Source organism: Bubalus bubalis, chromosome X (genome assembly GCF_019923935.1).
Source record: "Bubalus bubalis isolate 160015118507 breed Murrah chromosome X, NDDB_SH_1, whole genome shotgun sequence".
NCBI lineage: Eukaryota > Metazoa > Chordata > Mammalia > Artiodactyla > Bovidae > Bubalus > Bubalus bubalis.
Window position 1 is genome coordinate 123,669,333 of NC_059181.1, and position 576,716 is coordinate 124,246,048.

The following is a 576,716-nucleotide window of genomic DNA, read 5'->3' on the forward strand; positions in this document are numbered from 1 at the left end:
TATACCTGAAGAGAAGGAAATGGCAACCCACTCCAGTATTCTTGCCTGGGAAATCCCAGGGACAGAGGAGCCTGGTGGGCACAGTCCATGGGGTCTCATAAAGCCAGACACAATTTAGCGATTTAATGCATTCATTTTTAGGAACAGTGTAGGCCACAGAAAACACATCAGTGGCTCCTAGTGTGTGGCCTCTCGTTTACTATCTTTCTTTCCCACTTGGCCCTCTGCTCCACAGGGGCACATGCCCACGAGTCTGCTCTGCTCACCCAGTGTCTGGATTTAACAAATGGAAAAATAAAAATAGAAGATGAACTCACCCTCCCAGTAGAGCACCAGGTTCAGAAAGAATACACAGGCAAGGAGATGGCATTCTGTCATTCCCCACCTCTTTTTCAATTGCCTGCTAGAAATACTGCATTTCTCTTTAAGCCCTACTCCCAGCTGACCTCTGCAAGCCTCCTTATCCTGTGTCCTGAAGTCATCACAATGGCCACATGGGTTCTGGCTGGGGCGGGGCCCTCTTGTGACATCAGCAAGGGCTCAGCCTTGGCTAGTCCTCAGTCTCCAAGTGCCTGGGCAGACCAGAGCACCAGGGGCCTTTTGCTCTCGGCTCACCATGTGGTCCCTCAAATGGTTCCTGTGCTTATCCATGGGTGTTACCCATGTCTCCACCTTAATTTTTACTTCTCTGAGAGAGAAAGCTGAAGAATTCCAGGGGAAGGTTCTGTGCAGAGGGCACTTTTTAATTTGGCAGAATCTACCAGAGCATGCCCAAGACTGGCTTGAGATCACATTGCTCTGGATTTTCCTCATTGTGCTGATGTACCTGACAATGAAGTTGCCAGGAGAAAGTGGCTAGAGTAATGTGCAGAATCCTCCTGCCCATCAGGGCACTTCATATGGCTCTCCCAGAAGGAAAAAGGAAAAGGCAACTCGCAACAAAGACTACATGTTCCAAACCTTAATCCTGCTCTTGATGGACCTTGTAAAATTTGTGTCCAGTATGCAGAATCTGAAACTCACCATGGCAAATGGGAGTTACCTCAATCCTTCCAATATCGATGTTCCTGTAGATGCACACAACAACATCACAGTATATGAGCTCTGGGGCAACGAAGAATCCAATTGAGTGGATTTGTGCATCAAAGTAGGTGAAGAATTGTTAAGCGTTGACATACCTTATACAAAATAATAAAACTTCTGAAGCAAGAGAAAAAAAGCCTCTGATATTTTTTATTTGCTCTACAGTTTTACCTTTTCCAGAATGTCATATAATTGGCAGCATGCAGTGTATAACCTTTTACAGATGAGCTTATTTTACTTAATAACATTCATTTTGGTTTCATCCATCTCTGTGATTTGATAGCTCATTTATTTTCATTCTTGAGTAATATTCTGTTATGTTGATGTACCGTAGTTTGTTTATCCAGTCGTATATTAAAGGTCACTCTAAGTAAGTGAAGTCATTCAGTCGTGTCTGACTCTTTGCGACCCCATGAACTATAGCCTACCACGCTCCTCCATCTATAGGATTTTCCAGGCAAGAGTACTGGAGTGGGTTGCCATTTCCTTCTCCAGAGGATCTTCCCGACCCAGGGATCAAACCAAGGACTCCCACATTGTAGGCAGACACTTTACCATCTGAGCAATTAGGGAAGGCCAAAGTACACTTTGGTTGCTTCCAATTTGTGTGTGTGTGTGTGTGAGAGAGAGAGAGAGAGAGAGAGAGAGAGAATATAAATTAAGCTGTTATAAAATTCATGTGCATGTTTTTACGTGGGCATTAGCTATCAAATCAATTGGTGAACTCTCTAGGAGCATAACTGTTAGATCATGTGGTATGACAATGTTTAGCTCTGTAAGAAATTGTTTCCAAAGTGACTCTACCATTTTGCATTCCCACTAACAACGAATGAGAGTTCCTGTTGTTCCTCATCTTTGCCAGTAATTGATTTTGTCAGATTTTTCTATTTGACCATTTTAGTAAGTATGTAGTGGTATCTCACTGTTTAATTTCACCAGTCTACTCTAAAAAGTTATCTTATTTCCGTATTTCCATTGCAGCATGTCTATTTCTTCAGGTGTTTTATCTTTAATCTGAGGTTTAAATAGATCGCCAGAATTCTGCTGTTGTTTATACCATCACTGATTACTTTGCTTAATTAGTCTTCTAATTATTTTTTCATAAAGGACTGATAAGTTGAAATCATGTATATTGGAAAATATTTATTTTTAATTGAACAACACTGACAACACTTTCTTTTCCTGAGTATTGCTTTGTGCACTAATGTTTAGTGCCTCCACACAAAAGTTTAAGTTCAGGATGAACTTCTCCCCTCCCCCTTTTGTTGGTTTGTTTTTATTCTCTTATATACTTACTAGATGTTAACCAAATCTGTGTTAGTACCAGTTGCCATTGCAACTGTACATTTACCCTGAAGTTTTACTACAGCCATATATGTATTTTATCAGAATCTTGATTTTATTATGTGTCTTCTTAATGTAGTTTTGAAAAACTATGTGCTCATTATTCAAGTTTTTAATAGTCTGTGCCTCTTCTCCATTGAGATTCAAATGAATCCATTTATATAATTGAAGAAAATATATTGAGTGAAGCACTTTCACAGCATCATATTTTAGGATTTGAAATAGCTCAACTGGAATACATCACCTCCACTAGCTTTGTTCATCGTGATGCTTTCTAAGGCCCACTTGACTTCGAATTCCAGGATGTCTGGCTCTAGGTGAGTGATCACACCATTGTGATTATCTGGTTTTCATGAAGATGTTTTTTGTATAGTTCTCCTGTGTATTCTTGCCATCTCTTCTTCATATCTTCTGCGTCTGTTAGGTCAATGCCATTTCTGTCCTTTATTGAGCCCATCTTTGCATGAAATGTTCCCTTGGTATCTCAAATTTTCTTGAAGAGATCTCTAGTCTTTCCCATTTTATTCTTTTCCTCTATTTCTTTGCATTGATCACTGAGGAAGAAATGAGTATATCTTTCCTTTTCTCCTTTGCCTTTCACGTCTATTCTTTTCACAGCTATTTGTAAATCCTCCTCAGACAACCATTTCGCCTTTTTGCATTTCCTTTTCTTGGGGACGGTCTTGATCCTTGCCTCCTGTACAATGTCACAAACGTCCACCCATAGTTATTCAGGCACTCTATCATTCTAATCCCTTGAATCCATTTCTTACTTCCACTGTATAATCACAATGCATTCAATTAAGGTCATACCTGAATGGTCTAGTGGTTTTCCCTACTTTCTTCAATTTAAGTCTGAATTTGGCTATAAGGAGTTCATGATCTGAGCCACAGTCAGCTCCCAGTCTTGTTTTTGCTGACTGTATAGAGCTTCTCCATTTTTGGCTGCAAAGAATATAATCAATCTGATTTCGGTATTGACCATGTGGTGATGTCCATGTGTAGTGTCTTCTCTTGTGTTGTTGGAAGAGGGTGTTTGCTATAACCAGTGCGTTCTCCTGGCAAAACTCTGTTAGCCTTTGCCCTGCTTCATTCTGTACTCCAAGGCCAAATTTTCCTGTTACTCCAGGAATTTCTTGACTTCCCACTTTTACATTCCAGTCCCCATAATGAAAAACACATCTTTTTTGGGTGCTGGTTCTAGAAGGTCTTGTAGGTCTTCATAAAACCGTTCAACTTCAGCTTCTTCAGCATTACTGGTTGGGCCATAGACTTGAATTACTTTGATATTGAATGGTTTGCATTGGAAACGAACAGAGATCATTCTGTCATTGTTGAGACTGCATCCAAATACTGCATTGCAGACTCTTTTGTTGACTATGATGGCTACTGTGATTCTTCTAAGGGATTTTTTGTCCACAGTAGTAGATATAATGATCATCTGAGTTTAATTCACCCATTACAGTCCATTTTGGTTCGTTGATTCCTAAAATATTGATGTTCACTCTTGCCATCTTCTCCTGTTTGACCACTTTCAATTTGCCTTGCTTCATAGACCTAACATTCCAGGTTCCTTTGCAATATACCTGTCAGAGAAGCTCAGAGGGCTCAAACAAACCTTGTGTGCACAAGCAGCCAGAGTTCCCACAGAGACTGGGGCAGAGCTGTGTTTGAGTGTCTCCTGTAGAGGTACGGGTCAGCAGTGGACTGCCACAGGGGCAGGGGCTCTGGGTGCAACAGACTTAGATATGGCTAAGTTCAGCAGACTTGGGTATGGCATAAACTCTCTTGGAGAAGGTCACCTATAGCCCCAACATAAAGCTGCCAGAACTTACACAGGACTGGGGAAATAGACTCTTGGAGGGCACAAACAGAACTTTGTGCACGCCAGGACCCAGAAGAAAGAAGCAGTGACCCCACAAGAGACTGACCCAGACTTGTCCTTGAGTGTCCAGGAGTCTCTGGTGGAGGCGTGGATTGGTGGTGGCCTGCTTCAGGGTTGGGGGCACTGAGTGAAGCAGTGCATGCATGGGACCCTTGGAAGGAGGTCACCATTATCTTTACTACTTCCATCATAGTTTCGCCCCAGGTAATAACAGGGAGGGAACACAGCCCTAACCATTAACAGAAAATTGGATTATAGATTTACTGAGCATGGCCCTGCCCATCAGAACAAGACCCAGTTTCCCCCTTGGTCAGTCTCTCCCATCAGGAAGCTTCCATAAGCCTCTTACCCTTCTCCATCAGAGGGCAGACAGACTGAAAACTACAATCACAGAAAACTCACCAATCTGATCACGTGGAGCACAGCCTTGTCTAACTCAGTGAAACAATGAGCCGTGTCTTGTAGGGCCACCCAAGATGGATGGGTCATGGTGGAGAGTTCTGACCAAACGTGGTCCACTGGAGAAGGGAATGACAAACAACTTCAGTATTCTTGCTTTGAGAACCCCATGGACAGAATGAACAGTATCTCATACTAAAACATTAAATTGTTCAAAGAATGATGGGGATATGTCAAAAGGACAGAGGCCAGCTTAAGGAGGTTCCCACTGGCCAAGGTTGGAACAATTCGAACTTCAAAATAAACAATGATAGAAACAGGTCATGATTCATTTAGTAAAATAAGAGACTATTAATTAAATAGATATAAATAAATTAATAAATCTAAAGTTTCAATTCAGTTCAGATGCTCAGTCGTGTCTGACTCTTTGTGACCCCATGAACCGCAGCGCACTAGGCCTCCCTGTCCATCACCAACTCCCAGAGTCCACCCAAACCCATGTCCATTGAGTCAGTGATGCCATACAATCATTTCATCCTCTGTCGTCCCCTTCTCCTCCTGCCCTCAATCTTTCCTAGCATCAGGGTCTTTGCAAATGAGTCAGCTCTTTGCATGAGGTGGCCAAAGTATTCGAGTTTCAGCTTCAACATCAGTCCTTCCAATGAACACCCAGGACTGATCTCCTTTAGGATGGACTGGCTAGATCTCCATGCAGTCCAAGGGACTCTCAAGAGTCTTCTCCAACACCACAGTTCAAAAGCATCAATTCCTCAGCACTGAGCTTTCTCTATAGTCCAACTCTCACATCCATACATGACCACTGGAAAAACCATAGCCTTGACTAGACGGACCTTTGTTGACAAAGTAACATCTCTGCTTTTGAATATGCTGTCTAGGTTGGTCTTCCAAGAAGTAAGCGTCTTTTAAATTCATGGCTGCAATCACCATCTGCAGTGATTTTGGAGCCCAGAAAAATAAAGTCAGCCACTGTTTCCACTGTTTCCCAATCTATTGAAAAATAAAATATTTCTGTACTTTAAAATACAAAAAAAAAAAAAAAAGGTTTTAATTACAGGATAGGGGAGAGTAACTTGACAGTGGAGAAGCTTGACAGCAACCACTTTAATCAAGTGATACCAATGAATATTATCAATATTTGGGCACCTTAAAGTCATGAACCAACTGATAGAATGAGATGATAAGAACACAGCATCATTTCTGTCATTTTCCTGTCAAAGATGCAAAACTGAAGTTCATCATGAGCAAATACTGGATGGACCAAAATTCAGGAGCACTCTACAAAATAATTGGCCTCTAGTTTTTGCATCTGAGTAATACTGCCTCATAAAATGACCTGCGAAATGTTCCTTTCCAATTCTATAAATACATTTACAATCCATGTGTGGTGAATTGGCATGACTTTTGGTTTAAATATTCAGTAGAATTCACCAGAGCAGCTATTTAGGTCTAGATAGGGTGTGGGGGGTGAGGGAGGGAGTTTTGTGAGGTAGGTTGGGCAAGAAGTTTAAAAATGATTAATTCTATCTCTTTGCTCCAGATTTTCATTTTCTTCTTGAGTCATTTTCAGCCATTTGTGTATTTCTAGAAAACTGTCCATTTCATCTATATTTTCTATTTAGTGCCATGGTATTCCTTTACAACTATATTTATTTCTCTAAAGTTGGTAGTAATTTTTCCTTTTTTATTCCTAATTTTAGTAATTTGATTCTTCTTACTCCCTTGAACAATATGGCTAAAGTTGTGTTATTTTTTCCCCTTTTTAAATAACAAAATTTTCATTTGTTGAGTACCTCTGTGGTTCTTCTATTCTCTCTTTATTTTGCTCTAATATTTATTGTTTACTATGGCTGCCTATTTAAGTTTGGCTCGCTACATCCCCTAACTTAGGTGTGGTTTGTTTTTGCTTTCATTCTTCTCAAAGTAAAGTTGATCCTTGAACAACAGGAGTATTAACTGTGCAGGTCCACTTATACAAATATTATTTTTCAGTGGTAAATACTACAGCACTACACCATCTGCAGCTGGTTGAATCTGCAGAGGTGAAATCGCGGGTGTGGAAGAACCACATAGATGGAGGACCGACTATAAGTTATACATGAATTTTCGACTGCAGAAAAGGTTGGTGCCCTAAGTCCCGCATTGTTCAAAGGTCAAGTATATTTTATACTTGTGATTCTTTCTTTGACCCATTGATTATTTAGGAGTATGCTGCTTAACATCCACATATTAATCTGTCTCTCAAAATGCTTTGTTTTCTAATTTCATTATATTCAGAGGATGTACTTGATGTGGTTTGAGCCCTTCAAAATTTATTTAGATTTGTCTTATGTCCTAACATATAGGGGATCCTGGAGAATGTTCCTTGCACTCTTAAGAAGAATGCATATCCTGTATCGGATAAATTGCTCTATACATGTCTGTTAGGTTCAGATGGTTTATATTATCATTCAAGTTCTCTGCTTCATAGTTAATCTTCTGCCTAGACTTTCTATCCCTTATTGAAAGTGGATCAGTAAAGTCTAGCAATTATTTTTGAATTGTCTATTTCTCTCTGAATTTCTATCAGTTCTTTTTTTTCCTCCATGCATTTTTCAGTTGTCTTGTTAGGTGTCTTTCTAATAGACTCCCCTGTTTATAATTATAAATATCCTTCTTTATCCCTAGTAACAGTTTTTAATAAAAATCATTTTTGGTTGACATTAGTACAGTAAAGCCAATTACCTCTTTGGTTGATGTTGGCCTGATATATAGTTTTCAGTCATTTCACTTAAAATCTATATTTTTGACTCTAAATTATCTCTCCCATAGATAGCCTATAGCTGGATCTTTGATTTTTATCGAGTCTAAAAATGTTTGCTTTTTGATTAGATTGTTCAATTCATCTATTGTATCATTATTTATATGATAAAATTTATGACTGCCATTTTATTTTTGCTTTTTCAAAACTTATAATTTTTGTCCTTTTTATCTTTATTGCCCTTCATTTATAAATGAATGTTCTCAGTGTAGTATTTTGTTTGCTCTAATGCTATATTTTAAATTTTATTTTCTTAGTAACTAGAATAGGACTTTCCATATCTATATTAACTTATTAGCATTCTTCATCTTTATACTCACTCTAATGGCAGTGAGAATAATCATCAACATCCTGGGTAACAGTGAACTAAACTGGACAGGAATGGGTGAATTTAATTCAGATGACCATTATATTGACTACGGTGGCAAGAATCCCATAGAAGAAATGAAATAGCCCTTATAATCAACAAAAGATTCCCAATAAGAACTACTTGGGTGCAGCCTCCAAAATGATGGAGAGATCTTGGGCCGTTTCCAAGGCAAGCTATTCAACAACACAGTAATTCAAGTCCATGCCCCTACCACAGATGCTGGAGAACCCGAAGCTGATCAGTCCTATGAAGACATAGAAAACCTCCTAGAATTAACATAAAAAAATAGATGTTCTATTCATCAGTGGGGATTGGTATACCAAAGTAGGAAGTCAAAAGATACCTGGAGTAACAGGCAGGTTCGGCATTGGAGAAGAAAATGAAGCAGGGCAAAAGCTAACTAAATTCTGCCAAGACAATGCACTCGTCATAGCACATACCCCTTCTGAACAGCACAAGAGACAACTTTACACATGGACATTACCAACTGGTCAACACCAAAGTCAAATTGGTATCCAAATTGTAGCCAAAGATGGAGAATCTGTATGCAGTCAGGAAAAACAAGACCTGGAACTGACTGTGGATATGGTCATCAGCCTCTCATAGCAAAATTCAGGCTTAAACTAACGAAAGCTGGGAAAACCACTAGGACTGCCAGGTAGCTGTGAAATCCAATCCCCTATGAATATGCAGTGGAGGCAACAAACAGTTTCAAGGGATTAGATCTAGTTAACAGTGTGCCTGAAGAACTATGGATGGAGGTTCATAACACTGTACAGGAGGCAGCAAAAAAAGCTGTCCCAAAGAAAAAGAAAAGCAAGAAGGTAAAGGGGTTATCTCAGGAGGCTTTCAAAGACCTGAAGAAAGAAGAGAAGCAAAAGCCAAGGGAGAGAGGGAAAGGTACATCCAACTAAACGCAGAGTTCCAAAGATCAAAGAGACACAAAAAGGCCTTTCTTGATGTACAGTGTATAAAACAAGAAGAAAATAACAGAAAGAGAAAGAATAGAGATCTCTTCATGAAAATAAAGAATACAGATCTCTTCATGAAAATCGAAAATGTCAAGGAAACATTTCAGGAAAAGATGGGCGCAGTAATGGACAGCAATGACAGAGACCTAGTAAACGCTGACGAGATCAAGAAGAGATGGAAAGAATACATGGAAGAACTGTACAAAAAAGATCCTAATGAACTGGATTTTTTGATGGTGTGTTCAGTCACCCAGAGACAGACATTCTGGAGTGTGAGGTCAAGAGGGCCTTAGGAAGCACTGCTGTTAATAAAGCTAGAGGATGAGAGACGGTCCTAAGATGGCAGAGGAATAGGACAGGGAGACCACTTTCTCCCCAACAAATTCATTCAAAGAACATTTGAACGCTGAGCAAATTCCACAAAACAACTTCTGAACGCTGGCAGAGGATACCAGGCACCCAGGAAGGCACCCATTGTCTTCAAAAGGAGATAGGAAAAAATATAAAAGATAAAAAGAGAGACAAGAGTTAGGGATGGACACCCGTCCTAGGAGGGAGTCGTAAAAGAAGAGAAGTTTCCAAACACCAGGAAACTCTCTCACCATCGGGTCTGTGGGGAGTTTTGGAATCTCAGAGGGCAACATAACTGGGAGGCAAACTAACTAACTAAATAAATAAAACCCACAGAATACGTGCCTAACAGTAACTTCCAGCGGAGAAGTAGCCCAGACGCTCGTGTCCGCCACCAGCAAGCAGGGGCTCAACAGGGAGGCACGGGCTGTATTGCTTAGGGTAAGGACCGGGCCTTAATGCACACAAGACAATCTAAGGGAGCTAACATGAGATAGCAACCCAAACTGTGGGATAGCCAGAGAGAGGAAAAAAAAAGAGAGAGCCAGAACTTTCCCATGAAAAGCCCTAACCTAAGGCACTGCCGGCCCGCTTACAGAACAAAGGACTGAGCGATTACCAGAGGAGAGCTAGCAGGCTGTGGACTGGCCCATCCCCCGCCAGAAGCAGGGGGCAGGCGGGTGCCAGCCAGAGCCAGAAAGGGGCAAACTCGGCCCCAGAGATGGCATCCCCTACCAAACTGCGAATAGGCTTCCAGTTTCTAACCAAGACTTCCTGGGATTCTGGAAGGTTGATATCAGCCTGGAGGGTTGCAGCCAGAGATCAGCTTCCCAGAAGAGACACATGGCACACTGGAGACAGGCAGGCCTGCTGCGACCCAGGAAACTGAGCGGCTGGGACCGGGGAGGTGATAAGATGCACTCACCACCTGGAGAGAGTGAGCTCGCCAAGCACCTAGTTGCCTGAGCTGCTCAGACCTGGGAAGGGCACAAAACGCAGGCCCAACTGAGTCTGCGCCTTTGTGGAGAACCTGAACCGGAGCAGCTTAGACCTGGGAAGTGCACGCAACCCAGGTCCGTTCCCTGCAGAGCAACCTGGAACCTGAGCAGTGTAGACTGGGAAAGCACACACGCCGTGAGCAGGGGCAAACCCAGTGTGGCCAAGACACTGCAAGCACTCCCCACACACGCCAGTGATATTTGTTTGCAGTGTTCCTCCCTCCTCACAGCACGACTGAGCAAATGAGCCTAAACAAGAGATAACCTTTGCCCCCTTGTGTCAGGGTGGAAATTAGACACTGAAGAGAGGTACAAACAGAAACCAAATAAACAGAGGGAACCGCTTTGGAAGTGACAGGTGCAACAGATTAAAATCCCTCTAGTTAACATTGACTACATTGGAAGGGGCCTATAGATCTTGAGAAGTATAAGCTGGAACAAGGAACTATCTGAAACTGAACTGACCCCAAACTGCCCGCAACAGCTCCAGGGAAATTCCTAGATATATTTTTACTATTATCATTTTTTAATTAATTTTTTTCTTTTTTCTTTAAGTCCTCTATTATTCCTTTATTACCTTGCAAAAAAAAGACCCTATTTTTAAAGAAAACTTCATATATGTTTCTTATAATTTTTGTGATTTTGTTTGTTTTTTAATGTTGTATTTTTGAGAGTCTAACCTCTACTCTAGATTTTTAATCTTTGCTTTTTGGTGTTTGTTATCAATTTTGTACATTTGCTGCTGCTGCTGCTGCTGCTGCTGCTAAGTCGCTTCAGTCCTGTCCAACTTTGTGTGACCCCATAGACAGCAGCCCACCAGGCTCCCCCATCCCTGGGATTCTCCAGGCAAGAACACTGGAGTGGGTTGTCATGTCCTTCTCCAATTTGTACACTTAAAAATCCAATATTCCATACCCATATTTACATAAAATGTGATTACTGGCTTGATTATTCTCTCCCCCTTTTGATTCTCCTTTTTCTCCCCCATGTCAACTCTATCTTCTCCCTCCCCCTTATCTTCTCTACCCAACTCTGTGAATCTCTGTGTGTGTTCCAGGCTGTGGAGAACACTTAGGAAACAGAGTACTGCCTAAATCTATCTCTCTCCTTTTAATTCCCACTTTTCTCCTCCTGGTCACCTCTATCTCCTTCCTCCCTCTATATAAAGAGTCAATATATAATGATTAATGCAATAAATGAGATCAAAACCACTCTGGATGGAACTGATGGTAGAAATAATGGAGGCAGAAGATAGGATAAGTGAGGTAGAAGATACAATGGTGGAAATAAGTGAAGCAGAGAGGAAAAAAGAACTAAAAGAAATGAGAACAACTTCAGGTACCTCTGGGACAATGTGAAACAGACAACACAGAAATACAAAGGATCATAAGAGACTACTGTCAGAAACTATATGTCAATAAAATGGACAACTTGGAAGAAATGGACAAAATCTTATAAAGTATAACTTTCCAAAACTGAACCAGGAAGAAATAGAAAATTTTAACAGACCCATCACAAACATGGAAATCGAAACTGTAATCAGAAATCTTCCAGCAAACAAAAGCCCAGGACCATACCGCTTCACAGCTGAATTCTAGCAAAAATTTAGAGAAGAGCTAACACCTATATTACTCAAACTCTTCCAGAAAATTGCAGACGAAGGTAAATTTCCAAACGCATTCTCTGAGGCCACCATCACCTGAGTACCAAAACCAGACAAAGATGCCACAAAAAAAGAAAACTACAGGCCAATATCACTGATGAACATAGATGTAAAAATCCTTAACAAAATTCTAGCAAATAGAATCCAACAACATATTGAAAAGATCACACATCATGACCAAGTGGGCTTTATCCCAGGGATGCAAGGATTCTTGCTGCTGCTGCTGCTGTTAAGTCGCTTCAGTCATGTTTGACTCTGTGCGACCCCAAAGATGGCAGCCCACCAGGCTCCCCCATCCCTGGGATTCTCCAAGCAAGAACACTGGAGTAGGTTGCCATTTCCTTCTCCAATGCATGAAAGTGAAAAGTGAAAGTGAAGTCACTCAGTTGTATCCAACTCCTAGCAACCGCAGCCTACCAGGCTCCCCTGTCCATGGGATTTGCCAGGCAAGAGTACTGGAGTGGGTTGCCATTGCCTTCTCCCAAGGATTCTTAAATATCTGCAAATCAATCAATGTAATACAACAGATTAACAAATTGCAATATAAAAACCATATGATTATCTCAATAGATGCAGAGAAAGCCTTTGACAAAATTCAATATTCATTTATGATAAAAACCCTCCAGAAAGCAGGAATAGAAGGAACATACCTCAACATAATAAAAGCTATATATGACAAAACCACAGCAAACATTATCCTCAATGGTGAAAAGTTGAAAGCATTTCCCCTAAAGTAAGGAACAAGGCAAGGGTGCCCACTCTCACTACTACTATTCAACATAGTTTTGGAAGTTTTGGCCACAGCAATCAGAGCAGAAAAAGAAATAAAAGGAATCCAGATTGTAAAAGAAGAAGTAAAACTCTCACTGTTTGCAGATGACATGATCCTATACATAGAAAACCCTAAAGACTCCACCAGAAAATTACTAGAGCTAATCAATGAATATAGTAAAGTTGCAGGATATAAAATCAACACATAGAAATCCCTTGCATTCCTATACACTAGCAATGAGAAAACAGAAAGAGAAATTAAGGAAACAATTCCATTCACCATTGCAACGAAAAGAATAAAATACTTAGGAATATATCTACCTAAAGAAACAAAAGACCTATATATAGAAAACTATAAGACACTGATGAAAGAAATCAAAGAGGACACAAATAGATGGAGAAATACACCATGTTCGTGGATTGGAAGAATCAATATAGCGAAAATGAGTATACTACCCAAAGCAATCTATAGATTCAATGCAATCCCTATCAAGCTACCAATGGTATTTTTCAGAGAACTAGAACAAATAATTTCACAATTTGTATGGAAATACAAAAACCTCTCAATCTTGAGAAAGAAGAGTGGAATTGGAGGAATCAACCTGCCTGACTTCAGGTTATACTACAAAGCTACAGTCATCAAGACAGTATGGTACTGGGACAAACACAGAAATAAAGATCAATGGAACAAAATAGAAAGCCCAGAGATAAATCCATGCACCTATGGACACCTTATCTTTGACAAAGCAGGCAAGAATATACAATGGAGAAAAGACAATCTCTTTAACAAGTGGTGCTGGGAAAACTGGTCAACCACTGTAAAAGAATGAAATTAGAACACTTTCTAACACCATACATAAAAATAAACTCAAAATGGATTAAAGATCTAAACGTAAGACCAGAAACTATAAAATTCCTAGAGGAAAACATAGACAAAACACTCTCCGACATAAATCGCAGCAGGATGCTCTATGACTCACCTCCAAGAGTAATGGAAATGAAAGCAAAGATAAACAAATGGGACCTAATTAAACTTAAAAGCTTTTGCACAACGAAGGAAACTATAAGCAAGGTGAAAAGACAGCCTTTAGAATGGGAGAAAATAATAGCAAATGACGCAACTGACAAAGACTTAATTTCAAAAATATACAAGGAGCTCCTTCAGCTCAATTCCAGAAAAATAAATGAGCCAATCAAAAAATGGGCCAAAGAACTAAACAGACAGTTCTGCAAAGAAGACATACAGATGGCTAACAAACACATGAAAAGATGCTCAACATCACTCATTCTCAGAGAAATGCAAATCAAAACCACAATAAGGTACCATCTCATGTCAGTCAGAATGGGTGTTATCCAAAAATCTACAAGCAATAAATACTGGAGACGGTGTGGAGAAAAGGGAACCGTCTTACATTGTTGGTGGGAATGCAAACTAGTACAGCCACTATGGAGAACAGTGTGGAGATTCCTTCACAAACTGGAAATAGGACTGCCATATGACCCAGCAATCCCACTGCTGGGATACACACCAAGGAAACCAGAATTGAAAGAGACACATGAACCCCAGTGTTCATCACAGCACTGTTAACAATAGCCAGGGCATGGCAGCAACCTAGATGTCCATTGGCAGACAAATGGATAAGAAAGCTGTGGTACATATACACAATGGAATACTCAGCCATTAAAGAGAATACAATTGAATCAGTTCTAATTAGGTGTTTGAAACTGGAGCTTATGATACAGAGTGAAGTAAGCCAGAAAGAAAACACCAACACAGTATACTAATGCATATATATGGAATTTAACAAGATGGTAACAATGACCCTATATGCAAGACAGCAAAAGAGACACAGATGTATAGAACAGTCTTTTGGACTCTGTGGGAGAAGGCGAGAGTGGGATGATCTGAGAGAATAGCATTGAAACATGTGTATTATCATATGTGAAACAGATCACCAGTCCACGATTGATGTATGAGACAGGGTGCTCAGGGCTGGTGCACTGGGATGACCCAGAAGGATGGGATGGGGAGGGAGGTGGGAGGGGGGTTCAGGATGAGGAACACATGTAAACCCATGGCTAATTCATGTCAATGTATGGCAAACCCACTACAATATTGTAAAGTAATTAGCCTCCAATTAAAATAAATTAAAAAAAAGAAAGACATTAGCAACTGCATGTAAAAGAATGAAAATAGAACACTTTCTAACACCATACACAAAATATTAACTCTAAATGCATTAAAGATCTAAATGTAAGACCAGAAACTATAAAAATCTTAGAGGAAAACATAGGCAGAATACCCTCTGACATAAATCACAGAAAGATCCTCTATGACTCACCTCCCAGAGTAATGGAAATAAAAACAAAAATAAAAATATGGGACCTAAAAAATTAAAAGTTTTTGCACAACAAAGGAAACTATAAGCAAGGTGAAAAGGCAGCTTTCAGAATCAGGGAAAATAATAGCAAATGAAACAACTGACAAATAATTAATTTCCAAAATATATAAGCAGCTCATGCAGCTCAATACCAGAAAAATGAACCCAATCAAAAAGTGGGCCAAAGAACTAAACAGACATTTCTCCAAAGAAGACATACAGATGGCTAATAAACACATGAAAGGATGCTCAACATCACTCATTATTAGAAATGCAAATCAAAACCACAAAGAGGTAAAATCTCATGCCAGTCAGAATGGCCACCATCAAAAAGTATACAAACAATAAATGCTGGAGAGGGTTGGAGAAAAGGGAACCCTCTTACACTGTTGGTGGGAATGCAAACTGGTACAGCCACGATGGAGAACAGGGTGGAGATTCCTTAAGAAACTTGAAATAGAACTGCCACATGACCTAGCAATCCCACTGCTGGGCATACACACTGAGGAAACCAGAATTGAAAGAGACACATGTACCCCAATGTTCATTGGAGCACTGTTTACAATAGCTAGGACATGGAAGCAACCTAGATGTCCACTGGCAGATGCATGAATAAGGAAGTTGTGGTACATATACACATTGAAATATTATTCAGCTATAAAAAAAAAAGAACACATTTGAGTCAGTTCTAATGAGCTGGCTAAAACTGGAGCCTATTATACAGACAGAATTAATTCAGAAAGAAAAACACCAATACAGTATATTAATACATATATATGGAATTTAGAAAGATGGTAACAACAATCCTATATGCAAGGCAAAAAAAGAGACACAGATGTAAAGAACAGATTTTTGGACTATGTGGAAAAGGTGAGGGTGGGATGATTTGAGAGAATAGCATTGAAACATGTATATTACCGTATGTAAAATAGATGACCAGTGTAAGTTTGATGTGTGAAGCAGGGCACTCAAAGCCAGTGCTCTGGGACAAGCCAGAGGGACAGGATGGGGAGGGAGGTGGGAGGAGGTTCAGTATGGGGGGACACATGTGTACCAATGGCTGATTCATGTCTATGTATGGCAAAAACCACCACAATATTGTAAAGTAATAATCCTCCCATTAAAATAAATTAATTAATTTTTTAAATGTAGAAACTTTTCATTAATTTACTCATAAATTAGGTGAAGATATAGAAACCTGGAGAAGTAAAAGGATTTGTTCAAAATCTGAGGTCAGAGGTTGATGAGGTCATAAGGGGTTTATGATGCTGACCACCCTCTCTCTTCTCCCCTCATCTCTACCTGCTCCAACTGCTGATTCAAAGAACATAAATGTCATAGAAAGCTAGGATACAGCACACAAAGTCAATGTCTGCTGAACTCTTATTCATTCACCCACATCAACAGGAGAGTGTGCCAATGATATGGTCCATAAGAGGTGATTGGCCAGTACAACTACTAGAAAACAGTCCCTTGTGACTCCCGCATCAAACTAGTATAAATTTCTAAATCACCTGTGTGTGTTACTACTAAAATCACAAACAGGACATCATAAATAATAACCTATTACTCTTTCAATATTACTGTGCATGCCTTAAGCTATAAACCGGAAGAATAAGATAGAACAGGCATTTGACAGCTCTAGTTTTCTTCCTGTAAAGAAATGACAAATGAGTTTCTGCTGGATCCTTCCCAATAGAGATTTCAACAAATAAACAAAGCTTCTTAACTAGGAGGCCCTATAGCAAAGAACGTTTCACATGGGCGGTTACACATAGTCTTCAGGGATTCCAGCATAGAAAGAAAAAAGGTCCTTCCTTCAGAAACTGAGAGGAGAAACATGATCACCTCAAATTCTTTCCTAGCTCTGGGGTTTGTGAAAATATCAGGATATTTTGATAATTTTAAAAGGTCTCAGGTTTCTGAAATAACCCTGCTTTTGCACAGTCTTAGCATTAAGAACCCACCTCCATGGAATCAGTATAAAATCAATTAAAATCTTCAGAAACTCATCTTTGTAAAACGCAAAGGAGTAAAACACTAAGTAAGCCTGGGAATTCTATTCGATACCTATCAGATGTGTCAAATCAGCTCCAGTAAAATACAGGCATTTTCTGGACTTTGAGTTTAAAGTGAGTTCAGTGCTGTTGGAACATACAAATAGGTTGATATTTGAATCCCATGAGCAGAACTCCTCTGACCATTACAATGAACAACTATAGCGACTGAACACACCTGAACACACTACTAACAAGACAATAACTCAAGGAAATTCGGTGAGAGACCTGCCTTGAGAGAGGAGCCTACTGTACAGAAGGGGGAAACAAAGCACAACTGAGGCCTGTATTACATACCTATCAGAAGTGTGAAGTCAGTGTCTGTTCTTCATCTGTGTTTACACTCTGGGCCCACACCAAGGCAATGGATGACCTATTGATCATGCCCTTTGATTCTCTTAACTGCACCTGAAAAGAAAGAAAATATGGTTGAATACCTTTGCCACAGATGCAAATTAATTTCCCTCAGTAGGAATTCAGCAAGAAAAACATAAAAAACAAAACAAAAACACACCAGTCTTCTAGTTCCAAAAAAAAAAAAAAAAAAAAAAAAAATCCAGCCAGCCACTACTTACCCTGAGAAGAAATAAGCCTAAATGGACAGATGGTCTGGACTTTATACTGCAAAGACATTGTGTTGTAACCCACTGTGACCATTTAGTAACTTCATAGAGTAGTTTGCTGGGATTGAGGTTTATGGTGAAACATAGTGATGAGCCTTCTGCTTACTTAAATACTGGCCCTGAGGTTCCTGAAATAAATAACCTATTAGCTTTGCATCCACAGATACACAAACATTCTCACACTTATAACTTATTGATTCCCATGAGGGATGAGTGTTCTGGAGACACTCAAGGGACAAATGACAGTTTAGGGTTTGCTCTTTCAGTCACGTAGCTAGAAACAAGTTACAAAACACGATGGAGCCACTTAAGTAAGATGCTCTGTAGGGACCAATCTCTATACCTATTCCAAAAGAATCCATATTACAGGAGCATGCTATTTGTACACATGGCAAGAACCTGGATTTATTCAAAGTAGCAATGGTCTTCAACCAAACCCTAATATGTGAATCATCAAGGTAATTCAGGCCCTAACCCTGTCCAATAACAAACTAACAGAATACATCACAGATCCTCTTGCTTCAAAACTGGAGGGTAAATGACTATTTGTATTCGTAACTATCTAAATGATCTAACAGCATAACTTCATAAGTGGCACACAGGATATGATCCTTACAGGATGATGCCCCAGATTTCCACAGGGACATCCCCACACCACCTGGTCACTTCCTCAGGCCTTTATGTCTCCTTCTCAGGAAGGCCCTGGCCAGACAACCTACCTGCAAGTGCAGGTCCCTCCCCTTCCCTCTCCCCCTGCCCAATTCCCCTGCTTAGCTTTTCTGTGGTGACATCAGGCATCATTATCTATCAGGGTATACCTGAATCTCATTGGGCTTACTTTTCAGTCTCCCCCACTAGAACATGAACCCCATGTGAGCAGAGATTTATGTCTCTTTCATGTCTGTATTTGTAGCATGAGGAAGAGTAGCTGGCCCATAGTAGGTGCTCAGCAAATGATGAAGGTTACCTTTGGCCACCAGCCCCAGTTCATGCCATTTTCAGAGCTGACCCTGTTAAATGTACAGTATGTATCCTCCAGAACTTCTTCTCCATATTTACATTCTCACACAGGGATCATTAGAAATAGATACCCTATACTATAATTAAGCAGTTGAATAATTCTACACTATTTAAAAATCACCTGTTTCCAGTCCTAACTGGAGATACAACCAACTACATCTTTGTAATGCAACCAGAATCAACTCTTTCAGGTTGGTATTTTCACCTATATTACTTAATAGCATACTTAGAATGCTATGACTTATCAGTTTTGATTGCATAGTTGCTTTTGGACAGTTTTAGCTCTTTATCATGAATCATTTCAAACAAAGCCTATACAACAATATAACAAGAATTCTATGTCAGTTAAGCAGTTTTAACAATCAACATGTCTTCAAGGTTTTTTTTTTTTTTTTAACATATTCCAAAGCATATTCCTGGCATTTTACTATACCATGTGTATACCTAAAGAAGTTATTTCCTCCACATACTCTACTGTAACATAAACTATAACAAATAGGACTTTAAAATATATAACCAAAATACTATTACTACATCTAAGAAAAATTACAATTATTCCCTAGTGCCACATGAAGCCATCCATGTCCAATATCCCTATTTGATCTAAATATCTCTCTTAAATTAGAATTGTTCTTATTAGGATCTGAACAGGTAAGTTACATAGCACTAATTGAAATAGGACTTAGTCCTCTTTTCACCTATAACAGCCCCTGCTCTTCTTTTTTTTTTTTTTTTTTTTTTTTTTTTGCTATTCTTTTGATGAAAAGATTGGATTATTTGTCCCATAGAATTACTCACATTCTGTATTTATCTATATGTATCCTGTCCTGAGGAGAAGGCAATGGCACCCCACTCCAGTACTCTTGCCTGGAAAATCCCATGGATGGGGGAGCCTGGTAGGCTGCAGTCCATGGGGTCGCTAAGAGTCGGATACGACTGAGAGACTTCACTTTCACTTTTCACTTTCCTGCATTGGAGAAGGAAATGGTAACCCACTCCAGTGTTCTTGCCTGGAGAATCCCAGGGACGGGGGAGCTTGGTGGGCTGCCGTCTATGGGGTCGCACAGAGTGGGACACAACTGAAGTGACTTAGCAGTATCCTGTCCTGAACAGGTCCATTAGAAACAGAACATTCCCTAGTGAAATCTATGAACTTGGCTAGGTGCAGGCTCAGTTATTTTAGCAAGAACATTTTAGATGTGATGCTTCGTACCCCTATTGTATCATATCTGAACACCCACATTGTAACCCACACTTTAATGTAAAGGCTGATCAGTGAGTTGTAGTATTCTAACGTTAATTCACTCACATTATAAAATTTTCCATCTACCTTTTACTGAAATTTTATTAAATTGTATGTGCTGGCTTACTATTTAAATTTTTGATATGTTCTTCACATACCATATAATTCACAATATTAAGATGTACTGGTTACTGATTTTCAGTATATTCAGAAAATTGTGGATCCATGACCTCAATAAATTTTAGGACATTTTCAGCACCCCCACAGAAAGTCTATACTTATTATCAATGACTGCCTATTCTCCTGATGGGACTGATAACACACCTGAATGGCACAAAGAGAAGTTCAAATTGAAAACATCTGAGCTACAAGAAAGGCAGAAATAAATCATTTCTGAACTTGCCTTATCTAACTAAAGCTGAACTTTGTAAGAGACAGCTGTTACAACCTCACCTGCATTGCCAGGAGGTGGGGGTGGGGGTGGAATGTATGTCTCTGATCAGGGAGGCCTGAACTTGGACATTGGTTTAGTGGTTTAGTTGCTAAGTCCTTCCAACTCTTTGTGACTCCATGGACTGTAGCCTGCCAGGCTCTTCTGTCCATTGCATTCTGTAGGCAAGAACACTGGAGTGGGTTGCCATTTCCTTCTCCAGGGGATCTTCCTGACCCAGGGATCAGACTCAGGTCTTGCATTGCAGGTGGAGTCTTTACCAACTGAGCTACCAGGGAACATTTCAAAAGACTGCATAAATAAGCCTCATCAGATGCTTTCATCCTCTGAAGTTCTAATCCACCAAGCCCCTTGAAAAGTTGGTATATAAACCCCTATCTCTAGCCCTTTAGGGAGCCTCTTCATCTGAAAGTTCCTACATAGTTAGTAAACCTTTCTCCTGTTAATTTACTGTTAATTAATTTTAAGGCCCCTAGGAGAAGGCAATGGCACCTCACTCCAGTACTTTTACCTGGAAAATCCCATGGATGGAGGAGCCTGGTAGGCTGCAGTCCATGGGGTCGCTAAGAGTCGGACACGACTGAGAGACTTCACTTTCACTTTTCACTTTCATGCATTGGAGAAGGAAATGACAACCCACTCCAGTGTTCTTGCCTGGAGAATCCCAGGGACGGGGGAGCCTGGTGGGCTGCCGTCTGTGGGGTCGCACAGAGTCGGACACAACTGAAGCGACTTAGTAGCAGCAGCAGCAGCCAGATGAACCTAAAATGGTAGAGAAAATGATTTCTTCCCAACATTCCCTTCTCACCAGCCTCTGACAACCATGAGTTGATGTTTTATCTCTGTAGATTTCCTGTTCTGGATAGTTTAAGTGAATGAGATCTTACAATGTGTATTCTTTGGTATCTAGCTTTTCTCATGTATCACGTTTCCAAGATTAATCTGTATTTCAGCATGTATCACTGCTTTGTTTCATATTATGGTTAAATAAAAATCCATGGTAGGGGTATAGCATAGTTTGCATAAAAACTCAAAAGTCAATGGACATCTGGGTTGTTTCCTCCCTTTTGGCTTTGAATAATGCTTCCATAAACATTCATGAACAACTTTTTTTGAATATTTGATTTCAATTCTCTGGGATATATGTCTAGGAGTGGAAGTACTGCTCATGTGGTCACTCTAGGTTGAAATTTTGGTGGAAGTTCCAAACTACTTTCTAGAGTGTCCCCATCATTTAACATTCTCACCAGAAGTGTATGAGGAGTTCAGTTTCTGAATATCCTTATTACACTTCTTATTTTCATTTTTTAAATTAGAGCTGCCCTGGTAGATGTAAAGTGGTATCTCTTTGGATTTTCATGTTGATTTCTCCAATGACTACTGATGTTGAACATCTTCTCTTGCGTTCAGTGGCCATTGGCATTGAGAGAGCAGTGGATCTGCACCATGAGAGCCCCACCATGAACCAGGTGGCAAAACCATGTAGCCTCTTTGGACCTCGATTTCCAGGCACAATGAGTAGTTATTAAGTCTGTGTTCATGCAGGGAGGAGACACAGAAAAAAAACACTTTGACTTGGATCTCTGTGTTGAGAAATCAGATCAGATCAGTTGCTCAGTCATGTCCGACTCTTTTCGACCCCATGAATCGCAGCACGCCAGGCCTCCCTGTCCATCACCAACTCCCAGAGTTCACTCAGACTCACGTCCATCGAGTCAGTGATGCCATCCAGCCATCTCATCCTCTGTCGTCCCCTTCTCCTCCTGCCCCCAGTCCCTCCCAGCATCAGAGTCTTTTCCAATGAGTCAACTCTTCGCATGAGGTGGCCAAAGTACTGGAGTTTCAGCTTTAGCATCATTCCTTCCAAAAAAAATCCCAGGGCTGATCTCCTTCAGAATGGACTGGTTGGATCTCCTTGCAGTCCAAGGGACTCTCAAGAGTCTTCTCCAACACCACAGTTCAAAAGCATCAATTCTTTGGCGCTCAGCCTTCTTCACAGTCCAACTCTCACATCCATACATGACCACAGGAAAAACCATAGCCTTGACTAGGCGAACCTTTGTTGGCAAAGTAATGTCTCTGCTTTTGAATATGCTATCTAGGTTGGTCATAACTTTCCTTCCAAGGAATAAGCGTCTTTTAATTTCATGGCTGCAGTCACCATCTGTAGTGATTTTGGAGCCCAGAAAAATAAAGTCTGGAGAAATAGCCACTACTAACTAGAGTGAAGGAAAAGAAACTCACGGAGGAATCTAGAGGGTAGCTGAGATCCAGAGCCCAGGGGCTGGTCAGGTACTTCCACCTGGAGAGGACATGGACACTCCCTTCCCTTTCCACCCTCAACAAGGTGGGAAAATCGTAGCAGGGCATGAACCCTCCCTTCACTCCTTAGGAGTTGAAGGCTGCAGTGTTTTGTGTAATTTCCTGTGTTGACCTAAAATGCATGGAGGCATTTAACCACCAAAATGCTGCAGGTTACTCATGCTCCTAGAGACAATCTTTATTTGTATCAATCTCCCACTTTCTAAGCTCCACTAACACCTCTGTAAGGAACAGAGGTGGACACAGAGGTATCCGGTGGACACAAGGCCAGATTTAACATCTGCCATCTCTGAGTGGAGGCATTATCTGTTATCTTCCTTTTCTTGTCTGTGCTACACGTGTCTCCTCTGCCTACTAAGTTATTTCAGTTGTATCTGACTCTTTGCGACATCATGGACCTTAGTCCGCTAGGCTCCTCTGTCCATGGGATTCTTCAGGCAAGTATACTGGAGTGGGTTGCCATTTCCTTCTCCAGGGGATCTTGCATACCCAGGGATGGAACCCCGATCTTCTGATTTGCAAGTGGATTCTTTACTGGTGAGCCATGGGGAAGCCCATGTCTCCTTTATTTGAATGTTATTTCACTAGAGGAGAATGTTCTTTTCTTCCACAGGAAAAAAATTAGACAAGGCACCCGTCAGGCAGGAGAAACATGTTTGTCACTGTGACTCTTTAGGACCCAGGACGTCCCCCCAACCAAGGCGGTGTGGACACCACCTGAGAAAACGCCAGGAAAACCTGCTTAAGAGGCAGCAGCTCCCTAACAGGCCCATGACAAAGAGTGGGAGGTGACAGAGGCCAAGGAGTTTCTGCTCTTGGGACACTGCCTCTCACCTAAGGTCAGAGTAATTTAAGTAATAATAACCTCAACTATATGAAGGATACAATAAAAGACAAAGAGGGACACAATAAAGGACAGCAATGGTACGGATCTAACTAAAGCAGAAAGGTGGGAAGAATACACAGTAGAATGATTCAAGGTTCCCCTGTCTGGAGGGGGTCTTATCCTTTGGTTGTTATTTTCATAGGCACTAAACACAGAGTTCAGAGTCCATTGGAAAGGTGGCTGAGCATGATCAGCATGAACAGGCCTAAGATGGAGTCCAGGCCCTATGAATTCCTTCTTCAGAACAGTAAAACTTCCGTTTTACCGTTCATTCACTTCTGTTGTTGGAGGCAGGGACCCTACAAGGGGGACAAGGTGGCTCTCGCAAGGTGTCCTATCACTTCCCCAATCTCACCTCTTGCACTGGCGGTTCCTGCTAGAGGCTGTCTCAGCCCTCCCCTGGGCGGGGCCAACAGCGAGGAACCCAGATTCCCATGCCCTCTCTCTTAAGCGCCCTACCTCCAGAGCAGACGCCCACAACGGGGGGGCGGGGGTCGTATTCGCGGGACAACGCAGGCGACGCTTTACGGCAGGGGTGAGGCGGGGGTGGGTCGCAGTCCAGCCTCGCTGGCTCCGGCGCGAAACTGAGGGGACCGAGTCTTTCCCGCTGAAGCGTGGCGTAAGCCACGTTGGTCCCCTCAGCCTCCTTCGTGTCCTTTCCCTGGGGCAACGCGGGGTGACACGGGGCCGGGACCGGCACCCTTTCTGGCCGGAGGGACCCTCCCCATCCTCTAACGTCTGAGCAGCCTGTACCCTGCGTGCAAGGTAGGCCAGTGTTGGCTGCAGCCCGGCCGGCCTGGGGGAAGCGGAGACGGGCAGGGAGGCGCCGCGTGGGCCGGGCCGTGGTTTGGCGTTTAGCCTGGGCTGGGTGAGCGTGGGCACCGGGATTGTATTGCCGTCTGTGTTCTGTGCCCTCGCGACAGTAGGGAGAGGGTCCAAGTAGAGCCCCTCGGGCCTCCCGGTCGATGGGCCTGGAAGCGGTTCCCAATGGGCTGTGGGCGGGGCGGGCCGGAGGAGTGTGGGAGGCTCGCCAGCTGCTTCTCCCTTCCTTCCCATTTACGTGGCCGCCCTGGAGTCCTCTTCATCGAGTGAGATTGACGTGCTGCCCACGGGGACTGGGCATCTCAGAATGCATCCCTAGAGAAGTAACATTTCCTTTCATGAGTTATTGACCTAAAAAAAAAGAAAAAAACATGTAGCTCCATTCTCACGTATCACTGAACCACGTGGAAGAATGTGCTGTGCTTAGTCGCTCAGTCGTGTCCGACTATTTGCGACCCCATGGACTGTGCCCGCTAGGCTCCTCTGTCCATGGGATTCTACAGGCAAGAATACTGCAGTGGGTTGTCATGCCCTCCTCCAGGGGAACTTCCCAAGCCAGAGATCGAACCTGGGTCTCCCGCATTGCAGGCAGATTCTTTACCGACTGAGCCACTAGGGAAGAGAGGGCAATCGAAATAAAAGGGTCAGGGATTTTCATGTAAAGGATTGTACATTGTTTACAGTGGGATTATAAGCATTTCATGGGTAAAGGGGTTTTGGGGCCACTTGAGACAGTTCTGGAGGTGAGGGATTGTCAGGTAATACAGGCCCATCCGAAAGGTCAGGTCTTGGTTGGGAATTCATACTTTGTATGAAATTATACCATAGTGTAGTTTTTGTTTGTATTTCCTTTATATTAACATGTTATATAATATATATTCATATATGTGGCTGGGGAATATTTTTATATATTTAAGAGACTTTTGTGGCTCTTTTTTGTGATCTATTAAGTCTTTTTCTCTTGGTTGTTACTGTCTCTAAACGGATATCTAGAAGCTAGTTCTCTATATGTTAGAAAGACTACTGAAGTGAATTAAATTTTTTTCCCGTTTGTCAGTGCTTTTCTAAGTTAGAGTATGCTTTTGTTATTGTTAGTATGGTAAACTTTATGTGTTCACATTTATCTTTTTTTTTTAACGGATTTTTGAGTCATACGTACAATAGGCTTTTCTTGCTCCACAGCTATAAAGGAATGTTGCCCATTATTTCTGCAAATAGTTGTATGGTTCTGTGTATTGTCCGTTTAATTCTTGGATCCCTGTACAGCTTATCCTGGTTTATTGTAAGAGGTGTGGCACTATGAGCCTATTCTAAATGGGTATCACTTTGTTCCACAGCTGACTGTGCTCATTGATTTGGGAGGCTGCCTCATTGTATACTCAATTCTGGTATGTTTTCAGGTCTGTTCTTGAACTTTGTGTTCTACTATATATTTTCACGTATGGTATGAGTAGTTCTCGCATAACATGGCTATTCATTGTCATAACTCTCTTGGATATCCCTGCCTACTTATTTTGCCTGTGAACAATGGAAAATAACTAAGTGTTGAAAAGCCTTTAGATTTTCTTTGAGATTCGAATGGATTGCTTGATTTACTGATGAATCGATATGTTCTTGAGCCTAAGTGTCTTTATTTGAGAATATAGTACATCTTTATTCTTGCTTGAGTCTACTTTTCTGTCTTACAGGAATTTTAAAGTTTTCCTCCTGTAAATTTTCGTATTGTGTTTTTACATTATTATTATTATATAAGCTTATACTCTTTTGTCATTGGTCACTTAGAACCCTGTGAACGTTACTAGCTGGATATTTATTTATGAAATTGGCTTATAAAAATCATCCATAAGGCACTTAATTGTTAGCAATTTTATTAACTTTCTCAGTTTTACTGAATGGTATAGTATCGTGTTCTAATCAATGATTTGAAAGAAGTCTGGAGCCACATAAACTTCCTACCCAAGGCTGTAAACAAGGTGTGCCTTTTTGACCAAAGTTAACACCTGGGCATATAAAAATACACCCTATAGACCACCTGCTTGAGGTCCCAGATGTCTTTCCAAACAGGAGGACCTTGAAATCAGTTAGAAACAAGGAATTAGGCACTCAGTTGATTATTATGGACAAGAAGTATTGATAATAGACTTTGATCCAGTGATTCCAGAAGAGGATGAATATCTCAATAAATGTATAATGAAAGCATAGAGACAGCCTACTCAATGCATCACAAGATGGGCTAAGAAACTCTGGAGACTAAGACCCAGACATTAAAAAGGTCCAAACAAAATAACCTTGATATATTTGCATTACCCTTCCTTTGCATTGCCGAGAAAAAGGGGTAAAAATCTTCTCTATTGAAACAAATTACCAAATACTGGTGATTTTCTTCTTAAAAGACTTCCATTAATATTATCTGTTCTTTTATGATACATAGACTCTACGTTAGTGATTAGGGGTGGATTGAGGGGGAAAACATAAAATATTTTCAAACAGGAAATGCTAGAACCTTGCATTACCTAAGGATGGGGCTTTTGACACTCATTTAGAGGAATTTGTATTTAATTTCTGGCACTGTGTTAAACAGTGGTAAACAGAGTGACCCTGCAGCAACTCTGGTTCCTTTGCTGTCTCTGACATGAACCTACCTTGTCTGGATGGACCATGTGTACAACCGTCAGGCTGGCATTTCTGTGACTCTAGAGACAGTACCTCAGCTGCAGTAGTAAACGGGGTAGGACCATGCATGGTGCGTCTCCTGAGGTCTCTTGCACTGCCCCAGTGCTAAAGGCACAGGTACGGAAAGGGGATAGGTTCAGATCTACTGCTTCCTTCCTGGATGAGGATCCTTTGCTTTTCTTGTCAGCAAGGCAGGCCGAGGACCCAAAAGGGATAAGGCTCCACTCATTGACATATGGAAAGGCTCCCCAAATGTGGCCAAGACAGTGAGCTGCCATGTTGGAGTCAATTTGGACAAGGGTTGGACAGGTTTTTTCCCCCTTGCATAGGGCAAAGGGACACGTCTTAGGGATTGGGGGGTGGGGTGGAGAAGGGCAGGATGGCATTTTTGTGCACTGCTGCCATTGTGAGGAACTCATCCTCACATCCCATGCACACTGTACTATCTTTTAGAAACTATGCAGAATGAAGTCAGAGTCCCAGGCAGGACAAGGGACCAGCTCTGCCTCCACACCCCCAGGGTCCAAGCTTGGCCCGGCCTGGTGAAGTTTAGGCCAAGAGCAGCCGAAATTGGGAAAATTCCAGGCTCCAGGAAAATAACCAACTGTGCTACCACATAACACATAGCCAGAGGTGAAGTCATTGGACCCTGGTGGCTACCGTGTCTGGGCGGGACTAGTGGAAACTGCTGTTTTGCAATGCCCAGTGCTGCTCTGGACTGACCCGTGTGTGCCACCATCCACACCTGAATCCCCCTGAGCCCCTGTAGGAGAAGAGCCAGGTCCTTGGTGGCCATCCATCCATTGTCCGACCAGAGAAAGTTGACATCAACTGTTGACACCCGTCCAGTGCCTCTGGGCTGCCATCCTTTGTGTCCCTCTGTGACCCATGAGAATGGGGCTCTCCAGCCACTGGCCAGGTGTGACTCGATCTGTCTGCCCACACTCAGGATGTTTCCCGATGTCTTAGGCAGATGTAGGTGCTAAAGACACTGCTGCAGGTCCACTGCTGGGTGCCTGCATGGGGAGTCTTCGCTCTTTTGTGATGAGGGCAGACTGAAAGGACCCCATGGAGACCAGGCCCGCAGACTGGAGCGACAGACATTGAGGCACGCCCTTCTGTAGTGGCCACGCTGTTGAGCCATCTCTCTTTGGCCAGGTTAGACAGGGCTTGACATTTCTTTTTTTTCTCAGCAAATGGCAGAGGGAAACATCTTAGGGTGAGGGAAGGGGAAGGGCAGGTGGCCATTTCTGGTGCACTGCTGGCATCAACAGGACAGCGGGTCCACCAAATCTGTGAACCCTGAACTGTCCCTTCCTGTGTAGGAGTTTTAAGGGATTGAAGGGACAAGGGACAGTGGCCTCCAGGAAGTGCAAAGCTCTGCAAGGGAGGTGTGAGAAGCAGGCCCCAGGGCTGGGTGGGGCCGTGGAAGCTCCAGGGACACCACCAGGACAAGGGGCACGGCCAGGGTGACTGCCCTGTGGGGTACAGGAAGTGGAGTCTCCATGGACCCTGGTGGCCACCATGTCTGGGCGGGAGCAGAGGAAGCTGCTCTGAAGGAACCCAGTGCAGTGCTGCAGACATTGGCCCACATGCCCCTTCCCCAGGGAGCCAGAGCAGGATGGGCCTGGGTGGGCCCAGAGTCCCAGAAGCCTCTCTCTGGGCCGCTATGTGGCCCAGGCAGAGACCACCCTGGACAACTGGAATTCCGCCGCCATCAGGGGCGGAGGCAGGCCTAGTGACCTTCTGTCCAGTGCAGATGACATGTGGATCCTGGCTACCCAGTGCCAAAGGAACCCGAGGCCCAAGGATAGCCCCCAGTCAGCCTCCAAAGGGAACAGTACTCGCCGGACACAGGAGGCACCGCAGAAGGCGCCCTTGTTCTAAGCCGAAGAATCTCATTGGCAGGTGCAATGTCATCTTCCAGGGTGTCCAGCATTCTGGCTCTGGCCATTCTTGTCCCCAGGTCTCCCAGAGCCACGTCCCAGAGAGCAGAAAAGAGCCCAGCCAAGTGGATCCCCAGGCCACGTCTTTGCAGGCTTCAGCTTTCTCCTCAAAAGGCCCTGAGCCTCAGTTCAGCGATGAGAGGAGGGCAGGCCCTACCTTCCATTCAGCTCCGGCTCTCCAGGTCTCAACCCTATGCTTGCACCCGCAGCCCAGGCAGGACATCAAGAAGAAGAGGTCTGAAGAAGCTGCCTGAAACTCACCCCTATTGGACTGAGAGAAACGCCTCCTGCTTCCCTCTCTTTCAAGACCACCACTCTTCCAGCTTGTCTGCCAAGGCCAGGAGTCTGGTCCATCCTGCCAGGCACAGGGCTCTGCCTTCTAGTCCCCGGCTGACCCAAAATGCCACTTCTGGAGCAAGCTCTGGGGCGGCTCATGCCTGCCCTTTACTTGGCTCTAACCTGCCTGAGGGGTGGGAGGTGGGGTGGTTTTGTGGTCAGGGACAGGGCTGAGGGGGGATGGCTTCCAACTGGAAGGAAATTTCCATGCGGGAACACTACCTCTTCCAAACATACCCCCTCGCTTTCACCCCTCCTCGAAGGGTGCTGAATCCCACCCCATGCCCCTTCTTTCACACTACTGAATTGCCCGAAATGTTGTCAGGAGAGGTTATGTGGGCAGAGCCTCCCTTAGGACTGGTCCCTGACCAACCTATAGGGTCTGATGGGTCAGCTGGCACAGGTGGTCTCCTTGTGCCCCTGTGCCCAGGACCAATGTCTGCACATGCAGAACACGGACCCCTCGTGAAAAATTACAGCAGTCCTCCCCAAGAAAGGACCTGGGTCCTCCACGGTGGGGCAGTGGGGGCGAGGCATAGGGGTTCACCTGGCAGCACAGTTCCATTTCTGAAATAGAACGGCAAGGAAAACAGACCTGGATCCCCTCGCTGGCTGCAGACGGTTTCACCCAACTCAGCTTCAGCATACCGCTCTGGGGCCAGTTTCATCCCACCATGAGTGGGTCTGGATACCCTGTGTCATAAGGCAGAGGAAGGATTTCACGGGATCCTGTGGGGCATGGGACCCAGACTCTTTGGCACAAGCAAATGTACACAAAAACTCAACTCCAACCCGGACATAAAGTGCACGTGCATTTGTCTCAGTCTGGGACCAAGCCTTCATCAGGCAAAATTCCACATCTTGTCTGCTGGATGTTTGTCCCTGACAGGGTGGCCACCTCTTCCCCTTTTGGCCTTGTCCATGGTGGCCAGGCACAGTGCCTCTGCCTGGGCAACAGTTCCTGGGTCGCCAGTGGCCCTGAGACCTCAGGGACCCCACTGGTGTACCTCCCTCCTGCAGGATGGCCGAGGATCCCCTGGCCACAGGCCCTGGGCTGGAGCGTCTGCTCCTTGTTCCTGAATATGGCAGCTGCTGAGGTCAAGCCCCCAAGGGTCTGGCAGCCGTGGGCTCCTCCGTGGGAGAGCCAGGCCCCAGAACACCACTGCCTGTTGCTTCCACACCTGCTCTGGAGGGGTGCCCGGCAGCCAGGTTCACCCAGAATCCTCTGAGCACTCCAGACACCCCCTTGCTCCCCTCAGAGGCCTTCCCCAGCAGGATCCACAGCCAGGGCCTGGAGGCCAGGCTCAAAAATCTTCCACTTGATGGTGTTGCAGAAACAAGTACTCAAAAAATCAAGCACCACACTTGCAGAGTTGGAGAACTCAGGTTTATTATGCCGGTGGACCCAGAGGAGTTAACATTCCAAGCTCTGAGCCCCGAACAAAGGGGTTACAGAGTTCTTATACACGAACAGGCATGATTAAGCGGGTTTGTGGGTTTGCAGGGGCTGGGTGATTGCAAACAGCAGGACAAGGGTGAGTGAGATAAGCTTCAGTTCCTAGTACTGTGAGTTCCCACTTTCTGAGACCTACATGATCCAGACTTTGCAAGGAGCAAGCTGAGTTACAGAGGCAGGAGTAGGAGGTTTTGTAAAATTTTAACCTTTCCTCTTAAATGGCACTGTTGCTGCAGAAATGCCATCCACCCTCTGGAGCATGGCCTCTCCCTCCGTACTTTGCAGGTGAAAAAAAGGCCCATGGAGGCCCAAGAGTCTTCCAAGTGGTCCACAGGAATTTTGTGAAAAGAGGTGTCTCCTTTGGGGGCTGCTCCTTGAGAGTAAGAACATATCTAAAGGTGAAAGAGGAAAGGAACAGGCCACACTGACTCCATCTTGAGAAGGAAACTCCCTCTTGCATTCTTGGTGAACTCTGGACTATATGCCTGGTAGCCATGGATACAACATAGGTGCAGCCGAACAGGCCTCCCGAACTGATAAACACCAGATTCCATACCAAGATTTCCTGTCGCCAGAAAGAATGTAATAAGCCCCTATGTATTCAGTCACCTTTGTAATCTTTATGGCACCCATTGGTGTAGGCTACAATATATAACCAGCTGACCCTTCTGATTATGAAACATGACTGTAACTTGATTGTATCTCCCTTTAACATTCTGCAGAGTAGGACTGAGCAATTTGGGGATGTGGGCTTGTGCATGTACACTTAGGGTATATAAGGTTTTCACAAAAATTGGTCGGGGTCCCTGGCTAAAGAGGAAACTCTGCCTCAGACCTGCCATTGTGATAAACTGCACTCTGCTATCCACATTGTCCTTCTGAATGACTTTGCTTCCCGGAGCATTTGGCTACAACAAAAGGATGTGCAAAGGAAGCCATCCATCTCTGGGTCCATGTCCACAGCACTCTAGGAGATTCTGAGTCCACATGGCCTGATCCCCATTTCTTGGAGAGTAGGATGTGATGGATTCTGTCACTTTGTTATTATTGGTCAGGATTAGGGCCAGAATTCCCTTGATGATTTACATAATTAGTGGTTCGTTAAAGACCTATGCTTTTTGGAATGAATCCAGGTTCTAGCCATGCATACAAAGGGTGTGCTCCTGTAATATGGATCCTTTTGGAATATGTGTAGAGATTGGTCCCTACAGAGACTCTTAAGTGGCTCTGTCGTGTTTTCTAACTTGTTTCTAGCTATGTGACTGAGAGTGCTGAACAAACCCCAAACTGTCATTTATCCCTTTTACCAGGACATTCATCCCTCATGGGAATCAATAAATTAAAAGTGGGAGAATGTGTATCTGTGGATGCAGGGCTAACAGGTTATTTCAGGAACTTCAGGGCCACTATTTCAGGTAAGCAAAACGGCTCATTGTGTTAAACCACAATCCTCAAACCCAGCAAAGTACTCTAGGAAATGATTAAATGGTCACAGTGGGTTACATCACAGTGGCTTTACAGTATAAAGTTCAGGCCATCTGTACATTTACTTTTCCTAAGGGTAGGTAGTGTGGCTGGATCTTTTTTTTTTTTTTAATGAAACAAGAAGATTGGTATGTTGTTATGTTTTGGTTCTTATGTTTTTCATGTTCTTCATGTTTCATGAAGGATATTGATCTGCATCAGTGGGCAAAAGTATTCAACAGTATTTTCTTTCCTTTTCAGGAACCAGTTTGGTAATAAAATCAAAGCATGTGATCAACAGCTCGTACATTATATTGGTGTGGACCCAGAGAGCAAGCACAGATGAAGAGCAGACACTGACCTCACAGTTCTGACAGGTATGTCATACAGTCCTCAGTTGTGCTTTGATTGTTTCCTCTTTCTGTAGAGTAGGCTCCTCTCTCAAGGCAAGTGTCTCACTCAATTTCCTCAGGTTAGTGTCTGGTTAGTTGCGTTTTCAGATATACTTAGTCACTATAGTTGTTCATATTAATGATCAGAGGAGTTCTGCATGTGGGGTTCAGATATCAAACTATTCGTAAGTTCCAACAGCCCTGAACTCAGTTAAAACTCAAAGCCAAGAAAAGGCCAGTATTTTACTGGTGCAGATTTCAGACGTCTGATAGGTATGGGGTAAAAAAAAAAAAAAAAAAAAAAAACAACCTCCCAGGTGTTTTGTGTTTTACTCCTTTGCCTTTTACAAAGATGATTTTCTGAAGTGTTTTAGTGGAGTTTATACTGGTGCCATGGAGGTGTGTTGTTAATGCTAACACTGAGCAAAGGCAAGGTTACTTCAGTAACCTGAGACCTTTTAAAGCTATCAAAGTAGACCTCTTGCATGAAGGGCAAGGATTCCCTAGCCAGAGGCCGTGGGGCAGGAGCTTCAACTCCTTGTTCCTGAACATGGCCACTATCGAGGCCATGCCCCCAAAGGCCTGGCAGCCAGGGGCTCCTTGGTGGGCAAGCGAGGCCCCAGAACACCACTACCTGTTGCTTCCACACCTACTCTGATGGAGTGCCAGGCAGCCAGATTTGCCCACAATCCTCTGAGTAACCCAAACCCTCCATTCGTCTCCTCACAGGTCTTCCTCAGTAGGATCCACAGGAAGGGACTGATGCCATGCTCCAAAAGCTCCTGCTTGATGGCACTCTTGCGCCAGAAATGCCAATCACCCTCTGGAGCTGGGCCTCTCTCTCCACCCTTTGTGTATCAAAAAAGGCCCATGGTGGCCAAAGAACCTTCCAAACCCTCCAAACTATGTTAGCTCCAATGGAGTGTTGGGAGAAGAGGTGTGTCCTCCTTTGAGGTCTTCTTGGCAGTAATAACATACTGAAAAGGACATTCAGAGGAGCCCTCCATCTCTGGTTACATGTCCACAGCACTCTAGGATTTTCTGAGTCATGTGGCCAGGCCCCTCTTTCCTGGGAACCAGGATGTGATGTATTGTCAACTTTGTTATTATTGGTCAGGGTTATGGCCAGAAGTACCTTGATGATTCACCTACTAGGGATTGGTTGAAGACCCTTGTCACTTCAAACAAATCCAGGTTCCAGCCATGCACACAAAGCGTTGCTCCTGTAATAATGGATCCTTTTGGAATATGAGTAAAGATTGGTCCCTACAGAGCATTCTTACTTAAGTGACTCCATCTAGTTTTGGAACTTGTTTCTAGATAGGTGACTGAATGAGAGTGCTGAATAAACCCCAAACCATCACATGTCCCTTGTGCGAGGGCACTCATCCCTCATCAGTTCAGTTCAGTTGCTCAGTTGTGTCCAACTCTTTGTGACCCCATGGACTGCAGCATGCCAGACTTCGCTGTCCATCATCAACTCCTGGAGCTTGCCTAAACTCATGTCCATCGCATTGGTGATGCCATCCAACCATCTCATTCTCTGTCATCCCCTTCTCCTCCTGCCTTCAAGCTTTCCCAGCATCAGGGTCTTTTCCAGTGAGTCTGTTCTTTGCATCAGGTGGCCAAAGTATTGGAGTTTCAGGTTCAGCATCAGTCCTTCCAATGAATATTCAGGACTGACTTCCTTTAGGATGGACTGGTTGGATCTCCTTGCAGTCCAAGGGACTCTCAAGAGTCTTCTCCAATACCACAGTTCAAAAGCATCAATTATTTGGCACTTAGCTTTCTTTATAGTGCAACTCCCACATCCATACATGACTACTGGAAAAACCATAGCTTTGACTAGATGGACCTTTGTTGGCAAAGTAATGTCTCTGCTTTTTAATATGCTGTCTAGGTTGGTCATAGCTTTTCTTCCCAGGAACAAGCATCTTTTAATTTAATTGCTGCAGTCACCATCTGCAGTGATTTTGGAGCCCCAAAAAATAGTCTGTCACTGTTTCCATTGTTTCCCCCATCTATTTGCCATGACGTGATGTGACTGGATGCCATGACCTTAGTTTTCTGAATGTTGAGTTTTAAGCCAACTTTTTCACTTTCCTCTTTCACTTTCCTCAAGAAGCTCTTTAGTTCTTCTTCTTCGCTTTCTGCCATAAGGGTGGTATCATCTGCATATCTGAGGTTACTGATATTTGTCCTGGCAATCTTGACTCCAGCTTGTACTTCATCCAGCCTGGCATTTCACATGATGTACTCTGCATATAAGTTAAATAAGCAGGGTGACAATATACAGCCTTGATGTACTCCTTTCCTGATTTGGAACCAGTCTGTATTCTATGTATAGTTCTAACTGTTGCTTCTTGATCTGCGTACAGATTTCTCAGGAGGCAGGTCAGGTGGTCTGGTATTCCCATCTCTTTAAGAATTTTCCACAGTTTGTTGTGATCCACACAGTCAAAGGCTTTGGCGTAGTCAATAAAGCAAAAGTAGAAGCTCTTCTGGAACTCTCTTGCTTTTTCGATTATCCAGCGGATGTTGGCAATTTGATCTCTGGTTCCTCTGTCTTTTCTAAATCCAGCTTGAACATTTGGAAGTTCTCAGTTCTCAGTAAACTGGGAGAAAGTTTCTGTATCTGTGGATGCAGGGCTAACATTATTTATTTTAGTAACCTCAAGGCCAGTAGTTTAGGTAAGCAGAAAGGCTCATCAGTGTTTGAGCACAAGCCTCAGTCCCAGCAAAGTACTCTATGAAGTGACTAAATGGTCACAGTGGGTTACATCACAATAGCTTTGCAGTACAAAGTCAAGACTATCTGTGCATTTAGGCTTATTTCTCCTAAGTAGTGTTAAGAGGAAAAGTTAAAATTTTACACAACCTCCTGCTCCTTCTGCCTCTGTAACTCAGCTTGCTCCTTGAAAAGTGTGGATCACTTAGGTCACGTAGTCTCAGAAAGTGGGGACTTATAATACTAGGGACTGGAGCTTCAGCTCCTTGTTCTTGAACATGGTGACTGCCAAGGCCATGCCCCCAGTGGTTTGACAGTCATAGATTCCTTGGTGTGCAATCCTGGGCCCAGGCAGGATGACCTATCCCTTCCACACCTGCTCTGGAGGCATGTCCCACAGGGAGGTTTGCCCAGAATCCTCTGAGTGTTCTGATACCTCCTTTCCACCCCTCACAGGCCTTTCCCAGCAGGACCACAGGCAGGGGTGGGAGGCCATGTTCAAAACACATCCGCTTGATGGCACTGTTGCTCCAGAAATGCTACCATTATCTCTAGCATTCTCTCTCCCTCCACCCTTTGTGGGTCAAAAAAGGCACTTGGAGGCCCAAGAGCCTACCAAGCCCTACTAGAGGGTTGGCTCTACTGGAGTCTTGCAAGAAGAGGTTATTCTTTGAAGTAACTAAATGGTCACAGTGGGTTACATCACAATAGCTTTGCAGTATAAAGTCCAGCCCATCTGTACCTTTAGGCTAATTTCTCCTACAGATAGGTAGTGACTGGCTGGATTTTTCTTTTAATGGAACTAAAAGACTGGTGCGTTATTTTATTTCTTGCTTTTCTTGCTGAATTCCTTTGGAGGGAAGTTAATTTGCACCTGTGGCAAATGTATTCAACAGTATTTTCTTTCTTTTTAGGTTCAGTCAGAAAAGCAAAGGGCATGATTAGCCTTGGTGTGGTCCCAAAGTACAAACAGAAATGAAGAGCAGACACTGACTTCACACTTCTGATGGTTATGTAATACAGCCCTCAGTTATGTTTTGATTCTGTTGTCCCTTCTGTACAGTAGGCTCCTCTCTCAAGGCAGGTCTCTCACCGAATTTCCTCTGGTCAGTGTCTGGATAGTAGTGTGTTCTGGTACTTCTGCTCAGTCCTGTCCAACTCTTTGTGACCCGATGGACTGCAGCCCACCAGGATTCCCTATCCTTCTCTATCTCTCAGAGCTTGCTCAAACAACTCCTGTCCGTTGTGTTTGTGATGCTATTCAACCATCTCATCCTCTGTTGTCCCCTTCTCCTCCTGCCTTCAATCTTTCAGGTATACTTAGTTACTATAGTTGTTCATTGTAGTGATGAGAAGAGTTCTGCCTGTGTGATTCACATATCAACCTATTTGTAAGTTCCAACACCCCTGAACTCAGTTTAAAACTCAAGCCCAGAAAGGCCATTAATTTACTGGATCTAACTTCACACATCTGATAGATATGCAGCAGAACTCCCATGTGTACTTTGTGTTTTACTCCTTTCCCTTTTACAAAGATGAGTTTCCTAAGTGTTTTAAAAGAATTTATAATGGTGCCATGGAACTGCGTTATTAATGCTATTAGTGAGCAAAGGCTTTGACTGTGTGGGTCACAATAAACTGTGGAAAATTCTGAAAGAGATGGGAATACCAGACCACCTGACCTGCCTCTTGAGAAACCTATACGCAGGTCAGGAAGCAACAGTTAGAACTGGACATGGAGCAACAGACTGGTTCCAAATAGGAAAAGGAGTACGTCAAGGCTGTATATTGTCACCCTGCTTATTTAACTTCTATGCAGAGTACATCATGAGAAACGCTGGGCTGGAAGAAGCACAGGCTGGAAACAAAATTGCCAGGAGAAATATATGCAGATGACACCACCCTTATGGTAGAAAGTGAAGAACTAAAGAGCCTCTTGATAAAAGTGAAAGAAGAGAGTGAAAAAGTTGGCTTAAAGCTCAACATTCAGAAAACTAAGATCATGGCATCCGATCCCATCACTTCATGGCAAATAGATGGGGAAACAGTGGCTGACTTTATTTTTCTGGGCTCCAAAATCACTGCAGATGGTGATTGCAGCCATGAAATTAAAAGACGTGTACTCCTTGGAAGGAAAGTTATGACCAACCTAGACAGCATAAAAAAAAATAATAATTAAAAAAAAAAAAAAAAGCAGAGACATTACCTTGTCAAGAAAGGTCCATCTAGTTAAGGCTATAGTTTTTCCAGTGCTCATGTATGGATGTGAGAGTTGGACTATAAAGAAAGCTGAGCGCTGAAGAATTGATGCTTTTGAACTGTGGTGTTGGAGAAGACTCTTGAGAGTCGCTTAGACTGCAAGGAGATCCAACCAGTCCATCCAAAAGCAGATCAGTCCTGGATGTTCATTGGAAGGACTGATGTTGAAGCTGAAACTCTAATACCTGGCGTGCTGCGGTTCATGGGGTTGCAAAGAGCCGGACATGACTGAGAGACTGAACTGAACTGAGTGAGCAAAGGCAGGGTTACTTCAGTAACCTGAAACCTTTTAAGTCTATCAAAATAGCATGGTATTTTCACAAACCCTAGAGCTAGGAAGGATTTTGAGGTGATCTTGTTTATCCCCTGGGTTGCTAAAGGAAAAATCTTCTGTCTTTCTATGCTGGAATCTCTGAAGAACGATATGAAACTTCGCATGTGAAATGTACTTTGTTATATAGCCCCTTCTAGTTAAGAAACTTTGTTTATACCTTATTGAAATTTCTGTTGAGAAGGTTCCAGCAGAAACTCATTTGTCGTTTCTTTGTAGGAAGAAAACTATTTCTGTCAAATGCCTGTTCTGTATTATTATTCTGGTTATAACACAGGGTAGACTCAGTAATATGAAAGAGGAATAGGTTATTATTTGTAATTGTAATATTAGGTTGGTGCAAAAATATTTGCACTTTTGCATTGTTGAACTTTGCCCTTTATATTGGCACACATTGTTTAATAAATGTGGTTATGTTATACATCATTTTAATGTACATTTCTTGCTTTTTTGTGCTAATGACTTATGTTTATTTTATATTTATGTCCATTTTATATTTATTTATTTCAGTCTAGGAAAATGTTAGACAAAAGGAGAATTCAAACAATTTTCTTATTTAGGTTCAAAATGGACTTCTCATGTTCAAATATGCTCTGAGAATGAATATTTAGCCAAGAATACTTTTTACTTCACAGACTCTAAAGACAAATATAGTTAGCAGTGTATATCATTTGTAGAAATAAACGATGCATATATACATAGCTTTCTAAAATGTCTGACTTGAGGTGACATTTGCAAGAAAGGGCAAAGAAGATGGAAATATTATCTATATGTAGCTAGACTTAAGCTGTGTTCAGTATAAGTATTCTGGCTTGTTTGAACCTATTTAGAGGAGTGATTAGGTAAAACTGGGACAGGATTCACCAGATCAATGTCCCTTTTAAAAGAGGAAAAAAATCCTGGGTTCTACACCCAGAACCCTATAAATTTGACTGGCCAAAGACAATTATGAAGAGAAAAACAAATAGAAGTTTATTAACATATGTACTGCTCAAGTAAATATGGGAGTCTTCATCAGTAACCCCTAATCCCACTTCTGGATATATATCTGAAAGAAAAGAAACTATTATCTTGAACAGATACCTGTACTCCCATGTTCATTGCAGCATTATTTACAATAGCCAAAACACAGAACCAACATAGGTGTCTACTGTGGGGAGAATGGATAAAGAAAATGTGATATAGGGACTTCCCCAATAGTCCAGTGTTTAGGACTCTGCACTTTCACTGCCAAGGGCCTAGGTTCAATCTTTGGTCAGAAAACTAAGATCCCACAAGTTGTGTGGTGCCCCCCTCCAACAAAATAGCAAAGACAATGTGATACACACACACACACACATACACAATGAATTACTTTTCAGTCACAGAAAAGAAGGAATTCTACTACTTGCAGCAACATGGATAAATCTTGAAGGTGTTATGCTATGTGAAATAAGTCAAAGACAAATAATATACTTCTTTATATGTGGGATCTGCTAGGGACAGGGAAAGTACGTGAAAATGGTCATAAAGTGCAAATTTCTTCTTATAAGAGATGGATTAATAAGTGCTGTAGATTTAATGTAAAGCACAGTGAAATTTTTGTACACTTGAAAGTCGCTAACAGCAAATCTTAGCTAACTATGTGAGGTAATATTAACTAATCTTATTGTGGTAATCACATTGCAGGATATATGTATAGAGATCATCATAGTTGTACACCCACACAGTGTTAGAAGTCAAAGTTAAATAAGAGTTCCTCTTCCTTTTAAAGGAGAGACACGTTTTACAAATGAAAATTTCCCTTATAAATGGAAATTTCCTTTGTAGAAGGAAAGCTTGTGCTGTTTTTGGAGCTTTTCATGTGTTGGGGCCTTCACCTGAAAATATTACAAAGAGGCAGGTTTTGGGGTGGCATACTCTTAACCCCTATTCAGATGGGTGTCTTTTACCTAGCACCCATATTTTAACTTCTCACCTTCACTCTCGTAACTTTCTATACAAGTGTTTCAGTTAATCATCATAAAGCATATATCATTCAACACTCAGATTTTGGGGAGCATCTCATTTTGGATGCTCAATTAAGGTTGTACAAAGATTCCAGTTTGTATTTTGTACAGTGCAACCTCTTTTCAAGGTTATACAGTTAAGAAATGAACTATCAGAGTTTTTTAAAAAATTTAATACATTTTTAGTAGTTTTAGGTTTACAGAAAAATGAGTGGAAAGTACAGAGAATATGACCGTTTGCCTACTCCTCACTCCAGCTTCCCTTCTTAACAGCTTCTGACAGTGTTACACATTTGTTACAACTCTAGTTTGTAATGAACTCTAGTTTACATTGGGGTTCAATATTAGTGTCACACTTCTATGGGTTTTGACAAATACATAATGATATATGTCCACCATTGTAGTACATTAGATAGACTCTTATTGTATTAAAAAAAAAAATCCTGTGTTCTACCTATTCATCTCTCCATCCCTCTGTGGAATCCTTGATAACCACTCATCTTTTAACTGTCCCTAGTTTTTGCTTTTTCTTGAATATCATACAGTTGGAACCTTATCAGTAAATGTTCCCCCCCCCACCAGGTTGGCTTCTTACACTTAGCAACGTGCATTTAGGATTCTTCCAAGTACGTTTGCAGCTTGATAGCTCCTTTTATTCCACACTATATTTGTTCATCTATTCACCGACTCAAGGACATCTTGGTTGCTTACAAGGTTTGGAAATTATGAAAAAAACTATAAACATTTGTGTACATGTTTCTGTGTGATTGCCAAACTTCCAAAGTGTGGGAAATAAAGCCCACTGGCCCAAACCAAAAGAATGGACTTGGAGACACAAGGTGCAGTGGGAAGCAAGGCTTTAGTGAAGGTCTTGCGAGATGAGGTGTCTGGTGGGCAGGCACACCCAGGGGCAGTTACAACAAGCAATTTGTTTTCTAGCACACAAGTCCCTTCCCCAGTTTCTCACTGGCTGAGTACTATGGGGTAGATAAATATTCTTTCCAGAGGTTGCCTAAGTATATTTCCTTCATTATGGGCTGGCCCTTTCTTAACAACTTGTTTTCACTTTTGCTCACATTTATTACTGTTCTTATGTTTTGAATTCACCAACAGAAGGAGCCAGCACGAAACCCTGAGCATCCCACTTTCCCTTTGTTTGAGTGCTAGTAAATTTTCTTTTTTCCTCAAAGATAGCTACCCTTCAAAATAGACCACAATAAGTTTTCATTTATTACATAGAGTGGTTAGAATATTTTGTATTCCTACTGGCAATGAATGAGTTTGTCTTGATTAACAACTTCATTAACATTTGGGGTTGATGTCATTTTTTCCATGAAGTCAGGGGCATATTTCACCTTGCTACGACTACCACCAAGAGTCCTCCACCCACACCGCCACAGGGGTACTTTCATAAAAATAACCAACACCTCTTTGAAATTAAGACTGTCAGAAACCTCGGGAGGTAAAAATGGGCACTTATTGAATATATAGTATATATAAAAATTTCCTAAAACTATGCAGACATTTATAGTGATGATAATTATAACATCTCTACACCTATTCCAAAAGGATTCATATAACACAAGCGCACACTTTGTATGCGTGGTTACAACCTGGATTTATTCCAAGTGGCAAAGGCCTTCAACCAAAGCCTAATTATTACAGCATCAAGGGAATTCTGGCTTCAAACTTGACCAGTAATAAACTGACAGAACATATCACATAGTGATCACTAGAAAACGTAGGGTCCAGGCCATGTGGACTCAGAATCTCCTAGATTGCTATGAACATGGACTACAGGTGGACAGGATGCTTTAGATATCCACAAAGGTATGACCTTACTGCCAAGGAGAAGCCCCCTAAGGAGGAGACACCTCTTTCTTCAACAATCCATTAGAGTGATGCCCCGTTACAGCACTTAAAAGGCGCTTGGGCACAACCAGAGCCTTTTTTCACCAACATAGGGCGGAGGGAGTGGCCCAGCAGGAGAGGGCAATAGCGTTTCTGGGAAAACAGTTCCATGAAGGGGAAGCTTTTTCAGCATGGCATGCAGGCCCTTCCTGTGAATCCTGCCAGAGGAAGGCCTGTAACAGGAGGAAGTGAGGGTTTCCAGCACTCCGAAGATCCAGGGCGAACCTGGCAGCCTGCCACCTCACCAGAGCAGGTGTGGGAGCAACAGGTAGTGGTGTTCCGGAGCCTGGCTTCCCAACCAAGGAGCCCCTGGCTGTCAGGCCCTTGGGGGCGTGGCATCAGCAGTGGCCATGTTCAGAAACAAGGCACTGAAGCTCCTGCCCCTGGCCACCTGGCCCATCCTGCAGGAAGGCTACTTTTGATAGGTTCAGAAGGACTCAGGTTGCTGAACTAACCCTGCCTTTGCTCAGTCTTAGCATTAAGGATGCACCTCCACGGAACCAGTATAAACTGGATTAAAACACTTTGGAAAATCATCTTTCTGAAAGGCAAAGGAATAAAACACAAAGTACACCGGGGAGTTCTCTTCCACACCCATCAGACGTGTGAAATCGGCTCCAGGAAAATAATGGCCCTTGCCGGGCTCCAGTTTTAGTTGAATCAAGCAGGGAAAACTTTTCTGATCATAATGATGATACAGCTGTAGCGACTAAGTCTACCTGAACACGCTACTCATCAGACAGTAACCCAAGAAATTCGGTGAGGGACCTGCCTTGAGAGAGGTGCCTACTGTACAGAAGCAGGTAACAGAACCAAAGCACCACTCAGGGCTGTATTATGTACCTACGAGAAGTGTGGAATCAGTGTCTGTTCTTCGTCTATGCCTCAACACTGGCTCCACACCAAGGCAACGTAGGAGCCGTTGATCACACTCTTATTATTTTAGCAAGGCGTGACCTGGAAAGGAAAGAAATACCGTTGAATTCCTCTGGCACAGATGCAGATCAACATCTTTCAGTAAGAATTCAGTTTGAAAAATATAAGAAACAAAACAAAACAGACGCCAGGCACCTCCTAGTTCCATTAACAGAAAACAAACAAAAAAACACGCTCAAACTGCACTACATACCCTTAGGAGAAGTCAGCCTAAAGGTCCAGATGGTCTGGACTTTATACTGCAAACCCACTGTGATGTAACTCACTGTGACCATTTAGTCGCCCGTACAGTCACTTGCTGGGACTGAGGTTGTGGTTTAACATGCTGATGACCTTTCCTGCTTACCTAAACTACTGGCCCTGAGGTGTGTGAAATGAATAACCTGTTAGCCCTGCCTCCACAGATACACAAATGATCTCCCGCTTACCACCTACTGATTCCCATGCGGGATGAGCGTCCTGGCACAAGGTACACACGACATTCGTCTAGGGTTTGTTCAGCACTCTCAGTCACCTAGCTAGAAACAAGTTACCAAAGTGGACGGAGCCACTTAAGTAAGAATGCTCTGTGGGGACCAATCTCTACACCTGTTCCAGAAGGATCCATTATTACAGGAGCACACACTATGATGCTTGGCTAGAACCTGGATTTATTCCAAGTGGCAAGGGTTTTCAACCAAACCCTAATACGTGAATCATCAAGGTAATTCTGGTCCTAACCCTGATCAGTAACAACAAAGTGAGAGACTCCATCACATCCCGGTCCCCTAAGGAAGCAGTGGCCAGGCCACATGGCTCAGAGTCTCAGAGACTGCTGTGGACCTGGACCCAGAGCTGGACGGCTCCTCTGGATGTCCTTTTCCTTAAGGGCTTACTGCCCAGGGGAGTCCCCCAAAGAGGAAACACCTCTTCCCCCAACATTCCAGTGGAGCCAACCCAGCTGGGAGGGTTTGGAAGGTTTTTTTGGCTACCGTAGGGCTTTTTCAACATGCAAAGGGTGGAGGGAGAGGCCCAGCTCCAGAGAGTGGTTGGCATTTCTGGAGCAACAGTGCCATCAAGCGGAAACCTTTTGAGCATGGCGTGCAGGCCCTTCCTGTGGATCCTGCCAGGGGAAGGCCTGTGACGGGAGGAAGTGAGGGTTTCCAGCACTCCGAAGATCCAGGGCGAACCTGGTGGCCTGCCACCTCACCAGAGCAGGTGTGGGAGCAACAGGTAGTGGTGTTCCGGGGCCTGGCTTCCCCACCAAGGAGCCCCTGGCTGTCAGGCTCTCGGGGACGTGGTGTCGGCAGTGGCCATGTTCAGGAACAAGGTGCTGAATCTCCTGCCCCAGAGCCTCTTGACTGGGGATCCTTGCCCTTATGCAGGAAGGCTGGTTTGATAGGTTTAAGAGGTCTCAGGTTACTGAAATAACGCTTCCTTTGCTCAGTCTTAGCATTAAGAACACACATGCATGGCACCAGTATACACTCGATTAAAACAGTTCAGAAAGTAATATTTGCAGAAGACAAAGGAGTAAAACACAAAGTACACCTGGAGTTCTATTCCATACCTATCAGAGGTGTGAAATTGGCTCCAGTAAAATACTGGTCTTTTCTGGGGTTTGAGTTTAAACTGAATTCAAGGTTCTTGGATCAAGGTTGTTGATATTTGCATCCCCCAGGCAGAACTCTTCTGATCATTATGATGAACAACTGTAGCAATTAAGTATACCTGAACGTGCTAGTACCAGACACTGACCCAAGGAATTTCTGTGAGAGTCGTTCCTTGAGAGAGAAGCCTATTGTACAGAAGTGGGTAAAAGAATCAAAGTACAACTGAGGGCTGTATTACCTACCTATCAAAAATGTAAAGTCAGTGTCTGGTCTTCGTCTGTCCTTGCACTCTAAGTCCACAGCAAAGCAATATATGAGCTGTTGATCATGCCCTTTGATTATCTTACCACGACCTGCAAAGGAAAGAAAATACTGTTGAATACCTTTGCCTCAATGCAAATTACTTTCCTTCAGTAAGAATTCAGCATGAAAAATATGAGAAATAAGACAAAAAACACTTCAGTCTTTTTCTAGTTCCATTAAAAACAAAAAAATCCAGCCAGTCACTACCTATTCTTAAAAGAAATAAGCCTAAACATACAGATGGTCTGCACTTTGTAGTGCAAACCATCTGTGATGTAACCCACTGTTACCATTGAGTTACACCATACAGTAATTTGCTGGGACTGAAGCTTGTGGTTTAACACAATGATGAGCCTTTCTGCTTACCTAAACTATTGGCCTTGAGGTTCCTGAAATAAATAACCTGTTAGCCCTATATCCACAGATATACAAAATGTTCTCCCACATTCAACTTTTTGATTACCATGAGGGATGAATGTCCTGGCACAAGGGAGAAATGACAGTTTGGGGTTTGTTCAGCACTCTCAGTCACCTAGCTAGAAAGAAGTTAGAAAACTTGATGGAGCCACCTAAGTAAGAATGTTGTGTAGGGAATAATCTCTATACCTATTCCATAAGGATCCATATTACAGGAACACAGCCTTTGTATGTCTGGCCAGAACCTGGATTTATTCAAAGTAGCATAGGTCTTCAACCAGCTGCTACATATGTAAATCATCAAGATTAATTCTGGCCCTAACCCTGACCAGTAATAACAAAGTGACAGAATACATCACATTCCAGTCACCAGGAAATGGGGATCCGACCATGTGAACTCAGAATCTCTTAGAGTTCTATGGACATGGACCCAGAGATGGATGGCTTCCTTTGCTTTTCCTTATCTGTGCATTCTTACTGCAGAGCAGAAGAGGAGACATCTCTTCCCACAACACTCCAGTGGATGGCTTGGAAGACTCTTGGCCCCCATGGGCCTTTTTTTACCTGCAAAGGGTAGAGGGAGAGGCCAGGCTCCAGAGTGTGGATAGCGTTTCTGAGGCAAGAGTGTCATCAAGTGGAAACTTTTTAAGCCTGGCCTCCTAGTCCTTTGGTCAATATTACAGGAAATGAGTCCTGAATATTCATTGGAAGGACTGATGCTGAAGCTGAAACTCTAGTACTTTGGCCACTTGATTCGAAGAACTGACTCATTGGAAAAGACCCTGATGCTGACAAATATGAAGGCAGGAGGAGAAGGGGACAACAGAGGATGTGATGGTTGGATGGCATTACCAGCTCGATGGACATGAGTTTGGGCAGACTCCAGGAGTTGGTGATGGACAGGGAGGCCTGGTGTGCTACAGTTCATGGGGTCTCAAAGAGCAACTGAAGTGAACTGAACTCCTGGTCCTGCCTCTGGATCCTGCTGGGGCAGGCCTGTGATGGGAAGAAGGGAGGGTTTGGAGCACACAGAGGATTCTGGGAGAACCTGGCCATGGTGCACCCCTCTAGAGCAGGTGTGGAAGGGACAGGCAGTGGTGTTGAGTACGGGCTAGCAGGCTCACCAAGGATACCAAGGAGCTGAAACTACTGCCCCAGGGCCTCTGACCAGGGGATCCTCACCTGTCCTGCAAGAGCAAGGTCCCCCAGTGTAGACCCTGGGGTCTCAGGGCTACTGGGGATCCAGGATCTATTGCCCCAGTGGAGGTGCAGTGCCTCGCCACCATGCACAACGTCGTAAGGAGAAGAGGTGGCCACCCTGTTAGGGGTGAACATCCAGCAGACAGGATGTGGAATTTTGCCTGATGAAGGCTTGGTCCCAGACCCAGACAAATGCACGTGCACTTTATATCCGGCTTGGAGTTGAGTTTTTGTTTTCTTTAGCTACTGGCAAAAAGAGTCTGGGTCCCATGCCCCGTAGGATCCCGTGAGGCCCTTCCTGTACCGTATGACACAGGGTATCCAGACCCACTCGCGGTGGGAAGAAACTGGCCCCTGAGTTGGGCGTCACCATCCACAACCAGCGAGGGGATCCAGGTCCATGTTCCGCCTATATTACCGGACATTACCTCACCTCTAGAATTGTCTCAAGTGGCCCCAAAACCTTTTTACCCATGAAATGCTTATAATCCCACTGTAAACAATGCACAGTCCTTTACATGAAAATCCCTGTCCCTTTTATTTCGATTGCCCTCCTTCCCTAGTGGCTCAGTCGGTAAAGAATCTGCCTGCAATGCGGGAGACCCGGTTCGATCCCTGGGTTGGGAAGATCCCCTGGAGGAAGGCATGGCAACCCACTATTCTTGCCTGTAGAATCCCATGGACAGAGGAGCCTAGCGGGCACAGTCCATGGAGTCGCAAAGAGTCGGACACGACTGAGCGACTAAGCACAGCACATTCTTCCACGTGGTTCAGTGATACGTGAGAATGGAGCTACGGTGTTTTTTTTTTTTTTTTTTTTTTTTTTTTTTTTTTTTTTAGGTTCAAACACTCATGAAAGGAAATGTTACTAATCTAGGGATGCATTCCGAGATGCCCAGTCCCCGTGGGCAGCACGTCAATCTCACTCGATGAAGGGGACTCCAGGGCGGCTACATAAATGGGAAGGAAGGGAGAAGCAGCTGGCGAGCCTCCCACACTCCTCCGGCCCGCCCCGCCCTCTGCTCACTGGGAACCGCTTCCAGGCCCACTGGCCGGGAGGCCCTAGGGGCTCTACTTGGACCCTCTCCCTACTGTCGCGAGGGCACAGAACACAGACGGCAATACAATCCCGGTGCCCACGCTCACCCAGCCCAGGCTAAACGCCAAACCACGGCCCGGCCCACGCGGCACCCCCTTGCCCGTCTCCGCTTCCCCCAGGCCGGCCGGGCTGCAGCCAACACTGGCCCACCTTGCACGTAGGGTACAGGCTGTTCAGACGTTAGAGGATGGGGAGGGTCCCTCCGGCCAGAAAGGGTGCCGGTCCCGGCCCCGCGTCACCCCGCGTTGCCCCAGGGAAAGGACACGAAGGAGGCTGAGTGGACCAAGGTGGCTAAGGCCACGCTCCAGCGGGAAAAAACCGGTTCTCTCTGAGCTTCGCGCGATAGCTGGCGAGGTTCGACTGCGACCCTGCTCACCATTGCCGTAAAGCGTCGCCCGCGTTACCCTGCCAATACGACCCCATTCCCCCGCCGCCGCCCCGGCCCACCGTCGTGGGCGTCTCCTCGGAGACGCAAGGGAGGTAGAGTGCTGAGGTGGGAGGGGCTGATCCTCGCCCCGCGTCGTGGGCGTCTCCTTGGAGACGCACTGGAGGTGGGGGCGCCGACGAAGGAGAGGTTGGGAATCCGGTTCCTCGCTGTTGGCCCCGCCCAGGGGAGGGCTGAGACAGCCTCAGTTGGTCCCAGGAGTGCGATTGCGAGAGGTGAGATTGGGAAGGTGACAGGAAACCTCACGAGAGCCCACTTGCCTCCCTTGTAGGGTTCATGCCGCCAGCGACGAAAGTGAAGGAATGGAAAAAAGGAAATTTTACCATTCGACAGTCGCAAAACTAGAGGAAAAAAGTTTAAGTAAGTACAATATCAAACGATGTTACAAGTTTGTATACTTCATATGCTTGAGGTTATTATTACTTGAATTATCCCTCCTCAAGTGAGAGGCAGAGCCCCAAGAGGAGACGCTCCTTGTGCCCGGTCACCTCCTGCTCTTTGTCAAGGGCCTGTTAGGGAGCCTCTACCTCTTAAGCACCTTTTCCTGGGGTTATCTCAGGTGGTGTCCACACCGGCTAGATGCGGGGGATGTTATGTGTCTGAGAGTCGCAGCGACAAACAGGTTATTCCTGCCTGATGGGTGCCTTGACTAATTTTTCCTGTGGAGGAAAGTTACATTCTCCTCTAGCGAAATAACTTTCAAATAAAGGAGAACATGGGCTTCCCCGGTGGCTCAGCGGTATAGAATTCGCCTGCAGTGCAGGAGACGGGGGTTCGATCCCTGAGTTGGGAAGATCTGGAAAAGGAAATGGCAACCCACTCCAGCCTCCAGCCTCCTTGTCTGAAGAATCCCATGGACAGAGGAGCCTGGCGGGCTACAGTCCATGGTGTTGCACAGGGTCCCACACGACTGAAGCGACTTAAGCAAGGCAGAGGAAACACAAGTAGCACAGATAAAAAAAGGAAGGTAACAGATAATGCCTCCACTCAGAGATGACAGATATTAAATCGGGGCTTGTGTCCACCTGAGTCGGACACAACTGAGCGACTGAACTGAACTGAACTGTGTCCACCTTGTACCTTGTTCCTTAGAGAGGGCTTAGTGGAGCTTAGAAAGCGGGAGATTAATACAAATAAAGATTGTCTTTAGAAACAATGGTATCTTGGAGCTTGAGTAACCTGCAGCATTTTGGTGGCTAAAAGGATCAAGACTGTGAAGATGGTCTTATTAGCTGGTTATTTCCATCGACAAATGTAATTCAAGCTTGATTATTCTTTAAGGAAAAACATCTTCACAAATACAGAAGTTTTTCAAGGGAGAACTGAACTTATCCCTACCCAGATCTATTCCCCAGTGTAACCACCCTTCAAAGAAACAATTGAAGTAAACCCATGAGCTCTGCACCGACTGCCGGGCAGCACAACTGACCTGCTGCCTACCCCTAATGCCTCATGATTTCCTGCCCCCATTCTGCTCCCCACACAGGACCTGCACAGGCTCAGGGCCCCCAAGACCACTTGCTGTCTGGCTAGTACCAATCTTAACTCAGGATCTGACTCTTGGCCCCTTTATGCCCCCATTCCCTGTTTTTGGCACAGGTGGTGGGAATTTCCAGGGCAGAAAGGAGGACAATGAGGACCCTGAGGTGCTTAGTTCTGTCCAGGCAGCTGCCTCCTTGCATTTCAGGTCAACAAAGGAAATTTCACAAAATCTAGCCACTTTCAACTCCTAAGGAGTGAAGGGAGGGGTTCATTCCCTGCTTCAATTTACCTACCTTGTTGAGGGTAGAAAGGGAAGGGAGTGTCCACGTCCTCTCCAGGTGGAATTACCTGACCAGCCTCTGGGCTCTGGATCTTAGCTGCCCCTCTGGATTCCTCCATGAGTTTCTTTTCCTTCACTCTAGGTAGAAGTGGCTGTTTCTCCACACGGAGATCCAAGTCAAATTCTTTTTTTCTGTGTCCCTTCCCTGCATGAACACAGATTAAATAACTACTCACTGTGCCTGGAAATTGAGGTCCAAAGAGGCTACGTGGCTTTGCCACCTGGTTCACACATGGGGGGTGGGGGCTCTCATGGTGCAGATCCACTGCTCTCTCCATGCAAATGGCCACTGAGCACAAGAGATGTTCAACATCAATAATCATTGGAGAAATCAACATGAAAATCCCAAGAGATACAACTTCACATCTACCAGGGCAGCTTTAATTATTTTTTTCAGGCTTCTTTCATGTTATTATTTTTTTTCTTTTTTTAGAAAATTAATTTATTTATTTTAATTAGAGGCTAGTAACTTTACAATACTGTAGTGGTTTTTATGAAACATCGACATGGATCAGGCATGGGCACACATGTGTTCCCCATCTAGAACCCTCCTCCCACCTCCCTCCCCATCTCATCCCCCAGGGTCACCCCAGTGCACCAGCCCTGAGCACCCTGTCTTATGCCTCGAACTTGGAACAGTGATCCCCTTCACATATGATAATATAGACATTTCAACACTACCCTCTCAAATCATCTCATCCTCGCCTTCTCCCACAAAGTTCAAAAGACTGTTCTGTACATCTGTGTCCCTTTTGCTGTCTCGCATATAGGGTCATCTTTACCATCTTTCTAAATTCCATATATATGCATTAGTATACTGTATTGGTGTTTTTCTTTCTGACTTACTTCACTCTGTATAATAGGCTCCAGTTTCATCCACCTCATTAGAACTGATTCAAATGCATTCTTTTTAATGGTTGAGTAATATTCCATTGTGTATATGTATCACAATTTCCTTATCCATTCATCTGCTGATGCACATCTAGGTTGCTTCCATGTCCTGGCTATTGTAAACAGTGCTGTGATGAACATTCGGACACATGTGTCTCTTTCAATTTTGGTTTCCTTGGTGTGGATGCCCAGCAGTGGCATTTCTGGGTCGTATGGCAGTTCTATTTCCAGTTTTTTAAGGAATCTCCACCCTGTTCTCCATAGTGGCTGTACTAGTTTGCATTCCCACCAACAGTGTAAGAGGGTTCCTTTTCCCTGCACCCTCTCCAGTGTTTATTGTTTGTAGACTTTTTGATAGCAGCCATTCTGACTGGCTTGAGATGGTACCTCATTGTGGTTTTGATTTGCACTTCTCTGATAGCGAGTGATGTTGAGCATCTTTTCATGTGTTTGTTAGCCATCTGTATGTCTTCTTTGGAGAAATGTCTGTTTAGTTCTTTGGACCATTTTTTGATTGGGTCATTTATTTTTCTGGAATTGAGCTGCAGGAGCTGCTTGTATATTTTTTGAGATTAATTCTTTGTCAGTTGCTTCATTTGCTATTATTTTCTCCCATTCTAAAGGCTGTCTTTTCACTTTGCTTATAGTTTCCTTCATTGTGCAAAAGCTTTCAAGTTTAATTAGGTCCCATTTGTTTATTTTTGCTTTTATTTCCATTACTCTGGGAGGTGGATCATAGAGGATCCTGCTGTGATTTATGTCAGAGGGTGGTTTGCTTGTGTTTTCCTCCAAGAGTTTTATGGTTTCTGGTCTTACGTTGAGATCTTTAATCCATTTTGAGTTTATTTTTGTATATGGTGTTAGAAACTGTTCTAGTTTCATTCTTTTACAAGTGGTTGAAAGGTCAGTTTTCATTCCAATCCCAAAGAAAGGCAGTGCCAAAGAATGCTGAAACTACTGCACAATTGCACTCATCTCACACACTAGTAAAGTAATGCTCAAAATTCTCCAAGCCAGGCTTCAGCAATACGTGAACCGTGAACTTCCAAATGTTCAAGCTGGTTTTAGAAAAGGCAGAGGAACCAGAGACCAAATTGCCAACATCTGCTGGATCATGGAAAAAGCAAGAGAGTTCCAGAAAAACATCTATTTCTGCTTTATTGACTATGCTAACGCCTTTGACTGTGTGGATCACAATAAACTGTGGAAAATTCTGAAAGAGATGGGAATCCCAGACCACCTGACCTGCCTCTTGAGAAATTTGTATGCAGGTCAGGAAGCAACAGTTAGAACTGGACATGGAACAACAGACTGGTTCCAAATAGGAAAAGTAGTACGTCAAGGCTGTATATTGTCACCCTGCTTATTTACTTATATGCAGAGTACATCATGAGAAATGCTGGGATGGAAGAAGCACAAGCTGGAATCAGGATTTCCGGGAGAAATGTCAATAACCTCAGATATGCAGATGACACCAATCTTATGGCAGAAAGTGAAGAGGAACTAAAAAGCCTCTTGATGAAGGTGAAAGAGGAGAGTGAAAAAGTTGGCTTGAAACTCAACATTCAGAAAACAAAGATCATGGCATCTGGTCCCATCACTTCATGGGAAATAGATGGGAAAACCATGGAAACAGTGTCGGAGTTTATTTTTTTGGGGCTCCAAAATCACTGCAGATGGTGATTGCAGCCATGAAATTAAAGACACTTACTCCTTGGAAGAAAAGTTATGACCAACCTAGATAGCATATTGAAAAGCAGAGACATTACTTTGCCAACAAAGGTCCGTCTAGTCAAGGCTATGGTTTTTCCAGTGGTCATGTATGGATGTGAGAGTTGGACTGTGACAAAAGCTGAGCACCGACGAATTGATGCTTTTGAACTGTGGTGTTGGAGAGGACTCTTGAGAGTCCCTTGCACTGCAAGGAGATCCAACCAGTCCATTCTGAAGGAGACCAGCGCTGGGATTTCTTTGGAAGGAATGATGCTAAAGCTGAAACTCCAGTGGTTTGGCCACCTCATGCGAAGAGTTAACTCATTGGAAAAGACTCTGATGCTGGGAGGGATTAGGGGCAGGTGGAGAAGGGGACGACAGAGGATGAGATGGCTGGATGGCATCACTGACTCGATGGATGCGAGTCTGAGTGAACTCTGGGAGTTGGTGATGGACAGGGAGGCCTGGCATGCTGCGATTCATGGGGTTGCAAAGAGTTGGACACAACTGAGCAACTGAACTGAACTGAACTGACTGGTTTTCCCAGCACTACTTGTTAAAGAGATTGTCTTTTCTCCATTGTATACTCTTGCCTCCTTTGTCAAAGATAGTGTCCATCGGTGCATGTATTTATCTCTGGGCTTTCTATTTTGTTCCATTGATCTATATTTCTGTGTTTGTCCCAGTACCATACTGTCTTGATGACTGTAGCTTTGTAGTATATTCTGAAGTCAGGCAGGTTGATTCCTCCAGTTCCATTCTTCTTTTTCAAGATTGTTTGGCTATTCGAGGTTTTTTGTATTTCCATACAAATTGTGAAATTATTTGTTCTAGTTCTCTGAAAAATACCATTGGTAACTTGATAGGGATTGCACTGAATCTATAGATTGCTTTGGGTAGGATACTCATTTTCACTATATTGATTTTTCCAATCCATGAACATGGTATATTTCCCCATCTTTGTGTCATGTTTGATTTCTTTCATCAGTGTTTTATAGTTTTGTATATATAGGTCTTTTGTTTCTTTAGGTAGATTTATTGCTAAATATTTTATTCTTTTCATTGCAATGGTGAATGTAATTGTTTCCTTAATCTCTCTTTCTGTTTTCTCATTGTTAGTGTATAGGAATGCAAGTGATTTCTGTGTGTTAATTTTATATCCAGGGCAGCTCTAATTTTAAAGATGAAAATTAGTGAAATAAGGATATGCAGAAATTGAAACCCTCATATGCCGCCATATGAGAATGTAAAATGGTGGGTACACTATAGAAAGTAGTTTGGTTCTTCCACAAAAATTTCAACCTAGAGTGACCACATCAACAGCAATTTCACTCCTAGATATATATCCTGAGAATTTAAAACAAACGTTCAAACAGAAACTTGTACGTGAATGTTTATGGTTGCATTATTCACAAAGCCAAAATGGAAACAACCCACATGTCCACTGACTGTTGAATTTTTATGCAAAATGTGCTATATACCCCTACCGTGGATTTTTATTTAGCTATAATTTGAAATGAAGTAGTGATACATAGTGAAATATGAATGATAGATGAAAAAAGCTAGACAGCAAAGAACACATTTTGTAAGATCTCATTCACTTAAAATATCCAGAACAGACACATCTACAGAAATTAAAAAATCAACTTGTGGTTTTCAGGGGCTTGTGAGAGGGACTGTTGGGAAGAAAACATTTTCTCTACCATCTTAGACTCAACTGGCTTGGGGCCTGAAAATTAATTAACAGTAAATTAATAGGAGAAACATTTATTAACTATGTAGGAACTTTCAAGTGAAGAGGCTCCCTAATGGGCTAGAGATAGGGGTTTATATACCAACTTTTCAAGGGGTTTGGTGGATTAGAACTTCAAAGGATGGAAGCATCTGATGAGGCTTATTTATGCAATCTTGAAATGTTCCCTGGTGGCTCAGCCAGTAAAGACTCCACCTTCAATGCAAGAAACCTGAGTCTGATCCCTGTGTCAGGAAGATCCCTTGGAGAAGGAGATGGCAACACACTCCAGATTCTTGCCTGGAGAATCCCATGGATAGAGGAGCCTGGCAGGCTACAATCCATGGGGTCACAAAGAGTCAGACAGGACTTAGCAATTAAACCACTAAACCAATATCCAAGTTCAGGCCTCCCTGATTAGAGACAAACATCCCCACCCCCTACTCCCACCTCCTGGTAATGTGGGTGGGGTTGTAGCAGCTGTCTCTTACAAAGTTCAGCTTTAGTCAGATAAGGCAAGTTCAGAAATGACTTATTTCTGCCTCTCTCAAGGGCTTCCTGATAGCTCAGTTGGTAAAGAATCTGAATGTAATGCAGGAGACCCCGGTTCGATTTCTGGGTTGGGAAGATCTTCTGGAGAAGGGATAGTCTACTCATTCCAGTATTCTTGGGCTTCCCTTGTGGCTCAGCTGGTAAAGAATCTGCCTGCAATGTGGGAGACCTGGTTAAATCCCTGGGTTGGAGAAGGGAAAGGCTACCCATTCCATTCTGGCTTAGAGGATTCCATGGACTATATAGTCCATGGGGTCAGAAAGAGTCAGATACAACTGAGCAACTTTCACTTCACTTCACTGCCTCTCTTGTAGCTCAGATGTTTTCACTTTGAACTTAATCTTTGTACCATTTGGTGGGTTATCAGTCCCATCAGGAGAATAGGCCGTCATTGATAATAAGTATAGACTTTCTTTGGAGAAGGAAATGGCAACCCACTCCAGTATTCTTGCCTGGAAAATCCCATGGACGGAGGAGCCTGGTAGGCTACAGTCCATGAGGTTGCAAAGAGTCGGACACGACTGAGTGACTTCACTTTCACTTTCACCCTGGCCAAGATCTTCCCTGTGGCTCAGATGGTAAAGAATCTGCCTGCAATGCAGGAGACCTGGGTTCTATCTCTGGGTCGGGAATATCCTCTGGAGAAGCGACTGGCAATCCACTCCAGTATTCTTGCCTGGAGAATCCCACGGATAGAGGAGCCTGATGGGCTACAGTTCCTAGGGTCGCAAAGAGTCGGACACGACTAAGCGACTAACCCACCCACCCATAGACTTTCTTTGGGGGATGTTGAAAATGTCCTAAAATTTATTGTGGTCATGGATCCACAATTTTCTGAAAATACTAAAAATCAGTAACCAGTACATTTTAATATTGTGAATTATACTGTATGTGAAAGTGAAAGTGAAGTCGCTCAGTCGTGTCTGACTCCTAGCGACCCCGTAGACTGTAGCCTACCAGGCTCTTCTGTCTATGGGATTTTCCAGGCAAGAATACTGGGATGGGTTGCCATTTCCTTCTCCAGGGGATCTTACCGACCCAGGGATTGAACCCAGGCCTCCCACATTGTAGGCAGACGCTTTACCATCTGAGCCACCAGGGAAGTCCGTATGGTATGTGAAGAGCATATCAAAAATTTAAATAGTAAATCAATGTGTACATTTAATAAAATTTCAGTAAAAGATCGATGGGAAATTTTATAATGTGGGTGAATTAAGGTTAGAATACTACAACCCAGTGATCAATTTTACATCACAGTGTGGGATACAACGTGGGTGTTCAGATATGATACAATAGGGGTACGAATCATCACATCTAAAATGTTCTTGCTAAAATAACTGACCCTGAATTTAACCAAGTTCATAGATCTTACTACAGGATGTTCTGTTTCTAATGGAACCTGTTCAGGACAGGATGCATATAAATACAGAATGTGAGTAATTCTACAGGACAAATAATTCAGTCTTTTCATCAAAAGGATAGCAAAAAAAGAGGAGCAGGGGCTGTATTGGTGAAAAGAAGACTAAGTCCTATTTCAGTTAGTGCTATGTAAGTTACCTGTTCAGATCCTAAGAACAAATCAAATTTAAGAGAGATATTTAGGTCAAATATCTATATTGGACATGGATAGTTGCATTAGGGAATAATTGTAATTTTTCTTAGATGTAGTAATAGTATTTTGGTTATATATTTTAAAGTCCTATTTGTTGTAATTTATGTTACAGTAGAGTATGTGGAGGAAGGGCTTCCCTCGTAGTTGGTAAAGAATATGCCTGTAATGCAGGAGACCCTGGTTTGATTCCTGGGTTGGGAACATAACCTGGAAAAGGAAATGGCAACCCACTCCAGTATTCTTGTCTAGAGAATCCCATGGAGAGAGGAGACTGGCAGGCTACAGTCTGTGGAGTCATAAGAGTCGGACACAACTTAGTGACTAAGCCACCACCACCACATGTGGAGGAAATAACTTCTTTAGGTTTAGACATGGTATAATAAAATACCTGGAATATGCTTTGGAATATGCTGGGGGAAAAAAAAAAAACTTGACAAAATGTTGATTGTTAAAACTGCTTGACTGACATATAGAATTCATATATTCTTTGTTTGAAATGATTCATGATAAAGAGCTAAAACTATCCAAAAGCAACTATGCAAACAAAACTGATAAGTCATTGTGTTTTGAGTATGCTATTGAGTAATATGGGTGAAAATACCAACCTGAAAGAGTTGATTCTGGTTTCATTACCAAGATGTAGTTGGCTGTATCTCCAGTTAGGACTGGAAACACATGATTTTTAAATAGTGTAGAATTATTCAACTGCTTAATTATAGTGTAGAGTATCTATTTCTAATGATCCCTGTGTGAGAATGTAAATATGGAGAAGAAGTTCTGGAGGATACATACTGTACATTTAACAGGATCAGCTCTGAGAATGCCATGAACTTTAAGGGCTGGTGGCCAAAGGTAACCTTCATCATATGCTGAGCACCTACTATGGGCCAGCTACTCTTCCTCATGCTGGAAATACAGGCACAAAAGAGACATAAATCCCTCTTTGCATGGGGCTCACATTCTAGTGGGGGATACTGAAAAGTAAGCTCAATGAGATACAGGTGTGTTCTGATAGATAATGACATCTGCTGTCACCACAGAAAAGCAGAGAAGGGGAATTGGGCATGAGGAGGGGAGGGACCTGCACTTGCAGGTAGGTTGTCTGGCCAGGGCCTTCCTGAGAAGGGGACATAAAGGCCTGAGGAAGTGACCAGGTGGTGTGGGGATGTCCCTGTGGAAATCCGGGGCATCATCCTGTGAGGATCATATCCTGTGTGCCGCTTATGAAGTTATGCTGTTAGATCATTTAGATAGTTATGAATACAAATAGTCATTTACCCTCCAGTTTTGAAGCAAGAGGAGCTGTTATTTATTCTGTCAGTTTGTTATTGGACAGGGTTAGGGCCTGAATTTCCTTGATGATTCACATAATTAGGGTATGGTTGAAGACCTTTGCCACTTTAAATGAATCCAGGTTCTAGCCATGCATACAAAGTGTATACTCCTGTAATATGGATCCTTTTGAAACAGGTATAGAGATTGGTCTCTACAGAGCATCTTACTTAAGTGACTTCTTCCAGTTTTGTAACTTGTTTCTAGCTAAGTGACTGAGAGTGCTGCACAAACCCCAGTCATTTGTCCCTTGTGCGAGGACACTCATCCCTCATGGGAATCAATAAGTTATAAGCAGGAAAATGTTTGTGTATCTGTGGATGCAGGACTAACAGGTTATTCATTTCAGGAACCTCAGGGCCAATAGTTTAGGTAAGCAGAAAGGTTCATCAGTATGACCACAAACCTCAATCCCAGAAAATTAGTCTATGGAGTGACTAAATGGTCACAGTGGGTTATATCACAATGGGTTTGTAGTGTTAAGTCCAGACCATCTGTACATTTAGGCTTATTTCTCCTAAGGGTAAGTAGTTTCCTGTTGGATTTTTTTTTAATGGAACTAGAATACTGGTGTGTTTTTGTTTTGTTTCTTATGTTTTTCTTGCTGAATTCCTACTCAGGGAAATTAATTTGTATCTGTTGCAAAGGTATTCAACAGTATTTTCTTTCTTTTCAGGTGCAGTTAAGAAAATCAAAGGGCTTGATCAACAGCTCATACATTGCCTTGGTTTGGACCCAGAGTGCAAGCACAGACGAAGAGCGGACACTGACTTCACACTTCTGATAGGTATGTAATACAGGCCTCAGTTGTGCTTTGATCCTGTTTCCCCCTTCTGTACAGTAGGCTCCTCTCAAGGTAAGTCTCTAACCAAATTTCCTCTGTTAGTGTCTGGTTAGTAGTGTGTTCATGTATGTGCTAAGTTACTTTAGTCGTGTCTGACTCTTTGTGACCCCCATGGACTGTAGCCCACCAGGCTCCCCTGTCCATGGGATTCTCCAGGCAAGAATACTGGAGTGGGTTGCCTTTTCCTTCTCCAGGGGTATTCATGTATACTTAGTCGCTATAATTGTTCATTGTAATGATCAGAAGAGTTCTTTCTACCTGTGTAGTTCAAATATCAGCCTATTTGTAAGTTCCAACACCCTTGAACTCAGTTTAAACTCAAAGCCCAGAAAAGGCCATTATTTTACTGTAGCCAATTTCACACATCTGATAGGTATGGAAGCGAACTCCCAGGTGTACCTTTTGTTTTATTCCTATGCTTTTTCCAAAGATGACTTTCTGAAGTCTTTTAATCCAATTTATACTGGTTCCATGGTGGTGCATTCTTAATGCTTAGACTGAACAAAGGCAGGGTTATTTCAGTAACCTGAGACCTTTTAAAGCTATCAAAATAACCTGATAGTTTCACAAATACTAGAGCTAGTAAGAAATGTGAGGTTAAACTGTTTGTTCCCTGGGTTGCTGAAGAAAGAACCTGTCATTCTATGTTGGAATCGCTGAAGGATGATGTGAAATTTCCCATGTAAAATGTACTTTTCTGTAGTGCCTCCTAGTTAAGAAGCATTGTTTATACATTATTGAAATCTGTTAGGATGGATACCACAAAAATTCATTTGTTGTTTCCTTATAGGAAGAAACAGGGCTTCCCTGGTGGCTCAGACAGAAAAACGTCTGCCTGCAGTGCGGGAGACCCGGGTTCGATCCCTGGGTTGGGAAGATCCCCTGGAGAAGGAAATGGCAACCCACTCCAGTACTCTTGCCTGGAAAATTCCATGGATGGAGGAGCCTGGTAGGCTACAGTCAATGGGGTCGCAAAGAGTCAAACACGACTGAGCAACTTCACTTTTCCTTTTCCTATAGGAAGAAACTAGAATTGTCAAATGCCTGTTCTGTATTATTCTTCTGGTTTATAGCTTAGGGCATGCTCAGTATTATTGAAAGAGGAATAGGTTATTATTTGTGATGTACTGTTTGTGATTCTAATAGTAATACACACACAGGTGATTTAGAAAGTTATACTAGTTTAATGGGGGAGTCATAAGGGACTGTTTTCCAGTAGTTGTACTGGCCTGTCACCTCTTATGGACCATATCATTGGCACACTCTCCTGTTGATGTGGGTGAGGGTGAGCATTCAGAAGACTTTGACTTCATATGCTGTATCCTAGCTTTATATGACATCTGTGTTCTGTGAATCAGCAGTTGGGGCAGGGAGAGATGATGGGAGGAGAGAGAAGGTGGTCAGCTTCATGAACCCCTTATGACCTTATCAACCTGTGACCTCAGTTTTGAACAAATCCTTTTACTTCTCCAGGTTTCGATATCTTCACCTAATTTATGAGTAAGTAAATGAAAAATTCCTATGTTTTGTTGTCAAATTCCTTTTTGAGAAGCTGATGAATAGTATGGAAATTAATTTTTAAAAATGTGTATCCGTACATATGTATACAATTAGCAGCTACTTTAGGAAGTTTAAGGACCTATGGCCCTCTCTTAAGAGCACCTGGACTTAGGGAGGTCACTGTCTTTTCCAGTTTCACACATCTGTCATTTTAGTGGCTTCCATGATTCAAGTCATATCCGACCCATGCCTGGAACTCTCCAATAATTTCTCACTGAAATGAGAATGAGAACATTTATCAAGCATGGCCAGCAATGAACAAGATTTGGCTACTCTTTGCCCTGATTACTCAACCTCTTTCCTTCTTGGTTACTTTGCCCTGGACACACAGATTTGTTCCTTTTGGGCTTTATTAGTAGGAGTATAATTGACAGAAGATAAAGTGTCCTGTTTGAATTGTACAATTTGATAACTATTGACATGTTTCACCTGAGATGTGACTGCCACCCTAAGAATAATAAACACATCTAAACACCCCAAAAACTTTTTGCTTCCCTTGGTATAAATGTAAAGAGAACTAAATTTTCCTACAGAGAGGTTCTCTAGTTCTTTGTTTCATGCTGAACTAGGGATACTTTATTATTATGAAAATTACATATGTTGGGAAAAAACTTGATCCTGGTTTATTTGAATATGTCTACGAAATTTCTTTCTTATGTTTTTGATACTTTACGCCCCAGATCAAATATTACTCAAGTAAAATCTTTTGTAGGATTCTCATATTAATGAGTGTTATGATATATTCTCCTATCAATGCTTTCATTTTAGATATTTTGAATGTTAATCCTAGTAAATTTGGAGTCCCTGGCATATTTCTACCCATAACAAATCTTAAAAGAAATTTTATAGAATTTTGTATTCATAAAAGTTGAAAAATACTTAATCATTTAAAAATGGTAAAAATGTGCTTAAAATATATTTATGTATGCTTGCTTATGGTCCTCAACAAGCCTAAAGTTGAGCTCAACAAGTTGGCTAAGGAAAGAGTATGTGGTGGCTTATGATTTGTGTGTGGAATAGGCCAATTTCTCTTTAATGGCAATAGACATAACATGATCATCTACAAAACAGTCAATTTTATGTTATGTATTGTAGGAAAACAAAAAAGTTTTTTTTTTTCAACCTTCTTAAGGTCCCTGGCTAGGTCTGAAAATGAAACTGATAAAGATAGATGGACAGGAGAAAAGCATGCAGATTTATTTGGCAGAAGGTTTATGTGAGATGGGAGTCTTCATAAGAAAATGAAGACCTGAGGATATGGTTAGATTTGCGTAGTTTATGCTAGGTGTGAGAAAGAATGGAAAATCATGGAGGAATATGATAGGTTAAGGAAAATGAGGTAACTCTAGTAAATGGGGGTTGTTTCATCAAGAACAAGGGTTCTTTGTTTGGATTCTTCTTGGTGTCCCTTCTAATTGGGATAAAGATGCTCCTTTCCTTCAGGTATGGGTTTCCCTGGTGGCTCAGATGGTAAAGAATCCACCTGCAATTCAGGAGACCCAGGTTCGATCCATGGTTTGGGAAGATCCTCTGGAGAAGGGATTGTCTACCCACTCCAGTATTCTTGCCTGGAGAATTCCTCCCGGACAGAGGAGTCTACAGTCCATGGGGTCACAGAGAGTCAGACACAACTGAGTGACTAACGCTTCCTCTAAATATAAGAAGGGTACCTGTCACAAAAAAGTTTTATTACCTGTTTAAGGGGAGAAAAGCATGTCAGAGAGGTGGTCAAAGAGGCCATTTTGTTTCTACCTTTTCTCAAACCTCTTCAACTTAAAATATTCAATATTGTCGGTGTATTGTATTTTAGGATATCATGTCCTAAACTCCCATCAATATACTTTACCACAGTAAAACAAATGATACCCTGCATAGAATAATTATAGGATGGTGGCAGCCACCTAAGGGGTAGGATTTAATGCTATAATTTCTAATCACTTTTGTTTAATTTTAATGAATTCTTGTGTGGACAAGTCAAAATTTGAAGGAAATAAACATTTTAAAAAATGATAAGAATTATTAAATGTTAGATTAAAATAGTCTAAATTTTATCACACCTCTTCTCCTTTCTCTTTTGCAAGACCTTTTAAATATTGTTTCAGTTATGCAGTACTTTATACTTCTGGAAGCAAAACATAACCTCTGAAATTTCTTTTCCCTGTAACTTAAACTTACTGTAATCTATATACCTTCCTCTTCACCTTCAATACTTATAAAAGACAAACACTAGCCATATTGAAGTAATAATGAAATGAAATAAAAGTAGGTTGTCGAAAGGATATGATTAGAAGCAATCAACCTCAATACATCCCTATTGCATTCCTTCAGCTTTCACTTGCTTACAGTGGGTAGATCCTTCGAGATCTGCAAGATGGCTGTCTAGTTCTATGTTCTGTGGTCTTCTTGATAGCAATGAAAGCCAAGTCCCCCCACACCCTCTTCTTAGAGTGAGCTCATTCAGCTTCTTCGGATTTTCTACTGCACATTTCAAAATGATATTCCTAATTCATAAGGCTTGATGAAATTTGAGGTTGTCTTTTCTTTTAAATGTTAATGTCTTACACAAATGCTTTTGAGCATTTGCCAGCTTTGTAAATACCTAGATTGTCTTTTACTTGTTTCATGAAAGCATAGCTACAGTTATACTAGATCCTACTGAAAGTGTCATGCCTTTTCTTTCTACATACTATGAATCTTTAATATAGTATTTCTTTCCTGTTGGTGGACGGGAAAGGGATTGAAGCAGAAGCCAAAAACTCTAGCTTTCATCTGTCTGACTAAAGTGCTTTCATCTTGCTATTTCTTCAAATTTTACTTTTCATGGAGATTAAATTATCACTTTTCCTCTATCACTTAAGACATTACAGAGCCCCACAAAAGTTACTTAAGGGTTTCTAAAGAAATGTCTTTGATTTTTCTGTCATGAGAATAAATTCTAACAACTTGAGCATCATATGTTTGCATGAAGCTGTCAGTTTTATTGGTGATAAAAAATGCAAGCTTTCAGATTAATAGACCTTTATGTATCTATTGTTCTTATTTTAAGTAACACATTAATTTGACCAAAGACTGGAGCAAATTGTGACTATGTCTGTCAAAGCTTTCTGTAAGGATATATTTTGGGGAAAGGAGCACTTAAAAATAATAACAAAATTATTACAGTGTTTGATGCTTTATTCTTTTCACCAATATTTAGAGTGAAACCATCTATGTTCTCCCAGAGACTATTTGTATCCTTTTATTTTTCTGAATCATTTAAAGAAGCAGTAAAAAGCAAAAGAAGTAGCAATAGTAATAGTTACAGAGTGATAAGCAGTAAGATCTGATCTTAGCAATGTTACTAATTGACTTGGCTTTAAGTAAGTCACACTCCTTAGATCTTAGCTTCTTCATCATTAAATGTGGAGGACAAGATTAGTGGACTTCTAAGAAGACCTCTTCCCACTTACATATTTTAGGCTTGTGTGATTCTATGTGTGGTTAGTTTTAAATTGCAAGCAGAATGATTGTGTGCTTCTCTGCAAAGGTAGCAATGAAACGTTTACATTAGAAAATTGTGGACAGTGTGCTTGTGTAGGCACTATGCTCAAGAGGCCCAGGGGAGAAGCTAATTTCAGGAGGGGAGCTGGGAATGTGGATTCAGAGAAATCATGACATTAATAGTAGTAAAGTTGAACAGGGTGGCGCTTGTAGTAAAGAACCTGCCTGCCAGTGCAGGTAAACCTAAGAGACGCAGGTTTGATCCCTGGGTTGGAAAGATTCCCTGGAGGAGAGCACAGCAACCCACTCTGGTATTCTTGCCTGGGGAATCCCATGGGCAGAGGTGCCTGACTATGGTCCATAGGTTCACAGAGAGCTGGACTCAACTGAAGTGAAGTTGAACAAGCTGACATCTTCCCAGTGGACTAGGAAATCAGATCATTGATCATGAAAGCTCTGGGGAAGGTTTGAAATTTAATGAAACTAGAAAAGATTTGGATCATCCACTGTGGCACATTTTCCAAGAATTCAAGTATGAATGGATAAAACAATTATTAAGTATTTAGTATTTCAGGTTTGACCCTGTATTGCTCACCAACTCTCTCTTGAGACTTGAATCTGAATGCCTTTTATAATTTCTAAAGTTCAAATATACTCTAAGAATGAATATTTACTAACAGTTAAGGTAATTTTTGTTCTACATAAACTAAAGACAATTCTAGACAAGGTCCATCATTTTTAGAAACACAAGTAGAATTGTTATGATATGCATCCAGCCTTCTAAAGTGACTTGAGGTGACATAGCAACAAAAATGAAATAAGATGAATACGGTCCTTCTTTAGCTGAACTTAAGAAGTGGCCATGCTAAGTATGCAGGCTTGTTTAGACTTCTTTAGAGGCTTGAATGAGATAGGAGCTTTGGGAGGACATTGCAAAAGAATGTTGACCATTTAGCTGATCTCTCTGGCTTAGCACTGTACCTCTCACATTCCATCTCATAACATTTTACACAAGTGTTTTAGTATGCCATCTCAAGGAGAATGCTGTTATGGCAAATATCATTCTACTGTCTGATTTTGTGGTGTATATCTTTTAGAATGCTACAAAATTAAGAACAAAGTAGAAAGATTATAATTTGTATCAATGCGTATCAATTTGAATGTTCTGGAAGTGTGATCTCTTTTTAAGGTGAAATATATTTAAGTAGTTGAACTGATGGCTTATCTTTAGCCTTCATTTTCTAACTTATTAAACTTAAATATGTGGTATACAACATTAAAAAAACAGTATAAATTATTGAGATCTAATTTTCAACAGCAAACAATAAAAATGTCCATGATACTTGAAGAAAAATATGGCCCATCCACTTACAAAAAGATTTATAATTTTTCTTTTCCAGGGGTTAAAAATGGTTTTGTCTGTCTTGAGTTAGGGTATGTTTCTTCATTACTACCACTACCACCACCAGCATTAGCCCCATCTTCACATAGGGGTTTTAAATTGTCATGAAAATAATCTTGAGTGAGGGGCTAGGAATTAAAGAAGAAAAGAATGTTCTATTTAGTTCATATGTAATATTGTTTAATACTTTCAGAAAATTATGTTATGAAGTGTGTGTTTATGGTGATGATTATTCCAGACAAATGAAGAACCTAACCTAAGCTGAAAACAAGATGCCAGGGCTTCCCTCATGATTCAGTGGTAGAGAATCCACCTGCCAATGCAGGAGACATGCATTCGATCCCTGATCTGGGAAGATCCCACATGCCACAGAGCAGCTAAGCCCATGCACCATAACTATTGAGCCTGTTCTCTAGGGCCTGGGAGCTGTAACTACCGAGTCCACGTGCTACAACTACTGAAGCCCATGTGCCCTAGAGCCTGTGCTCTGTAGCATAAGATGCCACAACAATGAGAAACCTGTGCACTGCAATTAGAGAGTAGCCCCGCCTTGCTGCAACTAGAAAAAAGCCCACACTGCAGTGAAGATCCAGCAGAGCCAATAAATAAATAAAATTATATTTATGAAACTACCAAGATGCCAAAAAAAGAAGAATAGATTAAAAAAAAAAACTTGGAACAGAATTCCAGCAAATTGAATCTAACTGAAAGACGCTTGCTCCTTGGAAGAAAAGTTATGACAAACCTAGACAGCATATTAAAAAGCAGAGACATTACTTTGCCAACAAAGGTCCATTTAGTCAAAGCTATGGTTTTTCCAGTAGTCATGTATGGATGTGAGAGTTGTACTATAAAGAAAGCTGAGCACCGAAGAATTGATGCTTTTGAACTGTGGTGTTGGAGAAGACTCTTGAGAGTCCCTTGGACTGCAAGGAGATCCAACCAGTCAATCCTAAAGGAAATCAGTCCTGAGTATTCATTGGAAGGACTGATGCTGAAGCTGAAAGTTCAATACTTTGTCCACCTGTTGCGAAGAACTGACTCATTGGAAAAGACCCTGATGCTGGTAAAGATTGAAGGCAGGAGGAGAAGGGGACGGCAGAGGATGAGATGGTTGGATGGCATCACCGACTCAATGGACATGAGTTTGAGGAAGCTCTGGGAGTTGGTGATGAACAGGAAAGCCTGGCATGCTGCAGTCCATAGGTCACAAAGAGTCGGACACAACTGAGCAACTGAACTGAACTGAACCGAATGAAACTATATGTATATTGTGTCATATCAAGATGTGGTACAAAATTATCTGTTAAATGGAAGGAATATGTGACCAGTAACAGACTTTCTGGTATATTAACATTTTAGTTTAAATAACTTTACAAATCTGATTTCCCCAAGACAGAGTATTTCCATGTGTGGAAAGACTTAAGCATTAGTTTTCTTTTTTTTTTAAGTTGCCTAAATATTTTGTGACAGGACATATTATACAAGCAAAACTGTTTTTTATAGAAAATTTTCATTTTAATTTGAAAACTTAGGCCCACTTTTGTGTTATTCTTAGTTCTTCAGAGAAACAGAATCAATAGGATGTATGTATATCTATATATATATGAATTGGCTCACATGATTATCATGGCAGGCAAGTCCTAAGATCTGCAGGGTGAGATGGCAAGCTGGAGACTCAGGAAAGCCTTTGCCATAGTTCTAGTCTGAATTCAAAGGGATGAGAACAATGAAGCCAATGGTTTATAGTTGGAAGACCAACACTCTTGAGACCCAGGAAGAGCCAGTGTTTCAGTTCAAGTTCTAATGCCTGAAAAAAGATGATGTCCCAGTTCAAAGGCAGTTAGAGAGGAAGAATTTTCTTATTGGAGGATCAGTATTTTTGTTGTAATCAGACCTTCAACTGATTGGATTAGGCCCACCCACATTAGGGAGCACAATCAGTTTCACTCAGTCTACCAATTCAAATGTTAATCTCATTCATCCAATAACACCCTCACAGAAACACCCAGAATAATGTTTGACCAAATATCTGGGTGCCCTGTTGCTCAGTCATGTAGACACATAAAATTAACCATTAGAACCACATTTCCTTTCATGAAGAAAATTTTCAATTATTTTTAAAGATCCAAAAGGCTTTTTGTAGTCTTCTGTAATCTTGACTACCATCATTTCAAGACCTATCAATGTTATATTCCCACTTGCATTCTCTTTGAGTAAAACTTTCATATATACCTAAAGTCTTTACAGCTTATGTTTGAAAAGAATAGTCAGAATGTGAAGACAGTATCTTAAAATAGTGGATCCTCAATAGGCATTTGTTGCTTGAACTGGTCTGTTTCTACCATTCTACTGAAAGGTTATGTGAAAACTCAACAATGAACTCCAAATGACCCTATCTGGTGGCTCTTTCTTAGCCTAACTCTGCTTTACTATATCTGGAATATTTGTTAATTTTTTGGTAAAGTTTTGCTTCTCTGGTAGCTCAATCAGTAGAGTCTGACTGCAATGTGGAAGACCCAGGTTCAATCCCTGGGTTGGGAAGACACCCCCTGGAGAAGGAAATAGCAACCCACTTCCGTATTCTTGCTTGGAGAATTCCGTGGACAGAGGAGCCTGGTGGGCTACATTCCATGGGGTCACAGAGAGTCAGACATGACTAATAAACACTTCAACACCCAGAAGTCCTAGTCACAGCTATTAGACAAGGAAAAGAAGTAAAAGGAATCCAAATTGGAAAGAACAAGAGGCGTGTTGCATGACACTTTACATATCATGTACTACATAGAATATGTCAATAAATTAAGTAATGTTGCAGGATAAAAAATCAATATACAGAAATTTGTTGCATTTCTATGTACTAACAATGAACTATCAGGAAGTGAAATTAAAACAATCCTATTTAAAATCATGTGAAGAAGAATTAAATACCTTTGAATAAATCTAATGAAGGAAGTAAAAGATCTGTACTTGGAAGCCTATAAGACACTGATGAAAGAAATTGAAGATGGAAAAATATACCTTGTTCATGATTGGAAGAATCAATATTGTTAAAATTACTGTACTACCCAAGGCAATCAACAGATTCAATGCAGTCTCTATTAAAATACCAATTTTTCACAGAACTCAAATAATTCTAAAATTTATATGGAAACATAAAAGACCCCAAATAGCCAAAACAATCTTGAGAAAGAGCAAAGCTGGAGGTATCACACTTCCTATTTCAAACTATACTACAAGCTATAGTAATCAAAACTATATGGTACTGGCACAAAAGCAAATATAAACTAATGGAACAGAAGAGAGATCTAAAAAATTAACCCACACTTATATGGAAATTAATCTGTGACAAAGGCAAGAATATACAATGAAGAAAAGATGGCCTCTTCAGTAAATGGTGTTGGGAAAATTGGATAGCTACATACAAAATAATCAAGTTGGATTATTCTCTCATACCATGCACAAATATATATTCAAAATGGATTAAAGGCTTGAATATAAGACCAGAAACCATAAAACTTCTAGAAGAAACACAGGCAGTAAACTCTTTGACATAGGTTTTGATAACATTTTTTTGCATATGTCTCCTCAGACAAATTGGAGAAGGAAATGCCAACCCACTCCAGTATTCTTGCCTGGAGAATCCCAGGGACAGAGGAGCCTGGTGAGCTGCTGTCTATGGGATTGTACAGAGTCGGACATGACTGATGCGACTTAGCAGCAGCAGCCTCAGACAAGGAAAACAAAAGCAATAATATACATTTGTCAAAATCGGGAGAATGTACAATAAGAGAGTGAACAATAATGTAAACTATGAATTTTAATGCTTCAATATTGCTTCACCAGTTATAACGAATGAACCACACTGTTACAAAACATTAATAATGGGGTACCTGAATGTATGTGTGTAGATGGGGTGTATTGAGGTAGATGAGAATTCTGTAATTCCCACTCAAGTTTTAGGTAAAACTAAAACTGCTCTAAAAACATAAATTGTGTTAGTTAAAAAAAGCCAACAATCCTAAAAATGATTCATAAAGAAAAAAATAGATCAACAATAAAGGAATTAAAGTTAGATTGCTATCCAACTTTTCAATAGTATTCTGGATGCAAGAAGGCAATGGAGCTATCATTGTTTAATATTCAGGAACAGAACTTCGAGCCTAGAATTTTTACGTACCTAAACTGTTATTCAAATGTGAAGGAATGTTAAAAATATTCTTTGGGATACTAGGCCTTACAGGGTCTGCTACATAAGAATCCATATTGGAAACTTAATCAAAAAAAGTCTTTAAATGAGAATAGAAAAAAAATTCAAATGATAGATCTAGAAATATAGCACGCTAATATGATCAAATTTCTTTGCTAGGTTTATTTATGTCTTAAAAATAAAATAAGCATAATTCAAGTACTAGAGAAGGAAAAATGTATATTCATCATAGCCTATAACTAAAATTATAGACAATGGTAACATAATGGAGATGAGATGTGACAAAATTAATTTGACAGCATCCTGAATTTCTCATTTTATTTGGGATAAGTTATAGTTAATGGGCTTCCCAGGTGGCTTAAGTGGTAAAGAATCTGCCTGCCAATGCAGGAGACACAGGCAGGAGACTTGGGTTTGATCCCTGGGTCGGGAAGATCCCCTGGACTAGGAAATGGTAACCCACTCCAGTATTGTTGCCTGGAAAATCTCATGGACAGAGGAGCCTGGCAGGCTACAGTCCATGAAGTCTCAAAGAGTCAGACATGACTGAACAAACATACACACACACACATACAGGTGTTAATACCGTTAAAGAAGAAAAATAGACATGTGCATGATTCTTAAGTTAATGGCAAATACCACAGAACATTTCAAAAATCTTAACTTTTAAAACAACATGGAGAGGAAAAGACTGTCCAATAGAAAGCATTTATTGGAAACAAAAAGAAACTCTGTAGTATAATCTGATTCCAGGCATTTCATAAAAACTAAATTCATTTAGTCCAATAGCTAGAAAGTCAGATTTCCTCTTCTTTCAGACACCATTTTACCAAACACTGAATTGTCAAGTTCCCAAGGTTTTAATATTTTTTAAGGCTGGCTATATTATACAGCAGTAAGCAATTAGTGCATATGTAGGTGGTATCCACAGCATCCATAATTTGTCTATGTTCTAATTTTGCTCCAGTCTTGTAGTCTAGTCATAAACAAAAGAGATACATATATATATGCTGTGTGTATGTGTTTAGTTTGCTAAGGATATGTATGAACATTTTTACACTTAAGTTGTTGAAAAGGAAAAAAATAAAGGAACTCGAAATAGTCTGGTGGCTTTTCTCCTTTAGGTCACTAGAGGGAGATCATGCTTCACTTTTACTCAATTGAAAAAAATGGAACTTTTCAAAGTGGACCTGGTTTTTCCATCCTTCCTAATATTTTCTTTCCAGGAAATCTTGATCTTTCTACTTGGTCCAGAGGCTCTGAAAGTCTAGATACACTTGAGAGGATTAATCTGTGCCTGAGGACCTAATGGAAACTAACAAAGTTTACATTCCTTCATATGTTCATTAGTCACCAGAGCTAATGACTAGAGTCCTGCTCAACTTGTAGTAGCAATGATAGTGCTTTCTGGCTTCCTGAGCTACAGAGGCCCCTTTCTCCTCATATAACACACACACACACACACACACAGTTATTGCTGTAGGAGCTTGGATTTAGTGAGGCAGCCAATGGTGAAAGAAAGTTGCTTTTTTCCAATTCAGTTCAGTTCAGTTCAGTTCAGTCGCTCAGTCGTGTCTGACCCTTTGCGACCCCATGAATTGCAGCACGCCAGGCCTCCCTGTCCATCACCAACTCCCAGAGTTCACCCAAATTCATGTCCATCGAGTTGGTGATGCCATCCAGCCATTTCATCCTCTGTCATCCCCTTCTCTTCCTGCCCCCAATCCCTCCCAGCATCAGAGTCTTTTCCAATGAGTCAATTCTTCGCATGAGGTGGCCAAAGTATCGGAGTTTCAGCTTTAACATCAGCCTTTCCAAAGAACACCCAGGGCTGATCTCCTTCAGAATGGACTGGTTGGATCTCCTTGCCATCCAAGGGACTCTCAAGAGTCTTCTCCAACACCACAGTTCAAAAGCATCAATTCTTAGGTGCTCAGCTTTATTCACAGTCCGACTTTCACATCCATACAGTTGCTGCTGCTGCTGCTGCTAAGTCGCTTCAGTCGTGTCCGACTCTGTGCGACCCCATAGACGGCAGCCCAACGGGCTCCCCAGTTCCTGGGATTCTCCAGGCAAGAATACTGGAGTGGGTTGCCATTTCCTTCTCCAATGCATGAAAGTGAAAAGTGAAAGTGAAGTCACTTCAGTCGTGCCTGACTCTTAGCGACCCCATGGACTGCAGCCTACCAGGCTCCTCCATCCATGGGATTTTCCAGGCAAGAGTACTGAGTGGGGTGCCATTCCATACAGTTACTACCACCCAAATGCTTCAGTTTGAAATATTTTAGTTCAATATCTGTCGAAGTTTAGTAATCTAAAACGCAGTGGGAAAGCAAAGACTGAGTCTTTTTTAAATAGTTTATAATTATGAAATGATTTTTCTTTATTAGAGGATATTATTTGATTGTCTAGGTGTTGCCATGTCTAGAAAATAAAGAACATAGGAAGGTCCAAAAGAAACATTCATGACCTTCAAATTAAGAGTATAAATTACAATTCAGTTAAGGAAACAGAATTTCACATACAAAATTGGTCTGAGACTCAGGAAGTACAAGGGAGCCTTGGCCCTTTACCCATAAGACACCTTGGGACACAGAAAATTTATGCTTAGGTGAGGCTGGAACCTGAAATATATGGAATGGGGCAGATGCTGGAGGAAAGGCCCAACTTCAGGTGATAAAAATAAGCCCAGCTGGGAAGGCAGAGTTTCAGAAGCCTTCCTTGTTTGTTTTTTAAAAAGATTTCTTTCTTTCTTTTTTTGATGTGGACTATTTTAAAAGCTTTATTGAATTTTTTACAATATTGCTGTTTTATGTTATTTTTGTTTTTTGGCTGGGAGGCATGCGGGATCTTAGCTTCCTGCAGAGATCGAACCCGCACTCCCTGCATTGAATGGTAAAGTCTTAACCACCGGACCCACAGGGAAGTCTTGCCTTGTTTCTACCATCAGAGGGAGGGTACCAAAGGATGGGCTTGTATGGAAGTGGATGTGATGTTAGCTGGTAGGGGAATGAGCAGTTTTGTTTTTTTTTTTAAGACAATACTTGATTCCCTTCTCTGTATCTCAAGACTTAAAAATAGTCTTGTCAATATAGCACGTTAAAAATATTGTTGAATAACAATCACTTCACTTTTGGAGAATGCTTTTTTCTTGTTCTTTCCTTATTCAGAACAGGCAGTGACAAATAGGTATAGTCGAGGCCACGCCTGGGTATACATTAGAATCTCATCTGGTGCTTTAAAAATATAACCATTTTGGAAAATTCTTTGATAGTATATATAAAATTGAACATATACATACAATGCAATTTCACTCTTAAATATAAAACAATGTTTCCAAACCTATTTTTCGTTATACCCCAAGAATCGTTTTAAATCCTTTGTCCTTATCATACCCACCCCAACATGATACTCCAGACATAGTCTATATTGGTTTATTATGTATTGGGCCCTTATAGAGGGCCACCAACCACTTTTAACATCTTAAGGTTTCTTTTGCCTCCCCAAGATCAGTTTTTATCCTCTTGAGGGCGCTATTGCTTTGCTGGATGGTTTCAAGCCTAGCAATACGGGCCTATGTTCATTAAAAGGCACGTATGAGAATGTTCTTAGTAGCTTTATTCTTATTTGCCCCAAACTCTACATCAACCAGTGAGTGGTATAAAGTATTGTGAGGAAATTCCTTGGTGGTCCAGTGGTTAGGGCTCTGTGCTTTCCCTGGTTGGGGAACAATGAGTAACCCACCAAAAAGAAATAAAGTCTTGTGGTACATACATACATCTAAACTACTACATAGCAAAAAAAAAAAAAAAAAGGAAATGGACCACTGATTCATACAGCTGTACATTTGTTTTATGCATTTTCTCTATGTATGTTAAGAAAAATATATTGATGCCCATGTCCTGTCTCTTCTTAGATAGACAATTGAATCAGAGTCTCTAGGAGTGAGGTCTGGGCAGTGGCAGGTTTAAAAAGCTCCTCAGGTGATTTTAATGTGCACATTAAATGTAAGAGACACTGAGGTGGTGGTTGAAGCATGGATTTTAGAGTCAGAGAGTCATGGGTTCAAATCCTGCCGTTTAGTAATTGTTGTGTCTCAAACAGTTTTCTCATGTGTACAAAAGGCATAAACATGCTATCTATTCTACAGGGCTGTTGTATGGATATGTCAAAGAAGTCCCAGAATATAGAAAGTGCTCCATAAATGCTAGTTTCCAACCTCTTTACACTTTTCCTCTACTCTTGAATACTAGGAAGGGCTTAAAACTATTGCAATTACTGTGGCCCCCAGGAATCTTGCCCTGAGTTAGAATATACACACATGGCTTGAATTATTAAATGTGAGTGTTGTGCTACAGCCCCTTCAGCCCCTTCTCAAACAGATATTGTATATGGAGTATTTTCTTCATCAGTGATTTACTTGTGGGCTGGTGTTATTTCTCCCTGCTCTTATTCCTACTTATTGTCTATCTCATTCCCATTCTGTTTTCTAACCTCTGCCACATGATGAAAGCAGGTGATGACTAGTATCAAGCACTAAAACTTGTCAGGTATAGGTCAGATGTCCTCATCCATAGAAACTTTTTTTCTATTGCTCCTTTAAATTAGACCAAGCAACCTCTTTTGTCTAGACTCTCAGTACACAGTTTTTCAGAATATTTTTCAGAACATTTGGGATAATTTTAGTTTAAATTTTTTAAAAAAATAATCACCCCCATAATCTGATAGGTTGGGAGATAGTATTATTTCTGCTTCTGAGAATGGGATTTCTGACTTTTCCCAGAGCTAGAAATAATATAATCTCAGACATGAAATTTTCCTAAAGATCACACAGCCTAACTTCCCTATGTGATATGTGAAATCCCATTACAATTTTCTTGCTAAGTAGTTATTGAGTTTCTGCTGGAACACCTTCAGTAATAGGCTGTTTACTGCCTCCCAAGGGTGGCCCGCATCTTTTTTTTTTTTTTTTTTTGTCTTACTCTGACTGTTGGAAGTGATTTGGGAGTCTCTGGGGACCTTCTATTTCTAGGATTCTATGATTATTATTATTTTATTATTCTCTGAGGCAGTGCTTCTTAAAGCATGGCCTGGGGACCCCCTGCATCTGGATCATTTGGGAGTGCTTGTGATAGATGCAGATTTGTAAGCCTCCTCCAAAATTTGTGAGCCTACTAGTCATTCGTGCCATCTCCATATTTATATAGGGTTCAGATGGAGATATCGCTTTTCCCTTGGATTGGCCTTGATGTTTAACTGGTCAATCTAATCGGGATGTGCTTGAGAAGGGGGAGTGCAGAAAGGAACAGAGTTTGATTTGCCCCAAACTCAGAGCCTCTAAGACTACCATGCCCTTTTTGTTTTTTCCTGGGAGTATTATATCCTGCCCTACAATTGGTGGCTATGTCCAGGGCCTTGCCCCACTTTTCTTTGCTCTGGCTGTACTCTTCTCAGGGTGGTTCTAGCCATCCTTTCTGGGATAGTATGAGGCCAGCATATGCTCTCAAGGCCTCTCTTGAATTTTTTGTTTTAATAATTGACTAGAGAGAAATGCCTCATTTGACTCATGATTTATGCAGTTATTCAAGCACTAGTGTTTAGCAGCCCCAAAATCAACCCAGGGTTAAATTATATACCTTTAGCTCTGGGTCCATTTATATGTATGGGAATCCTGGGTCCATTTATACATATACTCCTGCAGATGTTTGTGCTATAACTGAGTCTTGGGAACCAACATTTACTGTTGTTGCTTAGTCTCTAAGTCATGTCCAACTCTTTGCGACCCCATGGACTGTAGCCCCCCAGGCTCCTCTGTCCAAGGGATTCACCATGCAAGAATACTGGAGTGGGTTGCCATTTCCTTCTCCAGGAGATCTTCGTGGACCAGTAATTGAACCCATGTCTTCTGCATTGCAGGCGGATTCTTTGCTGACTGAGCCACGAGGGAAGCCCAACCAACATTTATAAAGAGTTACTAAATTACTCATTGATAGTTTTACAATAGTTTAAGTTTCTTTACCCAACAAAGCATCTTATTGTCAAAATAAAATTATAGGGGTGGGGGGTGGTTTATTTTCACAGTAATATTTTTTTTTTAATAAAACATTTTAAACCTTACAGTTCAGTATCTTGAAAAGTACAGTGAAAGTGAAAGTTGCTCAGTCATGTCAGACTCTTTTTGACCCCATGGAATTCTCCAGGCCAGAATACTGGAGTGGGTATTACCCTTTCCCTTCTCCAGGGGGTCTTCCAAACTCAGGGATCAAACCCAGGTCTCCCACATTGCAGGCAGATTCTTTACCAGCTGAGCCACAAGGGAAGCCCAGGAATACTGGAGTGGGTAGCCTATCCCTTCTCCAGCGTTTCCCAACCCAGGAATTGAACCAGGGTCTCCTGCATTGCAGGCAGATTCTTTACCAACTGAACTATCAGGGAAGCCTGAAAAGAACAGTAGTACAGTAAAACACCTGGCATATGGGGGCTGCCACTGAGTGAACAGGCACAAAGAATGAAGAGGGAGAGTAGGTGGGAGATGGTGGAGCTGAAAGATCATCAGCAATTGGAGTTGCAGAGCAAGCTGAAGTTTCACTCATGTCTGACATCAATGGCACAGGTTCTGGTTCATTGCTGGATTCGATTCCATCTACCCACTTGAAAAAATCATTCAGTGATGTCTAGATAGTACTGTACCAGCTACATCACTGCTGCTCTTATTCTTACTTCTTTCTGGACATCCTGGGCTTGAAATAAGGATACTGTACTACTGTACTCTATACAGTAGTATACAGTAAAGTACACAAAAGCACAACCACATGTAGAGGATGCAAGCATGTGACAATGTATGCCAGACACGTGAACTAACTTACATGATTGGACATGCAAATGCATGTTCGCATCTTTGAAAGTTCAAAACTTGACAGTTCATATGTAGGGGACTTACTGTATTATTAGACTTCCCTATCCTACCCTAGCCCTGAGAATCATCTAAGTAGTTGAATCCCACTACTCTTACCTCTTTCACCCTCAGAAAATGCTTAATCGCTCAGTCTAACATCTCAATTACACAATGTTTCCATAGTGATTCTTGAAAGAAATATATAATTTATAAAATATTTGTCACACTTAACTGAAGTTGGTCATCTGCATTCAGGAAATAGTTTGTCAGGTCTCAACCCTAATGCCGGACATGCCAGATGAAGGCAATAATAAATAATCTGTCAACAGCAGCAGGTAGAATGGAAGCCATGGCTATAGGGATGCCTTCCTACTCATCTTTTTCTAAGATGTATTTTAGTTTGTTTATTTATTTATTTTCCACACCATGTAGCCTGTGGGATGTTAGTTCCCCAACCAGGGTTCGAACCCAGGCCCTTGGTAATGAGAGTGACGAACCCTAACCACTCACCAGCCAGGGAAGTCTCCTCCTATTCATCTTAAATTGCTAGTTAGAAAGGCAGCAGGGTGCTGATCAAGTCCTGAGCCAGACCCAGTGGTTGACATGAAATAATAGCTCAGGACAGTTCCTCTCCTATGTCTTCTTTCCACTGACACAGTCCAGCCAGTTCTAGTAACTGGAGCTTTGAAAAAGCACATATCTCTGCTTAGGTAAATTTGGGGATCAGATGACTTGGAATGCCACTTTCATTACTTCTGCCTGAAGAAAGAGACATGTGATTTTTATTAGATGGGAAAACATTAAATGGGGGATTTTCAGAACTCTCTGTTCAGATTTAAATTTCTCACATCAATCAAATTGCTAAAAAGGAAATGAATTCTGACAATTTAGTTAGCTTTAAGATTTGAACTCTCTAGTTTGATCAAACGACAGAAAATCCAATTAGTAAGTTTGGTGATTTGGTCATGGCCTAAATTTAACATGGAAAGCATTAAGCTTTAATGGGCTGCATATTTCAGCTTGAATTATCTATCTATATCTAACTATATTCAGGAACATTTGAGAGAATATTTACAGATATTTGTAAAAAAATGTTTCCCTATGGCTTCAATATAATTAATTGGCTTTGTGAAGAGACTGGTGATATTTGAGAATTTTGAAGATTCATGGGGATTTATAATATCTGAATAGGGACTAAATCAAAAGTTTTGGAACAGAGATTTGAAAATGCCAAAAAGAGAGATTTCATGGTTACTAGAGTGGTTAATTTGATTTATTTAAATAGAGCATTTAAAATATTAATATGAAGATATGTCAACAGGGAATTTTTGCTCAGATGCAACTTTTGAAATCTTACGGATATTAACTTAGAGTAAAAGAATATCACAGTTTGGGCTAATGAAAGATTGTAATGAGGAGTCAGGTAGATGAACGTACTGGCTTTCAAAAGTACTGGCAAAAATGTTCATGTGGCTTATGGAAAATAATAGATATGACAATTTTGGCAGCAGGATGCCTAATTTTTTTTTAACATAAATAGTTGTAGAAAGGCAAGCCACACCCAAGATAATGCAGAAATGATAAGCTAGAACATTTTGAAGGGTTGAGTCACTCAAGTGGATTTTTGTCAATGTGTGACAGGTGGCTTGTGCCTACTGTGGGCCAATGAGATTCACCTGTGTTGCAAGAGGAATAGTCCAGAACCTTTTTATTATTTCTGGCTACATAACAATGGTAAATGTCCCTCCCTAGACAGATACCACATTCTCACTCTGGGCAGGGCTTATAGCATAACTGGACAGTGCACACCAGCCTTAGAACAGGCAGGAAAGGAGCAGAGTCTACCTCCTTACCCATTCCTTGAAAAGAAAAGGAGAGGTCCGAATTAGGCTATTCATTGGCAAGAAGGTGTTGATTTTGGAGATAAGATATGGGGGGGAGTGTGTAGTAAAGGGAGAAGAAGCACAACTATTTAAATTTGTTCCAGGCACAAAAGGAGGCTTTGAGTGAGTTTAGAAGTGATTTTGATTAGCAGAGCTTGTGATTTAACAATCATTTTGCTCTTCTGGGAAACTGTTCTCATATTGCTTGGGGATCCTGATTGGCTCATTCTATTAAAGTGGCAAATATAAATAGCAGCAAGAATGAATAAGATGAGGCAAGGCAGGCAGAGTGGTGGCAGAAGCCTCCTGGAAGCATGGTGACTGGGGCACAGTTTGCCTTCACTTTCTTTGTAAGATGGTAGAGGATTGGCGCAAAGAGTCGGACACGACTGAACGACTTCACTTTCACTTTTCACTTTCCTGCATTGGAGAAGGAAACGGCAACCCACTCCAGTGTTCTTGCCTGGAGAATCCTAGGGATGGGGGAGCCTGGTGGCTGCCGTCTATGGGGTCACACAGAGTTGCACACGACTGAAGTGACTTAGCAGCAGCAGCAGAGGATTGGCAAATGAAAGAGAAATTCTTGGTGACATAATGTAGCCTGCATGCATGCATGCTGTCATGCCCGACTCTGTGCAACCCTATGGGCCACAGCCTGCCAGGCTCCTCTATCCATGGGATTCTCCAGGCAAGAATACTTGAGTGGGTTGCTGTGCTCTCCTCTAGGGGATCTTCCCAACCCAGGGATCAAACCTGAGTCTTTCAAAAAGTCTCCTGCATTGGCAGGCAGGTTCTTTACTGCTAGTGCCACCTGGGAACCCCATATTGTAGCCTACTTACCCTAAATGGACCCATCAGCATCTAGTCAGGTTGCACTTCAGTTATACAAAGTACAGTCTAACTTCACTCATGATAAAGTAACACAAAGGTGACCATAGGTATAAATTCTTATAAATCCCCCATTACCTCTCACATGTACATAACTGAAACAAAGTCCCTGATTAAAATATAAATTTGATGTTAGTGTAATAAAAAATCATAGATACATACATTTCTAGTCTCTTCTATTCACTGATTACCTTTCCATTCATGTTTTTTTTTTCATTTTTATTTATAAAAAATTAAGCATCTGAAAAGTGAAAGTATTAGTCACTCAGTCATTTCTGACTCTTTGTGACCCCATGGACTGTAGCCCCCTAGGCTCCTCTGTCCATGGAATTCTCCAGGCAAGAATACTGGAGTGGGTTGCCATTTCCTTTTCCAGGATATCTTCCTGACCCAGGGATTGAACCTGGGTCTCCTACATTGCAGGCAGACTCTTTACCCACTGAGCCACTAGGGAAGACCCTTTTAATTAAGCATCTACTATGTACTAAATACATAGTACTAAATGTGTAGATCACAATAAACTGTGGAAAATTCTGAAAGAGATGGGAATACCAGACCACCTGACCTGCCTCTTGAGAAACCTATATGCAGGTCAGGAAGCAACAGTTAGAACTGGACATGGAACAACAGACTGGTTCCAAATAGGAAAAGGAGTACATCAAGGCTGTATATTGTCACCCTGCTTATTTAACTTATATGTAGAGTACATCATGAGAAATGCTGGGCTGGAAGAAGCACAAGCTGGAATCAAGATTGCCTGGAGAAATATCAATAACCTCAGATATGCAGATGACACCACCCTTATGGCAGAAAGTAAAGAGGAACTAAAAAGCCTCTTGATGAAAGTAAAGTGGAGAGTGAAAAAGTTGGCTTAAAGCTCAACATTCAGAAAACTAAGATCATAGCATCTGGTCCCATCACTTCATGGGAAATAGATGGGGAAACAGTGTCAGACTTAATATTTTTGGGCTCCAAAATCACTGCAGATGGTGACTGTAGCCATGAAATTAAAAGACGCTTACTCCTTGGAAGGAAAATTATGACCAAACTAGATAGCATATTAAAAAGCAGAGATATTTACTTTGCCAACAAAGGTCCATCTAGTCAAGGTTATGGTTTTTCCAGTGGTCATGTATGGATGTGAGAGTTGGACTGTGAAGAAAGCTGAGCACCGAAGAATTGATGCTTTTGAACTGTGGTGTTGGAGAAGACTCTTGAGAGTCCCATGGACTGCAAGGAGATCCAACCAGTCCATCCTAAAGGAGATCAGTCCTGGGTGTTCATTGGAAGGACTGATGTTGAAGCTGAAACTCCAATATTTTGGCCACCTCATGCGAAGTGTTAACTCATTGGAAAAGACCCTGATGCTGGGAGGGATTGGAGGCAGGTGGAGAAGGGGAGGACAGAGGATGAGATGGCTGGATGGCATCACCAACTCAATGGATGTGAGTTTGGGTAAACTCTTTGGTGATGGACAGGGAGGCCTGGTGTGCTGTGATTCATGGGGTCGCAAAGAGTTGGACATGATTGAGCGACTGAACTGAACTGAACTGATGTACTAAATAATGTACTAAGCAGTACAGATGCAGAAATATCAATAAAAAATTCTCTGCCTTTGGGCCTTTACTGTTTGATAGAAGAATCATACAAGTAAATCAGTATTCATAAGTCAGTGTACTAAGATGCTGTAATAAACATATACACAGAGTAATGAGGGTACAGAAAAGGAGGAGGAAAAATAATTTTCCCTGTACCCTTCTAGATTTTTCACTGAGACCTCCCTGAAATAAAAATTATCAGGAGAAAAACAACAAAGTTTAATAGCATTTGTACCTCTTATATACATGGGAGATATCCAGGACAACTAACTCCCTGAAATGGCCCAAGTCATCACAGTAAATATCATCTCCAGCTAAAAACAAAAAATGCTGGGGAGTAGGGGAGCCAGTCTCAGCAGACTCTTGGGAAAAACACAGTAAACAAGAGTAAGGTTGTCATGAATATTTAGGTCATGTCCTTCTCCATTGATAAGAATTTCCAGAGATTTAGTCATCCCACTCTTCTTTAAGGACAGACGAGGAGACACCCCTACAAATGTCGATTTCCCTTATAAATGTAAATGTCTCTTACAAAAGGTTAACTTCTACTCAGTTTTCAGAGCTTCTCCAATGTCTATGGTTTCTTAAAAAGTGTTAGCCTCTTAGTCGAATCCGACTCTTTGCAGCCCCATGGACTGTAGCCCACTAGGTTTCTCTGTCCATGGAATTCTCCAGGCAAGATACTGGAGTGGGGTGCCATTTCCTCCTCCAAGGGAATATTCCTGACCCAGGGATCAAACCCAGGTCTCCTGCATTGCAGGCAAATTGTTTACCACCTGAGCCACCAAGGAAGCCCATTTCTTAAGCATAATCAGCCTAAAACAATCCTTAGGATAGAGACATATTTTAGGGTGGCAATTTCTCCTCCCCTTCAAGGGTCAGGGAATTCTTCTTGGAGGAGTTTATATTTGAGTTATGTTTTGAAGGAAAAGTTTAGAGTTAGCCAGCAGACAAGGGGAAAAAAAAAAAAAGATTAGGAATGTGGGCTAATTCTAAGCAGAGAGAACAGCATGATTGAAAGTACAGATATGAAACAGTGCAATACATTCAGGAAAGTGCAAGCAGTTCCATATGGCTAATGCATAGAGGGCACGTGGAGAAAAGTCAAGAAGTAGAGCTAGCTGTGTTGGTAAGGACTGGTTCAGGAAGGGCCTGCACTCTAAATTACTGCTTTAGCTTTATTCTGAAACCTACGCGAAGTCATTGATGAGAAGTGATATGATCAGATTTGTAATTCAGGAATTTCAAGTAGGAGTTCTATGGGAGAATGAATTCCCCAGGGCCAAACTACAATCAGGTTTCACAAGGTTATCTTGTTTCTCTTATTGCCAAGATGGTGTCTTCACTGTTTCTCTTTTGTACTGCTTACATTTAAGATCTGGAATACTAGGACTTGGGTGAGGAAGAGAAGGATGGACCTTCACAATGACTCATACATCTTTGGCTTGAGAGACTGAGTGGGTATTGATGTCATTAATGGAGAGAGAAATCAGAACTGGAGAAAGAGTTCAATTTGAAACATGTGGAATTCTCAGTGTCTTTAGATTATCCAAATAGAGATATCTAAGACACTTAGATATGTGGGTTTTGAGCTTGAGAGAGAGGTATTGGTTGAATGCCACTCCTTATAGGTAAATTTTATATAACTGTATGGGAAAACAAGGGAAAGTGTATGAGAAGAACATAGAACTGACATTGGAATCCTGGGTAATGACAATATTTAATTAATGAACAAAAGCTGTGCTTTCAAAAGTGTTAAATGACAGCCATCTAGTATATTTGTAGGTGGTAGAGGAGCAAACTATGGAACTTCTCTCATCTGATGGACTTGATTTTCTCAGCAGGTAGAAAACACAAGTTGCCTCACAAAGCAATGCAAGCAAAAATAGACTATAGTTTGAGGAGAGTAGCAACTCTTTGAAGTAGATATTTAGGGGAGTAGGAGAAGGTAATATTTAGGGACTTAAGCCTCATTGAGACTGAAGATCAGGAATTTGTAGGGTGATTTTATCCAGCAGTGTTCATTACCCTAGAGAAGCTAAGTGATTGGATTGATCCAGGGATGAGGTTTGGTGAACCAGGTATGAGAGAAGGACAAAGCAACAAAAGAAATGAAAATATTTTTAAGAGAAGCAGTGACATGATGGGCCATAGGAACAAAAGTAGATCCAGAAAGGGGCTGATAGATGTGGAGAATATGAAAAATTCCCTGTTTCATATTTTCCAAATCCATCTGGGTGACCAATAATGGCACATTTCTTGGAAATAAAGACAGAAACATCTGTACTGACATGAAGTTATGGTAAAACAAACGAAACACAAAAACAAAAATCTTGAATCTTGAAACTGAGCATTTTTGAAGGTTTGTTGTTGTTCAGTTGCTCAGTCATGTCCAACCCTTTGCGACCTCAGGTACTGCAGCACAAGTGGCTTCCCTGTCCTTCATCATTTCCTGAATGTGCTCAAACTCATGTCCATTGAGTTGGTGGTGCCATCCAACTGTCATGCAAGAGTATCTTCCTCGGTTCTTTGTCTCATCACAACAAAGATTTGGAGCGACGGACATTAAAGCCCTTGGCACGTCACAGCTCTCAGGTCTTGGACAAACTGTGTTATAGCTCTTAGGCAAATCAGTGTTAGAGCTCTATTTTATTTAGAAGATAGCAGGAGAGAGAGAGAGAGTGAGACAGAGAGCGAGCACGCACGCACGAGGGAGAGAGAGAGAGTTCGTGAGAAAGCACTTTGGCTCCTCCTTTTATATGTTTTTTTCCTCCACCTGGGCCTGCCCTATGCAAATTGGGCTTAGCCAGGAGTGCTGTTTGTTCTGCCTGAAGCCTTTACTCTGGTCCTCGGACCTTCCTTTGACCTTCCTTGTCTTTTAGCCACCGCCATTTTGGACTCCTTTTCCCTATTCTACCTACCTAATATTCCCCCCTCAAGAGATGGGAGGCCCAATTCTTTGGGAATGGGGGCGTCGAGGTCTTTCTGGCTACTTCCTGCTGAACTGGGATGGCAAGGGGTATAGGGCCTCCCCCTCTTGCTAGTCTCAATCCTCAGAGTCCTTATAGCGGTGCCCAAGGGTGTGTGATATTTTCCGTGGTTGGCTATAGTTTTATATCTTTGTTGAACTGGCACTAGGATGTTGTAGCTGGTTGACCTGGGCAGAGACAAAACAGGTTAGACAATTGACAGTACATGGAATAATCATAAAAAGGACTAGTAGGAACATTGGTCAATTTTAAATTCACATGGACAGGATGGCTCAAGTCCCTCCTTGTACAGGGATCAGAGGATCTATCTCCTGTCTATTTTGGAGTACAGTCTCTGTCAAGCTGTGTTAGCTCTTTAGAGTTATCCTGAGAAATCTTATCCCCAGAAACCAGATATTGGGGGTGTTCATTAGATTGACACTCATTGGTAGTTCTGAATAGGTATCTGAGAGCTCCCAGGAGCTCACAGGTGTATCGAGTGTCCTCTTCTGTTTTATTCCATGGCTTGACTTGTGAGTAGTGAATCCAGGAGTCACATCCTGGTACCTTGACTGCTGTGGGAGTAGAAAATATTACAGGGTAGGGGCCCTTCCATGTGGGCTGGAGTTGAGCCTTTGGGGACCCATCTTTCCAGACTTTAATTAGGACTTGAGTCCCTGGAGCATATAGTGGTGACTCTTTAGAATCTTTTGGGTCCTGGATCATACCCCACAAGTGTATATCCTGTTTGAATTGCCCAATGGCCATGGTATAAGACTGGAGAGTCTGAACCTCTGGATCTAGGAAGAGGTCAATGACATAAACAAAAGGTCTCCCATATAGCATCTCATAAGGACTAAGGCCAACCTGTTCCTTAGGGGCAATGCGGGTGTGGAGGAGAGATATTGGTAAAGCCTCCTTCCATCCCAGGGAGGTCTCTTGGGTTATCTTTTTTATCACTGATTTTAAGAATTGATAGGCTCTTTCTACTTTTCCTGAAGATTGAGGCCTCCAGGCAAAATGGAGATAATAAGTAATGCCCAATGCTTTCGAGACCCCTTGGGTGACCTTAGAAGTAAATGATGTCCCATTGTCACTTTGTAATGACCTGGGCAGACCAAATCTTGGAATGATTTAATGGAGCAGTTTTTTACCACCTCCTCAGCCTTCTCTGTCCGGGTGGGAAAGACTTCAATCCATCCTGTGAATGTATCTATCATAACTAATAGATATTTATACCCTTGAGAAACTGGCATCTGGGTGAAGTCCATCTGCCAGTCCTCTCCTGGGTAGGCCCCATGTCGTTGGACAGGCTGGGCCAGCTGGGGTCTTCGAGCTCCTTGGGGGTTGTTTAATTGGAAAGTGGGACAAGAGGAGACCACCTGTCTTATAGTTGTTTGGAAGCCTGTTCCTCTGAAGGACCTTTCTAGTAATCTTTGTAGGGCCTTTTCTCCTAAATGAGCAGTGGCATGTAAGGAGTTAACCAAATTCCATTGGAGGTTCCCAGGCAGAAAAAGGAGTCACTTTTTTTGGAACCACCCCATATAATCTTCTTGAAAGTCCTCGCTCTTAGCTTTAAGAGTTTCACCTTTAGTATATGAAGGGGTTTCTGGCAAATTAGTCTGTGGAACTAAGGTGGCAATCCCTATTAGGTCATGGTTCTATAATGCTGCTCTCCTAGCTGCCTGATCAGCTGCTTGGTTCCCTTGTGCCACTTCTATATTCACTTTTTGGTGTCCTTTACAGTGGGAGACTGAAACCTCAGTGGGCAGATGGGCTGCCTCCAAGAGTCGAAGAATCTGATCACCATGTTTGTTTGGGGACCCTCGGGTGGTCAAGTAGCCCCTTTCTTTCCAAATAGCCACATGTGCATGTAGTACCAGAAAGGCATACTTGGAGTCAGTGTAAATGGCTATTCTTTTTCCTTCTCCCAGCTCTAAAGCTCGAGTCAGTGCTATGAGCTCAGCTAATTGGGCTGAAGTACCTGGTGGCAGAGGCTTAGCCTCTATAGTCTCAAAAGTAGAGACTATTGCATACCTGGCTCTTCTTTTTCCATCCAAGACAAAGCTGCTTCCATCAGTGTACCAGATTTCCTCAGGATTGGTCAGAGGATCTTCTGACAACCTCTCTCAGGGTTTTGTCCAGGGGTCCAAGGTTTCTAGACAAGAGTGAAAGGGGAGAGAGCCCTCGGGGGTAGGTAGGACACAAGGGTATATTGTGAGGCCTATCTTTTCCATCAGCATTACTTGATATCTGAGGATTCTTTGATCAGACATCCATAAATGGCCTCTCCCATTTAGGAGTTGTTTTACTTGGTGGCTGGTTTAAATAGTTAGTTTGTCCCCAAAGGAGAATTTTAAAGCATCTTCAATCATGATTGCAATAGCTGCAAGATTTCAAAGGCAGGGGGGCCAGCCTCGGATAGTTGGATCAAGCTTCTTGGGTAAGTAAGCTACAGGCTGGGGCTCAGATCCCAACCTTTGAGTTAGCACTCCCAAGCCTATTCCCTCTCTTTCATGGACATAAAGTTGGAATGTTTTTTTTGTTTGTTTGTTTTGTGGGGGGTGTCTGGCAACCTCAATCTGGTGCCTGAGTTAAGGCCTGTTTTAGTGTAGCCTCTGCCTTCTTTTAAGGAGTTCCCCACATCCATGGGATTGAATCATCTCGTCCCTTTAAGCTTTCATATAAGGGCTGGGCAATTAGACCATAGTTGGGTATCCAGATTTTACAATAACCAGTTAGTCCCAGGAAAGCTCACAATTGTTTTCGAGTTGTGGGGGAGGACAACTGGGGGATTCCTTGTACCGATCAGAGGACAGCCTCCTGGACCCGTGTGTAATCTGAACTCCCAGGTAAGTGACCTTTGTCTCGACCATCTGTGCCTTAGCACAGGAGACTTTATATCCCCTTTCTGCCAAGAAGTTTAGAACCCGAATTGCATGTTGTTGGGCACTTTTCTCATCTGGAGAGCAGATTAGTAGGTCATCTACGTATTGTAATATTTTCCCATTAGGTCCCAGGTCCAGATCTAGAAGATCCCAGCTAATGGCCTGTCCAAACAGGTGGGGGCTATCTCTGAACCCCTGAGGTAATACTGTCCAAGTCATCTGTTGGTGTTTTTCTCCTGGGGCTTCCCACTCAAAGGCAAAAAGGTATTGGGATTCTTTAGCCAGTGGTATGTAAAAAATATATATCTTTGAGATCCAAGACTGTAAACCACTTGGCACTGGGTGGGATTTCTCCCAAGATTACATAAGGATTGGGTACTGTGGGATGGAAGGGGACTACAGCTTCATTTATGATCCGGAGATCTTGAACCATTCGCCTAGTTCTGTCTTTTTTCTTTACTGAGAGGATTGGGGTGTTACATGGTGAACTGGTGGGGACCAATAGCCCACACGCAAGGAATTTATTTATTAAAGGCTTTAGTCTGTCCCTAACCTCTCTTTTGAGAGCATATTGTTTCCAGTCAAGAAACCAAGTGGGATCTCAGGGGACAGTGATGACTGGTTCAGCTTGGTGGGCTCGTCCAGGAATCCCCTGGTCCCACACCTGGGGGTTAATTTTGTCTTCCCATAGTTTTTGGTCCCTCTCTATTGAAGGTGTAATGGGTTCTTCAGTAGTAACCAGGAGCTGTAGAGTTTTAGGGGCTGAAAAACTTCCCATCACAAGAGTGGTCCCCAGTTTAGTGAGTATATCTCTTCCCAATAAGGGCGTAGGATACTCACGGATCACCAGAAACTGGTGGGAAAATATTTGTCCATCCCAGCAACAAAGAAGTGCTCGGGTGAATCTTTTAGTAGTTGCTTTTCCGGTAGCATCCAAAATGGTACAGGTTTGGGAGGAGAAGGCTCCAGAGCAGAAGATCAAAACAGAGTAGGTAGCTCCTGTGTCAAGCAAGAAATTCTCGGACCTACCTGCCACATCCAGTCACACCCTTGGCTCCAGCCCTGTGATGGTTATCTGTGACAGGCGGGCTGGCTGGAGCGGGTTGTTTCAGTCTTCTTGAACCATCGTGAGGGTAGGCTTGGCGCTTGACCTTGAGGCTCTTGGGTCTTGATTGCAGAGTGCCATCCAATGTCCCAGTTGATGGCATTTGAGGCAAGCCGTTCTAGGAGACTATTCATGGTTTGGACACTCTTTGGCCCAATGCCCCACCAGTCTACAGATCAGGCATTTGTCTCGTGCCTTGTCTTTCAAGGACTCGGGGTTTTCCATAAAGCTTCTCTGGAGGGCGGCCAGCATCTGGGCATGCCTTGTCTCTTTCTTTCTCTCCCTCTCCTGGGCCTTGGCCTCTTTCTCCTGTTCTCTGTTATAAGAGGTATTGGTGGCTGTCTGGACCATCTCATCTAAAGAGGCAGCAGGGTCCTGCTGTTGTAGCTGCTGTAACTTAATTCTGATATCTGATGCACATTGGGACAGGAATTTGTCCTTTAAAATCACCCATCCCTCATAAGAGTCTAAGTCCAGGTTGGTAAACTTTTGGAGTGCCTCTTTTAGCCTCTCCAGAAAGGCGATGGGGTTCTCATTGGGCTCCTGAGTTATTGCTGAGACCCGGGCATAGCTAATAACTTTTTTGGGGGGGCTGCTTTCAGTCCTGCCTTCACACAGATTAGAAAATAATGTCTTTCCCAGATGTGCTCAGGGTCATTATAATTCCAATTAGGATTGGAGGAGGGGACTGCAGTTTCCCCTACTGGGTATCTATCACTGGACATGTGGAGCCCTGTTGCATACCTCCGGGCTTCCTTTAAGACCCTGGTATGTTCAGGATCAGATAAAGTTTGACTAAATATGACCATGATGTCTTTCCACATCAAGTCAAAGGCCAAGGTAATATGTTGGAATGTATCTATATATTTGCCTGGGACATCTGTATAGCTTCCCAGGTCTTGTTTGATCTGCCTTAGTTCTAAGAAGGAGAAGGGCTTATGGACCCAGGTTGGTCCGAATTCTCCTCCAGTTTCAACTAAGGGACATACTCGAGTTGGCTTTTTTGGACGGGGTGCTCCCGGATATGGGGGCACATTTAGGTATGAGGAAGGAGCACCAGGCAACTCGGGAGCTGTGGGAGATGAGCCTTCACAAGGGGTTCCTTTTCTTGGTTGTCTGTGCCTAACACCATTTGCCTAGTGGGCTTACTTTTAGGGCGTACTACAATCCCATACTTAAGACAGAGTTCCTTCATATCTCTTAGTTGGAAGAAAATTTGGACATAGAGGATCTCTGTCCATTTCCCTTGTCTTCTGCAGAATAATTCTAATTGCAGGATGGTATTGTAATTTAAAGTTCCATCCTCAGGCCAGTGTTCCTCGTCCCCCAGTGGATACTGTGACCACTCAGTGGCACAAAAGAATTTCAAACGACTTCTCCTTAGAGCTAGAGGGTCAAACAGCTTCCAGTTATCAAGGATGTATCTCAAGGGCGTCTGCCGGGAAGTGGATTGGTTATTTCCCATCTGAAAGACAGTCATGACAGGGAGAAAAGAAAAAGACCTCTTTTGATTTTTATGGGTGGACTTCCTTAGGGGTGAGTCTTTCTGAAGCTTATCCTACCCAGAACTGTTGCAACCTGAGAGCCAGGCGTCCCCAGGTCAGGGTGCAGATCCCCAGGCAGGCTGAGACATGACAGACTCCTAGAGATCGAATCCCTGGGCAGGTCGAGGCGTGACGGCCTCCTGAGAATTGGGTCCCTGGGCAGGTCGAGGCGTGACGACCTCCTGGGACCCCTGGGCCTAGAGGATCCCCGAGCAGGTTGAGGCGTGACAACCTTTCGAAGATGGATCCCTGGGCAGGTCAAGGTGTGATGACCTCCTGGGACCTCCTGGACTGGAGTTTGGGTGTCCCCAAGATCGCCAGTGTGACCAGTGCTGGGTAGCGATGGACATTAAAGCCCTTGGCACATCACAGCTCTCAGGTCTTGGACAAACTGTGTTATAGCTCTTAGGCAAATCAGTGTTACAGCTCTATTTTATTTAGAAGATAGCCGGAGAGAGAGAGAAAGTGAGAGAGAGAGGGGGAGAGAGAGAGAGAGAGAGAGAAACAGCGCACGCACGAGTGAGCGAGCGAGAGAGAGAGAGTTCGTGAGAAAGTGCTTTGGCTCCTCCTTTTATATGTTTTTTTCCTCCACCTGGGCCTGCCCTATGCAAATTGGGCTTAGCCAGGAGTGCTGTTTGTTCTGCCTGAAATCTTCACTCTGGTCCTAGGACCTTCCTTTGACCTTCCTTGTCTTTTGGCCACCGCCATTTTGGACTCCTTTTCCCTATTCTACCTACCTAACACAACTATCTCGTCCTCTGTCGTTCCCATCTCCTCCTGCCTTCAATCTTTCCCAGCATCAGAGTCTTTTCTAATGAGTGGCTCTTCACATCAGGTGGCCAAAGTATTGGAGCTTCAGCTTCAGCATCAGTCCTTCCAATGAATATTCAGGATTGATTTCCTTTAGGATTGACTGGTTTGATCTCCTTGCAGTCTAAGGGACTCACAAGAGTCTTCTCCAAAGGTAGTGTAGCTAAAATTTGGCCTCTGTATTCTGGTACTGAACTGAACCTTGGAGACAGAGATTTGGTTGAAGTTGAAAAGAATAGCTTTATTGCATTGCCAGGCAGAGGGAGCCACAGTAGGCTAATGCCCTCAAAACTGTGTCTTCTGACCTGGAGGAGGTAGTAAGAAGTTTTCTAGTAAGGGTTCAAAGAGGGTGTGATGAGCTTGTGGACGTTCTTTTGATTGGTTGGTGGTGAGATAAGTGGGAGTCAACCTCATCAACTTTCTGGTTCCAACCAGTCAGGGTTCTATGTGCTTGTGGGCAGCATACAGTTAACATCTCCCAACTGCAGAATAGCTAAAAAATATTGTTATGTATGTCCCTTGAGGGGGAACCAGGACCTGCCCCAGGACTGCACTATTGTTTCTTGACTGCTCCTTCCTTGTCTCTGCATCCCCTCCCTTCCCTGATTAGCAACTGTTTGAACCTGCCCTTTGGAACTCAGGGAAGGTCATGGAGGCTAAAAGAAGCCTGTTACCTATAGTCAAGAAATACGGGACACAGATTATTGTGCCTGGAGCCCCCAGGGTCCTGCTCGGTTTCAGTAGGGCATTTCTGTTGCTAAAGAGTTGATTGCCAAAGTGAAGGTTGGATTTACTGAAGCTGAGCAAGTCCAGCAACTGTGAGACCTAGGAGTTAAAGTCATCCTCGTTAATGACAGGATTGAAGTGGAAAAGTAAATGATGAAACTCAAAGTCCTCCATTAAAGTGGAGAAGCTTGATTAAATTATAGTAGCACAGAGGAATAGAGCAAGGAGTCAAAAACACATATCCTTCAGAGGCCAGATGGTAAATGTCAATGAGTTAAAGAAGGCAAATTTAAGAGAGGACATTCCATCTAAAGGAAGCAGCCACTACTCAGAAACAGGTGACAGTTGCCATTTGGGAAGATAGGTCTAAAATTGCTAGAAATTTCCATTTTTAAAGGAAAATTCCAATCCTTTACAAATATGAAATCTCCCATTTTAAAATATCAGCAACTAATTAAAAAAAAAAAATACTGTGAGGGCCAAAGCGCATTTTCAGTGGGAATGCAGCCCATAAGCTGCCAGAATGCACCTCTAGGATAGAAATCAGTATACCCAGATGGCCTGAGGCTCAAAGTAAGACCAACTTGTTAACAACGATGACTATCTCCTTCCTCTTCCCTGGGCTATGGCAGACATCACTAATTTGATCAGGTATAAAGGGCTTCATGAAGCAACTACCAATTGGTTGGATTTGGCATGCTAGATGAAACCTAATTTGCTGTAACGTTTCTATCATTTTCAAGAAAGTTTCTGAGTCTTTGAACTTGCTTTGGTTTTTGTAAAAAGAACAGGCATGCTGTAATGTTTCAATCCAGTTTCACCCTCACAGAATTTTCAGGTGGACTTTCTTGTTGAATGTGTTCTTTGTATGTTTTCAGAAACCTCTTCACACCAGTAACTGTATGTTTAAAAAATTTCCAGTAATGTGCTCAGAGGTCCTGAGTGGGAACTGGTATAATGTTAAAAGTTGAGCAAATGAAACCTTTCATCTGTTCCCAGGTATATCTGGCTTCTGGTAGCTTTGCCATTAATAGTTGAGAGCCTGTTGCTGTCTGGAACACTAAAGGGTTGTTAAACAGCTCTCTGCCCTTAGAAAGAGTGGGAGATGACTGGGAGGCTTCTAGACAGAGGCATGAATCGAAAATGCCAGACATGTTTAGCTATATGGTTTATTAACTCATTTACTGAAGTGTGTGCTTGTATCTGTTAAATCTTTTTAAATTTAGGCATTCTTGCTATGGAATGATTTTCTTTTGGGTATTTAAATACCTAAATACCTCATTCATATTTAAATACCCCCGTTAGCACATTTTTTATTTCCTTTATAAGCAAAACATGCTCTTTCTTTGCAGGCACTGTTTTCAGCTCACTCTTCACTTAGCCAGCTGTTTCCATTGCCTCTGCTGCAAGCCCCCAGGCCAGATTCCCGTGGCCGCAGGGGAAGGAGAACAGCTGAAGCTGGAACAGTGAACTTTCTTAGCTGCCAAAGTCCACTTGATTCTGACGCAATGCGGCTGCATTCTCCATTTGAAATTTGTTCCAGTTCTGCTTTTGGTTTTCAGCATCTACCCTTATCCCATCACCCTCTAGTTTCCCCCCATCCCACCACCTCGCCCTTGGGCTCCCCTCTTTCCTTAGGATCCTGAAGTAGATTACTTGCTTGACCCCATAGGGCTTCCAATTTGCCTGTTTTGCCTTGACTAACTGCTTGTCCAGATCATGCTCACACTTGTTCCTAAGAGGCTGCTTGATCTGCTCGTGACCTGCCCTCCACCCATCCCTGTTTCTGGCTCTGGATCCTGTTCTCTGTCTCTGGCTGCCTGCCTGACACATACTGCCTTGCTGCCTGGTGTGTCATGGATTTGCTGATTTTCTGTGGCACCTGAAGCCGTATAAGCAGAAACATCCATGATTTCTCTGTTTAACTGTGCTTCTCTCCAGTGTTTCTTGTTAGATATTATGATTAGTTTGCTGCTTGTCTTCCTTGGGGTTGAATTAATTTTCATTTGGCCTGAATTTTAAGATAATGTCAGCACCATGCCAAATATTATAGAAATTATGAAATGTCAAAATAATTTGCCATTTCCATTTTTATTATACAGTTGAGAAAATAGAATAGTAATAATAATGATAATAATATAGCTAACATGATTGAGTTCTTGCTGTGCCCTAGACACTGTGTTATAGGCTTTATTTGCATTATCTAATCTTTTCAATTGCCATTTAATGTGAGTTATAATGTTACCCATATTTAACAGTTGAGGAAACTGAAGCACAGAAAAGTCTGCTAGTTTGCTCAAAGTTGCAAGGCTTAATTAGTACTGTTGCAGGAAGGGGGACCCCTTCCAGGGCCCAAAACTGGGTTCTTGTCTAACACTCGGAAATGAATTGTCCGAGGAGACATATGTGCTGACAAAGCAAGGGCTTTTATTAGGAAAGGGAGCCTGGGCAGAGAGCAGGAGGGTAAGGGAACCCAGGAGAATTGCTCTGTCATATGGCTTGCAGTCTCGGTTTTATGGTGATGGGATGAGTTTCCAGGTTGTCTTTAGCCGATCATTCTGACTCAGAGTCCTTCCTGGTGGTGCACACCTTGTTCAGCCAAGATGGATGCCAGAGAGGATGATTCTGGGAGGTGGTCAGACATGTGGTGTCTCCTTTTGACCTTTCCTGAACTCTTCCGGTTGGTGGAGGCTTATTAGTTTCATGTTCCTTACCAGAACCTCCTGTCATAAAACAACTCATGCAAATGGTTACCATGGTGCCTGGCCAGGGTGGGTGGTTTCAGTCAGTGTGCTTCCCCTAACAGTACCAGATCTGGAATTTGAATTAGTATCTGTTTTTTAAGGATCCCAAAGTCTGAGCCTCTGAACATCATTAAATACCATTTCTTTCATAGGGATAATTTTGTTTTATTTATTTATTTTTTACTGGAGGATAATTGCTTTACAATGTTGTGCTGGTTTCTGCTGTACAACAATATGAATCAACTATAAGTATATATATCCCCTCCTTCCCACCCCACCCCTCCCCCATCTTACCCCTCTAGGTTATCACACAGCACTGAACTGAGTACCCTGTGCTATACAGCTGTTTCCCACTGTCAAGCAAGTGTAGGTTCCTTTGCTCTTTGTCTCATCACAACAAAGATTTGGAGTGACGGACATTAAAGCCCCCTCGGCGTGTCACAGCTATCAGGTCTTGGATAGACCTTGTTATAGCTCTCAGGTCTCAAAAGGACCATGTTATAGCTCTTAGACAAATCAGTGTTACAGCTCAGTGTTACAGCTCTATTTTATTTAGAAGATAGCAGGAAAATCTATTTTTGAGGTGTGAGGGCACGTTGATCCAAAGACGTGAGGAGAAGAGTGCCCCAGCGAGGAGAAGAGTGCCCCAGCGCTCAGGAGAGAGAGAGAGAGAGCTAGCTTTGGCTCCTCTATTTATATGTTTATCTCTCCCTGGGCCTGTCTTATGTAAATTGGGCCAGCCTGGAGTGTTGTTTGTTTTACCTGAGGTCCTCACTCCAGTCCTCGGACCTTCTTTTGTTCTATTTTCCTGGGCTTTTCCCATCTAAGGGTGTGGGATATTTTCCGTGGTGGGCTGTAGTTTTATATCTTTGTTGAACTGGCACTGTATGTTGTAGCTGGTTGACCTGGGCCGAGACAAAACAGGTTAGACAATTGACAGTACATGAAATAATCATAAGCATCATCAATATAGCATAACAAGGACTAGTAGGGGCATTAGTCAATTTTAAATTCACATGGCCAGAATGGCTCAAGTCCCTCCTTGTTCAGGGATCAGAAGATCTATCTCCTGTCTGTTTTGGAGTACAGTCTCTGTCAAGCTGTGTTGGCTCTTTAGAGTTATCCTGAGAAATTTTATCTCCAGAAACCAGACTTTGGGGGTGTTCATTAGAACGGCACTCATTGGTAGTCCTGAATAGGTATCTGAGATCTCCCAGGGGCTCACAGGTGTACTGAGGGTCTTCTTCTGTTTTCTTTTATGGTTTGACTCGTGAGTAGTGAATCCAGGAGTCATGTCTTGGTACATTGACTGCTGTGGGGGTAGAAAGTATTACAGGGTAGGGGCCCTTCCATGTGGGCTGGAGTTGAGCCTTTGGGGACCCATCTTTTCAGACTTTAATTAGGACTTGAGTTCCTGGAGCATACAGTGGTGACTCTTTAGAATCCTTTGGGTCCTGGTTCATACCCCACAAGTGTATATCCTGTTGGAATTGCCCAATGGCCATGGTATAAGACTGGAAAGTCTGAACCTCTGGATCTAGGAAGAGGTCAATGACATAAACAAAAGGTCTCCCATATAGCATCTCATAAGGACTAAGGCCAACCTGTTCCTTAGGGGCAATGCAGGTGTGGAGGAGAGATATTGGTAAAGCCTCCTTCCATCCCAGGGAGGTCTCTTGGGTTATCTTTTTTATCACTGATTTTGAGAATTGATTGGCTCTTTCTACTTTTCCTGAAGATTGAGGCCTCCAGGCACAATGGAGATAAGTAATGCCCAATGCTTTCGAGACCCCTTGGGTGACCTTAGAAGTAAATGATGTTCCATTGTCACTTTGTAATGACCTGGGCAGACCAAATCTTGGAATGATTTAATGGAGCATTTTTTTTTACCACCTCCTCAGCCTTCAAAGTCCAGGTGGGAAAGCCTTCAATCTATCTTATGAATGTATCTATCATAACTAATAGATATTTATACCCTTGAGAAACTGGCATCTGGGTGAAGTCCATCTGCCAGTCCTCTCCTGGGTAGGCCCCAAGTCATTGGATGGGCTGGGCCAACTGCGGTCATCGAGCTCCTTGGGGGTTGTTTAATTGGAAAGTGGGACAAGAGGAGACCACCTGTCTTATAGTTGTTTGGAAGCCTGTTCCTCTGAAGGACCTTTCTAGTAATCTTTGTAGGGCCTTTTCTCCTAAATGAGCAGTGGCATGTAAGGAGTTAACCAATTCTATTGGAGATTCCCAGGCAGAAAAAGGAGTCCCTCCTTTTGGAACCACCCCATATGATCTTCTTGAAAGCCCTCGCTCTTAGCTTTAAGAGTCTTACCTTTAGTATATGAAGGAGTTTTTGGCAATTTAGTCTGTGGAACTAAGGTGGCAATCCCTATTAGGTCATGGTTCTATAATGCTGCTCTCCTAGCTGCCTGATCAGCTGCTTGGTTCCCTTGTGCCACTTCCGGGTTTCCTTTTTGGTGTCCTTTACAGAGGGAGACTGAAACCTCATTGGGCAGATGGACTGTCTCCAAGAGTTGAAGAATCTGATCACCATATTTGTTTGGGGACCCTCGGGTGGTCAAGTAGCCCCTTTCTTTCCAAATAGCCACATGTGCATGTAGTACCAGAAAGGCATACTTGGAGTCAGTGTAAATGGCTATTCTTTTTCCTTCTCCCAGCTCTAAAGCTCGAGTCAGGGCTATGAGCTCAGCTAATTGGGCTGAAGTACCTGGTGGCAGAGGCTAAGCCTCTATGGTCTCAAAATTGGAGACTTCTGCATACCCAGCTCTTCTTTTTCCATCCAAGACAAAGTTGCTTCCATCAGTGTACCAGATTTCCTCAGGATTGGTCAGAGGATCTTCTGACAATCCCTCTCGGGGTTTTGTCCAGGGGTCCAAGGTTTCTATACAAGAGTGAAAGGGAGAGAGCCCTCGGGGGTAGGGAGGAGGGTGGCTGGGTTAAGAACCTCACAAGGGGATATAGTGAGGCCTGTCTTTTCCATCAGCATTACTTGATATCTGAGGATTCTTTGATCAGACATCCATAAATGGCCTCTCCCATTTAGGAGTTGTTTTACTTGGTGGCTGGTTTAAATAGTTAGTTTGTCCCCAAAGGAGAGTTTTAAAGCATCTTCTATCATGACTGCAATAGCTGCAAGATTTCAAAGGCAGGGGGGGCCAACCTCAGGTAGTTGGATCAAGCTTCTTGGATAAGTAAGCTACAGGCTGGGGCTCAGATCCCAACCTTTGAGTTAGCACTCCCAAGCCTATTCCCTCTCTTTCATGGACATAAAGTTGAAATGTTTTTTTTTGTTTGTTTGTTTGTTTTGTTTTGTTTTGTTTTTTGTGGGGGGTGTCTGGCAACCTCAATCTGGTACCTGAGTTAAGGCCTGTTTTAGTGTAGCCTCTGCCTTCTTTTAAGGAGTTAACCACATCCGTGGGATTGAATCATCTCGTCCCTTTAAGCTTTCATATAAGGGCTGGGCAATTAGACCATAGTTGGGTATCCAGATTTTACAATAACCAGTTAGTCCCAGCAAAGCTCACAATTGTTTTCGAGTCGTGGGGGAGGGCAACTGGGGGATTCCTTGTACCCGATCAGAGGACAGCCTCCTGGACCCGTGTGTAATCTGAACTCCCAGGTAAGTGACCTTTGTCTCGACCATCTGTGCCTTAGCACAGGAGACTTTATATCCCCTTTCTGCCAAGAAGTTTAGAACCCGAATTGCATGTTGTTGGGCACTTTTCTCATCTGGAGAGCAGATTAGTAGGTCATCTACGTATTGTAATATTTTCCCATTAGGTCCCAGGTCCAGATCTAGAAGATCCCAGCTAATGGCCTGTCCAAACAGGTGGGGGCTATCTCTGAACCCCTGAGGTAATACTGTCCAAGTCATCTGTTGGTGTTTTTCTCCTGGGGCTTCCCACTCAAAGGCAAAAAGGTATTGGGATTCTTTAGCCAGTGGTATGTAAAAAAAAAAAAAAATGTATCTTTGAGATCCAAGACTGTAAACCACTTGGCACTGGGTGGGATTTCTCCCAAGATTACATAGGGATTGGGTACTGTGGGATGGAGGGGGACTACAGCTTCATTTATGATCTGGAGATCTTGGACCATTCGGCAGGTTTTATCTTTTTTCTTTACTGAGAGGATTGGGGTGTTACATGGCGAACTGGTGGGGACCAATAGCTCACAAACAAGGAATTTATTTATTAAAAGCTTTAGTCTGTCCTGAGCCTCTCTTTTGAGAGGATATCGTTTCCAGTTAGGAAACCGAGTGGGATCTTGGAGGACAATGATGACCAGTTCAGCTTGATGGGCTCGTCCGAGAATCCCCTGGTCCCACACCTAGGGGTTAATTTTGTCTTCCCATAGTTTTTGGTCCCTCTCTATTGAAGGTGTAATGGGTTCTTCAGTAGTAACCAGGAGCTGTAGAGTTTTAGGGGCTGAAAAACTTCCCATCACAAGAGTGGTCCCCAGTTTAGTGAGTATATCTCTTCCCAATAAGGGTGTAGGACACTCAGGGACCACCAGAAACTGGTGGGAAAATATTTGTCCATACCAGCAACAAAGAAGTGCTCGGGTGAATCTTTTAGTAGTTGCTTTTCCGGTAGCATCCAAAATGGTACAGGTTTGGGAGGAGAAGGCTCCAGAGCAGAAGATCAAAACAGAGTAGGTAGCCCCTGTGTCAAGCAAGAAATTCTCGGACCTACCTGCCACATCCAGTCACACCCTTGGCTCCAGCCCTGTGATGGTTATCTGTGACAGGCGGGCTGGCTGGAGCGGGTTGTTTCAGTCTTCTTGAACCATCGTGAGGGTAGGCTTGGCACTTGACCTTGAGGCTCTTGGGTCTTGACGGCAGAATGCCGCCCAATGTCCCAGTTGATGGCATTTGTGGCAAGCCGTTCTAAGAGACTATTCATGGTTTGGACACTCTTTGGCCCGATGCCCCGCCTGTCTACAGATCAGGCATTTGTCTCGTGCCTTGTCTTTCAAGGACTTGGAGTTTGCCATAGGGCTTTTTTGGAGGGCGGCCAGCATCTGGGCATGTGTTGTCTCTTTTTCTCTCCCTCTCCTGGGCCTTGGCCTCTTTCTCCTGTTCTCCGTTATAAGAGGTATTGGTGGCTGTCTGGACCATCTCATCTAAAGAGGCAGTAGGGTCCTGCTGTTGTAGCTGTTGTAACTTAATTCTGATATCTGATGCACATTGGGACAGGAATTTGTCCTTTAAAATCACATGTCCCTCGTAAGAGTCTAAGTCCAGATTGGTAAACTTTTTTAGTGCCTCTTTTAGCCTTTCCGGAAAGGCGATGGGGTTTTTATTGGGCTCCTGAGTTATTGATGAGACTGGGCAGAGTCCCACAAGTAATAGGCTTCCTTATGTTTCAATGGGTGGACTTACTTAGGGCTGAGTCTTTCTGAAGCTTATCCTACCCAGAACTGTTGCAACCTGAGAGCCAGGCATCCTCAGGTCAGGGTGCAGATCCCCAGGCAGGCTGAGGCGTAACAGCCTCCTAGAGATCGAATCCCTGGGCAGGTCGAGGTGTGACGGCCTCCCGAGAATTGGGTCCCTGGGCAGGTCGAGGCGTGACGACCTCCTGGGACCCCCGGACTGGAGTTTGGATGTCCCCAAGATCTCCAGCGTGACCAGTGCTGGGTAGAATTAAGGGGTTTTTAACTCATTGCTAGTTTGCCCACAGTGGACAGGAATACATATGTAAGCTCATCTTACCTAGTACTGTTGCAACCTGAGAACCAAGCGTCCCTGGGTCAGGGTGCAGATCCCCAGGCAGGCTGATGCGTGACAGCCTCCTAGAGATTGAATCCCCGGCAGGTCGAGACATGACGACCTCCTGGGACCCCTGGGACTGGTGGATCCCCGAGCAGGTTGAGGCGTGACCACCTTTCGAGGACCAGATCCCTAGGCAGGTCAAGGCGTGATGACCTCCTCGGACCCCTGGACTGGAGTTGGGCTTCCCCAAGATCTCCAGTGTGACCAGTACTCGGTAGGATTAGGGGGTTGGATATTATAGAGTATTTCCCTCCCAAGGCCAGCTATTTTCTGGTTGTCTCTCCAGAAGATTGTAGAGGCAACCTTGTGGGTCTGGAAGGGGGCTCAGGAAAAGAGCATGAAACAGGAGGCAAGGAGGCAGAGCACAACCTTTGAAAGAATGACATAGCACAAGGGTATAATGTAAACTGATTAAAATCAATTGAGTCCAAGATGAGAAGTCAAATTCAAGTAAACCTTAATCCCCAATCTATATGTCAACAGACACACCCAGAGGTGGCAGGACAGCTCCAAGACACTGTCAAAAGATGAAGGAGTGGGTGGTTCCCCAATGGCTGGGATGATCCTCTCACTCATTAGCATATGAATTCACCCCCTTTCGCAAAACCTAGCCAGGCCTCATTCCATGTCCAGTACCCTGTATAGTGGGTGCTTCTCTACCTCTTATCTATCGCTTTGACTCTCAATGAATTTTTGCAATGAGACCTTAGAGCCTGAGCTTTATTACATCCTGAAGCTGGGCATCCTGGGTTTTGGTCAGGCTCAAGTCCCAACCTGGAAAGAGAGCTGAAGGACAGGAGGAAAAAGCAGTGGGAAAAACGTGCCAAGGAATCCCCTTCATAGCCCGCCGGAAAATTTGCTAAATATCTGACTGGTGGTCAGTTTCATTGGTCTGATCCTTGGCACAGAGAAGAGAAAAGACAGAAGAACCCCCACCGGCTTGTGTAACAGCTACTGGGGCTCAGCAGATAGCACCTTTGGGACATGCTGAGGAGTAGCCTCTCCAGAGTCCCTCAATTGTGCCCCCTGCCTCCCGCCTGTTCGCAGGAGGTTCGAGGAAACAAGAAACAAGAGATTGTAAAGGAATTAAGATTTCGTTAGGCATGTCCCTCCAGCCATAGGAGCAAGGACCTCTTACCTTAACCGGAGGTCTTCTGGAATCTGAGACTGGGCCGAGTGAGCTGACTGCTGAGTTCGTTTTTTGCTGTCTGGTTTCCAGCACGATGGGCTTTCCCCTGCGCTGGGTTTTCTTCACGTTCTGCTTCTACCGCGGGAGCTTCGCTGAGTTCGGCTCCTGCTGTGCCTGGCCTCTTCCGCGTGGAGGTTGTTTCAGGCAGGTTAAACCTGAGTCACGGCACCATAGATGTCACGCAAGTGTATGTTCCTCGGCTCTTTGTCTCATCACAACAAAGATTTGGAGTAACGGACATTAAAGCCCCCTCAGTGTGTCACAGCTATAGGATCTTCGATAGACCATATTATAGCTCTCAGGTCTCAAAAGGACCATGTTATAGCTCTTAGACAAATCAGTGTTACAGCTCTATTTTATTTAGAAGATAGCAGGAAAATCTATTTTCGAGGTGTGAGGGCACGTCGATCCAAAGACATGAGGAGAAGACCGCCCCAGCATGCGGGAGAGAGACAGAGAGAGAGAGAGAGAGAGAGAGAGCGAGAGCTAGCTTTGGCTCCTCTATTTATGTGTTTATCTCTCTCTGGGCCTGTCCTATGTAAATTGGGCCAGCCAGGAGTGTTGTTTGTTTTACCTGAGGTCCTCACTCCGGTCCTCGGACCTTCTTTTGTTCTATTTTCGCAGGCTTTTCCCTTCCTTGTCTTTTAGCCACTGCCATTTTGGACTCCTTTTCCCTATTTTACCTACTTAACACCACTATCTATTTTATACATGGCAGTGATCTTGGTGAGGCAGCAGTACATGGTGGCATGAAGCAAGATCTTAATTCCCTGCCAAGGAGTTGAACCTGGGAAACCTGGATGAAAACCAGGAGTCCTAGCCACCAAACCAGGAAGGGCTAGAAGCTAGAAGCTAATTTTCCCTGGATCTTTGCCCCCAGTGAAAAATGCATTTATCATGGAGGCAGAAACTGTAAATGCAGGTACAAAGTTTATTATTAGACATAGCACAACAACACGTGAGAGAGCACATAGAGAAACAATTTGTTTAGTTGAGATAGAAGCAAGGCAAATATCCACACCCAGAAATAAAGGGTGTGGGCATCCCCCCAATGAAGAGGAGCCCAGTAATGAGATGGTTAAGTCGTTTATATAGGTCAGTTCTTCCAGTCCTTTGTCTTTCTTCAGGCCAATTATCTGATTTCTTTTTCCACACCCGACAAACCCCAGGATCCTCCCCTTGGGTGCACACACACCCCTTGAAGTGAGGGCTTCTGAGGGGAGCAAGACTCATTATGACCTGGTGTTATCCCCTGACTTTTGACCCACAAGGAGCCCTTCTGCACATGTATAGTGTCTCCCTTGTCCCCAAAGAGGGAGGCGTGTAAATCTCTTAATTCTTTACTCAAACAAGATTTTGCTCCTCTTTGTCCTTGCCATGACTATTACCTTAAGGTGTTTACAAGAGAAAAACACTGGTTGTTTATGCTGTTTCTGTTGTTACTTCCATTTTGGGGAGCATACACGCTGATTGTAAATGCCTCAACTGGAGTTCACCTATCAAGAGAAGGGAAATGCAAACAGGAGGCTAGTTGTAAATGTCTAACCTGGAGCTCATCTATCTTCTACATCATTGGTGTATATAAGTCAGTGTTACTCTCTCAGTTCATCCCCCCTCTCCTTTCCCTGCTGTGTCCACAAGTCTGTCCTCTATGTCTGTGCCTCTATTCCTGCCCTGAAAATTGGTTTATCAGTACCATTTTTATAGATTCCATATATATGCATTACCATATTTGTTTTTTCTTTTTCTGACTTATTAGGTTGATGCAAACGTAATTACAGCTTTGAACCATGAATTTTAAATTGTTATAACTAGACTCAAACACATCTTTATTAATCAAAATAGGAACCATTACAATCAACACATTTTTGCCAACAAGAAATAAGTTTGCTTATTCTTACAGCATAGAAATCTGTGCTTTGGGGTTTGGCAAACTCTTGGAAAGCATTGTCTGCCTCCTGCTGGTTTTAGAAGCATTTTCCCTCCAAAAAGTTGTTGAGATGCTTAAAGAGGTGGTTATCAGTTGGTGAGAGGATAGATGAATATGGCAAATGAGTTAAAACTTTGTAGCCCAATTCTTTCAACTTTTGAAGCATTGGTTGTGTGACATGTGGTTGGACTTTAGTCATGGAGAAGAATTGGGCCCTTTCTGTTGACCAGTGCTGATTGTAGGCATTGCAGTTTTTGGTGCGTCTCATTGATTTGCTGAGCACAGTTCTCAGATGTAATGGTTTCACTAGGATTCAGAAAGCTGTAGTGTGTCAGACTGGGAGCAGACCACCAAACAGTGACCATGACCTTTTTTTGGTGCAAGTTTGGCTTTGGGAAGTGTTTTGGAGCTTCTTCTCAGTCCATCCACTGAGCTGGTCATTGCCAGTTTTCGTATAAAATCCATTTTTTGTCTCATATCACAATCCAGTTGAGAAATGGCGTGTTGTTGTGTAGAATAAGAGAAGATGACACTTCAAAATGATGTTTGTTTGTTTGTTTGTTTATTTCAGTCAGCTCATGAGGCACCCACTTATCAAACGTTTTTGTTTTCAATTTGCTTCAAATGCCAAATGACCACAGAATGGTCAACATTGAGTTCCTCAGCAAATTCTCCTGTAGTTGTAAGAGGATCAATTTTGATGATCGCTCTCAATTGTTGTTGTCAACTTCCCGTGGCTAGGCACTGTGCCCCTCCTCACCTTCAAGACTTTTGTCTCCTTTGCAAAACTTCTTGAACCACCAATGCAATATACGTTTGTTAGCAGTTCCTGGGCCAAATGCGGTGTTGATCTTGCAAGTTGCCTCCACTGCTTTACAACCCATTTTGAACTCAAATAAGAAAATCTCTCAATTTTTTTCTTATCTAACATCATTTCCTGTGGCCACTACTGAGTTTTTCAAATTTGCTGACATATTGAGTGCTGCAGTCAATGGGGTCGCAAAGAGTTGGACACGTCTTAGTGACTGAACAACAGCAATTAACATCATTTCCATAGTCTAAAATAAATATAAAATAAATGGTAAGTAATAAGTCATTAGCAAAAAACATAAAATGCAAAATGCACATTACAGTGATATATAACATATCCACATTTATTTAGAATGTATTCCAATATCAGTGGCTTCCTTGGTGGCTCAGCAGTAAAGTATCTACTTACAATGCAGGAGACCCAGGTTTAATCCCTGAGTTGGGAAAATCCCCTGGAGAAGGGAATGGCAACCCATTCTAGTATTCTTGCCTGGAGAATTCCATGGGCAGAGGAGCCTGGTAGGTTATAATCCATGGGGTTGCAAAGAGTTGGACATGAAAGAGCGACTAACACCTTGCTTCATTCCAATATCAAATAGCAAATTTTAACACTGCAAAAACCAGTTACTTTTGCACCAGACTAATACTTCACTCTGTATAATAGGCTCTAGATTCATGCAACTTACTGCTGCTGCTGCTGCTGCTAAGTCGCTTCAGTCGTGTCCGACTCTGTGTGACCCCATGGACGGCAGCCCAACAGGCTCCCCCATCCCTGGGATTCTCCAGGCAAGAACCCTGGAGTGGGTTGCCATTTCCTTCTCCATGCAACTTACTAGAACTGACTAAATCTGTTCCTTTTTATAGCCAAGTAATATTCCGTTGTATATATTTACCACATATTCTTTATCCATTTATCTGTTGATGGACATCTAGGTTGCTTCCATGTCCTGTCTATTGTAAATAGTGCTTCAGTGAACACTCAGGATGCGTGTGTCTTTTCTTTTTTTACATGTGTCTTTTTGAATTATGGTTTTCTCAAGGTATAGTTTTGTTTTAAATCTTTTCTTTGCTTCTGTTAATACTTTTCTCCCAAATTTGAGACTGTACCTCTTTCACCTTATCATGTGGTCATATTTCAATACACTGTCTCTTCCTACTAAAATAATATATTCTTGAAAATATATTATAGACTAGAGGAGGTTGTACTAAAAGTTAAGAAATTAAGATCTGGAGCCAAAATGCCTGTGATCATGTGCCAGTTCTGCCACTTAATAATCCAAGGGACTTTGAGAAAATTACTTGTCTCTTTATGTCTCATTTTCCTTATCTATATAACTAGTAATAGCATTTCATATATTTTGTGGTCATGAGGATTAAATGAAATCATAAAGTACTTACAGTAGTGCCTGCATATAGTAAGTGCTCAAAAATAACAAGATATAGTTTATAGATAACAAAATTTTCATGTTATAGTTATAGCTTGATTATTTTTCCTTTGTTTCCATTCATTTACCTATCCATCCATACATGTATTCATCCATCCTTATATCACTGATTCATTTTACAAACTGATGTTTGGTACTCTGAGCAAGGTTTTCCTACCTTCAGAGAGTCAAACTATGTAAAAATCTTCAGGAGTTCACTTCTTTTGGTGGAACTCCTGCTTGTGCAAGAACACTTTTATTAATTTCTGGAAGAAGATTGAGGCTTTGCACAAATTAAATGGCAATATAGGACATTTAGATTATCAACGAGTACATGGAACACCATTTTCCACTTGCCACCTTTCTAGATACTGGCAAAGTTATAGACACTTCAGAGATCTAATTTTATGAAGACCACTAAGAATGCTATACCAGAGGTAAGAAATCACCTGAAGTGCTATCATTCTCAAATAGTAGCCTCATTATAATCTAGATGATATTGAAAGAAGATGATCTTACCATGGCATGGTAATGGTTCTTATGAACAGTTGGTATCTATATATTAGTGAAGGGCCTTGGAAAATCAGGCCTGTGGAATAGACCTATTGGCAAATATGTTGGTTCTGGCACCAGACTGATTTTGTGGTCATACATCCAATTCAGAGAAATTCTTTAACCTTCATATATGATAATATATCACCAAGATCCCAGGAGCCCTGGCCTAAAGATGGCAAGAATGTTTGTGTCTGCTGGAAGATATTGTTTGTAGTGGTTACATATTTCTAATATGAATGGAGAGTGAGTTTTTTAGGAAATAATTGTGAGTCTTTGGCCAAAAGAAACAGAGAACTAAGAAGAAATACAGGCAATTTGCAGTGGATAGCTTCAGCTTCTTTAAAGTATCACCAAGTTGAACTCTATTAACGTATTCTCATGGGACTAGTTTCTGTTGACTTTCTTAGTAAATGTCTAATACTCCTAGTTTAGATGTGTTGGATTAGTACTTATTTCACAAAGTTGCCAGGTATCCCTATGGCTACTATCATCTCAATCTGAAGAAACTCTATTAGGATATGTAACACAATTACTTGTTGCAAAACATTGCACTTGTAGAAGAGTACCACTGGTGAAGAGTCACCCCATACTTATTGTTGTACCTACTGTTCCCTCTGCCTATGGTGTACTTCCTCTACTCTCTTCTTAGTCAACTTCTATTCATCTTTCAAATCTCAGTTCAGTTTTCCCTCAAATAAATCATCCCTGACATTTATTGAAAGCTTACTTATGATCTGGGAAGTAAGCTAATCAGATATATAATATCTCATTATTTTATGTACACTAAAGAGACATTTGCTGAGAGAAATTAAGTAACTTGCCAAAAGTCACATAGCAAATAAGTGGTAGAGTTTGGTCTCTATCATAGATTCATTCCATGCTACAGCCCACATTTTCCTTTCTTTCTTTTTTTAAAACACGATGCCATATTGTACTGAAGCCAATTATGCTTATGATTTTACTACAGCATGTGGTTGGAATTCTTTAGGTCAGGAGCCCAGTGATAGGAATGAGCAAAAGGTACTGTGAACTAGGTGATCAAAGAATTTTGGCTACAAATCTTGCCTTCTTCCAGATAAGAATGAGTCTAAAAGGTTGATTTAGGCTAGGATGCAGTGATTTTAGAGTTTCTAAGCTGGGTGGCAGTGAGGAAGGACTTGCCCATGAGCAATTACAAAAGAAAGCATCTTATGCCTCCTGGAGAAATTAAAATAAAAAACCAGACAGATCAACCAATGTGTGTGTCAATACATAAAAGTGAGAAAGAAAAGGTGGATGCAGATGTTCATTCTTTTCTTCTTTCAGCAAGTATTTACTGCATTGTTCTAATTGTTGAGGATACAGAGGTTTATGATACAGATGTATTACTTCCCTTATGGAACATACATTTTAGTGAGACAGTAGGATAGAAACTGAGGAAATAATTAAAAATTTGAAGTTTAAAAACTGTAGAGGAAATCCCTGAGCTATAACAACATGATTACAGTAGCTTTCTGTAGCTTTGACCATTGCTTGAGAAGGAAGACTGGTAAGGGTTTATGGCTTTGGCAGTAATAATTATACTTACCATTTATTAAGGTCTACTATATAAAAGGCATTGTTCTAGATACCACATATATATTATCTACCTGTGAGATCTAGCTGTGAGATAGTGTTATACCCATTTCATAGATAAATTGACTGTAGCTTAGACTGATTGAACAGTGGCCTGAGATCAAATTACTTCAAATGGCAGCCCTGGGATTCACACATGGATTTTTGATTAAAAAATCAGATTTTCTCAGAGATTATGTGCTAAATTTTCCAAACATGGAGAGAAAGAAATCCCAATGCAAATGAAAAGATGTTGAACATTGTTAGTCATCAAGGAAATGAAAATTAAAACTGTAATGAGATAATACTTCACACTCATTAGAATGATAAAAGTTAAAAATTTGATCATACCAAGTGTTGTCTGGGATATAGAGCAGTTGGGGCACTCCTCTTCTGGTGGAAATGTACAATGGAACAAACTTTGTAAAATAGTTTAGCAGTTTTTTTTTTTTTTTTAATAAAATCAAACATATAGGTACCATATGACTGAGCAATTCTATTCCTAGTTATTTACCCAAAAGAAGTGAAGATATATATCCACATAAAGATTTGTGTGCAAATGTTGATAGCAGCTTTTTTTTTTTCATAATAGCCTTAAACCGGAAACAACCCAAATTTTTATCAACAGGTAAACGGATAAACAAAGCATTGCACAACTGTAATTGGAATACCCTGAAGCAATGAAGAAATGAACTATCAGTCATGCAGCAATATGGATGTTTTAAAAACATCATAATAAACAAAAGGAGCCAACCTCAAAAAAAGCACACACTGTGATTTCACTTACATGAAGGTCTAGAATTATAAAAATGAATTATGTTTATAGAAATGAAATTAATGTCTGCTTATGTGGGTGGGATTGACTGCAAGAGACATGATCATTAAAGAGTTTTCTTGGGTAATGGAAATGTTTTATATCCTGATTGAGGTGGTGATTACACAGATGTATACACTTGTCAAAACTCATCAAACTCTATATTTAAAATATGTATTTTATTGTCTGTAAATAATATCTCAACAGGGTTGTTTAAAAATTCTAATCTACGTACATATGGACACCTTATCTTTGACAAAGGAGGCAGGAATATACAATGGATTAAAGACAATCTCTTTAACAAATGGTGCTGGGAAATCTGGTCAACCACTTGTAAAAGAATGAAACTAGAACACTTTCTAACACCATACACAAGCATAAACTCAAAATGGATTAAAGATCTAAACACAAGACCACAAACTATAAAACTCCTAGAGGAGAACATAGGCAAAACACTCTCTGACATACATCACAGCAGGATCCTCTATGACCCACCTCCCAGAATATTGGAAATAAAAGCAAAAATAAACAAATGGGACCTAATTAACCTTAAAAGCTTCTGCACATCAAAGGAAACTATTAGCAAGGTGAAAAGACAGCCTTCAGAATGGGAGAAGATAATAGCAAATGAAGCAACTGACAAACAACTAATCTCGAGAATATACAAGCAACTCCTACAGCTCAACTCCAGAAAAATAAATGACCCAATTAAAAAATGGGCCAAAGAACTAAATAGACATTTCTCCAAAGAAGACATACAGATGGCTAACAAACACATGAAAAGATGTTCAACATCACTCATTATCAGAGAAATGCAAATCAAAACCACTATGAGGTACCATTTCACGCCAGTCAGAATGGCTGCGATCCAAAAGTCTACAAGTAATAAATGCTGGAGAGGGTGTGGAGAAAAGGGAACCCTCTTACACTGTTGGTGGGAATGCAAACTAGTACAGCCACTATGGAGAACAGTGTGGAGATTCCTTAAAAAACTGGAAATAGAACTGCCTTATGATCCAGCAATCCCACTGCTGGGCATACACACTGAGGAAACCAGAAGGGAAAGAGACACATGTACCCCAATGTTCATCGCAGCACTGTTTATAGTAGCCAGGACATGGAAGCAACCTAGATGTCCATCAGCAGATGAATGGATAAGAAAGCTGTGGTACATATACACAATGGAGTATTACTCAGCCATTAAAAAGAATACATTTGAATCAGTTCTAATGAGGTGGATGAAACTGGAGCCTATTATGCAGAGTGAAGTAAGCCAGAAAGAAAAACACCAATACAGTATACTAATGCATATATATATGGAATCTAGAAAGATGGTAACAATAACCCTGTATACGAGACAGCAAAAGAGACACTGATGTATAGAACAGTCTTATGGACTCTGTGGGAGAGGGAGAGGGTGGGAAGATTTGGGAGAATGGAATTGAAACATGTAAAATATCATGTATGAAATGAGTCGCCAGTCCAGGTTCGATGCACGATACTGGATGCTTGGGGCTGGTGCACTGGGACGACCCAGAGGGATGGAATGGGGAGGGAGGAGGGAGGAGGGTTCAGGATGGGGAACACATGTATACCTGTGGCGGATTCATTTTGATATTTGGCAAAACTAATACAATTATGTAAAGTTTAAAAATAAAATAAAATTGAAGAACAACAACAAAAAAATTATAATGCAGAATGATACATGCAATTAGAGCACATGGGGATACAATGCAGAGCTACCTAACTCAAGGTTGGAGAAAAGATCAGATCAGATCGGATCAGTCGCTCAGTCGTGTCCAACTCTTTGCAACCCCATGAATCGCAGCACGCCAGTCCTCCCTGTCCATCACCAACTCCTGGAGTTCACTCAGACTTAAGTCCATCGAGTCAGTGATGCCATCCAGCCATCTCATCCTCTGTCGTCCCCTTCTCCTCTTGCCCCCAATCCCTCCCAGCATCAGAGTCTTTTCCAATGAGTCAACTCTTCGCATGAGGTGGCCAAAGTACTGGAGTTTTAGCTTTAGCATCATTCCTTCCAAAGAAATCCCAGGGCTGATCTCCTTCAGAATGGACTGGTTGGATCTCCTTGCAGTCCAAGGGACTCTCAGGAGTCTTCTCTAACACCACAGTTCAAAAGCATCAATTCTTCAGCGCTCAGCCTTCTTCACAGTCCAACTCTCACATCCATACATGACCACAGGAAAAGCCATAGCCTTGACTAGACGAACCTTTGTTGGCAAAGTAATGTCTCTGCTTTTGAATATGCTATCTAGGTTGGTCATAACTTTCCTTCCAAGAAGTAAGCGTCTTTTAATTTCATGGCTGCAGTCACCATTTGCAGTGATTTTGGAGCCCAGAAAAATAAAGCCTGACACTGTTTCCACTGTTTCCCCATCTATTTCCCATGAAATGATGGGACCAGATGCCATGATCTTTGTTTTCTGAATGTTGAGCTTTAAGCCAACTTTTTCACTCTCCACTTTCACTTTCATCAAGAGGCTTTTGAGTTCCTCTTCACTTTCTGCCATAAGGGTGGTGTCATCTGCATATCTGAGGTTATTGAAAAGAAGGGAGGGAGAAAAAGATACAGAGATAAACAGAGAGAGAGGCAGAGACAGAGAGTGTTTTCATGAAAAATGATTTCCAGATTGACTTAATAAACAATATGAATTAATTATTTAAAGCTCTGGGGAAAAGGCATTTTTGATTGAGAAAATAGTTTGTTCAAATTTCAAAACATGAGTGATATTGTTACTGAACTCAGGTTCAGCAGCATGTCGCTCAAAAGCAAATAGTCAGGAAACAAGTGTTGGTAGAAAGGAAATTTGCTCTAATCAGAAAGCCAGCAATCTGAGTAGAAAGTGGGCTCTTGTCCCAAAACCAGCTCTGAAGATTCTGCTCAATCATTACAGTTTTTATTTATTTATTTTTGTCTCTGCTGGGTCTTCATTACTGCACGAGGGCTTTCTCTAGTTGTGGTGAGATGGGGGTACTCTTTGTTGTGGTGCATGAGCTTCTCACTGTGGTGGTGCAAGGACTCTAGAGCTTGAGGACTCAGCAGTTGTGGCACACAGGCTTAGTTGCCACATGGCATGTGGAATCTTCCTGGGCCAGTGATTGAACCAGTGTCTCCTGCATTGGCAAGTTGATTCTTAACCACTGGACTACCAGGGAAGCCCCACGGCAGTTTTTAAAGGTAAAAAAGGGGGAATTAATTTCATTGAATCATTGAGGCAGAATGTTAGATTCTGTGTCATTTTCTATTTTGTGCAGGCTGGTTGATTCCTCATAATCTTTCTTCATATGTTATCTCATCTGCATGGTAAAATTAAAAGCAGAAGTTGAAAGGACATGATAAAAGGAATAAAGTAACCTCTAATGGGACTTTCAGTAATTGTAATCTAGAATTTAAGAACGGGGATGAAAGTTATAATTATTACAAGCACATTGATTTAAAGTAACATCTGCATTCATACAAAGAAACATCTGCTTTATCCCTAAAATATGTTTATAATTCCATTGGATAGAAATATGGAGCACTCTGACAGAGAAGTATCCAGTTGGCTTGAGAGAAAATAAATGACCGTGGGAGGAATATACTCAGGATGACCCTCTGTTCTTTAGAAATGAGACCTAGGTCTATGCAAAGGAAGACCTTCTGACTTGCCAAGGTAAAATTTCAGGCAAAGGCTTGCTTATAAGGTGGGACAATTCAACCTTATCAGTACCTGATTTTTATTTGACCTTCATTGAAAAACTGAGACTAAGCACACTTAAAAATACAAATAATATCAAACCTCTAAATAAGTCTGACAACTGCCTGTACACTTTTGGATAAGCCTTTGGTTCAAAAGATAGGAAAACCATAAAAGCAGTACAAAACACATCTCTCTGATTTTAGTATCTTCTGAATTCACCATTTAAGTAGATTTATGGAGTTCTAAACTTTTATATGACTAAACTGTTTTGATGTTTTTATTTTAGTGGCTTAATTTTAGCCTAAATCCTACTTAACTTCTGTAGTTTTTGACAGAGTTGACCACTCTTCTCTTGAAATTCTTCTTTGTCCTTTGTGACACTGTCTTCTCTTATATATCTTCCTATGTTTTAGGATCTCATCCTTAATTTCTTTTTCAGATGTTCCAAGCTTCTACAATTCCACTAGGTTTTAACTGAGGCCTCTTACACACTAAGGTTGTGTTTAAAGTCAGTATGATCCTGCCTGCCACTTAACAGTGAGGAAAATCCAGAATTTTGCAACTTCCCATTTGAATGCTTTTCAGAGTTGACAATATAGCCTCATTAGGTTTTTGACAGCCTTTTTCCTTTTAAAACTTACAACTTGAATGAGTCAGCCCCATCATGAATTTCATTCTTACTAGTCATCATTGTTCTAAATGCAAATATCTAGGTCTTTTTCATTATGCTGTGCTTCTTACCTTCACTCTACTTTCCATAGCTGACCTCACTCCAATATTTTTTAATTTGCCCTCTGAAATCCTTATTCCATGATAAATGAGTCCCTTACATGGTAAACCTCTTCAGAGAATGCTGCCCCCAACTCTTGCCCTTAAATCCTCTGAATAAATTTCCAACAATAGTTGTCTGTAAGTAATAGCACATGGGGCTGGGGGAACCCAAATGGAAGAAAATCTAATTTGATAACTCCAGAGTTCTTATTATGTGTCAGCCAGGTCTGGAATATTGATTTATTCCTACATTCCCAATGCAGTGTGGTTTTAGCTTGAAAACATACCGCATTTATATATAGTTTGCCAACCAACTTTTAAGGGGGCATCTCAGGTGGCACTAGTGGTAAAGAATCCACCTGCCAATGTAGGCGATGCAAGAGACACAGGTCTGATTTTTGGATTGTGAAGAACCCCTGGAGTAGGAAATGGCAGGCTACATTCCATGGGGTCGCAGAGTCAGACATGACTGAACACACACTTAACTTTATTGAATGTGGACTTTTTTTACAATAATGATTTTGTTCTCTACATATTGTTCATAGCCTAATTTTTCACTTAATAATATGAGAGGAATATTTTTCAATGACATTAAATATTTTCCACAACTGACATAGGGAGCTCAAATCTGGTGCTCTGTGACAACCTAGAGGGGTAGAATGGGGTGGGAGGTGGGAGGGAGGCTCAAGAGGGAGGGGACATATGTATACTTATGGCTGTTTCATGTTGATATATAGCAGAAACCAACACAATATTGTAAAGCAATTATCCTCCAATTAAAAATAAATAAAATTTAAAATTTTCTTGACATTTAACAAGAAGACCATAATTAATTTAATCGATATTATATTGTTAGAACTTAATTTTCTAAATTTCTCTGTGATAAAATATACTGTGACAATCAACTTTGGACCTAAATCATTGTGGTCTTCTCTGATTAGATAAACAGGTCTTAAATTCTGATTGGAGCACATTCCTAGATGTTGAATTGTTGTTATATCAGTTGGCTCAAAAACTATGAACATTTTCAAGACTTTTGGTTCTTCTTTGTGAACCTGATTTTTAGAACTGACATGTTTGTTTTCATTGGAAAGTTAATACATGTTCATTGTGTACAATTTATAAAACATAAACAGAATAAAATAAGATTAATATCTAATTCTAAAGATAATAAGTATTAACAAGTATGTGTTGTCTCTCTTCCTCTGTTAAATAAAATTGGGATAATAAACCTACTATTTAATAACCTAATTTTCACTGAATACATCATAAATATTTTTACATGTCATTAAAAAGTCTTCAGAAACATTGTTTTCTAATGACTACATATTGCTACATCATATAAGCGTACTATATTTAATCTATAATTTTAGATATTTGGTGGTTTCTAAATTTTATGGTTATAAATAATACTATCATAAATATCTGGGTACATATATCTTTGTGCTGTGCTATAAGTAGTCGTTCAGTTGTGTCTGACTCTTTGCGACTTCATGGACTGTAGCCCTCCAGGCTCCTCTGTCCATGGGGATATTCCAGGCAATAATACTGTAGTGGGTTGTCATGCCTTCCTCCAGGGATCTTCCCAACCCAGGGATGAAGCCTATGTTCCCGCATTGCAGGCAGATTCTTTACCGTCTGAACCACCAGGGAAGCCCACATATATCTTTGTACAAGTTTATAATTCTGTCCTTAGAGTAATTCCAGAAATGTAATTGATGGGTCAAGTTCTATGATTATTATAACTGATATAATTAGAAGAGAAAAATTGTATTAATTTCCATTACCCCAGCAAGGCATTAAAGTGTCTGTGTATCCCTCACCTTTGCAAGTTTAGATATTATACATTTAAAACATGTTAATTTTCTAAGCGGAAATACTGTTATTACTTTGAATTTATTTGACTTCAGTCTTTTACCTTTGACTATAACATGAGCTGGGCTTCCCAGATGGCGCTAGTGCTAAAGAACTCACCTGCCAATGCAGGAGATCTAGAGGTGCAGGTTCCATCCCTGGGTTGGGAAAATCCCCTGGAGGAGGGCAGGGCAACCCACTCCAGTATTATTGCCTAGAGAATCCCATGGACAGAGGAGCCTGGTGGGCTACAGTTCACAGGGTTGAAAAGAGTTGGACATGACTGATGATACCTAGCATGCACATGTAATATAAACTGTGGTTTTTCACAGATACCCTTTATAAGGTTTAGGAAATTCCCTTCTATTTCTAATTCTGTGAGTGTTTTTATCATAAAAGGTGTTGGATTTTTGTTAAAATTTAAAAAATTTAATGGTCAATATATAACTTTTTAATATTAAAATTAATTTTTAATCATACATGTAGTACAAAATTCAAACATTAAAGGTAAGGTTAAAGTCCCTTTGGCATCATCCTAAAATCTGAGCCCATTCTCCCTCCCTAGAGATGACTACATTTATGAATTTGATGATGATCCTTCCAAATATTTATAGATATCACCATAGAAAATCTGCAGTATTATATGTTAATATGTGAACACATGAATGGTATCTATATCTCTATATTTATACCAATAACCTCTATTTCTCTCAGTCTTATATATATTTCTATGTTAGGTATCCTTATTTTTCTTAAGCTCTATATGTTATATATGCATATTCTAACTCATAAATCTATAATTATGATTCAGGAAGCATAAGAAAGAAAATAAATGAATAAAGCACTCATGATGTTAGAACAAAAATGTATGGAATGTAGAAATGTATGTAGATGAAAAGGATGTTAAAAATAAAAAACATAAGTGTTGTAGGATTGATTTTAAAAATCCAAAATCATTTTCATGGAATCACACACACATACTCATACAAAGTTTAAGCAGATCAAGTAAAAAAATAAACAAACTAGTAAGATTAGGAATTATTCAGTTCAGTTCAGTCGCTCAGTTGTCTCCGACTCTTTGCAAGACCCATGGACTGCAGCACACCAGGCTTCCCTGTCCATTACCAACCCCCAGAGCTTGCTCTAACTAGTCCAGTCTATTGAGTCGGTGATGCCATCCAACCATCTCATCCTCTGTCATCCCCTTCTCCTCCTGCTTTCAGTCTTTCCCAGCATCAGGGTCTTTTCCAGTGAGTCCGCTCTTCTCATCAGGTGGCCAAAGTATTGAAGCTTGAGCTTCAGCATCAGTCCTTCCAATGAATATTCAGGACAGATTTCCTTTAGGATGGACTGGTTGGATCTCCTTGCAGTCTAAGGTACTCTCAAGAGTCTTCTCCAACACCACTGTTCAAAAGCATCAATTCTTTGGTGCTCAGCTTTCTTTATGGTCCAACTCTCACATCCATACATGACTACTGGAAAAACCATAGCTTTGACTATATAGACCTTTGTCAGTAAAGTATTGTCTCTGCTTTTTAATATGCTGTCTAGGTTGGTCATAGCTTTTAAGGAGCAAGCATCTTTTAATTTCATGACTGCAGTCACCATCTACAGTGATTTTGGAGCCCAAGAAAATAAAGTCTGTTATTGTTTCCATTGTTTCCCCATCTATTTGCCATGAAGTGATGGGACCAGATGTCATGATCTTAGTTTTTTGAATGTTGAGTTTTAAGCCAGCTTTTTCACTCTCCTTTTTCACCTTCATCAAGAGGCTCTTTATTTCCTCTTTGCTTTCTGCCATAAGGGTGGTGTCATCTGCGTATCTGAGGTTATTGATATTCTCCTGCAATCTTGATTCCAGCTTGTACTTCATCCAGCCTGGCATTTTTTTCCCAGCATTTAAAAAAAAATTGAAAATTTTGATGTAATTGAAAATTTTGTTAGAAGATAGAAATGATCAATGTTTGCTCAATAATACTGAAAAACATGAACACAAGAAGAATACACTGAAGATACTGGAAAGCTGTCAAGTAATGATGTACATAAAACAGCATTCCCCAACCCCCCGGCCGTGACTGTTAGTAACCATGCTGGATGCATAGCAGGAGGTGAGCAGCAGGCAAGTGAGCTGAACCTTCCATCTTCCATCCCCTTACCCAGCTGTGGAAAAACTGTCTTCCACGAAACCTGTCCTTGGTGCCAAAAAGATTGGGGACCACTGACATAAAAGACTAAAACAGGTTTTGTTTTCCTGCACCCCTCCCAAACTTCCATGGAAAAAATAATTCTTGTTCTAAACAGGCAATTACAGGGTTACATATGAGATTTAAAGCTTCTTAATTTATACTTACAAAGTTAGCATAACTCTGTTAGTGATATCTGAGAAAGATAGTAGAACAAAACAACATACCGATATTATTTATGAATATATATGGAAAAATCCCAAGTGATTTATCAGGTGGTTTCCAGGGTTATTTTGAGGATATAACACACTATGTCTTAGCAGATTACATTTACAAAGGGCATTGGTGTTTCAGAGTTTGTAACACTATTAATAAAATCCATTATAATTTTACAAAATGTATTAAAATATAGTCAATTAAAATTTTACATCTATTCCTGAATTTAAACAAGCAAATAACTAAACTCTTAGCTAAGAATACAATTATACTTTCATAATATGATAAAACTTTCTCTAGTCATATCTAAATTTTTATCTGATGGTGAAAAATTAAACACATTTCTATTAAAATCTATCAATACCATCATTTCTTTTTTTCTCATTATTCTGGAAATTCTACTTAGTGTGACAAAAGGAGAAAAAAAATATACATATTATTAAGAAGAACACAAAATCATCACTATTTACAATTGTAAAATTGCTCCCTAGTAAACCTAAGAGTCGTCTAGTCAAGGCTATGGTTTATCCAGTGGTCATGTGTGGATGTGAGAGTTGGACTGTGAAGAAAGCTGAGTGCGGAAGAATTGATGCTTTTGAACTGTGGTGTTGGAGAAGACTCCTGAGAGTCCCTTGGACTGCAAGGAGATCCAACCAGTCCATTCTGAAGGAGATCGACCCTGGGATTTCTTTGGAGGGAATGATGCTGAAGCTGAAACTCCAGTTCTTTGGCCACTTCATGCAAAGAGTTGATTCATTGGAAAAGACTCTGATGCTGGGAGGGATTGGGGGCAGGAGGAGAAGGGGACGACAGAGGATGAGATGGCTAGATGGCATCACTGGCTCGATGGACGTGAGTCTGAGTGAACTCCGGGAGTTGGTGATGGACAGGGAGGCCTGGCGTGCTGCGATTCATGGGGTCGCAAAGAGTCGGACATGACTGAGCGACTGAACTGAACTGAACTGAAACCCAAGAGTCATCAGAAAAAATAAGAGAATTTAGTAGAGTTTCCAATTGCAAAATATAGGGAAAAATTTAAGTTTTATCATATGCCTACAATAATAAATTTGTACACATAATGGGAAATAAGCCTATTCACAAAAGCAAAATTATAGCAAGAAATGCTCAGGGACCTTTATGAATAAAGCTATTAGACTTCACAAATGTTATGTTAAAAGAAACATGACTAAGCAGAGGTTCTATATTTCTGAATGAGAAGATAGTATTGCTCTGATGCCAGAGATATAGATGTATATACTTAATATAATTCCAATTAGAATTTCCAAAACTACTGGTATTAGAATAAGCATCCATATAAATGATGCAGAACAGAAAACTCTCCACATTCCCCAAACATAGTTTAGTATATGATAAAGGTTTCATTTGGCTTGTTTGTGTATTCCTGGTTCATCTTTATAAATGTATGGTTGTTGATTAGATATAGATGGAGATGTAGATAAAGATGTAGATGTAGATACAATTTTATCCTAATTCATGTGTATCTCTTATAAATCTTCCCATTGGATTTATGGTTTTGTTCCAATCTGAGATATATATATATATATATATATATATATATATATATATATATATAATTTTATTTATTTATTTGGCTGTGCTGGGTCTTCATTGCTGTGTGGATTTTTCTCTAGTTGTGGCAAGCAATAGCTACTGTCTAGTTGTGGTTCATGAGCTTCTAATTGCAGTGGCTTCTTTTGTTGTGGACCACAGGCTCTAGAGTGTTTGGGCTTTAAGAGTTGCAGTGTGTAGGCTCAGTAGTTGTAACTCCTGGACCCTAGAGAACAGGCTCAGTATTTGTGGCACATGGGCTTATTTGCTCCATGGACCCTATGGACTTGGCATGTGGGTTCTTCCCAGACCAGGGATTGAATTGGTGTCCCCTGCTTTGGCAGAAGGATTCTTTACCACTGAGCCACCAGGGAAGCCCAATCTGAGTTTCTTCAACTTCAATCAGATCAGATCAGATCAGTCGCTCAGTCTTGTCTGACTCTTTGTGACCCCATGAATCGCAGCATGCCAGGCCTCCCTGTCCATCACCAACTCCCGGAGTTCACCCAGACTCATGTCCATTGAGCCAGTGATGCCATCTAGCCATCTCATCCTCTGTCGTCCCCTTCTCCTCTTGCCCCCAATCCCTCCCAGCATCAGAGTCCTTTCCAATGAGTAAACTCTTTGCATGAGGTGGCCAAAGTACTGGAGTTTCAGCTTTAGCATCATTCCTTCCAAAGAAATCCCAGGGTTGATCTCCTTCGGAATGGACTGGTTGGATTTCCTTGCAGCCCAAGGGACTCTCAAGAGTCTTCTCCAATACCACAGTTCAAAAGCATCAATTCTTCGGCGCTCAGCCTTCTTCACAGTCCAACTCTCACATCCATACATGACCACAGGAAAAACCATAGCCTTGACTAACCTTTGTTGTCAAAGTAATGTCTCTGCTTTTGAATATGCTATCTAGGTTGGTCATAACTTTCCTTCCAAGGAGTAAGCGTCTTTTAATTTCATGGCTGCAGTCACCATTTGCAGTGATTTTGGAGCACAGAAAAATAAAGTCTGACACTGTTTCCACTGTTTCCCCGTCTATTTCCCATGAAGTGGTGGGACCAGATGCCATGATCTTCGTTTTCTGAATGTTGAGCTTTAAGCCAACTTTTTCACTCTCCACTTTCACTTTCATCAAGAGGCTTTTGAGTTCCTCTTCACTTTCTGCCATAAGGGTGGTGTCATCTGCATATCTGAGGTTATTGATATTTCTCCCGGCAATCTTGATTCCAGCTTGTGTTTCTTCCAGTCCAGTGTTTCTCATGATGTACTCTGCATAGAAGTTAAATAAACAGGATGACAATATACCGCCTTGACGTACTCCTTTTCCTATTTGGAACCAGTCTGTTGTTCCATGTCCAGTTCTAACTGTTGCTTCCTTACCTGCATACAAATTTCTCAAGAGGCAGATCAGGTGGTCTGGTATTCCAATCTCTTTCAGAATTTTCCACAGTTTACTGTGATCCACACAGTCAAAGGCTTTGGCATAGTCAATAAAGCAGAAATAGATGCCTTTCTGGAACTCTCTTGCTTTTTTCATGATCCAGCGGATGTTGGCAATTTGATCTCTGGTTCCTCTGCCTTTTCTAAAACCAGCTTGAACATCAGGAAGTTCACGGTTCACATATTGCTGAAGCCTGGCTTGGAGAATTTTGAGCATTACTTTACTAGTGTGTGAGATGAGTGCAATTGTGTGGTAGTTTGAGCATTCTTTGGCATTGCCTTTCTTTGGGATTGGAATGAAAACTGAATAAAGGAGTTTAAATAATTGCTTTTATTTTAATATTTTTTTTTTTAGTTTTGCTTCTTAAATTTTGCTTTATTTAATGCTTCTCTTTATTTAAAAAAATCTTAGTTTATTATGTGCTTAATCTTTTTCTTTGTTTCTTTTATGTTATTATGTATAATAGTGCTTATTCTTGTTTAAAACACTAACACCATATTTGTGTCTGTAATTCTTAAGTGTCAACATTAAATTTCTTTTTAATTTGGCTGCATTGTGTCTTAGTTGAGGCATGTGGAATCTTTCTTTGTGGCACATAGACCTAGTTGTGGCACACAGGCTCCTGATTGCAGGGGCTCAGTAGTTACGGCATGCAGGTTTAGTTGCTCCTCAGCATGTGGGATCTTAATTCCCTGACCAAGGATTGAACTCTTGTCCTCTGAATTGCAAGGTGGATTCCTAACCACTAGGAAAGTCCCAAATACGATTATTAGAATAAAAAGTTTTTTAAAAAAATTAAAAAAGTTTTTTTTCACTTTTCTCTATGTAAGATGAGGATATTAGCATGTTTTAATTTATTCCACGACAGTGTGGAATTCTACCACTTTGCTTTTGCTGTTTATTTTTTGAAGTTTTGCATGTTGCATGCTAAGTCACTTCAGCTGTGTCCAAATCTTTGTGACCCTATGGACTGTAGCCCACCAGGCTCCTCAGTCCATGGGATTCTCTGGGAAAGAATACTGGAGCGTTGCCATTCCTTTCTCTAGGGCATCTTCCTGACCCAGGGATAGAAGACAAGTCTCTTGAGTCTCCTGCATTGGCAGGCGGGTTCTTTACCACTAGTGCTATCTGGGAAGTGCAGGTATTCTTGACTGAAATTTCCATGGACAGAGGAGCTTGGCATGCTATAGTCCATGGGGCTGCAAAGAGTCAGACATGACTGAGAAAAGACTGTGAGAATACATTCTTATAATTCAAAAGTCACAAAAGAGTATATAGTGAAATATTCTCATTACCACTATATCAGCTACCTAGTTCCCTTTTCTGCAGGCAAGCAACCAAAGTTTTCACTTTGTCAAGGTTTTACTATACAATAATAATTTTCTTTTTTGCCTTTTCTGCTGGGAGATTTTTCTCTATTCCTTTCAGAGCAAACGCATTATGTTGGTTATTTTCATATTATCAATCATCTCAAGCAAAATGTGGACCTAGTTGCTGATTCTGTTCTTATTTTTAAAACTTGCTTTTGATGAGTCTGTTAAGATTTTCTATTTCTTCCTTGTTCATTTTTTGAAAGTTATACTTTTCTAAGAATTTGTCCATTTCTTCCAAGTTGTCCATTTTATTGGCATCTAGTTGCTGATAGTCTCTTATGATCCTTTGTATTTCTGTGCTGTCTATTGTGATTTCTCCATTTTCATTTCTAATTTTGTTGATTTGATTCTTCTCCTTTTTTTTCTTGATGAGTCTGGCTAATGGTTTGTCTATTTTATATATCTTCTCAAAGAACCAGCTTTTAGCTTTGTTGATTTTTGCTATGGTCTCCTTTGTTTCTTTTTCATTTATTTCTGCCTTAATTTTTATGATTTCTTTCATTCTACTAACCCTGGGCTTCTTCATTCTTTTTCTAGTTGCTTCAGGTGTAGAGTTAGGTTATTTATTTGATTTTTCTCCTGTTTCTTGGAGAAAGGTTGTATTGCTATGAGCCTTCCCCTTAGCACTGCTTTTACTGAATCCCATAGGTTTTGGGTTGTTGTGTTTTCATTTTCATTCATTTCCATGAATATATTGATTTCTTTTTTGATTTCTTCTGTGATTTGTTGGTTATTCAGAAGCATGCTGTTTAGCCTCCACATGTTTATATTTTTAATAGTTTTTTTTTCTGTAATTGACATCTAATCTTACCACACTGTGATCAGAAAAGATGCTTGAGATGATTTCAATTTTTTTTTTTTTAATTTACTAAGGCTAGATATATGGCCCAGGATGTGATCTATCCTGAAGAAGGTTTTGTGAGCACTTGAGAAAAAGATGAAATTCATTGTTTTGGGTGAAATGTCTTATAGATATCAATTAGGTCTAACTGGTCCATTGTATCATTTAAAGTTTGTGTTTCCTTGCTAATTTTCTGTTTAGTTGATCTATCCATAGGTGTAAGTGGGGTATTAAAGTCTCCCACTATTATTGTGTTATTGTTAATTTCCCCTTTCATACTTGTTAGCATTTGTCTTACATATTGCAGTGCTCCTATGTTGGGTGCATATATATTTATAATTGTTATATCTTCTTCTTGGATTGTTCCTTTGATCATTATGTAGTGTCCTTCTTTGTCTCTTTTCAGGGCCTTTATTTCAAAGTCTGTTTTATCTGATACGAGTATTGCTACTCTTGCTTTCTTTTGGTCTCCATTTGCGTGAAATATCTTTTTCCAGCCCTTCACTTTCAGTCTGTATGTGTCCTTTGTTTTGAGGCAGGTCTCTTGTAGACAGCATATATAGGGGTCTTGTTTTTGTATCCATTCAGCCAGTCTTTGTCTTTTGGTTGGAGCATTCAACCCATTTATATTTAAGGTAATTATTGATAAGTATGATCCCATTCCATTTACTTTATTCTTTTGGGTTCGAGTTTATAAACCTTTTCCATGCTTCCTGTCTAGAGAAAATCCTTTAGCATTTGTTGAAGAGCTGGTTTGGTGGTGCAGAATTCTCTCAGCTTTTGCTTGTCTGTAAAGCTTTTGATTTCTCCTTCATATATGGATGAGATCCTTGCTGGGTACAGTAATCTGGGCTGTAGGTTTTTCTCTTTCATCACTTTAAGTATATCCTGCCATTCCCTTCTTGCCTGAAGAGTTTCTATTGAAAGATCAGCTGTTATCCTTATAGGAATCCCCTTGTGTGTTATTTGTTGTTTTTCCCTTGCTGCTTTTAATATTTGTTCTTTGTGTTTGATCTTTGTTAATTTGATTAATATGTGTCTTTGGGTGTTTCGCCTTGGCTTTATCCTGTTTGGGACTCTCTGGGTTTCTTGGACTTGGGTGGCTATTTCCTTCCCCATTTTAGGGGAATTTTCAACTATTATCTCCTCAAGTATTTTCTCATGGCCTTTCTTTTTGTCTTCTTCTTCTGGGACTCCTATGAATTGAATGTTGGGGCATTTAACATTGTCCCAGAGGTCTCTGAGGTTGTCCTCATTTCTTTTAATTCTTTTTTCTTTTTTCCTCTCTGCTTCATTTATTTCCACCATTCTATCTTCCACCTTATTTATCCTATCTTCTGCCTCAGTTATTCTATTGTTGGTTCCCTCCAGAGTGCTTTTGATCTCAGTCATTGCATTATTCATTATTCATTGACTCTTTTTTATTTCTTCTAGGTCCTTGTTAAACTTTTCTTGCATCTTCTCAATCCTTGTCTCCAGACTATTTATCTGTAATTCCATTTTTTTTTCCACATTTTGGATCATGTTTACTATCATTATTCTGAATTCTTTTTTAGGTAGACTCCCTATCTCTTCCTCTTTTGTTTGGTTTGGTGGGCATTTATCATGTTCCTTATTCCTGCTGAATATTTCTCTGCCTTTTCATCTTGTTTAGATTGCTGTGTTTGGGGTGGCCTTTCTGTATACTGGAAGTTTGTGGTTCCTCTTTATTGTGGAGGTTCCTCCCTGTGGGTTGTGTTGGATGAGTGACTTTTTAAGATTTCCTGGTTATGGAAGCTTGTGTCGGTGTTCTGATGGGTGGAGGTAGATCTTTTCTCTCTAGAGTGCAATGAAGTGTACAGTGGTGAGTTTTGAGGTGTCTGTGGGTTTGGTGTGACTTTTGGCCGCCTGCATTTTAATGTTCAGCGTTTTGTTCCTGAGAATTATCTTGGTATGTCTTGCTCTGAAACTTGTTGGCTCTTGGGTGGAGCTTGGTTTCAGTGTAGGTACGGAGGCTTTTGGATGAGCTCTTGTCAGTTAATGTTCCCTGAAGTCAGGAGTTTTCTGGTGTTCTCAAGTTTTGGATTTAAGTCTCCTGCCTCTGGCTTTCAGTCTTATTCTTAAAGTAGCCTCAAGACTTTGCCATCAATACAGCACTGATGATAATACATCTAAGTTAATGGTGAAAAGATTCTCCTTAGTGAGGAACACCCAGAGAGTTTCACAGAGTTACATGGAGAAGAGAAGAGGGAGGAGGGAGATAGAGGTGACCAGGAGGAAAAGAGGGGGAATCAAAAGGGGAGACAGCAGTCTAGCCAGTAATCAATTTCCTATGTGCTCTCCACAGTCTGGAATACTCAGAGAGGTTCACGGAGTTATATAGAGAAGAGAAGAGGGAGGATGGAGATAGAGGTGACCAGGAGGAGAGGAAGTGAAGTGAAGTGAAGTGAAGTGAAAGTTGCTCAGGGATAGGAGGGGGAGTCAAAAGGAGAGAGACCAATCTAGCCAGTAATCAGTTCCCTAAGTGTTCTCCACAGCCCAGAAAACCCAAAAAAATTCACAGAGTTAAGTAGAGAAGTGAAGGGGGAGGCAGGAGATAGAGGTGATCTGGGGGAGAAAAAGGAGAGTCAAAATGGGAGAGAGCAATCAAGCCAGTAGTCACACTCCTAAGTAAAAATGGGTAATGAAGATTGGATTCTTAAAGGTACAAAATTGATAAGAAATACCAAAAAAGCAAAGATTAAAAATCTAGAGTAGAGGTTAGATGCTCAAAAATACAATATTAAAAAAACAACAAAATCGCAAAAATTATAAAATATATATATATTTATATACATGAAATTTGCTTTAAAAATAGGGTCTTTTTTTGCAAGGTAATAGTAGGTTATAAAAATGAAAATTAAAGGAGTGATAAAGAACTTAAAAATAACAAAAATATTAAAATGGTAATAATAAAATATATCTAGGAATTTCTCTGGAGCTGTTGTGGGCATTGTGGGGTCAGTTCAGTTTTAGATAGTTCCTTGTTCCAGCTTATATTTCTTCTCAAGGTCTATAGGCCCATTCTAATGTAGTCAATGCTAACTACAGTTTTGTTTTGTTTTTTTTTTAATTTTATTTTATTTTTAAACTTTACATAATTGTATTAGTTTTGCCAAATATCAGGGTGGGGAACACATGTATACCTGTGGCGGATTCATTTTGATATTTGGCAAAACTAACTACAGTTTTAATCTGTTGTAGCTGTCACTACCAAAGCAGTTCCCTCGTCTTTGTTTATTTTGGCTTCCTCTGTTTACAAGTCTCTTCAGTGTCTAATTTCCACCCTGCCACAAGGGGGCAAAGGTAGTCATTTATTTAGGCTCACTTGTTCAATTGTGCTGTGGGGAGGGAGGAACACTGCAAACAAATATCACTGGCGTGTGTGGGGAGTGATCGCAATGTCTGGGCCACACTGGGTTTGCCCCCGCTCACGCATGTGTGCTTTCCCAGTCTACACTGCTCAGGCTCCCGGTTGCTCTGCAGGGGAATTGTATAAAGCAGGCCCTGGGTTGCATGCACTTCCCAGGTCTAAGCCACTCGGGTTCAGGTTCTCAGGTACTCCACAAAGGCCCAGATTCGGTTGGGCCTGCGTTTTGTGCCCTTCCCAGGTCTGAGTAGCTCAGGTGAGCAGGTGCTTGATAAGCACACTCTCCCCAGGTGGGTGGTGCATATTATCACCTCCCTGGTCCCAGCCACTCAGTTTCTTGGGTGCAACACAAGAGTGTCATCTCAGGTGTGCTGTGTGTCTTCTCTGGGGAGCTGATTTCTGACTGTGACCCTCGTGGCAGATGTCAACCGTCTAGGATCCCAGGAAGACTTGATTAGCAACTGGGAGCCTGCTCACAGTTTGTTGGATGATGCCATCTCTAGGGCCAAGATTGCCCTTTGCCTTCCAGCTCTGGCTGCCACCCGCCTGCCTCTCTGCCTCTGGCGGGGGAAGGGGCCGGTCCACAGTCAGCTAGCTCTCCTCTGGTGTTTGCTCAATCCTTTGTTCTGTGAACGGGCCAGGTTGTGCCGTAGAGCTTTTCATGGGAAAGTTCTCTCTCTCTCTCTCTTTTTTTCTTCTCTCTCTGGCTATCCCAGTTTGGATTGCTATCTCACATTAGCTCCCTCAGATTGTCCTCAGGGCATTCAGGCCTGTTCCTTATCCTAAGCATGCAGCCCATGCCTCCCTGTTCAGCCCCCACTCACTACTGGCAGACACGAGCATCTGGGCTAGCTACTTCTCCGCTGGGAGTTGTGGTTAGGTGCATAAAATGTGGGTTTTTTTTTTTTCCTCCTGGTTATGTTGCCCTCTGAGATTCCAAAACTCCCCACAGACCTGCCAATGAGAGGGTTTCCTGGTGTTTGGAAACTTCTCCTCCTTCACGACTCCCTCCCCAGGACGGGTCTCTGTCCCTAACTCTTTTATATTTTGTCCTACCTCCTTTTGAAGAGAATGGGCTGCCTTTCTGGGTGCCTGGTGTCCTCCACCAGCATTCAGAAGTTGTTTCGTGGAATTTGTTCAGCATTCAAATGATTTTTCAATGAATTTGTGGGGGAGAAAGTGATCTCCCCATCCTATTCCTTCACCATCTTCTCTTTTTAAAAATTTATTTAAAATATCATACACAGTAAAGTTTGCTCCATTTTGTCTAAAGATCTGAGTATTGAAAAGAGTTATGTTCTTACCACCACAACCAAGCTAAGGAACAGTTCCATAACCCATATACTTTTTCCTAACACTAATCATTCTGTCCTTATAGCATTTCCTTTCCAGGAAATGGCAACCCACTCTGGTATTCTTGCCTGGAAAGTCACATGGATGAAGGAGCCTGGCGGGCAACAAACACACCATGGGGTCGCAAAGAGTCAGACACAACTGAGTGACTAACACAAGATGTCATATAAATGAAGCCGTACTATATATAACCACATGAATCCAGTTTCTTTCACTTACTGCAGTGAGTTTAGCTTTCATTCCTGTTGCTGTATCAATATTTTGCTACTATTTACTACTGAGTAATTCCAATATATGGATATACCACAGTTTCATAGTCCATTTGTCACTCAAAGGACATTTGGATTTTTTTCAGTTTTGGTGAATATGAATAAGACTGTTATAAATACTCATGTAAGGGTTTTTTTTTGTGAACATAAGTTTTCATGTCTCTTGGGTAAATATCTTGGAGTGTAATAGGTGGCTCATGAAACTACCAAACTATCTGGTGATTATAGTCATCCATCTGATATCCATGGGGAATTGATTCCAGGATGCATGTAGATACCAAAATCTAGAGCTACTCTAGTCCCTTATATAAAATTATGTAGTACACTTGGACCTTTTAATCAGTGGGTTTTATCTTGGCAATATGGAGTGCTGACTGTATACTATTTTACATTCCCACCAGCAATGTATGAGAGTTCTCTTTGATCTGTATCCTCACCAGCACTTACTTGTTATTGTGTTTTTACCATTTAATTACAACCATTCCAGTGGATGTAGAATGGTATCTTATTGTGATTTGATTTAAAGATTCACTGGAAGTCACATGTGAATGCATTCTGGCCTGAAGATTTGTTTGTTTTAATGTTTAAAATTATGAAATTCAATTTTCTTAATAGAAATAGGAATATTCAATGTATTTATTTCTAAAGAAGTTTTGGTAGTATGTCACTTTCATAAAATTTGTCAATTTCATTTATGTGTTCAACTTATGATTTTCATCTTGCTTATAATATTATCTTATTATCCTTTTAATGTTTATCAGACTCAGAGTGATAGTTCCTCTATCAGTTCTTGTCATCAATTTGTATCTTGTCTCATTTTTTCGTAGTTGGTAAAGACAGACATTTATCAATTTTATTGATCTTTTCAAAGAGCCAGCTTTCAGTTTCCTTGACTTTCTGTCTTCATTTTTTCCTTTGTTAACTTCTTCAATTTCTGTGCTTCGACATCTGCTTGCTTTGGGTTGAATCTGGGGTTCTTTTTCTAGATTAATGATTTGAGACACTTTATCTTTTCAAGAACTATAGACAGAAGTTCATAACACTTTATAGGAGGTAGTGACCAAAACCATCCCAAAGAAAAAGAAATGCAAGAAGGGAGTGTGTTTGTCTGAGGAGGCTTTGCAAATAACTGAGAAAAGAAGAGAAGAAAAAGTCAAGGGAGAAAGGGAAAGATATACCCATCTGAATGCAGAGTTCCAGAAAATAGCAAGGAGAAATAAGAAAGTCTTCTTAAAGTGAACAATGCAAAGAAATAATGGAAAATGATAGAGTAGTAAAGAACAGAAATCTCTTCAAGAAAATTGGAGATATCAAGGGAACATTTCATGCAAGGATGGGCATGATAAAGGAAGAAATGATGAGGACCTAACAGAAACAAAAGAGATTAAAAAGAGGTAGCAAGAATACAAACAGAACTATACCATAAAGTCTTAATGACCTGGATAACCATGATGGTGTGGTCACTCACCTAGAGCCAGATATCCTAGAGTGTGAAATCAAGTGGGCCTTAGGAAGCAGTACTACAAACAAAGCTACAGGAGGTGATGGAATTCCAGCTGAGCTGTTTAAAATCCTGAAAGATGATGTTATTAAAATACTGCACTCAATATGCCACCAATGTGGAAAATTCAGCAGTGGCCACAGGACTGGAAAAGGTCAGTTTTCATTCTGATCCCAAAGAAGGTCAATGACAAAGAATGACAAAGTTCAAACTACCATACAATTGCACTCATTTCACAAGCTAGCAAGGTTATGCTCAAAATCCTTCAAGCTGGGTTTCAGCAGTACGTGAACCGAAAACTTCCATCAGTACAAGCTGGGTTTAGAAAAGGCAGAGGAACTAAGTCAGTAAATCAAATTGTCAACATTTGTTGGACTATAGAGAAAGAAAGGCAATTCCAGAAAAACATCTAGTTTTTCTTCATTGAGTATGCTAAAGCCTTTGACTGTGTGGATCACAACAACCTGTGGAAAATCCTTAAAAAGATGGGAATACCATCCACCTTACTTGTCCCCTGAGAAACCTGTATGTGGCTCAAGAAGCAACAGTTAAAACCAGACATGGAAAAACGGACTGATTCAAAATTGGGAAGGGAGTACGACAAGGCTGTATATTGTCACCCTGCTTATTTAACTTATATACGGAGTACATTATGTGACATGCCAGGCTGGATGAATCACAACCTGGAATCAAGATTTCTGGGAGAAATATCAACAACCTCAGATATGCAGATGATACCACTGTAATGACAGAAAGCAAAGAGGAGCTAAAGAGCCTCTTGATGAGGGTGAAATAGGAGAGTGAAAAAGTTGGCTTAAAACTCAACATTCAAAAAACTAAAATCATGGCATCCAGTCCCATCACTTCATGGCAAATACAAGGGGAAAAAGTGGAAACCATGATAGATTTTATTTTCTTGGCCTCCAAAATCCCTGTGGACGGTGACTACAGCCATGAAATGAAAAGATGCTTGCTCCTTGGAAGAAAAGGTATGACAAACCTAGACAGTGTATTAAAAAGCAGAGATATCACTTTGTCAACAAAGCTCCGTATAATTAAAGCTATAGTTTTTCCAGTAGTAGTGTATGGATGTGAGAGTTCATAAAGAAGGCTGAGCAGCAAAGAGTTTATTCTTTCAAACTGTGGTGCTGGAGAAGACTTTTGAGAGTCCCTTGGGCAGCAAGGACATCAAACCAGTCCATCCTAAAGGAAATCAACGCTGAATATTCATTGGAAGGACTGATGCTGAAGCTCTGATACTTTGGCCACCTGATGTGAAGAACTGACTCATTGGAAAAGACCCTGATGCTGGGAAACATTGAGGGAAAGAGGAGAAGGGAATGACAGAGGTTGAGATGGTTGGATGGCATCACCGATTCAGTGGACATGAGTTTGAGCAAACTCTGGGAGACAGTGAAGGACAGGGAAGCCTGGCATGCTTCAGTTCATGGGGTTGCAAAGAGTCAGACATGACTTATTGACTGAAAAACAATAGGGAAATTAAGCTTAAGGGTCCTTTCAAAAATAGTGGAAATTTCTGGCCTAGAGCTTCTTGTCAAGCGTATCTGGGGATAGGGAGGAAGGGAGTGAGTTGTGGCTCAAGTGCCACAGACTGTCACTGTTCTTGTGAACATTTAGTAGTTTCTTGAATAAATTTTTCATTTGATGTGTATCCTTAGGACAATTTCCAGAGAGTTTATATGGTTATTTTAAAAAATACTTTTCACCAATTATTTTTTTTTTTCTTTGCATGTTGGAATTCTGGAAGTAGAAGTGTCCCCTTATTATACTTTTGATGTTTGATAGCTGTACCCATTTCTCCCAGTCTTTTCCTGACAGTGGTAATTTGTTGTTTCTCTTTTTTCTCCCTCCTCAAGTCTTAGTAAAATATATTAATTTATTAATCCTTTAAAGATTGAACTTTACACTTTGTTGATTTCCTTTATTGCATTTACTTTTTCTATTTTATTCAACCCTGTTCTTATCTTTATTATTTATTTCCTTCTTTTTCTTTTGTGGTTGATTTGCTGTTTTGTTCTTGTATCTTGAGATGGTAACTTAGATAACTGAAGTTTAGCTTTTCTTTTTTTCTAAGATACACATCTGAAGCTAAATATTTCTTTCTAAACACTGCTTTAGTTTGGTATCTCAAACTTTTGGCCATATTTTTATTAGCTGCTGTCTCAAAATATTTTGTTTTCCATTCTAATTTCTTCTTTTGACCCACAAGATATTAGGAATTGTATTCCTTACTTTCCAAACATTTTGTAGTATTCTAGTTGAACTTTTTATTGTCTTTAGTTTAATTCCACTACGTTCAAAGAACATATTCTGAACGATTTCAAACATTTTTCATTTGCTGGTTCAATTTGGGAAAAAGTCCATATGTACTTTAAAACAATGCATAGTCTATTGTAGTTTGTATGTAGTACAAGTTAAATTGATTTATTTTTCACATAAAATTTATATATAAAGTGTGTTATTGTGCTTTTTAGGTTTTCTGTGTCTTTACAGATCTTTTCCCTGCTTGTACCATGAACTATTTTGAGAGATATAGTATTCAAAATATTCAACAATGATGATGGTCAATTTTTCTTCTTGATTTTATCAAAGTTTGCTTTTTGTATTTCAGAAATTGGTTATTGGGTGTGTAAAGAATTAGGAAAACCTACACAATGTGATGGAACAGTTCCCAAAGATTGCCCTGACACCAGACACCAGCTTAATTTCAGGACCCCTGAAGGCTACAAATTCAGGGTTCCCATGATCATTCTCAGGTTCAATAACTCACTAGATTAACTCACAGAGATTGGGAAAATGCTATCCTTACGATTACAGAAAAGACTATACTTATGGTTACAGTTAGCAAACAGATACAAATTAGAACCAGCCAAAGATATGCATATAGTGAAGTCTGGGAGTGTTCCATATGTGAAGCTTCCATCTTCCTCAGAGGTGTATTAACCTCCTGGCACCACTGTATGACAATATTAAAATAATACTGCCAACTAGGGAAGCTCACTTGAGCTTTTGCTGTCTGGGGTTTGTAATGGGGCTTGATAACATACTTCCTGAATGGCTGATCTTTATTCTCCAGGACCCCATCTTTAGTCTCCAGTTCCTCCACAGGTCAGAACCAATACGGTCTGACTTATAACCCCGATCAGAAATCACACTGTTAGACTGTCTGGTGGCCAAAGCCCACAGGCAAACAAAGGCCTTCCTACCAGGAAGAATATTCCAGGGACCTAGAGATAACCTCAAAGTAGCTAAGGGCAATGATCAGAACTCTATTTGGATAAAGTTAATTCTTCACTGCCTAGGTGCTAACAGATTTGCAATTTTGATATTTTACTTTTTGATTGATCATTTCTGTATAATGAAAATTTTCAATCTGCTTGTCTGATATTAATAGTGAAGTGAAGTGAAGTCGCTCAGTTGTGTCCAACTCTTTGAGACCCCATGGACTGTAGCCTATCAGGCTCCTCTGACCATGGGATTCTCCAGGCAAGAATACTGTAGTGGATTGTCATGCCCTCCTCCAGGGTCATTCTTAATACTGTAGCTCTATTAATGTAGCCTCTTTGGAAGGAATGATGCTAAAGCTGAAACCCCAGTACTTTGGCCACCTCATGCGAAGAGTTGACTCATTGGAAAAGACTCTGATGCTGGGAGGGATTGGGTGAAGGAGGAGAAGGAGACGACAGAGGATGAGATGGCTGGATGGTATCACCGACTCGATGGACATGAGTTTGAGTGAACTCTGGGAGTTCATGATGGACAGGGAGGCCTGGCATGCTACAATTCATGGGGTTGCAAAGGGTCAGACACGACCGAGCGACTGAACTGAACTGAATATTGATTTGGGTTTTTATTTTTCAGTAGCCATGTCACAGTGTTCTCTCATATTAATTTTGTAGACAACTAACATCTTTAGAATTTCATCACATGACCATCTCCCCATTGTGTGTAACTACCTTCTACTACTGCTATCACTACTATTACTAACTAAGTACTGTGCTCTGTATGCATTAACTCCTTTTATCTTTATATCAGTTACCTTGTGAAGAAGAGAAAGGTATTATCTTTATTTTGCAAAGGAAAAAAATGTGAGATCTAATAACTTGCTCAAATTCATACAGCTAATAAATAGTCTCAGATTTAGGATAACCAGTTCATCTCAGTTTGCTGAGACTTTCTCAAGTTTAGTACCAAAACTACTGTATCCCAGGAAACCTCTATTCTTGGGCACACTGGGATGGTTGGTCATCCTACTCAGACTAGAACCCTGTATATCTATACCATGAACTTAGGTTTTTAATTATTGCAATCTATTGCTTCCCTGAGATGACAGATATATTCAAATGTTTGATGTCATGTGGTGTGATTTGATGTCTTGCCAAGTCATTTGCTATTTTCCTGTGTGGTTGCATAAGAAAAACTAAGACCAGTGGATAAAAGTGACAAGGATGCTGTGTTCAATACGAGACGGGGCTTTCTAAACCAGTTGTGAGCAAATATAGAGTGAATTGATGCAGTGTTAAAATTGTCTCTATTCTTTTTAAAACAGATGCTCAACATAATTGTTATTTCACTACATTGCTCGAATATTGTTTTTAGTTCTGATTTTGTTGTACAACACTTTAGGTAAGCCTTGTAAGTTCACGTGATTCATAATAATCCTTGTATACCTTCACACAAGTCATTGATATAAATAGTATGTCTGATTAGTTATCTATAACCCTGACTCAAAAATTTTCAAGCATCTTTCAATGAAGAAAACATCAAATAAGTAAATATGGAATCTTTAAACACCAAAGATAAGGTAGTTTTTCAAGGGACTAACATAGAACAGGCCATAATTATTCATCTATTCACTTAATTAAATGCCACAAGATAGACTATTTAGAAGTTCAGTTCAGTTGCTCAGTCGTGTCTGACTCTTTGCGACCCCATGAATTGCAGCACACCAGGCCTCCCTGTCCATTACCAACTGCCAGAGTCCACCCAAAACCATGTTCATTGAGTCGGTGATGCCATCCAACCATCTCATCATCTGTCGTCCTCTTCTCCTCCTGCCCTCAATCTTTCCCAGCATCAGGGTCTTTTTAAGTGAGTCAGCTCTTTTCATCAGCTGGCCAAAGTATTGGACTTGCAGCTTCAAAATCAGTTCTACAAATGAACACCCAGTTCTGATCTCCTTTAGGACTGAGTGGTTGGATCTCCATGCATTCCAAGGGACTCTCAAGAGTCTTCTCCAACACCACCATTCAAAGCATCAATTCTTTGGCGCTCAGCTTTTTGTATAGTCCAACTCTCACATCAATACATGACTACTGGAAAAACCATAGCTTTGACTATATGAACCTTTGTTGACAAAGTAATGTCTCTGCTCTTCAATATGCTGTCAGGTTGGTCATAACTTTTCCAAGGAGCAAGCATCTTTTAATTTCATGGCTGCAGTCACCATCTGCAGTGATTTTGGAGCCCCCCTCCCCCCAAAAAAAATAAAGTCTGACACTGTTTCCACTGTTTCCCCATCTATTTGCCATGAAGTGATGGGAAGAGTTGCCATGATCTTACTTTTCTGAATGTTGAGCTTTAAGCCAACATTTTTACTCTCCTCTTTTCACTTTCGTCAAGAGGCTCTTTAGTTCTTCTTTGCTTTCTGCCATTAGGGTGGTATCATCTATGTATCTGAGGTTATTGATATTTCTCACAGTAGGAGGTGTTTTAAAAATAGGAACTCTATAGGACTCAGTTTGAGACTATATTAAAGAATTAGGGCCTGACATTACTCAATGACAATAGATATGTATTAGAAACCAGATAATTTGATTGTACTATAATACTGACAAAGAGGAATTAATATTCTCATAAGACGGTATTTTTCTACTTTACATTTATCTACATTTCATCCAAACAAATTAAAAATATTTAAGGGATCCTAGGGCAACCTTTTAATTTCATGGCTGCAATCACCATCTGCAGTGATTTTGGAGCCCAAAAATACAAAGTCTGACACTGTTTCCACAACTATTTCCCATGAAGTGATGGGACCGGATGCCATGATCTTCGTTTTCTGAATGTTGAGCTTTAAGCCAACTTTTTCACTCTCCTCTTTCACTTTCGTCAAGAGGCTTTTGAGTTCCTCTTCACTTTCTGCCATAAGGGTGGTGTCATCTGCATATATGAGGTTATTGATATTTTTTCCCAGCAATCTTGATTCCAGCTTGTGCTTCTTCCATCCCAGGGTTTCTCATGATGTACTCTGCATATAAGTTAAATAAGCAGGGTGACAATATACAGCCTTGACGTACTCCTTTTCCTATTTGGAACCAGTCTGTTGTTCCATGTCCAGTTCTAACTGTTGCTTCCTGACCTGCATACAGATTTCTCAAGAGGCAGGTCAGGTGGTCTGGGATTCCCATCTCTTTCAGAATTGTCCACAGTTTATTGTGATCCACACAGTCAAAGGCTTTGGCATAGTCAATAAAGCAGAAATAGATGTTTTTCTGGAACTCGCTTGCTTTTTCCATGATCCAGCGGATGTTGGCAATTTGATCTCTGGTTCCTCTGCCTTTTCTAAAACCAGCTTGAACATCTGGAAGTTCACGGTTTACGTATTGCTGAAGCCTGGCTTGGAGAATTTTGAGCATTACTTTACTAGCGTGTGAGGTGAGTGCAATTGTGCGGTAGTTTGAGCATTCTTTGGCATTGCCTTCCTTTGGGATTGGAATGAAAACTGACCTTTTCCAGTCCTGTGGCCACTGCTGAGTTTTCCAAATTTGCTGGCATATTAAGTACAGCACTTGCACAGCATCATCTTTCAGGATTTGAAATAGCTCAACTGGAATTCCCTCACCTCCACTAGCTTTGTCCGTAATGATGCTTTCTAAGGCCCACTTGACTTCACCTTCCAGGATGTCTGGCTCTAGGTGAGTGATCACACCATCATGATTATCTTGGTCATGAAGATCTTTTTTATACAGTTCTTCTGTGTATTCTTGCCACCTCATCTTAATATCTTCTGCTTCTGTTAGGTCCATACCATTTCTTTCCTTTATCGAGCCCATCTTTGCATGAAAGATGGTGATTGCAGCCATGAAATTAAAAGACGCTTACTCCTTGGAAGAAAAGTTGCAACCAACTTAGATAGCATATTTAAAAGCAGAGACATTACTTTGCCAACAAAGGTCCGTCTAGTCAAGGCTATGGTTTTTCCAGTGGTCATGTATGGATGTGAGAGTTGGACTGTGAAGAAAGCTGAGTGCCAAAGAATTGATGCTTTTGAACTGTGGTGTTGGAGAAGACTCTTGAGAGTTCCTTGGACTGCAAGGAGATCCAACCAGTCCATTCTGAAGGAGATCAGCCCTGGGATTTCTTTGGAAGGAATGGTGCTGAAGCTGAAACTCCAGTACTTTGACCACCTCATGTGAAGAGTTGACTCATTGGAAAAGACTCTGATGCTGGGAGGTATTTGGGGGCAGGAGGAGAAAGGGATGACAGAGGATGAGATGGCTGGATGACATCACTGACTCGATGGGTGTGAGTCTGAGTGAACTCCGGGATTTGGTGATGGACAGGGAGGCCTGGCATGCTGCAATTCATGGGGTTGCAATGAGTCGGACACAACTGAGCAACTGAACTGAACTGAAGGCAACATTTATAATTGGTACTTTGGAGGTTGACAGAAATTTGGTTAATCTGTAGTTTTTATTTGGGTGACAATAATATAATAATAGCACAATAGTCAAACTGCCTGGATTCAAATCCTAGTTCTGTCACTTATGAGGTGATGGCCTTGGGATATTAACTTCATATCTCTCTGACACAGTTTTCTCACTTGTAATTTAGAGATCGTGATGGTAGTGATGATAGTACCCGACATCACAGTGCTATTCTGAGGATTAAATAAGTTGATGTAGCTGAAGCAGTATTTCTCAACCTTAGGTGAATATTGCAATCAATATCAGTATAATGAGTTTTGGACTCTGCTAATGCTTGGGCTAAACCACCCTCAAACATTCTAATTTAATTGCTTTCCCTCAAGGCCTCATTATCTGGAATTTTGTAGCTCTTCATATGATTCAAATTTGCAGCCTAGGTTAAAAACCCCAGATTTAAAGTAATTATAAGAGTATCTGGCAACTATTAAGCATTTGGTGAAAAGAAAGTGAAAGTGAAGTCTCTCAGTTGTGTCCGACTCTTTACAACCTCATGTACTGTAGCCTACCATGGTCCTCCATCCATGGGATTTTCCAGGCAAGAGTACTGGAGTGGGTTGCCATTTCCTCCTCCAGAGGATCTTTCCAACCCAGCGATTGAACTCGGGTCTCCCACATTGTAGGCAGACGCTTTACTGTTTGGTAGCATTTGGTAGGTGTTGGTTATTATCATAGTCTTCATAAGCTAGTGTAATAGTTCTCTCAGCTTTTTTACAAAGAATATTGGAAAGTTATCTGTGAATGAAAACTACCTTTATATATTCTTGTTAACATAACTTCCCCTTTTCAATACCATTATAGATTTAAGATTTTGTTTTGTTTTGTTTGCACAATCTATTCCCACTGTAGTTACTTTCCTTTACCCTGGCAAGGAAAGGCAAGCTGTAATTCAATACTGCTGACCTGATGCATACAGATAAGTGCCCAGTTTGTTCCAGATTTGTTCCATAAACTGTTTTTTAAAAAGCATTAAATTCAGAAGATTTTTTCCTTGTCCGTTTCTGATTTATATAGCTGACTCTAGACGATGGATTAATGGGAAAATCAGCCTCCCAGTCCATACAGAGTCCGTGTGCAAGGTCTTGATAACCTCCCACCCACCCCAGCATTGAAGTCATCTGATTATTATCTTATAATTTACAAAGACTTAATACAGATTAAAGGGTTTTCAAACTGTAGTCAGATCTTCAGAAACAGCATGGTCCTTAAGAGAAGATAAAAAAACCCAGTTATATTATATTTATCTTATTAAGGAGATAAATCATGACAGAGAAGGAAAGACTCTTGCTGTATGAGTCCATGATAATCATCCTAGTGTCCTCCAGACATTAATGTCTGGTCCTCTACTAATAAATTTTAATCTTATGTGTAGAAAGTAACATGCCTAAAAGTCTTAAAATATAAGGATTCGTTTTATAAAGTATAGGTCTCTTTCAAACATCTCTTACTAAATCTCACAGGAAGAGCTCACACATTCGAATTTTTATGTTCTAAGGCTGAATACCAGACCACCTTACTTGCCTCTTGAGAAACCTATGTGCAGGTCAGGAAGCAACAGTTAGAACTGGACATGGAACAACAGACTGGTTCCAAATAGGAAAAGAAATACGTCAAGACTGTATACTGTCATCTTGCTTATTTAACTTATATGCAGAGTACATATATGCATATTTAACTTATATGCAGAGAAATGCTGGGCTGGAAGAAGCACAAGCTGAAATCAAGATTGCTGGGAAAAAATATCAATAACCTCAGATATGCAGATGACACCACCCTTATGGTAGAAAGTGAAGAGGAACTAAAAAGCCTCTTGACGAAAGTGAAAGAGGAGAGTGAAAAAGTTGGCTTAAAGCTTAACTTTCAGAAAACGAAGATCACGGCATCTGGTCCCATCACTTCATGGGAAATAGATGGGGAAACAGTAGAAACAGTGGCTGACTTTATTTTTGGGGTTCCAAAATCACTGCGGATGGTGACTGCAGCCATGAAATTAAAAGACGCTTACTCCTTGGAAGGAAAGTTATGACCAAGCTAGATAGCATAGTAAAATGCAGAGACATTACTTTGCCAACAAAGGTCCATCTAGTCAAGGCTATGGTTATTCCAGTGGTCATGTATGGCTGTGAGAGTTGGACTGTGAAGAAAGCTGGGCGCTGAAGAATTGATGCTTTTGAACTGTGGTGTTGGAGAAGACCCTTGAGCATCCCTTGGACTGCAAGGAGATCCAACCAATTCATTCTAAAGGAGATCAGCCCTGGGTGTTCATTGGAAGGACTGATGCTAAAGCTGAAACTCCAATCTTTGGCCACCCCATTTGAAGAGTTGACTCATTGGAAAAGACTCTGATGCTGGGAGGGATTGGGGGCAGGAGGAGAAGGGGACGACAGAGGATGAGATGGTTGGATGGCATCACCGACTCGATGGACATGAGTTTGAGTAAACTCTGAGAGTTGGTGATGGACAGGGAGTCCTGGCTTGCTGTGATTCATGGGGTCGCAAAGAGTCAGACATGACTGAGCGACTGAACTGAGCTGAACTGAACTTAGCCGTATTCCAGGGGAAAAATCTTAGCCAATAGAAGATACTTTAAAAAGCCCCTACCTTTTCTAGGAGATAAAAGTTATGATTTTTTTTTTGGAGTCTTAATTGAAACTCTTGCTGCAGGTTGAAAGAGATAACCTGAAACTGGCAAATCTATTTTGTTCAGATGGAGATACACTATGCTCAAGCAATTCTTTGTGTTAAAATGTCTGAATGTTTTAAAATCTAATCTACTTGAAAGGCGGAGAGGATAGCTAGAGATTCAATCAGATGAAGAGAGTTACCATAAATCAATGATTCTCAATCACAGAGGTCTGTCACATATGCCTGGGGCCCTTCCCTAGTCATACTGAGGCAGAATCTCTGGGGGTGGCAAGAATAAATATATTTGTGAAAATTCTAAGTATGATTTCTATAAACTACAGCTGGTAAGAGTTGAATTAGATAGTGTAAAGAATAAATTCTCAGTAGGAGATAACATATTTACTCTAATTGCAGTAATTGAAGAGCTCTACAGTGGAAGCAGTGTCAGACTTTATTTTGGGGGGCTCCAAAATCACCGCAGATGATGATTGCAGCCATGAAATTAAAAGATGCTTACTCCTTGGAAGGAAAGTTATGACCAACCTAGATAGCAGATTGAAAAGCAGAGACATTACTTTGCCAACAAAGGTCTGTATAGTCAAGGCTATGGTTTTTCCAGTCATCATGTATGGATGTGAGAGTTGGACTGTGAAGAATGCTGAGCACCGAAGAATTGATGCTTTTGAACTGTGGTGTTGGAGAAGACCCTTGAGAGTCCCTTGGACTGTAAGGAGATCCAACCAGTCCATCCTAAAGGAGATCAGTCCTGGGTATTCATTGGAAAGACTGATGTTGAAGCTGAAACTCCAATACATTGGCCACCTCATGCGAAGAGTTGACTCATTGGAAAAGACCCTGATGCTGGGAGGGATTGGGGGCAGGAGGAGAAGGGGATGACAGAGGATGAGATGGCTGGATGGCATCACCGACTCAATGGACATTAGTTCGATTGAACTCTGGGAGTTGGTGATGGACAGGGAGGCCTGGTCTGCTGTGATTCATGGGGTCGCAAAGAGTCGGACACGACTGAGTGAATGAACTGAACTGAACTGATAGTACAGTGCTAGTGACCTTCCTCAAGGGTGAAATCCATCTATTAATCAATAATCTTCAGGATATTATTTTAACTGTGAGCTCACCTCATCATATCTTTTAACTCATATTTTCCCATTTCATTCAGGAATATATAAAATAATTTGCCAAATGCCTTGGAAATCACAGATACATTATGTTTATTAACACTAGTTTAGTAACCGTATTTTAAACGGAAGTAGTATCTGATATTCACTTTCAAAAGGTTCAGAAAAAAGAAATATATATATATATATATAAAGAGAACACACACACACAGGTAGCAAATGTGGCAATATGTTAATACTTGGAGACTCTAAGTGAAGTATAAATGGGTTCATTGACTTATTCTTTCAAATTTTTTATAACTTTTCATTTTTTCAAAATAAAATAATTGGAGAAACCAGAATTGAAAGAGACACGAGTACCCCAATGTTCATTGCAGCACTGTTTATAATAGCCAGGACATGGAAGCAACCTAGATATCCATCAGCAGATGAATGGATAAGAAAGCTGTGGTACATATACACAATGGAGTATTACTCAGCCATTAAAAAGTATACATTTGAATCAGTTCTAATGAGGTGGATGACACTGGAGCCTATTATACAGAGTGAAGTAAGCCAGAAAGAAAAACACCAGTACAGTATACTAATGCATATATATGGAATTTAGAAAGATGGTAATGACATCCCTGTATGTGAGACAGCAAAGGAGACAAAGATGTATAGAACAGTCTTTTGGACTCTGTGGGGGGGGGAGGGATGATTTGGGAGAATGGTATTAAAACATGTCTAATATCATATAAGAAACGAATCGCCAGTCCAGGTTCGATGCAGGATACAGAAGGCTTGGGGCTGGTGCACTGGGATGACCCGGTGGGATGGTATGGTGAGGGAGGTGGGAGGGGGGGTTCAGGATGGGAACACGTGTACACGCATGGCGGTTTCATGTTGATATATGGCAAAACCAATACAATATTGTAAAGTAAAAAAAATAAATAAATAAAAAAGGAAGTAAAATGTAATAGAATTAATTATTGGTAAATCCATGCTGGTTCCTCATGAATACAGCTTTCTTTTCATGTGCTTGAAAATCAATCTGTTTTAACTATTCTGAGAGCCAACATTTTTTGCCTATATCCAAATTCATATTTCCTGTCCTTTAATTATTGGGTGCTAATCTTTACCAGGCAATATGATAGGTACAGAGTGATAGACAAAAGACACAATTCCCACAATTCCTATCCTACTACCTTGTGACCTATCATTCATGATTTCTCCAAAGACTATACTATGTATACTTCTCCAAGTAAACTCTGCACTCTTCCACTGTAATAGTAGTATTCCAATGACATGACTGGGGCATTTTCATACACTTAGGGTATCCTTCCATTTCATTTCTACCTGTTGAAATCTTATCCATTTTCAAAGTCCATATTAGATAAGAAATTTACTATAATTCTTCTTAAGATCTCATAGGAGGAAGTGATTTCTCTCTCCTAACTCAAAACTAGCAATTTTTACATATTTACACCACAAATTGCTTTGTAGTTTACTTTTTAAAATGTCTCAAGTTATTATGACCCCTAGAGGAAAGGGATCTGTTTTATTAATCTCTTGTATTGCCAAACAGATTCTAACACTACCTAATATATGCATACAGGCATACCTTAGAGATACTGTAAGTTTAGTTCCACACCACCGCAATAAAGTGACTTTTGCAATAAAGTGAACCACACAATTTTTTTTGTCTTCCAGTGCACATAAAAGTTATGTCTATACTATACTGTAGTCTATTAACTATGCAATATGCAATAGCACAATGTCTAAAAAATGTACATACCTTTATTAAAAATACTTTCAGATAAGACAGAATGTAGATTACAGACAAAATATTGGAAAAGCAGCTATAACTACAATAAACAGTACAGGGATAAGCATGAACATTTAAAATATAACATCAAAATACAAAATGTGGGGGAGGGGAATAAAAATTGTAGCTCTTTTAGAAATGTGTTTGAACTTTCATGACTATCAGTTTAAATCAAGTAGATATAATTATGGGTTAGCATATTAATATATGAAACCCATGGTAATCATAAATCAAAAACTGACAATAGATACACAAAAACTAAAAAGAAAGGAACACAAGCATACTGCTAAAGAAAATCATCAAACCACGAGGGAAGAAAAAAAAAGAAATGAATAGAAAAGAACTGCAAAACAACCAGAAAACAAGTAGTAAGTAAAATGGCATAAGTACCAACATATCAATAATTACTTTAAATGCCAATGGAATAAATGCTCCTAAGGTAACAGCAAGGATTGTGTGCTCAGTTGCTCAGTCATGTCCAACACTTTGCAACCCCTTGGACTGTAGCTGTCCAGGCTCCTCTGCCCATAGGATATCCCAGGCAAGAATACTTGAGCCAGTTGCCATTTGCTTCTCTAGAGGATCTTCCTGACCCAGGAATCAAACCCACGTCTCCTGCACTGGCAGCCAAATTCTTCACTGCTGAGCCACCAGGGAGGCCCCAATAATGGGGATATAACAAATATAAAGTACTTAAAATAATACATGGCACATAATAAAACTTTTATTATTAGAAATAATGACAAATATTGAGTTGAGATTTTCAGGACTGGAGATCGTGCAAAAGTGAGTAAGTAGTGATGCATCAAAGAAATATAGTCAAAACTGCCAATACTACTCTGTTTTAATCCTAGCCTTTGATAACCTGAAGGAACATGTAATATGTAGATCATACATACTTCACATGACTCCTATGAAAATTACAGGAAATATTTCATGCAGAGCACTTTAGCTCATACCTGCCTTACTATAAACTCTGAATAAAAAATAGTTATTATTATTATTGTTATTAATAAAAAGGTATTAATGAAAGAGAGCTCCATTTTTGAGGCTTTGGGGATTCTAATGCTAAAACCTTAAAGCAGTAATTTATTTTAGGCATGATATTAACCTAGAATTGTTCTATAATTAACACCACTAAGTTATATAATTCCAGAATTGCTTATTTCTTCTTGAAATTGTTTTTAGTAGATAGCCTTCTGATTCACAAGTAAAATCTCTATAATTATATTACTCCCTTTTTAGAACCTTTCAGAATCCCCCAAATTCATATTCAATAATGCAAATTGACAAATCATCTTACACATGTTGAAAAATACACTTAGTTAGTAGATTAACAAGAAATGGCAACCCACTCCAGTACTCTTGCCTGGAAAATCCCATGAATGGAAGAGCCTGGTAGGCTACAGTCCATGGGGTCGCAAAGAGTCAGACACGACTGAGTGACTTCATTTTCACTTTTCACTTTCATGCATTGGAGAAGGAAATGGAAGCCCACTCCAGCATTCTTGCCTGGAGAATCCCAGGGACAGAAGAGCCTGGTGGGCTGTCGTCTATGGGGTTGCACAGAGTGGGACACGACTGAAGTGACTTAGCAGCAGCAGCAGTAGATTAACATAGTTGTATTTTGATCTGATTACCCAAAAGAAAAGAGAAGAAAGGTACCTCCTCTCTCTCTCTTTTTTAATTGAGAATCTTCTATGGTAAAAAAAAATCTTCCATTCAGTTCAGTTCAGTCACTCAGTAATGTCCGACTCTTTGCAACCCCATGGACCGCAGCATGTCAGCTGTCCATCAGCAACTCCCGGAGCTTGCTCAAACGCATGTCCATCAAGTCAGTGATGCCATCCAACCATCTCTCATCCTCTGTTAACTCCTTCTCTGCCCACCTTCAATCTTGCCCAGTATCAGGGTCTTTTCAAATGATTCCGTTCTTCACATCAGATGGCCAAAGTATTGGAGGTTGAGCTTCAGCATCAGTCCTTCCAATGAATAGTCAGGACTAATTTCCTTTAGGATTGACAGGTTTGATCTCCTTGCAGTTCAAGGGACCCTCAAGAGCCTTCTGCAACACCACCGTTCAAAAGCATAAATTCTTCGGTGCTCAGCTTTCTTTATGGTCCAACTCTCACATCCATACATGACTACTGGAAAATAAAAAACATAGCTTTGAATAAACAGACCTTGTTGACAAAGTAATGTCTCTGCTTTTTAATATGCTGTCTAGGTTTGTCATCTCTTTCAGAATTTTCCACAGTTTATTGTGATCCACACAGTCAAAGGATTTGGCATAGTTAATAAAGCAGAAATAGATGTTTTTTTTTCTGGAACTCTCTGGCTTTTTTGATGATCCAGTGGGTGTTAGCAATTTGATCTCTTGTTCCTGAAAGAGATGGAAATACCAGACCACCTGACCTGCCTCTTGAGAAACCTGTATGCAGGTCAGGAAGCAACAGTCCGAACTGGATATGGAACAAAAAACTAGTTCCAAATAGGAAAAGGAGTACGTCAGGCTGTATATTGTCACCCTGCTTATTTAACTTATATGCAGAGTACATCATGAGAAATGCTGGGCTGGAAGAAGCACAAACTGGAATCAAGATTGCGGGGAGAAATATCAATAACCTCAGATATGTAGATGACATCACACTTATGGCAGAGAGTGAAGAAGAACTAAAGAGCCTCTTGATGAAAGTGAAAGAGGAGAGTGAAGAAGTTGGCTTAAAGATCAATATTCAGAAAGCTAAGATCATGGCATCCAGTCCCATCACTTCATGGCAAATAGATGAGGAAACAGTGGAAACAGTGGCTGACTTTATTTTTGGGGGCTCCAAAATCACTGCAGATGGTGATTGCAGCCATGAAATTAAAAGACACTTACTTCTTGGAAGGAAAGTTATGACCAAGCTAGAGAGCATATTAAAAAGCAGAGACATTACTTTGTCCACAAAGGTCCAGGTAGGCAAGGCTATGGTTTTTCCAGTGGTCATGTATGGATGTGAGAGTTGGACTATAAAAAAAGCTGAGCGCCAAAGAATTGATGCTTTTGAACGGTGGTGTTGGAGAAGACTCTTGTGAGTCCTTTGGACTGCAAGGAGATCCAACCAGTCCATCCTAAAAGAGATCAGCACTGGGTGTTCATTTGTAGAACTGATTTTGAAGCTGCAAGTCCAATACTTTAGCCACCTGATGAGAAGAGCTGACTCATTTAAAAAGACCCTGATGCTGGGAAAGATTGAGGGCAAGAGGAGAATGGGACGACAGAGGATGAGATGGTTGGATGGAATCACTGACTCAATGGACATGATTTTGGGTGGACTCCGGTAGTTGGTGATGGACAGGGAGGCCTGGTGTGCTATGGTTCATGGGGTCACAAAGAGTCAGACACGACTGAGTGACTGACCTGAACTGAACTGAGGTTTGTTATAACTTTTCTCCCAAAGAGCAAGCATCTTTTAATTTAATGGCTGCAGTCACCATCTGCAGTGATTTTGAATCTGTTACAAAATGTTCCATGATAAAGATGTTCCATTATCTTTACTAATAATAGCTTTGAAAATAATAAATTATTTGCATTATTACTCTGGAAGTGATTTTTCATTAAAAAAAATAAATCTTTTAAAAGAACTATAAAACTAAGAAATGTTCAATGCAGAAACTTGGCAAATCCAGAAGTAGAAAAAAATTGCCTGTAATCCCACTCTTCTCAGATACTTTTTTTTGTTTTTGTTTTTATTTTTTTAAATATAAATTTATTTACTTTAATTGGAGGCTAATTACTTTACAATGTTATATTGGTTTTTACCATACATCAACATGAATCCACCACGGGTATACACGTGTTCCCCACCCTGAACCCACCTCCCTCCCCATACCATCCCTCTGGGTCATCCCAGTGCACCAGCCCCGAGCATCCGGTATCATGCTTCAAATCTGGACTGGCGATTCATATCACATATGATATTATGTATGTTTCAATGCCATTCTCCAAAATCATTCCACCCTCGCCCTCTCCCACAGAGTCCAAAAGACTGTTCTATACATCTGTGTCTCTTTTGCTGTCTCGCATAGAGGGTTATCATTACCATCTTTCTAAATTCCATACATATGCGTTAATATAATGTATTGGTGTTTTTCTTTCTGGTTTACTTCACTGTGTATAATAGGCTCCAGTTTCATCCACCTCACTAGAACTGATTCAAATGTATTCTTTTTAATGGCTGAGTAATACACCATTGTGTATATGTACCACAGCTTTCTTATCCATTCATCTGCTGATGGACATCTAGGTTGCTTCCATGTCCTGGCTATTGTAAACAGTGCTGCAATGAACATTGGGGTACACGTGTCTCTTTCCCTTCTGGTTTCCTCGGTGTTTATGCCCAGCAGTGGGATTGCTGGGTCATATGGCAGTTCTATTTCCAGTTTTTTAAGGAATCTCCACCCTGTTCTCCATAGTGGCTGTACTAGTTTGCATTCCCACCAACAGTGTAAGAGGGTTCCCTTTTCTCCACACCCTGTGTAGCATTTATTACTTGTAGACTTTTGGATAGCAGCCATTCTGACCAGGGTGAAATGGTACCTCATTTTGGTTTTGATTTGCACTTCTCTGATAATGAGTGATGTTTAGCATCTTTTCATGTGTTTATTAGCCATCTGTATGTCTTCTTTGGAGAAGTGTCTGTTTAGTTCTTTGGCCCATTTTTTGATTGGGTCGTTTATTTTTCTGGAATGGAGCTGCAGGAGTTGCTTGTATATTTTTGAGATTAATTCTTTGTCAGTTGCTTCATTTGCTATTATTTTCTCCCATTCTGAAGGCTGTCTTTTCACCTTGCTTATAGTTTCCTTTGTTGTGCAGAAGCTTTTAAGTTTAATTAGGTCCCATTTGTTTATTTTTGCTTTTATTTCCAATATTCTGGGAGGTGGGTCACAGAGGATCCTGCTGTGATGTATATCGGAGAGTGTTTTGCCTATGTTCTCCTCTAGGAGTTTTATAGTTTCTGGTCTTACGTTTAGATCTTTAATCCATTTTGAGTTTATTTTTGTGTATGGTGTTAGAAAGTGTTCTAGTTTCATTCTTTTACAAGTGGTTGACCAGTTTTCCCAGCACCACTTGTTAAAGAGGTTGTCTTTTCTCCATTGGTGCATGGATTCATCTCTGGGCTTTCTATTTTGTTCCATTGATCTATATTTCTGTCTTTGTTCCAGTACCAAACTGTCTTGATGTCTGTGGCTTTGTAGTAGAGCCTGAAGTCAGGCAGGTTGATTCCTCCAGTTCCATTCTTCTTTCTCAAGATCACTTTGGCTATTCGAGGTTTTTTGTATTTCCATACAAATTGTGAAATTATTTGTTCTAGCTCTGTGAAAAATACCGTTGGTAATTTGATAGGGATTGCATTGAATCTATGGATTGCTTTGGGTAGTATATTCATTTTCACTATATTGATTCTTGCTATCCATTAACCCAGTATATTTCTCCATCTATTAGTGTCCTCTTTGATTTCTTTCACCAGTGTTTTATAGTTTTCTATATATAGGTCTTTAGTTTCTTTTGGTAGATATATTCCTAAGTATTTTATTATTTTCATTGCAATGGTGAATGGAATTTTTTCCTTAATTTCTCTTTCAATTTTCTCATCATTAGTGTATAGGAATGCAAGGGATTTCTGTGGTTTGATTTTGTATCCTGCAACTTTACTATATTCATTGATTAGCTCTAGTAATTTTCTGGTGGAGTCTTTAGGGTTTTCTATGTAGAGCGCCATGTCATCTGCAAACAGTGAGAGTTTTACTTCTTTTCCAATTTGGATTCCTTTTATTTCTTTTTCTTCTCTGATTGTTGTGGCCAAAACTTCCAAAGCTATGTTGAATAGTAGTGGTGAAAGTGTGCACCCTTGTCTTGTTCCTGACTTTAGGGAAAATGTTTTCAATTTTTCATCATTGAGGATAATGTTTGCAGTGGATTTGTCATATATAGGTTTTATTATGTTGAGGTATGTTCCTTCTATTCCTGCTTTTGGAGAGTTTTTATCATGAATGGATGTTGAATTTTGTCAAAGGCTTTCTCTGCATCTATTGAGATAATCATATGGCTTTTATTTTTCAATTTGTTAATGTGGTGTATTACAGTGATTGATTTGAGGATATTGAAGAATCCTTGCATCCCTGGGATAAAGCCCACTTGGTCATGATGTATGATCTTTTTAATGTGTTGTTGGATTCTGATTGCTAGAATTTTGTTAAGGATTTTTGCATCTATGCTTATCAGTGATATTGGCCTGTGGTTTAGTTTTTCTTTTTTTTTTTTTTTGTGGCATCTTTGTCAGGTTTTGGTATTAGGGTGATGGTAGCTTCATAGAATGCATTTGGAAGTTGACTTTCCTCTGCAATTTTCTGGAAGAGTTTGAATAGGATAGGTGTTAGCTCTTCTCTAAATTTTTGGTAGAATTCAGCTGTGAAGCCATCTGGATCTGGGCTTTTGTTTGCTGGAAGATTTCTGATTACAGTTTCAATTTCCATGCTTGAGATTGGTCTGTTAAGATTTTCTATTTCTTCCTGGTTCAGTTTTGGAAAGCTGTACTTTTCTAAGAATTTGTCCATTTCTTCCAAGTTGTCCATTTTATTTGCATATAATTGCTGATAGTAGTCTCTTATGATCCTTTGTATTTCTGTGTTGTCTGTTGTGATCTCTCCATTTTCATTTCTAATTTTATTGATTTGATTTTTCTCCCTTTGTTTCTTGATGAGTCTGGCTAATGGTTTGTCAATTTTATTTATCCTCCCAAAGAACAAGCTTTTGGCTTTGTTGATTTTTGTTATGGTCTCTTTTGCATTTATTTCTGCCCTAATTTTTAAGATTTATTTCCTTCTGCTAATCCTAGGGTTCTTCATTTGTTCCTTTTCTAGTTGCTTTAGGTGTAGAGTTAGGTTATTTATTTGCCTTTTTTTCTTGTTTCTTGAGGTATGCCTGTATTGCTACGAACCTCCCTTTAGCACTGCTTTTACAGTGTCCCACAGGTTTGGGGTTGTTGTGTATTCATTTTCATTCATTTCTATGCATATACTGATTTCTTTTTTGATTTCTTCTGTGGTTTGTTGGTTATTCAGCAACGTGTTGTTCAGCCTTTATATGTTGGCATTTTTAATAGTTTTTCCCCTGTAATTGAGATCTAATCTTACTGCATTATGGTCAGAAAAGATGCTTGTAAAGATTTAAATTTTCTTGAATTTACTAAGGCTAGATTTATGGCCCAGGATGTGATCTATCCTGGAGAAGATTTTGTGTATGCTTCACAAAAAGGTTAATTCATTGTTTTGGGGTAAAATTATATCAATTAGGTCTAACTGGTCTATGGTATCATTTAAAATTTGTATGTCCTTGTTAATTTTCTGTTTAGTTGATCTATCCATAGGTGTGAGTGGGATATTAAAGTCTCCCACTATTATTGTGTTATTGTTAATTTCCCCTTTCATAATTGTTAGCATTTGTCTTACATTTTGCGGTGCCCCTATGTTGGGTTCATATGTATTTATAATTGTTATATGTTCTTCTTGGATTGATCCTTTGATCATTATGTAGTGTCCTTCTTTGTCTCTTTTCACAGCCTTTGTTTTAAAGTCTATTTTATCTGATATGAGTATTGCAACTCCTGCTTATTTTTGGTTTCTATTTGCATGGAATATCTTTTTCCAGCCCTTCACTTTCAATCTGTATGTGTCCCTTGTTTTGAGGTGGGTCTCTTGTAGACAACATATGTAGGGGTCTTGTTTTTGTATCCATTCAGCCAGTCTTTGTCTTTTAGTTGGGGCATTCAACCCATTTATGTTTAAGGTAATTATTGATAAGTATGATCCAGTAGCCATTTACTTTATTGTTTTGGGTTCGAGTTTATACACCCTTTTTTGTGTTTCCTGTCTAGAGAAGATCCTTTAGCATTTGTTGGAGATCTGGTTTGGTGGTGCTGAATTCTCTCAGCTTTTCTTGTCTGTAAAGCTTTTGATTTCTCCTTCATACTTGAATGAGATCCTTGCTGGGTACAGTAATCTGGGATGTAGGTTATTTTCTTTCATCACCTGAAGTATGTCCTGTCATTCCCTTCTGGCCTGAAGAGTTTCTATTGAAAGATCAGCTGTTATCCTTATGGGAATCCCCTTGTGTGTTATTTGTTGTTTTTCCCTTGCTGCTTTTAATATTTGTTCTTTGTGTTTGATCTTTGTTAATTTGATTAATATGTGTCTTGGGGTGTTTCGCCTTGGGTTTATCCTGTTTGGGACTCTCTGAGTTTCTTGGACTTAAGTGATTATTTCCTTCCCCATTTTAGGGAAGTTTTCAACTATTATCTCCTCAAGTATTTTCTCATGGTCTTTCTTTTTGTCTTCTTTTTCTGAGACTCCTATGATTCAAATGTTGGGGTGTTTAACATTGTCCCAGAGGTCTCTGAGGTTGTCCTCATTTCTTTTAATCCATTTCTTTTTTCCTCTCTGATTCATTTATTTCTACCATTCTATCTTCTACCTCACTAATCCTATCTTCTTCTTCCATTATTCTACTATTTGCTCCCTCCAGAGTGTTTTTGATCTCATTTATTACATTATTCATTATATATTGACTCTTTTTTATTTCTTCTAGGTCCTTGTTAAACCTTTTTTGCATCTTCTCAATCCTTGTTTCCAGGCTATTTATCTGTGATTCCATTTTGTTTTCAAGATTTTTGACCATTTTCACTATCATTATTTGGAATTCTTTCTCAGGTAGATTCCCTATCTCTTCCTCTTTTGTTTGGTTTGGTGGGAATTTATCCTGTTCCTTTACCTGCTGGGTATTCCTCTGTGTTTTCATCTTGTTTATATTGTTGTGTTTGGGGTGGCCTTTCTGTATCCTGGCAGTTTGTGGATTTCTCTTTATTGTGGAGTTTCCTCACTGTGGGTGGGCTTGTATGGGTGACTTGTCAAGGTTTCCTTGTTAGAGAAGCTTGTGTCGGTGTTTTGGTGGGTAGATCTGGATTTCTTCTCTCTGAAGTGCAATAAGGTGTGCAGTAATGAGTTATGAGATGTCAAAGGGTTTGGAATGACTTTGGACAGCCTATATTTTGAAGCTCAGGGCTGTGTTCCTGTGTGGCTGGAGAATTTGCATGGTATTCTTGCTCTGGAACTTGTTGGCCCTTGGGAGGTGCTTGGTTTCAGTGTAGGTATGGAGTCATTTGATGAGCTCCTGTCGATTAATGTTCCCTGGAGTCAGGAGTTCTCTGGTGTTCTCAGGATTTGGACTTAAGCTTCCCGCTTCTGGTTTTCAGTGTTATTTTTACAGTAGCCTCAAGACTTCTCCATCTATACAGCACCATTGATAAAACATCTAGGTTAAAGATGAAAAGTTTCTCCACAGTGAGGGACACCCAGAGAGGTTCACAGAGTTACATGGAGAAGAGAAGAGGGAGGAGAGAGATAGAGGTGACCAGGAGGAAAAGAGGGGGAATCAAACGGGAGAAAACAGTCTAGCCAGTAATCAATTCTGTATGTGTTCTCCACAGTCTGGACCAACCAGAGATGTTCATGGAGTTATATAGAGAAGAGAAGAGGGAGGAGGGAGACAGAGGTATCCAGGAGGATAAAGGGGGGAATCAAAAGGAGAGAGACAGATCCAGCCAGTAATCAGTTCTCTAAGTGTTCTCCACTGTCTGGAACACACAAAGAGATTCACAGAGTTGGGTAGAGATGAGAAGGGGGGTGGGGAGGAGATAGAGGTGACCTGGTGGAGAAAAAGAGAGTCTTAAGGACGAGAGAGCAGTCAAGCCAGTAATCTCACTCCCAAGTAAAAATGGGTACTGAAGACTGGGTTCTTAAAGGTACAAAATTGATAACAAATACCAAAAAGCAAAGATTAAAAATCTAGGGTAAAGGTTGGATTTTCAAAAATACAATATTAAAGAAAAGAAAAAAAAAGTCACAAAAATTATATATATATATATATATATATATATATATATATATTTGCTTTAAAAATAGTGTCTTTCTTTTTTTTGTAAAATAATAGTAGGTTATAAAAATGAAAATTAAAGGAGTAATAAAAGACTTAAAATTTTTTAAAAAATTAAAAATAATAAAGAATGATAGTAAAAATAGTAAAAATATATCTAGAACTTTCTCTAGTGTTGTTGTGGGCAATGTGGGGTCAGTTCTTTTTCGGATAGTTCCTTGATCCAGCTTATATTTATCAAGAACTATAGGCCCCTTCCTATGTTCAATTCAGTTCAGTTCAGTCACTCAGTCATGTCCGACTCTTTGCAACCCCATGAATTGCAGCACGCCAGGCCTCCCTGTCCATCACCAACTCCCAGAGTCCACTCAAACTCATGTTCATCGAGTCCATGATGCCATCCAGCCATCTCATCCTCTGTTTTCCCCTTTTCCTCCTGCCCCCAATCTCCCAGCATCAGAGTCTTTTCCAATGAGTCAACTCTTCACATGAGGTGGCCAAAGTACAGCAGTTTCAGCTTTAGCATCATTCCTTCGAAAGAACACCCAGGACTGATCTCCATTACAATGGACTTGTTGGATCTCCTTGCAGTCCAAGGGACTCACAAGAGTCTTTTTCAACACCACAATTCAAAAGCATCAATTCTTCGGTGCTCAGCTTTCTTCACAGTCCAACTCTCACATCCATACATGACTACTGGAGAAACCATAGCCTTGACTAGACGGACCTTTGTTGGCAAAGTAATGTCTCTGCTTTTGAATATGCTATCTAGGTTGGTCATAACTTTCCTTCCAAGGAGTAAGCATCTTTTAATTTCATGGCTGCAGTCACCATCTGCAGTGATTTTGGAGCCCCCAAAAATAAAGTCTGACGCTGTTTCTACTCTTTCCCCATCTATTTCCCATGAAGTGATGGAACCAGATGCCATGATCTTCGTTTTCTGAATGTTGAGCTTTAAGCCAACTTTTTCACTCTCCTAGTCAGTAATTGGAGAAGGCAATGGCAACCCACTCCAGTACTCTTGCCTGGAAAATCCCATGGACTTAGGATCCTGGTAGGCTGCAGTCCATGTAGTCACTAAGAGTCGAACACGACTGAGCAACTTCACTTTCACTTTTCACTTTTATACACTGGAGAAGGAAGTGGCAACCCACTCCAGTGTTCTTGCCTGGAGAAGCCCAGGGACGGCAGAGCCTGGAGGGCTGCTGTCTATGGGGTGGCATAGAGTTGGACACGACTGAAGGGACTTATCAGCAGTAGCAGTTGATACTAACTACAGGGTTTTAATCTATTGCACCTGTCACTTCCAAGGAGGTTCCCTCTGTTTTAGCTTATTCTGTTTGCTGGTCTCTTCAGTGCCAAATTCAAACTTAAATTGAAGAAAGTAGGGAAAGCCACTAGACCATTCAGGTATGACCTAAATCAAATCCCTTATGATTATACAGTGGAAGTGAGAAATAGACTTAAGGGCCTAGATCTGATAGAGTGCCTGATGAACTATGGAATGAGGTTCGTGACATTGTACAGGAGACAGGGATCAAGACCATCCCTGTGGAAAAGAAATGTGAAAAAGCAAAATGGCTGGCTGGGGAGGCCTTACAAGTAGCTGTGAAAAGAAGAGAAGCGAAAAGCAAATGAGAAAAGGAAAGATATAAACATCTGAATGCAGAGTTCCAAAGAATAGCAAGAAGAGATAAGAAAGCCTTCCTCAGCGATCAATGCAAAGAAATAGAGGAAAACAACAGAATGGGAAAGACTAGAGATCTCTTCAAGAAAATCAGAGATACCAAAGGAACATTTCATGCAAAGATGGACTCAATAAAGGACAGAAAGGGTATGGACCTAACAGAAGCAGAAGATATTAAAAGAGGTGGCAAGAATACACAGAAGAACTGTATAAAAAAGGGCTTCACGTCTCAGATAATCATGATGGTGTGATCACTGACCTAGAGCCAGATAATCACGATGGTGTGATCACTGACCTAGAGCCAGGCATCCTGGAATGTGAAGTCAAGTGGGCCTTAGAAAGCATCACTACAAACAAAGCTAGTGGAGGTGATAGAATTTCAGTTGAGCTATTCCAAATCCTGAAAGATGATGCTGTGAAAGTGCTGCAGTTAATATGCCAGGAAATTTGGAAAACTCAGCAGTGGCCACAGGACTGGAAAAGATCAATTTTCATTCCAATCCCAAACAAAGGCAATGACAAAGAATGCTCAAACTACCACACAATTGCACTCATCTCACAAGCTAGTAAAGTAATGCTCAAAATTCTCCAAGCCAGGCTTCAGCAATACGTAAACCGTGAACTTCCAGATGTTCAAGCTGGTTTTAGAAAAGGCAGAGGAACCAGAGATCAAATTGCCAACATCCGCTGGATCATGGAAAAAGCAAGAGAGTTCCAGAAAAACATCTATTTCTGCTTTATTAACTATGCCAAAGCCTTTGACTGTGTGGATCACAATAAACTGTGGAAAATTCTGAAAGAGATGGGAATCCCAGACCACCTGACCTGCCTCTTGAGAAATGTGTATGCAGGTCAGGAAGCAACAGTTAGAACTGGACATGGAACAGCAGACTGGTTCCAAATAGGAAAAGGAGTACGTCAAGGCTGTATATTGTCACCCTGCTTATTTAACTTATATGCAGAGTACATCATGAGAAACCCTGGGATGGAAGAAGCACAAGCTGGAATCAAGATTGCCGGGAGAAATATCAATAACCTCATATATGCAGATGACACCACCCTTATGGCAGAAAGTGAAGAGGAACTCAAAAGCCTCTTGACGAAAGTGAAAGAGGAGAGTGAAAAAGTTGGCTTAAAGCTCAACATTCAGAAAACAAAGATCATGGCATCCGGTCCCATCACTTCATGGGAAATAGATGGGAAACAGTGGAAACAGTGTCAGACTTTATTTTTCTGGGCTCCAAAATCATTGCAAATGGTGACTACAGCCATGAAATTAAAAGACGCTTACTCCTTGGAAGGAAAGTTATGACCAACCTAGATAGCATATTCAAAAGCAGAGACATTACTTTGCCAGCAAAGTTTCATCTAGTGAAGGCTATGGTTTTTCCTGTGGTCATGTATGGATGTGAGAGTTGGACTGTGAAGAAGGCTGAGCACCAAATAATTGATGCTTTTGAACTGTGGTGTTGGAGAAGACTCTTGAGAGTCCCTTGGACTGCAAGGAGATCCAACCAGTCCATTCTGAAGGAGATCAGCCCTGGGATTTCTTTGGAAGGAATGATTCTAAAGCTGAAACTCCAGTACTTTGGCCACCTCATGCGAAGAGTTGACTCATTGGAAAAGACTCTGATGCTGGGAGGGATTGGGGGCAAGAGGAGAAGGGGACGACAGAGGATGAGATGGCTGGATGGCATCACTGACTCGTTGGACGTGAGTCTGAGTGAACTCCGGGAGTTGGTGATGGACAGGGAGGCCTGGCGTGCTGCGATTCATGGGGTCACAAAGAGTCTGACACGACTGAGCGACTGATCTGATCTGATCTGATCAGTGTCTAATTTCTGCCCTGATACAAGGGGGCAGTTGTGGATACTTTTTTAGGCTCACTTGTTCAGTCGTGCTGTGGAGAGTGAGTGACACTGCAAACAAATAACACTGGCATGTTCTCCCAGTGTCTTGGCAACACTGGGTTTGCCCCCACTCATGACATATGTGCTTTCCCTGTCTACACTGCTTAGGCTCTAGGTTGCTCTGCCAGGAACTCTCTGAGGCTGGCCCTGGGTTGTATGCACTTCCCAGGTCTAGTATGCTCAATTTCAGGTACTCGGGTAGTCCTCAGACGTACAGACTCAGTTGGGCCTGCGTTTTATGCCCTTCCCAGATCTGAGCAGCTCAGGTGATCAGGTGTTTGGAGAGTGCAGTCGCTGCAACTCATCACCTCCCCCATCCCTGCCGCTCAGTTTTCTGGGTGTACAACTTGCGCACCTTCTTAGGTGGATGTTGACAGTCCAGCATCTCAAGAAATCTTAATTAGCAAGGAAGCCTGCTTGCAGTTTGGTAGATAATGCCTCTCTGGGGCTGTGATTGCCCCCTTCTGGCTCTGGCTGCCTGTCACTGGAGGTGGATGGTCTGCAGCCAGCTCTCTCTGCTCAGTGCTTTGTTCTGTGAGCGGGCCTGATGGTGTCTTAGGTTAGGGCTTTTTCACGTAGCTTTAGTCAGTCCTTTGTTCTGTGAGTGGGCCTGGCGGTGCTTAGGTTAGGGCTTTTCAAGTGGTAGCTGTCCCACTGTCTGGTTTGCTAGCCCAAGTTAGTTCCCTCAGATTGCCCTCGGGGCATTCAGGCCAGGTCCTTACTCTAAACAATGCAGCCTGCGCCTCCCTGCCCAGCCCCAGCTTGCTAGTGGCAGGTGCAGGCGTCTGCACTGCTTCTCTGTTGGGGGAGTTACCATTGAGCATGTAATCTGTGGGTTTTAATTATTTATTTTTCCTCCCAGTTATGTTGGCCTCTGTGGTTCCAAGGTTCACCACAGACTCAGCAGTGAGAGTGTTTCCTGGTGTTTGGAAACTTCTTTCTTTTTTAAGACTCCCTTCCCAGGATGAAGCTCCATCCCTACCCCTTTTGTCTCTCTTTTTGTCTTTTATATTTTTTCCTACCTCCTTTCAAAGACAATGGGCTGCTTTTCTGGGTGCCTGATGTCCTCTGCCGGCATTCAGAAGTTGTTTTGCGGAATTTACTCAGCGTTCAAATGTTCTTTTGATGAATTTGTAGGGGAGAAAGTGGTCTCCCTGTCCTATTCCTCCGCCATCTTAGGACTGCCTCTCAGATACTTTAATATTTTAATGTGTGTTCTTCTAAACTTTCTATTTTTGGTGTCCATTTTCTTTAACAAAATGGTTTATTTTGTGCATACTATTTTGTAGTCAGATATTTTTCTCCAAGTATATTTTGAACATTTTCCCTTGCTGATATATGTTCTTCTATAACATGTTTATTTTATTTATTTATCTTTTTAAAATTTTATTTCTCACACCCCTACCCCTCACCTGTGGCAACACAATTTGTTCTCTGTGACTATGAACTTGTTTGTTTGTTTTTAGATTCCACATATAAAAGAAAGCATGTATATTTGTGTTTCTCTGTCTGACATTTCACTTAGCATAATGCCCTCAAGGTCCATCCACATTGTCACAAATGGTTAAGGTTTCTTTTTTATGGCTGAATATTATTCCTTTGTCTGTATATACCACATTTTCTTTATACATTCATCTATGGATGAATATTTACATTATTTTCATATCTTGGCTACTATGAATAATACTGCAGTGAACATGGCACATATTTTTTTGAGTTAAATGTTTTTGTTTTCTTCAGGTAAATTATCAGAACTGCTGGACCATATAGTAGTTCTATTTTTAATTTTCTGAGACATATCCATACTACTTTTCATAGTGACTATACCAATTTACATTTTCACCAAAAGGCTTTAAGTGTTCCTTTTTTTTTTCACATCCTTGGCAACACTTCTTATTTGTTATCTTTTTTATATTAGCCGTTCTGACAAGTGTGGGTGTTATCTCATTATGATTTTGATTTGCATTTCCCTGATAATGAATGATGTTGAGCATCTTTTCATTTACCTGTTGGCCATCTGTATCCCTTGTGTGGAAAGACGGCTCTTCAAAACTTCTGCCCATTTCTAAATCAGATTGTTACTTTTTGGTATTGAATGTATGAGTTCTTTATATATTTTTTATATTAACTGATTGTTGATCATATGATTTGCAGATATTTTTTCCTATTCAGTAGGTTCCCTTTTAATTTTGTTGATTGTTTCCCTCTCTGTGCAGAGGCTTTTTAGTATGATGTAGTATTTTTGCTTTTGTTACTTTTGCTTTTGGTATCAGATTCAAAAACAATTGTCACCAAGATTAGGAGTTACTACCTAAATTTTTCTTCTGAGTATTTTATCATTTCAGGTCTTATGGGTCTTACTAATCCATTTTGGGTTAATTTTTGTGTATGTTATAAAATAGTGGTCTAAATTAATTCTTTTGCATGTGGCTGTCCAGTTTTCCCAACATTTATTGAAAAGTCTATCCTTTCCCCATTATATATTCTTGTCTCCTTCATTATGAATTAATTGACATATATGCATATATGCACAATGGTATTTCTGGGCTCTATAGTCTGTTCCATTGATCTATGTGTCTGTTTCATGCCAACACTGTACTTTTTAAATTACTATAGCTTTATAATATAGCTTGAAATCAAGAAAGATGTTGCCTACAGCTTTATTCTCCTTTCTCAAGATTGCTTTGGCTATTTAAGGTCTTTTGTTCTTCCATATAAATTTTATAATTTGTGTTCTATTTCTTTGAAATATATCATTGGAGTTTTGATAGGGATTGTAGTGAATCTGTAGATTGCCTTGGGTAATATGCACATTTTAACAATATCAATTCTTCTGATCCATGAGCACAGAATATATTTCCATTCATTTGTATCTTCAGTTTATTTCATTAATATTTTGTAGTTTTCAACATACAGGTCTTTTACCTTTTGGTTAAATTTATTCCTAGGTGTTTATTCTTCTTGATGCAATTGTAAATGGGATTGTTTTCTTAGTTTCTTTGTCTGATAATGTGTTATTAGCGTAAAAAGGCACACCAGCTTTTTGCATAATGGATTTTATTTAGGTCATAGCTGAATGGCCTAGTTTCTTCAATTTAAGTCTGAATTTTGCAATAAGGAGCTCATGATCTTGAGTGTCCCTTGGATATTCAGCAAGGAAATCAAACCAGTCAATCATAGAGAAAATCAACCCTGAATATTCACTGGAAGGACTGGTGCTCAAGCTGAAGCTCTAGTACTTAGGCTACCTGATGTAAAGAGCTGACTCAGTGGAAAAGACCCTGATGCTGGGAAAGATTAAGGGCGAGAGGAGAAAGGGACAACAGAGGATGAGATGGTTGGATGGCATCACCTATTCAATAGACGAGTTTGAACAAACTCTGGGAGATAGTGAAGGACAGGGAAGCCTGGCGTGCTGCCGTTCATGGGATTGCAAAGAGTCGGACATGACTGAGCGACTGAACAAACCTTTTGCATATTGATTTTGTATCCTGTAATGTTGGTGAATTTGTTTCTTAGTTATAACATTTTTTTTAAATGGGATCTAAGATATTCCTCAGAGAAGGCAATGGCACCCCACTCCAGTAATCTTGCCTGGAAAATCCCATCCATGGATGGAGGAGTCTGGAAAGCTGAAGTCCATGGGGTCGCTGAGGGTTGGACACGACTGAGCAACGTCACTTTCACTTTTCACTTTCACTTTCACTTTTCACTTTCATGCATTGGAGAAGGAAACAGCAACCCACTCCAGTGTTCTTGCCTGAAGAATCCCAGGGACGGGGGAGCCTGGTGGGCTGCCGTCTATGGGGTCGCACAGAGTTGGACACGACTGAAGCGACTTAGCAGCAGCAGCAGCAAGGTTTTCATATTGTCATTGCAAATAGTGATAGTTTTTTACCTCTTCCTTTTTTAGCATGCATGCCATTTATATCTTTTTCATGCCTAATTGTTCTGGCTAAAACTTCCTTCCTTCCTTTCCTTTTTTTTTTTTTTTTTTTTTTTTTGCTTTTTGTCTTTTTAAAATTGAGGTGTAGCTGGTTTACAATATTATATTAATATTAGTTTTATGAATACAACATACTAATTCAAAATTTATATAAACCTAGACAGCATATTCAAAAGCAGAGACATTACTTTGCTGGCAAAGGTCCCTATAGTCAAAGTTATGATTTTTCCAGTAATCATGTATGCTTGTGAGAGTTGGACCATAAAGAAGGCTGAGTGCTGAAGAATTGATACTTTTGAATTGTGGTGTTGGAGAAGACTCTTGCGAGTCTTTTGGACTTCAAGGAGATCAAACCAGTCAATTCTAAAGGAAATCAATCCTGAATATTCATTGGCGGGACTGATGCTGAGGCTGAAGTTCCAATACTTTGGTCACCTGATGAAAAGAGCCAACTCATGGGAAAAGACCCTGATGCTGGGAAAGATTGAAGGCAGGAGGAGAAGGGGACAACAGAGGATGAGATGGTTGGATGGCATCACTGACTCAGTGGACATGAGTTTGAGAGGGAGATCACGGTGAAGGACAGGGAAGCCTGGCATGCTGCAGTCCATGTGGTTGCAAAGAGTTGGAAACGATTGAGTGACTGAACAAAACAACAATATAGTATTTAAAGTTATCATTAAGTATTGGCTATGCTCTCTGTTCTCTACAATATATACTTGAAACATTTATTTTGTGCATAGTAGTTTGTATCTCTTAATCCCGTACCCCTATGTTGCCCCTCTCCCCACTGGTAACCACTAGTTTGTTCTCTGTGTGTCTATTTTTATTTTGTTATATTCATTCATTTGTTTTATTTTTTAGACTCAACATATAAATGATAACGTACAGTATTTGTCTTTCTCTGTATGAGTTTTTACAGCATAACACTCTCTAGGTCCATCCATGTTGTTGCAAATGGCAAAATTTCATTAGTTCTTTTGGCTGAGTAATATTCCTGTGTGTGTATCTATACCACCACATCTTTATCCATTCATCTGTTGATGGTTACTTCATCTGCTTCTATATCTCAGCTATTGTAAATAATGTTGCAATGAACATTGAGGTGTATGTATATTTTCCAAGTAGTGTTTTTGTTTTCTTTTGCTACATACCCAGGAATGGAATTGCTAGACCATATGGTAATTCTATTTTTAATTTTTTGAGGAAACTCCATACTGTTTTCCATAGTAACTGTACCAATTTACATTCCCACCAACAGTGGACAATTGTTACCTTTTCTCCAAATCCTTGTCAACATTTATTTGTAGATTTTTTGATGATAGCCCTTCTGACAGGTCATAGCTCATCGTGGTTTTGATTTGCATTTCCCTGATGATGAGTTATGTTGAATATCTTTTCATGTGCCTGTTGGACATCTGTGTTTCTTTTCTGGAAAAATATTTATCCAGGTATTCTGCCCATTTTTTAAGTTGGGTTGCTTTTTGATATTGAGTTGTATGAACTGTTTATATATTTTGGATATTAACCCCTTTCTTGGTCATCTGATTTGCAAATATTTTCTCCCATTCAGTAGGTTGTGTTGTTGTTGTTTTATCTTGCTGTGCAAAAGTTTTTAAGTTTAATTTATCCCCAATATAATTAGAATAATCCTCCCATTCATTAGCTCATGAAATTGCCTAGCCCATAAAAGCTAACCACACCACATTTCAAGGTCACTCTTGCCCTCTGTGACAGCCCATACTTCTATGTGGAGTGTGTTTCTCTCTAAATAAATCCACTTCTTACCTATTTGTCTCTCACTGAATTCTTTCTGTGATAAGATATCAAGAACCTGAGCTTCATTAGATCCTGAAACCAAGTGTGTTATCTCAGTTTGAAAGACCATGAGTTTTGGCCAGGTTTGAGTCCTGGGCACATGGGTTAGAGTCCCAAACTGGATTTTGACCAGATTTGAGTCCCAGCCATGTGGGTTCAAGTCCTAACCTGAGGTGAACGATTTGAATGCTACTAACAGTGATTTTGTCTGTGGCTAATTATCTATACAGTTAAAATTTTCAACAATGAGGAAGTATTGATTCTTAGTAAGAAATACATATAAATTATTATTAATTTTAAAAAGAACTCTCTTTCTAAAAGAAAGAATTTCAAAAAGAAAGAATTCTTATTCTGAGGATATTAATCCTTTGTGCAAGTGAGCATCAAGGTCTAGAAGGCTAGTCCATTCAGCTGTAGGCCACTGTTTTTTGTTTTTTGTTTGTTTTTTTTTTTTTTTTCAGGAAAAGTAATTTTTTGTGTTTGATAGCATATGAATTTCTGTTATTTTATGTGAATCATCATTGTTGATATAATTCATATAGGAATTAACAAAATAATTAAGTGCTTTATTTTTCTTATTATCTCAATCCTTTCTTGTTTCAGTTACCTCCTGTGGTTAATTCAGCTTGCCCAGTTTAGATTTTTCTTTTATTGATAGATGAAGCCACCAAACAGTTTTCCATTCTCAGATCCCTGTGGGGAAAAAAAATCAAAATAGAATGTGCTTTCCTTTAGATTATCCTCTCATTTTGATACAGACATCAAAAGATCAGAAAAAAAGGAATTTTTCCAAAACATTTACTTAGATCTAATTTAGGGTTATGAAATGTAGAAATACAGTAAATCCCCTACCTATGTATGAATTCTAAGAACATGTTTGTAAGTCCAATTTGTTCATAAATCCAAAAAAGTTAGCCTAGATATGCACCTAACACAATTGGCTATACAGTACTGTACTGCAATAGGTTTATAATATTTTTCATAAAAATAATACATAAAAAACACATACAAATAAAGAAAACATTTTCATCTTACAGTGCAGTACCTTGAAGAGTATAGTAGTACCAGCTACATCACTGCTGCTTTTACACTTGCTTCTGGACATCCTGGGTTCAAAATAAAGATACTGTACTACTGTACTCTATACAGTAGTGTATAGTAAAGTACACAAAAGTACAATCACTGTAGACAAGCATGCACATGACCATGTATGCCAGACATGTGAACTAAATTATGTGATTGGATGTGTGAACACACATTCGCATTTTTTAAAGTTCGCAACTTCAAGGTTCATATGTAGGGGACTTACTGTAATTAATACTTGACTTTTCATAATAAAAATATATATTCATTTTGCAAATTGCAAGAGATGAATTTCTCTGGTAATCCTATATAATCTTATTTCACAAAACTAGCATTCATGTCAACATTTTTGTCCCTCAAAATAAATGTTTGAGGGTCTTGCTTTCTGTGTGGAGGTAGAGGGGGCAGCAGGGAGTAGTAGTTACTTCATGTAGTTCTGTAGAGCATGAAGCATGAGAAAAGGGTAGTGGAGAACCAGGCAGAAAGCCTTATCCATTAGCTTTCTCTCTTTTTCTTCATAGGTGCTAATATACCACCTGCCCAGTACTCTTTTATTGCTGTGGTCACAGATATGTAAGCAGTGTGGTTTGGAGAAAGTTGAAAGTCTGAGCAGGACTGTCTCTGAAATATCAGCTTGTAGCCTAAGATTCACTGAAACTACTAAATACATCTGTTAGGATTACCCAGATCATTGATCAGAGACAAACTTAAAGATTAATATGAACTCATCTGTACCTCATTGTCCTTATTTGTAAAATGAGAATAATTGAATCATTTTGGGAATAAAATGAGATAATACAAGTAAAATACTTATAAAAGTATATATCATACAGTGCTCACCTAATAGTAATAACTATTATTGTTATTACTATGTGGTTCTTGGGCATTATTTGGGTGAGATGAATAAAGGTGGAACCATGGAAAAGAAAGCGAATTAGGTAATACTTGGAAATGGGACAACCAAAATGAGAAGAATAGTTTTTTTTTTTTTTTTGCTATCTGAGAAACTTAACATGAAATTTATATTATCAAAGAGAAAAGAAGACATTTATACCTTTGTATATTCCTGCAATCAGAGTTCACATATTCATGCACCATCTTCTCAAATGACATTTCTTCTTAGTCCCAGGAAAGACCACTGTAGTCCAAGAGAATTACTTAGGGATCAATACTGGGTTCCTCTGGTTGCTCAGTCGGTAAAGAATTTGCCTGCAATGCTGGAGACCAGGGTTCAATCCCTGAGTTGGGAAGATCCCCTCAAAAAGGAAATGACAACCCACTCCAGTATCCTTGCCTGGAGAATTCCATGAACAGAGGAGCTTGGCAGGCTACAGACCATGGAGTCACAAAGAGTCAGACAGGACTGAGTGACTAACACTTTCACTAACAAGGAAGTGGAGGCCAGTCTTAAAATCCCAAGGATTAGGTAAATAATTCTTTTAATTAAGGGAACACCCAGGGGAGGGAGGTTTGTAGTATAATTAGTATCATAATTGTTATTGTGGTGAGAGGAACTGATAGGAACTGAATATTGGAAGCTGTGTAGGTGTTCATCAGTTGAGTGAGACACCCTGAGGGTCAGGGATGATTGGAGGGGTGTTCAGGAAACAGAGTGGTGTGGGAAAAAGCAGACAGGCATGAGAGATCAGTAGGCTTGAAAAAAAAAAAAGCAGTTTGAGTCCTTTTGTGATGCTTGAACATACAGTATAAGAAGAGATGGCTCTTTAACAAGTGGCGCTGGGAAAACTGGTCAACCGCTTTTAAAAGAATGAAACTAGAACACTTTCTAACACCATACACAAAAATAAACTCAAAATGGATTAAAGATCTAAACGTAAGACCAGAAACTATAAAACTCCTAGAGGAGAACATAGGCAAAACACTCTTCGACATACATCAATCACAGCAGGATCCTCTATGACCTACCTCCCAGAATATTGGAAATAAAAGCAAAAATAAACAACTGGGACCTAATTAAACTTAAAAGCTTCTGCACAACAAAGGAAGCTATAAGCAAGGTGAAAAGACAGCCTTCAGAATGGGAGAAAATAATAGCAAATGAAGCAACTGACAAACAACTAATCTCAAAAATATACAAGCAACTCCTACAGCTCAATTCCAGAAAAATAAATGACCCAATCAAAAAATGGGCCAAAGAACTAAATAGACATTTCTCCAAAGAAGTCATACAGATGGCTAACAAATACATGAAAAGATGCTCAACATCACTCATTATCAGAAGTGCAAATCAAAACCACTATGAGGTACCATTTCACGCCAGTCAGAATGGCTGCGATCCAAAATTCTATAAGCAATAAATTCTGGAGAGGGTGTGGAGAAAAGGAAACCCTCTTACACTGTTGGTGGGAATGAAAACTAGTACAGCCACTATGGAGAACAGTGTGGAGATTCCTTAAAAAACTGGAAATAGAACTGCCTTATGACCCAGCAAACCCACTGCTGGGCATACACACTGAGGAAACCAGAATTAAAAGAGACACGTGTACCCCAATGTTCATCACAGCACTGTTTATAATAGCCAGGAAGCAACCTAGATGTCCATCGGCAGATGAATGGATAAGAAAGCTGTGGTACATATACACAATGGAGTATTACTCAGCCATTAAAAAGAATACATTTGAATCAGTTTTAATGAGGTGGATGAAACTGGAGCCTATTATACAAAGTGAAGTAAGCCAGAAAGAAAAACACCAATACAGTATACTAACACATATATATGGAATTTAGAAAGATGGTAACAATAACCCTGTATACGAGACAGCAAAAGATACACTGATGTATAGAACAGTCTTTTGGACTCTGTGGGAGAGGGAGAGGGTGGAATGATTTGGGAGAATGGCACTGAAACATATATAATATCATATATGAAATGAGTCACCAGTCCAGGTTCAATGTACGATGCTGGATGCTTGGGGCTGGTGCTCTGGGACGACCCAGAGGGATGGTATGGGGAGGGAGGATGGAGGAGGGTTCAGGATGGGGAACATGTGTATACCTGTGGTGGATTCATGCTGATATATGGCAAAACCAATACAATATTGTAAAGTTAAATAATAAAATAAAATTTAAAAAAAAAGTGATGGCAGAGGGGAAAAAAAAAAGTCAGACAGGCAAGGAAGAATCAGATTTCTTGTGGTCTTGTAGACCATAGCAAGAAATCTGGGCTTTCCTTTGATAATTAATAAGTGATTATGGCTGAAGATGCAAGAGCGGGAGACTAGAAGAGTATAGCAAGAAGCCAGATAAGGAATGATCGAAGGTAAAACTAAGAAGTATCAGCGGGGATTGTAAGGAAGATGAGGATACAAGAGAAGGTAAGAATCTATAACTTGAGGTAGTTACAATAAAAAAGTAAAGTGCACATGATCTTCCAATTAAAGCTTTTATTTATGTTTTACAAAGTTATTTAAAATATGAAGTCATAGTTGGTTATGCATTTAACTATTTGTTTTTATTGATAATAATAGATGACATGAAATAAGGACTTTCCCAGAAAGTAGATCAAGAGTATTGTTGGATCTATATCCCTGAAATCTGGTGGAGACGCCAAGCTTCTGAAACTTTACTTCTATCTTAGAGGTCAGTACTGGTCTAGGAAGGTCCTAGATAACCTGGTAAAATATGGGTCTGGTGCAGAATGAAATCTCTAACTTCTAAAATTAGGATTCATGCTCTAAATTAGGTAGCTCAGTTTCAGGTATTTCTCAAAGTTAGGAGTTCTAATAGTGTTGAGAGATCTATGCACCAGTCACTGGTATAGAAGAGTTCCACAGAATCCTATAAGTTCTGGAACAAACAGTATCCACAGGTGTAATTTAAGTATACCCCATGGTCTATATTTTCTAAGCCATGTTGCATTGCCTTGACAGGTAGGTTTGTTGTGTGACACCAAACTTGTCATTTGCTGGATCTCTTTGTCCTCCTTAAGTATCAAAATTCCATTCTGAGATAACCTTTTCCTATACTAGTTAAGGGTTTATTACAAATTAAAGAGTTAAAGCAGCCACCCAAATATTTTGGGAAGCAACCCACAACCAAAGGATCAATAATAAAACTCAGGTCAACTTCCTATATATCAATCAAAGCACCATATCCAAAATGTCAAGGATGTAAAAAATGACCTTTACATTTTATACACTAAGTAGTTCTTATTGTTTTTGAAAAAGTATCAGAGAACATAGAAACCTTCAAACAGTTAAAATGAATAGAAATTTAAAAAGTTTATTCAGACTTTAGTGAACACTCAGATATTTGTTTATTGGAGATCTATGTTATTACACATTTCACTTTTTATGATTATAAATACAAGTTAAATGTAGGAGTACATGTAATCTATACTATATTCCTAGCTCTACTCAATATGTAGCTATATCTTAAATATAAATTTATGCTAAAGTGAAATATAAAAAGTTTATTATTCATAATATAAAGCAGAAGTGCTCATTCCTTTTAGCATACTATCTTGTAAATAATGCAATGAATTAAAAGACTGGCCTTGGTTCAAGATAAAAGCTTGATGAAAATAGATATAAAAATCAACAAAGACTCCAGAACTTCTCAAAGAGAAATCTGAAACCCCAAATCATCATTCACAATTTCTTATTAATTATAATTTGAGATAAATTCCCAGTTACTTCTAGATTATAGATATATCTCCCCAGTGACATCTCATACAGATAGACAAGGAAGGGAAAAAAAGGAGGCAATTTTTGAAAATCACTGGAGGATAAAACTTAAGAGGTACATTTGGTTTCCTGTCCTAGAAGTCTGAGAAAAGATTACATTAAGGGGAAAAAATTGTTATTTTACTAAAGCCATTAAAAGATAATTCAGGGAGATCTTTTAAGCCAAGTAGCCATATTGATAAACTGTATTCCACTCTCACGTTTAAGACACAAAGGTCTCCATTTCTCTAAAGGAACTGCTTTTTCCACATGACCCATTCTCTCTCTTGCCTTGGAGCCAAGTAATTGGAACCCTAAACACACGGCGGAGCTTCTGCTGGAACCTATTTCCAACAAAACAATACAGAAAGGGATTAATGCAGCTGTTGGTGAATCCCAGGAGAATGGCAAAAGGAAGTGCCAGGTCAATGACTGCTATAACTTCACAGCTATTAATGACACCCATCCAGGCTAGAGCATCCAGGAAGGTCAGAACATGGAAGGGAAGCCAACAAATGATGAATGCCAGAACAACAGCAGCTGCCATCTTCAGAACTTGGTCACGAGTTATTCTATTTTTCCCATAGCTATTGGTCTTCAGTAGATGTTTTCTGATTCCGAAATAACATGTTGCTATGAATATTAAAGGGATAATAAAACCAAGGATATTTTTCATTAAGGCAATCCCAGCTGACCATTGGGCATACTTCTCAGGTGGGAAAGCCATTATGCAAGCATTCACCCCTAAATATTCAATGGTTCTGACATCCCGGAAATAAAACGTTGGCAATGAGGACAGACAAGCCATACACCAAACAAGGGGAACTATATAAGATGCTTGCCAGGGATTTCTTCTTTGAGACAGAAAGGGGTAAATGACAGATTGGTACCTATCAACACTCATGCAGGTGATAAAAAAAATGCTTGCAAACATGTTCAGGGTCAGGAAAGAACCAAAAAGTTTGCACATTACAGGCCCAAAGAGCCAGTCATATCTATGAGAATAATAGGTTGCCCAGAGAGGAAGAGTAGCTAAAAGAAGTAAGTCAGCCACAGCTAGGTTGAAGATGTAAATGCTGGAAACCTTCTTAGGACCCTTTTGACAACAAAACAGTGTAACCACAATAGTATTGACAAGAAATCCAACTGCAAAAATAATGTAATAGAGAACAGGAATTGCATCTAAATGCTTATCTGATGGCTTATGTGAGCAATTAAAGGTAGACTCATTGCCGGAAATGTTCACAAGTTCAACGTGAAGACTGCTGGTAATGTTTTTGCTGATGGTGGCAAGGGAGAAGTTGGTCTTCATGTTGATTGAAATGTCAGCAGCTCCTAATTTTTACACCTTCTGAGGGAAAAAAAAGAACTTGTAGAACACATACAGAATTTAGGATATTATCAAGTTGCTAGCATTATAAAAGTTTGTTGAAAGCAAAAAATGTAGGTGATTATAGAAAATATTGGGAAACAGAAGCATGCCTTATGAAATAAGAATGGACTTTACTTCTTGAAGAAGAGAAGAGAATTCTCTCAGTAATACTAAGAAATTAAGACATTCTGGTATCAAGACTGAAAATTCTAAGCAAAACTACTTTTTGCCCTTCTTTTCTATTGTCAAAAAGGTTAAAGAAAATTAATATTTCAAAAGGTTAGCCAGAATAAGAAATATGTGAAACAAATAAGAATAAACAAGAAAAATTACCATTTCAAAAACACATGAGCACATATCTCACTCTGTATACTTTCTAGAAACCACACCACTGCCTACTATTGCATAGAGAAATGCCTTATTCAAGTAACTAATTATATACAAATCATTCCAGCTATGGAGAAATAAGTAAAATAAACTATGGAAAAAATAAGTAAGTGTACAAAAGACTTAAAGAGAATATGCAAAAGGAACATATTGGGATAGTGGGTTATGGCTGGTTGTTACTAATTAAAAATAATTCCTATAGTTCTACTTTTCCATTGTTTTCACAATAATAATATAATTAAGAGGTATTTATGGAATATGTGCATATTTTTAAAACCCCCATCGCATTTTAATAGAGACTGTTACTTTTACATATGGATATTTAAGTTTAATCCATATAAAAGAAAAGCTACCTTTTTTAATTAGGAACTGAAAACTAAAAAATAGCAAAATTGGATTTACGGTCAAGTAGAAAAAATTGTGTTGTTCAATGAAATAAGAATTGAACATCAATGATTAGTCATATATAATTGTATCACTTTTTCCTTTGCTTTTTTTCTTTTTTTTTAGTTTAACAGCTAAGTAGTAACAGTGCTACTTGGCTATTGAATATTATAACCAGTATTCAGATTTTTGTGATACTGTTATTTTCAATAGCAACATTATTTTAAAACAAAAAAAAAAGTTAGCTGAAGATAAACACAGTAAGGGAAAGACTATTCCTTTGGATAGTTTCAAAACACATATAAATAAACTACTCAGTGAAAATGTAATCAGCAAAGAATCTCTTAATAAACAACAAACTTATCACTTTTGTTTAGAGCTTTACTCTTTCATAATCTTGACTTAACAAATTAACATGAAAGAATCTAAAATAAACTCACTTGAAGACTTACTCGTTGTTCGAGTTTAAAACTTAGTTATCATAAATCAGCTTGCTTCGTTCTTAAGTGCACCCCTGTAAAAGAAACAGTAATTTAATAATTTAGGAATTTTGCAAAATACAGTGTTAAAATACAGGAAAAAGGGAAGTACATCCATAAAAAAATTTTCATTTAATATATGTTTTACTTTCCAAATAGAGTATGTATAAATTGTGCAGACCTACCTTAAAAATTCAGGCTGAAGAATGCTTTTAATTTTGTGCTTATTCGTTCCTTTAGAGTCAGGGACGTAATAGCACCAGATCTCTGGTTTCCTTCTTATATATTCCGTCTGTCCACTGGGAGCCTTCAACCTACATAATTCTAGGTCTGACTTATGAACACTTGCCAGCTTTCCAGTGGGTTTTTTTTTTTTTTGGCTGCAAAACATTAATCTGAAATTCTTACTGTCTCCAATCATAACAGCTCATTCAAATAAATCTCAAACAAAAAAGATGAAGTTTCCACAAATGTGTTAGAGAATTTTGAAGTCAGTGGCTTACTTTAAAAGAAGAATATAATTATTTGCAGAATTTTCTCTTTCTTTTACCCCGATACCGGCATTCTAAAGTGAGTTAAGGAGTGGAGATTAGGGAATTTATTCTAGTAGTAGAGTTAAATTCCACCAGCATCTTTTACAACTTTCATTACTTTATGAAAAATTTTACCCCTGTTTAATAAAAGAACAGCAGCAACTTTACTTAAGTCTAACATTTCTAAAATTTCTCCCTTGTGTTAAGCAGTTTTTGTTGGCTTTTGCTGGAGAGAGAGTGACAGGAAGGAAATAATTCTCATGTCTTCTAAAAGAAATATTAATAAGCATTGTCTCCTTTCATGGGTCTCTATCATATTTGTGGTTTAAATACAAAGTATACAACATCAGAAGGATTAGGCAGCTATTGTAGCCCAGATTAGTGTTGTTTTTCTTTTTGTGGGGTTGACGGTGGTTAGCCTTACACAATAAGTATAGAAGAAGCAAGAGTGACAAAAGAAAGATAAATACATGTGATGGTAGTGATTATACCAGTTGACAATAAATCCCATTTGCCAAACACTGTGCTAAGTGCTTTATACTCAATACTTTCATAGATAGACAATATAGCATACCAGTGTATGTACATGGCCTCTGGGTTCCAATTACCTGGTTCACAAGCTCAGCTATACCACTTAGTAATTTCATGACTATGGCCAAGTTACTTTCCTTCTTTGTGTCTCAGTTTTCTCATCTGAGAAATGGGGATGATGTTAATTACCTACATCATGGAGTTATAAGAATTAAATGAGTTGTTATGTTTAGAGTGCTTAAAAATTGTGCCTAGCGCACACTAGGTAATATTATAAGCTATTACTATTACCTCCATTTAAAAAAAAATCAGTACAGTAAGGCTCACAGAATTTAAATAACTTTTCTGAAGTCACATAGGTATTAAATAGGGACATTTGATTTGAAACCAAGGCACTCTAATGTCAGTACTCACAGTCTTAACCACCACAGTACAGGAGGCAGTATTAGCTGGCCCTTTAATCTCACCCTGGTCCTGGCAAAAAGAAAACATGCAACATTTACAAAAAAGTCCTTGCTGGCTACTCATAAGCTGTTACAAAAGCACTGAAGAAGGGGGGAAGAGTTTGAAGGATTGTTGCATGGGAGAAAATATTTTTCATTTTCTTCCCAAAATGGAGGCCACAGGTAGGCAAAATGTATGACTAGTTAACTGCAGTGAGTACAGAAAACCAGAGAATCCAGGACACTTACATGAGTATAAAGGATTCCAGTTATTTCTACTGATCGTATTTTTTTTTTTTCTGGGAGCAGTAAGAGTGCACTTAGCCAGGCTGCAGGTTGCAGGTGAAGTAAGAGGGCAGGCAGACTCTGAGGAGGTTGCTGGGGACTTAAGTAAAAGTCCCACAGAAGTAACAGCAAAGGGAGGGTGGGTTACAGAAGACAAATTACAAATGACATGAAACAAAACAGATGGCTTTTGACATTTGTCTGTTTTTCCATTCATTTTGAAGTTGATACTAGAGTACACAGACAGATGGGATCAGCAAGAAGAGGTCACCATTGCCTGAAAAATATAGTATGATTCAAAAGTTTGCACAATACTATTTCTTTCAGTAGACTGTTTGAACATGGAGCAAATGCTCCTCATATACAGACACAGCATTTTACAAAATCTCGAAATATTTTCTTCCTATGTTCTGGACAGATTCAGGTTGAGGCTCTGTCCAAATGATGGAAAACTGATGTTGGAAAACAAATGAGGGGGCACATATGGTTATCGGCAGGAGAGTTTAAATGGGAACTGGTTTCACTCTTTGTTTAAGCCTGGTTTCTCCCTCCATTTCAAATGTTTGTTTTTACCATGTACAGGGAAATTTTCCAGGCCAGGGCCTCCTGAGTGGTCACGATGGGTCAGATTCCCACCCTGCTCTATTTCTAGGCCCCTCTCATGCCCCTTTTAAAGAAATAGCCAGGAGGTGAGCTATAAACTTTTGAGAACAAACTGCAGACTCGCCTCCGGGAGACCTAGCCTTGAACACCCCCGAGGAGTAGGAGACCTTGTCTAGAGCTTTTGTCCTTCATTACAGTAAGTTCTGACATAAATAAAGTTTAAAGAGGCACACATTTCCCAGAAGATTTAAAGGACATTTACTCTGTTTCTTTATAATTTTAGGAGTAAAAATTTTCGCAGGTCAAAGCAAAACTATGTAACTACAGAGAGATAAGGGAGAAAAAAAGCAAAAAGAAAAGAAAAAGCAACGGAATAATAATATTGATACCACTTGAAGTGAAAAACATAGCATATTATTGATTCGGTAAAGAACTCCAAGTTAAACCAACAATGTAAATACACTTGAGAGTCAAATAAATGTCAGTCAGGAGGAACAGTACAACACAAAAAAATTCACTCTCCTGGCGGCAGAGAGTAATTTTTTCTGCTGGAAGATTGACTTTAAAGCCCCGGGTCATTTGAATAAATTATGTAGCTCTTCAGGACAAGTGCAGCTTGGCTAGCAGAATTAAACAATGGCAAATCACATTGAATTAACTTTTTTCTAGTGAATACTTTTCATTTATTGTGAGATTACTTAACACTAAAATTTAATGGGCCAGGTTTTAAAAAAAAAAGGAGGAAGTTCTCCAGAGGAATTTCTCCTCTGCTAAAAATCTCGGAAAAAAAACTTGTCTGTCTCTCTTATCCTCACTCACACACACAGATGAGGTTTTGAAGGAAAAAAGAAACTATAAAGTACAGATCTGGATATATGTGCCCTAGTTATAAAGGTGAGGATTAGAGGTGCAGACCATAAAATGATTAAATATATACTGGCCTTCTTTTTTAGTTTGTTTTTCGTTTATTTTAATTTTCCTCCACCCCAGCTACCTCTCTGAGTCCCTATCCAGAACAGTAGTGTTCTGGGAGGCATACTGACTGAAACCGCCCACCCTGGCCAGGCACCATAGTAACCATTTGCATGAGTTACTTTATGACAGGAGGTCCTAGTAAGGAACATGGAACTAATAAGCCACCACTAATCGGAAGAGTTCAGAAAAAGTGAAAGGAAGATCCCACATGTCTGACCACCTCCCAGAATCCTTATCGCTGGCATCCATTTTTGCTGAGCAATGAGTGCACCACCAGAAAGGACTCTGAGTCACAATGATTGGCCAAAGACAACCCAGAAACTAACCCTATCACCATAAATCCCGAGACTGTGGGCCATGTGGCAGAGCAGTCCTTCTGCTTTCCCTTACCCTACCGCTCTCTGCCTGGGTGCCCTTTCCCAATAAAATCTCTTGCTTTGTCAGCACATGTGTCTCCTTGGATAGTTCACTCTCGGGCCTTGAAAAGGGTCCCCCTTCCTTCAACAGTAGCACTTCCACTTTTCCCAACTTCAACACACACATATACAAAGCACACCTCATTACCCACATATATACTTAACACTAATCTTTTTTCAATTCAGTTACCATAGTGAAGCTTTACTTTAATTACCACTGGACTTTTCCAAATCTGAGAGTCCCTGAAAGGGGAGAGTTAAGAAGATTGCCTTGTCGTTACGTCTTTGCAGATTATTTTTGTGCCTCTCTTTAGCTTTCAATATAATGAGAACAAGAATGTCAGGATGAATGCAAGTGAGAAACAAACAATAAGGATCAGAAATAGCCATCATATTGACCATTTTGTATAAACCAGCCTAAAAAATTCAGTAAAATGGCCAATATGAGTGATTGTATCATATTAACTGACTGCCTAGGCATCACAGAGAGTAAGAGGACTATTAAATCAGCTAACAAGGTGGAATCCATGCAGTGAAATGAATAGATGTCTGACTCAGTACATTCCTGAGGTCAGTTGCTTCCAGTTGAACCTGATCACAAAAACATAAGGAGAGGGAAGAGTTCCAATTTCCCTTTGCCTCAAAGGCATCTGCAGGCCTGAGCATCATGTTCAGAGCAGGATCTCACAAAAGACACCCTAATTCTACCAAATAGCATCTCAATGTATGTAACCCAACTGTTGGAAAGATAAACAATTACAAATGAACATATAGTTTTGTTCACATTCAAAATATCAACTAACTGATATGACATTTTCTCCTACTTATCTGAGTAAATTGATTATGTAGGGTATCACAATATGCATTCCAAAATATGCCACTTTGGCATAAGGATTATTTTGAGCTAAAGCCTGAAAAGAAGCAGATACAAGAAAAGCTCTCTGTCTTCCCCCATCTGCCTAAAAGCGGGACATAGATTTGTAAATATGTCTCTGTTTCTTTTACCAGGAAGAGTAGAATTCTTAATAGGAGAAAACTTTAGACTCTATCAGCCCAGAGGTGGATACCAAGAAGAATATACATAACAAGTCTTACTAAATAATTTTTATTTTCCATTAGTTTCCCCCATATAGAGTTGACCCTTGAACAAGGCAGGGAATAGGGCATCAATTCGTGGGCAGTTGGAAATCCGTGTGTAACTTTACATTGGGTCCTCCATACCTGTAGTTCCACGTCGGCAGATTCAACCAACAGGGGGTCATATACAGTAATATAATTTATTGAAAAAAATCTGCATGTAACTGGACCCTTGCATTTCAAACTTGTGTTGTTCAAGAATCAACTGTATTTATTTTCCCACAGTTTGCCACTCAAAATCTAAACCCCCTTTCCTTTGTCTTGTCACTGCTCTGCAATTTTATTGTTCTTTGTTAAGATGATATATAAGCCCTCTGATGACTCCTTTGAGTTGAGTTACTCATGACTGAGTTCTCCTACTCAAATGCAGAATGTGTATGTTCATAAACTCTGCTTTTTTTTTTCTACTTAATCTTTTATCAGTGAAATTTTCTGTCATAGCCACTGAACCTAAGTGGGTAATTTTTTTTCCCCTACAATTAATTTGACTAAATTATCCAAAATGACCAGTTAGTTAAATTGAACAAACCAACCAGTTTTCTTATAAAGTTTTAAATACCACTGTTAGGTAAAAAAGATGTTCTGGGGAAATGTTGCCTGGTTGGATCTCTCATAGGGGAGTAGATCAACAAATCATTAAGTTTAAAGTTTAGTCCTCAGGCTTGAGGTCCAGAAACTGAATTTTCTCAGGATACCCAGGCTCTCAGCAATAAACTTGTGCCAAAAAAATTCTTAGAAAACTAATGTACCACCTTGACTGCTAACGTATTCATTTATAATAGGGATACACTACTTTGCAATGACCATAAGGCTTGTGTTCCTTATCCAAAGCACTCTCTCTATCTCCTTCACAATATCAGTAATGAAAGGAAATCAGGCTTGGTGACTATACAAATCAGACCAGGAAAACTGGTAACTGGGAGGATATTTTACTTCTGCTCTGGGAAATTCTATAGCAGGCATTATCATTCTAGAAGCAGACTGATGATTCCCCCAAACCATTCTCTCCCCTACTTTTTCCTCTCTGAACCCTAATTTCTTGTAGCCACCAAATTCTATTGATACATTATTTTAAATATTACTATTAATGATGAAGCTATAGTCAAGTCCCTGCTCTAGGCAGCCTAGAAAACATTAAAACTCTTGATTGATTAATTAGACAAACTGTCAAAGTTGGAGGATGGTGAGGGTTGCAGCAGGAGGGGAAGCAATGCCCTGATGTTTGTCTACAACAAAGATAGGGGGAAAAGGTAGAATGATATCTCTCCAAAACTGGCCATCAGTTCACAGAAAATAATAAAAACAAATGGATATTTGGCTTTGTTTGAGGGACTCTTTACCCCAACCTCTCCTCTAGGCCCCTAAAAGGACAGAAAAACAATAAAATAATGTACATCTTTGGATATATTTTGCTTTTTAGGCATAAAATGATTTAAGACTGAAAGATAGAGGAAGATGACAGGAAGTATGGGGGTGGGGTTCTGGGATCTTAATTCCAAAGAAGTGAAAAACAGACTTATTATTGGAAATTCTGAGACTGCTTGAGCTTTTAGACATTTATCTTACAGATATCTGTGGGGTTTTTTATTCGTTTGTTTGTTTCTTTCTTTCTTTTTTTGGCTTGAGGGATCTTAGTTCCCTGACCAGGAATGAAACCCATGTCCCCTGCTGTGGAAGTGCAGAGTTCTAACTACTGGATCACCAGGGAATTCCCAGTCCTACAGGTGGTGCTAGTGGTAAAGAACTCGCCTGCCAATGCAGGAGACATAAGAGACACAGGTTCCATCCTTGGGTCTGGAAGATATCCTGGAGAAGGGCATGGCAACCCACTCCAGTATTCTTGCCTGGAGAATCCCATGGACAGAGGAACCTGGTGGGCTACAGTCCGTAGGGTTGCAAAGAGTCAGACAGGACTGATGTGACTTAGCACACACACACAGATATTTAGATTCATGATGTTCAACACAGATTTTTAAAATCTATAACTGAAAGTAGAATTATTATTATAAATAATTTTCAATGTGTCCCCAAAGAAAACAGTTCATTTTCAGATATTTAGAAGTTGATAGATTTCTGTACAGTTATGTTAGGGCACATTATTACAGTATTAACACCCATGTTTTATTATTGGTCCTGTTTTATATAGGTCAAAATTGAATTATTCAGCTTTATTTTTTAAAAACTGAGATATAATTCACACACCATAAAATTTATCCTTTTAAAACATACAATTCAGTGGTTTTTAGCATATTCACAAAGTTGTGCAACTATTACCACTATATAATTTCAGTAGACTTTCATTACCTCTGAAAGAAACATGATGTCCATTAGCAGTAGCTCCCCATTCCTCCCTCCCTGCCTCGATTCTCCTTTTATTTTAAGCTTAAAAAAGTGAGCTGTAGCCTAGAGATTCCAAAAGACATTGTCTAGAGGAAGAGATAACAAGTCAATATGTAAATGAATGAACTTCAAGAACAAATTACATTACTATTTTCATTGTAGTTTAGTTATTTTCAATCACATTAATCCCCACAGATTGCAGTAAACACTGATTCAGTGAACATTTAGTACTGTTCGTTTAAGTTTACTTCCCGTTAACTGTATACATTTTTGTTGAGTTATTTGTTCTGAACTCCCAGTCAGAAGGTTTGGCATTAATGCAAAAAAACAAACATCATTTACATAGCTCCAGGGTTGATTCCATCTGAAGGTTCCCGACCTTTTTATGAAGAGAGGTCAGTTTTCACTTCCCCAGACATGAAGTCCCTTGGGGTTGTTAGGGAGGTGCTGACATTAAACTACGTGAATAGAGTACAGGAAATGGTGCCAGGCACGGTTCTGGGTACTAGACACGATTTTCCCATGTACTTCTCAATGATCTGAGAGACCTTTATCATCCTCATTTTATAAATGAGGATAATTTAAGAGACTGAAATACAAAGAGGTTAAATAACTTGCCCAAGTTCAAACAGCTAGTAAATTATAGAACTGATGCTCAAACCCCAGCCATTATTTCTCCTATACCATTCTGTTAAATATGAGGCACTAGATGAATTCATTTCCCCAACTCAAGGAGAACTTTTAAGCCTTCTTGGAGTCTCTGGGTCAAAGTCAGTTAGAAAAATGTTTTCAAAGCAGAATAGCTCAACAAAAGCAAATAATTGGTAAATATGATAACACTCAGGGCAAATCTCACAAGTAAAATGTTGTAAAAGGAAGATTTTTTTTCCAGAATCTTAAAGTAAATGCCTGTAGCTAAGATGAAGTCAGTAAGGTGAAAAGATCTTGAACTGCTTTGTTTATATAATTTAATTGACTATACAAATCTCTTCAGAGTATCGGAGAAGCTTTTAAAAGAAATCTAAAACTGTAAAATATATAAAATAAAAGAACAGTGCAGATACAACTTGTCCTATACTTTCCAAATGAATTTGTTTTTTAATCAGGTTGAAAATTTCTAAAAGTTTCTATTAATATTTTTCCCCTTGAAATTTTGCCAAATACTCTGAGAAGTTACAGACCCAACAGGCACTCCTATGTACGACTTGGTATCCTAAGATACTAATAGAGTGAAAGAGAAATGTGAGCTCCATTAAATATTGGGATAGGTAGTTGTAAAGAGTTGGACATGACTTAGTGACTAAACACCAAAAACAACCTAATAATGCCTTTCCTCTGCACAAGACAGTGATTCTAGGCAGAAAGGACAGATGAGAAGGCAGGTGAGGAACATCCAAGTTCATTGCTTCAGCTATTGAAAAGTAGATCTTTGAGAATATTTCAGTGATTTGGACCAGTAGATTAATTATCGTAGTTCTGTGCTTGTTTGGAGGTTCAAGCACAGAAGCTAGAGTTCTTCTCTCTTTGGAAGGGAGAATGAAGGGATGAAACGATGATCTCCTCCACCAGCCAATTGGGCCAAATAGGGTCAGTACTGGAAAAGTTGGATTCAATATTTTATAATGTTAACCCTCTGCGTGCTCATGTAGGATACTGTTACATTATCCACACCAATTTTATAGTCTGGGCTTCATTAAAATACTCATTCTTTCTTTCTTTTTTTAAAATTTTATTTATTTATTTACTTTACAGTATTGAATTTAAAATACTCATTCTTTCAACAAACATTTCCTCAAGGCCTAGCATGTACAAGTGCTTAGGCCAAGTATTGGAACCTCAGAGATAAATAAAACTTGCCTCCTGGTTTCAGGAACTTCCCATCTAATTTATTACAAAGAATAAATGTTTTTTAACAATTTTTGTTCTTTCTGACTTTGTGAATATGAATAAGACTTAGAAGGATTTCTTAGGATAAGGAAATGAGCAAGGAGGAAAAAAAATGAGGTTCACCTGTCCTCTGGAGTGTTTTCTACTAGGAGAGGGAAGTGAAAGCAGAATCTTTCAGAATGCACAGTAGACTGGTGGGTATTGGGAGACTGATGCTGGTTCTATATTGCCACTTATCCCTGGAAGAGTCCAATCCTTTCCTCTCCCTCTCTGTCATCCACTTCCTTTTCATTGCCCTTCCTCTTCCTCTCTTTCAGCAATTTATCTTTGCATTGTGTCCTTTTTACTATTTTTGTAACTTGTGTTAGACTGAAATGACAAATGTATTTTTCCACGTTACATATTCAAAGTGATAGGCACACCATGGCCATCACTGATCTCAAGGACCAGACAGTTCAAATGGTTAGATAAACAGCATATGGATCATGTGGACAGATCAAGGTAATAAAGTGACTGACTATCACAGAGGCTGATCTAGAAGGAACAGTACTGTGTGCTTTACATTTATTTATAGGACATTCCAAATGAACATACAACTGCTGATGACTCTATGTTCACAGATTAAAAATAAATTGAATAAAGAGGGTCTTGAAACATGTTATATCAAATACACTTTTAAAAGGTTTTGAATGCATCAATCTATTTTCACCCACATTTTGTCATATAGTACAATAGTGAAAACACAAGCCCTGGAGTAAGATGAACCTAGATATGATCCTTGTTTTACCATTTACTAACTGTGTTGAGGAGAAGGCAATGGCACCCCACTCTGGTACTTTTCCCTAGAAAATCCCATGGATGGAGGAGCCTGGTAGGCTGCAATCCATGGGGTCGCTAGAGTCAGACATGACTGAGCAACTTCCCTTTCACTTTTCACTTTCATGCATTGGAGAAGGAAATGGCAACCCACTCCAGTGTTCTTGCCTGGAGAATCCCAGGGACGGGAAGCCTGGTGGGCTGCCGTCTATGGGGTTGCAAAGAGTCGGACACACTAAAGCGACACAGCAGCAGCAGCTGTGTTGATGAGACCATTCAACCATCTCATCTTCTGTCAGCCCCTTCTCCTCCTACCCTCAATCTTTCCCAGCATCAGGGTCTTTTTCAGTGAGTGGGCTCTTTGTATCAGTTGGCCAAAATATTGGAGCTTCAGCTTCAGCATCAGTACTTCCAATGAATATTCAGGGCTGATTTCCTTTAGGATGGACTGTTTGGATCTCCTTGCTGTCCAAGGGATTCTGAAGAATATTATCCAACACCACAGCTCAAAAGCATCAATTTTTCAGTGCTCAGCTTTCCTTATGGTCCAAAGCTCATATCCATACATGACTATTGGAAAAACCATAGCTTTGACTAGAGGGACCTTTGTCGGAAAAGTGATGTCTCTGCTTTTTAATACACTGTCTAGGTTCATCATAGCTTTTCTTCCAAGGAGCAAGCATCTTTTAATTTTAAGGTTGCAGTCACCACCTGCAGTGATTTTCGAGCCCGCAAAAATAAAATCTACCACCATTTCTACTTTTTCTTCATGTATTTTGCATGAAATAATGGGACAGGATGCCATAATCTCAGTTTTATGAATGTTGAATTTTAAGCCAGCTTTTTTATTCTTGTCTTTCTCTGCCATCAGGAGGCTCCTTAGTTCCGCTTAATTTTCTGCCATTAGAGTGGCATCATCTTCATATCTAAGGTTGTTGAAATTTCTCCCTGCAATCTTGATTACAGCTTTGGATTCATGCAGCCCAGCATTTCACATGATGTACTCTGCATAGAAATTAAATAAGCAGGGTGACAATATACAGCCTTAATGAACTCCTTTCTCAATTTTGAATCAGTATGTTGTTCCATGTCTGTCTGCTTCTAACTTTTGATTCTTGACCAGGTTTCTCAGGAGTTAGATAAGGTGGTCTGGTATTCCCATCTCTTTAAGAAATTTCCACAGTTTGTTGTGAACCACTAGCTGCGTTACCTTGGATAACTTACTTTGCATCCCTGAGTTCCAGTTTCCTTGTCTGGGATATTGTAAGGATTAAATGAAGTAATATATATATAGCATTTAGTATGGTACCTAGAATATAGTGTGTGTGTGTGTGTGTGTGTATATATATATATATGAATATAGTATATTCAATTAATATCTACTATTTTGATTAAACTACTGTTATTACTCCTCAAAAGCAAGTCAAATAGTTGTGCACTATATTGTTCTGTGTTGTCATTTTATACCAAAACAAGATAAATGTAGTTTTGCATAAGGCAGATGGCAGCATAAATAAAATGTTTTCTGGAGATTAAGCGACTTATATTCTTGTTTCTACAAATATAACATAGACAGAATAACAGTACTTCCTCATAGGTAGTTGTGAGGATCCTAAGAAACAACATATGTGCAGAGTACACAGAGCAGGTACCTACGTGGTAACATTCATGTGCATTTTTGCTGTTGTTGCTGCTATGATGATGTTTAAAGTTAATAACTATTATTATTAACCATATTCATTACTATTATTATTAATGATTGTCTAAAACTGCCTAAACTGTTTATGGTCATGTGCTTTGACCTCTAAACAAAGTAATAAACTAAAGTGTAGCCTAGTAATGACTAATGAAGAATTTAGAATGAAAGGCACAGCTTATGTAGACAATATATAAATAAATGTCAGATCATATCACTCTGTTCAAAACTTCCCAATGACTTCTCCTCTCTCAACATGGCTTACAAGGCCTCACATGATATAATCTGCACCCCCCCACCCCCAACTCTCATATGCATCATCATCATCATTACTTCTAAGACCTCAGGACCTACATCTTTCTGCCAGTTTATTCCACCCAGTCACACTGACTTCCTTGGTATTTTAATACCTAGTCCCCAAGTGCATTTTGCACTCAAGATTGCCACAAGTGCTATCCCTACTATGAGACATTCTCTTTCTCCAGAGAGCCAGGTGACCTACTCCCTCACTTCTCTTACATCTCTGCTCAAATGTCATCTTACTACAGAAACTTTCCCATTCATCCTTCCATACCCTGCTTTTTTAAAAAGTTATTTATTTATTTATTTGGCTATACTGGATCTTAGTTGCTGCATGCAGTATCTTCATTGTAGCATGCAGTATCTTTTTCATTGTTGTTGTTGTGGTAGGTGGGTCTAGTTCCCTGACCAAGTATCGAATCTGGGCCCCCTTGCATTGAGTGTGTGGAGTCTTTGCCACTGGAACACCAAGGAAGTCCCATACCCTGCTTTGTCTTACATTATAGTCCCTATCACCATCTGACATAGCATTCACATACACACACACACACATGCATAAGTAAGTAAGTGTTAGTTGCTCAATCGAGTCCGACTCTTTGCAAACCCATGGACTGTAGCCCACCAAGCTTCTCTGTCCATGGAATTCTCCAAGCAAGAATGCTGGACTGGGTTGCCATTCCCTTCTCCAGGGAATCTTCCCGACCCAGTTATTGAACCTGGGTCTTCTGCACTGCGGGCAGATTCTTTACCATCTTGAGCCACCAGGGAATCTGACATAGAATTCACACACACACACCTACATGCATACACACATATGTAATCATATTTGTTTACTTACTTTTTTCTTATACAAGAAAATAATCTCTATTAATAAAAACTTTGCCTATTTGGTTCACTGATGTAAACTTAGGTCCTAGAGCCAAATTTGACTCCAAATAGAAGCTCAATAAATGTTGAATGAACAACTGTCACTTAAACAAAATTGCTTTTTAATAAGAAGTACTTTTCATTAGTATGAAGCAAACGACCAGATGGAAAATTGTCATATCAGTTATACATAGATTTCTGACATCTCTTCATTCTAAAACGTATCCCATATATGGATTTTGTTTTATAACTGGAGTAGATCTAAAGATTTCTTTCCTATTGGTTTTCACTGTTGTTGTTCCTAGGTTCAGAATAATACCACCTTTTATGGCAAATGTTTGTCATCATTGGCTTTGATATTTTAACATTTCAAAGTCTATTTAAAGTTATATAATTAAAATGCAATCTGAAGCTCTCTTTTGCTAAATAAATTAATCAGGTATAGGGCACAGAGCTTTATTTGTGCTATTCAAATTTTAGAAAATGCCATACCAAATACAATATTAAAACTGGATTTTAATTTTGCAAATACTGATAAATAAAATAAAACATTATATTATGACCTGTTTGTGAAAATTCTTAATTTTTTATACTAAGGAAAATTGCTTAATATTTATGGCCCATGGCAGAATTCAACCAAATAATTTCTAAGCTACAATATCTATTTTATCTGATGTTGAATATAAAAGCCAATGACATCCACCAACTCATTTATTCTTTCAAAAAGCATTTATTGGGCATTTTTTAAATTAATATGTTTAGACAACATGCTAAGTTCTAGAGTGTGATACAAAAATGACCAAGAACGTTTCAGCCCATAGAAGCAAGTCTAAATTGACTGAAGGATTTTAATAAAAATATCAGCAATCAACATGCATGGAAGGTGTAGAAGGAACATTAATTTTCTTTTGGCAAAACTTTCAGAGAGTAATTTCTATCAGGCAGAGAAAAGGTAAGAAAGGAAATTAAAAAGGATATATGTCAAAGCATTGTAACACACCTTCCTAGCCATACTAGGCAGTTTAGATTTAATCTACTGATAAATGAGTAAGTTTTAAACAGAAAATTAGCATGATTGGGTCCTTTTTAAAAAGAAATGGCAAGACAATAATCTGCAGGATAAATGAGTGTGAAAGAAATGAGAGCTATGCAACCTGTTAGGATATTTGCTGTAAAAGTCCACATACACTCTATGTTCTTCACCAACTTCAAATGTGACTTGCAATTTATCATAAAAGAAAAGTTTGAAAAAAAAAAACAAACCCTACAGTCATGGCATATGCAGAATTTGTTTGGTTTGAACAAAAGATTGGTTAGGTTAATAACCCACGTGCTGTCCCTTCCTAAAAATGTCTGACAGTTTTTCTTGTTATGCTGCCCAGCAGGCTCCCTCATCCCTGGGATTCTCCAGGCAAGAACAAAAGAGTGGGTTGCCATTTCCTTCTCCAATGCATGAAAGTGAGAAGTGAAAGTGAAGTCGCTCAGTTGTGTCCAACTCTTAGCAACCCCATGGACTGCAGCCCACCAGGCTCCTCCATCCATGGGATTTTCCAGGCAAAAGTACTGGAGTGGGGTATCATTGCCTTCTGCATATTATGCTGCAGTCTATAGAAAAGCAGTGTTAACCTCTGGAAATAAATTGATTTTAGTGTGCATCTGAATTTTTTTTTTTTTAAACACAACCAACCACTTAATTCTGATATACATTATCTATTAATGACTCTATTAAGCTAATTACTGTAACAGGCCTTTCAAATCTCATAATTTTTCTGAATTACCACAAGTTTAGCATATTTCTAACCAAATATCCACTTATAACTAACTTTTATTTTCTCCTGTATTTTCAACCTGTGTGAAGGTGCCTCTATAAAGTTTGAGAGAAACAGTTTATTTTTCCTGTCTAGACTGATCTAGTTCTAACATCTGAAGTTTTGAGACTTTGCGTTTATGAGGCTCCTTTGAAAGAGTATTGCTCTGGGCTGTTATTCAGTAAAAGAAGTAACAATCATGGTTACTTCTATTCACACAAACACATGCAAAATTTTTGATTATGCTAATTATTGAGATATTAATAATACTGCTAATAATAACTGTGTTTAATAATAGCTGCCATTTCTTTGGTACTTACTGTTTTAGGAACTGTACCAAGGAAGCACAGTACAAGCACCATATTTCTCATATAACCCTCATAACAACACTTTGGGGAAACTGGGACAATTTGGCCAATGTCACTCAACTGATAAGTGACAAACACAAGATTGGCATTCAAGTCTGCTTGCCTCAAGAAATGACATTCTTGGCCCTCATGCTCCACTATCTTTGCTCAGTTTAACTGTAGCCAGTTTGCTTTATGCACATATTCCTATCTAATGAGTCACTGCTATGTTTCTTCCAGTCAACTGTACTAAGACATCAAAAGGTTTTGTGATCTTGACTTCTAAAGGCCCAGGGATTAAGAATTTCCCTTGAGACAATCTTGGCCTATTATGAATTATTCTCCATAAATATATGCAAATTTTAATTTCCTGTAAGTGTGCTAAATTGCTTCAGATATGTGTTCTTTCTCTAGCGATACCTTATGTCAAAAGTAAAAGCCTGCTCCCTTCCCCCCTTTAAATTGCTGCTGATATGGAGAATTCTCTAAGAGAACCATAGTCTACACTGATAGCATCTCATAATTCGGACCATTAAGGAAAGAGGTGGTAGATTTTGGATGCCAGTTTTAGCCATAGGGATTTTGAGCATCGACTTTTCTTCATCATAATAGTAACAGTAAAAATACAGTAATTTTTAATTAATGTTTTCCAACTTCTGTCACATCTGTTATCTTATTCAAAATTCACAAAAGGAAAGTGGGAAAGATAGAAATTATCTCAATTTTTACATGGAAATTAACACTCAAGAGTATTTCAGTTCAGTTCAGTCTCTAAGTCGTGTCCGACTCTTTGCGATCCCATGAAACGCAGCACGCCAGGCCTCCCTATAAATCACCAACTGCCAGAGTCCACCCAAACCCATGTTCATTGAGTCGGTGATGCCATCCAACCATCTCATACTCTGTCATCCCCTTCTCCTCCTGCCCTCAATCTTTCCCAGCATCAGGGTCTTTTCAAATGAGTCAGTTCTTTGCATCAGGTGGCCAAAGTATTGGAGCTTCAGCTTCAAAATCAGTATTTCCAATGAACACCCAGGACTGATCTCCTTTAGGATGGATTGGTTGGATCTCCTTGCAGTCCAAGGGACTCTCAAGAGTCACCTCCAACACCACAGTTCAAAAGCATCAATTCTTTGGTGCTCAGCTTTCTTTATAGTCCAACTCTCACATCCATACATGACTACTGGAAAAACCATAGCCTTGACTAGATGGACCTTTGATGGCAAAGTAATGTCTCTGCTTTTTAATATGCTGTCTAGGCTGGTCAACTATGTCTAGTTATGACCAACTTTCCTTCCAAGGAGTAAGCATCTTTTAATTTCATGGCTGCAATCACCATCTGCAGTGATTTTGGAGCCCCCAAAAATAAAGTCAGCCACTGTTTCCACTGTTTCCCCATCTATTTGCCATGAAGTGATGAGACCAGATGCCATGATCTTTGTTTTTCTGAATGTTGAGCTTTAAGCCAACTTTTTCACTCTCCTCTTTTACTTTCATCAAGAGGCTTTTTAGTTCCTGTTCACTTTCTGCCATAAGGGTGGTGTCATCTGCATATCTGAGGTTATTGATATTTCTCCCAGCAATCTTGATTCTAGCTTGTGCTTCCTCCAGCCCAGCATTTCTCATGATGTACTCTGCATAGAAGTTAAATAAGCAGGGTGACAATATACAGCCTTGATGTACTCCTTTTCCTATTTGGAACCAGTCTGTTGTTCCATGTCCAGTTCTAACTGTTGCTTCCAGACCTGCATACAGGTTTCTCAAGAGGCAGGTCTGGTGGTCTGGTATTCCCATCTCCTTCAAAATTTTCCACAGTTTATTGTGATCCACACCATCAAAGGCTTTTAACTGTGATTTTGTCAGGGTATTATGGCTAATATGGAGAAGGAAATGGCAACCCATCCCAGTATTCTTGCCTGGAGAATCCCATGGACAGAGGAGCCTGGCAGGCTACAATCCATGGGGTTGCAAGAGTCAGACACTACTTAGTGACTAAACCTTATGGCTAATAAGTCTCCATTTCCTATTCTAGTGTTCATCCAGCTTCTTTAATATTTCTGCACAATGTTATTTTTGACAAAGAATATGATAGACAACTCACACAAAGGGAAATAATAATAATAGCTGTTATTCATTAAACCAGTACACAAGTTAGGTTTTTTTATATGTCACATATATGACCATCAAAAAAGCATTACACAGCAGGTATTATACACATTTTTTAATATGACATACCTACACTAGAAGTGGCAGAGTTAAAATTTAAAGCCAGATTTGTTTGGCCCCAAAGCCCATGGTCTTTCCTCTAAGTGAAAAGAATAAATGAACACACAAAAAAGTGTTCATACCCTCTAATAATCAAATAAATGCCAATTAAAGCAAGCTTAGATTTTCTTTTTTTTTTTTTTTCCAGCTTAATTGTAAAAGAAAACCCACTCTAAACTCATGAGATTGTATTACTCAATGGCAGGATTAATAACTGCCACACTTTTGGAAAAGCAATATGACCATACTTTTGTTATTTTTTAGTTGCTATGTCGTGTCTGACTCTTTTGTCACTCCATGAACTGTAGCCTGCCAGGCACCTTTATCCATGGGATATTCCAAGTAAGTGTGTTATTATTTCCTTTTCCAGGGGATATTCCCAACACAGAGGTCAAACCTGTAGCTCCTGCATTGAAGGTAGATTCTTTACTGCTGAGCCACCAGGGAAGCCCATGACTATACTTAGCAACACTTAATTATTTCACTCTTATCAATGTATCTCAGAGAAACAATTTGTCAGAAATAAGAAAATGTACATGAAGAATGCCATTGTAGCATAATATATAATAACACAATTGAAAACTACTAACAGTTTCAAAATATATGATATTTCTATTACAATATTGATATATTAAAATGCTATTACCAAAAAGCTATGAGGAAATAAGAAAATAAGTATTTTATTAAAGAAGCACAACTCAAAATTGGGTAGCCAACAGAGAAAATAATAGTAAATTAAGTTGGATCCCTAACTCCCAAATTTAACCAAAATAAATTCCAGATGAACCAAAAGTTTAAACAGAAAAAACAAAAGTATAAAAACAGTAAGTAAAGGCCTTTCCAAGCATAATGCAAAATCCAGAAACATCAAATGAAAAATTAATAAATTTAGCCACCTAAATATTATAAAAATTCTACATGGCAAGAAAATACCATTAAAAAGTTAAAAGACAATTACGTACTAGGAAAATGGAATTGTACAATACACATGACAAAGGGCTATTTTCCTTAATATGTAAAGAGCTCCTAGAAATCAATAATAAAAAGATAAATAGACCAGTAGAAATTTGGGGGAAAGACAGGAACAGAGAGTTCACAGAAAAGGAAAAAAGGCAATTAAATTTTAAAAATGGTTAAATTCACTCATTATTAGAGAATCACAAAACAGAACTACACTGAGATACCATTTCTTGCCTATACTGTTTGAGATTTTTTAGAATGTTTGATAATATACTATATTGATGAGAATATACAGAATTGGGCATTTACATACATTGTTGGTAAGAGTCCAAACTGATACAATTTCTATAAAGGAAGATTTAGCAATGATGTCTACATTCTTTGTACCAACAACATATCCTATGGATCTATTTGCATATTGGTATAAAGGATATTCACTATAGCATTGTTTATAACAAAAAAATGAAGAGAACCTAAGTATTCATTTATAGGGGTGTGTTAAATGATAAGATATTCTTATAATTCTTATAATGCTGTGCCCCTGTTGAAAAAGCCAAGTGCTGTATTATAATATGAAACAATTTCCAAGATCAATTATTAACTAAAAAAATACATGGTACAGATATTTCTGGTTTCTGGTCTAGCATGTAAAGAGCTTGGAAGTTGTTACTTCCTCATAACAACAAGTAAAAAGCTGTATAAAGTGAAAAATAGACAACTTTCGTTAGATATGTCAAAGAAGTGAGGGAAAGCCACTCCCCCCCAAATTGGAGAGGCAAACAGGCAGATAAAGAGAATCATAACTTACTGGAGCAAAAATCCATCAGCAGAAACCCATATGAGAACTAGTACCAGAGGCAGGAAAACCTGAACTGTAATTGATGAATTGCTGGAGGCTTAGTGTGAAAACATCTGAGAGTTAAAAACTCCAGTGAGGGGCAAGTCATTGGCAAGTTCCCCAAACTTTCGTAAGTTTTGCCTCTAGGAGTTCAACTATGTTCTCAGAGCAAATATCAGAGAAAAATTCCCTTGTGCTTCTTTCAGGAGAAGAAAAGATGTAATCATTATAAAACATACCAGAGCATTTTATTCTTCTTACAAGGCCAGTTATCAAGAAAATTTATTTTATGTGAACCTAACCTCCTGGAGTTTTATCAGAAGTGAAGTGAAGTGAAGTCGCTCAGTCATGCCCGACTCTTTGTGACCCCATGGCCAGTAGCCTGCACCATGCTCCTCCGTCCATGGGATTTTCTAGGCAAGAGTACTGGAGTGGGTTGCCATTTGCTTCTCCAGGGAATCTTCCCTACCCAGGGATTGAACCTAGGTCTCCCACATTGTAGACAATTGCTTTACCATCTGAGCTACCAGGGAAGTCCTAAAATACCCACGCCAGTCATCTCTAGCTGTTCGGACCCTCCTAAGGTGAGGATAAAACTGAGAAACACCTATAAAGTTTATAGCCCATGAGCACTGATTCACTAAAAAACTGAAACTTAATCAAAGGACTATAGAATTCTTCTGCCCACCCCCCTTACCACCACATCACTAAAAGTCTACTTATCAGAGTTCCTTTTGCACAGTATGTTATGTCCATATTTCAACAACAAAAAAAAATTATAAGGCATACGAAAAAGGAAAAACAAAACAAAACATAACACACCATAGTTTGAAGAGACAGCAAGCATCAGTGCTATACTCAGATATTCAGGAATGTTAGAATTATCGGACTGGGAATTTTAACCAACTATGATTAATATGATAAGGGCTCTAGTACAAAGTAGACAACATGCAAGAATAGATGGGTAATGTAAGCAGAAAGATGGAAATTCTAAGAAAAAAACTGAAAAACAATGCTAAAAATAAAAAACCCTATAACAAAATGAAGAATGCCTTTGATGGACTCATTAATAGAGTAGACATAGGAGAGAAAAGAATTTCTGAGCTCAAGGATATGTCAGTAGAAATTTCCAAAGCTGAAAAGCAAAGAGAAAAAAGATTGAAAAAACATCAGAACATAACATCCAATAATAGTGTGACAACTACAACAGGTAAAAATTATGCAAAATAGAAATAGCAGAAGGGTCAGAAAGATAGAAGAAATATTTGAAGGAATAGGACTGAGAATATCCTGCCAAATTAATGTCCAACACCAAACCACAGAACCAAGAAGCTCAGAGAACGCTGAGTAGGATATTTGAAAAAAAAAAAAAAAGATAGAACAAATACAAACAAAAAAAAACCAACCACATCTAAGCATATCAAATTCAAAGATTAAAAAAACAATCTTGAAACAAGTCAGAAGGAAAAACCCTTTACCTATAGAGAAACAAGAATAAGAATTACATCCATTTTCTCCTCATATATACAAACAATGGAGAGAGTAGATAAAAATATTTAAACTGTTGAGAAGGGAAAAAACCCACCAACTTACAATTTTGTACCTTGTGAAATTATTCTTCAAAAGTGAAGGAGAAATGACTTTTTCAGATAAACCAAATTTGAGGGGAATTTACTACCAGAAAACTTGTTTTGCATTAAATGTTAAAAGAAGTTCTTCAGAGAGAAGGAAAATGATGTAAGCCAAAATCTCAAATCTAACAAAATGAAGAAAGAAAGAGTATTGGAGAAGAAATTAAGGAAGGTAAAATAAAAACTTTTATTTTTATTTTTAATTTATTTTGCAGATAGCAGCTTATTCAAAATAAAAATAACAACAATGTAGGCAATTATGTATTTTATATATATATATGTTATATATGTATATGTGTATGTAGTTATATATCAGTGAAATGATTGACAGCGATGATACAAGGCATGCTACTGCTGCTGCTGCTGCTGCTAAGTCGCTTCAGTCGTGTCCGACTCTGTGCGACCCTATAGATGGCAGCCCACCAGGCTCCCCCATGCCTGAGATTTTCCAGGCAAGAGTGGGTTGCCATTTCCTTCTCCAATGCATGAAAGTGAAAAGTGAAAGTGAAGTCGCTCAGTGGTGTCCGACTCTTAGCGACCCCATGGACTGCAGCCTACCAGGCTCCTCCATCCATGGGATTTTCCAGGCAAGAGTCCTGGAGTGGGGTGCCATTGCCTTCTCCCGATACAAGGCATAGGAGGAAGGAATTATGATTATTTTGTTATCACAAGGTACTTATACTACCAGTGAAGTGGTATAATGTTATTTGAGGTAGACTTGAATTAAATGTAAGTGAATATTACAAACCCTAGGGCAACCACTAAAATAAATAAAGAAAGAAATATAACTGATATGTCAAAAAAGGAAGGAAACAATTATATTTACAAAGTGTGCCATTAAAACTACAAAGACAGAAAAAGTTTGAAAGATAAAAAAAAATAGGAAAAAGGCAACTAATAGAAAACAATGAAAATATGGCAGATATTAATCCAACCATATGAATAACTCACATACTATATAATTCGTGTATGTAAAAGGTACAATTCAGTATTTTGAAGTGTGCTATATTATTATTTTTAAAAATTTTGTTTAAAATATATATAACATTTGCCATATTAAAAATGAATGGTGTAGAAAATACATGTCTTTGCTAAAATTTGTATAAAAACTAGATATTTATCAGAAACGCTTTTAAAAGCATATAATATCTCTGAAAGAAATTCAACAATAGTTCCCTCTAAGAAGTGGCATATGGGGACAGAGGGAGAAGAATGGAAAGGAATATAATTTGTCGTGTATTTTTCTCTGCTATTTCTATGGTTTACTATGTTCCTATGCTGCTCCTGTGCTGTGCTCAGTCATATCTGACTCTTTGCAACCCCATGGACAATAGACCACCAGGCTCCTCTGTCCTTGGAACTTTCCAGGCAAGAATACCAGAGTGGGTTGCCATTTCCTCCTCCAGGGGATCTTCCCGACCCTGGGATCGAACCCACATCTCTTGCATCTCCTGCATTGGCAGGCATGTTCTTTACCACTGTGCCACCTGGGAAGCCCACTATGTTTCTATAGTGCCTATTAAAAAATTAATTTTTCAAGCCTATTAGATACATGGTATTTTTCACTATTCTCCCTTTTCACACTGATACCAAAAACACTAACCACTCAGGGTACTCTTTCCCACTGAGAACCCTGATGAAACTTCAGAATCCTTCTCAACACAGTGTTCCAGGCTTTTACTACCGCTGAACCAGAGCAATCCCCAATGAAAAATATAATTACAATATGTAAAAAGATGTACACATTGAAAATATAGTACATTAGAGATATCTCTATATACAAAATTTTCCAGGCAACTAGACTATTATATCAAGCAGTATACCTTTTAAATGGTACTTTCTCAGAAAATATAATTAAAACAAAGATGAATAAATATGCTAAATATGAACCATGATTAAACATCTGATTGTATGTTTACACTTCTCTGCCAGATTAAGGACAAGAAAAACAGCATTTCAGGACTTACATACTTATGCGTATGTGGAATATTCCAAACTATGTACCGCTTCAACATATCCTTATTGTTAGGCAGGTTACCTAACAATGCTGCAACATTTTTTAAAGCAGTTGGACTGCCAAGTACTCACAGTCTTGGATCCAGATGTAGAAGGTATTTAGAAGCATGTATTTTCTTCTAGGCAAACTCCCCATCAATCCATGTGAAAGAATTCTGACCTCCTCACCTCTGGAGTTTATGCTGGTAACCATGACTGGTATGAATTGTTGGTGGCTCTGGAATAAGAGTGATCCTGAAAAGGTCAGTTTTCATTCCAATCCCAAAGAAAGGCAATGCCAAAGAATGCTCAAACTACCGCACAATTGCACTCACCTCACACGCTAGTAAAGTAATGCTCAAAATTCTCCAAGCCAGCTTCAGCAATATGTGAACCGTGAATTTCCAGATGTTCAAGCTGGTTTTAGAAAAGGCAGAGGAACCAGAGATCAAAATGCCAACATCCGCAGGATCATGGAAAAAGCGAGAGTTCCAGAAAAACATCTATTTCTGCTTTATTGACTATGCCAAAGCCTTTGACTGTGTGGATCACAATAAACTGTGGAAAATTCTAAGAGATGGGAATACCAGACCACCTGATCTGCCTCTTGAGAAATTTGTATGCAGGTCAAGAAGCAACAGTTAGAACTGGACATGGAACAACAGACTGGTTCCAAATAGGAAAAGGATTATGTCAAGGCTGTATATTGTCACCCTGTTTATTTAACTTATATGCAGAGTACATCATGAGAAACACTGGACTGGAAGAAACACAAGCTGGAATCAAGATTGCTGGGAGAAATATCAATAACCTCAGATATGCAGATGACACCACCCTTATGGCAGAATGCGAGGAGGAACTAAAAAGCCTCTTGATGAAAGTGAAAGTGGAGAGTGAAAAAGTTGGCTTAAAGCTCAACATTCAGAAAACTAAGATCATGGCATCCGGTCCCATCACTTCATGGGAACTAGATGGGGAAACAGTGGAAACAGTGTCAGACTTTATTTTTTGGGGCTCCAAAATCACTGCAGATGGTGACTGCAGCCATGAAATTAAAAGACGCTTACTCCTTGGAAGAAAAGTTATGACCAACCTAGATAGCATATTCAAAAGCAGAGACATTACTTTGCCAACAAAGGTTCGTCTAGTCAAGGCTATGGTTTTCCTGTGGTCATGTATGGATGTGAGAGTTGGACTGTGAAGAAGGCTGAGCACCAAATAATTGATGCTTTTGAACTGTGGTGTTGGAGAAGACTCTTGAGAGTCCCTTGGACTGCAAGGAGATCCAACCAGTCCATTCTGAAGGAGATCAGCCCTGGGATTTCTTTGGAAGGAATGATTCTAAAGCTGAAACTCCAGTACTTTGGCCACCTCATGCGAAGGGTTGACTCATTGGAAAAGACTCTAATGCTGGGAGGGATTGGGGGCAAGAGGAGAACGGGACGACAGAGGATGAGATGGCTGGATGGCATCACTGACTCGATGGACGTGAGTCTGAGTGAACTCCAGGAGTTGGTGATGGAGAGGGAGGCCTGGCATGCTGCTATTCATGGGGTTGCAAAGAGTCGGAAACGACTGAGCGACTGATCTCATCTGATATGATCTGATCTGATCTGTCTTTCATTTGCCACTAGCCAAAAGCTAGTAGAGAGCCTTTCTTGGCAGAAAGTCTTTTTCAATCTAAGTCAAATGCTCAAGTACATGGTATTTCTTTATCAGAGTCAATAGTGCTTATACTTTAGCAGTCTCTAACACCTAAGCACACATCTAAGTACATGTGCCTGCCCTTGGGGGCACATGCACACACACATACAGACATACACACAGCCTCTCTGTCTCTGTCTCTCTCTCTCCTTTGTTCTAACCCCATTCTCCCTCATGGAGAAGCAGAGAAGGAACACTTTCTGATTTCCTGGGTTTAGAGTTGAAATTTCCTTGACATGACTTTAGTTTATCTTGCTAGTGTTATACCCAGAAGGAAAAACCCCATACCATAATTCAACAATAGGTGTGGTCTTCCTGTAGGTGTGGTTTCAGTTTCCTCATCTGTAAAATGAAATAATTTCATTAGATTAGGCAATATCTTTGGATCCTGTCTAGTTTGAACATTCCTAAACAATAAGAATCATTTAAATATAAATAGCTTTACATGAAGAATAGGTGCAATATAAACCTCGCCTCACACCAGTAAAAATTAATCTAACTTGATGCTGGGATGCAAGGACTAAACTGGGTCACCTTTCATCTCTTAAGATTTCTTTCAGCTCCAAGATTCTATTGGTTTTCTGGGTGTCAGTTTTATAAAATAACATATTTGATTTTTTTTTTAGAACACTGAAAAAAAAAAAAAAGCTCAATTTACTTGAGGTAAACACTTCAGCCCTTGCTCTGTTCAACAAAATGAGACTAGAAATCTAGTGTTTACATTAACGGTTGTAAACACTTACTCCATCTGCTGACAGGAATGTAGCTGTACATTCCGAATAAAAGCAAACAGATTTACCATGAGATAATCCCCAAATTTCTATCCTTGTCCCATTCAGATCAGAATTTACCTGGATATCTTTTGCTTCTTTCAAAGTCAAATCAATACCAGTTGTCCCAAGGCCACCTACAGCCAGAAAATAATATAAAATAGAACAGAAAGCAAATAGTTTGTCTGATGGAATTGAAATTTAAAAATCCTATTTATTAAAGGGGGCAATAATTTGCCTTTAAAGAAAGATGAGGTTCAGATTCCAGACCTACCATTTATTAGCTGTATCATCTTGGATAAGGTATGAGCACAGTCGTGTCCAACTCTTTGCGACCCCGTGGACTATAGCCCACTAGGCTCCTCTGTCCATGGAATTTTCCGGGTCAGAATATTGAAGTGGGTTGCACTTCCTACTCCAGGGGATCTTCCAAACCCAGGAATCGAACCCAAATCTCTTGAGTCTCCTGCATTGGTGGGCAGATTCTTTACCACTAGCACTACCTGGGAAGCCCAAGCCCCTGGATAAGGTATGTAACCCATCTATGTTGTAATTTCCCCATTAATTGAATGGGAATAATAATATCTCATTCTTAAGGCTAATGTTTCTGCAACAGTGAAGGCACTCAAAAAAGAGTAGCTGTTGCAACAATCTCTGTCTCCTTCTGGACTTTAGATCATATATCTTGTCCTACCTTAGCAAGTCTCCTGATATAATCCAGTGCTTTCTCTCTTTCTCACTCTCTTGAACTCTTAATCTCTCTTTTTGGTATTTGAGTTTTGTGACCTATCCAGCTAGGGAATATTTTGTAGATCACTTCTACTAGGCTAAATCATGAGCCCTATCCCCTTCTGACAAGTTCATGCATGGCCCAAACTGATGCTAACAGAGAAGTCTACAAATGTCCATTGGAACACTTCTTCCATCTGAGATGGGTGTATGCTATTTTATTTTTAATCAATATTAAGGTTGCTGGCCCTTAAACAGTGTAAAAATTTGTCAGTCACAATACAAACATTTACCAAAGAAACCTAAGTATAGTCAGGGCATGACTTAGTCTATCAGCTGCACCAGCTGAAACCAGATCTGATGCCTAGAACAAAACTTACAAATTGTGGGAAAACAACTGCCTTCCCTCCAGCATTAACTGTAGTTGTACTATAGCTTTCAATGCATAGATTTGGAACATATTTTGTTAAATTTATCTTATATATATCATGATTTTTGATGCAAATTTGAATAGTTTTTGAAATTTCATTTTTTCAGTGTTTGTTTCTATTTATAGAAATATAATTGATTTTTGTGTGTTGATCCTGTATTGAACTTCCTTGCTAAATTTGCTTGTGATTTCCAATAGAGTTTTTAAAAAGTATTCTATGAAAGTTTCTATGTTTTTAATCCTGTTTTCTGAAATAGTAAGAGTATACTTTTTTTCTTCTCATTGTTTTATGTCAATGTATGGCAAAAATCACAATATTGTAAAGTAATGAGCTTCCAATTAAAATAAATAAATTAATTTAAAATTAAAATAAAAGCAGTCCCACAAAAAAGAGTATACTTTTTAATTGTACATCTTTTATTTGTTTTTCTTGCCTTATTCTACCAGTGAGGACATCAAGTACAATATTGAATAGGGGTGGTGAGAGAATACATACTTACACTGTTCCCAGTCTTAAGGGGAAAACAGTCAGTCTTTCAAGATTAGGCAAGATGTTAGCTAAAGAGTTTGGAGTTTGTTTTTCTGTTTAATTTTGTTTATTTATGCATTTTATCATGGTGAGGAAGATCCCTTCTATTCCTAAATAACAGAGTATTTATATGAATTTGTGCTAAACTTTGTAAAATGATTTTTATGCACCTTTTCTGAACTTAAACATTTTTTACTCTTTGATTATTTTTGTATAATGGGTTTTTATTCTGGTAAAATACACATAACATGAAATTTACTATTTTAAACATTTTAACTGTACAGTTTAGTGATATTGAGTACATTTACATTGATGTTCAACCATCACCACCATCCATATCCAGAACTTTCATCTTCACAAATTGAAATTTTGTATCCATTGAATATTAACTGTCCACTTCTCTTTCCACCTAGTCCCTAGCAACCACTATTCTACTTCTTATCTCTATGAATTTGACTACTCTAGGTATATAATATATAGAACCATACTATATCTGTCCTTTTGTGTCTGGCTTATTTCACATAGCAAAATGTCTATGCATGTTGTAATACTAGTCAAAATTTCCTTCCCTTTTTAGAGGAAATTCCTACCCCATTGTATGTATATACCATGTTTTGTTTATCCATTCATCCATTGATGAAGGTTTCCATTGGACTGGAAAGGATTGCATTGTTTCCACTTTCTGGCTATTGTGAATAATGTTACTATGAACGCACTTGTGCAAACATCTTCAAATCCCCAATTTCAATTCTTTGGGATATATACCCAGAAATGAAATTGCTTAATTATATGGTAATTCTATTTTTGATTTTTTAAGGAACCACAATACTGTTTTATACATTTTAGCATTTCTGTCAACAATGCACAAGCATTATAATTTCACTCCATTCTTACCAACACTTGGCATTTTCTATCTTTATGATAATAACCATCCTAATGGGTATAAGTGATATCTCGTGGTTTTGATTAGCATTTTCCTGATGATTAGTGATGTTGAAGATCTTTTCATGGACTTACTGTCTATCTGTACATCTTTGGAGAAATGACCACTCAACTCCTTCACCTATGTTTAAATTGGGTTGTTTGACTTTTTATTGCTTAGTTGTAGAACTTCTTTATATATTATGAATATTAATCCCTTCCAGACATGTTTTGTAAATAATTTCTTCCAATCCAGATAAGTGGGTTATCTTTACATTTAGTTGATGATGTTCTTTGATATGCAAAAACTTTTGGTTTGATTAAGTCCAATTTATTTCTTTTTTTCTTGTTATCTGTGCTTTTGGTGTCATATCCAAGAAATCATTATCAAATCCAAGGTCATAAAGCATTTCCCTATGTTTTTATCCAAGAGTTCTATAGTTTTAGCTGTTACATTTAGATCTTTCATCCATTGTGAGTTGATTTTTATATATAGTATTTGTTACTGAGAGTGGGGGTCTGACTACTTGCCACTCAAAAGTCAATATAGAGGTAAGGCTAGTGGAAAGGAAAGTTTGCTTTATTTTGGATGCTGGAAACCAGTGGGGATGGGGAAAGGCAGACTCTTGTACAAAGGCTGACTCCACCTCACTGATAATCATTGGGAAGGCCTTTGATAGAAGGAGGGAGGGGACTACAGGCAAAAACATCATAGTCAGCTCTGACAATCATTTTGAATTTGGTCCTGGAGTGGTCTGACCAGTGTCATCTTGATTGTTTTAAGTATGGTTAATCTTCAGTTTCTGCTTTATTGACTATGCCAAAGCCTTTGACTGTGTGGATCACAATAAACTGTGGAAAATTCTAAGAGATGGGAATACCAGACCACCTGACCTGCCTCTTGAGAAATCTGTATGCAGGTCAGGAAGCAACAGTTAGAACTGGACATGGAACAACAGACTGGTTCCAAATAGGAAAAGGAGTACATCAAGGCTGTATATTGTCACCCTGCTTATTTAATTTATATGCAGAGTACATCATGAGAAACTCTGGACTGGAAGAAACACAAACTGGAATCAAGATTGCCAGGAGAAATATCAATAACCTCTGATATGCAGATGACACCACCCTTATGGCAGAAAGTGAAGAGGAACTCAAAAGCCTCTTGATGAAAGTGAAAGTGGAGAGTGAAAAAGTTGGCTTAAAGCTCAACATTCAGAAAACAAAGATCATGGCATCCGGCCCCATCACTTCTTGGGAAATAGATGGGGAAACAGTGTCAGACTTTATTTTTTTGGGCTCCAAAATCACTGCAGCCATGAAATTAAAAGACGCTTACTCCTTGGAAGGAAAGTTATGACCAACCTAGATAGCATATTCAAAAGCAGAGACATTACTTTGCCAACAAAGGTTCATCTAGTCAAGGCTATGGTTTTTCCTGTGGTCATGTATGGATGTGAGAGTTGGACTGTGAAGAAGGCTGAGCACTGAAGAATTGATGCTTTTGAAATGTGATATTGGAGAAGACTCTTGAGAGTCCCTTGGACTGCAAGGAGATCCAACCAGTCCATTCTGAAGGAGATCAGCCCTGGGATTTCTTTGTAAGGAATGATGCTGAAGCTGAAACTCCAGTACTTTGGCCACCTCATGCGAAGAGTTGACTCATTGGAAAAGACCCTGATGCTGGGGGGGATTGGGGGCAGGAAGAGAAGGGGACGGCAGAGGATGAGATGGCTGGATGGCATCACTGACTCGATGGACGTGAGTCTGAGTGAGCTCCGGGAGTTGGTGATGGACAGGGAGGCCTGGCGTGCTGTGATTCATGGGGTCGCGAAGAGTCGGACACGACTGAGAGACTGAACTGAACTGAGCTGAATCTTCAGTTCCAAGGTTGGTTTGTTCCCATTTCTTTGAGGCTAGTTTTCTGAATTGTGGCAGCTTGTGTCATGGCTACAGTTTGGTCAGCATGTAGTTATCCTTCTTCCACCTGGTGGTGATTTCAGTATCTATAAGAGAGCTCACAGGATATGGCTCAGAATATTATCTGTAGCCCTCGAAGAGGAACTAAAGTCCTTGACTATGTTTAATGACTAAACTATTATTATTTAGTCTCTTGACTATGTTTAATGACTAAACTATTATTATTTAGTCTTGTTGGACTACTTCCCTTTTTTCTGCATCTTGTCACTTCTCTGATTATTCTTCAGCTAAAAGTTTTCACAGACAAAAGGCAGGTAGAGGACATGGTAGAGGGGCAGAAGGACCATAGGGCCCTACTCTATTTCAGTATAAGGTAAGGGTCCAAATTAATTCTTTTTCATATGGATAACCAGTTTTCCCATCTCTCAATAATCAGAGAAGTAAGAAGATGCAGAAACAAAGGAAAATAGTCCAACAAGACTAAATAATAATAGTTTAGTCATTAAGCATAGGCAAGGACCTTTAGTTCCTCTTCATGGTCTATAGATAATATTCTGAGCCATATCCTGTGAGCTATCTTATAGATATTGAAATCCCCACCAGGTGGAGGAAGTTAATTTGTTGAAAAGCTTGTCCTTTCCCCATTGAATGCTGTTGGAATCTTTGTCAAAATCATTTGACCATATATGTGAGGCATTATTTTTGGGCTTTTCTATTCTACTGGTCTGTATGTCTATCTTTATAGCATATCACAGTTTTTATTACTGTGTTTTGTTGTTGTTCAGTCGCTCAGTTGTGCCCAACTCCTTGCAACCCCATAGACTGCAGCACGCCAGGCTTCCCTGTCCTTCACCATCTCCCAGATCTTGCTCAAACTCATGTCCATTGAGTTGGTGATGCCATCCAACCATCTTGTCCTCTGTCATCCCCTTCTCATCCTGCCTTCAGTCTTTCCAGTATCAGGGTCTTTTCTAATGAGTCGGCTCTTTGCCTCAGGTGGCCAAAGTATTGGAGTTTCAGCTTCAACATCAGTCCTTCGATGAATATTCAAGATTGATTTCCTTTCGGATGGACTGGTTTGATCTCCTTGCACTAAGGGACTCTCAAGCATCTTCTTCAACACCACAGTTCAAAAGCATCAAGTCTTTGGCACCCAGGCTTCTTTATAGTCCAACTCTCACATCCATACATGACTACTAGACAAACCATTGCTTTGTACCGGGGTCCAGCCCCGGTTGGATCCAGGGATTCCCTTGGGAGGACGGCGTTGGTGAAAAGGATAGCAAAGCAGAGAGATTAGAGGCTCATTATAACTGGTTTACATGGAAAGTCAATAAAACCCGTGACATCAGGTTTGCTCTGACCACGGAGGCTGCAGGTGCCCTCTCGAATCGCTGAAGGTGCCCCACCTTAAGCACCTTCTTGAGTGGGTCTTAGAAGCCCAGGCAAGTAAGTGGTCTCAGAGGACCCCCACACTTCAATTTTATGTCCTGAAGGAAGAACAGAAAAGAAAAGGAGAGAAAAGGAAGCAAGAAAGAATGACACAGGGAGACCAAGCCTGATGAGCAAGGCCTGTAGCTTTATTTTCAAAGGGAGCTTAAATACCTTAAGTTGTGCATAGAGGATAATAGGGGGTATAAAATCATGCAAAGTCAGCAGTCTTTGATCCTTATCGAGACCAGGCTTTCTTTTCTGCAAACTTATTGTATACAAATGGTTTAGGTGATTTACATCATCTTCTGGCCAGAAGGCCTGTTAACATTTTATGACTCTGATAAAGGTTTGTCAACCATAAGACTTATTTTCTCTAAGAATAATTATTTTAAAGTTTGGTGCCATCCTCCAAAGGTGTTAGATAAAGTTGCATTCCTATAGGGCAAAGGTGCAGTGGGCTTACAACAAAGGAAAGAATTTATTACCTTAAGGGTCTAAAGTTGTTAACACCAAGGCCACTATTATTTTTTATATATACCAACTATATTAATTAATACACTTCCAAGGATACAATACAGGGGATGTGGAAACTTGGCAGCAAGCATTGGCTCAACAATGAAATCTTTACTAGTTCTGTTCTAACAATTTCTAACTCTCCAAGAGGTTCTATACTATTTGAATATCTTAAGCTTCCTGTGCCTCTCAGGGTTAGGAGACTGTAAACAATCATATGCGTAGCTGTAGGAGTCCGGGTAAACCTGTCAGGCAAGTTAGAGAGCCATCTGAGGGGTTTGGATTGAAACACTCCTATTGTGCCCAGGAGGCTAATTAACTAGAGCTCTAAGTTGATTTCCTTCAGAGAAAGGTGATCGGGGATAGCCCCCCGTTAATGTCAGAAGGGTTGGTGAAAGTTGTAAAATAGCAAAACTGACAGATTCTGGTTTGGGGGTAGATGCTCAGGCAGGTCCAGGAGGGGCCCCTCGAGTCCTGACTCGCCTTTGCATATCAGGCCTCTCCGCATGACCTTTGTCATGGGTGAGAACTCCCGTGCTGGCTCCCGGCAACTTTGACTAGATGGAACTTTGTCAGCAAAGTAATGTCTCTGTTGCTTTTATTAAAAGAAAAAAAAAAGTCTTTTTAATATGCTCTCTAGGTTTATCATTTCCTTTCTTCCAAGAAGCAAGCATATTTTAATTTCGTGGCTGCAGTGACCATCTGCAATAATTTTGGAGCCCAAGAAAATAAAGTCTGTCACTGTTTCCATTATTTCCCCATCTATTTGCCATGTAGTGATGGGACCAGATGCCATGATCTTAGTTTTTTGAATGTTGAGTTTTAAACCAGCTTTTCACTCTCTTCTTTCACCTTCATCAAGATGCTCTTTAGTTCCTTTTTGCTTTCTGCCATAAGGGCGGTGTCATCTGCATATCTGAGGTTATTGATACTTCTCCCAGAAGTCTTGATTCCAGCTTGTGCTTCATCCAGCCTGGCATTTGACATGATGTACTCTGCATATAAATCAAATAAGCAGGGTGACAATATACAGCCTTGTGCTTAGTTGTTCAGTCGTGTCTGACTCTTTACAACCCCATGGACTGTAGCCCGCCAGGCTCCTTTGTCCATGGGCTTCTCCAGGTAAGAATATTGGAGTGGGTAGCCATTCCCTTCTCCAGGGCATCTTCCTGACCCAGAGATTGAACCCATGTCTCCTGCTTTGCAGGCAGATTCTTTGCCATCTGAGCTACCAGGGAAGCCCTAAGTAGGAACATAAGAGATGTGTAAACTAAATTGATACCCATTATATTATTTTCAAAATTGTTATTGTAGTAAATGTAGTAATAATGAAAATAATGATAATCTTCAGTAGGTACAAATGGTAAAATGTTTGATGTAGCTAGAGAAAGAATGGAGGAGTGAGGCTATAAATTGTTTTACAATCTCACTAACTTATAATTTCCTGAATACAGAAAAGAATGTAACAATGTGTGGGGATCAAACTTCAAGTGGCCTCATAGTCCAAGCTATTTTGCATTTTAGCCCATAGGTAAGCATTTTCCAAAATGTGTTTCAGCTAACATTAACTTGAGAGAGTTTTAATAAATTTCTGTGAAAAAATTCTGTGGGCAAATACATGTGGAAAATGCTGGATTGAATGGCAGGAGCAGGAAGTTTCAGAGCCTTGAATATAAAAATATGTTATGTGAATCTCTTAGAAGAAAATATAACCTGTAGAATTTCTAGTTATTTGACCTCAAAGATGGATCATGCAGTATTGCCTTTCATCAGAACAACAGACTTTGTGTGAATCAACTGTACTTCAATAAAAATAGTAAAAATTAAAATTAAAAAAGAATCTACAAGAAAAACAGACCTTTTATGTAATGAAATAGCATAAATTAAGAAGATAACTGGCTCTTATGGTGAGGCTCACCTGTAGCAGAGAGAGTTTGACTTCTAGGAGATCTGTGAGAGGGCTGTTGTAACAGTCTCGACTGATGATGGCCTGAACTAAGGTAGTGACACAAGTATAAAGCAACTGATGATCCTTCAAATGTGGTAGAAGTAGATGATGAGTTTTTAAATTGTTATTTATTTTAATTGGAGGATAATTGCTTTACAATATTGTGACAGTTTTGCCATACATCGATGTGAATCAGCCACGGGTGCACATGTGTTCCCCCATCATGAGCCCCGCTCCCACATCCCTCCACACCGCATCCCTCTGGGTTGTCCAAGAGGATTGGCTTTGAGTGCCCTGCTTCATACAGATGATAACTGAAAAGAAAGTGTTAAAAGACACCCATATTTTTAGTCTGGGCCAACAGATAAATGGTGATACCATTAACAAGGATAGGAAACAAAGAAGGAGAAATGGCTGACTGGGAAAAGATAATTAGATAATGAATGACTCACAAAACTATATGTACAACATCAAGCTGTATTCCAAATTTTAGATTCATATTTTTAACTGTTTTTAACAGTTTAAAATATTTTTTAAACATATTTTAAAATATGTTTAACATATTTTAACTCCTTCTGAGACTCTAAAAGCACTGTGCCATAATACTTTAATCTTAATCTTAAAACGTCATAACCCAACTTCATCCAAAAAGGGGATATTCATTCAACAGTCCTACATATTAATGGTGTTCTCCTTATTCTACTTTATGTCTCTGTAGGATATTCTTTCCTAAAATAAGAGGTTACAGATTCTGTTTGTCTTCGGAAATACTAGGTCCTACATGCCTTTCATAGTGACTGCCCACTATGGTTATAGGGAGTCTGTTAACATTGTCATCACAGAACTTCCTCTAAGGAATTTCTCAGTATATGAAAATTCTAGAATATATGTTGAAATCTAGTTGGAGCCATTTGTGGGCCCCTGCTCACCATCTTAGAAGACATGGCTCACTAATCAAAGTTTATCTTTCTGAGCTTGAGACTGCTTGGAAATCAGCAAGTTATATCCCCCTGTTAAGATTAAAAGAGCTCTGTGTCCATGCAGTAACTTCCAAATAAACAGATTTCCCCAAATCCCAGAACTAATATCTGCACTCCATGTGCTCTGGAATATCCTCTGATAAAGTGGATCTTCTTTTAAAAATTTCAAATGCTCTTATAAGTTCCATGGGTAGACTGAAAAATGGTTTTGAAATTGCTGAAATTACTTATAAAAATTTAAATATGTGTAGATAATATATAATTTTCTTGGGAGAAAGTCAATAGTTTTTATCAAATTTTCATCAGTGGCTATGATTTTTATAAGGCTGATATTTATGAAAATCAAGTAGCTAAAGAGCTTTATTCTGTCTTGAAATATTATATTTTGGATCAGTTTGCTTTTAAGATAAAGCTTGATGAATCTTAGGTAAGAGGTTACAGATTTTGGTTGTTCTTATGTGTGAGATGCAGGAGATACACTACGAAGATCTCAAATTTTACTTTCAGTTTCCATCTCACTAATATTTTTAAATTGGAGTAGTTGATTTACAATATTGTGTTAGTTTCAAATGTATAGCAAAGTGACTTGGCTATACATTTGACTATGTATGTATATTCTTTTTCAGATTTTTTTTCCATTGTAGGGTTTTACAAGACATTGAATATCCAGCAAATCTTTGTTGTTTATTTATTTTATATATGGTAGTGTATATCTGTTAATCCCATACTCCCAATTTATCCATTCTCTCTTTTCCCTTTGGTAACCATAAGTTTTCTATGACTGTATGACTGTTGTTTCTGTTTTGTAAATAAGTTCATTTGTATTATTTTTTAGCTTCACTATTTTCTTAAATAGAAATCAGAACTAACTTCCAAGATATACTTCAGGGCACTACTCTTCTTTTGTTTTTATATCCTTTCAATCTAAAATTGGCATTGGACAAGCTCCATATCACAATGTCCTCTGACTGCTCTCCTGAAACTGAGTTTTTTTTCCACCTTATTATTAGTGCAATGCTCTACCAAGTTCTCAATCATTTGTTGAATGATTGGCAGTCTATAAAGTTCATACTCTTCTCCTTTCTTGTACTTTTGATTCTCCTCATTTTTCTATCCTAAAATCTTTTCAAATATGACATGCCTCCATAATTAAAAATAGCTTGTTATAGCTTATAATAGTTTATTATATTAACTCTACTTATATTATCCTGAAATAGAATCTTCTTGGAAAGCTTGGATACCTAAATGTCTTCATAGAAAGTACCAATGCAGAACGGTAAATGGTTGGATATTTGGGGAGGCAGAATTGTAGTGTTGGTAAGAGTAATGGTATCAGAGTGGAGGATTTGGGCAAGTTACTAAATCTCCCTGAAACTTAGTTACCTCATCCACTGGAAAAATAATACTAATCTTGTAAGAATACAGTGACATAGTGTATGTAAAGCACTTATCACCATATCTTGCCCACCTTAGACACAAAAAGGGGGTACCTATGACAACTTATGGAGAAGGCAATGGCACCCCACTCCAGTACTCTTGCCTGGAAAATCCCATGGATGGAGGAGCCTGGTAGGCTGCAGTCCATTGGGTCGCTGAGGGTCAGACACGACTGAGCGAATTCACTTCCACTTTTCACTTTCATGCGTTGGAGAAGGAAATGGCAACCCACTCCAGTGTTCTTGCCTGAAGAATCCCTGCTGTCTATGGGGTCACACAGAGTTGGACACGACTGAAGTGACTTAGCAGCAGCATGACAACTTATAGCTATAGCAGTCTATTTTAACTTAGTAACAACTTAAGTTGGTCTCATTTAAAGCTCAACATTTTTACCTCCACCCGCATGCTTTATGGATTTGATGTCACATTTTATATCTTTTCATCTTGTATATCATCAACTAATAACAATAATTATATCTATTGTAACAATAGTTTCTTACTTCTCTTTTCTTTTAACCTTCATACTAGCTTTATAACTGATTAATCCATTATTTTACTATATATCTACCTTTTCAGTGAGGTTTATTCTTTCATATGTTTTCTTGTTATTAATCTTTGTTTTCAGCATAAAGAAGTCCCTTTATCATGTTCTGTAGGACTAGTTTAGTGGTGATGAAATCCTTTAGAAATACTTGTTCAGAAATACTGTCTGGAAAATACTTTGTCCTTCATTCTGAATGATAACTTTGCTAAATAGGGTATTCTTATAAATAGGGAAACATTGGACTTTATAAATTATAAATTCCCTTATAAAAAACGGAAGTTTTTACCTTTCAGCACTCTGAATATATGGTGATACTTTCTTCAGGCCTGAAAGTTTCTGCTGAAAAATCCACTGATACTCTTGTGGGGGTTCCTTTGTACATAACGAATTGTTTTTCTCATGTTGCTTTTAATATTATCTCTTTAACTTTTGACATTTTAATTATAATGTGTCTTAGAGTGGGTCTCTTTGGGTTCATCTTTTTGGAATTCTTTAGGATTCCTGGGATTTGGATATCTGTTTCCTTCCCCAGTTAGGCAAGTTTTCAGCCATTATGTCTTCAAATAAGATTTTTTTCCTTCTTCTTTCCCTTCTTCTTCTGGGATCCCTATAATGTGAATGTTAATCGGTTTGATGCTGTCCTATAAGCCCCTTAACCTATCTTTACTTTTTAAATTCTTTTTTCTTTTTTTTGCTCTGATATGGTGAGTTCCACTGCCTTGTCTTTAAGTCAACTAATTCTTTCTTCTACTTCATCTAATCTGCTGGTCAACTCCTCTAGTGTATTTTTAAGTTAATGTATTCTTCATGCCCAATATGCTACTGGAGATCAGTGGAGAAATCACTCCAGAAAGAATGAAGAGATGGAGTCACAGCAAAAACAACACTCAGTTGTGGGTGTGACTGGTGATGAAAGTAAAGTCCAATGCTGTAAAGAGTAATATTGCATAGCAACATGGAACATTAGGTCCATGAATCAAGGCAAATTGGAAGTGGAAACAGGAGATGGCAAGAAGTTGATATTTTAGGAATCAGCAAGCTAAAATGGACTGGAATGGGTGAATTTAACTCAGATGACCATTGTGTCTACTACTATGGGCAAGAATCCCTCAGAGGAAATGGAGTAGCCATCATAGTCAAAAAAAGAGTTCGAAATGCCGTTTTTGGATGCAGTCTCAAAAACAACAGGATGATCTCTGTTCATTTCCAAGGCAAATTATTCAATATTACAGTAATCCGAGTCTATGTCCCGACCAGTAATACTGAAGCTGAAGTTGAACAGTTCTATGAAGACCTACAAGACCTTCTAGAACTAATACCCAAAAAAGTTGTCCTTTTCATTATAGAGGACTGGAATGCAAAAGTAGGAAGTCAAGAAACACCTGGAGCAACAGGCAAATTTGGCCTTGGAGTACGGAATGAAGCAGGGCAAAGGCTAATAGAGTTCTGCCAAGAGAACGCACTGGTCATAGCAAACACCCTCTTTCAACAACACAAGAGAAGACTCTACACATGGACATTACCAGATGATCAATACTGAAATCAGATTGATTATGTTCTTTGCAGCCCAAGGTAGAGAAGCTCTATACAGTCAGCAAAAACAAGAATGGATTGCCAAATTCAGACTGAAATTGAAGAAAGTAGGGAAAACCACTAGACCATTCAGGTATGGCCTGAATCAAATCCCTTACAATTATACAGTGGAAATGACAAATAGATTCAAGGGATTAGATCTGATAGACAGAGTGCCTGAAGAACTATGGATTCTTGACAATGTTCATGACATTGTACAGGAGGCAGTGATGAAGACCATCCTGAAAAAAAGAAATGCAAAAAGGCTAAGTGGCTGTCTGATGCTTTACAAATAGCTGTGAAAAGAAGAGAAGAAAAGGCAAAGGAGAAAAGGAAAGATATATCCATTTGAATGTAGAATTCCAAAGAATAGCAAGGAGAGATAAGAAAGCCTTCCTCAGTGATAAATGCAAAGAAATAGAGGAAAGCAATAGAATGGGAAAGACTAGAGATCTCTTCAAGAAAATTAGAGATACCAAGGGAACATTTCCTGTAAAGATGGGCACAATAAAGGACAGAAATGGTATGGACCTAACGGAAGCAGAAGATATTAAGAGGACGTGGCAAGAATACACAGAAAAAATGAAAGTGAAGTCTCTCAGTTGTGTCCAACTCTTTGGGACCCCATGGACTGTAGCCTACACAGGTTCCTCCATCCATGGGATTTTCCATGCAAAAATACTGGAGTTGCCATTTCCTTCTCCAGGAGATCTACCCAACTGAGGGATTGAACCTGGGTCTCCCACATTGTAGGCAGACGCTTTACCATCTGAGTCACCAGAGAAGTCATACAGAGAAGAACTATACAAAAAAGATCTTTATTACCCTGATAATCACGGTGGTGTGATCATTCAGCTAGAACCAGACATCCTGGAATGTAAATTCAAGTGGGCCTTAGGAAGCATCACTATGAACAAAGTTAGTGGAGGTTATGGAATTCCAGCTGAGCTATTTCAAATCCTAAAAGATGATGTTGTGAAAGTGCTGCACTCAATATGCCAGCAAATTTGGAAAACTCAGCAGTGGCCACAGGACTGGAAAAGACAAGTTTTCATTCTAATCCCAAAGAACCACAATGCCAAAAAAATGCTCAAACTACCGCACAATTGCACTCATCTCACACACTAGCAAAGTAATGTTCAAAATTCTCCAAGCTAGGCTTCAACAGTATGTGAACTGTGAACTTCCAGATGTTCAAGCTTGATTTAGAGAAGGCAGATGAACCAGAGATCAAATTGCCAACATCCATTGGATCATTGAAAAAGCAAGAGAGTTCCAGGAAAACATCTACTTCTGCCTTATTGACTATGCCAAAGCCTTTGACTATGTGGATCACAGCAAACTGTGGAAAATTCTTAAAGAGATGGGAATACCAGACTAGTTTACCTATCTCCTGAGAAACCTGTATGCAGGTCAAGAAGCAACAGTTAAAACTGGACATGGAATAATGGACTGTTTCCAAATCAGCAAAGGAGTATGTCAAGGCTGTACATTGTCACCCTGCTTACTTAGCTTATATGCAGAATACATCATGGAAAATGCCAAGATGGATGAAGCACAAGATGGAATCAAGATTGCAGGGAGAAATACCAATAACCTCAGATATGCAGATGGCACCACCCTTATGGCAGAAAGCAAAGAAAAACTAGAGCCTCTTGATGCAAGTGAAAGAGGAGAGTGGAAAAGTTGACTTAAAACTCAACATTCAGAAAAAGACCTGAGTAAACCATACTCATTTCATGGAAATTCATGGCCAAATAATTGTGCTCATGAAATATTACAATTACATCCTCTAAAGCAATATATTTTTATTTTGATGTCAATGGTATATTCTACTAGATTATAAATTTATTTCTAGTAACATGAAAGATATTCTGCTTGTAGCTCAAAGCCTAATGATGGAGATAACAATAAAATGATTACTCTATTTACCTGTCAAAAAAAAAAAAGGAAGAAAAGAAAAAGATCATGGCATCTGGTCCCATCACTTCATGGCAAATAGATGGGGAAACAATGGAAACAGTGACAGACTATTTTTTTGGGTTTCAAAATCACTGCAGATGGTGTCTGCAGCCATGAAATTAAAAGACACTTGCTCCTTAGAAGAAAAGCTGTTACCAGCGTAGACAATATATTAAAAAGCAGAGACATTACTTTGCAAACAAAGGTCCATCTAGTCAAAACTACGGTTTTTCCAGTAGTCATGTATGGATATAAGAGTTGAACTATAAAGAAAGCTGAGCACTGAAGAATTGATGCTTTTGAACTGTGTTGGAGAAGACTCTTGAGAGTCCCCTGAACAGCAAGGAGATCCCATCAGTCCATCCTAAAGGAAATCAGTTCTGATTATTCACTGGAAGGACTGATGCTGAAGCTGAAACTCCAATAATTTGGCCACCTGATGTGAAGAACTGACTTATTGTAAAAAACCCTGATGCTGGGAAAGTTTGAAGGTGGGAGGAGAAGGAGATGACAGAGGATGAGATGGTTGGATGGCATCACCAACTCGATGGACATGAGTTTGAATTAGCTCCGGGAGTTGATGATGGGCAGGGAAGCCTGGCATGTGGCAGTCCATGGGGTTGCAAAGAGTTGGACACGACTGAGCGACTGAACTGAATGGACTGATTCTTCATCTCTGTGAGTTCTATTTGTTACTTTCTATACTTTTCATCTCTTTGTTGAAGTTTTCACTTGTTCATCCATTATTCTTCTCAGTTTAGTAAGCATCTTTATGACCATTGCTATGAACCCTTTATCAGGTAAATATACTTATCTCCATTTTTTAAGGGTTCCCCCCCCCCCTGAGGTTTTGTCTTGTTATTTCATTCGAAACATTTCTGTCTCTTCATTTTCCTTGACTCACTTTGTTAGCTTCTATATAGTAGATGAAACAACCATTTCTCTCAGTCTTGAGGGAGTGGCCTCGTGTAGGACGTGAACCTTGTTGGTCAGCCCTGTGCCAACTCTTTGTTGTGTCTCCTTTGTGCTTGTCCAAGCAGCCTATTATATTTTTAACAGTTCCTAGTAGTTGAAGATGGACCAAGACTTGTCAATATCTCTAAGGGAAGAATCTCAGTACTTAGATTTAGGCTGTTTTGAAGCCAGACCCTCAGGCACCAGCATTTAATATTATGCAAAGCTCTTCAGTCCTGTGGGACCACAAGCATAAACCCTGCTGGCCAGGTAATCAGGCGGTATCAGTTGAGTGACAGTCACAAAAACTGGGGCTCCAGACAAGTGTATAAGCTCCTTTCTGTGAGATTCTGGTGAGTTGGAACAAGACAGAGGATGAACACCAAGATGGTGTCCAATAGTCTACATTTCTTGAGAGCAGCTCCATAGTCCACTAGATGTGTGCCAAACCTGAAGCCTGTCCTTCAGGCTGATGCTCCTGGACAAGCAATGAGACCCCTTTCATAGACTGAAAAGTGTGCCTCAGTCTGCTGTCTAGTCAGTGCCCTGGCACTGGTAGCTTGCCAAGAATTGTCTCTTAGACTACCACAGTCTGTGGGACCCAGGAATCCAAGTCCAATGGCCACTGAAGCCAAGTGATCAAGGGGCTTCTTCTGGGTGGCAGCTGCAAAAACTGAGGTACCAGATGTAAAAATCAGGGCACTATCCACATGTAAAGTTCCCCTCCAGGAGACACTAGTGCTCTAGAGCGTGACAAAGAAATTGTGAAGATAGTGCCTGCCTTCCAAGGTTTCTGGAAAGGAGTACAGTTATCTTCTAGATGCCTGTTTAATTGGTGAAGCCTGCCCTTTGGGCTGCAGCCATGATGATTAGCTTATAGGCTCATCACAGAAAGACTGAGCTCCTGGGTCTGTTGCCCCTTGCTGATCCCTGAGTGTGGTAGCTGCTTAAGAATTCTCTGTCTGGCAAAACCAATACAACATTGTAAAGTTAAATAAAATAAAATTTAAAAAAGAAAAAAAAAAATCTCTGTCTGTTAGTTGCAGTTTGGTGAGACCAACCAAAGCCAGGGGATGTAGAGGTGAAAATCTGGAAGCAGTTGTAAAAATCAGGGCACCAGACAGAGATACAAGCTTCTTTCTGGTGACAGTGATTATTAAAACCCCACAGGACTAGGAATGCAAGCTCCCCTGTCCTCCAGAGCCAGGCAGTCAAGAAGCATCCCCTGGGGATCAGCCACAAAGATTGGGACACCAGATACATATAAAATAAAAATTTTTAAAAAGGAAGGTGCAATTGAGCATATATTGTCTGCTTCATTTGTGTAAGAAGGAAGGAAAATTAAGAAACTAAGCATTTCTATGTTGTGATACGGTGGTTGATAATGAGAAATATTTACATTTGGTCTTTATTTGTAGTCATTGACACAGAGTTCCTAAAACTCCAATAAATTCCTAAGTAATAAGAGCACTTATGTTCTAACGAGGTAACTCTAAGAGGGCTCCTGGATGGCTTTGGGATGGTCACTGGCCACAAGGAAGACAAAGTCATGATTAGAAGTTTGGAATTTTCAGCCCTGCCTCCACTTCTCTCTGTGGAGGAGAGGGGCTAAAAATGAAGTTAATAATTGAACATTAAAAAAATACATGTTGACAATACATTTATGGTTAATTGACTCATGAAATCATGCATATGGTGGAGGAATGGGTTCAGAGGAGTCAGGAACACAACTTACATATTTGAGCTTGGGAACTCCAAAGAAATAATGGCTGGATTCCTATTTCTGACTTTTATCAGTGTACTTTCTTGGCACTCTCAAAATGATACTTAGGTTTGGTTCACCAGAGATTGTTTAATAGGTCTTCTCTTTTTAAAATGACACCAATTTCTGTAATTTTTTAAAAATAAATGTATCAGTTCAGTTCAGTTCAGTTGCTCAGTTGTGTCTGACTCTTTGCGACCCCATGAATTGCAGCACACCAGGCCTCCCTGCCCATCCCCAACTCCCAGAGTTCACTCAGACTCACGTCCATCGAGCCAGTGATGCCATCCAGCCATCTCATCCTCTGTCATCCCGTTCTCCTCTTGCCCCCAATCCCTCCCAGCATTAGAGTCTTTTCCAATGAGTCAGCCCTTCGCATGAGGTTGCCAAAGAACTGGAGTTTCAGCTTTAGCAACATTCCTTCCAAAGAAATCCCAGGGCTGATCTCCTTCAGAATGGACTGGTTGGATCTCCTTGCAGTCCAAGGGACTCTCAAGAGTCTTCTCCAACACCACAGTTCAAAAGCATCAATTCTTCGGGGCTCAGCCTTCTTCACAGTCCAACTCTCACATCCATACATGACCACTGGGAAAACCATAGCCTTGACTAGACGGACCTTTGTTAGCAAAGTAATGTCTCTGCTTTTCAATATGCTATCTAGGTTGGTCATAACTTTCCTTCCAAGGAGTAAGCATCTTTTAATTTCATGGCTGCAGTCACCATCTGCAGTGATTTTGGAGCCCCAAAAAATAAAGTCTGACACTGTTTCCACTGTTTCCCCATGTATTTCCCATGAAGTGATGGGACCAGATGCCATGATCTTAGTTTTCTGAATGTTGAGTTTCAAGCCAACTTTTTCACTCTCTTTCACTTTCATCAAGAGGCTCTTTAGTTCTTCTTCACTTTCTGCCATAAGGGTGATGTCATCTGCATATCTTAGGTTATTGATATTTCTCCTGGCAATCTTGATTCCAGCTTTTGCTTCATCCAGCCCAGCATTTCTCATGATGTACTCTGCATATAAGTTAAATAAGCAGGGTGACAACATACAGCCTTGGCATACTCCTTTTCCTATTTGGAACCAGTCTGTTGTTCCATGTCCAGACCTAACTGTTCCTTCCTGACCTGCATACAGATTTCTCAAGAGGCAGGTCAGATGGTTTGTTATTCCCATCTCTTTCAGAATTTTCCACAGTTTATTGTGATCCCCACAGTCAAAGGCTTTGGCATAGTCAATAAAGCAGAAATAGATGTTTTTCTGGAACTCTCTTGCTTTTTTGATGATCCAGCAGATGTTGGCAATTTGATCTCTGGTTCCTCCGCCTTTTTTAAAACCAGCTTGAATATCTGGAAGTTCAGAGTTCACGTATTGCTGAAGCCTGGCTTGGAGAATTTGAGCATTACTTTGCTACCATGTGTTCAGTTGAGTTCAGTTCCGTTGCTCAGTCATGTTCAACTCTTTGTGACCCCATGAACCGCAGCACTCCAGGCCTCCCTGTCCATCACCAACTCCCAGAGTTTACCCAAACTCATGTCCATTGAGTCTATGATGCCATCCAACCATGCCATCCTCTGTTGTCCCCTTCTCCTCCCGCCCTCAATCTTTCCCAGCATCAGGGTCTTTTCAAATCAGACAGTTCTTCGCATCAGGTGGCCAAAGTATTGGAGTTTCAGCTTCAGCATTAGTCCTTCCAATGAACACCCAGGACTGATCTCCTTTATGATGGACTGGTTGGATCTCCTTGCAGTCCAAGGGACTCCAAGAGTCTCCCCCAACACCACAGTTCAAAAGCATCCATTCTTCTGCACTCAGCTTTTGTGTGGTAGTTTGAGCATTCTTTGTCATTGCCTTTCTTTGTGATTGGAATGAAAACTGATTTTTCCAGTCCCATGGCCACTGCTGAGTTTTCCAAATTTGCTGGCATATTGAGTACAGCACTTTCACAGCAACATCTTTCAGGATTTGAAATAGCTCAACTGGAATTCCACCACCTCCACTACATTTGTTCATAGTGATGCTTCTTAAGGCCCACTTGACTTCACATTCCCAGATGTCTCACTCTAGGTCAGTGAGCATACCACCGTGATTATCTGGGTAGTGAAGATCTTTTTTTGTACAGTTTTTCTATGTATTCTTGCCACCTCTTCTTAATATCTTCTGCTTCTGTTAGGTCCATGCCATTTTTGTCCTTTATTGAGCCCATCTTTGCATGAAAGTTTCCCTTGATATCTCTAATTTGTTGAAGAGATCTCTAGTCTTTCCCAATCTATTATTTTCCTATATTTCTTTGCACTAATCACTGAAGAAGGCTTTCTTATCTCTCCTTGCTATCCTTTGGAACTCTGCATTCAAATGGGTATATCTTTCCTTCTCTCCTTTTCTTTTTGCTTCTCTTCTTTTTACAGCTATTTGTAAGCCCTCCTCATTCAGCCATTTTTCTTTTTTGCATTTTGTTTTCTTGGGAATGGTCTTGCTCCCTGTCTCCTGTACAATATGACGAACCTCCATCCATAATTCATCACGCACTCTGTCTATCAGATCTAGTCCCTTAAATCTATTTCTCACTTCCAGTGTATAATCATAAGGGATTTGATTTAGGTCCTACCTGAATGGTCTAGTGGTTTTCCCTACTTTATTCATTTTAAGTCTGAATTTGGCAATAAGGAGTTCATGATCTGAGCCACAGTCAGCTCCCAGTCTTGTTTTTGCTGACTGTATAGAGCTTCTCCATCTTTTGCTGCAAAGAATAAAATCAATCTGATTTCAGTGTTGGCCATCTGGTGATGTCCATGTGTAGAGTCTTCTCTTGTGTTGTTGGAAGAGGGTGTTTGCTATGACCAGTGTGTTCTCTTGGCAAAACTCTATTAGCCTTTGCCCTGCTTCATTCTGTATTCCAAGGCCAAATTTGCCTGTTGCTCCAGGTGTTTCTGGGAGAAGGCAATGGCACCCCACTCCAGTACTCTTGCCTGGAAAACCCCATGGGCAGAAGAGCCTGGTAGGCTGTAGTCCATAAGGTCATGAAGAGTCGGACATGACTGAGCGACTTCACTTACACTTTTATGTATTGGAGAAGGAACTGGTAACCCACTCCAGTACTCTTGCCTGGAGAATCCCAGGGACGGGGGAGCCTGGTGGGCTGCCATCTATGGGGTCGCACAGAGTCAGACACGACTGAAACGACTTAGCAGCAGCAGCAGTAGCCAGGTGTTTCTTGATTTCCTACTTTTGCATTCCAGTCCCCTATAATGAAAAGGACAATTTTGAGGGGTGTTAGTTCTAAAAGGGAGAAGGCAATGGCACCCCACTCCAGTACTCTTGCCTGGAAAATCCCATGGACGGAGGAGCCTGGTGGGCTGCAGTCCATGGGATCGCTAGGAGTCGGACACAACTGAGCGCCTTCACTTTCACTTTTCACTTTCACGCACTGGAGAAGGAAACGGCAACCCACTCCAGTGTTCTTGCCTGGAGAATCCCAGGGGCAGAGGAGCCTGGTGGGCTGTCGTCTATGGGGTCACGCAGAGTCGGACACGACTGCAGCGACTTAGCAGTAGCAGAAGTTCTAAAAGGTCTTGTAGGTCTTCATAGAATTGTTCAACTTCACCTTCTTCAGAGTTACTGGTTGGGGCATAGACTTGGATTACCATGGTATTGAATGATTTGCCTTGGAAATGAACAGAGATCATTCTGTCATTTTTGAGATTGTATCCAGGTATGGCATTTTGGACCATTTTGTTGACTATGATGGCTACTCTATTTCTTCTAAGGGATTCCTGCCCACAGTAGTAGATATAATGATCATCTGAGTCAAATTCACCCATTCCAGTCCATTTTAGTTTGCTGATTCCTAGAATGTCAACGTTCACTCTTTCCATCTCCTGTTTGACCACTTCCAATTTGCCTTTATTCCTGGACCTAACATTCAGGTTCCTATGCAATATTGCTCTTTACAGCATTGGACCTTGCTTCTATCACCAGTCACATCCACAAATGGGTATTGTTTTTGCTTTTGCTCCATCCCTTCATTCTTTCTGGAGTTATTTCTCCACTGATCTCCAGTAGCATATTGGGCACCTACCAACCCAGGGTGTTCCCTTTTCAGTATCCTATCATTTTGCCTTTTCATACTGTTCATGGGATTCTCAAGGCAAGCATACTGAAGTGGTTTACCATTCCCTTCTCCAGTGGACCACATTTTGTCAGATCTCTACCATGACCAGCCCATCTTGGGTGGCCCTACATGGCATGGCTTGGTTTCATTGAGTTAGACAAAGCTGTGGTCCATGTGGTCAGATTGGCTAGCTTCCTGTGATTGTGGTTTCCATCTGTCTGCCCTCTGATGCCCTCTCTCAGCACCTACTCTCTTACTGGGGTTTCTCTTATCTTGGACGTGGGGTATCAATAATTGAATCAATCAAATTGAATCAATGATGGGTCTTATTTTTCTCCCACTGGATTTAAAAACTTAAAAGATTGTGAACATACAAATGGGTGTGATTAAGTGTGTGGGGGAAAGGAACTTTTGTATAATTTTTTTTGTGGGGAGCAGGGATGATGCTGAATAAATTAATAATTGATTTGACACTGGCTCAGACCAATGATGGACATTAGGCAATGCACTCCACAAGTATACAACAATGGAATATCAGCCCTCTGTTTGTGGCAGAGTAAATTAGTAAAACTTTTGAAGAGCTATTTGGGCTACATTGACACAAAATTTCGCATAGGGATGAATCTATCCTGTAGAAATGTGATACATACACAGAGGAATGTTCCTTGCATAATTTTTAGATAACAAAACATTGTGTGGGAAATTTGTGTCAATAGAGAATGGTTCAGTGGATAATGATTCATGTTCACTATGGAGTAACATGCAGCTCTTAGAAAAATAAGGTAGATCAAAGTTTAGTGGAGCGATGTTCAAGTTATAATTTATGGATAAAATATTAAATTGTAAAACAATTTGTTTAGTGTGATGGCAAAAATAAGAGGAAAACTGTATACTTACACATAGCTATGTAAAGTAAGGAAGAAGGCAACCTGTAATTGTGCCTAAATATTTATTATTTCATTTATTTGTTAAAGTATTCAACAAATGTTGATGGAGTAGCTTTTTAAATACCAGGCACTTTTCTAGTCACTTGGGAAACACTAATGAAACAAAACAGAAAAAAATCCTTGCAATAGAGCTTATTTTCTAGTGGGGAAAAAGTAAGTTTGGGAAATTGTTGATTCATTTCTACTTTTTTGCTATATTTCTCCCTTTATGCCTTTTATTTTAAATTAAGCTTATTTTCATGGATTACTATTGAATTAAAACATTTATGTAGGAGATAATTATCATATTAACCTTTTGAGGTGAGAAGATAATAGATAAAAATACTGTTTATGAATTATAAAGTTCTAAAATTAGAGACTACTGTACCTTTGGGGAGAAAAAAAGACATTGATGATCATCAGTCCAATAATGTGGTAGTAATAGCTTAAAAATCTCTGTGAGGCTTTTATTTTGGCCAGAAATAAAATAATTTTGAATAATAATAAATTCTGTTTAAGTTATAACAAGCTACATGTAGACAAATGGGAAATAAAAAGAGTCCCAGGATTATGCAAATGTATACCTTGAGAGTTTATAAGAAATTATTTTTCATTCCAGAGCAATTTTAATTTACTGTTAAATTCTAAGAGCAAAACTTTTCAAGTTGAAAAATGTGTTATCACATATACAAGATAAATTTTTTAAATATATAATATAGTTAGTATAGTTTTAAGACAATTAGAAAAAGGTTAATCTTCCAGTACATCAAAATAGGCCCTTCCAAAAGGGAAGATGAATATAGCAAAAAGTTTTTTAAAAGATCAAGATCATTAATAAAGGAATGAAAAATAAGGAAATAAAATAATCACTTTGTGTTATCATATGACAAAAATTATAATAATGATGCCATACAATGTTGATAAAGTTTTAGGGTATCAGTTATTTAATATGCTGCTGGTAGAATTATAAATTGCTACAAATTTTATGGAATGCCATTGAATAATATAAATAAAAATTTTAAAATTATAATACATTATAAACCAGCAATTTCAGTTCTATAAGTTTGTCTGAAGGAAATGATTTATCTAATGTACAAATGTTGCATGCAAGCTTTTCATCACAGTGTTATTTTTAAAGGTAAATTTGAAAGCAAATTGAATAACCAAAGATAAGCAAAATTAATCACTATGTTTAAAAAATGCAGATATAGATATTAATTGACACAAATAGCCACTATATATTACTAAGTGGAAAAGAAGACATGTGTAAAAAGAAGGTAACATGCACATCATAATATTTCATTATTGGGGGGAAATTATTATGCATTCACACAGGGCAAATAATTGAACATATTTGCCAAAGATAACAAAGGTGTAGCACCTTTCTGCCCCTTCTTGTTTCACATTCATGGCAAACAAAACTAATCAAGCTGTTCATACAAGCCTAGGTGGCTTCCCAGGTGGCTCAGAGGTAAAGAATCAGCCTGCAAATGCAGGGGATGCATGAGACATAGGTTTGATCCCTGGACGGGAAGATCCCTGGAGAAGGAAATGGCAACCCATTCCAGTATTCTTGCCTGGAAAATCCCACTGACAGAGGAGTCTGGCAGGCTACAGTCCATGGGGTTGCAAGGAGTCGGACATGACTGAATGACTGAGCATGCATGCACACAAGCCTAGGTACAGTCTCAAAAACTTTGCTGATACCATTTTCAATGTAGTTATTATAAATTAGCTAAAACTGGCACTTGAGATGAAATACTTTTGACATCTCTTATATACATCAAATATTAAAAATAGAAGGTAATGCTTTGGATGATTTAAAATTTTTCCACTTTATTTTCTAATGATATTTCATGAATATTTATGACATGTATTTTTAAAAAATAAAATTTAGGTTAAGATTGTTCTTTCAAAAAGTAAAACAAGTAGAGTGATGTCAGTGGGAATGGCAAAGAAACTCTGAAAATCCTCTCCACCATGATAAAATGAGAACACTGACAACAAATTGTCAGAATCAACTTTTTCAGGACTCTGGATATAAATCACATGTTTGGGTCATTCTGTACTGTGTTTATTCAAGAAAAATAGCTGAATCTTGGTAAGAACAGTAAACCTTGTGGCATACTAACATGCCCTGTTCTTAAATTCCTCTCCCAATCTCCATTGTTAGCCTCTAAACCCCAAAGCCCACAATCATGGTGAAAACCAACAGCTCAGCAGCCACTGGAGCAGTCAGAATGGGGTTCTAACTTTCAAGCCCCCACTTTCGGCAACTTGCTATTATTTGACTTGTCTGTCAGTTCCATAGATAACCTCAGTTTTAAGACTTATCTTCATTTGACCTGACCCAGAGCTAACCCAGTGTGAGAAGCCTTTTCCTCAGGGATAATTCCTGAAACCAATTACACGGAAGTAATTAACTTTGCAGCTTCCTGAGGTTGTGGATAACAGTTGAGCCAAACAATAGACTAACCATGAAGTTTAAAAAGAAAAGCTGGGGAATGAGGTCTATGCTGCTGCTGCTGCTGCTAAGTGGCTTCACAATTGTATCCGACTCTGTGCGACCCCATAGATGGCAGCCCACAAGGCTCCCCCATCGCTGGGATTCTCCAGGCAAGAACACTGGAGTATAAGGGCTTTGAAAAGCTTTGACACAGTCCTGGAAATTTAGAAGCCTGTGTGCATGCCCAAGGCCCTGTGAAACTGTGCACATGCTCAGGAAAGGTCTGAGAAGGCACTAAGCTTTCAACTCTGGCTGATCTTGAGGTTCTGCATAAGCAGGAAATGAAAAATACAGCAGCCTGAGTCTTGATGTTTTCCCTTAACATGCACACAGAGCCCCTGGCAAAGACTGGGAGATTTATTGGTTCAAATGCTTAATGAAATCTTTGTCTAATCATTAGCTGACCCCTAAGCTAACCAAGCAGAGAGCTCAGTGGCTGCATATGAAAAATAATAGACTTTTCAGAACTAGTTCAGAAATATCAGTAAATAAGTAGCAGACCACCATCAACAAATCTTGCCCTGTAGGTCCATAGAAAAATCACAGTTAAATTCAATTTTTGATATGATATAATGTTCTTCAATCATAATGGAGTGAAATTAGAAATCAATGAAAAAATTCTGGGAAATTCACAAATATGTGAAAATTAAATAGCACACTTTAAAGTAACCAGTGGATCATAGTAGAAATCATAAGTGACATTAGAAATTATTTTGAGGTGAGTGAAAAATTAAATATGTATACTGAAACTTAAGAGGTTTAACTAAAGTTTTAACTAGATGGAAATTTGCTTCAAATTATTAACCTTAGCTTTCGCCTTTATAAACTAGAAAAAGAAGAACAAACTAAATCCAAAATAAGCAAAAGGAAGAGTATGAATGGAAATAAAGGAAATAGAGAATTTAAAAATGAGAGAAATCAAGGAAACCAAAATTTGAATGAAAAATCAACAATATTGACAGAACTTTAGATAGACAGACCAAGAAAAATAAAAATACTCAAATGACTTAAACCAGGAATGAAACAGGAAATTCCTATCAACCTTTCAGAAATAAAAAAGATTATAAGGGAATACTAAACAGTTGTATGCCAACAAATTAGATAACTGATGAAATGGACATTTTCTTAAATACAAAATATTGCAAATGACTCTAGAAAAAATAGAAAATGTATATGTATATATCAAGTACAGTAATTGAGCTGGTAATCAAAGCTTCCCACAAAGAAAAACTCAGGATCAGAGGGATTCACTGGTGATTCCTACCAAATATTTAAGGAACAATTAACATTATTAATTGTGAAGCAATCCTTCACAAACTTTTCTAAAAGTAGAAGAATAGGAAATATGTGCCAGTTCATTCTATAAGACCAGATTACCTAGACAGGGAAATCACATGAAAAGAAAATTGTAAACCAATATTCCTTATGAATATAGACACAAAAATCCTCAGTAATATGTTAGTAAACAGAATCCAGAAACATATAAGGATTATATGTATTGTGTATACTATATAATCATATGTTATATATTTATATATAATCATTTATTTATATAGCTATATATTATATGATTATATATATTATATGAAGCTTGTATACTTGACCAGTGAGGATTTATCTAAACCATGGTTGTTTGATTGAATTGTTGGTTTAATATGCCAAATCAGTAGAGTATATCATATAAATAGAATAAAAAAATAAAAACCCCACAAGCATCCCATTACATAGAAAAAGCCACCTGACAAAAATATTCTATCTTTTCATGATAAAAACTAGGAATATAAGGGAACTCTCTGAACCTGATAAAAAGCATTTACAAAATTCCCACAGCTAACATCATACTTGACCAAAGACTGAGAGTGCCCCCTGACAATGCCACAATATCAGGAAGAAGACAAGGATGTCCACTCACACCACCTCTATTTTAATGGTGAATTAGCAAGGAAAATTGGGCAAGAAAAAGAAATAAAAGGCACTCAGATCATAAAGAAATGAGTAAAACTATTTCTACTTACAGGAATATTATCTTATAAAATCTTGAGAAATACACTAAGTCCCTAAAGAAAAAAAAAAAAAAAAAAACTTCCTAAGTAATATACTCAAGAGAATTGAAAATATAGTTACACAAAACCTTGTATATGAATGTTGATAGAAGCATTATTCATAATCACCAAAATGTGGAAACAACTCAGTTCAGTTCAGTTCAGTTGCGCAGTCGTGTCCAACTCTTTGTGACACCATGAATTGCAGCACGCCAGGCCTCCCTGTCCATCACCAACTCCCAGAGTTCAACCAAACCCATGTCAATCGAGTCAGTGATGCCATCCAGCCAGTGATACCATCCAGCCACTCATCCTCTGTTGTCTCCTTTTCCTCCTGCCCCCAATCCCTCCCAGCATCAGAGTTTTTTCCAATGAGTCAACTCTTCGCATGAGGTGGCCAAAGTACTGGAGTTTCAGCTTCATCATCATTCCTTCCAAAGAACACCCAGGACTAATCTCCTTTAGAATAGACTGGTTGGATCTCCTTGCAGTCCAAGGGACTCTCAGGAGTCTTCTCCAACACCACAGTTCAAAAGCATCAATTCTTCGGCACTCAGCTTTCTTCACAGTCCAACTCTCACATCCATACATGACCACAGGAAAAAACATAGCCTTGACTAGACTGACCTTTGTTGGCAAAGTGATGTCTCTGCTTTTTAATATGCTGTTCTAGGTTGGTCATAATTTTCCTTCCAAGGAGTAAGCGTCTTTTAATTTCATGACTGCAGTCACCATCTGCTGTGATTTTGGAGCCAAAAATATAAAGTCTGCCACTGTTTCCACTGTTTCCCCATCTATTTCCCATGAAGTGATGGGACCGGGTGCCATGATCTTAGTTTTCTGAATGTTGAGCTCTAAGCCAACCTTTTAACTCTCCTCTTTCACTTTCATCAAGAGGCTTTTGAGTTCCTCTTCACTTTCTGCCATAAGGGTGGTGTCATCTGCATATCTGAGGTTATTGATATTTCTCCCAGCAGTCTTGATTCCAGCTTGTCCTTCTTCCAGCCCAGCGTTTCTCATGATGTTCTGTGCATATAAGTTAAATAAGCAGGGTGACAACATACAGCCTTGACATACTCCTTTTCCTATTTGGAACCAGTCTGTTGTTCCATGTCCAGTTCTAACTGTTGCTTCCTGACTTGCATATAGGTTTCTCAAGAGGCAGGTCAGGTGGTCTGGGATTCCCATCTCTTTCAGAATTTTCCACAGTTAATTGTGATCCACACAGTCAAAGGCTTTGTCATAGTCAATGGAACTCTCTTGCTTTTTTGATGATCCAGTGGATGTTGGCAATTTGATCTCTGGTTCCTCTGCCTTTTCTAGAACCAGCTTGAACACCTGGAAGTTCACGGTTCATGTATTGCTGAAGCCTAGCTTGGAGAATTTTGAGCATTACTTTACTAGCGTGTGAGATGAGTGCAATTGTGCAGTAGTTTGAGCATTCTTTGGCATTGCCTTTCTTTGGGATTGGAGTGAAAACTGACCTTTTCCAGTCCTGTGGCCACTGCTGAGTTTTCCAAATTTGCTGGCATATTGAGTGCAGTGCTTTCACAGCATCATCTTTCAGGATTTGAAATGGCTCAACTGGAATTCCATCACCTCCATTAGGTCTGTTTGTAGTGATGCTTTCTACAGCCAAGTATCCATCAAAGAATGAATGGATGAAGAAAATTTTGTAAAACCATATGGTAGAGTATTACTCAGCAATAAAAATGTATGCAGCACTAATATTAATACATTCTACAACATTGATGAACCTTGTAAGTATGCTAAGTGAAAGAAGTTGGAAACAAAAGGCCTCATATTGTATAATTCCACTTATATAAAATGTCCATAATAGGAAAATCCATAGAGATAGCAAGTAGATTAATGAATTCCAGGGTTGGGATGAGGGGCTAATTGGTAAAGACTGCTGGTGTGTATGAAAATTCTTATGAGAGTAATGAAAACGTTCAGGAATTAGGTAGTGTTACTGTTGCATGGCTACGTAAATATACTAAAAACAACCAGATTTTCCTATTAAAGTAAATTTTATAGTTTGTATAGTATATAACAATAAAAAGTTATTGTCTGAGAAAAATGTGTACTATATTCCCATCATTTGTTAATAGATCGGTGCCTTTATGATAAATGTATGTTAATAGTAAAAGAACTGGACATGAAACAACAGACTGCTTCCAAATAGGAAAAGGAGTACATCAAGGCTGTATATTGTCACCCTGCTTATTTAACTTATATGCAGAGTACATTATGAGAAATGCTGGGCTGGATGAAGCACAAGCTGGAATCAAGATTGCTGGAAGAAATATCAATAACCTCAGATATGCAGATGACACCACCCTAATGACAGAAAGTGAAGAAGAACTAAAGAGCCTCTTGATGAAAGTGAAAGAGGAGAGTTAAAAAGTTGGCTTAGAGCTCAACATTCAGAAAACTAAGATCATGGCATCTGGTCCCATCACTTCATGGGAAATAGATGGGTAAACAGTGTCAGACTTTATTTTTTGGGCTCCAAAATCACTGCAGATGGTGACTGCAGTCATGAAATTAAAAGACGCTTACTCCTTGGAAGGAAAGTTGTGACCAAGCTAGATAGCATATTAAAAAGCAGAGACATTACTTTGACAACAAACGGTCGTCTAGTCAAGGCTATGGTTTTTCCAGTGGTCATGTATGGATGTGAGAGTTGGACTGTGAAGAAAGCTGAGCACTGAAGAATTGATGCTTTTGAACTGAGGTGTTGATGAAGACTCTTGAGAGTCCCAGGGACTGCAAGGACATCCGACCAGTCCATCCTAAAGGAGATCAGTCTTGGGTGTTCATTGGAAAGACTGATGTTGAAGCTGAAACTCCAATATTTTGGCCACCTAATGCGAAGAGCTGACTCACTTGAAAAGACCCTGATGCTGGGAAAGATTGAGGGCAGGAGGAGAAGGGGACAACAGAGGATGGCATGATTGGATGGCATCACTGACTTAATGGACATGGGTTTGGGTGGACTCCGGGAGCTGGTAATGGACAGGGCGGCCTCGTGTGCTGCGGTTTATGGGGTCGCAAAGAGTTGGACACAACTGAGCGACTGAAATGAACTGACTGAAGGTCAGATTGTTTTGCTGCAATGATTCAGAAGGTAAAATACTAAAGTCATTAACATCAGAAACAATGTAAGAATGCCTTCTATCCCTGCTACTGCTGTTATTATTATTATCATTTATTTTTATTATTGTTATTATTTTATCATCACATTATGGAAGCTCTAGTAAGAACAATACACCTAAAACAGAAATGACAAGTAAAGCTATTGAAAATAAGCAGACAGCATTTTAATTATTCATAGATTATATCATTGTTCTCTGAAAAATATCCCATGAAGTTTAACTTAAAAATTATTAGAATAAGAATGAATAAGAATAAGGTGGACATATATACATATAGGGGGCTTCCCAGGTGGCATTAGTGGTAAAGAGTCTGACTGCTAATACAGGAGATGTGGGTTCAATCCATGGGTGAGGAAGATCCCCTGGAGTAGGAAATGTCAACCCATTCCAGTATTCTTGAGAATTCCATGGATGTTGGAGCCTGGCAGGCTGTAGTCCATGGGGTTGCAAAGAGTCAGACACAACTGAGTGAGCACAAACACACATATAAAATTAATAGCTTGCACTTAAATTCCAAAACCTCATTAGAAAATATTACCAAGAAAGTTTGTTTTCCAGGATTAGAAAAACAAAAAACAAAAAACTTAAAAAACCTAAAATTAAGTTTACCCCACAAGGATTGAGATTTTTGTGGGGGAAAAAAAAAAAAGACAGCTATAAAAGAAGACAAATGCCCAAGCAGGCTATAATTCTGGACAGCAACAGTGAATAGTTTTAGATTGCTAAATTATTTTCAAAATAATTTATGAGCCCAATGCAATTTTTATTCCAACCTCCTGAAGAATTTATATTGGAATGGTATGAAAAGATTCTAAGGATCATCTGGAGGAATAAACAGAGAGATGAGCCAAGGAAATTCTTAAAAGGAAGAGAGAGACCTTGTCACATCACATTTTTTAATTTCACCCCATTCTCCCTCCTGCCTCACTTCAAACCCCAGTGGCTGAGAAGATGTGGAACAGGTATAAGAATCAGTATTTGCATCAATGGAAAGAAATAGTCTAGCAGCAAAACAACCCCCACCATTACCACTACCATTACCAACAACAACAAAACCCTTGATTTTATAAAGAATTTAGAATATGACCAATATGACCTTATGATTTAATAGGGGCAATGGAAGTATTATTCAGTAAGTGTTGCTGGTACAGTTGTTTAAATATTTGAAAAATCAGTTTATAATTAAATATATAATTTAAATATATAATTAAATACTTGAATATGAAGGAAAAAATTTTAAACCAAGGAAAAAGGTGAATATTTATTTAACTACACCTGAGAAGGAACTTTCTGAGTATAAACTAATAGAATAAATCACAAAGAAAAAAATTGATTAATAAGACTACCGAAAACTTAGAAGGTTGTGTGTATAAAAAGTACCCCATAGACGGTTTCTGCCATGGGGTTAGAGTGGAAGATTAATAGGACCTGACTTATATTTGGAAAAAAAATCACCGTGATTGCTTTGTGAAGAATGGATTCTAGAAAGGCAAGAATTGGAAGCAAGTAGACTAATTAGCAGAGTATTGCAGTAATTTAGGAAAGAGATGATTCTGGCTTGGACTAGGGGAATAATGGGGATGGTTAAAGGAGGCCAGATTTGGGGTACATTTTCAAGATAAATTATTATTTCTAGAGCCCTGACTGCAGAAAGTTAAAGAAATAGGATAGTTAGAAGGATATTCAGGGTCAGTAGAGAGTTTTAAAGGTGTGGTAATGATTAAACATACTTATAACCTGGAGGAAAAGAGCCAAGAAGGGGGAAGATTTGAAAATTAGGAAAGTAAATACTTTTGATAGAGGAAAATATAGGAGGAAATGATAATTGGATGGGACATAGAGCACATCTAAATGAATTAGCTTTCACGAGAAGGAAGCATATGCCACTTGATGAAATGGTGAGAAGAAAAGGATGGATATAGGATACAGCTATCTTTGTTGATGGCAGACTGAGAAAGTGAAGAAATCCATGCCTAAATACCTCTATTTTCTTTGTGGTGGGGCAAAGGTGTATTAGGGCCAAAGCCAGTTTCATTGCAGAGTGACCTGTGCAGTCACATGGGGCCTCTACTTAGAAGGGGGTTCGGCGCTTGGAGTTTTGTACTCTGTGATTGCTGTCTTGAAATTCTAGATCATTTTACTTTTGAATTTATTTTGTAAGCAAATTCCAATTGGAAAGTGGAGCATTGCTCTGATTTTGGAGCACTGGAACAGAAGTAACTCAGACCAGGCATGGTTTGCCTCCAGTTGCTTCCCCAGGTCTGATCCTTTCCTGTCCACTCCCCTGCCCAGTTTCTGCTGCCACCCTCCATCACTGACAAAGGCATGGGTATGGCATGTTGAAGGGTGGGGGTCAGGTGTGCACATCCCATTCCTTAAGCAGTGGGGCAGGGCACTGGGCAACTATGATTGTCTACACTCATACTGCTGTGAGTGTCCTGGGAGTATCTCTGTACCTAAGGGAGTGCTGCATTCTATAGTAATTAAAAGAACATCTCTAATGAGAACCTACTGTGTAGCACAGGAAACTCTACTAAATGCTCTGTGGTGACCTGTATAGGAAGGAAATCTAAAAAAGAGGAGATAAATATATACCTACAACTGATTCATTTTATTGTACAGCAGAAACTAACACAACATTGTTAGATGACTATATTCCAATAAAAATTAAAAATAAAAAGAACATCTTGAGAAGTTGAGACAGACACTGCAGAACAAAGAAAAATGCTTTTATCTCCTTTTTGAATAAATGGTCCTGCATTTTCATCTTGCACTGGGTCCTGCAAATTATGGAGCCAGCGCTGATTACAGGCCCTCTGGAGGACAGTTAGGGTTTGGAATAATGCCTCAGTGGAATGGGAGATGGTGTATGTAATAGGATCTCAAAGCAATGTTCATGCATTTGGGTTGGCTCTAATTTAAACTATAATGTGTCATCTCTAGAAGCATTCAGCATCAATGTATTCATTCCTAGTGATTTCAAAACGAGTACGATGGAAATACAATACTGAAATCAAGGAAGCAGCCTTTATGTGATTAATAAAGCTTTTTAACGGAAGAGTCACTAAGCAAAGATTCCTTGAAAGTGTTGACCCTGACACCAAAAGTGAGAGTCCTCAAACTTCTGCAGTATTCACCTAGTCAACATTTTACATTTAGCTTTTCAAGGCTATGTGGTTTAGATTACTTTACCATCTCTGTGTGACTCTCTCCAATTGTAGGGTAATGGAGAATATAGAATCTGTTCTGACATTTGTAATATTTGTTTGGGCACTTCAGTGATTTTTTGCATTAGGCATAGTTGAAAATAAAAAACAGCAGTTCATAGCAAATTTCAGTCCCTTTTGCAAAGACCTAGGAAAGAAGCCCAACCATTGTGAGATCAGAAAGATTTGCTCTGGTACAGAAAGTCAATAACTCATTTGAAACATACATTTTTCTTTTAATCTTAAACTAGAAAGCTCCACTAAGGTCATAAAAGTTTACTTGCTTGACTGAAGCAGCAGCATTTTGAGAGGAGGTAAGTATAAACATTAATTTGAGACTTGCAAGCTAACATTAGATTTTGCTTTTTGTTTGAGGCCATGTATTGGTTTCACTTTGCCTCGGGTCCCTTTAGATTGAGGAAGATAGGGTATAAAAATGCAATTTCTCAGTGATGTTTCTCTGAACTACTTTATTATGCAGTTAGCTGTTTGGCCAGCAATGTGTTCAGTGACCTGCCTGATTCCCTGTGCACACAGACCTCCATTCTTGCTTTTCTATAAAGGCATTAGTTTCCATGAGTCGAGACAAAAAACATTATCAAATGGGAAGTGTTTAGTGCCTCTGAGAAGCTATTTTTTGGTCTCACTTGAGTTGTTAGGGAATAGACCTGCATCTCAAAAAATTGACCCTTACCAAGGAGAACAGTAGTTCAAGCTACAAATAGATTGAGTACTCACTGCTTGAAGCTGCTCTCTCCATAAATATTCAATTCATAAATGAAGGCAATACAGTAAGTTGTGCTACATTTTGGGTCTTTGGTCTCAGCCCCCTACCAATTGTAGATACATGCATATCTCCTGCTTTGGGACAAGTACATCAAGCTGTTATATAAGACATGAGGAATTTAATATTAAGGCAAACTTGATTGTAGTTCTTTTCGAACTTTTTATCCTAGTGCAAGTAACTGGGTCTCTACCTGGTCCCTAAGACTTTTCTGATAAGCTACCAAATCTTGAGGGATGGAGACCCTGCCTTGTTCTTGTCCATTCTGACCCCAAGCTATATCCCTGTGACTGAAGCCCTGTTACCAGCTACCAGACTTTCCTTGGTGCTACCTGCCAGCTTAAATCTTTGAATATCACACTCCTTAATACCTTGTGGTTGTACTCTTACATTTGAGAAGTTGTTTTATCCATTAATATCACTGTGTCAGCAGCTCATCCATGCCACATGACTATGATTTTATTTACTTGGAGGGCACGTTTCTTCTGTGTGGCAGGGTCTATTCCCATTACTTGACATTTTATCAGTTTCCCACAGTCTGCAGCATCCCAGTGTACCCTATATTTGTTAATCATTTGGTTCTTAGTTCTGTCACAGAAAAAGACAGAAGAATACATAGGAGTGTCATCAAAAGACTGTGGATTCTGGGAATTCCCTGGTGGTCCAGTGGTTAGGACTTGACGCTTTCTCTACTGTGGCTCGGGTGCAATCCCTGGTCAGGATCTTGCAAGCCATGCAGTGCAATCAAAAGGAAGGAAAAAAAAGAAAAAAAGGACTGTAGATTCAGATGCTTTGAACTTGTAGGACATTAGAAGACCATATTTTTTTTCAGTGAAATGTTTTTAAGGGAAATAAAGGTGAAATCAGTATTTTGAGAAAGGCAGAGAGAATGAATTTTGGGAGTTTAGAGGTAGCAGAGTGAAGTAATTAGAAATATTTTGGCTGGTTGGAAATCAGCATAAAACATTGAGAAATATCTTAAGGACAAAAGGGAGAATTTTTTATAAAGAGGTATCTCAAGGAACTTATGGGTATAAATGCAACTCATCTTGAGGAAGGGACTCTTGTCATCTCTGACATTTATTTTTACTTATATATATGCTTCATTCTCTGAAGATAAGTCTTGTCAGCTTTTAAAATGATGGAACAGAAAATATGATATTTTCAAAAGCAAACATACAGTGGATCAGGTAACTCTCTGCTTTAAAACCCTCCAATGGATTTCCATTGCACTTAGAATAAAATCAAAAGTCCTTAACATGCTCTACAAAGTCCAGTGTTATCTGATCCCTACCTCCTTCTCTAATCTCATTTCCTACGACTTATTTATTCCTTTGACTTTGTAGATAATCTGGATTATTTTGGAGTCTATATATTTTCTGATTCCCTTCAGTTCAGTTCAGTTGCTCAGTCGTGTCCGACTCTTTGCAACCCCATGAATTGCAGCATGCCAGGCCTCCCTGTCCATCACCAACTCCCGGAGTTCACTCAAACTCACGTCTATCGAGTCGGTGATGCCATCCAGCCATCTCATCCTCTGTCATCCCCTTTTCCTCCTGCCCCCAATCCCTCCCAGCATCAGAGTCTTTTCCAATGAGTCAACTCTTCGCAAGAGGTGGCCAAAGTACTGGAGTTTCAGCTTTAGCATCATTCCTTCCAAAGAAATCCCAGGGCTGATCTCCTTTAGAATGGACTGGTTGGATCTCCTTGCCATCCAAGGGACTCTCAAGAGTCTTCTCCAAAACCACAGTTCAAAAGCATCAATTCTTTGGCACTCAGCTTTCTTCACAGTCCAAATCTCACATCCATACATGACCACTGGAAAAACCATAACCTTGGCTAGACAGACCTTTGTTGGCAAAGTAATGTCTCTGCCTTTAAATATGCTATCTAGGTTAGTCAAAACTTTCCTTCTTTTAATTTCCTTATTATACCGCCCTGTCCTACTTTTTCTAGTACAAGTTACTTCCTGAAGTTATGCTGTTCATGAATTTATCTATTTATCATCCAATACCATCTCAGTTGTGAGCTGAGCCAGGACATTGCCTGTCCTTTTCACTCTTATAGCTCCAGTGCTTAGAATTATGTGTGACCACATATTAGGGACTCAATAAACAATTGCTATACCAATTAAAAGGCCAAGATGATTGAACATTGAGAGTCAGACATCAGCAGAATGACCTGACTTAAGAGAGATGAAAAGGCATAAACAATGTTATTTAAAATATGCAATGTCTAACTGAAGAAGGCAATGACACCCCACCCCAGTACTCTTGCCTGGAAAATCCCATGGATGGAGGAGCCTGGTAGGCTGCAGTCCATGGGGTCGTGAAGAGTTGGACATGACTGAGCGACTTCCCTTTCACTTTTCACTTTCATGCATTGGAGAAGGAAATGGCAACCCACTCCAGTGTTCTTGCCTGGAGAATCCCAGGGACGGGGGAGCCTGGTGGACTGCTGTCTATGGGGTGGCACAGAGTCGGACACAACTGAAGTGACTCAGCAGCAGCAGCAGCAGCAATGTCTAACAATAAGCAGTCAATAACAAGTCATAATAACTGATTTTTTTTGAATACTCACTCTCTGGAACCACTCAAAGAACTTTAATCTGTGTAAACTCATTTAATCCTCTCAATAGCCCTATGAGGTAGATGTCATTATGATCCCCATTTCACATTTATGGAATAGAAAGCATGAAAATGTTAAGCCCAAGGTCAAACAGCTAGTAAAGAGAAAGCTGGGATTCAGGATATAGATCTAAATAATCTGAGTCCACAAAGAGTACATTTAATTATGAATACATATTTCCTTCCTTGGTTGCACAGCAACTCAACAAAACAAACTGGATTCTGAAGCATATTTTTCTTCATACATTCTCTAGCCAGAGGTATATCTAAGATCTAAATATGTAAGCACTAACTTAAAAGTTGGAATAAATAATTAGACCCAAGGGCAAATCAAAGTTTGTGAGAGGTGGAAATCAGGCTGTTCTGAACACATATTTAAAAAGCTCAAAAATTGAGTTGAACAACTTTAGGAACAGTGAAAATAAAATCACTGGAAGTAAAATGTGAAGGTAGATTTCATTTACTGTCACTAATTGGTGGTCTTTCAGCATGAAGTACACAATGCTATTTAAAAAACCCTGTGTGTGAGAGGGGGTGTGGATAATGGTCTCATATTCCACTACTTCTTCATAGTTTGTCTCAACAAAAGGGCAATATTAAATTCTTGTGCATTTATAAGCATTTATCCAACCAGTGGAAAGTCTTTTTTTAATAGAGAACAAAATTGGTGTCATAAAAGATACTGAAGTATAGATGTTGAGGTTATTCTGGCATACAACAGACGTCAGATCAGAAAAAATAGAAAATGTTTATCTTAAGGACAGATGAAAGGGATACAGAACCATCCAATCCTAAGGGCAGGTGAAAGAGATACAGAACCACCCATTAAGAGGACATTAAATTGGAAATCTTGACTCTTACTGTGAAATGTTGAAATTTTTTTTTTAACAGTGTGTGTTGTTTGCCACAAGATGGCAGTTAAGCAATTGTCATTTGAATATGGCAAAGGTAGGTAGGCAGTGTTGTGCAGAAATCCTTTTTATCTCTAATCAAGTACAAATTGAATTTCAAATTTTGCTCTGTCAGTATACACATTTGTAAAAACCATGGTACATAGGAACCTGCCATCAAATATTAATATATAGAGAGCCAAGATTTGGAGGGTTATAGATTTTTAAAGTTATTGGTAGAATGCTATTGATTATTAGCCAAAAAGTCCTGGATAAGGCTTATTAAAGTCAACTCAAACATAGAAAGCACAAACTATACCAAAAGCTATGCTGCAGTCTTGGAGAAGAATGGAAATGTATAGTTTAGATGAGGGAACCAAGCTTCATTACAGCAAATTAATCATCCCAGCAAATCAACTCATCTTGGTTGTTGAATCAACTGTTCAGTAAACCACAGTAATCATTAAGAGAGCCATACCATGAGAGGAAAGCCATTTTAAAAAAGTCTATCAGGCACAAAACACTGCTCTTTAAGCTCAGCCTTCTCTATGAAATCCTTTCTCATTTCCTCTGAATTCCTATCACATCTGCTGCCCAAACCATTCCCTTTAGGCAGTGTCTGGAGCTATGGTATATCTATGTCTTCTGAAATTTTATCTTTTAGATTATAAAGTCCTTATGGGTAACAAGTCGATTTTACTTTTCTATGCTAAACATGTGGCTTACCTGGCAGAGTGCTCAGTTACAGAATGGTCATAGTAGCATAGACAGTACAGTAGAAAATTTAGAAGTGTGGACCCTGGAGCCATTCTGCCAGGATTTGTATCCCATCTCTGTGTAAGCTTAAGTTATTTAATGTCTATGAGCCTTAATTTTTCTCAAATGTAAAATGATTAGCCTTTAATATAACTAAAACATTTTAAATGGTGCCAAATGTGAAATAAGTTCTTTATTAGTCTTTGCTATCAATGATTTATGTCTTGGAGAGGCCTCATATGAGAGGCCCAGGTTGCTTCTTGAGTTAGCTGCCTACTGGTAGAGTGATTAATCTTGGTACTGGGAAACCAACTGCTTTCAACTGATAAGCCCTCTGGTCATAATGATGCGGAGTGAAAGAGTTTAGTCGTAAGTACCTGGAAGTCCCATAACCTGTTCTATAAGCAGTAGTTTCTCCTGTAATACTTCCAGGAAGGAAGTTTTCTCCATATTGGAATTTACAGAGTTCTGTTAATATGGAGAGTCCTGCTCTCCAATGGTGAGGTATGCTGTTTCATAATGTGGTTAGCTTTGCTGAGGTGCTGGTCCAGTATTGTCTCTTGGACTGTGTCTTGTTCCAGTCATATGATGGGATGGGTTGGGGGGGGGGAATTGGTAGTAATGGAAGGTATTCAGTATTTGTTGACTCTTTTAAGCCTTGTGGTAGGAACTTTCACATACAGTATCATATGTAATTGTCACAATTACTAGTCACATTTTATAGCCAAGGAATCTGAGATTCAGAGAGGTGTGTAACTTTCTCAAGATCATATGGCTAATGTCTTACCATACAATACCATACAATTGTAGATATTGTATGATAGGGAAACCAGGATTTTAATCAATGCTTCTAGCTAAAGAACAGGTAATTCTTCTTAAATTCCTTATATATTACCATGGGAAAGTTGAGGTCTCTTATCCTGTTCTAATAAGTGATGCCAGCTCTTCTATTACTTAAAAGCAATATACCAGTTTAGGCAATGACTGAGGCTAATCTTATCAGTTTGCAATGCAACGAATTCATACCTATGCCCCATGATAGGTGTGTGTGTGTGTGTGTGTGTATTTATATATATATATATATATATATATATATATATATGTATATATGCTGCTACTGCTGCTGCTAAGTCGCTTCAGTCGTGTCCAACTCTGTGCGACCCCATAGACGGCCTCCCACCAGGCTCCCCCATCCCTGGGATTCTCCAGGCAAGAACACTGGAGTGAGTTGCCGTTTCCTTCTCCAATGCGTGAAAGTGAAAGTGAAGTCGCTCAGTCGTGTCTGACTCCTAGCGACCCCATGGACTGCAGCCTACCAGGCTCCTCCGTCCATGGGATTTTCCAGGCAACAGTACTGGAGTAGGGTGCCATTGCCTTCTCCTATATATATATATATATATATATATATATATATATAGAGAGAGAGAGAGAGAGAGAGAGAGAGAGAGAGAGAGAGAATATACTGCATCTTCTTTATCCATTCATCTAGTGATGGACATTAAATTACTTCCATTTCATGGCTATTGTAAATAATGTTTCAATGAACACAGAAATGCATGTATTTTTCAAATTAGTGTTTTTGTATTCTTTTGAAAAATATCCAGAAGTAGAATTCCTGTATCATATGGTAGTTCTATTTTTAATTTTTTGAGAAACCTCTAATATGTTGGCTATAGTGGCTGTACCAATTTTCACCAACCTCCTATAGTAGCTGAACCAATTTTCATTCCCACCAGCAGTGCATAGGGGTTTGCTTTTCCCCACATCTTTGCCAACACTTGTTTTTTGTTGTTTTTTTTTTTTTGATAATAGCTATTCTGACCAGTGTGAGGCAATAACTCCCTGTGGTTTTGATTTGCAGTTCCCTGATGATTAGTGATGATGATCATCATTTCATGTATCTGTTGGCTGTCAGTATGTCTTCTTTGGAGAAATGTCTACTCAGGTCCTCTGCTCTTTTTTTACTTGGATTGTTTTTTGGATATTGAGTTTTGAAATTTCTTTGTATAATTTGGATATTAGCCCCTTATCAGATATATCATTAGCAAACATTTTCTCCCACTCAGTAAGGAGTTTTGTTGATAGTTTCCTTCACTGTGAAAAAGCTTTTTAATTTGTTGTAGATTTGTTTAACTTAGCTTTTGTTGCCCTTGCCTGAGGTGACACAAAAATTTTTCATAAGACTAATGTCAAAGATCCAAATAGGAAAAGGAGTATGTCAAGGCTGTATACTGTCACCCTGCTTATTTAACTTATATGCAGAGTACATCATGAGAAACACTGGGCTGGAAGAAGCACAAGCTGGAATCAAGATTGCCGGGAGAAATATTAATAACCTCAGATATGCAGATGACACCACCCTTATGGCAGAAAGTGAAGAGGAACTCAAAAGCCTCTTGATGAAAGTGAAAGAGGAGAGTGAAAAGGTTGGCTTAAAGCTCAACATTCAGAAAACGAAGATCATGGCATCTGGTCCCATCACTTCATGGGAAATAGATGGGGAAACAGTGGAAACAGTGTCAGTCTTTATTTTTTTGGGCTCCAAAATCACTGCAGATGGTGATTGCAGCCATGAAATTAAAAGACGCTTACTCCTTGGAAGCAAAGTTATGACCAACCAAGATAGCATATTGAAAAGCAGAGACATTACCTTGCCAACAAAGGTCCGTCTAGTCAAGGCTATGGTTTTTCCAGTGGTCATGTATGGATGTGAGAGTTGGACTTTGAAGAAAGCTGAGGGCCGAAGAATTGATGCTTTTGAACGGTGGTGTTGGAGAAGACTCTTGAAGAGTCCCTTGGATGGCAAGGAGATCCAACCAGTCCATTCTGAAGGAGATCAGCCCTGGGATTTCTTTGGAAGGAATGATGCTAAAGCTGAAACTCCAGTACTTCGGCCACCTCTTGCGAAGAGTTGACTCATTGGAAAAGACTCTGATGCTTGGAGGGATTGGAGGCAGGAGGAAAAGGGGACGACAGAGGATGAGATGGCAGGATGGCATCACCGACTCGATGGAAGTGAGTTTGAGTGAACTCCGGGAGTTGGTGATGGACAGGGAGGCCTGGCGTGCTGCGATTCATGGGGTCGCAAAGAGTCAGACACAACTGAGCAACTGAACTGAACTGAATGTCAAAGATCATATTGCCTATTTTTTCTCCTAAGAGTTTTATGGTTTCAGATCTTACACTTAATTCTTTAATCTATTTTGAGTTTATTTTTATATGGTGAAAGAAAATAGTGCAGTCTGATTCTTTGCATGTAGTTGTCCAGTTTTTCCACCACCATTTATTAAAGAGGCTATCTTTTCCCCATTCTATATTCTTGCCTCATTTGTCAAAAATTAATTGACTGTGTAAACATGGGCTTATTTAAAGATTAATTGACTACATATGCTTGGGTTTATTTGGACTTTCTATTTTCCTCCATTAATCTATGCATTTGTTTCTATGATAGTACCAGATGTGTTTTGATTATTATGGTTTTGTAGTATAATTTTATCTCCAGCTTTGTTCTTCTTTCTCAAGATTGCTTTGGCTATTTAGTATCTTTTATGCTTCCATACAAATTTTAGGATTTTTTTTTTAGTTATGTGAAAAATTTCATTGGCATTTTGATAGGAATTGATTTGAATTATAGATTGCTTTGGGTAAGATGGGTATTTAAACATTAATTATTCCAATTCATGAACATGGTATATCTTTCCATTTATTTATGTTGTCTTCAATTCTTTCATTGATGTCTTATAGTTTTCAGAGTAATGGCAACCCACTCCTGTATTCTTGCCTGGAGAATCCCAGGGACAGAGGAGCCTGGTGGGCTGCCGTCTATGGGGTTGCACAGAGTTGGATATGACTGAAACAACTCAGCAGCAGCAGCAGCAGTTTTCAGAGTGCAGATCTTTCACCTCATTGGTTAAATTTATTCTTAGGTATTGTATTCTTTATGATGCAATTGTAAATGGGATTGTTTTCTTAATTCCTCTTCTGATTGTTATTAGTGTATAGAAACACTATATATTTCTATATATTGTTTGTATCCTGAAACTTTACTGAATTTATTTATTAATTTTAATAGTTTTTTGGTGGAGTTCATAGGGTTTCTATATATAGTATCATGTCATCTGTAAATAGTGTCAATTTTACTTCTTTGTTTCTAATTTGAATTCCTTTTATTTCTTTTTCTTCTCTTATTGCTGTGTCTAGGACTTATAATATTATTTTGAAAAAAAGTGATGAGAGTGGGCATCCTTCTCTTGTTTCTGATCTTAAAGGAAATGCTTTCAGCTTTCCACCATTGAGTGTGATGTTAGGTGTAGGTGTATTGTGAAAGTGTTAGTTATTCAATCTTGTCTGACTCTTTGTGACCCCATGGACTGTAGCTTGCCAGGCTCTTCTGTCCATGGAATTCTCCAGGCAAGAATACTGGAGTGGGTAGCCATTCCCTTCTCCAGGGTGTGTAATATATGGCCTTTATTATGTCGAGATGCATACCCACTTTGTTAACAGTTTTTATTGCTAATAGATGTTGGATTTTATTAAATGCTTTTCTGCATCTATTGAGATGATCATATAATTTTTACCCTTCGTTTTGTTAATGTGGTGAATCACATTGACTGATTTGTGGATATTGAACCATCCCCACATCCTTGGGAAAAATTCTACTTGATCAAGATGTTTGATCCTTTTAATGTGTTCTTGAATTTGGTTTGCCAGTATTTTGTTGAGGATTTTTAGCATCTATGTTCAGGAATCTTCGCCTGTAATTTTTTCTTTTTTGTTTATCTTTGTCTGGTTTTAGTATCATGGTAATGCTGACCTCACAAAATGAGTTTGGAAGCCTTCCTTTCTCTTCAGTTTTTTGGGATAGTTTGAGAAGGATAAGTATTAAGTCTTCTTTCAGTTCAGTTCAGTTGCTCAGTTGTGTCTGACTCTTTGTGACCCCATGGACTGCAGCACGCCAGGTTTCCCTGTCCATCACCAACTCCCAGAGCTTGCTCAAACTCATGTCCATTGAGTCAGTGTTGCCATACAACTGTCTCATCCTCTGTTGTGCCTTCTCCTCCTGCCTTCAATCTTTCCCAGCATCAGGGTCTTTCTTATCCATTGAGTCACTTCTTCATATCAGGTGGCCAAAGTATTGGAGCTTCAGCTTCAGCATCAATCCTTCCAGTGAGTATTAAGGACTGATTTCCTTTAGGATTGAGTGGTTTGATCTCCTTGCAGTCCAAGGGACTCTCAAGAGTCTTCTCCAACACCACAGTTCAAAAGCATCAATTCTTTGGTGCTCAGCTTTCTTTATGGTCCAACTCTCACATCCACACATGACTACTGGAAAAACCATAGCTTTGACTAGATGGACCTTTGTCAACAAAGTAATGTCTCTCCTTTTTATTTTTTTTTATGATTTTATTTTTTTAAATTTTATTTTATTTTTAAACTTTACAATATTGTATTGGTTTTGCCAAATATCGAAATGAATCCACCACAAGTATACATGTGTTCCCCATCCTGAACCCTCCTCCCTCCTCCCTCCCATACCATCTCTCTGGGTCGTCCCAGTGCACCAGCCCTGGTTGGTCATAGCTTTTCTTCCAAGGAGCAAGCGTCTTTTAATTTCATTTTAAAGTCTTCTTTAAATGTTTGGTAAAATTCACCTGTGAAGCATTCTGGTCCTGTACTTTTGTTTGTTGACAGTTTTTTGATTACTGGTTAAATTTTATATTAATAATTGGTCTTGGAATTATTGTAATATGTTTCTTCCTCTGGTCTTTTTTCTCTCACTTCCTCCCAGTATAGTTTCACTGTCACTTATATGGAGGAAGAGGCTATCCCCAGTGCTTACCGTTCTAGGGGATGTCAAATTAGTTTAATTTGTTGCATGCTATGAGATATTGGTGTCTGTTATCTAAGGAACTGGTGGCTAAAAAATAGGTAATCTCCATTAACCCCTATGAGTTATACTTGAAATAATGAAACAATCAGTATGTAACAAATAAATTGGTCAAAAACAGATAAATTATTCTCCCACAGTTTGAGGGACATGTATCATGTTGAGCTGCTTTGCTACCATTTTCACCTCTGAAGAGCTGTCTCATAGAAGTGCATTTATCCAAGCCCCTCCCTCAGATGCTCAAATGAGGTAGCACATATGTAACAGTTTAACCTCATTTATCAACTAGTATTGGTGTCTGTTTTTATTGAAAGTCTCCTGTTAATATCAGCAATCTACATTCATAACCATCTCTTCTTCCAATGCCTGCCCTTAGTTTCTCAAGATGGATACAGACTAATTGAAATGTGAAGGAAATTTTCCAACAGTTTTTTTTTATTGTTTTTTTGTCCATGAATCTCCAGCTGTGGTAAACAATTTGTGTTAATAAAAATATTTGCATTGTTACATACACCTAAACGCTTCTAAAAAATCATTTCTTTCTGAAACATGATGGCTAGTGTTAGAATTATTTCCAAAATGGAAAAGGAAAGCAGTTTTAGAAATAGAAGGGTTTTTTTAAAAAGAGATTTTTAATAAGGATCTTTCAACCTTCAGAGTTATAACTACTCCCAAGAGAAACTTAAACTAATAATTATGAAATCAACATATACTTCCATTGATGGAAAATATCTTAAACAGACATTATCTTAAATAGACATCCTGCTGAGGACCTAGAAATAAGCTCATCTGTGGAGCTGCATGGGTTTTTTAGAAAACAAAATAAGCTAATTTTGTGCAGCATTTATGGTCTTGTTACTTTTAAGAAAACTCAAAACTCCATTTTAAACTTACTATTGTAATAACTTGGAGAAGGCAATGGCACCCCACTCCAGTACTCTTGCCTGGAAAATCCCATGGACGGAGGAGCCTGGTAGGCTGCAGTCCATGGGGTCGCTAAGAGTGGGACACGACTGAGCGATTTCACTTTCACTTTTCACTTTCATGCATTGGAGAAGGAAATGGCAACCCACTCCAGTGTTCTTGCCTGGAGAATCCCAGGGACAAGGGAGCCTGGTGGGCTTCCATCTATGGGGTCACACAGAGTCGGACACGACTGAAGTGACTTAGCATAGCATAGCATTGTAATAACTGCTCTTCAGGGTAGAGTAATAAAAGTCACCTATACAACTTGGAGTCTACAGTCATAATGTGCTGTAGTTCCATCTGATATAGAAGGATGTTCCCCAACCTACCAAAAGGCAGAAAATTTCCAGAAAAAGCATTCATTTAAAAGAAAAAGATTTTATTTCTGATTCATTTATAATTGCTTTCCACTTGTCAGTACTCTCTGTTCCACCTTAGGGGATGGTTACCAGGGTGTAAGCAAGACAACTTTCATACTGCAAATCTTAAGACAGTTTCTTTTAAGTTGGTGCAAACATAATTGCAGTTTTGGACAGTGAATTTTAAATCATTATAACTAGGCTCAAACACCTCTTTATTAATCAAAATAGGAGCCATTACAATCAATACATTTTTGCCAATAAGAAATGTTTGTTTATTCCTGTAGTGTAAAAGTCCATGTTTCAGGATTTCACAAACACTTGGAAAGCATTTTCTGCCTCCTGTTGGTTGTGAAAGAGCTTTCCCACACACATTTTTTTTTTCCTGCAAAGTTGTCAAGATGCTTAAAGAGGTGGTAGTTGGTTGGATGTCTCACATGCTGAAATCAAGACTTCCAGGACAGTAAGACCAGAAACTATAAAACTCTTATATTAAAGCATAGGCAGAACACTCTCTGACATAAATCACAACAAGATCCTCTATTATCCACCTCCCAGAGTAATGGAGATAACAACAAAAAATAAACAAATGGGACCTAATAAAACTTAAAAACTTTTGCACAACGAAGGAAACTATAAACAACATGAAAAGGCAGCCTTCAGAATGAAAGAAAATAATAGCAAATGAAGCAACTGACAAAGAATTAATCTCCAAAATATACAAGCAACTCATGCAGCTCAATACCAGAAACAAAAATGACCTAATCAAAAAATGGGACTGAGAATTAAACAGACATTTCTCCAAAGAAGACATACAGATTGCTAGCAAAGACATGAAAAGATGCTCAACATCACTTATCAGAAAATGTGAATCAAAGCCACAATGAGGTACCATCTCACGCTGGTCAGAATGGCTACCAACAAAAAGTCTACAAAGAATAAATGCTGGAGAGTGTGTGGAGAAAAGGGATCCCCCATACACTGTTGGTGGGAATGCAAACTAGTACAGCCACTATGGAGAACAGGGTGGAGACTCCTTAAAAAAAAAAACTGGAAATAGAATGGCCATCCCACTGCCTGGAATACACATCAAGGAAACCAGAATTGAAAGAGACACATGTACCCCAATGTTCATTGCAGCACTGTTTACAACAGCTAAGACATGGAAGCAACCTAGATGTCCATCGGCAGATGAATGGATAAGGAAATTGTGGTATATATACACAATGGAATATTACCAAGCTATAAAAATGAACACATTTCAGTCAGTTCTAATGAGCTGGATGAAACTGGAGCCAGAGTGAAGTAAGCCAGAAAGAGAGACACCAATACAGTGTGTTAATGCATATATATGGAATTTAGACAGATCGTAATGATGACCCTATATGCAAGACAGCCAAAGAGACACAGATGTAAAGAACAGACTTTTGGACTATGTGGGAGAAGGGGAGGGTGGGATGATTTGAGAGAATAGCATTGAAACATGTATATTACCATATGTGAAATAGATGACCAGTACAAATTTGATGCATGAAGCAGGGCATCCACAGCTGGTGCTCTGGGACAACCCAGAGGGATAGGGTGGGGAGGGAGGTGGGATGGAGGGACACATGTACACCTATGGCTGACTCATGTCTATGTATGGCAAAAACCACAATATTGTAAAACAATTAGCCACCAATTAAAATAAAATGATTAATTTTAAAAAAGATTGCTGGGAGAAATATCAACAACCTCAGATATGCAGATGATATCTTTAATGACGGAAAGTGAAGAGGAACTAAAGAGCCGCTTGATGAAGGTGAAAGAAGAGAGTGAAAAAGCTGGCTTAAATCTCAACATTCAAAAAACAAAGGTCATGGCAACCGGTCCCATCACTTCATGGCAAATAGATGGGGGAAAAGTGGAAACTGAGATTTTCTTTCTTGGGCTCCAAAATAGCCACAGACGGTGACTGCAGCCATGAAATGAAAAGATGCTTGCTTCTTGGAAGAACAGCTATGACAAACCTAGATAGCGTATTCAGAAGCAGAGATATCACTTTGCCGACAAAGCTCCATATAGTCAAAGCTGTGGTTCTTGCAGTAGTCATGCACAGATGTGAGAATTGGACCATAAAGAAGGCTGAGCACCAAAGAATTAATGCTTTTCAACTGTGGTGTTGGAGAAGACTCTTGAGAGTCCCTTGGACAGCAAGGAGATCAAACCAGTCCATCCTAAAGGAAATCAACCCTAAATATTCTTGGAAGGACTGATGCTGAAGCTGAAGCTCCAGTGCTTTGGCCACCTGATGCGAACTACTGACTCACTGGAAAAGATTCTGGGAAAGATTGAGGGCAAGAGAAGAGGGTGACAGAAGATGAGATGGTTGGATGGCATCACTGAGTCAATGCACACGAGTTTGAGTAAACTCCAGGAGATATGAAGGACAGGGAAGCCTGGTGTGCTGCAGTCCATGGGATCACAGAGTTGGGACATGACTTAGCAACAGAACAAGTCAGTTGTCAAGAGGTCAGGTGAATATGACGGATGAGGTAAAACTTTGTAGCCCAATTCATTCAAGTTTTGTATTGTTGGTTGTGTGGTTAGGCATTATCACAGAGAAGAATTGGTTCCTTTCTGTTGACCGATGCCGGCTGTAGGCATTGCAGTTTGTGGTACATCTCATCGACTTGGTGAGCATACTTCTCAGATGTAATGGTTTCACCGAGATTCAAAAAGCTGTAATACATCAGACCAGCAGTGGACCACCAAATAATGACCATGACCTTTTTTTGGTGCAAGTTTGACTTTGGGAAGTGCTTTGGAGCTTCTTCGTGGTCCAGCAATGAGCTGGTTATTGCTGGTTGTCATATAAAATCCACTTTTCATCGCAGATCACAATCTGATTGAGAAATGGTACATTGTTGTTGTGTAAAATAAGAGAAGATGACACTTCAAAGTGTTGATTTTTTTTCATTTTCACTAAGCTCATGAGGCACCTACTTGTCGAGCTTTTTCACCTTTCCAGTTTGCTTCAAGTGCTGAATGACCATAGAATGGTTGATGTTAAGTTCTTTGGCAACTTCTCATGTAGTTTGCAGAGGATCAGGTTTGATGATCCTCTCAATTGGTCATTGCCAATTTCTAATGGCCAGCCACTGTTCTCCTCATTTTCAAGTCTCTTGTCTCCTTTGCAAAACTTCTTGAACCACCAGTACACTGTACACTTGTTAGTTGTTCTTGGGCCAAATGCGTTGTTGGTGTTGTGCATTGTCTCTACCACTTTCCAACCCATTTTGAACTCAAATAAGAAAATAGCTCAAATTGCTTTTTGTCTAACATCATTTCCCTAGTGTAAAGTAAATATAAGATAAATAGCAAGTAATGTCAATAGCAACAAAACATAAAATGAGAAATGCACATTAAAGTAATGTATAACATAACCACATTTATTTATAAGCATATTCCAGCATCAAAAGGCAAAGGTCAACAAGGCAAAACTGCAATTACTTTTGTACAGATCTAAATATTACTCAACCTATTCAGCTGTAGAAGAGGGATGAAATAAATACCGATTGGCTACCTACTTTGTATACATCACTATGCTAGACACTGAAGACAATACAAAGATGAATTATTTGAATATTGGCCTCAAGCAGCCCATATACTATTGGGAACATGAAACATGTTACCAAGTAAAAATATGTGATGCAGACAGGATGCCCACAGACTGGTCACCAAGTTCAAAGACCATATCCTAATACAGTGTATTTGTGAAATGTATTACAAGTCAGCTCCTACCAATAATTTTTAGTTGCTGGAGGTTCTAAACAATTTACTAAAAACATAATTATTTTAACACTATTACCTCTGCCACTTGCAGTTATTCACATTTTGTTTTGCAAGAAAAAGAGGAATGTGGCAGCCGTGTGAGTCTTTGGCCCAGTGACTCCTCAGCAAGTTTGGAAGTAGGCTTTCTTGCCCCTTTGTCCAGTTCTTGCATAGATGTCAGGGGTATACAAGACATTAAGAAAAGAGAAATGGGGTGCAGAGCATGGAAGCAGGGGTCCAAATGGAATCTTATATCATTCTGAAAATATTTCTTTCTCTAGGAATTATGTTTCCATCTTTTAATTGTCCTGTCTTGGGTCTCCTTTGTATCCATGCTTTCCAGGCAAATGACCTAAACAGCTCTAATTAATTTCCAGTCACCTTTAGACTGCTCTCAGTCAGGACACAAACAGTGCAAAAAGTAAAAAACAGCACATAAATAGAAGGTGTCAGAACCAAGCTGAGCACTGTATGCCTCTGCAGACCTTGTGGTTTGCATATCCAGTAACTACTTCCACCCCAAGCATAGTCCTGTGTGTTTCTGTGTATGTGTAGAGGGTGTGGGGAGGAGGGACAATCTACATCACAATGATCCACTTCCTTCCTATCTAGTTACAGAAATAGTTGAAAGTATGACCTCGTGGATTCCAGAAGGAACAAATGTACTATACATTTGCAGGGGCAGTGTTTTCACTGAGGACTGTAAATAATCCTTCTAAAAGTACTATTTGGGTAACGTGAGATAATCTCTCTGTTTTTGAGAAACTGAGGCTTGAAGGAGTTAAAGCCTTGGCCAAAGCCATACATCTTGTAGAATATAGCTGCTTATTTTTCTTTCCTGTCCAAGTCAGTCGTAGAACAAATGGTCATTCTTCTGTAACTTTTGTTTTTTCTCTTCCTCCTAGTCCTCTCTGTTTTTTCCCAACTTGACAGACCACACCTATACCTCACTTTGTTGATACTGGCAGACAACCAGGCCTGGGGTAATGTCTAACAACAAAGGTCCTTTGTATTCACAAGTCTTTTTGCTTATGGTATCAGTGAGGCACCTTGTCCTAGATGTAGTAGAGTATCTTCAAAACAAAGACATTTTCCACCTTTATCTTTCCATATCCTATTATATCAAGGAATAGCCATAGAGACCACGCACTTTCTCAAGGCTACCATTCACTGCTAACTTCCTGACCACTGATATTGGGATTTTCCTCACCTCAATCTTGTCTTATAAAAGCACAATTGTGGCAGGTGCTCACAGCTGGCCCACACTTGAATACACATAGCATCTTTCCCTAAACCTTGAGTAGCAGGCTCACTGGGACTCCCTGAATGGTACTCCATTAACCATTACTTTTCCCTGATCAGCTCACAGAGGTGGTCAAGAAAGCTTTGCTTTGTTTGTCGGGGGGAATTACTTGTTTTTTCTTATCATGTTTTGAGCATCAATGTATGTCTGATATGCCGAAGCCACCTGTGTCCCCTTCAGTTTGTTTCTTGTGGAAATATGATTATTTCATATTTTACACAGATTCAAAGTCTTTATCCAAATACCATCTCTGACATCTATCTTATTATTCCATCCATTTTATTGTAGCACATTACATATGTATACCTTGTAGAATTTCAATTAATGTTTGGATCTGGATTCTTCGAGATGGTTATAGCGATTTTGAAGTGCACAGGGGAGAGTGTCTACTACTGGAAAATCTCAGGGTAAGAGTGAGGAGAAACTAAGGGGATAATGAATCAGTAGAAAGCCTACTGGATGGAGTGCCTCTGTTGGACTTCCACCTATGCTATTGAGTCTAAAAATTCTGTCCTTCTTAGGAAATTGATATCTACCCATTTGCTCCTAATTGTTAATGGACTACATAATAAGCATGGTCTAAGTATTTCCCTTTCTCTATTTGTACTAAGTCCTTTCTGTCTTAAATATCTGTAGAAATCTTGGTGGGTGTGGCTATAAGATAAAGTTGTCTCTTAAGTCCCTCACTAAGACTCAGGTGATTAGGTTTTAATCTTAGGATTCTGGGACTGCTTCTCTTCACATTGGAATAAAGCAATCCATATGCAGCTTTAGAAAATGGCATGAACAGGTGACTATGTGCTCAGATGATATTTAGCCAGAATACTGATTCTGCTAGGAATTAGAATCCTGTTGATTATGGAAAAGAAGGATCAAGATGGACTCATCCAGAAACTCTGAATAGCCTGACAACAGGATGGCTCAATAAAAGCATATTGGGTTTTGGAGCCAACTTTTTGAAAGTCGGGCACTAAAACTGAATGAAAGTTCAGGGCCCAGATTGTGTGAACTGAGTCAGTCATTTACTGCCTTGCATTTTGCTGACTGCAGGGAAAAGTTGATGGTGGCAGCATGCTACCTTTCTCTTCTAATTGGCACACAAAAGCAATAAGAATAATTAAATATCACTGAGCCAGCTTTGAACTTGTTGTTGTTTAGTTGCTAAGTCATGTTGACTCCATGCACTGTAGCCCACCAGGCTCCTCTGTCCATGGGATTTACCAGGCAAGAATACTGGAGTGGGTTGTCATTTCCTCCTCCATGGGATCTTCCCAACCCAGGGATCAAACCCACATCTCCTGCTAGGTAGGTAGGTTCTTTACCGTTGAGCCTCCAGGGAATCCTAACTTGGAACTTAACTGAACAGGAATTGCCCAAATGAATGAAGAAAGAAGACAAGATTTCACCCAATTCATTCTCTGTTATGTTACTGTAAGTCCTAAAGGGCAGTATTGGTGTAGTGGGTATGGAAATGGATTGTTCAGGTTGACATGTGGTACTTGTAGATACCTCATGGATGAGAATCCTCCAAATTAGGATCAGTCAGCTTTCATTAAAGACAACTGGAGAATCTTTTTTCAGCAGACTGAAAAAGAAAACTGCTACTGCTGAAGAGTTGTTAAATAAATACACTTGCCTTGCTGAAGAATGAAGCAATCTGGATGGACTGCCAGGCTTCTGACTAATTTGTCACATGATAGACCTGACAGAGGAGAAATCCTCGCTTAATGGGAAGGCAGATGTTGGGATGTGTCCATATTGACAGCTCAACTAACTAAATTATTTGTTTTGCAAGTAACAAGTTCAGTTGGTACTATCTTAATAGTCCAAATGTTTGCTTTAAAAATTGCATTGCACCTCACTGAATCATGTTTTAAAAATGTAACAACTATTTCATTTATTGTAATTAAAACAGACCTCTTTTTTTCCCAGGGGAGCTATTAAAATAGATTCTTTCAGAACATATCTGTTTAACTTTCAGTAGGAAAATATTCCTGTTGAGGCAGACACAGAATTTTGCCCATTTTAAATATGAATAAAAGTGGAATTGCAATTGAATTAATGGCAAAGGGAAGTTTAACTGTTTGGTTTAAATGCTTCTTTTATATTTTAATTTCTACAATGAGAGTGTGCTATATTTGAAATTTATTTAAATGTATGCATGTGGATAAGTTATAGATGCAGTGAAAGTGGTGCTGAGTCAATGAGGTTAGCAGCATAGGATTTTAAATATGACAGATCTTGGTTCATATTTCACCTGTACTATTTATTAATTATATGGCCTTGAGCAGTAACCTAACGTCATTTGTTAAATGAAGGTAATAATACCTACCTTGGAGGATTACTGAGAAACTGTGATAGTGTATGTAAAATGCTCTACATAGAGCCCAGCACAGAAAGGTATCCAATAAATGGTTAGCTATGCTTTGGATTATTTTTACTTATATGGTACTATATACTTTTTCAAGTTCTTTCAAACTTTATTTTATTCAAATATCTTAACAATCTTGAAAAAAAAAAGTCAAAACCAATGGGAGAGTTTTCAAGGCTATTGGCACTTTTTCCTGCTGGAATGGTCCTTGATGTAGACATGCACCTGCTTTCAGGATGCCTGCCATTTCTATTTCCAGTTATGTCTAGTGAGGTCTTACCTTTACATTCAGACTTATCAAGTTGCAATATGTCATTTTGAAAATGGTGACCTCTAAACTCACATGTCATTATCCAGAATACCAGGTTATATCCTTGAAGTATTTTTCATGTTTCTGAAGAAAATAAAAATCATTTAGAATCAAGAGGTTTTAGACATCTACAAAGAGAAAGCCCAAACTTAGTCTCAACAGTAAATACTTAGGTTCATTGTGAGGAGGCAGGTATAAGGGTCCTTTTAAGTGGCATCCACAAAAAGCCATATTAACCCAGATCTAATAAGGCATACAAAAAAAAAAAAAAAAGCTCTGTTAATATTAAATAAAACAAACTCTAGAAAAGGCAGCAGCTATCATTCTAGTCTTGCCTTTTGTGGACTTAGATTTTATGCATTTATTCTTGTTTGTTTTTTACCCTTAAGAAAACTTCCTTCTAGCTACCCTTAGAAATTTCACTGTGCAAAAGGACTTGAATCAGACTGATAGTTCTCTAAGCACTACCTAGAGGACTTTCTAAAATACAGATTGCTGAGCACCAGCCCCCAAATTTCTAATTCATTTGGGAACTACTACTAACACGTTTCCCAATGCTGCAGATTTTGTGCGTTCAGGAACTATACATGGAGAACACCTGAAATCAAATAAGGAAGGGTCACAGAGATTTTGTGTTTTTAGCTAATTAGAGGACAGAATCTAATGTTTATTCACCTACAGCATGGAGACTGAGTTTCTACCTACTGCATAATGACTTGGCAAATGGAAGTTTAAGCTATCAGTTCAATGTTATAGTTTAATATATGCTCTAATATCTGCTCTTTGTCAGGCACTATGTTAGGTGTTAGAATATAACATAAACAAATTAGACAAGTCTAATGGACCTCATAGAGTTTTCATTCTAGTAAGGAGTGACAGACAACAAAAAAATATTGAAATGTATTGGACAATGATAGATTTTATGAAGAAAAGTAAAATCAAGTAAAGGGATAGAAAGTGACAGAGGTGGGGTACTAATTTTAAAAGGTGGTCTGCTGCTGCTGCTAAGTCACGTCAGTCATGTCCAATTCTGTGCGACCCCATAGACTGCAGCCCAACAGGCTCCTCTGTCCCTGGGATTCTCCAGGCAAGAATACTGGAGTGGGTTGCCATTTCCTTCTCCAATGCATGAAAGTGAAAAGTGAAAGTGAAGTCGCTCAGTTGTGTCCGACTCTTAGCGACCCCATGGACTGCAGCCTAACAGGCTCCTCCATCCATGGGATTCTCCAGGCAAGAGTACTGGAGTGGGGTGCTATTGCCAAGGTGGTCTAGGGAAACTCTTTGAAGAAGGGACATTTTCAAAGACTATAAAGACGAATGAAGTAAAAGAGTAAATCATGAAAATGCCTTGCGGTAAAGCTTTCAAGGTAGAGAAACGGACAGGCCCTGAGGTGTATTTTGAGTGTTTCTGTCACCGTGGCTAGTAAAGGCTGAACAGTGAATGAATGATGAAATGAATGACAGGAAATAAGGTCAGTGGGTTAACAGGAGCCTGATCACATAGAGCCTTGCAGGCTATCATAAGGACTGGATTTTACTGGGAACAAGATGAGACTTGAGCAATACAAAAAAAATTAGACAATATTTGAAAGATGGCTTGAATCTGTCATTTTAATTTAGATGATTTGATATTGTGTACAGATAGTCACTTATGGCATTAAATTATGAAATTTTCAACATCACAAGTTTCCCATTGTTATTCTTTCCCCCAGGACAACTCTAGAAAATCATAAATTTAACTTTTCATTTATCCAAAAAATTGTTGAAGGCAAATGAAACAGATAGCATTTTTCCCTAGAATGGTTGCTGTCATGTTTCTGGAATTTCTTTAATTTGCTTACTGTCTTTTCTGACACTTGTTTATTTTTTCCCACTGTATAGCATACACTAAAGAGCTTACTGTCCTTAACTGGAATTTTTTCTCCTAGGCAATACCAACAGCTATCTTGTCTTTTCTCCAAGGGATCTGAAAACTTGTACCATAAGAAAATGCACATTAGCTTTTTTTCAAATACAGGAAATAAAGAATTCTAATAAGCTTGGAGATATCCTAAAAGGACAAACTCCTCTGTGTGTGAATCAAATAATTAAAATGTGAATATTCCACTTTAAAGTTTTACTCTTCTGATGCCCATTGGTTATGTAACACTTTTGGGGTTTAAAGATAAATTGATGGAGTCACAAAAAGACAAATATTGTATTTTTTCACTTATATGAAGTAGCTACAGTAGTCAAATTCATAGAAACAGAACATAGAATGATAGTTGCTAATGGCTAGGGGAGAGGGGAATGGGGAGCTGTTTTTAATGTGCAAAGAATTTTGATTTTGCATGATGAAAACTTCTAGACATTGGTTGCATGACAACATGAATATACTTAACACTATTGAAATGTGCAGTTAAAATGGTAAATTTTAAGTTATATATTTTACCACATTTAAAAATAATAAACTAGTTGAATTTAATAACACCAAAGGTGAAAATGAACTAGTAATATTATCCTTGACAGAATGATAAATCAAAATCAAAATATAAATCAGATCATATCCCCCATATAGACTTCCATTTAGATCAATTCAGTAGACCATTACTATCTGTTATGTATCTGGCAGAAGGCGAGTTGCTATAGATACAGACAGGAGTAAAATGATTACTTTTTTCCACTAATAACTTGGAGCTTAGTGGAGAGAGACAGCATTCATGAAAAACAGCAAAAATAGAATGTTATTAATGTTATACTAGACATCTGACCAGAGAACTTTGAAAACTAGGTAAGATAAGGAAGGTATAAAGATAGTTGACTCCTAAATTTGGTTTTAAGTGTGAGTTTTCATGTTGGACTAAGGAATGAAGATATTGTGGAAATACTGAGAGAAGTAAAATTAGAAGTGGAGCCTGAAGATGTGACTTGAATTTCTGCAATCTTGTGATAAAACTTTAATGGATGAGGAATTGCTTCTTACAGATGAGCAAAGAAAGTGGTTTCTGGAGATGGAATCAACTCCTGGTGAAGATGCTGTAAAGACTGTTGAAATGACAGCAAAAGATTTAGAATCATACATAACCTTAGTTTATAAAGCAGCAGCAGGGTTTGAGAGGACTGACTCCAATTTTTAAACAAGTTATGCGGTGGGTAAAATGCTAGTAAACAGCATTACATACTACAGAGAAACTGTTCATGAAAGGAAGAGTCAAGTGATGCAGCAAACTTCATTTTTGTCTTACTTTAAGAAATTGTCACAGCCACCCCAACCTTCAGCAACCACCACACTGAGCAGTCAGTAGCCACCAACAGTGAGGCAAGCCATCCCACCAGCAAAAATATTGTGACTTGCTGAAGGCTCAGATGATGGTTCACAGTTTTAAGCAATAAAATATTTTAAAATTAAAGTGTTTACATTATTTGTTTAGACATAATGATACTGCACACTTAATCAGATCAGATCATATCAGTCGCTCAGTCGTGTCTGACTCTTTGCGACCCCATGAATCGCAGCACGCCAGGCCTCCCTGTCCATCACCAACTCCCGGATTTCACTGAGACTCATGTCCATCGAGTCAGTGATGCCATCCAGCCATCTCATCCTCTGTCGTCCCCTTCTCCTCTTGCCCTCAATCCCTCCCAGCATCAGAGTCTTTGCCAATGAGTCAGCTCTTTGCATGAGGTGGCCAAAGTACTGGAGTTTCAGCTTAAGCATCATTTCATCCAAAGAAACCCCAGGGCTGATCTCCTCTAGAATGGACTGGTTGGATCTCCTTACAGTCCAAGGGACTCTCAAGAGTCTTCTCCAACACCACAGTTCAAAAGCATCAATACTTCGGCGCTCAGCCTTCTTCACAGTCCAACTCTCACATCCATACATGACCACTGGAAAAATGATAGCCTTGACTAGATGAACCTTTGTTGGCAAAGTAATATCTCTGCTTTTGAATATGCTATCTTGGTTGGTCATAACTTTCCTTCCAAGGAGTAAGCGTCTTTTAATTTCATGGCTGAAGTCACCATCTGCAGTGATTTTGGAGCCCCCAAAAATAAAGTCTGACACTGTTTCCACTGTTTCCCCATCTATTTCCCATGAAGTGATGGGACCGGATGCCATGATCTTAGTTTTCTGAATGTTGAGCTTTAAGCCAACTTTTTGACTCTCCTCTTTCACTTTCATCAAGAGGCTTTTTAGTTCCTCTTCACTTTCTGCCATGAGGGTGGTGTCATCTGCATATCTGAGGTTATTGATATTTCTCCCGGCAATCTTGATTCCAGCTTGTGTTTCTTCCAGTCCAGTGTTTCTCATGATGTACTCTGCATATAAGTTAAATAAACAGGGTGACAATATACAGCCTTGACATACTCCTTTTCCTATTTAGAACCAGTCTGTTGTTCCATGTCCAGTTCTAACTGTAGCTTCCTGACCTGCATACAAATTTCTCAAAAGGCAGATCAGGTGGTCTGGTATTCCCATCTCTTTCAGAATTTGCCATAGTTTGTTGTGATCCACACAGTCAAAGGCTTTGGCATAGTCAATAAAGCAGAAATAGATGTTTTTTTCTGGAACTCTCTTGTTTTTTCCATGATCCAGCAGATGTTGGCAATTTGATCTCTGGTTCCTCTGCCTTTTCTAAAACCAGCTTGAACATCAGGAGGTTCACGGTTCACATATTGCTGAAGCCTGGCTTGTAGAATTTTGAGCATTACTTTACTAGCGTGTGAGATGAGTGCAATTGTGTGGTAGTTTGAGCATTCTTTAGCTTTGCCTTTCTTTCGGATTGGAATGAAAACTGACCTTTTCCAGTCCTGTGGCCACTGCTGAGTTTTCCAAATTTGCTGGCATATTGAGTGCAGCACTTTCACAGCATCATCTTTCAGGATTTGGAATAGCTCAATTCGAATTCCATCACCTCCACTAGCTTTGTTCATAGTGATGCATTTTGACTTCACATTCCAGGATGTCTGGCTCTAGGTCAGTGATCACACCATCATGATTATCTGGGTCGTGAAGATCTTTTTGGTACAGTTCTTCTGTGTGTTCTTGCCATCTCTTCTTAATATCTTCTGCTTCTGTTAGATCCATACCATTTCTGTACTTTTTCGAGCTCATCTTTGCATGAAATGTTCCTTTGGTATCTCTGATTTTCTTGAAGAGATCTCTAGTCTTTCCCATTCCGTTGTTTTCCTCTATTTCTTTGCATTGATCGCTGAAGAAGGCTTTCTTATCTCTTCTTGCTATTCTTTGGAACTCTGCATCCAGACGTTTATATCTTTCCTTTTCTCCTTTGCTTTTTGCTTCTCTTCTTTTCACAGCTATTTGTAAGGTCTCCCCAGACAGCCATTTTGCTTTTTTACATTTCTTTTCCACAGGGATGGTCTTGATCCCTGTCTCCTGTACAATGTCATGAATCTCCGTCCATAGTTCATCAGGGACTCTATCAGATCTAGGCCCTTAAATCTATTTCTCACTTCCACTGTATAATCATAAGGGATTTGATTTAGGTCATTCCTGAATGGTCTAGTGGTTCTCCCTACTTTCTTCAATTTAAGTCTGAAGTTGGCAATAAGGAGTTCATGGTCTGAGCCACAGTCAGCTCCTGGTCTTGTTTTTGCTGACTGTATAGAGCTTCTCCATCTTTGGCTGCAAAGAATATAATCAATCTGATTTCGGTGTTGACCATCTCGTGATGTCCATGTGTAGAGTCTTCTTTTGTGTTGTTGAAAGAGGGTGTTTGCTATGACCAGTGCATTTTCTTGGCAAAACTCTATTAGCCTTTGCCCTGCTTCATTCCGTATTCCAAGGCCAAATTTGCCTGTTACTCCAGGTGTTTCTTGACTTCCTACTTTTGCATTACAGTCCCCTATAATGAAAAGGACATCTTTTTTGGGTGTTAGTTCTAACAGGTCTTGTAGGTCTTCATAGAAGCGTTCAACTTCAGCTTTTTCAGCGTTACTGGTTGGGGCATAGATTTGGATTACTTTGATATTGAATGGTTTGCCTTGGAAACGAATAGAGATCATTCTGTCGTTTTTGAGATTGCATCCAAGTACTGCATTTTGGACTCTTTTGTTGACCATGATGGCTACACACTTAATAGATGACAGTATAATTTGTGCCTTGCTTTACTGAATTTCTGCTTTATTGCAGTGATCTGTGGTCTGGAACCAAACCCTCAATATCTCCATGGTGTGCTTGTACTCAGGTTGGTGACTTAGTCACTAAGTCGTGTCAAACTCAAGTTAGGTAGGTTTCAATGGTGGAGGCAATAGAGCATTGTAGTTCTGAGGTGAGATAGATCAGGTTTAAGTTCTGGCTGTGTAATACTCTATTCATGTAACTTATTCAGGTAAGTTACCTAACCTCCATATATTTCAGTTCTTTCAGATATAAATTGGAGGTGATCATAGTGTTGAACTCATAGTGTTATTGAAGGCTAATGTGAGATAATTAATATAAAGAACTTACCCTAGTGCATGGTGAACAATAAGTGTTCCAAAAGAGGTTTACGTTTGCTCATATTGACAATGCATATGTAGGTTTTGTCTCAATCACAATGATTTATTCCTGGACTTTTCACTGATGCTTGTTTTTGTGTTTGCCATAAACAGTCCCATTTCTCTATATAATGCAAAACAATCTATTTTATCCTTACTTTATGATTTCACTCATTAAATGAATAAGCAAAAAAATAAAAATAAAACAGGAAGATGATTTTTTTGGTATTAACTCAAGTCTGAACTTGAGTCAACCCATGAACTTCCAAGATGACTCTTAGAATTTTTAGCAGTCAATAAGTGTGTCATTTCAGATGCTAGAGCTATGCCTAGTTTCCTTTTAGGATCAGGCAGTTGTTTCACTCAGTTTCTGGTTGAGGGTTGAAACGTCTTTTCAATGGTGAGGTAGTCAAGAGGTGAGGGAATTCCCCTTGCAAAGGTCACCATTGTCTATTCATCCATGTCTAGTGGGGGCTAGTGGATATTTGTCCAACTGTATTTATGACTAAAAAGTAATGAGACATACATCCAAATGATGCTATCTCATTTGGAAAATTTATACCTAGTTCAGTAGTTGTGGCATCATCCAAATTATTTTTAGAACTTGTCTTTTTTTTTTTTTTTTTTTTAAGAACTTGTCCTTTTGTATTGTCTTCAGGGACATTTGCTCCTTCTCCCTTTTTCTCTTGCAGTTGCATGCACATATGCCCACACCCAGATGTTATTTCATGTTCTTGAATAATATTAAACTCCAAATGGTAATACATGGCTAGATTACTTTATTAATACTCTTCATCAAATTTCTTGCTATTTGACATAGTCATGCATCTTTAAAGGTCCCTCTCAGCTCCAAGGAGGAAACCAAGATATATAAACAAGTTACACATGAAAGATTAGTTTCTGCCAAAGGAATTTCTAAGTCTACTACTTATAATGAGAACTTAATTCCACCCTTATCTGTCCGCTGAGCTCACAGTCCTTATATCATCTTGATTAGACTTGGGACGGAGGTTGTAATGTCGTCATCATCATCATCTCAGCTTTGAAGATTAAAACATTTTTTTCTAGGGATCAAATCCCCCCTCCAAGTATATGAATATTTTCGCATGAGGAAATCCAAAAGAATATGCTGTAGGAACTGTTCACCAACTGATACCACTAAGTGAGGCAAGCTACAGTGTGAGAGAAAATATTTATAATCTATCAACCTGGCAAAAGATTTTTATTTGGAATGTATAAATAACTTCTACAAATCAGAAAGAAAAAGGACTAACCAAAAGAAGTATGTGGGCAAAAGAGCTGAACAGACACTTGATAAAAGAAAGTATCAAAATAAACAATAAACATATTAGAAGATGCTCAAACCAGTCAATCCTAAAGGAAATCAATCCTGAATATTCATTGGAAGGACTGATGCTGAAGCTGAAGCTCCAATATTTTGGCCCCCTGATGTGAAGTGCTGACTCATTAGAAAAGACCCAGATGCTGGGAAAGAGTGAAGGCAGGAGGAGAAGGGAACGACAGAGGATGAGATGGTTGGGTGGGCATCACCAACTCAATGGACATGAGTTTGAACAAGTTCCAGAAGGTGGTGAACAGGGAAGCCTGGTATGCTTCAGTCCAGGGGGTCGCAAAGAGTCGGACATGACTGAGTGCCTGAACAACAACAACATCATTGGTCACTGGGTGCATGCTAAGTCACTTTGGTCATGTCCAACTCTTTGTAACCCTATGGACTGTAACCCACCAAGCTCCTCTGCCCAAGGGATTCTCCAGGCAAGAATCACTGGAGTGGGTTGCCATGCCCTCCTCCAGGGGATCTTCCCAACCCAGGGATTGAACTGCAAAATAGGACCACAACAAAATATTGGTATACAGTATTATGGTTAAAATTAAATTGGATGAATAATACCACCTCGGTGAGAATGTGGAACAATTGAAATTCTTACACATTGCTAGTGGAAGTATAAACTACTATAATCACTTTTGAAAAATATTTTGTAGTATTTAAAATGTTTAAAAATTATGGTAAAATATACATAACATAAAATTTGCCATATTAATCGTGTTTAAATGTACAGTTCAGTGGCATTAAGTACTTTCACATTGCTGTACATACAGTTCAGTGGCATTAAGTACATTCACATTGCTAGTCTATGTTGATACTGCTTAGAAAAATGTTTTTTGTGTGTATGGGGGAAGTGTTCTGACTGGTAGTTAGCATAAAGGAGACTTCTGAGTTTCTTGAAATGCTCTACATCTTGATTTCAGTGGTACTTCCATGGATGTACACATATGTACATTAAATTAATCTGTATACTTAAGATTTGTACACTCTGCTGTAATTATTCATCAGTTTAAAAGAGGAATCTGAGCATACTTTGTTGAACAGCAGCATCGCTGAAATAAATCCACAAAGTGCTACTTTAAAGAGGCAATATGATCATATTAGTTCTGCCATGTTTATTAGAGACAAGAATATTACTTTATAGTCACTCCTATTGGGTCCTATCCATAGTCTGCAATCCAAGAAATAAAAACAAGTATATTTCTGTTGAAAATATCAGAACATGATGATTTAGGAATTTAATCTTGGGCTTTGGCCTTTGTAAAATACCAAGTAGGTGTTGTTAACTAGTTTAATGTCCAGTACTACAGAACTCAGGAAACATTTTTAAACACTCTCATCCCATTGATTATCTTTATTTTACCAGTAATTAAAAAAAGTAAACCACTGCCTTTCACTCCCTTTAAGGTTGAGAGGTGACCATCTGAATTCTATTTAATGCTGCATTTGTGTTTGGTTATGGTTCAAAATATGTTCCTTTAATCATGAAATGGAGGATTGTTTTTAGATGCCAGATATCATATGCTATTCTAGACTCTTTCCAAATTGTGAACATTAATTTTTCTTGTATACCAGTCTTTCCTCAGCTGTTTCATTGATTTGGCTTTTTCCCCAGAATTCACTAAGTAAAGAGTTAGCATTAGTCATTGTTTGTGAAGAACATTCAAGCCTCAAATCACAATTTCCTACTAATAAATGTGGAGAAAAGTAGTAGATATAATGTTACAACACATGTTAAAAGAGCAAATGTTAACATGCTACTTCAGATCTATATGGCATTCAGTTACTGTTTTTTTTTTTAATTAATATCTAGAAAAAACAATTTTCTTACATGATGTACTCTCCAGGGAAAGGGAGAAAAGGCATGCAATAAATACCAACTTTCTTCTACTCCAGGTTATGAATATTTTGAGAAGCAAAACAAAGACTAATATGGATATGCAATATCACCTTTACTGGGAAGTTCCAATTTGAGGATTAGTCTTTAGGCTCAGTATCCAGTGGGCCTGCTCACTGATTCCCAGAATTAGGCAAATATACTCACCCAGTCTTAGACAGAACTGGATAGGGGTTGGCCTCCCCCCTGCAAGTATAACCACATAACCTGTGATCTGGTTGTATGCTGACAAAGTAGCACAAGTAATATGCTATGTGTTTTTAATTTCTGTCTTGTCTATACTGTTTTTAATTGTAAAAATCGGAAGTCCTCATGTTATGATTTTTTAGAATGTAAAGTCATATGCATTCGATGCCACCATAGGAAATATGAGTATACTTCCCCAAAGATAATTTGGGGATACAATAAGTTGCTCCCAAAATATAATTAATTTCTATATGAAAGCAAAATAAAGTTTTAAATTACACCCCCATTTTTCAAAAGAAGTAAAGAACAGTAATATTTGAAGAGTATATTCTATGAGTTAGATATTATGTTCCAGAGACTTTTCATGGATTATTTACAAAACTCTCTTGAGGAAGGTGGCATGATTCCCATTTGGATTAAAGAGAGAAAGTGACTTACTTGAAGGTGACTACTAAGTGATGAAGTAGAATTTAAACCCAAGTGTGTCTGACTTCAGAGCCTATGCTCTTTTTTTGTTGTTTGTTTTTGGTCAGGTTAAAAACATGGAATGTAAGATGGGGAATTTTTTTCCATAGCTTAGATGAAATTAGAAATTCCTGGCTTTATCAGCTACAGTTTATTGGCAATAATCAGGTATAATGTTATATACTATTTTCTGGCAATTTTGGTGAAAATACTGCCCCCTAGACACCATTAACCTAGTCTTCCAAGCAGCAGACCAGATCCTATCAGACTAAAGGACTTTGTGACGTCCGCCAAATTTGACTCAAAGACTAAGGAAATTGTTGGCAATGACAAAGCACTGTCAAGATTTTGCCAAAGACAATAGGTACTAAATATCATGTTACACTTAGGCCTTCCAGCCAAATGTTATTAATTCCCAACTTCTAGCCCAGTGCTTCCCAAAATATCCTAAAATATTTCTCAGAAGCATGGTAATGCCTTTTCTGGATTCCAGGGTTTTGGATAGACCTTTCAAGATTCCTAGGGCTTCCCTCGTGGCTTAGATGGTAAAGAATCTGCCTGCAATACAGTTCAATCCCTGGATGGGGAAGATCCCCTGGCGAAGGGAATGGCTACCCCTCCAGCATTCTTGCCTAGAGAATCCCATGGACAGAGGAGCCTGGCAGGCTACAGTCACTGGGGTCACAAAGAGTCAGACATGACTGAGTGACTAACACTTTTCATATACTTTGAAAATTCCTAGCAGCTTCTTCTCTGTTGCTTTCACTAATTGCCTCAAAGAATGCTAGAATTTGTGCCCTTATAGGTGATTATAACTCATTTGAACTGAGAAAAAATACATAGAAGTATAGATGCTCTTGTGTTTTGAGGTCTAGTGGTATCTTTATTTTAGAGAAAAGAGAAGAGAAAAGAAATAGCCAAATCTGTCATGACACAGCATAATCTTAAACCCTTGTAACTATGCCAGCCAGCCAGCTGTTTTAAGTACACTGTATTCAATTACCTGAATATCCACCAGAAATCTAATCTGCCACTGAATAGGCAAAAGCAAAGGCAAAAAATCCATTTGTTTGATCAAATTTTAAAATTTCTATCAAATGTGTTTCAAAATTGCATTTGATTTAAAAAAACAACTAGAGAGAAAATCTAGTTTTGAAATGATTCTGAGTCTAATGGCTTAATGATTAAGGGAAATTATCACATATATTAGGATTCTCAGTTGAAAGCAGCTGAGCCTGACTCTTGATTTAAACAGAAGAAGAATGTACAGAATGGATGGGAAGACTGAAGAACTAAGCTAATGAACTGTAAACCAAAGATAGTACTAGACTATTAGTATGAGAAAAGTGCAATGAAAGTCAAGAGGAAGGAGTGATTGATTCTGGGTAGGATGAGTGTCCCACTTTATGGAAGGAGTGTTATTTGAACCAAATGGTCTCTCTGCCTTACAAACATTTAAATATATGACTTATCTTCTCTCCTAGATCAAAGTCCCCTTATAGAAACTGCCCCTTGTAGGAAACAAAATAGAGGTTTTCTATTTTGTCAGCACCTAGTACAATTAATTGTATGCATTTAAAATGATTCATATATTTATTAAATACCTGCTCTATGCTGGGCACTGTGTACTACTTACTAGAGATAATGAAATTACCCAAAGAAGGCTTGACTTCATTCCTCCATGGAGCTTACAGTCTAATGGATAAAACAGACATTCAAACGATCTCATCAATGAATGCACAAACTGTCAAAAGTGCTATGAAGGAGAAGACAACAGTGCCTTGAGAGCATGCAACAGGTGGACCTAGCCTTGTCTCTGGGAAGTAGAAGACTGCAGAAATGACAGACAATTGAGATGAACTCAGAATTATAAGTAGGGATCTGGCCTAGTCATAGGAGGAAAAGAGCATCTCAAGCAGAGGGAATAGTATATGCAAAGGCCCTTATACATGGTTGGTGTTATACAATTATTTTGGACTCAGCTTCACTTTCTTATGACCACTTCAGGTGAAGTGGTATCTCTACTCTTATCAAAAATGTTACTCACTGCATTATTACTTACACCCTTTGTCTCCTTTGAATTTTAATCTATCAGTTGTCTTTTGTTTTTCCTATATCCTCAACTACTCTCACCATTTGATATTCCCCTTCAAGATATAATGCTCAAATCTCTGTGACCTAAAAAAATAAAATAATAAAGAAACAAACATGTCCCTGGATCCTACATTCCCTTCCATTCAGTTCAGTTCAGTCGCTCAGTCGTGTCTGACTCTTTGCAACCCCGTGGACCGCAGGACTCCAGGCCTCCCTGTCCATTACCAACTCCCGGAGTTTACCCAAACTCACATCCATTGATTTGGTGATGCCATCCAACCATCTCATTCTCTGTCATCCCCTTCTCCTCCTGCCCTCAATCTTTCCCAGCATCAGGGTCTTTTCAAATGAGTCAGCTCTCTGCATCAGGTGGCCAAAGTATTGGAGTTTCAGCTTCAACATCAGTCCTTCCAATGAACTTAGGACTGATTTCCTTTAGGATGGACTGGTTGGATCTCCTTGCAGTCCAAGGGACTCTCAGGAGTCTTCTCCAACACCACAGTACAAAAACATCAATTCTTCGGTGCTCAGCTTTCTTTATAGTCCAACTCTCCCATCCATACATGATTATTGGAAAAACCATAGCCTTGACTAGACGGACCTTTGTTGGCAAAGTAATGTCTGTGCTTTTTAATATGCTGTCTAGGTTGGTCATAACTTTCCTTCCAAGGAGTAAGCATCTTTTAATTTCATGGCTGCAGTCACCATCTGCAGTGATTTTGGAGCCCCCAGAAATAAAAAGTCTGACACTGTTTCCACTGTTTCCCCATCTATTTGCCATGAAGTGATGGGACCAGATGCCATGATCTTAGTTTTCTGAAAGTTGAGCTTTAAGCCAACTTTTTCACTCTCCTCTTTCACTTTTGTCAAGAGGCTATTTAGTTCTTCTTCAGTTTCTGCCATAAGGATGGTGTCATCTGCATATCTGAGGTTATTGATATTTATCCCCTCCATTACTTCCTATCTTAAGCTATTTTTTGAATTTGTTTTTTAATTGGAAGAAAATTGCTTTACAATGTTGTGTTGGGTTTTGTTGTACAATAATGAATCAGCCATGATTTTATATATATCCCCTCCCTCCTGAACCCCCTCTTCTCCCCACATCCCACTCCTCTTGGTCATCACAGAGCACCACACTGGACTCCCTGTGCTATACAGTAGCTTCCCACTAGCTATCTGTTTTGCACATTATAGTGTATATATGTTAACACTACTTTCTCAATTTGTTCCATCATCTCCTTCCCCCTCTGTGTCCACAAGTCTGTTCTCTATGTCTGCATCTCCATTCCTTCCCTGGAAATAATTCATCAGTACTATTTTTCTAGATTCCATATATATGTATTAATATACAATATTTGTTTTTCTCTTTCTGACATTTCACTCTGAATAACAGGCTCTAGATTCATCCACCTCACTACAATGGACTCAAAGTCATTCCTTTTATGGTTGAGTAATATTGCATTGTGTATATGTACCACATCTTCTTCATCCATTCATCTGTCAATGAACATCTAGGTTGTTTCCATGTCCTGGCCATTGTAAATAGTGTTGTAATGAACATTTGGTACATGTGTCTTTTTGAATTGTGGCTTTCTCAGGATATATGCCCAATAGTGGGATTTCTGGGTCATATGGTAGTTGTGTTTTGTTTTTTTTTTTTCCTAGTTTTAAAAGGAATTTCCATACTGTTCTTGATAGAGACTCTATCAGTGTACATTCTCACCAACAGTGCAGGAGGATTCCCTTTTCCCCCCTTCCTCTCCAGCATTTATTGTTTGTAGATTTTTGATGATGGCCATTCTGATTGGTGTGAGGTGATACCTCACTGTAGTTTTGATTTGGATTTCTCTAGTAATGAGTGATGTTGAGCATCTTTTCATGTGTTTGTTGGACATCTGTATGTCTACTTTGGAGAAATTTCTGTTTAGGTCTTCTGCCCATATTTTGATTGGATTGTTTGCTTCTCTGATATTGAGCTGTATAAGCTGCTTATATATTATGGAGATTAATCTTTTGTCTGTTGCTTCATTTAAAATTATTTTTTCCCATTCTGACGGTTCTCTTTTCATCTTGTTTATAGTTTTCTTTGCTGTGCAAAAACTTTTAAGTTTAATTAGGTCTCTCTTTTTTTGTTTGTTTTCTTTAGCTATTTTTATAAGCAAAGTTTCTAGAATAACAGTATTCTCCACCTGTAATCTCTACTTCCTCGATTCCTGTTTACTTCCTAACCCTACTATATATGGATCTTGCCAAGGTCACTAAAGATCCCCTTGTCACAAAATTCAGTGGATATTTTTCTAGTCTCATTTGGACTCTTGATAGCCTTGAACAGTCTTGACCACTCCCCTTCTTTTTGGGTGTCATGATACTGCTTTTTATTTATGTCCTACTTTTTTCTTAGTCTACTTTACAGTCTCTTTTATTTCAGCCTATCTCTTAAATATTGGAATTTCATCTTTGGCCCAGGCTCTCCTTTTCCTATACACTATAGCTAGCTAAGCTCTCCCACTCTACTTTTTGGCCCCTAGGAAAATCTTTTCTCCTCTGTCAAGCCTTGGTTAAAACTTAGACTTTGTGACTCTTTCTCTGACTCCTTCACTCATTGTTAGAGCTGACTTTTCTAAACTTCACTGCATTCTCTGCATATATACCTGCCCAAAAAGCAAGTCTTATTCTATTATGTTTATTGATTTCTTAGCCTGTATTTCCAGCTAGATTGGCAGTTCCTTGAAAAGGCAGATAATCTTTTTATACCTAACTTTCAGCACAGTGCCTGGCAGAGAGTATAATCATTGAGCACTTATGGATGAGTGGATGGATGCATTTTGGTAGGGTCTCTCATTTTTACAGGTGGCACAGTGGAAAAGAACCTGCCTGCCAATGCAGGAGACACAAGAGACGTGGGTTCAATTCCCGGATTGGAAAGATCTCCTGGAGTAGGAAATGGCAACCTACTCCAGTATTCTTGCCTGGAAAATTCCAAGGACAGAGAAGTCTGACAGCCTACAATCTATGGAGTTACAGAGTTGGACACAACTGAGCACGAGCACGCACATTACATTATGCTCTCATCTTTACAGCCATGTGGAAAATGTCAGAGGAAATCTCTATCTGAAGTTTGCACAGGAAGTAAGTGGCAGAATCAAGTGTGTGCTCAGTTTCTATGAAGTACACAATAAGATACATATTTGTATATTTTTTACACTCTGCAAACTATTCTCATATCAGTTTTCTCATGCAATTTTTGTAACAATCTTATAGATTGAGTCGGGTATATAGTTTTGCTGCTATATATATATATATATATATATAGAAATTGAGGTTCAGAAAAGTTGTGATTAATGTTTACACAAGTTCTAAGTGGCAGAGTTAACTCTTGAACTAAGCTCTTTTGAGGGCAAGTCCAGTGTGTACACAGCAAGAGAACTGTGTAGCTCTGGGAGGAGACAAACTAAGAAAAGATAAGGAAATAGAGGCACTCAGTAGATGCTAATTCATTCTCTCTCTCTGCTTCCTGACTTCCCTACAAGTCTGTCTCTGTTTTGTACTAGGAGCAATGAGGGAAGAGAGTCATCACAGAATCCATTCTGGGAAAATGTCACAGGATGTTTTTTTTCCATCTCTTCTTTCCTATGTTTGTGCTTTCCCTCTTAAAGCTACAATAAAAAATCCAGAAAGAACTTATCCTGCTTTAAGTGAAGGTGTTATTGAAGGAAATAAACTCTATTGTTATTCTGATATGTTATCCACCACCCCCCCCCCCAATGTGTGTCCTCTCCTGTCACCACCCCTGCAGGGTAGAACCTCCCTTTCTTTGCCAATTCAGATCTCCTTCACCCTTGAAACTCATGTACATCTTGTCTCCTCCAAGAAGCCTTCTTTAGGTTGGTCAGCCCACACTGAGCTTAACCTTCCCTAGGCTACTAAGACATTTCCAGTTTATGGCATAGAGCTTTTCACTCCCTTGTTGTGGGGGTACTTTTTGTACATTAGATATGTTTTCCCAATTAGAGTGTGAGCTTCTTGAGGGCGAGGAATCTATCTAATGGTTCTATACCCTCCACCCACACCCTCATACACCCCTTAACTTCTGTCAGTAGTGATGTAGGGCTGGGTATACCTAAGAGGTATTCAGGAAATATTGGTGTATTGATTCACTTTGCATCCATAACTCTTGATATCAATAGGAATGGAAGGAGCTTCCCAAGGGAAGAATGTGACCTTTAGAAAGTCACATTTCTAGAAAAGAAAGTCTATACCTTTAGCTCTGCTATGTAAGCCATATTGGTGAGGTGCTGAACACAATGGCTTACACTGTGTCAAAGGTAAGTGAGAACCAATGCTATATTAATTCTGTCTTGTTTTTCTTTTGAGTTTTGTAACCTGAAGTATGTGTACTTTGGGGAAGAATTACACTATTAATCATGTTTGATAAACCGAAGAGGTTGAGGCCCCAGTAATGAACTTGTTCTGTTTAGTCAGGGGAGGTTAGACAAAACAGATGTGATTTGCATTCACAAGTATGGCTTTGAGACTTTCCTGGTGTGCTTCCTTGAGACTACTTCCCTACTACCTTTCACCTTTTGGCATTTCTGATAAGATAAGAAACTTTGCACCTAGGCAATGTTTTATGCTTTTCCACACGTACACCGCTAGTACCTTAGTCCAGATCATCATCATCTCACATCTACATTATTGCAACATCCTCCTAATTGGTTTCCCTGGATCAGTCCTCTGCTATTTTCAATCTATTCTGTATACTACAGGCAGAACACTCTATCTAAAAACACAGATTTGATAATGCCCCACCCATATTAAAACTCTTGTGTGTCTGTAGGATACTGCAGAGCCCTTTTGGCATGCTTTAGAAAAAGAACTCTTCATGATCTGTCTCCCTCCTAGCTTTTCCAGTTTCAGCTCTTAGTGTTACCTACTCCCATCTTCTACCCTCTTAAACTCTAACCTCCAACCTTCCTCAAATCCTTACAGATCCACAAGTGCAGATCCACTACTTTTTGTTGTTGTTGTTGTTGTTGTTGTTTTTGGTCACAGTGCTTTTGCACATGCTCCTTCTGCCTGGATTGTCTTTCTACCTTCTTTTGAGCTCTAACTGGTGAATTTTTCTCCATCTTATCAGATGACTCCAATCTCACCTTCTCAGTGATTCCTTCCCTAACTTACCATCCATTATTATTTGTTCTCTCTTTTGCGCATACCTGTATTATAATACTTTTCTTATTACATGTATAAATATCTGTCTATAATCTATCTCTACAACCTGTGAGTTTCTTGAATGTCAGGACTATGGTTGATCCCCCTCCTCTCCTGACATACCTAGTGCCATCAGCCCTACACACATAGTAGATATTCAGAAATGTTATTTAAATGAATAATAATTATATTTCCTAACTTACACAACTCTTTCTGAACTACGCTGACCTCGGAGTTGCAGCAAAATAACAAGTTGTTCAACTATCCTCAGGCTTCTGGGCTGAATGTTAGGTGTGGCCCTTTCTTGAGAAGAGATTAATATAAATATGCTGTCAAGTTTCTTCTTAATTTAAGTTTCTGTACATAAACAGCAATTGGAATAACACCCTCAGCAATGTGGAATCAAATAAAGCTCATTTTCTCTGCTTTATACCTTCAATTTTTTCCCTCAATATATTATTTCCTGTAGGCCTGCTCCTATACTAATCACTTGTAACAGGAGATGCCTGGGTGATTGTTGGCTGTGCCTCTATTTAATCTCAACCATGACCATTTTACTTCTTCATATATATAATCACACACACATATATGCACATATTTTCTTATTTAATACTCACAAATATCCTATAAATCAGTTACTGTTATTATCCTTATTCTATATATGAAGAAACTACAGCTGAGAGAGTTTAAGTAACTTGTTCAAGGCTGTATAACTTGGAAGTGCTGGAGACTGGACTTAAATGTGAATCCTATTGGAGAGCCTGTATTTTAATCATTAAACCACACTCCCTCATCTATTTTAAAAGAATGGGTTGAACTAGATCACTCTTGAGAATCCTGTCTGAAGTTTATTGCCTCCTTCCCTCCTTTCAAGGGCTTCAATGATATCAAGCAGGAGGGTGGTGGTCTGCAGATCTGGGATCTGAAAGAAAGAGATGTCAGGTTCCACAGGTCCTCTCGTGCATTTCTTTTTCTAGTTTATTTCTCATTGAGATACACTATAAGGACTCTTAGAATGACATGTTCCATAAAGATCTTTAGGACTTGTGGTTGTTGCTACTCATTTATTTTTCTCTTAAGCAACTTGATCTTTTTAAGCTAAATTCTGTCCACAACTAAGTGATGAGATAGTTAAATATACAACTCTTGGAATGCATTTCAAAAATGTAAACATCTTTAAAAAGTGGAATATTTAACTAAAGAAATGAAAACCTTACACTGAGCAAAAGAGAACCATGTCCTATGATTGAATAAATTAAATGATTTTTTAAACAATGCTTAATGTGTTTCTAGTCACATCATATATTACAATTCACTTTGGTAAAGTAAAAACTCATCAGTCTAGCTACCCTTATTTTAATTCTGGACATTCTCTCTTTGATCGAAACCAGAACCTCCTGTACCCGACTTTCCCTCCCTAAACTCCAGGCTCACTAAAAATGCAGCACTGTGATTCTAAGAAAACAGCCCCTTCAGTCGATGTAAGCAGATAACAGTCATGGTAAACTATGGCAATTGATAGTATTTGGGTGCTAGGAGACCTACATATCAGCATCCTGTCTATTTCTAGACAGGTGGAATGATATCAGACAGAAGAGTTGGACCCAGCTGCTCTAGTGGGGAAGGAAAAAAAAAAAGTGGTCTCATTTGGAACAATTGGACCATATTAATTCAAGGGACTTGAAACTTAAGATTAAAGTTCTTTATTTGAACGTGGGAATAACTGAGGACCCAGGGAAAAGTATGAAAGTATAGTTTTTATAATAGTTGTTTCATACAGAAGGATTAGGCTACCATATTTCCTTTGGTCACAACTCCTCTAGGTTGGTTAACTCTTACCGACTTCAGATTCCACCCTAAAAAGTATCATAACAAGATAGAAACTGACGAGATGTAGGAGCAAACTAGAATCCTGAATGTCATTCTAGTCATTCATTTAGCGATTCATTTATGAATGTCATCTAGTCATTCATTTAGGGATCAGCTTGTCTTGTCATTCATTTAAGGATCAGCTTGAAGGGCAGGGTAGAATGGTACAGCTGAAGATCATCATCGAAGTTGAGTATTGTGGCAAAAACAAAGCAACTTTTTTCACTGTGTCACCCCTCAAAACACCTGGAACAAATTGTCATTGCAAGTGTCTTGTAGAATAAAACAAAGAACACTGGATTTAAAGTCAGAGACCTAAATATTGTCTTTGTGGTCCCATTATTGGCCTTAATCTTCACTTTAATTGGCCTTTCCCTCTTTATTACCTTCTTAAATGAGTACCCTTCATATAACCTATAGCAGAAACAATGAACTATATATATCATTGTATAAGGCAATTCTTAGTGATGAACAAAATGAATGTTTTAAAATTGGGGCATGTAAAAGTCAGTAAAAATGTTAGTTCTATGTGGAAGAATTCTCTTGGACTAAACTGATTATATGAGATTTAAAGATCAAATGGTATTCTCATTTACTAGTATATTCTGACATGTTTTTTCCTTGCTGATGTAAGAAATGAAAAAAAAAAAAAAACAGGGCTATGTTAGCATATGGAGGCAATTTGTTCAAATGTACAACTGGGCTGAAGCCATCAGTCACCCCGTTATAAATTCTGAACCCCCTGCATTTTCTTATTTCAAAGTATGTTCTCCTCCAGTTAAAAGCAGAAATCAAATCAGAATTTCTCTGAAAGATATCAGACTAAGGATTCTGAATAGAAAAAACATCACTGGCAACAGTTTGGACATCAGATTATACCAAATCTGTCAGAATTTAAACTCATGAACTCTCATATTTAATTTCAACATAAATCATTTAGTTTTCAAGTTCCCTTAAGCTAGGAAAATTAAGACTTCCTGTTCTTCAGGGAGAAAAAGGGCCTAAAAACTTAAGGGGTTAGAAATGTCTTGAAACTCTTCATAATTGAGCATAAATGAGTCCAAACCATATGGATTGCATTTCCTTTTTTTACTTTGAACATTGAGGGGAAAAACATGTTTGGCAAAATGCTTCTTTTATTTTTTCAAACCTAAATATGTTACTTTCACCCTTGAGCCTTCTTCCCAAGCTGTACCATATGCCTGGAATGTTCCCAGGGCTATTCAATCTTTAAGTCTGTAGCTCCTGACAGGCCTACCTTATTCAAGAAGCCATTCTTGGGTGACTGAAAGAGACATTCCAAATGCCTCCTGAACCTTACTGGACAACATACAACTTTCAAGATTCCCCTTCCTTCAATGCTCTGCTTAATGTACACTGTTAGTTGTATTTCCTAAAGGCTTATTTTGCTTATATGAAATAGCTCATGTCATTTATTCTACATCTAACAACCATTTATTTAGCATTTAATGGGTCCAAAGGTTTATGGATAAATGCCTAGGTTAGCCCAATCTTACATTGTACTTAATGATGCAGCCCTGTATGGAAGACTAGACATGGCCTGGGGTAATAATCCTCAAGTAAGACACAACTTCAACAAGGATATTGGAAACATTCTATCAGAGGAGGAAGTCCCTCAATAATGGAATTTGTAAGGCTCCAATAAGTCTTCTCTAAAAGTATCAGATTCATTTATTTCAATTAATAAGGCCATTTAAAAAGACATATAGCTCCTAAAATACAGTAGTAAGATTTTAAATCCTGCAATTTGCTTTCTTCAGACTAGCTCACTGGGTTTTACATAGTAAGGGGGATAAGTTTTACCCAGTAAGGGAATGAGAAAAATTTGGAGGAATGTGCACCATAGATTTTTATTTTAAGATATAGCAGAGCAACCTGTTACTTGGGTGAGCTGAGGTTAGAAGGAGGAGGAGAGAGAGAGAGAGAGCAAAAGTGTGAGTGTGAGTGAGAGCAAGAACAACAGTGAGAGAGAAGGAGAGAAAGAGGAGAAAGGTAGAAAGCAGAAAGAACCTGGATGGAAAAAGATGGAAGTATACTCACTTGCATTAGAATTTGACCCATGTTTAGGACTTGAAGAGAAAATCCACAGAAAGAGAACTCAAGTTAGAAAGGAAAGTGCTTATAATATGTATATTGTTTATTTCTTTGTATTTGCCTTATTTCTTTACCTAATGAACCTGCAGCATTTTGGAGATTAGGGACTTTCTTACACTTATCATTTGTCACCCATGCCACTCTCATTCCACCCTCACCTCCCCTCTGAGCTAAGGCTTGGTTACCTCACTGAGCTCAATTCAATTCAATTTTTGGTTGATTAATTTTTGGAGCTATTAGAAGTTTTACCCAATGTGGAAGATTCCCTCTGCACTGGGTTAGATATTGGAGAAAACCTACAACCTGAGGAAAGAATGAAATGATTCTGGCTGTTTCATTTGGAAGAGCAAACCCTAGATGTGGAAGTAACCAAAGGAAAAACCCGTGGAATACAGGTTGTTCAGTCGCTAAGACTCACAGACATAGTAAACAAATTTATGGTTATCAAAGGGGACTTAGCAACAGCAGCAGTTACTATATATAAACAACAAAGACTTATTGTATAACACAAGAAACTATATTCAGTATTTTGTAATAATCTATAATGAAAAATAATCTGAAAAGTATGTTTGTTGTTTTTCAGTCGCTGGATTGTGTCTGACTCTTTGCAACCTCATGGACTGCACCATGCCAGGCTTCCCTGTCCTTCACTATCTCCTGGTGTTTGCTCAAACTCATGTCCATTGAGTCAGTGATGCCATCCAACCATCTCATCCTCTGTCGTCCCCATTGTCCTCCTGCCCTCAATCTTTCCTAGCAACTGGGTCTTTTCCAATGAGTCAGCTCTTCCCATCAGGTGACCAAAATACTGGAGCTTCAGCTTTAGCATAAGTCCTTCCAGTGAATAGTGTTGATTTCCTTTAAGATTTTTTATCCTTTAAGGTAAAAAAAGATTTTATCTCTTTGCTGTCCAAGGGACTCTCAAGAGTCTTCTCCAGCACCACTGTTTTGAAAGCATCAATTCTTTGGTCCTCAGCCTTCTTTATGGTCCAACTCTCACATCTGTACATGACTCATGAAAGAACAACAGCTTTGACTAGATGGACCTTTGTTGGCAAAGTGACGTCTCTTCTTTTGAATATGCTGTCTAGGTTTGTCATAGCTTTTCTTCCAAGGAACAAGCATCTTTTAATTTCATGGCTGCAGTCACTGTCTGCAGTGACTTTTGAGCCCAAGAAAATTAAGTGTGTTACTGTTTCCATTGTTTCACCATTTATTTGCCATCTGGATGCCATGATCTTAGTTTTTTGAATGTTGAATTCTAAGTCAGGTTTTTCACTCTCCTCTTTCACCTTCATCCAGAGGCTCTTTGGTTCCTCTTAGCTTTCTGCAATAAGGGGGATGTCATCTGCATATCTGAGGTTATTGGTATTTCTCCCTGCAATCTTGATTCCAGCTTGTGGTTCATCCAGCCTGGCATTTTGCATGATGTACTCTGCATATAAGTTAAATGAGCAGGGTGACAATATACAGCCTTGACATACTCCTTTCCCAATTTGGAAACAGTGCATTGTTACATGTCCCTTTTAACTGTTGCTTCTTGACCTGTATACAGGTTTCTCAAGAGGCAGGTAAAGTGGTCTGGTATTGCCATCTCTTTCAGAATTTTCCACAGTTTTTTGTGTTCCACATAGTCAAAGGCTTTAGAGTAGTCCATGAAGCAGAAGTAGATGTTTCTCTGGAGTTTTCTTCTTTTTCTATGATCCATCGGATGTCGGTAATTTGATCTCTGGTTCCTCTGCCTTTTCTAAACCCAGCTTGTACATCTGGAAGTCCTCGGTTCACATACTGTTGAAGCCTAGCTTGAAGGATTTTGAGCATAACCTTGCTATCAAGTAAAATTAGTGCAATTGTGTGGTAGTTGGAATATTCTTTGGCATTGCCTTTCTTTGGGATTGGAATTAAAACTGACCTTTTCCATCAGCCACTGCTGAGTTTTATAGGCAACAAACCCTACCAGTGTTATCAGTCACCAAAAAACACAGATATTTTCAACACACTTTAAAACCATTGCCCATATCTTCCATTTTTTTAAGACTTTAATAATCATTTTTCAATATAATTTGTTTCCCCGTATAATCTTATGCATTCTATTTTATGCACTAAAAACATTCCTTTGAGAAGAGTTCATAGGCCTTTCCAGATTTGTAAAAGGGTCCAAGGCACGAAATAATGTAATGAAACTCTGTCACATTTATGAAGTCTTCTGTTGATCCAAAATTTTTCTTCCCCTAACATCTTTCCATTGTTCCCACATTTCCCCTCTAAAGCCATATGCTTCCATGTGGCAGTCTATAAACTATTTAAAGACAGTAAGTTATCATGTGTCCATAAACTTTTCTTCTCAAACTAATCATCTCACAATTCTTCACCTGTCTCTCAAAAGATATGCCACTGGGTCCCCTCATCATTCTGACCAGCTTCCACAGCATCCTTCATAGGACCCATATTCTTCAAGTCTTCCTCTTGAAGCATGGTGGTTGTACCTGAACAAACATCTATTGGGTCGGCTAAAAAGTTTGTTCAGGTTTTTCTTTCCATAACATCTTATGGAAAAACCCAACCAACCTTTTGGACATACCAATAGAAAGGGAAGATTTAAAGACAGGAATTGGAGTCTGTCTCAAAAGTCTCAGTACTTCTTATTCTCCAAAATATAGTAACCTGATCTTAGGGACTGAGATATAACCAAATATGGTCATTTACTCTCCTGCTTATGAACACCCTGGAACCCAGAAGAGGTAGGTCAACTCAAGACAGCACACTAAACTGGTTAAACAGGGCTACACAGGTCTATGTTTCTTTCTTTCTTTCTTTTTTTTTTTTTTTTTTTTTTTGCTTATTAGATGGATGACTTTGGGAAAATTATTAGATCTTTGAAACAATTTTCTCATCTGTAAAATGAGTGAAATAATAGTACTTATCCCATAAATTTGTGTTGATTAAATGAGGTAACACAGATAAAGGGTTTGGCACCTTGTCCAGCACATGCTTACTATTGTTGATCCAAATAAGATAAACATTACCATCCTCCTTATCTCATCTGGGCCTTGGGCACTTCCTTCTAATCTGAATTTCATTATGGTTTCACTTCCTCTTTCTGAATCCACAATTTGAATGTGTTCCTCACCAAGAATCACTGTTCTCATTGCAAGGCTTGGAAAAGACCCACCTCCTCCTCTGAGACTCACTCTCTCTTGAATGACTATAGGATTAAAAAAAAAAAAAAAAAACACTACGACTGAAAATGATTTCTAAGATTTAGGTGGAAATGTGCTCCCAATTGGTTATCAGCCCTAAGACATTAGGACTATATCCCAGATAATTAACTTCCTCTTATTTTATCAGCCTAAAAATCACACTTTGAAATCTACTTCTTAAAACATTTCTCAGTCTACCTCTCACTTTCTCCAATAGTGTCTTAGGAAAGCTATCAGAAGCACAATAGAGGAAAGCTTCCTTCATATTTAATCAGATGTTTTCTTGCTACAGGGTCCCAGGGTTTGCATGGAAATCTTGTATTTAACTTCATACTGTTCATGGGGTTCTTAAGGCAAGATACTGAAGTGGTTTGTAATTCCCTTCTCCAGTGGACCACTTTTGCCAGGAGAAATATCAACAACCTCAGATATGCAGATGATTAGGAAGTATCACTACAAACAAAGCTAGCGGAGGTGATGGAATTCCAGTTCAGCTATTTCAAATCCTGAAAGATAATGCTGTGAAAGTGCTGCACTCAATATGCCAGCAAATTTGGAAAACTCAGCAGTGGCCACAGGACTGGAAAAGGTCAGTTTTCATTTCAATCCCAAAGAAAGGCAATGCCAAAGAATGCTCAAACTACCCGCACAATTGCACTCATCTCATATGCTAGTAAAGTAATGCTCAAAATTCTCCAAGCCAGGCTTCAGCAATACGTGAACCATGAACTTCCAGATGTTCAAGCAGGTTTTAGAAAAGGCAGAGGAACCAGAGATCAAATTGCCAACATCCACTGGATCATGGAAAAAGCCAGAGAGTTTCAGAAAAACATCTATTTCTGCTTTATTGACTATGCCAAATCCTTGGACTGTGTGGATCACAATAAACTGTGGAAAATTCTTAAAGAGATAGGAATACCAGACCACCTGACCTGCCTTTTGAGAAACCTATATGCAGGTCAGGAAGCAACAGTTAGAACTGGACATGGAACAACAGACTGGTTCCAAATAGGAAAAGGAGTTCGTCAAGGTTGTATGTTGTCACCCTGCTTATTTAGCTTATATGCAGAGTACATCATGAGAAACGCTGGGCTGGAAGAAGCACAAGCTGGAATCAAGATTGCCAGGAGAAATATCAATAACCTCAGATATGCAGATGACACCACCCTTATGGCAGAAAGTGAAGAGGAACTAAAAAGCCTCTTGATGAAAGTGAAAGAGGAGAGTGAAAAAGTTGGCTTAAAGCTCAACATTCAGAAAACGAAGATCATGGCATCTGGTCCCATCACTTCGTGGGAAATAGGTGGGGAAACAGTGGAAACAGTGTCAGACTTTTTTTTTGGGGGGGGGGGCTCCAAAATCACTGCAGATGGTGATTGCAGCCATGAAATTAAAAGATGCTTACTCCTTGGAAGGAAAGTTGTGACCAACCTAGATAGCATATTGAAAAGCAGAGATATTACCTTGCCAACAAAGGTTCGTCTAGTCAAGGCTATGATTTTTCCAGTGGTCATGTATGGATGTGAGAGTTGGACTGTGAAGAAAGCTGAGCACCAAAGAATTGATGCTTTTGAACGGTGGTGTTGGAGAAGACTCTTGAGAGTCCCTTGAACTGCAAGGAGTTCCAACCAGTCCATTCTAAAGGAAATCAGTGCTGGGTGTTCATTGGAAGGACTGATGCTGAAGCTGAAACTCCAGTACTTTGGCCACCTCATGTGAAGAGTTGACTCATTGGAAAAGATCCTGATCCTGGGAGGGATTGGGGGCAGGGGAAGAAGGGGACAACAGAGGATGAGATGGCTGGATGGCATCATCAACTCGGTGGACATGAGTTTGAGTGAACTCCGGGAGTTGGTGATGGACAGGGAGGCCTGGCGTTCTGTGATTCATGGGGTCGCAAAGAGTCAGACACGACTGAGAGACTGAACTAAACTGAACTGATCTCTTCTGAAAAGCCCTTGGGCTCTGTTAAAGTAGAAGTGAAGTCGCTCAGTAGTGTCCGACTCTTTACAACCCCGTGGACTGTAGGTCTACCAGGCTTCTCCATCCATGGGATTTTCCAGGCAAGGGTACTGGAGTGGGTTGCTATTTCCTTCTCCAGGGGATCTTCCCGACACAGTAATCGAACCTGGGCTTCCTGCATTGCAGGCAGATGCTTTACCCTCTGAGCCACCAGGGAAGCCCAAGGGGCTCTGTTAAACACAGGATCAAATATAAGCTCCTTAGATTTGCATTCAAGGCCATGTAAAATCTTACCTCTCAGCTGCTGCTCAACTGAGCACTCATTGTCTCTAAACTACCCACAACATTCCTGACACCACGCCTTTGTTCACACTGCTCCCTAGTCTGGAATTCCCTACACGCCCTCCTCTCTGCCATTTCCCTAAACTATATCCTTCTTTGAGTTCAAATCAGGTTCCACTTCCTCCAAGAAGTATTATCTGATCAGTCACCCTTGGTGATTGTTCCTACACTCTGATTCATTTTAAGACTTCTCTGCGTTTGACACTATGTAAGTGATATTGCTTGGCCTTTTTTTTGCTGTGTCCATTCTGTCTCCTCACCAGGAGAGTAGGCAACCAGGGCTCCTAGACTACTCACCTCAGGGGCCCAGTAAAGTATTCTGTACACAGATGTTAAATTAAATTAGTTCTTGTCTATGAAATTCATTTTTAATATTTGTCCCATTTCCCTAAAGAAACCATAGGCTTTTTGTGGACAAGAAATTTTGAAACATTTCATCTGCCACAATCTCTGTGGAACCTAGCATGATCCACAATTTACAAGAGACTTGAACTTTGTGTAGGATTTGAACAAGAATGATGTTAGATAAGGGCAATTTAAAAGGGATGAAAAATACCATCTGATGTAGAGAGAGTTGTATCTGTTGCTGGGTAGGAAGATAGATGTTAAGAATAAGCTGTTGAAGGCTATGCTGAAGAGGGAAGGAGCTGGTCAAAACATGATTAGGTAAGCAAAAAGTAAGACGTCAATGAAGAGATAATATGAGTCACAGGAAAGATCAACAGGGATTAACTGGAAACTTGCTCTGAGATAAAAAGCAGGGATAGAACCCTTTTCCTGACCATCACCAAAGCTCAAACAGAATTATGCAGTCCAAGTACAGAGAAAATCCCCTTTTGGGCCAAGACCCTAGTCTTCAAAGAAATATTTGAGATTTCCACATTCCCATTTGAAAAAAAAACATGGTCAGATGAGGTGCCCTAAGCCACTTGATATCTTAATGTCAGTTTTGTACTACATGTTCAGAAATCCAATTTAATAATAATATTTAGTAGTAAGTACCATTTATTGAAGGCTTATTTATAAGGCACTGTAATAAATGATTTAGATAAGAGAGTCTGGAATTTCAGGAAGAGTGGATAGGATAATAGGATAAAAGGCTTCTAAGAAGTCAACAAAGGTAAGAACTCATAAATAACCATAGCTCACAAGGCCAAGTGCTTACCCTGTTACAGTGTTTCATGCATTTCATGCTACTTCATTTAATCATTGTAAGAACTCTCTAAGCTAAGTATTATTATCCCCATATTAGAGGTGACAAAACTGAGATTCAGAGACATCAATTGACTTATTTTAGATCATACAGCTGGTGTGAATGGCAGAGTGGCAGAGTCAGAGTTCTCAACACAAGTCAGCTTGTCTCCAGCTAACGTCTTTCCCATGGCTTACACTGCCCCTATTGCTATGTTGTCAAATATCAACCATAGTCATAAAAAACTCATTCAGTGAAACTGCCAATTATATGTAGAAATAGGGGCCAGGGAGTTTGAGTGTAATAGAAAGTCAAAAGATCCCCAAATCTCATTTGAAATCAGACATTTCAGTCTCTTTCCTCATCATATTTTAATACCCCTTCCAAAATCCCTAGAGACACTGTAAAGAACTAGCTAATAAGTGGCCAATAGGACTTTGATGTCTTGCTTTTCATCTCATGCCGGTGTTGATAAGGAATTTATCAGAGAACTCAGCAGAGATCTGGGAGCCAAGAGAAAGTATCCTTTGCAAGATAGGATAAATCAGCTGGAATAATCAGAGGGTGACTGGTTTTTTATTTGTTTAGGCTGGAGGAGGTTTGTAATTTACATTGGGTCAAAGCAGCAGCCAGTGGTTAAGCAGGGAAAGATTTCTGCTGTATTTTTGTTTCTGAACAAAAAATATTTATGTTCAAACAGCAGCCCTCTCTCCTCACTAGGTCAGAGATATCAGTGGGATTCTCCTCAAGCCCTGAGTTAGTAAAAGTCATCATGATTTATCTCAAGGAGAGATACATGGGTTCTTGCATTTCAGGTGCCTATTTAAAGGGTTTATACAAATTCAACTGGTTTCGGGGGCAGTTACTGAACACACATTTCGTCAAATGGCTCCAGACTCCATATTCAAGGCATTCTGTAGCAAGGTCTGTGCATCAGTGCAAGCCCCTTCTTCCTGATCTTCTGTGTCTCATAGACACACCCTCAGAGAATCTTCTTAGTGAATCATGTGCTGGCATAACCTTTTCCAGGTCCATGATCTTGTCTGGGATGCATAAATTCCCTCTTCATGATTTTACTACCCCGTCCTGCTCTTTTCTTTTCTTTTTTTCCCCTCCTTCTGTTTCCTTAGTATCTTTTGCTCCTTTTCTGACTGACACACATACACCAAATCCATCACGTGCCTCAAGGGCATACTGCTTCATTTTTGGCATCAAGGTAAAAACTGACATTTGCTTACAAATAAAGCTATCACCTTGCAGCCTGAAAACGTGTTCATGCTGCTCCAGGGAAGGCGGAGTACACATTTCTCAAACCTAGAATTATTTTTTTAAAAATCAACTTTATTGAGGTAGAATTTACATCAAATAAAATGCACCCATTTAAAATGTGCAGTTTATATGCCAGCCATAATGGCTGCTATTAAAAAGTCTACAAATAATAAATGCTGGAGAGGGTGTGGAGAAAAGGGAACCCTCTTAACACTGTTGGTGGTAATGCAAACTAGTACAGCCACTATGGAGAACAGGGTGGCGATTCCTTAAAAAACTGGAAATAGAACTGCCATATGACCCAACAATCCCACTGCTGAGCATACACACCAAGGAACCCAGAATTGAAAGAGACATGTGTACCTCAATGTTCATTGCAGCACTGTTTATAATAGCCAGGACATGAAAGCAACCTAGATGTCCATCAGCAGACAAATGGATAAGAAAGCTGTGGTACATATACTCAATGGAGTATTACTCGGCCAGTAAAAAGAATACATTTGAATCAGTTCTAATGAGGTGGATGAAACTCGAGCCTATTATACAGAGTGAAGTAAGTCAGAAATAAAAACACCAATACAGTATACTAACACATATATATGGAATTTAGAAAAATGGTAATGATAACCCTATATGCGAGACAGCAAAAGAGACACAGATGTAAAGAACAGTCTTTTGTGGGAGAAGATGAGAGTGGGATGATTTCAGAGGGTAGTGTTGAAACGTGTATATTATCTTATGTGAAACGAATCGCCAGTCCAGGTTCCATGCATGAGACAGGGTGCTCGGGGCTGGTGCACTGGGATGACCCTGAGGGATGGGATGGGGAGGGAGTTGGGAGGGAGGGTCAGGATGGGAAACACATGTATACCCATGGCTGATTCATGTCAATGTATGGCAAAAACCACTACAACATTGTAAAGTAGTTAGCATCCAATTAAAATAAATACATTAATTTTAAAAAATAAAATAAAATGTGCAGCTTAATAACTTTTGACAAATATATACACCTTAGTGGGATTTCTTTGGAGGGAATGATGCTGAAGCTGAATCTCCAGTACTTTGGCCACCTCATGCGAAGAGTTGACTCATTGGAAAAGACCCTGATGCTGGGAGGGATTGGGGGCAGGAGGAGAAGGGGACAACAGAGGATGAGATGGCTGGATGGCATCGCTAACTCGATGGACGTGAGTCTGAGTCAACTCCGGGAGTTGGTGATTGACAGGGAGGCCTGGCGTGCTGCGATTCATGGGGTCGCAAAGAGTCGGACACAACTGAGTGACTGAACTGAACTGAACATCACTTCTCTTGAAATACAAAATGGAACATTGGGAAATCTCAACGCTTTCACAGTTGGGGGGCCTGGGTTCTATTCCTGGTTGGGAAACTAAGATCCCACAAGCCAGGCAGCATGATTGAAGGAAAAAAAAAAAAAAAAAAAGAAACATAATCCTGGAAAGTTCCTTCCTACCCTTTTGAAGTCAAAATTCCCATTGTAACCCCTACCTTCCAGCAGTATTAGAATATAGTTTGTCCATTTTAAGAACTTTGTGTGCATATATACTTAGTCGCTCAGTCATGTCCAACTCTATGCGAGAATATTGGAGCGGGTTGAAATTTCCTACTTCAGGGGATCTTCCTGACCCAGAGATTGAATTCCTCTCTCCTGCATCTCCTGCATTGGCAGGCAGATTCTTTACCACTGCACCACCTGGGAAGCCCTCTTTAGAGCTTTATATGCATGAAATCATACAGTATTAATTTCTTTAATCTGGTATTTGGAAATGCATCCATGCTATTGCACACATCAGTAATTTGTCCATTTTTTATTTCTATTCATTTTAATATGTCGTTCTTTGTTTTTATTGCTTTCTAATTTATGTTTCTTTGTAGAATATGCTACAGTTTATCTGTGATCAACATTTGGGTTGTTTCCAAATTTTTAGCTATTACAAATAAAACTGCTATGGACAAATGAAAATCTTTTGCGATGCTACACAAAATATCTAAATATAGAGTTACCAGGGTTATTGGACAGATGTACATTTAAACTGATAAGAAATGGCAAAATTTTTTTCAAAGACATTCATAAGGTAGACATTCCTGTCTACAATGTATGAGAGTTCCAATTTCTTCACATTCTCATCAACACCTAATATTATCACTCTCTTAAATTTTAGCTATTCTAATGAGCATTCATTTGATCTCATTTTAGCTTTAATTTACATTTCTTTGAAGACTAAAGATGTTGAGCATCTTTTCATGAGCTCCTTGGTCTTCCGTATATCTTTTGGTGTTCAAAATCTTTAGCATCCCTTTCTTTTATTAGTTTGCTTGTCTTCTTAATATTGAGTTTGAAGAGTCCTTTATATATTCTGGATGCCAGTACTTAGATATATATTGAGTTGGCCAAAAAACTCTTTCGAGTATGAAAAACCCAAACTAACTTTTTGGCCACCCATATATATGTATCATATTTTATGTTCAAGTATATGATACATTTCAAGTTAATTTGTGTGTATGGTGTGAAGTAAAGTTTCATTTTCTTCCCCCATTTGGATATCTGATTGATCCAGTTCTATTTGCTGAAAAAACTATTATTTACACATCGAATAACTTTGAAACCTTTGTTAAGACTCAATTGAGCATTCATGAATGGGTCTATTTTTGGACTCTATTCTATTCCACTGATTTTATGTGAAGAATATGTTTTCACCAATACCACACTGCCTTGATTAACTGTATCTTTATAGTTATGTCTTGATATGGAGTAGGAATAAGCCTTCTGAATTTGCTTTTCCTTTGTAGGATTGTTTTGGCTATTTTAGGTTCTTTGTATTTTCATATAAATGGTAACATAATGTGCCCATTTATATAAAGAGTTTTGTTAAACTTTTGACTGAAATTGCACTGAATCTATAAATCAATTTGGGGGAGAATTTACATCTTTACAAAATTAAGTCTTCTCTCATGAGTATGGTATCTCTCTACATTTAGTTTCTTTTCTTTTTTTTCTTCAACTTTCTTTCAGAAATGATTTATAGTTTTCAGCATACAAGTCTAGTACATATTTTGGAAATTTTGTCCTTAAGTGTTTTTATACACATTAAATGGAATTGCTTATGAAATTTATTTTTAATTGCTTATTGTTATTATATAGGAACACAATTAGTTTTACTATCAATTGACCTCATATCACATTGCTATTCCCCTGTTGCAATCTATTATTATTCTCCAGCTGTTTTTAAGGATTTTTATCTTTGATTTTTAGCTATTTGACTAAGATGTGCCTGAACATGGTTTTCATTATAGTTGCTGAGCTCCTGGATATGCAGGTTGTTTTTTTACACCAAATTTAATAAAGTTTGAACATTGTTTCTTCAAAAGTCTTTCTGCCTCATTCTTTTCTTGCCTCTGGGGATCCAATTACATGTATCGAGAACTTTGTATTATCTCATAGGTTACTAAGGCACTTAATTGCTTTTCAATATTTTTCTCTCTGTTTTTCAGATTGGGTAATTACTATGAATTTGTCTTCAAACTCACAGATCCCTTCTTCTGCTAACTCCAGTTTGCTTTCAAGGTCTTCTAATGACTGGTTTCATTTCATATACTTTAGATTCTAGAATTTTAATGTGGTTCTTCTATATTGTTTTCATTTCTCTGATGAGACTGATTCTGTTTTCTTATTTAAACTGTTCTTTTATTCAAACCATATTTTCCTTTATATCTTTGAATATATTTTAACAGCAGCTTTAAAACTCCTATATGTTAATTCCAAAATCTGAACCATCTTAGCGTTGTTTTATATTGATTTTTCTTCTTGATTTGGGAGCAAATTTTCTTCTTTGCCTGTTGAAAAACATTTTGAATGTGTTGCTAGACATTTAAGATTATATACTGTTCGGGATTGATTATATATTCTGTTTTCCTTTATTGGAAGTTCTCATTGCTTTTGTGGGGGCTTGGTTATAGACTTTGTTAGGGTGAATGTAGAGTAGCCTCTACCCTATAACATGATACTTTTACTAATGTATGGCCTTTCTGTTATCTTAGTTGAATGCTTGTAGTGGAATTCCAATGTTTTTCAGTACTGTGCAACCTCTAGAATTCCACTGTTAACCCCATAACAGCCTTTCGCTGCTAGGTCTTGCGCAATTGTGCCCTGCATCCCAACTCTTAGCCAATAAATTATGAGAACCCCAATAGAGTCACTTGTGAACCCTACTGCATAGTTCCCTCCCCTCTGGTATCCTTCCCTGAACTCCAATATCTGCTCACTCAGCCCAGCAGGGCTTTTGTGATCTGCTTGGTGTTTATTTCCCTGTGTCTTGTTCTAAAAATTGTCCCAAAGCAGAGAAATGACATGAATTTGGGGCTCACCTTATATGTTTTTCTTTTCTTTGTGATCAAAATCCTGTACTGCCTATTGTTCAATGCCTTAAAACACTTGCTTTATATTATGTTCAATCTTAATAGTTTTTTAAATAGGAGGAGGGCAGGTTTGGTACTAGTCACTCCTTCATAAATAGAAGCAGATAACTCTCTGCTTTCTTATGCTTTAGCAAATTTTATTTCCAAGTATTATTATTATTATTATAATTGTTGATACTTCATAAAAATTCAGTTCAGTTGCTCAGTCATGTCCGACTCTTTGCGACCTCATGAATTGCAGCACGCCAGGCCTCCCTGTCCATCACCAACTCCCAGAGTTCACCCAAACTCATGTCCATCGAGTCAGTGATGCCATCCAGCCATTTCATCCTCTGTCGTCCCCTTCTCCTCCTGCCCCCAATCCCTCCCAGCATCAGGGTCTTTTCCAATACGTCAACTCTTCGCATGGGGTGGCCAGAGTACTGGAGTTTTAGCTTTAGCATCATTCCTTCCAAAGAACACCCAGGGCTGATCTCCTTTAGAATGGACTGGTTGGATCTCCTTGTAGTCCAAGGGACTCTCAAGAGTCTTCTCCAACACCACAGTTCAAAAGCATCAATTCTTCGGCACTCAGCTTTCTTCACAGTCCAACTCTCACATCCATACATGAACACAGGAAAAACCATAGCCTTATGAGATGCTAAATGAATAAGCCAAAGTCCAAAGGTAGGCCGTCTAATTCTAAATCCCCTGTGCTTTCCACTATACTGTTTCCTCTCCATCTAAATAGCTTTCTAGATTTAGGGATTTGATAGGTGCTAAAGATGTACTATTACAAGCGAGTCTCTTCCCCCTTCACAGTCTAACACAGAAATCTGAAGATGTCACTTTCTTAATGTCCTTTTTTAAAGTTTTAGACACCCAGGGGTGTAGTTACAATGGTTTAGTGCAAACAGTCATTTTATAATGGACTTGAAAGGACCTTAACAATTATTCCAAAACAACTCTTTCATTTTGAGGCAGGTGGGGCAGAAAATAAAGCAAATTATCTGCTTAAGGTCAAATATCTAATAAATAGAAGAACCAAGACTTGAATTGTGTTCTTCTGTCTGATGTTCTTGCCCCCAGACTCAGTAGCCCCTATTACTCTTAGGGAAAGACTCTTGAAGAATAGAGCCTAGAACAGTTGACTTGGAAAAGGTATAACATTTCACAGTTATAGATGCTTTATTTCTTTTAAAGGGAAATAATGATATCAGTAGAGTGACTTAGCCTCCTTGTCTGGTCATTCTCTGAGAAGTTTCTGTTTTCAGTTCAGAGAAGAATAGCTATGCCTGAGCAGGAAAGTTTGTCATATATATGAGAATGTGAGAGATTGAGCCATACCTTCTTCCAGGAAGTAATTACTTCTCAATGCAGTGCTAAACAACATAGCAGCAGGATCAGGTGTTGAAATTTAAATGCACTCAAGGGATTTTTAAGTGGGACAAAGCCACCCTGTTTCTTACATTCCAGTTGTGATTATTTCAAAGTCTTTCTGAGAATTGTGGGACCTGTCATGAAAAAGATGAAGTTGACTGGAGATTCTTTCCATTTAGCCTTCAATCATTCAGGTATTGGAGTCAGAGAGGTAAATGCAAAACAGTTCCTCTTCATCTTAATTTTAGTTATTTCTTTAAAAGTATGTGTCTTAAACCCTGCTGTAACTTCTCAATCTCCTAGAATTTTCTCACTTTTTTTCTAGTCAGGCAAAGGAAAGCTAATTTTTCATTTAAGGTTTGACATTGAGAACCTGCCAGAATTACTTCAGCACTTGTCACTGTTGGGTGTGGTTGACTGTCACACAAATCCCCTGCCTCAAATATCAAACGAAAAGGTGGGGTTGTGAATCTCCTTCCCTTTTTTGAGTTTCTGTCACTAATGAAGGAGACATAAAACATGGGATTTTTATCAATTGGACAAGCTCTAGCTATTACATCTCACTTTCTAAGATCTGATTCATACACATAATCTAATGAGAGGTTGCTTAATATGCCTTGGCTGGTGAAGCAAATCCAGTAACTTCAGTACTGAAGTGTAGTCTCTGAACCTTTCAGTCAAAAATGAGTCTGAAGAAGCTCACTTATATCGTTGTCCTCCTCAAATGTCAAAAAAGTAAGATTAATAAATAAATGTGAAGTTGTCAAAGTCCTATAGATTGAGTTTTCAACAATAATAATAGCTTACATTTATTGTGTATCATACATAGTTCTAGGCACTTTACACTTGTTTATTATTTTAATCCTTACCTCAACCCTATGAGGTAGGTGCTATTCTTCCATTTTACAGATGAAGAAATTCAGCCAGAGTATTTAAGTAACTTGAACAAGGTCACAGGACTGGTTCAGTGGCTAAGCCCAGATTTCTACCTAGACAGCCTGCTTCCAGAATTGGAAGGAGTAACAAGCGTTATCATTGGATTTCTGTCCATATCCAAACTATGGCTTACATTCTAAGCCACCATGCTTATAAGGGTTTAAAAACACACAAATAATTTTAAAAGTTCTTAAGAAACTGTGAAATTCTTTATTTTAAGCGAAGATGGTTCCCTGTATTTAGTTTAATTCCTTCACTAGAAAACAGATTGGAACGATTAGGTGGCTGGTTGCCTGGGTTCTGGCCCCCAAATCTGCTAGTAGCTAGTCTTGTACCTAATCATCCTAGAAGTCAGTTTCCTGACTTGCAAATTCAACAGATACTGAGCACATACTGTGTGTCAGGCACTGTACATGGGGCTGAAGAAATGGTGATTAACAAGTAGATACGTAATTATGACAACTGAGAATGTCAAATTATACAATATCTAAAGTCCCTTCCAGAAATGAGTGTAATCGAAGCCAGTGGTATTCTAGATGCACTCCCAATAGGAAGGGACTGAATAAACAGTCACTTGACTCACTAGAAAAAATACTAAAAACTAGACTCAGAACTCCTCAACTAAACTGCTTTGTGACCACAAATCTCCCTACATCATCTCCCAGTTGCTAATGCAAATTATGTCCAGGGCCAGACTGCTGGAATACAGCCTCCCTACTCAGTGTGGGTCCTGGAACAGAAAAGCTGTAATGATTTTTATGCTTTCTTCCTTTCTCTTTACTTTCTGGCTTTGCAAACAGTTCCCTTTACTCACAAGGATATGTAGCTTTAAGAAATATAGACACTTAGACCTGAAAAGAAATATTTAGTAAAAGTTGAAATAAGTGGCAAACAGAAATCATGTTGTTGAAAACTTACATCAATTGATTTTGAACAGAGGATCCAGAAGTAAGACTCAACTGACCCTACCTTCATTCCAGCCAAACCATCCAATAGAAACTGGGCATGTATAGTCTAGTCCCTTTTTTCTTTTTCTTGGGAGTGAGCCTGCCCACAGGGATCCCATAGTTTCTTCTGCTCCTCTAAGCCATAAATTTTAGGGTTAGCCCCTCTCATGAGCACATTGTATCTGTGTCCTGTAGTTAGATCTGTATGACTGAACATACAGTCATGTTTGGAAGCAGCATGAGATGAAGCAAGAGTTACATCATGGATAGTAATATCCTCCCATATGTTATGTGCTCTAAAGGAAGAGCCAGATTGACTGAAAGCCCTCAGTTTTACTTAGTTTTGTCACAAGTCTTCATAAAAAAAGAGTCAGAATGTCATTTTGCTATTTCACACTATTCACTCATTCATGTATTCATGCCTTATCTATTACTCATAGAATCATACCTCATCTATTCATATCCCCTCATTTTAAAGATAGGGAAACTGAGATCTATTAATATTACTAATACTAATTATCATGTTATCCATATATTAATATTATTAATTAATAAAAAAGCCAAGTGATATGGTCAAATCACACTGATTATTAGGAACAGAGTGGATATTGCTGTTTCTCCAAAATAGAGGTGTCTGGAAGTAGAAGTGAAAGTGTCAGTCATTCAGTCATGTCCGACTCTTTGTGACTTCATGGAATGTAGCCCTCCAGGCTCCTCTGTCCTTGGAATTCTCCAGGCAAGAATACTGGAATGGGTTGCCGTTTCCTTCTCCAGGGGATCTTCCCAACCCAGGGATTGAACACAGCTCTCCCACATTTCAGGCAGACTCTTTACTGACTGAGCCGCCAGGGAAGCCCTTGAATCAGAGGTGTCTGATTCTGGTAGAAATATCAAATCCAGGTTTAGGTTTAATTTAACTAACTTCTATGAATCAGACTTTACCTTTTTTTTTTTTAGCATGGTGAGACTTCATCTACTATAAGAGTTCCACATTATTTCATTACAGTTTTGTGGGGAGAAATAGCAGATGATTGATAGCTTCTAAAATTGGATGTGGTTACTGAAAGAAAGAGGGCAACTATTTCAGATGAAAAAGACACTATAAATATTCTGCACAGAATGAGATCTATGGTTCCACACCTCCTAGCCTCTGATCCACAAAGTGGCAAATTGTTCCAGCTGCTAGCCTGTGCCATGAATACACCCACTGCAACCATCAGAAGACACTTTCAAGGCATGGTTTCTCTCCTCAGCACTGAGTCATGAGCGATATCATTTGTTGGCCAGTCAGAGCAATACAACAAAACAGTTCTGCTACAGGTAAAGAAAGGGCCCTTGTGATGTCAGCTTTAGGAAGGCAGATGAAACATGCCAGTGAGTGTAATCACTCTTAGCCATCCTTGAAGAAAGATACTTTAGGTAAAGCAAATGACCCAATTCTCATCTAATTGCAGCCAACATCCTTCTTGGGTTCACTGAGTGAGAAGTTCCATTTCTCATCCTTGTTTCACCTTTTAATTTACCTTCATCTGCAAGTTTGACTGGCGTTCTAGTCTCCTTTCAGCCACACTAGACAGAGTAAATTAGAATGGCTGAGAACGCTCAGGCTCCTGAGCAGCAACATTCTCTAGATCCACAGGATTCTTTTCCAGCTGCTCTGCTAACTACACCCAGATACTCTATATGCTACATTTGCCCCATCCTCTGTTCCATTTTTCTTTACTTATCATCCACCCCTCCCTTTCCTTGGGTTCCAGTGATCCATTTTCATCCTTTGTTGAGCTGTACCAGCTAAACCTAAGCACCCAATTTTCTTCCTGCCTCCCAACTTTCACACATTAACAAATGCAAAAATACTCCTTTAAATCATTCCCCAAAGGCTGATATTTTTCTCCAGAAGATCTAGCAAGTACATAGATATGAAGGAGTTTCTTTCTCCTGCTTTAGGGAGACTAATACTGGGAAGGTGTGGGGCGCAGCTAGATAGTAATACAGACTGAACTGTGCTAGTTTTTGATTGCCCAGGTTTCTCTGGGAGCTGTTTGATAAGCTGGCATCCTCCTGAACTTTGTTTTAAGATTTGAATTAACCTTATTCACAGACCTTTAAGACAAGAGAGAGTACTATAAAATAACAACTGAAGGCAATTTCCTTCAATGTCTGTGATTGGTTCCATTCAATTTACCTACTCTGGAGTCCGATAGCACTAACTGAAGAGCACTAGTGTGCATAGGACATGATCACAGCTTCTTCCTCTTCTTATCTCAATAGGCTAAACAGCAGGTTATCAGCTTTGCTTTCGCAGTTAATGGAAGCAGATTTTGATTGGGAGCAATCAGGAAGCAGACAACTGAGAGACCATCTGTGCACTTAGCACAACAGCCCTAAAATTCACATGGTGGATGCAAATCTGAACATCACCAGAGTTGTATTAAAAATTTAAAGAAAGTTAGCCAAGTTTCTGAATATTCTATATATTTTTTTGTAATATTCAGAATGGAGCCATATTTTACTTTGAACTGCATGACTCCTCAATAAAGCCCAAAGAGTTTGTCTTGGTCAATAGTGATAGCAAATGTGATTCTGGCATCAGGAAACTGGGAGAATCACTCAAATAGGTGTTTGTGTCATGGAGACAGGGCTTCCCTGGTGGCTCAGTGTTAAAGAATCCACCTGCCAATGCAGGAGATGCAAGACTCGTGAGTTCAATCCCTGGGTCAGGAAGATCCCCTGGAAAAGGGAATGGAAACCCACTCCAGAATTCTTCTCTAGGAAATCCCATGGAAGAGGACCCTGGCGGGCTAGTCTCTGAGGTTGCAAAGAGTCGGACATGACTTAGTGACTAAACAACAACAACATCATGGAGACAGAACATGCAAAGACATGTTTGTGACAGGAAACAGGATGATCACTAGCCTTATTCATTTATTTAAGAACTAGCATTTATTTTTCTCTGTGCCTTGGGGGAAATTTGCAAAATTTTGAAAGTATAAAAAATGAAAGCTATGCATGTTCTAAAACTTTATAAATAACCATAATTAACAATTTGGCATATTTCCTTTTCTATATATCTTATATTTAAATGAGATTATACAGGGAATATAATTTAATACACAGTTTTAAAAAATTCTAGCATAGTAAGTAGTAACTTCCCCATGTTGTATATTCTTTTTAATTAGATTTTAATGCCTGCACAATGGGCCTTTTGTCTTATGTATTTAGCTTTTCCCGAACATTTTGCTTGTATAAAAATATAATGAGCATTATTGTGCATAAAAATTTCCCTTTATTTTGGACTTTTTCCTCTTACGATTGATTCCTAGAAATACCATGATCATTGAGGAAAGATTTTTGACTCCACGACAGGATTATTTGGTGCATGGATTTTTACCCTGATCTTATGATAGATAGGGTTTGGGCAAACTTCTCCATTCAGATGTTGGGCATTGCCCAGTCAGATCCTTAGTAAGCTTTTTTATTTTTCTCAAACTTGTCCTGAAATACCAGCTTTTGGATCCTAGTGACAAAATCATTAATTTAGTAATAAACTATGTAAGTAGTAGATGTAATCAGTGGCAGCTTTTATTGTATGTATTACAGATCAAGAATTGTGCTAAAGTTCTTATGTGGATTATCTAACTTAATATTATTCAAGCCTTTCTGTTCATTAGGAACATTTGGACTTGCAGCTAAAAATAACAAAATTTCAGGTTCAGGAAGGTATTTATTTATTTATTTTTTAAATTTTATTTTATTTTTAAACTTTACATAATTGTATTAGTTTTGCCAAATATCAAAATGAATCTGCCACAGGTATACATGTGTTCAGGAAGGTATTTAATGTTTGTGGGCTTAGTTACCTTTATAAAATGGACAAAAACACTGGCCTTTTCAACTTAAAGGGCTAGTTGAGTAGTCCTAAATTATTTACTAAATTATTGTGGTAAATTATTTACTAAAACTTTATAAAGGTTATAAAACTATATGTAAAATAAGTTCTTAGTATTGGTTTATTGGTAACTGGAAAAATACTTGTCCACACCTTCCACAGCTTTGGCAGTTTAAATAAACCAGTGTTATTAAAGCTGAGCCGGAGGAGGTTACAATTTCATATTCCTTTATTTTTGAAACAGATTACTAAATTCTGTAGAAAAGAGAAAAAATGTAATTATTAATTCTACCAGTATTGTTACAGATAAGTAAAAACAGGTTAATAAATATACGAAGAATCATGGGACATCACCCTATTGTGTTGGAAATTCTATACAGGAGTTATATGAGAGCATTTCAAGTTTAATTTGACATTTGAGACATCACTTTTCTTTATTTATTGTTCAAATTTATGTAAGGAGGAAAGTAAACATAGCATTTGTTACACTTGTGGGGAAAAAGGTTGAACATACCTTATTACATGGAATACCAACAATGATGCTATTAATAATTTTGTTTAAATAGGTTCAGTGGTGGTTAACTATTGAAATTTATTGGAAAACTGAAATATAATAAAAGCAAAGTGAAGGTCAGGTAGACATTTAGGAAGAAGAGACTGAAGGTAATCAGTTTCACTGGCCTATCTACATCAATATCTTTTTTTGTGTGTTTTTCAATAATCTTTTTTTTTTAATTTTTTGCATTTATTATTATTATTTAATTTTATTTATTTTAATTGGAGGCTAATTACTTTACAATATTGTAGTGGTTTTGCCATACATTGACATGAATCAGCCATGGGTATACATGTGTTCCCCATCCTGAGCCTCCATTCCACCTCCCTCCCCATCCCATCCCTCTGGGTCATCCCAGTGCACTAGCCCTGAGCACCCTGTCTCATGCATCGAACCTGGACTGGCAATCTGTTTTACATATGATAATATACACATTTCAATGCTATTCTCTCAGATCATCCCACACACCATTTCCCACAGAGTCCAAAAGACTGTTCTATACATCTGTGTCTCTTTTGCTGTCTCGCATACAGGGTTATCATTACCATCTTTCTAAATTCCATATACATGTGTTAGTATACTGTATTGGTGTTTTTATTTCTGGCTTACTTCACTCTGTATAATAGGCTCCAGTTTCATCCACCTCACTAGAACTGATTCAAATGTATTCTTTTTAATGGCTGAGTAATACTCCATTGTGTATATGTACCACAGCTTTCTTATCCATTCGTCTGCTGATGGATATCTAAGTTGCTTCCATGTCCTAGCTATTATAAATAATGCTGTGATGAACATTGTGGGTACACGTGTCTCTTTCAATTCTGGTTTCCTCGATGTGTATGCCCAGCAGTGGGATTGCTGTGTCATATGGCAGTTCTATTTCCAGGTTTTTTAAGGAATCTCCATACTGTTCTCCATAGTGACTGTATTAGTTTGCATTCCCACCAACAGTGTAAGAGGGTTCCCTTTTCTCCACACTCTCTCCAGCATTTATTGCTTGTAGACTTTTAGATAGCAGCCATTCTGACTGGTATGAAATTGTACGTCATGTGGTTTTGATTTGCATTTCTCTGATAATGAGTGATGTTGAGCATCTTTTCATGTGTTTTGTTAGCCATCTGTATGTCTTCTTTGGATAAATGTCTGTTCAGTTCTTTGCCCCATTTTTTGATTAAGTCATTTATTTTTCTGGAATTGAGCTGCAGGAGTTGCTTGTATATTTTTGAGATTAATTCTTTGTCTGTTGCTTCATTTGCTATTATTTTCTCCCATTCTGAAGGTTGTCTTTTCACTTTGCTTATAGTTTCCTTCTTTGTGCAAAAGCTTTTAAGTTTAATTAGGTCCCATTTGTTTCTTTTTGCTTTTATTTCCATTACTCTGAAGGTGGGTCATAGAGGATCCTGCTGTGATTTATGTCGGAGAGTGTTTTGCCTATGTTTTACTCTAGGAGTTTTATAGTTTCTGGTCTTATGTTTAGATCTTTAATCCATTTTGAGTTTATTTTTGTGTATGGTGTTAGAAAGTGTCCTAGTTTCATTCTTTTACAAGTGGTTGACCAGTTTTCCCAGCACCACTTGTTATTTAAAGAGATTGTCTTTTCTCCATTGTATATTCTTGCCTCCTTTGTCAAAGACAAGGTGTCCGTAGGTGTGTGGATTTATCTCTGGGCTTTCTATTTTGTTCCATTGATCTATATTTCTGTCTTTGTGCCAGTACCATACTGTCTTGATGACTGTGGCTTTGTAGTAGAGCCTGAAGTCAGGCAGGTTGATTCCTCCAGTTCCATTCTTCTTTCTCAAGATTGCTTTGACTATTTGAGGTTTTTTGGATTTCCATACAAATTGTGAAATTATTTGTTCTAGCCCTGTGAAAAATACCATTGGTAGCTTGATAGGGATTGCATTGAATCTATAGATTGCTTTGTCATTTTCACTATATTGATTCTTCCAATCCATGAACATAGTATATTTCTCCATCTATTTGTGTCCCCTTTGATTTCCTTCATCAGTGTTTTATAGTTTTCTATTTATAGGTCTTTTGTTTCTTTAGGTAAATATATTCCTAAGTATTTTATTCTTTTCATTGCAATGGTGAATGGAATTGTTTCCTTAATTTTTCTTTCTGTTTTCTCATTGTTAATTACATCAATATCTTTTAAACCTAGGTGATAATTTTACTTAAGAGCCAGTCGAGTTCATCTTTCATTGTGATAATCTCCTGTTTCTATTAGCCACACCCTTATTTATTCCTGTAATACTATTTTTGTTTTTCTCTCTCTATATATATAGATATATGTCATTAACTCTTTGTGACTCTAAAGCATATTTCTGGATAATCTTGACTTTGTTTGGATATCAGTCTAGGTATTATTTCTGCTCAAGCATACCCTAACTCAAGGATCATGAAAGAAGTTCCTCTTCTCCCTAGATTAGCTATCTTTCATTAACATAACACAAGACCCCTGTTGAGGTCATTTCTGACTTGTAAAAACCTCTCTTTCCAATCTTCAGATTGGGATTTTTGAATGTCATAAAGTACCAAGCCTAGTTAGAAGATAAAGAACAGGAAAAGTTTGGTAGGGATTTTGATTTTAAGAAGACAAATGAAAGCATATAAGGTACGTATCTTGCTGTTGTCTGAGATGCCTTTCAAATTTTGTAACAATGTGTTGCATGGGGTTCTCAGAAATTAAGACCAAGTCACAAAACAACACAAGTGCTAGTAACATATTTCTATAGTCAAACCAGCCAATACATTATGAAAAAGTTTGAATAGTTTGCTACAAAACAAGCATTTTGAATATTCAACAATGTTAGAGTCCTGAGTCTTGCACCTTAAAAGACAGAAGATTATATCTTTAGGTGGGTGCTGGGGTCAATCAATCCCAAGTATAAATCACTCAGATCTGAGAGAGAACCAAGAAGAAATGCACCAGTTTGGTTATCAATCAGTCATAAAGAAAGATCAACCAATCTAAAGGGCATTATAAGTGTTCGCATTGCCCAAAAGTCAGAATTTGCAAACAAGCTAAAGTGATCATTCTTTTTTTTTTTTTTGCTATTATAGTTTTATTAGTCTTTCTCTTTTGTTGGATTATCAAGGTGATTTAGTCTTGTGTACAAAAGTGATGCTCAGACTGTAAAGAATCTGCCTGCAATGCAGGAGACCCAGGTTCAATCACTGTCAGGAAGATTCCCTGGGGAAGGGAATGGTAACCCACTCCAGTATTCTTGCCTGGAAAATCCCATGGACAGAGGAGCCTGGTGGGCTACAGTTCATGAGGTGGTAAAGAGTTTGAAACAACAGAGTGACTAACACTCAGTTTTCTTTCTTAACAAAAAAGATAAAGTACTTTGCAGACACTGGATATTGTTTTGATTTTCTTTAAATATGCATATAAAATACTCCCAAAGTCTATGGGTTTTCTTAAAATTCATGCTACTTTTCAGTGAAAAATTTAAACTATCCATGTATATTTATACAAAATATCTTTTCCTTGTGTTTTTGCTTAGTTTGTCCTCTTTGCTTGGATTCTCATTATCTTCCCTTGCCTTTTTGGTAAACTTCTGCTTACTCCTCGAGAATCAAATATGCGTCAGGAAGTCTTCCAAACCTTAACAAAGAGATAATTACTTCCTTTTCTGTATTGCCATAGCATTTGATTCATACCTCTATTAAAGCACTTATATATTTATTTCATCATGGCCTCCTCCACTAACATGCGTGGCTCTGGAGGAAAGGAACTATATTCTAGTTTTCTCTATTTAGAAAAGAGTAGCTATGCATTATATGTTTGTTGAATCAATGGGTTACTATCTTAGACTAATTGATTCTTGTTAACACCTACGTTTACTGAGTTTCATGGGACCATTGCAGACAGTGGGGCCTGGTGCCAGGAGACAGAAATAGAGTAGTTCCCTAAGTAGAGTCTAGTTATTTTGGACAGAAACAGATGCTCGAATGGTAATTTTCAAACCTGGCTGCAGATTAGAGCCAGTTGGGGAGCCATTAAAATTATTAATGCCTGGCCCCATCTCAGACCCACTTAAATTGGAGTACCTGGACTAGGGCCCAGGCATTGATGGATATTTAAATCTAATATACAGCCACAGTTGAGTACCATTGAACATGAGATTGAGGAACCTGGGGTTATCAGATAGTGTTCATACTGAAATGGAAACAGGAGAGGAGATGATGAGTCAAAGAACTTGAACTCAGGAATGAAATCAGTGTTGATCTAAATCCATGAAACAGGGAGGAGCCCAAATCAGCACTCAAAATAAAAGGCTGGTTAATGCCAAGTTCAGTAATAATAGACAGATAAGAGTCAGGAGTTAGACATGCAGAGATCAGAGATGCTCAGAGAACAAAGTTTCTAATTGTAACAATTAATTTTCAGAGACTCTATATTCTTTTCAAGCTGTGATTTGGATCCATTTAGCTTGACAAATTCCCAGAGTCTCACCTCTGCAGTCGAGGAGCCCCCAAACAAATTGGATTTATTATAAAATCAGAAGTTTTATCTGTGTATACCGTCCTTCTTCATCATAGTATTCCACTCACCCATACTGGAAAGTTTTGAGAAGAGATTTGGGAAAACAGTTTCCAACAAAATCTCTCCATTGCCCCTACTTACTATTATTATTTTTGGTTCAGTAATCGTGTCAGGCCAAAGTTAAGTGAAAGAACCCTTTGATACAAAAATCCAATGACTCTAATCTAGTATATTAAAAATATAAGTAGATTGACATGTTCAGTTAATACTAGAGATCTGAAAAACAAGTCAAAATACTTTTTTATCTGTGCCAAACATTTTGTTACATATATCATTTCCTTTGGAAGGTTTTATTATCTAATTTCATATGTATTTCTGTGAGATACTATTTAGTTATGGCTAAGCAGACCAATAAAGGGCAGAAATGGTATGGACCTAACAGAAGCAGAAGATATTAAGAAAAGGTGGCAAGAATACACAGAAGAATTGTACAAAAAAGAGCTTCATGACCCAGATAATCACGATGGTGTGATCACTCACCTAGAGCCAGACATCCTGGAATGTGAAGTCAAGTGGGCCTTAGAAAGCATCACTACGAACAAAGCTAGTGGAGGTGATGGAATTCGAGTTGAGCTATGTCAAATCCTGAAAGATGATGTTATGAAAGTGCTGCACTCAATTTGCCAGCAAATTTGGAAACCTCAGCAGTGGCCACAGTACTGGAAAAGGTCAGTTTTCATTCCAATCTCAAAGAACGGCAATGCCAAAGAATGCTCAAACTACCACACAATTGCACTCATCTCACACACTAGTAAACTAATGCTCAAAATTCTCCAAGCCAGGCTTCAGCAATATGTGAATGGTGAACTTCCAGATGTTCAAGCTGGTTTTAGAAAAGGCAGAAGAACCAGAGATCAAATTGCCAACATCTGCTGGATCATCAAAAAAGCAAGAGAGTTCCAGAAAAACATCTATTTGTGCTTTATTGACTATGCCAAAGCCTTTGACTGTGTGGATCACAACAAACTGTGGAAAATTCTGAAAGAGATGGGAATACCAGACCACCTGACCTGCCTCTTGAGAAACCTGTATGCAGGTCAGGAAGCAACAGTTAGAACTGGACATGGAACAGCAGAATGTTTCCAAATAGGAAAAGGAGTACATCAAGGCTGTTTATTGTGACCCTGCTTATTTAACTTCTATGCAGAGTATCATGAGAAATGCTGGGCTGGAAGAAGCACAAGCTGGAATCAAGATTGCCGGGAGAAATATCAGTAACCTCAGATATGCAGATGACACCACCCTTATGGCAGAAAGTGAAGAGGAACTAAAAAGCCTCTTGATGAAAGTGAAAGAGGAGAGTGAAAAAGTTGACTTAAAGCTCAACATTCAGAAAACGAAGATCATGGCATCTGGTCCCATCACTTCATGGGAAATAGATGGGGAAACAGCTACTGAACTGAAGTGAATAGTTCTTGGCCTTGAAAGATAGACTTTAAGGTGGAAGCAGTATGCTGGGGATAGAAGAGAAACAAGATAGAAGGAATATGTGACTTGAGGGTTATGGAGCTAATACACCAGACCTGAGATGCTTATGTTTGTAATTTTTAATTTTAATTGAAATATAATTGATTTACATTATTTTGTTAGTTTCAGGTGTACAACAAAGTGATTCAGTAATACATAACAAATATGTCTATTTTTACAAATTCTTTTCCTTTATAAGTTCTGTTCAGTCGCTCAGTCGTGTTCGACTATTTGCGACCCAATGAATCACAGCACGCCAGGCCTCCCTGTCCATCACCAACTCCCGGAGTTTACCCAAACTCATGTCCATCGAGTCGGTGATGCCTTCCAGCCATCTCATCCTCTGTCATCCCCTACCCCTCCTGCCCCCAATCCCTCCCAGCATCAGGGTCTTTTCCAATGAGTCAACTCTTCGTATGAGGTGGCCAAAGATTGGAGTTTCAGCTTCAGCATCAGTCCTTCCAATGAACGCCCAGGGCTGATCTCCTTCAGAATGGACTGGTTGGATCTTATTGCAGTCCAAGGGACTCTCAAGAGTCTTCTCCAACACCACAGTTCAAAAGCGTCAATTCTTCAATGTTCAGCTTTCTTCACAGTCCAACTCTAACATCCATACATGACCACTGGAAAAACCATAGCCTTGACTAGACGAACCTTTGTTGGCAAAGTAATTTGTCTGCTTCTTAATATGCTATCTAGCTTGGTCATAACTTTCCCTCCAAGGAGTAAGCGTCTTAATTTCATGGCTGCAATCACCATCTGCAGTGATTTTGGAGCCCAGAAAAATAAAGTCTGACACTGTTTCCACCGTTTCCCCATCTATTTCCCATGAAGTGATGGGACCAGATGCCATGATCTTCGTTTTCTGAATGTTGAGCTTTAAGCCAACTTTTTCACTCTCCTCTTTCACTTTCATCAAGAGGCTTTTTAGTTCCTCTTCACTTTCTGCCGTTTCCCTTTATGGGTTATTACAAAATATTGAGTATAGTTCCCTATGCTATACAATAGGCCTTGTTGGTTATCTATTTTATATATATTAGTGTGTATATCAGAGAAGGCAATGGCAACCCACTCCAGTCCTCTTGCCTGGAAAATCCCATGGACGGAGGAGCCTGGTAAGCTGCAGTCCATGTGGTCGCTAAGAGTTGGGCACAACTGAGCCACTTCATTATCACTTTTCACTTTCATGCATTGGAGAAGGAAATGGCAATCCACTCCAGTGTTCTTGCCTGGAGAATTCCAGAGACAGATGACCTAGTGGGCTGTCGTCTAAGGGGTCACACAGAGTTGGACAGGACTGAAGTGACTTAGCAGCAGCAGTGTGTATATATGGGCTTCCCATGTCACTAGTGGTAAAGAACCCGCCTACCAATGCAGGAGACATAAAAGATGTGGGTTTGATCCCTGGGTTGGGAAGATCCCCTGGAGGAGGGCATGGCAACCCACTCCAGTATTTTTGCCTCAAAAATCCCCATGGACAGAGGAGCCTGGTAGGCTACAGTCCATAGGGTTGCAAAGAGTTGGACAGACTGTAGTGACTGTGCACACCACAAGTGTGTATATATATCCAGAGAAAACCATAATTTGAAAAGATACATGCACTCCAGTGTTCATTGCAACACTCTTCACAATAGCCAAAACATGGAAGCAACATAAACTTCCATCAACAGAGGAGTGGCTTAAGAAGATGTGGCATGTGTGTATGTGTGTGTGTGTGTATGTATATATATAATGGAATATTACTGAGCCATAAAAAGAATGAAATAATGCTATTTGCAGCAACATGGATGGACCTAGAGATTATCATACTAAGGGAATTAAGCCAGACAGACAAATATCATATGGTATAAACTTATATGTGGAATCTAAAAAAAAAAATGATACAAATGTTCTGTCTTGTTTAAACCATTTTTTTTTATCATTTGCAACTGAACCTAATCCTAATTAGTATAACAGATAGTTGATAGAAGGGTGGGATTGAAATTAAAGTGATAGGTTTTACTTGACAAGGAGGGAGGGTAAGTCCCTTACCTGAGATAGAACAGAAAGAATAGAGAATATTTAGAAATCTAGAATATTTCTGACATTGAAATATCATCTCATCTTACATGATTTCAATTATCTCAGTTAAAAAAGGAAGTCATTATCTGAAGGTGGGACTCAGATTCAATATTAGAGAATGAAAGAAACTCTAGATCAGTACTACTCAAATTATGGGTCCCTGAAGGGGACAACTGAGGATGAGATGGCTGAATGGCATCACTGACTCGATGGACATGAGTCTAAGTGAACTCTGGGAGTTGGTGATGGACAGGGAGGCCTGGTGTGCTGCAATTCATGGGGTCACAAAGAGTCGGACACGACTGAGCAACTGAACTGAACTGAACTGAACCAGCATCATCACCATCACTTGGGAACTTGTTAAAAATGCAGAATCTTAGGCTCCACCCTATACCTCCTGAATCAAAATCCTTGGAGATAGGGTCCAGAAATATGTATTTTTAATGAGATCCCCAGGTGATTTTTTTATCACATTAACATTTGAGGAGCACTGGGCTATGAAAATCTCTATGGAGGAGCTGATAGAGAATTCATTAGCAATGTACAAATGTGCATCTTTTGAAATGTGAATAATAATCCTCGGAGTTCTACTGTGAATATGGCAAAGAGGATAATGTTACTGATTATGATGACTTATCCAGGATGCAGATGGGTGAAAATTACTACCAGTTACAGTATTTTTCTATGACCAATTTAACTTTGCATCACACTTTCAGTCTCCTTCAAAATAAGACAGAGCAACGCAACAAGTTGGTTTAGCACTGTTTCCCAAATTACTATAACTCTTTGACCTATCTAGGCTGTCTAACCTGAGGTTGTAAACCATTTGAAGACACTGAAATTGGATTATTTACATTAAGTTTCAAGATAATTGTGTCTGGCCACTCAAATGTACATAAACAAGATTTAAAGGAAAACTATAAATACTATAATTCCAGCCTGTTTCCTATTCTCATTTTTTTGTTGTTTTTGTTTTTGGTTGGTTGTGGGAAAACACTGTAGAGTGAATCTTGTTTATAGCTGAGGTTAAAGTTTAGTGGCTCATAGTCCCAATCTTGGGCCTAGTTTGATCTTTTTCTTTCTCTATAATTGAATATTTTGTGTTGGACTATGGTCAACATTGTAAAGACTTTTAAAAACATCATTAGGACTGTAAAATATGTGTACATTTATGCACATTTACACTGATATCCCCTTCTGTAGTCTTTAAAAACCAGATGACTTGCATAAAGTTTCTACCACACTAACTTAAATAAGCTCTCCAAATCCCTTTCATTTCCAATGACCACAAAATGTATAAAATTAAATTATACCAAGATGGCTTCATGTGAAAAGAAAAAGAACAATGCAAAGATAAATTCATATCTCCAAGCTCTTAAAAGGTCAGTTTGTCTTTGGCGTGGGATTTGGGCAAAAAGTCAGCTATTTGATCTGAATCAGTCCGCTCACCTCATTTTTGCCATAAACAGTATATGGGGACATGTCAAATCTGAATTAATAGGGCAGAAGGAACAGAGAGGTAAGGAAGAAAAATTATTTTGTTTATATGAAACTATTCTGGTCACAAGACAAGAAAAAAGGAAAGGAAGTCTGACCTATGGCTATTATCTATTTATTTGTGATCATAATCAGCTTCTTGTTCAAAGTTCTATGGATATAAGACTTAGGCTGTTGTATAATTATTGTGATGCTCATTAAGATATCATTTACTTTTATTAGTATTTTAAATAAATCCTTTGCTAATTTAAGCAAAGGGCTGTGTTAGCCAAATGTACTTAAACTGAAATCTATACATCATGGGAAATGTATAATGACTTAAATAAAAACTCCAAATGTGGTACTAATGGCTTCCCCAGACTCACTCAGGATGTATTATTCCTCAGCAGGGACTCATTTGTGACATGATCATTGATCATTGGACCGTGCAAAAAAATCCTTTAAAAAGAGGTTGAATAAGGTTAGCAGTGTATCAGTCTCCTACAAATCTTTGTTCCAACGATGCTTTCTTTCTGGTACCTTGTCTAATGATGCTGGTGAAACATTTCATGTGTTGCATTGTAATCAGAAATATTTTTAATCAAACAATGAAGCTCTCATAGAAAAATTACGATAAAATCATCTTTAACTAGTAACTCTAAATATTGCCTGGAACTCATGTATTCAGAGAATTGATAACAACAGTGACAACATTTAATAATACTAAATGTTAAAATAAAATAAAATTAAAAAAATAATACTAAATGTTACTTTGTTCTAGATAGGGCAACTAGCTTTACATAGTACTTCTGTGAGGTAGGTACTATTATCATTCCTACTTTAGAGATGAGGAAATTTAGGCTCAAGGAGCCCAAGGCCAGGGAGCTGCTCAGTTGGAGGGAAAGGATTCCAATCTACCTTTTCTTTCCTCTAGAGCCCTTGAATTAACCATTCCTTCACTAAACTGCTTAATTGTGACTATCAGGAGTGGCAGTAGTTACAATTGAATTGTAACTTCAGTTTTGCTATTTAAAAATCTATATTCTTGTGTACAACATGGGATCAAACAAATACATTGTTAATTCAATTTGATAATTTTATTTGGCAAATTGACAGACCAGATACTTGGATATGTTTACCAAATGGCCAGTCAATTCAGTTACAGTGGCCAATCTGGAAATTCATAGGAAAAAGCAGTCTGAAGACCTCATAGAAGCCTTAATGTAATTCTTCAATGGCTTTTGAGTGGGCTATACACTGCCCTGATTAATCTTTATGAGTCAAAATTGCTGTCTATTTCTTGCATGAACTACTTAGGCCACTATTTGGGGGTGGAGGGTAGTCAATTCTACTTCAGGTAGCTGTGTGGTAGGTTCTGATCTAGAACACCTTTTTGAGGACTACAATCTTAATTTCATCTCTGAGAGGCAGGTACAATATAAGACATACTAATTTGGATGTTTTACTTTCAAATATTTATCTGGAAAGAAAGATTGACCCTATAATTGTTTAGTGACCAGTATGTCAGCTTTCCAATCACCTGTAGTTCTCCTACCAAAAGACTCATCCTCACCATGTATTTAACTGCCAATGAATCTCTCCATTCTCTCCTACTAGAATGCAAACTCCATAAAAGCAGGAGCAGTGTCACTCTTGTTTCCAGTGGTATTATCTGTAGCTGTCATGGTGCCTTGAACGGAATAATCACTGAATGGTTTTTGAATTAATGAATGAACAAGAGAGCAAAAACACATTTGCTTGCTTTTGAGCAAAGATTGTTTTCACCTGAAGTTGCCATCCAAAGTGAAGACCACACGGTAGCATGAGCAAGACTATGCAGTGATTCTCAACCTTGGATGCACCCTAGAACCATCTGAGAAGCTTTTGGAAATATTTTGAAAAAATGCCTGGGCCCACACTTAAACTGAGACTGAGTATCTGGCGGTGATTCTGACTTAGTGAAGTTTGACAGCCTATGTTGTTGAGCATGAAGATCACCTGGGGATCTTGTTAAAATGCAGATTCTGATTCAGTAGGTTTGGGGTGGTGCCTGAGATTCTGTATTTTTTAAAAGCACTGCAGTGATGCCCATGCTATTGACACAAACTATAGGTTAGATAGCAAATATCTGTAAGATAATAAGCAAAAGATTTAGACTTCCTTATAGGCTTTGGGGGCAAGTGATATTTAGGGTCAGAGAGATGAGCTGGATAAATGTCACTTGGTAAGTATTAAGCACTGTACTAAGAGATTTCATGCATTATCTCATGTCTAAGAAGAGCAGGTGTGAGATGCTACTTATAGTGAGGCAGACTGCTGTGTGGATGAAAAGCACAACATTAGCCTATGTTCATGGAGGGATCTTCTGAATTCCTTAAATATCACATTTTCTATTTCTTTTGTTTCTCTATTCAACTCAGCATGGTGCTCTGGTATTCAGTAAAGGCATGAGTTCTGTAACTATGCTAAGTATTTGAGTGAAGATAGGTACTAGTTGCAGAGAAGGCAATGGCAACCCATTCCAGTACTCTTGCCTGAAAAATCCCATGGACGGAGGAGCCTGGTGGGCTGCAGTCCAAGGGGTCGCTAAGAGTCGGACACGACTGAAGTGACTTAGCAGCAGCAGCAGCAGGAACTAGTTGAATATTTGGATATTTACAAATATTGAGATTTGACGTACATAGACACAGCCAGAGGCCCAAGGTCTGTTTATATGTTTTAGGGCCTCAGTAAGCATTTGCTGTGCGATTATAGTTTACTTATTTAAACTCTGACATCTATTCTTAAAAGATTCTCTACATAGAAAAGAAAATGGATGATAAGCAGACAACATGCATTTTCTCTGAATTGGATGCATTATTACTTTCTTGGAATAATTAACTGAGGGCAATTTAATTCAAATTTCTTGGGAAATTTATATAGCTTCTTTTCTGTGTGTGCATGCTAGGTCACTTTAGTTGTGTCTGACTGTTTGTGATCCTATGGACTGTAGCCTGCCAGGCTCCTAGTCCATGGGATTCTCCAGGCAAAAATACTGGAGTGGGTTGCCTTTCCTACTTCAGGGGACCTTTCCAACCCAGGGATTGAACCTGAATCTCTTGTGTCTCCTACATTGGCAAGTGTGTTCTTTACCACTAGCACTACCCAGGAAGCCCTCAGCTTCCTTTCTAGGAACTTTAAAAGTGAACAGTCCAATCCAATTCAGTTTAATCCTTCAATGTCATATCCGCCATAAAATTTTGCCCTCACTTATTGTTGACATCACTATGAACAAAGTTAGTGGAGGTGATGGAATTCCAGTTGAGCTATTTCAAACCCTAAAAGATGATTCTGTGAAAGTGCTGCACTCAATATGCCAGCAAATTTGGAAAACCCAGCAGTGGCCACAGGACTGGAAAAGGTCAATTTTCATTCCAATCCCAAAGAAAGGCAATGCCAAAGAACGCTCAAACTACCGCACAGTTACACTCATCTCACACACTAGTAAAGTAATGCTCAAAATTCTCCAAGCCAGGCTTCAGCAATATGTGAGCTGTGAACTTGCAGATGTTCAAGCTGGTTTGAGAAAAGGCAGAAGAACCAGAGATCAAATTGCCAATGTCTGCTGGATCATCAAAAAAGCAAGAGAGTTCCAAAAAATGATCCATTTCTGCTTCATTGACTATGCCAAAGCCTTTGCCTGTGTAGATCACAATAAACTGTGGAAAATTCTGAAAGAGATGGGAATATTAGACCCCCTGACCTGCCTCTTGAGAAACCTATATGCAGGTCAGGAAGCAACAGTTAGAACTGAACATGGAACAACAGACTGATTCCAAATAGGAACAGGAGTATGTTAAGGCTGTATTTAACTTATATGCAGAGTACATCATGAGAAATGCTGGGCTGGATGAAGCACAAGCTGGCATCAAGATTGCTGGAAAAAATATCAGTAACCTCAGATATGCAGATGACATCACGCTTATGGCAGAAAGTGAAGAGGAACTAAAGGGCCTCTTGATGAAAGTGAAAGAGGATAGTGAAAAAGTTGGCTTAAACTCAACATTCAGAAAACTAAGATCATGGCATCTGGTCCCATCACTTCATGGTAAATAGATGGGGAAACAGTAGCTGACTTTATTTTCCTGGGCTCCAAAATCACTGCAGATGGTGGCTGGAGCCATGAAATTAAAAGACACTTGCTCCTTGGAAGGAAAGTATGACCAACCTAGACAGCATATTAAAAAACAGAGATATTACTTTGCCAACAAAGGTCCATCTAGTCAAGGCTATGGTTTTCCAAGTGGTCATGTATGGATGTGTGTCGGACTATAAAGAAAGCTGAGTGCCAAAGAATTGATGCTTTTGAACTGTGGTATTGGAGAAGACTCTTCAGAGTCCCTTGGACTGCAAGAAGTTCCAACTAGTCCATCCTAAAGGAGATCAGTCCTGGGTGTTCTTTGGAGGGACTGATGTTAAAGCTGAAACTCCAATACTTTGGCCACCTGATGCAGAGAGCTGATTCATTTGAAAGGACCCTGATGCTGGGAAAGATTGAGGGCAGGAGGAGAAGAGATTGACAGAGGATGAGATAGTTGGATGGCATCACTGACTTGATGGACATGAGTTTGGGTGTTCTCCAGGTGTTGGTGATGGACAGGGAGGCCTGGCATGCTGCAGTTCATGGGGTCATAAAGAGTTGGACACCACTGAGCGTCTGAACTGAACTAAACTGAATTGTTGTCTAGCCTTGTGTTTGGAAGACTTAAGGAGTGGAAAGAGGCATGATGTAGTTTGAGGGGAGGGCAGGGCTAGAGGTGACTTGGTATCCCTTTCTTTTCTAAGGTCTAAACTCTTGTAGCATTGGGTTTGAGAAGAGAAATAGGAGAGATGAATGGTTTCTCCTTATACTAGTCATCTGTTGTTGACAAAGAGGCTTCTCTGGGTTCACTCTGGTTTTATCTGGTTCCATCTCCTACTGGTGGCCACTGATCTACATAGATAGTTGGTATCGTTTTCTTGGGAAGGGGCAATGTTCAGCTTCACTTTAGCTTCCTTTACTGAGGAGTGGCCTCTTAAAAATGTCTTGCTTATGGTCCACATCCTTAATTTCTTCTCTGGCTTTCTGTCTCCTGTATTCTCTGTTTTCCTCATGATGAACCATGGGCACAGCTGAAGTCCTCTTCCATGTCCTCAAGCATTAAGGTCTAATCTCTTCCTTGGAAGACTGTATCATAGTGTTTTCTTATCCCTCTGCACAAGCTACTTATGAAACCCTGTCACCTTCGGATAAGCAGCCAACCCCTGTATGCTCATATATACTTCAATTAATAGGGAAATACATCAAGCTCTGCCAAGAATTCCTTCACCAAGGTCTACCGTATTCTTATAGAAGCACAGAGATGGGCCTGTAGTTTATAGCTTAGCAAGTATCCAGCTAGGAAATGAGATAACAGCTTCACTTTCTTGCAGGGAGCCCTTATTTTCTTGGCTCTTCTCTCCACTTGACTTTGGGAGGGAGTAACTCTTGCCCTTTCCCACATAGTGAAGAAAGGGAAAAGACTTTTCATTGTAAACTGGCAGTCTTGACAACTCTAATTCACTCTTGTCTCCCACTCTCCTGGTCTTTTATGGATTGACCAAGGAGTAGAGGCTTGGGGCAGTGGTTAATGGTTTTATGGTCAGCTTTTCCACTTTTTGTAAGTCTTTATGAGAGTTTCTGGCCCCAGCTGTTGTTGGGTCTCCTAAGAATGTGCAAGTGTTTAGAGTCTGTTTTCCATCTTTGAAGCTTCATTGCCTATGCCAGGGTGATATGAAAAGTCCCACTAGATATCTCATTGTATATAAAGAAATCTATGTTAAAATTTAGTGAGATTGTACCAAACCATTCCCTATTTCAAACATACAGATATGGACTTACACAAGTTACACGTATCAACTTACTGCTGTGGCCAACCTTTGGACTGGCTAGATTCTCAATAGACCAGGCATCTTACCTGTAGCCTTCCTACATGCCTCTAGTCCAAACTGATTTCTGTAGTCTATGAAGCTGTCTCGCATTTACAGTCTAAACCAGAGGTTCTCACCATGTATCACACATGGATGGATTCACTTGTAAGACAAAGTTCTATGGATTCAGTTAGGACTGCTGCTGCTGCTACTAGGAATACTTTTTAATGAACTAGCATTAACTTCCTCCTCTTCCACTCAAGAAAGCCTATTGGATTGCAAAGCATGAGAGATATTAAAGCCATAATTTGAAATTGCTCTTATTTATTAAAAATATTTTTGTATTTTGATAGTTTTTATTAGTAATAAGTTATGTGTGATACATTTGACTACTGATCATGACACCCAATTCAGAAACTGCTCATTTGAACCAAAAAGCTTAGTGATATATTCTCTAATTTTTTTCTCAACAAAATTGCAGGTCTCCTAGAGGTAGGAATTGTGTCTAATATATACTTAATGCTTAATACATTGTATTTTATGTAGCTAGCTAGCTAGCTACATAAATAGATAGTATTCCCAAATATATATACTCAATAATTTAGTTGAGATGGAACATAGATTATTAAGCCAGGAGTGACTACAGAGAAAGGCATTAGTTTTTTTATAATCTCTAAACATTACTTTTATTAAGGAAAGATGGGGATTTGACATTCATTTGGCCTTTGTCACAATGTCTGTTCTTAGTCATCAATCATGTCCATCTCTTTGCAATCCTTTGGACTGTAGCCCACAGGGATCCTTTGTCCATAGGATTTCCAAGGCAAGAATACCGAAATGGGTTGCCATTTCCCTTCCAGGGGATTTTTCCCTACCCAAGAATTGAACCCGTGTCTCTTGCGTCTCCTGCATTGCAGGCAGATTCTTTACCCACTGAGCCATTAGGGAGGCTCTGCATTACTATTTTAGAGTCAAGAAATGCTAGGCAGCTAGATATTTATTAGTATGTTTTTTCCATAATTATTGAGTAACTACTATGTGCTAATCACCATTGAGCAGGTTCCATGAGTAAGATATAGCCCCTATCACTGATGACCTTATGATCTACTGGAAGGAGGAGCATATTATTAAACAGTCAATTACATTATGCTGCGTGCTAAATTAGGGAAAGTACAGAGTGGTATAGGAGCATGACGGGTACTAAACTCTGGCTTGATTCAGGTGGTCATGGAAAACTTCCTAAAGGAGATGACTCTTAAGCTGGGATCTAAATGATGAATAAATAGGAGTGGCCAGAAGGGGTCTGAGCAAAGGTAATAGCATAGGCAGAGACCCAGAATCATTCTAGAGCATTTCATTTCAAGGAACCAAAGTTCAATAGAGCAGGTATATGGATTACTGAGTCAGAGTGACTCAAGAGGTTCAATCACAAAGGGCCTTCTGTGTCAGCCTAAAAACTTTGAGAGCAATGCACACAATTGAAGGGCTTTAATTAGGGATGTGGCATGATCATATTTACATTTTAAAAGCATCACTCTGGCTCCTAGGGGTGAATGGGTAGAAAGAGGGCAGGATTAGAGGGAGGAAAACTTGTTAAGAAGCCAGTAATTCAGATGATAATAATGAAGACTTATGACTTTTCATTAGCATTTTGACTTTTCAAAAGCATTTCAAGCTTTTATCTCTTTTGAGGTGGCCAGAATCTTTGTTTCCTCAAAACCAGCTGTCTTCATAGATTTCTCATATAGCCTATCCTTCTTCAGCTGGCACTCCAAGCCTGTGCTTCTTAAAATAATTGGAGGTTCATTATTCACTTTAGGTTTTCTATAAATCTTTCCAACCCTGGAATATTCTCTTCCACAAATGGTTTGGCATACATTCCTTCTTTCCTTGCAGTCTTTATTAGATTAAATATCCTAAAATGTTTTGTAGGTTGGGTTCTTCCACAAGCAAACTCAGAGTTTCAGAAGTTTATTAAGCCATGTTATCAAGACCAACAACTGTGCAAGGGAGGGGAGGAGAAGGGAAGAAAACCAGAGTGGGCAGATAGAGAAAACTTGGTCTGTGAAACAGGTGCAGCAAAGGCCTCAGCCAACCCCAAGATGGGCTCTGAAACTGGGACAGACCTTTGGAGTTGTCGCAAATTATGGGGAGCTTTTGGGCTTCCCAGGTGGCACTTGTGGTAAAGAATTCGTCTGCCAATGCAGGAGGAATAATAGATGTGAGTTCAATCCCTGGGTCGGGAAGATCCCCTGGAGGAGGGCATGGAAACCCACTCCAGTATTCTTGCCTGGAAAATGCCATGGGCAGAGGAGCCTTGCAGGCTATGGTACATAGGGTCACAAAAAGTCAGACCCAACTGAAGAGACTTGGCATACATGATGAGATTTATGCTTCTGTCTTGACCCATTTTTTACTCCATTTGGTCCCTGGGAAGGGATTATGAACTTAGAAGAGGCAGTCTCTTCAGCTAAAAGTAATTTCTGGAGATGACTGGCAGCTGAGGGCAGTCAGCCAGAGGCATTCCCAGCAGCTAGGGAATAAGTTCTTCAGTCGTTAAGAAGTCCTTGAGTGGATGACTTGAAGGCATCACAACATCCTCTATGAAGGTCTTTCTTGAAATAATGATTCTATGAGACGTTAATTGATGCTCCAAGAAAACAAAAATTACTTCTGTTGTCAAATAAGCTTGGCAAATGCTAGGCTAAGCACATTTCTTTACTGGAAGAATTCTTAGAAATTTAAATATGCTGTTATTCATGGTGTATCTCCAATGGGAAATAGAATGTGTAGAAGACAGCAACCATAGGTGACCAGAGAACACATTTTTTAAGGGCTTCTCTGGTGGCTCACACAGTAAAAAATTTACCTGCCAATGTTGACATGGGTTCAATCCCTGGGAAGATCCCCTGGAGGAGGGCAACCCACTTCAGTATTCTTGCTTGGAGAATCCCATGGACAGAGGAGCCTGGCGGGCTATATTCCATGGGGTCACAAACAGTTAGACACCACTGAGCGACTAACACACTTTTAAGCATAGTGCCACTGAATATCAGTTTGAGAAATGCTGCTCCAGAGGCAAAGACAGAATAAATGTGATGATCATGGGAACCTGGAGCTCTATTATCTCAGATTTTGTCTCAAGGGTCCAACATAACAAATAACCCATCTTTCTTTAACTATTAGCAAGATCTATTGCCCTTCTTTAGATTGCTACAGACTATTAATTTTGATCCACAACTAAACAAACAGGACTTATTTCTTAATGAAAGTCTAGCTTAGTTGGAAGAGAACATGTTTGCTATCAGTTCAGTTCAGTTCAGTGGCTCAGTCATATCCGACTCTTTGTGACCCCATGGACTGCTGCACACCAGGCTTCCCTGTCCATCACCAACTTCCAGAGCTTGCTCAAACTCATGTCCATCAAGTTGGTGATGACATTCAACCATCTCATCCTCTGTCGTCCCCTTCTCCTGCGTTCAATCTTTCCCAGCATCAGGGTCTTTTCTAATGACTCAGTACTTTGCATCAGGTGGCCAAAGTATTGGAGTTTCAGCTTCAGCATCAGTCCTTCCAATGAATATTCAGGACTGATTTTCTTTAGGATTGATTGGTTTGATCTCCTTGCAGTCCAAGGGACTCTCAAGAGTCTTCTCCAACAGCACAGTTCAAAAGCATTAATTCTTCAGCACTCAGCTTTTTTTTTTTTTAATTTAATTTTATTTTTTAACTTTACAATATTGTATTGGTTTTGCCATAGAAAAACCATAGCTTTGACTGGGTGGACCTTTGTTGGCAAAGTAATGTCTCAGCTTTTTAATATGCTATCTAGGTTGGTCAGAGCTTTTCTTTCAAGGAGTAAATGTCTTTTAATTTCATGGCTGCAGTCAACATCTGCAGTGATTTTGGAGCCCCAAAAAATAAAGTCTGTCACTGTTTTCATTGTTTCCCCATCTATTTGCCATGAAGATGGGACTGGATGCCATGATCTTAGTTTTCTGAATGTTGAGTTTTAAGCCAACTTTTTCACTCTCTTCTTTCACTTTCATCAGGAGGCTCTTTAGCTCTTCTTCACTTTCTGCTGTAAGGGTGGTATCATCTGTGTGTCTGAGGTTATTGATATTTCTCCCGGCAATCTTGATTCCAGCTTGTGCTTCATCCAGCCCATTATCTCACAGGATGTACAATGCAGATAAGTTAAATAAGCAGGGTGACAATATATAGCCTTTCCCAATTTGGAACCAGTCTGTTGTTCCATGTCCAGTTCTGTTGCTTCCTGACCTGCATACAGATTTCTCAGGAGGCAGATCAGGTAGTCTGTTATTCCCATCTCGTGAAGTATTTTCCACAGTTTGTTGTAATCCACAAAGTCAAAGGCTTTGGCATAGTCAAATAAATAAATAAAGCAGAAGTAGATGTTTTTCTGGAATTCTCTTGCTTTTTCAATGATCTAATGGATGTTGGCAATTTGATCTCTGGTTCCTCTGACTTTTCTAAATCCAGCTTGAACATCTGGAACTTCACGGTTCATGTACTGCTGAAGCCTGGCTTGGAGAATTTTGATCATTACTTTGCTAGCGTGTGAGATGAGTGCTTTTGTGCGGTAGTTTGAACATTCTTTGGCATTGCCTTTCTTTGGAATTTTCTTTGGGATGTTTGCTATATGATTGACCATATTTCCTTTCATTCTTATGGGCTTATGTAGTTAATGTATTTTGTTTTTGGAAAGGTACACGTTGCAATAAATGCAGTGTTGCTTTCAAGAAAATCCTGTCATGTGATAGTATTGTTGTATGATACAAGGAGAACTTGGAAATAATTCAAAGTCAACTAGAAGTTTTCTCACCCTTATTCCATGTCAACTTTTACATCTCTGTGATTACTGACTTGTTAAATCTATTTCCTCACTGCCCTCTTTTTGAAACAGTTCACACTACACAATGTCTGCTTGCCTGACTTTTATATAAATTAATTCAGATTAAATTAGAATCAGACAAAAGGTAGTTTCAGGAATAAAAAAGTAACTTTTCACTGAATTGTGCTATCTTTACTTGAAAAAGCTGATGGACAGGAAGACATAATACTGTAAGAATACACTTTGAAAGGTTAGAGAGAAATATTCACCTTCAGAAATGGCAAAGAAGGCCCTGAATGCCCACTGTGGTCTGAAACTACTTTTGTTATAAGCAACATGACATTAAATTCTCTCAAACTCAGCAGGAAATTACTTGTGACTTTGAACATGAATTTTCAGTATCACACAGATGTGTGTGCATTGTGTGTATGTGTGTGTGTGTGTGTAGACGGATAGAGAAAGAGAAACTTGCTTAGCGGTAATCTAGATTATACTATAGGAATTTATCAATGGCATACGTTTGGCTGGAAGAAACATTATGTTATATTTAAAAATTAATGGCCATGCTTTACAGTCCTGATATGCTGATTTGTTTGTCAGAGGTTATTTGAACATTTCTGTTAAACTGAGCTTGTTAATCTTTGGTGGTAAAATTTTATTTTGTAATTATTTTTTTAATCAATATGGTATAAGTGCCTCTTCCTGACCAAGTTTTCATTTAAAAAGTAGTTCTTCAAAGTGGATTTTTTCAAGCTGTATTTGATTGTTGTAGGAATTGTCTGGAGGGGAAAAAAAAAGCTTAATTGGACTCACTTAAATAGAAATACAAATGAAGTTACATGTTCATAAGTATACTGGCTTTTGAAGACAAGCTAAAACTACCTTTTAGGGAAGTTCAAATAGGATTTATTCAATAAATGAATCATTAAAGTCCTAATAGGATGTGCTTCTCAGAAATTTGGCAACCAAATCTTTTCCAGTTTCAGATGACTTTTAATTGATGATGTGCTGTCTGTATGGTCCAGATCACCCCCTCTTTTGCTTAGCAGTCACTGAGGATTGGAAGTGTGTTGTGAGAAATAGCAATAGTGAAGAGGCTAGGATATCAGAAATCTGGGGACAGTGGCATCAGTAAAACACAAGTTACCCGAGAGAACGGAAGTGTGGCTTTATCCTTCCTTGACCCCTGCGTCCCAGTTTCCAAAGAAATAAACTGCTATTGATACCAAAATATCATAGCTCTCTGATTTTTTCCACCCCATTTTCATGCAGGCAATAAGAAAGGAATTGGTTCAGCTAGCTTTCCTGCATTGCAGATGTACTGATTTTTTCTTCAGTTTTTAAAAAAAATTTTATTGGAGTGTAGTTGATTTACATTGTTGTGTTAGTTTCAGGTGTACAGCGTAGTGATTCAGTTATATATTAATATATTATATATTATTAATTATTATATATAATTAATTATATATAATTATATATGTTATATATATTTATATATATATTTATATATAAATATTATATATATAATATATAATATATATTTTTATATTATATATAATTATATATAATATATATAAATATATTATATATTTATATTATATTTTATTTATAATATTTAAAATATTTAAATATTTAAAATATATAATATTTAAAATATATTTATATTATATATATAATTATATATATAAATATATATTATATATATATTTATAATTATATATATAAATATATTATATATAATAATATAATATATATAATATATATATAATTAATTAATATATATAATGCATAATTCATTCTTTTTTAGATTCTTTTCTCATATGAGTTATCACAGAATATTGAATAGACTTCCTTGTTGGTTATCTATCTTATACATAGTAGTATGTGTATGTTTATTCCAAGCTCCTGATTTATCCCCCCACCTTCCCCACACTGTGTTTCCTCTTTGGTAACCACAAGTTTGTTTTCAATACAGATATACTATTCTTACTGATTATTTGTTTGCTTTAGTTTTAGTAGTGTATTCCTTTTATACAATGTATAAATGAAACCTCATCAGTAGGAAATCAAAATACTCATTGGGCCAAAGAAGATGCTCACAAAATTTGTAAGTAAGAAAGACCATTCCTAACACTAGGGCAGCAGCTCTTAGCACAAATGAATGTGAACCCAGACTTTGAAATAACCAGCTTACAAAACACACATGTAAAGAACAGGATTCTGTGTCTTGACTTTCTACACCAAGGATGGAGTCTTGATGTCATTTATTCATCAAGATACATTGCAAAGAATCCTAGAACTTTTAGGAGTTGTTCAGGTTGAGCTGTGACGAGCAGGACAGTTTAGGAGAACAGGCACGAGGGCTAATTGTCAGGGAAGCCCAGCCTACCTGTGGTTGGTTTCCTGCCCTAAATTCTGTCTCTTTCTTCCCAGTGCATTGCTACTTGCACTTTAATTTGTCATACTATCTAAATTAGGGATGTAGGACATATGTTTTGAAAAGGAACATACTTCTGCAGGAATGATTTACACTTCATGTGAATCTGTTAAATAATATACATTGTTCCTGATTAACTGCCTAAGACTAGCTGCTCTGTTTTATTAGGGTAGAGGGAAGTAGCTGGTTTTGGTTCCGTGCTGGAGAGAGAACATGGGGGTGACACAGTAAGGCAGGGTGTCTAAAAGGATAAATATTAGGAAATGCTTTAAGAGGATCGGGCTTCCCTCGTGGCTCAGAGGGTAAAGCGTCTGCCTCCCATGCGGGAGACCTGGGTTTGATCCCTGGCTTGGGAATATCTCCTGGAGAAGAAAAGGGTAACCCACTCCAGTATTCTTGCCTGGAGAATCCCATGGACAGAGGAAGGCTGGTAGGCTATAGTCCACGGGGTCACAAAGAGTCGGACATGACTAAGTGACTTCACTTTAACTTTTCACTTTAAGAGGATTGGAAGAGATCATTTGTTCTTTCAGCTTATCACCATTTTCCTGTCAAATGTCACATAATTCCCTACTTCCTACAACCTGAAACATGATTAACTATATTGTGAGTTAAGTAAGCATCTGTCATCTGGCTGACTAAATTAATAATCATTTGTAGTATTATTATTTCACAGTGATAAATAACTATCACAGTTCCTGAGATGCTGGAAGCCAGCATTTTTCCCCAGCGTATTTTCTCCCTATGAGTGCTTATATGTAGTCCAAAGCTGTTTGATGAAAATGACATAAAAACAAAGTTTGAAGGAAGCTAAATGATTCTCTCTTTTTTTTTAATGCTAAGTTCAGTTTTTATTTTTATTGTTGTTTTTAATTTAAATTTATTTATTTTAATTAGAGGCTAATTACTTTACAATATTGTATTGGTTTTGCCATACATCAACATGAATCCGCCACGGGTGTACACGTGTTCCCAATCCTGAACCCCCCTCCCACCTCCCTCCCCATAACATCCCTCTGGGTCATTCCAGTGCACCAGCCCCAAGCATCCTGTATCCTGCATCAAACCTGGACTGGCTATTCATTTCTTATATGATATTATACATGTTTCAATGCCATTCTCCCAAATCATCCCCCCTTCCCTCTAATCCAATTCTTCCTGATACCACTTAAATATGTAAACTCTATTTCCATATTTCTCTGCTGAAAAGAAGTTTGTCCTTATAAATATTTTTTTTTTTTTTTTGTGATTCAACAAATAGAGAATTCAAATAGCCACTTGCTGTTTTTATCAAGTTTTCCTAACTGGTTTTGGGTATAAATGCAATTTTCTTCATTTTCACATTCAGTCGAATGATGAAAGTAAACTTCAATTTAGATGCAATTAAACTATGAATGTTCTATTATGTGCCCACTACTGGCTTAAGTGCTACAAGGGACATAAACAGATTATATAAGAAAGTCCTAGTCCACCTTTGAGATAGTTAATTTTATATGTCAACTTGACTAGGCTAAGGGATGCCCAGATAGCTGGAAAATCATTATTTCTGGGTGTGTCTCTGAGGGTGTTTCCAGAGGAGATTAGTATTTGGATTCCTAGACTGAAGTAAAGAAGATTGCCCTCTCCAAAGTTGGTAGGCATCATTTCAATCAGTTGAGGGCCAGAATAGTTATGGAGGAAAAGGGAATTTGCTCTTTGCCTGAGCTGCTGCTGCTAAGTTCATCTATAATCCTGCCCTGTGACATTAGAGCTCCAGGTCTCTGGCCTTTGGACTCCAGTTGAACTACACTTCTGGCTTTCCTGGGTCTTCAGCTTGAAGAGGGCATATAATATATGTAGGTTCTCTCAGAAGAATCCTTACTGATATAACCACTTAGTCACAACCCCTACTATCCAAGTTAAATCAGGGTAGCTCCTTAGGCATGATTCTTTATGGCCGTTCTTTGACCATCCCACAAAATTTATAATTTACAGTGCATTTTTGGTGGCTTGTGATAGCCCATTGCTATGGAGTGGAAGAATTCATAGACACCAGCTGTGGTGCTGGAGACTAGCAGACAAAAAGGATCAGGTTCTTTTGTTAAAAATAGAGCTGTATTTTCCCCCAAAGCACTAGTCAGTTTTTCCAAAATAATTTTACATTCCACCATTTACACACTGATTTTAAATATCATATCCTATGATAAATTCTCAAGTCATTAGCATTTATTTTTGAACTCTCTTTTGGGTTTCACTACTGTATCCGTATCTTCATTCGTGGTGTAAAAACATTTTAACTACTTGAGCTTTATAATACTTTTGAAAGTATCCGGTAAGGCTAGCCATCACCCTTGTGGGTATCAGCTTGGATATTCTCCTAGATATCTTCATGTGCTTATTTTTTTGTTTGATGCTGAGAATCAGCTTAGCTGGTTCCAAATATATCCTTCAGAATTTTTATTGAGATTATGTTAAAAGTATAGATTACACGACTGAGTGACTGAACTGACTGACTGACTGACTGATAGATTATTTTAAGGATTTACTTTTCCTATCCCTGAACAAGATGTGAGATATGTGTTTAAATTTATTTATGCATTTATTTATTAAACTGTTTTTATGCTTTCAGTAAAATGTTAAATATTTCTCCTTGTACATTTATTATCATTTTTTCTAGATTATCTTTTAATTTTGAATTGCGTCCATAGCTATGTTTATATTACCTTTTTCCATTTCTTCATATATTTGTTACTTCTCTATATTACACTTGACTAAATAACCCAAAGGTTTATATATTTTCTTGGAATAGAACTACCTCTTGTACTGCTTATTACTTCTTCTGTTCTCTAAATCATAAGTTTCAGATTTAATCTTTACTAATTCTTCATTTCTGTTTTTCTTGGACCTGTTTTTTCCTTTGCAAGTTTTTTAGCTAGATTTGAAGTAATGTATGTTTTCATCCTTTATATTTATTAAGAAGAGTATTTATAGCAATGAATTATTTGAGTACAGCTATTGGAATATTCCATACTTTTGATATATTGTTGTTTTCTAAGTCACTGGATTTCTAAATCACTGATAATTAGTTTTCTAAATCATTGGCATAATTATAGTATCTTTTATTATTCTTCTTTGAACAATAAGTTATTTAGAAGTGCATTTCTTATTTTCATAATTCAATTTTCTTTAATTTTTGTTTATTTCTACTTTTATTGCATTGAGGTTAATGAATGTGATCTGTATATTTTGTGCTTTGGGGAAACTATTGTAGCCTAATCCATCAGAAGGTAGTTGCTCTGTTATTGTATAAGGCACAATGTTCAGTATCTAATAAATCACCTTATTATTGTTCCTATTTATATTATTTATCCTTGTTTATTTCTTGTGCATTTGACAGATGTGATTTAAAAATCCAACTCTACCATTTACTAATTGTGGCCTTGAGCAAGTTACATAATCTTTTCATGCTTCATCATTCAATTGAGCCCAACTCATAGACTGTTAATGCAGGTTATATGGTTTAGTGTGCATACAGTGTTTCGCCTTCTGCTTAGAACACAGTAAGTACTTTCATCTAATAATTATTTATTCATAGTTTTGACACCATCTTATTTTGAATTTTAATCCATTGTGATCTTTATTTTATAATAGGTAAATTTAAATCTTTCATTGTTTTAATACTTTGTCTTCTTCCTTCCTTCTTACCATTCCTTCCTTCCTGAAGCTCCTTTTCTCTTTCTTTTGTTTTCTATATTTTATCATATATAGCATGTGTTGACATTTCATCTTCAGTTATTTCAAATATGCACAGTGTGTTTACCTTTAAGCACTACTCAGATCTTAAGCTTAAGTTTGGGAGTAGAACTAGAGAAAAAGCATGTTGACCAGATGAACGTGAATCAGAGAGGCTTCAGACACAATTCATCAGTGTTTTAAAACTTGTACTAAGTAAGATTCTCTCAAGGTAGTAAAACTGAGATGTTCCCTGTAAGACAACTATTGGGATTTTTTGTTGTTAAGGACAGAATATAGTACTTTAAGTGGGACCATGAATTCTTTGATACAGCCTGGAATAGACTCTTCTCAGTTGGTCAGTCCATTTCACAAAAGTAGCATTTGAAGTCCCTCCTGAAAGAGGCAATATATTTTGAAGAGGCAATTTTTTTCCTTCAAATTCCTGGGTTTTGGAATACCTTTCCTAAAGTTTTGTAGGTTTCCTTTTTTTGGAAGATTTGATGTGAACAGATAATCCTATTTTTTAAAGCCATCCTAATAATAATTTCTGATGTTTATATAGCACTTCATAATTTGTCTCATTTGATGCTTATGTTAATAGCATGAAATAGGAGGAGGAGCTGTGATTGTTCATATTTACTGGTAAAGAAACTGGGACTCAGAGAACTTCAACAGGTTTTTGTAACTAATGAAGGGAAGAATTAGTACTACAATCATTCAGTGCTTTTTTACACAATAGCATGTTACTTTTGGAGGACTGTGATCAGTCAAGCAAGAGCCTCAAGAGATACTTGACATGACTGAAAATGGTTGGAAATGCTCCATCCTAGCTGGGGATCATAAGAGTTTGCCTAATTCTTGACTCTATGCTTTTGCTTGAAACACTCCCTTATCTTCTCTTCAAATCCAGATTGTTATTTCTTTCTGTGTTGGGCTTAAAATTCTCTTCTGCTAAGAAAACTCAAACGTTGGGAGGCTTGAGCTACTCAGATCACTAAATTATTGTTCTCGCTGTTTCACACATTCCTTTTATGTCCATATTTCCATTGTGAACCACTCCATAGCAGGCATTATGTTACGCCTGTTATGTTATGTTATGCCACATCAAGGCCCAGGCATGCTGGAATCTCCTAGCTTTTATAGCATGGCCTGGGGAAAGCCTGACAGACACAGTTTAGGTCATGATCTGCCCATTCATTAGAATGTGATCTTAGATTCATAGTCATTTGATCCCATATTGCCTGTATCTCATCTGTAATAGAAATAGCCAATATTTGTTGAATATTAAAGGGCCATATGCTTTACACATATTGTCTTTAATCCTTATAATTAGTTTTCATGGTAGGTATTAGTTTTCCTCTTTTTTACAAATGAAGAAACTGGGATTCAAAAAGTTAAGTGGTTTATCCAAGATCACACTGCAAATGGTAGAGCCTATATTTGAATCTGGCTCTTTCTGAATTGAAATCCCACACTTTTCCCAAAATATCCAATAGTGTTATAATAACAAAGACTTCTCAGTGTTATATTTAGGAATAGAAAATATTAGGCTTACAAATGGCCCAGCACAGTGCATTGTTTATTTCTTCTTTCCTCCCTTTCCTTACCAGTGTGCCTTCTATGCCAACTCACAGTTTTAGGAGCCTCTGTTTAAGGTACAGTGTGGTGAACAAAAGCTGTTGCTGCTAAGTTCTCTCTCTCTCTTTTTTTTTAACTTCAATAGAGTTTTCAGCAATAGCATATCATCTGACGATTACGGATAGGAAGTTAGTTCCCTACCGAATCAAGAATTTTTTTGGCATGAATTGCCATAGTTCATTGATTTTGAAATGTATATTTTTCACATCTGAGAAGCTCTAACATCAAGATGGACCTTACAATTAATGGTATCTTATAATTACTATTGACAGTTTCCTTTCTTTCTTAGTGCAATGTAGAATGATAGCATATCTTAGAATCAATGTTTTCTTAGATGCAGTAAAATAGAATAGGTACACATTATATGTATGTGGCATGTTTTGTGGAATCTAACCTCCTTTTAGAAGCTATCACACAATTATACAGAGAAAATTATGTGTGAAATAATTTTATTGATGAGGAAAGTGAGCCCTCAAAAGGGGAATGTGATTTTTCTAAGTTTATAGAACTTCTAGGGGCAGAGCCAAAGCTAGAATATAACTTTTCTAATTTCTGTTACTTTCCCTCCTTGTTTGACCTATGGAAAAGTTTCATCTTAATTCTGTTGTACTCTTTCTCTTTCTGAACACTGGGGAAATATGCTAATTCATATTGATTATATAGGTACAAGTCCTATATTTACTCTGAATGACAAATGCAGGGTGGCTTTCAGTACTCTGAGTGGGCGTGTTCTCTATCTGGTTCTCAGGGAGGTGTCTCCACCTCTTCCTCAGAGCATTAGTGAATTTAACCTTTTCTTGTCCCTATTTATTGACTTTTTTCATTTTCTTTTTTCTAGCTCATGTCTGAATTAATTAATTTTTCACCTATTGTATTATTTCTGCCAATAAAATAGTGCCTTTCTAGTCCATCTCAAAAGGACATTGAAAAAGTTTCTTCATAAAGTACAAATGGTATACATAATTAGCATAAAAACAGGTAGGGAGTCATCACTGACACTTTCATTTTTTATGTTTCTACTCTTCAAGCTCCTTAGCACCTATTCAAAATTCTGTGACCCTAGAAGGTGTTAAGTAAACTCTTGCTGACAAACAACTGGATTAGTGGTGGGTGGATAGCTACATTTCTTCTTCCCTAGTAAGTCAATAGCAGAAAGCAGTACCTAGCATAGTGCCTGGCATATCCTAGGCACTCAGTAAATGATAGTTCTTATCTCTCATTTTCTAAACCACTGTATCCATATCATAGTTTATAGCTGTAGAGTCAGGCCCAGATATTGGCTCTTACTTTAGTGGGGCCTATATAAGGAGTTATGTATACATCAGATTTATGACTTACCAACTTATATAATATTAAAATGGGAAGAAAATATGAGTAATCAGCTGAACCAATGTCATCACTGTACAAGTGAGGGTCCATGTTGTGAGTGCTTATATCTTGATATAATTTGCCCATTTGTCTTGTTGACAGTGACTCAGCAATTAGAAGACCCCTCTCTGCCACCACTCCCAAATCATCTGAAATTACAAATGTTTCTAAACTTTCTAACTTCTAAGACATGGCTTATCTGTTTTCCAAACATTGACTGAATATCTGGGCCAGTGTGATATAGAAGAATGAAAATAGGTTCTGCCCTTAAGAACTGTATAACTTTGATCAAGGCAGGTAACCTTTCTGAATATCATTCCCTTCTCTGAAAAATTGGGATAATAATACCTCTCTCTTGTGGTTCTTATGATCTCACATTATAAAACAAATCATAGTGCTAGCAATAAATGCTGATTTTCTCCCCATTCCTCCCCACCACCCCATGCCAGGCTTTTCTGGTCTCTAGCTAACTGTTTAGCTCTTTTTCTATCTCTGTATGTTAATCAAAAACCTTGACTGCTATTGGTTTGGAGACTTGTTTATGGATTTATGCTTTTTTGCTTTCCACCAGGTCATCTCAGAAGGCCAGTTTTACTTTGGGTAAAAACTCTTGAAGTATTATTAATAAGTGAGATGTGCCAATATTAGTGTTGCAGTGATGGAAGGGGGTTGAGAGGTCAGATGCAAGTAGGAAAAATAGATTTCTCATAAGAAGCATTACTATAATCAAGATACAATCACACTCAAAGACACTTATTTGCCTATGAAGTAGCAGCTCTCAGACTATGGTCTGAGGAGGCCTAGGAGGGAAGGTCCCTGAGTTCTCTTCTAGGGATCTGCACTCTTTCCCATTCTACCTAAATATCTGTGTAAGATTGTATTTTCTTCATATACTTCAGCCAAACAATTGATTGAATTCAAAATCAGATATGAGAATCCTGCTGTCTTCTATAAAGTAAAAAATGTGAAATAGTGCCATTCTGCCATTTTTTAAAGTTCTGAAAATATAATCACATTTCAAGAAAATACATACTAATTGTGCAAACTGTTTATTATTGTTGTTTAAGTGAACAAAAATAAATATATTACTTTATTTTTACGATTTTACTCTCTAATATGTAAATATTGATAGGTATAACCCACATAAACTAAAACGCTTTTTGGAATACTCAATTTTTAAGAGTATAAGGAGTTTCTGAGACCAAAATATTGAGAACTGCTGGTCTGGAAATTAGATTACAAAGTTACAGTTATGATGTGAATTCCTCTCTACTAGGGATCAGCAAGCTACTGCCCACAGGTCAACCTGCAGATGCTCTTCTGTTCTTATAAATAAAGTTTTATTAGAACACATCTACACCCATTTGTTATGAATTATCTATGGCTGTTTCAGTGCTACAGTGGCAGAGTTAAGTTGTTGAGACAGATACTATATGACCCACAAAGCTTAAAATATTTACTTTCTGGCTCTTTATAGAAAAGGTTCAATGATTCTGCTCTATAGTATAGAATGTCTGTGTACAAATTTCTAAAAGTGAAAAGTACTTCTCTTATTTCATTGATTCCAGTAGTCTCCTTACCTATACAGATCCAATCAATGTTGATGATCAATGAGGAGACAAATGATGTTTCTGTATTCCACAAAATCACCCAATAAATATTTACTGATAATCTACTGTGTTCCAGATACTGTGCTAAGTAATGGGGATATAATGCTGAACAAAACAGCCATTGGTATTATTTTCATGGAGATTATATTGTGTTTACACAGGCTGATTTATGCTTTGTTTATTAAGGCTAGATCATGCCTAATTAGGGGCTTCCCTTGTGGCTCAGGTGGTAAAGAATCTGCCCACAGTGCAGGAAACCTGGGTTCAATCCCTGGGTTGGGAAGATTCCCTGGAAAAGAGAAAGGCTACCCACTCCAATATTCTGGCCTGAAGAATTCCATAGACTGTATAGTCCATGGGGTCGCAAAGAGTCAGACACAGTTGAGTGACTTTCACTTCACTTCACTTCACATGCCTAATTAGAATAAACCATGGCTTAATGAACCTTTGTCTCAAATAGAGACATCGACAGTTGTCAGAAGTATACAGATATTCTGATTGATTGTGGTCCTTCAAACAGAGTCTCAGTTCAGTTCAGTTCAGTCGCTCAGTTGTGTCCGACTCTATGCGACCCCATGAATCGCAGCACGCCAGGACTCCCTGTCCATCACCAACTCCCAGAGTTCACCCAAACTCATGTACATTGAGTCAGTGATGCCATCCAGCCATCTCATCTTCTGTCATCCCCTTCTCCTCCTGCCCCCAATCCCTCCCAGCATCAGGGTCTTTTCCAATGAGTCAACTCTTCGCATGAGGTGGCCAAAGTACTGGAGTTTCAGCTTCAGCATCAGTCCTTCCAATGAACATCCAGGACTGATCTCCTTTAGAATGGAATGGTTGGATCTCCCTGCAGTCCAAGGGACTCTCAAGAGTCTTCTCCAACACCACAGTTCAAAAGCATCAATTCTTCAGTGCTCAGCTTTCTTCACAGTCCAACTCTCGCATCCATACATGACCATTGGAAAAACCATAGCCTTGACTAAACGGACCTTTGTTGGCAAAGTAATGTCTCTGCTTTTGAATATGCTATCTAGGTTGGTCATAACTTTGCTTCCAAGGAGTAACCGTCTTTAAATTTCATGGCTGCAGTCGCCATCTGCAGTGATTCTGGAGCCCCAGAAAACAAAGTCTGATGCTGTTTCCACTGTTTCCCCATCTATTTCCCATGAAGCGATGGGACCAGATGCCACGATCTTCGTTTTCTGAATGTTGAGTTTTAAGCCAACTTTTTCACTCCTCTCTTTCACTTTCTTCAAGAGGCTTTTTAGTTCCTTTTCACTTTCTGCCATAAGGGTGGTGTCATCTGCATATCTGAGGTTATTGATATTTCTCCCAGCAACCTTGATTCCAGCTTGTGCTTCTTCCATCCCAGGGTTTCTCATGATGTACTCTGCATATAAGTTAAATAAGCAGGGTGACAATATACAGCCTTGACGTACTCCTTTTCCTATTTGGAACCAGTCTGTTGTTCCATGTCCAGTTCTAACTATTGCTTCCTCACCTGTATACAGGTTTCTCAAGAGGCAGGCCAGGTGGTCTGGTATTCCCACCTCTTTCAGAATTTTCCACAGTTTATTGTGATCCACACAGTCAAAGGCTTTGGCATAGTCAATAAAGCAGAAATAGATGTTTTTTCTGGAACTCTTTTCCTTTTTTAATGATCCAGTGGATGTTGTCAATTTGATCTCTGGTTCCTCTGCCTTTTCTAAAACCAGCTTGAACATCTGGAAGTTCACGGTTCACATACTGCTGAATCCTGGCTTGGAGAATTTTGAGCATGACTTTACTAGCGTGTGAGATGAGTGCAATTGTGCGGTAGTCTGAGCATTTTTTGGCATTGCCTTTCTTTGGGATTGGAATGAAAACTGACGTTTTCCAGTCCCGTGGCCACTGCTGAGTTTTCCAAATTTGCTGGCATATTGAGTGCAGCACTTTCACAGCATCATCTTTCAGGATTTGAAATAGCTCAACTGGAATTCCATCACCTCCACTAGCTTTGTTCGTAGTGATGCTTCCTAAGGTCCACTTGACTTCACATTCCAGGATGTCTGGCTCTACGTCAGTGATCACACCATCATGATTATCTGGGTAATGAAACTCTTTTTTGTACAGTTCTTCTGTGTATTCTTGCCTCCTTTTCTTAATATCTTCTGCTTCTGTTAGGTCCATACCATTTCTGTCCTTTATCGAGCCCATCTTTGCATGAAATGTTCCCTTGGTAGCTCTAATTTTCTTGAAGAGATCTCTAGTCTTTCCCATTCTGTTGTTTTCCTCTATTTCTTTGCATTGATCGCTGAGGAAGGCTTTCTTATCTCTCCTTGCTATTCTTTGGAACTCTGCATTCAGATGCTTATATCTTTCCTTTTCTCTTTTGGTTTTTGCTTCTCTTCTTTTCAAAGATATTTGTAAGGCCTCCTCAGACAACCATTTTGCTTTTTTTGCATTTTGTTTTCTTGGGGATGGTCTTGATCCCTGTCTCCTGTACAATGTCATGAACCTTCGTCCATAGTTCATCAGGCACTCTGTCTATCTGATCTAGTCCCTTAAATCTATTTCTCACTTCCACTGTATAATCATAAGGGATTTGATTTAGGTCATACCTGAATGGTCTAGTCTAATGGCTACCAAATTTGAATTTGGAGAATATATGACATTTGGATCCATCAGAGATGAGTGAGACATGTGCTAGGGGAATATAGCAGTATCTGTTTATTCAGTTCAGTTCAGTTGCTCAGTCATGTCCAACTGTTTGAAACCCCATGGATTGTAGCACACCAGGCCTCCCTGTCCATCACCAATTCCCATAGCTTGCTCAAACTCATGTCCCTCGAGTCAGTGATGCCATCCAGCCATCTCACCCTCTGTTGTCCCCTTCTCCTCCTGCCTTCAATCTTTCCCAGCATCAGGGTGTTTTCCAATGAGTCAGTTCTTCACATCAAGTGGCCAAAGTATTGGAGCTTCAGCATCAGTCCTTCCAATGAATATTCAGGACTGATTTCCTTTAGGATGGACTGGTTGGATCTCCTTGCAGTCCAAGGGACTCTCAAGAGTCTTCTCCTACACCACAGTTCAAAAGCATCAATTCTTTAGTGCTCAGCTTACTTTTTAGTCCAACTCTCACATTCATACATGACTAATGGAAAAACTATAGCTTTGAATAGATGGACCTTTGTCAGCAAAGTAATGTCTCAGCTTTTTAATATGCTGTCTAGGTTGGTCATAGCTTTTCTTCCAAGAAGCAAGTGTCTTTTAATTTCATGGCTGCAGCCACCATCTGTAGTGATTTTGGAGCACCCCAAAATAAAGTCTGTCACTGTTTCCATTGTTTCCCCATCTATTTGCCATGAAGTGATGGGACTGAATGCCATGATCTTAGTTTTCTGAATGTTGAGCTTTAAGCCAACTTTTTCACTCTCTTCTTTCACTTTCATCAAGAGGCTCTTTAGTTCTTCTTTGCTTTCTGCAGTACGGGTGGTGTCATCTGCACATCTGAGGTTATTGACATTTCTGCCGGCAATCTGTTTATTAGTACAGCAATCTTTTTTTTTACTACACTGCATGGCATGCAGGATCTTAGTTCCCTGACCGGGGATCATACCTGTGCTCCCTGTAGGGTAAAAGAGAAGGTGAGGTTCAGAAAAAAAATGAGACCAGCACTTTACAGGAACAGATCACCTTTAATGAGGCAAGCAGGGGCAGCAGTCAGATTAGTGAGTGCTACACTAACCCAAGAAAAGAGTAAGTATATATAGCATATATGTGGAAATCGACTGTCTTCAGGGGGCCTGTTCTTCTCCAAGGTTGTTCGGGTTAGTTATCTCTTAAATGGCTGGGGCAAGAAATTCTGGATATCAGCCAGAGGCTGGGACCAGCTGGGAGCTAGGCATAATCAACCTTAAAGTCCATTTGTTTCTTCAAGTCCATTTTTTTTCTTCAGGTGAGAAAGTTCTTTGTTTGGCATAGAACCGTGAGGAGGACCTGGAGGGAAGTTTTAACTCCAGGCTATCTTGAGCTGTGTAACTTTCCTTCATTCCAGATCCTAAGGAATATATATAAAAAGAGAAAGAGAGGTGAGAATTGTTAATATTCAGGGCTTTTTCTTACTGATAAATGATGGTCAGGGGTTTGTGGTCTGGAAGGAAGAAAGTCTAAGGCCCATAGTGTTTATTTTCTATTCTAGCCATCAGGGTCTCAAGCAAAAGAGCAGTCTTGACTTGGTCTCAGGAAATGGCTTGGATTCGGTCTTGGATGAATCCCTGTGGTCAAGTAGAGGATGGATGTGGGAAGGGCTGAATCCACAGATAGACATATCCAGCAGTCTTTAACCAATTGTCTGTTAGAAGCATTGAGAAGGTTATGGGTTAAATTAAGGGTCCGGAATAGATAGTTGAGGTTAGGATTTTGAAGGAGTTCGTGAGTCAGAGGAGGAAGGGAGGATGCTGCTGCCGCTGCTGCTAAGTCGCTTCAGTCGTGTCCAACTCTGTGCAACCCCATATATGGCAGCCCACCAGACTCCCCCGTCCCTGGGATTCTCCAGGCAAGAACACTGGAGTGGGTTGCCATTTCTTTCTCCAATGCATGAAAATGAAAAGTGAAAGTGAAGTTGCTCAGTCGTGTCCAACTCCCAGTGACCCCGTGGACTGCAGCCCACCAGGCTCCTCCGTCCATGGGATTTTCCAGGCAAGAGTACTGGAGTGGGTTGCCATTGCCTTCTCCGAGAAGGGAGGATAAGATGTTAAACATTTGGGGAAGTGAGTATAAGATAGACTACTATGGAAAAGAATTGGATTTCGAAGGGGTAAAAGTTATAAAAGGTTCCCTGTAGCCACAGGGTGGAAATGTAATCTTTAACGTGTTCGAACGTGGATCTTTGAGGACTCAAGACCCAGATTTCTGCCAGAAGTTGCTCCAGGAATAATTGCAGCTGTGAAACCGACAGGCTCATCTGTCACCAGTTGGGGCCAGTGGAAGCTGTGAGAACTTTAGAGTTGTAGGGCTTGTGTGAGAAACTTGATAAGTATTAGTCTGGCAAGCATTTTCATCATTGGGCTGCATAACCTTTTTTAACTGAGTGATGTGTACTCAAGGGGTGATTTCTTTGAATTTTGCAGCGGTAGGGGTCAGCAGACTTACCATGTAGGGACCTTGCCATTTTGGGGTTAGATCTGAGTGGAACTGAGTTGTCATATAAACTTTGTCTCCTATTTTAAGGGATGGGTATGAAAGACTGGTGTGTGGTTGAGGAAGTAAGTCATCCATATGCTGCCAAATGGCATCTTGTATCTGGACAAGTAAAGGAATAGGAAGGTGAGATGGCCGTTTGGGATCGTCCTGGGGAGGGGGGGAGACCCAAAGGTATTATTGACCTCCCATACATGGCCTCAAATGGACTGATACTTAAGGGGTTTGTTGGTAAGGCCAGGACCTTTAAGAGGGCTAAAGGGAAAAGTTTACTCCAGTCTTGATGAAGTTCAATCATTAATTTGGTCAGAGTTTCTTTTAGGACTCAGTTGGCTCTCTCAACCTTATCAGAAGACCAGGGATGATAAGGAATGTGAAACCTCCAAGGAACTTGAAGGGCTCGTGCAATATTTTGGGTGATTTGGGATGTGAACTCGGGCCCATTGTCAGACTGAAGCGAGGAAGGCATTCCAAACCTGGAGAGAATTTCAGTAAGAATAAGGCGAGCCACAGTAGGGGCTCATTTGTTAGTAGTCGAGAAAGTGTCAATCCATCCAGAAAATGTGTCTACAAAGGCTAGGAGAAATTTAACCCTTTTTATGGGTGGCATGTGGGTGAAATCTACCTGCTAGTCTTGTGCAGGAAGATGTCTGTAAATTTGGTGGGTGGGGAAAGGAGGGGGGTGAATGTTAGGATTTGTCTGATGACAATTGGTACAAGTTTGGGTAAGATTATTTATTTATTTATTTATTTTTTAATTTTATTTTATTTTTAAACTTTACATAATTGTATTAGTTTTGCAAAACATCAAAATGAATCCGCCACAGGTATACATGTGTTCCCCATCCTGAACCCTCCTCCCTCCTCCCTCCCCATACCATCCCTCTGGGTCGTCCCAGTGCACCAGCCCCAAGCATCCAGTATCATGCATCGAACCTGGACTGGCAACTCGTTTCATACATGATATTTTACATGTTTCAATGCCATTCTCCCAAATCTTCCCACCCTCTCCCTCTCCCACAGAATCCATAAGACTGTTCTATACATCAGTGTCTCTTTTGCTGTCTCGTACACAGGGTTATTGTTACCATCTTTCTAAATTCCATATATATGCTATATATAAGTTAGTATATATATATATATACTATATATAAGTTAGTATACTGTATTGGTGTTTTTCTTTCTGGCTTACTTCACTCTGTTTAATAGGCTCCAGTTTCATCCACCTCATTAGAACTTATTCAAATGTATTCTTTTTAATGGCTGAGTAATACTCCATTGTGTATATGTACCACAGCTTTCTTATCCATTCATCTGCTGATGGACATCTAGGTTGCTTCCATGTCCTGGCTATTATAAACAGTGCTGTGATGAACATTGGGGTACATGTGTCTCTTTCCCTTCTGGTTTCCTCAGTGTGTATGCCCAGCAGTGGGATTGCTGGGTCATAAGGCAGTTCTATTTCCAGTTTTTTAAGGAATCTCCACACTGTTCTCCATAGTGGCTGTACTAGTTTGCATTCCCACCAACAGTGTAAGAGGGTTCCCTTTTCTCCACACCCTCTCCAGCATTTATTACTTGTAGACTTTTGGATCGCAGCCATTCTGACTGGTGTGAAATGGTACCTCATAGTGGTTTTGATTTGCATTTCTCTGATAATGAGTGATGTTGAGCATCTTTTCATGTGTTTGTTAGCCATCTGTATGTCTTCTTTGGAGAAATGTCTATTTAGTTCTTTGGCCCATTTTTTGATTGGGTCATTTATTTTTCTGGAGTTGAGCTGTAGGAGTTGCTTGTATATTCTCGAGATTAGTTGTTTGTCAGTTGCTTCATTTGCTATTATCTTCTCCCATTCTGAAGGCTGTCTTTTCACCTTGCTAATAGTTTCCTTTGATGTGCAGAAGTTTTAAGGTTAATTAGGTCCCATTTGTTTATTTTTGCTTTTATTTCCAATATTCTGGGGGATGGGTCATAGAGGATCCTGCTGTGATGTATGTCAGAGAGTGTTTTGCCTATGTTCTCCTCTAGGAGTTTTATAGTTTCTGGTCTTATGTTTAGATCTTTAATCCATTTTGAGTTTATTTTTGTGTATGGTGTTAGAAAGTGTTCTAGTTTCATTCTTTTACAAGTGGTTGACCAGATTTCCCAGCACCACTTGTTAAAGAGATTGTCTTTAATCCATTGTATATTCTTGCCTCCTTTGTAAGATTATTTAAATAAGTTACATCATCCTTAGTCAGTTCAATAAAGTTCTGAAGGAAAGCCTTAAGTACTTTTGTAGAGGGGTGGAAAAGGGAATGTAAATATGAAAGTAATGTGCAGATGTTAGGCTTGTCAATTTGGGCTATAGTAAAGACAGGACTAATAGAGGTGGCCTGCCGCTTTGCCTCATGATCTGCTATATAAAAGGAGATAGGACTACGTCACTGATGTCCCCAGCAATGTATTACAGCAGCTTGTTTTTGGCAGCTGAGCCGCATGGAGAAGTTCAGAAATAAAAGAAGCATTGAGAATAGGTATGCCCTTCTGAGTCAGAAATCCCCCCCTCCCTCCAGATTATAATGTTAGAATGTAATATATTATAGACATATTTGGAGTCAGTGTAAATGTTTATCTTTTGGTCTTTGACTAGGGTCAAAGCTTGTGTAAGAGTTATCAGTTCAGTCTGTTTTGAGGATGTGTGAACTGAGAGTGCGGGTGACTTGATGAGGCGAGGGGGGATAACTTTGTTGAGCTGTCCCTGAACTATAGTGTACCCAGCCCCAAATGGGGCTTGTTTCTGGGCACTGCCATCTATGAACCAGGATGGGACTTTGGGGTCAGTAAGGGGCTGATCTGGTTATATGTTCAAAGGGATTAAGTGTCATATCTAAGGTCTGAACACAGTCATGAGATAGGTGTTCTTCTTCTAGATCTGGTGTAGGGAGTAAGCTAGCAGGTTTAGGAGGTTTACAAGGCATAAAAGAAAGGCATGGGTCTAGGAGGTGTGCATGGAAGTTCTGTAGTTGAGCAGGGGGCAGAGAAAAGAAAGCCCGATGAGAGAGTAAATCTTTGAAGGAATAAAGTGAGCATACATTTAGAGGAGCATTTCAGGTTAGTTTTTGGGCTTCAGGTATTAACAGGGTAGTTGCAGCTAAGGCCTGGAGACAGGTGGCCATCTGAGCGTGACGAGATCGAGTTGCTTAGATAAGTAAGCTAGAGGCCCCCATATGTCCCCCCTTTTATTTGGAACAGAATCCCTAAAGCATGTCCTTGTCGAGAATGTACAAAAAGGAAAAAAGGCTTGGTGTAATCAGGTAAGTAAAGAGAAGGGGCCTGTAGTAAATGTTTGATATGAGTCTCTCTTGGGCTGTGGAGAGAGGTAGAGGCCAATAAAGGTTTATCTAAGTTTCCATGAGTAGCTTGGTAGAGAGGTTTTGCATGGAGGGCAAAATTTGGGACCCATATTCAGAAGAAGTTAATAGATCTAATAGAGAAAGAAGTTCCCTCTTGGTTTGGGGCCTGGGAGTCTGTGTCAAGGCTTGAAGTCTCTGAGCTGTAATTATTTTGGATTTGGGAATGAGAAGCAATCCCATGTAATTGACAGTGGTGGAAGCAATTTGTGCTTTGAAGAGCGAGACTCTGTAACCCCAGTTGCCTAGGGCATTTAATACTATCGCAGTGTGGACTAGGCAGTTGTGGTGAGAGGAACTACATAACAATAAATCGTCTACATATTGGAGTAAGATAGTAGAGCCTAGGTCTAAAGTTTGTAGGTCCCTTTGAAGGGCTTTACCGAAAAAATGACAGCTATCTCTAAAGCCTTGTGGTAAAATGGTCCAAGTTAATTGTTGAGATTGATATGTGTCTGGATCCGTCCAGGTGAAGGCAAATAGGGGCTGTGAAGAGTGGTGTAGAGGTATAGTAAAGAAAGCATCTTTGAGGTCCAATACCGTGAAGTAGAGTCTGTCAGGGGGAATATGAGAGAGAAGGGTGTAGGGATTAGTGACCACGGGGTATACGAGTATTATGGCCTCATTGATCTTGCAAAGATCTTGAACTAGACTTCATGAGTGGGGTCCCTTTTGACTGCCAGTATAAGAGTATTATGTGGAGAACAGATAGGCCGGAAGAGGCTGACTTTGAGCAGTGGTCAGGGTATATTGAGTTTGGGTTATGACCTGAGTGGGATTTTTAAGAAAGACCTGTACTGGGGAATGGTGTCGGGCTACTGACAGGACTTCTGTGTCCCAGACCTGAGGATCTATTGGGGGAAGGTCAGGGGGCAGGTTTTGGGAGTGAGGGCTGGTCAAGGGTTTGGGTGCCATTTGGATGCAAAGAATTGATATGGGATCTAAGAATGGGAGGTTTATAGAAGTTTGTAGCTTAGCCAGAAGATCATGTCCCATCAATGCGATTGGGCATTGAGGAACTACTATAAAAGAATGTGTTAGTGTTGCCTTACCAAAGGAACAAAGGAGAGGAGAAGTTATTTTGGGATAAAAAGGGATGCCTGAGACCCCTTCAATGGCCACTTCTGAAGGTTGGAGAGGGCCCTTAAAAGAGGTTAAAAGTGAAAAGGCTGCTCCAATGTCTATTAGGAATGAGACTTTGTGTCTGGCCACCATGCCAATTACCCGAAGTTCTGAGTCCGTCTGTATGGGGCAGACTTGGGATCTGGAGCTTGGGTTCCATCACTGGAATAACTCAGACACAATTGGATCATCTCTCACCTCATCCAAAGAACCATGGTCTGGGGTGCCAGGGCCCCCCTAAGTCTGGTCCCTGGCCCATTGTTGTTGGGCCTGGGGTGGACCCTGAGATTTGGTGGGTAGTGTCTGAGGACAATCCATTTTCCAGTGGCCCCATTGTTTGCAAGTGGGGCAGGGTTTGGTGGGTGGCTGGGGGTTTGGGCAGGACTTATTAGCCCAGTGTCCCATTTGGTTACATCTGAAGCAGGGGCCTGGAGGGTTAGGTCCCATAAGGGTGGGCCAGGGTTGATGGACTAAAGGAGTTGAATTTCTTCCTTGGATAGCTGCAACGAATAAAGCATATTTGTCCTTTGTTTCCTTTTCTTTTTCTGCTTCTTCCTCCCTATTGTTGAAAACTTTAAAGGTTATTTCTAGGAGATCTTGCTGAGGGGTTTCGGGGCCCTTCTCTAACTGGCATAGTTTTTGGCGAATATCAGAGGATGACTGGCTTATGAACTGGACGTGTAGGTACAGAAGTCCAGCAGGGGTGGAAATATCTATATTAGTGTATTTTTGGACTGCCTCAGTAAGCTGTGAAAGAAAAAGGACAGGGTTTTCATCTTTTTCTTGAGTCACTTCCCTAATGTTATCATAGTTAACATGAATGTAAGAGCTTTTTAGCATTCCTTCTAATAAACAGGTAATCATATGATGCAGGTACTGGATGCTGGCATTGCCTGCTTGATATGTCCACCGTGGCTCAGTTAAAGGGATTGCATAATCAGCCACTGGATTAGTCCTATTTTGGTTATGGAGTTGATCAGCATGAGTCCGGGCTGCCTGCTATATCCACTCCTTTCCATCAGGGGTTAAAGTGGCATTTAGGATGTAATAAAGATAATTTCAGGTTAAATGATATGCTTGTGTAAGGCAGAGGAATTCTTTTCTATATCTAGTAGGATTTTCTGAAAAAGATCCCAATTTTTCTTCAATTTGGATCATATCAGAAATTGAGAAAGGCACATGAATCCATGTAGGGCCCTCTGGTCCCACTAACTCTTGAGAGGGAATATGTGTTTGCTTTGGGTCCTGGCTGATGGAGGTGGAATGGAAATCTCTTTCGGGGTTTTGGAGTCATCGCTTCCTGTTTTGGAGGAAGAAGGGCTAGAGAATGGGGTCTCATCTCCGGAAGCTTTCTCTCCAGGGTGGTAGGGAGGAGGCACATCTGCTGGGTCAAAATTGGGGGCTGAGGGTTTAGGGGGCCTTTTAGGGGCTTTAGATTTGGATTCTTTTGTAATGGAGGGGGAGAGAGAGCAGAGGAGGATTTAATAGGTAGAACAGTCCTTGCAGAGAGAAGGACAACTTCTAAGGTCCTAGAAGACTTGAATATAGGGGACCTCCAACCATTTGCCATTCTGTTTGAGGAAGTTTGTGAGATCTGATAAAATATTGAAATCAAAAGTCCCGAACTCAGGCCAGCGGTTTTGGTTATCCAGTTTGTATTCAGGCCAAATTTGAGTGCAAAGCAACTCGAATTTATGAACCTTGAGATCGGTCAAGAGTAGAGGTTTGAGGTTTCATTTTATGGAGGCCAAGGGAGAGTCCTTGGGACAGATTGGCTTGACCCCATAGCAAATGGCAAGCGACTGTCTGGTCGAGAGCAAAGATTGTCACCTAATCTTTTGACCGGGCAAAGATAGAAACTCTGAAGAAGGGAGGGATGTCCCCCAAGTACCTCCCCAGAGGCCTTTTGGCTGGAGGGTTCCCTGGGAACCTGGAAAGGATGATAGTCTATGGCACCCTAGAGTACTGTCTGAGCTTACCTGGGCTACTGGGTCAGGCACGAATTCATGGTGGATGGAGGGAGGTCGAATGGCAAAAGGCCTCTGTCCTGGAGTTGGTGGGTCTCACAGAAAAGAAAGTGTAGAGAAAAGAGGAAGAGAGAGAGACCAATATTCCTCAGGTTACATGGGAAACCAATAAAGCCCTTACATAGGACTTGTAACACTCATGAAGGCACAGAGCGTCCTCTCGAAGAGGTCTTCAAAGCCCAAGCAGGAAAGTGAGCTCGGCAGGCTTCCATGATCCGAAGAGCTGGCCATGGAGAATGAGAAGGAACCTCAACCTCCTGGGTTTCGACACCAAAAATTGTAGGGTAAGGGAGTTAGAGAAGGTGAGGTTCAGAAAAAGAACAATACCAGCACTTTACAGGAACAGATCACCTTTAATGAGGCAAGAAGGGGCAGCAGTCAGATTAGTGAGTGCTACACTAACTCAAGAAAAGAGTAAGTATATATAGGCATATTGGAGAAGGCACTGGCACCCCACTCCAGTACTCTTGCCTGGAAAATCCCAGGGATGGGGGAACTTGGTTGGCTGCTGTCTATGGGGTCGCACAGAGTCGGACACGACTGAAGCGACTTAGAAGCAGCAGCAGCATATAGGCATATATGTGGAAATCTACTGTCTTAAGGGGGCCTGTTCATCTCCAAGGTTGTTCGGGTTAGTTATCTCTTAAACGGCTGGGGCAAGAAATTCTGGAGATCGGCCAGAGGCTGGGACAAGCTGGGAGCTGAGTGTAATCAACCTTAATGTCCATTTTTTCTTCGGGTGAGAGAGTTCTTTGTTTTGCATAGAATGGTGAGGAGGGCCTGGAGGGGAGTTTTAACTCCAGGCTGTTTTGAGCCGTGTAACTTTCCTTCACATCCTGCAGTGGAAGTGCAGAGTCTTAACCACTGAACCACCAGGGAAGTCCTATAGTTCAACAAAATTTTATTAATAAGCTTCTACATACTCGATGCTGTGCTGGTATGTGAGTCCCATCCTCTTATGCTCACCAAGTCATTAGGGCAAATCATGCCATGTTTTACAAAGGGAGAAGGGATTATTATTATTATACTGAGATTTTATTGTTTCTGAATTTTAGTTCTTCATTGAGTTGTGTAGATGGCCATGGAAAAAAAGGATTGGTAATTCTCTTTTTCAATGCCCAGAGTAGGATGACAATGACTTTATTTCATATCTCTTCCTTGAATTTCAAAGATGGACTTCAGTTACAGGCAAAAAGAAAAATCATATACCCAGAGTGGTTTAGAGTGAGAAGAAATTTAACTTATTCAAATCTGAAGATGCTGAGAGTTTATGTAGTTTGCCTAAGATAATATACCTAGTTTGTGGGGCTTGGGGACTAGAATCCCAGACATGAGCTCTTTCCATTGAACCACAAAGCCTTATTTGCTTTCCTTTCCTAAGTGTTTACTATGAAAGAGACACAAATATTACATGTAATATGCTGCCTTATCAGGGCAAAAACATGAAATTAAAATCTATCCATGATGAGATCATGTCTCTGAGTGGTTCAGAATAATTATTTGCTACAGTCATTCGTATGGGAAGTAAATTCCCAAAGCAGTGACAAGGAGAGGCAAAATAAGCATTGTTTCATGGGTTAGGATAATTGAGGGAAGGCAGGTGAGGCAGGAGTCAAATTACTGAAAAAGACAGGAGCACATGACTAGTAAACTAACTAGCAGTAACACTGTCTTTCTGTGTTTGTAACTAGAGAACCAATTCTAACTGGGACTCCAGGAAGTATTTTAACATCTCTAAGCTTTCTGTTTCCTTTATGTAAAAATGAAGCTAAATAAATATACTTATCCCATAGGACTGATAAATCCAAAACACTTATTCAGTTCCTAGCATAGAGTAAGCATTCAATTAAAGGTGAGTATTATCACTAGCGTGGATTAATTTTGTTGTGATCATTTTTAATGATCCAAACTTAATTGGGTTTACACATAAAAATATCTGAGCAGTCAGGTAATTCTGGTATTAATACTGTCTGCATTGTCTTTTTCAAATGACAAAGAACTTTGCATCTCCTTGAAGGTACAATGAAATTGGATTCAACAATGTGGTCTTGTTGACAAATAAATGTAAAATCATAAATTGGCCTTTTGGCTTTTATGTGAAAAAAGTAACTATAAATGAATTTATAAGTAAGTAGCATGTCATCTCTCTGCTTCTTATTGGAAAAACATATCGTCACAATCTTTTTCTTTTTGCCTTGTACTGTGAGCATTTTCATTTGTGCTACTGGTCACAGAAATAAAATCTGATTATGAGTTAGAGAGGAGAATGTTTGAGCAGGCTTTTAGAGACTAGAATTTCTTGCTTATCTCACAGCTTCAAAATTTGCATATAAGAATTGCTCTGCTAAGGAATCATTCACTCACCCCAACAAAATCAAATGAAGAGCCTTCTAAAAACACATTTATGATGACCCCTGACAGACAATTGGATGACTAGGGGGAAAAAAATCTAACTTTCTTTGGTTTCAGGCCCATTTATGTTCTAACAAACCTTTATTGAGTATATACGAAATGTAAGCACTGCACTAGGCAGTGGGGAATAAGACCCAGCCTGTGTCCTTAAAGCAATCTATTAATTTATTCATTAAAAAATATCATAGCTGTGTTGATCACCTCCCATGTGCTACATGCAGGATATATCGTAGTGAACAACATGGATCTGGTTCAGTGCCCAAAGAGGTTATAGTCTAATGGGAAAGACAGATTTAGTCAAATAAGTGTATAAACAGTGAGGAAAGAGTGCTTTGGTGTCCTGAGAGCCCATAGGAGGGGAACCCAACCTAATTTGGGAAGGCCTCCCTGAGGAGGAGACTTTTGACTTAAGATCTGAAGGACAGGTAAGTGTTAACTAGATAAAAGAAAGAAAAGTAATCATCCCATAAAACAGGCACGACATGTAAAAAGACTGTGTAGCAGAATGAATTATGAGAGATCTGAGGAGCTAAAGGGTCGACATGGCTGGAATGCAGAGAACGCACCATGAAATTAGGTGAGAGAGCTAGACACAAGTGGGATCAAATAGGCACTTGTAGGCCATGGAAGAGAATTTGAAGTTAGTTTTTCGAGTGAAGAGGTAAGTCATTTTTAAGAATTGCAAACAGCAAAGCTACATAATCTGATTTTTTAAATTATCTTTTTGGATCACAAACAGAGGGTGATTTGTTTGTGGGTAAATGTGCCAAGAGAGATACCAGGTAGGAGCCTATTCAGTCAGTTCAGGTGTGGAATGACAGTGACTTCAGCTAGGGTGGTAGCAATGGTGATGGAAAACAGGAGATGGCTTTGCTTCAAATAATATTTGCTTCACATGATAAAAATCACCCTATCCTGCTGTCTAATCAGGATTTGTCCTTTCAAAATACTGCTAAAGAGTTTTCTGATCAAGGAATCCCAGTTAAGCCCACCTGACTTAATAGTTGCCCCAACCCTAGGATATATCTCTGCTCCTTTGAAGCTACTATGTATGTAATATCTCAGTGATACTTTCTGCTTTTTCAGTACTCTGATATATTAAAAAAAAAAGATTCATTTATTTATTTGTTTTTGGTTGTGATGAGTCAACATTGCTGCACACGGCTCTCTCTAGTTGAGGCAAGCAGGGGCTACTCTTCATTGTGATGTGTGGGCTTCTCTCGTTGCCAAAGGATGCAAAAGACAATTTGTGGATATTAGAATCACCTGTGTTTTAGTTAGTGGCGTTTTAGTTAGTTAGTTGGTGGGGCTCTAGAGTGAGGGCTTAGTAGTTGTGGTACACATGCTTAGTTGCTCCACGGCATGTGGGATCTTCCTGGACCATGGATCGAACTTATGTTTCCTGAATTGCAAGGCAGATTCTTAACAACTGGACCACCAGGGAAGCCCCTGATATACTTTTAATATTAAACTATCTTCTGACTAATTCATTTACTCAATAAAATAAACATGTGTTTTGAATTTTCACAAATTATTTAAAAATGTGTGTGCTGCATGCTTAGTCACTTCAGTCATGTCTGACTCTTTGGGACCCTATGGACTGTAGCCTTCCAGGCTCTTCTGTCCATGGGATTCTCCAGGTAAGAATATTGAAGTGCGTTGCCAGGCCCTCCTCCAGGGGGTCTTCCCAACCCAGGGACTGAACCCATGTCTCTTATGTCTCATGCATTGGCAGGTGGGTTTTTTACCACTGGTGCCATCTGGGAAGTCCTTAAAAATGTAACCATGCATATTATTGTATGATAAGTCTAGTAGCAATAAAGTTGTCATTATAGATGCTCTGATTCCACTAACTGTAATTTAATAGAAAAATGATAAAAAATCCAAAATGCAAAATTGGGTCTAATACAGATTTTGTAACTGGTATAGAGAAAAGGAATTTAATCCAGTTCTCACCACTTTCCATGTTTTTTTCCTTAGGGTTAAAAAAAACAGAGATGTTAACTGACTTGTCAAAGATCACAGAGCTACATAGTTACCAGTGTTTAGTCTAATATGGCATGCTTTATTTTAACAATATACTGGCTCTTTATGTGCTATTGAAACATGGGAAAATGAATCAGGAGTGAATTGAGCCAGTAGTATTTAGATTTATTTTTATTACTTGGAACATCAATAATGAAAAGGCAAGAGCAGAGTAGAACTTTGCATCCTTAAAATTCTGCAAAAACTGAGAGTGAACATGATAACTTCCTTAAACCATATTTTATAACCTGTAAACATCATAATTTTCAATACATTATTTTGATTGTATACATTAACATGTTCTAAAAATGTAATTTACATCGAAACCTAGAATATTGAGATATTTTTATTACAAAAACCCCTCTGGTTAGTAGGCGAGAAACTAAAAGAGAAAAAAAACAAAGATGAGACATAAAATGGAGCTAGGAATGAGACTAAAAAAAAATTATGCATACCTCAAAGCCCTAACATGCTGGCTATGAGGGGACCATGGCTCTGACTATGTTTTCCAAGCGTTTTCTCAAAGAAGGAGCATCTAAATTTGATAAGCAGCATCATGGCTCTCGACTTTGGTTATGCATTAGAATCACCTGGAGAGACCTAAAATGTTGATTCTTAGGACCAAATTAGACATAGTGCATCAGAATCTTTGGGGATTGGGTCCAAGTATTTATATTTTTGAAAATCTACCCAGGTAGTTCTAATGTGTAGTCAGGATTTAAAGCCATTGGAATATTTGTCCACAAAGCCCCACCATCACCTACTTGCAATAAAACAAAAATAAACAAGCAAAAGCTAATGAGTGTTCCCTGAAGAAACACTACTATTCCTGATAGTTAAGACCAGGGAGAAGTATCTCTCTAATTTCCTGTTAAAAAGATATTGAATAATGAAACAAAAACAAAAAAAAACAAAAACACAAATGCCTTTACAAAAACACATATAAACCTTCACAAATATGTTTTTTTTCTTCACTTAGCTTTAATATATATTGGGTGGTAGCTATTTCAAATTACCAATTAAATAGATCTTTAAATGACAATCTAGTATTTGCATTCTGTTGTGAAATTAGGCAGCCAAAAGGACATGTACCCAAGAAGAAGGTCATCATTAGGACCTGGCCTTAATTGTTGTGTTTTTTCCCTTGGGTGGTGATGGATTTGCTCTGGGCCACCCACATTCAGATCCTGCTATGGCTAGTGATACATATTTGTAAGACAGCTCACCCTGGGCTATGCTCGGATTCTGTGAATTAAAAACTAACCATACATAATAGCTAAAAGCATGGGCTTTGAAGTCAGATAAACCAGGGTTCAAATCCTGAGATCATTTCCTGCCTGCTGATTTGGGGCAAGTTATTTAACTTCTCTGATCCTTAGTTTCTTTATCTCTAAAATGCTAGCAGTACTAGTACCTATCACATAGGCTGTTGCAAGGACCACATGGGGTAATGTACATCATTTTCCTGTCATATAATATGTGCTCAATTAATAGCAGCAACTGAAGAAGACCATTTATTGGCTAGGTAAAAGTCAAACCTTATGTTAACTCACTCTAACTAGTTGAGCTAACCACATGCCTAAGTGTGGCATTCTGGCCAAAGTCCTTCAATGATCTTAAGAGCATAAACTTCTCTGAAGGCATCTGTGCATGCATTCTAAGTAGCTCAGTTGTGTTTGACTTTTTGCAACCCTGTGGGCTGTAGCCATCCAGACTCCTTTGTCCACGAGGGTTCTCCAGGCAAGAACACTGGAGTGGGTTGCCGTGCCCTCCTCCAGGGGATCTTCCTGAACCAGGGATCAAACCTGCATCTCTTATGTCTCCTGCATTAGCAGGAAGGTTCTTTACCACTAGTGCCACCTGAAGCACCATCTACCACAATGTTATATCATTAAGTCAACGTATCTCATCAAGTAGGGCATTTTGATAGGTTTCCCCCACCCCTCACCCCCACAATAATGGCCTTTTTTTTTCCCTCAGTTCACTCGTGACCCTCTCCTATTTTGTTCCATTCTTTTTCTGGCTACTGATCTTTGGCATTTTTCCAAGTTCTTAGTCCTTTGTACTCACCAGTCTTGCATACTTCTGATTCAGTCTCAGAACTTTTAAAGAACTCTGGTTCATATTCACTTTCTGGTTGTTTCTACTCCTGAATATCTTAAGTAAGATACCCTCATTTGACTCCACCTTCTGTAACTTCAGACCTAGTACTTTTCCTCTAAACAAATGCTCTAGTGGGCTCCTTTGTAGATGGTCCACACCATCTTCTTTGAAGGGAGGATTAAAACTGAAGTAAGGTGAGTAGCTGAAATGTGTGCAAATATCAATCTTTAACATATTACAAGATGGAACTTTGCCCCACCTCATTGTTTCACTGAGTATGTGTTCTAATGATGCTTTATATAGACAGTTCAGATGTCAATTTGTTTGGACTGAATTTCAAATAAATCAGTGCTGCTGAGTCATCTGCTGAACTAAAAATAAGTTTATAAGACTCTTGCACTTGCCTAAGGAGTGAAATATACTTTTTTTCCTGATTACTGAAAGAGATTGCATTTTAATAGCCAGAGTTATCTCAGTAAGTCTGTTTAATTTGAACCTATGATAAAATATTTCATCAAATATAAAGGAGTAAGGTACAGCTATTTCTTCTCACTTAAGTTTCTTTCCCAGTATGTTGGTCACACTGCCATTTTGAAATGGTTTAAGCTACTGTTTATTAAATTTCTACCACTTTTTAGCTACTGTTTTGGGCACTTTGCATATTTCATTTGCCATCTCTACAACAGCTTTATCAGATAGATATTATTATTGCCTCACATACATAGTTAATACAAAAGAAACAGTGTGTTTCAGAGAGGTCATGCACACTTCCCAAGGTCACATATATAGGAAGTGGCTCAAGTCTCCATGAGTACACATCACTATGTTCATAATGACTGCTCCACACTGCCTCTGAATGCTTAAGGATCTCTCATACCAAGCCTTGTATGTACAAAGCGGTCCATGCTTCTATGTCAAGTAAGCGCACATGTATTTCAGATTGTGATGAGTTTTTGACAAGATCCAATTCAAACAACGCTTTTGCCTCATTTTAGAGTTACCATTGCCATGGAAATTAAAATAGGCTTTCTCAACACAAAGGGCCTGGCCTTAGATTTTCTATACTATTTCTCCAATTAGCTTCAGAGAGGCCAAATTGTAATATAGCAGGCAAGAATGAGTGGCTCTTTGAAACTTACTTAGCAAATGTGAAAATGCCTAGCTACTGCCTGAATGTACCTTCATTTATTTGCATCTGTGTCCAGATGCAGTCTTGGTTTAAGGGTCACTTTAGGCATATATCAAAACTATAACTCAGTCCGTAAACCCTAGGATACAGCAAATCTCAATGATTGCTACATACATGCAGTACTTCAACAGGGACAAGGGAGCTATGAAAGTGTTAGGCTGGTGTGTCCTGAATATAACACATCTCCAGAATTCTTGGTCAGTCTTGTGTGCATATTTTGCAGAAGCATATCTGCTATTAGCTATATTGCTTTGTATGCCAAATCAGATTGAGAAAAGAGCTATTCACTACTATTATACATTCAAACTTTATTATAGAAAATTACTGATGGACAGAGAAAAGACATTGAAATCTTGCCTAGAACAAGTTTTTATTTTCAATCTGTGAAAGTTAAAGAGATGTTTCTAAGTTTAATCCCCAAATTCAAGATATATCTTAAACAGATTTTTCAAAATACATATAAAACTCAGTGTAACCATCCAGCTGACCCCCTTTACCTGTTTTGCCTTTCTGCTTTTGTGGTGGCACACTGTAGTGTATATATTGATAGAAGTTGAAATATAACACTGTAGTATACATGGAAAAAACCCAAATATTTGTGTATTTCCAATATGAGGGAATAAAAAATGTGCTGCCTTTCTCCTCAGTTGTAAAAATAATTTTTTTCCAACCAATTAAAAAAAAAGAAAAACTCAATATAAAATGTTATGAGCCATAAGAGGGCAAAAAAAAAAAAAATCATCTAATGTTCCTAGCAAAGACAGGTTTTATTACAATGTAAAAATTGAGTTTCACTAGGGATTTTATCTCTGGAAAGGAACTTGCAGACCAAATAAAATTAGGTAGTGCCAAAACTACCTATGATTCCAAAGCAATATATACTGAAATAGGTTTAATTAAAAAAAAAAAAAAAGACAAACATTCTCAGTGTCTTACTCTCAGGTAATTTTTTCTCTCTGTTTTCAGAAGTATTCTATATAACACTCATCTAGCCAACTTGATTGGCTATTTTAAATTTCAAGGTAGCATACTGGTCCTGGAAACAATTGTGAGACTATGACTTACTCTAATCACTTATTACTGTGTGTGTGCACACTAAGTCACTTCAGTAGCATTCAACTCTCTGCCACCCCATGGACTGTAGCCCACCAGGCTCCTCTCTCCATGGGATTCTCCAGGCAAGAATACTGGAGTGGGTTGCCATGCCCTCCTTCAGGGGATCTTCCTGACTCAGGATCAAACTTGCATCTCTTATGTCTCTTACATCTCCTGTATTGGCAGGCGAGTTATTTACCATTCCTGCCACCTGGGAAACCAATCACTTATTACTAAATATAGTTAAATCTCTGAAGTTTGGGAATAATTTTTCTTTTCTTTGTTTTTGGAGTTTATTTTCAGCAAAGATCACTATTAATAGGTTAAAAAATTTTACCTCCATTTCACAGAGTACACAGGGTACAGAAAATCCTGGATTATGGATTTCTATTGTTTGGGCTTGAGAACCCCTACTATTTTCATCTTCTATTGTTTCATCTTTACTCTGCCTCTCACAGAAAGAGTGGGCTTCAGACTCTATCTCCCTGGAGCTCCCTATAGATCTGGTTTCTGATTCAGCCGAGGTTTGTGTTACTGTTTGGGGTATGTTAGAGATTCTTGATCAAAAAGGAAAAAAGAGGCCAGAGGCTATCAAGGTGTGGAGTGAGATGTGGTTTGTGGACTTATTTATTTGTTTTTTTGTTTTTTTAAGGTGTAATGGGCATATAACATTATATGAGTTTCAGGTGTGCAACATAATGATTCATTGTTTGTATACATATTGTGAAATGATCACCACAGAAAGGCTAGTTAACATCGATCACAATACATAATTACATTTTTTTCCATTTTTTTCCCCTTGTGCGAGCACTGTTAGTATCTTCTCTCTTGGATGAGTTCTAAGTCACTTCAGTCGTGTCTGACTCTCTGCAACCCTATGGACTGTAACCCTCCAGGCTCCTCTGTCCAGGCAAGAATACTGGAGTGGTTTGCCATGCCCTCCTCCAGGGCATCTTCCTGACCCAAAGATCAAACCCACATTAGTTATGTCTCCTGTATTGGCAGGCAGGTTCTTTACCACTAACCCCACCTGGGAAGCCCATAAAGCCTATTTAAATATGCCAGTTTTATATACCTTTATCACAACTCCATCAACTTTTATATCTTTAGTTTTCATTAGGATCTCATCAACAAGTTTTGGTCTTAGAAGAGGGGTTTTAAAACGCTTTTTTTTTTTCCCTTTTTGTTCTCTATTTTACCTACTTTTTATAAAAAGTTCTGGGATCCCCAGAGTAGGGTTTAAGCCAAGGAGGTCAGGCCCCTTGGCCTAACTGTCCGAGATAACTGTTGTTCAGATATCTCAGTGTAAATTTTTCTAGCCCCTTAGGTGTAAAACTGAGTTCAATTCAGTTGCTCAGTGGTGTCTGACTCTTTTTGACCCCGTGGACTGCAGCACGCCAGGCCTCCCTATCCATCACCAACTCCCGGAGTTTACTCAAACTCATGTCCATTGAGTCAGTGATGCCATCCAACCCTCTCATCATCTGTCATCCCTTTCTCCTCCTGCGTTCAATCTTTCCCAGCATCAGGGTCTTTTCATATGAGTCAATTCTTTGCATCAGGTGGCCAAAGTATTGGAGTTTCAGCTTCAGCATCAGTCCTTCCAATGAATATTCAGGACTGATTTCCTTTAGGATGGACTGGTTGGATCTCCTTGCAGTCCAAGGGACTTTCAAGAGTCTTGTCCAACACCACAGTTCAAAAGCATCAATTCTTCAGTGCTCAGCTTTATTTATAGTCCAGCTCTCACATCCATACATGACTACTGGAAAAACCATAGCTTTGATTGAATGGACCTTTGTTGGCAAAGTAATGTCTCTGCTTTTCAATATGCTGTCTAGGTTGGTCATAGCTTTTCTTCCAAGGAGCAAGCCTCTTTTAATTTCATGGCTGCAGTCACCATCTGCAGTGATTTTGGAGCCCCAAAAAAATAAAGTCTGTCACTGTTTCCCCATCTATTTGCCATGAAGTGATGTGACCAGATGCCATGATCTTAGTTTTCTGAATGTTGAGTTTTAAGCCACCTTTTTCACTCTCCTCTTTCACTTTCATTAAGAGTCTCTTTAGTTCTTCTTTGCTTTCTGCCATAAGGGTGGTGTCATCTGCATATCTGAGATTATTAATATTTCTCCCGGCAATCTTGATTCCAGCTTGTGCTTCATCCAGCCCAGCATTTCTCATGATGTACTCTGCATATAAGTTAAATAAGCAAGGTGACAATATACAGTCTTGACGTACTCCTTTCCCTATTTGAAACCAGTCTGTTGTTCCATGTCCAGTTCTAACTGTTGCTTTCTGACCTGCATACAGATTTCTCAGGAGGTGGATCAGGTGGTCTGGTATTCCCATATTGTGAAGAATTTTCCACAATTTGTTGTGATCCACACAGTCAAAGGCTTTGGCATAGTCAATAAAGCAGAAATAGATGTTTTTCTGGAACTCTCTTGGTTTTTTGATGATCCAATGGATGTTGGCAACTTGATCTCTGGTTCGTCTGCCTTTTCTAAACCCAGCTTGAACATCTGGAAGGTCACAGTTCACGTACTGTTGAAGCCTCACTTGGAGAATTTTGAGCATTACTTTGCTAGCATGTGAGATGAGTAGAATTGTGTGGTAGTTTGAGTATTCTTTGGCATTGCCTTTCTTTGGGATTGGAATGAAAACTGACCTTTTCCAGTCCTGTGGCCACTACTGAGTTTTCCAAATTTGCTGGCATATTGAGTGCTGCACTCAATAAGTATATAACTGAAAGCTGAGGTAAATTAGAGCTAACTTGTCTGACTCTTAATGTTGGGGACCAGTAAGGGGTCCCATTTGGCCCATTAAATCTGCTCTCTAAACCACTTTCAAATATGTAATACAGTATTACTAATTATAGTCACCATGCTGTACATTATATAGCCATGACATTTATTTTATAACTGAAAAGTTTGTACCTTTTGATCCCCTTCACCCTTTTTACCCACTTCCTACTCCCTGCCCTCTGGCAGTCACCAATCCATTCTCTGTATCTATGAGCTTGGTTTTGTTTGTTTGGTTGGTTGATTTTTTAGAATTCACATGTATGTGAGACCATACAGGGAATGGTTTTCTTAGGAACTAATTTATGGCAGTTTCAACACTGGTCTTTCAATAATATCCCTTTCCTCACATATTTTGTTATTGTTATTTTGTGATTAAAAAAAACACAACAAAATTTACCATCTTGACCATTTTTAAGTGTGCACTTGTGTTAACTATATGATTTGTTGGGCAACACATCCCTAGAACTTTTTTACTGTGCAAAAGTGAAACTATATCTGTTAAATAGCAACTCCCCATTCCCTTCTTTCTTTACTCCCTGACAACCATCATTATATTTTTTGTTTCTAAGAGGTTGACTGCTTTAGATACCTTTTATCAGTGGAATCATGCAGTATTTGTCTTTTTGTGATGGGCTTGTTTCACTTAACATAATGTATTCAAGCTTCATCTATATTGTGGCATATGATAAGATTTCTTTCTTTTTTAAGGCTGAATAATGTTTCATAGTATATACCCCATTTTCTCTATCCATTCATCAGTGGACATTTGGGTTGCTTCCACTTTTTGACTATTGTAGCTAATACTGCAATGAATGTGGGAGTGCAAATATATCTTCAAGATCTTATTTTCAATTCTTTTTGACATATACCCAGAAATAAAATTACTGGATCATATGGTACTTCTATTTTTAATTTTTTGAGGAACTTCCATACTGTTTCCATAGCAGAATGATGCCATGAGATTGTGTGGGAAAATATGGTGGCTTTCTGTCTTATGCTGTTGGGAAGGAAAACTTTCCTCTTCTTCCCTTCTAGGTACTATGGCTGGTCTAATAATTACATTGACATAAGACAGATTAATGGGCTTCCCTGGTAGCTCAGGCAGTGAAGGATCTTCCTGCAATGCAGGAGACACAGGTTTGATCCCTGGGTTAGAAAGATCCACTGGAGAAGGAAATGGCAACCAACTCCAGTATTCTTGCCTAGAGAATCCCATGGATAGGGGAGCCTTGCAGGCTATACAGTCAGACACAACTGAGCAACTAACACTTTCACTTTTCAAGACAGATTAACAAGAGAAAAACAAATTTAATTTAGTTTTATATGTGTGCAATCCCCAAAGATATGAGGCTTAAAGAAAGTGACAAAAGTAGACAACTTTTATACCTTTTAGACAAAGAAAACAAATTTGTGGAGAATTGATAAGGTGAAGTTTGGGATTGGAATAATAAATTAACAAGGAAGTAAAAAAATTTGTTTATAGAGCCTTCTCATGCAGTTCCCTATCTCTGGCAATAAGGATATCTTCTACCCTCCTGTTATAGGGAAGGTACCTTCATATGCTTTCAGGGAGACCAAGGAGGGTCAGAGTATCCTTCTTGTACTTCTGCCAAAGTGACATATTCTGTTCCCCTGCAATGCCACTTTCAGAATCCAGCTATCTGTTACAGATCTGTCACTCATGAGTCTCTGTTTGTTTTCTGTTTCTTTGTATATCATCTTTCAATAAGAGGTCCCATATGCATACTTCCTGCTGTGTAACAATGTACTTCCTCCTATTGTTCATAAAACTGCCTTATGTTATAAGGATTACTCCCTAGATCTAGTGCTAATGATGTCTAATGGCATCAGGCTCACAGTTTTCATCTCTGTTTACATTGACTTCATACTACCAGCAGTCAAATCCATTTATGTTCCCACAGATACCACTGATGCCTTAGGTCACAAGAAATGATGAGGGGAAATTCTTTTCTGTGCCCCTAAGTGATGCTACCCAAATTAGCCTCCAAATCTCCAGCCAAAATTTCAAACTTGTCCACATTGGAACCTCCTCCTATTCTCTGAGCTCATTTTCTGTTACTCCCTTACATGTGTACCTTTCTTTCCAGCCAAACAGGATTATTTGCTCTTCCTTAATCATGTCCTATTTATTTCTGAACTGTAAGCCTTTGCCATTGCCTCTTTTTGGAGCACCTACCATCTATTAAATTTGATTATTGCAAAACTACTAATCTTCAAAGCTTTGTTCAAAGCTCATGTGAGGATGCTGACCTGAATCCCTTGCAAACATCCTCTTTTACTCCCTACCAGAAAGCCTCTGCTGCAGCCCAAATGGTCTATTCATCTTCCCATAGCCATCCAATGCATAAGTCTACCACTGTGACTTTGTTCATGATGTTTTCTGTGTTGGAATCTTGTAGGGGAGCCAAAGAGAGTTTACCAAGTTATAAATCAAAGAAAAGAGAGGTATTTGGGTACTCTGAAGAAATTCATAGTTGGGAGAATTAGGAAAGCATTTCACATAACCTTGAACTATGGATAAAATTTTAATAGGCAGGTATTGGTAGATTCCTTTGTGAGAGGGGAACTACCCTGAGCCTAGCAGTGTCTTACATAGTAGGTACTTAATATATATTTTTGAATGAATGAATACATAAAGAATGAATGGGTCGGTGTCTGCCTATTTATCAGTGTGGTTGAGTTAATCACATAGATTTTCTCTCTATTAGGAGAGATTTGGAGCAACATAAGGGAATGGCAAACCACTTCAGTATTCTTGCCTTGAGAACCCCATGAACAGTATAAAAAGGCAAAATGATAGGATGCTGAAAGAGGAACTCCCCAGGTCAGTAGGTGCCCAATATGCTACTGGAGATCAGTGGAGAAATAACTCCAGAAAGAATGAAGGGATGGAGCCAAGGATAAAACAATACCCAGTTGTGGATGTGACTGGTGTTAGACACAGGTCTGATGCTGTAAAGAGAAATACTGCATAGGAACCTGGAATGTTAGGTCCATAAATCAAGGCAAATTGGAAGTGGTCAAACAGGAGATGGCAAGAGTGAACGTCAACATTCTAGGAATCAGCGAACTAAAATGGACTGGAATGGATGAATTTAACTCAGATGACCATTATATCTACCACTGTGGGCAGGAATCCCTTAGAAGAAATTGAGTAGCCATCATGGTCAACAGAAGAGTCCGAAATGCAGTACTTGGATGCAATCTCAAAAATGACAGAATGATCTCTGTTCGTTTCCAAGGCAAACCATTCAATATCACAGTAATCCAAGTCTATGCCCCAATCAGCAATGCTGAAGAAGCTGAAGTTGAATGGTTCTATGAAGACCTACAAGAACTTTTAGAACTAACACTCAAAAAAGATGTCCTTTTCATTATAGGGGACTGGAATGCAAAAGTAGGAAGTCAAGAAATACCTGGAGTAACAGGCAAATTTGGCCTTGGAATACGGAATGAATCAGGGCAAAGGCTAATAGAATTTTGCCAAGAGAACACACTGGTTATAGCAAACACCCTCTTCCAACAACACAAAAGAAGACTCTACCTATGGACATCACCAAATGGTCAACACCAAAATCAGATTGATTATATTCTTTGCAGACAAAGATGGAGAAGCTCTATACAGTCAGCAAAAGCAAGACTGGGAGCTGACTGTGGCACAGATCATGAGCTCCTTATTGCCAAATTCAGTCTTAAACTGAAGAAAGTAGGGAAAACCACTAGACCATTCAGGTATGACCTAAATCAAATCCCTTATGATTATACACTGGAAGCGAGAAATAGATTTAAGGGACTAGATCTGATAGCTAGAGTCCCTGATGAACTATGGACGGAGGTTCATGACATTGTACAGGAGACAGGGATCAAGACCATCCCCATGGAAAAGAAATGCAAAAAAGCAAAATGGCTGTCTGGGGAGGCCTTACAAATATCTTTGAAAATAAGAGAAGCAAAAAGCAAAGGAGAAAAGGAAAGATATAAGCATCTGAATGCAGAGTTCCAAAGAATAGCAAGGAAATAAGAAGGCCTTCCTCAACAATCAATGCAAAGAAATAGAGGAAAACAACAGAATGGGAAAGACTAGAGATCTCTTCAAGAAAATTAGAGATACCAAGGGAACATTTCATGCAAAGATGGGCTCGATAAAGGACAGAAATGGTATTGACCTAACAGAAGCAGAAGATATTAAAAGAGGTGACAAGAATACACAGAAGAACTGTACAAAGAAGAGCTTCATGACTCAGATAATCACGATGGTGGGATCATTCACCTAGAGCCAGACATCCTGGAATGTGAAGTCAAGTGGGCCTTAGGAAGCATCACTATGAACAAAGCTAGTGGAGGTGATGGAATTCCAGTTGAGCTATTTCAAATCCTGAAAGATGATGCTGTGCAAGTGCTACACTCAGTTTGCCAGCAAATTAGGAAAACTCAGCAGTGGCCACAGTACTGGAAACGGTCAGTTTTCATTCCAATCCCAAAGAAGGACAATGCCAAAGATTGCTCAAACTAAAACACAATTGTACTCATTTCACACGCTAGTAAAGTAATGCTCAAAATTCTTGAAGCCAGGCTTCAGCAATATGTGAACTATGAACTTCCAGATGTTCACGCTGGTTTTTGAAAAGGCAGAGAAACCAGAGATCAAATTTCCAACATCCCCTGGATCATCGAAAAACAAGAGAGTTCCAGAAAACCATCTATTTCTGCTTTATTGACTATGCCAAAGCCTTTGACTGTGTGGATCACAATAAATGGTGGAAAATTCTGAAAGAGATTGGAATACCAGACCACCTTGAGAAACCTGTATACAGGTCAGGAAGCAACAGTTAGAACTGGACATGGGACAACAGACTGGTTCTAAATAGGAAAAGGAGTACATCAAGGCTGTATATTGTCACCCTGCTTATTTAACTTCTATGCAGAATACATCATGAGAAACTTTGGGCTGGAAGAAGCACAAGCTGGAATCAAGATTGCTGGGATCAATAATCTCAGATATGCAGATGACAATCAAATAATCTCAGATATGCAGATGACACCACTCTTATGGCAGAAAATGAAGAGAAACTAAAAAGCCTCTTGATGAAAGTGAAAGAGAAGATAGAAAAGTTGGCTTAAAGCTCAACATTCAGAAAACGAAGATCATGGCATCTGGTCCCATCACTTCATGGCAAGTAGATGGAGAAACAGTGGAAACAGTGTCAGACTTTATTTTTTTGGGCTCCAAAATCACTGCAGATGGTGATTACAGCCATGAAATTAAAAGACGCTTACTCCTTGGAAGAAAAGTTTTGACCAACCTAGATTGAATATTGAAAAGCAGAGACGTTACTTTGCCAACAAAGGTCCGTCTAGTCAAGGCTATGGTTTTTCCAGTGGTCATGTATGGATGCGAGATTTGGACTGTGAAGAAAGCTGAGCGCCAAAGAATTGACGCTTTTGAACTGTGGTGTTGGAGAAGACTCTTGAGAGTCCCTTGGACTGCAAGGAGATCCAACCAGTCCATTCTGAAGGAGATCAGCCCTGGGTATTCTTTGGAAGGAATGATGCTAAAGCTGAAACTCCAATCTTTGGCCACCTCATACAAAAAGTTGACTCATTGGAAAAGACTCTGATGCTGGGAGGGATTGGGGGCAGGAGGAAAAGGGGACGACAGAGGATGAGATAGCTGGATGGCATCACCAACTTGATGGACGTGAGTTTGAGTGAACTCTGGGAGGTGGTGATGGACAGGGAGGGCTGGTGTGCTGCTATTCATGGGGTTGCAAAGAGTTTGACACAACTGAACAACTGAACTGAACTGAAGAGTGGTAAATGCTTGAAGGGAAATGAGGCCCTAAAAGTAGAGCTATGTCAGGGGAAGCCAAACGCTATTCAACCCTGAGTAGGCTTATAGTCTTTGACCTGCCCTTACCTCCTCAGGTAGGCCTCACTAAAAGTACTCCACCTATTTGCTGTGAGCTCTGGGTATTTTCGACTTGCCCATTTTCAAACTGCTTCCCTCAGGCCTCATAAGAGAACTTTAAAGTTTTATTATGATGACTGTATCCAGATTTCTTGCAATAATTTCCTTTGCTCAAAACTTGGAGTTCCATTCTAGTGATAATATGAACTTGTATTTGATGTTTTCAAAGTCATTTAATATAAATCATATCTAGTGCTACTTATGTGCCTACTTTATCATAGAAATAATCAATGATCCAAAGTTGGTATGGGAGGTAAATACTGTATTCTGGGGATGTCATATACAACTTTATTAACAACAAATAAAGTGACTTCCCTGGTGGTCCAGTGGTTAAAGACTTTGCCTTCCAAGGCAGGGGGTGTGGGTTCAATCCCTGGTTGGGACTGAAGATCCCACATGCCTCTCAGCCAAAAAACTAAAACATAAAACAGAAGCAATGCTGTAACAAATTCAATAAGGACTTTAAACAACAGCAAAAATGGGCATGAAATAATGCTATGGGGCATGAAAAGAAGAATGAAATGTGGGTCTCCACTCCTTAGAATTTACTGATTCATTGTCATGAAAATGGAAAAGAAAATTCAATTGTCAAGTGATATCAGTATAGGAATTTCTAGGGCTCATTCCCCTTCAGCCCAGAAACATCCATTTGAACAGCTGTGAACAAGACTACCTTCTCAAGAGTGAAGGATTCTGGGTAAGGGATTACCATCTCTGGGTAGTAATTTCTGAAGCACAGAAATAGGAAAAGATACATTGAGGAAGGAAACATAGATTCTCACTACTCCTGTCTCTCCTGGCCCAATCCTGAGTGGCCCAGGGCAGAGAGAGACACCATCCCCCTGGAGAAGGAGTGAAATGAGTGCCCGACTTCACTCCAAGAGCTGACCAGCGCCAGCACCAGGTTGTGCAGTGGTAAAGAATCCACTTGCTAATGCAGGAGATGCAGGTTCAACCCCTGGGTTGGGAAGATCTCCTGGAGGAGGAAATGACAACCCACTCCAGTATTCCTGAGAATGCATTGGAGCTTATAAAATAAAACTCGAGATCTAGTTATCTTACCTCAAAAATGTAGACCAGCATATTAGGCATCTTCTTGTCTCTGGATGTCTACAGGGGTTTCCCTGTTACAGCATGGGGTTGATTTGCTTCTGTTCTGTTCTGACCCATGTGACCAGCCAAGGTGATGAAAAACATCTTAATAAACTTGGCAAATCTTGTGTTGGTGACTGGGAGATAAGAAAGTCTTACTCCAAATATCCTATAAGCATTATAAAACTACAGATATCTTTTAAACTGTAGCCTCTGATACCAACTGTGAGAAAGGAACAGTATTATTTCTTAAGAGCCATCTTGACAGCACTGAAAAGCATTGCCACCATTACTTAAGGGAGTCTGTGATCAGCTATATAAACCAAAAGTAATGGAAGTATCCTTGCCCTCTCAAAACCAATAAACCAAATACAACACTGGCATAAATGGATATAGCAGACATGTATATTTTAATATATAATAGGAAAATTAATATACCCACATTGAATAAACAGTGCATAATATGAAAATAAAGCAGTTAAAATATTTTACTTTTTAAATTAATTTTTATTGGAGTATAATTGCTTAACAGTGCCATGCTAGCTCCCACTGCACAGCAAAGTGAATCAGCCACATGTATATACATCTACTTCTTTCCAGATTTTCCTCCCACCCAGGTCACTACAGAACATTGAGCAGAGTTCCCTGTGCTATACAGCAGGCTCTCATATTAGCCATCCACTTTATATATTGTAGTGTATATTTGTCAATCCCAATCCCCCAATTCACCCCACACTCCTGCCTTTGGTAGTCATAAATCTGTTCTCTACATCTGTGACTCTATAAAATATCTTGCTTTTTCTATTACTACAGCAAAATCTCATGATAACCATGAATATAACTCAATTCATGTTTGGCTCCCATACTCCACTCTGGTCTCTTCTCAAATAGGGGTGGGTTATCTTTCTGAGGTGTGCATAGGGACACTGAGGGACAAATAAAGGTATTGAAATTGAATGGACAACCTCCATTAAGAGATGCCAAGCTGCATCCAGGAGCCAGATGGATTTTATTAGTGCAACTGGACTTTTGAAAATGGATGCAAGCTCGCTCTTCCAGATCACCAAGTCACTACATTTAACTTTTTGATAATGCAACCTTACAATTTATGAGATTGAATTTTGAACTCTACTTGGCAGTTTATGGCAGAGACTTTTACTATACTATTATCACCATCTCAATCTAACTACTACTACTGCTACTATTTACTTAGTAGGAGCTACCATATATTGAGTGCTTTCATGTGTTTCACCATCTGTGCTTTAGATGAACAGATCTGAATCCCTATAACAGCCTTAACAAGATAGGTAATATTACCAGAATATTATAGGCACTTTTCCCGTCTTACTGGTACAGTGGTTCTGAGAGATTATCTAACTTTCCCAGAGTCACTCAGCGATAGAGCTGGGTTCAGGTCCAGAGTTTTTAATGTCAAAGCCCCAGTGCTTAACAACTACTATACCACATGGTATACTTCCTTTTCTTATTGTATATTAATACTTTCTTTGCTTACAGTCCATAAGAAATCTAATTAAAAACACAAATGTAGCCAGAATGGGCCCCCCTTCTCAACCTGTTTCTTCTCTCTCTTCTCTTAACTAAAGAGAGCTAGCCAAGAAGACTGCATTGCTGGGAAGCTGGGGAAGGAAGAGGACTGTCTCCACTAAGGACCTGTTTACTTTTTTAATTAACAAAGTATGAGGAGACCTTTTCTGATGTGTTTCAGGACCCAGAATGGAAATTTATACCATTACATGCTTGTAATGGAAATGTGTTCTCTGTTTAACAACTTCAAAATGAAACACGTTATTGATGCAATATGGACCAGCAGTGTGGCCAAACACTTAACTAGAAGAAGAGAAAAATGAAAACAATAACCCAAATGACCAAATTAGACTAAAGTTAGTTAAAGCATAAATTGGCAAAACCAAAGCAAGCTTCTAACCTTTCCCAATCAAATTAAATATACATATGTAGCTGGTTAAAGATTGAATTTTCTAAATTTTAACAAAAACATCATTGCCATTTGTACATTGGTGAGAGACACTGGAGTTGTGCTCAGGTGGAATGTAACTTGCTCATATACAATCTAGGCAATAACTAGTTTCAGAATTATGCAAATACACCTACCATGTAAGTCATTTCAATTTTGTCTCTGAAACTTATCATCTGTTTATACAGAAGGAACAATAGAATGTTCCTCACTGGTTCTCTTTCCCAGACTGAGATTCAGAAAGAGGTTGTGTAGTTTTGTTTTGATTTGTTAGACTTCAAAGGCTGAGACCTGACTTCATCCATGCCTCAGTTACAGAACACCATCCCCACTGGTCCCTGCAAGGCCCTGCTCTTTTTTGGTATCTATCAATCTATCATCATCTATCTTTCATCTGTCTATTCCATTCTTACGTCCATTCTCCACTTCTATTATCCTCCTCTTACCATTGGCAGTCATTCTAATGCATTTGATATGTATAGTTTTATTTTTTTGTAAAATGCCTATTTTTATTTTATGCACATGTATTTTAAAATTTATATAAATGACAGTGTTTTGTAGACCACATTGTTTTCTTAATTCCTGCTCAACATACACAGAAACATATGTGTGTGTACATATATATGTATGTATATGCCACTCATAAGTTACCCAAAGCATAAAATCACAAAATAAGACTTCTTCTGCATTACCTCTCCTAATAACTTTTGCCTAGTATTTTGGGGAATGTGAATGTCAACTGTGAATTGTGGAAAGTAAAGCATGGCCATTCCAAAACACTGATTTTATTTTGAAAAAAATGTGGTATTACCTTTACTGGAGGTATATACCTCTTTCTGGAGCAGATCATCTTTATTTTTTCCAAAATAGAATATGTTGACCAACTGACATTCACATCTCAGGGTCTCCTTGCTAGCTCTCTAGTCTTAATAAACCTCGGGAACAAACTATAGGTTGCTTGTAATTATGAGTTTTGTGTTCTGACAACCATGTATGCACGGAGGTCTGATTACTCAAACCTTTCTCAGCCTGTCTGAATGAACAGCACTAAAATAATTACTAAAAGGTAATGAAAATGTACTATCATTTATGAAAATGAAGTGGACAAAAATCAGTATATATTTTTTACATGTTCAGAAACTTAAATTCCAGTCCTAGATCAACTACAGATTCACTGTCTGACTCTCAACGTGGCTTATTTAAGTCTTCATCTAGAAAATGAGGTGGGTTGGACTAGATAAAGGTCTAAGGTCTTTTTACAGTGCTGTTACTCCAGGCTTCTATGATTTGCACTTGTGGTTCCATGAATACTTTATTTCTTCTCCTCCCTACCTATTACCCAATTAAACTGGGGAAAACTAAGAAAGACAGTAGATTAGGCTGCTTTTTAATTTTTCTGTGAGAGTTGGAAGATGAAAGGCCCCAAAGCAGGAACAGGTAACAATAGATACCTTTGAGAAGCCATGCCAGAAAGTTAGAGGCAGCTATAGACAGAGGTAAGACTTGATTTAGAGAAGATATTATGGCTTGTTCACAGAACTAAGAAACAAAAGTGTGTACTGTTCAACAGATAATAAAAATAGTCCCTGGATCAGAAACTTGAATCTATTAGGCAGGACTAATGATTTTTCAAAATATTATGTTTGAACAGCACTTTCTGTGCAAAAACCTTGAAAATATTCTCTGTGTCTCTGCTTAAGGCAAACATGTGTTTAGCTGAATGAATACGCTGATGTCTGTTGTACACATATCCAGAAAAATACTCAAATGGCCCCAGTCTAATGTAGTGACATATTTCAAGCCTGTTATTCAATGTGTAGCTGAATTTTCTCCAAGGATATTGCAACATCGCCAGCCTAATTCCCAAAGGTCTGTTGGGACTGGAAGGGAGTTGGGAGATCATTGATCCACATCTGAGACTGGCTGGGAGTCAGGAAATGAACTTCAAATGCGTCATCATCTCGGCTGCTGAAGGCCTGCTGCACGGCAGAATTTAGCATCTCCCCAGTAAAACCTGAGTAGGACCCTTTCCAAGGTCATAAACTTTGCCTTTTCCAGCTCCATCTCCAGACTTGTGCATCCCTCCAGGGCTTCACCAGCTCACACCCCATCCTCCAGTATTCCAGGTTCCTAAGAAACTCTTAAGTTGTATAGTCAGTATAGTCTCCTGCATCGTCTTGTTGGTATCTTGTGCCAAGACCTGGCTTACAGGGAAGGCAGGTCTTAGACCAGGGTCAAATACTGGCTATGGCAATGACTACACATATATAGTTGGAAAGATATTTCCCAAGATCCTATGTTAATATTAAACTTTTATTTTATATTGAAGTATAGTCAATTAATACGGATTCCCTGGTAGTTCAGCAGTAAAGAATCTACGTGCACACTGTTTACAATAGCTAGGACATGGAACAACCCAGATGTCCACTGGCAGACTAATGGATAAAGAAGTTTTGGTACATATACACAGTGGAATATTAGTGAACAGTGAAGTCGCTCAGTCATGTCTGACTCTTTGCGACTCCATGGACTGTAGCCTACCAGGCTCCTTTGTCCATGGGATTTTCCAGGCAATAGTCCTGGAGTGGATTGCCATTTCCTTCTCCAAATGGAATATTACTCAGCTATAAAAAAGAACACATTTGAGTCAGTTCTTATGAGGTGGATGAAACTGGAGTGAAGAGTGAAGTAAGTCAGAAAGAGAAACACCAATATTGTATATTAACACATATATATGAAATTTAGAAAGACGGTAATGACAATCCTATATGCAAGGCAGCAAAAGAGACACAAATGTAAAGAACAGACTTTTGGATTCTGTGGGAGAAGGGGAGGGTGGGATGATTTGAGAGAATAGCATTGAAACATGTATATTACCATATGTGAAATAGATGACCAGTACAAGTTTGGTGCATGAAGCAGGGCACTCAAAGCCAGTGCTCTGGGACAACCCAGAGGAATGGGATGGGGAGGGAAGTGGGATTGGGGTTCAGGATGGGGGGACACATGTGTACCCATGGCTGATTCATGTCTATGTATTGCAAAAAACACCACAATATTGTAATTATCCTCCAATTAAAATAAATTAATTAAATAAATTTAAAAAAAAAGAATCTGCCTGCAGTGCAGGAGACGTGGGTTCAGTCCCTTGGTCGGAAAGATCCTCTTGAGAGGAAATGGCAATGAACTCCAGTATTCGTGCTGAGAAATCCCATGGACAGAGGAGCCTGGTGAATTACAGTCCGTGGAGTTATACAAGAGTGGGATGCGACTTAGTGATTAACAACAACAAACAGCCATTAACAATGTGATAGTTTCAGGTGGATAGCAAATGGATTCAGCCATACATATACATGCATCCATTCTCCTCCAAACTCCCTTTCCATCCAGGCTGCCACAAAACATTGAGAAGAGTTATCTACAGTAAGTCCTTTTCGGTTATTCATTTTAAATATAGCAGTGTGTATGTGTTAATCCCAATCTCCCTAACTATCCCTTCCCCCAATTCTTCCCCCCTGGTAACCATAAATTCATTCTCTAAGTCTGTGAATCTGTTTCTGTTTTGTAAATACGTTCATTTGTATCCTTTCATTTCAGATTCTGCATCCAAGACCTAATTTGGTGGAAGCATCACTGTGGCCTAGAGTGGATCAGTAATGCACTCATGTTTTTATACATAAACAGAAGCAAAGTCAAGGTTAGAAAGAAAATCTCTCCTATTACCCCTAACTTGGTATTCTTTGGACTCGTGTGTGTGTGTGTGTGTGTGTGTGTGTGTGTGTGATTTTCTTCCTGACAGTGTTCAACTACAAATCTCTGACAAAACAGTTAACAAAAGGTACTCTAGTATAATGTGATGCTAAGAGCAGAGTCTTTGAAATAAGATCTGGGCTTGGATACTGGATAGAATACTGTGACCTTGAACAAATAGATGAAGCTCTCAGAGTGCCTGAAGAACTATGGACGGAGGTTCATAACATTGAATAGGAGGCAGAGTTCAAAACCATCCCCAAGAAAAAGAAATACAAAAAGGCAAAATGGTTGTTGAAGGAGGCCTTACAAACATCTGAGGAAAGAAGATAAGTGAAGGGCAAAGGAGAAAAGGAAAGATATATCCATCTGAGTGTAGAGTTCCAGAGAATAGCAAGGAAAGATAAGAAAGCCTTCTTAGTGAACAATGCAAAAAAAATAGAGGAAAACAATAGAATGGGAAAGACTAGAGATCTCTTTAAGAAAATTAGAGCTTCTGAACAACAACAAATGTATCTACATAACTTTTTGAACATACCAAATTCAGTTATACACGTTTCAATGTCCTTCTCTGCTAATTCTAGCATATGTGTCATTTCTGAGTCAGTTTCAGTTGTCTCTTCTCCTCATTATGGATCGTGTTTCCTTGCCTCTTGACATGGCTATTAATCTTTGATTTGATGCCAGACATTGTGATTTCACCTTGATGACTGCTGGATATTGTTTTATCTCTATAAATATTCCTGAGCCTTTTCCTATGATGCAGTTAATTTACCTGGGAATATTTTTATCTATTTGGGTCTTGCTTTGATGATTTGTTGGGTAGATCTGGAGCAGTGTTCAGTCTAGGGCTACTAATTTCCCACTACTGAGGAATGACCCTTCTGTATACTCTGCCCAGTGCTCATGAGTTATGAGTTTTTCCAGTCTGGATAGTGGAGATAGGGATTATTTCCAACCCTGTGTAAGCACGAGACAGTTTTTTCTAATTTTTTTCAGATGGTTCTTTTCCAGACTTGGTTAGTTTCCTCATACATGTACCAGTAATTACTGTGCTGAATACTTAATGATGGTCCTCTGCAGATCTCCAGTGCTTTCTCTCCAGCTCTCTCCTCCCTAGTGGTCTATCCTATGGACTCTAGGGCTGTATTACTGTCATAAGACTTACAGCTATACATGTTTAACCAAAGAAGTTTACTGCCTTTGCCTCAGTTCCCATTCTCTATGCCATAGTTCAGAAAATATCTGAAGATAGTAAGTTGGGGGCAATTATAGGGCTCAGCTTATATGTTTCCCATCCTAGTTATCACTGCCCTTCACTGATTGATAACCAGTGTTTCAAAAACCGTTTCATGGATTTTGTCTGGTTTTGTTTTTATGATTGTTTTAAGTGAGAAGGTAAATCCCATCCTTATTATTCTATCTTGGCTGAAAAATTCCAAATGAACTTTCTCATCTGGCAAATGGAAATAATAGAGGTACCTATGGCAGTGAGTATTTGTAGAGATTAAATGAGATCATACATGTGAGACTTTCTCATAGTAGCTGCTCAATAAATATGTATTCTTTCCTTCTCCTTCCTTATATGCTAACATACTTCTCCACACCATTACCACAGGGGACTGCTCCTTTTAATGGCCCTCAAGGATGACAGGGGCTGTTTGATCAGTGTCTGTAACTAGTAAACTTTGGAGACAGGAAAAAAAAGAATCACACTTGAGCTATCTTAAGAAAACAGGTTGAAGTAAGTAGGTTCATATTTCCTCCAGTGCTAAGAATAAGTAAAAACAAGCTAACTCTATCACCACTTCCAAAGGATAGTCATTTTTTGTAAGATACTTCTCTTTCAGAGCTTCAGAATTGAAAGAGAGAGATGGAAAGGGAGAATGAAAGAGAAAGAGAATATTCATCATTATAACACAGATAGACCTTTAAAGGGCTATGTGTTATTTTAAATTTGATATTCAGTGTACTTTGGGATAATTAATATTTATTTTCATAACTTAGTTAAGTCTACGGATAACTTATAGATAGTCCTCTATGCCTTCTCCAGGAAACAACATACTTTAAAGTGAGGAAGTGTCACACCCTCTTAGAAAACCAGAGAGAAAGATTGAAGAAGGTTCAGATGGAAAAGGAGGGCAGACACTCAAGGATGATGCAGGCCAAGAAGTGAGTTACAGCTAGTATACAGTGTTCAAATATAATACAGAGTATAACTTAACCTTTGAAAAAGGAAAAATCTTTCCGAAGATTGAGTCAACTTATACTCTACATCTTTCCCATGCACATTTTATTTATCTTTTTAAATTTTTTGTGTATTTATTTTTTAATTTAAATTTATTTATTTTAATTGGAGGCTAATTACTTTACAATATTGTATTGGTTTTGCCATACATCAACATGAATCTGCCACGGGTATACACATGTTCCCCACCCTGAACCCCACTCCCACCTCCCTCTCCGTACCATCCCTCTGGGTCATCCCAGTGCACCAGTCCCAAGCATCCTGTATCCTGCATCGAACCTGGACTGGCGATTTGTTTCTTATATGATATTATACAAGTTTCAATGCCATTCTCCCAAATCATCCCACCCTCTCCCTCTCCCACAGAGTCCATAAGACTGTTCTATACATTTGTGTCTCTTTTGCTGTCTCACATACAGGGTTATCATTACCATCTTTCTAAACTCCAAATATATGCGTTAGTATACTGTATTGGTGTTTTTCTTTCTGACTTACTTCACTCTGTATAATAGGCTCCAGTTTCATCCACCTCATTAGAACTGATTCAAATGTATTCTTTTTAATGGCTGAGTAATACTCCATTGTGTATATGAACCACAGCTTTCTTATCTATTCGTCTGTTGATGGACATCTAGGTTGCTTCCATGTCCTGGCTATTATAAACAGTGCTGTGATGAACACTCGGGTACACGTGTCTCTTTCAATTCTGGTTTCCTCGATGTGTATGCCCAGCAGTGGCATTGCTGGGTCAAAAGGCAGTTCTATTTCCAGTTTTTTAAGGAATCTCCACACTGTTCTCCATAGTGGCTGTACTAGTTTGCATTCCCACCAACAGTGTAAGAGGGTTCCCTTTTCTCCACACCCTCTCCAGCATTTATTGCTTGTACACTTCTGGATAGCAGCCACTCTGACTGGCATGAAATGGTACCTCATTGTGGTTTTGATTTGCATTTCTCTGATAATGAGTGCCCATGCACATTTTAGAATGTTGCCATGGCTGGTCCTGCTGAACATTCATTTTTTTGAACAATCCTTTCATTCAATTGTTTATTCAGTTAGCAACTATCTGTTCAACATCTACTATGTACATAGTATGTGAATAAAATATGGTATCTCTCCTCCAAGGACTTTTATAGTAAAACTGCTACCAAAGGTAAGAAGTGACCCTAATTGGTGCCCTTAACTTTAACAGAATCTCACACTGCCAATCCACCATGGAAGTTGGGGAAGGAAAATGAATCTTCTAAAATTATGGTTCATTTTAGCCCTGACCCTGTAGCTTTAATTCAGTCCTACACACTCACACATCACATGCCCCCAAACCAATAAAGTTAAGTCCTATTTTTCAACATTCACATAGGAACTAACATGTGTGTCTTTGGACTTGCCTGCCATTCCATTCCTGTGCCACTATTACTGATTCTTGACTTTGTTTAACATTTTTTGATGCTGTTCCTGCCCTTTAGACTTGTCAACCTCGACTGATCATTACATATCAAGCTTGAGTCTCTAAGGACTTTAGCTTAGCTTACTTACCTCTCTGAATCTTTTTTATTCCTGGAGACCTCCGGTAGGGCAACTTAGTCTAGCTCTCCTGTTCATGACTCCCATTCTGTCTAGGCTTTTCCTGGTTCCTGGGAAATCAAAATAGGGCATTTAAGAATTTAGACATCAGGCAATAGGGAGTCTCCTCAAGAAGTACTTCAGAGATTTATTTCTTCCTTTGACATGTATATATTAAGCAGCTACTGTGTGCCAGGAACTCTGCTCTGATAAAGCTACAATCTAGTGGGGGAGATCTGTATTATTATTTTTTTAAAGCACAAACAAATGTAACATGACAAGGACCAGAAGAACGAGTAATGGAACTAGGCCAGTGCTATGATGGAGGAAGACAGGCTAGTGACTACTGGAAATAGGGTATTAAGAAAAGTCCTCTCTAAAGAATTGTTACTTAAACAGATCTGTGAGATAGATACCAGCCAGTCATACAAAGATGCATTTGGGGGAAGAGCTTTCTAGGCAGAAGAAATAGCAAGTGGAAAAAAAAAGTCCTATAGTGTGTGAGAGGAAAAGAATGGTGGTCATAGGGTTGGAGAATGGTGAGCAAGAGAAGAATGACAAGAGATACGTTTGGAGATGTGGGCAGGGACCAGATCTTTGGTTCGATTTCATGACCATAGCATGCTGGAAGCTTCCCTTTGTGGCTGGGATCCAACTCCCTAGAGGGAACCTCAGATTGGAAGTAAGGAAGCCTGTGTTTTACTATTATTCTGTCATGAATTTATGAGTCTATTTTAATGAGTAGCTACTCTTTTTTATAATTCTATTTATTTATTGGCTGTCCTGGATCTTCTTTGCTGTGCGGGGTTTTCTCTAGTTGTGGCAAGTGGGGGTTAATCTATATTTGTGGTGTGCTGGCTTCTCATTGTGGTGGCTTCTGTTGTTGTGGAGCAGGGGCTGTAGGGCACACAGGCTTTAGTAATTGCAGCACATGGGCTCAGTAGTTGCAGTTCCTGGGCTCTGGAGCACAGGCTTAATAATTGCAGTGCATGGGCTTAGTTGCCCTGCTGCATGTGGGATCTTCCTGGACCAGGGATCAAACCTGTATCTCCTACATTGACAGGCAGATTCTTTACACTGAGTTACCAGGGAAGCCCATCGCTGCTCTTTTTCTCTCCTTTATGCTTTATGTTTTTTTTTCATTGGAAAATGAGAGGATTGGATTGGACTTTCTTTAAGGTCCCTTTAAGCTCCAATATTCTATGATCTATAAAAATAACTTTCAAAAGTCTGACAGAAATCTCTGATCTGTGGGTTGGTTTCAGCTGAGCTGTGTCAAACCTTGTCACTTATTTCTGGGGATATAAATCTTAAAGGGTCTTCTATAGATTTTACATTTTAATGAGTTTTCTCAAAGTTAATTTTAACATTTTAATAATCTCTGAAATAAGGGATAAGACATAATATTTTTATCCTCAATGGCCTTCAAAATGTGGCTTAAAAAAGACTTATTTATGAATTTTTTAATTGTGGCAGTTTGTATATAGATGAATTATTGAAGATGTTTTATTGAGACATAATTCACATATTTTAAGTATACCATTCAATGGATTTTAGTATATTCAAGAGTCGTGCAACCAGCACCACAAAATTTTTTACAACATTCCTCTAATATAGCTATGGTTTATAAGTTTAGGATATGACCACAATAGAATCACAATAAAGAATGAACTTAATCTTGGAGATAGTAAAACCTGTAACTATCTGCATATACTGGCTGCTTAGATGTGTATTTGTGTTGCTCTGATAGATGCCAAAAAATCTGACTATCACATGAATTGATGTCATTTGCTGAAGGCTGTTAGTTTGAATGGAGACATTTAGGGAAATTCACAGCCTTTTGTTTTCTTACCTCGGTACATGAACCAAATAATTAGGCTTCTCTTGCTGCCTACTGGGCTTGTTTTGCTACTGACTTCTGATCTAGCCAGTGTGACACTGTGGCTAGCTGGGTTAGGAGAACATTTAATTCTAAATTTTGAATGGTTAGGTCTCAAATTGCTCCTGCTGTCAGTGCACTTTATCCATATAGCATATTATATGTCTTTCCTTGCTATCCAGTGTTCTTAAATCTTTTGGGAACTCTTCCAAGCATTTCTATGATAAAGGAAATTAAAAGAGCAGTTAGAATATAGTAAAAATCATGACGATGTTAAGGGTTTGAGCTCCAGTCAGTGGTCCATCAGCTAATTACACTTGAACTCCTGTTGGTAAAACTATGAATAAACTTAATGGATAGAGAATTGTATATTACTTGGGGTATTTTAGAGATGCTCAAAATTACACCTATATGTGGACTAGGTGTAAAAGAAAGCTGCCTGCCATATCAGCAAACAAAGGATGTTGCAGTCATCAAGCCATCTACAGCAACTATAGTTGCCCCCCATGGTGAGCCTTGAGGGAACTCAGGATGGAAACAAACAGGCCACCTGCCACCAAGCCATCAGCCACTGCGACCACCCCCAACAGTCACCCTGAGGGATTCGGGACTGAGAAAAGCTTGATACTGGCCCCCAATAGCTAAGGAGCATATCAAAGAAATGATTTCATTAAGCCCAGACTCTTGCATCTTCCCGTTCATAGAAAAGTGCTAAATATATAAACTTGAAATGTCTGGTTTTTTTGAATTAACAGTAATCTTTGGAAGTTCCAACCACCAGGTTTTTCTATATATATTGGCTCCACTATTACTTCTTCCGAACAGTTCCTCAGATAGCTCTGAGCCCCTAGATAGCTCTGAGGAACTGCTTAAAAGAGATACTGGAGGAGTCAGGTTATATAGGAAAACCAGGTGGTTGGAACTTCCAAAGATTACTGTTAATTCAAGAAAACCAGACATTTTAAGTTCATGTATTTAGCACTTTTCTATGTATGGGAAGGTGCAAGAGTCTGGGCTTACTGAAATCATTCCTTTGATATCCACTTTAGCTATCTGCAGCCAGTATCCAGGTTTTCACAGTCCTGAATTTATATGCGGAGTACATCATGTGAAATGCTGGGCTGGATGAAGCACAAGCTGGAATCAAGATTACCAGGAGAAATATCAATAACCTCAGATATGCAGATGACACCACCCTTATGGCAGAAAGCAAAAAGGAACTAAAGCGCCTCTTGATGAAAGTGAAAGAGGAGAGTGAAAAAACTGGCTTAAAACTCAGCATTAAGAAAATGAAGATCTTGGCATCCAGTCCCTTCACTTCATGGCAAATAGATGAAGAAACAATGGAAACAGTGGCAGACTTTATTTTCTTGGGCTCCAAAATCACTGCAGATGGTGCCTGCAGCCATGAAACTAAAAGGTGCTTGCTCCTTGAAATAAAAGCTATGACAAACCTACACAGTGTATTAAAAAGTAGAGACATTACTTTGCCAACAAAGGTCTGTGTAGTCAAAGCTGTAATTTTTCCAGGAGTCACGAATGGATGTGAGAGTTGTACTCTAAGGAAAGCTGAGCACCAAAGAATTGATGTTTTTGAGCTGTAGTGTTAGAGAAGACTCTTAAGAGTTCCTTGGACTGCAAGGAGCTCCAACCAGTCAATCCTAAAGGAAATCAGTCCTGAATATTCATTGGAAGTACTGATGCTAAAGCTGAAGTTCCAATACTTTGGCCACCTGATATGAAGAGCCGACTCATTAAAAAAGACCCTGATGCTGGGAAAGATTGAAGGCAGGATGAGAAGGAGATGACAAAGGACAAGATGATTGGATGATATTACCAACTCAATGGACATGAGTTTGAGCAAGCTCCAGGAGATGGTGAAGGACAAGGAATCCTGGCGTGCTGCAGTCCATGGGGTCGCAAAGAGTCTGACATGACTAAGTGACTGAAAAACAACATCTTCCATGCTTAAGTCCTCAGTTTTGTCCACCAAATAAAAATAATTTCTCAACTTTTAGGTCATGCATTTGTTTTTTCAGTATTCTATCCTGGAGAATTCCATGGACTATATAGTCCATGGGGTCGCAGAGTTGAACACAACTGAGTGACTTTCACTGTTTTTTTGTTTGTTTGTTTGTTTGTTTTTGTTTTAGTAAATGCATCTGTCTACTTGTCAGTCCAAATTCGCTCATCAAGAATGGTCACCGGGAGGTTTCTTGGGTGTTTCTCTCAAGCACATCCCAACAGGAAAGCCCCAAAAGTGAAAGTGTTAGTTGTTCAGTCATGTCCTCTGTCCTTGGAATTCTCAAGGCAAGAAAATAGAATGGGTTGCCATTCCATTCTCCAGGAGAACTTCCTGACCCAGGGATTGAACTCGGGTCTGCTGCATTGCAGGCAGATTCTTTACCATCTGAGCCATCAGAAAGTCTAACAGCAAGTGTACTCCAGGGCTAAAGAAAAGGTACTTCTCTGAGAGGCATCAACATGAAGGTGCTTTTATTCTATAGTGTTAGCTAACATAAAAGACATTCTTGAATATTTAATAATGGCTCCTACAGGAGATGCCACTTTCTATGCCAGTCCTAGGGAAGAATCAGTAATTGAATTTTTACAAATTCTCATGTAGTTATATCCATTAAAGTTTGAGAAGAACTAGATGTTTCTAAAGATGATCTCTATATCCACTAGGTTAGGCGGAACACATGGGATTTTTATGTAGTAGGTGTGGAGTGGGGTCTGTAACTCTACATTTAAAACAAGATACAGAGTGCTGCTGGTCCACAGATCACCTTTGTGTAGTAATGAGCTGATCTTTGATTTTCTGTAATTCTGTAACTGGAATAGAACATAAAATCCAAGTACACATATTTTACCTAAATTCTTCTCTGGTTTGACTTATAATGTATCTAATACTAATACCTGCCAGCCTATCTTGAGTATTACCTAGAAGAATCTATGTGTACGTTACAAAAACAAATAACTTTGTTATTACTTTATACTTTTTGAAACAAATTTCAATGTTATCTCAATTTGATTCCAGGAAACCTGCCTTTTCTGGGCCCCTGAGGATGTGCAATGGAGGGCTGCTTTATTTGATCTTAGATCCAAACTCAAAACACTAAGGCTGGACTGTTGAGCTGGTGAACAATAGATTGACTCTATGTCCCTGGCAACAGGAATTTCCAAGGGTACACTAGGGGGAAAGAATGTTAAAAACAATGAGTGGCCTCTTAAGAAGTAAATGGGGCTATCAGGAAAATCATGTATTGTGAGGTTCAGTGTTATGCCAGCAGGGTTTCACGTTTCTGTCCTTCTCTATTTCATTGGAAACAGAGGAACTGCTGAAGCCTGAAACACACTAGAGGAGCTTTCCTAGTTGCTTTGGGATGGTGTGACCAGTTATTATTTATGACTCCTCTCTGCTTTTTAACTTCTTAACTATAGTTCCTTAATCAAAACACAAATAGTAATTAAGTTTAAAACCTCCTTGGAGGTGTTTTGTTGATGATTAAGTCTTAGAAGCCAGATGGCAAAGTTGCAGAGTAGGCTGAGCAGAGAGAAAACATGAGCTTATTGAATTACTGACTTTGAATGCCTCTGAAATGTATTTATTTTGTTACTGAGCTATGTGCTGGACCTATGGAGAATTTAGAATATAAACTCTCTATGTCTTTATATTCTATATATTCTTTAATATTCCCAATTGGTAATGGTAGTCAAAGCACTTTTGGATACAGTTGGCTAGAACAAGCACTGTTATATAGCTCAACCAAAGGTTTATTTCATAAGAATTCAGAAGACTATAGGACTGTGAATTTAGTAGACATTTTGAAGAGCAAGACTGTTAATGCAAAAAACCCACAGATCTCATCATGATTAGAAGCAAACATTTAATACCTTATTGATTGAGCCATTGTTAAGAAGCTAGTCAAAGGAAGGACTGGTGGTGGCTCCCATTAAGTTGCAAAGGTTAATCAGAAAACCTAAATATTGACTCAGTCATTTAATAAGTATTTATTGAACACTAAAGGCAATGCAGATAAAACAAAAAACAAGGTTGGCATGATTTCTTTGCCTTTGGGAAGCTGGTGTTTTGATGGGGGAGAGAAACAAAAAGGACAAGAAAAAATAGGAATAGGCTAATTTTAGAAGGTGATTGCTGCTAAAAAGTATACTGTAAAAGGATGTTTGGATAGAAAGTGATTAGGGGCACCTGGTTTAGAGTTATATGAGATGAGGCCTCTGTTGAGGCTGTGACTCCTAATCTGAGACCTGAAAAATGAGAATGTGAGAGAGACAAAGAGCTTGCAGAAAAGCTTTTTAGTTAGAGTGATATATTGAAATGGCTTGAAGTGGTGAGGAACTTGGAAGGTTCTATAAATGGACAAAACGTCAGTGTGTCACCACACTGCTCAGCATTACTTCGTACTTTATTAGGCAGTGAATTGCACGGGATTGGGGGATGGGGGTCAGTGGCAGCTGTTATTTCAGTGACTCATAAATGTGTGATGAATTTTGTCAAAAGCTATTTCTGCATCTATTGAGATGACCATATGATTTTTATTCAATTTGTTAATATGATGTTTCGCTTCAATGGCTTTCTAGTGTTGATATTCTCTTAGGGATCACGAGGACATGATTGTTATAGGCCCCCTCCCTGCCCCCTCCCCTAATGGTACCCACAGCTCCTCGAGGGGATGTCTTTTACACCTAATGTGGGGCACACCATCTTCAGTGTCCCCTAAGAGATGTCATGCCTTAGTGTCTGGAGAGTTTCTGCATCTTGACACGTTTTAGCAAAGCAACATGAGCACTGTTGGGGTTTATCCTGATGTTGGCTATACACACTCAAGGACCCTGGATTGAAACAGGAACTAAGGAGACTAAAGGATGTGAGTCAGGGGATTGAGAAAAACCACTATCACCAAGGCTCAAAGAAGATGACATCTAGGGAGGGCGCATCCCTGCCCTGAACTTATCCCTCCTCTCCATTACTACCACTGTCCTGGCCATCAGCTCCTCATTATATTTTACCTGTATTATTGTATAAGAGCATTCCTTGAGGTGATCTTCCTGCCTTGAGTCTCTCCTTCCTCTGATCTGGTACATTTTCCATACTAGCAGCTTTGTTTTCTGATGATTTGTGTATAGTTCTTGTTTTAATTACTATAGTATAAGCTGCCAGAGGAGTTAGGATAATGTCTTAATTATCATTCTCCCACAACAAGAACGGACTCTTAATTGATTCCATAAATGTACATCAGTAGAAATTCCTATCTAAACATTTTGTCCACCTGCTACTAAAGAACTACACAACTCACTAAAATAATTTACACCAATACTTGTAAGATCAAAACCTCTCTGCTAAAGACCAGAGACTTGAGATGAGTTGGGATGAAATTCTGAATCTGTTACTGAACTCAGGTTTTGCCTGCTCTCCACTTGAAAGACAAGCGTTGGTTGGGAGAGGAGAGGTTGTTTTTTACAGGAGGCTGACAACCTCAGGAGAAGGCAGACTTATGTTCCAGAACCAACTCCAAAGATTCTGCTCAACCAAGAAAGTTTTTAAACTAGCTAGTCTCAGTTAATCATTTGGGGAGGGGGTCAGAGTCTCTGTCATATTTCACTGTGTGCAGGCTTGCTGACCTCTTGTGATCTCTCTTTAGATGCTATCTTGTTCATGGAGTTTTCTGTGGGGTTACTGAAGGGGAATTTAAGAAAAGAATCAGCATTAGGCAAGGCATTGTGTGATGAAAAGATTTAAGAGGTACACTTGGGTTGGAGGTTAGTGCAACATGGGGGCACCAGGTGTAAAGGTTGAGTTAAAATATGTCTTGGTGAAGTCAAACTATCTGTTAGCTTTGAGGGGCTGCTTACATATTCACTGACAAGTTCTTGGGCCTGCAGAGCTAAAAATAACCCACTAGCACTTGAAGTCTATTGGCTTCAATCTTGATGGAAGAAAAGTATCCAAAAAGCGTTAAAAGTCTATGATAACACAAATAACCAAATGTATTAGTGAAGAGCTAGGTTCTCTATCAAATTTTCTTTAGATATTGTTGTTTTAAAAACTTTATAATGGATGATATCAAACACATACAAAAGCAGAGATAATAGTATTAAGATCTCCCAGGTACCCATTACTCAACTTCGACCCCATGAATAACAGCACACCAGGCTCCCTGTCCATCATCAACCCCCGGAGTTCACCCAGACTCACGTCCATCGAGTCAATGATGCCATCCAGCCGTCTCATCCTCTGTCGTCCCCTTCTCCTCTTGCCCTCAATCCCTCCCAGAATCAGAGTCTTTTCCAATGAGTCAGCTCTTCGCATGAGGTGGCCAAAGTACTGGAGTTTCAGGTTCAGCATCATTCCTTCCAAAGAAATCCCAGGGCTGATCTCCTTCAGAATGGACTGGTTGCATCTCCTTGCAGTCCAAGGGACTGTCAGGAATCTTCTCCAACACCACAGTTCAAAAGCATCAATTCTTCGGCGTTCAGCCTTCTTCACAGTCCAACTCTCACATCCATACATGACCACAGGAAAAACCATAGCCTTGACTAGACGAACCTTTGTTGGCAAAGTAATGTCTCTGCTTTTGAATATGCTATCTAGGTTGGTCATAACTTTCCTTCCAAGGAGTAAGCATCTTTTAATTTCATGGCTACAGTCACCATCTGCAGTGATCTTGGAGCCCAGAAAAATAAAGTCTGACACTGTTTCCCCATCTATTTCCCATGAAATGATGGGACCAGATGCCATGATCTTCATTTTGTGAATGTTGAGCTTTAAGCCAACCTTTTCACTCTCCACTTTCACTTTCATCAAGAGGTTTTTTAGTTCCTCTTCACTTTCTGCCATAAGGGTGGTGTCATCTGCCTATCTGAGGTTATTGATATTTCTCCCGGCAATCTTGATTCCAGCTTGTGTTTCTTCCAGTCCAGCGTTTCTCATGATGTACTCTGCATATAAGTTAAATAAACAGGGTGACAATATACAGCCTTGATGAACTCCTTTTCCTATTTGGAACCAACTTCAACAATGATCAATTCATGGCTAATCTTGTATCATTAATACCTACCCACTGGCTCACTCCCTTATTATTTTGAATCAAAACTCAGACATCATGTCATTTCATCTGTAAATATTTCAGTATGATTTTCTAAAATGTAGGAATTTTTAAACTAAATAGAACCAGTTAGTGCACCTGAGAAATTAACCATATTTCCTTAATGTCCTCAAATATTTAATAAGCATTCAAATGTCAAAATTGTATAATGATTTGTTTCTTTCAATTCTGACACTAAGATCTATATATGATTATTTGTATCTTTTCTAAGTCTAACCTGTGAGTTCTTTTTCCAATTCCTTTTTTGTTCCTGGAACTTATCTGTTGAAGGAGCTGATTAGCTTATTCTTTGGAGTTCCCCACATTCTCTGTTTTACTGATTTCATCCTCATGTCCCTCAGCTATCTGTGTTTTCTGTAAGTTGACAGGTATAGCTAGAATCTTAATTAGATTCAAGTGGGGGTGGGTTTTTTTTAATTTTTGATCAAGAATGCTTCATAACTTTTAAAAAAATTAATTTTTTAAATTGGAGGATTATTACTTTACAATATTGTGGTGGTTTTTAAGAAGGGAGAATGGTGTTGAGTTTTTTTGAGAGGTGGTGTTTCAGTTCAACTTAAGAAAAATTTGAAGGGTATAGAAGAGAAAAGAAGAGAGAAGAGTGAATTTGGGGAAACATGTCATAGTTCACTACCACTAAAGGGCAAAGTTTCTATGATAAAGTGACTTGAGAGTTCTGGGTTGGTGGGAGGGATCAGGAACAGGCAAGGTGAGGCTGGGAAGTTAGGCTGGGGACAGGTTGTACTTTTCAGCAATGGTATGGTGTTTTATCATTGTGCTGAAAGCAATGGAGAGTTGTTGAAGGATTTTAGGTAAGAAAATGGCATGACCAAATTTGTGTCCTAGAAATGTCACGTGTGCTAAAAGCAAAGAGTGAATTAGTAAGACCACATGCTTGGAGGCCCAGAGATCACTTTACGAAGCTTTTGAAAGTCTAAATGAGAAATGATGAGAATTGGGAATGGAAATGAGGAGTGGACTTTAGATAGATACAGGAGATAAGATGTGAGAAGTATTTGTTGAGAAATTGAGTGACACAGCCTAGGGTGTTATGAGAGAGGAGAGTCAACTGATTCCCATGTTTCTGTCTTAGGTAAATAGGCTGGAAGGGATGCCATTCATTTGGGTTAGCAATATCCTAGGAGGGACAGATTTGAAAGAAGGGAAAATGAGGGGCACAGGTATTTTTAAAAAATTATTTATTTTTGGCTGTGCTGGATCTTCGTTGCTGTGTGGGCTTTCTGTAGTTGCAGCGTACAGGCTTCTCGTTGCAGTGGCTTCTTTTATTGCAGAGCACCAGCTCTAGGGTGTGAAGGCTTCAGTAGTTGTGGCACCTGAGCTCATTAGTTGCGATTCCCAGGCTCCAGAACACAGGCTGAATAGTTGTGTCACATGAGCCCAGTTGCTTTGCAGCATGTGGGATCTTCCTGGATCAGGGATCAGACTCACATCTCCTGCATTGGCAGGCAGACTCCCCACTGCTGAGCCACCAGGGAACCTCCTGGATACAGGTTTGAATGTGTTAAGAATCACCCAAGAAACATCCTAGTGGAGATGTCTAGAGCTGAGGAAAGCAGTCTGGGATGGAGATAAAGGGCTTTTTTTTTTTTTCTTTTTCCTAAATTTTTGTATCAAAGTATAATAAACATACAAAAGAATACACAGATTATATGTGTACAGCTTGATGAGCTTTCACTGTAAACATACCTAGGTAATCATCACCAAATTTAAGACATAAAACATTACCAGAGCACCAGAGCCTCCCTCATACCCTCTTCCAGTTATTATCCACCTCCAAAATTAAGCATTATTTGCACTTCCGTGATTTTAGATTACATTTGCAAGATTTTGAACTTTATATAAATAGAACCATAGAATATTTTTTTTGTGTGTGTCCTTCTCCTTTAATACAACATAATGTTTGTTAGATTCATACACTTTGTTTTGTGTAATATGAGTTTATAACTTTTCATTGCTGAATAATTTTCCATTGTATGAATACACCACACACTTATCCATTATATTGTTGCTAGATATTTGGGCTGTTTCAGACTTTGGATTATTTAAATGAGAAACTATAACTATATTTCTATTATGAAAAATATATGTTTGATTGCACATATATATGCATTTCTGTTGGGTAAATACCAGAGGGTGAAATCGATGGATCATAAGATGTACATTATCCTCGTTTAGTAAATAATGCCAATCAGTTTTTCCAAGATTTGTCCCAACTTATACTCATTGCTTCAGAATATATAGAACAAAAACCTGGAGGAACTAAAAAAAAATACTTTACTTTCATAATAGGAGATAACTTACTCAATAAACAATAAAACAAGTAGACAAAAAGTGCAAGAATACAGAAGACAGGAACATCAGTTTTAATTTTTAATATGGTAAGTGTCAACAAATATAACTCATAAAACAAAAGCTCACTGGGGCTTTTAATAGATTTTGGGAGTGTAAAGGAACCCTGAGACCAAAAATTTGAGAACCACTACCTTAGATATTGGGCTTCCCAGGTGGTTCAGTGGTAAAGAACCCACCTGCCAATGCAGGAGATTTGGGTTCAATCCCTGGCTTGGGAAGATCCCCTGGAAGAGGAAATGTTGACCCACTCCAGTATTCTTGCCTGCGAAATCCCATGGACAGAGAAGCCAGGCAGGGGTTGCAAAAGTGTTGGAGACGACTTGGCAACTAAACAACAACAGGCTCTCCACATGAATTGTTGACTTCATATAGTTTAATACAAATTAGTACTTTTACCCCTTGCTTGATAATGTCATGCCCTGATAGTAACTTAAGCTCATTCGCTTTCAGTCTTTCATATTGTTGTGATGCTTCTTAACTGTACACATATTTTGACTACACAGAACTTTACTATTAACTTTTTATATAGTCAATATTAATTTATATTTAAGAAATGACATGAATCTTCCCATTCATTCCAAGATATGAATCTTTCCATTGTCTTCATCCTTTCCTGAATTTATGTCTTTTGATAAGAGATGATTTCTCTGCTACCAGATTGAATGTTAGTCTTTATGCTTGAGAAATTGCTGGACATTATGAATGAAAAGTAGCTTGGATATTGTATGTAAGAAATTGTTGAGATTCTGGATGACATCTTCCTCTAGAGCAGGTTCACCCTAATCTCTAGTGCTCAGACTATTTCAGGGCAGATCACTTTCAGGGACTGAACTTGGTTGCAGGGTAATTTTTTTTTTTTCTTTTTGAGTCTCAGTCTATCTCTATTTCATCCCTAGAGGCTGGGAGTGCAGCTCCCTATGGGTCTCAACCAAGAGCAGCTCTGATTACTAAGGCCTCTTCTCCTTTGTGGGAATGCAAAACTAAGAAATTACTTGAAAACTTGGCTCCACTTTTTGGCAGATTTCTACTTCTTACCTAGCTTGCTGTCCTGCACAGATGATGAATTCAGCAAATTCTCAAGATGGAAAAGAACAGAATGTCAGGCCACTTTTCTTTGTCTCTCTTCTATCTGGAATGTTGATCTTTAAAGTCCTGGTTCCCTTGACAGCCCCAAATCCATTTTTCTTCTAGTTTTTTAAGTTTGCCAAAAGGTCTGTTGACTTCTCTGACTCTTAATCACAGCCCTCTGCCCTGTCAGTCTCTCAACTACACCCCAAATTGGCAAATATACTGAAGGGAAAAGCTGCTTGTTGGTTCACCTCTCTGTTTCCATTTTCTGAGGTCTTGCTCCCTCAAGTTCCAGTTGTCTTTGGCACCTCTCAAGTGCCCCCAAGAAATGGTCTTTTCTAGTTGACTTCAGTGGGAGCATCAATCCATAACAAGATAATCCACCATAGCAGGTCAGTGGAAGCCTGGAAATCATCTATTCTAGTCCATCAGGGTAAAAGTGCATCACCTTTTGCTCTTGCACCTCAGATGTCAGTAGTCCCCATCAGCTTTAAGAGGAAGCTGTTACAAACATAGGCTTTGTGGTCTGACTGTCTGGGTTTGATTCCTGGTTTCTTTGTTTACCAGTTTTGTGTCCTTGTGAAGCTTGCTTGTTTGTTCTAAGCCTTAGTTTCCTCGTATGTAACGTGGGAGTGATCATAGAACCTGTCTCAAAGGTTTATAAGAATGGAGCAAAATAATCTACACATAATGCTTAAAAAGTTATATGTGTTGGCTAGTTAAATATTAGCTATTATTATTAGTATTATTATATGTAGATTTTATGTAAGCACAGCCGTAACAAGGCTTATTCAATATAACACGTTAAATATAGATTACTTAATTCTTTTATAATGAATAAGTATTATTAAATAGATAAAAGCTGAGAACAAGTAAAGGAGAGTTTTAGTGGATTTATATAAATGCACTTTTATTTGTTTTGTTGCCTTCATTTTATCACCTCTACATAATCTACCAATTATTCCCTTGGCCCCAGAGCATAATAGCATTTATGTATGCTGTGTATATTAACACCCTTATCCTCAAACTGAAGTTTTATTTTGAAAGGATATATAGCTCATAAAATTTCACTAATCAGATGCTTTCCCTTCTCCTGTCATGTATTTTAAATAATATTTTGATGCCCCATGTGATTGTAGATATGTATTAATAGCAGAAACATTTTTTCCCTGAGAATTCATGTATAATACATTGGAGCATATCATCAGATAAAATGTGCTTACCCCACTATGGAGAACAGTGTGGAGATTCCTTAAAAAACTGGAAATAGAACTGCCATACGACCCAGCAATCCCACTGTTGGGCATCCACACTGAGGAAACCAGAAGGGAAAGAGACACGTGTACCCCAGTGTTCATTGCAGCACTGTTTACAATAGCCAGGACATGGAAGCAACCTGGATGTCCATTGGCAGACAAATGGATAAGAAAGCTGTGGTACATATACTCAATGGAATATTACTCAGCCTTTAAAAATAATACATTTGAATCAGTTCTAATGAGGTGGATGAAACTGGAGCCTATTATACAGAGTGAAGTAAGTCAGAAAGAAAAACACCAATACAGTATATTAACGCATATATATGGAATTTAGAAAGATGGTAATGATGACCCTATATGCAAGACAGCAAAAGAGACACAGATGTAAAGAACAGACTTTTGGACCCTGTGGAAGAGGGCGAGGGTGGGATGACTTGAGAGAATAGCATTGAAACATATAGATTATCTATGTGAAACAGATCTCCAGTCCAGGTTCAATACTTGAGACAGGGTGCTCAGAGCTGGTGTACTGGGATGACCCTGTGGGATGGGATGGGGAGGGAAATGGGAGTGGGGTTCAGGATGGGGAACACATGTACATCCATGGCTGATTCATGTCAATGTATGGCAAAAACCAGTACAATGTTGTAAAGTAATTAGCCTCCAATTAAAATAAATAAATTAATTTTAAAAATGTGCGCACCAGGGGGCTTATTTGAAAGGAACTCTGGGATAGAATGGATATTATACATTTTAATTTATTTTATTTTTAAACCACTTTATTGATTATATGATTGACATACAAAAAACTGTACATATGTATTGTATGGATGTGAGAGTTGGACTGTGAAGAAGGCTGAGCACCGAAGAATTGATGCTTTTGAACTGTGGTGTTGTAGAAGACTCTTGAGAGTCCCTTGGACTGCAAGGAGATCCAACCAGTCCATTCTGAAGGAGATCAGCCCTGGGATTTCTTTGGAAGGAATGATGCTGAACCTGAAACTCCAGTACTTTGGCCACCTCATGCGAAGAACTGACTCATTGGAAAAGACTCTGATGCTGGGAGGGATTGGGGGCAGGAGGAGAAGGGGGTGACAGAGGATGAGATGGCTGGATGGCATCACTGACTCAATGGATATGAGTCTCAGTGAACTCCGGGAGTTGGTGATGGACAGGGAGGCCTGGTGTGCTGCAATTCATGGGGTCGCAAAGAGTTGGTCACGACTGAGCGACTGATCTGATCTGATGTATTGTATGCAACTTGATGAGTTTGGAGATAAGTATATACTGATGATACTGTCACCATGATCTCTCCTGTAAACATTCCCATCATCTCCAAAAGTTGTAATTCACTTTAACTGAAAAGAAGTGAGATGCACACTTGCTTGGTTAAAAGCACAGTGGGCCGTGGTTTGAGAAGAGATGGTTTTATGAACTTAGTCCATGCATTGTTTTCTGAATTCAGTCCATGCACTACAAATGCTGGTTGTCCTCTGGCCCAGCCATTTGGACTTCTGCCTGAGACTTAGTCTGAAAGGCTGAAATGACATTGAATAAAAGCTAAAAGGGCTGTTTTCATTATAATCTCTTGGATAGATGAGAATGCTCTGTGTCACCAGTCGTGGTGCCAGAAGCTCCTACAGAGACAGAGGACCAAGCAAGTGATTTCAGCAGCAGCAAGAGCCAGTGCCCCTGTAGATGTATGCACCCTCCAAAGTGGACAGTGGCAGACTTGATGTAGATATGGATAGACACCAGAACAGAAAGCAGTGTCCCTATCAAGCATCAGCACCAGTGGTCCCTTTGTTGAGTATCAGCAGCATAGCTGTGACTTTTTGGCATTAGTGGCAACAGGTCAAGGAGAGTTAGAGCAGACAAGGAGGATAAGGGGAAGGGACATCATGAATGCCATAGGGTAGCTATAGGGTACATAGGAAATACTCCCTATACATTTCCAGAGATATTTGAAAGATATCTTAATGGGGTAGGGGGTTGTCACTTCTACCAGAATGAGCCAAGGCAGAGCCATGCTTTGTCACTATTATTATGATTCTATCATTGTTCCTAGGCTAGAATAGTTCAAAGTATACAGGGTCAGGAACAAGGGTAATTGATGATGGTAATATAGGAGAAACTATAGTTTTCCAAATAAAGCAACAAAATAAAGAGATCTGCCATACATTCTAATGTTCACCATTCATTTAACTCCCAGATCCCAAATGAAGCAGATAAGTGTATTATAAGTAACATTAAAGAAATACAACTTTTAAAAGTGTGCCAGGAACTTGGACAGCCTCATGAGATTGTTTAATCATGTATATAACTCCTTTGCTAATTGTCTTCAGAAGCACCTTATAAGTCACACAGGAATGTCAGTCTCATGTTAAGACCATGACTTAGTTTGGGACCCAAATGGTGTTACTCTGCTTGTTTAGTCACCTTTCTAATACTCTGGGCTTCGATAAGGCACAATAGGTAACGGATAACTTTCACCATTGCCCAAATTCAATTCTACCCTCAAAGAATAAACAAATTAAAAAAGACTTACATCATAAGCTTTGAAGACATTTCTCAAAAAGGAGTTCTAGGTAGATAATTTAAACAGTATAATTCTCTATTGTATAAGAAAGTCTATTTTATTTATGCTGAAAACAATTCAGTGAAATGGATTTGTTTTAGCTCATATTGTTTTCAAAGATCACATTAATTTGTTTACTCACTAAATGTTTACTGAATGTTTAGCTTGTGCTGAGTAATCAAATAATCAGACAAATAGATTTAAAACTGAAAGTATAGTGAATCTTGGAAAAAATCTATGTAGCACTATGAAAACATATCCTTGCTTACAAATGAACTTATTTACAAAATAGAAACAGACTCACAGACTTAGATTAGGAACCTATGGTTACCAAGGGGGAAAAGTGGAAGGAAGGGATAGTTAGGGGATTTGGGATTGACATGTTCATACTGCTATATTTAAAATGGATCACCAATAAGGACCTATTGTGTAGTACAGGGAACTCTGTTCAATATTATATAACAACCTAAATGGGAAAAGAATTCAAAAAAGAATAGATACATGTATATGTACAACTGAATCACTGCTGTACACGTGAAACTATCACAGCATTGCTAATCAGCTATACTCCAATATAAAAAAGCTTAAAAACAACAATAAAAAGTAAAGTTAATATGGCTGGATTGATTTTTACATTACCTAAAGTCATTCTTTCTCATAAAGTACAATAGGGTATTGGGAAATGTTAGAATTCATATTCCATAGAAAACACAGGAAGAAAAATTTTCTATTTAGGAATCAGAACTCACTATGACCTTTCCCCCATACTCCCTCTTTCCCATCTACTGAATTCATTCAATGTGCTTATTTCCTATTGTCTTCATCATGGTCTACAGTCACTTTAATCCTCTGTTTATCCAGTCCTTCATCCTGATTGACTTTATTTTACCACTCTCCTCAGTCGGACCCCATGTGCTATGCTGTACTGTGCTTAGTCTCTCAGTCATGTCCAACTCTTTGCAACCTCATGGACTTTAGCCTGCCAGGCTCCTCCATCCATGGGGATTCTCCATGCAAGAATACTGCAGTGGGTTGCCATGCCCTTCTCCAGGGGATCTTCCTAACCCTGGGATGGAACCCAGGTCTCCCGAATTGCAGGCAGATTCTTTACCATCTGAGCCACCAGGGAAGCCCAAGAATACTGGAGTGGGTAGCCTATCCATTCTCCAGGGGAATTTCCTGACCCAGGAATCAAACCAGGGTTTCCTGCATTATAGGCAGATTCTTTAGCAGCTGAGCTACCTAGGAGCCCATTGGACCCCATGGGGAACCATTTCAACAGTGCTTTACTTAATCCCTATAACTTTTGACCCTCTTGAGGTTACCCCATACTTCTTTGCTGACCTCCAAACCTGGGCAGCCACCATTTGCTCTAACCTCAATCACGAATCCCAAGATTGCTGAAGTAAAGGCCATACTAACATGGCTTAATGAAAATACATGATGCATTCAACTGGGTCCTTAATACCACTTGGCTGTTAATATTCTATTGGCACCCGGGTTAGATAGGGACCTGTGTTCCCAGGAGCTAGAGGGAGCCCTACTGCGTAAGCTGCCTGGAACCATGGGAGGTTCCTGGGGCTGGTGGAGAAGGTAGGGGCTGTGTTAAGCCAGGGGCCGGGATTCCTGTGAGCCTGGAGGGAGCTTTCTGTGAAAGCTTCCTGGGGCCATGGGGCCTCTGGAGTAGGCAGTTAGCAGGGTGAGCCTGCCAGGGCCTGCTGTCACAGGAGCTATCTGTGGCCACTGGAACAAATAATTACAGGGGTAAGATGGGGGTCTGAGTTTCGGGGAGCCTACAGGGAGCCCTGCTGTGGAAGTCACCTGGGGCCATTGGAGTAGGTAAGTACCAGGGTGAACCAGGGTCTGGATTCACAGAAGCCCACCAGAAACCTGTGTCAAGGATATTGTTTGGGGTTGCTGGGCCCACATGGGGCCATTGGAGCCTGTAAGTGTCAGGGCCAGGAGGAGCTTAGGTTAGCAGGAACCTACAGGGAGCTGCTGAGGCTAGGGGAGTTGATCTGGTGCTGAGGTGGTCTGTTCTGGGGTCTGCAGTGAAACTGAGCACTCACTTACTCTCCTGCTCTGATGGGAAAGGTGTCTCTCTCTCTACACTGAGCGACCTGGGCTTGAGGGAGGGGTAGCAGAGGCCTGTGTTCCCACAGGGAGCTCCCCTGTCAAAGGTAAACAGAGTCATGTGAGGTGCTTGGGGCTGCAGGAGTAGGTAGATGCCAGAGTGAGCAGGTTTTCTGATTCGTGTGAGACTGCTTGGGGTCTGATGTCAGGGAGTTGTCTGGGGTCTCCGAGCTGCCCAGTGCCTGGGTGAAATTAACTGAGCAGGAATCTGTGGGGCCTTGAGTGGGAACAGGCCCTTCCCCCATGTCCTCTGCTTTTGCCCCTCTCTGGAGTACCTAAATAATAGTGAGTGAGTCAGTGAAAGTCACTCAGCTGCGTCCAACTCTTTGTGACCGCATGGACTATACAGTCCATGGAATTCTCCAGGCCAGAATACTGGAGTGGATACCTTCTTCAGGGGATCTTCCCAACCCAGGGATCAAGCCCAAGTCTCCACATTGCAGGCAGATTCTTTACCGGCTGAGCCACAAGGGAAGCCCAAGAATACTGGAGTGGGTAGCCTATCCCTTCTCCAATGGATCTTCCCAACCCAGGAATTGAACCAGGATCTCCTGCATTGTAGGTGGATTCTCTACCAACTGAGCTCTCAGGGAAACCCAAATAATAGTATCTGATGCATATTTCCTGAGTTGTTTTACAGATGCTAAATAAAACCTGCACCAAATAGAAGTTGACTACTTGATGACCATGACCACATAGCACCCAGACCTATTGGAACCTTAGTACTGATAATGTTAACCCCTATGACACTGCCCTGCACCTCACTATCAATCAACCAGAGAATTTTGCACAAGATGATCTCTTGTCCTGTTACCCCCTTCCCTCACCTGGCCTTTAAAAACTGTTTTACTAAAACCCATTGGAGAGTTTGGACTCTTCCAACACTAGCTGTTCTCAACTCCTTGTTTGCATACGTGTATGCCAAGTTGTTTCAGTCGTGTCCGACTCTTGACAAACCTATGGATTATAGCCCATTAGGCTCCCCTGTCCATCGGATTCTCCAGGCAAGAAAACTGAAGTGGGTTGAGCCCTCCTCTAGTGTATCTTCCCAACCCAGGGATTGTGTCTCCTACATTGGCAGACAGATTCTTTACCACAAGCTCGACCTGGGAAACTCCAAATTCCTTGCTTGGTGCCCTGCAATAAACGCTGCACTTTCCTTCACCACAACTCGATGTCAGTGGCTTTATTGGCTTTATTGCATGCTGGCAAGCAGATCCAACTTTGGTTCAGTAACAAAACTTCCTATACTGCCATTTTGCTGATGTCACTCCTGCACAACATTATTTTTAATAGTAAAATATCTACACTCATGCACTAATAAGTGTCAGTCGGAGTTTGAACATAGATATTTTACCATTGATAGAATGTTCCCTTTTCATTAATTGCTCACTTCTCTGTCTTGCAAATTCAAAGACATGCCTTGGAAGGTTTTAAGATCCAATGAAAAAGGAACAAGGGCATTCCAGAAACAAGAGGCTGGGCCATCTGTGAGGGCTTTTTTTTTTTTTTTTTTCTTCCTCTATACTGAATTTCACTATTTTTTTGTTTTTTCTTAATTTTTAAAATAAATTTATTCATTTTAATTGGAGGCTAATTATTTTATAATATTGTAGTGATTTTGCCATATATTGACATGAATCAGCCATGGGTGTACATGTGTTCCCCATCCTGAACCCCCCTCCCACTTCCCTCCCCATCCCATCCCTCTGGGTCATCCCAGTGCACTAGCCCTGAGCACCCTGTCTCATGCATCGAACCTGGACTGGTGATCCATTTCACATGATAATATACATGATTCAGTGCCATTCTCCCAAATCATCCCACCCTCGCCCTCTCCCACAGAGTCCAAAAGACTGTTCTATACATCTGTGTCTCTTTTTCTGTCTTGCATACAGGGTTATCGTTACCATCTTTCTAAATTCCATATATATGTGTTAATATACTGTATTGGTGCTTTTATTTCTGGTTTACTTCACTCAGTATAATAGGCTCCAGTTTCATCCACCTCATTAGAACTGATTCAAATGTATTCTTTTTAATGGCTGAGTAATACTCCATTGTATATATGTACCATAGCTTTCTTATCCATTCATCTGCTGATGGACATCTAGGTTGCTTCCATGTCCTGGCTATTATAAACAGTGCTGCGATGAGCATTGAGGCACACGTGTCTCTTTCAATTCTGGTTTCCTCAGTATGGATGCCCAGCAGTGGGACTGCTGGGTCATATGGCTGTTCTATTTCCAGTTTTTACAGGAATCTCCACACTGTTTTCCATAGTGGCTCTACTAGTTTGCATTCCCACCAACAGTGTAAGAGGGTTCCCTTTTCTCCACACCCTGTGTAGCATTTATTACTTGTAGACTTTTGGATAGCAGCCATTCTGACCAGGGTGAAATGATACCTCATTGTGGTTTTGATTTGCATTTCTCTGATAATGAGTGATGTTGAGCATCTTTTCATGTGTTTGTTAGCCATCTGTATGTCTTCTTTGGAGAAATGTCTGTTTAGTTCTTTGGCCCATTTTTTGATTGGGTCGTTTATTTTTCCGGAACTGAGCTGCAGGAGTTGCTTGTATATTTTTGAGATTAATTCTTTGTCTGTTGCTTCATTTGCTATTATTTTCTCCCATTCTGAAGGCTGTCTTTTCACCTTGCTTATAGTTTCCTTCGTTGTGAAAAAGCGTTTAAGTTTAATTAGGTCCCAGTTGTTTACTTTTGCTTTTATTTCCATTACTCTGGGAGGTGGGTCATAGAGGATCCTGCTGTGATTTATGTCAGAGAGTGTTTTGCCTATGTTCTCCTCTAGGAGTTTTATAGTTTCTGGTCTTACATTTAGATCTTTAATCCATTTTGAGTTTATTTTTGTGTATGGTGTTAGAAAGTGTTCTAGTTTCATTCTTTTACAAGTGGTTGACCAGTTTTCCCAGCACCACTTGTTAAAGAGATTGTCTTTTCTCCATTGTATATTCTTGCCTCCTTTGTCAAAGATAAGGTGTCCATAAGTGCATGGATTTATCTTTGGGCTTCCTATTTTGTTCCATTGATCTATATTTCTGTGTTTGTGCCAGTACCATACTGTCTTGATGACTGTGGCTTTGTAGTATAGCTTGAATTCAGGCAGGTTGATTCCTCCAGTTCCATTCTTCTTTCTCAAGATTGCTTTGGCTATTCGAGATTTTTTGTATTTCCATACAAATTGTGAAATTTTTTGTTCTAGTTCTGTGAAGAATACCATTGGTAGCTTGATAGGGATCACATTGTATCTATAGATTGCTTTGAGTAGTATACTCATTTTCACTATATTGATTCTTCCAATCCATGAACACGGTATATTTCTCCATCTATTTGTGTCCTCTTTGATTTCTTTCACCAGTGTTTTATAGTTTTCTATATATAGGTCTTTTGTTTCTTTAGGTAGATATATTCCTAAGTGTTTTATTCTTTTTGTTGCAATGGTGAATGGAATTGTCTCCTTAATTTCTCTTTCTGTTTTCTCATTGTTAGTGTATAGGAATGCAAGGGATTTGTGTGTGTTAATTTTATATCCTGCAACTTTACTATATTCATTGATTAGCTCTAGTAATTTTCTGGTGGAGTCTTCAGGGTTTTCTGTGTATAGGATCATGTCATCTGCAAACAGTGAGAGTTTTACTTCTTCTTTTCCAATCTGGATTCATTTTGTTTCTTTTTCTGCTCTGATTTCTGTGGCCAAAACTTTCAAAACTATGTTGAATAGTAGTGGTGAGAGTGGACACCCTTGTCTTGTTCCTGACTAGGGGAAATGCTTTCAATTTTTCACCATTGTGGATAATGTTTACTGTAGGTTTGTCATATATACCTTTTATTATGTTGAGGTATGTTCTTTCTATTCCTGCTTTCTGGAGGGTTTTTACCATAAATAGATGTTGAATTTTGTCAAAGTCTTTCTCTGCATCTATTGAGATAATTGTATGGATTTTGTCTTTCAATTTGTTAATGTGGTGTATTACATTGATTGATTTGTGGATAGGGAAGAATCCTTGCATCTCTGGATAAAGCCCACTTGGTCATGATGTATGATCTTTTCAATATGTTGTTGGATTCTGTTTGCTAGAATTTTGTTAAGGATTTTTGCATCTATTTCCATCAGTGTATTGGCCTATAGTTTTCTTTTTTTGTGGCCTCTTTGTCTGGTTTTGGTATTAGGGTGATGGTGGCCTCATAGAATGAGTTTGGAAGTTTACCTTCCTCTGCAATTTTCTGGAAGAGGTTGAGTAAGATAGGTGTTCACTCTTCTCTAAATTTTGGTAGAATTCAGCTGTGAAGCCATCTGGACCTGGGCTATTGTTTGCTGGAAGATTTCTGATTACAGTTTCGATTTTTGTGCTTGTGATGCATCTGTTAAGATTTTCTATTTCTTCATGGTTCAGTTTTTGAAAGTTGTACTTTTCTAAGAATGTGTCCATTTCTTCCAGGTTGTCCATTTTATTGGCATATAGTTGCTGATAGTAGTCTCTTATGATCCTTTGTATTTCTGTGTGGTTTGTTGTGATTTCTCCATTTTCATTTCTAATTTTATTGATTTGATTTTTCTCCCTTTGTTTCTTGATGAGTCTGGCTAATGGTTTGTCAATTTTATTTATCTTCTCAAAGAACCAGCTTTTATCTTTGTTGATTTTTTGCTATGGTCTCTTTTTGTTTCTTTTGCATATATTTCTGCCTTAATTTTTAAGATTTCTTTCCTTCTACTAACCCTGGGGTTCTTCATTTCTTCCTTTTCTAGTTGCTTTAGGTATAAAGTTAGGTTATTTATTTGACCTTTTTCTTGTTTCTTGAGGTAAGGCTGTATTGCTAGGAACTTTCCCCTTAGCACTGCTTTTACAGTATCCCATAGGTTTGGGGTTGTTGTGTTTTCATTTTCATTCATTTCTATGCATATTTTGATTTCTTCTGTGATTTGTTGGTTATTCAGCACTGTGTTGTTCAGCCTCCATATATTGGAATTTTTAATAGTTTTTCTCTTGTAATTGACATCTAATCTTATTGCATTGTGGTCAGAAAAGACACTTGGAATGATTTCGATTTTTTTGAACTTACCAAGGCTAGATTTATGGCCCAGGATGTGATCTATCCTGGAGAAGTTTCCATGTGCACTTGGGAAAAAGGTGAAATTCATTGTTTTGGGGTGAAATGTCCTATAGATATCAGTTAGGTCTAACTGGTCTATGGTATCATTTAAAGTTTGTGTTTCCTTGTTAATTTTCTGTTTAGTTGATCTACCCATAGATGTGAGTGGGGTATTAAAGTCTCCCACTATTATTGTGTTATTGTTAATTTCCCCTTTCATACTTGTTAGCATTTGCCTTACATATTGTGGAGCTCCTATGTTTCATGCGTATATATTTAGAATTGTTATATCTTCTTCTTGGATTGATCATTTGATCATTATGTGGTGTCCTTCTTTGTCTCTTTTCACAGCCTTTGTTTCAAAGTCTATTTTACCTGATATGAGTATTGCTACTCCTGCTTTCTTTTGGTCTCTATTTGCGTGGAATATCTTTTTCCAGCCTTTCACTTTCAGTCTGTATGTGTCCCATGTTTCGAGGTGGGTCTCTTGTAGATAACATATATAGGGGTCTTGTTTTTGTATCCATCCAACCAGTCTTTGTCTTCTGGTTGGGGCATTCAACCCATTTAAGGTAATTATTGCTAAGTATGATCCTGTTGCCATTTACTTTGTTGTTTTGTGTTCAAGTTTATACACACTTTCTGTGTTTCCTGTCTAGAGAAGATCCTTTAGCATTTGTTGGAGATCTGGTTTGGTGGTGCTGAATTCTCTCAGCTTTTGCTTGTCTGTAAAGCTTTTGATTTCTCCTTCATATTTGAATGAGATCCTTGCTGGGTATAGTAATCTGGGCTGTACGTTATTTTCTTTCATCACTTTAAGTATGTCCTGCCATTCCCTCCTGGCCTGAAGAGTTTCTATTTTTTTTAAGAGTTTCAATTGAAAGATCAGCTTTTATCCTTATGGGAATCCCCTTGTGTGTTATTTGTGATTTTTCCCTTGCTGCTTTTAATATTTGTTCTTTGTGTTTGATCATTGTTACTTTGATTAATATGTGTCTTGAGGTGTTTCACCTTGTGAAAAATCCTGTTTGGGACTTTCTGGGTTTCTTGGACTTGGATGATTATTTCCTTCCCCATTTTAGGGAAGTTTTCAACCTCTATCTCCTTAAGTATTTTCTAATGGCCTTTCTTTTTTTCTTCTTCTTCTGGGACTCCTATGATTTGAATGTTGGGGCATTTAACATGTCCCAGAGGTCTCTGAGGTTGTGCTCATTTGTTTTAATTCATTTTTCTTTTTTCCTCTCTGCTTCATTTATTGTTACCATTCTATCTTCTACCTCACTTATCCTATCTTCTGCCTCCGTTATTCTACTGTTGGTTCCCTCCAGAGTGTTTTTGATCTCATTTATTGCATTATTAATTATTTATTGACTCTTTTTTATTTCTTCAAGGTCCTTGTTAAACCCTTCTTGCATCTTCTCAATCCTTGTCTCCAGGCTATTTATCTGTAACTCCATTTTGTTTTTAAGATTTTGGATCATTTTCACTATCATTATTCGGAATTCTTTCTCAGGTAGATTCCCTATCTCTTCCTCTTTTGTTTGGTTTGGTGGGCATTTATCCTGTTCCTTTGGGGCTTCCCTGGTGGCTCAGAGGTTAAAGCGTCTGCCTGCAATGCAGGAGACCTGGGTTCGATCCCTGGGTTGGGAAGATCCCCTGGAGAAGGAAATGGCAACCGTCTCCAGTATTCTTGCCTGGAGAATCCCATGGATGGAGGCACTTGGTGGGCTACAGTCCATGGGGTCACAAAGAGTCGGCACGACTGAGCTACTTCACTTATCCTGTTCCTTTACCTGCTGAGTATTTCTTTGCCTATTCATCTTGTTTAGAGTGCTGTGTTTGGGGTGGCCTTTCCGTATTCTGGCAGTTTGTGGTTCCTCTTTATTGTGGGGTTTCCTCGCTGTGGGTGAGTTTGGATGGGTGGCTCGTCAAGGTTTCCTGGTTAGGGAAGCTTGTGTTGGTGTTCTGGTGGGTGGAGCTGGATTTCTTCTCTCTGGAGTGCAATGAAGTGTCCAGTAGTGAGTTTTGAGATGTCAGTGGGTTTGGTGTGACTTTGGGCAGCCTGTATATTGAAGCTCAGGGCTATGTTCCTGTGTTGCTGGAGAATTTGTGTGGTATGTCTTGTTCTGGAACTTATCGGCTCTTGTGTGGTGTTTGGTTTCAGTGTAGGTATGGAGGCTTTTGGATGAGCTCTTATCGATTAATGTTCCCTGGAGTCAAGAGTTCTCTGGTGTTCTCAGGTTTTTAACTTAAGTCTCCTGCCTCTGGATTTCAGTCTTATTCTTACAGTAGCCTAAAGACTTCTCCGTCTGGAGCAGTGGCTGTAGAGGATACCCTGGGCACCTCTGGCCTCTCTTCCTCAGCTTCCTCCCACTGCTGTTGCTGCTGCTGCTGCTGCTGGATGAGGCTGAGATCAGAGTGGCTAAGCTCGGCTCTGGGGGCCATGGGGACCAGCCTCGCCTTCAGCAGTACCACGGCTGAGGGATGGTTTTGGGTGCTGCATGCCATCCCATGGACAGAGGAGCCTGGACGGCTACAGTCCAGGGGGTTGCAAAGAGTCTGACACAAATGAGCAACAGAGCACACACACAATTCCTTCTAATCTTAATTCTACCCCCACCCATTTTAATGAAGCGTCTTTGTCAATGAGTTCCTAATTTCGTATTCAATGGGCTTACCCAGATAATCGTTGTCATCCAAGCATTTTACATCATTAATCCCCTACCTTGACTTCCATATCACTACACTCTCCCACTTATTGCTCTTTATTTTATGTTTTCTATTGCAGTCTTTGAGGTAGGTGTCCCTGAGGACTTAGTCTTTGTTCCTTTCCTCTTCCTTCCTTATACTTTCACAATTATTAATCACCATCACAGCTTTGGGTAACTCTAACATCCATGTCTCTATTCTAGCTAACTCCAAATCTTCTATTATCTAGCAGTGATTCCTATCTAGATATATCACAGACCCCACAAACAAGTAAAAACAAAACAAAATAAATATCTTTTCCTTTCCCTTCTTTATCTGAAGAGAGTCTTTCCTCCATAATCTTCCTTAAATTTTCTCTTCCACTCTTGATCTCTCCCTCATATAAACAAAATACCTCTGACATTTAAAATGTTAGTGCCTTTCATTAGAATGTAAGTCTGAGGAGGACAGGGTATGACTTTTTCTCCACTTTATTTCTAGAGGCTGACAGATTAACACTCAATAAATTCATGTTGACTATCTGCACAAATGAATGTATTCATCTATCTAATCTATTCATCCATCTCTTTAGATAAATGAATAATTCACTAGCTGAATGGCTAAAAAAATCCATCTGCTCTTCTTTCATTCCCAAAGCAACCAATTTGTTTCTGTATCATATTATCTCTTGCCTGGATCACTGGGCCAGCCTTCTAATTCAACTCTCCACCTCTGGGTCTACTCTCCAGAGGACACAGGTATGAGAAGAATATTCTTAATGGGCAGCTCTAATTATTTGCTCCCTCCTGTCTAAAAGCTTAAGTATATCTGTATCTCCATCTAAGCAAACTAAAACTCCTTAGCATGTATCCCAGGACATTCACAATTTGTCTATTTACATCATCCATGCTCTCAGCCCCTGCTTCTCAAATCTGACTTTATGTAAGAACTGTCTGGGGAGCTTATAAAAATACTGATGCTTGGGGCTCACGACAAACCAATTAAATTGCAATCTCTGGACTCAGAGATTTGTAAATTTGTAAAAACTCTACAGGTGATTCTAACATGCACCTGGGATTGAGAACTTCTTTAAGCCAACTGTACTAATTTTTATTTCCTAAATTTGACCCACATATCTAGCTTCTCAGCTATTGGTCATGCTTTTTCTTTGAAAATTATTTTAAAATATACAATTAATATACAATAAAATGAAATTTTAAGTATTTAGTTTTATCCATTTTGAAAATTCTAGACATCTATAAAACTGTCACACAAAATAAGAACATTTTTATCACTCCAGAAAGTTCTTTTGTGCCCCTCTGCAATTAGTTCCCTCCCCCAACTCTGAAACTACTTCTGGATTTCTAATAATGTACATTAGTTTTGCCTATTGTTCAGTTCAGTTTAGTTGCTCAGTCGTGTCCAACTCTTTGCAACCCCTTGAATTGCAGCACGCCAGGCCTCCCAACTTCATATAATTGAAACCACATGATGTATACCATGTTTTGTCTGATTTCTTTCCATCAAAAAAAGTGTCTTTACAATACATTACAATACATTATTGTGAGTCCATTAATTGCTGCTTCTTTTATTGCTGGGTTGTATTCCATTGTATGAATATACAACAATTGTTGATTCATTTCTTGATTAAAGGACATTGGTCTGTTTTGATATATTTATCATTTTAAGACCTACCAATCCTTCAAGGCCCAGTTCAATTTTTTTTATAAAATAGTCTTTATTATTATTTTAGCAGCTGCATAGCCCTGATTTTCTGTAATAGGCCTATTTCAAATGTCTCTACCATATTCCCAGTTTTTAATTCATAAAGTACTGTCATCATATTGATCTGTTTCCACCACTCTGGCCCAGTTCAAATATTAACTTTATCGTGAAATCTATATTCATTCCATGGTTGTAAGCGATCTATTTTCACTGAACTCTTATAGCATTTTGTGCTATCTGAAAGAGTGTAAAATATATGAGTTTAAAATATGTCTTTTTCACAAACTAGTTGATTTTACATAATTTAGTATATTTGTTTTCTATTCTGGCAGTAACAAATTTCCACTAATTTAATGGCTTAATGGGCTTCCCTTGTGGCTCAGCTGGTAAAGAATCCGCCTGCAATGCAGGAGACCTGGGTTCGATCCCTGGGTTGGGGAGATCCCCTGGAGAAAGGAATGGCTACTCCCTCCAGTATTCTGGCCTGGAGAATTCTAGTCTATGTGGTTGCAAACAGTTGGACATGACTGAGCAACTTTCACTTTCATGGCATAATACAGTACAAAGATATTGTCATACAGTTCTGGGAGACAGAAGTATGACATCAGAGTCCCTGAGCTAAGATTAAGATGTGAGTGGAGCTTTGTTCCTTTCTGTAGGCTGCGGTGAAGGATCTGTGCCATTTCCCTTCCAGCTGCCCATATTTCTTAGTTTATGCCCTCTTCCTCCATCTGCAAAACCAACAATGGCAAGTTGAGTCCTTCTCACATATCACTTTGACCTTGTATTCTCCTTCTCTCTTCCACTTTTAAGGACCCTCTTATTTACATTGGAGCCACCCAGATATCTCCCTATTTAAAGGCAAAATTAGGTTGCTTAACAACCTAATTCCGTCTGTAATCCTTAATACCTCCTTGCCATGTAACATAATACATTCATAGGTAGCAGAGATTAGTATATGAACATCTTCAGAAGGGAGGCATTATTTTGCCTATCACACTCAGTTAATCCTTGAGTTTCCGTTTCTTCATCTAAAAAATGAGACTACTACCTACGTCATAGGATTGTAGTGAAGATTAAATTAAATGAGTTTATATGTCTAGATTGCCTAGCATAGTTCCTAGAAAAAACTGACAGTATCAGCTCAATGGGTAAAGAATCCGCCTGCAATGCAGGAGATACAGGAGATGTGGGTTTCATCCCTGGGTCAGGAATATCCATCCCCTGGAGAAGGAAATGGCAACCCACTCCAGTATTCTTGCCTGAGAAATCCCATGGACAGAAGAGCCTGGTGGGCTACAATCAATGAGTTTTCAAAGAGTCAGATATGACTGAGAGACTAAGCACACCCATGCATGATCATTCATTAAACAAACATTGATCTCCTACTATGTGCTAGGCATAGTTGCTTATGCTGGTGATACAGTAATAAACAAAACAGACAAAGTATCTATTTCATGTTTACGTTCTCATTGGAGGAGACACATAATAATTAAACAAGCATCTGAATAAAATTTCATAAAATGTTAAATGTGGTGGAGAAAAAGCAGAGTACAGAGACAGCGAGCGATGGATAATACTTTCTATCAGTTGATTATAGATAGCCTCTTGGGTAAGGTAATATTTGAGCAAAGCTATAAAAAAGGTGAGGGAATGAACCACAGAGATATCTTAGGGATGAAAATTATAGCCATAAGAAACAACAAAGCCCCAGAATTTGAGCAGGCCATCCCAGGGGGATGGATTGAAGTGATAAAGGTGAAGAAAGGTAGGAGACAAGGTCAAAGAGACACTGGAAACTACTAGGATTTTTCTACTGTTTTCTGCTTTACAATTCTTTAGGGCTTGAGGGCAATGGACATGAACTTGGGCAAACTTTGGGAGATGGTCAGGGACAGGGAAGTCTAGCATGCTGCAGTACATAGAATCACAGAGAGTCGGACACAATTGGGTGACTGAACAACAACAGGGCTTGAGGGCATGGACCTTTGTCTTATTCAGTGTTGTATGTCTCTCAGTTTAGCACAATGGTCAACACATAGTAACTGCTCAAGGCAACTTTATTACATCAACTGATCTTTGTACTACTTAATGCCACTTGGTGCCCATATGTGTGCATTCTCAGTTGTGTCTGATTCTTTTTGACCCCATGAACTGTAGCCCACCAGGATCCTCTGTCCTTGGGATTTTTCAGGCAAGAATACTGGAGTGGGTTGCCTTTTCTTTCTCCAGGGGATCTTCCCAACCCAGAGATCAAACCTGCATCTCCTGCTTTGGCAGGTGAATTCTTTACCACTGCATCATCTAGAAAGCCCCCTAAGTACACTCTACCTTGATATTATAACCAATCTTGCTTCTTTGATTAATGTTTGTAAGATATCTTTTTCTATCCTTTTCATTTAAACCCACATATAACATTGCCTTTGAAGTGAGTTTCTCATAAACAGCATAAAATTTGGTTCTTTTTTTAATCCACTTTACCAATCTTTGTCTTCTAATTGGTGTCATTAGTCTTTACAGTGTATGCAATTATTGATTCGATAAGATTTAAATATGCCATTTTATTTTCTGTTTTGTTTTTTTCTCTTTGTTTTCATTTCTCTGTCCCCACCCCCACCCCCATCTTCCTATGGGTTGCATCAACACTTTTAGAATTCCATTTTGATGTATCTATTGTTTTATCTTTGTATAAGTGTAGCTTTTTAATAGTAGTTTCTCAAGGTATCCCTGGTGGCTCAGATGGTAAAGAATCTGCCTGCAATGTGGGAGACCTGGGTTTGAGCCCTGGGTTGAAAAGAACCCTTGGAGAAGAAAGTGGCAACCCACTCCAGTATTCCTGCCTAGAGAATCTCATGGACAGAGGAGCCTGGCGGGCTCCAGTCCATGGGATTGCAAAGAGTTGAACACGACTGAGTGACTAAGCACAGCAAGGTATATGTTGTTGTTGTTGTTGTTGTCATTCAGTCCTAAGTTATGTCTGACTCTTTGTGACCCCACGGACTGCAGAACGCCAGGCTCCTCTGTTCTCTACTATCTCCAAGAGTTTGCTCAAACTCTTGTCTGTTGAGTTGGTGATGCCATCCAACCGTCTCCTCCCTGGCACCCCCTTCACCTTTTGCCTTCAATCTTTCCCAGCATCAGGGTCTTTTCCAGTGAATCAGTTCCAGTCTTGGAAAGAGTTGCCAATATTCATTATTTCCATTTATTTTGGTCTCCTCCTCTTATAAACCAACTCTAATCAGGTTTTTGTTGCTACCATGAACTGAAATTATTCTCGTCAGAACGCTAATGACCTCCACAGTTGAAAAGCAATAGCCAATTTTTTATCCTTCATCTCACTTGGCTATCAACAGCATTGATCAGCTGATCACTACCTTTCCTTGGAATACTCTTTACATTGGCTTCCAGAACACCACCCTTTTCTGGTATTATTTCCCTGTAAAAGTTGCTTCTACTTCATTTTTCTTATTGGTTCTTTCCCATCTATCCTGTCTCTCAACATTGAAGTGATACTCTACTTTTCAGTGGCTCTGTCCTCATATCTTTTATCTCCTCAGTTCTCACTTTATTGGTGATCTAATCCCTCATCATAGCTTTAAATTTCATTAATCTTTTGCTAGCTTCTAAGTTTATCTCAGTCCCAGATCTCTCCACAAAACTCCAACCCCAAATATATCCAATGGCCTACTCAAAGCCTCCACTTGGATATACAATAGGCATCTCAGAGTCAACATATCAAAAACCAAATTCATGATCTTCCATTCTTACCTCTGCTAGTCTTGTTCCTCCCACAATTTTTCCCATCTCAATTAATAGCAGCTCCATTTTTCTAGTCATGAAGCTTTGACCTATTTCTTTCACTAAACATTTCACAGCCAATCTGTTAGAAATCATATCGACTCTTCCCTTAAAATGCATCCAGAATCTGACTACTTCTCACTGCTTCTACTGCTGCCTCCCTGGTCCACTATAATAACTCTTGGCTGAGTTATTATAATAATATTTTAACTCATATAATACAATATAACTTGTTCTCCACATAACTTCTTGAGTGATCTTTTTAAAACATTAAATCAGACCACTTCACTTCTCACAACCCTCTAGTAGCTTCTCATCTCATTTAAAGTGAAAGTCAAAGTCCTTACAATGGTCTACAATGCCTTATATATGTCTTCCAACTTCACTACTTCTTTAATTGTATCTCCCCTACTCCCTTCCCTTGTTCACTTTGCCCAGCCACACTGGACTCTGTGCTAGGGATCCCCAACCTCTGGGATCTATCTCTGATGATCTGAGGGGGAGCTGATATAACAATAATAGAAATAAAGTGCACAATAAATGTGCACTTGAGTCATCCTAAAACCATCTCCCACATACCCAGGTTCATGGAAAAATGGTCTTCCACAAAACTGGGCCCTGGTGCCAAAAAGTTTGGGGACCACTGCTCTATGCTTTTCTTTGGATTCCCCAGGAATAACTTTGCTTTAGAATCTTGGCACCTACTATTCTCTTCACTTAGAACACTGAGATATCTACCTGGTTCATTCTGTCTTTTATAATTTTATCTCCTCTTGGCTTTCCCTCTGACTCTCCCCTGCTCTATGTTATCTTCCTAGGATTCATCACATTTTAATGACTGATATAGCTTGTTCATTTTGTTTTATGCCAGTCTTCCCCCACCTAGAATATAAGTTCCGTGAGGGCAAGGATTGTTGTCTGTGTTATTAACTGTGCTGTGTCTTCAATGCTTAGAACACTGCCTTGTATATAAAATACTGAATAAATATTTGTTTAATGAATGAAGGTATTAATTCCCTGGAATTTTAATATGCTCAGAAATGTACCTGTAGCATTAGTTCAGGCTGACCCTGTATTAAAGGGTTTTTTTTTTTTTTTGCTTTTTAAACTCAGGAAAGTGACTTTATGGGTTAAGAAACTGTTATAGTGCTTTGGAAGAAAGCCCATGAAGAAGATTTGAAGCAATTACAAGGTGTTGAGGGTGTCAGGCATGATTTGTGGAGGGTATCTATGAATTGATTAGAGGACTGGTCTCTACAATATCCAAATCAGAAAGTCCATGATTGTGTGACAAGGGCTTTTGCTGAGATATGTCACTAAAAAACAAAAAGCTTCAAAGTGGAGAAAAAGTGTGTAGAAGATCCTTAATGGAACTTGATGAATGTGTTTGTTTGTATGCGGGTGTGTAATTGTTGCCTTAGCTCTTGTAGCAAAATAGCTATATTAAGTTCCTAATGTCCAGAAGAAGTAAATTATTCTCTCTTTGGCCTTGATTAACTTTGGGTTCATACTCAGGTCTCTCCTTATCCCTCCATGAGACTAAAGCATGTGGGAAATAGATACTCCAAAGTTCCTAGAGAAGCAGGAGCACTTTGGGGAATATTATGGCTATTTTTCATTAAAAAAAAAAATTTTGCCAGTTACTGTCTAAAAATGGTTCTTGATGGAAGTAGCTACACAGATGCATTGTACTTTAATGAGTTTTGATGAGACATTTAAGTTGTTGCATTATAATCAAACCCTCTTAAAATGGAAGCCTGTTGTTAAAATGTGCAGAACTGGTGCTGTCTGTTGTTTACAGATTTTTTAAATTAATATTTGATGTTTATTTTCTGCCACTAGCAAATAGGGATAGCTAGTGATTTCTACAAAAGGATTCTTGAGAGGCCAACTCTCTGTGTGGGTCAACTCTCTGTGTGGGTCACAGTGTGCCTGTTTTTATCTTCCTAAGGGATGCAACCTAAAACCTCACTACAATTTGAGGTATTTTATGGAAAAGAGGTAGAGAGGTTTGTGTATCAGTTGGGATTCCAGCAAGAAATGGAACATATACTCAGTCTGGATTCTGAATAAAATGTAATGAAAGGTCTATATCAGAGGTGTAGACAGGGTTAAGGGAACAAAGAAGGGATAGTGAGGTACCCAGTGACTAACAGTGGGAAGCTCTCACCCCTCAGGCAAGGGAGAACTGGGATCTGCAGAGGGGGTTGAGGAGCACCAGGCACGAGCTGGAGTCACAAGGAACACAGCTACTGCTAGTACAACTATGTGGGGCAGAGAAAAGAGTTTAGGGAATTTCAGAAGGTGGCGCAGAAGGAGAATAACCAATACATCTGTAAGTCAGCTCTCTGGGAAAGTGGTTTTTTAATACCCCAGGGAGCCTTGCAAAGGGAAGCATGCATGAGTTAACATCGTAGTCAGGCTTGACTAGTGGTGTGAAAGTTCATATACGCTTTCCTTCCCTACAGTTCTTAACCCAGGAATCTTGAAGTCCAAGCTACTTATAGGATGATCCACCATATAGTTGTCACCAAAAGCCAGACCATACAAGTCAAGTCTGGCTATCTGTATCTTTACTGAAATATAAAACCTTCAAATTCTTAGGGATTTCATAACACCACTTTTCTTATCAACAGAAAGCCGCAAAGAATGGTAGAAATAGCACTAAATTCACATTGGAAAGTCAGTCCCACCTCTGACTGGTCGAATATCCTTAAATCCCTTTTCTTTCCCTGTGGCTAGGCTTCCTCACCAGTAATATAAGAGAGATGGCTGAACCAGTGGTTTTTAAAGGTCTCTTTTTAGCTCTAAGATCATGGCATCCGGTCCCATCACTTCATGGCAACAATGAAGTGGAAACAATGGGAACAGTGACAGACTTGATTTTTCTGGGCTCCAAAATCACTGCAGATGGTCACTGCAGCCATGAAATTAAAAGACGCTTGCTCCTGGGAGGAAAAGTTATGACCAACCTAGACCGCATATTAAAAAGCAGAGACATTACTTTGCCAACAAATGTACCTCTAGTCAAAGCTATGGTAGTCACGTAGGGATGTGAGAGTTGGACTATAAAGAAAGCTGATTGCTGAAGAATTGATGCTTTTGAACTGTGGTGTTGGAGAAGACTCTTGAGAGTCCCTTGGACAGCAAGGAGATCCATCCAGTCCATCCTAAAGGAGATCAATCCTGAGTATTCACTGGAAGGACTGATGCTGAAACTCCAATACTTTGGCCACCTGATACAAAGGATTGACTCATTTGAAAAGACTCTGATACTGGGAAAGATTGAAGGTGGGAGGAGAAAGGATGACAGAGGATGAGATGGTTGGATGACATCACCAACTCAATGGACATGAGTTTGAGTAAACTCCGGCAGTTGGTGATGGACAGGGAAGCCTGGCGTGCTGCAGTCCATGGGGTCGCAAAGAGTCAGACATGACTAAGCGACTGAACTGAACTAAATTTGAGCTCTAACATCTTCGCCTTATGTGCCTGTGCCAGAAGTTACTTCAGTCGTGTTTGACTCTTTGTGACCCTATGGACCATAGCCCACCCAGCTCCTCTGTCCATGGGATTCTCCAGGCAAGAATACTGGAGTGGGTTGCTGTGCCCAACTCTAGGGTATCTTCCCAACCCAGGGATCGAACCTTCATCTCTCACATCTCCTGCATTGTCAGTCGGGTTCTTTACCACTAGTGAATGCCACCTAAGGAGCGCCGATATTTTTTGGCTTAGAGAAGCGTAATTTCCAGCATCAGTGGTACTTCAGCAGTTTTCTTACAACCTGGACTGTTCTTTCAGCTGTCAGCAGTGAAGTCTCTCAGTTGTGTCCAACTCTTTGCAACCCCATGGACTGTAACCTGCCAGGCTCCTCTGTCCATGGGATTTTCCAGGCAAGAATACTGGAGTGGGTTGCCATTTCCTTCTCCAGGGGATCTTCCTGACCCAGGGATTGAACCCGGGTCTCCCATATTGCAAGAAGACTCTTTACCATCTGAGCCACCAGGGAATCATTCTTTACTCTGTAACAAAAATAACATAGACAGGGAAAAGGGCATTTTTAACCTCTCCTTTCCTATCCCTGAAATGTCAGTTCAACATTTTGAAAAGTCAGCATTTATTAAGAGGTTTTAAAATTGTACAGATATTCAAATGTTGATACTATACAAAAAGATATAAACAAAACTTCAACTTTACCATGATTTTTTAAAGCTAATTACTTATTTTACAGGAGTATTGATTTGGATTGTTTGGTAAATGTTGGAAATGTCCCATCCTGTAGGACCAGATATCATGAATTATTTCTGGAAAATTGATTCTGCTTGTACTTTTATAAATTTATTGTTCTTTTATATAATAATCCTTATTGAAAAGTGCACTGAGAAATGAACATTGACTTTATATTTTTTACATTATTGTTAGTTAAAGTAATACTTTATTCAGATTTTCATAGGTTTCTTTTTTTATCTTGTATTGAAATATAGTTGATTTACAATACTGTGTTAGTTTAAAGTATACACCAAAGTGATTCAGCTCTATATGCATGTGTGCTCAGTCACCTTAGTCGTGTCTGACCCAATTCTTTGTGGCCCTATGGACTGTAGCCTGCCAGGCTTCTCTGTCCATGGGATTCTCCAGGCAAGAATACTGGAGTGGGCTGCCATACTGTCCTCCAGGGGAACTTTCTGAATCAGGGATTCAATCCTTATCTCTTGCATCTCCTGCATTGGTGGGTAGGTTCTTTACCACTAACACCACCTGGGAAGCCCTCAGCTATATATATATATATATATATATATATATATATATATGTGTGTGTGATTCTTTTCCATTATAGGTTATGACAAGATAGTGAATATATTTCCCTGTGCTACAAAGTCCTTGTTGCTTATCTATATTTTGTATAGTAGTTTATATCTGTTTATCCAATATTGCTAATTTATCCCTCCCCCAAGCACTGACTTTAAATAGTTGAAGGACTTTCACATAAATAAGATTTCCACTAACGCTTGTAGTAGCTCCAGAGGATAAAACTAGAACCAAGAGTGGAAACACAATCTGGTCATTGCATTACAGACTTAGGGATCAGGTATCTCTGGCATAAGTGTCAGTAAGTTTAAATAATTAACCAATGCATCATACCCCAAGTGCTTTCTGCAAATTTTATGTCACCACCCTCAGATCAAAAGATGTAGACTGAGAGTGTGACTCAACTATTTCATAACTAAGAAGTACCTAATCTGATCCTAATTAGTCATCTCTGAACTAGGACTTCACCCTGGCTTGCATGACAAGTTTAAGTCATATAGAGAAGACATTTACAGGGGCATTTTGATGACAATAAAAAATAAATGATATCATTAATAGTATAGTTTTTTTTTTTCACCAAGCAGTTTTCAAGTATAAGAAGTGTTCTATTTATTTACATGTATTAAAGTTTAAGGGGAGAGCCTGTTGGAAAAGATATTTTTTTCCCCTGAGCCTTTTCAAAGAAAAACTAGCAAATCCTTTTCTTTTTTAAAACATCCTCTTAACTAAATAGAAACTAAAAGAACTGATATTTACTGAATGCCAACTCTGTAAAATAATGCTGTAGTATGAGCTTCTTATAAATAAGTAAATATCTTAACAATCCTCTACTATTAATATATTTCTCTTTTATTGGTGAAGAAACTCCTGGTTACAGCAAGCACTAATTTGCCTAAGATTACATAGCTGGTAATTGGTATGTGAATCCAGTGTCTCTAAGGTCCTTAGCCTTGGTCTTGTCATTACTTACTTGAGTTTTTCTGAGACCATATTGAATTGTGTCATAAAGTATATTCCCATGTTTTAATACTAAGGTGTTTAGATTTTTCACTTCCCAGGTCTTTTTTCCTTTGAATAGATATCAATCTTTAGCCAGGGCAAGCAAGCCCAAGATTATACTTTAGGGAGCTTCTGCTATCCAAGAAACCTGTAGAAAGCAAGCAGGAAATCTGAGTTCTAACTCTTGACGATTGATACTTATAAAATTACTGCTGAGTGCAAATAGCACCAAGAAGGCAGTGCTACTTAGTACTTTGGAAAACTTTGAGTAGCATATGTATGATCAAGGGTGTTAAGCACAGTGCTGTTTATGATGGCAAAATTTTGTAAACAACTTTCATTATGGTACATCAATATGGGAACAAATTCAGTCATTAAAACCGATAAAAATAGATGCATATTTATTGACATGGTCATATAGTCACAACATATAAATTTTTTTATTATTGAAAATCCTAACATTACCAAATAAAATACAGTGTTATATTTAAAAAGATAATATATCCCAAATTGTTGTGTTCAGTCACTAAATCATGTCCAACTCTTTGAGACCCCATAGACTGTAGCCCACCAGGCTCCTCTGTCCATGGCATTTCCCAGGCAAGAATACTGGAGTGGGTTGCCATTTCCTTCTCCAGGGGATCTTTTATACCCAGGGATTGAACCTGTGTCTCCTGCACTGCAGGTGGATTCTTTACCCCTAAGCCACCAAGGTAGCCCATATCCTAGATAGGTTAATTTTATTTCAGAAATGCAAAAGTGGTTTAACACTTTTAAATCAATGGATGTAATTAGCAGCAACAGAATCAAGATGAAATTAATATTTTATCTCACGCAACATTTGAGAAAGTCCATTCAAGACTAAAAAAAATAATAAAACTTATGGAAAACTAGGAATAGAAGAGAAATTGTTTAGTCTGATAAGGAGGATATATCAAAAGCCTTCAGGAAACATGTTTAACAATAAAATATTGAAAGGCTCTTGCCCTAGTACACACCAAGATTGTGGATGAGACACAGATGCACATTTAACATTATACCAAAAGTCTCAGCCAATGCAACAAAATAGGGAAAAAATGGTGTAAGGACTGGAAAGAAAGAAATAAAACTGTCAATATTCACAGATGAGATTGTATATGTAGAGAGTCCAAAAGACTCTGTAAGCAAGCTTTGCAATTAATAAGTGAATTATTAATGTCATACCACAAGATCAGACATACAACTGTGTTTATATGCCAGAAACAATCATAGAAAATGAATATTTAAAATACCATAAAATAGCACATATCTAGGAAAAATCAAACAAAATCTATGACAGATCAATGCATAGTAAACTACAAAGAGTCACCAAGAGATATTAAAAAGACCTAAATAAATGGAGGTATATGTCATGCACATAGTTTGTAAGACACTATTGTAACGATTTTTCCAAACTGACCTACAAATTGTGTAGCAGTCTTAACAAAAACTGCAGCAGGTGTTTTTGTGGAAATTGAAATGCTTATTCTAAAGTTTTTATGAAAATGGAAATGACCAAGAATAATCAAGACAAAGAATAAAGATAGAGGACATAGACTGCCTGATAACAAGATATTATAAAGTTACAAGAGTTAAGATACTCCTGAGCATACACACCGAGGAAACCAGAATTGAAAGAGACATGTGTACCCCAATGTTCATCACAGCACTGTTTATAATAGCCAGGACATGGAAACAACCTAGATGTCCATCAGCAGACGAATGGATAAGAAAGCTGTGGTACATATACACAATGGAGTATTACTCAGCCATTAAAAAGAATACATTTGAATCAGTTCTAATGAGGTGGATGAAACTGGAGCCTATTATACAGAGTGAAGTAAGCCAGAAAGAAAAACACCAATACAGTAGTATGCATATATATGGAATTTAGAATGATGGCTATGATAACCCTGTATGCAAGACAGCAAAAGAGACACAGATATATAGAACAGTCTTTTGGACTCTGTGGGAGAGGGACAGGGTGGGATGATCTGGGAGAATGGCATTGAAACAGGTATAATATCATATAAGAAATGAATCGCCAGTCCAGGTTCAATGCAGGATACAAGATGCTTGGGACTGGTGCACTGGGATGACCCAGAGGGATGGTACAGGGAGGGAGGTGGGAGGGGGGTTCAGGATGGGGAGCATGTGTACACTTGTGGTGGATTCATGTTGATGTATGGCAAAACCAATACAATATTGTAAAGTAATTAGCCTCTAATTAAAATAAATGGATTTAAATTTTAAAAAAAGAGTTAAAATAGCATGATGTTGGCACAAAATTAGATAAATAGAAGAATGGAGCAGAATAGAGAGTTTAGAAACCGATTTGCATATATATAAAGCTACTTGACGTATGACAAAAGTGGTACTGCAGTGTAACAGGGAAAGATGACCTCAAAAAATGGTGCTAGATTCATAGCTTATTTCATTACACACAGAAAAAATAGGAACTCTAACCTCTGTATATCACCATATACAAATCAATTCCAGATGGACTGCCGATCTAAATGAGAAAGATAAAGCAGTAAAGTTTCTAGTAAAAATAGGACAATATCTTTCTGACTTTGGGCAAAGATTTCTTAAACAGGACACAAAAAACTACGAAAAATGCAGTAAAATTGGTGTTAATCAAAATCATCATTAAAAGGATGAAAAAACAAGCTACAGATTGGGAGATGTAACCAGAATATCTAAAGAATTGGTGTAACCAGAATATATAAAGAATTCTACACATTAACAATGACAGCACAATAGACAAAAGGGTAAAATACTTGATTAGACACCTCACAAAAAAGGATAACCAGTGAATTTATGAAAAGCTACTCAGCATCATCAAATATCATCAATATCAAAGAATTGCAAGTTGAAAACAGGGTGAGACACAAATATGCATCTGTTTGCATTGCTAAAATGGAAAAGAGATATAATAAGTTTTGGTGAGGATGTGAAATGACTAGGATTCCATGAACTGCTGGTGGGAGTGTAAACTTACACAACAACTTTGGAACATGGCTAATATATATCCTATGACTCAGCAATTGTATTTTTAAGTGTGTTAAGAGAAACGTGAACGTAAATACACCAAATATATGTACAAGAATACTCAGAAGCAGCATTATTCATAAGAACCAAGAATTGGAAACATTCCAAATGTTCATCAAGTATGGAATGAATAAATAACGTTGTATACTCACACAATGGACTTCTGTACAATAATAAGGGTGATTATTGCCACATGCAACCATTTGGATGAATCTTCTAATACAGCCTGAAGGAAGCCAGATACGAAAACAAGTAAATAGTCTATAATTACACTTATAAAAATTTCAGAAACATAAAAGTAGTGAACCATGAAAGAAGACAGGATAGTGTTTTACTTTTGGCATGGGTGGTGTGGCACTGGGAAGCCAGTAATATTTTATTTCTTTACCTGGGTGATGATTACATGGTCATGTTCATTTTGTGAAAAATCAGGCAACTGTATACTTACAGTTTGTGTATTTGTCTATAAGTATATTGTTCTTAAGGATCAGAGTTGGACACAACTGAAGCAACTTAGCATACATGCATGCATGTTGTTCTTCAAAATATATAATATATATGTATATATATATTAATAATATATAAGGAAAAATACTTGTTAAAAGAAAACATCAAATGATCCTTTTTTTTTAAATACATTATCTCCATAGAAAAAGTTTTAAATTATTTATTACCAAAATGTTACATTTTGATTGATAGGATTATTGATGGTTTTGATTTTCTGCTTACTTTTCTTTATTGGGTGTGGGAGTGATGTAGAAAGAAATACAGGGACATTGTGAAGGTATAGTCCAAACCTTGAGTTTTTATACTGTCTATACTATGTATGGCACCCCACTCCAGTACTCTTGCCTGGAAAATCCCATGGACGGAGGAGCCTGGTGGGCTGCAGTCCATGGGGTCGCTAAGAGTCGGACATAATTGAGCGACTTCACTTTTTTCTTTTCACTTTCGTGCATTGGAGAAGGAAATGGCAACCCATTCCAGTGTTCTTGCCTGGAGAATCCCAGGGACAGAGGAGCCTGGTGGGCTGCCGTCTATGGGGTCGCACAGAGTCGGACACGACTGAAGCGACTTAGCAGCATACTATGTCTGGAAGTTGAACAGATTTGAATCAGGCTGACAAGAGACGCAAATGCTAGAGAAATAACTCAGGTTCTCTTTATGACATCAACAGAAGAAACTTCTGTGTTTCAAGGTCTGTGCAAGAGGCAGTTGTCAAAGGCTCAGTGTAGATCTCCTCTCTGCCAGTAAACACTTCTCGAAGCACTGAGGTAGTTGGTTGAGTTAATATTGATGCTAAAACGTAAAGGAGATTTAGGGAGGGTGACAAGAACAGAACATTTTTCACATTATTTCCATGGCTCTTAAGGGATCTTAAACTTGATACCTAAGGTAGGGGATGAAAAATATAGGAGGTATTTATGACACAACTTTTGACTAGCAAATCTCTATGCATATTGAAATCAATTTTCTTCTTTATTTTCTCTTCAAATGCATAGCTGCCTACTTTGTAGTTGGATTTTAGATATTAAATTTGTTATGATTTAAGGGGGGGTACATGAGCTTGGACTTCAATGTTTTCAATTTAATTGCTGCATTTTTCTTAGTCATCTAGAAGAGGTCAAAGTTTTAGCCTCATAGTTAAATGTTTTGTCACAAGCCAAGTCAATCACAGATGAACCAAACAGGTCTAACATGATTTTACTAGGCAAAATCCAGCCAGCCTCTGCTGCACTGTCTCTTACTTCACAAGATTTTAATAATCCTTGTAGTGGTTCCAGAGTGGCTGGGGCTCTCTAGTTCTGGGTGAATGGGTGCATAAGTACAGGTCCTTTGGGCAGCTTTGGTGGTTCCACCATTGTTCTAGCCTATTCTTTAATTATCAGGTTTGGATTAAAAATTTAAGAAATCATTTCCCTGTTAAAAATAAGAAAGCTAAAATTCCATTTAAGCCAGAAGGTTATCAGAGAAATTATTCAGGAAATTTTCTATATGTTAGCTCTAAAAATAGATATAGTACTTTTTTTTAATTTCCAAAACAAAAAACATCAAGGTAGAAAAAGAACTTTTCAAACAACTTTCTTTCTTTTTGTTGAGGGAAGGGCCTTGGTATGCGGGATCTTATTTCCCTGACCAGAGATCGAACCCTTGCTGCCTGTAGTGGAAGCACAGAGTCAGCCACTGGACCCCCAAGGAATTCCCCTAAACAACTTTCCAAGAACCTTTTTATGCTGCTTACATAAAAGGAGTTACCTTTTGGGGTGTTTTCCTTGTTTTTCCCTAATAGCAGTTTATTTGCCTTCTATTATAGAATCACAACAGTCTGGTGGAAAACGTACTATATTATTATCCCCATTTTACAAATGAAGACACTGAGACATAGGATGCTTAAGAAACTTGTCCAAAGTTATTCAGCTTGGAAGTGGCAGAGCTAGGATTTTCATAAAGATTCATACTATTAAAGCGATCACATTCTTAACCATTCCAGTATAGTTCCCAAATATATGTGCTATCTAATAGTGCAAATATACCTTTCTTGATTCTTCTTTAAAATAAGAAAGAGGGAAGTATGGGAAGTAGGGAAGGGAAGAGGTTAATATTTTATGTCCTTACAGATATACCCTACCTCTTGACCATCTTTGCCCAACTCAAGCATTTTCCTCTCTATAGACATTTCTTTCTTCTTTACCTTAATCTCAAGCTTTGAGTGGAAATCAGAAATAACACCTTGCTACAAAGAAGTTGGGGACACTGTAGTGAGAGCAGTGGTTTTCAACTGGCAAGATTTTGTCTACTATCTTTCACCCTGAACAACAGTTAGAACTGGACACTGAACAACAGACTGGTTCCAAATGGGAAAAGGAGTACGCCAACGCTGTATATTGTCACCCTGCTTATTTAACTTATGTGCAGAGTACATCATGAGAAACACTGGGCTGGAAGAAGCACAAGCTGGAATCAAGATTGCCGAGAGAAATATCAATAACCTCAGATATGCAGATGACACCACCCTTATGGCAGAAAGTGAAGAGGAACTCAAAAGCCTCTTGATGAAAGTAAAGAGGAGAGTGAAAAAGTTGGCATAAAGCTCAACATTCAGCAAATGAAGATCATGGCATCTGGTCCCATCACTTCATGGGAGATATATGGGGAAACAGTAGAAACAGTATCAGACTTTATTTTTGGGGGCTCCAAAATCACTGCATATGGTGCTACAGCCATGAAATTAAAAGACGCTTATTCCTTGGAAGAAAAGTTATGACCAAACTAGATAGCATATTGAAAAGCAGAGACATTACTTTGCCAACAAAGGTCCATTTAGTCAAGGTTATGGTTTTTCCAGTGGTCATGTATGGATGCGAGAGTTGGACTGTGAAGAAGGCTGAGTGCCGAAGAATTGATGCTTTTGACCTGTGGTGTTGGAGAAGACTCTTGAGAGTCCCTTGGACTGCAAGGAGATCCAACCAGTCCATTCTAGAGGAGATCAGCCCTGGGTATTCTTTGGAAGGAATGATGCTAAAGCTGAAACTCCAGTACTTTGGCCACCTCATGTGAAGAGTTGACTCATTGGAAAAGACTCTGATGCTGGGAGGGATTGGGGGCAGGAGGAGAAGGGGACGACAGAGGATGAGATGGTTGGATGGCATTACAGACTCGATGGACGTGAGTTTGAGTGAACTCTGGGAGATGGTGATGGACAGGGAGACCTGGCGTGCTGTGATTCATGGGGTCACAAAGAGTCGGACATGACTGAGGGACTGAACTGAACTGATCTTCCACCCTCAGGCACACTAATCAGTGTCTGGAGACATTTTTGATGATCACAACTTGCGGGGAAGGCATTGCTTCTGGCACCTACTGGATAGAGGCCAGTGCAAAGAGTTGGAGATGACTGAAGTGACTTAACATGCACGCATGCCACTGAACATCCTATGAATACAGGAATCCCTCCAAACAAAAGAGAAACATCTGGCACAAAATGTCAGGAATGTTGAGTCTGAGAAACACTTACTGGGAGGATAATCATAAATTGCCTTACAAGGCTTGTTGGATGAGTTTATCTAGGACAATACCAGTGCTGTAACTAGGTGCTATCTTGTAAATTCCAACAGTTTTAATGTACTCAAGATGGCTCCTGTGGACAAAAAGAATTGTCTCAGATATTGTTTCCCAAATGTTTATAGGATTCTCATACAAGTGTTTAATAACTTATTGAAAGGAACTAGAAATAGACACTTGAAAAGCAAGCCACTCCTTTTAAGGGAAGAGGAGGGAGCAAGATGCTCTGAAAGATGTTGATTCATACATTAGATTAGTCCTGACCTCATATTTAGTAACTTATATATTGATGTAAAGATAGTCAAATTCTGCCCTCAGATATTTGTGTGGCATTTTGTAGATGTCAGCAAGAGTTACAATGAAGGTTAGTACAGTTCAGTCACTCAGTCATGTCCAACACTTTGTGACCCCAGGTACTGCAGCATGCCAGGCCCCCTGTCCATCATCAACTCCCGGAGCATGCTCATACTCATGTCCATCGAGTCGGTAATGCCATCCAACCATCTTATCCTTTGTTGTCCCCTTTTCCTCCTGCCTTCAATCTTTCCCAGCATCAGGGTCTTTTCCAATGACTCAGTTCTTCACATCAGGTGGCCAAAGTATTCAAATTTCAGCTTCAGCATCAGTCCTTCCAATGAATATTCAGGATTGATTTCCTTCAGGATTGACTGGTTTGATCTCCTTGTAGTCCAAGGGACTTTCAAGAGACTTCTCCAAAACCACAGTTCAAAAGCATCAATTCTTTGTTGCTCAGCTTTCTTTGTGGCCCAACTCTCATATCCATACATGACTACTGGAAAAACCATAGCTTCGACTAGAAGGACCTTTGTCAACAAAGTAATGTCTCTGCTTTTTAATATGCTCTCTAGGTTGGTCATAACTTTTCTTCCAAGGAGCAAGCATTTTTTAAATTTCATGGCTGCAGTCACCATCTTCAGTGATTTTGGAGCCCAAGAAAAAGTCTGTCACTGTTTCCCCATCTAATTCCCATGAAGAGATGAGACCGGAAGCCATGATCTTAGTTTTCTGAATGCTGAGTTTTAAGCCAACTTTTTCACTCTCCTCTTTCACTTTCATCAAGAGGCTCTTTAGCTCTTCTTCACTTTCTGCCATAAGGGTGGTGTCATCTGCATATCTAAGGTTATTGATATTTCTCCCAGCAATTTTGATTCCAGTTTGTGCTTCATCCAGCCTGGAATTTCACATGATGTATGCTGCATAGAAGTTAAATAAGCAGGGTAACAATAAACTGCCTTGACATACTCCTTTCCCAATTTGGAACCAGTCTGTTGTTGCATATCTGGTTCTAACTGTTGCTTCCTGACCTGCATACAGATTTCTCAGGAGGCAGGTCAGGTGGTCTGGTATTCCCATCTCTTTCAGAATTTTCCACAGCTTGTTGTGATCCACACAGTCAAAAGCTTTGGTGTAGTCAATAAAGCAGAACTAGATGTTTTTCTGGAACTCTCTTGCTTTTTCTATGATACAACAGATGTTGGCAATTTGATTTCTGGTTCCTCTGCCTTTTCTAAATCCAGCTTGAACATCTGGAAGTTCACAGTTCACATACTGTTGAAGCCTCACTAGGAGAATTTTGAGCATTCCTTTGCTAGCATGTGAGATGAGCGCTATTGTGCAGTAGTTTGAACATTCTTTGACATTGCTTTTCTTTGGGATGGGAATGAAAACTGACCTTTTCCAGTCCTGTGGCCACTGTTGAGTTTTACAAATTTGCTGGCATATTGAGTCAGCCCTTTAACAGCATAATCTTTTAGGACTTGAAATAGCTCAGCTGGAATTCCATCACCTCCACTAGCTTTGTTTGTAGTGATGCTTCCTAAGCCCACTTGACTTTGGACTCCAGGATGTCTGGCTGTAGGTGAGTGGTCACACTATCATGGTTATCTGGGTCGTGAAGATCTTTTTTGTACAGTTCTTCTGTGTATTCTTGCCACCTCTTCTTCATATCTTCTGCTTCTGTTATGTCCATACTGTTTCTATCCTTTATTGTGCCCATCTTTGCATGAAATGTTCCCTTGGTATCTCTAATTTTCTTGAAGAGATCTCTAGTCTTTCCCATTCTATTGTTTTCCTCTATTTCTTTGCACTGATCACTAAGGAAGGCTTTCTTATCTCTCCTGGCTATTCTTTGGAACTCTGCATTCAGATGGGTATATCTTTCCTTTTTTCCTTTGCCTTTAACTTCTATTCTTTTCTCACCTATATTTAAGGCCTCCTTAGACAAACATTTTGCCTTTATGCATTTCTTTTTCTTGGGGATGGTCTTGATCACTGCCTCCTGTACAATGTCATGAATCTCCATCCATAGTTCTTCAGGCACACTGTCTATCAGATCTAATCCTTTGAAACTGTCATTTCCACTGTATACTAATAAGTGATTTGACTTAGGTCATACCTGAATGGTCTAGTGATTTTCCATACTTTCTTCAATTTAAGTCTGAATTTGGCAATTAGAAGTTCGTGATCTGAGGCGCAGTCAGCTCCCAGTCTTGTTTTTGCTGACTGTATAGAGGTTTTCCATCTTCAGCTGCAGATAATATAATCAATCTGATTTCAGTACTGACCATCTGGTGATGTCCAAATGTAGAGTCTCTGGTGGTGTTGGAAGAGTGTGTTTGCGTTCTCTTGGCAAAACTGTTAGCTTTTGCCCACTTCATTTTGTACTCCAAGGCCAAACTTACCTGTTACTCCAGGTATCTGACTTCCTACTTTTTCATTCCAGTCCCCTATGATGAAAAGGACATCTTTTTTGGTGTTAGTTCCAGAAGGTCATGTAGATCTTTATAGAACCATTCAACTTCAGCTTCTTCAGCGTTACTGGTCAGGGCATAGACTTGAATTACTGTGATATTGAATTGTTTCCTTGGAAATGGATAGAGGCCATTCTGTCATTTTTGAGATTGCACCCAAGTACTGCATTTTTCACTCTTTTTTGACTATAAGAACTACTCCATTTCTTCTAAGGGATTCTTGCCCACAGTAGTAGATATAATGGTCATCTGAGTTAAATTTACCCATTCCAGTTCCTTTTACTTCACTGACTCCTAAAATGTCAATGTTCACTCTTGCCATCTACTGTTTGACCACTTCCAGTTTACCTTGATTCATAGACCTAACATTCCAGGTTCCTATGTGGTATCGCTCTTGACAGCATTTTACTGCCATCACTAGTCACATTCACAACTGGGTGTTGTTTTCACTTTGGCTCCATCTCTTCATTCTTTCTGGAGTTATTTCTCCACTCTTCTCCAGTAGCATATTGGGCACCTACTGACCTGAGGAGTTCATCTTTCAGTGTCATATCCTTTTGCCTTTTCATATTGTTAATGGGGTTCTCAAGGCAAGAATACTGAAGTGGTTTGCCTTTCCCTTCTCCAGTGGACCATGTTTTGTCAGAACTCTCCAGCATGATCCATCCATCTTGGGTGGCCCTACATGGCATGGCTTATAGTTTCATTGAATTAGACAAGGCTGTGGTCCATGTGATCAGGTTGGATAGTTTTCTGTGATTTTTGTTTTCATTCTGTCTGTCTCTGATGAATACAATGAAGGTATCTGAGGATAAATATTCTTTCCCAATATTGTTAAATAAGAAAGTGTACATCTACATATAAACTAATAGACAACATTAAAATTGGAGCCACTGGGTTTAAGTCATTTTTACAGCAGCTTCAATGTCACATATAGATGTGTTGTTAAATTGAGTGGCTGTATTTTAGACTTCTAATGGGCTCTGCAATCACTTATTGATTCATTTTCAGAATATTCCTGGGGTAGTACTAGTTTATGGTAGGAGGGTTTTAGATGGAAATAGAATCAAACATAGTAAAAGACATGTAAAAATAGCAAAAAGATGAAAATTATTGATCTTCAGAGATGATATTTCTGTTTCAGTTTACCTTTCAGAATGTCAAGTGGGGAAGTGGCAAGTGCTCTAGCTGTACTATCAAATATACCAGGGCCTCATATGTGGTTCTGCTATTTTCTAGTGGTTGGAGTAGAGTTAGTTATACTCTCTAAGCCTATGTTTCCTCATCAGAACTTCACCTAGGAGTTTTGTGAAAATTAAATGAGATTATTCATGTAAGGTGAGAAGTACACACTTCTGGCACATGTTACTGTTCATAAAATGTAAGGCTTCTCTCATATAATTTTCACAGAAATTGACTGACATTAATTAAAATTACCCAAAACATTAGGGAATAACATTTTACATTTATTTGGTGGCTTGTTCAGTCATCTGAAATCAGTCAGTGAAATTTTCACATGGATATTTGTCCTATAATTTTTATTACATTCTGGTGAGATTTAGGATGTAAGTGAAATTCACAGAGAAATGTGACTAAGAGGTATAAGATAGCAAACCCACTAATTTGACTTGGTGGTCATTTTAAAAAGTGATTTTTCATAAAGGTCAATGGAGAGTCTTTCTGTTTATAGGTAGGAAATTGCAGTAAATCTGAGATGCAAATAATTAGATAAGAACTTTGCATATCTGGGACTGGGTCAGGATTCTCAAACCATACTGAAATATTTCCAAGAATTGCCAAGGTTCTCTGATATACTTCTGGACTTAATGTGAATTGGCACAATTTTGGATGGTAATTTTAAAATATGTCTTAAACCTTTAAACAGTCATTCCTTCTGATTTCAAATCACACTTCTATCCTGAGGAAATAATCCTTAATAGTTTATAGACAAAGATTATTATCTAAACATTATTTGTAGCAATGAAAACTTGAAAAATTATAAATTACCAGTAGGTCAAATAAATTGTCATACCCATTGTAAAGAGATGCTATGAAGTCATTTTTTTTTTAACATTGACCTAAGAAGATGCTCAAAATATAATACTAGGGGCAAAAAAAACAAATGTGTTTAAAACTTTTTTTAGCAACATGAAACTGATTTTATTTTGTTTATATATACATACATATATACATATAAACACATTTACACAGATACAAAATATATGTCCCGAAAACAGTGATTGTATCTGGGTGGAGGTATTATGAATGATTTTTGTTTTTACTTTATACTTTTCTTATTTTGCGATTTTAAAAAATATTTATTTATTTATTTAACTATAAACTCTTTGTCTTTATTGGGGTATACCTGATTAACAATGTTGTGCTAGTTTCAGGTGAACAGCAAAGGGACAGCTATACCTATACATGTATCCATTCTCCCCCAAACCCCACTCCCATCCAGGCTGGCATGTAACATTGACTAGAGTTCCATGTGCTATACAATAGGCATTTGTTATCCATTTTAAATACAGTAATATGTACATGACTTCCCCCCAAATATTGCTTTTACACTCAATGTATATTTTCTGAAATGTGCACTTATATTTTATCCTGGTAATTTTTCACTTATTATAATATATGCTATGCCATTTTGGAGTACTTAAAGAAGGCACTGTTTTACCTCAGCCTTGGGGGTGGAACTGCTGGTCTGTGAGGAAAGAAGAAGGCCAAATAAGTGAGCTGTTCCACTTTGGAGAAAAATCTAGAGCAACAGCGTCTTTAAGAGCCTAATTAACAAGCAAGCAGTGTTGAGCTAATTTAAATAATAAACCTGTGTACCTGCAATTTACCTAGTCTGTGAATGGTTTATAATTTGAAACTGCCATGGTCTGTCAGTAGTGTTTTCACTCCAACTGGTTCACTGAGCATGTGTGAGTAGTGGACATGGGGCAGAGGAAGGAGACAAGAGAGAAAGAAAGAGGAAAGCTGATGGGCCATAGCGCACAGAGTTAAAAAAAAAAAAAAAAAAAAAAAAAAGAACCACCCTCCCCTCATATCTGCTACCCTGGCATTACCTTGGATGATGTCAGCAGAAAGTTAGCTAGCAGGGAACTGCCTGTTTGAGGTTAGTAGTCATATTTCTTAATACTCCCAATTACTGCAAAGTTAGGAGGAAGTAGAGTAAACACTGTCAAAGCTGCTAGAGTCCATTTCCTTCATTTTCTGTTTAAATTTTATACCAGCTTTAAGGGCAAGAAGCAGAAGAATAGAGGTTTATACTAGAATTCAAAGAGAATCCTAGGCTTAGAGCTATATATATCACTTTTTCCTCCTTGGGACACCAGAAAGCAGAGAACCATCAAGATTAAACTCCATTTTTGTTGTTGTTCTGTTGTCATTTTCATGGATAGTCATATGGGGCAAGAATGTTAAGATAAGAAGTAATTTGCAGGATTACTCCAAGAATGGGCTTAGAGTACCTAGGCATAGTTCATAAATACCTATGATATGTTCCTCAATTACATTAAATTTATTGTCACTTCCATTTCTCTGTCCCGTTTCTTTTTTTTTGCCTCTGCAGAAAGGATGAGAAGATAGATTTTTAAAAACAAATTCAGAAAGTATAGTTTTTCTTTGATTATAAAAAATACACATGGTAATTGGAAATATAAACTATTATCTCATCACCTGGAGAGGCCCCATCCCTAATATTTTAGCATAATTTCTTCCAGACTTTCCAGTCTATTTGGGTACATGTTTTTTTTTTTTGTATGTAATTATTCTACAACAGGAATTTTCTTGGTTGAATAATATAAAATTAACTGAAATATTCACAAAATGTTTATTCAGTGTGTTACTAGTTTTTCTTGATTATGCTAAATTTTTGTTCATATCTTTGTTTTCTTAGAGTACATTTCTAGCAGTAAGAAGTACCAGGTCAAAAGGCATGAACATTTTTTAAATTTTTGATACAGGTTGCCAAACTGCCTTCTGGAAATTTATACCAATTTACAGTCTTATTAAGTGTGCAAATAAATGTAAATCTAGATTTTTCAAACCACAAGAAATTATACAAATATTACTATAAATTTGATTCTAACGTCAGCCAAATAAAGAAAAGTGAATGCTACTTTGACCATTCCTCAGCCTCATTTCACAGACTGGGGCTGCTGTTTTTGCCCTTACCTGCTTGCCCTTACCTGCTTTGAGATTTCCTTAGATAGGATAAGGATGTAGGATGAAGCCTGGATACAAAATAAAATTTGAAATATTTCTAGAGACACTTTGTGACATGCTCAAGTGATTCTATTCCTGATGATAACTCCAAAGGCTCCCTCTTACCTACAAGGTGGAACCCAGATGCAAGCATCTCTATTCTTAGGCTCAGCAAGCAACAAATATTTATTGAGCCTGCTATTTGCCAAGCCTTCTTCAAGGCACCAGGGATCCAGTGGTGAACAAGACAAGGGGTCTCTTCTTCTTGAACCTTGTAGTATGGTAATCCCACTGCTTTGAGCCAAACATTTCATCTACTCCCCCTCCCCCACACAAAACTGTTTGTTTTAGTATGACCTGTATTATGCTGCTTTATGCTCATTGCTGCCTGATTAGTTATCTTGTCCCATAAACCCTAAGCTTTTCAGTCAAGGCTTATCCTACATCTCCTGTGACACTCTCCCTGGCTAACCCAGTTATCCAAGTACTTAGATCATTTAGCACATGATTGTTCATTGTCTTCTTGAACTCTAACATTCTCCTAAGAAAGACACCCTACCACAGCTTCCCCAAAGCACCTAGCAATGTATATATACAAAATGGCCCTTCCTTTACCAGAACATTGCTTTAATATATTGCAATGGGACTGTGAATAAGGCCTCTCTGTCTTGCAACAACGTGCCCAAGGAGATGTCATTAGTTAAGTCCCAAAGATCTTCATGTCAGTTTAGTTGCAAGGATAAAGCAGAGTGCCTGCAGTGAGGCTTAGAGTGGGGCTCCAGCGAAGAGCAAAAGCCTGGGAAGCAGGGAACCAGAGTTCATTCCTGGCTCTGCCACTCACACAGGGGGTCTTTGAAAACACATTTTGGGACAATCATATACTTCTTTGTGTTTTTGATTCTTTTGTACAATGGGTCAATGATACATTTGCTACCTATTTCATAGTGTTATTGGTAAGATGATAAGTGAAGTTATATGTAAAAAGTTATACATGTGGAGGGGCTTCTCTTGTGGCTCAGCTGGTAAAGAATCTGCCTGCAATGTGGGAAACCTGGGTTTGATCCCTGGGTTGGGAAGATCCCCTTGAGAAGGGAATGGCTACCCACTCCAGTATTCTGGCTTGGAGAATTCCATGGAGTCCATGGAGTTGCAAAAAGTCAGACATGACTGAGTGACTTTAACTTCACTTCACTTCATACATGTGGAGTGTTTATTTTCCTCTTTTTAAATTTTATTTTTGAGATATAATTGAAATATAGCATTATGTTAGTTTCAGATGTGCAACACAAACACTTAATATTTGTATATATTGCAAAATTATTATCACAGTAAGTGCTCTTTCTTCTTAAAGGGGAAGAGGATGGGTACTCCATTACCAAATGAAGGTGGAAAGGACTCCAAGATAACTGCTTGCCAGAAACTGCAAGACTCGGTAAAAGGAGGAGGATGCTGGCATGTCATTTTTTGTTTTCACCTCTGCTTATCTAGTAGACCATCTGGTCTGTCCCTTATGACTCTGAGCAACAGGAGAAAATAATAGAAGAGAGATGGCAGGGCAAAGAGAAGATTTGTCAGCGGAACAGCCTGAACTTCCAGTGTGGCATAAAAATTGTGTATGGGTTTCCCATTGGTCAAATGGATGCCATCAAAGATAGCCAGTGTTGAGTCATCTTGCTAGGATGCTATCCAAGAAGACAGCCTGCTGATGAAGGTGTTCCCAACAGCCAGAGGCTCTGGGGTGTACTACTGAGCTTGGCAGGGGTTGCAACTGGATGTCACAGACTAGGGCAAAGATCAGTCACATGGCCACATGGTTCTAGATGACTTCACATGCACCCATAATTTGAATATGTGCCTTGCACAGGTCACTGATGACTGGTCATTCATAGTCAGGGAAGCAGTGACAACTGAACATGTATTTTATCAGGAGTACTTCCCATCTGAGAAAGGGAATCTAAAAAGAGAAGAAAAAAATAAAAGAGCCAGTAGTCTTTCCTCACCACTCCAAGTCTCTTGAGCTGAAGTCTGGCTATTACTAGAGGAAGAAAGAAAATGAAAAGTAAATAGATAATGAATTGAAATTTTAAAATGGGTTGGACTAGGTTGAACTTTTAATACCTAAAAGTGACCCCAGAACTATGGGATATACCTGAGTCACTGTTTTCCTTTTTCCTCATGTGTCCTTTACTTTTTAAGAATTGAAGTATAATCAACAAACATTATATTAGTTTCAGGTGTACAACATAATGATCCATATTTGTATTTTTTGCAAAATGATCACCACAATAAGTGTAGCTAACATCTGTCACCTGGCAATTTTCTTTCTTGTGATGTCATGTTATAGCTGAACGTTTATAACTTTTGACCACCTATTTTGCCCACCTTTCCCAACCCATGCCCCTGGAAACCATCAATTTCTTCTCTGTATTCATGAGCTTGTTTTGTTTGTTTTTGTTTTAAATTCCACATATAAGTGATATTATGTCATATTTGTCTTTCTTTGCTTGACTTATTTCAGTTTGACACCTAAGATCTAAACAAATGAGTCAGTCAATAACCCACACTGAGGCATTAGCTGGTGTTGTGTAATTACAAGACAGGTGTATCACCACTCCTAAGCCTGAAAACAATAGTATCCCAATAACACAGGATCATGGGCAGCCTGAAATCCTGACCACCAGTGACTAGTTGCTGCACCCCACTGATGTTAATAACTGTAAGAGTACTGATTATGGAGCTGGACTGTATAAAAACACAAACAAATCAGTTGTCATGAGATTCAGCAATAAACAAAAGTGCATAGATGAAGGAGGCCTCAGATAGCCCTCCAGATGTCAGTTTTAGCAAACAAAGCTAGAGCACTGCTGTGCCTGATGAAGGAAGAATGAATTGCATTATTTTGTTTACATATTCAACATTCTACTGCACATCACTTTTACATTAAAGGATTTCGGCCAAGCAAGAAAAAATAAATCCTATACTTTATACACATGATCAGTTTTGTTCATGGCCCTTCTTTTTCCAGTTCTCTGGAATATGTAGTAATGGCATCTCCCAATTTGATCTTTCTTAATGAGAATAAGAGATTAAGAATTCTTGAATATTGAGAAATATTTCTCAGAAATATTGAGAAATCCTAGATACATCAACATAGATAGTATTAACATAACTATTCTTTAGTTGATTTCATCTTCTTAAAGGCCCCTAGTAGGTGAATTTCAGTTAGGTTTCATACAGAAATGATTTTTTTAATGCTTGCTTTTATTTAAGAAGTTCACAAGATCAATTATTCTATGGTTCATGTGAAGTGAATGATTTCCGTAGGAGGGAAAGCAAGAGATTAGACACCTGGATTTCTAAACGACTCAGTATTTAAGTGCTGCAGCACATAGTTTTGATACAGTTTATTACTGTAAATGCAAACTAGCAGTAAGCATGCTTTACAGCAATGCTTTTGAAAGGAGAGGTACCAGGGTATCAAGCTGCTAAGTTGCTAAGTCGCTTCAGTCGTGTCCAACTCTGTGCGACCCCATAGACGGCCTCCTACCAGACCCCTCTGTCCCTGGGATTCTCCAGGCAAGAACACTGGAGTGGGTTGCCATGTCCTTCTCCAATGCATGAAAGTGAAAAGTGAAAGTGAAGTCGCTCAGTCGTGTCCAACTCTTAGCGACTCCATGGACTGCAGCCTACTAGGCTCCTCCATCCGTGGGATTTTCCAGGCAAGAGTGCTGGAGTGGGGTGCCATTATCAAGAGTGAAGACTAAATATTTCTCTCCTCTAAAGCATCATTATAATAGTATCAGATAACTAGGTCAAATTAATGTGTTTATTATTTCTAACAATTTAAAGAGTACCTCTGGTGGGTACAGAACCAAATTTTCAGGGTTATAGAAAAAATGAATATTGGCATACTGAAGAAAAATACTCTCTGTCCTGGGAGACAACATTCTCATTTTATTTTTTTAAATCCATGTTAGATCCATTGTCCAGTATGGTTCAAGTGCTTTGGTAAATTATATTTTAAAGAAAAATTGCATTGTATACGATGGTTAGTGCGCACCTAAGTGTTTTAGATGTTTTAAATCCTATCTGTTTGTTGTACCTTAGAAAAAAATGTGTGTCTCTCTTTGTTTCAAAGTTCTCACTACTGAAATCCAGCCCTCACCCTGAACCCAGTATTAATCATCCTCACTGTGAGTCAGTTGAATCTGAATCTCTCAATGATGACCCTTACAAATTGACAATGTGAGACTCCACTAGGTAGGAAGCACAGATGTTGTCTCAGTTGTGACTTCTCCTTCAAGGAGGGAATACAGGTAAGCTTATTCTATCTCACTGAAGATGAAATTATACAAAGTTTCACCTATGTGTACTATTCTACTGGATATGGAGGGTTGTCGAGACCAGCTCTACAAGCAGGGTTTCTGAAAGTGTGATACGATGAGAGAATGAAAAATGAGACATAAGAATTCAGAGAAAAGCGAGGATCAGGGAACCAACACCTCTTCAAGGTGAAGGTGCCAAAACTGAATCCAAGCCAGCTTTATTATACTTTCAGCCATGAATGAAAGAATAAGCAGGGAGTTAAGCTATAACTCATGTGGCCTTCAGGGCCAAAGAACAAAATGATCATTAACCATTGAGTAATTAGGAAGCAGTAATCAATAACAAATCAGTAACTAAGACTAATATTCTTATCTATAGATTTTCCACCAGATACATAAAACATGTGACTCTGAGATGCCAGTCTGACCCCAGGATCATATCTTGTTTTCAAAATTATGAACTGTTCCCTCTGGATTTGTTCCAAGAGTCTCATGCCTTATAGCATCCAGTTTATCAGTAATTATAAATTTCTTTTGCGGTCCTTTCTGGGGCCTGCTTTTCTTTTATTCTTCCTGTCTCCTACATCTCCCCCTTTTTGATTTTGCATGTGATGAGAAATGATGAGAAATGCTAGTTGCTGTTGTTGGCTTCATTGTCTCTTGATCGTTCTTCTCCAGACTATACAGAAACACAAACACATAATTAATAGCACTCCCATAACCAGAGCAATTCCATATCCAAATGTCTTGATCTATTTTAAGGGATTAAGAGAAGAAAGATTATCAGCAACAGTATCAAGAAAATCTGATCCAGAAATTACATCAAGATGTTTATTAAAAGCTTTTAATATATCTTGTTGTAGATCTTGAATATCTACAGAAATATTACTTTGGTTCAATAGGTGTTGTTTAACTCTATCCCAATTGAATTGTGTCTTATTGTATTTGGTTTTTTTTTTATTTAATTTTATTTTATTTTTTTTTTAATTTTTTTTTTTAAGTATTAAATGAATTTTATTTTTTTTTTAATTTTATTTTATTTTTAAACTTTACATAACTGTATTAGATTTGCCAAATATTATTGCATTGGTTTTGCCATACATTGACATGAATCCACCACGGGTGTACACGTGTTCCCCATCCTGAACCCCCCTCCCACCTCCCTCCCCATGCCATCCCTCTGGGTCATCAAAGCCATTACACAAAAGGAAGTGTAGTTCCAATCACATCTTAGTCTCACCTGTTTTTGTAAACTGACTAATTGAACTCCTAATAAAATCACAGATTGTTGAAGGTCGGCCACTTGGGAGGCCAACTTTCCATCAATTTTTTGTTGAGTCGTCCAAAGGACCTCCGCATTTTTATGCCATTCTTGTACAAAATGAACTGTTTGTACAGATTTATGAAGAACCATTTCAGCTATGGCTGCTGTAGTGGTAATAGCAATAATGCCTAAGGTGGCAGCAATTAGTAATCCCAGAAAATGTTTAACACGTTTAAGATTTTTCAAGATTTGTTCAATAACATATAATGTAGGGCTTTCTTGCCAAGGTCATTGTAAACCAACTGGAACCCATATGCCAGTTCTGGTTTTAAGAACATAAATACTCTGCCAACTTTCATCAAAAGGAATGGTATTATGTATACATTTATAAAATGAATAGTTAATACATGTTACTAATCCCAAATTGGGATCATATTTTGCTGGTCCAATCATAAAAACAAAAGGAATTCTTATACAAGTCTGAATAGTGTGGGTAGAGTTTTTTGTAAAATTAAAGGTAGCTTTTGGGTCATTTAAAATATATTTAGTATATCGTCCCTTCCAAGTAATTAGTTCTTTTAATGCCGTGGGTATTTTCCATAATTCATCATGAATAGGATAATGATCTAGACGAGGCACGGGGGAGCTAATCCCACCCCCACATCATATGAAGGGTTGACTACTATATATACTAATTGTCTTTTCATTATATACCCATGGGGAAGACACTTTAGATTCTATAAGTTTAGGGGTTCCTCGGGGTTCCCAGTCGATAATGGAGCCTTCTGCAACATTTAATAAGTGACCTTTTGATCACTTACATAATTTCCATCTTAAACAATTTTCAATACCATGGCTAATTTCAGCAACACAATCAGGAAGGTCAGGTGGATTCATCATGCTGGAAGTTTCCTTTTTTCTAAAAAAGTAAGGGCAGTTAACAGAAAGAGGGAAGTCTTATCCTCATTTGATTCTTTGACAACTGACAGCCACTTCTGATATCCTGTTTTAAGACATATACTTCCAAAGCCAATACAAATAGGAGTGGCATCAAAGCCAATAGTATAATTTATCACTGACTACCTTCATCTTCCTTTACAGTCTATTTTAATGTGTCCTAATTTTCTACATTGGTGACATCTCATATCTGTGTTTTTATTAGCCTTAGACAATGCTTGAGCCAGAAGTTGCATTTTATATGCTTCTGACCCAATATCCTGGCAAACTTTAAGATATTCTTCTAGAGGGGCACTCTGTGCTTTGAGAGACTGAATCATCTTTTTACATTATGAGTTAGCACCATCCAAAGCAAGAACTTGCATCAGTATATCTCTCAAAGCAGGTTGTGAGACTGTTTTATTTAAATTTTGACGTAGCCTGACAATAAAATCTACATAAGGTTCCCCATTGGATTGTTTAATTTGGGTAAATGAAATCGAGGCTTGTCCAGGTGGATTTATTCTCTCCCAGGCTTTTAAACATATCATTCTCACTTGAGCGAGTAATTGATCATCAAGTTGTAACTGAGCTTGAATGCCAAAATGTGCCCCACTACCCATTAACTGATCAAGTGTTATATCAACTGGCGGGTTGGCTGTCTCATTTCTGCGAGCTTGTTGATTTGCCTCATCTTGCCACCAGGTCCTAATTGTAAAAATTCTGAGGTGGATAGGCAAGTTCTGGCTATCATTTCCCAATCATAAAGAATTAACCATTCAGGTTGTGAAAGTCCCTGAATTAGTCCCATGGTATAAGGAGAATTAGTTCCATATTGGGTACATGCCTGTTTTATCTCTTTTATGGTTTTAAATGGTATGGCATTATAATCATAATGCATTCCTCCTTGTGAGAATTGAGGATCTGGTGGGATTTGAGTTACAGTCACAGGGAGAACTAAAACGTCTTCATCCCCCTGCAATTGTGCCATACGAACTCCCTTTTGTAAAGGTGTCATTTTATTAGGCACAGTTATCTGTGGTTTAAAAGCAAATCCATCATCCCAAGGGGTTTCAGGATTGAAAGGAGGAGGCTCAACCAAAGGTGCAGTTGGTCCAGAGAGAAAGATCTGTTCTTCTATCATTCTTTTGGCTCTTATTTTTCATTTTTATGGATTATTTCTCTTCCTCATCACCTATGTTATCATATAAATTCATTTCCTCCATTTGTTCTTGTATTTGTTCTACAGAATCCCCTGAATCTGAGGTTTCGGATTGCAGAGGTCCAAAAGCTGTACTAATAAGATTCCCTACTGATCATACAGACAAAGGAATCTTTTCGCCACGTTTGTAGGCACGGCGCAGGCAACGCATAACTTCTTGCCATTCCTCATGCCTCAAAGTCCCTTTATCTGGATCTAGCCAGTAGCAATATTTTTCAACGGCAGAAAACAATTCTTAAAAGAGGAATGAGAAATCTCAACCCCCGAACTTTTTTATAAAGTTTTTAACTCTTGCATATAGTCACTATGCTTAGAAGGATTTTGCCCCATTGTTACCCTGATTGACAAATCTGCAGGGGTGTACTTACCAAGTACATTCCTCGTCCTCTGAGTTGGCCGGATTTCCCTGCGTTTTCTGCCGTTAGGAGCTAGCCTCGGAAGCTGGATTCACTTTCGGATCCCGGTTTGGGTGACACTTGTCAAGACCAGCTCGACAAGCAGGGTTTCCGAAAGCGCGATACGGCGAAAGAATGAGAAATGAGACACAAGAATTCAGAGAAAAGCGAGGATCAGGGGACCAACACTGCTCCAAGTTGAAGGTGTCAAAACTGAATCCAAGCCAGCTTTATTATACTTTCAGGCGTGAATGAAAGAATAAGCAGGGAGTTAAGCTATAACTCATGTGGCCTTCAGGGCCAAAGAACAAAATGATCATTAACCATTGAGTAATTAGGAAGCAGTAATCAATAACAAATCAGTAACTAAGACTAATATTCTTATCTATAGATTTTCCACCAGATACATAAAACATGTGACTCTGAGATGCCAGTCCGACCCCAGGATCATATCTTGTTTTCAAGATTATGAACTGTTCCCTCTGGACTTGTTCCAAGAATCTCATGCCTTATCCAGTTTATCAGTAATTATAAATTTCTTTTGCAGCCCTTGCCAGGGCCTGCTTTTGTTTTATTCTTCCTGTCTCCTACAGAGGGTCAAATAATGCCTAATTATTCCACATCACCATTACTGCTAGTGGAGTACCAAGCCCTATGCAGCAGGAATTCCACAAACAAAAGATTTTCTAGCATCTTGTCTTCATGTTCTCATAGTAAGGTGGTTGGAGAACATAGTATTGGGTTGGCCAAAAAGTTCGTTCTGTTTTTTGGCACTATCTTATGGCAAATCCCAAATGAAAATTTTGGCCAACCTAATATTTAGCATCACATAGTTTGGGTTCAAATATCTTGTCATTCACTAGTTGTGTAACTCTGAGCCAGTCACACAACTTCTTCAGCCTCTGTTTCTTCATTTGTAAAATGGGGCTTATACTAGTTTCTACCTCAAAGGATTTCTATAAGAATTAAATGGGACGTAAGTGTAGATCACTCAACACAGTGTCTCGCTCAGTAAATAATTATTTCTTCTCTTCCACCAGGCATCCTCTTCCTTCCATCTTCCTTCTGTTCCTTCCACAGCCCATTCTATTCAATGTGGCATTTAAAAATCTATGAGTAGTGCTGGTGGGAATGTAAACCAAAAAATCACTTTGGAAAACTGGCAACAGCCACTGCAGCTGAATAGGGTATACCTTGTGATCCTGAATGTATCTGGATCTATACCTAATAGAAACACATATAGAAGACATGTTGCAGGAAAGTTCATCGCTGCACTCTTCAAAACAGCCCCAATCTGGAAACAGTCCAAAATGTCCATCAATAAAACAGATAAATTATAGTATATTCATACATTGGAATGCTAAACAGAATGACAATAGAGGAACTACAGATCTGTGTTATGGTACAACTGAGTCTCCAAAACATTTAAATGATGAGCCAAAAGAAGTCAAACATAGAGTGTACTTGCCATAATATTCCACTTATGAAAAGTTCAAAAACTGGCAAAACTAATTTATGGTGTTAAAATTCAAGATGGCGGTTAAACTGGAGGAAGGTAAGGAGGGATCTTCTGGGGTTCTGGCATGGTTGTTTCTTGAACTTGGTGCATGGGATTGTTATAGTTGTGAAAACTCTTCAAGTTGTACACCTATGATTTGTACACAAAATATTTAAGAAAAGCTGTATAGTATGCTACAGCAAATGTTTAAAAAATCATGAAAATTAGCAGATTCACTTTTCCTGTTTAGAAAGCACCAGTATGATATTATGCATCAGGTGCTTTCATTTTCTTTCAAGGGTCTCTGGCATGCTATCCTCTAGTATTCTGTAGGAAACTAGTATGTGTTTTCTTTGTCCATCCACTAGGTGACATAGCTAGGGAATCATTATCTCTTTGCCTGGCAGCAAGGAAATCTATGTGATTGTCTTTCCTAAGTATATTTTACTTCCTAGGATTGAAGGAAACTTTCAGAAATAATTTATTAATATTTTGACTATGGATGGAGTCAGATTCTTTTAATAAAGTGGTTGTCTGAAACTATTAACTTTAAAGAGATAATTCATATACACACATGTACTATGAGAGACTTTTTCCAAAAAATATATTAATTTCTTTTTCCTGTAGGTAGACTAGTAGCATTCCTTCTCTTACAATTTCAGCTGGTGAAGTTTAAGAGGCTTCTTTCAGAAGAGGTGTAGAAAACAGTGGGGTTACTCAGTAAGAATTGAGTTTGTGAAATTGTTCAACTGCCTTCTGATTTGTGCAAAATTTTCACATCCAAATAGCTAGAAGAAAGCCTTAGATAATGATCTCTTTTATATTTAGTGACTCAAAATAAGATGAAAGGGACTTCCATGAATAGTGACAAAAATTTAATCTCAGTAATAAGGGGAAAGAATGTGGGCCATAACTATTGGATCAGTTTTTATTTTAATGTTTCTTTTCCTCGACAAAATCACAATTAGGAGTTGGTTTTTTAGTTGCCAATGAGTTATTTCTAAATAAATCTCTAAAATGATGTCTTTTTTTTTTAAGCTAAGCAGATTCATGGCTGAGGTGTGCATACACTGGAGGAGAAGGCCATAAAGTCCAGCATTGTACAATTTGATGCTTGAAGGTCCTTCGTCATAATTTTGAGGTATTTTTGCGCAACAGAAATAGAATGTGCTATGCGTGATTTCCAAGTTTACAATCACTTTACTATTGCTTACCAGACCATGGTTTAGGCCTGGATTTCAAGGCACATGCATAGCCATGCTTTCTCTCTCCAACTTTATTTCTTGCCCCCACAAACAGAGTCATCTCATGGTCTCCTATACTCTGCTCATCCCTACCGGATGACTTAGTTTATATAGTTTCCTCTCTCTTGTGCCTGTAACCAAGCAGGACCCTATGGGCTCTTCCCAGGACAGCCCTTCTCCCATGTCCTCAGTTTTAACTCCTCTCTGAAGTACCTAAATGATAGTATTTGATGCACATTTCCTGAGTTACAGATGTGAACTCTACCCCTCCACCCAAATGGAAGATGTTAACTACTTGACAAACATCAGCACATGGGGCTTCCCAGGTGGCACAGTGGTAAAGAATCTTCCTACAGTGCAGGAACTGCAGGAGACACAGGTTTAATCCCTAGGTCAATAAGATGCTCTGGAGAAGGAAATGGCAACCCACTCCAGTATTCTTGCCTGGAGAATCCCATGGACAGAGGAGCCTGGTGGGCTACGGTCCATGGGGCCACAAAGAGTTGGACATGACTAAAGCGACTTAACAGCAACATGAGCACATAGCCTAAGGACTGATAATGTTAACCCCTGTGACACCACCCTGTTCCCTTGTTATCAGTCAATCAGAGAACTCTGTATAAGTGGATCTCCCTGTGACGCCCCCCACACCCCAACCTGGCTTTTAAAAATGTTTTGCCAAAAACCTTTGGGGAGCTCAGGACTTTTTAGGGCATGAGCCACCTGCCTCCTTGCTTGGCCTTGAAATAAATCTTTCTCTGCTCCAAACTCTGACATTTCAGTTTGTTTGAACTCACTGTGCATTGGGCACATGAACTTGCACTAACAATTAGGAATCTGTTCCCAGGGACGGTCAACCCTGGCCTGGGTCAGCCCCTTCCCTGAACCCCCAGCAGCTGTTGGATCCCATTTTGCTTCAGAGATCTCAGAGGGACTGTCATCCATAGCACAAGACTGTTTGGAGCCAAGAAACATCCAGAGATATGGTCCACATTCAGTGTTGTTGAGTGAGTCGCTCCAGCTTTCTCTGGCTCAGAATTGTCTCCACTCCATCTGTGCTGCTTCCCTTGTGGGAAGAGAATCACTGTGTCTGCTCTCTTTCAAGAGCTGGGCCCATTGTTTGGAGACCTCCATCTGAGAGTAGAAGTGGAATTTTAGACTACACCTCCTCTGATTTTCTGTGTGAACGTAGCTTAGTTGTTGTTTGTGTTTTTGTGTGTATCATTTTGGGGTGAGCCACTCATGATCCATTCTCTTTTGGGAGCCAGGCAGCTCTGCAGCCTCCGTTTTGGAATGGAAGTGGAATTTCTGGAATATGGCTTGTCTGATCTCTAGTTTGTGGGACCATATGTTTGTTGTTTGTTAGAGTTTGCATTGACCAGTTGAGACATCTTTGGTGATTAACGGGGCTTTGGTGATTAACAGGTTACCAGGATATCCTTCTCTATGGTGTTGGTTGGGATTTTCCCTTTTGAACTAGCCTTGGTCATTCATACAAGGCTTCCCAGGTGGTGAGGTGATAAAGAATTTGCCTGCCAATGCAGGAGATGTGAGAGACACGGGTTTGATCGCTGGGTCAGGAAGATCCCCTGGAGTAGGAAATGGCAATCTGTTCCAGTACTTTTGCCTGGAAAATCCCATGGACAGAGGAGCCTGGAGGGCTATAGTCCATGGGGTCATAAAGAGTTGGACATGACTTAGTGACTAAGCACGCATGCACACAGTCATTCATTCAACTTCATCTCTGATAATGCATTGGTTAGAGTTCTCCTCTTTTGGACTGATCGGGCATTGGATAGGAACCTTCTTTTGGGGGGCTAGGGAAGTGTGACCCTGAGAAACTAGTTTGAATTGTTTGCTTGACATTTGATAACACTGCTGTTGCTGCTAAGTCACTTCAGTCATGTCTGACTCTGTGCGACCCCATAGACGGCAGCCCACCAGGCTCCCCTGTCCCTGGGATTCTCCAGGTGAAAACACTGGAGTGGGTTGCCATTTCCTTCTGCAATGCATGAAAGGAAAGGTGAAAGTGAAGTTTCTCAGTCGTGTCTGACTCTTAGCGACCCCATGGACTGCAGCCTATAAGGCTCCTCAATCTATGGGATTTTCCAGGCGAGAGTACTGGAGTGGGTTGCCATTGCTTTCTCCTGGCCATGGATAATTAAGTATGGATGATCAGAGCTCTGTTCCATCTTACAGTTCCCTGGGGTATTTTTGTAAATTGAGGAGATCTTTAATTATGCTCCCTAAATGAAAGAAAATGCCTCAGTACTCTCTAAGATCTGGAGAACAAATGCCCCTTATATCAAAGTGGGTCTTTTGGTATTGCTGTTGGTGCTATTGGGTGTGTGTGTTTATATGTGAACGAGTGTCTCAGTATTGAGTCCAAACCCGCCTTTTTCATCCTGATTTTGCTGAAAATGAGGCATGAGAATGTGAGCAGGTGATATGTGCTATTGTCTATTACTGTTATTTGTTTGTTTAAACTAAACAAACAAATAACAGTATTTGGGATATTTGAGAACTGGAAAAAAAGAAAGTTCCCTGAAAATAGCCCCAAATGGCTGGGTTTTGTATAAGTAGTTAGAGGAGGAATTTATATTTCTCTTCCTGTGCCTGTGAGATATAAATGACCTACCTGGGGTCTCTGGAACTTATCTAAACATCTGTGTTGCTTGGAACTAAAGGAAAAAGGGATGTGGTAATAACATTTAAAAAACCCTCAAAACTTTTTAAGACTTTTATCATTTATAAGCAGCTAAGCTGATGTTTTGCAAAACTGCCACATCTTCAAGAAGAGTCATAAAAAGGATGTTTTAACAAAAACGAGTTTCTGATAACTTAAATCATAGTGCTAAGCTAGATAAGATACTTTAAAAATCTAATGGAAACCAATTTTGTAAAACTGTTAGTAAAAAAAGATTAATTATATACAACTGAGTAAACTGATGAATATGGTTATAATTTTTTGGTTTTGCCTGAAATATTACTGGCTTTTAATCTGTGTTTTTCCAGATGTAAGGAAATCCTTCCCGCTAAGTATAGTTATGACACAGAAAGTTAAAATTAATAAATAGGTATGGGAACTGGATTCCCAGGTGACACAGTGGTAAAGAATCCGCCTGCCAATGCAGGAGACTCAAGAGACGCACGTTCGATCTCTAAGGCGAGAAAATTCCCTGGAGGAGGCAGTGGCAATTCATTCCAGTATTCATGCCTGGGAAATCCCATAGACAGAGCAACCTGGTGGGCTGCGGTACATAGGGTCACAAAGAGTTGGACATGACTGAGCAGGCACTCACAAGCACGTCATGGGAACTGGAAGCAAAAACATAGAAGTCCAATTACAAATTAGGTAGTAGTTAAGTCTAGGAGGTTTCATCCAGTTCAAATAATTGTAGATAAAGAAGGAAAGAGAATTGTGCTATTTACTAAAGATTCTAAGGAATATTCACTGCCCAAGGCTGATCAATTCCTTTCTACAATTGCCTTTTATCACCCTGTTCAGCAGAAAGTAACCAGAGCTATCCCTTTCCCACAAGACTGTAGAGTGGACATTGACAGTGGAGAATTGTAATAGGCAATAACAAATCTAACTCCATATTGGATTTGTTTCTTTTACTTTATCCTTTGTATTCTATTGCTTTTGCTACCAGTTGATCACTAAAGGGACATTGCCTATCGTTTAAAGAATACATGATAGGCCATCTCAGAGAACTCTCCCCCATGCTTAAATGTTAAACAAAAATATTTCTGTTCAGTTCACAAGGAACATTCTGACCTAACCCACCAGTGAATGGCTGTTTTACAAAATTGTTTCTTGCATTAACAAATGTGTGACTGAGCCTCTGATAAAATGATGACATATAGTCCCATATGAGACAAATGATTGTTAATAGTGTAACTCTAGATATGGGAATAAGCAACAAGAGGGAATACTTACTTTCCTGGACCATAAGAAACTAGTAAGACAAGAGGTCCAGAGACTTTTGGCACTGTTAATAAGTCCTAGTCCAGTGATAGCACATTGAGTAGCCTATCAGTGCAATATTCGCCAGACCTGGGAATGAGCATTCCTAGCACATGGGATGAAATGCCCTCAAAGCCATGGTCAAATTTATGATGAAAGGGCTTTGCCAACTAAACATTGGCACTTGCCATCTGCCTCTACAAGGGTTAAATCATGAGCCACTGCTCCTGCTAACTTTGAACACCCCCTGAAAGGACTTCAGGGTGGAGATCAGGAATCAGGTACTCTATACTCTGGGAACAACTGGCAGAGCAGGCTTTCAGATTGTAAGATATGTTCAGAAGATTTTATGAGCTCAAATTATTGCATTTTCTCAAGGAAATGAAATCTAGGAAAGCGTTAAAACCAGTAATGGTGACATTTCCTTTGGCCACTGAGGAGAGAAATGCGTTTAGAAGCAAAAATGGAATAACTGTCAGACTCTGATGCCACCAGCCATTTTCAAAGCGGTATCTGCTGGAATTGTATCTGACCAGGACCCTATGGGTACCTCTGTCAAGTTTATGATTGATCTACTTATCTGAACCTTTATTATTTTTCTTGTTCAGACCTTGTTTCCTCAAGATTGAGGAGTATAAAGATAAGGGGGGATTTGTAACCAAGCAGGACCCAAGGAGGCTTCCTGGACAGAGTTCTCCCCCATATCCTCTGCTTTAGCTCCTCTCTGAAGTACCTAGATAACAGTATTTGATGCACATTTCCTGAGTTGTTTTTCAGATGTTAAAAAACTCCCCCTCCCCAACAAATGGAAGATGTTAACTACTTGTCGACCATGAGCACATAGCCCCAGGCCTCCTGGAGCCTAAGGACTGATAATGTTAACCCCTGTGACACTGCCTGTTCCCTAACCATCAGCCAATCAGAGAATTGGGCACAAACTGATCACGTTTGTACCCTGTCCTTTATTTTTTTTTAATTTTATTTTATTTTAAAATTTTACATAATTGTATTAGTTGTCCTTTAAAAATGCTTTGCCGAAACCCTTCAGGGAGCTCAGGGTTTTTTAGGGCATGAGCCACCTGTCTCCATGCTTGGCCCTGCAATGAACCTTTCTCTGGTCCAAACTTTGATGTTTCAGTTTGGCTTCACTCTACATTGGGCACACGAACTTGCTCTAACATGCCCACTCAATTTCTATACTTCTTTCAAGCCCAAATAAATTAAAAAATTCACAAACACAATTTGTTCATCAGTTAATAAGTCAGACTCCCAGAAAGAGAAAATGAGCTCCTGGTATTTTATGATCTTTTGGAGATGGATTCTAGACCAGTTTTCCTTTCCCTTCTTTGACCACAAAGTTCTAAATGGCCCTTTCTGAGTAAAAATTCCTAATAAACATTTCCTGAGTGCCTGTTCTGTGTCTGTCAGGATTTGTGCCAGGTATCGGAAATACAGGAATGATTAAGACAGTTTCCCTACCCACAGAAAGTTTGCAGTTTAAAGGACTTGAGGCCAGTTTAAAGGACTTGAGGCAAGTAATTTTACACAATGTAAAATGAGTATTGAATAGCATAGGAATCCAGAGGAGAGGCATCTAAGCCTAGCTTTTAGTAATAGAGGCACAACTATTGTGGAAAGATCTGGAGGAGGTAATACCTAAGCAGAGTCTTAAAAGATGGGTAGTAGTTAGTCAAATGAGTAAGGCAGGAATTTCCAGAAGAAGAAACAGCATGAGCAAAGGCACCGAGGTGAGTAACATGTTATGTGCATATGCTGGAAAGGACACACGAGCTCACGAGTTTGAGGCAGAGACTGTCAAGAGATGTTACGGAAAAGTTAAAAAGAAGCCATATCATGGAAAGCCATGCACAGCAATGGGGATAATATACCTAAAGCAAGCAAATAAGCAAAGACTAAATTCTTTACAGTACCTTCTGTCTTAAATTTTATGCCTCTAAACTCTGGTGGCTCAGATGGTAAAGAATCTGCCTTCAATCTAGGAGACCCAGGTTGGATCCCTGGGTTGGGAAGATCCCCTGGTGAAGGATATGGCAACCCACTCCAGTATTCTTGCCTGGGATATGGCAATCCACTCCAGTATTCTTGCCTGGAGAATTCCATGGACAGAGGAACCTGGAGGGCTACACTCCATGGGGTCACAGAGTCAGACACGACTGAGTAACTAACACTTTAACTTTCAAACTTTCCAAGTTGTTAGAAATTTCTCTACTGTATAACAGGCAGGGAAAATTGCTGATTGTTTCCTCTGCTTACCACTTATCCTTGAAATAGATAGATTCCTAGTCTCTTAAATTTTTTAAAAATTTTATTATTGGAGTATAGTTGCTTTACAATAGTGTGTTAGTTTCTGCTGTACAACAAAGTGAATCAGCTATATGTATACATACATCCCCTCCCTCTTGACCCTCCTTCCCACCCTCCCATCTCATCCCTCTGTTGCTGCTGTTTAGTCACTAAGTTGTGTCTGACTCTTTGCAACCCCATGAACTGTAGCCCACCAGTCTCCTCTGTCCATGGGATTCTCCAGGCAAGAATACTGGAGTGGGTTGCTATTTCCTTCTCCAGAGGATCTTCCCAACCCAGGGATCAAACCTGCATCTCCTGTGAATCCTGCATTGCAAGCAGATTCTTTACCCACTGAGCCATCAGGGAGACTCTCCCATCCCTCTACTCTAGGTCATCACTATTCCCATAAGTTCAGGTCAGTCACTCAGTCGTGTCTGACTTTTTGCGACCCCATGGACTGCAGCACGCCAGGCTTCCCTGTTCATCACCAACTCCAAGAGCTTGCTCAAACTCATGTCCATCAAGTCGGTGGTGTCATCCAACCATCTCATCCTCTGCTGTCCCCTTCTCCTCCCGCCTTTACTCTTTCCCAGCATCAGGGTCTTTTCCAATGAGTTAGTTCTTCACATCAGGTGGCCAAAGTATTGGAGTTTCAGCTTCAGCATCATTTCTTCCAAAGAAATCCCAGGGCTGATCTCCTTCAGAATGGACTGGTTGGATCTCCTTGCAGTCCAAGGGACTCTCAAGAGTCTTCTCCAACACCACACTTCAGAAGCATCAATTCTTCAGTGCTCAGCTTTCTTTATAGTCCAACTCTCACATCCATATATGACTACTGGGAAAAACCATAGCTTTGACTGGATGGACCTTTGTCAGCAAAGTGATGTCTCTGCTTTTTAATATGCTGTCTATGTTGGTCATAGCTTTTCTTCTCTTAAGTTCATGGCTGCAGTCACCATCTGCAGTGATTTTGGTTACCATCTATTTTCAGTGCTCCATGTAAACAGAATTTTGATATGCGACTTTGATAGTTTCGTAAATGCTATTAGGTTTGCTTTTCAGCTCATTCTTTCATAAAGAGGTTTATAAGTCTTCCTTCCCCTCCTCTCTTTTATGTCTGCAACAGGTTAATATAATTCCTTCATTTTAGCCTTTAGGTCATACCAGTATCATATAACACTAATAGGTCCATATACACGTGCATGTGCATGCTCACACAGACACAAACACACACAGACATACACACCAACCTGTGCTATATTCAAGACAAAATTAGATGAAAGTTACTGATATTTTCTCCTGACTGCCTTCCCACTTCCCTTATGGACTTTCTTCTGCCTTACCTGCTCAAATTCCCCAGGGCATATTTCTATTGCAAATGGAAGATTCTTGTCAGCTGGTGGAGAGCAGAGGAGCTGGACGCTGGACCCAGGACTTGGCTCATGGCTGGTTCATCCGTGTGCAGCAATTTATACTGTGCCTCATATAACTGACACCATCTTTTGCCTGGTATGATCGAGTTTAAATCCTTTGAGTTTTCTGAAGAAAAGGTGTTACCTTGGTAAACAGCATTATAATAGTACTTTCCTCCCTGGCCCAACCAGGATGCTTCCTCATAGTTTACTTTCCAGGCCTCGCCTTTCTTGCAGAGTGGAGTCCTTTGTTAGGGTTAGAATTTCCCATAAACCTGCTCAATAATTTGTTTTTGTTTGGCCTCTTTGAAATTTACACAAAGCATTCCCTGTAAAGGGCAACACTGTCCTGAAGGCTGAGAAAGGCGCTTCAGACACAGGCTCAAAGTTGCTCTTTTCAGGCAGAGCCAGCTGAGTAATCTTATCTCAACTGGCTGCTTTTCAAGGTGCCCAATTCACGAGCTTTCCTCTCTGGGAGCAGTGTTTGCCCCAGGGGATCAAGTGCTTTCTAGTGAAGGGCAAAACTTTGGGAAATCCCAGAGCCCAGGACAGTACAGTCTGTTAAGGAGAATCTTGGGGAATGGAATGAACCCCACAGACCATGTCCTTCTCTGCCTCAGGCACTGGTAGAGATCAGCACTTGGCCCCAGGACAGAGACCAGACTGAGAGGTTACAAGGAAGCAGGGAACCCAGGAAAGGAGGAGAGACTGCAAAGGCAGCTGCCAGGCTCTGAGTCAAAGGCTATCAGTCATCTCTGCTCCGACTGCTCCACTCTCTCACAGCCCAGCCCTTTCCCGGGGCCGGGGCAGGGGATTGCTACATGCCAGCTTACCTGGGGAAAAACCGGAGCCTCACTTTAGTCCCTTCCGGTAATTGACATGACAGGGCAACCAGGCGGGGGAGGAGGGAGCTTCCCTCCATAAATGGTCCCACCCCTGGGCAAGGTGGCTCACTCTGGCAGCTAGTGACTGGGGAGTGTGTATCCGTCACCAGTCAAGCTCGGCCAGACTGAGAGACAGGCAGAGCAGCCCAGGGAGCCAGTGAACCATGGACAAGTTGAAGTGTCTGAGCTTCTTCAAGTGCAGAAGGAAGGAGGTAGGAGTCTGTGAGCTGCGGACCTGTGGAGGGCTTGGGAAGGGAAAACTTAAGGAGAGGCAAATCTCAGCTTTTGCTCTCTTTGGCTGTTCCGTTTACCACATTTCTGTTCAACTGCCTTCAAGTGTGACTGAGATGTCCCCATAGAGGAGAGGAAACAGGACAGCTCTTACTCTGGTAGCGAGAAGACTTATGGTCGCCTCATCTTCTGCCTTGGGTATGCCCACCACCTTCTGTGTTCTGTCCCTCTCTGGACTGTGTCCATAGGTTAGAGGGAAATAAGAAAATAACCTGACCTGAGGGAACCCTTCCCTCTTCTCTGAAGTGGAGAGAGTGCTGTTCCACCTGATGGGACATTAGAATTTGTCTGAATATTATTTTGTGGCTTTCAGAAAAGCACTGGTTTTACTCTGGAAAGGAACTCGAACTTCCCTGACAGCTCCAAACATCAAAACTAGCAATTATGAAAAAGAGTCTATGATTTTTTTTTAAAGCAGAAACTATATTTGAACCTTTTTTTCAAATAGCTCCTCCAATTTCAAGAGTATTGATTTCACCTAATTCATCTTTAAGACATTTGTACTTGAAATTTTATTTGGCCATCTTCAATTGCCTTTTATACTGGGTGCCACATGTAACCTTTTCACTAAAATTTGGATGACATAACCCAAAGAACTAGTAAAAATATCCACCTACAGAGTTTTTTTCATTTTAAAAGCAGTCATGCACAGAGGTGTCACTAGCTTTGGAAAACATTCTCTTTGGCTATGTTTTTCAGGGTTTGTTTCTCTCTGTCTCTGTCTGCCTGTCTCTGTATGTCTTTCTCTCTCTCACTGTCACTCTATGAATTTTTGAAATTATGCTTTTGTGTAATTTTTAATAGAAAAATAAGCTGATGATATTTTTCTTTTTCTAGAATGCTGAGGTTGCACCTGAGAATCTTCATGTTAATGCAAATGATGAGAATCAGGAGCGTGGTAACTGGTCCAAAAAATCAGATTACCTTTTATCTATGGTTGGATATGCAGTGGGACTGGGGAATGTGTGGCGATTCCCCTATTTGACCTACAACAATGGTGGAGGTACTACCCGCTGCCCCAATTTATTTCCCCTTCAGTTTTAAGGGAGGTGCTCTATGGCCTCTGATGATATTTAAGACCTAAGGAAAGGTATATGATAATATGGGTTAGTGGGAGGATAGGAAATGAGCATACTTCATTTTATTATTAGACCATGGTTTTCTAGCTCAAGTTGGAAAGCTGGTTTCATAAGATCTTCAGATATAAACTTGATAAAAGTTGCGTATTTAGCACTTCTGATTTCTCATTTGAAATCCCAATCTTCATATGACTTACTCTTCTTAATTTATACATGTTCCTATAATAATGTATTCAGACTCAAGTTGTGTTTTGCCTAATTTATTGCTGAATCTAAGTAAAAGGCAGGGAATTCTCATTCTAATAGGAAATTCAAATAAATCATTTGCTTAAATAAAATAAGGCATTACATTTTAGAAACTTAAGTTTGGAAAGAGTTGATTAAAAGGTAATTAAAGATTTTGTACATTAAGTTGCAATATCAGTTACATATATTCCAAATTGGATTGACCAGGTAGAAGATCCTTCTAAAATGCAATAGAATTTAATTCAAGGCTAGGTGTTTAATTTCTGTAAAACAATCTGGTTTATACCTCATAGATCACTAAAGAAGACTCAATTAGAACAAGGAGAAAAAAATAACTCTGAAGTGATACCCAAAAGGAGACAGAATGAATTGCACAATCCTCTAGTAATGTTGAAACAACTTTTCACTTACACCATATTTATTTACTTGTAATTACAAGTCCTATTAGAAGTGTAGAGGTGACATTCCCTTATATTTCAAAATTGGATACCAGTGAAACTATGCACTGTAATTATTTTTCTTGGTACAATAGGATTTTGTGTGGTAATATTTCAATCTTACATTCCTTATTAATTGGTTATATTAAAACCTTCAAAGATTTAAGAAAGGAGCTCTGTTTATCAAACACTTTAAGTGTTGGTCCATAAATTACCAACATAAATTACCAACTAGAGCCAACATTGTTTAATCAAGAGTTTAGTATACATTTGAGCTGGAAGATGCGTCAGGAATCATATGTCCTAAGGTCAGTGTAGTTGAGAAAAGCATTCAGGTTCCTTTTCAGCCCCTTATGTTCAGGTTTAAATTAAGAAATACCCTGGGAGTTGATGTCATAAAGGGCCAGTACTTACTATAGATTTCTAGGAACTATATCAAACTAGGTTTAATAGAGAATTTTTTAACTTAGCTGAAACAAAATGGCATTATTTTATTGTATGCTATTACCTCTCTCACTGTTTCCTCTAAAAATTAGCTTATCATATTGGCTCTCATTTTTAAAAGATCACATCATTTGAGTAGTGGATGATCTGCTCTCTCTCAGTTGCTTCTCTTTTTTGCCCAAGGGTAGAACAGGAACACGAAATTCAAATTTGTCAAATGTTAATAGATTAGATTTAAACTTATGGTCAGGCTTAAAAGACTGTTGCTAAAATCTGGAATCATTTTAATCTTTAGATGCTTTTTAACACTATAAGAAAGAGAAGTATCAAGACTACCTTAGGGTCTAGGTCAGTAGTGTTAACTTTGTATTGCTAATCTACCAGTTATGGTTCTTATTAATAATGAAATAATATAATGGGTGAAAAGCCATTGATAACACTGAGGAAAATTGATTTTTGTATGTGTCTAAAAACCTGTTTACACTGGGCTGGCAAAATATTGCATATTGTTTTTCAAACAGATATTTTGTATTACTTTTTCTTCATATTTACCATTGGTGGGAATTAAACTTCTATTAGTCATAGTAATGATGGTATGTACATTGCAATATCTGTAAAAACATATTTGTCCTTATGTTCTGGTGACTAGTGACTTGCATGTAACAAGTACTTTATTGTCTTCTTATTTCTAGTAAAATATATTTTTAGGGTTAGAAAAAAATGTAATGCCCAGGTATGATGTTACAGTATCATAATGGGAAAACTATATGAAGAAAAAAATGTACATAATCCAACCCAAAGTCTATTTTACTCACTTATCTCCACATTTTCTTATTAAACATTGTTAATTTAAGACTTCTAGAATACTTAAACAACAAATTTAATATTCTGTCCCTGCTTCTACCAAAATTCTGGTCAAAGTTTTAATGAATTGTATTCCCTAAAAGTAGACAGGATAAACGTAAAATAATAAAAGGTTTAACAACAGCAACAAAAAAAAAAAAACAAACAAAATTGGGACTGAATAATCTAAATGTAGGAATATTAGTCCTTATGAAATTGAATGTTAATTCTGAATGCATCTCAAGGGTTCAAGATTCTTATACCAAAAATAATGTTTCTTATTAACATTGAGTGAAGACACATGACTATTTGGAGAATAATGAACTTAAATGCAATAGCTTCTACTTTGAACCACATTTAACATTTAAACCCTAAGTCTTAAAAGCAGATTGTTTTTGTTAGTTTTTAAGGAGAGAGGAGGGAAACTAGCTTTGAACATATACTATATGCCTGCCTATTTTGTGAAGTGTTTTCACATAGGCTCTGTGATTAAACCCTTACCACAAACTGATGAGTTGGCATTGCTCTTCCCATTTATGAGGAACCCAAGATTGAGAGGTTAGATAAACTGCCCCAGGTCACATAACTAGTACATGATGAAGCCAGGATATAAACCTAGGTCTATCTGTCTCCAAAGCCTATGATCATTCAACTTCTTTGAATTGCTTTTTATGGGTTATTGTTTTTCATAATCACAACAACCTCATTAGGTAATACCAGCATCCCCATTTCATGGATGAGGAATCCAAGGTTTAGAGAATCAACTACTTTCTTACAGATTTGAAGCCCAGATTCAGTTCTCTCTGACTCCACTATATCAGAGTGCTTTCAAAATGTTGTGTTGGTTGTCAAAGTGCCATCAAGATTTGGACATATAATAGTACTTTGGTTCTTGTTTTGCCTTTTCTAGGTGCCTTCTTAATACCATATGTGATTATGCTAGCCCTGGCTGGTTTACCTTTGTTCTTCTTAGAGTGCTCCATGGGACAATTTTCTAGCTTAGGTCCAGTTTCAGTTTGGAGGATTCTTCCATTGTTTCAAGGTTGGTATTAAAATGTTTTCCTTATTGTGCTTATTGGTTTGTTTCTGCATATAGCTGTCCTCACTGCGTGGATGAAAGCATTTAACATTTGGACATGATGGCCCAGGTGGTAAAGAAACTGCCTGCAATGCAGGAAACACAGGTTTGATCCCTGGGTCAGGAAAATCCCCTGGAGGAGGAAATGGCACCCACTCCAGTATTCTTGCCTGGGAAATCCATGGACAGAGGAGCCTGGTGGTCTATACAGTCCATGAGGCAGCAAAGAATTGGACACAACTGAGCAACTAACTTTCAAAGTCAGAGACATACATTGTTTTTTTATTTGCCACCATCAAATTTAGAAATCAAATGTTAATATGTATTTCTCTTTATCTTGGGCTGCAGATATTGTTGGGGTTAAGAAGGATGTGAGGAAGTTGTTATTATTTTCACCTTTTGAATTCTCTTGGCAAACAGTCTTGTGTGTTAACTTTATGGCTTTGCCTTTTCTTCTACCTCGTATGCGGTCTCTGTCTTGTTGCTTTTGCCTATCTTTTACAATGCCTCATTCAGGAAAGTTGAAGGGCAGGTCACTATTTTTTTATTGGATGATCCTAATGGAATAGGACACTGGGAACATTTTTTTTGAAAATGCTTTGATTGTTATTAAACATCAAACAGCCTTTCTGTTTGAAGATTATATATCATTTTTGGTATGTGCTAGCTGCTGAAAGCTACTTGTAAAAGTTTCAATGTAACATCAAAAATACATTTATAGTGAGGTGAAGAGACTATCATGCTGGAATATTAAGGAAGCTACCTCAAAAGTTAGTCTTAGCATAGGAGTTATATTCAGTATGCTAAGCTGCATTTTGAAACTAGAGCGTTAAAGAAATTTCAGAAGTTTAAATTCAGATAATTACAATTTACTGAATTTTCTTTACACACACTTGTAGAAATGCTGTACATTTTCCCCTTAGGACATTCTTTCAGAGGCTTTATCTTCTACTTGTCAAAATGCTGTATAGATGAAGATGGGAGTATTGGTCACTGAATCGATAGGATATGAGCTTTGAATAGTTTTTTTTTTTTTTAACAGTACCTACTCTGACAAGAATTTACAGACTTAATATGAATGAGTAATGAACATGGTTTTTCTTTATGTGAATTCAGTGGCTTAATATAGATCTTTAATCTTAGCACCTTTTCCTGATCAACTCAAAATCTGTCTAAAAAATCAATCATCAAAATAATTTTGAGAAGCTATTCAGACAACAGTACTGTCTCCCACGCCTCCAATAAAGAGAAAACATTGAAACAGTTTTCTCAGTTTAAAATAGATTTTGTGGAAATTGAGAATGCAGCTGTATGAATTAGCAAAAGAAATTTCACTTATTTTTTTAATTGTTCTCTTTTCCAGGTGTGGGGATTACAATGGTCCTGATATCCCTTTTTGTGACAATCTATTATAATGTCATAATTGCCTATAGTCTTTACTACCTATTTGCTTCTTTTCAACGTGAACTACCATGGTCAAAATGTTCCATCAGTTGGGCTGATGGAAACTGTAGCAGATCACCTTTCGGTAAAATTCATTTATTTATTGTTAACTCTGAGTCATTCATTCTTTTATATTTTCTAACAAGATTAAAGGCCTAAATCATTTCCTAACAAATTTAGGTTCAACTTTAAGTGAGCCACAGGTTACTGATGAAATCAGAATAAATCATGTATAATGTGAAAGTTGATTAATGCAATATGTTAATTTCTGAGGGCAGCCAGTAAAGCTAAACCACTACTTGGAGTACTTCTTGCAGACCTAGGTTGTCAGTGGTAGACAAGGAAGAAAATGGGAAAGTGGTAAGAGAGAAAATCACTGTTTATGATACATAGTAGTGTTCAGGAGATGGTGAGTATTGCTAGTCTTTGGAATAATGTAGCATCGATATTGTAGACTATTACCACTGGGATTGGCTGTGTATATTGGAGAATAAATTGATACAGATTTAACACTTCTTAGGAATTTAAAGGTGTCATTTATTTATCTAGGTTAAATAAGTCCACATATGAAAATTTCCCTAGAGTACTGAATCCCAATTGAAATGACTATTACTCTACAGCTGTTGTTACTGTAAATAAACTGTAAATATAAAAATATACTGTAAATATAAAAATGCATACTGTTTAAAAGGGCAGATATTTTCATACTCACCCTCAGCTTAGTAGTAGAGAAAATTTAAGTTTCTGAGTGTGCATGGCTTATTCCATTTGTGAAATTTCTACTCCACATTCACTAAATAAGAATTTAGACAGTACCTTAAGTATTTCACCATTTAAACTTTATTTCCAGGAAAGCACTCTTCTAAAACTAAGTACATGTCTGTGTGTATTCTTTTTTTCTAATTTTAGTGACACATTGTAATGTGAGTATAAGCATAAATGAAATCTTTCAAGCGAATAAAAGCTGGGTAGACGCCAACAATCTTACCTGCATCAATGGAAGTGAAGTTTATCAGGCAGGGCAGCTTCCCAGTGAACAGTATTGGAAGTGAGTACAGTACATTATCTACATCCTAAGCAGATGTTAATAAAATTTTTTATAAATAAAAATAAAATATTGATCAGCTCCTTTCTTAACTCGTATAAGAGCAAATTATACTTCATTTGACTCAAATGTTTATCCTGTGTGAATAGTAGTAGCCTGCAAAATTAGCCCATAGCTAATAGATTGTCATTCATAAGTTAGTTATTAAATGGGCACAAGGTCGTCAGTGATGATTTATATAGTGCTTATTATCTATAAGTTAGGGCATTGCTTTGAAGAAAAATATGCAATTTTTAGACTATAATGAGCAAGTTCTAATGATAAACAGTTGGGTGATGAATAATACTAGGGGCAGAATTGCTATTTAAGGCTGAAATTCTTCATTATTCATTTTGTTTATAGTTGTCGTTATATGACAAAATAGATGTTTGGGGTTATATTTGCTTTTATTAATTTTAAATGATCTCTAATCTCCTTACTGTATATCTTGCCCTTTACCCTTATATAACTTCTTTGACTATTGCTGTAATGAAATCTTCCTCATCTCCATGTTACTGCTCTGTGTGACCCTTTTAAAATTTGGCCCCTGAAATGTTCTCAACATCAAGCTAAGAAGTAAAATCCTATATCTATATATGTCCCTAGTGGAAATCATGGAATTTTACAGAAAGCCTTTGAAAAAGGTATAAATAATGGGACCATTTAGCTTTGATAATAACAACAAGTATGATGAATTAGAGCTTCCCTGGGTCAGGTGGTAAAGAATCTGCCTGCAATGCTGGAGACTTGGGTTTGATCCCTGGGTCTACGTTCAATCCCTGAGTCGGGAAGATACCCTGGAGAAAGGAATGGCAACCCACTCCAGTATTCTTGCCTGGAGAATCGCATGAACAGAGGAAACTGATGGGCTACAGTCCATGGGGTTGCAAAGAGTCGGACACGACTGAGTGACTAACACTATGATGAATACAAAAATATTTAATACAATTTAAAATGTCTTCTCTGTCATTTTAACTTGAGAAAAAAATACCATAATGAGTAAAATAATCTGATGTTAATTTTTTTCCATAGAGGAGCTTTGAAATTTTAGGGGAAAATCGGAGCTAAAGGAATGAGTGGATCTTTTATTCTATGATTTGAAATTTTGAATTGGCTGCAGTTAACCAGAAAGTTTTGAGCCTGACTTATCACTGAATTATTTTTGCCCCTCAATACAACTGTATCAGTAAAAGGCTCATATGATGTCAATTGATGTCATATTAACATTAATAAATACTAATTAATATTAGTATTAATATGAATAAATACGAATTAGTATGAGTATTAGTAAAATACTCATGAAGCTTCCCCTGTATGAAAGATATTACAAAATTCAATGTATTAAGATGAATGATTGTGTGTTAATCAAAGGACATCTGTGTTTTCAGTAAAGTGGCACTCCAACGGTCAAGTGGACTGGATGAGACTGGAGTCATTGTTTGGTATTTAGCACTTTGTCTTCTTCTGGCTTGGCTCATAGTCGGAGCAGCATTATTTAAAGGAATAAAGTCTTCTGGAAAGGTAATTTAGAAAACACCTTAGACAGTGATGTTGCTGTTTTGCAATTTCATTGTAGTTCAATGCCAAGTAGTATCAAATGCATGTTCTTTTCTATCATGAAATCCTTTGCATGTGTGAAAAGCTTTCTAAGTAGGCAGCCTCACTCTAAGAAAATACATAAGAACACTGCTATTGTTAAAAATAAAACTAGCAAAAATTAGTACTAGATGTGTGTAATTTCTCTAAACTTGGACCCTTCTAGCTGATATAGCATTCTGAGGCTTGGGAGTATATTTTTAAAATTTCCATCCTATTATAATAAAGAAGCATCTTGAGTGGAATTATATGTTACAATTTTTGGTTTGGAAAGTCTAGATCCCTGTTATATATGTTATATAGGGTAATAGTGTCAGCATTCCCATTATTCCATTGTTGGAGAGAGAAAGAAAAAAATAAAGCTATACAAGTGTTCTCTTAAAGCTTGCCAAAATTGACTCAGAACCCTCTCTCAGCAGAAAGTCCTCTTCTGAAAAACATTTCCTATGTCATTGTTTTATTTTTAAACTTTCGGAGAGCACTGTGGCAATATCAGAGAACATGAAATTTTCTCTGTGAGCAGCTGTACAATACCCAGAAAAATAAACATGTGTGTGTTTACTGAAATTTCCGTAAGGACAGAGAACAAGAATAACTGTGGATACTATCTTTGTGTTCCTGGTACAATATCTAGCAGTTACTGTTACATTGTAATGAGTGAGACATGCTGTTAGATCACAAAAATACCAGGAACATCACAAATTCAGTGGAAATTTTCCAAAACAGTGTTGCGATTGTACATTTTTTAAACCCTTGGTTGATTTTTGATGTTAATATTGAAAAATCCATGAAATTCCATTTACCCAGGCAATTAATTTTTACTGGTCTTGGGATGGTTTGTTTAAATCGTCTCTTTGGGTATATTACCAAACATAGGAAATCTATGGAGCAAAGAAATTATCCACATTAATGAAAAGCTAGCCTCAAAGGCAGTCTGTTCATCTGGAACCATGTGTTATCTAGGATACAAGCAGTTCACATGTATATATGTGTGCTCTCAAACACTTTTAATGGTAGCTTTAAGGATAATAATATCAAGTGTCCAGTACTCACTTTAAAAACCTTCACAGGATTTGGACAACTACTAGGAGATTTTCTTTCTTCTCTGGGATTGAGCATAAACTAACTACTTCAGTTAAAAGTTTACTTTTTAAACTACTTTAAAATCATTTTCCTTCCCACCTTAATGCACTAATTTACCAAGAGGTGATTTTCACTATCAGACATTTGTTGTTTAGTCACCAAGTTGTGCCTGACTTTTTGTGACCCCATTGACTTCAGCACACCAGGTTTCCCTGTTCCTCACTATCTCCCGGAATTTGCTCAAATTCATGTCCATTGAGTCAGTGATGCCATCCACCATCTTATCCTTTGTTGCCCGCTTCAGTGATGCCATCCACCATCTTATCCTTTGTTGCCCGCTTCACCTCCTCCCCTCAATCTTTCCCAGCATCAGGGTCTTTTCCAATGAGTTGGCTTTTTGCATCAGGTGACCAAAATATTGGAGCTTCAGCTTCAGTATCAGTTCTTCCAATGAATATTCAGGGTTGATTTCCTTTATGATTGACTGGTTTGATCTCCTTGCTGTCCAAGGGACTCTTAAAAGTCCATAATTCAAAATCATCAATTCTTCAGGTGCAGCTTTCTTTATGGTTCAACTCTCACATCCATACATGACTACTGGAAAAACCATAGCTTTGCCTATACAGACCTTTGTCGGCAAAGTGACATCTCTGCTTTTGAATTCGCTGTCTAGGTTTGTCATAGCTTTTCTTCCAAAGAGCAAACATCTTTTAATTTCATGGCTGCAGGCACCATCCACAGTGATTTAGGAGCCCAAGATGATAAAATCTACCACTGTTTCCACTTTTATCCCATCTATTTGCCATGAAGTGATGGGACTGGATGCCATGATCTTCATTTTTTGAACGTTGGGTTTTAAGCCAGCTTTTTCACACTTCTCTTTCACTTTCCTCAAGAGGCTCTTCAGTTCCTCTTCACTTTTCTGCCATTAGAGTGGTATCATCTGCATATCTGAGGTTGTTGATATTTCTTCAGTCAATCTTGATTCCAGCTTGTACTTCATCCAGCCTGGCATTTTGCATGATGTACTCTGCATAGAAGTTAAATAAGCAGAGTGACAATATACAACCTTGATGTACTCCTTTCCCAATTTTGAACCATTCCATTGTTCCATGTCTGGTTCTGTTGCTTCTTGACCTGCATACAGGTTTATCAGGAGGCAGGTAATGTGGTCTAGTATTTCATCTCTTTAAGAGTTTTCCACAATTTTTTTGTGATCCACACAGTCAAAGGCTTTAGTGTAGTCAGTGAAGCAGATAAATTTTTCTTGAATTCCCTTGCTTTTACTATTATGCAATATATGTTGGCAATTTTTTTCTGGTTCCTCTGCCTTTTCTAAATCCAGCTTGTACATCTGGAAGTTCTTGGTTCATGTACTGTTGAAGGATAGCTTGAAGGATTTTTAATATTACCTTGCTAGTATGTGAAATGAACTCAACTGTTTGGTAGTTTGAACTTCTAGATTTACAAGCTGAATTTGGAAAAGGCAGAGGAACCAGAGATGAAATTACCAACATTTATTAGGATACATTTAGGAAAGCACTTCATCTGGATTTCAAATAACCATTGCTGAAATAGTGTTTATTTACAACATAAACCTGGGAAACATTGCCACATACATCAGAGTGTTTTGAAAGTGGATCATTCAAAGAGTGGTAAAAACAGAAAGAGGAAATTATGCCAACTTTGGTATTAGTATTATCAGACATTAATAGGCTAAACATTTCAACTGGCTAGTAACTTTGTATACAATTATATACCATGAGTTTTAAAAATAATAACTTTTGGTTGTTCTTGGTAGGTGGTGTATTTTACAGCTCTTTTCCCCTATGTTGTCCTACTCATCCTGGTGATTCGAGGGGCAACTCTGGAAGGTGCAGCAAAAGGCATTTCATACTATATTGGAGCACAGTCAAATTTTGCAAAACTTAAGGATGCTGAGGTAAGACAATTTGGATTTCACATTATCTAAGGAGGTAAACCTTAGATAAAGTCAATACTGAAAATCTTTGATTACCTAGAGTGTTGTAATGTAATAGCTTATAAAAGAATATGGAGTTAAATTTATTAATGTTTCTGTCCACTAGGATGCCTGATTTTAAGTGTTTAACATGACACTAATAGTGTCTTATTGGAAGTGAGACAGTCATTTTTAGCAACAGGATTTTCATAGTCATTTTTTCGAAACTGATCCTATTTGACCAAAAGGATTTGGGGCTTCTTAATCTGAAAAAGCATATTTCATGCATGAATACCCACAAATTGATGACCAGGGCTTCCCAGGTGGCACTAGTGGTAATGAACCTGCCCGCCAATACAGGAGACATAAGAGACGTGAGTTCAATCCCTGGGTTGGGAAGATCCCCTGGAGAAGGGGGCAACCCACTCCAGTATTCTTGCCTGAAGAATCCCATGGACAGAGGAGCCTGGTGGGCTACAGTTCATGAGGTTGCAAAGAGTGAGACACGACTGAAGTGATTTAGCATGCATGTGACTTATCAGATAAACGTGTAGTAGATTTAAAGATTACAGTTGATGGTTTAATCGTCTAACATAAACTGTCTTCAAAAGTTAATATTCTGAAGTTAAAACATAAATTTGAAATGAAAAATTCCATAAACAAAACTGTTACTTGTATACAAGACACATAAATATGTGCCATGAATATGAATTGGTAGCCCCTTTTAATATTAGTCTGTCTTCAGATAATGGCTATGTGTATCATATGTACATAAAATCTTTTACAATTTTAACTGCAGAGGGCATTGCCAGTAAGTATACTCCATCGACTTTCCTTCTATTGATACAGCCTAATAACACTTTCACTTTTTTAGTAGTCATGTCACATTCTTAGAATACATTAAGCTTCTGGTCAGGCAAAATCCCACAATATTATATTAAAATCAAGAAACACTATAATATCATATTAGTAGTATTAGCCAAAATGGGTATTAGTTTTTAGCTTGCTATGGTATTCTTTGCGGAACTCATGCTTTCAGCAGTTGCTATGTTCTAAATACTCACAATATGGATACTTAATTATTTTTTGTAGAATGTTTCTGATAACCAAGTCAAATTTATCCATTTTTAGTCATGGAAATCCATCCTTTACCTTTTTGAAAATTGAGAGGTCAGTCTCCAGCCTTTGGTTACCTTCTGTGTGTCCAAATCATTTTCACTCAGTAGTAATCACAAAAAATCACTCTAAATCATTGATCTAGGTGGCGGATTCATGTTGATATATGCAAAAACCAATACAATATTGTAAAGTTAAAAAATAAAATAAAATAAATCATTGATCTAAACTGATGACTCTAAATCATTTTAGAACTATGAACTTTTATTGTTTATGTGTCAGAGATCAACATACTTTGATGTATCCAAAGGCCGCTGTTTATTTCTTCATTTTTCTTGGGCCTCACATTTTTTAACCTTGTTTGTTAATCTCTTCCCAACTAGATGACCATTTTTGATGATGGATAAGAAACAAATAAAATGGAAGTTGGGATTCATCATCTTCTCTCTGTTAGGTTATTAAACAAGATAAAATATGTTAATATACTTTGAAATGGTAAACTGTTATATAAATGAGCACACAAGTATTTTAATTATTGCTGTTATATAATACTAAATAATTGTAGAATGCAGCATTTTTCCTAAGAAATGGACCCTCCATTTTCTTTAAACCTCATAACTTTGAGCACAGTGGAAAAGCTCCTTTGATATTCCTCTAAGTGGCTTTTTTTTTTTTTAATAGTCTTTTTTTTATTTTATTTTATTTTTAAACTTTACATAATTGTATTAGTTTTGCCAAATATCAAAATGAATCCGCCACAGGTATACATGTGTTCCCCATCCTGAACCCTCCTCCCTCCTCCCTCCCCATTCCATCCCTCTGGGTCGTCCCAGTGCACCAGCCCCAAGCATCCAGTATCGTGCATCGAACCTGGACTGGCAACTCATTTCATACATGATATTTTACATGTTTCAATGCCATTCTCCCAAATCTTCCCACCCTCTCCCTCTCTCACAGAGTCCATAAGACTGTTCTATATAGTACGAGACAGCAAAAGAGACACTGATGTATAGAACAGTCTCTAAGTGGCTTTTAAAGCCTCAGAAACCTAGGCTTTATAGCTCCATGAGACTATCCTGAAATTTTTATGTGACTATTTTATACTGGTCTGTGTTTTGGTGTCTCTATTATCTTTAAAACATCAGAGCTAAGCCTAAAGTTCTGTATGAAACATACAGTTTAATTCTCCTACCTCCCCATCCCAACACAAACACTGCCCTCACCCCTTCTTTGGGAGTGCTGGCAATGAAAATTTTTTCTTAGATGTTTTTTATTCCTCTCCAATTTATATTCTAAGCATGCAATCACAAGTATGTATTTTTCCTTTTCTTTATTGATATCTCTAGGAGTAGAGAACCACACAAATTGATAGCTAGAGGGGTCTCCAGTGATTGTCTTACTAACTCCTTCATTTTAGAGTGATAAAAGTTGAGACCCAGGAAGATTCACATTTAGTTAAATTTACATCGCCTGTTTGTGCATCTTGAATTAAGATTTCCTAATCCCTAAACTTGGAGAAGGAAATGGCAACCCACTCCAGTATTCTTGCCTGGAGAATCCCAGGGACAGAGAAGCCTGGTGGGCTGCCATCTATGGGGTCGCACAGAGTCAGACACGACTGAAGTGACTTAGCAGCAGCAGCAGCAGCAATCCCTAAACTAATAGTCTTTTATATAGCTGTGAGATGGGTAGGTATAGAGATGATAAGTATGTTTGGAATTAGGCAGCCTAGTTACATCATTCATGGTATGCATAGCATTCTTACACAACTGAGACCTGCCACACCACCTCCAGACTCCTTCACCCCACTCACATATGCATGCATAATGTATCAAGTCAAAGCAGCTGAGAGACTAACATAAGCATGTTGTTCATCTCTTAATATGGGTTGGCCAAAAAGTTCATTTGTGTTAGCCAACCTGATATGTAAAACTGCCTAAGAAATGAGTGCATCTTATTCCTCACATGATTTTCTTATCTTGTTGTTGTTTAGTCACTAAGTCATGTCTGACTCTGTGTGACCCCATAGACTGTAGTCCTCCAGGCTCTTCTGTCTATGGGATTTCCCAGGCAAGAATACTGGAGTGGGTTGCCATTTCCTTCTCCAGGGGATCTTCCCAACCCAGGAATGGAATCCGAGTCTCTTGCATATCCTGCACTGGCAGGCAGATTCTTTACTGCTGAGTCACCACTTAAATATAACCAATTGTTAAATGTATAAGTGAAATAACCATGATCTAGCTGTCTATCTATGCATCTATCTACCCATCTATTTATCCATCCATTTTACTTTCTACTGGCTTCCTGCCATTATAAAAGCAATTTAGTATAAAAATCATCTGCTGCTGCTACTGCTAAGTCATGTCAGTCGTGTCCAACTCTGGGCAACCCCATAGACGACAGCCCACTAGGCTCCCGTCCCTGGGATTCTCCAGGCAATAATACTGGAGTGGGTTGCCATTTTCTTCTCCAGTGCATGAAAGTGAAAAGTGAAAGTGAAGTCGCTCAGTCAAGTCTGACTCTTCACGACCCAATGGACTGTAGCCTACCAGGCTCCTCTGTCCATGGGATTTCCCAGGCAAGAGTACTGGAGTGGGTTGCCATTGCCTTCTCCTAATAATCATCTAATAGCAAGCTATATTCTGAAGACCTAGTAAATATTTATTTACTCCTAACAACTTTATTTCTATTAAAATTGGAAATAGATTACATACCTTTCAAGGAGAAAAGTATTGTTTTTAACTTCCACAAAAGAAACTGAGTATCAGTTTATATTTCTTTTCCATAAAAACATAATAGCTATCATTGAATATCCTATTAATTGCTTTGCATATGTTATCTCATTTAATTCTCACATCATTCTTAGGACACATAGTTATTACTACTATTATTATCATTATCATCTCCATTTTACAGATGAAACAGGCTTGAAAATGTTAAAATGAATCAAATTCAATGAAAGTGAGAGGTATTGGATTTAGACTTCATTCTTTTTGATTCCAGAGGTAGAACTGTTAAGCCACCATGTTAACACGGCCTGCCTTCCATTAACCAGTCATATTTCCAGAAAGACTAAAAATACACTTTTGCCTACTTATATGCCAACCCTATTATTTGAAGTCTCCATAATTAGATTTTTCTTCAGAATACTGTTATATCTATAGAATTTCACTATTAAGATGGATTTACCTAGGTTAGTTTCTAAGACTAATTATTGCCCTTTAGCAAAGACATAGGAGGGGTAAATTGTGAAAGGGGGAAAGATAAAGGGGTTGAATTAGATGAAGAGTGTGAGCACTGCTTAAAGAGATAAGGCCAGCTGCATGGGGCTCTAATCAAAACATGGAATGAAGGAACTGGATGATTGAAAGTCAAAGTGAAGTCGCTCAGTCATGTCCGACTCTTTGTGACCCCGTGGACTGTAGCCCACCAAGTTCCTCCATCCATGGGATTCTCCAGGCAAGAATACTGGAATGGGTTGCCATTTCCTTCTCCAGGGGATCTTCCCAACCCAGGGATTGAACCCCATATGTGGCAGAGGTGGGGATACAGATCAATGGGAAAGGGATGGACTATCCAGTTGATACAATTGATATCCAAATAATATAATGGATAATATCAATTATCTTCAATTGATATTTCATTTAGAAAACAATGTATTTGGATTTCTAATTTAATATGCATTAAATTCAATTTCAGGTGAATTGAACTTAAGGATATAAGCAGAACTAAGTCTTTTAGAAGAAAATATAGGATAGTAGCTTTATGACCTTGGGCTAAGGATTCTTTCTTTCAGTCAGAGAAATCAAGGACAATACATAAAAGCAAAGATAGATACCTTCAGCTACATTAAAACAAAATCTTTGGTTCATCAAAGGACACAATGTTAAGAGGGGGGGAAAAAGCCACAAATTGGGAGAAAAAATTAAGACGTATAACAGATAAAGGATTAGAATCTGACTACATAAAGAATTCCTAGAGGTCAAATAAGACAAATAACCCAACTAAAACACTGGCAAAATATGTGAACAGGAATTTCACAGGAAAAAAAAAAACTATAGAATATAAACAAACAAAAACATGCTAAGCCTTATAAATTATTTAAGGTTATCAACACTCATTTCACAGCCATTAGTTTGGACAGCATTCAAAATTCTGACTGATGTTAGCAAGGATGTGGGGGAGTGAGAACTCTCATACCATCTGGTGGGAGTGCAAACTGATACAACCACTTCAGAGGATAATTTGGCAATATTTAGTTGAATTGAAATTTCATATGGTTCAAATTGATAATGGATAAATCTCATATACTACTGAATGGAAAATGCAGGTTGTATTAGTTAACATGCATTAAGATAACTTTTCTATAAACTTAAAAACATGGAAGGCTAAATGCCATATTGTTTAGGATAGTAAAAATATGAAGAAAACCAGAGAAATGATAAACACAGTAGTCAGGATAGCAGTTACCACTGAAGTTGGAAGTGTGATATAATCAGGAAGGAGCACAGGTAGGATTTAATAGCCTAGCAACATTTTATTTCTTAAGCTCAGTAGTGGGTATTTAGGTGTTTGTTTTGTTTTTATAAGTTATTCACTTGTATATATGAAATATTTTATACAAATGAAAAATTAAGTGTGTGTTTTAAAATATTATTTTCTTTTATAGGTTTGGAAAGATGCTGCCACACAGATATTTTATTCTCTGTCAGTTGCCTGGGGTGGTCTGGTTGCCTTATCATCTTACAATAAGTTCAATAACAACTGCTACTCAGATGCCATTGTAGTTTGTGTGACAAATTGCCTTACTAGTGTGTTCGCTGGATTTGCTATTTTTTCTATATTGGGACACATGGCTCATATATCTGGAAAGGAAGTCACACAAGTTGTAAAATCAGGTATGTAATGCTATATATAACTTGTATATAGCTCATTTAAGAAACACTGATATACTTTATAGCAATTAAAGCACTCAAGATTTAGGGTATTTTTTCTTTCTCATTTCATCTTAAATAACTTGGTTGTTTTAACCATATAATAATTCTTAGATGATCTGAGAAACAAGACTATATTACAGAACAATTGTTTAAAGTTTTTTCCAAATTTTGTTTAGTGCTTAATATGAACTACTGTTAATATGAACTACTTACAGCACAATTGCAAGTATTAGGCATCACGCTATGCACTTTACATTATCTTCATCTGTGTGTATGTATATAAAGATACATACATATATACATACATGTGTGTATTAATATATATGAATATGTGAGAGAAACTATATATGAAAATTAATCCATGTACAATTACACTATTATATTTGAATTTTTAAAATGCACAAATGTCATATAGATTGAAACCCAACTGACTTTGCGTATACAGCTGTGTCCAGCTTTAAAGAAATCTGATTAATGAACGTCTTAACTTTAAAGACATTAACTAGAGATGCTTAATTATCCACTTGGTGGCTCAGACGGTAAAGAATCGCCTGCAATGCAAGAGACCTAGGTTCGATCCCTGGGTGGGGAAGATCCTCTCGAGAAGGGACTGGCTACCCACTCCAGTATTCTTGCCCAGAGAATTCTGTGTATAGAGGAGCCTGGCAGGCTACAGTCCATGGGGTCGCAAAGACACAACTGAGCAACTAACACTTTCACTTTTGAAGACTCTTAGGAACAGAAGTCTAGGGTTCTTTTAAGTCAGTTTTTCTTACTAAATTTCTACCTATTGTTAGTATCATTTGGTGGAGAGATTGATGAATGAGAATAGAATGTTGGGACTATAAAAGACTTTGGAGATCATGTAGTGTTCAGCTCCTCATTTACAGAGGACGGGACTGAGCATGGAAATGTTATGTCTTGCAGAAGATCAAAAATTAGGAAGTGATAGAGCCTAGGCTAGAAGCGAATTCTCCTGACGCCTAGGCCGGTCCCCTGGGAGGTTGGAGACACTTAAAATACTTAAACTAAGTATCATATAATATGATTTAAAAAATGTTAACAAGTGTCTCAAAAGACAACATACATCAAATAGAAAATAAGATTCAATTTATAGTTTTATTACATACAATCTTGAAGGTGTCCATATAATAATTTAAATAGCACTAAAATTATACCTGTTATCTTGTAATAACCTATAATGCAGTATAATGTGCAAAAATACAGAATCACTAATTGTATACCAAAACTAACAGAATATTGTTGTAAATCAATTATACTTCAATAAAAAATAAGTTGGTACCATACAGCTGTGAAATGTACAGTGAAAAAAATAAATGACACTACATATTGTGATATTGGGTAAACATTGGAAAGAGAGTTGACTGGAGTTTAAGACAGTTGTTCTTCATTAATTAAAAAAAAATAAAATCAGCCAAACATCAGTGATGTAGTTAAGATTTCTTATGTGAGAAATGTACCATTTACAAAATTTATCTCACTAGCTTAATTTATAACACGTTTATATTACCATATTATAGAACAACCTACATAAACACTTTTAAAAAGTGATAGTGAAACAGTTGCTAAAGAATGTATATTATCCATTGGATTGCCAAATTGAGATTTTTCTAGTATCTTACTTTGAAAAATGTTCAAATATGTGAATTTCTTTAATTTTCTTTAACTTAATTTAAATTAAAATTCCATTAATTTTTCCTAGGTTTTGATTTGGCATTCATTGCCTATCCAGAAGCTTTAGCTCAACTCCCAGGTGGGCCATTTTGGTCCGTATTATTTTTTTTCATGCTTTTGACTTTGGGTCTTGACTCTCAGTTCGCTTCCATTGGTAAGTAATACTCCCAATGTTAACATACCCCTCTTATATTTTACTCTATTTCAAAACATCATTTTCTTACCCTTGTTGCCCCTGTCTAGCTTTTACTCTAAGAATGATCTTTCTGAAAATTCTTTTTAACTTAAATTTTAAATATGGAAAAATACAATGTACTCAAGTATCAGATACTTGAAAGGAACAGACATTAATATTTTATGTTTGCTTCAGACATTTTTTTATAAAAATAAACTGTTACAGATAAATTTGAAGTCCTTTATGTTTCTTTGCCTAATACAATTCACATTTCTTCCTTCCTAGAAAGCAACTGTCACCATGGATTATATATGTTCTTTGTGTACATTGTATATATATATCCATAAATAAGATAAAATTTTTAAATTTTCACATAAATGTGAAGTTTCATAGCATACATACCATTCTGACAGTTGCTTTCTATATGTATTATGAATCCATGTTGATACACAGACATGTGTTAGTTGCTTAGTCATGTCCAACTCTTTGCTACTCTCTGTGCATGGACTTAGCCTGCCAGGCTCCTCTGTCCATAGAATTCTCCAGGCAAGAATACTGGAGTGGGTAGCCATTCACTTCTCCAGGGGCTCTTCCCAACCCAGGGATCGAACCCGAGTCTCCTGCATTGCAGGAAGATTCTTTACCATCTGAGTCACCAAGTTAATTCACAATCTGTTACCATAATTATGGGCATTTGAATTATTTCCAATTTTTTTTAATTAATTTAATTGGAGGCTAATTACAATATTGTAGTGGTTACACGCACTGCTGCAGTAATTATTCTTATATATGGTTCTCTTTACACATAGGAATTTTCCCTAGGGTTCAGTTCAATTCAGTCGCTCAGTCCTATCTGACTCTTTAAAACCCCATGAACTGCAGCATGCCAGGCCTCCCTTTCCATCACCAACTCCCAGAGTCCACCCAAACCCATGTCCATTGAGTCAGTGATGCCATCCAACCATCTCATCTTCTGTCGTCCTCTTCTCCTCTTGCCCTAGGGTACACAACTAAAAATTCTGAAACAGTTTTTGTCATATCACACTGTTACATAAAACATTTTAATAATTTATAGGATAAAGTCCAGCCTCCTCCAGTTGACTTTCAAAGCCCTCCAAAAATTTCAAACATGTTTCTTAATCCTTTACTCATATATCCTTCTACTTTTAACCAGTACCCTGTTTCATGAACATATTTACTTCTTAAACCTAGAAGGCCTTTCTGTGAATTCACCTTATTTAAAAGTTCTACTAAAATTCTTCCTTCCCTATAACCCTCTTTCAAACTTCTTCAGCCCTTGGGAAACTATTACCTTATAATTGCTACCAATGAAAAACCTTATAAAACAGACTAAAAACAACAAATAGAGCTGTATTTGATTTTTTTTTGATCAGAACTGATGAGTGGTGACTGCCAGGAGAAAGGACCCTATGGATTTTTAAAAGCAAAAGTTGGGCCCAGAGTATATTCTCAGCATATATTTGTAAATTTGATTAATAGAAGTTGATTTTTATGATTAAAATTATTGGCAAATGAGTTATGTCATTTTTTTTCCTTCTGAAGAAACGATTACCACGACAATTCAAGATTTATTTCCCAAAGTGATGAAGAAAATGAGGGCTCCCATAACTTTGGGTTGCTGCTTGGTTTTGTTTTTCCTTGGCCTCATCTGTGTGACTCAGGTATACTACAGTATTTTTCCATAGACAAAATATTAGTTGGAACGTACTTTATAATCTAAATGAGGAAGCCATGGTTTAAGAGCATGTTTAGTACAGACTTCAAGATTTTCTGAGTTTTAACCCAGATTCTTTCCCCATCATAACACAATTTCAATAGCATGTATAATTTGGTGGGGGGAGCCCAATAGTGGACAATTTCCCCAATTACAATAAAGTTACAGACTTTGTAGGCTCTAACTTCTTTGTAGGCTGTAATATAGTCTATATTTCTTGGCAACTACAAAAGAGCACACTACCTTTCATTTTTATAATCAACTATTCTAAATGCTTATTTTTTTAATAGGGACTCATAGAATAAAAGGTACAGCCTGTTTGAGATATGTAAAGGCCCATTTGTGTTTACATTTGAAACATTCCCTTTTACATTTTGGCAGAGGTGAAACCAAGGAGCATATGTTAAAATCAAATTAGTAGATTCAATCTGAGTACCTCATCAATCATAAAAGTAACTGACATTTTTTTTGGTAGGCTGGAATATACTGGGTTAATCTGATTGACCACTTCTGTGCTGGATGGGGCATTTTGATTGCAGCTATACTGGAAATAATAGGAGTCATCTGGATTTATGGTAAATAGTGACTACAGAATGATCTACACATTTTATTAAAATGACTTAGTTTTATTCCTTTTCATTATATTTACTATAATAAGTATAATATACTGGGCAAAAATTTATTATGAATAAAATGTAGTTAAAGGTATTATATGCTTCATTGCTATAGTATAGGAAAATGTTTAGACATAGAAAGATAACTTAAAAAAAAAAAAAGAAAGATAACTTAGAGCCAGAATGATTAATGAATGAAAGTATGAGTAAGGGCTGAATGCACTCTTTATTGCTGTTTTTAGGAGGGAACAGGTTTATTGACGATATAGAAATGATGATTGGAGCAAAAAGGTGGATATTCTGGCTATGGTGGAGAACTTGCTGGTTTGTCATTACGCCTATCCTATTAATGGTAAGTATTAACATGGGTGAATCTGGTATCAATAATATATATATTTAAACACTTGTAAGGTAAAATTGAATTATTTACATTAAATACAATAAAGAAAATTAATATCATTTTAAAATCAATGATTTTCAACTTTTCATGACTGGTGCCTACAAGTTGCTGAAATTACAGTACCCTTCTTTGTTGCATTATTTCTGAGGCCATAGGCTTAAACATTTACTATTTGAGACTTAAAGATATCCTAAAAAGTACCTAGGACAAGATACTTAAAAATTATCAATACAATAAATTTTTAAAAACCAGTCATTTGCTCATTCTGTAAAAAATATGCTGAGCCACCTACAATGTTCTTAACCTCTCTGTTTAAGACCCAGTCTCTGCCTTCAAGGAATTCAATCTAAATATACTAACTGCTTAGTTAACTAAGTTTTCTCAGTTATTAATGCATGTTTTTATGGGAAGTAGTATCTGAAATTACAAAAACTCACGTGCGTCAACAGAGGCAATAGTTTGTTAAAAATTAGTGCGATTTAGGAGCTGAAGGGAGAAGGACATGGCAACCCACTCCAGGATTCTTGCCTAGAGAATCCCGGGGACAGAGGAGCCTGCTGGGCTGCTGTCCATGGGGTCGCACAGAGTCGGAAATGACTGAAGTGACTTAGCAGCAGCAGCAGCTGAAGGAAAGCAAAAAATAAATTTAAATAACATTTCAGGACAGTAAAAGGCTGAATGCCAAGTAAACACTTTATGGGACAGAAAATTACTATGGGCTAGAGATAATGGTGGGGGTGGGGCAGGGGGAAACTTTATTGAGGATGAGTTTTGGTTCTCATTGCCTCCATGCTTCAATGATTTCCCTAGAAAAGGGTATTATGTTAATTTGATCTACACTTTATTTTAGAGGGTGTTTTTAATATTTGGCTTTGACAGTGCTACTAAATATTGTTTTCCTCATTTGACAAGTTTCCATAATAAAATAAGCCCTTTCTCAACTTAGAAAATCTAACTAGACATTTTAGCCAGCTAATGTCATTGATTTCTAGGTTTGACAACTGGATTTACTTTAAAATGCAAAGGTATTAAATATTAAATGATATACATTATCATCTATTTTGTATAAAGTCATACATATTAGACTCCTATCCCTCATCCACTCTTGTAATTATATGAAATTATAGTAATTGTGAAATAATCTTAGTATAATGACATTAAAGGAATTTTTGTGTGTTTTTTTCATTTTGTTTGCTTTACAGATTTCTATATAATTAGTTTTAATACTGCAACAGTCTAGTAGGGTTTTTTTTTAAACACTTTTTAAAAAACTTGGCCTTAAAATGTTTTAATCTTTAAGGTTCACTGTGTTACCCAAACATCTTTTTTGTTTTTCAATAAGAAAGTGCTTTGGTAACTATGTACCCATGTGTGAATTGCCTGTATGTTTTGGGTGTGGAGTAAGGGGTACTCTGTGTAGTGGGAAATAAATAGAAACTACTGCTAAGCAAGGCACAAGGCATGTTCACTAAAATGTATCTTACATTCTCATTGAACTAACTGATATGCTGGCTAGCTTACAGGACAGAATGTATGCATGCTAAGTCACTTCAGTCATGTCTGACTCTTTGCGACCCCATGGACTATAGGCCACCAGGCTCCTCTGTCTATGGAATTCTCCAAACAAGAACACTGGAGTGGGTTGCCATATTTCCTCCTCCAGATAGCACAGAATAAAATCATGCTATTATAAGTGAAAGTTCAATAATATAAATTTCAGATACTATTTTACTTTCAACAGATATACTTTATGGTAAAGTATTTTACTGAAATACGTGTTGTACAAGTATCTGCATCAATGCTAATTTTTGTAAGACAAATACAAGTTATTTAGATTGGTTCATTTAGAATTTGATTTTCTGGCTAGTTACCTGATTATCTTAGTCACCTTGAATGTATTTTCATCTTAATTGTTTTTGATAAGTTATTTCTAAGGAATGGAATACAACTGCTAATAAATAGTACAACTAAAACCATTAATGCAATAAAGTCTAATTTTTACCATTTTCTTTTCATATTTTACTTTCACAGTCAATCTTGATCTGGTCAGTGATACAGTTTCGTAGACCTAAGTATGGCCAAATTCCATACCCTAACTGGGGAGTTGCTCTAGGCTGGTGTATGATTACTTTCTGCATTATCTGGATTCCAATCATGGCTATCATAAACATAATTCAAGCTAAAGGAAACATCTTTCAAGTAAGCATGTTAATATTATTTATACTTTATAATATAAAGTATTATCAAAATGAAGGTTAATATGAGATTTTGAACATGAGATCAAATCAATCACTCTTTCCCTCAGGTAACTTTTATACCTGATACAATTTATCTGTTACTATGTGTATAACATTGTATTATACTAGATGTATATTTTTGTGTCTCCATGTACTAGACTATAAGCTTCTTTAAGAAGGGGTCTTGTCTTGATTGCTGTTATATCCTCAGGCCCTATTAAAATGCTTAGCACATAAAAGTTATGGTATCTTGATGCTAGGGGTAAAGAACCCGCCTGCCAATGCAGGAGACAGGAAACGCGGGTTTTATCCCTGGGTCGGGAAGATCCCCTGGAGAAGGAAGTGGCAACCCACTCCAGTATTCTTGCCTGGAGAATCCTATGGATAGAAGAGTCTGGCAGGTTACAGTCCATAGGGTTGCAAAAGAGTTGGACATGATTGAGAGACTGAATTGAACTGAGATGACACAAAGCAACTGACCTTTTTCCTTTATAATTTTCACTTTTAAAACTTCATCTGGTTATAATACATACTATAATAGCATGTTAAAACTGGAATAAGTCTGGTAAATTACCTTGAACCAAATCTAGACCCTGAGTTATCCCTCTTTCGTGGAGGCCTAAGGGAATGGAGTTGATTATATCTCAGTAGGACAATGTCTAGGTAGGCTCAGAAGTCAGACTGGATTCAAGATTTAGGTCAGTGTTTAGTGGATCTAGATGAATGGCTTTTCCCTTTGATTCTTGAAACTTTCCAGTCATACACTGGTTTAGATCCTAACTTAACCCTTACTCTAAAGCCAGGATAGAAATTCAATGAAAGTATGTGAAGTGATACTGTTGCCTGAATGGGTTCACACACTTCCTTTTGAGCTCATTTACATACTCAGTTATTTTGGCTTTGTAGTTAACACAGTTCTATTAACAATCAGTTAAATTTGAGTATCATTTTTTTCTGTAGACAATTAAGAATTTAGATGATCACTTTTTTACTTTTCTATGTTCTTATTTCATTTTGGTTAGCAAGAAGACATAACAGTCTATAATGATTTTTTTTTTTTTTTTTTTTTTTTGCTTCTCAGCGCATTGCAACCTGCTGCAGACCAGCTGCTAACTGGGGGCCATACTTGGAAAAACATCGTGGGGAAAGATATGAAAACATGTCAGATTCTAAAAAAGAGACTAACCATGAAATATCTAATATTAGTGACAGCAGAAAACCAGAATGAGATCTATGAGCTTTATAATTTCAACAGGAATGTAATACAAAAATGTGAAACTACTAATGTTTAGCAATGTGATTAATCTATCTGTTCACACATACATAGCTGCCTCTATTTCACAATAAAAATTTTGTATCACTACAATATTTTTATAATATACTGAAGGCTTTATTTTGAGCTGATTATTTAGAAAATAGTTATATTTTCTATTATAAAAGTTTTTAAATACTATTTGCTTATATTTCTTAGCATACAATGTTTCTTTCCCATAAATCTGGGGAAAATAAATATATTTAAAAGAAAGTGGTAAAATTGAAAATTAGGAATGCCATACATATATGTATATAAGGAAAAAATGAACTATGTATATGAAGACTATTGCTTAATATCTTTGATTCATGTCTAAAAACTTCATGCCTTCATAGTTCACTTTTTTAAGGTGAACTTAGTAGTTATATTCTTTATTTACAAATAGTGAAATAAGACAGAAAACTATGGCCAGTAAGTGATAAATCTAGAATATGGAATCCAGAAGCTTTGATTCTTTCTTTCCCCATAAAATGTGTTCTGTAGGTTATGGTTGGAATAAATACATGACCCATCTAATTTCTACTGTGTTTCACAAAATTTAAAGTAGTTCATTATACACCCTGAAGTCTAATTTCAAATAGAACATAGAACAAAATACTAATGAGGAAATGGCTTCAATCAAATCTAAGATCTTATGATTGTAATATATAGTTAATAGATAAGTAGAATGATTTTGTTTTACTTGAATAAGTTACTATTTACAGGTGATAACTTATTTACATACTTATGGGAGATAAACTTGTGAAACTTGTCAAGAATGAGGGCAGCCAAGTTAGAAAGTCCTATGTGCCAATTTCTTTACAAAAGATATTGAAAACATCATATCATTAATAGATTTATACACTGATTATATATCATTTACAACTGGTTTAACATCACAATCTAGGATTACCAAACTATGTAAGAAACTTTTCAGTTATTCTTAAGGTTCTTAACATAGGCTTCAGAGACTGTATGAGGCTGAAATTACATGTAATATTTTTCTACATGTATGTGTATATGCATTTTTTCTACTGCAAGAGTCCATATTTTTCATCAGAATATCAAAAGAAATCTGTGACTCTAAAATATGTTTAAGAACCACATATACTACTGCTTTTTGTTCTTGTCAAATGATGAATAAAAGAATAAATTTAAGCATTATAAATTCTTACACATTTTAAATTCCTTTTCCTTTTGATTGAAGATTAAATGAGTAAGGGATTAAGGTTTTCCTTTAATTTATACTGGTAACTTATTTTGGGGGCAGGGGGCATGAAGTTAGGTAGATAGTTAGGCCTGTAATTAAACAATCTCAGTGAATTATGTGTGTGTGTGTGTGTGTGTGTGTGTATATATATATATATATATATATATATATATATATATATATAATGAACTTGTGTTAGATATTTTGAGGATTTTCTTTGAGGCTTCTCTGGTAGTTCAGATGGTAAAGCATCTGCCTGCAATGCAGGAGAACTGGGTTCATTCCCTGGGTCAAGAAGATCCCCTGGAGAAGGGAATGGCTACACACTCCAGTATTCTTGCCTGGAGAATTCCATGGACAGAGGAGGCTGGCAGGCTATGGTCCATGGGGTTGCAAAGAGTCGGACACGACTAAGCAACTAACATACACATAAGATGAACTTATGTTAGATATTCTGAGGGTTTTCTTTGAGGGTAGGTCAAATGCTGTTAGTGAATGTCAACAGATTACTAGATTTTATAAAATATTTAAAATAGATTGCTAAATATAGCATATAAATACTTTAATGTTAAGCCATATTATATTATATACATTCTACCATTATATTTTGGTGCTATTTGAGGTGTGGGTTTTTCACCAAATAAAAAAAATGCATATAATTTTCTACAGGTGACTTGCAATTCAGGGAAGATTTAGGCACAGTTCTAATGAAATATCTAATTAGTAGCAGAGGTGGTGCTGGAAAAGTAGTCTACTTCAATAGCTGACTATGAAGAGTAGTTAAGAGTTTCTGTGACTATCTTTACAAGTATGTAAAGCACAGATCTTAACAGAGTCCCTGGCACATTTTAGGGTGCTCAATGATAGCTCTTAGTATTATTACACAGATTCAATAGTGTTAGACTATTCTGCATAATGGAAAAAAAGTTCCATCAAATCTCATTTACTTTAATGCAAACTTGGAGACATTTACAGTATTGTATTGTAAACCACTAGAAAAAAAAAAAAACTTTCACAATTCAAGTTAAAAATCACTATATCTCAACTATATTCTTTTTACTGTAACTAATAAAAAGAAAACAACTCAAACTGTTTCTGTCTCTATTGTGCTTTCATTCCTTCTCCAGTAAAATATGTTAGCAACATAATCAACTCTCTAAATGTAAGCAAACTGACAATGTCTGGATTTTGTATCTGACTTGGCACCCCTCCCCTTTTAAATAATAATTCATTTGGTATAAACACATATAATCAAATGAATCCACTCAAAGTCCTTTTAATGATTGCCTCAATTGTTATGACATTCTGTAGGCTTGTCAGTGGATTTCCGGTTAACTAATGCACCATTTAAACCCTTAGTAACTAGGAATTGTTCCAGTTCAGCCAGCTTGTATTCCACGATCCTGAGGTTTACCAATATTCGCCTCTGCATGGCTACTGAGTGTGGGAAATTAATTAAGATATCCCGAGAGAGACTGTTGACCAAAAGACTCTTATCAGTATTGCTCTTAGTTGACTGCGTAGAAGAGGATGATCTTACTAGTGCAAGAGAAGTTGAATTTGATGACATTTCACCAGTGTTTCTCTGTAAGGGAAGGAAATTAAACATATGTAGTTTATTGACTTTAGCAATGTCCAAATACCACCAAATAATAACATTCTTAGTCTTGGTTTACCAAAATGAACTGATTGACCTCCCCCAAGATTAAAAATCTGTTGAATGAATACTTTAATTTGGAAATATGTCTTTCCCAAAGAGTGAGAGAAAAAAAAAAAAAAAAATGAAAAGTAGCCTTCTGATGCCAAAATGCCATAGCCTTGGCTTACATTTCTTGGGCATTCCAGTAGGTCTTATACTTGGACCCTGTTTCATTCTTATCTCAAAGCACTTCACTTGGAACTTTAAACATCACCAGGAAACCCACATTTTGACCTTAGTTATCTGTGATGCCCCCTCCCCCACCCAAAGCTGTCATAAAGATGACTGAAAACAAAAATACAAGGGAGGAAGAGGCAAACAGAATTACATGGGGGTAGTAAAAGCCAGAGAGGAAGAGAGTAGGTATACTTTCTTAAAATGGGAGGGGGCAGATGGACACTTTCTGCTGTACTTTTCAAGTGGATGAAAAACTGATCCCATCACCTAGTGACTTGGGGCTTTTCACAACACAGTACAGCTGTGGAACTACTGGTCAACATGGGAGAAGTGTGAGGTAGAGTCAACATCTGAGCCCTTTCAAAGGAGAAAGGAATGGGGTGACCCCCGCCTTACTCTTACTTTACTATCTACTCTCTTAAACACACCTCCCTCCCCAAGCCATGTATTTGTCGAGCTTCATCTAATTCCAACTGCTCTTACACACTTTACCTGAAACCAGGTTTTCCAGAAGACAAACATGAAGGCAAACAGAATGCTGCTCACTAGTAGGAACAGGAAGCTCATGGCGCCTCTTCAAATCTCTTCTCTCTTCTCGGGCACTGAGGCACACAGCTGGCAGTTGGGAAGCAGGGGGCCACTAGCCGCCCGGGAAGCCACGGGCCAGGATGCTCAGCGTCCCTCACTGCCTGGTGCAAATGGGATACCAGGCAGCGTCCAGCTTTATATACCGGAGAGAGCGTGTGACCTCACAATTGAGCACGCACAGGGGGCGGTACGTCACAATCTGATGACGTAACACCAGCTTGAGGGGAAACCAGGCAGCACATACCGCACGCCTGATTACAGTTAGGATAGTTAAAGATGGTGGGAGAGTTCGGGATTTGGGGGAAGCTGAACCACAGTAGAAGTAAAGACGCCAAATTGACTGGTTAAATGCTAGATTTTAGAAGTGCTCCCTGCCCCCCTTTTTCTGTTAAGAATTTTTCTTTGCTGCAACCACTTCATTATTCATTTCAAAAACAAGTTCAAAAGCAAGGTAGAAATACACTGTAAAAGTAGTTACCTACATATTGTGAGTCGTGGCCAAATACCTCCTTACCACCTCCGCTGCTATTTTAGGATTCACTCCAACTATATTCACATCAGGATAATGTACGTCTGTGCCACTGTACAGTTTAAAAAGTAATTCCAGGGCCATTTCTCCATATAGTTCTCACAATAATTTTGTGCTATAGGTATCTTTAATGGTGTGTCAACTTCGGGAAATGCAGAAACAGATTCAGGTGTTAAGTAAACTCATTTGAAACTAGTAGCAAAAGCACAGCTTGAATCCACAGAGTTTGAGTTCTGAGATAAACTCCCATTCCCTCATCCTCATCCCCATCCTCAGGACTTCTACCTACACTTGTGAGCCACAAATATTTACTATTCTTCACCCAAGGAATGGAGCAGTATATTTGGATTAGTTAATGAGAAAGGACAGATACAGAAATCATTGTACAAGTTAGAAGTGTTCAAGAAATTCTGGTAAATGTACAAGATGACACTGAACTAAAAGTCCGTACTAAAGCAATAGCCAGTATAATCTCAAGATAAGTGTCAAACTGTAACCCACTATCTCTGCTTGGGGAATAACTCACATCTTCATAAAGATAGGAAGGAGAGGAATTACATTTATGCATTTTTATATCAGACTTTTTTCCCAGTTATGAGTTCAACTTTAAAGATTTATTTAACATGTATTTATTAAACACCCATGCAAAGGGCCGGAGAAGGCAATGGCACCCCACTCCAGTTCTCTTGCCTGGAAAATCCCATGGATGGAGGAGCCTGGTAGGCTGCAGTCCATGGGGTCGCGAAGAGTCGGGCACGACTGAGCGACTTCACTTTCACTTTTCACTTTCATGCATTGGAGAAGAAAATGGCAACCCACTCCAGTGTTCTTGCCTGGAGAATCCCAGGGACGGGGAAGCCTGGTGGGCTGCCATCTATGGGGTCGCACAGAGTTGGACACGACTGAAGCAACTTAGCAGCAGCAGTAGAGCACGTAAAGGGCAGGCACTGTGTTGTATACTGGGAATACGATTATGAGCAAAACTAAAGTCTCTGCTCACCCAGAATGTGCACTCTAGTGTGAGAGATAGATAGTAATCAAATACAGAAATAATGTAAAAGTATTAATGAAATAACTGATAACAGGAGGTACATGATGGCACAGGAGCATATAATAGGATGTGAGATGTAAAGGAGAGTGAAGGTCCTGGTTTTATGGCTTACTCAATCAGATGCATGGCAAATAACCAAGTATGGGGATGCTGATTATGAGTTTGGTGTTGGGCATGTTGAGGGTGACATGACTTTTGTCAGGTTGGTTTAATTCTCTTTCCTTGGTTCTTGTTTTGTCACAACAAAAGATTGGAGTGATGAACCAAAAGATGTAGAACATTCAACTCAAGCAGACAGAGCTTTTCTTAGTCCAACACTCCCAAAAGACCAAAAGAGTTGCTCTCATCCTTCCGGTCAAACCCTCTTGGCTTCCCCCATCTATACTTCCAGTCTCCTCCTTTTGGTTTTGCCTGATGCAAAGTAGGGCTTGCACCCACCACCAATCAATGAAAGGGAATGCAAATGGGCGTATGCTCAAGGCCAATTGACAATTATATAACAGCAAGTTGTATTATTTATGTCTTCCCATAATTCTGTCATAATTAGATGTAGAATATTCATGAGCCCTTAATGAGATCCTAACTGCCTAAAGTTACTTGGAGAAGTCCCTGTGGTCATTTTGTATCCACTTGTGCCTAGGGCGCATGTGCAGGAGTGAAAACTATAGTTATTTTGTAGCATCTGTGAGCTCTCCTGGGTGTTTCTTGGATGGAGTTCAGAGATAGGCTTCCATCCCTTACAGCCAGGCCTCCTCTGGTTGCTCATGTCTAACTTCCAACCTAACACTTTGAAACATGAATAAATGACCTCAGTGAAATAATTGAAGACATACGTTTATGAAGCATCTGCATGTAAATAGCAATTGAAGCTCTAGATGTGTAAGAAATTCCCTCATGTCACTGTAGGCATGTAATTGTGGTTAACACTTAATTTCTTGTTTCATCAAATAAAATTGAGTGAAGCCCAGTAACATTGTCTCCAACAATAGAATTTTGAATTTTGATCCTATTGGTATCCAAGGGAGCACTTCAGAGATTTTGGAAAATATTCTCATCACACACATTGTTGCTAACCATTGACTTTTTTGCATTTTTTTATTGTAGTAAATTATATAAAACATAGAATTTATCATTTTAACCAATTTTAAGTGTACACTTCTGTGGCAGTAAGTAAATTTGCATTGTTGTGCAACCATCCATCTCCAAAACTTTTTCATCTTTTCCATCTGAAAATCTGTCCTCATTAAACACTAAGTTCCTTTTCACCCCTCCACTCATCCTCTGGAAACTACCATTCTACTGTCTCTCTCTATGAATTTGAATATACTAGGTATCTCATATAAGTGAAATTACACAATATTTGTTGTGTTGTGACTTGCTTACAGAATGTAAGTATAATGTCTTTAAGCTTCATCCATGTTGTAGCCCTTGTCAGAATTTCTTTTCTTTTTAAAGTTGAAGAATATTTCATTGTAACAATAACTTAAATAAATAGAGTTGATTAAAAGACAAGCAATTCAGTGTGGGCAGGGGAGATTCATAAATGTATTGGGAACCCTGGTTTGTTATACTCCTTTGCTTTGTCATCCTCAGCATGACAAATTGTATTGACGAATTGTTCTGTTACCAGGCTGGTGGAAAATGTGAAGGATGATTCTCCTGTCTTTTAAGCAGCACATGATGCTACCACTTTCATTACGGGCCAGAATGTAGATAAGTGGTCAAATCTAGCTACAAAGGAGGCCAAGAAATATAGTTTTTGTTCTGTGTACTGAGCCAAATCAAAATTTATGGTTATGCTACTGAGAAGGAAAAGGTGAGGAGTTATTGAAGGATGTCTGTCAATCTCTCTGACACCTTCTAGAGAAGATTTAGATTTTGTCTCAGGATACCAACCCATCCTTGCACCCATAAGATGCACATGAACTTCATCATTCATAAGGACTTGGCTGATATTTGAAGATTAGGGAAAAGGAGAGGGAGGACAGCAATCTGGCTTGTTCAGAATTCCATCTTTCTACCTTTTCCACCTTGCCTTAATTGAAACTGTCTAAAAATGGTTCTTCCTTTCCAATTGTTGTTCTTCCAGAGCGAGTTTCGAGTAGATCACACCTATTCAAGGCCACGTAACTGGGCCTACTGTATTAACCATTTATAAATGGATACTTTTTCCTTTTAACTGACATAATTTTGTGCTGAATGCTGTAAAAACAGAAGAATATAAAATGCTTATTTTATGAAATTCAATTAGAACACAATTTAGAGAAACTTAAAAAAAAAGAACTAAGAAACATGTTGAATTTTTTCTCTCCAATTATACATTCTCTAGTCACACATTTCATCAACAGAGGGCATGGTAGGTTTGTTTCATTTCATTTTTTTTTTCTGGTTGCTTTGTACTTTTCAATTATAGCTTCCTTTCATTTGGAATCACATTGTACAATCCACGGTCAAATAAATGAGTGGTATGTTAAATATACCACAGATCATTGATCACTGACAGCATAATCCAGACTTCACTACACATAAATTGCCATAGAATTTTGCTGAGAACATGCCCTTTAAAATTAATCAGATTGAGTCAAAATTTCTACACCATATTTCTTTTTTTAAAAAGAGAAAGGATAAAGATAATACAGTTATGATCAACCCTAACCTGAGATTTTTTTGTTCCTCTACCCCCATATCACCCCTGATGTTGTAATAGAGGCAAAATAAAAAGATTATATAATCTGAATGATGATACTTAAATCTGGTATTTTATTTTCAGTGACATTGTTTTCCTTTAAGTGACATTTAGAGCTTATTTTAAATGACCTTTAGATCTGTAATCTGTTCTGGAAAGTATTAAATGACTTAGAAGAAGAATTGCTTTTAGCTTTCTTACTAAGAGAATGAGCTACAATGTCCATCTCAAATTGAGATTTTAACAATTCATTATATTTGTCACTGAAACTTTGAAATGCCAACCTGAAAATTGTATTAAAATATAATTTGCAGCCTTTTTATAACTTGTAATAATGGAAAATGTTGATAATTGTTATTAATATCAGTGGGTAATTTAAGTACAATGCAGATTTTTCTACTGATATTTATATTTGAGTTGTTTATAATAAACCATTTTTTTTTTGAGGAGTGGTGTGTGTGTGTGCATGCGTGTGTGTGGGTGCATGCACATAAGTGATGCCCTGAAAGAGCTTTATAGAGCAAAACACAGGATACATCAGGAAGAAAAAAAAAACCCTTCCAAGCAACTCTATTAAATGTCCAGGAAGACTATTCATTACCTTCTATTTATTCAACAAACATTTACTGAATACCAGGCACTGTTCTAGAACAGTAGGGATACAGTAGTGAACAAAATAGATAGAAATTCTCCTTGCAGCTTATATTCTATGGGGAAGCTGTATTCAAATTCCCACACTGATTATTTGTTGGTTTTTCTTTTCAGATTTTTATGAAGTATTTAAATAACCAGTGATTTAAAAAGTCAGATCATGACAAATGCATTTTTTGAGGCTAATGTAACCCTGACATAAAATCTTGCCAAGTGTAACATAGAGGATTTAAAGAATGATACTCTTAAAATGAAGAAGAAGAAAAAAAAAAAAAAACCTAACACAAAGCACTAAGCAAATAAAATATGGACAATATTTTAAAACTAATGTCATCAAATATAGTTTATTTCAGAATATTAGGAGGACAACATCAGGAAATCTCTAATATATCATTTCCATAGGTCAAAAGAAAATGATATAAGACTATCTCAACAGGTGTCCAAAAGACTCATTTGCTAAATTTCAACATCCATTTTTGGATTAATTAAACCAAGTGTTAATTTTTTAAAAGCCTGGGCATAAAAGAATAGGCCCTTAATATTATGATAGTGAGAAGAAAACAATAACCAACATCTGTAACAACAACACACTGGGGACATAATCAACATCAAGAACAAGACAATTGTGTTGCATCATTATAATTATTTAATAGTAGCATAGAAATTCTAGTGAATGCACTAAGAAATATCTGCACAGAAAATCTAAAAGATTCTAAATAAAAAATCTTAGAACTAATGACTTTAGTAAAGTTCTGGGAAGCAAAGTCAGTGAACAGGTTAAAGAGCTTTCTTATATACCTATAATAAGTGGGAAAAAAAGTGAAAGTGTTAGTCGCTCAGTCATGTCTGACTCTTTGTGACCCCATGGACTGTAGCCCTCCAGGCTCCTCTGTCCATAGAATTTTCTAGCCAAGAATATTGGAGTGGGTAGCCATTCTATTCCTCCAGGGGCTCTTCCCAACCCAGGGATCAAACCTGGGTCTCCCAAATTGCAGGCAGATTCTTTACAGTGTGAGCCACCAGGGAAGTAATGTACTGATAATAGCTAGTTAGAAAATGAGACCACTTAAAATGACAACATAATATACAAAATACCCAGAAACAAAAAACTAAACATTGGCTGAAGAAAATTACAAAACTTCACTAGGAGAGATATAAGATTTATGTAAATATAGAAGAACATGTTCCTGGATAGGAAGACTAAACAATATAAACATGCCAAGTTTTCAAAAATTCAGATGTAATTTACCTGTGAAAGAAAGTGAAAGTGAAATCACTCAGTCATGTCCAACTCTTTGCAACCCCATGGACTGTAGCCTACCAGGCTCTTCTGTCCATGGGATTTTCCAGGCAATAGTACTGGAGTGGACTGCCATTTCAGATCAAAATCCCAAGAGGATTTTTGAAATGTAAGAAAGTGATTTTAACATTCATCTGGAAATTTAAAATATGAGACAGCTCGGAAATTTTTGAAGAACAAAAATAGAGAGAAGATACTTGCTTATATAAAAATGTATTAAAGAAACACTTTTAAAACAATGTGGCATTAAAACAAGAATATGTGGATGTGTAAAAAGATTGGAAAACAGAACAAAGATGAATGGTCTAGTATACAATTGGTAAGAATATTAAAAATGAAGCAAAACAATTGACAAAAATTATGATAATAATAATGCTGTGGGCTGCACTCAGTCACTCAGTCATGTCTGATTCTTTGTGACCCCATGGACTGTAGCCCACCAGCTCCTCTGTCCATGGAAAATTTTCCAGGCAAGAATACTGGAATGACTTGCCATTTCTTTCTCCTAAAGATTATACTGAAATGAGAAAGAGGCTGGACCTTGAAGTCATGGAAAGGCAAAAGATGATGGTGACCAAAGAAGTGGACATATGTGTGGCCAAGGCTTATTCAGTTCAGTTCCTGCCCCCAAACCCTCCCAGCATCAGAGTCTTTTCCAGTGAGTCAACTCTTTGCATGAGGAGGCCAAAGTACTGCAGTTTCAGCTTTAGCATCATTCCTTCCAAAGAACACCCAGGGCTGATCTCCTTTAGAATGGACTGATTGGATCCCCTTGCAGTCCAAGGGACTCTCAAGAGTCTTCTCCAACATCATGGTTCAAAAGCGTCAATTTCGGCACTCAGCTTTCTTCACAGTCCAACTCTCACATCCATACATGACCACAGGAAAAACCATAGCCTTGACTAGACGGACTTTTGTTGGCAAAGTAATGTCTCTGCTTTTTACTATGCTATCTAGGTTGTCAAAACTTTCCTTCCAAGGAGTAGGTGTCTTTTAATTTCATGGCTGCAATCACCATCTGCAGTGATTTTGGAGCCCCAGAAAATAAAGTCTGACACTGTTTCCACTGTTTCCCCATCTATTTCCCAAGAAGTGATGGGACAAGATGCAATGATCTTAGTTTTCTAAATCTTGAGCTTTAAGCCAACTACTTCACTCTCTTCTTTAACTTTCATCAAGAGGCTTTTGAGTTCCTCTTCACTTTCTGCCATAAGGGTGGTGTCATCTGCATATCTGAGGTTATTGATATTTCTCCCGGCAATCTTGATTCCAGCTTGTGCTTCTTCCAGCCCAGCATTTCTCATGATGTACTCTACATATAAGCTAAATAAGTAGGGTGACAATATACATCCTTGACGTACTCCTTTTCCTATTTGGAACCAGTCTATTGTGCCATGTCCAGTTCTAACTGTTGCTTCCTGACCTGCATAAAGGTTTCTCAAGAGGCAGGTCAGATGGTCTGGTATTCCCATCTCTTTCAGAATTTTCCACAGTTTATTGTGATCCACACAGTCAAAGGGTTTGGCATAGTCAATAAAGCAGAAATAGATGTTTTTCTGGAACTCTCTTCCTTTTTCGATGATCCAGCGGATGTTGGCAATTTGACCTCTGCTTCCGCTGCCTTTTGTAAAACTTGCTTGAACATCTGAAAGTTTATGGTTCACATATTGCTGAAGCCTGGCTTGGAGAATTTTGAGCATTACTTTACTAGTGTGTGCTGCTGCTGCTGCTAAGTCACTTCAGTCGTGTCCAACTCTGTGTGACCCCATAGACGGCAGCCCACCAGGCTCCCCTGTCCCTGGGATTCTCCAGGCAAGAACACTGGAGTGGGTTGCCATTTCTTTCTCCAATGCATGAAAGTGAAATCTGAAAGGGAAGTCGCTCAGTTGTGTCCGACTCTTCACGACCCCATGGACTACAGCTCACCAGGCTCCTCCATCCATGGGATTTTCCAGGCAAGAGTACCGGAGTGGATTGCATTACTTCTCTGTACTAGCCTGTGAGATGAGTGCAATTGTGCAGTAGTTTGAGCATTCTTTAGCTTTGCCTTTCTTTGGGATTGGAATGAAAACTGACCTTTTCCAGTCCTGTGGCCACTGCTGAGTTTTCCAAATTTGCTGGCATATTGAGTGTAACACTTTCACACCATCATATTCCAGAATTTGAAATAGCTCAACTGGAATTCCATCACCTCCTCCACTAGCTTTGTTCGTAGGGATGCTTTCTAAGGCCCACTTGACTTCATATTCCAGGATGTCTGGCTCTAGGTGAGTGATCACATAATCATGATTATCTGGGTCGTGAAGAACTTTTTTGTACAGTTCTTCTGTGTATTCTTGCCACCTCTTCTAAATATCTTCTGCTTCTGTTAGGTCCATACAATTTCTGTCCTTTATCGAGCCCATCTTTGCATGAAATGTTCCCTTGGTATCTCTAATTTTCTTGAAGAGATCTCTAGTCTTTCCCATTCTGTTGTTTTCCTCTATTTCTTTGCATTGATCGCTGAGGAAGGCTTTCTTATCTCTCCTTGCTATTCTTTGGAACTCTGCATTCAGATGCTTATATCTTTTCTTTTCTCCTTTGCTTTTGGCTTCTCTTCCTTTCACAGCTATTTATAAGGTCTCCCCAGACAGCCATTTTGCTTTTCTGCATTTCTTTTCCATGGGGATGGTCTTGATCCCTGTCTCCAACAGGGATCCCCTGTCTCCTGTACAATGTCGTGAACCTCCATCCATAGTTCATCAGGCACTCTATCTATCAAATCTAGTCCCTTAAATCTATTTCTCGCTTCCAGTGTATAATCATAAGGGATTTGATTTAGGTCATACCTGAATGGTCTAGTGGTTTTCCCTACTTTCTTCAATTTAAGACTGAATTTGACAATAAGGAGTTCATGATCTGAGCCACAGTCAGCTCCTGGTCTTGTTTTTGTTGACTGTATAGAGCTTCCCCATCTTTGGCTGCAAAGAATATAATCAATCTGATTTCAGTGTTGGCCATCTGCTGAGGTCCATGTGTAGAGTCTTCTCTTGTGTTTTTGAAAGAGGGTGTTTGCTATGAGCAGCGCGTTCTCTTGGCAAATCTCTTTTAGTCTTTCCCCTACTTCATTCTGCATTCCAAGGCCAAATTTGCCTGTTACTCTACGTGTTTCTTAACTTCCTACTTTTGTATTCCAGTCCCCTATAATGAAAAGGACATTTTTGGGGGGTGTTAGTTCTAAAAGGTCTTGTAGGTCTTCATAGAACCATTCAACTTCAGCTTCTTCAGCATTACTGGTTGGGGCATAGACTTGGATTACTGTAATATTGAATGGTTTGCCTTGGAAACGAACAGAGATCATTCTGTCATTTTTGAGATTGCATCCAAGTATTGCATTTCGGACTCTTTTGTTGACCATGATGACTACTCCTTTTCTTCTGAGGGATTCCTGCCCGCAGTAGTAGATGTAATGGTCATCTGAGTTAAATTCACCCATTCCAGTCCATTTTAATTCGCTGATTCCTAGAATGTCAATGTTCACTCTTTTCTTTTTCAAATTTATTTTAATTAGAGGCTAATTACTTTACAATATTGTATTGGTTTTGCCATACATCAACATGAATCTGCCATGGGTGTACATGTGTTCCCAATCCTGAACCCCCCTCCCACCTCCCTCCCCATACCATCTCTCTGGGTCATCCCAGTGTACCAGCCCCAAGCATCTGTATCCTGCATCAAACCTGGGCTGGTGATTAATTTCTTATATGATATTATACATGTTTCAATGCCATTCTCCCAAATCATCTCCCACCTCCCTCTCCCACAGAGTCCAAAAGACTGTTCTATACATCTGTGTCTCTTTTGCTGTCTCACATACAGGGTTATCATTACCATCTTTCTAAATTCCATATATATGCATTTGTATACTGTATTGATGTTTTTCTTTCTGGCTTCACTCTGTATAATCGGCTCCAGTTTCAACCATATTACTCAGCCATTAAAAAGAATACATTTGAATCAGTTCTAATGAGGTGGTTGGTCAACGTTCACTCTTGCCATCTCCTGTTTGACTACTTCCAATTTGCCTTGATTCCTGGACCTAACATTCCAGGTTCGTATGCAATATTGCTCTTTACAGAATCGGACCTTGCTTCTATCACTAGTCATATCCACAACTGGGTATTGTATTTGCTTTGGCTCCATCCCTTCATTCTTTCTGGAGTTATTTCTCCACTGATATCCAGTAGCATATTGGGCACCTACCGACCTGGGGAGTTCCTCTTTCAGTATCCTTCTATTTCGCCTTTTCATATTGTTCACGGGGTTCTCAAGGCAAGAATACTGAAGTGGTTTGCCATTCCCTTCTCCAGTGGGCCACATTCTGTCAGACCTGTCCACCATGACCTGCCCGTCTTGGGTTGCCCCACGGGCATGGCTTAGTTTCATTGAGTTAGACAAGGCTGTGGTCCTAGTGTGATTAGATTGACAAGTTTTCTGTGATTATAGTTTGTGTGTCTGCCCTCTGATGCCTCTTGAAACACCTACTGTCTTGTGTTTCTCTTACATTGGACGTGGGGTATCTCTTCATGGCTGCTCCAGCAAAGCGCAGCACTGCTCCTTACCTTGGAGGAGGGGTATCTCCTCACAGCCATCCCTCCTGACCTTGAACATGGAGTAGCTCCTTTCAGCCTTCCTGCACCCACGCAGCCACCACTCCTTGGATGTGGGGTTGCTTATTAGGCATTGCTATTAAAACTCATACTATGATGAATACTTTGGAGGAATTTAAAAACAAGGTGGGACTTCCACTTCTAGGAAGTAACAATTTAAATCTTTCCATATGACAAAAGACAAGGTAAAATTAGAAGATATGACTGTGAGAAGACAATGCCACAGGTATAACCAAAACCAGTCGAGGGGTCAAGAATCCATAAAGACCTCCTTTATATTTGTTTTTTTTTATTGTTATTAATAAAAGATGGTCAAAGAATATGGACAAGCAATTCACAGAGGAGCAATATGAATAGTCAATAAATATCCAAAAGGATCATATAGTACATCTATTCTTAATTTTTTTGAGGACCCATCACACTTTTCCAACTGTCTGCATCAATTTACATTCTTATTAACAGTGCTCGAGGGTTCATTTTTCTCTACATTCTCACCAGTGTTTGTAATTTGTTGTCTTTTTTTATAATATCCATTTTGACAGCTGTGAGGAGATAGCTCATTGTGGTTTTTATTTGCAATATGGTGGCACTACTGGTAAAGAGCCCACCTGCCAATGCAGGAGACATAAGTGACATAGGTTTGATCCCTGGGTCAGGAAGACCCCCTGGAGGAGGGCATGGCAACCCACTCCAGTATTGTTGCCTGGAGAATCCCCATGGACAGAGGAGTCTGTTAGGCTATGGTCCATGGAGTTGCAAAAAAGTCCATCACTACTGAAGCGACTTATCACAGCACACATCTATGTTTATTGCAGCATTGTATACAATAGCCAAGATAGGAAAATAACCTAAGAGCCCACTGATGGATGAATGGATAAAGAATGAGTATCCACATTATCATCATTGAGGATTTGTATCTTTAAAATGTTAACTAAATATATACACCACATTTTAACTTTTATTTTTTTGATTGCTAATTGGACAACAGCTAATCTTGTTTTCACTGTTCAATTTATCTTGATCGGCGCTTTACTCTTTTTTTTTTTTCTTCATTTATTTTATTTTATTTTTTAACTTTACTATATTGTATTGGTTTTGCCATATATCAACATGATCCGCCACAGGTATACACGTGTTCCCCATCCTGAACCCTCCTCCCTCCTCCCTCCCCATACCATCCCTCTGGGTCGTCCCAGGGCACCAGCCCCAAGCATCCAGTATCGTGCATCCAACCTGGACTGGCGACTCGTTTCATACATGATATTATACATGTTTCAATGCCATTCTCCCAAATCATCCCACCCCCTCCCTCTCCCAAACAGTCCAAAATACTGTTCTATACATCAGTCTCTCTTTTGCTGTCTCATATACAGGGTTATTGTTACCATCTTTCTAGATTCCATATATATGCATTAGTATACTGTATTGGTGTTTTTCTTTCTGGCTTACCTCACTCTGTATAATAGGCTCCAGTTTCATCCACCTCATTAGAACTGATTCAAATGTATTCTTTTTAATGGCTGAGTAATACTCCATTGTGTATATGTACCACAGCTTTCTTATCCATTCATCTGCTGATGGACATCTAGGTTGCTTCCATGTCCTGGCTATTATAAACAGTGCTGCGATGAACACTGGGGTACACGTGTCTCTTTCAATTCTGGTTTCCTCAGTGTGTATGCCCAGCAGTGGGTTTGCTGGGTCATAAGGCAGTTCTATTTCCAGTTTTTTAAGGAATCTCCACTTTACTCTTTCAATCTGAGGATTCATGTCTTCCTTAAATTCTGGAAAATACTTCCTTATTTTCATATTGTTTCCTTATATTTTCTATTCTCTTCTTTTGGAATGCTTGCCAGGTGTGTCATTCACACTTCTATGTCTCTTAATCACTCTGTAATATTTTCTATCTCAATTCTGAATCAATTTAGTTTTTAAATTTAGTGACCCTATTTTTCTGTATTGAAGTTTTATAATTATTGTAGTTATTTTCTTTATTTTTCTTCTTGTAACTTCTATTCCCTTTAGTGCCTTTAATCATGTTATATATATATCTTTAGGGTTTGGTTTGGGGGAGGGAGTTAGTATTGTTCTTTTATTTCTGGATTACTATTTCTTGTAGCTGCAGAACTTCTTAAGGATAGATCACAAATTTGTGTGATTTGCATTGTATGTTTATTGTTTGAGTGTGTGCATGAATATTCCTCTGTGGGAATCCTAGGCATCCTGGTTTTTTGAAGATACATCTAAAGAATAAGTTTTCCATTTGTTTCAGGTAGGGGCATCAGGGATTTCACACATTGGGGAGCAGTTTTTAAAGTTAACAACCTCAGAAATCATAACATTTTAGTTAAAAACCTAATGTTAAGTAAATTGCACCCACACAAGGAAAATAAATTACCTAAATTTGAGAAATGATACAAAGCAAATCACAGGTTATTTCAATCAAAGATACACATGCTATGTGACATGTATTCATTATACAAAAATAATATGAGGACTGTAATCAAATATGCTTTACAGTAGCATGAATTGGAGAAGGCAATGGCACCCCACTCCAGTACTCTTGCCTGGAAAATCCCATGGACGGAGGAGCCTGGTAGGCTGCAGTCCATGGGGTCGCAAAGAGTCGGACACGACTGAGCGACTTCCCTTTCACTTTTCACTTTCATGCATTGGAGGAGGAAATGGCAACCCACTCCAGTGTTCTTGCCTGGAGAATCCCAGGGACAGGGGAGCCTGGTGGGCTTCCGTCTATGGGGTCACACAGAGTCGGACACGACTGAAGTGACTTAGCAGCAGCAGCAGCATGAGTATGATCCCCTAAAGCCAAAGTTTTGTACTTTAACATGCCTCTGTATGTTTGTATGTTTGAGACTGAATCAGAATAGGCTCTTTTTCCTGTGAGAAATGTAAAACTAAAAAATCTTTAAATATAATAATCATTAAAGCAAGTAGACATTTGCAGAGATGTGGATGGACCTAGAGTCTGCCATACAGAGAGAAGTAAGTCAGCAAGAGAAAAACAAATATCATATATTAACACATACATGTATATATGGAATCTAGAAAAATGGTACAAATGAACCTATTTGCAAAGCAGAAAGAGACACAGATGTAGAGAATAAATGTATGGACACCAAGGGGAAAGGAGATTGGTTTGACATGTTCACTTCCACTGAGTAGCCTGGAGATCTAAAATGATGGGTGTGTCATACCAAGCACACTTGCAAGTTAGAGAAATCAAAGTGAGTAAATGCAAGGAGAAACTGGGAAGATAGATCAGAGCAGGTCACAAGCAGAAGACAAAAAAGATTGATTATAAGTCATTAGCTCATCAAAAGATTGGGAATTATGGCTGAGATGGAACTGAAACTGCCCCAAGCAATCTTCAGTTAGTTTCTAAGATGAGGAGCAGAACCCACTGTTTCTATTGTCTGGAAAGTGCAGTCTTTACAAAATGTCAGATGATGCTTTAGACACATACATTCTATAGGATTGGTACAGTTCACCATTTTTTCCATGAAAGCCTGCTCTGGAAGGCAGAGGTTAAGGTGGATCGAATGGTGAAGGTCCTGACCTGAGCTGCATGAATTTGAAAAGAACTGCTGTCCCCTAGTCTCCACATTAACTTAGGCTGGTAACTATTTGAAGATAGACTGACTGTGAAAAGTGGTTTAAAATATGGGTATTTCTGACTTAGGAGAAAAACTATTTCAACTAAATTGAAGTCATTTCAATTGAAAAAATATTCTTGCTTATGATTATTACTAAATTTTATATGTGTTTTTAGATGCTAGTTGTTATGTTTTGCTTTATTTATTCAGCTTCAAGAAATGACTGTGGCTGACTGTATACAAAGAAATAGGAACTGCACCTTGAAATGAACTAGATTTTTTTTCCTTCCCATTACATCTTATTTATTGCTTGGTCTCTTTCAGTCCTAAAGCTGATAATGGGCACTATTATTCCAGACTCTATTTTAAGATCAGTCTACAGTACATTGGACTTGGAATCCTACTGTTATTATTGTTCTCTGACTTTAAATTATATTTCAATAATTCAGTAGAAAGTATATTAAAATTGTACTAAAAAAGAGTAGTCAAGCTTTAAAGAAATAGTAAATGAAATTCTACAAATTGATAAGAAAATACGGTGAGATTGAATGCTGGAAAAAAATCAATAAACCTCCAAAGATAGTAACAAAACTATCCTTTTAAGAAGGTTATTGCTTAAATTCATCTATGAGTTTTGAATGTTGTTACCTTTTTTGAATCAACTTTACCAAGGTTTGGAGATATATTTGAATACGTAATCTAAAGTTTTTGCTTTTAGTAATATTATGTGCACATGTGTGTACATTATTACAGAATGAAATAACAAATGTCCCTTTCCCTTCCCCCAGAATCTAGTTGCATTGGCCTGATAATTAAATTAAAAAAAATCTTAAGCCCCCTGAAGGATTTTTTAGCCTGTTTGTGACTCTATACATTTCTCTAGTTGCCAGGTAGAAACAGTTACATTGTAGAAAGAGCACTGATTTTTTTTTTCTAGTCAGAAAAATAGTTTTAAATCCTCTTTGTCTCCAATCCAACTTTTATGACCTCAGGCCAGTTATTTGATTTCACTAGAACTCAATTTCCACATCCATAAAGTGGGGGAATTTTAACTTTTGCCTAGAGTCCTCTAATTAGTAGGCCTGGCCATTTTTATAAGCAAAGCATCTTTATACTTTGTCACATGATTTAAGGGATTCAATGATAATTATCCCTAAATATTTCTTCCATTGATATGGCTGTAGTATTTAAGATTCCCATATTATATTTGCTTAAGAGTTATTGAAGGTTTAATTTAAAATGCACATTTTTCTGAACAAGGTAAAATTTTGACACAATTATTTTGTAGTAATAAGTTGATGAAAAGTTTTTTCTCTCCCCTAAAACCTTAATATTCAAAGTGCTGTCTCCAGAGTAGCAGATGTGGTGGTCACCAAGGAGCTCATTAGAAATACAGGCCCCAACCCAGCCCTACTGTATGAGAATATGCATTTTAACAAGAGACCAGTGAGTCACATGCACATTAAAGTTTGAGAAGAACTTATCTGAATAATATGGGAAAGTGGTTCAAGTCTGGGCAGGAGAGAAGAGAATCACCACAGTAGAGGGCATATACTTTCAGATAACAGCAGGAAGACAAAGACCAATAAGAGGGGGCAGAAAAAGGGTTCCAGAAGGGACATGTGGCCTATTTCCCAACTCCTAGGGCAATATATCTTTGATGACAAATAAAATTGATAATCTGGAGGAAAAAAACAGGAAAACTAAACAGAGTGAGAACAATAGAGAGAGAGTGCTTCGGTGCTACAGGGACAAGTTTCAGTTTTATTTAAAACTTTATCAATTTAAAAGAACAATTTCTTCTAGGCTAGTAAAACATCCTAGAGGCCTTGGAACCATGAGAAAATTTACATGTTATTTCACGTTCATCTGACAAAGCATAAAATGCCTGATCACTTTGGTTAACAAATCTAGGACATATTCTACTCTAAAAGCCTTATTCCTGAAAAGCTATTGACTTTGAGCCCACTTATGTAAAGGTACTTGACTTCATCCAGTCAATGAGACATATATCTTTGTGTAAATCTTTCTGAAGTTTTAATACTCATTTCACTCATTATATAGCAAGGCCTTCTTTTTTTCTTTTTTGAATTTTGGTCCACAATGTGAACTGATTCATTGGATGAGAACAAGTTTAAAATAACCAAACTTTGGAAGTGACCTCTGGAAGGTCTACTTGAAGAAATGCCAAGAATTTGCTGCTCCGGTGCTGTTTTCTCAGTGATTCACAGCATGGCATCATCAGCATTGCTTCTGGAGAAGGCATATCATCTAGTTTGCTCTGTGAAAATGGATGAATTAGAAGTCAGAGTGTGAAGTAAAATTGAGTGAATGACAAAAAGGACTTGGGATTTTTTATTAGTGAAAATCCTGTATATTGAAACCATATGAGTTCATATATCCATGTCTAACACCTATTTGTTGTTATTCCGTCACTATGTTGTGTCCAACTCTTTGTGACACCATGGACTGCAGCACACAGGCTTCCCTGTCCTTCACTATCTCCTGAAGTTTGCTCAAACTCATGTCCACCAAGTTGATGATGCCATCCAAACATCTCATCTTCTGTCACCTCCTTCTTCTCCTCTAATCCCTACAAGCTATATTTATATTTATGGAAAACAGCAGTTGTCTACATATAGTTTAATAGCTTTTATAGTTAAGGAGGAGATGTTCTGATAGCAGTATATTCACAGGCAATCTTGCTCTTTGTAGAATAGTAAAACATTTCATTTTTTCAGCAAATATATCCTCTATCACTTAGTTTACCCAAAGAACTGAGCTAAGCATTTTGGTAGATACAGATTGTCTTAGAAAAAGAATAGATGATTATGGTCTGGTAGGGGAGACAAGGCATCCTAATACAATGTATAACAGCTATAAACTAAAGGCTTCAAGAGCTCACAAGAGAGTGGGAAATCAATTCCAGCTGAGGAGAAATCCCAACGCTCAGTGGAAGAAGTGGCCTTGGAATGAAACCTTCAAAAATAAGGATTGTAATTGACAGATATGTGAGGTAAGGGCATTCTAGGCAGAGAGAACAGTACAAATAAACAGGAAAAGCAGATGATATTGAAGGAATTGCTATAGTCCTGCTTATTTGTAGGGCAGCAGAGGAGGGCAGCAGCCCAACAGGGCTGGAAAGGTGTGTTGAGAAGATGGTTTTCAAACCACTCTACACATCAATCTTCTGGAGAGCTTTTGGTCATATCAAATTCCTGGACCCCATCCTAAGGTTTGATTCAAGAGGCCTGGGATGGGGATCTCAGAAAGTTTTCTATTGGAAAAAGTCTTCCAGGTGATCTGAGGCCCACTGTTTGGAAATTACTGCATTAGAGACATATTGCAAATGTAGATACTGAGGTAATTTAAGAAAGATTACTCTGGCCTCAATGATTAGGAAGGATTGGAGAGTGGAAAAGGCATAGGTAGGATCAAAAATTGAACACAGAGGTAATAGTTCAGCTGTGAGGCAATAGCCCAGAACTGTGGGCAGCAACAATATGTGTGAGATTTTGCTCTGAAGAAGGATAGGATATAGTAACTGAAGGAGGCTAAAAGAAGTCCAGAAAGAAGGTTAGATCAATGATGATTGTAAAACTCAAGTTTGGGTGACTGAATGAAGAGGCATGCCATTTATCCAATTTAGATTATTAAAAATTAAGTGAAGCTCTTCTATGGGTCACTATAAAGAGATAAGCTAACAATAAGCATTTCCTGACACCCATGACTTTATGCTAATATCCTATTACACAGTTTCATAGCACCTTGTACCTTTACCTTTAGTATATCTTAAAGTGCAATTTTATGTTAATCTGCATGGCATTTGATTAATATCTATGTGTCCTATTAGATGACTAAGTCCATGAGGGCAAGGAACTACAACACCTGAAAAATCATAAGAACTCAGTACATTTTTTTGTTGATTCAGTTTTTCTACATAAGTAGTTGAGTAGACAGTAAAAATGAACTTTTCAGTAACTCATTAACATTAGTACTATATATTACTGGTACAAAAATATTTACATAAAAAAGATTTAATTGTAACCGAACGTATTTTTATTCCAAATACTTCATAAAATATAATGGTAAAATTGTGCATTTTCTCTCAGTTAGTGGTACAAAACTTGAGTACACCAGTTTTGATGAAAGGCTCTCTAAATGAGGTTATGTATGCTTACTTGAACAAGAAAAATTCCAAGCATTTTAGAAGTTCTATCTATCTGAGTATTTGCTTATTGTAAGAAAAATATGTGTACAATAGATCTGTTTTTATAATTTGAGATTATAGCATATGATTCTGTGTGAATTTTGTAAATTCCAGATTGTATTTTTATAAAATAAAACAAAATTACACAATGAATTATGTAATTAATTACATCCACTCCTCATTAAACCATAAGACTTAGGGTCTCTGTTAGTGTACAGAGAAGATGTACATCTTCAAAACTGTGTACATCATCAAAACTGTGTCCTGCATGATCTAAAATAAAAACCCAGAGGAAATTTACAGAGATAAAGTTCTTTTTTTGTTCAAGAATAACTCAATCCTCTGTCTTACCATTGAATAATGCACCATTATTCACCTTCCTCATTTTACTCAGAGGAAATGGAAGCTAAGAGGGTTAAAAGACTTGATGAAGATTCTACATTTAGTTAGTACCAGAACTATATAATTAGAGAGATGGGACGATTATGGCTAATATTTATCAAATGTGTGTAGTATGGGACACTTTAAACATATTTCTATTTTAATGTCACAGCTCCTATATGTGATAGGCGTTGTCCCTTTTTTAAAGACAAAATATTGAGGCTCATAATAATATGCACTTCCTGTGCTGTATAGTAGGTTGCAGAGTATTAATCTACTTGATTCCAAACCCCACATATATTTTCCCCATAATGCTCTATTTTCAATTAAATAGAAAAACTAAGAATTAAATAAATCAGGTGCTGTGTTGTAGTGCCAATAATATTTTATAATTATACTTATTTGTCAAATTAAGGCAACAGATCAGGTAGAATGGCAAAAATAAGCTATCTCTATTTATAATTATAGTATTCTCCTTTATCCAGAAATCCTTATCTAGAAATAATTGCTGCTGCTGCTGCTGTCGCTTCAGTCGTGTCTGCCTCTGTGCACCCACCAGGTTCCCCCGTCCCATTAGCTATATGTAAAAGGTCAGAAAACTAACAAAATTAAAATTTGTACAATTTTAAAACTTGAAGTATAGCTGATGTATTGATATAATATAACATTAGTTTTAGGTGTACTATATAGTGACTCGATATTTACATACATTATGAATTGATGACCACAGTAAATTTAGTAACAATTTGTCCCTATACAAAATTATTACAATATTATTGACCCTATTCCTTTTATAGTATATAAAACCTCTGTAGCTTATTTATTTTATAACTGGAGGTTTGTACCTCTCAACTCCTTCACCTATTTTACCCCCCTACCCTCTCCTTTCTGGTAACTACCTTTTTGCTCTCTGTATCTATGAGTCTGTTTTCATTTTGTTTTGTTTTTTAGAATCCACATATAAGTGAATCATGTGATACAAGTCTTACTGTATGTTATATATCATACATATATGTACAATACACATATGTATCAATGACACATACATATATGTATGTGTGTGTGTGTGTGTGTGTATATATATATATATATATATATATATATATATATATATCTTTATCCATTCATCTAAACTCCATGCTTCTTTATAACATATTGTGCCCTAATTCTGTTTATTTCCACTGCAGTGTTCCAAACTGTTATCTTTCTGGGAAACACAGAACAATTTCAGCAGAAACATTTTCATCCAAAAGGTGGGTATGTTCCTATACTGTAAACAGACTGAGAATTTACATGATTATTGGCAAGATTGAGGAGATAGTGTAGGTATCATTTGAGTGATGTGCAGCACTGACTCAGAAAAGCCAGACTTAAAAGAGGCAGAAAAATGTAGCTCTGGGTAGACAGAGATAGCAAGAATCCCTACACAATTAGGGAGAGGTGGACTGGAAGTCGGTAGATGAGTTGGAAAGAACAGTTGTGGGTCAACCAAAGATGACATGGTCTTCTCTGTAATTTTTTTCCTGTTCTTTTTTTCTAGATACCTTTCTTTTTTTCCTTAATGTTGTGAAATATACAACGTGAAATTCACCATTTCAAGGTGTACAATTCAATGGTATTTAGTACATTCACAGTGTTGTATAACCATCACTACTATCTACTGCTATTTCTAGAACTTCATCATCCTAAAGGAAAAGTTCATACTCATTAAACATAGATTCCTTTCTTCTTAAAGTCAAGTTAGAGAGCAGCAGTTCAGGCTGGGATAAAAACATTTACCTGTGAAATAGCAAGATTTCTGCTGAAAAATATCAGAACCATCTCCAAGTTTCCCAGTCATTCAATATCTTCCCTCTGCTGTAATGTTCAGGGTAGAACTGTCTCTTGAAATCCAGCCCCTAGAGCAAAGGCAGCCATTGGAGAAGCCATTTTCTCTGGTCAGTCCACAGGCACAGACTGACAGCTGGAATTTAATAAACCAAGTTGGTTAAGCACTCATTCTTGGGGCTTCTCTGGTGTCCAGTGGTTAGGAATCTGCCTGCCAAAACAAGGGACACAGATTCGATCGCTGGTCTGGAAAGATCCCACATACTGCAGAGCAACTAAGCCCATGCACTGCAACTACTGAGCCCACACTGTTGAGCTGGTGCTCTGCAACAAGAGAAACCACCGTAGTGAAACGCCTGTGCACTGCAGCGAAGAGTAGCCCTCACTCACTGCAACTAGAGAAAAGCCTGCGTGCAGCCACAAAGACCCAGTCCAACCAAAAAAATTTTAAAAAGCCAAAACAAAACAAAGCACTCATTCTCATCATGAACAAAGAGAATACCACTCAGAACATGATATAAGATTCTGTCAGATAGTCGGTGGAAATTTGCTCTATGATGCAGGAAGCTCAAGTCCAGTGCTCTGTGAAAACCTAGAAGGGTGAGATGGGGTAGGAGGTGGCAGAGAGGTTCAAGAGGGAGTGGATATATGTATACCTATGGTTGATTCATGTTGACATGTGGCAGAAACCAATGCAATATTGTAAAACAATTATCCTCCAATTAAAAATAAATTAAGTTAAATTAAAAAAAAAAAGAGTGTTGGGTTAGTATACTTTGTCATTAAGACCTTCCCTACCCACCCATGTACTTAAAAACTCTGACAAAGCTTGGTATGTGTGGGCAGGGGTGAGGAGGAATCTCTTGTAGTTATTGCTTCAAAGGAAAGATAGAAATTTGTGATAAAATGTTAACTTATAATTTAGTGTTTCTACACAAGAAGACGGAGAAGGCAATGACACCCCACTCCAGTACTTTTGCCTGGAAAATCCCATGGATGGAGAAGTCTGGAGGGCTGCAGTCCATATGGTTGCTAAGAGTCGGACACGACTGAGTGACTTCCCTTTCACTTTTCACTTTCATGCATTGGAGAAGGAAATGGCAACCCACTCCAGTGTTCTTGCCTGGAGAATCCCAGGGACGGCAGAGCCTGGTGGGCTGCCATCTCTGGGTTCGCACAGAGTCGGACACAACTGAAGCGACTTTGCAGCACACAAGAAGAAATAAAGCATCTACAATGCTGAAGAAATATTGCATAGCAGTGTGTAAGGGGAACAAATGAAATGAGGACAGAATTGAATAAGGAAAGCTGAGATGTTTGGGCTTACATCTTACTGAAGTTAGTCCACTGGAAGGTTTCTTCAATGGAACAGAGCAAACCCATCTTCAATAGAAAGAGAAAAAGAAACTGATAATTGATACTTCCCCAACAGTAACCGGGCAGGGTATTATCTGCAGAAACCCACCAGATGGTCTGAGTGAGAGGGAGAACAAGCAAGATAATGTGAGAGAACACAGATCAGTCACTTTTATTATAGCATTGCTTGGAGTTTGATGGGAATGGCAGGCAGACGACACGAGTTTTTTAGTATGCATTTAATATTTTTCTTTTGGGAACTAATTTATTTTTATATTATACCTCAAACATCTAAATTATACACAGAACTGAAGTCTCTCAGCAGGCCTTCTTAGCTTGTCCCCAGAACAAGGTCAGATTCGATCTCTCAGCCTCTGAGATTACAACTCATTAGAAGGGAGGACAAGATGATTAACAATTTGACACAAATGGACCAAATATTTAAAAATATTCCACAATTTTGCATACACTTCTTGGAAAATGTCAGTAGGCAGAGGAGAGTATAATTTTCACTTTAATATGGGTTTAATACAGTTTTCTTAATGGACAGAATAGTCTTAAATATTCCCCTTTCAGAATATCAGCAAAGAGGGTGTTTATGTCTTCCCAGAAAGAATCATGATATAGGAATTAAGGTAGTCCTCAACCTAAGAAAATAGGTGGGCTCCAGTATTCCACTGTATGTTGGTTGCTTAAAATTTGTAATACATTTTTCTTTAAAGACAATTTACAGAATAAATAAGTACACAGGTCAACTTCAAAGCCTGGAATGAAATGCAATGCTAAATCTAAGGTCATGGTTTTGGGTCATGAAATAAAGGAATGAGAAAAGAGAGGGAAAATAGATTATTTTTACCCTCTTTCCAGGGTGAATGATCAGTTCAAGGTAAAATTTTAAAACAAGCAAGCTTGATCTTTGATTTGCGGTACATACCAGTGTCCTCACAGCCACACAAAGCTCAATGCCCTCAGGCTGCCCTGCATAGACCCCTGCCCACAACTGTGGGATTCCAAACAGACTTATCCTGCTGCTTAAAATGCTGCAAGATCCAACATTATCTATTGTATTTGTCTCTAATAAAACTGCCATATGTTCCTTTTAGAGAATTCATTTTATACCCCAATGTAAAGAAGAAAACAATCTGCTTTAAGTCCCTTTTAATGCCTGGATGATCAATAATCCCTTTTTTGTTGGCATCAATGCTTAAATTACTCAAAGAGAATTCATGTTAATCCAAAGATATCACTAATTAATAGACTTCCTCTGTGTTAATAACATGAGGTGAAACTATTCTAATAGTGTAGGCAGAAATTTTTTCCGAGCTGGAGGCCAACTAACCAAACAGGTTAGTTATTCCTGAATGGTTCCCTCAGGAGACATTTTCTCTAAGATGTTGCAAATTTTTAGTTTCTTCCTCTTGTTACTTTTGTATTAAAAAAACACAAAAGACTGTTCTATACATCTGTGTCTCTTTTGCTGTCTCTCATACAGGGTTATTTTTACCATTTTCTAAATTTCATATATATGCGTTAGTATACTGTATTGGGGAGAAGGCAATGGCAACCCATTCCAGTACTCTTGCCTTGAAAATCCCATGGATGGAGGAACCTGGTAGGCCGCAGTCCAGGGGGTCGCAAAGAGTCGGACACAACTGAGAGACTTCACTTTCACTTTTCAGTTTCATGAATTGGAGAATGAAATGGCAACCCACTCCAGTGTTCTTGCCTGGAGAATCCCAGGGACTGGGGAGCCTGGTGGGCTGCCATCTATGGGGTTGCACAGAGTTGGACACGACTGAAGTGACTTAGCAGCAGCAGCAGCAGCATACTGTATTGGTGTTTTTCTTCCTGGCTTACTTCACTCTGTATAATAGGCTCCAGTTTCATCCACCTCATTAGAACTGATTCAAACGTATTCTTTTTAATGGCTGAGTAATACTCCATTGTGTATATGTACCACAGCTTTCTTATCCATTCGTCTGTTGATGGACATCTAGGTTGCTTCCATGTCCTGGCTATTATAAACAGTGCTGCAATGAACATTGGGTACATGTGTCTCTTTCAATTCTGGTTTCCTCGGTGTGTATGCCCAGCAGTGGGATTGCTGGGTCATATGAATGTTGAGTTTTAAGCCAACTTTTTCACTCTCCCCTTTCACTTTCATCAAGAGGCTCTTTAGTTCTTGTTCACTTTCTGCCATAAGGGTGGTGTCATCTGCATATCTGAGGTTATTGATATTTCTCCCAGCAATCTTGATTCCAGTTTGTGCTTCATCCAGTCCAATATTTCTCATGATGTATTCTGCATATAAGTTAAATAAGCAGGGTGACAATATACAGTCTTGATGTACTCCTTTTCCAATTTGGAACCAATCTGTTGTTCCATGTCCAGTTCTAACTATTGCTTCTTGACTTGCCTACAGAGTTCTCTGGAGGCAAGTCAAGTGGTCTTGTATTCCCATCTCTTTAAGAATTTTCAACAGTTTTTTTGTGATCCACACAAAGACTTTGGCATGGTCAATAAAACAGAAGTAGATGCTTTTCTGGAATTCTCTTGCTTTTTCCATGTTGTAGCTATTGTAAATAGTGCTGCAATGAATAATGGGATTCATATGTGTCTTTTTCAATTTTGGTTTCCTCAGGGTATATGCCTAAGGGTCCTAGTTTTTTAAGGAATCTCCATACCGTCTTCATAGTGGCTGTATCAATTTACATTCCCACCAACAGTGCAAGAATGTTTGCTTTTCTCCACATCCTCTCCAGCATTTATTTTTGTAGGCCTTTTGTTGATGGTCACTGTCACCTGTGTGAGGTGATATCTCATTGTAGTTTTGATTTGCATTGCTCTAATAATGCGGAGAAGGCAATGGCACCCCACTCCAGTACTTTTGTCTAGAAAATCCCATGGACAGAGGAGCCTGGTGGGCTGCAGTCCATGGGGTCGCGAATAGTCGGACATGACTGAAGCGACTTAGCAGCAGCAGCAGTAGCAATAATGAGTGATGTTGAGCATCTTTTCATGTGTTTGTTAGCCATCTATATGTCTTCTTTGGAGAAATGTCTGTTAAGGTCTTTTTCCCACTTTCTGATTGGGCTGTTTGTTTTTCTGGCATTGAGTTATATGAGCTACTTGTTTATTTTGGAAATTAATCCTTTGTCAGTTGTTTCATTTGGCATTATTTTCTCCCATTCTGAGGGTTGTCTTTTCACCTTGCTTATAGTTTCCTTTGCTGTGCAAAAGCTTAAAAAGTTTAATCAGGTCCCACTTGTTTACTTCTGTTTTTGTTTCTGTTGCTCTTGTTCTATGGGTCTGTATTTCTGTTTTTGTGCCAGTACCATACTGTTTTGATGACTGTAGCTTTGTAGTATAATCTGAAATCAGGAAGGTTGATTCCTCCAGCTCCATTCTTTCTCAAGACTGCTTTAGCTATTTGGGGTTTTTTGTGTTTCCATATGAATTGTGAAAAAAATTTTTCTAGTTCTGAGAAAAATGCCATTGATAATTTGATAGGGATCACATTAAATCTGTATATTGCATTTCATAGTATAGTCATATTTACACAATATTGATTCTTCCTACCCAGGAACATGGAATATCTCTCCATCTGTTTGTGTGTCTTTGATTTCTTTCATTAGTGGCTTATAATTTTCTGTGTACACTTCTTTTGTCTACTTAGGTAAGTTTATTCCTAGATATTTAATTCTTTTTATTGGAATGGTGAATGGTATTTATTCCTTAATTTCTCTTTCTGATTATTCATTTTTAGTATATAGAAATGCAAGTGACTTCTGTGTATTGATTTTGCATCCTGCAACTTTGCTAAATTCACTGATTAGCTCTAGTAATTTTCTGATATGATCTTTAGGGTTTTCTATGTACTGTATCATGTCATCTGCAAACAGTGAGAGCTTTAATTCTTCTTTTCCAATCTGGATTCCTTTTATTTCTCTTTCTTCTCTGATTCCTATGGCTAGGACTTCCAGAACTATGTTGCATTATAGTGGTGAAAGTGGACACCCTTGTTTTGCTCCTGATCTTAGGGGGAATGCTTTCAGTTTTTTCACCTTTGAAAATAATATTTGCAGTAGGCTTATCATATATGGCCTTTACCATGTTGAGGTACTTTCCTTCTATGCCCAGTTTTTTGAAATGGGTGCTGACTTTTTTCAAAGGCTTTTTCTGCATCTATTGAGATTATCATATGGTTTTTAATATTTCAATTTGTTAATATGGTATGTCATATTGATTTATTTGTATATATTGAAGAATCCTTGCATCCCTGGAATAAGCCCAAGTTGATCATGGTGTATGAGCTTTGTGATGTGTTGCTAAATTCTGTTTGCTAAAATTTTGTTGAGGATTTTTGCATCTATATTCAGTGATATTGGCCTGTAATTTTCTTTTTGTGTGTTGTCTTTGTCTGGTTTTGGTATCAAGGTGATGGTGGCCTTGTAGAGTTTGAAAGTGTTCCTTCTTCTGTAATTTTTTGAAAGAGTTTTAGGAGAATAGGCATTAACTCCTCTCTAAATGTTTGATAGAATTCTCCTGTGAGGCCATCTGGTCCTAGGCTTTTGTTTTTTGGAAGGTTTTTGATAACAGCTTCAATTTCAGTGCTTGTAATTCAGGTGTTCATAATTTCTATTACTTCCTGGTTCCTAAGTTTCCTAAGAATCTGTCCATTTTTTCCAGGTTACCCGTTTTATTGCTATATAGTTGTTCATAAGAGTCTCATAATCTTTTGTATTTCTACATTGTCTGTTGTAACTTCTCTTTTTTCATTTCTAATTTTGTTGATTTGATTCTGCTCTCTTTTTTCTTGATGAGTCTGGCTAAAGGCTTGTCAATTTTGTTTATCTTTTCAAAGAACCAGCTTTTAGTTTTATTAATGTTTACTATTGTTTATTTTCACTTCTTTTTCATTTATTTATCCTGGGATATTTATGATTTCTTTCCTTCTACTAATTTTGGGTGCTTTTGTTCTTCTTTTTCCAGTTGTTCTAGGTGTAAAGTTAGGTTGTCTATTTGATGTTTTTCTTGTTTCTTGAGGTAGGATTGTATTGCTATAAACTTCCCTCTTAGAACTGCTTTTGCTGCATCCCATAGGTTTTGAGTTGTCATGTTTTCATTGTCATTTGTTTCTAGAATTTTTTTGATTTCCCTTTTGATTTCTTCAGTAACCTGTTGTTTGTTTAGAAATGTATTGCTTAATCTCCATGTGTTTGTGTTTATTAGCTTTTTTCTTGTAATTGATATCTAGTCTCGTAGTATTGTGGTCGGAGAAGATGCTTGATACAATTTCAAGTTTCTTAAATTTATTGAGGCTTGATTTTGTGATGCAAAATGTGGTCTATCCTGGAGAATGTTCCATGTGCAGAGAAGAAGGTGTATTCTTCTTCATTTGGATGGAATGTCCTGAAGATATCAATGAGATCCATCTCATCTAATGTATCATTTAAGACTTTTGTTTTCTTATTAATTTTCTGTTTTGATGATCTAGCCATTGGTGTGAGTGGGGTGTTAAAGTCTCCTACTATTATTGTGTTACTGTCAATTTCTCCTTTTATGTCTGTTAGTGTTAGTCTTATGTATTGAGGTGCTCCTATGTAGGGTGCATAGATATTTACAGTTGTTATGTCTTCCTCTTGGATTGATCCCTTGATCACTATGTAGTGTCCTTCCTTATCTCTTGTAATCTTCTTTATTTTAAAATCTATTTTGTCTGATATGAGGATTGCTACTCCAGCTTTCTTTTGCTTCCCATTTGCTTGGAATATATTTTTCCATCCTCTCACGTTCAGTCCATATGCATCTTGAGGTCTGAAGTGGGTTTCTTGTAGACACCATAAATATGAGTCTTGTTTTTGTATCCATTCAGCCTGTCTGTGTCTTTTGGTTGGAGCATTAAATCCATTTACACGTAAAGTAATTATTGATATATATGTTCCTATTGCCATTTTCTTGTTTGGGGTTGAAGAAGATTTATATACATTAAAGATTAACTGCAAGGGGAAAAGAACAGTAGGAAAAGCAAACAAAGGAATAAATGTAGAAAAAATATAAAAGGTTTTTTTTAAAAATTAAAATTATAAAAAATATAAAAAAAAAAAAAAAAAAACAGAAGAAGCAAGAAAAAATAGGGAGAAAACAGAAAACTCCACAGAACAGCCAAAGCCCAATGCAGAGGCAGAGGTCTATAACAACAATAAAAAATGTGACTGAGAAAAAATAAAAGCTCAAAAGCTTAATAAGATTTCACACTTCCAGTAAAATCAACAACTACAATGGGGTGGAGGGGGTGAGAAAAAAAGAGAAAAAAGTCCAAAAGAATCTACAGAACAAGTCAAAATATAAGAATAATAAATGTTTTTCTCGAGTCATTGCTGTCAGAGTCCTTTCCCTCACTGGGAGTCATAGTCCACCTCACCTCCCTAGAATGCCCTTCAACACTGTGCTGATCTCTGGACCTGCTATGAGCTTAGCTTAAATTCTAATCTGGTCCTACTCCTGTGTGTTCTTGCCTCCAGTGTCCATAGCTATCAAAACTAGTGAGTTTTCTTTTATGGGAACTCTCAGTGACCTTTTATATATTCCATAAACACAAAGTCTGCCTACTTGATCATGTGGATTTAATCTGCAGTTTGTACAGTTGGTGGGAAGGTTTTGGGTCTTCTACCTTAGGCACACTGCCCCTGGGTTGCAATCGTAGTTTTATTTCCACCTCTGCATGTGGATCATCCACTGGGGTTTGTTCCTGAGGCTGCTTTGGAGGACTTGGGTTTGCCCCTGTGAGGGCCAGGTGTGGAGGTGGTGTAGCTGCTTGATCGCAGGGCTTCTGGCAGCACCAGGTACTCAGGGGTGTTGGCGGCTAGGGCAGCAGGAAATATAATGCTCTAAAAGGGTATGGCAACCAGTATTGGCCAATACGCTCCAACATTCTTCCCTGGAGAACCACCATCCCTGACAGAGAAGCCTGGCAGGCCACAGTCTATAGGGCTGCAAAGAGTCTGACACTACTGAAGTGACATAGACACAAGACATTTTTTGCCTGTGGCAGCTCTGCCCCAGTGAGAGTTGAGCATGAAGGTGGCACAGCTGCTTGGATTGCGGGGACCCTGGTGGTGCCAAGTGTACAGGGACACAGACTTCTTTTGCTGCAAGAGTTATGACCCTATCAGAGTTTTTTTTTGAGCCTCTTGTGGCTGGCAGTCGGAAGGCCTCTTTGGCCAATCTTTCTCGATAGCTCCACCCATTCAGGCACTTAGAGGGCTCCCTTGTCTGGGGTCCTTCTCTGTTGTTCAGCACATCAGGTACATAGAGGGTACCCCCTGGCTGGGGTCCTGTAGATCGGCACATCAGTCACCTAAAGGAGCACCCTGGGTGGGGTCCTGCTCTGTAATTTAGTATGTCAGGCATGTGATGGGCCAGCCTCTCTATTGTTCAGCTGCCGATGCTAGTGTGTGTGGGGAGAGAGAGGCTATGGTGATGGCTCCACCCGCTATGCGTGACTCAGCAGTATCGCCTCGCTTCCATGGCTGTCTGGCTTTCCTCCACAGGCATTTCCCACCACAATCTCCTCCCTCACATCCCCTTGATCCAATCCATCTCTCCACAGTCAACAGCAGCCCTAGCCCTGGGACTGCTCCACAATCCCTAAAATCCAGCTCCAAGCTACTGCATCTTCCAGGAGACCTGCGTCCCTGTCAGGGGTATGTATGGCTGTGGCAAGGACTGTCTGATTCTCATTCCATTTAGGCTGCTACAGATCAGCTGTTTCATTTTCAGCCTTAAGTGTTTCTTCCCTGATTCAGACAACTGCCCCAATGTGGGGAGTCAGACTCCTGCTTCAGTTCCCCCACCTGCAGAGGGCAGGTCCAGTCCTACTAATGCTCCTGTTTTCCCCCCTAGTTTCTTAGTCCTATGGAGTTTTGCGTGGTTCTATATATTCTTTTCCTCTGGTCAAGTACTCCTGCCACTCTCAGCTGGTGTTCTGCATGCACTTCTGTGTCTGAAGGTGTATTCCTGATGTATCTGTGGAGAGAGATGTACTCCACGTCTACCTACTCCTCCTCCGTCTTGTCCTCCTGAACTATTTTTTTAAAACTGATCTGGTTTGGCAAAACTAATACAATTATGTAAAGTTTAAAAAAAAAAAAACTGATCTGGGTGCATGATTCGGAGAAGGCAATGGCACCCCACTCCAGTACTCTTGCCCGGAAAATCCCATGGACGGAGGAGCCTGGTGGGCTGTAGTCCATGGGGTCGCACAGAGTCGGACACGACTGAAGCGACTTAGCAGCAGCAGGGTGCATGATTAAAAATGTTTAGAGAGCAGTTCTCTAAATCACTAATTGCTGTTTATCTAGCAAAAATTAGGCTTAAAGTTGTTGTGTGAAAGGACATTTTGATATTAAGAGAATTAAAACAGGGTGCAGGAACTTGAATTCTCAGTGACCCATTTGAAACTTTAGCTTTTAGCTTTTCCTTCAGTCTCCCATTTTTCTTATGCTACATAATCTGCTATGTTTTTAGTACAGACTTATGCATCAGAACTACTTAAAACAATCCTGGAATTATAGTTTTATCATCCTATTTTCTTGAGGCACTGCCTTTTGCAGCACTATTTGACATATAGGTGAACCTGTCTACTATAGCATGTTTGTAAAATCTTATACTTTTTTGCCTTATTGTCTTATTTATTCCTCAGAGGTTGGTTTTCTAGGTTGCCAACCCTATGAAGCACTTATCAGCTGATTTTCTTCTGCAGTTTTGAGTTAATAGATATGATTAGTACATTAAAACTTTTGTGTTACTATATCAAGCATATTTTAAAACATAATCTAGGTCATGCATATTAATTTCCCTTTCTCACAAGTGACAAAAGAACTTCTTGAGCCAATTTCAACTAATAGCAGTGCTGTCATACACCTGTGGCAGTTCCTTGAATTGCAGCAAAGAGGTAGAGTGGATGTCTAGCTCACCAAAACAGTGGAGGAAGAAAATTTTTAAAAGATAGGAAAACAAATGGAAAAATAAGATACAATATAGTTTATATTTACCATTTTTAAATTCAGTGACTTTTTATTCAAGCTATAAGAGTAACTCTGAAAATAAGTTGACTCAACTGCATTAAAACCACAATTAATATTTACCAATTGTTTAGAATTATTTTATAAACTAGAAATAAAGGGGAAATTGACATTAAAAGAAAATAGCACAATACTGGCAGTGAATATTTCATCTAGATTTATTTTAAATTACAATTGGAGTCTTTTCAAGGAGTACACAAGATTCAAGAATATGTTTTAATCTCTGTGACTAAATATAACTTCTAGACTGTGAAATGACTGGGAAAATTGAAAAGTTCCATACAATTTTTCATTAGCTATAATGAGAGATTTTTATTATCTGCTTGACTCCATCAACCCTGGCTTTAAAATCACATGTCATTTTGAGAGTAATCTCAGCTCGGATAGGACCAGAGAATGTGTGTGCCTATGCACTGGAGGATGGTAGAATTGCTAGTTAGCAAGGAATAAGAGGGGCAAGAGAAACATATATGTATGGAGAAAGGACAGTTCAGGGAGGTGAGATGTGTCTCAAGAGAAAGAGCAAACTCAGGGATAGTCTGTACTAAGGCTGTGCATGCCACTGAGTTGAGGAGTGTTTATGAAATGGTGGGGGAGGGTGATGAGGGGAGGGGGTTTGGTGAGAAGCAGATACTCAGGAAGGACAACATTTCCTCAAATGCCTTAGGAGATGAGATAAATAGCTTAGATTGGCAGATAGAAACAGGAGTACAAAATCAAGAGAGGACAGTGTAAACCCACAGATGAAGATAATGGAAATCTTGAACAAGAACAAAGTATTAAAAGCAGGAAACGTGGACTTCCCTGGTGGTACAGTGGATAAGAATCTGCCTGCCAATGCAGGGCACAGGGGTTTGATCCCTGGTCAGGGAAAATCCCACATGCCCCAGAGCACCTAAGCCCATGTGCCACAGCTATACAGCCTTCACTCTAGAACACCTAAGCTACATACTTGCAGCTGAGCCTGAGGGACTAGAGCCTGTGCTCCACAACAAGAGAATCCACTGCAACGAGAAGCACCACAACTAGAGAGTAGCCCCCACTCTCCTCAACTATAGAAAAGCCTGCGCAGCAATGAAGACCCAGCACAGCCAAAAATAAATAAATAATTAAGCAGAAAACACTAAGGATTTACAATAAGTAAATTGAACGTAAGTGATAAGTGAGATGTTGTATTAATACCTGTAATTTGACTATTCTGTAAATAGTTTGGATCCTGAGAGCTCCTTGTCCTTTAGTAAAATATGTCATAAATATTTAGTTAGACATAATCTAAAAAACACTGATGCTTTCGAACTGTGGTGCTGGAGAAGACTCTTGAGGGTCCATTGGACAACAAAGAGATCAAGCCAGTCAATCCTAAAGGACATCAACCCTAAATATTCATGGGAAGAACTGATGCTGAAGCTAAAGCTCCTATACTTTGGCTATCCAATGGGAAGGGCCGACTCATTGGAAAAGACCCTGATGCTGGGAAAGGTTGAGGGCAGGAGGAGAAGGGGGTGACAAAGGATGGGATAGTTGGATGGCATCATCGACCCAATGGACATGAGTTTGAGCAAATTTCCGGAGATGGTGAAGGACAAGGAAGCCTGGTGTGCTGCAGTTCATGGGGTCGCAAAGAGTCAGACATGACTTAGCAACTGAAACAGAAAAAACAAAAAACACTGTGGTGGGCACTCTGAAGTTTCAACTGAGAAATGTTAGAAATGGTACCTACTCTTCAGATGGTAGAAACAGAAAGGTAGATACTATTAATCATTATTTCTGTATATAGTGTGTTCTTTAATTTTGTAGGAGATATAACTAGTTTACTGATCATGATCACTCTGATCTTGGTGGGTTACAATTATCGAAATTTTGTTCTCTCTCATCATTGGTCCCAATTGTGCTACTTCTGATATTCCTTCCATAGTAGGTGACAAATACCTTAAAACTATCTTGACAAGATGCTGTAGCTTTCTGATTACTACCCAACTTCAGTAATTTTCATAAGTCATCTAACTTAAAAACTCCAATACTGACTCTCATATTGGATTCAATGCTTTCCTCAAAGTGATAGCAAGAGACATCTCTCCACCACTGACAGGAAACTGGACTTCTTCCTCCTCAAGCAAAACTTCTTTAAGATTGAGAGATGGAAAAATAAGAGAGATTGCATGGATCATCTCCCATAACAAGTATTCTATCACTTGCTGGTGACTTTTGCTAATCCATCATTAATGGAGTAACAGGATTTTCTAGACTCTGTTACAGTTATAAACAACTCCAAAATCTCAATGTCTTGTGGAAAAAAAACAAACCTTTTTCAATAATCTTACAAAGTCTTCAGAAGTCTAGGTGACACTTCAGTTCATATTCCTCTATATGTTGGCTCAGCATTCTAGGATGTGCCAATCAATATGGTATCTCAATAATAAATGCTTCTATAGGTACTGCAGTGGGCAAAAGTAGGCTGTAGCACCAAACACTGGCAATTATATCCTTCAATATAGAAGACATGCATGCAATTTCCGCCCACATGTGAAATGAAAACTGGCCACATCACACCACTGTGTGATGTGACCAGTTCACACCACAGGGCCACATCACACAACTTCAGTGCACAACTGTTTCATGTGTCCAGAGGTCAAAGTGAAGTGAAAGTTGCTCAGTTGTGTCCGACTCTTTGCAACCTCATGGACTATACAGTCCATGGAATTCTCCAGGCCAGAATACAGGAGTGGGTAGCCTTTCCCTTCTCCAGGGGATCTTCCCAATCCAGGGATCAAACCAAGGTCTCCCACATTGCAGGCAGATTCTTTACCTGCTGTGCTACTAGCGAGGCCCAAGAGATCAAAAGGCTTTGAAGATTGATAAATAATGGTAGTGCCCAACACAGACATTTTTGGTTTTTTCTTTCGGCTTTATGGAGGGTGGGGCAGTGTACAGAGTACAGTGTAACCTCTCTGAGCCTTCTATCTGGCTGATAAAATGTTGTAGAGCCACAGCCCAAGAACTTCTCTGGTTCAGATATTTCCTCATTTATTGGCTGCCTAGGTAGCACCACTGTATTTGTCTCTCCTGTACCATATAATCCTTTGTGTAGATTCAAGGGAACAGCTGAGGCCCTTTTCTGTACACCCCAGTACTATGGAGTAATGGTTAGTATTCTGTTTGAGGACTCTCCCCTTCCTACCAAGAACACTACAGGGCATCCCCTCTTTGTTCGGGCTGTACTGGCAAAACTCCTCTAATATTTGCTATGTGTATGTCTATCAAAGGACTCATATACAGATTATATGGGCTTCCTTGGTGGCTCAGTAGGTAAAGAATCTGCCTATAATGCAGGAGACACAGGTTTGATCCCTGGGTCAGGGAGATCCCCTGGAGAAGGAAATGGCAAGCCACTACAGTACTCTTGCCCAAAGAATCCCATGTACAGAGGAGATTGGTAGGCTAGAGTCCATGGGGTTGCAAGAGTCAGAAACGACTTAGCAACTGAACCATACCACTCACATACAGATTATATAAGGAACTACTACAAGTCAATAAAGAAAAAGGACAGACAATCTGACAGAAAAATGGGCAAAAGACTTGTACAGGACATTTCTAAATAGTCAATAAATATGTTAAAATGTCACCCTGGAAATGTTACTGGATGCTTGGGGCTGGTGCACTGGGACGACCCAGAGGGATGGAATGGGGAGGGAGGAGGGAGGAGGGTTCAGGATGGGGAACACATGTATACCTGTGGCGGATTCATTTTGATATTTGGCAAAACTAATACAGTTATGTAAAGTTTAAAAATAAAATAAAAAAAAAAAAAAACTACAATGTGATACCATTATATACCCACCAGAATAGCGAAATTGGAAAAGATCATACATTGATCCTGTATATAGTTTCTTTGGTAATTGGTTTGTTAATTGTAATAATTCCTCTTTATGTCTTTTTGCATTATCTACGTACCCAGTTTTGCTGCCTGTAAATAATGACATTATGCTTCATGTGTTTTGAAGCTCTGTTATTTGATGTATAAATATTTATGATTATTTATTATATTCTCTTGATGAATTTACTACTTTTCTTATCATGAAATGACCCTTCCCTTTCTAGGGTTAATTTATTTAATTTAATTGGAGGCTACTTACTTTACAATATTGTAGTGGCTTTTGCCTTATATTGACATGAATCAGCCATGGGTGTACATGTGTTTCCCATCCTGAATCCCCCTCCACCCTCCCTCCCCATCCCATCCCTCTGGGTCATCCCGGAGCACGAGCCCTGAGCACCCCGTCTCATGAGTTGAACCTGGACTGGTGATCTATTTCACATATGATAATATACATGTTTCAACACTATTCTCTCAAATCATCCAACCATAACCTTCTCCCACAGAGTCCAAAAGTCTGTTCTTTACATCTGTGTCTCTTTTGCTGTCTCGCATATAGGGTCATCGTTACCATCTTTCTAAATTCCATATGTATGCATTAGTATACTGTTTTGGTGTTTCTCTTTCTGACTTACTTCACTCTGTATAATAGGCTCCAGTTTCATCCACCTCCTTAGAACTTATTCAGTTGTGTTCTTTTTAATAGCTGAGTAAGATGACACCACACTTATGACAGAAAGTGAAGAGGAACTAAAAATCCTCTTGATGAAAGTGAAAGAGGAGAGTGAAAAGGTTGGCTTAAAGCTCAACATTCAGAAAACGAAGATCATGGCATCCGGTCCCATCACTTCATGGGAAATAGATGGGGAAACAGTGGAAACAGTGTCAGACTTTATTTTTGGGGGCTCCAAAATCAATGCAGATGGTGACTGCAGCCCTGAAATTAAAAGACGCTTACTCCTTGGAAGGAAAGTTATGACCAACCTAGACAACATAGTAAAAAGCAGAGACATCACTTTGCCAACAAAGGTCCGTCTAGTCAAGGCTATGGTTTTTCCAGTAGTCATGTATGGATGTGAGAGTTGGACTGTGAAGAAAGCTGAGCACCGAAGAATTGATGCTTTTGAACTGTGGTGTTGGAGAAGACTCTTGAGAGTCCCATAGACTGCAAGGAGATCCAACCAGTGCATTCTGAAGGAGATCAGTCCTGGGTGTTCTTAGGAAGGAATGATGCTAAAGCTGAAACTCCAGTACTTTGGCCACCTCATGTGAGGAGTTGACTCATTGGAAAAGACTCTGATGCTGGGAGGGATTGGGGGCAGGAGGAAAAGGGGACAACAGAGGATCAGATGGCTGGATGGCATTACCAACTCGATGGACATGAGTTTGAGTGAACTCCAGGAGTTGGTGATGGACAGGGAGGCCTGGCGTGCTGCGATTCATGGGGTTGCAAAGAGTCGGACATGACTGAGCGACTGAACTGAACTTAACTGAATATTCCATTGTGTATATGTACCACAGCTTTCTTATCCATTCATCTGCTGATGGACATCTAGGTTGCTTCCATGTCCTGGATATTGTAAACAGTGCCGCAATGAACATTGGGGTACACGTGTCTCTTTCAATTCTGGTTTCCTTAATGTGTATGTCCAGCAGTGAGATTGCTGGGTCATATGGCACGTCTCTTTCCAGTTTTTTAAGGAATCTCCACACTGCTCTCATAGTGGCTGTACTAGCTTGCATTCCCAGCAACAGTGTAAGAGGGTTCCCTTTACTCCACAGCCTCTCCAGCATTTATTGTTTGTAGAATATTTGATAGCAGCCATTCTGACCGGCATGAGATGGTACCTCATTGTGGTTTCAATGTGCATTTCTCTGATAATGACTGATGTTGAGCATCTTTTCATGTGTTTGTTAGCCATCTGTATGTCTTCTTTGGAGAAATTTCTGTTTAATTCTTTGGCCCATTTTTTGATTGAGTCGTTTATTTTTCTGGAATTGAGCTGCAGGAGCTGCTTGTATATTTTTGAGATTAATTGCCAGTTGCTTCGTTTGCTATTATTTTCTCCCGTTCTGAAGGCTGTCTTTTCCTCTTGTTTATAGTTTCCTTCGTTGTGCAAAAGCTTTTAAGTTTAATTAGGTCCCATTTGTTTACTTTTGCTTTTATTTCCATTACTCTGGGAGGTGGGTCATAGTGGATTCTCCTGTGATTTATGTCAGAGAGTGTCTTGCCTGTGTTTTTCTCTAGGAGTTTTATAGTTTCTGGTCTTACATTTAGACCTTTTATCCATTTTGAGTTTATTTTTGTGTGTGGTGTTAGAAAGTGTTCTAGTTTCATTCTTTTACAAGTGGTTGACCAGTTTTCCCAGCACCACTTGTTAAAGAGATTGTCTTTTCTCCATTGTGTGCTCTTACCTCCTTTGTCAAAATAAGGTGTCCATAGGTGCATGGATTTATCTCTGGGCTTTCTATTTTGTTCCATTGATCTATATTTCTGTCTTTGTGCCAGTACCAAACTGTCTTAATGGCTGTAGCTTTGTCGTATAGTCTAAAGAAATAACCCTTCTTTTATATCTGCATGGCAGACATTTCTAGTAGAGATGCAGGTAACAGTAGCTGTGTCTCCATATACTACTCACACTCCAAGTGGTACATGCCAAGCTCTCCCATAAGGTCCCTCACTACTCATTCACTACACTCCTACAACAGTGTGACAAGCAGGCTGTAACCAGCATCATGCCAAGGAGTAAGATAATTATCTTCTATACCTTCAGGTGTAGGAAAGAGAAAAGCTGATGTAACTTGACATTAAGTGCTAAGTCTCTTCAGTCATGTCCAGCTCTTTGCGACCCCATGGACTGTAGCACACCAAGCTTCTCTGTCCATGGGATTCTCCAGGCAAGAATACTCGAGTGGGTTGCCATTTCCTTCTTCAACAGATCTTCCTGACCTAGAGATTGAACCTACATCTCTTATTGCCAGGTGGATTCTTTACTGCTGAACCACTGGGGAAGCCCATTTTCTGTTAAGGTGCTTACTAAATGCTGACTTATTTTACCTCTCTTTAGTCTTTTCCTCTTATAGACTTTGCCATTGGCCTCCTGAGATACTTTAGGCTAACAGAGTCATTTCAGCAGCTTTTTCCTAATAACCATAAGAGATATCTGACCCCAATTATGGATTTGGTCTTGGAAAATGAAAAGGGAAAGTTCTAGTCACTTAGTTGTGTCCAACTATTTGCAACCCCATGGAATGTAGCCAGACTCCTCTGTCTATGGAATTCTTCAGGCAAGTATACTGAAGTGGGTAGCAATTCATTTCTCCAGGGAATCTCCCTGACCCAAGGATTGAACCCAAGTCTCCTGCATTGCAGGCAGATTCTTTGCCATCTGAGCCACCTTGGAGGCCCTTCTTAAAATGTCAAGAACTTAACTGTCCTTTGTTCTCAGGTTTGGGTTTCAGATACTTATTCAAAGGCAAAATAAATTTCATCCTTTTATGGTCAGTAGTCTTTGTTTATATTTTGTTTGCATAACCCTTAAGAGAAATTTGAAAAAAAAAAAAAAAGGTACTCATACACATTTTTAAGTTGATATCTAAATAGTTCCCCAAGTTTAAAAAATTGCAAAGGATTCTGTTTCTGGCACATCATAAATGTTGATTTTAAAATTTTAGAGTTTATGTGTGGAATTGAAAAAACATGGTACAAATAAACTTATTTGTGAAACAGAATTAGAGTCACAGATGTAGAAAACAAATTTATGGTTACCAGGGGAGAAGTTCAGTTCAGTTCAGTCACTCAGTCATGTCCGACTCTTTATGACCCCATGGACTGCAGCATGCCAGGCTTCCTTGTCCATCACCAACTCCTGGAGCTTCCTCAAACTCATGTCCATCGAGTCAGTGATGCCATCCAACTATCTCATCCTCTTTCATCCCCTTCTCCTCCTGCCTTCAATCTTTCCCAGTATCAGGGTCTTTTCCAGTGAGTCAGTTCTTCCCATCAGGTGGCCAAAGTATTGGAGTTTCATCTTCAACATCAGTCCTTCTAATAAATATTCAAGACCGATTTCCTTTAGGATGGACTGGTTGGATCTCCTTGCAGTCCAAGGCCTCTCAAGTGTCTTCACCAATACCACAGTTCAAAAGCATCAATTCTTCAGCACTAAGCTTCCCTTTGGAAGGAATGATGCTAAAGCTGAAACTCCAGTACTTTGGCCACCTCATGCGAAGAGTTGACTCATTGGAAAAGACTCTGATGCTGGGAGGGATTGAAGGCAGGAGGAGAAGGGGACGACAGAGGATGAGATGGCTGGATGGCATCACCAACTCAATGGACATGAGTTTGAGTGAACTCCGGAAGTTGGTGATGGACAGGGAGGCCCAGCGTTCTGCGATTCATGGGGTCGCAAAGAGTCGGACATGAATGAGCGACTGAACTGAACTGACTGAAGCTTTCCTTATAGTCCAACTCTCACATCCATACATGACTACTGGAAAAACCATAGCTTTGACTAGATGGACCTTTGTTGGCAAAGTAATGTCTCTGTTTTTAATGCTATCTGGGTTGGTCATAGCTTTTTTACAAGGAGCAAGCGTCTTTGAATTTCATGGCTGCAGTCACCATCTACAGTGATTTTGGAGCCCAAGAATATAAAGAAAAGGAGAAAAAGGGGGAGAAGTGGGGAGGGATAAATTGGGAGATTGGGATGAACATGTGCACACTGCTATGTATAAAACTGATGACTAGTGAGGACCTACTGTATAGCACAGGGAATGCTACTCAATATTCTGTAATGTCCTATGTTGGAAAAGAATCTAAAAAAGAGGGTGTGTGTGTGTGTGTGTGTGTATAACTGATTCACTTTGCTGTACACCTGAAACTAACACAATGTTGTAAATCATCTATACTACAATATAAATTAAAAATGAAGTTATTTGTTGTCCAGTTGCTCAGTCGTGTCCAACTCTTTGTGACACCTTGGACTACAGCATGCCAGGCTTCCATCCTTTACCACCTCCTCGAGTTTGCTCAAACTCATGCCCATTGAGTTGGTGATGCCATCCAATCATCTCATTCTCTCTCGTCCCCTTCTCCTGCCTTCAATCTTTCCCAGCAGCAGGGTCTTCTCCAATAAGTCAGCTCTTTGCATCAGGTGGCCACAGTACTGGAGTTTGAGCTTCAGCATCAGTCCTTCCAATGAACACCCAGGACTGATCTTCTTTAGGATTGACTGGTATGATCTCTTTGCAGTCCAAGGGACTCTCCAACACCACAGTTCAAAAGCATCAAATCTTTGGCACTAAGCTTTCTTTTCTTTTCTTTTTTTTTTAATTTACTGAATGTTGAGCTTTAAGCCAACTTTTTTTTTTCATTTCATTTTATTTTATTTTTTAACTTTACAATATTGAAATGAGTCGCCAGTCCAGGTTCGATGAACGATACTGGATGTTTGGGGCTGGTGCACTGGGATGACTCAGAGGGATGGTACGGGGAGGGAGGAGGGAGGAGGGTTCAGGATGGGGAACACGTGTTTACCCGTGGTGGATTCATGTTGATATATGGCACTAAGCTTTCTTTATAGTCCCTGTAGTTATATAGTCATATAGTTCTTTTCGGGCTTCCCTGGTGGCTCAGAGGTTAAAGCATCTGCCTGGAATGTGGGAGACCCAGGTTCGATCCCTAGGTGGGAAAGATCCCCTGGAGAAGGAAATGGCAACCCACTCCAGTACTCTTGCCTGGAGAATCCCATGGAGGGAGGAGCCTGGTAGGCTACAGTCCATGGGGTCGCAAAGAGTTGGACACGACTGAGAGACTTCACTTTCTTTCTTTCTTTCTTTATAGTCCAACTCTAACATCCATACATGACTACTGGAAAAACCATAGCTTTGATTAGATGGACCTTTGTCAGCAAAGTGATGTTTCTGATTTTTAATACACTGTCTAGATTTAAGTTATGACAAAAGAATAAAAAGATAAAATTTTAGAGGAAAAATTTCAAGCCTACATAAAAAAGATGATGCACTCCCTATGCCCATCACCAATATTCAACAATCTTTAATATTGCCTCACTTGCTTTATCTATCCTTTTTTTTGTTATTATTATTGCTGCTAAAGTATTTTAAATACATATTATTACCCATATCATAATATACTCTATCTTGATGATGTGTTTCTAAAAGCCTGAACTTTTTATAAGAGAACTATATATAATTTTTATGAGATTTTTTTATAAGATATAATTCTTATGAGATATAGTTTGTATAAGAGATAAAAATTTTATAATTTTATGAAAGATATATAATTCTTATAAATTTTATGAGAGGTATATATAATTTTTTTAAATTTTGCATAATTTTTATGTCTCATAGCAAACAAGCCAACAATAGTTCTGTGCTAATCTGTTTCAAATCTCATTTGATATGTGTGGTAGTCAGCCTCCAAGATGACACCACATGCTCCTCACTTTCTGATTTGCAAACTCTTAGATAGTACCTTCCCACACTGTACCAAAGTTAGCCTATGTGACCAATAGCATACAGTAGAACTGTTGATATGTCATTTCTGAGATAAGGTTAAAAAAAACAAAAACTGTGGTTTCCATCTTGTGTACTTTGTCCCAATAGGGTCACTCATTCTGGGGAAAAAAAAAAGCTGCCATGCTGTGAACTGGCCTATGGAGAGGCCCACATAATGAGGAACTGAAGCCTCTGGCCAACATCCAGAAAGGAGCAGAAACCTGCCAACAACCATGTGAATGAGTTTGGAAGCAGATTTTCCAACCCCAGCCAATCTCTGTAATGACTGTAGCTCTGGCCAACAGCTTGACTACAACCTCATGATAGACCTTGAGCCAGAAACACTCAGCTAAGCTGCTCCAAGAATCCAGCGTCTCAGAAACTGTGTAATGTAACAAATGTTTGCTGTTTTAAATTTCTAAATTTTAGAGTAATTTTTAAATAGCAGTAGAAAGCCAGTATACTGTATAACACTGCTTCCCAAATTTAGTGGCTTAAAACAACTAGGTTTAATTTTTTTATTTTTATGAGGGTGAAGTGACTGGCTTTTCTACTGATATTGCCTGGACTCAATCGTGTGGCTGCATTCAGCCGACAAGTTGTCAGGGGTCTAGATTCATTTGAAACATCTGGGATGGCAGGACCTTTCTCTTCACATGGACATTAATCTGGTCTTTCTCAACAGTATCTCAATTTCAGGACAGCATTTTATGTGATTTAAGGCAGAACTTTCCAGGCTTTCTTTTTAGGATTAGTCTCTGGAAAACACAGGATGCTACTTTTATCATATTCCACTGGGCAAAATAATAGGGAAGGTCCAATTCAAGGAATGGGGGAAAATATGCCACCTTTTGAAAGCGGGAGCTGTAATGTATTGTGGCCATGCTTTCCAATCTATCATAGTTTCTTCTAGGCACAAAAGATGGGCTCAATAAAGGACAGAAATAGTATGGACCTAACAGAAGCAGAAGATATTAAGAAGAGGTGGCAAGAATACACAGAAGAACTGTACAAAAAGATCTTCATGACCCAGATAATCATGATGGTGTGATCACTCACCTAGAGCCAGACATTCTGGAATGTGAAGTCAAGTGGGCCTTAGAATGCATCACTATGAACAAAGCTAGTGGAGGTGATGGAATTCCAGTTGAGCTGTTTCAAATCCTGAAAGATGATGCTGTGAAAGTGCTGCACTCAATATGCCAGCACATTTTGAAAACTCAGCAGTGGCCATAGGACTGGAAAAGGTCAGTTATCATTCCAATCCAAAAGAAAGGCAAAGCTAAAGAATGCTCAAACTACTGCACCATTGCACTCATCTCACACGCTAGTACAGTAATGCTCAAAACTCTCCAAGCCAGGCTTCAGCAATATGTTAACTGTGAACTTCCTGATGCTCAAGCTGATTTCAGAAAAGGCAGAGGAACCAGAGATCAAATTGCCAACATCCGCTGGATCATGGAAAAAGCAAGAGAGTTCCAGAAGGACATCTATTTCTGCTTTACTGACTATGCCAAAGCCTTTGATTGTGTGGATCACAATAAACACTGGAAAATTCTGAAAGACATGGGAATACCAGACCACCTGATCTGCCTCTTGAGAAATTTGTATGCAGGTCAAGGAGCAACAGTTAGAACTGGATATGGAACAACAGACTGGTTCCAAATAGGAAAAGGAGTGCGTCAAGGCTGTATATTGTCACCCTGCTTATTTAACTTCTATGCAGAGTACATCATGAGAAACGCTGGACTGGAAGAAACACAAGCTGGAATCAAGATTGCCGAGAGAAATATCAATAACATCAGATATGCAGATGACACCACCCTCATGGCAGAAAGTGAAGAGGAACTAAAAAGCCTCTTGATGAAAGTAAAAGAGGAGAGTGAAAAAGTTGGCTTAAAGCTCAACATTCAGAAAACGAAGATCATGGCATCCGGTCCCACCACTTCATGGGAAATATGTGGGGAAACAGAGGAAACAGTGTCAGACTTTATTTTTGGGGGCTCCAAAATCACTGCAGATGGTGATTGCAGCCATGAAATTAAAAGACGCTTACTCCTTGGAAGGAAAGTTATGACCAACCTAGATAGGATATTGAAAAGCAGAGACATCACTTTGCCAACAAAGGTTCGTCTAGTCAAGGCTATGGTTTTTCCTGTGGTCATGTATGAATGTGAGAGTTGGACTGTGAAGAAGGCTGACGCCAAAGAATTGATGCTTTTGAACTGTGGTGTTGGAGAAGACTCCAGAGAGTCCCTTGGACTGCAAGGAGATCATACCAGTCAATCCTAAAGGAGATCAGTCCTGGGTGTTCATTGGAAGGACTGATGCTGAAGCTCAAACTCCATTACTTTGGCCACCTCATGCGAAGAGTTGACTCATTGGAAAAGACTCTGATGCTGGGAGGGATTGAGGGCAGGAGGAGAAGGGGAAGACAGAGGATTCGATGGCTGGATGGCATCACTGACTCGATGTCGTGAGTCTGAGTGAACTCCGGGAGATGGTGTTGGACAGGGAGGCCTGGCGTGCTGCGATTCATGGGGTCACAAAAATTCAGACACGACTGAGCGACTGAACTGAACTCAACTTGTATCAGATAGTTTATCCCTTCACCCAAAATTCAAATCCCATTATGACATTTGGCTCAGGCTCAAAAATCTAACCTCATTATCTAAATCTAATATAAATATAGAGCAAACTCATTATATATAGTTCATCTCTGGGCTTCCCAGGTGGTGCTAGTGGTAAAGAACCCGCCTGCCAATGCAGGAGACACAGCAGATGCAGGTTCAATCTCTGGGTCTGGAAGATCCTCTGGAGGGGGCATAGCAACCCACTCCAGTATTCTTGTCTGGAGAATCCCATAGACAGAGGAGTCTGGCTGACTATGGTCCCTAGGGTCACAAAGAGTCAGAAACACTGAAGTGATTTGGTACACATGCATGCAGTACATCTTTGGAGGTGGAGATCTTCTTGATTCTGAGACCTATCAAGTAACAGAGATATTATCTGCCTCCCTCAGATATACATAGGGGTTTCCTAAATGGCTCAGTGGTTAAAAAAAAAAAAAAAATTCGACCTGTCAATGTAGGAGATGTGGGTTTGATCCCTGAGTCTGGAAGATCCTCTGGAGGAGGAAATGGCAACCCTCTCTATTATTCTTGCCTAGAAAATCCCATGCATAGAGGAACCTGGCGGGCTATAGTCCATGGGGTTGCAAAGAGTTGGACACAACTGAGTGACTGAGCATACACACATAAGAGACAAGGATAGGATTACTGTGATGGGTGCTTCCATTCAAAAATGGAACAAGGTAAGGTAAGCAAAACAGATAAAAATTTAGCTAATCTTAAGTTCAGTTCAGTAGCTCAGTCTTGTGTGACTCCTTGCAACCCCATGGACTGTACCACACCAGGCTTCCCTGTCCATAACCAACTCCTGGAGCTTACTCAAACTCATGTTCATCAAGTCAGTCATGCCATCCAATCTTCTCATCTTCTGTTGACCCCTTCTCTTCTGCCTTCAATCTTTCCCAGCATCAGGGTCTTTCCAATGAGTCAGCTCTTCTCATCAGGTGGCCAAAGTATTGGACTTTCAGCTTCAGCATCAGTCCTTCCAAAGAATATTTAGGGCTGATTTCCTTTAGGATAGACTGGCTGGATCTCCTTGCAGTCCAAGGCACTCTCAAGAGTTTTCTCCAACACCACAGTTCAAAATCTTAAGTTCTGGAGGCAGTCCTAAGATGGCGGAGGAATAGTATGGGAGACCACTTTCTCCCCCAGAAGTTCATCAAAAGAATATTTGAACGCTGAATAAATTCCACAAAACAACTTCTGAATGCTGGCAGAGGCCATCAGGCACCTAGAAAGGCAGCCCATTGTCTTCGAAAGGAGGTAGGACAAAATATAAAAGATAAAACGAGAAACAAAAGAGGTAGGAATGGAGATCTGTCCCAGGAAGAGAGTCTTAAAAGAAGAGACGTTTCCAAACACCAGGAAACACTCTCCCCAGCAGGTCTGTGGGGAGTTTTGGAATCTCAGAGGGCAACATAACTGGGAGGAAAAATAAATAAATAAAACTCACAAATTACGTGCCTAATGGCAATTCCCAGCCCTTGCATCTGCCACCAGCAAGCAGGGGCTGAACAGGGAGGCATGGGCTGCGTTACTTAGGGTAAGGACCGGGCTTGAATGCCTTGAGGGCAATCTGAGGGAACTAACATGAGATAGCAACACAAACTGTGGGATAGCCAGAGAGAGAGAGAGAGAGAGAGAGAGAGAGAGAGAGAGAAAACAAAAAGAGAGAGAGAGAGAACTATCCTGTGAAAAGCCCTAACCTAAGGCATCTACCTAAAGAAACAAAAGACCTATATATAGAAAACTATAAAACACTGATGAAAGAGATCAAAGAGGACACAAATAAATGGAGAAATATACCATGTGCATGGATCAGAAGAATCAATATAGTGAAAATAAGTATACTACCCAAAGCAGTCTATAGATTCAATGTGATCCCTATCAAGCTACCAACGGTATTTTTCACAGAACTAGAACAAATAATTTTACAGTTTGTATGGAAATACAAAAAAACCTCGAATAGCCAAAGCAATCTTAAGAATGAAGAATGGAACTGGAGGAACCAACTTGCCTGACTTCAGGCTATACTACAAAGCTACAGTCATTAAGACAGTACTGGCACAAAGACAGATATATAGATCAATGGAACAAAATAGAAAGCCCAGAGATAAATCCATGCACCTATGGACACCTTATTTTTGACAAAGGAGGCAAGAATATACAATGGAGAAAATACAATCTCTTTAGCAAGTGGTGCTAGGAAAACTGGTCAACCACTTGTAAAAGAATGAAACTAGAACACTTTCTAACACCATACCCCAAAATAAACTCAAAATTTATTAAAGATCTCAACATAAGACCAGAAACAATAAAATTCTTAGAGGAAAATATAGGCAAAACGCTCTCCAACATAAATCAAAGCAGGATCCTCTATGACCCACCTCCCAGAGTAATGGAAATAAAAGGAAAAATAAATAAATGGGACTTAATTAAACTTAAAAGCTTCTGCACAACGAATGAAACTATAAGCCAGGTGAAAACACAGTCTTCAGAATAGGAGAAAATAATAGCAAGTAAAGCAACTGACAAAGAGTTAATCTCAAAAATATATAAGCAGTTCCTGCAGTTCAATTCCAGAAAAATAAATGATCCAGTCAAAAAATGGGCCAAAGAACTAAACAGACATTTCTCCAAAGAAGACATACAGATGGCTAACAAACACATGAAAAGATGCTCAACATCAGTCATTATCAGAGAAGTGCAAATCAAAACCACTATGAGATACCATCTCACGCTGGTCAGAATGGCTGCTATCCTAAAGTCTCCAAACAATAAATGCTGGAGAGGGTGTGGAGTAAAGAGAACCCTCTTACCCTGTTGGTGGGAATGCAAACTAGTATAGCCACTATGGAGAACAGTGTGGAGATTCCTTAAAAAACTGGAAATAGAACTGCCATACGACCCAGCAATCCCGTTGCTGGGCATCCACACCGAGGAAACCAGAAATGAAAGACACACGTGTACCCCAATGTTCATTGCAGCACTGTTTATAATAGCCAGGACATGGAAGCAACTTAGATGTCCATCAGCAGATGAATAGATAAGAAAGCTGTGGTACACATACACAATGGAATATTACTCAGCCATTAAAAATAATACATTTGAATCAGTTCTAATGAGGTGGATGAAACTGGAGCTTATTATATAGAGTGAAGTAAGCCAGAAAGAAAAACACCAATACAGTATACTGATGCATATATATGGAATTTAGAAAGATGGTAATGATAACCCTATAAAGTGAGACAGCAAAAGAGACACTGATGTACTGAACAGTCTTTTGGACTCTGTGGGAGAGGGCAAGGGTGGGATGATTTGGGAGAATGGCATTGAAACATGTATATTATCATATGTGGAACAGATGGCCAGTCCAGGTTCTATGCATGAGACAGGGTGCTTGGGACTGGTGCACTGCGATGACCCAGAGGGATGGGATGGGGAGGGAGGTGGGATGGGAGTTCAGTATGGGGAACACATGTACACCCGTTGTGGATTCACGTAAGTGTATGGCAAAACTACTACAATATTGTAAAGTAAGTAGCCTCCAATTAAAATAAATAAATTTATATTAAAAAATAATAAAGAACATTTTGCAGGGAAAATTCTTCCTCAACCAGCAGGAGGCAGAAAGTACTTTTCAAGAGTTCATGGAATCCTAAAGCAAGGATTTTTATGCTATAGGAATAAGCCAACTTATTTCTCATTGGCAAAAAAAATGTGTTGATTGTAAGGATTCCTATTGTGATTAATAAATATGTGTCTGAGCCTAGTTATAATGATTTAAAATTCAGAGTCTGAAACTGCAATTACTTTTTCACCACCTAAGATTAATATATAGAAAACACTAAAGACTCCACAAAAAAACTGTTGGAATTAATCATTGGATTCATCTTTCATTTCCTGTACTTTGTCATGCATAGCTAGGGGAAGCCAATTGTCATGTTCAACATTCTCCTGAGACTTGTCCTTGGCCAGAGCTCTAAGTTTATTTATTTACACTTCCTATTTTCCAAGTTTACTTGAGTGACATTTTGCTAATTGTTCCGCTACTCCAAGACATGAATTCTCTTTTTACCAAATTCAAATGGCAGTTCTTCACTGCCCTTATAGTTTTCACTAGCTGTTTAATATTCCTCAAGCCTTTGCCAACAGATTCCTCACTGTTTTCCTAGTCTCTGCATCCTTCTGATCCTGTAGAAAATGTCACACCTTTAAGGGTTTTATTACAACATAACCATGTTTCTACATCCATTGCTGTATAAGTTATCTATTACTAAGTAATAACCCACCCTAAAACTTAGTAGTTTAAAACAACAACATTTTATGTGACTTCCACCATATTTAAGGCAGAGACCGCCAAAAATATACCATTGTTTCCTTTTCCAGTCTATTCCCTTTCTTGGCCCCAGATAACCACTGATCTTTAACCATAGAATCAGTTCGATTCAGTCGCTCAGTCGTGTCCGACTCTTTGTGACCCCATGAATCACAGCACGCCAGGCCTCCCTGTCCATCACCAACTCCCGGAGTTCACTCAGACTCACGACATAGAGTCAGTGATGCCATCCAGCCATCGAATCCTCTGTCTTCCCCTTCTTCTCCTGCCCGCAATCCCTCCCAACATCAGAGTCTTTTCCAATGAGTCAACTCTTCGCATGAGGTGGCCAAAGTACTGGAGTTTCAGCTTCAGCATCATTCCTTCCAAAGAAATCCCAGGGCTGATCTCCTTCAGAATGGATTGGTTGGATCTCCTTGCAGGCCAAGGGACTCTCAAGAGTCTTCTCCAACACCACAGTTCAAAAGCATCAATTCTTCGGCACTCAGCTTCCTTCACAGTCCAACTCTCACATCCATACATGACCATTGGAAAAACCATAGCCTTGACTAGATGGACCTTTGTTGGCAAAGTAATGTCTCTGCTTTTCAATATGCTATCTAGGTTGGTCATAACTTTTCTTCCAAGGAGTAAGTGTCTTTTAATTTCATGGCTGCAATCACCATCTGCAGTGATTTTGGAGCCCAAAAAAATAAAGTCTGACACTGTTTCCACTGTTTCCCCACATATTTCCCATGAAGTGATGGGACAGGATGCCATGATCTTCGTTTTCTGAATGTTGAGTTTTAAGCCAACTTTTTCACTCTCCTCTTTCACCTTCATCAAGAGGCTTTTTAGTTCCTCTTCACTTTCTGTCATAAGGGTGGTGTCATCTACATATCTGAGGTTATTGATATTTATCCCAGCAATCTTGATTCCAGCTTGTGTTTCTTCCAGTCCAGCATTTCTTATGATGTACTCTGCATAGAAGTTAAATAAGCAGGGTGACAATATACAGCCCTAACATACCCCTTTTCCTATTTGGAACCAGTCTGTTGTTCCATGTCCAGTTCTAACTGTTGCTCCTTGACCTGCATACAAATTTCTCAAGAGGCAGATCAGGTGGTCGGTCTGGTATTCCCATCTTTTTCAGAATTTTCCAGTTTATTGTGATCCACACAATCAAAGGCTTTGGCATAGTTAATAAAGCAGAAACAGATGTTTTTCTGGAACTCTCTTGCTTTTTCCATGATCCAGCGGATGTTGGCAATTTGGTCTCTGATTTCTCTGCCTTTTCTAAAACCAGCTTGAAATCTGAAAATTCACGGTTCACATATTGCTGAAGCCTGGCTTGGAGAATTTTGAGCATTACTTTACTAGCATGTGAGATGAATACAATGGTGCAGTAGTTTGAGCATTCTTTAGCTTTGCCTTTCTTTCAGATTGGAATTAAAACTGACCTTTTCCAGTCCTGTGGCCACTGCTGAGTTTTCAAAATGTGCTGGCATATTGAGTGCAGCACTTTCACAGCATCATCTTTCAGGATTTGAAACAGCTCAACTGGAATTCCATCACCTTCACTAGCTTTTTCATAGTGATGCTTTCTAAGGCCCACTTGACTTCACATTCCAGGATGTTTGGCTCTAGGTGAGTGATCACACCATCATGATTATCTGGGTCGTGAAGCTCTTTTTTGTACAGTTCTTCTGTGTATTCTTGACACCTCTTCTAAATATCTTCTGCTTCTGTTAGGTCCATACCATTTCTGTCCTTTATCAAGCCGATCTTTGCATGAAATATTCCCTTGCTATCTCTAATTTTCTTGAAGAGATCTCTAGTCCTTCCCATTCTGTTGTTTTCCTCTATTTCTTTGCATTGATCGCTGAGGAAGGCTTTCTTATCTCTCCTTGCTATTCTTTGGAACTCTGCATTCAGATGCTTATATCTTTCCTTTTCTCCTTTGCTTTTGGCTTCTCTTCTTTTCACAGCTATTTGTAAGGCCTCCCCAGACAGCCATTTTGCCTTTTTGCATTTCTTTTCCGTGGGGATGGTCTTGATCCCTGTCTCCTGTACAATGTCACGAACCTCAATCCATAGTTCATCAAGCACTCTATCAGATCTAGTCCCTTAAATCTATTTCTGACTTCCACTGTATAATCTTAAGGGATTTGATTTAGGTCATACCTGAATGGTCTAGTGGTTTTCCCTACTTTCTTCAATTTCAGTCTGAATTTGGCAATAAGAAGTTCATGATCTGAGCCACAGTCAGCTCCTGGTCTTGTTTTTGTTGACTGTATAGAGCTTCTCCATCTTTGGCTGCAAAGAATATAATCAATCTGATTTTGGTGTTGACCATCTGGTGATGTCCATGTGTAGAGTTCTCTTTGTTGTTGGAAGAGGGTGTTTGCTATGACCAATGCATCTTCTTGGCAAAACTCTATCAGTCTTTGCCCTGCTTCATTCCCTATTCCAAGGCCAAATTTGCCTGTTACTCCAGGTGTTTATTGACTTCCTACTTTTGCATTCCAGTCCCCTATAATGAAAAGGACATCTTTTTGGGGTGTTAGTTCTAAAAGTTCCTGTAGATCTTCAGAGAACCGTTCAACTTCAGCTTCTTCAGTGCTACTGGTTGGGGCATAGACTAGGATTACTGTGATATTGAATGGTTTGCCTTGGAAACAGAGATCATTCTGTCATTTTTGAGATTGCATCCAAGTACTGCATTTCAAACTCTTTTGTTGACCATAATGACTACTCCTTTTCTTCTGAGGGATTCCTGCCCACCGTAGTAGATGTAATGGTCATCTGAGTTAAATTCACCCATTCCAGTCCATTTTAGTTCGCTGATTCCTAGAATGTCGACGTTCACTCTTGCCATGTCTTGTTTGACCACTTCCAATTTGCCTTGATTCATGGACCTGACATTCCAGGTTCCTATGCAATATTGCTCTTTACAGCATCGGACCTTGCTTCTATCACCAGTCACATCCACAGCTGGGTATTGTTTTTGCTTTGGCTCCATCCCTTCATTTTTTTCTGGAGTTTTTTCTCCACTGATCTCCAGTAGCATATGGGGCACCTACTGACCTGGGGAGTTCCTCTTTCAGTATCCTATCATTTTGCCTTTTCATACTGTTCATGGGGTTCTCAAGGCAAGAATACTGAAGTGGTTTGCCATTCCCTTCTCCAGTGGACCACATTCTATCAGACCTCTCCACCATGACCCGACTGTCTTGGGTAGCCTCACACAGCCTGGCTTAGTTTCATTGAGTTAGACAAGGCTGTGATCCTAGTGTGATTAGATTGACTAGTTTTCTGTGAGTATGCTTTCAGTGTGTCTGCCCTCTGATGCCCTCTTGCAACACCTACCATCTTACTTGGGTTTCTCTTACCTTGGACAAGGGGTATCTCCTCACCGCTGCCCCTTCTGACCTTGAACATGGAGTAGCTCCTCTAGGCCCTCCTGTGCCTTCACAGCCACTGCTCCTTGGAGGTGGGGTTGCTCCTCCTGGCCGCCGCCCCTGGCCTCGAGTGTGGGGTAGCTCTTCCCAGCCACCGCCCCTGGCCTCCGATGTGGGGTAGCTCCTCTCGGCTGCTGCCCCTAACCTCAGACACAGGGTAGCTCCTCTCGGCTGCCGCCCCTGACCTCGGACGTGGGGTAGCACCTCTCCGCCGTTCCTGCGCCGTTGCAGCCTGGCACTCTCGGCTGCTGCCCCTGACCTCGGACATTGGGTAACTCCTCTTGGCTGCCTCCCCTTGGGTATGGGGTCCTCCTGGCTTCTACTCCTGACCTCGGACGTGGGGTAGCTCCTCTCGGCTGCGCTAAATGCGCTGGTCGCAGCCACCCGCGATATGTATTTTCTAATGTGTCTGTAATCTTTTTCCCAGCATGGTTTTGAGATTTAGCCCATTTTTTTTTAATGTTTTAAAAGACCTATGAACACAAAGCAAGAAAAATACTAATGAAACTACATCTAGGTGTTATAGAACTGATGGAAAAAAACAGCAAACCTTAAGTGCATCCAGAGGAAAATAAAGATAGACTGCCTCCAGAGGAATAACATTAGATGATGGCTGAATTCTCAATAGAAACAATGGAATTTTGAAATTGTGAAGATTATATTATCTGATCACAGTGCTATCGGATTGGACATGTTAAAATTCAAATAAATAGCTAGGAAATACTCAAATATTTAGAATTAAGAAATATAAATATATCATATAGTTTTGATTCTCAATTCCTTCAATAATGCTTTCTTTTAAGTTTGATTTTCTCTAGTGTGCCATTTTAATTCCCTCTTCATTTCCTTTTCTGCATATTTAGTCATCTTCTTAGTGGTTCCAAGTGAATTACAGTTAACATCTTAAATTTATATCAATCTATTTTGAACTGATATGAACGTAGTTTCAATATCACTTATTATCTGCATCTAAACAGCTTTGCTTCCCCCTTTATCTTGTTATCATCATAAATTACATCCTGTCACATCATTTGACCATTGACATGAATTTATAATTATTGTTTATGCATTTGTGTTTTAAATCATATAACAGAACAAAAAGAGGTGGTATGAACCAAAAATATGTTAATACTGACTTTCTTATTATACCAGCACTAATCTGCAATCAGTTAACAAAACATCTAAAAATAAATATTAAATTTGTTAGAAACAAAATGATAAGTAGGCAAAGCTATATTAGTATGGTATATTTTTCATAAATTCTAGTCATTGCTAGATTAAGTATATTGAGTATATTATAAAATTTGAATTATTTGTTAAATATAACAGATAAATATATAATTTTTATACTAACTTTATAACCAGATAGGAAATAATGAAAATGAAAAATTCCTTTTACAACAACAACAAAACTATATAATACTTAGAAATAGGCACAAGAAGAAATGTACCAAACTTACATGAAGGACACTATAAAAACTTTAATGAGGGACAGAAAGGAAGAATCAACTAAATGGATGGATGTAAATTTGTTCCTGGGTAGAAATACTAGCTATCAAGTTTCTCCACATTAATTCATGATTTAATGGAATTTTGCTTAAAATATCAATTTTCTTGGAAATGGGGAAAATGTTCATTAGAAGAATATATGCAGGAGATTAGACATGGGTATATTTTTTAAATGAAAAATTAAAGAAGCATGTCTTTGTAGATTTAAAAATACATTATATAAAAATATATATTATAAAGATACATATTTTGGAATTGGTGTTTAAAAAGATGGATAAATGAGAGGAACGTATTAGACATTTCAGAAATATATAGGCCAGTAAGAGGAACTAAAAAGCCTCTTGATGAAAGTGAAAGAGGAGAGTGAAAAAGTTGGCTTAAAGCTCAACATTCAGAAAACGAAGATCATGGCATCTGGTCCCATCACTTCATGGGAAATAGATGGGGAAAGAGTGGAAACAGTGTCAGACTTTATTTTGGGGGGCTCCAAAATCACTGCAGATGGTGACTGCAGCCATGAAATTAAAAGATGCTTACTCCTTGGAAGGAAAGTTATGACCAACCTAGATAGCATATTCAAAAGCAGAGACATTACTTTGCCAACAAAGGTCCATCTAGTCAAGACTATGGTTTTTCCAGTGGTCATGTACGGATGTGAGAGTTGGACTGTGAAGAAAGCTGAGCACCAAAGAACTGATGCTTTTGAACTGTGGTGTTGGAAAAGACTCTTGAGAGTCCCTTGGACTGCAAGGAGATCCAACCAGTCCATTCTGAAGGAGATCAGCCCTGGGATTTCTTTGGAGGGAATGATGCTAAAGCTGAAACTCCAGTACTTTTGCCACCTCATGCAAAGAGTTGACTCATTGGCGAAGACTTTGATGCTGGGAGGGATTGGGGGCAGGAGGAGAAGGGGACGACAGAGGATGAGATGGCTGGATGGCATCACTGACTCGATGGACGTGAGTCTGAGTGAACTCCGGGAGTTGGTGATGGACAGGGAGGCCTGGCGTGCTGTGATTCATGGGGTCACAAAGAGTCAGACACGACTGAGTGACTGAACTAACTATGAACATTTGGTATTAATTTCTTTATTTAGCAAGTACTTATTGATCTCTTCATGTTTGCCCATCACTCTTTAGGTATTGGGGATATAGAGCCTGAATAAGAAGACAAAATCTCTGCCCACATGAAACATATGATAATAAACAAGACAATAAACCATTATGTAAATACATGTAAATTTCAAGTAAAATTAAGTGCTTTGAAGAAAAAACAGACCAAGAAGAGTGTGGTATTTTGTTTTAGATGAAGTGTTCAGGGAAAGGCTTTAGCAGCAGGTAACATTCAAGTGGTGATCTGACCTAAGTAAAGCAGTGAGACATGCTTACTGTCCAGGTAATAGCAAATATTAAGGTCTTTACATGAGAGTGAGTTTGGCATGCTCAAAGACTAGAGAAAATGCCAGTGCAGCCAGAGATAAATCTGAGAGACAGAGTGGCATTTTAAGCTAGGGAGACAGAGTGTATGTTTCAATAAATTCAGTGGAGACACCTAGAAAATCATACCTCTCTAATTCCACAGGAATTGAAAGTTTCTTTTAAATTCTAGAAAAAAATATAGGTAGAACATTGAAGTTATCATAGGATGAGTCGAACTTTCTAAGCCTTACATCACAGTTTCCAATTCATATGTTTTAAGTAAAATCTCACAACTTCTGTAAGTCCAAAGCTGACTTTCTAATCATACCAGTAACTAATCTGCAACCAATTAACAAAACAAAACATCTAAAAACAAACATTAAATTTGTTAGAAACAGAAGGATAACCTGACAAAACTACATTAGTATGGTGTATTTTTCATAAATTCTAGTCATTGCTAGATTAAGTATATTGAATATTCATAAGGTTATAAATTTGAATTATATAATAAATTGAAAAGCAAATAAATAAGAGAAAATATTCACAAATGACATAGAATTCACATCCTGAGCATGCAGTAAGTTTCTACGACTCCATAAGTAATAGACAAGTACAACAATCCAAAACAAAAGGACAAAGAAACAATTGATGACAGTACAAGTGGACACCAAAAGGTGAAGAAAAAAGTATAATTTCCTTTTCTGAGCAAGGACCAGTTTCCAGAGACACCATGCATACAGCTAAGTGATAGTTCAAATCAGCACAATCTTTTTGGAACAAAGGTTGGCAGTAGTGTTTACCCAAGACCTTGAGACTAAGATGCATATTTCTCTTTATAAAAAATAGTGGGAGAGGAAAAGCTGTGAATAACCAAGCAGAATTTATAACTTTCCGTATTATGAATTTGTTGTGAGACTTTAAGACCTTTATGCTTTCATTTCCTCATCTGTAGCTATTCATAAGTATTTATATAAAGGCAAAGTGAAAAATAAATGCCTTTAAAAATGCTATCCAAATGCAATTCGATTTTGTTATACAGAATGATTCAGAGTCAAAACCAGAAACACTTTAAAAACATTTTTATATAGTGGTTTCAATCTTGAATGACCAAAAATATTAGTCATGGTGAATGTTTTTCTATAATGGTTAATCTGGGACCGTGTGAACATATTAAAAGTTAGCATTAAAATTGTGAATCCCTTATTACTCGTGCAACGTTTAGTTCTTATTTGACCTTTAAAACTCTGAAGGCTTTAAGCAGTCTTCTGTGATTAATTTTAAAACACTATTTAAATTCCCTACTGAGCATTAACTTAAAACCAGTTTGTCTTTGTCTTTCATAGAATCTGTATTAATGTGGAACTTTTTTTCAACTTGTTTAAATTTTTTTCTGGGGTTTGGTACTGTCATGAGAGTTAGGCATTTTATCATTCAAGATTCTGAAAATGACTTTCAAAGAACTAGTCATCTGAAGTGGTACATTAGACTTAAGAGAATATTGATTACATTTGGGACTAACTAAATAAAACTAAACCAAATATGAGCCCCTAAAAAAGACCAAGCACAGCCAGAAATATGAGACAATTGTAAATCAGCAAAATCCTTACCTTTCTCTTTTTTACTCTGCAAGAGTCAGCAGCACCAGCCTCATTAAAAGAGCCAACAGGCAAAACCTTTGATAGAGTGGGATCTCCATCTGCTTGGAGAGCAGAAGGATCTCTGGAGTTTTCAATAAAGTGATATATAGGTACTCTGTTCTACATTTTCTCTACAAATCTTTTTAGAAACTGTACTTCTGAATTATTTAACAGAGTTGTTTGGTTGAGGATTAACTCCCAAATTGCTGTTGAGAAGGAGGTCCCCATCAGCTTTCCAAGGTCTGTGCCTCTGAAAAGAGTTGTGTGGCTGTAGGGTGAATCATCTAGCTGGATCTCCTTGTGTTGATTTTCCCAGACAACTGTATGTAAGGGAGGAAGAGAGGCGGGGGAGGAAGTGATGAATAGATATTGGTTAAGCAAGGGGAGGGATCTTGAGGGTTTTATCCAACCCAAATTTGAAAATTTAGAATAGGAGAAACCAGAAATACGACATTAGACCCCTGAAATGGAAGACAATTTTGCCATGGAAGAGAGACAGTTTTTCTGGTACGTGCAGAGGGGTGTGAAATAGAAAGTGAGTTTTCAGAAGTGGCAACTAGACTTTCCTGCTAAGAGCCAGAAGAAACTGGCAAGAAGGCTACTGGCTTTTCTTATTCACATCTGTGAGTTCAGTATTAATTTGCAAATTTGCCTTGAGATAACATTGTTGTTTCTTTAGGGTTATAGGTAAAGGTACAATCTGCTTGTGTTTTTCCTATTCTAAGATTAAGGCATTTCTTACTTAAGTACTATTCATAGCTATAGTTAAATGACTTGATAGTTCTAGTTCTGGCTAAACCAGTAGAGGTAATGTCAGCCATTTTATAATTTATGAGAATGCTGAAAGATTTAATTTCATTAAGCAGATTATAAAAATCTGCTGTCTGAAGATGTGATGCAGTAAAGTTTCAATGTAATTTGAAGGGAATTAAATATGCATTCTTGTTATAGCTAATAGAACATGGGTAACAACACTTCTTTGCAGGAATGATCTTGAATACATCTTGCCTTTAGAATTTTGAAACTCAATGGCATCATTCTACTGACAAATTGACTAAGTTACTATGATGACATTTGAATTTTTTAAAGTCAAACTATTTTGCTTATGTCCTTTAGGTAGAAAGGAATAACAGTATTTTTATAAAAATGACAGAATGACTATTGGGAAGGGGGAATATTAACTCAAGATACATGGGGAAATTTTTCTAAAGATCCCTTCTTTCTTCTAAATAAATGTACAGCTCCTGATCAAGGGGCATCACACACCAGGGCTCTAAGAGATTCTGTAGATGAAATTGTTCAACATGTCTGTTGATTACTGAGAATGGGGAAATATACCAAGAGATTCATTTCAGTTCATTTCAATTCAGTCACTCAGTCGTGTCCAACTTTGTGACCCCATGAACCACAGCACATCAGGCTTCCCTGTCTATCACCAACTCCTGGATTTCACCCAAACTCATGTCCATTGAGTTGGTGATGCCATCCAACCATCTCATCCTCCATCGTCCCCTTCTTCTCCTGCCCTCAATCTTTCCCAGCACCAGGGTCTTTTCAAATGAGTCAGCTTTTGCATCAGGCGGCCAAAGTATTAGACTTTCAGCTTCAACATCAGTCCTTCCAATGAACACCCAGGACTGATCTCCTTTAGGATGGACTGGTTGGATCTCCTTGAAGTCCAAGGGACTCTCAAGAGTCTTCAACACCACAGTTCAAAAGCATCAATTCTTCAGTGCTCAGTTTTCTTTATAGTCCAACTCTCACATCCATACATGAGAGAGATGTCAGTCAGATAGTCGATAAGAAAAAGAAAATGGGTCCTTTACAGACCAATGGATACGTGTTCATTTTTGTGCATGAATTGGGAAGGAATTATGAAAGTTTGTTAGCTCTTATTAGAGAAAGCAATGATCAGTCAAATCCACCAGGAGGTCATCAAAAAAAATCATAACAGACCATTTCTTTTGTTGATGAGACAGATTGAGGAAATTGTACAGGCATAGACTACCCAGACCACAGAATTTCACTTTTCCTAACTATCCCCTAGTTATATTTAAAACAATGGATTATTTTTTGATTACTTCTCTTTTTAACTTGATAGTCTGTATTTGATTAAAGATGATTATATGACTTTCAGGTGAATTGACTTATTAACTTTTTATTGAAAAATTTTAGAAAATTGAAATAGAGACTTCCCTGGCTGTTGTTGCTCAGCTGCTAAGTCATGTCTGACTCTTTGCAACCTCATGAACTGCAGCACGCCAGGCTTCTTTGTCCTTCATTATCTCCTGGAGTTTGCTCAAACTCTTGTGCATTGAGTTGGTGATGCCATCCAATCATCTCATCTTCTGTCGCCCCCTTCTCCTCTTGCCCTTAATCTTTCCCAGCATCAGGGTCTTTTCCAATGAGTCTTTGCATCAGGTGGCCAAAATATTGGAACGTCAGCTTCAGCATCAGTTCTTCCAATGAATAGAACCCCATGAACAGTATGAAAAGGCAAAAAGATATGACACTGAAAGATGAGCCCCCTAGATAGGTAGGTGTCCAGTATACCACAGGGGAAGAGTGAAGAAATAGTTACAGAAAGAAGGACCAGACAGTCAGTGAAGGTTTACTTCCCTGGTGGTCCAGTGGTTAAGAATCCACCTTGCAATATAGGGGATGAGGGTTTGATCCTTGGTTGGAGAACTAGGATTCCACATGCTGCAGAGTACCTAAACCTGCATGCTGCAACTAGAGTCCCTGCACAGCAAGGAAAGATCCCACTTGCTTAAACTAAGACCCAAGGAAGCCAAATAAAAAATAATTTTTAAATGTAAATAAGTTGATACAATATTATGTTAGTTTTTGGTATTTGCTCACATTATGAAATGATCTAGTCTAGTAACCACCTGTCCCCATACAAAATTATTGCAATATTACTGGCCATATTCCTTATGCTGTATACTACATCCTTATAAGCTATTTACTATATAACTGGAGGTTTGTACCTTTTAATCCCATTACCCTATTTCACTTACCCACCCGCCCCCTCACTTCTGTCAATCACCAGTTTGTTTCTGAATCTGTTTTCAGTTTGCTTTGCTTGATTTTTTACATTCTATGTATAAATGAGATCATGCAGTATTTGTCTGACATTTCATTTAGCATAACACTCTCTTAATCCATCCATGTTGTCACAAATGGCAAGATTTCATTTTTTATGGCTGAGTAATATTCCATATCTTCTTTGTCCATTCATCCATCAGTAGACACTTAGGTGGCATCCACATCTTGGCTATTATAAATAATGTGGCCATGAACATTGAACTGTATATATCTTTTTGAAATACTGTCTTTGCTTTTTTTCAGGTAAATACCCAGAAGTGAAATCACTGGGTCATCATATGGCAGTTCTATTTGTAAATTTTTGAGAAACCAATGTACAATCCCACCCTTTTCTCAACACCCTCACCAATGCTATTTTGTTGTTGTCTTTTTGATGATAGCCATTCTGACAGGTGTAACGTGATATCTCATTGTGGTTTTTGACTTGCATTTCTCTGGTGATTGGTGATGTTGATCATCTTTTTGTGTGTCTATTGGCCATGCATATGTCTTCTTTAGAAAAATGTTTGTTTAGGTCCTCTTCCCATTTTAAAAATCAGGCTGTTTTTATGAGTTCTTTGTAAATTTTGGATATGGACTCCTTATCAGATATATTATTTGTAAATATCTTCAGTAGTATCATTTTCTTGATAGCTACCTTTGCTGTATAAAAGCCTTTTAGTTTGATGTAGTCCCATTTTTAAACTTTTGCTTTTGTTTCCCTTGCCTAAGGAGACATCCAAAAAACTTTGCTAAGACCAGTGCAGAAGAGTGTACTGCCTACGTTTGCTTCTAGGAGTTCTATGGTTTCAGGCCTTACTGAAACCTTACTTAACTTGATAATCCATTTCGAGTTTATTTTTATATATGGTGAGAGTAATCCAGCTTGATTCTTTTGCATGTAGCTGTCCAGTTTTCCCAACATCATTTATTGAAAAAGTTGTCTTTCCCCCATTGTATATTCTTGTGTCCTTTGCTGTACATTAACTGACACTATAAGTGTGATTTCTTCTTGAAATCCTGTTGCTCCATAATTCTTCCCCGATGGCTTCCCTGATGGCTCAGCAGGTAAAGAATCTACCCGCAATGCAGGAGACAGAGGAGAAATGGGTTAGATCCCTGGGTTGGGAAGATCCCCTAGAGGAGGAAATGGCAACCTACTCCAGTATTCTTGCCTGGAAAATTCCATGGACAGAGATGCCTGGTGGGCTATAGTCCATGGAGTCACAAAGAGTCAGACACTGCTGATCACATGGCACATGCACCATAATTCTACAAAAATTTTCTCTCTCTCTGCTTTTTATAGCCTTTACAACCTGCTTTTCCTAAACCTATATAAACTATACCATAAATACTAATATTAATAAGCATTTGATCCTCCGGCTAATTTCACTATTTAAATTCCTACCAATCAGCTACTGATTCCCAGAGCTATGCCTGAGTCCCAGACCTCTTCTCTTGTGTTTGCATGAGGAGCTTAAGCTCAACACCTCCAAAAACAAACAAACAAACAAACAAAAAAAAACCTTGATTCTTTCCCCTATATCTGCTCTCCTTCCTGAGTTTCTTATTTCTAATTGCACTGCTCAGTAACCAAAGTCAGAAAACTGGCCATCAGCCTTGACTAGTCTCTTGATAGTCTGAATCCAATAACATGCATTTATAGTAGAGCTAGTCATAAGATACTGCACTAGGATTCCCAAACCTCACCTGAAAAAGCAACTCAACTGTGTAAGTACACAGTACAGGAAGTGTGACTTTACAGCAATACATGAAAACCACTTTAAGCTCTTTTAGCTGACTTTTAAATTCAATATGCATCAGTAGTTTGATGTGGCTGCTGGAGAAGGTAATACTTTCTTTGGCTGCAATCAACAGAAGAAAATCTAGAGTGAGGAACCAGTAAATTCAATCTGCTCTTGATGCCACCCTTGAGAAATATTGCAGGGAAGTAGGATTTGCTGTGAAAGATGGCAGCCATCTCAATCACCATGCAAGAAGTGGAAGGAATATTTTACAGGGCATTAAAGATCAAATAACCTTCAAGAGCCCCTTTCAGTTTTATGTTCTACTAATATGTTGTATTTTAGATTTAAAATAACTACATCTAATGGAAATCCATTTACATTTTAGATTTTAAAAGTAATCTTTATATTTTGATTTTACTCAGAGGTATATTTGTGTGATTAAAGTTGCTACTGGTAAGACTTCATGAGTTTCTTTCTTTCCTGTTTTTGGATCCATGGAAGGACCTCTCAGTGCATCATTGGGGGAGTTCCTGGCTGTCCAGCGGTTGGGACTCCACACTTCACTGCTGTAGGTGTAGTTAGGTCCCTGGTCAGGGAACTAGGATCTCACAGGCCATGTGGTGTGGCCGAAAAAATAAAATAAAAGCACTACTGAAAGGAAGACAATTACATTCACAATCTACCCTTCTTAATCCAGTTTGCCTGAAGGCTGGATTGAGGCGGGAATCTAATCAATATAGACTACTTCCTTGTTACCTCATTTAACCAAAGACAGAACAAAAAATGGAAGAGGACTGGGTTTTTGGAGTTGGTCTTGGCTCACTTGCTTTTTATTCCATTTCTGAGTTTTTATCTGTAAGATAAATGCTCCTGTATATTACCTGAGGGCCATTAATCTTCCATAAAATGACACACCTGAAAGGGCCTGTCATGTAGGTGGCATTTAACAGGCACTGTCTTCTTCGCTTAATGGCCACAACAGAACTGTGAGGGGCAGCAGTAGGAAGCCTGCAACCTGGAGTAAGTGGGGTCAGGTGCTTGGTCTTTGGTCTTTCACCTCCTTCAATGTTCCTTCTCCTTACACTCTCTCTACACTTAACCTCTATTTTAAAGACAACAATTTTTAAAATAATGGAAATGCCTCCTATATGGTCTTATTGTACACACTTGTACTATTTCTACTACAGGTAGGACAACTGTTTGACTAAAGGAAAGACTAAGTGTGAAATTATAAAATATGAGATGAGAAAAGTTGTGACTGGGTGGAGTTGGGACAGGGACATGAAAACAAAGGAAAGAATTTCAGTTTGAATCAATGGATGAGAAGAAACTGTTGTAGGCCTCAAATTCTGTGACAGATTTTGGTCAAGTCATTTCTGATAAAAAGAATTGATTTAAAAAACTAATGTCATTGCCACACACAAAACAAATGGTCAACAAAACATTCTCCTTTCCTTCTGAAAGTTTTGTGATGCCGCGTTAATATTAAACGTAACTAGCCAATCGAGATGAACAGTTCTGAGACTGTTCTTCCACCACTGCTTAGGTATTGGGGATAATTTTCATTTAGCCTTCTGAGCTTTCTGGGATAAATCAAAAGACACTGGCATTTCATAAGGTTAAATGTGGGAATAGCAAACAAGATTGGCTGGGGCAGAAGGAGAGACACTAGACAGGGAACCTCAATTGAATGCTGCTATAGGAGAGGATGATGCCTGCCTTACCAAGGACATGGCTATGGAAATGAAGATTAATGGTCAGGGTAATCTCCCACTAAGGGGGAAAGAGAAATATGAAGTGAATTATTATTTCAGACACTTGCTTCTAACACCTGACAGACTTGGACATGAATGAGGCAGCCTCCTGTAGACATGGTCTGGTCTCTTCTGTTTTCTCTTGCTACTCTGAATTATTTCCATTTTATCCTTTGTGCTCACTTGAAGGCTTCTGGGAAAGGATGAAGAAGTGACACCTTTTTCCCCTTTTGCCAGTTTCAATGGGTCAACCCTGTGTCACCAGTCAGCCTGACCCCATTATTTCCAGCATATGGAGTGGCAAATAAACCAATCAGCCAATATAGGTCAGTTTGTATTATGTCTGGCTTGGGGGTAAAATTGCATTGTCCATGGTGTCCAGGAGCTAAGGTCTGATTAATGGCTTCTATATTCAGAGCAGGGCATGAGGATGAAAAGAATTTGAAGGACAGGAAGTCCAAAGTATATTTTGGCTTTGGAATATAGTAAACTTCACGCTGCTTATTTAACTTATATGCAGAGTACATCATGAGAAACGCTGGGCTGGAGGAAGCACAAGCTGGAATCAAGATTGCCGGGAAAAATATCAATAACCTCAGATATGCAGATGACACCGCCCTTATGGCAGAAAGTGAAAAAGAACTAAAGGGCCTTTCGATGAAAGTGAAAGAGGAGAGTGAAAAAGTTAACATAAAACTCAACATTCAGAAAACTAAGATCATGGCATCTGGTCCCATCACTTCATGGGAAATAGATGGGGAAACAGTGGAAACAGTGGCTGACTTTATTTTTCTGGGCTCCAAAATCACTGTAGATGGTGACTGCAGCCATGAAATTAAAAGACACTTACTCCTTGGAAGGAAAGTTATAACCAACCTAGACAGCATATTAAAAAGCAGAGACATCACTTTGTCAACAAAGGTCTGTCTAGTCAAGGCTATGGTTTTTCCAGTGGATGTGGATGTGAGGGTTGGGCTATAAAGAAAGCTGAGCACCTAAGAATTGGTGCTTTTGAACTGTGGTGTTGGAGAAGACTCTTGAGAGTTTCTTAGACTGCAAGGAGATCCAACCAGTCCATCCTAAAGCAGATCAGTCCTGGGTGTTCATTGGAAGGACTGATGTTGAAGCTGGAACTCCCATAATTTGGCCACCTGATGCAAAGAGCTGACTCTTTGAAAAGACCCTGATGGTGGGAAAGATTGAGGGCAGGAGGAGAAGGGGACGACAGAGGATGAGATGATTGGATGGCATCACTGACTCAGTGGACATGGGTTTGGGTGGACTCCGGGAGTTGGTGATGGACAGGGAGGCCTGACGTGCTGCGATTCATGGGGTCGCAAAGAGTCAGACACGACTGAGCAACTGAACTGAACTGAAAGTTCACTACTTTGTCACTCAATTTTTTATTTGGGGAATTAAAATTTTTTCTTCTTTCTTTAATTTTGTTATTTTACATAGAAAGGTGATAGATATACAGACAGAAAATCAACATCATGATGCAATATATAAATAGCCTCATTGAAAGCCCAGTTATCACAAAGTAGCATCTAAAATGAATGAAGAAATTTGGAGGAAATACTTCCACTAGTATTTATACTTGAGAAAATCGTTTTTCTGTTGTTTCCAAAAAGATAAACAGGCTATGTTTCACACATAGGCAGACACCTCATTTGGGGCAGCACTTATTACATAGGCAACATAGCCACTGGGTCAGAACTGATTTTTAATGATAAAGTCGATGGCATCATTGACTCAATGGACATGAGTTTGAGCAAACTCCAGGAGATAGTGAAGGACAGGGAAGCCTTGGTGTGCTGCCGTCCATGGGTTCACAAACAGTAGACACAATTGAGAAACTGAGCAACAACAAATAAAGTTAAGCACTGATGTAGGAAATTGGTGTGAGTGAAGGTTTTTCTTCTTCTTCTTCTTCTTCTTCTTCTTCTTCTTCTTCCTCCTCCTCCTCTTCCTGTCTCTTCCTCCTCCTTCTCCTCCTTCTCCACCTTCTTCTTTTTTTGTCTTTGTGATTTCACAGTACCTCTTCGGCCAAGAAGGGAGGAATTTCTCTTCCCCATCTTCTCTAGGATGTCTGGCATTGCCATAAAATACAATTTCCAGTTTTGTGGGAGCAAAAACACTAAACAAGCATGTTTAGACTTTCACAGAATACCTCATCATAGGGTAAGGATTTACATGTAGAAAATACTCCACAAACTTAATTGTTCCCCTCAACAAATCAAAAAGGGAGACAGGCAAAGACCACTGTTAAGCATAAGACAATATAAGCAGATATATTGTGAAAAGAATTCAGGTTGCTGAGATGGCAAATATGACATCATCTCCTTTGGTTCTACTTTTGAGATAACTTTGTATGTTATCCCTCTTTTTAATTCATGTTGTTGTTCTAGTGTAGGCCACACATTATCTTAGCCAAGGAGTTTCAGGATAAAAGTGATACAAACCAACTCAAGCTAGTGTAAGGAAACTAAGGAACATCATTACAAGGAACCAAAGTCAAGGATGTATCCCAGACTACCTACTTTCCCAGCTTTTTATTCCTTTCCCTACCCCAGTCCATGAATTCTATGCTTTTCTCAAACTCTATTACTTGTTATTCCCCTAACAGAAGACACAATGTCTGGCACATTTTAGGTGTTCAATAAATGCTTCTTGACTAAATTAAAGAACCAAATAAAATGTTTAGGTATCCTGATACTTAGTTCAAAGCTTTTTTTCTTTCTTTTTTTTTTTGGCAGAGGGTATTATCCTGCTAGTTATACAGAGAAAAGGAAAGATTTTATATATTTTTCCTGCCCTGTGTCCATTTTACTGCTTCCTAGTGAGCATGTTTCAAACCCCAAACAGTCCTTTACCTTTGGATCTTCAGTTCAAAGCTCAATCATCTGTGCTTATCACCTCCATTCAAACAACAGTGAGATATTAGCCTAGAAACAAGTAATGACAGAAGCTCATCTCTTTGATCAAATTGTATTATTATTAATATATATCATTTTCTATGCCTTCTGAGTTAGCATCTCTTGAAAACTGTGCTTTTGGAACATAAATAAAATTATTTTTTATTTTGACATTCCATGACTCAAATTGCCGCAGTCCATTTGTCAGCCTGCAAGGAAATCAAACCAGTAAATCCTAAAGGAAATCAACCCTGAATATGCTCACTGCAAGGACTGAGTCTGATGCTGAAGCTCCAGTACTTTGGCCACCTGATGCGAAGAGAAGAGCCGACTCATTGAAGAGACCCTGATGCTGGTATAGACTAAGGGCAGGAGGAGAAGGAAGCGACAGAGGATGAGATGGTTGGATGGCATCACCCACTCAATGGGCATGAGTTTGAGCGAGCTCCAGGAGATAGTGAAGGACAAGGAAGCCTGGTGTGCTTGCAGTCCATGGGGTCACAAAGAGTCAGACATGACTGAGCAACAACAGCAATGTGTTAGCCTTAGAGACTATTGGTGAGATATGTCTTCTGAACTTGAGTTCAGAGATTTCTGCATCTAGTAATCAACTTCTACCTTTTCTTTTGAAACTTGCCACTAAGAAGATCTGTGAGAATGACTTCTTTCCTTCCAGTGTAGGAGTTTAATGATCTTTCTAATCATTGACTGATTACATATTATTAGACTTCTTCTACAGATTGAAAATGTAAAATGGAAAGTAGTTTTAAAAGTAATTTCTTTTTTCTTGCCTTCATAGCCCATGACCATGACTAGCAATCATGAATGTGCTTGGCATGGCAGGCTGCCCACTGCACTGCACTTGTCTCTACCTCCTTTGCCTCCCTTCCCAACCATCTTCTCATCCATCCTTCCATTTTTAAACAACACCTTCACCTCCCCAATATAATTTCCTGTTGCCTTGCTTTTTCTCCTTGCATCTGCTTCTCAATGTGATGAATGGTATTTGTGTGTGTGTGTGTGTTTGGACAAGCTGGGGAAGGAGGGAAGTTCAGTTCAGTCACTCAGTCATGTCCAACTCTTTGTGACCCCATGGACTACAGCATGCCAGGCCTCCCTGTCTGTTACCAACTCCCGGAGTTTACTCAAACTCATGTCCATTGTGTTGGTGATGCCATCCAACCATCTCATCCTCTGTCGTCCCCTTCTCTGATGGAAAGCATTGATAAAAACAATGTCTTCAACCTACAGGAATTTTGTTTATTTTTATTTTTTTTATTAAAGTACAGTTGATTTGTAATGTATTAACTTTTACTGAATAGCAAAGTGATTTAGTTTATATATATATATATATATATATATATATATATATATATATTCTTTTAAAATATTCTTTTCCACTATGGTTTATCATAGGATATTGAATACAGTTTCCTGTGCTATGCAGTAAGACCTTGTTGTTGATCCATCCTATATTTAAAAGCTTACATCTGCTAACCCCAACCTCCCACTCCATCACTCCACAAAACACCACTCCCCTTGACAACCACCAGTCTGTTCTCTATGTCTGTGATTATGTTTGTGTTTTGTAGATAGGCTCATTTGTGTCATATTTTAGATTCCATGTATAAGTGATATCATATGGTACTTGTCTTTCTCTTTCTGACTTACTTCACTTAGTATTAATGTGATAATCTCTAGCTGCATCCATGTTGCTGCAAATGGCATTATTTCATTCTTTTTATGGCAGAGTAATACTCCAGTGTGTATATATATACCACATCTTTATCTGTTCATTTGTCAATGAACATTTAAGTTTCTTCCATGTCTTGGCTATTGTGAGTCATGCTGCTGTGAACATAGGGGTGCATATATCTTTTTGAATTACAATTTTGTCTGCATATATGCCCACAAGTGGGATTGCTGTATCACATCAACATCTAGGAATTTGCAAGTTAAGACAGAATATATTTTTTCTTCATTCTTGCACACAAAGAAGACAAAAAATTCAGCATTATCAGAGCCGTAAAGAAGTCTAAAGAACATTTGAATTCTCATATGGGGCAACTGAGTCTCAGAGATGTCAAGTGACTTGTATTAGTCAGAGCTCAAACAGGCCAGATTTTTACATATAGTGGGCACAGCAAATACCTTATGCTAATGCAGTAAATGCATCTTTAGGTCAAAGAACATTTTTGAGAATGAAAGTGAGATGAGTACATGATTAGAGACTGTGTAAATATTTATGAGAGCTCCATTTTAAAGTTTGGGCTGGAACTTCCCTAGCAGTCCAGTGGTTAAGACTCCAGACTCCCAATGTGGGGTAACCAGGTTCAATCCCTGGTCAGGGAACTAGATCCCACATACCACAACTAAGACCTGGCACAGCCAAATAAAAAAAAATAAACAAAATAAAGTGAAAAGTTCAGGTTGACAGTGTGGAGTGCAGTAAAATTCTTCTATTGTCTGTGCTCTGGTTAAAATGCCCATAGTTTCCCCACAATTGCTTTGATACTGTTATGAGTTCTGCACAAATGGCAGCCATCACACTTGGAATTTCCCAGAGAGGACCTTCAGCTTTGTGGAAGATGCTATGTGTGTACAAACAATGAAGGGATAAATGTAGAAGCAGGGTGATTCTACATCCTGTTTGGCCTAGGAGTGCCCACATGTTTATGCCTGTTGTCTGAGCATTCCATCTGGTTAGTGTGCTCTTTCACAGCCAACAATATCTTGACTTGCCCCCCTCCCCAAATTATATGATCACTCTATTTATAAGCTGCAATGGAATGAGAAACAGAATCCTCAACTTAGTTTCAACTTCTCTAATGCTCTGGAACAGGTTGCACTTCTAATTAGTGTGTAAAGTGCCAAGAAACAATTTATTATTAGTTCTCATAATCATAATGCACTTTATGCATATATAATCCATTTATTGGAGTCTCTCAGAGTGCTTTATTAAGGCTCACAGTTTGGTAACATTTATGATATTGCTCCAAAATTACCGATGACATCTGTAGCAGAGAGGTTAAATGATGTGTACAAGGTCACACATCAATTTAGATGGTAGCAAACTTGGAATCATTATGGGCATTATAATTACTTAACTTTGTAACAGGCCTTTTCTTTGCAGAGCTATTTCTTACAATCCAATGAGCTGGATCAGCTTTATTTTAAATGGGCTATATTTTAAGACAGAACCAGATAAGAGAAGTCTAGCAAGTATTGGCAAATATACTCTGTAAAAATAACTGTGGGCTTCATCTAGAGATTGTCACACTAAGTAAACTAAGACAGACAGAGAAAGACAAATATCATATGATATTGCTTATATGTGGATTCTAAAATGATGACAAAGTGAACTTATTTACAAACCAGAAATAGACTCACAGACTTAGAAAACAAGCTTATAACTACCAAAGCGGAAAGGGTGGGAGGATAAATTAGGAGTCTGGGGTTAACATATACACACTACTATATATAACGGAGAAGGCAATGGCAACCCACTCCAGTACTCTTGCCTGGAAAATCCTGTGGATGGAGGAGCCTGGTGGGCTGCAGTCCATGGGGTCGCTAAGTCGGACATGACTGAACGGCTTCACTTTCACTTTTCACTTTCACGCATTGGAGAAGGAAATGGCAACCCACTCCAGTGCTCTTGCCTGGAGAATCCCAGGGATGGGGGAGCCTGGTGGGCTGCCGTCTACAGGGTCACACAGAGTCAGACATGACTGAAGTGACTTAGCAATAGCAATAGCAATATATAAAATAGATAACCAACAAGGTGCTACTGTATAGCACAGAGAACTATACTCAGTGTTTTACAATAACCTATAAGGGGAAAGAATATGAGAAATAATATATGTGTATATGCATATAGAGCTGAATCACTTTGCTGTACACCTGAATCTAACACAGCATTGTAAACCAGCTATGCCTCAATAAATAACTAAATAAAAATTAAAAAGTAAATAGTGTTAAAAGGGTTATAATAAAAAGAGAAAATTTTTCTCAATTGTGGTCTTCAGAGTGAAACACAATTTCGTTTGATGAGGATGAAGATTTCAGAGGAACTCGCCAGACAACACACTGCCTCCTACTCCACACATATGCTCACCCCACTTTTCCTAGGTAAGTTAGACCATAAAGTGGAAGTAGGTTCAACTTCTTTCTTGCACAGATATACTTTTACACATCCTAGTGCATTCTTATCTCTGGGACAAGTACAACTCATCCTTAAAGACTCAGTCATGGAAACTGTTCATTTGATGACCCCAAGCTGAGTTGGGTGCCCCTACTTCATGCTTTCACAGCATGTTTTATTATACCTCTCTCTGTCATTATCCTCATCTCTACAGACTCCTTGAGGACAGGAGGGTATCTGCATATCCAATGCTTTGTATAGTTTCAAGCACAAAGTTCAGCTTAGCTCAGTCACTCACTCGTGTCTGGCCTCCTTGTCCATCACCAACTCCTGGAGCTTACTCAAAAGCATGCCCATTGAGTTGGTGATGCCATCCAACCATCTCATCCTCTGTATGCCCCTTCTCCTCCCACCTTCAATCTTTCCCAGCATCAGGGTGTTTTTCAATGAGTCAGCTCTTCCCATTAGGTGGTCAAAGTATTGGAGTCTCAGCTTCAACATCAGTCCTTCCAATGAATATTCAGGACTGATTTCCTTTAGGATGGACTGATTGGATGTCCTTGCAGTCCAAGGAAATCTCAAGAGTCTTCTTCAACACCATAGTTCAAAAGCATCAATTCTTCTGTGCTCAGCTTTCTTTATAGTCCAAATCTCACATCCATACATGACTACTGGAAAAACTATAGCCTTGACTAGATGGACCTTTGTTGGCAAAGTAATGCCTCTGCTTTTTAATATGCTATCTAGCTTGGTCATAACTTTCCTTCCAAGGAGTAAGCATCTTTTAATTTCATGGCTGCAATCACCATATGCAGTGATTTTGGAGCCCAGAAAAATAAAGTCTGACACTGTTTCTCCATCTATTTGCCATGAAGTGATGGGACCATATGCCATGATTTTAGTTTTCTGAATGTTGAATTTTAAGCCAACTTTTTCACTCTCCTCTTTCACTTTAATCAAGAGGCTCTTTCTTGATTCACTTTCTTGATTCACTTGATTCACTCTCTCTTCTTCACTTTCTGCCATAAGGGTGGTGTCATCTGCATATCTGAGGTTATTGATATTTCTCCCGGCAATCTTGATTCCAGCTTGTGCTTCATCCAGCCCAGCGTTTCTCATGATGTACTCTGCTATAAGTTAAATAAGCAGAGTGACAATATACAACCTTGATGTACTCCTTTCCTGATTTGGAACCAGTCTGCTGTTCCATGTCCAGTTCTAACTGTTGCTTCCTAACCTGCATACAGGTTTCTCAAGAGGCAGGTCAGGTGGTCTGGTATTCACATCTCTAAGAATTTTCCACAGTTTGTGGTGATCCACACAGTCAAAGGTTTTGGCATAGTCAATAAAGCAGAAGTAGGTATTTTTCTGGAACTCTTTTGCCTTTTCGATAATCCAACAGATGTTGGCAATTTGCTGTCTGGTTTCTTTGCTTTTTCTAAAACCAGCTTGAACATCTGGAATTTCATGGTTTACATACTGTTGAAGCCTGGCTTGGAGAATTTTGAGCATTACTTTACTAGCCTGTGAGATGAGTGCAGTTGTGCAGTAGTTTGAGCATTCTTTGGTATTGCCTTTCTTTGGGATTGGAATGAAAACTGACCTTTTCCAGTCCTGTGGCCACTGTTGAGTTTTCCAAATTTGCTGGCATATTGAGTGCAGCACTTTCATAGCATCATCTTTTAGGATTTGAAAAAGCTCAACTGACATACAGCAGATGCCAAATAAAGTCTTGTTGAATGAATTGAAAATACATTTTATATTGCAAATAAAATGTATTTCTTCATGAACTTCAGCCACTTGCATTGTATTTTTATTTTTAATTGATACTACTGCAATATACTTACTTGTAAAAAGCTTAGCATGTGCTTATTTGCTCTGAAGTTGTATATTTTATATGCTATGTGAACACTGGATCATTTGCTTATAAAAGAAATCTGATGAGTTTACATAACCTCAAAGTTTGTCACACCCTTGGGCCAATTTTAAATCAGGCTACTTGTCTTAAAAAAGTAATTATTTTCCAAGGGATCACAAAAATTTTGTTTTTTCAAACCAAGATGAGATGAGAAATTTTATCTCAATTCAAAATACCATGATTGATTGAGTTCTCAATTGAAGTTATTAAAAATAATTTCAACTTTAATCTATAAAGACTTTTTCAAAGTATCTAAAACAAAGCTATTTACTATATGAGACAGGAAGGTAGGTATATTTAGAGTAGAAGTTAAACATTTCTAGTTTTGTCATAAAGTGACTGGATTGAAATTCTTTACATCAGTACCTTTTTAGATGTGAAATAATAAATACTCATTGGCTTTAGATATTTTTAATATTTATATGTGCTTAGTCCACTTTGTGTTATTTTCAAAATTAGATTGAAACTCAAATCTTTGAACGAAAGTCAGAATCAAAGTTATGGGGGTATTTACTATCTTCAGGACCTTTAAAACATTTATTTTACATCCTTTGTTAAGACTTTATTTTACTATATGATATTGGTTGCTCTTGTATGGCTGTTCATCAGTCTTAATATAATGATGCTTACAAAGTGGCAGTTTAAGTGTGCAGCCACTTTGTGACACAAACTAGAGTCTGATTCTATTACAGGGACTCACTCTAGCATGCGTATATGATTCAGAATGCAACAGAATATTTCAGATCATAAAACAAAGACTTAGGGTGTTTGTGTGCTTAGTCACTCAGTTGTGTCTGACTCTTTGCAATCCCATGACTGTAGACCGCCAGGCTCCTCTGTCCATGGGGATTCTCCAGGCAAGAATACTGGAGTGGATTGCCATGCCTTCCTCCAGGGGATCTGCCCAATCCAGTGATCAAACCTAGGTCTCCCGCATTGCAAGTGGATTCTTGACAGTCTGAGCTGCCAGGGAAGTCCAAGAATACTGGAGTGGGTAGCCTATGCCTTCTCCAGGGGATCTTCTTGCATTGCAGGTGGATTCTTTACCAGCTGAGCTACCAGGGAAGCCCAGACTTAAGGTATTAAAATCAATTTGAAAATAAGTTGACTGACTATATTGACTGGAAACTTGGGATCAAATTGCAAATAACCTGGAATAATTTGTTGTTGTTGTTGTTGTTTTTTGCAGAAGCCCATCAGTTGTCACAGGAACAAGATCCCATAAGATTTCAGAAGTTAATTGCTGTCATGCTATAACCTCATTTAAGAGTAGAAATTAAGTTTCAAGAAGTATTTTATGTATCTTTCTGATATCTAACCCTAAGAATCCTTCTAGGGCAGGAGAAAGCAAGTATCCTTTCTCATATCACAATTTGATCTTGGTAAACCACTAATTCATAATATTTCTATTCATTATGAATTATCTCCAGGCAGAAATATTTTGTTGTTTAATCACTAATTTGTGTCCAACTCTTTTGCAACCCCATGGACTGCAGGAATAAATTTGTTTAATTATAATGAATAATCTTATCAGATAAGGATCATTTGCTAATTGGGATGTCATAAAACTCAGCTCAGGCAAAGATTTAACCTATTTATATAAATTGAACAAAATGTTTGAATAAATCAGTATGTAAATATATAAATCCTCTCCGTATGGATTTGTTATCAAACATGTGGAAGATGAAAAGGTTATTGTTAAGAATGATGGAGAGTCTGAGACTTTATCCTACTTGCAATCTAGAAAGTTAGCTTGCTATAATCCATTCACTCTGTCAGAAAACATGAGGCTCCTGGAGTTTATTATTCATTATGTTTACCTTAGTTCCCTTGGACCTCCCCCCATGAAACACAGGAATACGAGGGCAGCCCACACCCTGGATTGACATCACACCCAAGGAACTCCACACTTAGGAAGCCCTTGTTGTTTTTGTTTAGTCGCTAAGTCATGTCCAGCTCTTTTTTGATCCTGTGGACTGAAGCATGCCAGGCTCCTGTCCCATGGCATTTTCCAGGCAAGCGTAGTACACTTGGGGTTGCCATTTCCTTCTCCAGGGGATCTTCCTAACCCCGGTATCAAACTCGCATCTCCTCCATTGGCAGGTGGATTCTTTACGATTGAGCCCAGGGAAGCCCTTAGGAAGCTCTAGATTATCTGTAATCAACTATCTCAACTTGCTCTAGAGGAGGACATTATCTTTGTGATGTGTGCTCAATCACTCAGTTGCTACCCCATGGACTGTAGCCCACCAGGCTCCTCTGTCCATGGGATTCTCCAGGCAAGAATACTGGAGTGGGTTGCCATTTCCTCCTCCAAAGGATCTTCCCAAGCCAGGGATTGAATCATGTCTCTTGTGATACTGGACAGTAAACAAACTCACCCTTGGCTCTGGAGGGAGCCAATCTACCCATCTTAAACATCTCTGAAAGGATAGTTCAGAACAAAGACAATCAGTTCATCTGTTCACAAAACATACAGAAATGCAGTAGATTCATGGAGAAATGTCTCCCAGAAGTCTTTTATTAATCATATTTTCTTCCAAATTGCTTCCTTAAAACCTGAAGTTCAGATAACTTGGTTTATTAGATATCACCAGCTAAATACATATTGTTTTGTTTGTGGGCCCCAGTTGCCTTAGACAAGCTGTTTGTCAGTTACACTTTACATGATGGGTCCCTAGAATATTGAAACACTTGGATTGCCTTTGGAAGGTCATCTAATTCTCCTGAAGGCACAATATGGCTAATGGCTTATATTAATGGCTCTGCATGGACCATTCACTTTCTTTCTGATGCTGCAGCTGTATTCATGTTTCACTGAATGATTTGAAATCATTAGTCAAATTGCTTCTTTCAAAGGTCATGTTTACACAACAGCTGGCATTTTGAGAAGGCATAAATTTGGAGATATGGGTGGGGATGTTAGCTTCTTGATATAGAAATCGGTTTGTCTAATGCACATTTTGACAGCTTTTCTTTTAACAGGCTTGATTCTGTTGGATCAAAGGAAGTTTTTGATGCAAAAATCTTTTGATGGGTTGTCAGGGATTTCTGTCTGCTTTTGGCCACATGGTCAGTACTCCTTGGACTTACTCAGAGGATACAGAAGCATATCTTATTAATTTAATTATCCATGTGCCATTTTCTTTCTTGCCCTGTGACTGGCATATGCTCTTCCTCTTTCTTCCTGGAACTTGAAAGCTCCTTTCCACCCATTTTCCTTGACTACCTTCAATTTATCCTACTAATTTTGATTTTAGAAGTATCATCCTCTAAAAAACCGATTTTATTTCTCCAAATCCAGAAGAAGATAATGTCATAGATCAACCATGCTTATCTATACAGTAGCACTTATCACATTCTCATATACATTTTTTACTTATTTGTCTGAATGTCTTGTTGGCCTTTGAGCTCCTTGAGAGTAGGGTACATAACCATCTTATTTCTGTACCCAAAGTGACTAGCACAGTGTCAGACACAGCATAGATAATACACTACTGTTGAATAGAAAAGAAATTACAAAGATCAATGTAGGTCAATATATACACTTTGAGACCTTGTTCAGCAGTCCTACCAGGTATTCAAAAAGTTTCATTGAATTTAATTGAATTGAAGCAGCTACAATCAATTTAGATAATCTATGCAAGGTATCTAGAACAGAGGCTTGCACATGTACTGGGATGGCCAAAAGGTTCATTGGGGATTTTCCACAACATCTTATAGAAAGACTCAAATGAATCTTTTTCCATGGGTGCTAAGTCGCTTCAATCATGTCCGACTCTTTGCAACATCTGTGTGACCCCATAGACGACAGCTCACCAGGCTCCTCTGTCCATGGGATTCTCCAGGCAAGAATACTGAAGGGTTGCCATGGCCTCTTCCAGGGGATCTTCCCGACCCAAGGATCAAACCAAGGATCAAACCCTTGTCTCCTGCATTGTCAGGCAGGTTCTTTACCATTAGCATCACCTGGGAAGCTCCCAACTTTTTGGTCAACCCCATATGTATAATCATTTTAATACCATTTATGGGGCTCTGCTGCTGCTAAGTCGCTTCAGTCGTGTCTGACTCTGTGTGACCCCAGAGACGGCAGCCCACCAGGCTCCCTCGTCCCTGGGATTCTCCAGGCAAGAACACTGGAGTGGGTTACCATTTCCTTCTCCAATGCATGAAAGTGAAACGTGAAAGTGAAGTCGTTCAGTCGTGTCTGACTCTTAGCGACCCCATGGACTGCAGCCTACCAGGCTCCTCCATCCATGGGATTTTCCAGGCAAGAGTAATGGAGTGGGTTACCATTGCCTTCTACTTTATGGGGCTCAAACACTCTAAATTTTAAAGGAATTTTAAAGTAATTTTGCTTTGAACTTATTTGTGTGCAAATAACTGATTGATTTGTGATTGACAGTGATTTCTGTGCAATCATTATACATACCTGGAGATCCTCCCATTTTAAATGAGAAGACCTAATCCATAAATTTTTTTCAAATGAAATTAAAATTTTATGAGTACTAAATTTAACAATTAATGAAGTTGACTTACTGCTACATTTTGTGAACATTTAATTAAGCATTTAATGATCTTGATGTACAATTTTTCTTCTTAATTGGGTGCCAAGAGTTTTTAATGTCACAAACAGATTTTGGGGGTCTCTGAAAATCTGATAGAGCCTGGTCACCTTTCCTATAGTGACTGGTAAATAAAATTATCCTGCATACAAAGCACTCAGTAAGTGTTTACGAATCAAAAGAAAGGAAGGTGACAGTGAAGCAGATTTATGTTTTGACTCTCAGCATTTCTGGCTAGAGAAAAGTTATCTGTAATGACCATACTCATAGAAGACCTTTGAAATTAGTTATTTCTATTCCAGAAAAGCCTGTATACAGTTTACCTAGAGAATTGCCTCAGTTTTTATTAAATATTTGTTTTTTCTAAGTTTTTTTTCTAAATGCTATTATCTTTATTTGGTAAGCCCAGACACCCAGCTTATTGCTTTATGTAACTACATCTAGAATAGGGTTGTCCTAATAATGACAGGTCGGAGAAGGCAATGGCACCCCACTCTAGTACTTTTGCCTGGAAAATCCCATGTATGGAGGAGCCTGGAAGGCTGCAGTCTATAGGGTCGCTGAGAGTCGGACACGACTGAGCGACTTCACTTTCACTTTTCACTTTCATGCATTGGAGAAGGAAATGGCAACCCACTCCAGTGTTCTTGCCTGGAGAATCCCAGGGACGGGGGAGCCTGGTGGGCTGCTGTCTATGGGGTCACACAGAGTTGGACACGACTGAAGTGACTTAGCAATAGCAATAGCAATAATGACAGGTACCCAAAGACTAGATAAACACTTAATAAATGTGTATTAGGTGAAACAATGAATGAATTTTACTATGAGATTTTGCTACTTTTGCCATATCCTGAAATACATAAAACTGTGCAATGATTTTTAAACCAAAAAGATGCACAATGGTACAAAAAGATGCCAGTCTAAAGGACCCTGTGGGTAAATATTAATTAAAAGTCACTGGAATGTTATTTTTGGTTGATTTTATAATTCTTATAATCTCACTGAAATTTATTAACAAAAAGGCACATATGAAAACCTGGAAATTAATCTCTTGTATTTTTACATGTTGGAAAATTGAAGAAGGAAGCTGAAAGGTTAATTTCCTCAACAACATCTTAAATTAAGTCTACAAGAAAATTGTCATCTAACTTCTTGCTAATGAATTACTAACACTAGTGTGAAAGTGAAAGTGAAGTCACTCAGTCGTGTCTGACTCTTTGGGACCCCATGAGCTGTAGTGTAGTGCAGTCTGATATTGAACTTGCTGGAATATGTTTTTGTAACTGAAAACAAAGAGCTTTGTATAAAAATCAAGATGATTCTGGTGAAGAATAAAATACTATCAGTATCTATAGTGATTCCTAACCACAAGTCTATCAATGAAAGGATTCCCTTTTCTTAAGGATTTGAGAAAAAATCAGCCATATTTCTATGGCAATTTAAGTGATCTTCTTAGAAGATATCGAAGTGTACTTCTCTGTTGTTGGTCAGTTTAAGAGAGGTAGCTCTACAGCAGATAATGTCTTGCTCCTAAATCCATTAACTTCATTTCACTTAGTTATACTACCTGAAATTCCTCCAGTTGGGAATTCATTCAAGTTTCCCACAGCTTCTCTTTAAAATGAAAATGCTGGAAGTCCTCTGGTTGCCCAGTGGTTAGAACTCCATGCTTTCCCTGCCAGTGCTGTGGACCCAGGTTCAATCCCTGGTCGGTAAACCAAGTTCCCACAAGCCACAGATCAGATCAGATCAGATCAGATCAGTCACTCAGTCGTGTCTGACGCTTTGCAACCCCATGAATCGCAGCATGCCAGGCCTCCCTGTCCATCACCAACTCCTGGAGTTCACTCAGACTCAGGTCCATCGAGTCAGTGATGCCATCCAGCCATCTCATCCTCTGCCGTCCCCTTCTCCTCCTGCCCCCAATCCCTCCCAGCATCAGAGTCTTTTCCAATGAGACAACTCTTCACACGAGGTGGCCAAAGTACTGGAGTTTCAGCTTTAGCATCATTTCTTCCAAAGAAATCCCAGGGCTGATCTCCTTCAGAATGGACTGGTTGGATCTCCTTGCAGTCCAAGGGACTCTCAAGTCTTCTCCAACACCACAGTTGAAAAGCATCAATTCTTCGGTGCTCAGCCTTCTTCACAGTCCAACTCTCACATCCATACATGACCACAGGAAAAACCATAGCCTTGACTAGACGAACCTTTGTTGGCAAAGTAATGTCTCTGCTTTTGAATATGCTATCTAGGTTGGTCATAACTTTCCTTCCAAGGATTAAGTGTCTTTTAATTTCATGGCTGCAGTCACCATCTGTAGTGATTTTGGAGCCCAGAAAAATAAAGTCTGACACTATTTCCACTGTTTCCCCATCTATTTCCCATGAAGTGATGGGACCAGATGCCATGATCTTCGTTTTCTGAATGTTGAGCTTTAAGACAACTTTTTCACTCTCCACTTTCACTTTCATCAAGAGGCTTTTTAGTTCCTCTTCACTTTCTGCCATAAGGCACAAGGCACTGCCAAAAAAAAAAAAAAAAAAGTAAATATGCTGAATGACTTTGCTTTACAACTGAAACTGACACAATCTTGTAAAGCAACTATACACCAATAAAAAGTAAATAACTTCATAGGAGGAAAAAAACAAAGGTGGAATGCTGCAATGTGGGTAGGGATGGGAGAGAGGTAGTTGGGGACAACATGTAAAACCTACAATCTGAGGAATAAGTCACCAGGTGATCATGAAGAAGGGGTAGGTAGAAGGAAATGGAAGGGTGACAATGACAGCCTTTGTCCTCTTTGACATTTTGCTTAGTGCTAGCTCCTACTTTTATTTATTTATTTATTTTTTTTTTGCTTTTTCTTTTCTTTTTTTTTAATTTTATTTTATTTTTAAACTTTACATAATTGTATTAGTTTTGCCAAATATCAAAATGAATCCACCACAGGTATACATGTGTTCCCCATCCTGAACGCTCCTCCCTCCTCCCTCCCCATACCATCCCTCTGGGTCATCCCAGTGCACTAGCCCCAAGCATCCCACAACCCACCTGTATCAAGGGCGGTATCACTGGGCTGGTAACTCAAGTGTGTTAAGGATGAAACAGGCTGTCATGGGTTAGTATGGTGGATGTTGTAGTCAGCAAACCAGTTCATCTCTTTCACCATTTCAGGACTGAAACACCCATTTCCCCAGCTTCCAACAGTGTTGGCCAACTGATGGCTTCCAGTGGAGTCCCTCTTTGGCATTTGGCCTTGAACAAAGATTATTTCACTCAAATTACTCCCTTTCCCCAAGGTTGTTTTGTGTCTCATGACTGGTCGGTATGTAAATATAAAGCCCCTACCCCCTTGTCTTAATTTGAGATGATTCTGGAAAGCCATTCCAGCTTCAGAGCTCCTCATGGGATGGGCTGAGGTCATCGTTGTGACTGCACACAATTCAACCTCTCCATCTGCCCAGCCCTGCTTTCTTCACTCCTCCCCCACAGATGCTCATCCTATTGCTCAATAAGCTTCTAGAAGCACATTTATGTCCCAAAGTCCATTTTCCAGTGAGTCCAACCTTCAGCACTCACTGTGAGAACTTAACTACTTATAACTGTACTTTTCTGGGGAAATGAATCTTAAGTTTCCAACAACTTATTAAATATAAATGATCTTTTGACCTGCAATCCATTTGCTTTTATTTGGAAGGACAAACTCCTGGACCTCAGATATTTTCCAAGAGTATATAAAATGTTTGTATTAAAGCATTTGATGAACATGGTTAAATTGTTTTGAAATTAAATCTCTGAAAAATTATCTTTATGTGTTCCTAGGCTTAAGTAATTTCTTTCTTCTATGACCATCGATCTTGCTTCTTTTGCCACCTAAATTCCTTGGCTTTTCTCTCCTGCCTGCCATACTAACAGTCATAATTACATTTGTGGATCAGTATCACACTGATGGAAGACATGGTGTTCAATAAGCACTTGTCAGCAATTGAATCTTCTTTCTTTCTATTTTTCAATTTTTTCTAAGCCTTACCCTCCACTTCCTGCCCCACTTCTCCTCACAAGAATTAAAATAAAGAAATTTTAACTAACATCTCTTCAACCTTGGATGAAAACCTGAGGTCTAAATATAGACGTATATTAGCATTAGAAAAAGTATCAAAGAAGGAAGGAAACTAGAGGAAAAGAAATAAATTTTCCAGAGAGACAAATACTGCAACCCAAACACCACACTTACACTAATTTAATAAAATGTGAGACTGTGTATGAAAAAAATGTGCATGTTAATTATTTCACCATTTTGGTTCACAGTCAGAATTCTAGAGACTGCAAGGAAGAACAAATATTAAGAGAGATAAGATGATTTTCTCTTTGTGTTATCAAAAGAAAAAAAAAGCAATAAAAAGTATCCCATAATTTCTTAAATAAGTAATGTGTTCCCTCAATTTTTTTCTATTTCTTATTAAGAAAAGCATGGAATGAACTACATGAGCAAACTTATTTAAACGCATATTAAGCTTCACATTATTGTACACTCATGTCATCACCTTGTACCTATTTGTAAATACTACTCTGAGGAATTCAGCATGGTGTAAGAGTTAAGCTAATTTCCTTTTGTGCACTAGTTTGTTTGGGATTTAATTGCTGTTGGGTAGCCTGAAATGACATGTCACAAGATGATAATTTACTGAAATCTGACATGATCTAGCAAGCAGAGAATGCATCAGGTTTATTTGTGAGTTTGGAACCATGGTAATCCACAGGCAGGCCAGATGTTTTATGGGCTAAAAAGCGATTCTGTGGCAGTGTTAGTGAGATTATCTAAGCGAGAACACCCACACTCCCTAGGTGTAATGGTGAGTGAGGAGCTTCAGTTGCATGTTATTAAGAGTGTCACTGAAAAAAAAAAAATCCCTCTTGAATCTTTCATCCATGATACAGCACAGAGGAATAATTATCAGTCTGAACTCTGGATGCAATGTAGAGAAGGATAGATATACTATGGCATTAACTCAAATGAATGGTAGTTTAAGTAGGGCAGAGCAACATAAAGGCAGCAGTGTATGCATATTCAAATTACCCATCTGTACCATCTACTTATACTTGAGGCATTTCAGCATGCTTATTACCAGGAACATTTTAATGAGGTGCTCATTCTCTGTACCTGAGCTAATTGGCTTCTCCCAAAAGACTATTTTTGATATGATTTTAAAAGAAAAATAAGAGAGGGCTGAATACTTCATAGGTATATTTCAGGGGAGAAGCCTTCTCTCCGTGAACCATCTCAACGGGGTGAGTTGTATTATTGGTTAAAATGTAAGATGAATGCATGTGTCAATGAAAAGAGACACTTTAATTAAAAATAAATAATGTAAATAAGAGAGGCAACACATTTTCAAAATATCAGTTTTTATCTTTGGCTTGTTAATGGGCAAAAATATGAAATGGTTGATGGTGAAAAATAAAGGTATAAATAAAAATATCCATATAAATCATGTCTTCACAATTATTTTATAGGTGATACTATGCTCACACATTTTCAGAGCACCCAAAAAACTAATTAAACCATTATATTTCTGATTGCATATTTTTAGATAGAGTCAAGAATTTGAAATTTTTGTCCCATAGCCTACCACTGTGCTCCCATCACAGGAAGAAATAAGACTTTGGTAAGCTGTGAGCTTGAATTTTTGTAACAATTATCAATTCATGCACAGTGGAATCATTGCACATATTAATAATAAATACATTCAAATATTAAAATAAGAAACATTTTGGAATGTAAGTATGGTTAATGCCCTTTGCATATTAAATGAAAATGTACAGGATATTCCCTAGTGGTGCAATGGATAGGAATCAGCCTGCCAATGCAGGAGACACGGGTTGGATCCCTGGTCCAGGAAGATTCCACATGCCTCAGAACAACTAAGCCCATAGGCCACAACTACTGAGCCCATACTCTGGGGCCTAAGAGCCTTAACTACTAGCCTGTGTGCTGCAACTACTGAAGCCCATGTGCCCTAGAGCCACACACTGCAAATACTGAAGCCCAGGCACCTAGAGCCTGTGCTCCACAACCGGAGAAGCTATGCCAATGAGAAGCCTCTGCTTGCTGCAATTAGAAAAAACCTGTGCACAACAATGAAGACCCAGTGCAGCCAAAAATAAATAAGAGTTAAAATGTTTTTTTTTTAAATACATAAATAAAATGTACAGACTGTTAAAGGATTTATAATCCCTATATGGTAACTTATGACATGTTTCCTTGAATGAAAACTGTACCCATTACATGCATGATGTTTTCTTTCCAAATTTCTGTAGATAAGAAGCATTTTCACATATGTCTCATGTATAATACTGAAGTGTTCCCAACCTCAGCCTCCTCTTTGCAAAATGGAGAATTTGAAACGTATTTCCTGAATTTACTTTCATGTTTAGGAAGTGTATGATTCCTTACTCTTGATATTTTTTCTTTTAGACAACATTATATAACTAATGGATATGTCCAGTGTTTTATTAATATACCATTGTTATTGATTCTAGTATTGCTGAGAGACCACACAAAAGAGGCCCCAAACCATTTTCCAATTTATATCAATATTTACTCAGCAAATAGAATACTTTTATAGAAGTAGCATTGTTTGTAGTCATTCAGACCATTCGAGCCTTTAACTCTGGTCAATATATATATAAATATATATTTTTAAGAAAAGTCAGCTGACATCTTTATTGCTTTGGAGGAGTTTTATATATACATATATATATGTATAAAACATAAATCATATATGTTTAATTTTATATATAGAATTGTAAAGAGTGCTAGAAGAGAATTTAAGGATGAGATGGTGGTCTTTTCTGATTTTTTAGATAAGGAATCTGCATGCATGCATGCTAAGTCGCTTCAGTTGTGTCCAACTCTGTGTGACCCTATGGACTGTAGTCCCCCAGGCTCCTCTGTCCACGGGATTCTTCAGGCAGGAATACTGGAGTGGGTTGCCATACCTTTCTCCAGAGGATCTTCCCAACCCAGGGATCGAACCTGTGTCTCTTATGTCTCCTGCATTGGCAGGCGGGTTCTTAACCACTAGTGCCACTTCAGAGATATTAACTGAATTTCTACAAAACCAGTTATTGGCAAGCAGGAATAGTTTGTCTTTTTCAAGACACAGATGCCAGATCCTCATGGCTTGAATTTGAGTGTATTCTAAGAAATACTTCAGGGCTTCCCTGGTGATCCAGTTGTTGGGAACCCACCTTGCAATGCAAGGAACACAGACTTGATCCCCATGGTCCAGGAGGATCCCACATGCCGTGGAGCAACTAAGCCCATGCACCACAACTATTGAGCCAGCACTCTAGAGCCTGTGAGCTGCAACTACTGAGCCCATGTGTGGCAATCACTGAAGCCCATGCACCTAGGGCCTGTGCTTCACAATAGGAAAAGCCACTGCAATGAGAAGCCCACACATCACAATGAAGAGTAGAGTAGGCCCTGCTCGCCACAACTAGAAAAAGCCTGCACATAGCAATGAAGACCCACCACGGCAACCCACTCCAGTATTCTTGCCTGGAAAATCCCATGGACGGAGGAGCCTGGTAGGCTACAGTCCATGGGGTCCAAAGAGTTGGACATGATTGAGCAACTTCACTTTCACTATATCTACATTGTCAATATCCTTATTTCAAGGTATGTTGACAGTTCACTAGCTTTGGTCATTAAATAGTGCTGTCAATTGAGGTAGCACAACTGTGTATACTACATATTTTTGTGCCAGATTAGAAAATACATTCTTCGTTCATTCATATATGCATCAAATGCACATTTATATTGAATGTCTATTTTGTACAATAAAAAGGTACCTACATTTCAGAAGCAAGGAAATTTCCAGCACTGGACCACAAATTCTACAGCTAAACTTCAGAGGAAACAAGAAAAAACACAGTATGTTTCCAATCACATCTATTTTTATGCTGTGAACACACTTCTTGTACTATGTCATCTGGACTTTATGCCTTACAACTTCAAAGGGAGCTTATTGCAAGCAGTATTTTACATCTTTATTTTGCATTTCCTCCCAATTCACCTTCCAAAATACACACATATATCATCACTAATGGGAACCATCCAATGGGATAGAGGACACATAGGTGTACTGCTTCTTGTGCAATGCCAAAGAAGGTTGCCAAAATGGTCATGTGGTCATCTAGAAGATGAAACAAAACTAACCCTTGTTTGCTTTTAAACAAAGCACCCTGGGTGTTTTTCTAGCTACAGAGAAAATCCAAATCATTAAATAGTTTAGCACTACTTTAAAAAAGCACCTCTTACAAAATGTCTGTCTTTAGGAAGTGAAAAATCTAGTTTGACTCCATATTACCGAGGAACTTCCCGAAGATAATTATTCAACTCAATCACAGGGTTTATTCAGGTTGGTGATTTTACAATGTATCATCTCAATACATTTTTCTTCAGGCCTCCCAGAAACACAATAATGTGTGCAAAAACTATCAGGCCTGAGGCACAGACTGTTTTAATAATAGAGGAACTGTTATTTGCTGAATGCCCATGATGTACCAAGCTTTCTGCTGGGCATTTTCATGTATTATATTCTATCTTTACAGCAAAACCACAAGATTGAGATTTTATTTTTATTTTATAATTGAGAAAGCCAAGACTCAGAAAGGAAAGTAATTTCCTCTAAGCCTCAGTGGTATAGCTGAGATTTGAAGCTGTGTACATGTCATCCTAAAGTCCATTCTTATTTCACTGGGTAACCTTGTCCTAAGTGTATATAGCTTTGAATGTTTTTTGCTTGGTGGGAGGGAATGAGAAGATATTTTTGCTATTTCTCAGTCCTTTAAACTTCTCCATGATCTTAAGCGTCTAAACCTGTCTTTCATAGTTCATAAGCTATTCTCTCAGAGTGGGAACCAATTTATTTGGGCCTGGAAATTTGAGTTCCCTTCAAGAAGTCAAATACACCCTATCTCCTCACTTACCTTGGATTTCAGTTCCTTTATTATTATCTTTGTTCTACTATTTCCAGTTTGAATAACCTTGAATGAGGTGACCAAAGTACATTAGGAGGTCGAACAGTTTTGCTTTCTTTCCAATCATGCAGTATTCCCCATCAATGATTTCTTGTTGCCATCATTGGATGTAGTGGAGCAAGCAGCATTGACTGTTGACTTCAAGCACTAGACAACTGACAAGCATTCTGATTCACCCACCATGTTCTTTCCTGGGGAATATATTAGAGATAATCCAGCTCTTTCGAGGCGTTCAAATTGTTTTTCAAAAATTTTAACACAGGTGATGATATTCCTAACACTGGCAGCACCTTATAGATCATGGAGTGTCTATCCTTAAAATAATTCTAATTTATTTTACAAAATTATAAGTATATTGACCTGCGTGCAATGCTTTCTATATGCTTGTATTTTATGTGTATTTTTATGAGAAGAGAACCTGAAATTGATTCTAACCATCAAGTCCTCTCAGGGTCAATCAGTGCACTTTTCCAGAAATATAAACATAAAATACATTTAGCACCTGAGAAGTTCAATTTTACTTTAAGCTATGTTCTAAATAGGTAGTGAATCTGGCTGTTCTAACTCTTATCCCATCTATCATCGTGCTGCCCTGTAGAGAGTTACCCCCTTCTAATATTTCACAGTCTGGATTCTCTCATTACATGAAAAAATGTTCTCTCAAGTGTTATTTTATTTGATTTCATTACATAAGTCTTTGAATATTTTCCTCTGGCCAAATCTTTTCCTTGAGAATGTTAAGTTCTTCCACAGTATAAATCAGTTTGAGAATCACCATGTGCTTGAATAAAGTAAATAGTATGGCAATCAAAATACCAAAGTTTGTCCTTTTGTAGATGAACAGAAGAAATATTGTCCCAAAGTAAAGTACGAAAGCCATGGTATGAGGATGTTAGACCTCGGAAATCATCTCATCTTGCAGACAAGGAAATTAAGGACAAGAAAGATGACATGACTCATTCAAGTCACAGAGTAAGTTCATTATTGAGCCATGAAGAGAACACATGCCCAGCCAAAACTGTTTATCCTACTATATCACTTATTTTTAACACTGACTGTGCATTTGAATTGCTTGTTGTTGTTATCTTCATGGCTCAATAATGAACTTACTCTGTGACTTAAGTGAGTCATGTCATATTTCTTGGGGAGCTTTTAAAAATGATGTCTGGGCCTAATTCCTAAAAACACTGATTCAAATTATCTGGAGTTATAACAAAAAAACTGTATTAAAATAATTTTTTTTAATTGACATGTAGCTGAATTACACTGTTGTGTCAGTTTATGCTGTACAGCAAAGTGACTCTGTTATACATATATATAGACATTTTTAATATTCTTTTCCATTAAGGTTTATCTCAGGACATTGAATGTATTTCTCTGTGCTATACAGTAGGACCTTGCTGTCCATCCATTTATGATGTAATTGTTTGCATCTACCAACCCTAAACTCCCAGTACATCCCTCCCCTGCTCCTCCCACATTCCTGCTGGCAACAAGTCTCTTCTCAGTGTTTGAGTCTGTTTCTGTTTTGCACTTAGGTTTATTTCTGCCATATTTTAGATTCCACATATTTGTGATTCCACTTATAGCAATATCAAATGGTACTCTTTCTGACTTACTTCACTTAGTATAATAATCCCTAGGTCTATCCATGTTGCTGCAAATGGCATTATTTCCTTCTTTTTTAAGGCTGAGTAATATTCTACTGTATATATGTACCACATTCTCTTTACCCATTCATCTGCTGATGGACTTTAAGATTGCTTCCCTGCCTTGGTTATTGTGAATAGTGTTGCTGTGAACATTCAATTAGACCTTTCATTGTTTTTTGGATATATACTCAGGAGTGGGATTTCTGGATCATATAGTAATTCTATTTTTAGTTTTCTGAGGAACCTCAGTACTGTTTTGTATAGTGGCTGTACAACTAACATTCCCACCAACAGTGTAGGAGGGTTCCCTTTTCTTCACACCCTCTTCACATTTGTTATTCATATACTTTTTAATGATGGCCATTCTGACTGGTGTGAGGTGATACCTCACTGTAGTTTTAAGAAATCTGTATTTTTTAAGCATGCACTGCCAGGATATTCTACCATGCAGCAAAGAGTAAGAACTACCAAACTATATCACAGTGCCTCTAAAATTATAAAGATAAATCACTGTTTTGGAGGCTGTGACAGAGATACTTGTTCTCCATAATGAGTCTAATGAGACCTTCTCTCTCTCTCTCTTTAAAATATTTATTTATTTTGGCTGAACTGGGTCTTAGTTGCAGCAGGCAGGATCTTTAGTTGTGGCATGGGAGATCTTTTTCAGCTGTGATGTGTGGGATCTAGTTCCCTGACCAGGGATCAAACCTGGACCCCTTGCGTTGAGAGCAAGGAGTCTTAGCCACTGGACCACCAAGAAATTTGCAAGACCATCTGTTCATTAAGTATGTTGGAGGAGTTATTACACAAATGGCATTGTTATAAAAGAATGTTCGGGTTCTGTCCCAGACAATTAGTGAGCAACCTTCTGTTTAAGATGAAAGGAATTCTGGATTCATGAATCTCCATATTTTGAAGACAATTCTTGGCTACTCTTTGTATCATCTGCTTCAGGGAGCCATTACTGAAACTCATTTTCTCCAGTCATGTTTAAATGCCACCCCATGTCCTGTCAGAGCACTCTGTGTTTATATGTCTCATGGCAGTTACCATATTGTATGGGATTCAGTTTTTTGCCTGTTTCTCCCTCTAGACTGTGAGAAACCTTAAAGAAGAACTGAATCGAGACTCCTAAAAACACAATTACAATGAGTTTACCAAAATAAGAGATGTTGCTCACTCCGAATAGTTAAAGATGATAGGATAGCATGCCTGATGTCAAAAGGACAAAAGTGTAGATGCTTCTTCTATCCTCACAGGGAAAGGATAAGGTAGATGCATATCATGTGTTTGTACTAGTAAGCTTACATATGTTTTCTCATTACATGCCCACAATAACCTTCCAAAGTAGTTTATTTTCACTTCTAATTGATTCATAAGGAAGTTGATGCTTAGAGAAAGCACCTAGCTTAGAAGGGTTAACTGGCTTGCCAACGTTGCCTAGTAGTGCATGGAGGCACATTTCAAATTTAGGTTTTCCTTATATTGCAACCCTTGCTTTTCTTATTATCCTTAAAATTTCACCTCTTATAAGGCTCATTTATAATTCATACTTCCCAGCATAAAATTCCAAGGAACTCATTTAAAATCTCCATTTTTGACCAACATTTTATACTGTTCCTTACAATGTTGAATTCCTAGGTCTTTATATCAACTGGCATATAGTAGGTGCTGAAAAAATGCTTGTTCAAAGAGTAATAATGAGTAACTAATGCTTACTCTTAACCAATAGGTACATCTACTCTTACTAATGCTCACTCCTTTCTATCACATCCTCAAATATGTACAAATTTCTTACACATAGATTGTCACTAATGAGAGTTAGGTATTAAAGTAGTACTATGGAAGTTCCTTTAAAAGCTAAAAATAGGAAAGAATGTTAGGGTGCTGTCCCAGAAATTCAACTACTGAGCATAGACTTGAGAAAACCATAAAAAGGAATGAAATTGGGTCATTAGTAGCAATGTGAATAAACTTAGAGTCTGTCATACAGAGTGAAGTAAGTCAGAAAGAGAAAAATAAATATCGTATATTTAAATATATGGAATCTAGAAAAATGGTACTGATTAATCTATTTCCAAGTAGGAATAGAGGTACAGACATGGAGAGTGGATTTGTGGACACAGGGTGGGAAGGTGAGGGTGGGACAAATTGGGAGGGTGGAACTGACATATATACACTACCATGTGTAAAACAAATAGCTATTGGGTAGTTGCTGTATAGCACAGAGAGCTCAGCTTGGTGCTCTGTGATGACCTAGAGGGGTGGAATGGGGTGGAAGGGTGGGAGGCTGAAAAGGAAGGAGATATACGTATACATATAGCTGATTGGAGAAGGAAATGGCGACCCACTCCAGTGTTCTTGCCTGGAGAATGCCAGGGACGGGGGAGCCTGGTGGGCTGCTGTCTATGGGGTCACACAGAGTCAGACACGACTGAAGTGACTTAGCAGCAGCATAACTGATTCACTTTTTTGTACAGCAGAAACTAACATAATATTGTAAAGCAAGTGTACTCCAATTTAAAAATAACTAACCAAATAGAGAGAAAACCACATTCTATAAATTACATCTTTGTTCTTCAGATATTTCTAGTCTTAGACTTGGTTAAGAAACAGAGATGAGTTACTGAACTCTCAAATAGTGCTTTGTTGAAAGTAGAATTCTGGTGCTTTATGTGAAGAACACCGAAGAGATCTTGTCTCCCAAGTGTGAGCCATCCCGTCTAGAGTCCATGTTGCTCTGGTTCACCAACATATTTAGACATTCCTCCACAGACAGACTCAAAAGTCAGGACTGTATCATGTATCAAAACCATCTGGCTGACCTCTCAAGGGCCAACTTCATTGTTTGGGTTAACTGCCATCTACCTCTCCCACCAGGCTTTTGTCCAGAATTAATAGTTATGTCTTGCATGGGTGCATGCTTGGTTGTATATTACTCTGTGACTCCATGTAATGAGACCCATCATGCTCCTCTGTTTATGGAATTTTTCAGGCAAGAATACTGGAGTTTGTTGTCATTTCCTCCTCCAGGGGATCTTCCCAACCCAGGGATCAAACCTGCATCTCTTGCACCTCCTGCATTGGCAGGCAGATTCTTTACCACTGTGCCACTTAGGTCATTATAGTTATGTCTGCTCTGCTGCAAATTTATGACTCCTTTCTTGACTGTACTGGCCATGTGTTGCAAAAGACCAAGAACATTTTTTACCCCAAACAAGTGGCCCACCAAAAGTCAGTTAAGTTATCAGGCATTGGTCAAGCAGGCTGCAATTCAGGGTTATTACTTATCTTTGAGAAGAAACTGAGTTATGAACTCTGTGGGAGAAGAGACATTGTCTTATTCATCATTCTAAGGAAACTTTGGACTTCCCAGGCGGCACTAGTGGTAAAGAACCTGCCTGCCAATGCAGGAGACATAAGAGACACAGGTGCTATCCCTGGGTTAGGAAGATCCCCTGGAGAAGGAAATTGCAACCCACTCCAGTATCCTTGCCTGGAGAATCCCATGGACAGAGGAGCCTGGCAGGCTATAGTCCATGGGATCGTAAAGAGTAGGACACGACTGAAGCGACTTAGCACACACAGTACACACAAGGAAACTTTTGTAACCCAGGGGGTACATAGAAGTCAGGAATCATCCTTGCGTATCAGATTCTGAATTCGGATAGCGGAAGAGAGTTGAGGGTCAGTGCAAGAGCCAGAATGTGACCGTAACAATTGTGATAGGATCATGAGAACACAATTTAAAATCCTGACTACATTCCAAGCTCTACAAAATGCAGATGAAGTGAGAGACAAACTGCAATATGGAGCATTATTGGTATATGACCTGCCTCTGTCAATATTGGCTCAGAAGCAAAGATTATCGTGTGTATCTGTATAACTGATTCACTTTACTGCACACCCGAATCTAACACAACATTGCAAATCAAGTATAGGCCAATAAAAATTGTTTTTTTAAAAAAAGAAACTAAGAGGGAATGACCCTGCAGTTATGGTCAATTAGTAGACAAAACCATGAAGAGGTGTTGAGGATAGAATCAAAAGAAATTAAGACAGGCACTGACTAAAGACACTATCTAGTGTGTAAACCTCAGAAAGCTCACAGGTATAAGGGCTTTTCTCCTTGCCTATTGTCTCTTTGGGAAGCTAAGTCCAAAACATACTTTTATGTTCTTGATGAGGGGATGGGTGAGGGATGGCAAGATAGCAGTTTGATTTGGTATTTAAATGAAAATTTCCAGATCTTTTATTTCTTCCAAATAAACAAATAGAAAAATAAACAAATATGTGTGGTTTAGGAATCACAACTTATCTAAGCTGCCTTAAATTTTTCTGAAATGAAACAGAGTAATAAACAAAAATATAATCAATCACAATCAAAATCTCTTGTAGGCAAGAAAAGGGTGAGAAGAAATTTAAAATATTCAACTTTCATACGGTAGGTATGCTAAAGAAGACTTATAAAAGTGTTTTTCATCTGAAGATGGACACACATCTTTGGCAAGTAAAGTTCTTTTAATTTTAAAAATAAACCATAAACTTGGGGGTTTTTTACTACAAAACTATATTGAAAAAAAGAGTTCAGTACTAACATAAAGAGAGATATATAGATCAATGGAGCAAAATTGAAAGTCCAGAAATAAACCCATAGATTTATGGACATTTGAATTTCGACAAGGGTACCAAAACATTTCAATGGGAAAAGAAAATTCTGAGTGCTGTGACAACTGGATATCCACACACAAAAGAATGAAGTTATACACTTACCACACCATACACAAAAATTAAGCTAAAATGCATTTAAGACTTTAATATAAAGACTGAAACTGTAAAACTCTTAGAAGAAAACAAAGATGTAAATCTTCATGAATATTCATTAAGCAATGGCTTCTTAAATATGTCACCAAAATCAAAATCAACCAAAGGAAAAAATAGATAATAAACGGAAATTTACAAAAATTTTAAACAACTGTATTTCAAAGAACACTCAATTTTCACACAGAACACTCTGTGAGCTGTGAGAAAATACAGCTCACAGAGCAGGAGAAAACATTTGTAAATCATATATCATAAGAGTTTAGGGTTCAAAAAAAAAAAGAGTTTAGGGTTCAAAATGTGTAAAAACATCTTGGTGGTGTACTCTCTAAGTCATCTCCAACTCTAGTGGCTCCATGGACTGAAGCCTGACAGGCTCTTCTGTCCATGGGATTTCCCAGGTAAGAATACTGGAGTGGATTGCCATTTCCTTCTTCAAAAGACATCTTACATCTCAACAATAACAACAAATAATCCAATTAAAACATAAACAAAGGACTTAAATGGCTATTTCTCTGAAGACAATTTTAATTTAAAATTTTTTTATTTTATTTATTTATTTGCTTCAATGTGACATGTGGGATCTTATTTCCCAGAACAGGGATCAAACCAGGGGCCCCCTGCATTGGAAGCATGGAGTCTTAACCACTGTACTGCTAAGGAATTCCCCAAAGATGATTTTTAAATGATCAATAAACCCATGTAGGCTGCTAAACAGCATTAATGGTAAGGTACATGCAAATCAAAACTAAAATGAAATACCACTTTACATCCACCCACTAGGATGGCTAGAATCAAAAAGAGGGACAGCAACATGCATTCACCAGGATATAGAGAAATTGAAATCCTTATAAATTACTGAAGGGAACTTTACACGTGTAATTCCCTTAGAAAACAGTTTAGCAATTGCTGAAAAGGTTAAATACAGAGTTATCATATGACCCAACAATTCCATTCTCAAGAGAATTAAAACCATTGTTCATATAAAGATTTTTACACAGGTCTCCCACATAGTATGCAAATTCTTTGCCGTCTGAGCCACCAGGGAAGCAGCATTAGTCTAAATAGACAATAAAAATGCTGCTGCTGCTGCTACTGCTGCTAAGTCGCTTCAGTCGTGTCCGACTCTGTGAGACCCCATAGATGGCAGCCCACCAGGCTCCTCTGTCCCTGAGATTCTCCAGGCAAAAATACTGGAGTGGGTTGCCATTTCCTTCTCCCAATAAAAAAGGAAATGACTCAAATGTCCATCAACTGAAGGACAAACAAAATGTGATATATCCTTTCAATAGATTATTATTTAGCAATGTCCATTAGTTGAAGGAAAATGTGATATATTATTCAACAATGAAAAGGAAAGATGTACTGATACATGCATTGAAAATGAAACCAATTAGATACTGATACATGATCTCACATGGATGCACCTGGAAAACATAACAATTGAAAATTAAGTCAAAGAAGACAGTCACAAAAGACCATTTATTGTATAACTCCATTTATATGAAATGTCAGAATAGGCAAATGCATAGAAATAGAAAATAGATTAGTGATTAACAGGAGCTGGAGGGAGGAGAGGAATGAAGATGACTGCTTCACAATAAAGGGTTGCTTTTGGGGGTGTTTAAAATATTCTGAAATTAGTGGTGATTTTGCACATTTTATAAATATACTAAAAAAACACTGAATCATACATATTGAAAGGTTAAATTTTATGCAATGTGAATTATATCTCAATAAAAAAGTTATTAAAAATATTGATGACTCTCTCCAGGAAATATAATGAATTCAGAATGGATTCTGGAATTTTTCGTAAGTATTTCTTCATCTAAAACATTGGGAGAATGGCATTGAAACATGTATAATATAATATAAAAAATGAATCACCAGTCCAGGTTCGATGAAGGATACAGGATGCTTGGGGCTGGTGCACTGGGATGACCCAGAGGGATGGTATGGGGAGGGAGGTGGGAGGGGGGTTCAGGATTGGGAACACGTGTACACCCGTGGTGGATTCATGTTGATGTATGGCAAAACCAATACAATATTGTAAAGTAATTAGCCTCCAATTAAAATAAATAAATTAAAAAAAAAAGATCATGCATGGCAAAAATAAATAAATAAAGCTGTCTTTTAATATTTTAAAAAATTAAAAATAAATAAAACATTTTCAAGGTTTTCTTTTTACCCACCTGGTCCAGAGAAATATATGTATATATAAAACCAAGGTGGCGGGGGGGAGGGGTGGCAGGCGGATTCAGCACTTATAGGAACTTAGATGAAAATGAAAAACTTTGTGTAAAAACTGGGAATGTTTTGTAATGAGCCAGGGAAAAACCAAATTTGTTTAACCTTTTGCGTTTCAAGGTCCCTTTTGTGCTCAAGTAGTTGAGTCTGGTAACATAACTTGCAGTAACAATCATTGGCTACTCAACATCCATTTAGAGGAAACGTTTTGTATATTTTTAGCTTTCTATCTCAAAGTGGAAATTTCAGTGTTACCTCAATCAGTTGGCTTTCAGAGATGTTCAAAAGTTTCAGATATGAAAGCAGAACACAAGAAAGAGAAAGAAAAAATATAATTCTTAAAAATGCAAGAGTTCTCCAGTGCTCTGAAGGCTGAACAAGGATGTGTGTGTGTGCGCACACACAGGCATACAAAAGCAAGGGAGTGGATGCTGAAGACACAAGTGTCAGAAAACGTGATTTAAAAAGATAACTTGGCAGAGCAGCATATAAATAATGTCAGAGGATGTGAAATATTAATTTCTACCTTTCTGGAGGAAACTGTAATATTCCAAAGAAGTTGACCGTTGAGTATCACAGAATAAAGGCAGAAAACTTCAGGAAATTTCATAAATAACAAAAGCCCATAATTTTCTTTTCTTTTTTACTTTTTAAAACAAAGATGAACAGGACGTAGGACATATTCTTTTCTTAATGGCTTAAATGAAGTATAATTAATACATAATAAACTGCAATATTTGTAAAGTGTTCAAAATGGTAGTTTTGCCATATGTTCACACCTGTAATACCATTACCATAATCAAGATGTAACAAATCAACAAAACCAACATCCCCAGAAATTTCTTAGTGTCCCTTTGCAATCCCTCCTTCTCATTCCTTCCAAGGCACACTATCCTACCTCCAAAACTCCCCCCACCTTCCCTGAGCAGCAACTGCTCATTGGCATTTTGTCACAGCATGTTACTTTGTATTTTCTGGAGTTTTGTATTAATGAAATCTTACGGAGTCTACTCTTTCTTTTCTGGTTTCTTTTAATTACATTATCTTGATATTTATATTGTTTTGTGTTTTAATAATTCACTCTTTTTATTGCCTATACCACAATTTTTATTTATATCATCTGTTGATTGACATCTGAGTTGTTTTCAGTCCTGAGTTGTTGCGAGTAAAGCTGCTTTTGTATAAGTCTTTGTGTGGTCATGTGCTTTCATTTGTTGATTAACTTCTGAAAACATACAAACTATTAATATGGCAATCAGGATTTATTTTGACTCAGAAACAGTATATTACAGATTTTTTTTTTTACTCCAAGATGAATTTCTTTCCCTTGAAGTTTTAAGTTATCTAAAATCCTTGCTACAAAATGACAAAACTACTGCTATTTGAATCAGTTCTGTGTAATAATCTGTCAAATTATCAGTAGTACAATTATATGGTTGCTTATAAATTACAACACAATTTACAGTTGCAAATTAATGCTTTTATTTTAAAATATATTTTATGTTGATGGTAGGTATCACTGAATTGTCAGTGACCTTTCCCTTTACTTTTCATTTCCTTTAATTTTTAACCCTGAGATGTATAAATTGTAAAACAAGGCAAAGTTATTTGAAATTATTTTTGTATGGAATCACAAAAGACCTCAAATAGACAGAGCAATTTAGAGAAGGAACAAAGCTGGAGGCATCACACTTCCTAATTTCAAATTATATTACAAAGCTACAGTAATCAAAACATCATAGTACTGGCATAAAAGCAAACATATAGACCAATGGAACAGAATAAAGAGTGCAGAAATAAATCCATGTATACAAAGTCAACTAATCTATGACAAGGGCACCAAAAATATACAATGGAGAAAAGATAGTTTCTTCATTAATGATGCCGGGCAACTGGATATTCCCATGCACAAGAATGAAATTGGACCCTTGGAAAAAGAGTTTTGGAGAACATTTATTGATTTTTCTATAGAAAATCTGTTGAGATTCATTTCTCATATTCTTCCTACCTTTTACCATGACAGTACTGGATAAGATACTGTTCCAATCCAGCCCAAATTAATGTATTGTGAGGGCTGCTTTCATAAGGGTCTGGGTTGCTTGAGATCAAAGCTACGTTCACAATGTTTGCTGAATTAAGGAAGAGGGGGTGGTAAGAACTGTGTTGTTCATATCCTACATATATTAATATCAGGCTTCCCTGATATCTCAGTTCATAAAGAATCCGCCTGCAATGCGGGAGACCTGAGTTCGATTCCTGGGTCGGGAAGATCCACTGGAGAAATGATAGGCTACCCACTCCAGTAATCTTGGGCTTCCCTTGTGTCTAAACTGGTAAAGAATCTGCCTGGAGTGCGGGAGACCTGAGTTCGGTTCCCTGGGTTGGGAAGATCCTCTGGAGAAGGGAAAAGCCACTCACTCCAGTATTCTGGCCTGGAGAATTCCACAGACTGTATAGTCCATGGGATCACAAAGAGTCGGACACTAAGAAATTTCTGTTGGGATATAGTTGCTTTACAATGTTGTGTTAGTTTCTTCTGTACAGCAAAGTGAATCAGCTATAGGTATACATATATCCCCTCTTTTTAGATTTCCTTCCTTTTAGTCAACAGAGAGCACTGAGTAGCATTCCCTGTACTACATAGTAGGTTCTTATTAGTTATCTATTTTATACTTCGAAGTATATATATGTCAATTTCAATCTTCCAATTCATCTCACCCCTCTTTCACCCTGGATATCCATAAGTTCGTTCTCTACATCTGTGTCTCTGTTTTCATTTTGCAAATAGTTTTCATCAGTACCACTTTTCTAGATTCCAGATATAAGTCATATTATATAAAAATTTTTTTTTCTTTCTGGCTTACTTTGAATGGCAGTCTCTAGGTCGACCTACATCTCTGCAAACAGCACTATTTTGTTCTTTTTATGGCTGAGTAATATTCCATTATATATATTTTATAATTATATATATACATATATATATATAATACTACATCTTTATTCATTTCTCTGTTGATGGACATCTAGATTGGTATCACTGACTCAATGGACATGAGTTCAAGCTAGCTCCGGGAGATGGTGAAGTACAAGGAAGCCTGATGTGTTGCAGTCCACAGGGTTGCAAAGAGTCGGACATGACTGAGCAACTGAACAACAACAGGTCATTTGTGAAGGAGGGAGATAATATTTAACACTTATTCTAGGCAAGAAACTCTGTTAAATGCATTATAAAACTGTCCAAAAATTTAATTACCACCATGAAGTAAGAACCATTATTACCTCCATTTTACAGTTCTATGTATTTCCATAGGGCTTCCCTGGTGGTTCAGTGGTAAGAATTCCACATGCCAAGGTAGGATACTCCAGTTTGATTCCTGGGTCAGGAAGATCCCCTGAAGAAGGAAATGGCCACCCACTCCAGTATTCTTGCCTGAGAAAGCCCATGGACAGAGGAGACTGGTGGGCTAGTCCATGGAGTCACAAGAGTCAGATATGGCTTAGCGACTAAACACCACCAACAGTTTCCATAACTAAATGTCGAGTTACATATATTGCACCCAGTGTTACATATACTGGAAGCAAGCAGAAGCGCAGGAAGGTAATCTGGGTTTTCTTATCCCTAGTTGAATGTTCTTTCCTCTATGCCATCTTTTATCTATTAGGAGAATTATCTTAAGACATGGAGAGCAATCCCCTTTCTTGTGCACTTAGGGATCAAGTTGAGCTTGAGCAGTAGTGAGAATTCTGGAATTTAAATTTAGAGAATGAGGACAGACATAGTTAACTTATGTTTTCGATGCTACACAAAGAACATTGAAGTGGTCTAAAATTTTCCTTGATTGGACTCAAATTGACACTATTCTCTTATTTCCATTTTAAATAATTACAAGCAGAGAATAAATTCAATAGTTTTGTAACCAAAATCATCTTAAATATTCAGAAGTCAAACATATTCATCTTTTTGCCCACAATCTCAAGACAAAATTCTGTGGCAGATTAGTAAAATGAAAGACCACAAAACTAACCAAATCTTAATTTTTCTTGGCATATAATAGACAATAAGGCAATATTACACTTCATACAAAGATATGCCACTGCTTAGGGAAATGGAGATAAGTATGAAACTGAAAAATCTAGTAGGAAATGTTACAATTTAATCAACAAAGATGGATGTGCATAGAATACCATTGTTATACTATTTAAACACTTTTGGTGTCTGGTGATAATTACTAACCAACTGCTCTCTTGTTTAAAGAGACCTTCCATAATTTAGGGTAATATTAATCTTTTTCAATACTCAAGACTCTTATAGAATTCTCAGAAATTAAAGGTTTTAATTATATTTAAATATGGCATGGAATCAGTCCCTAAACCATATTTGTAAAAAACAAAACTTAGACCTAGAGTAAAAATTGATGATGAAACTATACAATTTAATTACACTGAGTCTATGAATTAAAATGTCCATTAACAGCCTTTTAACTTCACAAAGATTTGTACTATGTTCAGTGAATGATTTACTGTCAAGTCAAAGATCTTATCCTTTATTTTGAGTTATCAAATTCTAGTTCTATTTTTTAAATGTATAATGTATTGGTCTAATACATTTAATATAATTGAGATAATCATATTCATATACTTAAATTTCATCAAACATGAAAGGAATATATAGCTATTGTACAAATTAAAAAATACAAGAATTATGTGAAGGAAATAAAATCAAGCATTATCCCACTATTCAGAGATAACCTGTTAATATTTTTAGTGTATACCCTTTTCAGGTTTTCTATGCTTCTTATAAAGAGAAGGCAATGGCAACCCACTCCAGTATTCTTGCCTGGAAAATCCCATGGACGGAGGAGCCTGGTAGGCTGCAGTCCATGGGGTCGCACAGAGTCGGACACGACTGAAGCGACTTAGCAGCAGTAGCAGCAGCATGTTTCTTATATACTATTTTAAAAGAGAGCTCTTTCTCCACACATAATTTTGCATCTTGTTTTTGTTTTTTTCTTAATATGATATTATTGAATTTGCTTCTTATCTTATTCACACTTTGGCCCACTCTCATCCAGCTTTCCACCTTTCCAATGAAACTGATGTCTAAATGGACACATTTCTGTCTTCATCTTTCCTGACAACTCAAATGCCATTGTCCTATATGGTAGCCACTAGCTACATTTGACTATTAAATTAAAAGAAATTCAGTTCCTCAGTCACAGTAGCCATCTTTCAAGTGTTCAATAGCCAGCTGTGGCTAGTGGCAGCTGTGTCCTACAGCACAGATCTATAATATTCTCATATAGAAGCTTCACTATAGAAGCTTCACCTGGACACTGCTGTCTCAACAGCTTTTGACAAAATTATCCAGTCCTTCCTTTTCAAGAAAGTTTCCCCACCAGCTGCTATGAAAACCTACTCTCCTCTTACTTTAATATGGCCTGTTCTTGGTCTCCTTTACTGGATACTCTTTTCTTTTTTTTCAAAAAAATTTTATTTTATATTGGAGTATAGCCAATTAACAATGTTGTGATGGTTTCAGGTGCACAGCAGAGAAACTCACTCATACATACTGATCCTCTTATTTTCATCATAAAAATGTTAGCATATACTAGAGCTTAATTTATAGACTTCTATTCCTTTCACTCTGTACCCTTACCTTAGGTGATCAGATCAAGCCATGGATTTTAATAACATTCCTAAACTGGGTACTCCCAGAATTATATCTCCAGCCATAATCTCTAACTTTGAACCCCAGACATATGTCTATTGTCTACTCAACATTTTTGGTTTCAACTTTATATGTTGAAAATTGTCTTATTTTGAATCGTCCAAAATTTATTCTTACCTAAGTGTTCCCTAGCTCAGTAAGACGTTTCAAAATCTACCAAGTTAGTCTAAAAATTAAAAGTCATTTTTTTGTAATGTTTTTCCTTCTACTCTCAAAGAATCCATCTCCTTGTCTTTATTTAATAATTTAATAAAGAAGAAATACTTAAGGCATGCTGAGAGAAAAAGTTTAATAATAAAGGAATAAGAAAAGTACAAAATGATAATACAATAAAGGCAAGTGTTGTGATGTTAATTTTAAAAAAGAGTTAAATTGTAAACTGTGCCAAAAGCAGTATTTCATGTTCACAAAGCATATTCTTGATAGAAAATATGCTTCAGATTATATAAAGGAAACACAGGTGAATGTACAAAGAGAAACAGCAGATGAATCAATCTTCAAGGATGGATCTTTTCTCATAACTTATTTAACAGATCAAGGTAAACAAAAATGCATAACAGTTTTGTGAATTTGGATAATTCATCAACTATCTTGTTCTGAACCATACAAAATTGTACCAAAAGTACATATTCTTTTTAAATATTAAATATCAATAAAAAGTAAAATATTATATTTAGAAAACTTTTGTGCTGACAGCAAAAATTATAAAATATTTCAGAATAACATTGGCAAATGAATGAAATCTCTGTAAATCACTCTGGTATTTAAAAGACAAGATCCAAAAGATGTGCCACATTATTTGATAGGAGGATTTGACAAATAGGTTATAAATTTCATCTCTAAGTGCTAATTTAGTGGTTTAGTGGTATAGCTAAGACAATTTTGAAAATAACATTGAAATGAATTTGCACTGCCAGATTTGAAAATATTTATGTATTGTAAGGCTAAAATAAATCAATGTACGACTGATAAGAGAATAAACAAAAACTTCTTATCTACATAATCTATGTCTTTATGTGTATGAACTTTATATATCATAAAGGTGGCATTTCAAATCAGAAAATACTGATGGGGCAATTGACTGCCAAGTCATTCCTAATCACAGAGGTAAAGTTTTAAAAATCTTACAGGATAAGACTAAGAGAATCAATTGCAGTTAAAAACATTTTTCTGTATCTAAGAAATCTCACGAATAATTAATCAAAACTCAAAGGCTAGTGAAACCTGGATATTTGCAACGTATGACAGAATAAGAGTAGATACCATTATTATGTAGAGTTCTAACAAATAAATGAGACAATTGCAAATATCCCAGTAGGAAAATGTTTGAAGGGCAAGAACATGAAATTTCCAAAAGAAGGAATAGGAAAGGTAAACCTATAAGAATAAATTCCATATAATTAAATAGTAATCAAATAAATTTGAACTAAAAATACTGTAATAATATTGCTTCTATAGCTTCTCCATCAAATTAAAACAAATTTCTTTATGGTTAACTATCCAGTATTGACAAGGAATTGAAATTTTTCATACTTTGCTGGTGAGATTATAACTTACCATGACCTTTAAGTAAGGGAAGTAATTAATATGTATGAAAAGTCTTTAAGATATTTGTCAAATATGAAAACTGACTCAAATTACACTTCTATGAAATTATATTGAATAATTAGAAATAGGCATAAATTCAATGAAATCTACAGGATAATGCTTTCATTTTTCTGTATAGTATTATTTCATAGGAAACATGAATTTTTATATATATATATATGTACATGTATGTATATATTTGTATAAACAAGAGAAGATTTGCTTGAACAAGGCAAGATCTATCAAATCTTGGCTATTGTCATCAAATAAGGTATCTACATTGTACTTGTCCCACTCTTTGTCCAGAAGTATGGTGACCCAGTCCTTCCTTCAGGCGTACCAAAGCTCTTCTCTTTTCTGCTTCCACCCACAGATTTACTTATGGACTCTGCCTCTCTGGATACATCTACCACAGGCTTCCTGACAAGCTGTATCCTGGCAGTGGCCATTCTTCTATGAAATAAGAAAGAGAGAAGAGGGAGAGTTAACTATAATGGCCCCAGCCTTGTCCCATAATGCAATTTCCTTGAAGCCAAGAGAAGCCTGTTTTGGTCTCTAAATGGTCTGATCTTTGAGGATAAGAGCCAGGGTACACATATGTGTATATGTGCATGCTCAGTCATGTTCGACTCTTTGTGACTCCATGGACTGTAGCCCACCAGGCTCCTTGGTCCATGGAATTCTCTAGGCAAGAATACTGGAGTGGGTTGCCATTTCCTTCTCCAGGATCAAACCTGGGTATCCTGCATTGGCAGGCGGATTCTTTAAGACTAGCACCACGTGGGAAGCCCTAGGTGTTTTATTTCTATACGGTATTTCTATAAAACATTTCCCGCCCTTTTACAGGTTAGCATGTGTAATCTAATTTACTGCCAAGTCAGCACTGGACTTTTCAAGCAAAGTTTTGTTTTTTTTTTTAATTATATTTTATTTTTAAACTTTACATAATTGTATTAGTTTTGCCAAACATCAAAATGAATCTGCCACAGGTATACATGTGTTCCCCATCCTGAACCCTCCTCCCTCCTCCCTCCCCATACCATCCCTTTGGGTCGTCCCAGTGCACCAGCCCCAAGCATCCAGTATCGTGCATCGAACCTGGACTGGCAACTCGTTTCATACATGATATTTTACATGTTGCAATGACAGCCTTCAGAATGGGAGAAGATAACAGCAAATGAAGCAACTGACAAACAACTAATCTTGAGAATATACAAGCAACTCCTACAGCTCAACTCCAGAAAAATAAATGACCCAATCAAAAAATGGGCCAAAGAACTAAATAGACATTTCTCCAAAGAAGACATACAGATGGCTAACAAACACATGAAAAGATGCTCAACATCACTCATTATCAAGAAAAGTTTTGAGTAATAGTTTAGTTCAGTCGCTCAATCACGTCCGACTCACTGTGACCCCATGAACTGCAGCACACCAGGCCTCCCTATCCATCACCAACTCCCGGAGCCTACTCAAACTCATGTCCACTGAGTCGGTGATGCCATCCAACCACCTCATCCTCTGTCATCCCCTTCTCCTCCTGCCCTCAATCTTTCCCAGCATCAGGGTTTTTCCATATGAGTCATCTCTTTGCATCAGGTGGCCAAAGTATTGGAGTTTCAGCTTCAACATCAGTCCTTCCAATGAACACTCAGGACTGATTTGCTTTAGGATGGACTGGTTGGATCTCCTTGCAGTCCAATGGACTCTCAAGAGTCTTCTCCAACACCACCGTTCAAAAGCATCAGTTCTTCGGTGCTCAGCTTTCTTTATAGTCCAACTCTCACATCCATTCATGACTACTGGAAAAACCATAGTCTTGACTAAACAGAGTAATAGATTATTAGTTAAAGATTTTGTTTTAGTTATTATCTTTTCAGGTGTCTGTATAAATATTTTCATGGGCAATTGAAAGAGGCTGCATCAGAATTTGCTAGCCAAAATCATGACCAACTGTTAACCTTTTTCTCCTGACTATGAAAACAATGTTTTAATATTATGGAAGTAGATATCATGATGATATGCTTGTTAGGCATCATAAATATCTTGGGTAAAATGGAGTATAATTTTTAAACAGGTTCATTGAGATATAATTCACATCCTATGCAATCCACCCATTTAAATTCTACAATTAAATGTTTTATAATATATTCACAGAACATGCAACCATCACCATTCCAGAACATTTCCCAGAACATTTTCATCGTTACAAGAAAGAAACACTGTACCCATTAATAGTCACTCCCTGTTTATCCCCAACCCCCCATCCAAGTTCTGGGCAACCATTAATCTTTCTGTCTCTACAAATTTAGCTCTTCTGGACATTTCATATGAGTTGAATCATGCACTATAAGTTCTTTTGTATCTGAATTCTTTCATTTAGCACTATTTTCAAGGTTCGTCCTTATAGAAGCATGAATTATTATTTCATTTCTTTTTACTGCTGAATAACATTCCATTGTATGGATATAGAATATTTAGCAGTTGGTGCACATTTAGGTAGTTTCTACTTTTTGTCTCTTATGAATAACACTGCTATGAAAATGTCTGTATTTTTAAGACATGTTTTCATTTCTATTGGGCATATACCTATGAGTGGAATTGATGGGGCATACGGTAACTTTGTGTTTAGCTTTTTGGGAAAATGCCAAAGTGTTTTTCACAGCGATTTCACCAATTTACCTCACCATTGAGATGCAGGTTCAATCCCTTAGCCGGGAAGATCCCCTGGAGAAGGGCATGGTAACCCACTCCAGTATTCTTGCCTAGAGAATATCATGGACAGAGGATCTTGGGCTACATTCCATGGGGTCAGACACGACTTAGCAACTAAGTACACACAAGCACACGGCAATGTAGGAAGGTTGCTGTCATGTTTGGATTATAGCCATGGTAGTAGATGTAAAGTGGTGTCTCATTGTGGTTTTGATTTGCATTTCCTTGATGACTAATGATGTCAAACACCATTTCACGTGTTTCTTTCATATATCTTCTCTGGAGAAATGTTTTTTCATGTCAATAGATTTAATTTTTAAATCATATGCTAGTTATTGTCTGTTGCCATGGATGAGAAGGCATATGGAAAGTATCTGAAAAATAAAATGCCTAGTGCATTACACCTTCCTGTTTTTACTGCATTCTTCAATTCTTTGTGTACTGACCAAACCTTATCAGAGATACCATGTGAAATCTTTAGAAAAATGTCCTATTTTTCATCTTACATTCCTGATTACATGTTTGTCATTAAAATCTCTTCACTTGTATTTTCTAACTAAAAGCAAGATCAGATTCCTTAATTTTAGACTTTTGAATAGAAAGTACATTAGATATTATTGTGAATTTAAATTTCAAAGAAATCTTTAAAATGTTTGATGTATTAAATCAAATTCATTTCAACCCAGAAGGAAACTGGATCTATATGTAGCAGGGTACTTTTTTATTTGTTTTTAATGATCCACCATCGTAAAGAAGATAGAGGAATTACTTGAGACAGACTGACATTTCAGTCTTAAATGTACTCAGTGTCTATTAGGAAAATACTTCTACAGCTTTCTTACTGTCGCCCACTTGTTCCTTCTCCCTCATTCTACTGCTGCTAAGGCTAGAGCTCATCTTGATTGGGCCATGAGCTCTTACTACCCCCATGTGGCTTCTAATTGACCTACAGCTGGATTCACTAGTAACAAGCAACTTAGTCACCTTTAGAAGCAACTCATTTTGTATTTGGACAAATGGCTCAGCAGTAAAGAATTCACCTGCAATGCAGGAAATGCAGGTTCCACCCCTGGGTCAGGAAGATCTCCTGGAGGAGTGGCAACCCACTACAGTATTCTTGCCTAGAGCATTCCATGGACAGAGGAGCCTGGTGGGCTACAGTGAGGAATAAGCAGTCACTCAACCTGAAAGAGGGTTATTACCCTACTTCTCCATTCCTTCTGATTTAGCAAAAGAAAGTGAGGACAGGTTGTTTGAGAGCACACTCCATTTTTATTGCAACTGCCTACAACAAAGCCTCCAGTGGAAGTGAAATTCTTCCTGCCCTTCCTTATGCTCTTGGTTCCATGGACCTTACTCTGTGCTGTGCTGTGTTCAGCTGCTTCAGTCACGTCTGACTCTTGGCGACCCTATGGACAGTAGCACCAGGCTCCTCAGTCCATGGGATTCTCCAGGTAAGAATACTGTAGTAGGTTGCCATGCCCTCTGCCAGGGTATCTTCCCAACCCAGGGACTGAAACTGTAGTTCCTGAAGCTCCTGCATTGCAAGTAGATTCTTTACCACTGAGCCACAGAGGAAGCCCCAGCTCATACTCTATCCATATTCCATTTCTGGTTCTTCTCAGATCCTTTCATTTGCTTTCTCAGTCCACTCACTATCTCTGGCTAATAAGCCATCAGCCAGTAATAAAAATCCTTGCTTAGAGAAGAGAGACATTGTTCCCATCATTGTTTTACCAAGCACCTTTCTAATATTTTTCTCTGTTATCCATTCTCTGAAATATAAACTTTTTCTCATTAATCAAATTAATGGTACATGCCTCCCTAGAAATCTCTCTGCTGACTACTGGTCTCAAATGTGTGTGTGTGTGCATGCTCAGTTGTGTCTGACTCTTTGCAACCCCATGGACTGTAGCCCACCAGGCTCCTCTATCCATGGAATTTTCCAGGCAGGAACACTGGAGTGGGTTGCCATTTCCTTCTCCAGGGGATCCTCCTGATCCAGAGATTGAACCCATGTCTCTTGGGTCTCTGCAATGGCAGGAGGATTCTTTACTACTAGCACCACCTGGGAAGAAATCTCTTTGCTGACTACTGGTTTCAAATAAGAAATTTAAAATAGAATTCTTTTGATGGTAAATATTAAAGGAGGTGGAGAGAAGTATCTGAAATCACTTTCTGAATTCTTTGTTTCATTTTATGTGGTTGGTGACCAGAGAGTAGAAAATTCAGTGGTTCATTATTTAAACTTGTGTGGGTATGGATGTGGGTGTAACTGTTGATGTTCTTCTCAATTTGCATTAAGTCTAGAGCACATGCACAAATACTTATTAACTTAGAGATTAATCTTTCTTTAGTAATAAAAAAGGTTTTAATCGCAGCCTGGAGGATGGGGAATCTAGGGTCACAAAAATTATTTAAAACAAAAACTTAATTCGTATAGAAGTTTGCTGCAAATAGAAGCTTCCCCTAGTGTGCTGTTATTCTAAGCCTTCCTTTCTGTTCCACCTGAAGGTGGCACTGTTTCCACAAACTAATTTCTCAGGACTCAAAGGTAGGCACTCATCCTGCCAACAATACTGAAAAGGTCAAACCACTACAGAAAACCACTTTGTATCACCGAAATATAATAAGCAAGAAAATTTAGATAGCTTATGCTCATCTCAAAGATGACAAAAAAAAAGAGAAAATGAGAGAAAAATCTCATCATATAGCTGCATAAACAAACCTTTGTGCTGTGCTTAGTTGCTCACTCATGTCGAACTCTTCAATCCCATGGACTCCTGCAATCCCGCCAGGGTCCTATACCCATTGGGATTCTCCAGGCAAGAATAATGGAGTGGGTTGCTGTGCCCTCCTCCAGGGGATCTTCCCAACCCAGGGATCAAATCCATCTGAGCCACTGGGGAAGCCCAATCAAACCTTTAACAAGAATCAAAAGAACAGAAAAATGAAGATGATTATGTTTTAAAGACTAACTTTTCTGCTTTATCAAAAAATAAACATATACATTCATCAATACTTTTCTGCTTTATCAAAAAATAAACATATACATTCATCAATACTCAGACTGGACACTTAGATATATGCAATTCACTGCATGTAAAATTTCCTTCAATAAAAAGATGTGACTACCTAAAAAAAAAAAATAAAAAAATAAACAAAAATGCTTCAAAACTTCTACAAGCTAATAAGACCCATGAACCAAAAATAACTGCCAGGGCACAAAGCATGCTGTTTCAAAGAACAGCATCTAAAAAGGAGTTTTAAGAAAAAATTATCCTGTAATTACTCTTGTAGTCCCCTGCTTTAAATGACCCTTTTCAGTGGTTCCACATCTCCTGAAACAGTTCTGGGCAAAGAGTAACTTCTAGTATTTCTTTAGAAATGTCTTCAAAATGCCAAGTAGCTCAATTTGTTCCTGGCTTTGCTGAAATTATGTACTGTATAATCAGTGAAAAAAATAAAAGCCAATCCAAATCTTATCTACTCTTGGAGCTAGCCTTGAATATAACATGTGTTTTGTCTACTCTGGCCCACACAGGAACAAAATGTCAGAGTCCAGTTTTTAGGATGGAGAATAGATATTATAATGTGCAGCATAGATGCAAACTTGAAAGACCACCAAAATTGTTACTCAGAATGTCAAATGTTTGAGACCAACTTGTTTGGTCATAACAACACAAAATGGAATAAGAATCTTCTATGACATATTTCTTATACCTTAGTCACCAATGATTCCTATAAGAACATGCAGTTTTATATCCCTGCGATGGTGCAGAATTCAAACCCCGGTGGAAAATGGACTTCTGACTTCATGGGCCCATTCTGGTTTTGAAATAAAGGCTGAAGTAAATGTAGACTTGTCTTTATAATGGGGGAAAAAAAAAAACTCTATTTTTTTTTTCCATTCAATTCCCTTTACTTATGATTATGTATTTAGACCAAAGTTGGCAAACTGGAGCCTGGGCAAAATCTGGCCTGCCACTTGTTTGTGTAAAGTTTTATTGGAATACAACTGTGCCATTTATTTCTGTATTCTCTATGGCTCTATATTTGCACCACAACCACATGGTTTAGTAGTTACAACAGAGATTGCTTGGCCTGCAAAACTGAAAATAATTTCTTCTAGATTAAAGTTTCACCAATCCCATACCAGATTGTGATATCCATGCCCCACCCCTCGAGAAGGTAAGTTGCATGGCAGCACGAACTATACATATATCTTATTCACTACGGTATTCCTTTCCTTAGCACAGTGTCTGGTACATAACTGATGCTCGATAAATATTGGCTGAACGAATGAGGGAATAAATATTACCCCGAGCATATTCAGGTGTACAGTCTTTTTCTCCATGCCCAGATACAAGAAAAACCATCATATTGCACTACCCCTACATCTTCAGACAGCTGCGTCATGAAGCCTGAATAAGAAGATTGGAAGGAAATCAAGGCTGGAGCAGTAACTGAAGCAATGGCTTAACATCTGAGTCACATTGTTGGCATAGTCTACTCACGTACATCTCTCTTAAATTGTGTGGCTATGATAATGATGATCATCATTTGTGAAGCACTTGGTATGTATCAGGGACTTTGTATGCATTATATTATATAATATTTATAGCCCTATAACATATGCACTATTATTATCATTCCCATTTTACAAATGAGCAATGAAGACACAAAGCTTAAATAACTTGTTAAAGGAAGCAGAATGGGAATCCAGGTAAGGTGATTCCAGAGCCTGGTATAGAAGAAGCAGAATTCTTTGTTCAATAGAAGTGTGGTTTTTTGTTGTTGTTGTTGTTATGATGGTCAGAATAGTTGCAGGAATTCTCTGATTTTGTCACAGCTTTATAAAATGCTGTTCTGACCATAAATACCAACTTTCCTCCTTCCATCTTTGAGACAAAAAACAAAGGAGGATATCTGTACTAACTTCTCCAAGGGGTAAATGCTGATGGAAGAGAAGATTTTGAAGAGGTGAAAATTAATAATAACAAATGAAAAGGCAGTGACAAATGCTTTGAAGAACTGGGGCATCAGATTTGGTCATCTCTGCTAGAGCAGTTTCAGTGGAAGGGTGAACCTTAATACCTAATAGTGGAAGGTTAAAAGGAAACAAATGTACCAAAACCAGACAAAGCCATGACAAGAGGGAATAAAAAACTTTAAACCAATACCCCTTATTAATATAGACATAAAAATCTTTAAAAATTATAGAAAAGCAAATTCTGCAATAGGCAAAAAAAAAAGGAGTACATACCACAACCAAGTAGGGATTATCCCAGTAATGCAATAGTTGATTCAGCATACATAAATCAATCAATGCAATTCACCATGTTAATGCATTAAGAACAGTATTCTCAATAGATGCAGAAAAAACATTTAACAAAGTCCAGCATCTTTTACCATAAAAACATTTAACAAACTAAGAATAAAGGGGAGGTTCTTCAATCTGACAAAAAGCTTCTATGAAAAGTTTAGAGCTAACATCTCAGTTAATGGTGAAAAATCAGAAGCTTAAGATCAAGTACAAAACAAGGATGCCCAGTCTTCCCACTTTTATTTCATATTATACTGCAAGTTCTAGACAGGGCATTAGGAAATAAAAAGAAATAAAAGGCATTCAAAATGGAAAGAAAGAAGTAAAACTATATTCATAGATGACATGACCTTATACTCCAAAAATGTTAAGAAATAGCCCTCAAACTATTAGAACTAACAAACAAATTCAGCAAATTTTTAGACTATAAGACCAATACACACAAAATATTGTATAACTATATACAACTGCATCTTTTTATACAATTATATTGTATTCCATTGCAATTCCTATACAATGAACAATCTGAAAATAAAATTAAGAAAATAATTTCATTTAAAATCAAAAAGTGTTAAATACTTAGGGATAGATTTAACCAAAGAGGTGTAAGACTTACACAATAAAAAGGTATGAGAACATTATTTAAATATATCAAAGAGGTATGTAAATATAAACAGAGTCCATGTTCAAAGATGGGAAGACTAATATTGTTAAGATGACAATACTCTCAAAATTTATCTACAGATTCACATCAAGTCCTATTGAAATCTCAGCTGCCCCTTTCTGTAGAAATAGATAAGCTGATACTAAAGCCACAGGGAAATAGGAGTAGCCAAAACAACTGGGAAAATAACCAGGTTTGATGGCTCACACTTCCCATTAAAATTTAAGCTCTTGTACTCAAGATTGTTTGGTACGGGCATAAGGATACCTCGCTCTCTCTCTCTTGCCCTCTTTCTCTCTCTCTTTCTGCATATATATGTACACTATTGAGTTCTCAGGATAGATGCCCATAGTGGAATGGTTGGGTCATATGGTAGTTGTATTCCAAATTTTTAAAGAAATCTCCATACTATTCTTCATAGTGGCTGTATCGATTTGTATTCCCACCAACAGTGCGAAAGTGTTCCCTTTTCTCCACACCCTCTCCAGCATTTATGTTTGTAGATTTTTTGATGATGGCCATGCTCACCAGTGTTGGATACTTATATACGGGATAAAAATGAAAGTATAGAGATGAATCTACATATTTATAGTCAATTGATTTTCAACAAGGCTGCCAAGACAGTTCAATGAGGATTCCACAAATGATGCTGTGACAACTGGATATCCACATACAAAAGGATGATTTTGAAACACAATATACAAAATTTGATTCAAATTGTATCAAAGATCTAAATATGAGTTTAAACTATAAAACTCTTAAAAGAAAACATAGGCATAAATCTTCATGATTTTGGGTTTGGCAATTTATTTTTTTAGAAATAATACTCAAAGCACAAACAACTAAAGAAAAAACTACATGAATTGGAATTCATTAAAATTTCGTGTTTCAAAAGACACTATTTTAAAAAGAGAAAGACAATCCATAGAATGGGGGGAAATATTTGTAAATCATATATCTGATCAGGATCTCATACTCAGAGTATATGAAGAACTCTCACAACTCAATAATGAACATGCAAATAATATAATTTAAAAATGGCCATAGGATTTAAATAGATATTTCTCCAAAGCAGATATACAAATATCTAATAAGCACAAAAATAGGTACTCAATTCATTAACCATCAAGGAAATGCAAATCAAAACTGTAGTGGGATGCACTTCACACCTACCATGTATGTCTTTCAAAATGACAGGTAATGACAAACATTAACAAGGATGTGTAGAAACTGGAACTTTCATACATAACTGGTGCAGATGTAAAACTATGCAGATGCTTTGGAAAACAATTTGGCTGTTCCTCAAATTTTAAACATAGTTACTATATGACACAGCAATTCCATTGCTAATTACATACCCAAAAGAACTGGAAACATATGTCCACAAAGAAACATGTACACAAATACTCCTAGCAGCATTATTCAAAATAGTCATGGTGTGGGGAGGGAGGAGGGAGGAGGGTTCAGGATGGGGAACACATGTATACCTGTGGCGGATTCATTTGGATATTTGGCAAAACTAATACAATTATGTAAAGTTTAAAAAATAAAATTAAATTAAAAAAAATAAATAAAATAAAAGAAAAAAGAAAAAAAATAGTCAAAATGTAGAAAAAAACCCAAAGTAATCAACTGATAAATGTATAAACAAAATATGGTATATCCATAAAATTGAATATTATTCAACCATAAAGAAGAATCACATACTGATTGGTGCTACAGCATGGATGAACTTTGAAAACATGATAAATGAAAGAAACCGAATACAGAAGGCCACATATTGTGTGATGATATTTATATAAAATGTCCAGAATAGGGAATTAGTAATCAGCAGGCTTGGGAGGGGAGATTGGGAAGTGACTGTTAATGCGTATAGGGTTTCTTTTTGGGGTAATGGAAATATTCTGGGTTTGGACAGTGGTGATAGTTACGAATATACTGAAAACCATTTAAATGTTGAGTCTTATTCGTATGTGAACTATACCCCAATTTTGATCATTCTGAGGCTAAAATATAGTAGAGAACCAGAGAAATTCACAGATAGGAGATCAAGGTCAACTAAAAATTTACAAAATGAGGAAGCTTAGGTATGTTTCAAAGTATGTTTGAAGATATTAAGGAACCAGTGGAGAAACAGACCAAAAATGTTAGATGGAGATAGAGAGCACACTTCTAAATGTTTAACTATAGCAGAGAATACTAGGAATGCATAGTGCATTTGGTTTCCTTTCCATATGACATTAGTAGCTTCTAAGCCCGAACACAGAAAAGAGCAAAATGATCCAATTAATCTTTCCAAGTCCAATATTTATGATACATGTAGATGACAGTTTTTTTTTAAATAACAAATGCACATGAGATTTAATGGTTTCTATTTTGTAATATATATAAAATTGATAGCATCCAAATAAATGAAAATGAGAAGAATAAGTTGGACGGAGTTTACTAATTTTCCAGTGTTGAAAGGGAAGGAAAAAGCCCTTGTAAATATTGTATGTTGATGCCACATATGATAGAGGTAATACACTATTATGTTTTCAGAATAGCAATTTTTCTCATGCCACTTCTCCTCAAAGTATAAATCAAACATAATCTGCTTGCACTGTAAAGTTTTTTTTCCCCAAGAATTTGATATTTTATTGATTTGTTTCGAAGTTCAATGAAGGTGAAGATAAGATCCTCTACAACAGAAAAGTGAATCCAGAGCTAGAAGCAGACCTTACAAAATGACAGAGGAAAGTACAGATGTAGCCTAAACAATGCATTCTGGCCCATTTTTGTATAGTTCCAAAACTGTCTTTTCATATTAGTGACTTGCCAAGAACCAGATCCCAGAAATCTGCCCAAGTTATGTAGGGAGAGGAAAGATAATTTCTTCTTTCAGGTTCTCCTTCTAGGAGGCTGAGATATCCTTGTAATAAAAGGACAGATTAATGGGAGAAAAACAAACAGAAGTTTAGTAACATGTATACCTCCTTTATACATGGAAGAGACCCAGGGAAACTGAGTAACTCCCAGAAATGGTCCAAACCACCATCTTAAAAACCATTTCCAGCAAAAGAAGATGTTGGTGGAGTAGGGATGCTAGTTCAGTTCAGTTCAGCTGCTCTGTCATGTCTAACTCGTTGCAACGCCATGGACTGCAGCATGACAGGCTTCCCTGTCCATCACCAACACCCAGAACTTGCTCAAATGCACGTCCGTCAAGTCAGTGATGCCATCCAACCATCTCGTCCTCTGTCATCCCCTTTTCCTCCTGCCTTCAATCTTTCCCAGCATCAGGGTCTTTTCCAATGAGTCAGTTCTTCGCATCAGGTGGCCAAAGTATTGGAGCTTGAGCTTCAGCATCAGTCCTTCCAATGAATATTCAGGACTGATTTCCTTTAGGATTGACTAATTTGATCTCGTTGCAGTCCAAAGGACTCTTAGGTGTCTTCTTCAAAACCATAGTTCGAAAGCATCAACTCTTCGGTGCTCAGCTTTCTTTAAAAAGCTTTTCTTTTTTAGGGATGCTAGTTACAGGAGATTATCAGGCAAATCACAATAAACAATGGCATGGTTGTTATGCAGATTTAAGTCCCTGCCTTCTCCATTGATAACAGTTTCTAGAGATTTGGTCATACTCCTCTTTCTGGTATAGCCAGGAAGATACAAATGGAAATTTCCCCCATTACTATTACTATTGTTTAGAAGAGGGTAACTTTTGCTATACTTTCATAGCTTCTCCTATAACTGCTGTTTAAAAAATAATCAGACTAAAATAATCCTTATGTCAAAAAGTCATATTTTTGGGTAGCAAATTCTCCTCCCCTTCAAATGAATGAGTCCTGACTGTGACAAATGCTTCGAGAAGAACCAGTGATTTTGAACTATTCAAAGCACAAAAGCTAACCAACACATGTTCTTCATATGTTGAATATTTAACTAAATAAGTTTCCCTTCATGTTCTTTTAATGCTTCAGGTAATAAATAGAAAAATAAATAGACCCACTATCTTGTCTTAGATTAATATGTGCTACTATTAACAGAGCATTATGAATGATAAGATAAACCATCATTGACTGTGTAGGTAGATTTAACTCTCTTCCTTACTCAATTATAATCAATTTTTAAAATTTCTGTGGTATACCAAGAGAAAGAGGGAGAGGTGTGGGGAGGAAGAGGGAGAGAGGTGGATTTTCCTTGTCACTGGAGATCAGGAGATCAGTTTAAATGGTGAACAGTCTTGTTCTCTAACCCTATAACAGAGCTGTGTGACAGAGTAAAGCAATCTGTATGTGGGTGTGCTGCTATTATTCCAGTCCCCAAATAAGCCCAAATAGATTTGAAGCCATAGAATTTCAAAATCTTGAGAAGCTGTGAATACTTGACAGGATTAATTTTTAAAAACTTCTGACTAAGAAATGAGTTTTATAAAACAGATTTCTACCTAGTTTAAAAGACTCTCTACTGTTTACTCATTGCAGACTAATCGACTTTGGCATTTCACTAATTAACGTCATTTGAAGCTGAAGCACATTTTCAGAAATTTCAACAGATTGAAAATTCAAGGCATCTATACATTACTGTCTTCCTCTATCTTCTGAAATTTAGCTCTTCCTGATTATATTCTTGAATAGTTTATTTGCTTCACTGGTACTTTACTGACTCATTTGCCATTAACAATTATGGCATTTAGCTAGTGCTCTGGGTAGAGGTTGGAATGGGAGGCCAGTTGGCTTTGAAAGTTTCAAAATTCTTTATTCAATGTCTTTTATTTATCTACCAGTATCATTCTTCTTCTTCTTACTCTCATATCTGTCTATCTATCTACCATTTGTCTGGGCTTCTCAGGTGGTTCAGTGGTAAAGAATACACCCGCCAGTGCAGGAGACACAAAAGATGCAAGTTCAATCCCTGGGTTGGGAAGATCCCCTGAAAGAGGAAATGTCAACCCACTCCAGTATTCTTGCCTAGGAAATCAGAGAAGCGTGGCAGGCTACAGTCCATGAGGTCACAAAGAGTCAGACACAACTGAGCTACTGAGACACACACACACCATCTATCTATCATCATTATCTATTAATATCTATCATCTAGATATCCAGTTTTCTACATATATATATATGTAGAAATGCATATAAAATATGCATTTTCTCCCTGCTTATTTAACTTACATGCAG

General features: G+C 38.8%; 3 protein-coding genes and 1 long non-coding RNA gene across 22 annotated transcripts; 1 reads left to right on the plus strand and 3 right to left on the minus strand.

The window, feature by feature from the left end:
• The first annotated feature begins 24,121 nt into the window (after positions 1-24,121).
• SLC6A14 (solute carrier family 6 member 14) lies at positions 24,122-458,426 on the plus strand. Of its 8 annotated transcripts, XM_044937355.1 has the most exons (21): positions 24,122-24,401; positions 25,796-25,846; positions 32,595-32,710; positions 48,206-48,294; positions 58,265-58,375; positions 356,384-356,483; positions 422,693-422,795; positions 430,536-430,684; positions 432,600-432,765; positions 435,722-435,853; positions 437,253-437,417; positions 438,242-438,380; positions 439,805-439,937; positions 442,897-443,037; positions 448,841-449,069; positions 450,832-450,957; positions 452,542-452,660; positions 453,189-453,288; positions 453,570-453,679; positions 455,759-455,926; positions 457,046-458,426. In XM_044937355.1, the coding sequence occupies exons 9-21, from the start codon at positions 432,696-432,698 to the stop codon at positions 457,190-457,192; spliced, it is 1,779 nt and encodes a 592-aa protein (XP_044793290.1). In that variant the 5' UTR covers positions 24,122-24,401; positions 25,796-25,846; positions 32,595-32,710; positions 48,206-48,294; positions 58,265-58,375; positions 356,384-356,483; positions 422,693-422,795; positions 430,536-430,684; positions 432,600-432,695; the 3' UTR covers positions 457,193-458,426. The 8 variants fall into 8 exon arrangements, with proteins under 8 accessions (XP_044793290.1, XP_044793287.1, XP_044793289.1 ...); XM_044937352.1 differs by lacking the exon at positions 25,796-25,846; XM_044937354.1 differs by lacking the exons at positions 25,796-25,846; positions 48,206-48,294.
• Positions 30,908-47,965, minus strand: LOC102402312. 10 transcript variants are annotated; one of them, XR_006548809.1, is made up of 4 exons: positions 47,640-47,859; positions 44,713-44,823; positions 42,786-42,899; positions 30,908-31,261 (listed from the first exon to the last, which is right to left on the minus strand). It is a non-coding gene; the product is annotated as an uncharacterized LOC102402312 (long non-coding RNA). The 10 variants fall into 10 exon arrangements; XR_006548807.1 differs by having other exon boundaries at positions 30,908-31,434; XR_006548808.1 differs by lacking the exon at positions 30,908-31,261 and adding an exon at positions 41,183-42,115 and having other exon boundaries at positions 42,790-42,899.
• Positions 166,309-169,035, minus strand: AGTR2 (angiotensin II receptor type 2). 3 transcript variants are annotated; one of them, XM_006067047.3, is made up of 3 exons: positions 168,893-169,035; positions 168,681-168,742; positions 166,309-167,436 (listed from the first exon to the last, which is right to left on the minus strand). In XM_006067047.3, the coding sequence occupies exon 3, from the start codon at positions 167,395-167,397 to the stop codon at positions 166,309-166,311; it is 1,089 nt and encodes a 362-aa protein (XP_006067109.1). In that variant the 5' UTR covers positions 167,398-167,436; positions 168,681-168,742; positions 168,893-169,035. The 3 variants fall into 3 exon arrangements, with proteins under 3 accessions (XP_006067109.1, XP_006067110.1, XP_006067108.1); XM_006067048.3 differs by having other exon boundaries at positions 166,309-167,433; positions 168,669-168,742; XM_006067046.3 differs by having other exon boundaries at positions 168,669-168,742.
• A 971-nt stretch (positions 458,427-459,397) lies between the features above and the next one.
• CT83 (cancer/testis antigen 83) lies at positions 459,398-461,055 on the minus strand. Its single transcript, XM_006067053.3, has 2 exons — positions 460,834-461,055; positions 459,398-460,050 (listed from the first exon to the last, which is right to left on the minus strand). The coding sequence occupies exons 1-2, from the start codon at positions 460,906-460,908 to the stop codon at positions 459,754-459,756; spliced, it is 372 nt and encodes a 123-aa protein (XP_006067115.1). The 5' UTR covers positions 460,909-461,055; the 3' UTR covers positions 459,398-459,753.
• Between the last annotated feature and the right edge of the window lie 115,661 nt (positions 461,056-576,716).

Excerpts from the sequence above, each read along its gene's own strand:
- CT83 (XM_006067053.3), bottom strand. The coding sequence starts at position 460,908 with ATGAGCTTCCTGTTCCTACTAGTGAGCAGCATTCTGTTTGCCTTCATG. Across the intron at positions 460,051-460,833 it reads TCTGGAAAACCTGGTTTCAG|AGAAACACTGGTGAAATGTC; the intron begins GTAAAGTGTGTA and ends CTTCCCTTACAG.
- AGTR2 (XM_006067047.3), bottom strand. The coding sequence starts at position 167,397 with ATGAAGACCAACTTCTCCCTTGCCACCATCAGCAAAAACATTACCAGC.
- SLC6A14 (XM_006067050.3), top strand. The coding sequence starts at position 431,636 with ATGGACAAGTTGAAGTGTCTGAGCTTCTTCAAGTGCAGAAGGAAGGAG. Across the intron at positions 435,854-437,252 it reads GATTCTTCCATTGTTTCAAG|GTGTGGGGATTACAATGGTC; the intron begins GTTGGTATTAAA and ends TCTCTTTTCCAG. Across the intron at positions 450,958-452,541 it reads CTCTCAGTTCGCTTCCATTG|AAACGATTACCACGACAATT; the intron begins GTAAGTAATACT and ends TTCCTTCTGAAG.